The sequence below is a fragment of the Diabrotica virgifera genome, chromosome 4, assembly GCF_917563875.1.
Source record: "Diabrotica virgifera virgifera chromosome 4, PGI_DIABVI_V3a".
Taxonomy (NCBI): Eukaryota; Metazoa; Arthropoda; class Insecta; order Coleoptera; family Chrysomelidae; genus Diabrotica; species Diabrotica virgifera.
In genome coordinates this window covers 129,086,902-129,618,612 of record NC_065446.1, presented here as the reverse complement: position 1 = coordinate 129,618,612, position 531,711 = coordinate 129,086,902, and the positions used below count along the sequence as shown (strand labels likewise).

The 531,711-nt window shown below is 33.4% G+C and overlaps 2 protein-coding genes across 3 annotated transcripts; one reads left to right on the top strand and one right to left on the bottom strand.

Annotated features, from left to right (window-relative positions):
• Positions 1-112,728: 112,728 nt before the first annotated feature.
• LOC114329331 (sodium-dependent dopamine transporter) lies at positions 112,729-446,509 on the bottom strand. Of its 2 annotated transcripts, none has more exons than XM_028278387.2 (11): positions 446,377-446,509; positions 357,466-357,708; positions 268,725-268,859; positions 220,704-220,858; positions 201,072-201,178; positions 187,865-188,138; positions 183,524-183,627; positions 151,861-152,098; positions 147,538-147,766; positions 141,041-141,309; positions 112,729-127,161 (listed from the first exon to the last, which is right to left on the bottom strand). In XM_028278387.2, exons 2-11 carry the CDS (start codon positions 357,644-357,646, stop codon positions 127,027-127,029), a joined length of 1,827 nt encoding a protein of 608 aa, XP_028134188.1. In that variant the 5' UTR covers positions 357,647-357,708; positions 446,377-446,509; the 3' UTR covers positions 112,729-127,026. The 2 variants fall into 2 exon arrangements, with proteins under 2 accessions (XP_028134188.1, XP_028134189.1); XM_028278388.2 differs by lacking the exon at positions 446,377-446,509 and adding an exon at positions 418,545-418,604.
• Positions 352,740-353,655, top strand: LOC126883925 (mblk-1-related factor 1-like). The gene is made up of 2 exons (XM_050649697.1): positions 352,740-353,299; positions 353,551-353,655. The coding sequence occupies exons 1-2, from the start codon at positions 353,094-353,096 to the stop codon at positions 353,558-353,560; spliced, it is 216 nt and encodes a 71-aa protein (XP_050505654.1). The 5' UTR covers positions 352,740-353,093; the 3' UTR covers positions 353,561-353,655.
• Positions 446,510-531,711: the final 85,202 nt, after the last annotated feature.

Here is a 531,711-nt window from a genome sequence, read left to right as displayed (position 1 = left end):
ACCCTTATAAATGTGCACTGTCCCACAAATGAACAGGAAGAAGACACTAAGGTAGCCTTTTATCAAGATCTAGAACGAATCTATGACTCAATACCAAGAAACGACATTAAAATGGTGATAGGCGACACAAACGCCAAGATCGGAAAAGAAGAAGAGTACCTACATAGGGGTAATAGGGAAACATAGTTTGCATAGAGACACAAATGAGAATGGTCAGTTTCTAATAGATTTCGCAGCTGGAAAGAATATGATTATCAGTTCGACATGCTTCCCACATCGGGACATACATAAGGGCACTTGGATATCACCTGACGGAAACACAATAAATCAAATAGACCATATATTGACTGAAAAAAGAATGGCGACAAGTATATTAGATGTAAAAAGCAGACGTGGCGCAAGCTGTGACTCAGACCATCTACTAGTGCAGACACGGTTTAGATGCAAAATCAGTCGAAAGGTAAAGGAAAAATATCCAAAACAAGAAAAACTAACCTTAGATAACCTAAAAGTCCCTGAGGTACAAGAAAGATTTGAGAGAACAGTGGATGAAAAATTACTAGAAGAAAACAGAGCAGACTCCACAAGAGAAAATCAATGGAACACCATAAGCAGTATCATACTAAACACAGCGAAAGAAGTCCTAGGAACAAAGACACAACGGAGAGAAGAAACATGGTTCGATGAAGAATGCAAACAAGCTATACAGGAAAGAAATAAAGCACATAAGAATTACATACTCAGACGTACTAGAGAGAGAAAAACAGAATTTGAGAACAAAAGACGAAGAGCAGATAAACTGTGCAGGCAGAAAAGGAGAAAGTACGAAAACCAACGGATACTAAATATAGAGAGGGAGTTTAAGGAAACGAAACACGTAGTTCATACCATGATACTATAAATAACATTAGAATACCATAAATAACTTTATTTATAGTATCATGGTTCATACCAACTTCTCAAACATTTAAGACAGGGATACAAACCGAAGACTAGCCTCTGCAAAAATAAGAAGGGTGAAATCATTAGCGATTTGGACGAAATTAAGATAACCTGGATGACATATTTTAAGGAAGTATTAAACAAAGGGGCACAACCACCATTACAACAACAGAGGCAGCAGCAGGCATGGCAGGAGGTACAACAACAAGAACTGGGGGAAGATGGAAAAGAAAATGAATTAACTAGACCCCAAAAGCTAGAGGAGGTCCAAACGGCAATCCACATACAAAAAAGCCATAAAGCACCGGGAATAGATAAAATACCGGCAGAACTACTCAAGTAAGGAGGAAGGAATTTGACACAACAGATGTACCAGCTAATACGAGATATGGATAGAAGAAGAAATCCCCCAACAATGGAAGAAAAGTATAATCTGCCCTATTCATAAAAAAGGAGACAAACTGTTGTGTCAGAATTATAGAGGCATCTTTTTACTTTGTTCGGGATACAAAATATTCACAAACATCCTTAATCGAAGACTTCAACCTCTCACGGAAAAAATCATCGGGGAATATCAAGCAGGGTTTAGGCAAAATAGATCTACCATTGACCAACTATTTACAGTTAAACAAATACTAGCCAAAGCATGGGAATATGACATGGACGTTTACAATCTCTTTGTAGATTTTAAACAAGCCTATGATTTAATAGATAGAACAATTCTACCTAATATATTGGAAGAATTTAGCATACCATCAAAATTAGTACGACTAGTGCAAATGACAATGACAGAAACAGAAGCACAGGTATGTATTCAAGGACAGATCACTGATGCGTTTACAATAACGCAAGGACTGAAACAAGGCGACGGACTGGCTCCAACGCTTTTTAATCTTGTTCTTGAATATGTAATTAGACGGTTGACGGTGAGAGGAAATAACATACTTACAAACAAATCTACCCAATTAGCAGCATACGCAGATGATATAAACATAATGAGCAGAACAATGAATGCAGCGGAAGAAACCTACGTTGAGTTGAAACAGAGTGCAGAAGCAGTAGGGCTAGCAATAAATACAAATAAAACAAAACTACTCATACAAACCAGATGAAATAGACCGGCGCAACAACACTTTATTGACGATATACAACATGTGAATAGATTCACGTACTTAGGAATGGATCTGGTTGCAAGCAATGAAGAAGAACCGGAAATAAATAGAAGGCATGTGCTGGCAAATAAAGCCTATTTCGCGATGGGCCACATATTCAAATCGCGAGACGTACACCGGAAAACAAAACTCCGGGTATATAAAACAATAATCAGGCCCATAGTAAGTTATGGCTGCGAAACATGGGTGGTGACACAGAAATCTGCCAATGCATTAGATGTGTTTGAAAGAAAAATATACCGTAGGATACTGGGCCCAATAAGTGAAAATAACAACTTGCAAATTAGGTATAGTAGAGAAATATACGAGCAATATAGCGAACCAACTCTAGCACAATACACTAAACTGTAGAGATTACGGTGGGCAGGGCACGTGGTCCGCATGCATGAGAATTGAATCCCCAGAAAATTGCTAAATGCAAGAATGCAGGGAAAAAAGACCTGTTGGAAGACCTAAAAACAGATGGGAAGACGAAGTCGATGAGGATGCCAGGAACTTTCTGGGAACGCGTTCATGGAAAAGAACAGCGGTAAATCGAAATGATTGGAAAAGCTTGTTGAAGGAGGCCAAGGCTCGATTTGGGCTGTAGTGCCATTGGATGGATGGATGGATGGATGGATGGATGGATGGAGGTGTCACCAGGAAAATGTACAAATAAGTTTTTCAATTTAAAAATCTTTTAGTAATATTTTTCATATTTTCAATATTATTAATGTTGCTATTAGGATTGAAAAACTTCATCTTTCAATTGCCAGATGACGCTAGTCACCTACCCTATTTGTTTCAGTTGCAATGTGTGGAAAAAGCTCTCGGTGCTGGTCAGTTAGGATATGGAGAACAAGCCTACGCTCTCTCCGATGAGATTCCAATAAGAATCGAAAATCCCAATTCAGAGAGCTGGATTGCTGTATTCTAATTGAAAAGTAAGATTGTTTTGCCTTCGCATTGCAACTGAATAAAAATGGTATACATTTTTACTTTATAGTCGTATTATATATAGAGTAAATAGGTGCATTTTCTGTTGGAACTTTACCAAGCTGCAGACGGGGATGTGAATTGCATAGTGTAGAATTCCTTCCCTTTGTCTTCACTGCAGCATCCATTTGGCTTGCATATTGTAGAAGGCTTGGAGGTGTCACCAGGGAAGTGGTCCAATAAGTCTTTTAGTAACATTTTTAATGTTTTTCAATATTATTAATGTTTCTATTAGGATTGAAAAACTTCATCTTTCAATTGCCAGATGACGCTAGTCACCTACCCTATTTGTTTCAGTTGCAATGTGTGGGAAAAGCTCTCGGTGCTGGTCAGTTAGGATATGGAGCACCAGCCTAAGCTCTCTCCGATGAGATTCCTATAAGAATCGAAAATCTCGATTCAGAGAGCTGGATTGCACTCCGTATTCTAATTGAAAAGTAAGATTGTTTTGCCTTCGCATTGTAACTGAATAAAAATGGTATACATTTTTATTTTGTAAATGATTACTTTATACAAAAGTAACGATTTGTAACGAATCCTCGAAAGTAACTATAATCAACATCACTACTATTCCTTTGCCTTTGCCCCTACAGTGTAGACAACCACAAATTTATAAAATTTTCAATTTTTATTATTTTCAATTAAAGCCAGTTTATTTATAATCCGCAAACGAGGAGCAATTAGGTGATATGGTTATTTAGCAATTTTACGGCTTTTTATACCCAGAAAATGAAAATTTATTCGAAATCTCAACTTTTTATTTGGTTATATCTCGAAAACGGAAAATCCGCAAATGAAATTTCGAATGGAGGGATTTTCTTACGTCAGAAACAGTCATTTTAGATATACATTACAATACAGATAATTCTTTTGCAAATACAGTTTAGGACCACCAAAATGGAAAATGTTTTTCTTCGGAAAATTTAAGTTTTATGATTTTTTGTTTAAACCAGGTCTATATTGGTAATCCTCAAACCAGGAGAAATTAAATGATATAGTTATTGTTATTTTTACAGCTTTTAATCAATATCCCGATAATGGAAATATATACTTTGGCGCTGTACCGAGCCATTTCATTTTGATATAACTTGAAAATGGAATATCTGCAAATGAAATTTCGAAAGGAGGGATTATCTTTAAGTCAGGAGGAGTTATTTTGACTATGGTACATACTACTTTTAGCCTTACAGTTTAGGTTTACCAAAAGTGAAAATTATTCTGGCATTCCTTTGCGCCTACAGTATAGGCAACCAACATTAATATCGTTTTTCCTTTATAACATTTTCAATTTTCACAATTTTCAATTAAAACCAGTTTATTCATAATCCGCAAACGAGGTGCAATTAGGTGATATGGTTATTTAGTGACTTACGGCATTTTATACCCTGAAAATCGACATTTATTTTTAGCGCTGCGCCGAAATCTCCACTTTTGATTTGCTTATATCTCGAAAACGGAAAATCCGCAAATGAAATTTTGAATGGTGCAATTATCCGCAAACGAGGTGCAATTTTTTCAGCTATGGTAGAAGTCAAAATAATGACTTTGAAAAAACCGTTTCGCTAACTTTATGACGCTCATTATTTAAGTCTATGGTTATTCCATGACATCTCGAATATTCTGGTACTTCACTACTTCTTCTTTTTAGTTAAGGGACTTTTTCTATATGGGATCAATCTTGCAGAACTGGCATAACATTATTTCCCAAATATTTCGAATATACCTTTCGAGAACGCTACCGCAGTGTGTACAGCAGTTCTTCTAAACAGTTCTTATATTTTTTAATATGTTGTAGCCTTATTCTTTATTAATAGCGCTGAAATAATATTGTTATAGACAGGAATTTCGTCGTTATATACCGGGTGTACCAATTAGACTGTGTTTTTTCTCAAAGTTCGCAACACCCTGTGGAGTATTCTAGCATTTATAAACTACTGAAATTAAAAACCCACTATAGCCTCAGGCTTTATTAACATTTTGTTTTTTAATTCATTCGTTTTTATTGAAAAATAAAAATGTTAGGTATTTTAACAACTAGCCTAGATTTTCGTCAGTAAATCCTTATTTTATGCTTAGTTTAATAAACAAGCCTAAAGTAGGCTATGATGAATTAACAATTTGATAAAATGTCAAATTGTTAACAGTCAAAAAGTGTCTGGTTTTTTGTAAAAATTAGTAGATTTATTAGTCAAGTTCGTAATTTTTTGTTGTTGTTTGGTGGAAATGGAACGCGCTACAAGGAATTTAACACGCGATGAGTGTGTTCAAGCAGTGACCTTACATAGGGAAGGACTTCCTGGCTACCATGCTATCTGCTCCTTATATTGGTAACAATTTTTTGATAATGCACGATACTGCAAGACCTCACGTCCCACATAACAATTTCATGTTCTTAGTATATTCATAGAACATACTTTTCAGAAAAAGTATATGCTGAGAATATGCGTAATTACCATTGGGAATGTGCAGAGCAGATGCTGAGTATATACTACATTACAGTACTTAAACGTTCTATGTATATACTTAGAATGTACTACCGCACTTCTTTTCAGTATATACCAAGAATATCCGTTTTAGAACATTCTAAGGAGGTGCTGTAAACCTTCTATTTATATACTTAGAATGTACTACGGCACATCTTTTTAGTATATAGGAAGAATGTACTTTTTAGTATATGGGAAGAATATTCCAAGGAAGTGCTATATATTGCTCAGAAGTATGTTTTCAGCATCACCGAATCTCCATCCTAGGTTCTACTTTCTACTAAATTTACATATTACATATGGGAATGCAGTTTGTACATTCTACAATATTACTTAAAAAGTAAATATGAAATATATAAATTTTAGTTAGTTATATAAATATTATATAGGTAAGTAGGTATATATATATTTAGTTTATTTGCATATAAAAATAAAAATGCTGAATATATAAATACCTATAATACCCAAATATATATTATGTAAAATATGTATGTAAATAACTAAAATTTATATTTTGTTTATATGTACCTATATACATACTTACTATTTAAGTAATATTGAAGTACCAAAATGAATTTTTTATTTGTAAGTTGACCGCAAACAAAATAAAAAGGTTAATTATGCATGTTCCTATTCCTTGTAGAAATACTCGGTCTTCCTCATAACACAGCACAGACCAAAATACACATCCCACAGTCCCGAGTCCCGCATAGACAGTGATAGGATAGTGTTGACTGTAGATACAAATGCCGAAATGCCTAACTGTTTTTCATATTTTGCCTTTGTTCCCAACCCCTTACCCCTTATGCAGGTATGCAGCGGTCGTTTCCTCATTGTTTGTGGGTTTTGGCTCAGCTTTGTCAATTCCATGTAAAAATAAAATTCTAAGAATACTCATGATAAACTTATTAAATCAAAATCGTAAATGCATTTCAATGATGAAAGCGAAACGAGAATTTCTCCATTTTCGTTAATACAATTAATTTTTAAACATTTTTACCATACAATTAAAAACAATTTTAAATAATGAATTCGGTCGTTAAATAGTACTGCCTACATAAATTTTTAAATTTTATTAATTATTCATAACGAAGTTTATAATCTATAGGCTAACATTATTCTTCTTATCCATACACATATTCCTTTTAAGATATTTTAAAAGTACTTATAAGTATGTGTCAAGTATATACTTTTATGGAATATTCGATAAAGGTATATTCTAAGAATAAACTTTTTTGAATATTCCGAGATACTACTTACACGAATGTACTCAGTATATTCGGTACGAGAATATTCCTTAAAGTATATGCAAAGAACATGAAATTTAGAATGTTTTTTATGGTACATGCTACGCTTGTACTACGCATATACTAAAAAGAATATACTCCGACGAATGTTGGTAGTATATGCTTTGAACATGATGCGAACATCATTGTTATGTGGGGTTGCACGAACTTTATCCGAAAATTTACAACAGGTAAATCTTCGGACTTTTGAATAGGGAACTTGCACTAAAAAATTTTTTTGCATAAAATTGTTAATTTATATTTAAAAATGTTATATTCAAAATATTACGTCTTAACAATGAATTGTGTACGTACAACATCTGATCAAAGTTCCGCGCCTAAAATTTACGTTTCAAACAACTTCAAAAGCGCGAGCTGGGGTCTGACGTCACAGACCACTCGTATCGTTCGCCCGCAATTGCATTGAATACAGTTTGCCATTGTCAGTTGTGCGTGTCGAATAACTGTGTTGTTTGCTCGGTATTTATGTTATTGTATTTAGTGCAGTTTTGTGTATTTATTGTGTAATATACTTTATCCAAGTTCAGGTGTTATTTTAGCTTTTACTGTACATATATTATTACTCCTCTTAACTTGAACCCATCCCACAGTTGCATCTCCATATGATACTCTTCCAGATCTATTAAATAAGTAGGTACATAATATTATCTTGTTTTACTCTGTCACAAAAATGATTTTTTTCTGTGACAGGCAAAATATTAACATTTTATCTCTGTTGACAGGTATCAAAAAGTTCTTTTTTATGAAATTACTTTTGTCGTTTCTTGTGTTGAAGAACAAAGAAGAAACAAGTAACAATAAACAAAACTTTTAGTAATAAAAGTAAGAGTAACTAAAAAGTATTGGTGCTACTATAGTATGCGGTCTACAGTCGGGTTTCTACTATAGCTTGCGGTCTACTGAGGGATGCGGTGTAAGTATAAGCTGAGATGATAAAGATATTAACTTGTAAAATTACAATAATGATTCTGCTTATTTATGCGTATTATTAACTTTGTAAAGAAGGGTTTTGTTGGCTATGTACACGTTCTATCGGTACGTCTGCTAATCACCATAATCTTTTCTCAGAAGGCTTTGAACACAATAATGGAAGGCTCCAGTAGGTACTAATAAACATTACAATAAAATATAATAAACTTCATAAAAATTTGGATTCTTTATTATTATGCAAATTACACCGTAATCCTTTCCAGGATATACGAAATCCTTCGATTAGAGGTAGGTAGATCAAACCCATGGGGTAAACCGTATACTATAATATAATGGTACCAAACTATTGTTATAAACGGTGTAAACATGCTTATTGATAATACTTACTTATTTGCCTTGATACCTCGCATTTCTCCGATAGAATAGCTTTCACTACTTTTTATAAAATTTGCCACCATGAAGACATCAACGGTAGGTAAGTTGTCAGATTGACCTTTTGAAAACCCCTCGTCCGTCATATTATGCGTTTTAAACTCTTTACAAAGTAGCACTCAACTTTATCAATTTCAGTTTGAAACTAAGCTGATTGGGGAACTACTTACAATATATAAGATGAACATAAATAATACCTAGGAATTTTCAATTAAAGACGATTAAAATGTACTATTGTACTAATCGCTTTCTTTTGAAAAACCCTCGTGAGTAATAGTACTTATACGTTATAAACACATTAGTAATTTCTAAAGATTTATAAATTTCACTTTGAAGCTAAATAAACTGATTGTAGAACTATGCAAGAATACAAATAATAGCTGGTAATTTCCATTTAAATACGATTAAAATGTAATATACCCGTAATACCTACCCTAATCGCGTTGTTTCCGACTGCTAGCCCGATTGACCGTGGTCCGTGACGTCAGACCAATAGAAGGACGTTCAAGAGCCTCCTAAGATATTTGAATTTTATAGCATTTTCAAACGTCGTAATTAGCGTACGGGTTAAAAATATTTGTTTTTTTCTCATGCAAGCGTTTTAAGATCATGTTACCTTATGTTTTTTAACATTATTTTAATATTTAAAAATTTATGCAAGTTCCCTATTGGCCACCGCATAGTCCAGATCTTAACCCAATCGAATATTTGTGGGACATACTTGACAGAAGACTACGACAACATTTGCCATCTTCTAGAACCTTACAAGAGGTAGAAACAGTAGCTCTCGAGATTTGGAATATTGTTCAAGACCAAATAAAAAACCTCTTTTGTAATATAAAAAGACATATCTCTTTTATTATAGAGCATAAGTAAATGAATGAAAAAACAAAATGTTAAGAAAGCCTAAGGCTACAATCGAGTTCTAATTTTTATAAATGCTAGAATTCCATAAGGTGTTCCGAACTTTTAGAAAAAAACAATATGATTGGTACACCCGGTATACAATGATTACTTACCTGTCTAGCAACAATATTATTACAGGGATAATGATAAGAAAAACACTATAACATATTAAAAAAATCACTCAAAGCGGACAAGAGATTTAGGAAATTAGAGACATCAAAATGTCCCATTTTTAAGGTGGTGCGTTAATTTTGCGGCTTAGTGTATGTTTTAGCTTTTACGATTAACTATTTTAATGATTACATGTAAGGATGCATATTATTGTCTATCTGTTATCGTCTAGAGTCTAGTGGTTAGCATGTGCAGTAGTATATTTTAACAAGCGTTTGAATGGATTCACCCTAAGTTTAAAAATTACTTGTATAGGTATATTCTTCTTCTTCTGGTTCCTATCCGTTTCGCATGTTTGACCGGTTTAGTTAGACCCACGAATAGGTGTGAGGTTACAATAATTCGCAGTAAGCTGAAAATTGGCAGGAATGTTCAAAACACCATCATTAATGAAATCTAAAAATCCTCATCAATCCGAGCTGAGGAAAAAAATAATCGGGGTCAAAGATCACAAAAATGGGTTTTTAGCAGTTTTCAGCGAAACGATAAGTTTCATCATAAAATTAGTTCTAACAAAAAATGCAGAGCAGATAATTGTCTATAAAAAATGTCTTAATACTTTTTTCCTAAGAGCCACTGTTTTTGAGATATAACGATTCAAAAAGTTGATAGAGTCGTAATTGTCATAATATTTATTAGTACACCACGTATATACATCACTGAAGCTGTAATACAAGTATGTAAACATATTATTTATTATATCGGTTAGCTTAACTCGTATTAATATAAAATATTATAAATATGATAATGTTGGGTAAAAAGAAACCCAGTTCCTCTTTTTTACATGTCAGTGTAACCCTGACGAACTTCTCCTATTTAATTATTGTCTGCGTGACTAGGGTCGTAGGTGTTACTATAGTATTCTGTCTACCGTCGCTGTTCTACTATAACTTGCGGTTTACCGAGGGATGTGAATAAATTTTATAATAAATCTTACAAACTGAATAAAACGCGAAAATCATACGAATTATTAATTATTTTAATTTTACGGCTTATTCCCAATAAAAACAGTAAATTGATATGACAAAGTAATACGTAAGTTGTAAAATCCGAATATTAATTCTTCTTACTTATGCGTTCTATTCACTTTGTAAAGGTGGTTTACACGTTCTATCGGTATGTCGGCTAATCACCATCTTTTCTCGGAAGGGTTTAAACACAATAGTGAAAGTCAACATTGTAAGAGAAATGTTTATTGCTAAGTACTAATAAACATTACAATATACAATAAACATTACGCAAATTTAGTTTCTTTACTATTAGGTATGCAAATAACAGTTTAGTTTTTAAAATATTTGGAAAACAAGATTTACTTCAATATACTGAAGTATTTAAAAAAATAATTCAACTCCACAACAAGTTATTACCAACGGAATTAGCTTTCTTCTCTTAATCCATGGAGCGCCTAAAAAACTACGTGCTTTGATAAGTTTCGATATGTATGTTTCGTTAAAAATACTAGAAATATAAAACAAGTGCAGTTATCTTGTCTTCCTCCAACATGTTTTTCGGGTATATTACTAAGTTCAAGTGAGGTTTGGTTATCAGCTAGACTCCAAAGACTGGGGCTGGAAGTTAGTCGACAATTCGTTAGAATCAGTTCAAACTTTACTCCCACTTGCGCCGGAAAAACTTCTAAACACAATTTTTGGCAACTGTAAAAAGGGATGTAGCGCTAAATGTGGTTGCAAAAAAGTTGGACTATTCTGTTCGGTAACATGTACTAATTGTTAAGACTGTTGTGCTACAATGTTGAATCACCAACCATTGAGGATTCATTTGATGCTAACGTGGAGACATGCGATTTGTCATTATTGGGGCAATTTACTTGCACCCAGGACGAAGAAGAAGAACAAGCAGAAGTATTATCAACCAGTTTGATAAATTTCCCTTTTTTAATTTATACCGCTTTTATCATTTTTTACCCTTCAATAGCTTCAAATTAAACAGAATCATAACAGATCCGTAGAATAAGCCTATAGACAAGGCGGAAACGGCGGGTTCGTTGGGAAAAATATTCCCATGAGATATTTTTGCATAATCACATTCGTGAGACATCCCAGAATAAGGTTCAAGAGGTCGCCCACGAGAAAAGTGGGCCAATTTTTTTTTTAACAATTTTTTTTAATCAAATTGCAAAAATCAATATTTTGGCCCGGACTAATTTTTTTTTAGATTTTTTGGACCATTCTGGACAAAAAAGGTCTCTTATAATTTTTCTCTAAAGTTGATCTTTTTCGAGTTGTAAGCAAGTTAAAATTTGAAAAACGCGAAAATGGCCATTTTTAAAGCTTAATAACTCGGTCAAAAATTATTATTTTGAAAGTCAGAAAGTGACTAAATCAAAGTTTAAAGTCGCCGTTACATGATCCTGAAGAAATCTGTGTCATTAATTTACTACTTAGCTGTTATTTTTAATTAATAACAATGAGTGGTTGTATCGTATTGACGCTGCTGTAAATGTGAGTGCGAGTAAGATGCACAATTGGACTGCTGGAATAGCTTCTCTCTCGCACTCAGCATTTACAGCCCCGCACACGTTCATGGCGCTTATTATTATTACTTAAAAATAACAGCTTAGTAATAAAATAATGACAAAAATTTCTTCAGGATCTTGTAGGGGGGGCTTCAAACTTTGATTTAGTCATATATTGACTTTCATAATAATAACTTTTAACCGAGTTATTAAGCCTTGAAAATCGCCATTTTTCGTTTTTTTTTCAATTTTAAACTGCTTATAAGTCGAAAACGATCAACTTTAGAGAAAAATTATAAGAGACCTTTTTTGTCCAGAATGGTCCAAAAAATTAAAGAAAAAATTGTTCGGGCCAAAAATATTTATTCTTGCAATTTGATTAAAAAAAAATTGTTAAAAAAAATTGGCCCACTTTTCACTTGGGCGACTTCTTGAACCTTATTCTGGGATGTCTCACGAATGTGATTATGCAAAAAAATCTCATGGGAATATTTTTCCCTTCGAACCCGCCGTTTTCGCCTTGTCTACTACCGGGGAACCACGTTAAAAAACGCTCTACGTACACTACCTCAAAGGTAGCGTGGAAAGTGTGCATGTTATGACGATTTTCTCTTTCAACTTTTTGAATCGTTATATCTCAAAGTCGGTGGCTCTTAGAAAAAAAAAAGGATTGAAACATCTTTTATAGATAATTATCTAATCTACAATTTTTGTCTAGACTAATTTTATGATAAAATTTCGTTTCGCTGAAAATTGCGAAAAATCTTGTTTGTGACCTTTGACCCCGAGTAATTTTTTTTCTCTGGTCGGATCGATGAGGATTTTTTAGATTATATTTTTGATTGTATTTTGAACAATCTTGCCAATTTTCAGCTAGCCGCGAATTTTTGTAACCTCAGATGTGTAACTTGAGCAGACTATGTTGGAAATCTTATTGGCAATCATAACCTTGCTCGCTGCGGCTCGAAACAGTTCTGTTGATTTTCTTAAAAACCATGTTCTCAAATTCCACAGCCATGATATTCTATTTCTACCGGGTCATCGCTTACCTTTAACTTTACTTTGCAATATGGACTACAGCCGAGAGTAACGGTGCTGATTTCTCATAACGTGTCGCAGACACTGCAATTTTATGCGTTTGATGGTAAACACAATCTCCGGTTCCTTCTTCATTCTTCCTAGAACTTCCTTTTTCGTGATTCTTGCTGTCCATGACATTCTTAGCATTCTTCTATAAAACCACATCTCAAATGCTTCAAGTTTTATAATAGTGGTGTGTGTAAGCGTCCATACCTCCGCTCCGTAGAGAGCGGAGACAGAGAAAACATAACATCTCAAATGTCTCATTTTTGTATCTAGAGATATGTTGTGGGTTTTGAAGATGGCGCTTGGTATATGCTCCTAGCGAAATATGATTTGCTAACAGTTGCAGCTTGATATCTTTAGTATCTAAGGTTGTGCAGTAGCACCATCAGCGGCAAAGGGGGGAATTACACTTACCAAATAGTTCATAAAGGTTCTTTTCCAATGATCCCATTTCTTTGCTGTTGATTTCACAGATGGATCACTTTCTTCTTCATTATGCAGATTTAATTGAAATAGGAAAGCAAAATAAATAATAAGGTTTTAATGAACATAAAATTGAACATAATCCAATAAGAACAATAAGAGAGTAACTTAACAGTGACACTGACAAACCTGGCAGAATAAAGTTGTCTATAATAGCTACAATATTCAACCAATGTAATATTAAATCAAGGAGCTTAATATTTTAATAATATTTTTATGATAAATATATATATATATATATATATATATATATATATATATATATATATATATATATATATATATATATATATATATATATATATATATATATATATATATATATGATACAAAAAAGGAGATAGAAAAAATTGTTCAAACTACAGGGGGCTTAGTATCATAAACTCACTCTCAAGACTCTATGGAAAAATAAAAAATAAAATTGAAAAAGAGATGACAGATGTAGAAGAACAAAATGGCTTTCGTGCAGGCAGATCCTGTATGGACAGCATATTTTCTATAAAGCAAGTTATTGAGAAAAGATTAGCCCACAACCTTTCCACCCATATAGTTTTTATTGATCTGACAAAGGCATACGATAGTGTACCACTTTCAATGCTCTGGATAGCAATGGAAAAACAAGGAATAAGCAAAAAAAATATACAAGCAGTACAACAGCTTTACAAAAATATGACGGTAAACATTAAAACTGGAAACAAATTAACGAGAGAAATTCCTATTAGTAAGGGCCTAAAGCAAGGCTGCTGCATAGCACCTACACTTTTTAAAATATATTTAAATGAGGCACTCTCACTGTGGAGAAGAAAGTGCTGCAATATGGGCATCCCAATCGATGACGATAGATTGTACACAATACACTTCGCTGACGACCAAGCCATTCTAGCTGAAGACGAGAGTGATATAGACTATATGCTCAGAAAACTGGAAGAGGAGTACACTAAGTGGGGCCTTACAATTAATATACAAAAAACCGAGTACTTAGTTGTAGGAGAAACACCAGAACGTCTACAAATTGAAATGGGAACTATAAATCCAACAGAAGTCTTCAAATACTTAGGAGTCCAAATATCTTCAAAAGCAGGGAGTAACGACGAAATACATTCCAGGATTGGCCAAGCAAGATCAGCCACCAGACAGCTACACGGACTATTGTGGAGTAATAAAATAACAAAAGAAAATAAAAGAAGAATGTATAAAACAATAATAGAAAGTATTGGGTTGTACGGCGCTGAACTCTGGGAAATCAACCAAAGAAACAAGTCAAAAATCAAGGCGATGGAAATGAACTATTGGAGACGATGTTGCCGACTCACTAGACTTGATAGGGTGAGAAACGAAGATATTAGGAGACAAATGGAAATCGATCTAGATATAATAGACACAATCGAAGCCAAAAGACTTAAATGGTATGGACACCTTCAGAGAATGCCTGAAAATAGATGGCCGAAAAAAATAGAAAAATGGACTCCACCCACAAGAAGAAAACGAGGTAGACCAAGACGATCCTGGAGAGAAGATGTCGAAGATGCAATGACCGCCAGAGACTTAAAAACTGAAGATTGCTTCGACAGAAATCGCTGGAAATTAGGATGCGAGAAGCGGCGACAGCTGTAGAAGACTCGCTTATTATATATATATATATATATATATATATATATATATATATATATATATATATATATATATATATATATATATATATACAGTCGGAAAAATGAAAGAATACCCATGAACGAACATATAAAACACGCTGTATTTTCCTGTCACCGTGTCACAAAGAAAATTGTCCAGTGCAAGTACATGTAACAATAATTATTACATGTATTTGCGCTGGCCAATTTTTTGTCTGACACGGTGACAGGAAAATACAGCGTGTTTTATATGTTCGGTCATGGGTATTCTTTCATTTTTCCTACTGTATATATATATATATATATATATATATACATATATTTTAAGACAAATTAAATTGAATAACCACTATCGTGTACGTCATCATAATAGATATAAACGTTAACAAAATACTTCTGTTGATGTCTACGAATCCAAGTAAGGAAAACCTGGGTTGAAAATGTTCTCCTTGTTCTGCAATATCTAACAATTCTAGTCGTATATCGGACGCAAGGCCAAACTGTTCCTCCATGTCATATGCTGATTTGATTAGACCTTTTCCTTTTTCAGCGGTAAAGTCACAAGACATTGTCATGCAGACTCCAAAAAACTATATAAAAAAAGAAATAGGCATTGTTGAGAAATGTAGAAAGGTTGGCGAAGTAGAAAATGGACCAATCTTTTAAAAATATTGAAAAAATTATCATTATCTTGTAATAATGCAAAAAATATTTCTCAGAACATGTGTCCATATATATTTTGTTGTCATGGTGGAAGAATCAATACAAACACTCCTAGTTCCGGACAGGCCTTGAATGGGGACGGGGCGCGAAATATCTCCCGGTTTCAACTTGATAAGATGTACACAATTGCTACGTGGAATGTGAGCTTTTTTGCGGTAAAAAAACTCCAAAATCTAATTAAAGAAGTGAACAGAATTAACATCAATTTTCTCGCCATAATAAGCTTAGCTTATTCAGAAAACTAAACTGAAAATTTACAGAGCAGCAATTAGACCAGTAATCACATATGGTGCGGAAGTAATGTCTGACACTGAAAGATGAAAAAAGATTGAGGATCCTAGAGAGAAAAATCATTTGGAAAATAGCAGGCTTACTGAACTTAGGTAATGAATTTAGAAAACTTATGAAACACGAAGTCCGAGAACTTTTGAAAGAAGAAGACATCATCAGGTTTCTCAAGTCATAGAGACTCAGATGGATGGGATATATAGACAGGAGAAATCCAGAATCGGTTGTCAAGGAAATCACCAAATGGCGACCAGTATCAGGCAGACCACGAGGAAGATCGAAAACGAGATGGGATAACCAGATAATTGAGGACTTTAAGAAGATGGGTGTTAGAATGGATAACCATAAGCCAAAATAGAAACGAATGGATAAATATTGTAGAAGATGTGAAGTCACACAATCAATTCTAAAACATTAATGCGGACTGATTTCCTGCGAGAAATGAATCGGAAGAGCCGAAAGAAGGCCAATCACTCTTCTAGGAAATGCCACGATGATGATTCTTACCATAGAGAATTGCGATAGGAAGTCACAGGCATAATCAGTACTAGTGGAAAAACCCTTTACTACTCATGCGGTGATAGCACAGATCTTAACCAGAGACATACGGTTGGAGTTCTGATAGGCGAAAATTTGCGCATCTCCGTGAAAACTTTGTTTCGGTCTCCAAAAAAGTCATAGGTACTCATTCAGCTGCTTCTATAGAAGCAGCTGTTCTCTTCTATACAATGGAAGCATATACGTTAAAGGCCAGATCCATTAACACACTTGAATTTTTTTAAATGCGGTGCCTGCGCCGAATGCTTAGACTATCATGGAAGGACAGAGTCAGAAATGAGGAAGTATTAAGAAGAGGTGGCCTGGAGGATAGTGACTATTTTTAATATGTAAAAGGTAAAAAAAAGTAGGAGAAAAAAATATGTTATATTCGCCAATGAACAGGATCCACAGTAAGGCCCGGTGCAAACTGAACCCAAGCGAGACACAACCTACGCCCGTGGGACGGGTGACTCGTGCATTTATTTTTCTAGCGCACCGCATATTGAACACAACCCAACCCAACCCAACTGTTGGCTATCGACTTGGCGAATAGAGACGGGCAAAATCAGTGCGGACATGTAACGGTTACTTTTGGTACCGGTTCTCAGTGGTACTGAGTACAAATACTGATTACAAAATACTGATGTATCTGATCCTTGTACTGAATTGAGTAGGCAACTTAAAATCGGTATTTCCGTACTTGTAACTAGTAACGTTTTAAAAATATCTTACACGTCCCTAGTAGTAGTAGCGGTATGACTTTCGAAAACATCGAATTTGATCATAAGCGGGTGCATAAAAAGATATCTTACACTGAGTATTTTATTTCTGCACATAATACCTACATATTTCTCTCCCCTACTGCTCGGTCATAACTCATATTCCTCAATTTACTGCTCGGATCACAATCATTTATAATTACTGCAGGATCGCAATCATTTACAATTACTGCAGGTGGATTGGCGAATAGGCAAATGCTGATTACGCAAAACAAATTCAAAGCGGACTGTAGAGATATAACAAAAATTCTTACCTTATGTAACTGGTAGGTCTAGAAGTCTTCAGTTATTAGTAAGGTGAAGGAAGGAGGAAGAAAGGGTTAATTTATTTTATACTATAACTGAAACCGGCGTTTTTTATGGTGACACTTGTTAATTGCCTACGACCGACTCTCTTGTTACTATACGAAACGACGGCTAATAAAATGACTATATTCTTACTATCTGAAACTACAACTACTTACTATTAACAAAAGGTAATTAACGAGAAATTAAAAAATTTAGTACAGGATCTGGACAAATAAATAGACCATGTACTTCGAATAAACTAAATATAATGAGGCCAAAACATCCTGCCCCCCCCCCGAGTGTATTTTTAAAATAAACGAAAAATAACAAAAAAATAAATGAAAACTAATAAAATTTTAATATGTTAAGTCTGCAGATGAACCCATCACCCTAAACTAAAATTTTAACTATCAAATAAAAAAAATCCTCTCCAGTTTATTAACTGGGTAGAGGACACAGTTTAACGACTGGGCGCATATAACTACCGTGCTTGGTTCGCACTTTTACGATTCGAATAATCCCATCTTTTCCAGAATACAAAGTTTCTATGACTGCCAGAGGCCACTGTAAGGGTGGGATAGTTTAATTTTTTATTATAACTACCATTCCCTCTTTGGTAGGATTCGAGTTAGTGTTCCATTTTAAACGAGATTGCATAGAAGACAAATATTCTGAATGCCATCTTTTCCAATAATGTTGAACAATGCAATTTAGTAATTTATATCTTTTCAAAACACTTATATTTTTATCAAGATCAATATCCATCGAGAGTAATGACACTAAAGGTTCTGTACATAAAAAATGCGATGGAGTCAGCGCGACTGGATTTTCAGGGTCGTTACTTTGAACACAAAGAGGACGCGAATTCAAAAGACACTCGATTTGTGTCAGAACAGTTAAAAATTCTTCGTAAGTAAGGATCTGATTCCCCACAACTCTACTTAAATGAAGTTTTACACTTTTTATATTGCTTTCCCAAATACCATGAGGTGACTGCCATAAGGTACGTTAATTTTCCAAGAAATTTTGGTATTATCAAGTTCCTGTTGGAATGCATCTATATAAGTTGTTGAAGCAGTTAATTGATATATTTCATTGAGGACCCTTTTTTTCACCCTCAAAATGTGTGCCATTATCTGAATATAAAACCTTACAATTTCCACGGCGAGATAAAAATCTTTTGAAAGCGGCTAAGAATCAATCTGTAGAGAGCGAGGAAGCTAATTCAAGATGTATGGCTTTCGTACTTAGACAAACAAACAAACATACGTAAGCCTTCTGAGTTTTTACGCCACGATATTTCCCTATAGTAATGGAAAACGCACCAGTATAATCTACACCAGTGTGTAAAAAGGCTTTTGCCTGATTGACTCTTACGGCGGGTAAGTCAGCCATCATAGGATAGGTAGGTTTAGGATTAAGATAAAAATAACGATTACATCTCCAAATTCTATTTCTGATGGCCTCACGACTAGATAGTATCCAATAATTTGTTCTCAGAAGATTTTGTAACAAATAGGCTCCAGCATGTAAATGCAATTTATGGATATAATCTATTAACAAAATGGTTAAAGGATTGGCTTTGGGCAACAAAATCGGATGTTTTTGTTCAAAACTACATTGGGAGTTAGACAAACGTCCACCTACTCTAATTATTCCATTTTCAATAAGTGGATTCAAACGACGTATGGAAAATTTTACAAGGAGATTTTGAGAAAGGGCTTTATATTCTTCAGAAAAATATTTTTGCTGAACAGCTCGAATTAATTCAATTTCTGCAATTTTTAAATCAAATATAGATATCCGTTTATTTAAAGGTAATTTTCTAAGAAATCTCAGTATGTATACTGTGGAATTTAAAAGTTTCGACCAACTGGAAAAATATTCAATAAGAGTATACAGTGGAGAAATTACACGAGTGACATTACCAAAGAAGGTTTGTGATCTATATTCAGAATCACAATCATAATTTCCTGTCCGTTGACAGACTGAATAGGCCAATATTCTGGCTCCAACAGTAACCAATTTGGACCAGTAAACCATGTAGGATGGTTGACTAACGAAGAAGGAAACAAACCTCGAGAGGCGCAATCAACAACATTTTCCTTTCCAGGAACAAAAAATTAATACTATAAAGGAACCATCTTATGAATTGTACCAACTCTATTTTGAACAAATAATGTGAGATTTTTGTCTAAGGACGTTATCCAATTTATTACAATCATGGAATCACTTAACGCAAAAATTTTATCAATATTATGTCTAGGAGAATAAGTTTCAATAGCATGTGAAAGAAGCTTTGAGAGAAGAAGCGCTCCACAAAGCTCTAATCGAGGAAGAGTTATTTTAGAGATTGGAGATACTTTAGATTGAGAGTACAGTAAAGTAACTCTAACTTGACCTGTACAATTAACAACCCTGGAATAAACAATGGCTGCATATCCAGCAGAACTTGCGTCTGTAAATCCTATAAAAGATAACGACGAATTAGGTGTAACTTCCATATAGCGTGGGAATCTACCCTTAGAGTCCTAAGTTTTTTTATCCAAAGTTTAAGCAAGAGTGTTATAGGAGATAGGAATCCCAAGGGATCAAACATACGAGCAACAAGTGAGAGCATGTTTCTTTTTGTACAATGGGTTCATGAGGATATTTCTAACCCAAAACTAAAATTGTCACATTTTTCTTCCCATTGCAATCCTAGTACTTTGGAGACTGACTTGTCAAATTGTTTGGTTTTGACCAATTGGAGGGGTTCGGGTATTGTCGATAGTAGATCGTTCGAGTTCGACATCCATTTGGTTAATTTAAAACCACCTTTTTGACACAAACTCACCAACTGAGTGTGTACAACTATAGCATCAGAATCATTTGAAAAACTGCTAATAAAATCGTCTACATACATATCTCTTAAAATTGGGATGATAGCATCAGGAAAATTTTTAGATTCGTCATTACATAATTGTTTTATTACCCTGAGACTAAGATATGGTGAGGATTTCACTCCAAAAGTTAAAGTATTTAATTGGAAAATACAAATAGGATCATTGGTATCAAATTTCCACAAAACTCTTTGAAACTAACAATGAAATTCAACAACTTTAACCTGTCTATACATTTGTTTCAAATCAGCGACAATTGCGATTGGAAAAAGACGAAAATTCAACAATATTGTGGTAGGATTATTTTGCAATTTTGGACCTTGATAAAGTATTTCATTTAATGACGGTCCTTTACTAGTTTTCATGGAGGCATCGAAGACTATTCTACAAGGAGTGGAATGGCAATCTGGTTTAAAAACACAATGATGGGGAATATAATACGACAACGAATCCATGGTTTGAATGGGAACTAAACTCACGTGCTTTTGGTCTAAATAGTCTTTAAAGATATCTCAGTAAAGCTTTCTAAGTTCTGGGTTTGGTGCGAGGCGATTTTTTAAGGACAACAATCTATTTTTAGCAAGAACAAAAGAATCACCCAGTACATTAGGATCATTTTGGAACGGCAACGAAACTGTGTATCTACCACCTGCATCTCTAGATACATTTTCTAAAAATAAATTTTCACAAATTTCATCTTCTGATGAACTATTAGTAACAGTGGGCAAATCGTCTAATTCATACATTCTTTCGACCAAGAAATCTAAATTCAACAAAGGGTTACAGACGAAAGACAAATATGAAACTAGTTTCAATAGCTGATAGAGAACCTTCGCACGACACTCTATTACAACCAATGATATCTGAAAAGACAGATAAGCCTAAAATACCATCTATCTTTCTAGGAAAAAAGAATTGCGGGTCAGGTAAATTCAAGTGTTCTATACTGTTAATACAGTCTTTATCAACTGGTTGATCTGGCAACTTATTAGAGATTGTGTCTATAAGCAATAATTCTATAGGATATTGTATTTTTTTTATCAAAATGGGAAAGATAACAATGTTGGTTTTACCTACTATTGGCGTTGATGAGCCTCCTATACCAGAGACTGTCAAATTTAATTTCGAATAACTTTGGCCTAATTTTCGGGAACAATCAAAAGTAAGAAAATTAGCAGAAGAACCACTATCTAACAAAAATCTTATCATGTGAGCACTACCCCATTTATCAACAACTTTAACCATTATTGTCCCAAAGAGACTAACAGAACTTGATTCTGATTCATTTGGGATATTTTTAGAATGGCGGACATGTAAAGTAGAGGGATTATCAGGAGAACCAGAGGTAGGCTCAGTACTAGTGGAGGGAAATGGAACATTTTCATTAGGCCGAGTAGTATTTGGCTTATGCAGAAGGTAATGGTGATGAGCTTTACATTTAACACAAGAAAATTTTGACGGACAATTGGATACTCGATGCTTTGAAGAAAAACAATTTAAACATAAATTATTTTCCTTCACTAATTTAGATCTTGATTCAAATGGTAGCCCTAAAAAATGCTTACAATGTTTAATTAAATATGGGCCTTTTTTACAAACAACACAATCTATAGAGGAATACGTGTTCTGTTCTTGCAAATGAAACGATTTGTTCGGTTTTTGAAATGGAAAATTACTTTTTGAATTACGGGATCTATCATTTTTAATAAGAGATTTACTACGTTGGCGTAAAAATTTCAATAGTTCATCATAAGCGGGTAAATCATTATTATTTCTTATTAAATCAAATGAATCTATGGTCTCTTGTGGTAATTTTAACATAGCTAAAAAAGTTAAAATATGATCATCTAAATTATCGAGATTTAATCGTTTTAGTGAAGAAACATTAGTGTCAAACTTTTACAAAAATATTTCCAAATATGCTTCTTTTCATGAGCATTTTTCAGTGTGTCACAAATGATAGAAAAAAAGGTAAGTCCGTGATAATATATGTGTATTTGCTGGTTCGGTTTAGAATTTAATAATGTATTTGGATTACTTCCAGACATTATTTTTAATTAAAGTACAATTAAACTTACATCTTATACTCTATCTGGCATGTGACATTCCTCCGTCAACCCATAGGACATGACAGGAGTACATAGAACACAGAACTATAACTAGACTGACTAGTTACCCTGACATCCCCTTTCCTTAGTAAAGCTAAAACAGAATTTACAATTACAGATCCAACCTCTGAGGACATTTAATTTTCCTTCCATAGGAATTAACCAAATGACGTGTACCAGTTTCATAAACTAAACTGTTATCTTCAGAGCTTGTATCGGTTTCATGATTTATACTATGATCTATTTCAATTTCTACATTATTACTGTTTTCTCCGAAATCTAAATTTATAATTTTACCGTCACGTAAATTACTACTCTTATCTTTTTCAGAAATGACACTATCACTTCGCGTTTCTTCATCACTTTCCTCCACTTTCTCACTATTTATATTTTCAAGTTCTTGACCTACTTCTTCACTTATATTCTCTAAACTTATATAAACTTTCTTATGACTACTTTCCCCTTCCTCTTTTAAATTTCTTAAATCTTTGTATGGTGATGATGGAAGATGGTTTTCTCTTTTGTCTTTTTTTTTTTGTGGTTTAATAAATTTCCTGTTACGATAGAGTAATGAACCATTTTTCATTCTCACCTTACAGGTTCTATCCCTAACTCTTTCTATTATTTTAGGGGGTAACCAATTGCCTTTTGGCTTTAACTGTACAAAAGCACTTTGACCTATGTTTAATGGTTTTAAACTTTTTACCCCTTTTTTATCATTATAGTATTTTTTATATGAATTTTGTCTATCCTTAATGAATTTATTATAAGTACTTAAAATTATTAACAGTTTTAGATTTTAATTGTTTGTCTGTACATGGCAAAGTTGACCTAAGTCTTCTAGACATTAGAAGTTCTGCTGGAGAATACATTCCACCAACTGGCATGTTTCTGTACAAGAGCAATGCCAAATATATGTTTTTAGCAGTTTGAACATTTTTCTCTGCCATACCATTGGGCTGTGCATTAGTTGGTGAAGTTATAATGTGATTAAATTCCCATTTAATTGCAAAGTTTCTAAACTCGTCTGAATTAAATTGTGGACCCCCGTCAGAGACAACTGTTAAAGGGATTCCATGACGTGAAAATATTGACTTTAGTATTTCTATAATACGAAACTTGTTGTATTATTTCCAAGTTTCTCAATTTCAATATACTTTGAAAAATAATCGACAATTAAAAATATTTTTGCCCATTGAGTTCAAAAAGATCACATCCAACTTTGTTCCACGGTATTTCTGGGATTGAATGTGTCTCTAGAGGTTCTAAGCGCTGTGACCTTGAGTATTTATAACAAATTTGACACTCTAGTATAAATTGTTTTATATCATTTGACATCATTGGCCTAAATAATGTATTCTGAGCTAACTTAATACACTTACTAAAACTCGTATGATTATAGTGAATTCTATCTAACATTTCTCTGCGTAGTGCTTTAGACACTACTATGACATTTCCTTTAAAAATAATATCCTCTACTACTGTCAACTCATTTCTGTATTTATAATAAATTTGAACTTTTTCCTCTACCTTATTATTATTTTTAGGCCACCCCTCTATGATATATTTTTTTAAAGCTTGTAATTCTGAATCATTTTTAGTTTTATCCTTAAACTCTTGCAATTTGCTTTCGGTTACATTGATTTCTGACATTATTAAACATACTTGTGCATTTATCTCACTGTCAAAATTATCAATTACTTTTTTTTTACTACAATATGCTCTAGACAAAGCATCTGCTAGCAAAAGATCCTTACCTGGTTTATATCTCACTAAAATATCATACTTTTGTATTTGTAAAAGCATTCTTTGTAACCTAGCTGGACATTTGTATAATGGTTTTTTGAATATTGATATTAATGGTAAATTATCTGTTTCTACTATGACTTTTTTTGCAAAGACAAATTCATGAAATCTTTCTAACCCAAACTGTATAGCAAGTAATTCTTTTTCAATTTGAGCATACCTCGTTTGAGCATCTGACATTGCTCTCGATGCATATGCACAAGGAAGATTATTTTGTAGAAGCACAGCACCTAACCCGTTTTGCGATGCGTCACTGAAACTACTGTCTCTAATTCAATATCATAAAATTGTAATACAGGTTTATTAATTAGAACTTGTCTTAACTTTTCAAAAGAAATTTCATGTTCATTTTCCCAAATGAATTCATTATTTTTTTTAAGTAATTGGCGTAGTGGATATGTTATGTCTGAGAAATTACCAATAAATTTACTTACATAAGTCAGCATACCTAACAGTCTCTGAACATCTTTTTTATTTTCTGGTCTACGAAGTTGAGTAATTGCTTGTATTTTGGATTTATCTGGACTTATACCGTTGCCTGAATTATATGACCCATATAAAAAATTTGAGTTTTACCTAACTTACATTTTGACAAATTAAATTTAACATTGTTTCTCTTAGCAATTTTGAAAACTTCTTTGAGCCTGACATCATGCTCTTATTTGTCTTTTTCCCCAAACAATTATATCATCAATGTATGTGTCGGCACCATCCATTTTGAAAATTTCCTTGAATTTACTATGAAACACTTCTGGAGCCGATACTAAGCCATAGGGCATTCTAAGAAATTTATATCTCCCGAAAGGAGTACCAAATGTGCAAAGATTACTACTTTCTGCTGTTAATGGAATTTGATAAAACCCTTGTGTTGCGTCTAATGTACTGAACATAGTTGCATTGCGTAATTTACTCGTTATTTGATCTAAAGTTGGAATTTGACAATGGTCTCTTTTAACAACCTTATTAAGTTCAAAAGGATCTAAACAAATTCTCAATTTATTATCTGGCTTTCTTACAAGTACCAAAGGATTCACCCATTCTGAAGGACCTACAACTTTTTCAATAATTTTTTGCTTTTCAAGATTGTTTAGACTTTCTTCTAAATTTTTAAGTAAAGGTAAAGCTACTTTTCTTGTTGGGTGTATAACTGGTTTTGCATTATTATTAATTTTTATATCATACGTTTTATTAATGCATCCTATGCCTGAAAAAATATCTTTAAAATTGTTCAATTAAAATATTATATTCTTCATTCTTCAAAATCAGTACCTATACTATTTACTTTAGATATTAAATTTAATTGAATACTAGAATTTAAGCCTAAAATTGCTTCAGTTTTAGAATTTACAATATAAAAGTCTAAATCATGTTCAACTTTATTTCTTTCACAGTGTAATGTGCATTTACCTACCACAATAAGATTATTTCCAGTGTAAGATTGTAGTTTTGTATTTGTTTTCATGATTACTCTGTTAGAAAATCCTAAAGTTTCAAAAATACTCATTGGTAATACATTTGCCATTGCACCTGAATCTATTTTGAAAGTAATTATATGTTTATTTATATTTAAATCTGCAAACCATGCTGTATTTGTGAAATTATTTTCCCCTGCATTAACTTCTAGTACATTGCCTATGAACAAATCATTACAACTACTTGTTACCTTTGGACTTTTAGTTACAGTATTTATTTCATTAACCTTTTTGTTTTGAAATTTTTTCTTTCTACATACTGTTGCAAAATGATTTGGTAATTTACAAAAATTACATACCTTACCAAAGACTGGACAATTATTTATCCGATGCGACCTTTGACCACATTTATTACAATTTTGTATATTCTGACTCACCTCCTGATGCTTCACCTTCTCACCACCTTGGTAACGATTACCTGATTTGTTGACTACTTCCACTTCTATTACATTACTCGAGGCTCCTACTCTCATCATTTCACTTCTGGCTCTGGATGACTCTATTACCTGGCAAAGTTCGATTGCTTTCTCCAATGTAAGACCATCTTCTTGTAATAGTCTTTCTCGTATTTCATTGTTCTGAATGCCACATATAATCATTGTTACAATAACTATCTTGAAGCTTTTCCAATTTGCATTTACCTGCCCCTTTCTTTAACTCGGTTATGAAATTATTGGTTGGTTGTCCTGGGTCTTGTTTGTAAGTAAAGAATTTATACCTTTCATATGCAATATTTTCTTTTCCTTGGAAGTGTATTTCAAACTTTTCCAATAAACATTTTAACTTATTTTTTTCGTCCTCTGCAAACGCAAATGTGGTGGATATTTTAAAGCCTTTCTCGCCTATATAATGAAGCAGCTGGGCACACTGTGTCTCTTCGCTTTTCTTATTTATTTCCGAAGCAATTAAGAAATTTTCAAATCTCGCTCTTCACGTTTTCTGCTAAATTGCCGGTAGTACACAACTGTGTAATGCCTCTATTATCACCCATTTTCTTCTGTAATTTGTAATTTATTATAAAACCATTTGTTTCTACAAGACGTGTCTTGGAATTTTTAGGTTATAGACGATGCATCTTTTGAAATTTTTTAATTGTATTTCTATCTCATCTATATCATTCAGTATAAGAATTTAATTGTACCGACTACTGAATGCGCCATGTGTATTTGCTGGTTCGGTTTAGGATTTAATAATGTATTTGGATTACTTCCAGACATTTATTTTTAATTAAAGTACAATTAAACTTACATCTTATACTCTATCTGGCATAAGTGACATTCCTCCGTCAACCCATAGGACATGACAGGAGTACATAGAACACAGAACTATAACTAGACTGACTAGTTACCCTGACAATATACATTTTAGTGACATGACATTTTAGTTAAATCTGACAGTTGTCAAATTTTATTTGCAATTTGGAAATCAAATGTGTTCATTGCATTTATAAAATGGTATTTTCTTTGATTTGTATAGTCTTTTAAATTGTTCAGATTATATTCGTAGATATATTATATAATTCGCAAATTATTTTATTTTCGATTATGGCGCCATCTATTGACAACTAGAATAAATGTTATAAATGTCACCGACGAAATGTAATCACCGACGTGCGTTTTTTTCTGTCATATACAATTTAATGCGTTGAAAGAAATCGAAAAAGTATGACGCACTGAAAGATTCTCATGAGAAAAAGCATAGGATGCATTATTAGATTGCAAGCCGCAAAAATTAACAATTCGATCCCTACAGAGATTAAACAAATAATTGTTATCGTTACATCTTTCAACAAGCATGTTCCAAATAATAATAATAAAATATCATAATTATTAGGAATGGGTTCTATTGAGCTACAGCTTTTCAAGGTTTTCCCGGAAATACAACTCGACAAATACGGCAGCTTATCTGATTTGGGATATTCTACTTTGTTATGAACAAATTGTTTGAAATTTTCATATAAAACAGACCAGAGAGATGTATCTTCACCATCAAACTTAACTATGTAATTCAAATTTAGGCATTTTAATATTAGAATTCTTTGTATTATTGGGATTATTACTCGAAATAACAGGTTTATTTATTAATAATCAGCCGTGTGATGGATGACCGAAGTTATCTTAAACGTAAATTTATCCTGTAGTTAAGTTATAATCCTTGAATTGGTGTGATGTATCATATTTAACTTAACTACTTGCGTTATTTCTTGACAGTTCTTGAGTTATCTGGTATATCAACTGTCACTTTATAACGTGACGTTAAACCTCAATTTATGAGATAACTCTTTTTTTTTCTCTGATTCTGGCTTTGGTTTAGAACTAGAACCTTTAGCCACGTAATTGTATAACTTATCACTAAGTCAGGGGAGATGTGTAGTGTGTGTGTTGAGTAAGTGTCTTGTTACTTTGCAAAGTCGACGTCATTGTCTTTGCAAAGAGACGCTAATTGTTTCCGAACGTCTGCGGTCCCTATGAGATAACTCTGTAGTTGTTTTTTCATGGAATAGGTTTTGGTTGTCAAATAGCGAATACTTGACAGTTTTTACTTTTTGCTAAAAAAACCTCAATAAGACCTAATTTAATTTGAAAACAGTTGTTACTTTTTGTTAATTTTTTATTTATCGCTGATAAGAAGTCGAGGTCCGATGGGATGAACAGCCTCGGCTTCTTTTCGCAGTGAATATCTCTTGTGATTTTTGTTGTGTTTGACGTTTAATTTTTTTGGAAGAAAATTTGAAATAGACAAATCTGTGACTATCGTTCGAGGTGAACGGACGATTTTTGAAATTCATCCAAAGGGTAAGGGCCAAAACTATTTATATTTTCCTGTTAATTTCTAATTTGCATCGCCTGGTATAGATTTTAAATTCGTCAATTCGCCGCATAAGATGGAGGAAGAAGTTCCTCCCGATCCTCCTCCACCACCTGACCCTCCTAATAAAATCAACCAATATGAATGTCAATCTCAACCTCCAAGTATTCAGAAAAGTCTTCCAGTAAAAAAACAAATACTATATTCGGAGACCGACATAGGTCCTTATGAAGTATTTGTCCAAGGTCAGAATAGCAATATTGGAGATTACCACGTGTTAAGCATAGCTAAATCTATTTCTGTTTTAAAAATTAAAGACATCACGAAAATCAGTAGAAAAGGTAAAAACAGCATAGGTGTATTATTTGCTACTAGAAAAGCAGCCAACGATTTCGTTGTGAGGAAAGATTGGGAAGCCCTAGGGTATGAGGTGTTCATTCCATTTCATCAGGTTTCTTGTAGGGGTATAGTAAGGGGAGTTAATAAAAGATTCACAGAGGAAGAAATAAAGGAGACATCAGAAACCAACTTGGCTTTATGTAAGATATTAAGTGTTAAGCGAATGAACCGAAGACTACAAGTGGATTCAAAGGTTGAATCTGTCTCCCCGGGAACTATTAGCATAACTTTTTCAGGAAAAACTATCCCTAAAGAAATTTCCATATATCAACTACCAATGAGGGTCACACCATTCATCAGCCCTGTTCTTCAATGTGGGAATTGCTTACTTTATGGCCATTCTATGAACCAATGTAGAGGAAAAAAGAAATGTGCTAGATGCTGTAATGTTATAATGTAACACGTGGTAGGGTTCCTAGGTTAACTTTGGAGGAGAGGTTATAATGAAACAACTTGTATCTATCGTGTCTAGATTCAGAATGGTTTTATTTCCGCTTCACTGTACTTGTCACTGTCACGTCACTCTTACAATATTACCAACTTGAGTGCGTTCCGAATACTACCTATTTACATACATCACATCCCCCTCTTTTTATAATGACAAAATAAACATAACTTTCTTTAACAAATCTTTAAATAAACACTTATAAATTTCCACAATTGTTTCATTCATCCTTTACCCCCTTTTATTTTATAATAAAATTACTTATAAATCTAGTCTATCAGGTTTTTTAACAATTCGACCTGAAGAGGTTAGTTTCAGATTCGTTATCTGAATGTTCATCGTCAGAAGTTGCAGGAATGCGAACTAAAAATTGTCTATTTCTTGCAATTTCTGACCCAGAATCTCTTAATTTAATCGAGTAGGTTTTATCTCTTAATTTATGTGTGATAAGACCTTCTCTCAATTTGTTTTTATCTTTAATATAAACTTTTTCATTATTTTTAAGCGGTTTTAAATTTATTGTCCCTCTATCATAATGAACTTTTTGACTGTTTTGTCTTTTCTGAAAATCGCTGATTACTATTTTAGCATTACATAACTTTGGTTTTAGAATTTTGTCAGTGGTGGGAATCTGAGTTCTAAGTACTCGTGACATTAAAAGTTGAGATGGTGATGGTAAATTTGAATCAATTGGTGTATTTCTAAGTTGTAGCAATGTTAAATATGTATCTTTACCATCTCTAAGAGATTTTCTTAGCGCTTTTTTGTAGGTTTGAATATATCTTTCACTTAGACCATTAGATCTATGATTTTCTGGGCTTGACTTTATGCTTTTAAATTCCCATTCTTGACCAAATTTAACAAATTCATTGGCTGTGTATTGTGGTCCACCATCAGAGTAAAATATTTTTGGTATTCCATGACGAGCAAATATCGATTTTAAATGTGTAATTATAGTTGAACTGGTTGTATCGTTCAACAGACAAATTTCTGGATATTTACTGTAATAATCTACCACCATTAAATAACTTTTTTGACCTATGTAAAATATATCAGAGCCAACTTCCTCCCAGGTGAGTTCTGGGATATTGTGTGGAGTCAAAGGTTCTCTCTTTGCATTTTCAAATTGTGGGCAAATTGGGCAACCTTTAACTTCATTCTCAATGTCAACTGCCATGGAAGGCCAATATAATGATTGTCTAGCTAACATTTTACATTTATTTATTCCTTGATGGCCATAGTGAATTCTTTTTAACATTTCTTTTCTCATTACATGAGGAATTATAATTTGACTATTCCTCATCAACAAACTATCAAAGAAGGTTATTTCATCTTTAATCTTAAAAAATGCTTTTAAATCTTTATGTACATTATTTAATTCTTTTGGCCAACCTTTTTTTATGAAAGTCTTTAGATCAATTAAAGTTTTGTCTTTGCTAGTCTCTTCTTTGATTTTTTGCAGTTGATTGTTTGAAACATTAATGTTTAATCTTACTAAACAAATTTGTGATTCTAGTTCAATATCTAAATCATTCTTTATTACAGGCAATTCCGAACAACATCTCGATAGCGTATCAGCTATATATAATTCTTTACCTTTTTTATACATCAGATTATAATCATACCTCTGCAATTTAAATAACATTCTTTGAAGTCGTGGTGGCGCATTAATTAAGGGTTTCTTCACTATGGATATCAATGGTTTGTGATCAGTTTCTATATCAAACTTGGAAGCATATATATAATTATGAAATTTCTCACATGCCACCAGAACTCCAAGAAGTTCTTTTTCAATTTGTGCATAATTTTGTTGTGTTAAAGTTAAAGCCTTTGATATGTAAGCTACTGGTTGACCTTTTTGTAAGAGTACAGCTCCTATTGAGTCTTTTGAACAGTCAACCGATATTAAACACTTTTCATTTATATCAAAATGTCTTAATACTGGGCTTTTTGAAATTATTTCCTTAATTTTACTAAAACATTCATCATGTTTATGTGACCAATGCCATTCTACATTTTCTTTAATTAATTCCCTAAGAGGTGCGGTTAAGTCTGACAAATTTTTTATGTGTTTAGACAAATACGTTATCATTCCTAATAATCTCTGTATGTCTTTTTTATTTTCTGGCTTTTTCATATCTTGAATGGCTTTAATTTTATCACTATCAACACTTTGACCATCTTTATTGTAATTAAATCCTAAAAATTTTACATTTTTTACACCAAAACTACATTTTTCATAATTAAATTTGACATTATTTATCCTAGCTCTTTCTAAAACTTGATATAAACATTTATCATGTTAATGTTTTGATGAGCCATAAACAATTAAATCATCAATATATGTTTCTACACCCTCCATATTAAATATTTTACTGAATCTTTTGTGAAACACCTCACTTGCTGAACTAATGCCATAAGGCAGTCTTAAAAATTTATATCTATCACAGCAAGTGTTAAAAGTACATAATTTACTACTTTCATCATCAAGCTTTATGCTCCAAAATGCTTTTGAGGCATCAAGCTTGCTGAAATAAACGTTACCTTTTAAATTTGCAGCTATTTCATCAATCGTAGGGAGTTGAAAGTGCTCTCTTTTGATAGCTTTATTCAAGTCTCTAGGATCTATACAACCTCTTATGGAATTACTTTTTGGTTTTCTTACCAAGACTATCGAGTTGACCCAATCTGTAGGTTCATCAACCTTCTCAATTATTCCATTTTTCTCCATTTCAGCTAATTCAAGTTTTAGTTTCTCCTTTAATTGTAGTGGAATCTTTCTTGGAGGATGTATAACTGGTTGTGCAGTTTCATTTAGCATGATTTTGTATGGCTCATCCAAGCAGCCTATACCTGAAAAAACTTCTTTAAATATTTTTTTCACATCAGAGTAATCATTTTTAAATGTAACTTCTCTAGAATTCAAATTATTTTCACTTTTTTCTATAGTATTGATTCTTTTTAATATATTTAAAGCTTTACATGTAGGAAGACCTAATACCGTTGGTGAATTAATTTCTACCACATAAAACATTATGTTGTACATGTTATCTTTATACTTGCATTCTAAACTACATTTTCCAATGACCCTAAGTGTTTCATCCGAAAATGTCGTTAACCTGCAGTTTGTTTTCTGTAGTTCAACATTAACTTCTAGAGAATTTAACTTATTTATTGATATTACGTTTGCCATTGCCCCTGTATCTAATCTACAGCTTACTTTACGCTTGTTAACTTCAAAATTTATCATGAAATCATCATCAAAACTGCTATTTTTAGTATTTACCAAGCCTATAAACAAATCATCTGATTCTGAATCATCTACATCTACATACTTAATTTGTTTTTGAAAACATTTTTTTGCATAATGCCCTATTTTATTACATAAATTACACTTAGCTTTATATGCTTTGCATGGTTGGCCTCTGTGCTCCATTCCGCACCTACTGCACCCTGAACTGCTTCCAGATTTACCATTGAACTGGCCGTCTTGGGACTTCGAATGAGTTGGATTCACTCTTGTCTTCCCACTGTTCTCTATTTTCATATTTCTTATTGAAGTTTCTTTTCTTTATGTAGTGCACCTCCTCTGACTTCATTTTTTCAGACTGGATTTTCGAACTTTCTATACTTTTACACAGATTAATTGCTTTTTCCAAGCTCATCTCATCTTCTTCTAATAGTCTCTGTCTCATCGTTTCATCTGCTACCCCACAAGTTATGCAAGTCTTAATCAGACTGTCCTCCAAATTCTCTAGCTCACAATTTTTTGCCTTGTTTATAATATCTGTTATAAATTTGTCTACTGACTCACCTTCTTCTTGTTTTCTGGTGAACAGGCAATACCTTGCATTTGACACGTTGCTTTTTGGCTTGAAATGTGCTTCAAATTTTTTTATTAACAGTTCTAACTTGTCTTTTTCTTCTGTTGAGAACTTAAACGTGTTATATATTTTGAACCCTTCGTCCCCTATTAACTGTAATAGCTGTGCACACTGGGTTATTTCAGGTTTCTTTGTTAATTCTGTAGCTTGTAAGTAGTTTTTGAATCTTTGTATGAAGAATTTCCAATTTTCATACACGTTACCTGACATTTGCATCGAGTTTATAGCTGCCTTGAATTCCATTGCACTTATATCTTTTTTTTTAACGTATTCGATTTAGTTCGGCACCATGTAATGTTATAATGTAACACGTGGTAGGGTTCCTAGGTTAACTTTGGAGGAGAGGTTATAATGAAACAACTTGTATCTATCGTGTCTAGATTCAGAATGGTTTTATTTCCGCTTCACTGTACTTGTCACTGTCACGTCACTCTTACAATATTACCAACTTGAGTGCGTTCTTCTCATGAGGATTCTTCATCTAATACGTGTACAAAATATTGCATTTTCTGCAAATCTTCTGACCATGAATCAAGTAGTCGTAATTGTAGAGAGAGAGTCAGACAAAAAGATATTAAGGATCTAATGTCCTTTTCTAATCTATCTTTCTATGAGGCAAGTCAGCAGGTTCCTAGGATCCCTAATATTTCATCTTTCAACATAAACGATTTCCCCTCTTACATTACGATCAGAATAATTCTAATGGCATCTTACCACAGGAGAGGAGGTCTGCAGCCTCACTTCAATATTCAAAACCTTTTAGTCAAGTCACTCAATCTCCACAAAAAAGAAGAAGACCTTCATTACAAGAAAATAGAGGTTATGATAAAATCTCCCACCAAAGACTACTTATTAATCCATCAGGTAGAAGAATAAATGAGCCCTCAACTTCAAAATTCAATCCTGCTCACTCTGATTCTCAAATCACTAACTCACAATCTTTATCCCAATTTCATTTGGGATTCAGTCAGGCCATGTCTATGCTGAACCAGTCTCACAGGGAGCTCGTCATGACCTTCATTGGGGACTTAATAAACTCAAAATCATACTCCATTCCTTACAATATGGTAGATCTAAAGACCAGCACAAATAAAAATGTATCACCTTTCAATACAAATGTAAACCAGGGTCGGAGGGGAATAGAGGATCTCGAGGCTGAGGATTCGAGATCTTCCGACTCCTTGGTCTAGCAAGCATACTCTATATAATGAATCCTAACACTCCGATAACTATTATTCAGTGGAATATACGTTCATATAACACTAATTCTGACAATCTAAAAATCCTTATAAAAAACCTTAACCCAGATATAATCCTTATTAGCGAATCTTGGCTCTCAAACCAACATGCTGTAAGTTGTAGAGGGTATCAAATAATCAGAAAAGATCGAGAGGATGGCTATGGCGGATTAATTACTCTTATCAAAAACAATATTGATTATAGGGAAATTCAAATTGCCAATCCAGGCTTCAATCATGATGTCCAATTCCAACTCACATTTCTCCCTAACTTTAATCTGAATATTCTTAATACATACTGTCCACAAGATAACTCTATCTCCAAATCCAACTGGTCTTCCCTTGTGAAATCACTTAATAAGCCATTTTTAATCATGGGTGATCTAAATTGTAATCATAAGGCATGGGGTAGTTCTCGAGACAGTCGAAATGGTAGGATTATTTTTGATTCTTTGGAGGAACTTGAACTAGTATTTCTCAATGATGGGTCCCCAACTAGATTGGTGGCCCCAGGAGGCAGTAAGTCGGTAGTAGATCTAACAATGGCATCAGTCGATGTGGCAGCCAGGGTGGGCAAGTGGTCCACTATTTTAGATACTGGAACTAGTGACCACTTTCCCATAATATCTCAGATAGGTGTATGTCCTCAATCTCCCCCGCATGCATGTAAAAGAAGAAATCTAAAGAAAGCTGATTGGTCTACTTATCACAACAATTTAAACAGCATTTTCTCAGCTTCTCCCAGGGAAGATTACAAATTTTTTACTAACTCCATATCATCGGTAGCTGATGAAACAATACCTTGGCTTCACCCTCCTAATAATTCCAAATACCACATTCCATGGTGGGATGACTCATGTGTTGAAGTCGTCTCTGCGAGAGTGTCTGCCTTAAAAAAATTTAAAAATATCCCCTCAATAGAAAACTATATCGAGGCTAAAAAGAATATAGCCAAATCAAGAAAATTCCTAAAATCAAAACTTAAAACTAGTTTCAGGCTATTTTGCAGTAAATTAAATAGAAACACTCCTCTAAAAGTTGTGTGGGAGAAAATTAATAAGGTATCGGCTTCGAAACCTTCAATATATACTCAATTGCCCTCTACTCCTATATCCCACGAAATTCTATGTTGCTTAACCCCCCTTTCCGCTGTCAATAAAGTATTGGGTTAGATCTCCTCAAGCCCTAGAACCGCCATTTGCTCTCGACGAGTATCAGAACTCCCTCTCAATTAAATCTGACTCGGCTCCTGGTTTGGATCAGATTTCCTACTCCATGTTAAAAAATCTTCCCGTTGTTGGATCTTTGTTATTAATTCAACTTATCAATGAAAGTCTTAGAACGAGTATAGTTCATGTTCAGTGGAAACAATCAGTAATTTTACCTCCTTTCGTTACTCGCGCCAACTTTTTGTGATCGGATACTCGCGCACGGTGCAGGAGACCGGGTCCAAAAATATGGGTCAGCAGTGTTTTAAAATTATTTTTTTTGCAAAATTGTGTACGATTAAATTATTTAATGAATATATGATCATATAATTTTGTAGATATGCGTTTGTGTTCACATTATATTACTTTAATCAAAAATTTAATAATTTTCATTGTTATCCATTTATATGTATATACAAAAACTTTGGAAGTGAAAAAAAAATTGAATATGGTTAAATTTGTTTACTAAGAACTTTAGATCTTAATTCAATACACAAAAAAATTAAAAATAAAGAGTAATTGTAGTAACAAAAAAAGTTATAAAAATTAATTAACGTTTTTAAAACATGAAATACACAATGGTGTCACATTCATTGGAACAATGGTGTTCCAAACACAGATATTTTGAGCATATTTGGCAGTAAAACTTTGTTTTTCTATTTTTCTTCCAATCACAAACAGCACAGCGATCTGAAGTTCCTGGTGTTACGACTGGTACTTGTTCTGTTGGTAAACCACATATCTCCCTAAACCTCATTCTGATGGTTCTGGGTAAGTTATATATTTATATTTATATATATAAATATAAATAAACTAATCTATAAACATTGAAAATAAGGAAAAGATCTTAAATTACCTTACTAATTAAAAATATCGATGTGTGATCCAAACACAAAAATTGGTGCACAAATACTCGCACACGGTGTACGGGACCGTGTTGCGTAATAACAAAAGGACAGTACTATTTTTTACACTGCGAACTGACTTTACCCACAGTTGATTGACCACTGAAGAAGTATACGAAGTAGCCATTCAAAATCCCCACTACAAGCAGAGTTACAGGAATTTATTTACAGGCCCGGTCTCCCACACCGTGTGCGAGTAACGGAGGGATAATCAAAAAAGATAAAGATTGTAATAATCCGTTAAATTTTAGACCAATAGCTCTTTCTTCATGTGTAGGTAAAATGCTCGAAACTCTTATAAAGAATAGAATAGAGTGGACTGTGGAACATAATAAGATTTTTAATCCATTACAACTAGGATTTAGGAGGGGTACAGGTTGTACGGAATGCCTTACATACCTCACCTCAACAATTCAAATAGGCTTCGCTCAAAACCAATACACTATTGGCATCTTTCTAGATATCTCTTCTGCTTATGATAATGTCAATATATCACTCCTGTATTTCAAATTATTAAAGTATAACATTCCAACCCAACTGGCCAATTTGATTTTCTGCCTTCTAAATGACAGAGAGCTATTTGTCAAAGACAAACTGGGACAAACCCATGGCCCAAGAAAATCAAGTCTGGGACTACCCCAAGGTTCCCGATTAAGCCCTATCCTCTTTAACTAATATTGTCTTTTCCTGTATAATGTAATTCCCTCTTCATGCAAACTAATTCAGTATGCAGACGATTTAGTTCTTCTGATTAGAGGGAGTGATATTAATGAATTAATGAACCAATTCAAAGGAACCAAAATCATTGGAAAAACAGAAATATTCCATTTCTAGTGCTTTTAAAAAACAAATTTAAAAGTACTTATCCCAACTTATATTTAAGTGACTTATACCCATGCCATAACTCTTAACTAGAGCATCAATTATTACCAACAATTCCAATCATAAATATCCAATCTAATCGTTCAGATGAACTTGCCTCAGTTCAACTCCAAAAAATAATTCTAAATAAACCTAGTCACACCAAATTATTCACGGATGGCTCGGTTGATGAAGGATCAGCAGGCTTTGGTGTCTTTAGCCCAGAGATCAACTATTCTTATACCAGTAAACTACCTAAGTATACCCAAATATGTACTGCTGAGATTGTCGCAATTAATCATGCCCTCCAAATTATTTCGAAAAATGGGATTAAACAAGCAATCATCTGCTCGGACTCTAAAAGTGCCATACAGAAAATAGGCAGATCAACCTATTCTATGGAAACAGAACATACATCGTTCATGACCAAGAGAGGCATCATTTTTTTTTTAATGGCATGGACCTTATGTCATTCAGCCAGTCACAACATGAGTATTAGTGTCATGTGTAGTGTGTATGTTGAGTAAGTGTCTTGTTACTTTGCAAAGTCGACGTCATTGTCTTTGAAAAGAGACGCTAATTGTATCCGAACGTCTGCGGTCCCTCCAGAGGCATCATTGAAGCGAAAGAAAATAACGTTGATATTAGTCTGGCATGGATTCCAAGACACTCGAATATTAAAGGGAACATGGTGGCTGATAAACTAGCTAATATAGGTAGAACCTTAAATGTAGCTGCTGGTATCACTCTTCACTATTCCAACTTTCTACCAGACATGAGGGAAAAGTTAAATTAAATTTATATAATAAATTCCATCTGGAATCGGTAAAAGCAAGAATGGCAGGGGAAAAATCGAAATAATTCATTTTACTCTAAAATTGTAGGTCAGATAGATAAACTCCCCTGGTACCACAATTTTGCATACCAAGACAGAAGACATATAACCACCATTATTAGAATGAGGACAGGTCATTGTGCTACTCCAGTTCACCGATTCAGGATAGGAGTAAAAGACAACCCATATTGTGATTGTGGCCAAGTTGGGTCCTTAAATCATCTTATTTTTGAGTGCCCTATAAATATGTCACCCAATTTTGACTTATATAAAGAATGTCCAACCTTAATCCAACTTATGTCCAACCTTAATCCACGTAGGATTAGCCTGATTCTTAAATTCCTTAACTTAGCCAAACTTAACTTATAAATTAATCCATTCCCAACTTTGAATTAAACAAATTAAGAAGATAAAGATATAAAAAGATATTAGACCTCCAAACGATAAAAGTTTTAACCCTTATGTTATAATATTGCCTTTCCTGTAGGGACTGTCTGGCCCTATAAGATGTTCCTACTACTATATATTTAAAAAAATTGAGGCTTTAGCATATATATTTGGAAATATTCGATTACCCAGAGCAAGACAAGAGTATTTCCCTGGTGTAAGCTGGGCGAATTATCCCGAGGGATATAACCCAATAAAGGAAGAAGAAGAAGAAGAACTCTGTAGTTATGTCAGGACATGTAAGGTTAGTTCATCTTTTGACTTGTTTTTAAATAGAAATCAAGTGAAAATTCAACGAAGAACGATGATTCATGTTGTCCTAGGATTTTGTGCGGCATGTTATTAATTTAATATCAAATATAAAGCAGTACAAAGTTAAAAATATCAAAAAAATAGACTTCAAATAACAATTAAAAGCCCGTAGGTAATAATACGATTAAAATAATAATTAACAATAAAAGGTAAAGCTAACAATTTAAGAATATCAAGGTAATACAATTTTAAAAATCATACAAAAATCAACTAGAGATATAATTGTTGAATATAAGTTGAAATTTATAAACATATGCAGTGTTGCCAGAGAAATTTTTGTAAATGCAGTGGAATGACTGAAATAGTGACACAGAATGTACTAAACCAACACATTTTGTACAAAAACTTAAAAAACCTCGTTTAATGGTATTTGAAGCAATTTTCTTATATCATAAAATTGGAGGTTTTTACTTTAAGATACTTTAGTATCAAAAGTTTGGTTGTTAATTGTATCAAATTGGTACAATGGTACCAACTCTGGCAACGCTGCTTTTATGGGTATCGTTCCATCCTGTCAAGCCTGTGGCATGTTCCGCTCAATCTCTCGCGCTCACTCCAACTTGTACATTTCTACATAAGGTTCTCTTTGTTACTTCAAATTTTTTTAGTCAAATGTTATTTCTCATTTTTAACGTTGAAGAAATAACTAGGGAGTTTTTGTTGCTACGTAACGTACGCATCTCCGTATACGTAAAGCAACTAACGTGTCGTAGAGGATGAATGTTAAAATAGGTAGTTTTTGTAACTGCCTTAACGTAACGTAAAGCAAATCGTAAAGTCATTTTTAAATTCCGTTGACATTCAAAAAAAAACAATGTTCACACAATATACAATTAATATACAAATGTAAAAAGATAAATGAATGATGAAATTGTATGGTTTTAATTGCTTCTATTTAAATATAAAAATATTATTTTTCCTTAGGTTAAATTTTTTTTATTTTTGTTTATACCTACTTTTTAGTTGTAAATTATTGTATACCTACATCAGAATTCCAGTAGGTATAATGTAAATAGTTTGGTAATATTTATTTGAAAATTTTACTGAAACTAGGTCATTTGTTTATATAGTTATTAATTGTGGTGATCACTGTATTTCTTAAATTAATACAAGATTTGTTTGTTTTGCTTTATTAATAGACATCTTAAAAACAATAAAATTTTAAATCTATTATGAAGTTCCAATTTCCAATTACAAACACAGAATAATTTTACTCAAATAGACTAAACCAATAACCAATATAACCTTAAAATGTTTATAAACGGGTAGTACGCTGATGAAATGTTCATTTGGTAGGTAATCGGGCAAGATCCTCGTGTGCATTCGGTGACTTTCGGCTCGATAGGGATGCGTATGAACCTAACGTACCAGCCCGTAACCTTAGGTAATGCGTATCTCGATACGGTAGTTCAACCATTAATGCGCAAGCGTATATGTCAAAAAGATGCGTTACGTTTACGTATTTGTGTGCACAAAAACTCCCTACTATCTCATAACGGTGACAGATACATCACATCGAATTTACGTAAATAGTTATGGTCACGTTATCCCTGAGAGTTATCTTAACTTTAACTCAAACGTTAAAGATAACTTCGGTCATGCATCACACGGCTGAATGTTGAATATAAGGTGAAATTTATAACCATATGCAGTGTTGCCAGACAAATTTTTGTAAATGCACTGGAATGACTGAAATAGTGACACAAAATATACTAAACCAACACATTTTGTACAAAAACTTAAAAAAACGTCGTTTATTGTTATTTGAAGCAAATTTCTTATATCACAAACTTGGAGGTTTTTACTTTAAGATACTTTAGTAAAAAAGTTTGGTTATTAATTGTATCAAATTGGTACAATTGTACCAAGCCTGTCAACGCTGCTTGTATGGGTATCTTCCCATCCTATGAAGTCTGTGGCATGTTTCGATCAATCTCTCGCGCTCACTCCAACTTGTACTATTTCTACATAAGGTTATCTTTATTGCTTCAAACTTTGTTAGTCAAATGTTATTTCCCTTTTTTAATGATTAACTATTTAGATGGGAAATTTTTTATAAAATTTTTTAATGTTGAAGAAATAACTATCTCATAACAGTAACAGATACAGCACACCGAATTTACGTAAACAGTTATGGGCACGTTATCCCTGAGAGTTATCTTAACTTTAACTCAAACGTTAAAGATAACTTCGGTCATCCATCACACGGCTGAATGAAGCTAAATATTCAATATTGGATTACAGATCATAAAATTCATCTAAATGCGTATGGTAAGCAACGCCAGCATCTGGACCATCTCTTGTTTTAAGATAACGATATCTTGAACAATTTCCTCATATTCTGATAGAGTTTTTTCAAAGGTACTATATCTAACTGCAAAGTTACGCATTTTTGAGGCATTTTCTGGATCTTTTTTTAAGGCCGACCCGGCGTCGTAACATAATTGAGCCCTAAGAAAGATATTTTCTCGTTTAGAGCATAATCGCTCCAATTTTAGTTCGTTTTGACTTTTAGGCATGTTTAATAATAAATATTGAAATTCTTTCAAAAAATGATCAATGATGATGAAATAAAATGGAACAAAAACCAAAATATGTCAAGAATAGTAGTTAGGTATATATTTTTCAACAATTACTAAAATTTTATTAAACTAAATTCAAAAAAACTATTTTTAGGTTTGCAAAATATCCAAATCAAATATAGATAATTAAAAAAATCGATTTTACTAAGCGATGGGTTCACAGACGGAAGCAAAAACAAAATTCAATGTTCTAGCTATAGTCGTCAGAAGAACAAGTTATTTTTATACCTACGCGACAAAAAAGGGTACCTACACGACGATTTAATTAGATTTTAACAAGACACAAATATACTATAACGATTGCAATCATAATGTTAAATAAATTAATCCAATGCGAAAAATACGACAGATCTTGAACCGGCAAGACAACAACGAAATTTGATTCAAGACAAGCCGGCTCGAAGGACCAAACTTATGGATTGGCGAATAGGCAAATTCTGATTACGCAAAACAAATTCAAAGCGGACTGTAGGGATATTATAACAAAAATTCTTACCTTATGTAACTGGTAGGTCTAGAAGTCTTCAGTTATTAGTAAGGTGAAGGAAGGAGGGAGAAAGGGTTAATATATTTTATACTATAACTGAAACCGGCGTTTTTTATGGCGACACTTGTTAATTGCCTACGACCGACTCTCTTGTTACTATATGAAACGACGACTTAACAAATTGACTATATTCTTACTATATGAAATTATAACTACTTACTATTAACGAAAGGTAATTAACGAGAAACCAAAAAGTTAGTGCAGGATCGGACAAATCAATAGGCCATGTACTTCGAATAAAATAAATATAATGAGGCCAAAATAGCAGGTCATAATTCATAATTCCTCCGCTACTGATCGGTCATAAAAAATAACACTATCTGCATATTTCGTTTTTAATTTTAAGGCATAAACAAAAATGTAGTATGTAATAAACAAAAATGTAATATGCCGACAAGTTGAATTTGAGGGTAATACGATTTTTTTATCGATCATGGTTTTAAATAACATGAATCATTTTTCAGCTTATTTTTCTAATAATGTGTTTTTGTAAAGGCATAACTTTTATTATTAATTTCGTATCGCCGCATATTTAGTCTACCAAAAGTGATCAGAATTTAATGACAAAGACAACGCAGTTTTCACTCGGGGTGTTGACTATGCTAATATTTTTATTTATCATAATAAATTGTACTTAGGTACCATCCGTATTTATTTTAGATACGTCCATCTCGCAAACAAAAACAAGTAAAAATAAACATCTGGTTTAGCCCCGGCGCAAATTGATCCTAAGCGAGACACAACCTGCACCGGCGAACTGCGTAGATAGTTTTGCGCATCCTACGATCAGTGCATGCGTTTGTAGGTCTCGCTTGGGAATGTTTGTCATCGGCGTACAGTTTTCTTGGGCCGTGGGACGCGTGACTCACCGCCAGATGTTTATTTTTACTTGTTTTTGTTTGCGAGATGGACGTATCTAAAATGAATACGGATGGTACCTAAGTACAATTCATTATGATAAATAAAAATATTAGCATAGTCAACACCCTGAGTGAAAACTGCGTTGTCTTTGTCATTCAATTCTGATAACTTTTTTGGTAGACTAAATAAGCGGCGATACGAAATTAATAATCAAAGTTATGCCTTTACAAAAACACATTATTAGAAAAATAGGGTGAAAAATGATTCATGTTACTTAAAACCGTGATCGATAAAAATATCGTATTACCCTCAAATTCAACTTGTCGGCATGTTACATTTTTGGTTATTACATATTACATTTTTGTTTATGCTTAAAAATTAAAAACGAAATATGCAGATAGTGTTATTTTTTATGACCGATTAGTAGCGGAGGAATTATGAATTATTATGACCTGCAGTAATTGTAAATGATTGCGATCCTGCAGCAATTGTAAATGATTGTGATCCGAGCAGTAAATTGAGGAATATGAGTTATGACCGAGCAGTAGGGGAGAGATTATTTTAAATATGTAGGTATTATTTGCAGAAATAAAATACTCAGTGTAAGATATCCTTTTATGCACCCGGTTATGATCAAATTCGATGTTTTCGAAAGTCATACCGCTATAACTACTAGGGACGTGTAAGATATTTTTAAAACGTTACTAGTAACGGAAATACATATTTTAAGTTGCCTACTCAATTCAGTACAAGGATCAGATACATCAGTATTTTGTAATCAGTATTTGTACTTAGTACCACTGAGAACCGGTATCAAAAGTAACCGTTACACGTCCGCACTGATTTTGCCCATCTCAATTCGCCACGTCGATAGCCAATGGTTGGGTTGGGTTGTGTTCAATATGCGGTGCGCTAGAAAAATAAATGCACGGGTCGTCCGACCCGCCGCCGGCGCAGGTTGTGTCTCGCTTAGGTTAAATTTGCGCCGGGCCTTTTATGAAGTGATTCGCAATGCTTCTAAAAATGGAATTATTGAATCATGACTATTTAACATCTCACCTGAGAAGACATATACAAGAAGAAGAAGAATGCAAAAAAAGTTAGTGGTGTAATGATAACTATTATCGTAAAGTCTACTTTAAATTAAAAATTGTACACAATACTTACAAATAGACCGCATAGTTCAATAAAATCAGGCCCGAACGTGTCATCGCCATTAATATACCAATTCAATATATCTATACTGGTAACTAGTGTGTAACTCAAAATTGCGAGTATGGTCCATCCAAAGAGATTGCTAACTTCATGAACCAGTTGTGACAACTGGACATACAACCGTAAAATATCGTTTAGCATAACGACGGTAGCATTGTCGTGATGTTTGTTCATAAATTTCGTTTCGGCTGCGTCTTTAGTCAATTTCAGTAGAGAATATTCAAGATCCGAATATGAGATCCTGAGAATGCGGTTAATAAGGAGAAACAACACGATGTTGTACAGTGAAACGAATTCCCAGATGTAGATATAAGCATTTAGCCAAACGGGGGCATCAGGGTTGAGAAAGAGATGAGATAGAGTATTACCTACTGTAGATAATTGTAAAATTATTGATAAGAGTATAAATCTCGTATATTTACGTTGACGAGCTAATCTAATTCGGCTTCGAGTTGTTTCGAAAGATTTCATAAAGGAAAGCCACTGTTTCGGTCTGAAACATGAGTTGGTAGTTGTAGTAAATGGTATTAAAAAATACATGAAGAAACTTAGAATTTCAGTAGCACGCAGCGATGGTTTTTCGTAGGTAAGTTCAACCAGCGAATATTTGTACACCAAAATAAAAGCTGAAATTGAGTAAATCACGACTAAAGTTGTTTTAACGTAGTTCCATTTTTGAAGAATCAAAGCTTTTGTCTTAAAACTATAAAATGGTACGGTGCCGAATAATGAAGATATGCGATATGCGATGCGAATAAGTTTCATTTCAATATCTTCTTGACTATTCCCTGCACTTTTTTTCGTTTTATAATTATTGATATTTTCTATTACCATTGTAGAATCGTGGAGCTTCTGTTTGCTTATATCTGAAAAAAATATTATTTAAATAACACAAACGTAAAATGTATACAGGGTGATTCACTAGGAATGTCCAATATCTGAGTTGCAGATTCTAGACCTCGAAATATTGATTTACCCCAAATCACTTAAGTAAAATGTGGCTCGTTACTGATTTACAGGGTGTTTTGTTTAAAAATATAATAATTACTTTTACCCAGCAGTTTAAAACTTTTTGACTTATCCTTGTCCTACTTAGCAAAAAGTGTACGTACTCAGGTACTGTACATTACATTACATCATATATACATTACAATACATTAATCAAAATAGCTGCGCCGTTTCATTTTCAACTTCAAATGTCTCGAAAACTAATGAATTTGTCGTTAAGAATGAAGAGCATATAATTTATATAGAAATTATTGGAGAGTCCAAATATTGCACTAAAATATCAATTCCGCCAGAGATGTAGAATTTTGGAAGGGCCAACCATTCACTGACCCCTGTCGTACGTTTCTGGTAATAGCCAGAAACGTTTGTTTGTCATAATTTAGTAGGGTATACCGTACCCAGGGTTCTTAGGACATTTACTACGATTGCCTACACCGACTAACCAAGGAACATTAAGCCCGCGATTAGATCACGAGAGTACAGTAATTTGAATCGTAATATGATTAATCGGTATTTTTATGTCTTTGATCTATGGAAAATAGACAGTTAGAATGATAGTTATGATATAAAGATGTTTAGTGGATTATAATACCTTATTATGGAAAATTGTTGATATTTGGATGGTTTGGTACTTAAAATTGATTAGGACCGATTGTTCACGTTTATACAACAAGATTTACGGAAATCTAGGACTTCAATCTCCATTCTACACCGAAAATTTGTCGCTTATACTGAATTTCCATCAATACTGGATTAACTATTGAATATGATATACCGTACTTAGAGGTCAGCTAGGATTATGTGAATTAGAATTACCTACTTGTATAATTTATTGTAAGAATTTAAATAATAGGTAATAAATTTGGCCACACTAAAGCCTGTATCTGGCCATTCTAAAATTTCTTCAACAATATTATTACGTTTCGGGCCTACATAATGGAATTTTAACGCTTTAACTTACCTTATAAATATATATTCTTATTTAAGCTCCTACAAAAGGTACGATGTACAACTATAATAATAAATAACTTTTCATGGATGATTCAAAATAAGTTTTTACGGAAACAACACCAAAATTTCAAATACAAAAATATAAAGTAAACTAGGATATATAAGATAACTAATAGCACAAATAATACACATACACACACAATAATACACATTCAATGATCGAAGATCATTTATAAAAAGCCCCTATTTAAAAATATGGGCTTGTGTACTCTTGTGACGTAAGTCAAACATTTAAGTCTCCCCCACCACAGTCGGACTAGACAACCGTAGTAAATGTCTAATAACCGTGTACCGTACCTACACTTTCTGACAAGTATGATAAAGATATGTCAAATAGTTTTAAAATACTGGGTAAAAATATTTATTCAATTTTTAAATAAATCACCCTGTAACTCAGTAACGAGCCACATTTTATTAAAGTAATTTGGGTACACTTCATAATATTTTAAGGTCTATTAGAATCTATAACTCATAAATTGGACATTCTTAATCAATCACCCTATATACAGAGTGTCCCGAAAAGATTAGTAATAAGTTATACCACAGATTCTAAAGTCAAAAATAGGTTGATTGAATGTAACTTACCTTAGTACAAATATGCACATAAAAAATGAAAATCAATTTTTTCCAATATTTCGAAAACTATTCGAGATTTTTTATTGAAAATAGACATGTGGCATTGTTATGGCAGGGACGTCTTAAAAAATTATAGTGAAATTTGTGCACCCCATAAAAATATTATGGGGGTTTTGTTCCCTTCAACCCCCCTAAACTTTTGTGTATGTTCCTATTAAATTATTATTATAGTACTATTAGTTAAACACAGTGCAGTGTTTTTTCACTGAAAAATTACACCTTTTCGGACGGTTTTTTGAGAATACCTTAAAAACTATGTAGTGTAGGAAACAGAGGTTGAACCTTGCAAAATGGACACAAGTCCGGTTTTATTTTTTTTTCTGGTAGATCAAGGGGAGCTTATTATAATACCTACTTTTTCTGAAAAAATTTCGCCCCGGAACCCCCTTTTTCACCCCTTTAAAGGGGGTAATTTGTGGTTTTTGCGGAACGTAGCCATTCCTGTACCTTTTACAAAAAATTTTTTTTATAGAAATATGAAGATGACTATATTTTCTATGATTTATTACCCGACAGCATATGTCTATCATACACTGTTTAGCGGGGGTGGCGCCCCAAATTTGACAAGTTTTTAAAAAAGATGTTTTTAAAAAAAATATATTTTTCCCTAACTGTAACGGAAATTAAGAAAAAGTCCTGCGACAATTTTTCACAAATAAGTGACTGATTTTTTGGTATAGGTTTCACTTAAGGGTAATTGCCCTATTTTTAATTACAGGGTGTTACATTTTAAAAAACCCCTTTTTATACCATCTGAACCGTTTATGCTAGAGTAAAAAGACTTTCAGAGATTACCCACGTACTGGTGCTATTTACAAATTTGTATAATTTACCCCCATTTTTTCCTCGGAACCACCCAAAAAAAAGAGAATAATTAATAAATAAAGTGATTTTCTTAAAATCCTTCACACACAATGCCCTTTATTAATATGCTTCATATATCATTTTGTGCACGTTATTATTACCCATGCATGGACACCAAAAGCGATTTCCTAGTGCAACCCCTGTAGCCAAAAAAAAAAAAAATAAATAAAATGGGGGTTGAATTTTTTTTTTGTTTTTTGCTTTTTGATCCATATGGGCAAATGCTTCATCAATTCTGCTTTTCAAAAATATATATGGTTATTGCAACATTCCTGCGGAAACCACCCCTATCCTTGAAAATATACTGCAGAAACTACCTCTATCCCTTGGCGAGCATGTTTTTACGATTTTCTCATTACCTATGCATTATTTTTAAACAAAACTTATACAAGGTTAAAGACCACTATTAACTCTAAAAATTAGGTCCTATTCATTTTTTTCGTGTAAGCAACCGTTACGGCACAGTGGCGCCGTAAACTTCGTGATATGTTTTGGCGGGCTCCAGTTTTTGTTTTTTATTTCGTCACTATTTTGTTTTATTGATAAAGTACTTATGTAAAATAAAACAACACAGTGTAAGCTACAAATTATGACCTATACACATTTTACATTCTTTGCTCCCCAAAGCCACAGTGGTGGCCCAAAATCAATTTTTGCATATTTTCGCCACCTACACGCATTTTATTTCATTAATACTACCTTAATAGCACAATATTCACCCTTAAGTGGTCGATAAGCAGTGGCGGATCCAGGGAGGAGTGATGGAGGCGATCACCCCCCCTCTCATAACCAAAGTGATATTATATTTAAAGATTATAAAAATATTCATTTATTTTTATAGAAATTTAGCCAAGTGGCACCCCCCTTAATGATGCTGGATCCGCCACTGTCGCTAAAACATAAAAAGTACGCCATCATTATAAAAATAATAATATAAGTATTTCTATAAAAATAAATGAATATTTTTATAATCTTTAAATATAATATCACTTTTGGTTTGAGGGGGGGTGATCGCCCCCATCACCCCTCCCTGGATACGCCACTGCTTAGCGACCACTTAAGGGTAAATATTGTGCTATTAAGGTAGCATTAATGAAATAAAATGCGTGTAGGTGGCGAAAATATGCAAAAATTGATTTTGGGCCACCACTGTGGCTTTGGGGGGCAAAGAATGTAAAATGTGTATAGGTCATAATTTGTAGCTTATACTGTGTTGTTTTATTTTACATAAGTACTTTATCAATAAAACAAACAAGTGACGAAATAAAAAACAAAAACTGGAGCCCGCCAAAGCATATCACGAAGTTTACGGCGCCACTGTGCCGTAACGGTTGCTTACACGAAAAAATGAATAGGACCTAATTTTTAGAGTTAATAGTGGTCTTTAACCTTGTATAAGTTTTGTTTAAAACTAATGCATAGGTAATGAGAAAATCGTAAAAACATGCTCACCAAGAGATAGGGGTAGTTTCTGCAGTATATTTTCAAGGATAGGGGTGGTTTCCGCAGGAATGTTGCAATAACCATATATATATATATATATATGGTTATTATATATATATATATATATATATATATATATATATATATATATATATATATATATATATTTTAAAAAGCACTATTGATGAAGCATATGCCCGTATGGATCAAAAAGCAAAAAACAAAAAAAAAGTTTCAACCCCCATTTTATTTATTTATTTTTGGCTACAGGGGTTGCACTAGGAAATCGCTTTTGGTGTCCATGCATGAATAATAATAACGTGCACAAAATGATATATGAAGCATATTAATAAAGGGCATTGTGTGTGAAGGATTTCAAGAAAATCATTTTATTTATTAATTCTTCTTTTTTTGGGGTGGTTCCGAGGAAAAAATGGGGGTAAATTATACAAATTTGTAAATAGCACCAGTACGTGGGTAATCGCTGAAAGTCTTTTTACTCTAGCGTAAACGGTTCAGATGGTATAAAAAGGGGTTTTTTAAAATGTAACACCCTGTAATTAAAAATAGGCTAATTACCCTTAAGTGAAACCTATACCAAAAAAATCAGTCACTTATTTGTGAATACTTGTCGCAGGATTTCTTCCTAATTTCCGTTACAGTTAGGGAAAAATATATATTTTTTAAAAACATCTTTTTTAAAAACTTGTCAACTTTGGGGCGCCAGCCCCGCTAAACGGTGGATGATAGACATATGCTGTCGGGAAATAAATCATAGAAAATATTTCTATATAAATTCTCTTCATATTTCTATAAAAAAATTTTTTGTAAAAGGTACAGGAAGGGCTGCGTTCCGCAAAAACCACAAATTACCCCCTTTAAAGGGGTGAAAAAGGGGGTTCCGGGGCGAAATTTTTTCAGAAAAAGTTAGTCTTATAATAAGCACCCCTTGATCTACCAGAAAAAAAATAAAACCGGACTTGTGTTCATTTTGCAAGGTTCAACCTCTGTTTCCTACACTAATGCATCTAACTAAAAAAACTATATAAAACATTTTTTAGCTTATAAAAAAACAAAGAGATTCGTTCCTTCGTAAATGTTCTATTTATAATACAAAAGGAGATATGGCCGGTTAAAACAGTTTGTTTTTTGGTGCATGCTCAAATCGGTGTATTCAACTTGAAATAATAGAGGAACGGTAGATTTTAGTTGTATAATTCTACTAATACTTTTTGTAGTGCTTGAAAAGGCCTTTAAAACGAGCACCGCTAAATGTCGATTATATTCAAACTAATCAAGATATGATACAGAAAAAATTGATGACTAATATATTTTAAGGAAAAATCAGAAGTGTATTTAACCCCTCATCCACAAGAATTTAAATGCATCGTTTATCTTCTACAATACCTTTACAACAGTTACCTTTAAACAATTAAGGTCAAATTATAGAGCGCATTTTTAAATTTTCTTAAAAATCTTCCTTTTTCTCCATGTAATTCGGAAACGATAAAAGATACGAAAAAAGATACCACACAAAATTGTAGGGTTTCTTTAGGTAAAATTTTTTTTGGTATCTCATTACTGTATCTCTTATCGTTTTCAAGTTACATGGAGAAACATTAATGCGCTCAATGATTTGATCTATTTTTTGTTTCAAAAACCATAAATTTTCAACTCATCCAACATTTTGAACATAGAAATAACACTATGATAAAAGGTATTATAGAAGAAAATCGATGCATTTAAATTATGGTGGATGAGAGGTTAAATATATTTCTAATTTTTTCTTAGAATGCATAGTAATCAATTTTTTTGCAGCATATCTCGCTTAGTTTGGATGTAATCGACATTCAATATTCCTCATTTTAAAAGTCTTTCCAAGCACTACAAAAGGTACTGGTAGCATTATACATCTAAAATCGACCGTTTCTCTGTTATTTCGAGTTGAATACACCGATTTTAGTATGCATCAAAAAACCAACTCGTTCCCCTACCATATCTCTTTTTGTATTTTAACTAGAAGATTTATGAATGAACGAATCTCTTTGTTTTTTAATAAGCTACAAAAATGTTTTATATAGTGTTTTTAATTAGGTGCATAGTTTTTAAGGTATTCGCAAAAAACCGTTCGACAATGTGTTATGTTTCAACGAAAATGGCCAATTTTCAACCATGAATAACTCAAAAAGTATTGAGTTTCCAAAAAAAATATATAATAGGTTTTGCTTAAAACTAGCCACTTCGGTAGTTATTTGAACCAAAAAATTTATACACCCGAGAAGGGGTGGGAACCGCCCCCATGATAAAAGTGCCATAGTATATAGGATAGACCATGAATTAGGAGATAAGTAGAGTCTACTCCCAAAATTTCATTTAAATCCATGCAGTAGGATAGAATTTGGAGGTAATATCCTGTTCTTACCCTCGCGCTTTGACTGACTTAATAGAAATAGAATGAAATGCAAATAAATATCATGTAAACTACTAATCTCTCAGAAAAATGAACTAATTTGAAATGAAAGTATGACTAATATTCTATTGATTTATGCAATAATATATAGTGTGTTCCCCGAAATATGGCATCAAACATTTTCTCAAAAACTCTTGAAAATTTTACAAATTTTTTTTTATAAAATTTGCAGGAAATAATGATGCGTAGAACCATAATAAATTCAAGTATACAAGGTGTTTCTAAAATATTAAAATAACGAGCAACTTTGTTATTTTTTAGAATGCCAGTATCTAGTACGATAACGATAATAGATCGGTACGATAAAGTTCTCGGGCGGACCTTCCGTCCAGCGTTTTTTTAAGATGTTCCTGTCATAAGAAAGTCACATGTCCAATTTCAATAAAAAAATCTCTAAGAGTTTTCGATATATAAAAAAAAAATTGATTTTAATTATGTAACTTCAAAGGGATGTACCTTTTTTGTGTGCACTATTGTATATAGGTAAGTGAGGTTTAATCAACCTATTTTTGACCCCAGAATCTGTGCTATAATTTATGACCAATCTTCTCAAGACATCCTGTATAAACGTAATTATAAACGTACATAGTAGGGATTACTTACCTATAGGTATTAATCAAAGGACATGATTTCAAGGATAATCAAAAAAACTGAAGATGTTATCAAAAAAATTGAATGTGAAAGCAAAGGATCTTCAGAAAACAAAAACCGTCCATGCAAATCCACGATTTAATGTGGTAAATCTTATTCCAACTTAGTAAAAAAGAGAAAAATAATTTGTAATTTGAAACACTTTATTCATTTCAAAAATTATTTACATTGCACAAGTTGACCTATCATAACATTTGACGTTGAAAAACTGGCACCTATTCAGACTATTGCCATAATAATACAAGACTGAAGAATAGGATCTTCCTTGTCAAAAAAGTAAAGTCCCTACTTTTTTAATAATAGTTACAAAAAGAGGGTATTTGGCCTGATTTATTACAAATATCAAAAGTAATTCCAATTTCTAAAAAAGTAAATCCAAATAAGATAATATATACTTATGGCCCTCAAAGAGAAAAAATATCCAGATATTGGAGAAGACGCCTCAATGCTAAATTGATGACTCTCACTGTATGGTAGTGAAAACATAATCAGACCTATAAAAGCTAACTGGATAAGATAGATAGGTCCTGTGGTAAGGACAACAGAGTATTTAAAACAGTATTTTTTGGGAGACCAAATGATAGAACATCAGTAAGCAGTCCCATGAAATGTTTGAGGAATGATAAAACAGATTCGTCTAGGATCGGGTACTACGATGGGAAATATAAGCATAATACTCATATAGTAGAGGTTAGAGGGTCAGATTTGTGAGAGCAGAGAAGAAAGAAGAAGAAAAAGACTAAAGAAGAAGAAAAAGAAGAAGAAGAAGAAGAAAAAGAAGAAAGAGAAGAAAGAAGAAAAATACAATCAGGAACTCACTAAAATGTACGCCATAATAACTATAAAAACTTAAATATCAGAGCAAAAGAGATTCTTAAGAGATTATGTCATCGTAGAGGCAGGTACTCACCAGAATTCGCAAATAAAGTTTGATCAAACTATTCCCCTAGAATATCGAGGCAAAAGAGAGCATAAACCAAACAAGCTGGCAGGTCATTATAACTATACTGCGAACTCTTATTAGGAATCAATTAGAAAATTATTGTAACAAAGTTGTAATTTCCTGAATAAAATTAAATAAAGTTTTTTTATGTAAAAATGCAAACAACATTTTTAAACACAATCTTAACAGACTATAGTTATCTAAATATGACTTTAATCTTTTATCATGAAATGAGAGGTTGAAGAAAATCTTACTTGAAAAATAAATTGTAAAGCAATTTTTTCTCCCTACAGTAGCTTTGACTGATGAAATGGGTTAAATTATCTGTAAATGTGTTTTAAAGCAGCGGAAAATATTGAATATGTGGAATTTAGTACAAACAAAACTCATTTAGGTATTCTCTAATACATTCTTAATTGAAAATCAATGAGAAAATCATCGTACTTACTTATTTTAAAAGAAAACTTTTGTCTGTACCTAATACAAGTATAATCATTGTTTTATCTACACAATAATTGCTTCATTAAATATTAAGATATGTAAATTGTAGAGTGAGCTTTTAGAGTTTTTATGGCTTCATAGGAATAATCAGAAAAAGCATTCCAAAGTTTATTATCTTGAGACGTTTATATCCAAAATCCTTATCTCAAAACCAGAAGACCATATAAAATATATTAAAAACAGCTTTATTCACAAAACTTCTAGCGGAAAACGATTACTAAGAAGGTAAATGTAAAAAAAAAAGAAAAAGAACCTGCCCACAAAAAAACTAGACGCGATCAGTCAAAAAACAGAAGCCAATAGTTATAATTCTAAAAACCAATACGAAGTATTAGCCAACACGCCGAAGAACTTACTTCTACAAATAAAGCAAATAAAAATAATACGAAAATTCCACCATTTATCCCTTATAGCTTTACAAAAAAGTACAAGTACTTCTTACTCTTATCAAAAAACACACTCCAAAATTTACCTACTAAATTCTACAAGATGACAAAATGAAGGTACTTATATTATATCTATCAACCGTCTAGGAGTACAGAAACTTAAAAAAAGTTTTCGAAACAAATAAAATTGTCTACCATACATTTGTTCTCTCAGAAGAAAAACACTTCAGAAACGTATTAAGAAATATACACCACCACTCTACCCCAGTCTCAGAAATAATCAATGCACTTAAGGAACAAGGTCATAAAGCTATTAAAATTATGAATATCTACAACAGGGAAAACAAGCAACCTAAAAATTTGTTTTTCATCGATTTACAACGACAAGAGAACAATAAAGAAATCTACAACATAACAAGACTACTAAATGCGATTGTTCGTTTTGAAACACCCAACAAGAAAACAACCATAGTTTAGTGCAAAAGATACCAAAACTGTGGGCACACTAGGAACCGTAAATGTGCGTTACATTATCGTTGCGTGAGTATGCCGACAATCATGATTATTATACATGCTTAAAGAAAGAAGAAGACGGAAACCAGATACGTGCACTTTCTGCGGTGGTGAGCACTCGGCTAATTACAAAAAATGTCAGGTTGTTTTATTTACATTGAAATACTAAACAAGTATCCCAGAAAGATGGAATTGCATACCTACAAAATAATAAATTATGAACACAAGCAACAAAGCAAGCACCTAGACAACAAGCTGTTCAATATACTCAAAGAACGAAATAGAAACTTGGCAGGAAATTGTTGCATGAAATGTTACTTATTGCTTACTAAAATAATAGTACAATTATTAAATAGAATTATATACGTAAAATTATAGTATAATTTTTCGCGCCACGGAAATTACTCCTCTTTCGCTTAAAATTCCGAAATAGTCCACGAACTTCGAAATTAATCACTGACATTTATTTCATTCTCTGACTATTAGTAACTATGAGGTAATAATACCTACGCCCAAATCAACGGAAATCAACAAAATGTACAAAGTCTATCAAACAATAACAACGAGTCTAACAACAGCTACCTTCTCAACATAATCTCTAATCTTAAAAAAAACTGTAGAAGAACAACAAAAAACAATATCACTGCTAATCCAAAAAATCCGACAAATAAGAAAATAACTTATTTCTAGAAAATGCTGACATAAATGTTAAGAATAGCACAATGGAACGCAAATATATGGAATAATCAAACATGAAATTGAATTCTTCTTAAATATTTACACACACTTATTTAATGGTGCTCAGTTAAGTTGAAAATAACAAACTTCAGATGCTGAGAGAAATCCAAGAGGCAGAGCAACAGTGATAATCAGGCAGACCCTGAAACATTACGAATTACAGTGGAACCTCGATAATGCGATAAGTCGGATTAATCGGGACCGCGACCGATCCGGGTTATCGAAAATCCGGGTCAGCCGGAGAATATAGTAAAAATTATCAAAATAAAGTATACTTATATTACAGATAAACTCCATTATAATTGCAGAAACCAGAAGTACATATGCGCAGTACAAATTACATACAGTTGTATACAGTATTGTTCATTTCTTGGTAAAAAACTCAGTCAAACTGAAAAAATGATTGTTTTGTTTGATTAAAATCAGTCCGGGTTAACCGGACCTCCAGGTTATCGGAGGCAGAAGGGTTGTGGCCTTCAATAGGTCGATGTTTACAGAGAGGATCGGTGAACTCCAAGGGGAGGTCAACGACTTTTCTAGTATTAGAAGTGCCATAATACGTGCGCATAGGGCGAGCACAAGCAGTAACCAGGTATCGTATACGGTACCGTATTGGTGGAACGAGGATGTTCAAAACTACCGCGTGCAATGTTTCAGACTGAGGCGCATCGCACAGAGGGACAGAACCCTGCAGTCCAGGGACGCGTACAAAAACGCCAAAAAAAACCTCAATAGAACCATCAGGAGGTCCAAATGTACGTGCTGGACCAACCTGTGCGATGCGCTTGAGGATGACATATGGGGTGAGGCTTACAGGATTGTCTCCAAAACCCTTAGAGTCGAAACCCCATATAGACTTACAGAGGTAAGGAAGAGTGACATTGCTAAGATCCTTTTCCCCAGGAGGCCTGACGTGCTGTTTGTGCCTGCCATATGTGAGCGCCCGGAAGCTGTCACCCCCATGGAACTTGCTAGGGCTGTGGAATCGATAAAGACAGGGAGGTCGCCGGGACCGGATTGTGTGCCACCGGAGGCCATAAAGATCGTGACGACGGCCCAACCTGAGTTGGTGAGATCGGCATTGTCCTAGCTTCTCACGTCCCAGATCTTCCCTGATGACCTGAAACGGGCAAGCCTTACCCTAATACCGAAACCCGGAAAAAATCCGGAAGAAGCCAGCTCCTACCGACCGATTTGCCTTCTTGATTGCTTAGGAAAACTCTACGAAAACATAGTGAAAAACCGCCTACAAGCGGAGCTAGACGCCGTGAATGCTATCTCCGACAGGCAGTATGGCTTCAGGAAGGCAAAATCGGCGGTAGATGCTGTCAGGCATATCGTCGAGGGAGTCAAGGGCACGAGGAGGAGATGGGCCGCGCTGATCATGTTTGATGTCAAAAACGCATTTAATTCGGCAAATTGGGTGCACATCATAAATAGGATGGAAGCCCTCAATTTGTCAGATTATTTGGTCAACATAGTCAAGAGCTATCTGTCTAACAGGTCCCTAATAATTAATAAAAACAATAATACCAAGCTCACTGCCGGTGTTCCCCAGGGGTCAGTCCTCGGACCGACCCTCTGGAATATACTATATAACGGCGTACTGAATCTGTGGCACGGGCGCTATTGTGAAGCTGTGGCTTACGCGGACGATCTTGCCATCCTCGTCACCCACGACGTCACTGGGAGTTAGTTGAGACTGAAGGATGTTTCAGCAGGGTGAACGCTTGGATGATCGAGAATGATCTTGAACTTGCAAGCTCAAAGACAGAGGTGGTGATTCTAAAGAGACCTAGAAACGGGCCAGACCTGCTGTTCCATTTTGGAAACAACGAGGTCAAACCTTCCTTCTGCGCCAAATACCTGGGTATAGACCTCGAACGAGGACTTGGGTTCTCCAAACACCTAATGAGAGTGGTAAAGAAAGCCGAGGCACAAACCGCAGCCCTCCGAAGAATAACACCAAATATCGAAAGGCCAGGTAGTGCCAAAAGGAGACTGTACCTCAACACTATACAGTCCACCCTTCTCTACGGAGCCCCGGTCTGGGTCGAGGCTCTACGGCACAAGAAGTACAGAGAATTGTTAAATAAGGCGCAGAGGAAACCTCTGTTGAACGTAGTCAGTGCCTACAAGACTACGTCTACCACGGCCCTACAAGTGATAGCGGGCGCCCCTCCTATCTAACTGCTAGCCAGGGAAAGAAAATCTCTATACGAGCAACAAAACGGCCACCTACCGGAAGTAAGAGCGGCTGCCAGAGAGCGGCTACTTATGGACTGGCAGGCAGAATGGGAGGCGGAAATAAGTAAAGCCCAATGGACCAAGCAGCTTATACCGAATGTGGGGACGTGGTAGGCTTGCAAGTTTAAGCGGGTTAATTTTTATTTCACCCAATTTTTAACCGGGCACGGGTCCTTCCGGGCGTTCACTTGCAGAATCGGTAAGGCAAACGATGACCTGTGTCGGACCTGCCACGTGAGGGAAGACGCAGAATACTGCGTTTTCCGGTGTAGCGTCTTCGCTTGCGAGCAGGCCAGGCTCAGGAACAGATTCGGCGATATAGGGCCCAATAACATAATTAACGTCGCGGTCGAGAATAAGTCCAACTTTGAATTTATTATAGAAGTAGTCACGGGCATTGTAAAGCGCAGAGCGGTCCTAGAACGAGCGGAACAAGATGGGTGAGATAGGCTAACAGATAGGCTAACGTAGTTGACAAAAAATAAATAAAAAAATAAAAATAATTTAAAAAAATAGAAAAAAGAGGAAAAACTCCCTCAACAGATATAAACATTCACAGGCACATTACCCTAAATTTAAGTAATACCCACCTTCAGTAGTAAACTCCCCCTATCCGTGTGTCATTTTCAGGCAGGCGAGAATAGCATAGCTAATACTATACTACTATTCAGCTCACTATCCACAGACCCGCCCCTGTACGTCTGCTGATCTTAGGTAGGCGAGCCTGTCCTTTCATTTTATGAGTTTACCCTCAAAGACCTCCCCCTATCCGCCTCTCCGTTTTTAGGAAGGCGAGAATAGTATAGAAGGGCCTATGTCAATCTTCTCCTTTAGCCCTACTTACATAGACTGCGCGGGATATCCCCATGTATCGTTCACTAATGAACACGTCCAGGGATATTCCGGGTCGGAAGAGGGGGTGGTTTTAGTTGGTAAGCGGCTGGTTGTGGCGGCACGCGGGACGCATGGACTTACTCTGGTCTGTGGGCCCTGGCGTGTTCTCCTCTCCTGTCCGAGTCCAACAGTACTAGGGACACCTTTTCTAGTCTGCTAAGAGCATTCCACCTCAATCCAAAAAAAAAGGTTATCGGAGGCCGACTTATCGAGGTTCCACTGTACCTAAATTTTAAGAAGATTTTATCCAAGCAGGCTGTATCCTGATAGACGATTGGGTAGGGCCACTAGCAAGTTCGTCCGTTTGTTGTCATCCGGGATACATACCAAATAAGGTAGGTTTTGTAAACCTGTTCAAAACACTGGGAAACCGATTCTTGGCTGGAGGTGTTTATAACGCAAAACATACTAGTTGGTGCTCCAGACTCATCTCCAGGAAGGGGAGGGTTCTATATTCAGTTGTCGTCTACTCGATTTTTCATTGTGAAAGATATATCAGACGAGCAGTTAAATATAGTAACCAGTGATGATTTAAATTCTGACCACACTCCAATTATTGCATCCATATCAACTATATGCCTGCAATGCCTGCTATTATAGACCTATTGCATTACTACCGGTACTCTCCAAACTTATTGAGAGACTCATAAAAAGTCCGGCTTATGTCCTTTCCCGTTGATAAAAACAGTTTATCACAAAATCAGTTCGGATTTTTAAATAATAAATGTACCACCAATGCCATGTTATCTGTACTCAAGCATTAAACAATATCGAGGTTTATCAAGCATTAAACAATAATCTGCACACTGCCACTGTTTTTTGCGAATATGGCAAAGATTTTGATTATGTAAATCACGACATTTTGATAAAAAACTAGATTTCTATAGAATTCGTGGGTATTTCTTTGAACTGGTTTTAATATTACTTGGATAATAGGACACAACTGGTTAGAGCAAATGATACAAACTCTCGTCTCAAAAATGTTGTATGTGGGGTACCACACGGTTCAGTATTGGGTCCTCTACTTTTCCTTATCTTTATTAATAACATCACTAGTTTAGAAATCGATGGAAAAGTATTTCAATTTGCTGATGAAAGCAGTATCACTTGGAGCAACTCAAATATCGCAACTCTTCATGCTACTATAACTTCTGATCTACTCACAATAAAATCCTGGTTCGATTCTAATTTACTTTTTTTTAACGTAGATGAAACAGTAGCATTATCATATAAAGGAGCTCTTCAACCCTTACTTCTTCATAACAGCCAGATCAGTATCGTTGACTTTGTAAAGTTTCTTGGTATTTTTTTTAGATAGCAACCTTAAGTGGTCCCTTCATATCGATGTACCCGTGTTGAGCTGCCCCCCCCCACTTGCAAAAATTAAAAAACAAATAGCCCTGATTTATGAGCTATTTATGAGCTTTCATATTCCGCAAACTAAAAATTTTGAGCTCGTTCCACTGAGCAGGAATTTAATACTTTAGTGAGGGGGGGGGGGGCTGAGTCAGGCCCCCCACTATTTAAAAATAGGAATATTGAATCGGTTTTTGCGGCAGAATTACGAGCTATTTATGAGCTCTTGAAATTATATAGTTTCAATTTTTGAGCTCATCCCCTTCACCCCCAAACAACCCTTTAATTGATTTAACTTAAGAGAAAAATGCTGAGAAAACTTAAAATATATCGTATTGCGGATATAATTCTTATAGCTTATATACTCTAAGAACAAACTATTAAATCACGTGCATTTCGATTATTGAGCTACAACCCCTTCGCAAGAAAACCACCCTATCTTCCCGGCTTCAGAGAAAGTTGTACTTAAATGCATTAAATTAATTATTTGGCGACTACATATCATTTAATAATTTATAAGCTTTCAAATTACGCGCATTTAGATCAGTAAATTGCAATTTATTTTGTATAGTGCAGTCACTGAAGGTAAAAATCAACGATTACCTTCAATTTCGGTAAACCTTCATCGATTTTCACGAAAATTGGTCAGTGGTTAGAGGATACCTCAAGAAACAAAGGTGACATGGTACCACCTTGCGCCTTTACCCTGAGGGTGGATACCGCCCCTTCTCGGGGGTGAAAATTATTTTATAAAAAATAACTGCACAAATCTATAAAAGAACAAATTATAAGCAAAATTTATTATATAAAGTTATTAAAATAAGTCAATACTTTTTAAGTTATTAAAGATCAAACATTTTAATTATTCGTGAAAAAAAATGCATGTTTTGAAGCGGTTTTTCGTAAGTCACTGAAAAACTGTAAGTTTTTACAAAAAGTTAATAGTAGTTTAATTCGTATAGCTTATATTCTAAGATTAAACTCTTAAATCACTCAATCAAGAGAGAGTTGTACTTAAAATAATTTAAATTAATTCTTTGGCGACTAGATATCGTTTATTAATTTATGAGCTCGCAAAATATACGCATCTCAATTATTGAATTGCCAGTTTCTTTCTATAGTGCAGTGACTGAAGGTAAAAATCAACTATGACCTTCAATTTCTGTAAATCTCCATTTATTTTCACGAAAATTAGTGAGCGGATTTTGATGCTATCAACTTTTTCTGGAGCTCATTTTTTATAGGTATTTCTAAGTACTTTGACAAGTATTTAGTACCTAAGTGTTATAAAATGCATCTCTTTCCCGTTATTTAAGCTTGAATCCTTAGATTTGAACGTCGCAGAAAAAAATATACTATAATTACCAATAACCTACTTTTGATTAACATTAAAGGGTTTTTCAAGTAAGCAATTTATTACATTTTTTATTAGCTTTAATTTTAGTGATGAAAACTTTTTTGTAAAAACTTACAGTTTTTGAGTTATTTATGAAAAATCGCTTTAAACCATGCATTTTCTTTCACAAAAATTAAAATATTTGATCTTTAATAACTCAAAAAGTATTGATTTATTAATAACATTATATAACAAATTTTGCTTACAATTTGTCCCTCTCTCGATTTGTGGGGTTATTTTTAATAAAGTAATTTTCACCCCCAAGAAGGGGTGACATATACCCCAGGCTAAAACCGCAAGTTGTTATTGTCAATTCGTGAAAATGAATGGAGATTTACCGAAATCGAAGGTCATAGTTGATGTTTACCTTCAGTGACTGCACTATAGAAAGAAAATGGCAATTCAATAATTGAAATGCGTATATTTGGCGAGCTCATAAATTACTAAACGATATGTAGTCGCCAAATAATTAATTTAAATTATTTTAAGTACAACTCTCTCTTAAGCCGGGAATATGGGATGATTTTCTTGCGAAGGGGTTGTAGCTCTATAATCGAAAGGCGCGTGATTTAAGATTTTATTCTTAGAATATAAGCTATACGAATTAAACTACTATTAACTTTTTTATAAAAACTTACAGTTTTTCAGTGATTTACGAAAAACCGCTTCAAAACATGCATTTTTTTTCACGAATAATTAAAACCTTTGATCTTTAATAACATAAAAAGTATTGACTTATTTTAATAACTTTATATAATAAATTTTGCTTTTAATTTGTTCTTTTATTGATTTGTGCAGTTATTTTTTATAAAATAATTTTCACCTCCGAGAAGGGGCAGTATCCACCCTCAGGATAAAGGCGCAAGGTGGTACCATGTCACCTTTGTTTCTTGACGTATCCTCTAACCACTGACCAATTTTCGTGAAAATCGATGAAGGTAATCGTTGATTTTTACCTTCAGTGACTGCACTATACAAAATAAATTAATTGCAATTTACTGATATAAATGCGTGTAATTTGAAAGCTTATAAATTATTAAATGATATGTAGTCGCCAAATAATTAATTTAATGCATTTTAAGTACAACTTTCTCTTAAGCCGGGAAGATAGGGTGGTTTTCTTGCGAAGGGGTTGTAGCTCAATAATCGAAATGCACGTGATTTAATAGTTTATTCCTAGAGTATATAAGCTATAGGAATTATATCCGCAATACGATATATTTTAAATTTTCTCAGCATTTTTCTCTTAAGTTAAATCAATTAAAGGGTTGTTTGGGGGTGAAGGGGATGACCTCAAAAATCGAAACTATATAATTTCAAGAGCTCATAAATAGCTCGTAATTCTGCCGCAAAAACCGATTCAATATTCCTATTTTTAAGTAGTGGGGGGGGGGGGGACTGACTCGGCCCCCCCACTAAAGTATTAAATTCTTGCTCAGTGGAACGAGCTCAAAATTTTTAGTTTGCGGAATATGAAAGCTCATAAATAGCTCATAAATCAGGGCTATTTGTTTTTTGATTTTTGCAAGTGGGGGGGGGGGCAGCTCAACACGGGTTATCGATGTGTTAAGCAAGAAACTATCCTCAGCTTGCTTTGCAATAAGATCTGTTTCGAAGGAAATGAATTTAACTTCTTCCAAAATAACATATTTTTCTTTGTTCGAGTCCCATCTTCGATATGGTCTTCCTTTTTGGGGTTCTGGTACAGCTGCCCAATCCGATGTTATTTTTAAAGAACAAAAAAGAGCAATAAGATATCTGTTTGGCCTCAGAAGAACAACACATTGCAGAAGCAACTTCAAGGATCACAGGATTCTAACACTACCTTCTTTATATATTTTAAAAACCATTTGCTTAATTCGTAAACATCAACATGTCTTTCCAGCAAGACCTAGACATGACTATTCCACTAGAAATTCTACCTTTGACATCTATTTACCGATCTCGTCCAGTGAGTTAGTAAAGAAATCTATGTCATATTCGGTAAAAAAACTATACAACCATCTCCCTCTTCAACTTTAATCTGCAACATCTTTCCCCAAGTTCCGTAAAATGACAAAAGCCTATTTATCTGAAAGATCATATTATTCAATAGCAGAGTTTCTTAACCAATAACTAAGAAATTACAGTATTCTTACTATAAGTAGAATTTTAATCAATATTTGAGTGTCATATGCAGCAGATTAACTTATTAAATTTCTTAAGGTAGATTATGCAATTTGCATTTTTTTTAATTTTGCAATATATTGTTACTGTTTTTTGTTCCAATTCTTTATATTTTATTTATATTGACGATTGTAAGCTTTGCCTATAAAATTGGTAAATTCTTCATGACAATATATAGCATATTTCTTTTCTATTCTATTCTATACTTAAAGACAACTGGCTGGTAATGTTTTAAACTAGATACCAATATAAATCTATAAATACCACTGAAAACAATAAATGACATAATTAGCAATCAAATATTCTAGTAAGCAATACTAAGCAATTTTACTATTCAACAAGCAGCATGGAAGGCTACGCCCCACGAGACTAAAAACAAAAGGCACCGAAGACAATGCTCACAAGTTATTAGAACTGAAATACTATAAAAGCGGAGGCTTAGAAAAAGATGGCAAATAACGAGACACCCAGATGACAAAACCAACTACAATAGAAAATGTAGACAACTAGAAGAATTAATAAAAAATCTTAAAAATGAATATTTTCAAAGTTATGTACACAATTTAACATCAACTGTGGATTTCGAATATTCTTTATTAAAGGCTACAAAAATTTTAAAAAATCCTAAACAACAAATCCCGCATATCAGGCATGATGACAAATGGTTACGAACAAACCAGGAAAAGACAAAAGCATTTGTAAACCATTCAGATGAGAATGATATCGATGAAAGAATACATGATTTTTTAGGCAGTATAATCAAACAAGAATAAAAAACCGCTAAACGCCGTAAAAATGAGTGGCGCATAAAATATTCCAGCTACAAAAGATCTGATATGAATGTTACGTGGCGCGAAAATGGATTTTCATTTGATGCAAAACAAAATTTTAGTTTTCTTTTAAAATATTTTTCCATAATATTTGCTAAATTTGAAGTAAACGCGCCACAAAAGAGTAACTTTGATACAGTTTGAATTTTGAAACTCTTTTGTGGCGCGTTTACTTCAAATTTAGCAAATATTATGGAAAAATATTTTAAAATAAAACTAAAATTTTGTTTTGCATCAAATGAAAATCCATTTTCGCGCCACGTAACATTCCTATCAGATCTTTTGTAGCTGGAATATTTTATGCGCCACTCATTTTTACGGCGTTTAGCGGTTTTTTATTCTTGTATCAGGAGTTTTTCAAAGTTATTTATAAATTAAATGTATGAATTTGAATGCAATGTTCCTCTATTACACGTCAAGCTTTATAAATTGTCATCTTTGTTGCATTATCTCCCAAATGATCTAGTGTCCATCGAATGTACACTAGATTTTTTTCTATTCGAAATAGATTGAAAAAAAAATATTGAGATGGTCGGTAAATGAAGTCGGATTGCCCGTTGCCAGATCAAATTTAGCGTCGTAACCACTACAACTACATAAACCATTTGGGGAATAATCGTTAATTGGAGTATACTTTTGTATCTTAATAACTTCTAAACGGCTTAACCGATTTTGATCACTAAACATGAGTTTGAAACGTATTAACCAGTAGTATCTGATGGATCCAAGGTCAAGTATGATAACTGAAGAGATTACAGGAATTATTGAGCTTTCGAAACCGTTTTTTCCACAGGAAATAGATTTTATCATATTTATGAAGAGATTATATAGATTTTATCATCAAAATTCGAATTTTCCCGGATATAAGGTATACATCGTTAGATTCGTCTTGAGTCCTTCTACAAACGCTAAGTTATTGGCGTAATTCGTACGTTGAAATGTTGAGTAATTGTCGAAAAACCAAAATTTTCAAAGTTTAGTTTTTCAGTTTTTGGCTATACTGAACCGTGTATATGTCTGATCCTGACGGCTTAGACATCATTTGAAAGCTTAAGTCAACGGTACATTTCATGTCAAATCACTCAGGCAAAAAATTTTGGATCTCCGACTTGTCTGAAAATTGGTATATAGCTTCTGCGGGACGTAAAAATAAGATATTTAAGGTCAAAAAATATTCTTCTTCTTTTTTCTCAAAATGTTATGCGATTTTACAGTGATTTGGTGTTTATTTAAACAAATTTGCATTTTCTGTCGTAAAGTATCAATGAAAAACATAATATTTTAATAGAAAGGACTCAAAAATGTCATTATATGGCATTATAATAAGTTATTTTGAATCAAAACAAGTGTTTGATCAAATTTTATAGTGTAAAAAACGTTAAAATACCGTTTTTTACATTTTCCTCCATTCCCAAAATACATTATCATCGATTTGGCTGAAAATTTTCCCACAGATAGCCAAAAGATAGGACTTTAAGTGTTTAGAAGGATTTGAATTATATTACAATACCAAAAAAGTTACATGCAGTAATATCAGACTCAAAAGTATATATTAGTCCAGTCGGGATAGCATTTGACCTTGAATGCCGAGCTGCCCAAAATTTTATTTTTCTGATCTTTAGGGGAGTCAATAGTAGCCTAAATTTAAAATCACGAATGAATTCCTCCGTTACGTTAGCCGCCATCTTGATTTTAAAGGAGAACCTGTTTTGCTCAATATCTCCGCCACTTTTAACTTTTTGACAAAAATGGTAGGAACTGAAATTGTTCCAAATAAATCGTATTTACAATTATTACAATTTCTTTTTAACGATTTTTGTCGTGAGGTCGATATTTTCGAGTTAATTGTACTTACAGTAGACGCCTATATTTTTGACTATAATATTGCATGTAACTTTTTTGGTATAGTCGGTTCGCTAAACTCAGACGCAACGGGCTAGATATTTTAGTCGATATTTTTTTTGTTTTTTGCCAATTTTGCAAAAATTGTCAAAATTACTAAATATTTAGTGATTATTAACTATTTAAAAATGATTTTTTGCCAATTTTGCTAAAATTGGCAAAATTACCGACTAAAATATCTAGAAAGTTGCGTCTGAGTTTAGCGAACAGACTATATTGTAATATAATTCAAATCCTTCTCACCACTTAAAGTCCTGTGTTTTGTCTATCTTTGGGCATATTTTCAGCCAAATCGATTATGATGTATTTTGGGAATGGAGAAAAATGTAAAAAACGGTGTTTTAACGTATTCTACACTATAAAATTTGATCAAACGCTTGTTTTGAATCAAAGTAACTTGTTATAATGCCATATAATGACATTTTTGAGTCCCTTCTATTAAAATATTATGTTTTACATCGATACTTTACGATAGAAAATGCAAATTTGTATAAATAAACACCAAATCACTGTAAAATCGCATAAAATAACATTTTGAGAAAAAAGAAGAACATTTTTTGACCTTAAATATCTTACTTTTACCTAACAATAAAACACTGAAAACGTTTGTTTTCTAACTTCCACAAAATTTATTATATTTCTACGTCCCGCAGAAGCTATATACCAATTTTCAGACAAATCGGAGGTCCAAATTTTTTTTTGCTCCAAAATTGAGTGATTTGAAATGGAATGACCCCAACACTATTGATTTGATGTATTTGCGGTTCTCCTGCCTCTTCGTGATCCGAATATACCCCCAAAAAATATGCCGTTTTGTACCTACCAAGTCCTATAGCTGGCTTATGGGTGGTCAAAAGTAACAAAATACACCGGTTCTAAATCGGCCCTGACCCCCTCTTTAAACACAGAGAAAAATATCAAATCGGTTTAACTTTCAAACACACATCCATACATATCCACAAACATTTTCCCTTTTTTAAATAAAAATTGAGCCACATTTCTAAGCTCTATAACTTTTGAATGGTATAACCGATTTTCAAAATTAGACATGCGTTGGAAAGGTAATGATCAGTTCTATTAGAAGCCGCAAAGGTTGGACAAATTTTTAAACTTTTTGGGAGTTTTGGTGACGAGAACGAAAAAGAGGCCCTAAATAGGAAGGGCCGTAAAATCTACACCCTTGGACCAAAATCGATGGTTGACATATAAATGGGTGAGTCTTTTTTGAACTTTAAGATGGGAGTTGGCCCAATTTTCAATTCAGTCAGATTTAGAAAATCGAAAATTTTGTGTATACAATAGTGTCGCGTGTAGGGTGGTGTGGGTGTGCGCCACTGGCGAGAACTGCCGTTCTCTGGTAATGTTCAAAATTAGACATGCGTTGGAAAGGTAATGATCAGTACTGTTAGAAGCCGCAAAAGTCGGACTTAAATTTTCGAAGTTTTTGGGAGTTTTGGGGACCAGAACGAAAAACAGACCCTAAATAGGAAGGGCCGTAAAATCGACACCCTTGGACCAAAATGGATGGTTGACATATGAATGGGTGAGTCTTTTTCTGAATTTGAAGATGGGAGTTGGCAAAATTTTCAATTCAGTCAGATTTAGAAAATTGAAAATTTCGTATATATAATAGTGTCGCGTGTAGGGGGTGTATTTCTGCGCCACTGGCGAGAACTGCCGGTATCTGGTAATCTTTCCGATATAAAACTAACAGCTTCGATAACTAATAAATCGAAAACTATTAATTTTACCAAAAAAATGTATAATGAACATTTTTTGCTTATAATTAATATTTTTACCAGCATTTGCGGTCAAAATATAAAAAAAATTTCCACCCTCGAGATGAGGTGGCAACCACCCCATGGTAAAAGCGTCTTTCGGCATCATATAGATTTTGATCCTTGGACTATCCACTACTTATTGTCAAATTTTTAAGCAAATCTATCCATTCTGTAAAAATTGCGAAGTGAAAAATTTCAGTTCCTGGACTAATTATACTTTTGGAGCTCTATAACTTCTGAACGGCTTACCTGATGTTGATCACTAAACATGAATTTGAAACGTATTGATAAGTAGTATCTGATGCATCCAAGATCGAGTATGATAACGGAACGTATTACAGGAATTATTGAGCTTGAAAAACCGTTTTTCCCATAAGAAATAGATTTGATCATACTTATGAAGCCTATTGGGACCGTGCAAGTTGCGCACAGCGACACCTATTTCTACGCTCTGCACTTTTATTCGCACTTTTAATTGTATTGACCAATTACGTTAGTCCTGGTTGCTGGATAATTGTCAAGGCCATAGCCCAAAAAAATAATAATAAGAACAAGTAAGATTCAGGTTGTGATGAAAACGTAAACAATTGTATGTAATAAATAAAATTAGTTATTAAAATGCAGTACTGCAAGCGAAATACAATTAATTAAATTTACCTTTATATAATAATTGCATATCATATCAATATTGTGGAGCAACATATAATTTTTCTCCTTCAATGACAGTAGATATGAAATGTACGTCAATTTGACAATTTCAATTGACAATATGAATTATTTAAGAAAGTTGCAATATTTCTCCGCTATTCGCGCACGATCGTTTCACGTATCCCTTCCAAGTACTTGCACACCGCGAATAACTTAAAAATTCGAATTTTCCCAGATATAAGGTATACACCGTTAGACGCGTACTGAGTCCTTCTACAAACGCTCAGTTATTGGCGAAATTCTTAGGTTGACATTTTGAGTAATTGTCGAAAAACCAAAATTTTCAAAGTTTAATTTTTCAGTTTCTTGGCTATGGTGAGCAGTGCGTATATCTCAGCTTGATCGCTTAGGCGCCATTTGAAAGCTTAACTCAACCCTATTGATTTGGTGCATTTGCGGTTTTCCTGTCTTTCCTTGAACCTAAGATATAGACGCCCAAAAAATATGCTATTTTGTATTTACCTAGTCCTCTAGCTAACTTACGGGTAGTCAGAAGTCAAAAATTAGACCGATTCTGAATCGGCCCTCACACCCTCTTGAAACACAGAAAAAAATTCAGATCGGTTTAACTTTTCCACACACATACATACAAACATACATATCCACAAATATTTTCTATTTTTCAAATAAAAATTGAGTCACATTTCTGAGCTCGATAAGTTTTGAATGGTATAACCGATTTTCAAAATTAAACATGCGTTGGAAAAGTAATGATCTGTGCTATCAGAAGCCGCAAAGGTCGGGCTTAAATTTTTGAAATTTTTGGGAGTTTTGGGGACGAGAACGAAAAACAGGCTTTAAATGGGAAGGGCCGTAAAATCCACACCCTTGGACCAAAATGGAGAAGTAACATATGGATGGACGAGTCTTTTCCTAAACTTTAAGATGAGATTTGGCCCAATTTTCAATTCAGTCAGGTTTAGAAAATCGAAAATTTCGTGTATATATAGTGTCGCTTGTAGGGGTGTAGTGCGCCACTGGTGAGAACTGCCGTTCTCTGTGGATGTCTCTGCTTCCCAAATTAACAACACTTAAAGAAGTAGAACAAATTATTAAATACGAAATTCGAACAAAAAAGCACCTGAGATAATCAAACAACTACCAAAAAAGGGCCTACAATGGTAATGCAACTTATAAATGGATTATTTATAAAGCTGGGATATTTTCCAGCACAATGGAAGTTAGCAGACATTATACTAATACAAAAACCAGATAAACTTGCTAAAGAGATATAATTATACAAACCAATAAGCTTATTACCTCTTACGTCTAAAATAGCAGAGAAAATTATTGTAAAGTAAGGGAAAAACCCTTACTGTATAATATAATTTGTATCCAAAATATGTATATAAGGCATAATTAGGTCGATACAGAAGATGTTGTTTCTATAATCACAAACCAAGTGAAGTATGATTGATGGAGTTTATTTAGGTAACCTCGCTAGTAAGTAACGATACTCACGTACCGTTTACTTTCAAAGTCCAAAATAAAGATTGATATAAAAGCCCGAAGAGGGGTAAAATAGAGGCATTAATATTTCATTATTAAGAGTACCATTATAGTTAGTATTTGTGCGAGATGGGTGTCTGAATAACTACCCCGCGAAACAACATCTTTCTAACCGTACGATTATGGATGTTGTAAACCTTTATAAATAGAAGTATAGTTTAGAGTCAGTGTTTCCCTAGTCCCGATAGTTGGCTCCCTTTCGGTCCCTTAAGGACCCAACACGACATTATAAAACAACGATTATTAATAAAGGTAGGTAAACATGCACTAATCCCATCGCATCTGTTGACCATTGAATAAGAGTATACAGAGTCGTTGCCGCGATACAAACTACATTCCAGGAAAAAGCTACTGCAATGCTGTATTCCTGGATAAAAGTCAAGCTTTCGACAGAGTTTGGCACCTGGCACCCCGGCTTGCTTTATACATTAAAGGAAAAGCTATCTCATCAACTCTACATCCTGCTCAAATCTTATCCTGAAGAAAGTCACTTCCAAATAAGATATGATGATTTTACAACAAACATTCATCCTATAAAAGCTGATGTGCCCCAAGGAAGTAGGTCCTATACTTGGTCCCATAGTTTATACTTTGTTCACTGCTGTCTGACTTTCCAACCGATGACCATCTTCTAACATATGCATTTGAAGATAATACTGTAATTATGACGAAACAAAAAAATCCCGAAATTGCAAACCGCATATTATGGTACAATAGCCCCAGAGGTAAAAGTAATATCATTGTAATTAATTTCAGTTATTTTCGATCAATAAAAAGTGAAGTATATTTGTAAAAGTTAATAAAGGTTCTTTTTAAAAAGTACCTTAGTGAGTGTACACTTTTAAGTGGCACAGTGTAGTAGGAAAAGTGGGAGAGTTTTAAACTCACTCACAGTGACAAAAAACAACTTCCATACATCGAAATTCAAAATCCTCCCTTAAACTTCTTCTTGATACAAGCGCAACCAAATCATTTCTTAACCCCGAAATTGCATCAAAATTTTATAAAAAATTTATCAAGCATAAACCCTTTGTAGTCAGTTCAATATTTCAAAACCATTCACAAGAATATTGTGCCGAAATTCCCATCTTCCCTGAATTTAATTCTTAATATTAATTTAAAATTCTACCTTTTTAAATATCATAAAACATTTGACGGTCTTATCGGCCTCGATAACTTAAAGCTTCTACAAGCACATCTTAATTTCCCAGCATCCACACTAACTACGGCACATTCAGTTCTCCCTATCTTTTATCATGAAACCAACAAGACACAGTTTTATACAATTCAATTAGAACCAGAAAAATCACACAAATACGACTTCCAGTGAAACAAACAAAAGGCACCATACTTAAACCGAAACAAGAAATACAGGGGGCGATTTTAAGAGAAACTCTCTGCGAAGCCTGCAATCAACTAGCCTGTACCGAAATGATTAACAACACCGATGAACCTATTCAAGTAGCACTCACCGATCCTGTTAAAAGCAATCCAATAGATCTTCATGAATATCACCTGTACACTTCGGACATCATTCCTATGGAAACAGATCATCTAAATCTACATATTGATCCACTCATCAGAACAGATTATCTAAATCCAGAAGAAGAGATGCATATCAGACGTTTATGCAGAAAATTTGCAGACATATTCCATAATCCTGATGAAATTTTAACATTTACAAATCAAATAAAATACCATATAAGAACAACTGACGAAGTCTCAGTTTTCACAAAATCAAATCGATATCTACATGTTCATAGAGAAGAAGTTAACAAACAGATAACATCAATGCTGGACCAAGGCATCACTAGACCAAGTTAGTCGCCCTGGTCATCGCCAATCTAGGTCCTACCGAAAAAACCAGACGCATCAGGAAAAATCAAATGGAGAATCGTAGTCGATTATAGGAAGGTAAATGAGAAGATTATAGATAATAGATACCCAATCCCGAATATCACGGACATCCTTGATAAACTAGGACGCTGTCAATATTTTTGCACCCTCGATCTAGCCAGTGGATTTCACCAGATAGAAATGGCGGAGGAAGATATACAGATAACAGCATTAACGTAGAAAATGGCGACTACGAATATCAAAGAATGCTTTTTGGATTAAAGAATGCGCCAGGTACATTCCAAAGAATAATGAACAACGTGCAAAGGATTCGTAGGAGACATCTGCCTAGTTTACATGGATGACATTATCGTATACTCAACCTCACTCCAGGAACACATGGTCAACCTTAAGAAAATCTTCGAAAGACTATGAGAAACCAAGTTCAAGAAACAGATAGATAAATGCGAATTTCTGAAAAAGGAAGTCGAATTTTTGGGCCATGTCGTAACTCCTGAAGGAATAAATCCAAATCCAAGCAAAATTGAAGCCATCATAGACTATCCCATAGCAAGGACAGCCAAAGAGATTAGAGGATTTCTTGGACTACTTGTCTATAACAGGTCATCTTGATGTCATCAAGAATTTCGCAAAAATAACAAAGCCGCTCACCTCATGTTCGAAGAAAGATGCCAAGATAGAACACACTGAACAATTCCTCAAAACTGTACCAAACTCTGCAAGAACCTGCTAACCAACGAACCACTTCTACAATACACGGATTTTACGAAGCTTTTCAATCTCACCACAGATGCAAGCAACTTTGCTATAGGTGCTATTCTGTCACAGGATCCTGTAGGACAAGACAAACCCATCGCATATGCATCACGAACACTGAACGAGACCGAGCTTAAATATTCTACAATCGAAAAGGAAATGTTGCAATCGTATAGGCTACTAAATATTTTCGACCTTATTTATTTGGAAGAACTTTTAAAATTCTCTTCGATCATCGACCACTTCAATGGCTATTCTCTTTAAAATATTCGAACACAAAACTTGTTAGATGGAGGCTAAAACTTGAAGAATTCGACTACGAAGTCATATACAAAAAAGGAAAGTCCAATACGAACGCTGATGTATTATTCCGTATTGAAATCCACACTAAAGAAATAAACACCGTTGATGAGCACATAGAAGAAATAATCAGTCTATTATCCAAAAAAGAAGATGACAACATATCCATTATCAACCACCCAAGTTCACTGTGTGATCCAGATGAAGTAATTCATATGGATGACTTAGACGAAATTATTACAGAAAAACAAACATCCGGCCTAATTGCAGAAGAAATAAAAGTAATAGATGAAATCCTACAGGAACAAAATCCAAAAATTGAAAGTCAGCCAACAAGTTCTCTATCAACAGGACAACAACACAGACGGTACCCAGCATTCTACAGAAGACAACCCAATACTCGGAATTCCAATCAGCGAAAGACCATTGAACTGTTACAACCACCAAATAATATTAAAATTTGTAAACTACAATCCTGCAAAACCTGTAACAGAACAGTGCATCATAACAAAGAAAATATTGCACGTCCAACTCGACAAAAGCGACCTAAAAAATGATATTTTTAACTTCTTCAAGAATTACGTTGATACAAAAAAGAAATACGCCATGCTATTCGAAACTGATGAACTCTACCAGACTGTCTGCAACATACTTCGTGAAACATTCAAGAATTCTGCATTTGATCTTGCCAAATGCAACAACCTCTTAGAAGATATATAAACAGTAAAGAGACAGAAAACCGTCGTACAAAACTATCACCAAGGAAAAACAAACCATAGAGGAATTAACGAAACAAATTCAAATCAGAAAATACTGGCCAACGTTGAAAAAGGATATAGAAGAATATATTTATATTAATCATTGAGATAGGTACTTGTCAAACAAACAAATATGACAGAATTCCAGAAAAAACGAAGTTTATGTAAACCCCAACACCAACGAAACCACTATAAACTGTTCACATAGACATATTCCAAGCAGCAGGACAAAAATTCCTTACCATCATCGACGTATTTTCAAGGTACGGACAAGCATACCCAATAGAAGGATCAAACGCGATCAACATTTTAAACGCATTCCTGTTATTCATCACACATCATGAACTTCCACATATGATAATTTCGGACAGTGGAACTAAATCTAGAAATGGTCAAGAATTCGTGGACACTCACAAGATTCTAATCCACTACACAACACCTGATAACCCGCAATCAAATGGAATGGTCGAGCGCTTTCACTCCATAATCATAACGCATCTTCGAATATTAAAAGAAAAAAAGAAAAGACTTAACATAAAAGACCAGATGCTATACCATTATGGCATACAACAACTCTATCCACTCAGCTACCAAACAGAAGTCCATCATCGTCCTCAATGGTCACATAGATGCTCAAAATCCATTCGACATTGACATCAATAGAACACTCATAAATAATTACACACAGGAGCACAGATTGAAAACAAAAGAGATGTATAAAGAAATAAATAAGAAATTGCAAGATAGCAAACAGAAAAATATTGAAAAATTGAACGAAAAACGACACTCACCTGTAACATATAAACCAAGCACGAAAATCTATACTCGAAAAACAGTAAAACGAAACAAATTTCTCCCCAGATTTTCATCCAAAATAGTCAAAAACAACAATCCCGTTACTATTGATACCCAAGATACCACGGTGCACAAGAAGAACATTAAACATAAACTATCAATAAAAACTAACCTCAAAAATACTGTACAGATGTATCTCAGTAACAGCCCAAGAAGTGAAAATCCAGGACGTTCGAGACAATCCAGGGATCCTCCCTGTTAAGATCGGAGAAGCCAGAATCCAAACTAGCACCCATGATTTCATCCACTATTTCCAATTAGAACCAATAGCACAAGAAATCGAAACATTAGAATCTCAATATCAAACTACAACCACAGCTATAGAAAATGGACTCAGTCAACCGAACTTCGACAAAATATTGCAATATCTCCTCAAAACAGCCGAAGAGAAACTCTACTCAGTCTATCCAGCAACCAAATATAAAAGATGTCTTATCAATGACTTAGGAAGTAAAAAGACTAAGTTTTCACTCTAATGGAATATAAAACAACATAATGCTATTCTACACCCCACCAGAATGAAAACAATGGGAACCTTCTCTGGTTACACCTCCGAGGCTTCTACAATTTGCAAGCCACACGGATGCTGAGACTAAGGAAGATGAGGGAATTCTACAATTTACAATTCACGTCCCATCTGCTCAGCGCGGTAAAGTTCCAACGAGAATGGTTCCCTTCATACTCCACACAGAGTAAATGTAAATAAAAAATGAATAACCATTTTCAATTTCGTTGCAAAACGAAAACACAGCCGAACCTTATTCTAGTCCAATCAGAGAGTGCCGCAAGCACCCCTACCGGTTTCGAAACTTATTAGTCTCTCATCAGGAGGCACATATGCTGCTCTCCCCGATCCAACCAAAACAAACCCCAGCGTGCAGTCCCGGATTGCAACGAACGAAATGGCATAGATACCCTAGCGGCAACTGCTAGCAAAAAGACTAAGTTTTCACTCTAATGGCATATAAAACAACATAATGCTATTCTACACCCCACCAGAATGAAAACAATGGGAACCTTCTCTGGTTACACCTCCGAGGCTTCTACAATTTGCAAGCCATACGGATGCTGAGACTAAGGAAGATGAGGGAATTCTACAATTTACAATTCACGTCCCATCTGCTCAGCGCGGTAAAGTTCCAACGAGAATGGTTCCCTTCATACTCCACACAGAGTAAATGTAAATAAAAAATGAATAACCATTTTCAATTTCGTTGCAAAACGAAAACACAGCCGAACCATATTCTAGTCCAATCAGAGAGTGCCGCAAGCACCTCTACCAGTTTGGAAACTTATTAGTCTCTCATCAGGAGGCACATATGCTGCTCTCCCCGATCCAACCAAAACAAACCCCAGCGTGCAGTCTCGGATTGCAACGAACGAAATGGCATAGATGCCCTAGCGGCAACTGCTAGCAAAAAGAGTAAGTTTTCACTCTAATGGCATATAAAACAACATAATGCTATTCTACACCCCACCAGAATGAAAACAATGGGAACCTTCTCTGGTTACACCTCCGAGGCTTCTACAATTTGCAAGCCATACGGATGCTGAGACTAAGGAAGATGAGGGAATTCTACAATTTACAATTCACGTTCCATCTGCTCAGCGCGGTAAAGTTCCAACGAAAATGGTTCCCTTCATACTCCACACAGAGTAAATGTAAATAAAAAATGAATAACCATTTTCAATTTCGTTGCAAAACGAAAACACAGCCGAACCATATTCTAGTACAATCAGAGAGTGCCGCAAGCACCCCTACCGGTTTCGAAACTTATTAGTCTCTCATCAGGAGGCACATATGCTGCTCTCCCTGATCCAACCAAAACAAACCCCAGCGTGCAGTCCCGGATTGCAACGAACGAAATGGCATAGATGCCCTAGCGGCAACTGCTAGCAAAAAGACTAAGTTTTCACTCTAATGGCATATAAAACAACATAATGCTATTCTACACCCCACCAGAATGAAAACAATGGGAACCTTCTCTGGTTACACCTCCGAGGCTTCTACAATTTGCAAGCCATACGGATGCTGAGACTAAGGAAGATGAGGGAATTCTACAATTTACAATTCACGTCCCATCTGCTCAGCGCGGTAAAGTTCCAACGAGAATGGTTCCCTTCATACTCCACACAGAGTAAATGTAAATAAAAAATGAATAACCATTTTCAATTTCGTTGCAAAACGAAAACACAGCCGAACCATATTCTACTCCAATCAGAGAGTGCTGCAAGCACCCCTACCAGTTTCGAAACTTATTAGTCTCTCATCAGGAGGCACATATGCTGCTCTCCCCGATCCAACCAAAACAAACCCCAGCGTGCAGTCCCGGATTGCAACGAACGAAATGGCATAGATGCCCTAGCGGCAACTGCTAGCAAAAAGACTAAGTTTGCGGCACTCTCTGATTGGACTAGAATATGGTTCGGCTGTGTTTTCGTTTTGCAACGAAATTGAAAATGGTTATTCATTTTTTATTTACATTTACTCTGTGTGGAGTATGAAGGGAACCATTCTCGTTGGAACTTTACCGCGCTGAGCAGATGGGACGTGAATTGTAAATTGTAGAATTCCCTCATCTTCCTTAGTCTCAGCATCCGTATGGCTTGCAAATTGTAGAAGCCTCGGAGGTGTAACCAGAGAAGGTTCCCATTGTTTTCATTCTGGTGGGGTGTATAATAGCATTATGTTGTTTTATATGCCATTAGAGTGAAAACTTAGTCTTTTTGCTAGCAGTTGCCGCTAGGGCATCTATGCCATTTCGTTCTTTGCAATCCGGGACTGCACGCTGGGGTTTGTTTTGGTTGGATCGGGGAGAGCAGCATATGTACCTGCTGATGAGAGACTAATAAGTTTCGAAACCGGTAGGGGTGCTTGCGGCACTCTCTGATTGGACTAGAATATGGTTCGGCTGTGTTTTCGTTTTGCAACGAAATTGAAAAAAACTTAGGAAGTACTTATTATAAAATCCATCTCAGGAAACTTAAATCAAGAAGATGCAGTAAGATATGATTCTGCAATTCAGACACTTGAACTCAATCAACAGAATATTATTAACAACAGCAACAACCAGTTAAGCCTTAATAAGATAATAATGAACAACTATAATGAGACAGTGACGCTTCTAACCCACAATCAAGAGATAATAGCAGCAGAAACCAACAGAATCCCAACAGATTTAAACCAACATTACATGCAAGTTCGAAACGTTCTAGAGCAAATGAATTTAGCCTTACAAGCTATCATACAAATATTAGATGACTTACAGACAGCAATTTCGTTTGAAAAGGTCAAAACTCTTCACATAATAGACTTATAAAACCAGACGAAATCAGATGAACTATCCAGAAGATGCTAGAACATCATCCAGCTTCTCAACCATACCTTCAAGAAGAAGATCTGATGAGATACTACGAGATAGTAAAAGTAGATGGTTACTATTCCAACCACTCTCTAGTCTTTATCTTACATTTTCCCATTCTTCATTCCAAAGTATTGACATATTTTCATTTATATCCACTTCCAACCATAAATAATACAATAATTATTCCACCTGGGCTATATTTAGTTTCTAATTTGGAACTTTTACAATACATGGACCTACCATATAGAAACAGTGAACCAAAGAAATTCATCTGCCCAGAGAAGCCCCACAAGAATATACAGAAACCGATCACTGCATAAATCAAATCCTAAAATCGTCCTACGACGCCGCTCAATGTCAAAACGTGCCGATCACAATTAGTACAACAATTCCAAAAAGTATCTGAAGCCCATTATATTGCTGTTTTTCCAAAAGCTACTAAAATTTACACCCATTGTTCTACTTCCAAAATTGAAGTACCCGAAGGAACTTTTCTGATAGAACTATCCCCAGGATACGAGTTCAGAATCAACAACGAAGTTTACATCAACTCCAAAGCAACAATAAAAGAAGAACCGTTAACCCTACCAAAGATCAAAATTAAATTCCAAGGAGATGGTCCAACAGTGAAGCATCTAAAATTAGACAGAATCCAATTAGGTGAACTACATAAACTCTCAACCGAAGAAGAAAGACTCCAACCCGGGTCCCTAACAACAATGGACCATTGTCATCTGTGGACACCACCAATAAATATCCTGGCAATTGCCCTTCCTGGTTTACAAAATCATTTTCCTGGTTTACAAATTACGAGAATTTTATGGAAAAAGAAGAGGATACAGCCGATTCAGAACCAATGCCTTCAGTTCTGTTTATCCCTCACAAAACTTCCCAAGGGGATGGAGAAATTATGGTGCAATAACCCCAGAGGTCAGCGAGCCCAATCAGCAGTTTTACCTTGTATATTCAGCATTTAGATTTTATATAAAAGTAATATCATTGTAATTAATTTCAGTTATTTTCGATAAATAAAAAGTGAAGTATATTTTGTAAAAGTTTAATTTGTAAATTCCTTGTAAAAACTACCTTAGTTAGTTTAAACCTTTAAGTCCTACTTTACAAATAAGACTAACGAAACACATAAATGGGCTAGTAGATGGAGAATAAAAATAAACGAGGAAAAATCAGCCAATTTAACTTTCACAAAATGCCAAAATGATACACCATCAATACATTATGACAACAACCTAATAAAAAAACCTAGTGCCAAGTACATGGGATTACATAGAGACAGAAGGCTAACTTGGAATATACATATTATGGAATAAACGTAAACAACTAGGAATTATATTTAAAAAACACTACTGGCTGCTTGGAAGTAACTCACCATTATCATTAAAAAATAATCTCCTGATCTTCAGTTCCGTATAAAGCCTATTTCGATATATGGCGTACAACTCTGGGGTACAGTATCTGACAGCAACATAGGGATCCTAAAACGATTCCAGTCAAAGGCATTAAGAACTATAGCGACTGACTGCCCCTTGATTGTTCTCAAATCAGATCATTTACAGTGATTTAAAAATCCCTGCAGTAAAACAAGTGATCGCGCAGTGTAGTAATAAATATCTAAAATCTTGAAGTGCACTCCAACAATCTCGCAATCGGTCTCCTTGATAACAGTTTACAAAATAACAGACTAAAAATTTTTAGTCCGTTGGATTATCCTATAGACAATAGACAACAAGTAAAAGTGTAGAATAAGTTTAGATTAAATACCTAGTGAATCACTATAGTAAGTACTATAAGGAATCACCATGTATTTCAAAGAAATATTTATTTCTCTTGAAAAAACTTGTTATTGTTGCGAAGAATAAACGTTTTTATTAAAAATAAACGTTGCAATTGAGTTGCAATTTGAACGATAATAAATAAACTAACTTTTGCGTCCCAAACCGAAAATATGCCACATGTGGGGTTATAGAACTTACAACGGGGAAATATTATTGGTCTTCTGGAGAAGTAATAGTCTCAGAGGGACATAGCTGTAGTGCTAGGCGTAACACAAGGCGTTCTGTCCAAAACCTATGCTAGGTAACAGGAATTAGAAAAGCACAAAAATAAAGCAAGGGAAAGTCGTCAAAAAGTAATATCGGCTCGCCACGATCGTTTAGTTGTCCAATCAGCTGGAAGACACCCAACCATTTCTCACCTGCAGCTCCAAAGGCAGCTTTTGGAAGCTACAGGTGCAACTGTTTCAGTTGAAGCGATAAGAAGTAGAGTTCGTGCCAACAAGTGTACAGCAGGAGACAGTTATGGGTTCCCGAGTTATCCAGGCAACACAAGATTGATCGCCTAAAATGGCGTCTTCACCAACAAAACTGGAACATTGGCAATTGACAAATTGTACTATTTTCAGAAAAAGTCAGGATTTGTGTAAAATCAGATGACCCACGAAATCGTGTACTTAGTGGTCGAAGAAGACAAGCAAGAACGAAAACTGTCAGATCTTTTCACACATATACAAGGGGAAGTGTAATGTTCTGGAGGGGAATTGTAATCCGTAAAAAAAACTCCTTTAATTTTCATCCAATCAACTTTAATTGCTCACAGGTATGTTGATAACCTGTAGTTAGGCTGTGGAGGGAACAGGATAAAATTTAATTTTCATGAATGATAATGTACCTCCCCATACCATTAGAGTGACTAGAAACATCATTGAAGCAGAAGGTATCCCTTGTTTGTAGTGGCCTGCTTGCTCACCCGAGCTCACCCTGTAGAGTATTTGTAGGATATGCTTAAAAGAACAATTAGAGCTCGCCGGGATAAACAACAAAATACCGCACGGCTAGTACAAGCTGATCTTGAAGAATGGAGCATTCTACTAAAAAAATTTTGATAATTTGATTAGGAGCGTGCCCACGCAAACTGAAGCTTGCATAAGGACTAGAGGTGATAACACCGACTACAAAAAAAAATAAAAACAATTTAAACATTATTCGTTTTACATTGAAATTTTTTATGCTATTTACTTAAAAACAACTAGTTTCAATGTGTTTGTTAAACACTTGTTTTATTTAATTGTTATGTATTTGTTATTAAATTGCTTTAAAATAAATTTCGCTTGACTTTGTGTGTTTGTTATTTTAATTTCGCACGTAACAATAAGAAATATCAGATGATATAAGTTTGGTTGTGTGTATACAGTGAATAGGTTTGAGTTGGAATAAATTTAATATCTCGAGAATGGGCGAATTTGGAGAGAAATTCTGGGGCAGGCTGATTTTTGTTTTTGAATTATGACTTTTTGACATATCTATCATACTAGTGACGTCATCTATCTGGGCGTGATGAAGTAATCGATGATTATGTTAAATGGGAGTAGGGGTTGTGCGATAGCTCACTTTAATGGTTATTTAATTCTCTATTCAGTAATATAAACATTAACATAATTATTTATACAGGGTGTACAACATTTTTTTTATTAAATTAATTTACACAAAAAGAAGAATGTAAGCAATTTATTTAATTCAAATACATTTTACTGCTGTCAGAAAAAAAACAGGTAATAATGTTAATTTCACAAATAAACATTGCTTTCCGCTTAAATTCAATGTTCAAATTGCTAAGAGACAGGTGGGTGGCAATTTTAACATAGAATTTAAGCTAAAACAATGCTTATTTGTCAAATAAACCTTTCTTTCTGTTTTCTGACAGCACTCAAATGTATTTTGAAATAAATGAATTACATACATTCTTCTTTTTGTCTCAATTAATTTAATTAAAAAAAGTTTTTGGACACCTTGTATAAATAATTAGTATATTAAAGTTTATATTACTGAATAGAGAATTAAATAACGTTTTAAATGTGATGTCACACTACCCCTACTTACCGATGTTTTAACTAGTATGATATATATGCCAAAACGTCATAATTTAAAAATAAAAATCGACCTGTCTCAGGATTTCTCTCCAAATTCGCCCATTCTCGAAATAATGAATTTATTCCAACTCAAACGTCCTCACTGTATACAGTGCTAGTCAAAAGTCCGTACCCCCCCTCGTATCTTTTGAACGGTTATACTTATAATAGTGAAATTTGGAGAAAGCAAATAAACGGATGTAAGCGTCCTAACTTGTCATGACAGGTGACGTAATAGTGACAGATGACGTTGCAGCGCCACCATGACAGATAATTTTAAATGTGACCTTAAGCAAGTGATTCCTCGTTTGAAAGGTATTGAAAATACCTATTTAGTCATACTAATTTTGTTGGAGTTTAAGCTAATTTTGATGAATAAATGAAATAATATAAAATTTGAATTTCGCATTTAATTAATAAAAATTTAAACCTACGCCTATGATTACTTGTCAAAAGGGTTGACGTTGACGTAAAAACTATTAGATAACTGAAAAACGTGAACTTTTTTGACAAAGAGAACATAGGCGCACATTTGAATTTTTATTAATTAAACGCGAAACTGCAATTTTATATTTATTTCATTTATTCACCAAAATCAAAATCAATTTATATCCAAAAAAATTAGTATGACTGAATAGGTATTTTGAATATCTTTCAAACGAGGTATTACTTGCCATAAGATCCCATTTAAAATTATCTGTCACAGTTGCGCTGTAAAGTCATCTGTCACTATTACGTCACCTGTCATGACTAGTTAAGAAGCCTACGTCCGTTTATTTCCTCCCTCCAAATTTCACTATTATAAGTATAACGGTTCAAAAGATACGAGGGGGGTACGGACTTTTGACTAGCACTGTATAAGTCGTACCAATGTATACCTACTTAGAGAAATAATCAAGCAATATAGTTATAGCCACTTGGCGATCACTCTTATAATGTTAAAAATTCTCTTCAACAAAAATGTGGAGTGTTTATGGTCTGAAATAAATATAAATAAAAAAATCACAAAAAAAAACTATTAAAACAGAAATAGTTAAGATACGTTCATATTTAATAGGTGAGTGCATATATAGATTCTCACTTGGGGAAAAATCAAACAAGATAGAACTTTTTGTAATTTCATTAAGAAATGTTTAATAAACAACATATCAAAAAGTTCTACTCGAGAAGTGGGTGCTTCATTTTTTATTAAACAAATGAACTACGAAGTTTGATGTTTTTTAAGACTCCGAAAATATAAATATTAGAAGAAAACTGACTTGACCATTAAAAAACTCAGAAAATTTTACAAAAAAAACCTTATATAAAGAATTTTCTACAATTAAATCTGTATCTTCTATAATTTTTTATTTATAACGCTAAAGTCACCCTTCTCACAAACATTGGCGCATTGTAAACTAGCGTACGGCGAAGTGCACGGTTGAGTTATTTTAATGTAGTTCTTTAACTAATGGATCAAATCAAATTTTACAAATTGAACCTAAAGAAGAATAATTAAGCTATCTTATGGTTATAATAAAAAGAAATAAAATATATGGGCATAAGTACGGTGGGGGCGGAAAGTGAGCCTTACGTGAATTTTGTTTAAAAATGATTTAAAAATTTTTCTTATAGAACCCTCAGTTTTGCACAACTTACCTTTCAAGCATCGTACTAAATTACTAAATGATGTTTCATTCAAAAAAAATCTCAAAAATTTAATTCAAATGATATGACGTCTTAAAAAATGTAATTTTTGAAATCTTCTTAGTTTTATAGAATTACCACCATTTAAAGACGGTATTACTTAAGTTTAAACAGATCTATTACAGTTTTATAAGTACTGTTTTTAAGCTTAGGATGTAATCTTTCAAATGCACTAAATTATTTTACTTTAAAAATGAAATAAACTATTTCTTTTTGAGAAGATTAAGAAAGATAACAAAAATGTTATACAAAAACCGAAAATTACCAGCTAAAAAAATGTTTATATAAAGTGATCAAAATTTTTTTCTGTAAAACTTACCTAAAATACATTTAACAATAAACTTCAACAATAATAAATGTTCAGCAAATTTTTTTTTAGCTCTTATACAGTATGTCTGCGTAACTTGGAACCTATTGATAACTTTTTTATTATCAGTTTTACGAAAAAAGTTATTCTTTATAAAATACTCTGCATCGTATATAATCTAAGATGCAATCATCAAATATCAAATTTAATGAATTTTGTACGAGGTATGTAAAAAATATGAATTTCACTCAAGAGTAAAATATCGTTAAATTTCACAATATCGAAAATTGGTATTAAGAAAAGTTTGGAATTAAAAAATTTGTTTTAGTGTTCAATTACATCCTTCTAATTAAAATATTGTGAATAATAAAGGCACTTAACTCTTAAGATAAATTCATATTTTTTACATACCTCGTATAAAATTAAAGAAGTTTAATATCTGATGGTTGTATCTTACATCTTACACCAGGGAGAGCATTTTATGAAGAATAACTTTTTTTCGTAAAAGTGATAATAAAATAGTTATCATAATTGTAATAAAATGATGATAAGTATCCGTAATTTGAGAAAAAATTGAAAAAAAATTTTCGATTAGAATAATGTAATTGTATATTTAAACATAGTTTTTAATTTCAAACAACTTTTCATAATAGCATTTTTTGATATTCTGAAATATAAAGGTCCTTTAATCTTTAACGAAATTCATATTTTTGACATAATTCGTATAAAATTGATAAAATTTGATATCTAATGGTTGAGTTTTAGATTTTTGACTATCCAGAGCATTTTATGAAGAATAACTTTTTTTCGTAAAATTGATAATAAAAAAGTTTTCCATGTGGTTCCTAGCTACGCAGATATACTGTATAAGAGCTTCTGTATAAGAATTTTCAAATTGCAATGTAGTCCATGTGGTGAGACCGCTCCCGTCTGGAAAAATTTCTGATTCGGTTTCTTTGCGGATTCCTATTAAAAATGTCCCCTTTAAACAAATCTGAAGGGTGCCGGGCGGAATTTTTGGGCAGAAATTGTTTAAACAATTTTTTTAAACAGATACAAAAGATCATCTTTTTTTGCTCCAGAACGTATATTTTTAAGTTTTGTGGGTCAGTCTAAACAAGAAAGGTATCTTGTAAATTTTCTCGAAAATTGATAGTTTTCGAGTTATAGGTGATTTAAAATCTGAATAATGTGAAAATACGTATTTTCGAGGCCTAAAAACTCATATTTAAATTAGTATTTTTGAGGTTGCCAAATACTTAAATTGAAGTTTAAACATTCAGCTTCAAGATTCTGAAGAGTGATTGTGTCTAACCTTAATTTAAACCGCTGTTTTTTAATTGTTAAATATGCATGTCCATCCGACTTTTTTGCCGGTGCGGCGCGCTCTATTTCAAAAATCTCCAATTTTCCTCCGAAAAATATTTTTTCTAGATTCTTTGGGACATTCTAAATAAAATAAGTTTCTTGACATTTTTCTCATAAGTTAATAGTTTTAAAGTTATAAGCAATTTAAAATCCAAAAATGCGTTTATTTGGCATTTTTCGGATTTTACATCACTTATAACTTTAAAACTATTAACTTTTGAGAAAAATCTCAAGAAACTTATTTTATTTAGAATATCCCAAAGAATATAGAAAAAATATTTTTCTGTGGAAAATAGGAGATTTTTTAAATAGGGCTCGCCGCACCGGCAAAAAATCGGATAAACACGCATAATTGACAATTAAAAAACACCGGTATAAATTAAGGTTAGACGCGATCACTCTTAAGAATCTTGAAGCTGAATGTTTAATCTTCAATTTAAGAATCTGGCAACCTCAAAGATACTAATTTAAATATGAGTTTTTAAGCCTCGAAAATGCGTATTTTCGCATTTTTCAGATTTTAAATCGCCTATAACTCAAAAACTATCAATTTTTAAGAAAAATTACAAGATACCTTTCTTGTTTAAAATGACCCAAAAACCCTATAAATACAGGGTGATTGATTAGTAGGGTAAAGCTCAATAGCTCCGCTATAGTAATAGATAGCAATAAAAGTTAATAACAAAAATTTTAGCCACCTTTGAGCTTCACATTAATAAATTAGTTAGAAATTTACAGGGTGTTCGATAACACAGTGGCAGACCTAACTTATGTTTTTTTAAATGGAACACCCTATATTTTATTTTATATTCGAAATCCCGTTAACTTCTCCATCACAAAAATATAAAGGTTTGTAATGTTATACAGGGTATTTACAAAGTTATAACCAATTTTGTATGAAAATCGTAACAAGTTCAACTCCCTGTATAAATAAAAATAAGCACAACAGCAATGGTCTATTAATGCCATATTTTTTTATTTATTGTCAAAATTTTTAAGAATTATTGATACTGCTAATTTTCTTTATATCAAATACAGGGTGAGTCAAAACGCAAGTACATTATTTTCTCAGTAATGTTAAATGGAACACCCCCTGTATTTTATATCATTATTGAAAAGTAATATTAACGTACTTTAATTTTTATATAACATTCCCTATGCCCAAATTTATTAGTTTTCGAGATATCTTCATTTTTCAGAGCAAATTATTTTAGATGTTTAAATTTATCTAAATTTTAAGTAAGCCATGACTGAATTGACCATTGAAGATTACCGATTATCAATCCGGTAATCAATGTAACACTGTAGCAAATAAAGAAATAAAAATAATTTATTAGTAATACATTTTACAAACAAAAACACAACCACTACATGCAACATTGTTGAAACAATTAAAAACTATCTTTTTATGTAAATGCAACAAATAAACAAAGAAAATTAGTAATAAATTTTACAAAAAAACACACAAACACAAAATACAATATTTTGTGAAGACAATTAAACACTACTTTTGTATGTAAATGTAACAATGTAACAAATAAAGAACGAAACATAATTTATTAGTAATACATTTTGCAAAAAAACATGTTTGAAAAAATTAGAAGCTACTTTTAATAAAATATTTTTAATATTTAATTACATAAGGTGTTCAAAATTATCTCCTAACACATTTATGTACGCCTAAAAACGATCATTGAATGAGCTACTTACTCTACGGAGCATTTGTAAATTAACACATCGAAATACACTTTGCATTCTATTTTTCATCTCATCCCTTGTTGTTGGAGGTATTTTATAAACTTCATTATTAACGTAACCCCAAAAAAATCAGTCCAGTTTATTAAATTCTGGTGATTTGGGTGGCCACGCTACTGGTCCATTGAAAAATGAAAATATTTCGAAAACTAATAAATTTAGACATAGGGAATATTATCTAAAAATTAAAGTACGGTAATGGTACTTTTCAATAGTGATATAAAATATAGGGTGTTCCATTTAAAATTACTGAGAAAATAATGTACTTGCGGTTTGACTCACCCTGTGTTTGATATAAAGAAAATTAGCAATATCGACCATTCTTGAAAATTTTGACAATACGTTAAAAATATGGCATTAATAAACCATTGTTATTTTGCTTATTTTTATTTATACAGGGAGTTGAACTTGTTACGATTTTCATATAAAATTGGTTATAACTCTGTAAATACCCTGTATAACATAACAAACCTTTATATTTTTGTGATGGAGAAGTTAACAGGATTTCGAATTTAAAATAAAATATAGGGTGTTCTATTTAAAAAAAACACAAGTTTGGTCTGCCACTGTGTTATCGAACATCCTGTAACATTCTAACTAATTTTTTAATGTGAAGCTCAAAGGTAGCTAAAATTTTTGTTATTAACTTTTATTGCTATCTATTACTATAGCGGAGCTATTGAGCTTTACCCTACTAATCAATCACCCTGTATATGTTCCAGAGCAAAAAACGTGATCTTTTGTATTTGTTTAAAAAATTGTTTAAACAATTTCTGCCCAAAAATTCCGCCTGGCACCCTTCAAATTTTAGTCCTGTCGCCAGGGGGGGTACAACGGCCTCCTGTATTCAGATGGACTTACCCAAGTTTTTTTTATGTATTTTGACCTGTAGAACACGAATTTTTTGGGTAACAGTTGATCCGGATGTCGATAAGATTGTTATAAACCAAGAAGTTGAGGAATCACATAACAGCGATTTCTCGCAAAACAAAACATTTTTTTGTATTTTTTGAGCCATTCTAACCAAAAAATGTTCCTACAAATTTTTTCGTAGGATGCACAGTTTTCGAGATAAACGCGGTTGAACTTTCAAAAAATCGAAAAATTGGAATTTTTGAACCCGAAGAAGTTTTGATTAAAAAATAAAATAGCAATTCTGCTTACCGCATTTGAAAGTTCAAGTCAAATTATATCGGTTTTAATTATTTGTATTGCTAAAAATGTATTATGTTATTGTTAAAACAAAGCTATAAACACCTAGTGCTTGAGTGATGTTTCAATGATTTCTCATTTAAAATCGAACGAGTACGTAGAGGAGGTAAAAGTGCAAGCGGGGCTATTTCTAAGTAGCATGCATTAAAACGCATGTATTAGGCACGGGAAACACTATGTGTTTACAGCTTTTTTGAACAATCAAAAAATAAATTTTTAGCAATGCAAATATTCAAAACAGATATAATTTTACTTAAACTTTTAAAGGCGGTAAGCAGAATTGCTATTTTATTTTTTATTCAAACGTTATTCGGGTTCAAAAATTGCAATTTTTCGATTTTTTGAAAGTTCAACCGCGTTTATCTCGAAAACTATGCATCCTACGAAAAAACTTGTAGGAATATTTTTTGGTTAGAATGACCCAAAAAATACAAAAAAATGTTTTGTTTTGCGAGAAATCGCTGTTATGTAATTCCTCAACTTCTTTGTTTATAACAATCTTATCGACATCCGGATCAACTGTTACCCAAAAAATTTGTGTTCTACGGGTCAAAATACATAAAAAAAACTTGGGTAAGTCCATCTGAATTAAGAAGGCCGTTGTACCCCCCCTGGCGACAGGACTATTTGTTTAAAGGGGACATTTTTGAATAGGAATCCACAAAGAAACCCAATCAAAAAATTTTTTCAGACGGGAGCGGTCTCACCACATGGACTAATGCCATATTCGGATTCAGTATAATCAAAAACAAAATAGAAACATATTTGATCAAAGTAAAATAATGAATTTAACGGTATTTTTAAAATTATTAATACAAAACAATTGTTATTGTTTAAACAATTAATAAACAATTAGCGGCCAAATCCGCGAGTAGAACTTTTTACCTTAACATGTATGTAAACTAACAAAAAAAGAAAAAAACAAAAATGAATAACCATTTTCAATTTCGTCGCAAAACGAAAATACAGCCGAACCATATTCCAGTCCGATCAGAGAGCGCAGCAAGCACCTCTACCGGTTTCGAAACTTATTAGTCTCTCATCAGGAGGCACATATGCTGCTCTCTCTGATCCAACCAAAACAAAACCCCGGCGTGCAGTCCCGGATCGGAACGAACGAAATGGCATAGATGCCCTAGCGGCAACTGCTAACAAAAAGATTAAGTTTTCACTCTAATGGCATGCAAAACAACACAATGCTATTCTACATCCCACCAGAATGAAAACAATGGGAACCTTCTCTGGTTACACCTCCGAGGCTTCTACAATTTGCAAGCCATACGGATGCTGAGACTAAGGAAGATGAGGGAATTTTACAATTTGCAATTCACGTCCCATCTAGAGTGAAAACTTAATCTTTTTTTTTAACAAAAAAAGTTTTAGAAAAATATAAGCTTGTTTGAATTTTTCCGAAACAATGCATGTTTTCGTTCTAATTGCACTCAAATGTGACATAAGGCCCTTAAGGAACAAAGGTGACATAGTGCCAATTTGCGATTTTTGCATTTTAGGCGTGAAATCCACCCCTGTTTTAAAATTATTTTTTATATTTCTGAAAGTGCAATCACCGAAGATTTTCACCTCCGACTTCGTTGAACCTTCGTCGATTCCTATGAAAATTGCGGAGTAGTTAAAGGATACCTCACGAAATAAAAGTGATATGGTGTCAACTTGCGTTATTTACATTTTAGGGGTGAAATCCACCCTTTTTAAAGGAAAAAATGCAGATTTAAACATTCTGGTGGAAGTAATCTACCTTAATCGAATAAAATAAATGTTTTTTTAACAGATCTATACATAATTTATCGGAATAAATCACAATTCAGTATTTGTTGGCAACTATTTTTGCGTCATCATTACTCACTTCCATAATATTGCCACAAATGCCACATGATATAAACAGTGTAATCAAAGATGATGTGATCTCAAGAGTTTCAAGTTTAGGCACTCAAGTGTAAAATATTATAACAGCTGATGCTTGGGTTGCCGATCACTTATACTTTTATGTAAATAATTATAATCTAAATACCTATTTCACAAAGCATAACCAAACAACTGTACCGTTTTATTTTTTTTCTCGATATCGATATTTTCAATAATATCGAGGCAAGAGTATTGACAATACAAGAGCATTGTATTGATTTCAGATAATGAGTATCGTATCGACATTAATATTGCTAGGGTATGTATTGTATCGGTATTGTATTGGTTTTCGATACGATATCAATACAATATCGATATTTTTATCGAATATCGTGAAGCTCTAGTTCCACCTTTAACAACCGTGTGTATATATTTCTTTAATGGTTTATATAGGTACATGATACATACACACAGTTGATAGGTACCTGCTCCATTCCCTTTTTATCTGACGGTTTTTTATCCAGATCAACTTTTTATCTAGTTTAGATATTCATATTTACCATGGTTAGGATTTAGGTTTGACATATATATGTCATGATAGAAAGGATTTACTGATTGGACCCTTTGCTCCTCAAGTATTGGGGTATTTTGAGGTTATTAAGTATACAACTAAGTTTTCCAAATCCTTCCCATACCAGTCTTGCTCTTCTAGTGATTTGCGCACTTTGTTTCTCTTTGTTAAGTTTCAGAATTTGACCTAGGTATAGTCGGTTCGCTAAACTCAGACACAACTGGCTAGTGATTTTAGTCAGTATTTTTTTTGTTTTTGGCCAATTTTACCAAAATTGGCAAAATTACTAACTATTTAGTAATTAATTGATGGATTCGACCGTTACTTGATGGAAATTCATTTTATCTAACAATAAAACACTCAAAACGTTTGTTTTCTATACTTCCACAAAATTTATTACAACTATGTGACTACAGCTGTTTCGGCGGAGTGCCTTTCTCAAGTGATTTAGTTTACTATGTGTTTGCCTTTTTAAAGTCTTTAACTGAAGAGATTGAGGAGTGGGGAGCTGTTTGTCTCGAGTTGGTCATTCAGAATAATTATATCTTTATTTTTCAGTTTATTAATTTCCATATATTCTAATAAACGATAATAAAAGATAACGGCGATCCACAATTATTGGGATCAAAGCTAGCCGTGAAAAAAATTACGTATGTCTTGTTTTAATCTGAATTTATATCATTGGTTTATCAATTAATTTTGATTAACATTATAAAACATAAAAAGTCAGTCAAAGCCTAACACAGAACTTTAATCAGAAATAAAAAGAATTAACAAAATTATAAGTAACAATAATAAATAAAATCAAACAAACTACATAACCTAACTTTTCTTGTTAAGTTGACGTACACTGCAAAGTTGACGTAAACTGGAAAGTATATCTTAAGAATAGACATGTACTGTATAGCTATCTCTGTCGTTCAAAGCCACCTATGGTGACAATAATTTTGGATCACACGTTAGCTTAAGGCTTTTATTTTGAATATGTAGAATTTGAAACTGTTCATCAAAAGAATTATTATGATCTAGAAGGTGAAGTGCGTATGTAGAAGTGTCTGTTTTTCTATTGTTGTTCTATTGTATGTGTTCTGCTATCCGTTTGTCAAAGGTTCTGCCAGTTTGACTGATGTAAGTTTTCGGACAGTCACCACAAGTTAGTTTGTAAACACCACTCTGTAGTTGTTTTCTCGTTCGGCTCTTATTGTTCTTAATATATTTGCTTAAGTTGTTGTTAGTTCTGAAAGCTGGTGTTATTCCTTTCTTTTTTATATAGCAGTAAACAATGGCTATAACGAACAATTTTTAAACCAAAAACTCCATAAGAAAGCACTGGAATTAGTTTATCCACCACCACATAAATAACCCAGTACCTTCTGCTCTATCACATATACGGGCAAGATAACAACAAAAATAGCCAGATACATAAAAAAGAAAGGAATAATACCAGCTTTCAGAACTAACAACAACTTAAGTAAATATATTAAGAACAATAAGAGCGGAATAAGAAAACAACTACAGAGTGGTGTTTACAAACTAACTTGTGGTGACTGTCCGAAAACTTACATCGGTCAAACTGGCAGAACGGATAGCAGAACACAAAAGGGCTTTCAACAATAGAAAAACAGACACTTCTACATACGCACTTCACCTTCTAGATCATAATCATTCTTTTAATGAACAGATAGATATAATTCTGAATGATCAACTCGAGACAAATAGCTCTCCACTCCTCAACCTCTTCAGTTAAAGACTTTAAAAAGGCAAACACATAGTAAACTAAATCACTTGAGAAAGGCACTCTACCGAAACAGCTGTAGTCACATAGTTGTAATAAATTTTGTGGAAGTATAGAAAACAAACGTTTTCAGTGTTTTATTGTTATTTAGTAATTATTAACTATTTAGTAGATAATTTTTTTTTTTGCCAATTTGTTAAAATTGGCAAAATTACTTACTAAAATCACTAGCCACTTGTGTCTGAGTTTAGCGAACCGACTATAGATACATCATATACCTACTTATTCTATCTCACTGCCATTTACAATAATTATTGTACGTCTGGGGGCATCCGTATATGTCATTGTTTTTGTTTTTGTCATATTAATTTTTATGTCGACGTATTGGGAATGTTCGCGAGGTCCTCCACCATAATCTGCATTTCCTTCACCATAATTTGCAGTCCCTCTATCGAATCTGAGATGGTTTAACTTGTTGTACACTTGCCATATTATTATGTTGACCAATTTATAGTTTTGAAAACATCTTCTAGGGCGATATTACATCTCCTTGTCTAACTCCTCTCTAGGGGGATGGGATTTGTATTTTCGTCTAGTTATATCATAATTGCGTTTTCATATACAGTGAGCACGTAAAGGTTGGAATAAATTAATTTTTTCGTGAATGGTCAATTTTGGAAATAAATCCCGAGGCATTAACATAATTATTTATACAAGATGTCCAATTTTTTTTTGAATTAAATTAATTGAGAGAAAAGAAGAATGTATATAATTTATTTAATTCAAAATACATGTTACTGTATTTTGAATTATAAAGAAATATTGTTTTTCGTTCAAGTTCTTAAAAGTTTTTAAGTTTTTAAGCTTAAGTGTCCAACATCCGTAACGGATAGGCACCATAAGAAGAAGAAGAAGCTTAAGTTTAATGTTAAAGCTGCCATTCGCCTGGCTCCTGGTAGTTTAAACTTTTAATTTAAGCAAAAGCAATGTTTATTTTTTAAATAAACACTTTTTTCTGTTTTATGACAGCAGTAACATGTATTTTGAAATAAATAACATACATTCTTCTTTTTGTGTCAATTAATTTCATTAAGACATTTTTTTGGATTCCCTGTATAAATAATTGTATTAATGTATTACGATAATATAATTTTATCGTCTAGAGTACGCCAATGAATTAAGCAAAACGTGTTTTTACACCGTCTCGGACGGTATAAAAGACGGAACGAAAAGCCTAGTTGGATTATTATTCTCGGAGCGTTGATCGGGGAATAATAAGCAACAACAAGATATGAGAGGTGAGTTAAATATATTTCCACCAATTTCCGAAGCTCTACAACCCCCGTCATCTTGGTGCTTTGAACGATTTCCACGGTTTCATTTTACCCATTCTATACGAGAGGTGATCGTAATTCCTTACATGTCTTTCCCCCTGGCGAGTTAAGCGAGATGCCCCCTCCTTATAAGTCCATTTCATATTAATAAATAAATGTAATTCCTAATCCACGCGATCGTAGGTATTATTCATTCATGTATCAAATATCGTCATATCGACTCGAACCGAAAGTCCGACACGTAGACTGTAAATATATTTTATTAACGAATTTAACGAGTAATTAAGGCTAATTATCTTTTCTTTTGTACGTTTTTATTTTAAATAAAAATGTTTTAAAAAGCGAACTTTGTCTCCGACTGTATTTTGTTACCCGGAAACATCACATCGAACCAGAACATCACAAATGTTTACATTACTGAACAGAGAATTGAATAACCTTTCAAATGGGCTATCACACGACCCCTATTTTCATTAAAAAAATCGGTTACGTCAACACGCCCGGATGGATGCCGTCACAAGTATGATTTATATGCCAAAAAAAAAAAAAAAATAAAAATCGACCTGTTTCGGGATTTATTTCCAAAATCGCCCATTAACGAAAAGTGAATTCATTCCAACTGATTATATCTCTAATCTATTCTACAATTAGTAACAGCTTCTGTGGCCCATGTCTTGATATTATCGAATGCCTTTTTATATGCTATGAAAGCAAGAAATACGTGTAATAGCGCGGCAGATTCGTGCAAATATTATAATAGTCTAACAGCTGGGAGAGGATATTGTGCGTGATAAGTAATATGGAAAAACTATACGGGAATATGTTGAATTAGTTGTGTACATGACTTTCCCCAACGGGCGGGAACCAGAGTTGGGGACGAGGGTAGTTATAAGGGGTCAAAGTCGCGGTTTTATTATTTTTTTTTGTGACGCTCATGACCAAAATTTGGAAATAAGTAGGCCATGACGTAACTAGGTCATGACGTAACTGAGTGAGCGAAAAAGGATTTAATATCAACGAAGAAATACTTAGTCATTTGAGATTCGCTGACGATATTGTTCTTTTTGCTGACAGCATCGATGATGCAGTATCGCAACTGGAGAAACTATACCTAGCCTCCTTACAAGTTGGATTAAAAATCAACCATACAAAAACACAAATCATGACGAATCTTGTGTTAAGCGAAAAGATTTCAGTAAATGGCATGCCTGTTGAAGAAACCACCTCTTATAAGTACTTAGGACATGAGATACGCATAGAAAGAGATAATCAAACGTGCAAACTAAGCCGCCGCATAGGACTCACTTTGGTGACATTCGACAAGCTGAGCTTCCTTAAGTCAGAACTGCCTATGTGTCTCAAAAGAAAAGTGTCTTTGATCAGTGTGTGTTGCCAGTACTTACCTATGGTGCAGAAACTTTAACAATAACAATAATCAAGAAAGTAAGAAATAAAATTTCTGTTACCAAAGAGCCATGGAACGCTAAATGTTAGGCATTTCTCGTCGGGATCGAATTACGAACAGGGAGATAAGACGGAGAACAGGAGTGACGGCTGCCATAGAAAGAATTATGACCCTAAAGTGGAACTGGGCTGGAAACATAGCTAGAATGTCGGACAACAGATGAACACAGCGAATAATACACTGGAGACCAAGACAAGAAGCATATCGAAGTAGAGGTCGTCCGCCAACCAGATGGTCTAATGACATAAAACGGATCGTCAAAAACTGGATGCAAACAGCACAAAACAGAAATGCATGGAAAAGACTGAAGGAGACCTATATCCAGCAATGAATAGATCCGGGTTGAATGATGATGATGATGATGACGTAACTAAGTAAAATCTCCAGGGGCGGAACGCTGTGGGGCCGACAAAGGGGTGGGGGCAGGGGTGAATATAAAAATTAAAAGGGGTTTTTGAGACGTTCCTGATCGAGATAGTGCACCAAAATTTGGGAATAAGTAGATCATGACATATCTAAGTAAAATCCCCAGAGCCGGAAACCAGAGTGGTGGACGAGGATAGTTATAAGGGGCAAAAGTCGCGGTTTTATTATTTTTTTTGTGACGCTCATGATGGAAATAGTGCACTAAAATTTGGGAATAAGTAGGTCATGACGTAACTAAGTAAAATCTCCAGGGGCGGAACGCTGCTTGTCCGACAAAGGGATGGGGGCAGGGGTGAATATAAAAATTATAAAGGGTTTTTTGAGACGTTTCTCTTCGAGATAGTGCACCAAAATTTGGGAATAAGTAGATCATGACATAACTAAGTAAAATCCCCAGAGCCGGAAACCAGAGTGGGGGACGAGGGTAGTTATAAGGGTCAAAATTCGCGGTTTTTATTATATTTTTGTGACGCTTATGATGAAGATAGTACACCAAAATTTGAGCGGAACGCTGTTTGGGATACAAAGGGGTCGTAGGCAGGGGTGAGTATAAAAATATAAGGGGCTTTTTAAGACGTTCCTAATCGAGATAGTGCACCAAAATTTGTGTCCTTTAGTGCATAACTAAGTAAAATCCTTAGAGCCGGAAACCAGAGTGGAAGACGAGGGTAGTTATAAGGGGCAAAAGTCGCGGTTTTTATTATTTTTCTTGTGACGCTCATGATGGAGATAGTGCACCAAAATTTATGAAAAAGTAGGTCATGGCGTAACTAAGTAAAATCTCCATGGGCGGAACGCTGTTTAAGGTACAAAAAGGTGGTAGACAGGGGTGAGTATAAAAATATAAGGGGTTTTTTTGCCGTTTGTGATCGAGATAGTGCACCAAAATTTGCACCATTCAGAAACCAGAGTTGGGGATGAGTTTAGTTTTAAGGGGTCAAAGTCGCAGTTTTTATTAATTTTTCTTGTGACGCAGCACATCATTTGTTCCCCACGCAGTTCCGCCCCTGGAGATTTTACTTACTCACGTCATGACCTACTTATTCCCAAATTTTTGTGCACTATCTCCATCATCAGAGTTACAAAAAAAATAATAAAAACCGCGGCTTTTACTCCCTATACAGTATGCAGTTGGAAAAATGAAAGAATACCCATGAACGATCACATCAATCACTTATTTTGCATTTGCTGTCTTTTTCTATAAATAACAAACGTTTGTTATATAAAAAGACAGTAAATACAAAATGAGTGATTGATGTGATCGTTCATGGGTATTCTTTCATTTTTCCGATTGTAACTATCCTCGTCCCCCACTGTGGTTTCTGGCTCTGGGGATTTTACTTAGTTATGTCATGATCTACTTATTCCCAAATTTTGGTGCACTATCTCGATCAGAAACGTCTCAAAAAACCCTTTATATTTTTATACTCACCCCTGCCTACCACCCCTTTGTACACCAAACAGCGTTCCGCCCATAGAGATTTTATTGAGTTACGTCATGACCTAATTATTCCAAAATTTTGTTGTATTATCTCCATCAATTCTTTCAGGATTACGGCAGATGCAGAATTGAAGGATATTCTTTTTCAACCACAGATATGGCCAAAGGGAATAGAGGTGAGTGAATATTTTTTTCGCAGAAAATATTCCGTCAATAAACCTCCTAACCAAGGTAGATACTTTAACAGGAAAAGACAACAGTGAAAGTGTTATTTTAAAAAACTCTGTACCATTTTATAATAAACAAAATTCGTTAGCAAACTCTGACCAAGTTAGTCTAGTTAGTATTTTTCATGTAAACACCCAAAGTTTAATAAACAAAATAGATCAGCTTAATCTTTTTTTGAAAAATAAAAGATACAATATATTATGTTTCACTGAACATTGGCTCAGAGAAAACGAATTAACAACATTAAAGTTTGATGGGTACTTTTTGTCAACTTTTTTCTGTCGGAAGGTAAGAGAACATGGAGGTGTTGCAATTTTTAGCGATAATAAATTTTCTACACGACCAGTTTGTTTGAATCATATATCATGTGAATATGAGGGTGAATTTTGTGCATTAGAAATTACAGATATTAAAACTATTCTAGTAACAGTGCATAGAACCGGAAATGGGAATTTTAAAATATTTCTAGACCTTTTTGAAAAGTTATTGGTGTTTTGCTCTGCTAATTTTTTGGAAATAATAATAATTGGGGATTTCAACATTGATTTTAAAAAATCTTCTAATGAACTCAGAATTTTCCGTGATCTAATTTCTACTTTTGGCTTAACAATAAATATTAATGAATATACTAGAATAACAACTAGATCAGCAACTTGTTTAAATAACATCTTAACAAACATAAACAGTGGGATAGTTGGTTGTGGAATTGTGGACCCATGTATCTCTGATCATCTTGCTCAATTTATTAACTTAAAAATAAAATCTGAAAAAAATCATAGTGCAATTACATACACAAGACGTATAACGAGTAATGGCATACTGAAGTTGAAACATTCGTTAAATAACGTTGATTGGTCTTTAGCTATTTCTCTCAAAACAGCAACAGAATTAGCTCAATTTATTACTGAAATGTATCAAAAGTTAACTGAAATCAATTTTCCATTAAAAAAATTGCGAAGTCAGAATAAAGCTCCAATTTCTTGGTTTGATGATGAATTAAAACTTATACGAGAAAATCTTTCCACAGTCAAGGTAATTGCTGACGTTACGAAAAATTATAGTGAATATAATAAGTTTAAGAAGCATTATAGATCAACAATATCATTAAAGAAAAAACTAGCTTATGGGTATTTCTTTTCAAATTCTGAAAATATATCTCGTGACAGTTGGAAAGTTATAAACTATCACAGAAATAAAGGTCAAAATAAAAAAGTTAGTCCTAGTACGATCTCATCAAACGATTTCAATAATTACTTTACTTCAGTAGCTAAAAATATTAGAGGGTCTTTCAGTTCTACAAATGAAAATGTAGCTATAGATATTTTGAAAGATGTACACTCTCCTTGCCACTCTTTATTTTTACTACCTGTTACTGATATTGAAATCAGAAATGTTTTGCGTGGCTTGAAAAATTCACATTGTACAGATTTTTATTTTTTAAACAAAAAAATAATTGTCGAAACTATTGATATTGTTATTGACAAATTAGTTTTACTTTATAATAATTGCCTTACTGAGGGGATTTTCCCTGATGTACTAAAAGTAACAAAAGTGTTGCCACTATTCAAAAAAGGGTCTTTAGATGAAATTGGAAATTACCGTCCCATCTCTATCATTCCCATTTTCGGTAAAATTTTTGAAAGCATTCTTAATACTCGTTTGATAGAATATCTAGATAAACACAAAATACTTCACTGTAACCAATATGGCTTTAGAAAAAAGTGCAGCACTACACAAGCTATACAGAAAATTGTGAGAGATATAGTCGACGGCATGGAGGAAGGTCATTTCGTGTCTTTGACATTGTGTGATTTATCCAAAGCTTTTGACTGTGTTTCGCATAAATTAATGTTGGAAAAAATGCATAAATATGGTATAAGGGGAACCACTCTCAATCTATTTAGATCTGATTTAACAAATAGAAAACAGGCAGTTTTTCTTAATAATAGCTATTCTGATTTGAACGCGGTCGAATACGGGGTTCCTCAAGGTTCAATACTAGGACCCACTTTGTTTCTTATTTATCTGAACGATCTATTTCACTACACTTTTCCCATAAAATGTGTGTGCTTTGCAGATGATACCACTCTCATAAATACTGACATTAATCATCATAATTTGAAAATTAAAATAGATAGTGATACTCAGAAAGCAAAAAACTGGTTTTTGCATAATGGTCTGAAGCTAAATGAAGACAAAAATCAGAATTTGATGTTTAGTTCTGACCGGAAGTATGTCTTAGGAAATAGTGTTAAACTCTTAGGAATTTTCCTAGATGATAATTTGGACTCGAGTGCTCATACAGGCTACTTAAGTTCTAAACTTGCTACAACTATATTTTTGATACGCAACTTAGTTTTTATGATCCCTAAAAGTACCCTTAAAATGATCTACTTTGCACTGTTCCATAGCCATTTAAAGTACGGAATAACTGTTTGGGGTGGCTCTTGTCACGCAGACAGAATTTTTAAGTTACAAAAGAAAATAGTGAGGATACTTGCTGGAGCAGAGTATAGGGAACACTGTAAACCTTTATTTCAGAAGTTAGGTATTATGTCACTACCTTCACTCTATATATATGAGACGCTGATTGAAATTCATTGCAACAAAAGTAAGTTTAACATAAACTCCAACTTCCATGATCACCATACAAGATCGAGTAATGCTATTAGAGCACAACGTTTTAGGTTGACGAAAAGTATAAAAAACTCAACTGATGTTAGTTTGTACAATTTTTTGCCAGATGAAGTAAAAAGTCTTCATTTACAGTCGTTTAAAAATAAAATAAAATCACACTTTTTAAAACATTGTTTTTACACAAAGACAGAGTACTTAGGTACCGCTTATAACACATTATAATAAGTACACTAGTTTGGTCAGGGTTTTTTTGCCGATTATGACGATATTTCATGTTTTTAAGTTTATTTCATGTCTTTACGTTTTTACATAGTGTGTTAAGTTTTTTGTTAGTACCTGTTTGTATATCTGTTCATTATAATTTATAATATTTATCTTTTAAATTTTGTCAAAATTTTATAATGTAGGTACGTACTCTTTTGACTTGTCAAAAACAAAAGAAATTTTGTATATTTGATGAAATAAATTCTATTCTATTCTATTCTATTCTATTCATGAGCGTCACAAAAAAATAATAAAAACCGCGACTTTTACCCCTTATAACTATCCTCGTCCCCCACTCTGGTTTCCGGCTCTGAGGATTTTACTTAGTTATGTCATGATCTACTTATTCCCAAATTTTGGTGCACTATCTCGATCAGGAACGTCTCAAAAAACCCGTTATAATTTTTATATTCACCCCTGCCCCCACCCCTTTGTCGGACACGCAGCGTTTCGCCCCTGCAGATTTTACCAAGTTAGGTCATGACCTACTTATTCCCAAATTTTGGAGCACTATCTCGATCATGAGCGGCACAAAAATAATAAAAACCGCGACTTTCACCGCTTATAAGTACCCTCGTCCCCCACTCTGGTTTCCGCCCGGTGGGCAAAGTCATGTACACAACTAATTCAACATATCCCCGTATAGTTTCTCCATATTACTTATCACGCACAAAATCCGCTTCTATCTCTCCGACTATAAGAATTGAGCATCTAATGATAGAAGCATATAATTTGGTCCCCTTATATTACACATATAAAGGTTCAAATTTAGATATGAGGCCATCTCAGATTTGGCCTTATACAAAAATGGCGGGCATTCAAAGTGGTGACTATACATGACTAACAGCACGATAAATTTTAAAGGAAAAGTCCGATTTCAACCAAATTTGGTATATAGGTTCTTTGTTTGATGTAGAAGATCGAGGTATTGAACCGGAAGAATCGGTTTACCAGAAGTTGTGTTTTTCCTGGTTTTTTATGTAAAAATATGTTGTTCTTTTTTCAATTCTTTCACTGTGTAAATATTAGTTTTTCAAACAGATTGAAAAGAGCCATTGAAAAGAGCGTAAAAATATTTTTTAGGAAATAGTATGAACTTTTTAGTTATACTAATTACCATTTAATAAATGCATAACGTATCTTCACATGTATCTATGTGCGGCAGATTCTTGCAAATATTATAATAACTATTGTGCATTTAACGGTAGAAGCATATTATTTGGATAACATATACTACACATACAAAGGTTCAAACTTAGTTATGAGGCCATCTAAGATTTTGCCTTTTACAAAAATGGCGGGCAATTAAAATGGCGACTATACACATGTGCCTAATAGCACGATAAATTTTGAACGAAAAGTCCGATTTCAGCAAAATTTGGTATATAGGTTCTTTTTTTATTTATAAGACCGAGGTCGTAAACCGGAAGAATCGGTTTACCAGAAGTTGTGTTTTTGTCTCCTTTTTAATTTTGTTGATTACCATTTAATAAATGCATAAAGTATCTTTATATAATATATTCTGATGAGCAAATTTTTTATGTAAAACTATACATTTTAAAGTAGGTAAGTCTAAGTTGGGTAAATGTGCATTTGAAATTATAAATTATTATGGGTCGATGGGAGTGCCCATAATAATTACTAGGAGGGGGAGCGGTGGGGAAACTTACCCAGACGCTAAATGTTCAAAGTAGGAGTTGCATATTTTAGTGCCAATGTTCAAGACGCAGGTTTCTACGACAGCGTTATTAAAAGAAGTAATTTAATCATAATACATCTATTCATTATACTCTAGCTATTACAACAAAGTGGACTGAGAGATACAATCTATAAAGATAAAATTCAAAGCAATAATGTTATTTGAAACAAATATCTCCAAAAGCACAAAGTGCGGTACACTATAAAGCAGCCTTATTGCAAAGACACTGTCGTGTGCACCCTTTTTTGCAGTTACACCGAATTAGTTCTCTGCATACTTGGGAAGACTCTGGAAATTTCGTCCATGTTTCCCATCCACCTTTAAACTTTTTTTCCAACCCCAATCCACTGGTGACGGGAGCACTGGGGTTGCGACCATCATTTGGGTGTAACTAGCCTTGTAAATCGCTCTCTTTATGTGCTGAATGAGAGCATCTTGTGTCGGAGGAAGATTGTCGATTACTTTACATTTCTTGCTAAACAGGTGTTTTCGCGTATCATTCACTGATTTATGACTGCTAGTACGGTCATATACCAATACTACAAACCTCTTCAATGATTTCAGTAGATCTTGTAAAGTTATTATATTATTATACAGGTGATAAAACAATAAAACATTGATATATAAAAGTCTTCTAATACCGCCATTTCGAATGTCCACCATTACCGGTATAGGAAAAATCCAAGATGACCTCATATCCAAAATCAAAGCTCTACATTTGTAGAATATGTGGTTAAAATTATATGCTTCTATCATTAAATCCATTATTACTCATTATTACAACTTATTATGCAAGGCAAAATCCGAGGAAAGCGAAATGTGGGAAGACGAAGAACATCCTGGCTTAAGAACTTAAGGGAATGGTTTGAATGCAGTAGTGAAGAGCTATTTAAAGCGGCAGTCAACAGGGTCCGCATTGTCATGATGATTTCCAACCTTCGATAGAAGATCGAACTTAAAGAAAAATATCATTAAATGCACAATAATTCTTATAATATTCGCACGAATCTGCCACATATAGGTTATGTGACGATACGTTATGCATTTATTAAATGGTAATTAACATAACTTAAAAGTTTAAAATATTTAATAAAAATATTTTTACGCTCCTTTCAATGGCGGTATTGCCTTTTTGAAAAATTAATATATACAGGGTGAAAGAATTGAAAAAAACAACACATTTTTACATAAAGAACCAAGAAAAACACAACTTCTGGTAAACCGATTCTTTCGGTTCGAGACCTCTATATTATACATAAAAAACCTATACACCAAATTTGGTTGAAATCGAACTTTTCGTTCAAAAGTTATCGTGCTATTTGTCACATATCTATAGTCGCCATTTTGAATGCCCGCTATTTTTGTAAAAGGCAAAATCTGAGATGGCCTCATATCTAAATTTAAACCTTTATATGTGTAGTATATGTGGTGCAAATTATATGCTTCTATCATTAAATGCACAATTGTTTCACATATATTGTTTACCTAGGAATAAAAGTGCTGGAAAATTAGTAACGGCTAGCGCGGGTGCGGGTGGGAATTTGAACTGTGAGTAGAGTTCTCCACGAAACTTCACCCGTGACGCATTGACTAATAACTCTAGCACGAAAAATAACTAGGAATTAAGAACAATGAGTTCAGATAGCGAATTAGATGATGAAATGAAAAGGAGAAGGGAAGAGGAGGAACATCCCAGCAAAAAATCAAAAATAACAGCTAGAACATCACAAAAAACAGATGAAGATAACATAAGTGGAATGGAACAAATGATGAAAATGATGAGGGAATTAGCAATGGATATAAAAGACATAAAAAAAGAACAATATAGATCTGGAGACGAAATCACACAACTAAAGAATGAAATTAAAGAACTGAAAGATCAACAAAGCGGCTACAAAGATGAAATAAAAAAGCTGCGAGAAACAAACGAAAAAGCTATAAAACAAATAGGCCAATTAGAAAAAGAAATTAGTATAGCAAATGAAAAAATAGAGAAATTGGAAAGAGAAAGAAAGAGAAGAAATGTAATAATACAAGGAATAAAAATTGATACAAATGATCAGAAAGTTTTACGAGGGGCTATGGAGAATTTTATGGAAAAAGAGCTACAAGTTTCAGTAGATGTAAATGGAGCAAGGAAAATAGGAGAAAATACTGTCATAGTGGAACTCAACAGCGTGAAAAACAAAATAGAAGTAATGAAAAATAAAAGTAAATTAAAAACCAAAAAGGACGAAAGAATCTATATTAATGATGATATGTCAAAAGAAGAAAGAATTATTCAGAAAGAAATTAGAAGCAAGGCTATGGTAGAGAGGCATAATGGAAAAAATGTAAAAATAGGATACCAGAAGCTAATCATTAATGGTGAAATATGGACATGGAATAACAACCAACAACAACTCATAAAAGAGAAAAATATACAACCAAAAAACTAGCAATACAACGAAAGCAGACTGAAATAACGGAGATGACATGGCAAAGTACAGGTACACGAAATAGACAAAATGTACAGATTATTAATGAAAAGCAGCCCATAAAAGAACATATATTAGTAGGAACATGGAATGTAAGAGGAACATACGAAGAAGGAAAACTGAAACACCTAGTAGATGAATGTAAAAAATATAAATTCGAAATAGTAGCACTACAAGAAACGAAACAACTAGGCCAAAACTCAATGGAAATAAATGACTATTTATTTTTCAATAGCGGAGGCGAAAATAGAATGTTAGGCACAGGATTTGTAGTAAACAAAAAGCTGAAAGATTTAATCGTTGACTTTAAACCAATTTCAGAGAGAATATGCATACTAAGAATAAGAGGAAAATACCAAAAAATAACATTTATAAACATACATGCACCGACTGAAGAGAAAAACATAGAGATAAAGGAAGACTTCTACAGTCAAATAGATACAGTATTCGAAAATATTCCCAAATACGATATAAAAATAGTACTAGGTGATGCTAATGCCAAAATAGGAAAAGAAGAAATATACACACCCACCATAGGAAAATATAGTCTGCATGAAACAACGAATGAAAATGGTCACCTCTTAATAGATTTTGCAAAAGAAAAAAACATGATCGTTATGAGCACGTACTTTCAACACAAAAGAATATATCAAGGAACATGGAGATCACCAGATGGAAAAACCATAAATCAAATAGATCATGTGCTCATCGAAAAAGACATGGAAAAATGTATAAAGAACATAAGAACATATAGAGGACCGGATGCAGACACAGATCACTTTATAGTCGGAATACAACTTAAACAGGTTATACCAGTTCTTAGAAATCAACAGAAAAAAAGGTACAAAGTAACTAAACCTATTAGACTACTGTCAGAAGAAGAACAAAGTAAATATGAAAGACTAGTCACTAGAGAACTGGAAAATATTGCAGAAAATGAAAACATCGAACAAAAATGGACGCAAATAAAAGTATGTATGACCAAAGCAGCGCAAGTCAGTAATAGAAATATAAAAGATGGATTCAAAGAATGGTTTGATGAAGAATGTAAAATAGAACTGGATGAAAGAAATAAGTTAAGACTCAAAATGATGCAAGTGAAAACACCAGAGATGGAGATACAATACAACGAACAAAGAAAACGAACTAAAAGAATCATAAGAGTAAAGAAAAGAAAGTACAACGAAGATAAATTGAAATGCATAGAAGAAAACTATAAAAATGGAGAAGTCAGGAACTTATATCAAGGAGTAAAAAATGAGAAAAAGGGGTTCCAAAGAAAACCTGTACACTACAAAAGCAAAAATGGAAGGAATTTAGTAAGCGACGAAGAAATACTGAGCAGATGGAGAGAATACTTCGAAGAGCTTCTAAATGAAATTCCCACAACAGAATATGCAGAAGAAGAAGAAGAAGGACCGAATGAAAATATTGATCAAGAAGAAATGCAGGAAAGACCGCCTAATGAAAAAGAAATAAAAGAAATAATAGAAAAACTAAAGAAAAACAAGAGCCCAGGTAAGGATGAAATAACAGCTGAAATGTTTAAATATGGAGGACCAGTACTAATTAAGCATTTGGAAAAGCTGATAAAAGAAATTTGGGAACAAGAACACATACCAAAAGAATGGACTGAAGCCACACTGTGTCCAATTCACAAAAAAGGCGACAAAAGTTTATGCCATAATTACAGGGGAGTAGCCCTACTAAACGTTGCATATAAAATACTTGCAGTACATATAAAAGACAAGATAACACAAAAGATAGATAATGACATAGGAGAATATCAATGTGGATTCAGAAGAGGACGCAGCACGGTGGATCAAATTTTCCTGCTGCGTGAGATACAAGCGGAAAGCTACGAATACGGAAAATCTACAATGGCCCTATTCATTGACTTTAAACAAGCTTTTGACAGAGTTAAGCGAAAAGAAATATACAAAGCACTATGTGAAATTGGAATTAGTAAAAAATTAATAAAGATGGTAAAAGTTACACTCAGAGAAACAGAGAACAGGGTTAAAATAAATGGAAAGGAAACAGATAAGTTTAGGGTCGGTGAAGGGGTACGACAAGGAGACCCACTGTCATCACTGTTGTTTAGTATCCTTCTTGAAATAGTCATCAGAGAAGCCGAAATTAACAGGACAGGACTTGTATACCAACGAAAACACCAATGCTTGGCATTCGCTGATGACATAGTAATGATAGCCAGAAGCAAACAAGAATTACAAGAAATACTAAAAAGACTAGAGGCGATAGGAAGAAAGAAAGGGATATACATAAACGAAGAAAAGACTAAATATATGGAATGGACAAAACGAGAATACACACAAGGACAATACCTGACAATAAACACAGAGGCAAAAATATATAAATTCGAGGAAGTAGAGAGATTCCAATATCTAGGAGCGACATTCACTAGGAGACCAAATATAAAAGAAGAAATCCAAGCGAGAATTATGGCTGGTAATCGTTGTATCTTTGCTCTAAACAACTTATTGAGAAATAAGAACATATCTAGAGGGGCTAAGATAAGAATATACAAGACAGTGATAAGACCTATAGTCTTGTATGCCAGTGAAACATGGACGATGAACAAATCCGAGCAAGTCATGCTTAAAGTATGGGAAAGAAAAGTCCTAAGAAAAATATTTGGCGGAAAGATATGGAATGGAATGTGGATAAGAAGACCAAATGTGGAATTGGAGAGGATGTATGGTGAACCAAACATAGTAGGGATCGTAAAATCACAAAGACTGAGATGGTTGGGACATATCCAAAGGATGCCAAACACGAGACTTCCCAAAAAAATACTAACGGGAGGAATAGGAGGAAAGAAGAAGAAAGGTAGACCGAAAACCAGATGGAAGAAAGATGTTGAAAAAGACATAGAAGAACTGAAAATCACAAATTGGAAAAATAAAGCAGCAAATAGGAGAGATTGGAAAGGAATAGTAAACCAAGCCATGGGCCTTCTAGGCCTGGAGAGCTAAACTATATATATATATTACACATATAAAGGTTCAAATTTAGATATGAGGCCATCTCAGATTTGGCCTTATACAAAAATGGCGGGCATTCAAAGTGGTGACTATACATGACTAACAGCACGATAAATTTTAAAGGAAAAGTCCGATTTCAACCAAATTTGGTATATAGGTTCTTTGTTTGATGTAGAAGATCGAGGTATTGAACCGGAAGAATCGGTTTACCAGAAGTTGTGTTTTTCCTGGTTTTTTATGTAAAAATATGTTGTTCTTTTTTCAATTCTTTCACTGTGTAAATATTAGTTTTTCAAACAGATTGAAAAGAGCCATTGAAAAGAGCGTAAAAATATTTTTTAGGAAATAGTATGAACTTTTTAGTTATACTAATTACCATTTAATAAATGCATAACGTATCTTCACATGTATCTATGTGCGGCAGATTCTTGCAAATATTATAATAACTATTGTGCATTTAACGGTAGAAGCATATTATTTGGATAACATATACTACACATACAAAGGTTCAAACTTAGTTATGAGGCCATCTAAGATTTTGCCTTTTACAAAAATGGCGGGCAATTAAAATGGCGACTATACACATGTGCCTAATAGCACGATAAATTTTGAACGAAAAGTCCGATTTCAGCAAAATTTGGTATATAGGTTCTTTTTTTATTTATAAGACCGAGGTCGTAAACCGGAAGAATCGGTTTACCAGAAGTTGTGTTTTTGTCTCCTTTTTAATTTTGTTGATTACCATTTAATAAATGCATAAAGTATCTTTATATAATATATTCTGATGAGCAAATTTTTTATGTAAAACTATACATTTTAAAGTAGGTAAGTCTAAGTTGGGTAAATGTGCATTTGAAATTATAAATTATTATGGGTCGATGGGAGTGCCCATAATAATTACTAGGAGGGGGAGCGGTGGGGAAACTTACCCAGACGCTAAATGTTCAAAGTAGGAGTTGCATATTTTAGTGCCAATGTTCAAGACGCAGGTTTCTACGACAGCGTTATTAAAAGAAGTAATTTAATCATAATACATCTATTCATTATACTCTAGCTATTACAACAAAGTGGACTGAGAGATACAATCTATAAAGATAAAATTCAAAGCAATAATGTTATTTGAAACAAATATCTCCAAAAGCACAAAGTGCGGTACACTATAAAGCAGCCTTATTGCAAAGACACTGTCGTGTGCACCCTTTTTTGCAGTTACACCGAATTAGTTCTCTGCATACTTGGGAAGACTCTGGAAATTTCGTCCATGTTTCCCATCCACCTTTAAACTTTTTTTCCAACCCCAATCCACTGGTGACGGGAGCACTGGGGTTGCGACCATCATTTGGGTGTAACTAGCCTTGTAAATCGCTCTCTTTATGTGCTGAATGAGAGCATCTTGTGTCGGAGGAAGATTGTCGATTACTTTACATTTCTTGCTAAACAGGTGTTTTCGCGTATCATTCACTGATTTATGACTGCTAGTACGGTCATATACCAATACTACAAACCTCTTCAATGATTTCAGTAGATCTTGTAAAGTTATTATATTATTATACAGGTGATAAAACAATAAAACATTGATATATAAAAGTCTTCTAATACCGCCATTTCGAATGTCCACCATTACCGGTATAGGAAAAATCCAAGATGACCTCATATCCAAAATCAAAGCTCTACATTTGTAGAATATGTGGTTAAAATTATATGCTTCTATCATTAAATCCATTATTACTCATTATTACAACTTATTATGCAAGGCAAAATCCGAGGAAAGCGAAATGTGGGAAGACGAAGAACATCCTGGCTTAAGAACTTAAGGGAATGGTTTGAATGCAGTAGTGAAGAGCTATTTAAAGCGGCAGTCAACAGGGTCCGCATTGCCATGATGATTTCCAACCTTCGATAGAAGATCGAACTTAAAGAAAAATATCATTAAATGCACAATAATTCTTATAATATTCGCACGAATCTGCCACATATAGGTTATGTGACGATACGTTATGCATTTATTAAATGGTAATTAACATAACTTAAAAGTTTAAAATATTTAATAAAAATATTTTTACGCTCCTTTCAATGGCGGTATTGCCTTTTTGAAAAATTAATATATACAGGGTGAAAGAATTGAAAAAAACAACACATTTTTACATAAAGAACCAAGAAAAACACAACTTCTGGTAAACCGATTCTTTCGGTTCGAGACCTCTATATTATACATAAAAAACCTATACACCAAATTTGGTTGAAATCGAACTTTTCGTTCAAAAGTTATCGTGCTATTTGTCACATATCTATAGTCGCCATTTTGAATGCCCGCTATTTTTGTAAAAGGCAAAATCTGAGATGGCCTCATATCTAAATTTAAACCTTTATATGTGTAGTATATGTGGTGCAAATTATATGCTTCTATCATTAAATGCACAATTGTTTCACATATCGGCTGCATTATAGTTGGCGTTTATTTGCCTTTTCTAGCAATTAGCCATGTTCTCATGGTCAGCACATGGTCTGATGTACTACCTATATCCTTTGCGGAAGCCAGCCTGCTTAACCAGCTGGTAGTTGTCCATTTTTTAAGTTAATAGATTGTTAGTAATTTTTAAAAACAGTTTGTATACTTGACTGTGTGTGGGAGAGACTGATAAATTTCATGTGAAAGTAGGATTGCACCAAGGCTCTGTGCTTAGTCCGTATTTATTCTCATTAGTTTTGGACCAGATAACAGCGAAACTACAGGGTAAAATTCCATGGTGCTTAATGTATGCTGATGATGTCGTGTTAGTAGGAAATAGTGAAAGAGACTTAGAACAAAAACTGGAACAGTGGAGGCAAGCTCTGGAGGAAAAAGGATTAAAACTTAGTAGGACAAGAACAGAGTATTTAGAATGTTCATTTAAAGATGGAGTTACTACAAATAAAATGGTATCTTTGGATGGTGAACTGATTGTAAAAAGCAATAGCTTTAAGTACGTGGGATAGGTATTACAGAGTAATGGAGAAATAGATGGAGATGCATGCAGTAGAATTAGGGCTGGATGGATGAAGTGAAAAGAAGCGAGGGGTGTGCTGTGTGAGAAAAATTCCAATGAAGTTGAAGGAAAAATTTTATAAAATAGCCATAAGACCGGCTATGATGTACGGAACTGAATGTTGGGCAGTGAAGAAGAAAGAGGAACAACGAATGCATGTGGCGGAAATGAGAATGCTTAGATGGATGAGTGGAGTGACAAAAAAGGATAAAATTAGAAATGAGTATATTAGGGGAAGTCTAGGTGTGGCACCAATTGATGCCAAAATGAGAGAGCATAGGTTAAGATAGTTTGGTCATGTTCAACGTCGAGACGTTAATCACCCCATACGAAGAATAGCTGAAGTGCAGATTCCTGGAAGGAGTAGGAGAGGAAGACCAAAGAAGACCTGAGGGAAGACGATAAGGCAGGACATGCTGGTAAAGGGGATTGACATTGATATGACCCAAGTTAGAATTGTGTGGAGAAATGCAATTAGGGAAGCCGACCCCGCATAGGGATAAGGCAAAGAGAATGATGATGATGATGTATGCTTGACTGAGCAACGATAGAGGTCTAGAATTCTATAGGTCACATTTTCCCCCATTTTTATGTTACTTTCCTTCCAGTCTTTATTTATTCCTGTTATGAAATATTCCTAATTTCTTCACCCTTGGAAAATAGTTATAGTGGGATAGCAGTAATAAAAAATTATCCATATTCAATTCTAAAGGAAAATTATAGGATATATATATATATATATATATATATATATATATATATATATATATATATATATATATATATATATATATATATATACAGTATGTCCCTATAAGTTGTATCCATATGGAAAACTTTTTTATTATTAATTTTACGAAAAAAAGTTATTCTTTATAAAAAGCTCTGCATGGTCAAAAACCTAAGATTTAACCATCAAATATCAAATTTTTTGAATATTATACGAGGTATGTCAAAAAGTTTAAATTTGACTCAAGAGTAAAGTAGCTTTATTTTTCGTAATATTGGAAATTGATATTATGAAAAGTTGTTTGGAATTAAAAACTATATTCTAATATGCAATTACATCCTTCTAATTGAAAAAAAAATTTTTTTGAGAAATTATGGATAACATCATTATTTTTTCAGTTATTTCAATTCTGATAACTCTTTTATTATTAATTTTACGAAAAAAAGTGATTCTTAATAAAAATTTCTTAATGGTCTAAAACTTAAAATACAACCATCTTATATCAAATTTTATCAATTTTATACGAGGTATGTCAAAAAAGATAAATTTAGATCAAAAGTAAAGTACCTTTATAGTTCAGAATATTTCAATGAGAAGGATGTAATTACATACTGAAACATAGTTTTTAATTCTAAATAACTTTTCATAATACCAATTTTCGATATTGTGAAAAATAAACGTATTTTACTCTTGAGCGAAATTCATATATTTTGACATACCTCGTATAAAATTGATAAAATTTGACAAAAGATGGTTGTATTTTAGATTTTAGACCATGCAGAAGTTTTTATTAAGAATCACTTTTTTTCGTAAAATTAATAATAAAAGAGTTATCTGAATTAAAATAACTGAAAATAATGTTAGTTTTCCATAATTTGTCAAAAAAAAATTTTTCAATTAGAGGGATGTAATTGCATACTAGAATACAGTTTTTAATTCCAAACAACTTTTCATAATAGAAATTTTTAATATTGTGAAAAATAAAGCTACTTTACTCTTGAGTGAAATTCAAACTTTTTGACATACCTCGTATAATATTCAAAAAATTTGATATTTGATGGTTAAATCTTAGGTTTTGGACCATGCAGAGCTTTTTATAAAGAATAACTTTTTTTCGTAAAATTAATAATAAAAAAGTTTTCCATATGGATACAACTTACAGGGACATACTGTATATATATATATATATATATATATATATATATATATATATATATATATATATATGTATAGGAATAACAGGAAAAATACTACAATTACGTAGGAAGGCTTTTGGCTTTCTTATAACTAACTAAAAAATAAAATGTTTTCAGTAACAAAAATAAATATATTACAAAACGCTCAAAAGCTGTTCGCAATGGCTGTTACCAACAACTTTTTAAAATTAAGATATAGGTACATCAATTTAAAATATATCATTTAACATTCACAAAATAAACATTAAAATTTAAAACTCCCTAATATTCCACTTATGTAAGTAGTTCTAAAAATATCATACATTTAGCAATTATTTATTATTTGTATAATAGTTTTATACATATTTAATTAAAGAATTTTATTGGTCTCTCTTTAAAAAACATGTTAAAACAAATATACTCCCAAAGAGAACAAACTACAAATTATTGAAAGAAGATTTTCAGATAATTTTTAATAGTTTTTATGATATGCAAGGAAACTTATCGTATAACCCCTTTGCTTAATAGAACTTTTAAAATGTTATATGTATTAACAACGATGTTTAAAATACACAAAAATTTGTGTAATATTTAAACAACACATGTTAAAATAAGGATATATTTACTTACACGTAAAATTCATCATCATCTCTTCATGAGTCTTTGTCGCGTTTGCATTACAAAGAAAGATCTGTTTTCTCCTATCATTCGCATTTCAACTTATTGATCGATATTGTTGTCATTAGTGATTGTTGATCCTAGATATTTAAATTATTTAACCACTTACAAGTTATGATCGTTTACATTAATATTTTGCCTTATTCGCCGTCGTTTTTGTTTTGGGACGACCATGTATTTTGTTTTGTCTTCATTTATTTTTAGACCAATTAATAATACAGCTTCTTCAAAGCTTGAGAAAATATCCTTAACTTCCAATGTCGAATGTGTTACTGCATCTACGTCATCGGCAAAGGCGAGTACGGTTTTTTTGTACATTTATTTTTAGATAAATTTACATAAATACATGTAAAATTACATTATCTGTATTAAATACGTATAAAACTATTTTGTTCGTCATTATGAACAGATACTTATTTATGGGACTATTTTACTTTTTTTGAAAACAGTCAAATGGCTGTTTGACCGTTTTCTTTAGATACCGTAATTATATTGTTAAAGCCAGAGTCATGCCCACATTGAGTACAAAATTTTACAAAATAAATAAAAAGATACTATCTTTTAATGCTAAAATAGTACTGTACATATTTATCTTAATCTAAATTGTCTTCTGAGTACCTAATATTGCTAACTAATACATTTGTCTAACATGTATCTACATTTCGCTGTTTTCTTCGATTTCAGTATCTATGGTTAGATGAACCAAATGAGGTATTTGGTTAGTAACAAATTTGTTTGAGGTAGAAGTGAGTCTATTATTTCTAAATCCTTTTAAAGTCACACAATTTTGTAAAAGAAAAAATTATTAATAAAGTGGAAGAAGATCAAGGTTAAATTTAATTCAGAAAAACTTGAAACAATAAGAAATACGGAGTCACAGATACATATGGTTCTAGTAAGTTGTCATTCCATCGTTTTTGTGGTCTTTCCACTGATCGTCTTCCTATTGGAGAACCGCCTCTCGCCGTCTTTTCTATTTCGTACCAAGTCATGTTTTTGCATGTTCGTCGTATATCTGTACTTGTAGCTATGCCTCATAGTGTCTTACAATCGATTTTTAAGGGTTTTCGTCTCTGCTGTTTCTTGTATTCTTTTTGTTCTCTCTGTGTCAAGTCGTGTTTATGCCGCGTATGTCATTATTGCTCTGATGTTTTATAAATTCTGCCTTTCATTCCATTCCCGTCATTTTTATCTCTCAATATTGTTTTATTCAAGCATCCTGCGGTTCTTTTTGCCACATTCAATTAATCGTCCTCTTCTGTTTCGAGTGTAGCTACGTAATAATACGCTGATAAACCGAACCCGCATTGACACTTGGAATCGTGCGATTCTCTCAAATCGCGCAGATTCTCCCACTCAGTCCCACCTCTCCGAAACAACACCGGTAGAGGGATATTTAAGGAGGCCACAAGCATAGATCCGTCAGTCCTGAAACGAGAGTTCTGGGCTTCACAACCAGCCAAGCGAGGTGAGCTAGGCAGGCCGACCTGAGTAGCGAGGTTCACCGTATTGACGTGATTCGCAAGCTTAGGCAAGCCAACTCGAGCCGCAAGGTGTACCGTAGTGAAGTAATTTGCGGCTCATAAATAAACGGAGGCAAGCGTAGTGAGCGAGCCCCCGATAAATGTATATATTTGAATTACATTGTTAATTTTGTTCTTCTTTTCCAGACGTCTATCCGGAAAAGGACTTCGCTGCGACGAATGAGAATGAGATATATTATTTTTATTTATTTTGTAAACGATTAGACTGAATATATTTATTTTGGTTTAACGTGTGTTTTACTGAATCTGTCGTCTTAGAAGAACTACCCATCACAAAATTGGCGCCCGAGCAAAAAAAAACTAGAATATACGCAGGTAAATGTCGTTACTCGACGCCCGGACAATACCAAAAATGCCGACAGATAAAGATACAGACTCAGTAACAGGTGCCACGACAGGTACGTCATGGATAAACCGTCTTTCCAAAGAGGAATTACAGCGCGACGCCGAAAGATGCGGATTAGATTCCAAAGGAACCGTCGACGAGTTAAGGTTAAGACACAGAACCTTTTACAAAGATCGCGGGGAAGCGACAGGAACAATCCCAAAAATCAATACTTCCAAGGAAGCCGAACCAGACACACTGACCCAGGAAATTTCAATAATCAGATTTGCTAAATCAAGTACGAAGGTGAAACACACACTTCGACAAGAAACATTCGGATGCGGTAGACTTCATAGAGAGAATAGACGAGTTAAGCCTAGCCTACGAGGTCGATAAGCAAGATCTGCTAAAAGCATTACCAGAATTGTTAAAAAACCATGCATTGTTATGGTACCGAAACAACAACAGAAATTGGGATTCATGGACGGACTTCAGCAAATATTTTAAGAAAGTTTTCGATCCCAGAGAGTATTCGCTACAACTAGAGGAGCAAATCAGAAACAGAAAGCAAAGGAAAAACGAACCAGTGGATAGATATATCACGGATATTCAAACATTAATCAGACGAGAAGGATCTTTTTCAAGAAACCAAGAACTCGAAAGGATATATAAAAATATGCTGCCAGAATATAAGCTTCATGCTCGCCGCCGGGATTTCAAAAATTTATCGGAATTACAAGATTTAGCCCAAGAATACGAAACTTTAGAAGACGAAAGGATCCGAGAAAATCAAAATTTTTGCGGAAATTGGAGACGTACAAACCCTGCACAATACGATACCAAAAGAACATGCTTTAGATGCAAGATGCCAGGTCACTTCCGTAAGAATTGTAAAAACTCATGGAAAAAGTTTTGTTCGCGATGCGGCAAAGAAGGGGTCTACAGCAGTGACTGCTGTTCCAGACCTCAGGGAAACGAATAACAGACTGGAGAAACAAGGATTGGTCCCAGTCTGAGGAGCAAGATTCGACTCCATTCGTTCTCGCCGTTACACAACAAGCAAGCAACGACATGCGACTGTTCGCATCACTTAAAATCGGACAAAGATCCTACAAAGCATTAATTGACACAGGGACCATTAAAAATTACGCCGGAGATAGAATAGCGCAGATATTCAAACACTCTCTACATAGCTATAACGGAAGACTATACTAGCAAACGGATCTTCAAAGGAGCTTAACCAGAAGTTGACAATTGACTGCGAAATCGATAATTTACAAACAAGACAAACATTTATAGTAATGCCAGGGTTAACGGAAGATGCAATACTAGGAGTGGAATTCCTCAGGGAACATTCGATCGAACTTAAGTTCGATAGGGATACGTCCAAACAGTACGAACAACATCAAGAAGAAACATGTAACACTTTAAAAGACTCCACTTTCTACCCATCTACCAATCACAGCTAGACAGTGTGATGTCTAGATGATGTTTAAACTCGATCACTTGTTCTACTATCTGATTCTCCAACTCGAATTTAAATCTTAGTGGATTTGCTGTTATATCCATGCATTTTGTCTTTTTTGGAGGAAATTAACAAATCATTTTAATTTGTTTTTCTACCATTTGGGATCCTTTTAATCCATAATCAGTTTGAACAATAAAGGGTTCAGAAAATCACCCTACCTTATCCCATATTCGGTAAGTTAGTTATTCTTCTACTTTTACGTCTATTGTGTGGTTCTGATAAATATTTTTGATGGTTCGGATTATTCCGAGACGTATCTTACTTACTCCTTACTTACTCCGTGGCTTTACAACCCTTCGTGGGGTTTAGCCGACTCGACAACATGCCTCCACTGTTTTCTGTCTTGAGCAACCTCCATCCAATTCTCCACGCCCATCGCGCTTAGGTCTCCTGCTATATTATCTCGCCACCGGAGTCGAGGGCGTCCGCGTGGTCTCCTTCCAGTTGGGACTTCCTCCCACACCAGTCTTACTGTTCTTTGGTCAGAATGTCTTCTGAGGTGTCCCGCCCATTGGAGTCTTCTGGACTTTATTTCTTTTATGATGTTGGAGTCTGGGTAAAGTTCTTCGAGCTCTTTGTTAGTTCTTATCCTGTATTGTCCTGATGCTTCATCCAGCACAGGACCAAAGATCTTCCTTAGGATTCTTCTTTCCCAAACACGTAGTCTCTCTTAGTCTGCCTTTGTTATCGTCCACGTTTCGCTTCCATACATCATAACGGGTCGTATGATTGTTTTATATACTTGTATCTTCGTACGTCTTGTTAATTGTTTTGATTTTATAAGGTTTTGGAGTGCAAAAAGACATCTGTTGCCGGTCTGTATCCTGTTGTTTATTTCTTGTGATCCGTTATTGTCTTCAGTTATTGTTGTTCCAAGATACTTGAATTCTCTAACGCGCTCAAAGTTAAAGTCATCGATGGTGATATTCTGACCAATTCTGTCTGTGCTTTAGTTATTGCGGCTCATATACATATATTTCGTCTTGTTTTCGTTGATTTGGAGCCCCATCTTCTCTGCTTCCTTCTCGAACCTCACGAAAGTCTCCTTCATCCTTAATCGTGTGTTACCTATTAGATCGATATCGTCTGCAAATGCCAGTAGTAAGTTTGGTACTTCTCGATGAAATACTGTATTGGGTTTTTCTATTTTTGCATTTCTGATTATGTGCTCCAGAGCTAAATTGAAGAGTTGTGGTGAAAGTGCATCTCCCTGTTTTAGTCCATTGTCTATTTCAAATGTCTCACGAGTATTGTCGTCCAACTCTCACCTTACATCGTAACTGTTCCATACACATCCGTATCAACCTGACTAGTTTTTTTGAAAAGCCAAGTTCTTGCATCGCTGTCCACAGTCTATCCCTTCATACTCTATCAAATGCTTGTTTAAAATCTACGAACATCTGATGAAGCTCACGATCAAATTCCCAGCATTTTTCCATTATCTGTTTTATTGTGAATATCTGGTCAATAGTAGAGCGGCCCGGTCTAAATCCTCATTGATAATCTTCAACGATTTCTTCTGTCAGCCACAACACAAAGACTACTGGAAACGGCAGAGATGAGAGTACTGAGAAGAATTACAGGAAATACACTGAGAGATCGAAAGAGGAACGAAGATATTAGAAGACAATGTAACGTACAGTGTATAAACGAATGGACACTAAATAGAAAAAAAGAATGGAACAACCATATAACCAGAATGGGGGAGACACGTGTGGTCAAAATAGCACGAGATAAATCACCAATCGGCAGAAGAAGTATCGGCCGACCGCGCAAAAGATGGAGCGACAACCTTCCATAGAGGTATCAATCCGCCAATGAACAAGCAGAATTGCTTATAAAGAGGAAGAAGAAGAAGAAGAAGAAGAAGAAGATTTCTTCTGTGTATTTTTTGGTTCTTTTTAGCAGGATGTTTGCAGGGATTTTATAGGTGGTGTTTAGGAGTGTTGTTTCCCGTTAGTTAATACATTGCTTTTTGTTTTCTTTTATGTGTATTGGTACAACAACTCCTTCTTTCCATTCATCTGACATTGTTTCTTCTCGCCAAATGTCTTGAATTAGCTTGTAGGTATATAGAACTGTACAACGCTTCTCCTCCATGTTTTAAGCACTCTGCGGGTATACCATCGCTACCTGGTGTCTTTAGTGGAGACGTATCTCTCTTTAGTAAAATAAGTGGATTCAGTTTTTGGAGTAGTTTTATTAGTTGTTTACTCAGATCATGTACTTTAATAGTTCTTTCGGTATTCTATCATCTTATGGCGATTTTCTACATTTTAATTTCCTTAATGCTTCCTTTATCCTGTCTGTCTATGTGACCTGAACGTGTCTCGTTTTTATGAGTTCATTTGTCTCTTTTCCTTGTCCTCGGATCATTCTCCATATTTCTATTTGTGTACCGTAGAAGTCGTATTCCATCTGCTATCTGCTTTGAGAAGCTCTCCCAATGTTCCCTTTTTATTTGTCTGTATTCGTTTTATTTCCGATTCGTCTATACATAGTGGTCGTTTACTTGTGTTTGTTGTGTCCTGTATCGTAAAAAAGCTTTCTCATTTTCTTTACATTTTGTCTTCACTTCCTTTCTAAACCAGCTTTCTCTTCCCTGCTTTCTTGCTGGTAAATATTAATGTTTTCTAATATTTTTTGCTCAGCAATTTTCTCTGATATTCTGATTCTGTCTATGTAATTCCGTGTTTAGTCCTTCGTATCTGATTTTGGTTGTAATGGTGCCTCTTTCTTGGGTGTGATGTATTTATTTCATGATGATTCTTATTTTACATAATACTAGGATATGGTCTTCAATGTAGTATTCAAAGTCCTAAACATAGTATTTCCTTGAACTGATAGATCATGACCCAGGCTAAGACTCGCAAAACAAAAATTTGTAGAGTAAAATATAATAATCATAATAATATATTTAATTTGACTAAAATACAAAATTGTGGACCTATAAAGAATATCTAAATTCACTTCTTTTTTTTTTTAATATATTACAAAAAGTAATCCGCAAGACAAACTACTTGGCCCTACCAATAGTTTCACCTTGGGAGGCTAAATGATCAATAAAAAATGGAATTTAAAAAATAGATCAATTGAAAAGTAGCAGCCCCAATAATAAAAACATATCGGCTATCATCTAATATTTTTTAAATATTAGACGTTGGCTGTATAGCTTTTATGTTTTTTTTTTCTCCAATATATGGTGGATAAATCTAAAATATTTCATATTGGAATCAGTTAGTTTGATCATTTTTTCAGTTTGATCAGTTATAAACAATAGGTATTTTCACTAGAATCCAGATAAGATTATTTGGAATTTAAATGTTGAGGTACCATTAAAATAAAATGATAACTTTGGATGGTGATTTTTTTTCCTTCCTTTGTGATGACTGCGAAAACTATCGTGAAAAGTAATATTTTTGATTATCTATACATATTATTGATACATGCAGTAGCAAGAGTTGCAGAGTATAGCGGAATGGACCAAGTGGAAGGAAGTAAGTGGTTTATTGTTTGACAGAAAAATTCCAGTGCATCCCAAAGGAAAATACCATACAACTATGATGAACCGACCTGAATGTTGGAGAGCTAAAAAGAAAGAGAAACAAAGAATGTATGTGGCGGAAATGATTAAGTGGATGAGTAGAATGACAAAAAAAAAATGAAAAATGAGTACATTTATGTGAATATATCCATTGGTGTCAAAATGAAACAGCATAATTTAAGATGATTCGGACATATTCATCGTCGAGGCGCAAATCAACCTATATGAAGAATTGCTAAGTTACAAATGCCTGGAAGATGAAAAGGAAGACCAAAGAAGACCGGCGAGACATATTCTTAAGCAGAACATGTTTGAGAAGAAGATTGCTATTGTTAGTTATGACCTAACTTATGTAGAGATGTAATTAGGGGGTAAGACAAAGAGAATGTGATGATCATTTCATAATACTCTATCTACATAAAGCTCTTGGTACCTTTTGCAAAGTTTCTTTGTATGTCCAAAGTTTATTCTACTTTGTTGACCAAGGTATTTGTTGCCTAAGGTAATACATTATAGATAAAATATGGTGAAAGAGAGTATATGAAAATACATGCAGATTAGGAATAATAAAGAATTAATTGACGAAGAGTTTATAAAATGACAGATAATAATAGCGTTGATATAACAGTGTTCTCTGTTAAATAAATATAAGAGCCGAGTAAATGGAAAACATAAAACCCATAGAAGAAATAGACGGCAGGTTAACAACCAGGCACTTAAGTGATATGAGTATGAGATTTAGAAAATTTAAAATAATTTAAAAAAATTAACTTTGAGACTATTGTTCATTGATTCCTTAATATGCATTTATATGATGTATTTTTGCTACTCCACTAAAGGCTGCTAACAATTGTTTAAGAATACCTACTCTTTAAGCAATATACCTGAAGGTATTTCAGTTTATTTTAGTTGCGTTTTTCAGGTATATTACCTAAGAGTCTAAATCAATAAGTCTATCAATTTAGACAGCTCATTTCTTAATTTTTACAAATGTTTACTATAAATATAAATAGTACCAATAATTCATTTTAATGGTTACTGTCTGATAATAGTCGTATTTGTTACTTCGTTGATATTTATATTCTTATTCCACCAAATAATTAGAAGTGAACTAAAAATTTTGATATTATGTTGATATGTTCATATATATCTATTAGATTTTTTAAAAAGTAATTATTTTTGTTAATGGTGAATATTCATACAGTGAAATTTTTTGCACCATCACCGTAATGGAGAATCGTTTATCACAATTTCCTATAGAAAGTAGTAAAATACTGAAAAAAAAAACGGGGCGAGGGCCTTCACAAAGTATTCTTTGGACTTGAAGACATAGGTATCAGTGACAAGGTGGAACAAGAATTCCATTGGGACTGTAGCCATCAAAAATGGAATGATGTATCTAGCTGTTAAAAAAGAATCAAAATCCTATATGATTAAATTAATAGACGGCAGCTTTCACAGTCAATTTCCTAACCACGCATTGATAGATTTCTTTAATATGTTATTTATCAATGATTTTATTAAAGGCAATTTTCGTCGTGCTCGTGTATTCAATTAATTTGTAATTATTATCTCCCTTTCATTGGTACACTCTGCTCCACTTTTTTGTTTCCTTATCTTCTTGTTGATATGTACCTTTTGCACATCAATTAATTTTTTGTCTATGTATCGTAGGCGTAGAGTACAACATCTTCGGGATGTTGGGAACTTGTGTTTCATGTTCAACATTTAACATTCCCCCCAGCATTTTAATATTTTCGAACATATTTTGGATTGAATAATAAAAATATTTTAAGAACAAGCAGGGCCCCCGCTACCATATGTGCAAAGTGTGCAATGCACACGGGCGCCATCCTTTAGGGGCGCCAAAACCAAGGGTCAAAAATTGCGAAAATATTTACAAAAGAAAATAAAAACGCAAAAATTAATTTTAAAATAAAAGTTGAGTAATTAAAAAGTTCAGTTTTACTTTGTTTGGATGACATTATTACTTTCTATAGACATAAAATAAAAAAATACCTCTATAAAAATAAAATACACCCATTCCGTAGATAAAACTGTAGATAAGAAATACCTAACTATGCCCTGATTTCGTGAAAAAATTCTAAACATGTAAGTAGTAGTGTGTGGGCGGTAATTCTATCTCATCGATAAGCCATCGATTGTGGGACGCTCAAATGATGAATCGACAAGATTTGAAAATCGCATACACATCAAATAACTAATTAGACAGGGCTGTATCGTCGCCCCCGTTAGCGAAATTATTCTGATTCTATTTTTTTGGAAAAACTGACTCAAAATGAGGCCCTTATAACAAATCCACAGGGTGCCAGGCGGTGCCGTGGCCGAAAAATTGTTAAAACCAATTCACAAAAATAATTTTTTTATTTAGAACAAATTTTTTTAGATCACTTGGGCCATTATGAATAAAAAAAGTTTTCTTTTCATTTTTCGTTAAAATTAATTGTTGTCGAGTTATACGCGATTTAAAATTTAAAAATGCGAAAATGACCATTTTTAAGGCTTATTAACTTGATTAAAAATTACTATTATAAAAGTCAAAAAGTGACGAAATCAAAGTTTAAAACCCCTTCTTCAAGATCCCTAAGAAATTTTTGTCATTATTTTATTACAAAGCTGTTGTTTTTAATTATTAACAATTAGCGCTATAGTCCAGGCTCTATCGTTGCCCACGTTAGCGAAATTATTTCGATTAGATTTTATTGCAAAAACTTACTCAAAAAGAGGTCTTTATAACAAATCCGTAGGGTTCCAGGCGGTACCTTGGTCGAAAAATTCTTTAATTTTTTTAAACAAATTCACAAAAATAATTTTTTCACTTCGAACAATTTTTTTTAGATAACTTGGGTCATTATAGGCAAAAAAGGTCTCTTATGATTTTTCTTGAAAATTGATTGTTGTCAAGTTATATGGCCATTTTCGCATTTTTTAAATTTTAAATCGCGTATAACTCGACAACAATCAATGAAAAATGACAAGGGACCATTTTTACTCAGAATGACCCAAGTTATCTAAAAAAATTTGTTCCAAATGAAAAAATTTTTTTGTGAATTTGTTTAAAAAAATTGTTTAAACAATTTTTCGACCGCGGCACGCGTAAGTAGTAATAAGTAAGTATTATTCTAAGTTTGTGCAAAAAAATCGAATCGGAATAATTTCGCTAACGGGGGCGACGATACAGTCCCGTCTAAAGGTACGTTCTTACTGGCGCGGAAGTATATATTTGTTCTCGTGTTGCTGAGGCGCGTCGAATAATATATCACTTGTACTATTCCGACGACTTTAAAACAGTACTTCCGGTTGAATTGCTAAAACCCGTAGTCCTAGGTGAAATTTCTCACTTTTATTACCATCATCGTTGGGTTATAAGCTTTCATTCGACATCTCATTTGCCATTATACCTAGTGCCATAACGAAGGAGTTATTTTCACAGACGATGAACAGACGGACAGATAGTCAGAAAACCGGAAGTTTACTCTCGTGTTGCTAAGGCGCGTCGAATAATATATCACTTATACTATTCCGGCGACTTTAAAACATTATACTTACGGTCGCTTTTCTAAAACCGGAAGTCCTAGGTCAAGTTTCTCACCTTTAGTACCATCCTTGAATCATAAGCTTTCGTTCGATATCGCATCTGTCATTCTACCTAGTATAATGACGGAGGAGTTATTTTCACGGACGACCAACAGACGGGCAGACAGTCATGAAACCAGAAGTAGGTATACATTTGTTCTCATCTTGCTATGGCGTGTCGAATAATATATCGCTTGTACTATTGACTTTAAAATAGTACTTCTGGTTACATTTCTAAAAGCGGAAGTCCTAGGTCAAATTTTCTCACCTATAGTAGCCTTGGATCATAAGCTTTCATTCGACACCTCATTTGTCATTCTACCTGGTTTGCGGACGGACGGACAGACGGACAATATTAATATTATTATTAAAAGAAAACAATTATTGTTAAAATAATGCGAGCAAAGGAAATAGAGGACGAAGAAAGAAATGTCAAGTGCTCCAAGATTAGAAAAACATGCAATATTTAAAAGAAGACAAGAAGAAGGATACTTTGAAATTGTGATAAACAACCATTTATTAGGAAATTATGAAATGAGACGTATTATACCTATAAAAACAAGTTTCACTTCACAAAAATCTCTCAAATACAAAACTCCGAAACACGCGACGATCTTTCAGCGATTAACGAGCCAGCCGTTGCAGTAAAAAAAACGTACCTTAAATGCTTAAATGGACAAAATTTGAAAATCGTGTTACTCTGGGTTCGCCATCTACAAAAAGGTGGGATGTTGTGAGAAAAAATGTTCTCGGGTTAAGTTTAAACCCTCTATGTGTGACAAGATGGTCCAGCAGAATTGATTCAATAAAGCCCCTTAAACTTTATTTAATTAATATTTGCTATGGTGTTGCAATGGTGTTATTTGTTCCTATTTTGCTTAATTTCAAGCACCTACCTACCTACCTTCAAAAAAATAAATAAAAAAACATTATCAAAATGCCTTAAGGGGCGCCAAAATCCTTTTTTTCACACAGGTGCCAGTAGTTCTTACGGGGGTCCTGAGAACCAGTATTACAGATGTTATAGAACGTGTCACCAAGCTCAAATGGAACTGGCAGGACACGTTGTCAGGATGATAGAGATAAGATGGACACGGAAGCTAGTTCAATGGAAACCAAGAGAAGATAAACGCAGTAGAGGAAGGCCGCATACACGATGGACAGATGATATCAGGCGGATAATTAAATACTAGCAACAATCACCACAAAACCGTGAAGTGTGGAAACAATTGGTGGAGACATATGTCCAGCAGTGGACGTAAATTGGTTGGATGATGATGAATAAAAATATTTTACGCAGAAATAAAAATATTAATACGGAAGGAACAGATAACTTTCTAATCATCAGACTATACCAAATATATTGATCACTGTTGGTTGCATGTACGGGGGCTTTTGTCATATATATTTCTATCATTAACATATTTATATATAATTACAAACATCTACATATAACGTCTAAACTCTAACCTACATTCTCAGTTACAAAATTTACTAAAATCTAATCCAAAACTAGAATGCGATAGTACCACATTCAATATTATATATTATTATATTTAACGTAAAAGACTTTACTTACCGCAACTAGAAGCTTATAAGAACGTACCTGGACTACAGTTAAATAAAATGATTTATAAAGAAATGTTTAATAAAAAACAAAAGCCTTACATTCATTCAAACTTTTTTCAAATGTCCTTAAACCTTATTTCTATATCTAATCTGTTCCGTAAACAAATTTTCTGGAACTCCTTAGTCCTTTATCCCACGCAAGGATAATGTTACGTTATGAGGTTTGATTGACTGTGATTGACCACTCAACTCTATTTTGAGCTTTGTTAAATTTTTTGTAAAAAAAGACGTCTGAATTTTTAATTCGATCACACCGCCGTTAAGGAGATCTGCCTCTTGATCTTCTGCCTTCATATTTCCATATCTTCTTTTATTCTAGAGATATGACCAAAGTACCTCAGAACATTTCTGTTTATTTTTGTAAGGAATAGTAATAATATTTAGCTTTAGAATCACTCAGTTATTTATATGGTCTGCTGTCCACGGAATTTGCAATATCCTTCTCTCTATCCACATCTTAAAGACGTTCATTCTCTTTGCGCTAGTTTTCCTGATAGTCCACGTTTCAGAGGCATATGTTGCAATAGGGAATATCAGTGCACATGCGAGGTGAAGTTTCGTACCTTTACTCATATCGATGTCTTTTAGAATGTCATTTGCATATCTTAGGATATTTATTTTGTACCCTCTCACTCTCCATCCCAGTTATCGAAAACTGTTCGCATAGTCTGCTCACTATATATGTATATTAAATGACAGTCATCCTTGCCGAAATAATAAAACTTCAGAGTAGGTATTATTTATTCGTACTGTAATCATGATGTTCCCGTTCCTCTACACTTGTTTTGGAAGCCAAATCAAATGGTACTGGATGCCCATTTCTCTGAATATTTCCCATATTGTATGCCAATTTACGCAGTAGATTGCTTTAGAATAGTCTACGAAGCATAGGTAAGTTTCCACATTAAATTCGCGTGTTTTCTAGACAAACTAACAAACATGTAGATTTGTTCATAATTTTTTCTAGAACAACCCCAGATTCTTTTTTGACATTTGGGGTAGCAGAAATACTATTACTCTTCCATTCATAAAATTAAGCAGAACTTTGCTTACATGTAACGTTAGAGCTATTATTCTGTGATTACTACAATCTGTTGACGTTCTTTTTTTATAGATTGGAATAAACAAGGATTTGCACCAATTAGATGGTCATTTTCCAGTATGGTCATCTCCTCACATGTTGTATGAATAACGTTGATTCCGTCTTTCTCCATGCCTCTTATGATATTGTGATTTCTGTAATAACATGACACTGAGATATATTGATTAATGGAAAGCGTAGTAGGTACACTAAAATAATAAAAAAATGCTTATAATGTGCTAGAGGAATTGTTGAAAATAATCGTTCCTAATGCTATTAGTTTAAGTAAGTGCAGACCTTTACGGTAAATGTCACTATTTAGTACTAAAATATGTTGTTTTATATTTGATTTCTATCTTAAGTTATAAATTATATCTAAAACTAGAAACCAAACCAATCCCAGACTTCGTTCAAACTAATAATTGTACACCCTAGCCTTTTATGCTGTCCAAAGAAAAATAACTCTAAACGTAGTATTCCTTAAATTTAGTAATTCTTTTATCTCACACCTCAACCGGCGCCTGGTTTGGAACTTCTGGCGTCGACAAACGAACCTGCTGACTCTCTGATTGTACCACTCCGTTGACTTGGGAGGCCCTTTGGGTATCACGCCATGGTGTTGTTAGTGTTTTCAGCCTCTGTAACAAATGTTTTGCTGTTGTAATGATACGTTGTGAGAACGTAATGCCATTAGATATTTAGACCACTTCGCACATTACAACATAAATAAACTAGTACCATATGGATATTGTGTAGAAATGGGAACAAGAAACTTCAGATTATTATTTCCACTGTAGTTACTGTGCTGAGTTAATCAAAGGGTGTTTCGTGTTTATTCTGTGTATTGTGTTTTAGGATCTAAAAGAGCGACAAAATATTATTGGTGTCAATTTTTGAGATAATTATAAAAATTTAATAATACTGATAATACATTCATTGAGAGTGAATTTTTATAAAATAGTAGTTTCTTTCAAGTTACGTATCAGTATAACCAATCTGAAAAAAATATGGGTGATTTTGTTAATTCAATTTATATAATCAACTGTGAATTTATCCAAGCTCTCTGGCCGGGACATGATAGATATTTACTGATAATTTATTAGTAAATATTTACGGAAGTTTAATTTCACGCAAGAAAATGGTAAATAAGACTTAAAAATCAAATGTAAACCATTTTTATTCAGTTGCAATGCGAAGACAAAACTGTCTTATTTTTCACTTAGAACAGAGAGCGCAAACCAGCACTCTAAATCGACGATTTTCGACAAAAAATCAATTTTGTTCACAATCACAAAAACATTTTAACCTTTAACTACCCGCGCATCAAAGAAGTACACGCGTGGCGTACTTTGTACGCCACAAGAAAATACACTTAAAACAGGGTTTTTATACAGGGTGTCCAGAAACTCTACCGACAAACGAATACAGGAGATTCTTCAGATAATTTTAAGATAATGTAACCCAATTCACTTAGTCCGAAAATGCTTCCTAAGGGAGCTAGAGCTCTTTGAAGATGGCGTCTTGTAATTAGTTTTTCTTAAATATCTGCAGAACGCTTCTATTTAGAAAAACAAAAATTGGTGCGCGTATTTATCTTCAAGATATAAATCTAATCCATCCATTGCAAATTTCTAGTACCGATCATAGGCGTCCGTTTTGGGTAGGGCAACGGTTATTTTATCGCATAACTTTTTTATCTTTAACTTTTATGCATTTCTGATACTGGATTATTAAATTGGGAAGTACTTTAGTACTAAAAGGTACTCTTGTTTTAAGTCGGTAGGACACGCCGTTTTCTAGAAAAATCGATTTGAAAACTTTTCGCTTTTTGAATAAAAAAATAAAAAAAAACCGTTTAGAAAGACGAAAACTGGTACATTTATTTATATTCCAGAGATAAATCGATTTCATTAATTGCGAATTTCTAGTACTGGTCATAGGCGTCCGTTCTGAGTAGGTCAACAGTTATTTTATAGCATAACATTTTTGTCTTGAATTTTTGAGCATTTTTGACACTAGATTATTAAATTATGAGGTATTCGAGTACTAAAAGTTACTCTTACTTTATGTTGGTAAAATACTTCGTTTTTTTTTAAGTTCTTTCAAACGGTGTGTCGTACCTTTTAGTACTAGGATACCTCACAATTTAATAATCCGGTGTCAAAAATGCATAAAAGTTAAGGACAAAAAAGTTACGCGATAAAATACCCGTTGCTCTACCCAAAACGCACGCCTATGACCGGTACTAAAAATTTGCAATGGATGGAATCGATTCATCTCTGAAAAGTAAATAAGCATACCAATTTTCGTTTTTCTAAATAGAAGCGTTCTGGAGGTATTTAAGAAAAACTAATTTCATGACGCCATCTTCAAAGAGCTCTAGCTCCCTTAAGAAGCATTTTCGGACTAGATGAATTGGGTTAAATTGTCTTAAAATTAACTGAGGAATCGCCTGTCTTCGTTTGTCGGTAGAGTCTCTGGACACCCTGTATATATTTTTTTGAAAAATAGATTTAGTTGTTTGTTATAAACCTTATTCGGCATCAGCGAATGCTTGGAGTTCCTTCTCAGTAAGTAAATTGGGATTTCTAACTAAAATCTGATCCCTTGAAAAATAAAATTGACAAAAAAATTTTTTTGAAATGTGGTTTTTTGCATGAGAAAAAGTATTATTTTTAAGGAAAAATATATTTTGTGGCATAATGACTAAAAAAACAATTGAAATATGTCCTTAAATTACTACAATCGTGGCATATTTTGTACATCACCGGAAACAACAAATAAAATACTGGTAATTACGAAAACGCCGATTATACGACCCTAAACACAATTGTAAAGCACATTCCAGTGATAGGTTACATATGTAGATAAACAAGGTCAAAAATTAAATTTTTAAATATATTTGCAGTAGAATTCTTATATCTGGCGAACAAAATACGCCAGCGCGTGTAGTTAAAGGTTAATGAAAAATTCTATATAAAAGATATATTTATTTAAAAAAGGTCTAAACGGGCCACATCTATCATAACGTTTTCGACCTAAGTAGATCATCGTCATTGCTGTTATGAGCAAATCACACGCTCATTATCCAAAAATTCATGGGTAAAAACCCTTTAAATGTTAATAAAATGTGTTACAATGGCATTATTATTTAAAAATCCAAGTGATGGATAAATATATGTAAGGATATGGCCTTTGGCATCCTATGACCCCCCAAAAGGCACGTGGGTTGCATAATTGATAATATGTCTTCACATTAAGGACGGTGAGTAGCAACTGGTTGAGTTTTAATTTTAATTTTGGACCCGTAACAGGGTCCAAAATTAAAGAAAAAAATTGTTGAAACATAAAAATATATTAGCTGACAAGAAATTTCAACCACAAACATACAAATTCAACCCATTAAACTCGCTAGTTAGGAAAATTAAATGAGCTTCATGCATATAAGTTATTATATTTTATGTACTTAGTTTGAGTTTATGTTTTTTATCTATTTTGGTTGGGGTTTCATTGAAATTTCTCTCCTAAGGCAAATATCCCCTACCAAGGCGAATATCTAGATCCGCCACTGATCCTAAGAATGATGAATAAAATACCAGCTTCTGCAGAATATCATGCAGACAAAGAATTTAGAGAGCCGTAGCGCTGAAAGGCAACGAATGTCATAGCTGCGCAATCTCAGAAAATTGGTTAATTACTCATCTAACCAGCTTTTTATAGTCTAAGATCCGAATATAGGTCGACATGCACCCATCTGCTTCCCGGATGAAACATTTTTTTTATTAAATTTCATACACAAACAAATATGACTTGTATGGGTTGCCGATCAAAATCGTGTCTTAGCTATTCTTAAGGGGGGCGTAGGGGTTGAAATCAATATTTCAAGCACATTATTTTTGAAGGTATGGTAGAATAATTTTATTTTTAAATTAAATAAGTAGTGAACAACGGTCAACAGCTATTCTCATTCTCTTTTGTAAATTACTCCGTGATTCAAAAACATATTTCGATGTGCATCACTTTACGACTTGACAGACAAAAAAGAAATTGAAAATAAAATTTGGCAATACTTTAAACGCGTTTTCCTCAAATCTGCTTTTTTTTAAAGGCTGTAGACATTGTAACTCAAAAACTACTTGACCGATCACCTGGAATTTTGTATATATTTTCTTTAGATACTCTTTGAGGAATGAGGTAAAGCTGTCGCGTTATTTTATGTTTTATGCTTATCTTTTGTTTAACAATAATAAAAATACAGTGGAACCCCGTTAACTCGGATTAATTGGGACCGCGGCCGATCCGGGTTATCGAAAATCCGGGTTAGCCGGAGAAAATGGTAAAAATTAATAAAATATGGTATGCTTACAGATAAACTCCGTTATAATTGTCACACAGACACTGGTAAACCACGTTCGCATTCCACACAAAACCACACATACAAAGCGTCGTCAAAAGTCTCATTCTTAGCTTTATTAGCTTTGCTCCGATTGTCCAAACTGTCTTTTGTTATCATTTTGAAAAAAAAAATTCTTCGATTTTAGTTTTATTTTTCTTCCAATCCGATACTGTAGATGTACCGACACCATAATATAATGCTGCAAGATTCACCTTTATCAATTCTACTTAATGCTTCTAGTTTCTTTTCCATTGTCACTACAACATTTTTACGTTTTGTTGCCCTTATAGACAAAAGACACGCAAACACAAAATCTGAATAAATTTACGAACGATTACAAAACACGACTTTACTACACACAATACCGTCTCTGATGTTATGTTATTTAATAACAGTGATGACTAAGACCATTGTTAAAAAAATAATTTTAATAGTCTTTTCTACACAATGCAAGCAATTTCAAATAACTAAAGGATAATACAGGTGCCTGTTGTTTTCGACAATGAATGTGGTGTGCCATGAGTCATTTTTACTATGGTATATGTAGTTCAATCCGGTTCCATTATCTCTCAAATATTATATTACATAGAGTTGGTACAAAACCTCGTGAACCTTGAAAATGCGTATGTATAACCGAAATAAAATGAAGCCAAAAACATACGACTATTTTATTTGCTGCGAATTGCGCGACAGGGTCCCATCTGCACCCTGATATTTTCAGTAATGTCGGATTCATCAATCGTTTCGTTCGTATATTGACGTCACCAAATGAATGAATTAGGTTCACGAGATTTTGTAACAGCAATACATTTTTATTGTTGAAATGTTTGTCTGATAAAAATCGGTCCGGGTTAGCCGGAGTTCCGGGTTATCGGGGGCCGACTTATCGGGGTTCCACTGTATTTATTTTCACTCTTTTTTGTAAAAAAATTTCGTTGTTTTGACTTCTAAGTGATATCGAAAAGTCAAAAGTGGATAAAACTAAAAAAACTCAACAGCGTTACCTCAAAAATCTCATAAGCTAATAAAATCTTTTTGAATTTTTAATTTATCATGATCCAATGATGAGTTCTGATGTCCGCTGCAAAATTCCTTGTTTTTTGAGGTGCCCTTAAAAATTTGCCACTGTTGGATTATTTTTCAATACTTTTCCTTGAATGTTTTCTTGAATAATCTATGAATTGTACTAAATATGCTTATTTAATTTAAAAATAAAATTATTCTACCGTACGTTAATTAAAAAAAAATGGGCTTGAAATATTGATTTTATCCCCTACAGCCCACCCTTAAAGATAGCTATGACACGATTTTGATAGGCAACCAATGCAAGTAGTATGGTGAAATCTATGTATGAAATTTAATAAAAAAAATGTTTCATCCGGAAAGCAGTTAGGTGCAGGTCAACTATATTCGGATCCCGTACTATTAGGACAGCAGTAAACATAGTTCAAATAATCATGACAGTGATTCTCCCATATCACTCAATCATGATCACCAACCTCCAAAAGAAGACGTCACCTTATTAAGAAATACTTCCAGAAAAACTATACTACAATCACAATAAAGATGCACTAGAAATAAACAAACCAAGACACGTTAAATGTTACCAAGAAGCACTCCAAAATCATGATGTACTAGGTATATACATTGTAAATCCCAAATCGTGATTTACAAAGTTTATACATTCAACCTGCGTTCTTTTGTTTATTTCTAGTGAACTTTTATTGTGATTTTAGTATAGTACTTATTGATTTAATAGTTTTCTTGCTGTAAGATTTATTTTGTTATTTTAAACTTTCGGAAAGCGTTCTTAAACAAACAGAAAAAGTATTATTTTACACGGACATTTGTAATTTGTGTAGTATAAAACAATATCTGTTTTGAAGATTTGTTTAAAAAATTATTTTTAGTAAAAAAAAAATTATTATTGGTAAAAATTTTTTTTATCACTACATGCGTTTTATTGCAGAAACCTATAATAATATAAAATGTAGTCTAATTTGTCGGAATAATAAATATATTTATTTATGAACCTTTTACACACGAGAAATGCAACTTATTATACATTTTTACGTACTATTTTTGTAATTTTGGATTTAAAATAGGCAGGAAAACTTCCAAAACCAATCACTTACGGCGGTTTAATCACCATTCGCACTTTTTGTTTTCAATCGAACCTCTACATTTTATACGTATTTTCCCTAATATTATCCTGAATAATCCTGAAAGAGTAGTCAATTTAGTTTCCTTTGATATGGAAATAAACAAAGATCGGGGGCAGTAAGATGGGTAAACGTTTTTGGGGATTAGGAATTGGGGAGCAAGGTCGGCATTTGATAATAGGGATAGTGATTTCTAGTGGAGACTTAGAAGGTAAAATATAGGACGTTTCGATTAAATTAGTGTCCTAAATAGTTTTTTTCTTTTTTGGGCTGAGAATAACTGAATTAATTGATGGATACATAATTCGGTGCAAACAATTTTTTTTATTAAGGAAAAGTTACCGCATCCACCAACAGGTTATTAGCGGCATTACTAGATAAAAAAAGGTTAACAATGATTTTTAACAAATAACAAATAGCTAGAAAAAATATTGATTTAGATTAGATAGTAAGTCTTTTACTGGACAGTTTTCTCCTGATAAAGCTGGTAGGGTGTTTGGTAGATTGTTTATTGAACGTTCACTTTGATATTTTGGACCCTCAAATGACCAATCACTTTTTGTAAAAAAAAACGTTTTGAGATCATTACATACACACTCGCGCACTAATTTAGATTCCGCACTTGATTGCTGCTTTACGAGTACTTCTGTCTGCCCCTTCATAGCCGATAATTCCTATATGTGATGGGATCCATATAAATTTCGGAGTCGTGTTGTTTTCTTGTGCAATTTGTTGTCCAGTTTTTATTAGTTTCTCTAAAGGACTTTAAAGGATACAGATGCTGTATTGCAAGGAGAGAGTTGGGAGAGTCGGTGAGAAACAGAAATATTTAAGAGGTTTGCATGTTTTAGGGCACGATACAGAGCAAATAGTTCGTTGAAAGTAAAAAGGAGAATATAACAATAGATAAAAACCAGCTGCTAATCTATGATGACTGTGATGCATCACTTTCTAATCCGGAGCTCACCTCTCCAAGATGAGCAAGTATTTTTTTATTCAAGTTGATCAGCCTTGTTTTTATTGATCTTTCTTTTAAGTAGGGACGGATTTTCTTTAACATGTCACTGAGACCTCTCAAATCAGAAGTGAAGTCATTGATTTTGATTATGGGGTTCGATAAGCCAGCTCTAGGAGGAGGAATAATTGATCACAGTTCAGCGAAAATGGTGGTTCGTGATTATTGATGAAGGTTTTGGCTGGATGTAACATGCTAAAAATGGATACATTCAAATGCGTTGTTTCTTCAAGTTTAGATGTCTTTGGTTTCTTTCGAGTTGCTGTAGGTTTTGGTACTACAAATGTATCAGTTTCTGGAGAAGCGACTTCACTTATAGAGCGTTTTGAATGAGTTTCTTTGTTTTCGGTCACTTCTGTATTTACATTTGGAAATTTTGACTCAGTATGTTGTGAATTGGTGTTTTGGTGTGATGATGCGGTTGGAGCTTGATTAGATTCAGACGTTTCAGGTTGGTTAGTCGTACTTGTAAGGGTTTGGGTAGGAATTGATGCTGTTACTGTTTCTACAGCCGAATCGCGTACAGTTGTAGTATTTAAAGTTATAGAACTTAGTGGAGTTTGTTGTGTCGCAGATATATTTTTAGGTTCGGTGCAGGCTGCTGCCACGTGTCCTGGTTTTTTGCATTTGAAGCAGACGTTTCCATCTTGAGAAATGAATATTGTGTAGTTTGTGTTTTCGAATGCTATTGTTATGGCGCTTGGGATGGTTAAATTGTGAGGGTAAACATATATTTGCCGTCGAAAGCTTAGGATCGGGCTATATTCGGGAAGATTTGCGCCGATTTTTAGAAATGTTATGGGAGATACAAGATGCAGACCGATTTTTTGCAGTTCTTTTTCAAGAACATGGTGTGGAATGGGCGGACATACTTGTGACATAACAATTCTTTCGGCAGGTGTTATAAGTCGTCTAGCCTTTAAAAGTTCTCCTCGGATAGTGATTTGGCCATGGTTATCTAAAAACTCATCTAGGATATTCTTGTTCGCAAGGTACATACAAACTCGGTTGTTGGAAAGGCGGGAGGCGAAAATGATATTTTTAGGTTGAATAATGTTACCAAGAGGGATTAGGTAGTCATGAAGTGGAGTATTTTCGATTTCACTAAACACTAGTGCTAGCTGTCTAGACGGCAATTTAAATTGATTTGTCACTGCTGAGTAGCTTTTCGGTGAAATTTGGTTTTGTTGAGATTGTTGATCCATGCTTGCTTCGGTGGATATCATTTTAGAAGAACAGGTATCACCCGCAAGAATGAGTGCGGCCCTGTCCCCCTATTGGGAAAACCGACTCCAGTTTTGTCAGTATAAATCGCAATAAAATTGAAAATGTGTTTAAAATGTTACTTGTATATACAATTATTGTATATTATAATATAATGAAATATTTATTATTTCACAAATTTACGTGAAAAGTAGATAATATGCCGTATATCACTTACTGCTTTTTTGTTATGTACCACTTTCACAAAAACTTAACTTATATATAAATAAACTTTTATTTATATTTACTTGTTGAAACGATAAATTTTCTGCTAATTGCTTTTGATAACTGCCTAGCTCGTCTTCGATACGATGTTAACGGTACGAAAGTTCAATATATTCTCCCGGTGCAAACAAATTGTTTTAACTAAATTTTATTAAGTAGTTCAGAATCTTTTATTCTTTTTTTCGTAAGAGGTCGCTTTATTATTATTTTTGTTTATAATTTTAAACAAAAAATGTCTGTTGTAATTTTTCACTAAAGTTGATTTTTTTTTCAAGTTATAAACAATAAAAAACTGAAAAAAGAGCAAAAGATGACGATTCAAGGCTCAAAAACACAAGTAAAAAGTATCATTCTTGTAATCATCAAGTACCTAAATTCAAGCTCAAACCTTCTTGTATCAGCTCCTGATAAGAATTTTAGCCACGTTTTATTCTAAAATATATTTTTTTTAATTGTTAATGAGGAAGTTGTTTATAACTCAAAAACGATCAACTTTAGAGAAAAATTACAAAAAACCATTGTTAGAATAATGCAAAAAATCTGAAATAATCTAAAATCTGGTCCGGGTCGATTTTTTTTTAAATTTATAAAAAAGTAATTTTTAATTATTAATTATAGTTAGAATAAAATTAGATCGGGCTCCCCTTGTTTTTTGTAATTTTTAACATGCTAAATTACATAACCAATAATTTCTATCCGATAAACAGCTAGGTTAAGTTCGACTTTATGTCGTATCTTAGACTAAAAGGTATATCTCTTTTGTGATTTGTGCACTAAGAGACGGTATAGGTGAAATTTGTTAATCATTTTAGGCACTATAAGAGTATTTAACTTAAATAGTGGTATTATAATATCACCCTGTACAAAATATGTTTAAAACTCATTCAAAGTCATTAATCCATGTAGTATCTGTTCTTGTATCAATAACCGCAAGTAACATTGAATCGTCATGTTTTGTTATTTAAATGTGTATATAAACATTAACTCGGTGGAGAAAGATTATTGTACTCAGTATTTAATTGTTGTAGTAGGTCGTTACTGTGATATGTAAACATATTGTTATGGTTAGTCGTTGATGGAGGTGATTGTAAATATAATGTATTTGAACCAAACAATAGAGTTTTAATTAATTGGGACCAGAAGGCATAACATCACACTATTTAATACATGGCTGATCCTGCAGATTAGAGGAGGTCTTCTGTAAGGAACAAAGATGGCGGCACCAGCTTGGAAGTATAGACGGCGAAAACAGACCAGGACAGGAAGAATGCAGAGAACCCAGTGAACAAAGACAAAGTGGAAATAAAATGTAAGTAAGAATGTCTATCTTTATTAAAAATGCTTCCCTCGTTTTTATAGTATTATTGAACATTAAATATTTATCTTTTCTGATTTTTGAATAATTTATGAAGTATCGATTTTTTTTAAGAATATCTATGAATTTTGAAACATGAAGTGATTTTTTGAATTGAATATTTTTATCAAAGTTTATTATACATTTACGTACTGTATATGCTATTATTGAATTTTTATTGAATTTATTTGAAAAATCTCTATCCGATTTCGATTTTTAGTACGGTTATTTTTGAATATTTTATGGAATATCGAATTTTTTCCAAAAATTTCTATCGAATTTTGAGATATAAACTTATTTTGAATATTTTTATCTAACTTTGCATATGCTATTTTTGAATTTTTATTGAATTTTTGTCGAATATGTATACTATTATTGAATTTTTATTAGCCATTTTGTTTTTATTATTGATATTTATTGATTCTATAGATACATTTTCATCGATTTTGTGTTAAATTTTGTATGAGATGAACCTGAATTAATATTTTTTTGAGTGATAAATGATATTTTTTTAATGAATAATGATTAGTGATGACATACGTTAATATAAGAGCTTAAGACAAACATTGCTATAAGCAAGAGATTTATTTTTAACGAACCGACCTGATGCGTCGAGATAAGGAATTTGGAGAAGAATTATATAGATAAGAAGAAGAACTAACAATAGTATAAGCTAAATATTATGAGACAACTTGAAACAATAAGAAGCCCACTGCTCTTGTCAAATTGGGAAGGTACTAAGTGATTTATAGAAGCTTGAAAGCTTATTAGAGACCCACTCTGTGTTTTGAGAGTACCTATTTTATTCATGATTATTCGTGAATAAACAACGGCCTCAAAGCAAGGGATTGAGATTGTGAAATTTATAAAAGAATTTGATCTAGCCAACGATGTTATACCCGCTTCTGTTAAGGTAGATTGTAGAGGTTTCGTGGCTAGTATTGAGTATTATGATTGTTATATGGAATACGTAGAAGAATTGGAACTTTTCTCTCGAGTAAAGCCACTTTGATTAGTCGAACGTAGGCATTGAGGGATAAGTAAAGGAAGTGATTATTATGATGTTATATTATGAAATGATATATTGATGATTAAATGACAAATGATTGTTATATGAAGATGAATTATGTACACTGTATAAGTGTTATTATGTGGAGAAAAATGAAGAAATATAGTTATAGTACCAGACAAGAAGAAGAGAGAGAGAAAAAAAAAATAATTTTATTAAAATATGTGGGAAAAATGGAAGAAGGAACATAAAATTTGTCAGAAATGTCAAAATAAAGCAGAATTAAGAATAATATCAAATAAGTAGCTAATCCTTGAATTATGTTTAAGAATTGAAGTTGTAAATTTTTGTTTTCTCCAAAGTAACGTAAACTATAAATAACTTATTTTTAAATGTAGATAATGGATTCAGGTTAAATTTTCGCGGAAAATGGAAGTGTTTGAATTAAGGATAGACAATATCTTACAATAGTGTTAGTAGATAGTAAGCAAAGGGACACAAAAAGTGAAGTTCTTAGAGAGATTAAATCTTTATTATAGGTACAAGAGAGTTATTAGAAGTTTTTTAGAGACACATATTAAAAGTTTTAGAGAGATTACATTTCTATTATAGGTACAATATTTTAAAGTTAGTAAGGCGTATATAAATAAATCAAAATAAGACTGAAATAATAAGATGAAATAGTAAAGTAACGTTAAATTCTTTTTTTTATATACTATTTAATAGAGTTTTAGGTAATATTAGCTTAGCTTAGGAAGTATTAAAGTCGAGATTTTGTTACAAGTAGATTAGTTACGGCTTATAGGCACTAAAAGACTATTTAAAAGTAAGGATCAATTTCATTCACTGTGGACACTGTTTTGATGAAGTGAATTAGTGAACGAAAAAAAAAAAGGACGAAAAGACACGACGTGAAAGTACGTGAACTAGTAATAGGTTATAAAATACCAGTTTTAGTATAGGGAAAATATGAACTTTTGTGTAAAATAGGAAAAAGAATATACATGTTTAGGGAAAAATTGATTGATCTGAAATGTACCATGTTACAGTTAGTTAGGATAGTTAGGAAATTTAATTTTTGAAAATAGTATTAGGTAATCATAAACACTCTGTGAAAGGGAAAGAGGGATATACACTCAGATATTCTTCTTCTCTTCTTAGGACTTTCTTTTTTTAAAAAAACGGCGATGATAGACAATCAATCTTATTTTAAAAATATGTAATTTTAACAAAACGGGGAGGTGTGGTATTATAATATCACCCTGTACAAAATATGTTTAAAACTCATTCAAAGTCATTAATCCATGTAGTATCTGTTCTTGTATCAATAACCGCAAGTAACATTGAATCGTCATGTTTTGTTATTATTTAAATGTGTATATAAACATTAACTCGGTGGAGAAAGATTATTGTACTCAGTATTTAATTGTTGTAGTAGGTCGTTACTGTGATATGTAAACATATTGTTATGGTTAGTCGTTGATGGAGGTGATTGTAAATATAATGTATTTGAACCAAACAATAGAGTTTTAATTAATTGGGACCAGAAGGCATAACATCACACTATTTAATACAGAACCTAAAAAAAAAACGAATGAACACTGGAACAATGTACCATAACTTTTTAGTGGCACATGCGTCGGAAATTAATTAAAAGTTAACCTACCTCACTACCAGAATTCAGTTTTTTTTCATTTCATTAAGTTGTATATGATTAAAAAATAAGACTCAGCGTATATAAAACCCATCACCCTTTCCCCCTTCCCCTCCATCAAAAACTTCATTTTTCGTCTTTATTTTTTTAGGTGGGATGCAATAAATTTTAAAACTTCAAAAAAAAATTCACACGCGTAGTTGAAACATGTGTATTTTTTTTAGACCTGTAGGCTGACCGTACATATCCAAAAAAATGTTTTTTTTTGGAAAAAATCATGTTCCTGTTTTTGGAGACGGCGGCACGACTTTTTTTTATTTTGTGTATTTTATCAAACATTATATTTTTAATTTTTTTCAGAATTTTCCGTATCTAACTTTCGCCACATTCAAAATCTGAAAAAGTGTTTTTTAGGGGGTTTTGGGGATTTTCCGTATTTTATAGACTTTAAAATAGATCAAATCAATGTTTTTTATAGGTAATATGTAAAATGAAATAACTGCGTCTTTAAGGACATTCGAAAATGGGAGAAACACGCTTAAAACCCCCAAAAACCCCCTAAAAAACAGTGTTTCGGATTTTTGAAGATGGCGAACCTTATGGAAAAATCTGAAAAAAATTATAAATATAGTGTTTATTTAATAAAACACACAAGATACAAAAACATTAGACCTGCATCCATCTTTAAAAAACAATAAAAAATTAAAATATTTTTTTGAGGTTATGTAGATACACTAAACCTATGGGTCTCTAAAAAATAGATATGTTTTGTAAAAGACGCTAATATGTGTGAATTTTTTGAAATTTTAAAATTGAGTGCATCCTACCTAAATAAATACGAAAAACGTTGTTATTGATAGAAGGGGAAGGGAGTGGTGGGTTAAAATTACGCTGGGTCTTATTTTTTAATAACATAGAACTTAAAAAAAAACAAAAAATTTTAAATTCTGTGAGTGAGGGAGGATACCTTTTAATTTATTTATCCCGTCCATAAGGGGAAAGTGTGATACGCCACTGTCGATGCATGTGCCACTAAAAAGTGAGGGCATAGTTCTCATATTATGTTTTCTTTTAGGTTCTACTATTTAAGTTATAGACTCTTATCGTGCCTAAAATGATTAGCAAATTTCACCTACATATACCGGCTCTTATTTTATACGTATTCAGTAACTTATTCATTATTTATTTGTTCTACTGTAATTCTGACGTTTTCTTCTTGTTTTGTCACTGTTGTAGTTTTATCACAGTTCATAATATATTCACGACCTACATTATTATAGACAGTAGACTTTAAATAACTCCCCGAAAATTCAAAATTGTATATATCATATGTTTTACATGTAGGGATTTTATTTCATCCTTTATTTTTTATTTTTGGTGACGTATATACGATTAACAATTACAAAGAAATTCAGTTAGATACTAATATAGCTAGTTACCTTTAAGCAAGATCCAGGCGTAACAATAAACTTGTACAGGCCAATCGCAGGAATCATGAATACTGAAGATCCAGCAATTACCCAACCCAGGATGTTGGCCCAGCCAGGATACACGTAGTTCTCGTAGGAGAGGGGTTCGTATCCTAGCAACCCGTAAACAATAATAAACAACAGAAACACCGGCGCTGCAAATTTCCAGCAGAATCTCCAATAATACCCGGGAGAAAATCCGATCATGTCTTGGATATCATCACAGAATCGTTGAGTTCCTGCAAAAAAAAATTATGTAAAGTTTTTTGGTGTATTTGACTCTATATGCAATACAACAACTGTCTAGTTGCAAGTTCCTGAAAAAGTAGGAGAAAAAGACCAAAAAAGACTTGGTGGTAGACATTTAGGCAGAAAATGTCAAATGTCAAATGAATCTGTCAAGCGTATCTATAATACTATGAACTGTCTAGATGCAGGATAGAATCTTATGGAGAAACGTAATGACACTTGAGTCTATGATTCTTTACCCGTGCGTCATCATAGGGCTTTTCACTCACAGTCATTTGTTTGGAGCTTCTGTCATGTGTCACATAATGTTAATACAGCTACGTCATACGTTATTGATATAATCAATGATACAAACCAAAGACGTATGACGTAGATATATTAATATTATGTGACACATGACAGAAGCTCGAAACAAATGACAATCGATGAAAAGCCCTATTTAAAGCATAAGAGATAAGTTGTAAATATATTCCACGCAACAGCAAGTGACAGAAAGTGGCTATTACTCCGATCACAGATAATATTATAAAATTTGACGTTATAAAATAAATAGAATTTAAATTTTTGGTGCAGAATTATAGCTACATTTAAAGTAACTTAATAAATTCTTTTAATATCATTGGTGATATTAAATATTTTTGTTGTAATATAAATATTTGAAAATAAAATATTTTCTTTTTGTTATTTATTTTACTTTTACGGAAATTTAGACAAAACCGTCCCTTAACAACTGTGAATGAGGTTTACTTTGTATGTAAATTAATAACAAAATAAAATACTTACCATAAAATTTCAAATTCCGGTACAAAATTAGTTGTGAAAACAACTGTTGGTTTAATATAAATAATTTCTAAATGCAAAAACAGGACAAAAAGACAGCAAAAAATCCAACAAACTGACAGTGATAGGCAAGGACCGGATTAAATGCAATCTGCATTTTTTGCATATTTTTGCATTTTTTTTGATAAATTAGAAAATGTTGCATTTTTTCAAACAATTTGCGTTTTTTTTTGATAAATTCAGAAAAGTTGCATTAATTCGATATTTTAAATCTCAAAGGTTCACTTTCACTTCCAATTAAAAAACTATCAGTCGTAAATTCAATAACTGTGTATAATCCATTTCTTAAAAAAATGTTTAAATCAGGTAATATTCTTATTCTATTATCTATTTTTGGGACTAAGCCGACTAATACCTAATAGACCAGGGCGCATCTGTAAAAATATTAGTACATTTGGACGTTGAGAGGTGACTCAAATTTTTTTGCAGAAATTGCATTAAAATAAATCAAATAATAATATTTGAGTTATCCTTTCTCTCAAAAAGGTCCGAAACATTGTTTAAATAATCAAAATGTCAAAAAATTAAGGAAAAATTCGATTTTTTTCTTGGTTTTTTGATTATAACTTTAAAAGTATACATTTCCGAGAAAAGTTGTACTGACACAGAAGTTGCGTAATTAAATTTCCTACAATATAGAATTGGTTAAAAATTTAAAAAATAGTCACCCTTGTTGCAAAATAGCAATAATTGTGAAAAAAACATACAAAAACAAGTATTCGCATTTTACGTTTTTCAACCATTTATCTACACTTAGGACCTTCATATTTCACCCAGAAAGACTTTATAATACAGTAAAATAATACTGTAAATTTCATTAAGATCGGTTCAATAGATTTTGCAAAATAAATTTTGCAATCCAGCTTTCGTAAAAAAAATTCATGTTTTCAAAATGCTACAGGACTGAAAATAAAACAGATAGCAAGTTGAAAATGCTTTTTGCTTATAGAAGTGTACTGTACCTTTCATTTGCAATTTTGCAAAATTAAAATCGATTAACACCACGGCGTCAGGAATTTTTTTAAATAAACATTAATTATTGGTGCTACGCCCAGGACATCGGATAGTTTGCTCTGATTGGGCATTCCAATGACCTTTGATAATGATTGATACATTTTAATTTTTATTACATTTCGATATAAATAAATAAATTTGTTTATTGCAAAATAAAAACACATACTCTATCCTTTGAAATAACACTTTTATTAGCAAAACGTTCTTTTTTCATATATTTTAACTTAAACAATAAAAGTTTATTATTTTTAAACATAAGCAATTGTTTAAACAATATTTCACAAACAATAATAAAATTAGTTTGATTTTTGTGGAATTAAAATATTAAAATACAACAAAATATAGAGTAAGAAAATAATATATTAGATAAAGATTGGAAGAAATTTTGGTGGAAATCAACTTGTGTGAATCTAACACCGCTGTCCTGCGCGTAGCACCAAAAATTATTGTTTATTACAAAAATTTTCTGACGCCGTAGTAATTAATCAATTTTATTTTTGAAAATTGCAAATGAAAGGTACAGTACACTTCTATAAGCAAAAAAAATTTCAACTTGCTATCTGCTTTATTTTCAGTCCTGTAACATTTTGAAAAAATGAATGTTTTTTGCGAAAGCTGGATTGCAAAATTTATTTTGCAAAATCTATTAAACCGACCTTAATGAAATTTACAGTATTGTTTAACTGTATCATAAAGTTTTTCTGGGTGAAATATAAAGGTCCCAAGTGTAGCATAAATGGTTGAAAAACGTAAAATGCGAATACTTGTTTTTGTATGTTTTTTTCGCAATTATTGCTATTTTGCAACTAGGGTGACTATTTTTTAAATTTTTAACCAATTTTATATTGTAGGAAATTTAATTACGCAACTTTTATGTCAGTACAACTTTTCTCGAAAATGAATACTTTTAAAGTTATAATCAAAAAACAAAGAAAAAAATCGAATTTTTCATTCAATTTTTGACATTTTGATTATTTAAACAATGTTCCGGACCTTTTTGAGAGGGAGGATAACTCAAATATTATTATTTGATTTATTTTCAAGCAATTTCTGCAAAAAAATTTGAGTCACCTCTCAACGTCCATCTCAAAACAGATGCGCCCTGGACTATAATATAACTTGGTCGGTAAGATAAGAATTAGTTGACATAGGTTGTAAAAACCTGTTTGCTCTTTGTAGGGTGGATAAGCAGGTACAGAAATTTAGATTTTAATATTTGTTTATAAAAGCTGAAGTTCATTTCGTGTTTTGATTCGCAGTGCGTTGTTGCGTATTATTTTTGACATATAGTTTAAATTGAGTAACGAATAATTTTTTCGCCAAAATGCCGAAAGTGACAAGTATTAAACATTTGTGGATAAAGGCGCATCCAGAGCTTTCATGGGACGGAGGTAATTTATTTTGCTCAGCGTGCACAAAAATTGTACGTACCTACCTATTACCTACCATTATACTAATTTAATTTATAATGCCTAATAGTCCAAAAGATTATTAATGTTGCATTTTAATATTGCATTTTTCATAAAGGCTCTTACATATTTTTCACAAATCAATTGCATTAAAATCCGCATTTTTTTACATTTTTTTGGTGCATTTTTTCCGGTCCTTGGTGATAGGTAAGCAAATCAGAAACGTCACAAATTGTACATACTTAAAGTCTGAGAACGTTCCCAAGCGTCTTCTTTGTACCTATCTCTTTTCGATGTGCTGACTCTAGAGCGTTTATAAAAATAACATGTGTCTTTACTTAATGACAGGCGGTACTTATCTGGTTTGTCTTTAGTTTCATGCGCAGAAGACAATGATGCTAGAAAAAAAATGGGTTTTTTATGTCGCCAGGTATTAATGACGCACGGGTAAAGAACCCTAGACTCAACTTATAGGAAGGAAAACTCTTTAAGGTACGATTCCGAACAAGACCGCAAACCGCAAACTGCAAATCGCAGACCGCAGACCGCAGCGACAGACCTACTGGTTCATATGGTTTCTTATGAGGTTGATGTTGAGTAGAGCGGCATAAGATATGACCCAAGACAGAATTGTGTGGAGAAATGCAATTAGGGAAGCCGACCCCGCATAGGGATAAGGCAAAGAGAATGATGATGATGATGTTGAGTAGAGCGGCACTGTCGCCACCGCACGCAGAACGTCGCCACCGCAGACCGCAGGACTGCACCAGAACCAATAGTGTCGCCGACCGCAGATCGACGACACGTATTTTTGCTGTTTCCAAATTGACTTAAATTGAAAAGAATTGAATTTCTTTTGAAAATGAGTATTTTAAATGAATAAGAAGGGCAATTAATTAATTGTTTAGCAAAATATTAAGTTATTTACGAGGCAAGCTTCCTTCAAATTGTTTACTTTTAAATAGGGACCTAGTTGATTTTCTTTCTTTATAATGCAAAAGTAAAAGATAGTCGTCATCTTCTTCTTCCATCCAAAGATATAACATTAATTCATCGTTGTTCATTGCGTCTGACATCCTACTTATACGACTTTTAATATTATACTATTATAAATTCCCATCGTGCAATGCTGTTGTCGATATTATGTAGATGAAGTGCAGTTCTGCTCGGAATTGGTCTGACCGCAGACGACACTGTCGCTGCAGTCTGCGGTTTGCGGTCTGCAGTCTGCAGCCTCTTTCGGAATCGTACCTTTAATGGCAAAGATAATAATGATTCCTGGCACCTCCGCCAAACTTTAGAAACCGTATAGTTACTGAACACTTCAGCGCAAAAATAGGGAAAGCAGTTAAAAAATGTTATAAGCAACTGTTCGAAGTATATGATTCCCTTTTTTCAAAAAAAAAAAAAAATAAAATTTAGGTGATTATCCATGAGTTTAATGCGAAGATGAGATGTGGACAGGCGGTTGAGTTCTCTGCAAATAATCATTAAGAATGGCAAAGGAGAGTTGTCCTATGTGTTATGGTCATTATATTTCTCGTATCCTTATCAGTGTTACAAGTCATTGATTTAATTTCGGCTCGAAGGACCAAAATAATAGAGTAAAATTGAAGGTTTTGTTCATTAAAAAAGCAGAAATAGATGTACATTTTTATTTGATCCTGGTAACGACAAACAAAATTTCAAAAACTAATAGATAAACTTAGCAGCTAATATTAAGCTATAGCGCATTAATCAGAGTGACACTAGAAGAGCATATGAATTTTTTTGTAATAAAGTTTTTTAGCTCTAAGGAAAGAATCTTTTTTTTTTAATATGTGCTTCTTATAAGCTGTAAGATAACACAAAAGAAAAAGAAAAATTCATACACCCAGAATTAACAAAAAATAAAAACATGATTCAATAGGAGGTAAAAGATATTACGAAAAGAAAAAAAAATCAAAATGCTGCATTAGAAATTGCAAATTAATTGTGAAACAGTGAAGTGGAATAAAATACAAGAAGACGAATAAGATGTATAACGGGAAAAGAAAGCATTTTGGAGTCCATTTGATTGCAAGATGGTCGAGATTCCTGTAGACAAAAAATATTTTATCCAAGGTGATTTGAATGGACATATTGGTAGAGAAAGAGCGGGAATAGAAAGAGTTCGTGGATATTTTGGGATGGGAATAAGAAGCCATGAAGGAAATAGTGTGATTGATTTTGCAGTCACATCTGATTTTGCTGTGATTAATGCGTTCTTAATGAAGATTAAAGACGTGTATGTTGTCTATAGTAGCGAGAGAAAGGAAAATAGGGTCTATTTTGTGTTGTGTAAAAACACAGCTCAAAGAAGTTACCGACTGTAAACTGATAAAGAGTGAGTGTGTAGTTGTTCAACACCAACCGGTGATGGTGGACATGGAAAAGTTTAGGCGAAAAGGAAAGCAAGTAGGATATCAGAAAGTAAAGTGGTGAAAGTGGAATGATAAAAATTTGGTACAAGTCTTTAAGACTTTCAAGAATAGAGCGCCATAAGAGTTTAAGAAACAAGATACGGTAAATGCCAGGAGCCAGAAAGCCAATATCAAAATTATGGTACGAGGGGAAGAGGAAGTGATAGAAAAAAACACATTGAAAAGAGTTTCTTAGGAACAAAGAGACTTAGTGGTGAAACAATAAAGTGCAGCAGAAGTTTAGGAAGAAGCAAAGCGCGCTATAGCTACCCCTAAAAAAGATTGCATGTAAAGCTGTATGAAGAGTTGGAAACACCCGAGAGAATAAAAGGTCTTTTCTAAAGAGATTAAGTGCGGCAGATCAAGAGTGCGGAGGAGAGAGTGTTAAAACCCAATGCTGAAATAAAGCAAAGTTGGTATGAATCCTATGATGGCAAAGATGGTATGAATTACATTGGTCCCCCATCATTACTATTAAACACAAACATAAAACTTTTTTTATAATCTAACTTACCATATATCCATGAAACTGCTATAGCTTCAAAAAATACGGCAAACAACATAGAATAGCCAGCGGCGTACCTATCCAATAGAAGAAAAAAATAGAATCCTCCTTGGGAACACGATGCTAAGCCCACTAGGAAGTAAAGGGTGAATAAACACGCTACAAAAATTTCCCTGTTTCGTCCAATTTTCGGGAACTCGTCACTTAGTGCTGTTATTATGGCTTCTGAACCGCCAAACTGTAATAAAAATCTTGTTAAAAAGATATTAACTCAGAACAATTTAAATATTTTTACTAAAATGGTGAAAAAAGGTTATCTAAACTATCTTTGAACTTTGATTTTTTATAGACATGTAATGTCAGATTTACATCGTTTTTTAAATTCCGGAATTCCATTTGAGTACTGGAATGCCACTGGAATAATGTGAACCTTGATCAATCCAGTACAGTTGACTGGAATGACGGTCTATTTTTCACTACAGTTCGCCCATTCCAGTGCCATGGGAATAATATGAACGGCCAATCCAGTGCTTGATTATTGCATTAAAGCATTGTTACGATCTTACTAGGCGAGCGGCAGGCATCACTAAAATGGCCAGAAACTGACCACGGTGAGGTGAATGGCTAACTTTAGTCATATTTTATGTTATTGATGGCGCTGAAAACGAAATTGAGGTTTATTTTGAATTTTATGAGGGGGAACATTGTAGAAATCGCGATTTAACCTTAAAATAAAATAAATAAAATCACTTTTTTTGCGTATACCACACTACAACTCAATTCCATTTTAATTTTTTTTTTTCTGAAATTTTACAGTATACATTTCTCACCTTTTTCAAAACAATGGTACCTGCTACAGTTATCGGTCTTATTGTAATAAAGGTTATGAATTTTTTAAAATAAAAGGTGCAGATTTGTGAATTGCAAACTTTAATCGCAAAAGTTGAGTGACGAAATTTAAAATTTAGCTTATTAATCACGTTTATGTTAAAATATTGAGTACAAAAAAGTTTTGTGGAAAGTTCTAGATCCAAATTTATTATAGAAAAAAAAATTGTGCATCTTTAATATCGACATTATAAATCCCCAAAATACCGCTTATTTCTCGAGATACTGACCATGGGTGGTAAATGGCTAATTTGGGTCTTACTTTATGTTTTTGATAGTACTGAAAACGAAAATGGAATTTATTTTGAATTTTAGGTGAGGGAAAATTGTCAAAATTGCCATTTTACCCTAAAAATAAAAAAAAAATAAAATCACGTTTTTTGCGTTTAACGCGCTACAACTCTATTCGATTTTAATATTTTTTTTTCCAAAGTTTGTACAGTATATATTGCTTACCTTTCAAAAGACAATAGTACCTACCTGTTTAAATCTTTTATTCTTATTCTATTAAAAGTTACGAATTTTTTAGAGTAAAAGAGGCAGATTCATGAATTGCAAAGTTTAATCACAAAAGTGGAGTAATGAAATTTGAAATTTGACTTTTTAATCACGTTTATGTTAAAATTTAGAGTACAACGAAGTTTTCTGGTAAGTTTGAAATCAGAATGTTTTATAGAAAAAAAAATGGTGCAACTTTTAATATCGACGTTATACATTAATGCTTATTTTTCGAGATACTGACCATATTGGGTAATGGCTAATTTTGGTCTTACTTTATATTTTGGATGGTGCTGAAAACGACAATGAGGTTTATTTTAAATTTTTTGTGTGAGAACATTGTCAAAATCTCAACTTCAACCTAAAAGGGAAAAAAAGAAATTAAATCACGTTTTTTTTGCGTTTAACTCACTACAACTCTGTTCTATTTTAATATTTTTTTCTGAAATTTTTATAGCATATATTTTTTCACCTTTGTGAAAAATATGAGACTTGTCGTAGGCTTTCAGTCTTATTCTCTTAAAAGTTATGAATTTTTTAAAACAAAAGGTGCAGATTCGTGAATTTCAAAGTTAAATCGCAAAAGTTAGATAAAAAAAATTTAAATTTATCATTTTGATCACATTTATGTTAAAATATAGAGTCCAAAGAAGTGGTGTCTGGAGTTTTCGATATAAATGTGTTATAGAAAAAAAAAAATGGTGCAGCTTTTAATTAAAAAAAAAAAACATGATTTTATTTTTTTTTATTTTTAGGGTAAAATTGCGATTTTAACCGTGTTATCTCACCTAAAATTTAAAATAAACTTTATTTTCGTTTTCAGCACCATCGATAACATAAATAAGACCAAAATTAGCCATTAACCACCCATGGTCAGTATCTTATAATATAGTCATATATTAAAAGTTGCACCATTTTTTTCTATAAAACATTTTGAAGAAAACTTTCCAGAAAACTATTTTGTACTCTATATTTTAACAAGAATGTGATAAAGCTAAATTTCAAAATTTGTTAAGACTAAAAATATAGATTGATAAATAAGACTAAAACTTGAAACAGGTATGTGTCTTTAGAAAGGTGAGCAATATATATCTACTGTACAAACTTTAGAAAAAATATTAAAATGGAAAAAAATATATAGCGAGTTACATTCAAAAACGTGATTTCATTTTATTATTATTAGGGTAAAATTGGGATATTGACAATATTCCCCCAACTAAAAATTCTAAATATACTTCATTTTAGTTTTCAGCATTATCAAAAACATTAAGTAAAACCAAAATTAGTCATTCACCACCCATGGTCAGTATCTCGAAAAATAAGCGTTATTTGGGGATTTATAACGTCGATATTGAAAGTTGCACCATTTTTTCTATAAAATATTTTGATCTAAAACTTTCCAGAAAACTTCTTTGTAGGGGAGACCGGGGCAGAACGGGATACTTAAGAAAGAAAAAAACCTAGAAAGAAAACTAAACTGTTTATTAAAAAATAACAAAGTCAGACAGGATCACTTGCTATTAAGCTTCATAAGAATGACTTTATTTATAATCCAAATTGCTTAGTTATTTGGTTATAAAGAACTTAACTTATTAGTGCGAAATTCGCGTTTTGCCCCGGTTACGGGGCAAAATGGGAACGTATTTTAGTCAAGCTGGCAGAGTTCACAAATATGAGCACCTTCGTCTTCATCCTCAACATATGCGCAGAAATTATGAGCCCATCCATGGCAGACACTACACACTACCCATCCTTCAGTTGACTGCAAATATAAGTATCCACAGTAGATGCAACCACAATCTTCATCATCTTCTAATGAGTCAGTGTCCATCTCGTTTTCTTCTTTAGTTTTCTTTGATTTTTTTATTAGTTTCAGTTTTAGTCAGATTCCTCTTACAAAGTTTTAATGCTGTAAAATAGTGGCACTTTAGGAGAGAGGGGCAAGATGGATAATATCTCGTCTTGCTCCGACCGCTTTGCCCCAACAGACATCATTTTAAATTAAATTAGTAATTTCTAACGTAAAAGCTATAAAACGGTTCGCAGCACGCAATATTCAGTAACATATCTATCATATGTGAATGAAAAACGTGATAAAACTTGCTTACTCATCTTATAGCACTTCTATAAATATCACCAAACGTTTTAACAAAACAAAAAAAAAACGGATTTTATGTCTGTAAAGAATGATTAAAAGTTTCTTTCTAATGACTGAAGTGAGTCAACCCACGTTCGTTTGAATGGCGCTATTGCCGATATTATGACGACTGTAAGTTATGCACACCGATGCATTTCCCGTTCTGCCCCGAGCCTCGTTTTGCCCCGGTCTCCCCTACCTACTCTATGTTTTAAGATAGATGTCATTAAAAAGCTAAATTTCAAATTTTGTCCCTCAACTTTTGCGATAAAACATTGCAGTTCAGGAATCTGCCCCTTTCACTTAAACAAATTCATAACTTTTATTATAATAAGACTGAAAGCTTGAAACATGTACCATAGTCTTCAGAAGGGCAAGAAAATATACTGTAAAAATTTCAGAATAAAATATTAAAATGGAACACAGTTGTAGCTAGGTAGTAAATGCAAAAAACGTGATTTTATTTATTTTTTTATTTTTAGGGTAAAATTGCGATTTTGACAATGTTCCCCCACATGAAATTCAAAATAAACCTCACGTTCGTTTTCAGCATCATCAAAAACATGACTAAAATTAGCCATTCACCTCACTGTGGTTAGTATCTCGATAAATAAGCGTTTTTTTGGGGTGTGCCGCTCGTCTATACAGCATTTGAATGACCAGAATAATTTAGACAATATGATCCAGTCCAGCACTCTAGTGGATAATTCGCTGGATTACTTACTTGGGATAATGTGAACTGGGCATAAAGGTATTGTTTTTTATATGTATAGTAATAACATGACTTTTTTAGCTTTATAGATACTCACCGAACTGTCTAAACCTAGTGTGAGCAACATCATAAAAAATATCAACGCCCAAAATATACTGCCGGGCATCGTAGCTATTGCCGCTGGATATACGATAAAAACTAATCCTGGACCTTCTGTGGCTACTTCTTGAATTGGTCTGCCAGCAGCATGCGCCATGTATCCGAGCACAGAGAATATAACAAAGCCAGCGATGAAGCTAGTGGCTGAGTTTATAACACTCGTTAATAATGCGTCTCTGAAATTAAAATATTTATTAACTTACGTGTTGCATTAGAAAATATTAGAAATATTCCTTAAGTTCGTTTTACAGCTTGCAATTATACCTGAAAGATGCAAGAAAGTAGCCAAAAGGCATGCGCAGTATGGCGTCAGCTGACTATTTCCTGCAACTTCTTGCAATTGCATGACAATCGGTTTGGTGACATTTTCTGTGCAAGATTTCATGCAAGTCTATTAGGAGAATTTATAGGAAGTTTGATTCTTTCACAATGTCAAATGTCATAATCATTATTATGGTAACTAAAAGGCTGGCTGCAGCAATAATAATACTTAATGTTGCTGATACTGCCTTTTTCTTTTATATTTAGTTATTTAAATAGTCTTGGCCTTTACTAAAATTTACTAAATAGTATTAAATAAACAGCAATAAGTAATTAAAAAAAAACAAGTTTTTAAGTTAGGTTAAGGGTCCAAAAATTTCAACATTCATTGCAAGCCGAGTTGCAAGCTGTAAAATCGCACATAAAGACCTTGAAATAGACATGCATGAAAGTTAGTCATGCAAAAAATTGCAGCAAATTTTCTTGTGGGCTGTAAAATGGGCTTTATATATCTAAGTTCTCTATAAACATAACCAAACTTTTTTTACCTCCAAAACTTATGCTCATTTTCAAAGTTGATGTTCTCGTGAACGGATTTCGCTATATTTATATTTTTTAATATCTTAGATTTTTCTTTGATATTTACACTGTTGGACAAATGGTTAATCAAACACTGTTCTTTTTTGAGCTTATATAGGGTGGAAGAAAAGAAATGTTTTTCTTATGTCTAGTTTCGGTCACCCTGTCGGGAGGAACTGGTGGAAAGGTGGGTATATATCGAAGTTATGTTGTAGCCTCATGTTTTGTAACCATTTTTTTTAATTTACCTGGTATCATTAAAAAAAGAAAATAGACACTGTTACTTTTAAACATGTGTTTTAACTCAAACAATACTAAATTAACAATAAAAAATAACAACAGATTACAAAACTTTAAAAACGGAAAGAAACATAACGTAAACTAATTTCGCGAGTTCTCATAAGTGATTAATATGATTCATGTCGGGACTGTTAGGAGGCCAATTCAACATATTTATCTCACTTAGTAACGATACGGTTACGTGAGGAGGCGTTGCCTTATCCTGCATAAATGTGAAATTATTTTCTATATAAGGTGCGAAAGGAACAAAGTTTTCAAAGTCAGAAAATCTCTGTAATGTACCTTTAGTCCTGTCGCCAGTGGGGGTACAACGGCCTCCTTAATTCAGATGGACTTACCCAAGTTTTTTTATGTATTTTGACCCGTAGAACACGAATTTTTTGGGTAACAGTCGATCCGGATGTCGATAAGATTGTTATAAACAAAGAACTTGAGGAATCACATAACAGCGATTTTTCGCAAAACAAAACACTGTTTTGTATTTTTTGAGTCATTCTAAACAAAAAATGTTTTAACAAGTTTTTTCGTAGGATGCATAGTTTTCGACATAAACGCGGTTGAACTTTCAAAAAATCGAAAAATTGCAATTTTTGGACCTGAATAACTTTTGATTAAAAAATAAAATAGCAATTCTGCTTACCGCATTTGAAAATTCAAGTCAAATTCTATCGGTTTTGATTACTTACATTGCTAAAAATTAATTTTTTTATTGTTAAACAAAGCTATAAACACATAGTGATTGAATGATGTTTTCAATGCATTTCCCATTTGACACCGAACGAGTAGGCACGCATACAGACAATTTCTACGTAGATTCGTACATTAAAACGTATGCATTGGGCACGGGAAACACTATGTGTTTATGGCTTTGTCTAACAAATAAAAACTTAATTTTTAGCAATGCCAATAATCAAAACCGATAGAATGTGACTTGAACTTTCAAAAGAAGCAAGCAGAATTGCTATTTTATTTTTTAATCAAAAGTTATTCGGGTTCAAAAATTGCACTTTTTCGATTTTTTGAAAGTTCAAAAATTACAAAAAAATGTTTTGTTTTGCGAAAAATCGCTGTTATGTAATTCCTTAAGTTCTTTGTTTATAACTAGAGACTGGAAAATATGCACTAAAAAATGTCTAAAATATGCATGCAATATGCATTTTAAAACAAGCTGAATATGCACAATTAACATGCAAATATGCATTTATATATGCACTTATTTTTATATGAATAATTTTATGGTTTACGTTAAATACATAAATAAATAAAAAATAATAAAAATAAATAAATAGGTTTGAATTTAAACCAAATTGTATTATTATTTCTTAATATATTTTTTTAACTTCAGGTTTTGTGACAAATAAAACGGCAAAATATTTTATTTTGACCACAAGATAAATAAATAAGAGTACAATAAAATAAATGTACATATTTTTATTGTTACAATATTGATTCATATTTTCTAAACTAATATTATAAAAAGAGTACAATAAAACAAATTTACATATTTTTATTGTTACAATAAATAATCATATATTGATTCATATTTTCTAAACTAATATTATGTCTTCTATCTGTTAATATTTGTTTATAGGCAGAAAAAGATCTCTCAACGTCACAAGATGTAATTGGGGCATATTTAAACTTTGCTATTAGAGACGGATCCATATTAATATTTTCATCGAAGTTTCCAAAATTGATTATATTATTTATTGAACGCAATAAAGTGAAACCCTCATTTTTGTTTAAAACGTCATCAAGTTTATCTTTAATTTTTACTCCAATTTCCCCATTCAGATTTGTTATTTTCTGTTTAACCGAATCAACAATAGACATACTATTGTGAAGACATAAATTTTGAGCCTCTAATTTTGTAATTGAACTTTCAATGATATCGAAATTCGATTTTATATACAACAATTGATTTTTAATAGACTTTTCTTTAAAAATATTTTGACAGTTATCAATAGCGGTACAAGTCGGATCAAAACTTGAAATAACGCTTTTGATGTCGTCGTAGTGTTCAGATAAAAATATAGCACTTTTAAGCCAAGTTCCCCATCTGGTTAATACTGGTTCTGGTGGTAAAGGAATATCGGGAAGCATCTCCCTATATACCTGTACACGTAGTGGTGCTTTCAGAAATACTTTTTTTACATTATTTATTAAGGTGTTTACATTGGGAAATTCAATTCTAACTTTCTCTGCAACTCTGTTTAGGCCGTGCGCCAAACATGTACAGTGAATTAAATTAGGGAAAAAGATTTTAAGATTGGATGCAGCTTTCATCATATATGAGGCGGCATCACTAAGCATTAATAATATTTTTTCAAATGGTACTTGATCAGGTAAAAAAAAATTTGTTAGGGATTCGTTAACAAATCTAGCTATTGTAGCATAGTTTGTTTTTTCCAAACATTTTACACTAATTAAGTATGAGTTTTTAAAATCGCCAGAGTCGTTAAGAACTCCAACAATTAGATTCGCAATTTGTCGACCCTTTGTATCCGTTGTTTCGTCGACGGAAATCCAAAGATAATCGGCTTTTAACTGATTTTTAATACTCGTCATCACATCTTTGTAACATGCACTGACATATTTTTTCCGAAGAGTTGAAGAACTTGGTATTTGAGCTGGTTTATCTTTAATCTTGCAATAAGTTTTTAAAAAGTTTTGACACGATTTATGTTCTAACTTGTGCAGAGGGATATTGCAGTTCAAAAAAAAATGGCATAAATCCTTTGCAAAGGTTTCTTGCCCAACTGACGTATTCTGAATCTGCAAACTGTTCTGTAGAATCTGCTGGCGAGGTTTATTATCATTTTTTGATAGCTTAGTTTGGTGAAGTGAAGTTTTTATGTGTTGAACTACTTGGAATTTCTTTTGACATGGAATCTGGAATATAATGATAATGATGTTTTAGATGTTTTCGTAAATAGATACCTACATTAAAATGATCAAACTTTTTAAACCTCCCCCAATTTTTTTTTATTTCTCAAAGTGAAATTGAAATCGTCAAACAATAAAGTACAGTCAGTGTACCGTAGTATACAGGGTGGGCCACTCTCAACACCTCGCTCTGTATAAGCCAAACCGTTGCGAACTTTAAAAAACAGTTTTTGAAGAAATGGGACGGTTTGTCATTTTAGAATAGACAGACACATAGATGTGCAAAGAAGTTTGATAAGTTTAAAAATCTATTGAAGTGGAGAACTTACCTTTTTATCACAAATGGTGCAAAACATACTTTCACTGTCGATAACTTTTAGATGATTGTTACTTCCAATCCAACTTCTGAGAAGACTTGATTTTTCCCTTGCTACTTTAGGCATTTTCACAATAATAATAAAATGATTTTTTTACACAGTATAGTCAATAACTTGCAATCACAAAAGTTGAATAATCGGCGATTGATTTAAGACTAACCATTCATAAAATAAAATAATCTATCCTACCCTTAAAACAGTGTTGCCAACTCGACCAATATAGTATTTGCCAAACCTCACAAGAATGATGGAATGATCAGTTCAACAGTAGGTATTCCATTATCAACTAATAAAAAATCCCTATAGCAAGCATAACCCAGTACAGATAAATTATTTGTTTTAAAAAATGCTGAAACATGATCCTGTAGTTAATAGTAATCTCATGGTCCACAGACATAAGTACTAATATAAACATTATTGAAGGCGAAGGGATTTGCTGATGTAGGTGTGTATGTGTGAATGGTTAAACATTTTTTGTTAGGAATCAGATTTGACTCACTGATATTAGTTTCAAGTTCCTGTGAGAGAGTTCCTAAGTTGTTTTAGTAATTGTAAGGCCAACATAAAAATTTGTTCTGAATTAGAAGATTTTCGATTTTTACTAAATAATTTTTATATTATTTAATATGCTAGAAAATATGCTATATGCTAAACAAGAAATAAATAAGCTAAACAACACAAAAATATGCCAAATCTAGCATAAAATAAGCTAAATTGGCAACGCTGCCTTAAAATTTCGTTTTGGTTGGTTTTCCCAGAATAATTCATAGTTGGCCGACACCAGCAGAAAGTACAGGTAATATTTGTAATGTTATTCAAAATATAATCGGTATTTACTTAGGTAATTTGTAAATTCTGAGAAGTCTATAAATCTTAAATATCCGGATAATGATACCTGCAGCTATAAATAACGCCCATTATGTTTATGGGTACAACAACAAAGGAGCTTAACAGCAAAATATTTACTTTCACATTTTATTTTAATGGATGTTGATGTTACTAATATATACCTTATTTTTAAATGGGGTAGAGTAAATTCCCATCAAAATATGCATTTATATGCTCTTAAATCTCCAAATATGCAAGGCATATGCATTTATGAAAAACATGAGAAATATGCAGCATATATATGCATATGCATTTTGCATATAATCCAGTCTTTATTTATAACAAACTTATCGACATCCGGATCAACTGTTACCCAAAATATTCGTATTCTACGGGTCAAAATACATAAAAAAACTTGGGTAAGTCCATCTGAATTAAGGAGGCCGTTGTACCCCCCCTGGCGACAGGACTACTTTCACTAAGTATTTAAAAAGCCTCTACATAAAGAAATTAAACTCGTTCCAGTTGTCAAAGAAATTTCACCTAAAACATCACAGAGCCTCCATTAAACAATCTCGCCACTCTTATATTGCGCTGTGAATATCTCTCACCTGGTCGACAAATAACTCTTATAAGTGTCGATCAAAACTGTTTGAGTTATGCATCTTTCTGGCTTTAGAGTTTTGTTAACTGTTGTCATTTTTTATTGTTAATTTAGTATTGTTTTTGACAAAAAACATGTTAAAGAATAAAACCATCTATTTTACATATTTGTTATTAAGATACCAGTGATATTCAAAGAACAAAATGTTTAGAAAACATAAGACTATTTCGGTGTATACCCACCCTTGTATCTTGCACTCACTACAGAGTGTCTCAAATTTTATTTATTTATACATAGTAATATACAGAGTGAGTTTTATGTATGGAAACCCTTAATTATCTCGGAAACGGCTTGGACGTTTTTATAGATTTTGGTGGGTGAGGGTCTTCCAATGTGGCCGATATTATAGTCGTAATTATATTATTGTCAAATCTTCCGTTTTTCTTGAAATCTAATGAACTTTCTTATTTTAAATGGAACATCCTATATATCTTTTGCGTTTTGAAGTCCCTTAGAAATATTGATTATTTTTCATATAATATTCCCTATACCTAAATGTCTTAATTTAAGAGTTATTGTTGCATTTATTTTTAAAAAAATTTAAAAAAATCATTTTTTTCTCGATCCGGGCAGACATTATTGTAGATTCTCTGGATCATTGGGAACAAAAAAGGTCTATTGTAATTTTTCTCTAAAGTTAATCGTTTTCGAGTTATAAACAATTTAAAACTGAAAATATGAAAACTGACGATTTTATAGGTTCAAAAACGCAAGTAAAATATATAATGTTTGAAAAATTAAGAAGCGTCTATGGTCAAGTTCAAACCCTCTTCTATCAGTTCCCTATAATTATTTTTGGAATTTTTTATTCTAAAACATTGTTTTTTAATTATAAATGAAGCGCTTATGAGAGGAAGGGCGATCGGGCTGCACTTACAACTAAAAAAGAATGTTTTAAAATGAAATAAGACCAAATTACTTATCGGAAATTGATAAAATTAGGTTTAAACTTAAATTTAGATACTTCATGATTTTAAAAATAATATTTTTTACTTGTGTTTTTGAGTATTGAAAATATTCGACATTTTTCGATTTTTTTTCAGTTTTAAATTGTTTATAACTCGGAAACGATTAACTTTAGAGAAAAATTCCAAAAAAAAAAACCTTTTTGTTATCAATGATCCAAAGAATGTCATATTATGTATAAGTTTTTAGTTTGTGAAAACTGTCATTATAGATAGCAGTGCGTGAAGGGTTTAAAGTGTGCGTGAAGTAACAATGTATTTTAATGGGATTTAATTTTTCGCACACTTTCAATGAGTTTTTTGGCACACTTTCATATAATCAAATATCCTTAAGTTTCGCGTTATCATGGTGATGACAATATGAGCAATGACTTACAAAAAAATTTTTGACAGTTTTGTGGTTTGAAAGTAGTTAGGATTTTTAAATGTCAAAGTTCTAAAAATTGTAGAATAGAAATGAATTCCAGTGACGAAGAGTTACAGTTTTTTTATTTGTTTATCGTAGATAAAATATTGTATGAAACTGTGCTTGAAGTACTTTTTGCGAACTTACGCGATGTATAGCACTCGCTCCGTTGTCGCTCGTGCTCTAAAAATCGCGTGCGTTCGCAAAAAGCATACTTCACGAACTGTTTCATAAATAACTATTTTATAATAAGTATGTTCATAAATTTTTTAAAAAATGAGTCTAGCAATAACTCCGAAATTACGGCATTTAGGAATAGAAAATATTACATAAAAAATAATCAGTATTTCCTAGGGACTTCAAAACAAAAAATATACAGGGTGTTCCATTTGAAATAAGAAAGTTCATTAGATTTCCAGAGAAAAGGAAGATCTGACAAAAATGTAATTACGACTATAATATCGACCGCATTAGAAGACCCTTACCCACCAAAATGTATTAGAATCATCTATATCGTTTCCCAGATCATTGAGGGTTTCCATACATAAAACTCACTCTGTTATTTTCTTACATCCGGTATAAGTTTCAAAACGAAGTTTGAGTAAACCTTTGCACAACAATGTAAATAACAAAGAAAAAATATAAAATAATAAAAACATATTAGTGAAATCCGTTAATTCGTTCACAAGAAAACCAACTTTAGCCCAATAAATGACCGGTTTGGAGTGTAATTTTCAGGGGCAACTCCGAATTGCATGAAAATTTGGATTTAGGTTCTACTTACCCTCCACTTCAAAGTTGAATTTGTCCCATTGGTTGCTTTTACTTGGGGGGTGACAGTCACCCCTTCTCAGGGGTGAAAAACGCGTGTTTAAAATAAGCCCGGAAATGGATAAATTGACCGATTATAAGCAACTTTAGTTCTATAAAGTTTTTTACGCAAGTCAATACTTTTCGCGTTATTCGCAATTGAAAATGTTGATTTTTCGACAAAAAAACTACGTTTTCAGACAGTTTTTCGCAAATAACTTGAAAATAAATATTTTATCGAAAAAAATATTCTAAGCAAAAGTGTAGCTTATGTGGTGTTCCTTTCTGCATAACTATTATTGTTATTATTGTCATTATGTCATTCACTCATGTCAATGTCATGTCATTGTCATATCATTATATCACAGTTTGTCAATCATAATGTATGTACAATTTTAGTTTATTAAAACCTTTAATTCTCAAGGTTTTCATTATTACAATTTAATAAACTAAAATTTATTCAACAATGGATAAACTACTCAAGCCTGATCGACTAGACATCGATTCCTATTCAACAAATGCAACACAACTCTGGACACACTGGAAGAGAACCTTTCAAAACTTTCTAGAAGCAGCTAATGTTTCTGAAGACAAAGATAAACTGAATTTATTGGTGAATTATGTAAATCCTGTAGTATATGAAGCTATAGGTGAATGTACCACCTACACTGATGCAACTGTTACCTTAGAAAAACTATACATAAAACAAAAGAGTGAAATATTTGCCCGGCACACATTATCTACACAAAAGCAACAAGTGGGTGAGTCCATTGATCAATATTTACTAATCTTAAAACACTTAAGTAAGGATTGCAATTTTCAAGCAGTGTCTGCTGATAGAAATAAAGACGATTACATCAGGGACTCTTTTATTCGAGGTTTAAGTGCTTCAAATATTAGGCAAAGACTACTTGAAAGCGCCACTTTAACATTAGATCAAGCATATAATTCAGCAAGAGCTTTAGAAATGGCCCAACAACAATCAGATTCATATATTATGTCAAATTCTATTGTAAATTCTATTACTACTGATAACACCCTTCAGAATACTGCACACGAAACTGATCAAAACAACTCGACTAGCGCAGCTACCTTCTCAAAATGCTGGTTTTGTGGAAAAAGTCGCCATACTAGAGATAGATGTCCTGCTAAAAATCACCAATGCTCTTGTGGTAAATTCGGACATTTTGAGCAAGTCTGTAAAAGTAAGAATCAAAAACAAAAATCACATGTTCATAACAAAACATCTGCTGCTTTAGTTGGAATGCTATCTGCTGCTTCTCCGTCCTGTTTATCAAAAGCTATAATAAAAATTCATGTAAATAATTCTGAGGTTGAAGCTCTAGTAGATACTGGTAGTACAGACAGTTACATTTCAAATAGTATTGCCATTCAAAATCAACTACAAATATTCCCTACAAATTTAAATGTACAAATGGCTTCCTCATCTTTAAACTCTCCAGTTTGCGGCTTTTGCATTGTTAACCTAAAAATATCTGAACATACCTATAAAAATTTTAAACTTTATGTTCTAGAAAACCTATGCTCAGATGTCATAATTGGCCATGATATCCTTAATAAGCATTCTGGAGTGCAGTTTAATTTTGATGGTAAGAAACCTCCAATTTCAATCTGTAATCTAACAACAGCAATTGTAAAACCATACCCACTGTTTGCCCATTTAACAGGAAACTGCAAACCTATCGCCATAAAATCAAGACGCTATTCCTTTGAAGATTCCAAATTCATAGACACTGAAATTCAAAAATTATTGAAAGAAAATATTATTGAAGCAAGCAATTCTCCATGGAGAGCACAAGTACTAGTTACTAGTAATACAAATCATAAAAAACGTATGGTTGTCGATTATTCTTTAACTATTAATAAATTTACTGAACTAGATGCCTACCCTTTACCAAATCTCGAAATTTTAGTAAATAAAATTTCTCAATATGAATACTTTAGTTCAATCGATTTACGAAGTGCTTATCATTAAATTCCCATACTAGAACATGAGAAAATCTATACTGGATTTGAAGCATGTGGCAACCTCTATCAGTTTACAAGAATTCCATTTGGTGTCACCAATGGAGTAGCATGTTTTCAAAGAACGATTAACAACATAATAGAGAATGAAAGATTAACAGATACATTTGCATTCCTAGATGATGTCACTATTTGTGGAACAACAAAAGAACAACATGACAGGAATCTACAAAACTTTATGGAAATCGCAAGGAAATATAAATTAATTTTAAACGATGAAAAATCAAAATTCTGCATGACTCAAATTAATATACTTGGATATACTATTGAAAAGAAAACTATAAAACCAGATGCTGAAAAACTGCAACCCCTTATCAATTTACCAGTACCAACAAATATCACTTCATTAAGAAGAATTCAAGGAATGTTCGCCCACTATTCAAAATTCATACATAAATTTTCGGAAAAGATACATTTTATTGTCAATATCAAAGAATTTCCCTTAAATCAAACTCAAATATATGCCTTTGAAAAGCTGAAAAAGGACATTGTAGAAGCAGTAGTCACTTCTGTTGATGAAAATGAAATATTTACAGTTGAAACAGATGCCTCCGAATTTGCCATTGGAGCTCAACTTACACAACAAGGAAAACCAGTAGCATTTTATTCAAGAACACTTTCAAAAACAGAACATAATCATTCAAGTGTTGAAAAAGAAGCTTATGCAATTGTGGAATCCATAAGAAAATGGAGACACTATCTTATGGGCCGACACTTTAAAATTATTACAGACCAAAGGTCAGTTGCTTTTATGTTTGACTTAAAATCAACATCTAAAATTAAAAATGAGAAAATAATGCGTTGGCGTATAGAACTGTCCTGCTATAAATTTGAAATTATTTACAGACCTGGGAATCAAAACATTGTTGCGGATACTCTTTCAAGAATATCTGCTGCTATTCACCCCACTATGTCAGATAAAAATTTATTCAATTTACATAACACAATGTGTCATCCTGGAATAACCAGATTCTATCACTGGATACGATGTAAAAATCTACCTTATTCTTTAGAAGATGTCAAACGAACTATCTCTTCTTGTCCAATCTGTGCTGAAATTAAACCAACATTTTACAAAAACAAAAGCACTTTGATTAAGGCTACAGCACCTTTTGACAGACTGAATATAGACTTTAAAGGACCTTTACCATCTAACAATCAAAATAAATATCTGCTGAATATTGTAGATGAATATTCAAGGTTTCCATTTGCATTCCCATGCTCAAATTTATCATCTTCAACAGTCATCAGTTGTTTAACTGAGTTGTTTACTACTTTCGGAACTCCTGCATATATTCACAGCGATAGAGGATCTTCATTCTTGTCTGCTGAGGTAAAATCATTCCAAACAAGTCATGGTGTTGCTTCCAGTCATACAACTCCATACAACCCTCAAGGAAATGGACAATGTGAAAGATTTAATGGTATCATTTGGAAAACAGTTCAACTAGCAATTAAATCTAGAAATCTTCACATAAACCAATGGCAAGATGTACTACCTGATTATTTACATTCAATTAGATCTTTACTGTGTACCTCTACTAACTGTACTCCACACGAACGTATGCTTAATCATCCCAGAAGATCAACAAACGGTACATCTATTCCAACTTGGCTTAGTACTCCTGGAACTGTTTTCCTCAAGAAACATGTTAGAAATTCGAAATATGAACCTCTGGTGGAAGAAGTCCAACTCCTAGAAGCAAATTCAGACTATGCACATGTCAGATTACCAAATGGAAATGAAACCACAGTATCGGTCCGACACTTAGCTCCGAGAGGAAATACTTCCCTTTTGGCAGTAGATGAGGCAACTATTGAAGATAATGAAAAACATGTAGAAAACCAGTCCCCCATGATAAATCAAAACATGGAACCATTGAACAGTGTAGAAGAAATTAATACCATAGATAGTCAACTTCAACAACCTTTTTCTGCTCCTGGTGACGGTCCAACTACTTCAACTTCAGTTCCCCCAGAACTGATATTGCAAAAGCGAATAAGAATGCCTCCTACCCATTTACAAGATTATGTCAGAAACTAACAGCGTGGATGAATGTGGTGTTCCTTTCTGCATAACTATTATTGTTATTATTGTCATTATGTCATTCACTCATGTCAATGTCATGTCATTGTCATATCATTATATCACAGTTTGTCAATCATAATGTATGTTGTAACGAAACGATCCCTTCTACGCCGTCTATGTAGGGAACGCGTCGGTAAGACGCGTACCATAGGATAAGACTTTCCGGGAACCAACGGTTTTTAGGTAGCACAATGCATCGATGGAAACGGATGTATTTACCTGAGAAAGATACAAAAGACCTTTCTCAGTTTGCTGTTTTTATTTTAGTTAGTTAGCATTGAGATCTTGTAACGTATAGACGAAAATACACCTTTTGTTCGATTATCGTGATTTTCTTATAATCAACCCTACAACCTGAGATCATTACCCTAAGTAATCTTCACATTGTCGCCCAACTCGTGGCTTGGGGATTTCGCGATAAATCGTATATTTCGGTAGTTTGAATGAAAAAGCGTGCTTCAGCCATATTTGGACACTCTTTCGCGTGAAAAGTGAGTTTCGATAACTTAATCGGACTATTTTCACTGTTATAACCTCGCTAACTCCAGTTAAAATAATATTAAGTGCTTCGCTGGTTAAATAAATAATCAAGTGGACTTTTGTTTGTTAATAAATAACAAAGTGATTCGTTTTAGTTATTCAGACACTTCTGTGTATTTTTATTATGTATTAAACGATTGATTGCTTTCGGCTACGTGTAAAAACCTTGTGTTTTGTGAAACTCGGAAGTGAATTAGTGCTAGAGCTGTTCCAAGAATTGTACAGGTGGTATGCAGAAAGCTGTTGGAGGTATCCCTTATCCAAGCGTGGACACAGGAGAGCTATTTACTGGCAAGTACATTCCAATTTTGCATGACCAATCATTTTTACAATTTGCGTTCCACGCAAAACATTGAACATTCGAGTACCATAAAAATTATTTCTAAGTCGGACTCTATTTCAAATAGATCGGTGGCAACAAACATTAACGACATGGCTCAAAACGTAGTATTGACAAACGAACAATTTAAAGAGCTGTTATCGAAATTAGCGGTACAGAGTGCTCCCGTTTCGCCGGCGTCGGTTCAAAGTGGCAACCTATCGAAATGCCATTCGCGTTTTGATGGACACAAAGACACCGACGTTAATGCTTTCATCAGCGCTGTCGAAATTTATAAAGATTGCGCATTAGTGTCGGACGAGAATGCTTTTCGGGGAATCGGTATGCTTTTCGATAATTTCGCGGCAAAATGGTATCAAGGCGTCAAAGACACTATTAAGACATGGGAGGAACTTCTTAGTCTGCTTAGAGTTACGTTCGGTCCTAAAAAACCTGCTTATCGCGTGTACCGCGAGTTATTTGCCGAGGAGCAAAACGAAAAAACAACAGTAGATGTCTTTGTTTGTCGTTGTAGGGCGGTTCTGGCACAACTAGACCCAGGCAGCCTTACAGAAGAGATCCAGTTGGATATGGTGTACGGACTATTAAACAAGGGGATTCGAGAGAAGATTTCGAGGGATTCCGTTTCCACTTTTACCGCGCTGCTTACGGCGGCACGAAAGGTCGAAGATGTGTTTGAGAAACCTTGTTCTGACGATAACAAAACTCCAAACAATCGACAAACTTACGAAAAACGTCCGCGATGTGGATTTTGTCGCGTTCCGGGTCATTCTAAGGACGAGTGTCGAAAGTTACGTGATAAACAATCTAAAGACACACCGACAATTCCGAAAGAAACCGCGAGTTCTTCGCGTACGATTAGTGCTACCGTCGGAGCATCCACTTCGAACTCGTCGCGAAATAGTGTAAACAACCCGTTATCATGTTACGGATGCGGGAAACCGGGTTTTATCAGATCCAACTGCCCAGTTTGTAGTCATACAGTAACATCTTCGCTAGATTTCTCTTCCTTAGACACGTTTATTTCACCTCAACCCAGACCTGTTCTACGTATTAATATATTAGGTCATGAGGGCCAAGGGTTAATAGATACAGGTGCTAAACAAAGTATAGCTGGTACAACGTTGTACAACCTTTTAGAAAACAAAGGACAAAGTTTTAAGCCCGAGCAAATTTCTGTAAAATTCGCTGATGGTGTTGGGAGAACAGAACTAGTGTTGACAACTTTAGTCGATGTACACATAAGAGGTAAAACGGTGCCTACAAAGTTTATAATTTTTCCTGATGCACCTAATAAAACTCTGCTAGGTATCGATTTTTTGATAAATGCACAAATCGCTCTAGATTTTCACAATAAAGAATGGTATTTTGCAAATGACAGCACACGACAGCAGTTGCTTTTTGAAGATACAGGTACAGAATGTATTGAAATTCATTTTTGTGAAAACTTGAGACCAGATGAAGGAACGATGCTAGCGGATTATGAACGCAATCGACTGGATGAATTTTTAGAAGGTAGGAAGGATACTTTCAGAATGGGGGGAGAGCCTACAGCCTACGCTGAGCATCGCATTAACACAGGAAATAATGCACCCATCGCACTGCCACCATATCGGATGTCACCTGCAAAGAGAGAGGTATTGAAAACCGAGCTAGATAAACTCCTGGAGGAGGGCATCATCGAAGAATGCGAAAGTGCGTGGGCCGCGCCGGTAGTATTAGTACCGAAAAAGGATGGCGGTACGAGACTTTGCGTTGACTATCAACGTTTAAACGCCGTAACTACTAGTGACTCGTATCCGTTACCGCGTATGGACGATTTACTACACGCCGCGAAACGAACATTTTACATGTCTACGATAGACTTACGATCGGGGTATCATCAAGTCAACGTCGCGGAAGCGGACCGTGATAAGACTGCGTTTGTGTCACCGTTCGGGACTTTCCGATACTTACGGATGCCTTTTGGTCTCAAGGGAGCCCCAATGACTTTTCAAAGACTCATGGACCGTTTTCGTCGTGGTCTTAGTAACGTAGTGGTTTTAGGTTATTTAGACGATATCATCGTACTATCCAGCTCTTTTGATGAACATTTAAACGATCTAAAGTTAGTGTTCGATAGACTAGACCAATTTAACCTTCGGGCAAATCGGAAAAAGTGCGTGTTTGCTCGCGAAAAAGTAAAATACTTGGGACATTTGATCACTCAGCAAGGAATTTCGGTCGATCCGGATAAAACCGCTGCTATATCGGAACGGTTACCGCCGAGAAACGTTAAGGAAGTGCAATCTTTCCTTCAGACGGCTAGTTGGTTCCGCCGGTTTATAAATAATTTTGCGGACATATCCAGACCCTTGAGTGACTTAACCAGGAAAAATAAGCCATGGAAGTGGACGGAACTGGAACAGAACTCATTCGAAACACTTAAGAAGTTACTGATTACCGCTCCAATTTTACGGCAAGCAGATGAAAACCAACCGTATATCATTCGTACTGATGCCAGTGGTTACGCGTTAGGAGCAGTGTTGCTACAAGGAGATATCGATGACGAGCATCCCGTGGAATACGCTAGCAGACTTCTTACCGCTGCCGAGCGCAACTATTCTACTTCGGAAAGAGAAGCTTTAGCTGTTGTATGGGCCTTAGAAAAGTTCAGAGGTTATATTGAAGGTACGAAGATAACGCTGCAGACTGATCACCAACCCTTAAGGTGGCTGCTAAGCCTGAAAGCTCCCACAGGAAGATTGGCAAGATGGTCACTATTGGTCCAAGGTTATAACTTAACCATCGATTATCTGCCAGGTAAACGTAACATGGTAGCCGATACACTTTCCAGACCGCCATGTGAACACAATGATGTACTGTCTTGCGAGATATGTGAAGTGCAAATTGACTTGCCTCATCGATCGGCATATGAGACCAGGGTGGAACAATTGAAAGACCCAGATGTCGCCAAAATAATTCAATCATTCGAAGACCCAAATTCGAATGAATATGTAAAATGGACAGATCGTGGATACTTGCTTACACAAGGAGTACTCTACCGTTATTCATCGGAAGAAGACGAAGAAGAGGCTCAGTTAGTAGTACCCACACACGAGCGTGAAGCCATTATGAGAGAATATCATGATGCACCGACGGCTGGTCATTATGGTATCGAACGTACGTTGAGAAGAATTGCTCAAAAATTCTTTTTTCCAGGCATGCGTCGTTTTATTGCTGAATACATTGATAAATGCCAAGATTGTCAAAGATATAAGGCCTCTAATCAGAAACCAGGTGGACTATTACAAACCCCTGTGTATGCGCAACGCTTCGAGACACTTGCCATCGACTTATTTGGACCGTTACCTGAAGGATCGAAAGGTGAACGTTGGATTCTCATAGTTGAAGACTCCTGTACTAAGTGGGTGGAGTTATTTGCCTTAACTCAAGCAACTGCACAAGAATGCGCTATGAAGCTTATTGACGAGGTATTCTTACGATTTGGCCTACCGAGAAGGATTATCAGTGATAATGGTGTGCAATTCGTGTCTGACGTGATGCAACAAGTTTGCTATGTGTTGCAAATCAAAGAGACCTTTACTCCACTCTATCACCCTTCTGCTAATATGGTAGAGCGCAAGAATAGAGATTTGAAGCCGAGACTTGCTATGCTTGTAGGAACGGAGCATAACATTTGGCCTGAGAAGTTGCCAATGGTTAGATTTGCCATGAACTCAGTATGGAGCGAGTCTACAGGACAAACCGCTGCTTACTTAACTTTTGGACGTGAGCTGCGAACTCTAGACCAAGTTAATCGAGATATTCGCCAAGTTGTAGAAACTGAGAATTTTATACCTCAAATATCTCCATACTTAAAACGCATGACTGAAACATGGCATGAATCGAAGATTAAGCATGACAACGCCCAAGATAGGCAAAAGAAATATGCTGATCGACGCCTGAAGGAACCCAGTCCATTCAAAGAGGGAGATTTAGTGTGGGCCAATACAACTGCTCCTAGTAATAGGTCGAAAGGACAGACGGCTAAATTCTACCCGAAGAGAGATGGACCCTATAGGATCAAGCGAGTGGTATCGCCTGTAAGTTATGAGCTTTGTGGAGTGGACACCCCTACTGCCCTCGGTGTGTTCCACGTATCGGCGCTTACACCTGCGAAGCTCAATGACTCTGAAGTTCCAACCCCTGTAGTGCCAAAACGAAGACGAGGACGTCCCAGGAAGAAAACTACATCTTCTGCTGGCCTCTCCTCTAACGATATCGATGCCAGGGGGGGAGACTGTAACGAAACGATCCCTTCTACGCCGTCTATGTAGGGAACGCGTCGGTAAGACGCGTACCATAGGATAAGACTTTCCGGGAACCAACGGTTTTTAGGTAGCACAATGCATCGATGGAAACGGATGTATTTACCTGAGAAAGATACAAAAGACCTTTCTCAGTTTGCTGTTTTTATTTTAGTTAGTTAGCATTGAGATCTTGTAACGTATAGACGAAAATACACCTTTTGTTCGATTATCGTGATTTTCTTATAATCAACCCTACAACCTGAGATCATTACCCTAAGTAATCTTCACAATGTACAATTTTAGTTTATTAAAACCTTTAATTCTCAAGGTTTTCATTATTACAGCTTATAAAAAAACAAAAGAAATGGTGTATCAGTAAAGTATATAAATTGAGAAAAAGCAAAGTTGTAGCTAGTGAAAAATACGTTCTTATTCGTCTAATTCCAAATCGAATAAGTCAACGCGAAATCACCGAAAAATTAAGCACTTTTCGGGAAAAGCTTGTTAACACTTTTAAAGTACCTAAAAAAAATATTTATATTTATTTTTTACAAAAATTTCTAGCACCAAAGATAAACGAGTTGCACTGAAAAAAAAAGTTGGCCCCTTTTTTTGGTAAAAAAAATTGTGAAAACCTCCCTCTACCGTAAATAAAATTAATCGTTACCGCTTTACCATTTATTTTAACTGTATGTATATTGTTTATATGACCTGTAAGTTTGATTGGCTTGAAGTGCTTATTTTTGAAAAAATTTGGTTTTATAGTAAAACAAAATTTTCTAAAAATTTTTGAAAAATTTCCTTTTTTCAAAATAACTTAAAAAGTATTAGTTATAAGAAAAATCTTAAAGAGTAAAAAATATAGGTTTTCGTATTATAAATACGCTAGTTTCATTGTGTTTTTCCGCAAGACAAAAATTGGTTAAGATCTGGCTGTTCATAATTTGCATACACTCGTGACTAGTGACCCGTTCAAGCTTTTTTAACTATAACCCTTTAAAAAATAAGCACTATAAACCGGTTAGACTGACAGATCATTTAAAAAATAGATAAGTAAGTAAATTGTTTGTAAAGCGGTAGCGATTAATTTCATTTGAGGAGCTAAACACGGGGAGATTTGCATGATTTTTTTACAAAAAAAAAAGAGGGACAACTTTATTTTGAGCGTAACTCGCTTATTTTTAATGCTAGAAACTTTTATGAACAATTCTAATAAAGCCACTTATAAACACTTTAAAAAAGTTTAAATAGGTTTTTTCCGAAAAGTGCTTAATTTTGGTGCCTAATTCGATTTGGAATTAGACGCACAAGAAAGTATTTTTCATGAGCTAAAAATTTGTTTTTACTCAATTGATAGACTTTACTGATACACATTTTTTTTCAGTTTTTTATAAGCTACACTTTTGCTAAGGATATTTTTTTTCGATCAAGTATTTACTTTTTGAGTTACTTGCGAAAAACCGTCCGAAAACGTAGTTTTTTTGTCGAAAAATAAACATTTTCAATCGAAAATAACTCTAAAAGTATTGACTTACATAAAAAACTCTATAGAGCAAAAGTTGCTTAAAATCAGTTAATTTATCCATTTCCGGTCTTATCTTGAATATATGTTTTTTCACCCTCGAGAAGGGGTGACTGTCACCCCCCAAGTAAAAGCAACCAACGGCACAATTTCAACTTTAAAGTGGAGGGTAAGTAGAACCTATATCCAAATTTTCATGCAATTCGGAGTTGCCCCTGAAAATTACATGGTATCGCCGTATTTCCCGTTCATTTACTGGGCTACTTAGAAAATGAGCATCGTTTTTGGTAGTGCAAAACTTTTGCGGTTAACTTTATAATAATATTGTGAACGTTGAATAATATTAACGCCAAGTATTCGCAATGGAACAGCAATTTATAGCAATCTTGTCTGCTACAAACAAAGCACATGGTAAAATTTGAACATAATCACTAATCAGTCATTAAAACATTTCTTGGTGATGAGTCAGTTAAAGAAAACATACTAAACAATGTGGTGGATTTGCTCCTTTAAACTACATATAAAAGAAAGAAAATATAGAATTATATAAGGATAATTATAGAAAATAAGTTATAAGTTATAATACAATTTGGAGAAATATGACTAATTATAATACACAAGACTTACCTGAATAATTTTTAGTATGTAGGATCAGTAATATAGACTAATGGGAAATCAGATGGAGTTATATGCAGTAGAATTACGCCGGCCGAATTAAAGAGCATATAAGATTTAGGCTATGTCTAACGTCGAGATACTAATCACATCACACAATACAAAAAATTGTCTAGTCGCAATTTCCTGAAAGAAATAGGAGAAACAGACCAAATAAGACTTGGTGGTAGACACTTAGGAAGTACATGTCTGAAAAGGGGATCTAGAATGCTAGAAATACATGATATAATAACTAAGAAAACAAACATACAAACAAGCATATTATACTTGGGAAATGTACCGATAGAAAGCGTTGATAAATACAAATACCTAGGAACTTGGATTTCAGAGAAAAATGATCAAACAAAAGAAATAAGAACGAGGATAGAAATAGCAAGAAATGCGTTCGTAAAAATTAAAACAATTCTCGGCAATACAGACTTTAGCTTATTATTGAGAGTAAGAGCTTTGAGCTAAATACAAATACCTAGGAACTTAGATTTCAGAGAAAAATGATCAAACAAAAGAAATAAGAACGAGGATAGAAATAGCAAGAAATGCGTTTGTAAAAATGAAAACAATTCTCTGCAATACAGACTTTAGCTTAGAACTGAGAGTAAGAGCTTTGAGATGCTACGTGTTCTCGATACTGCAATATGGTCTTGAAAGCTGGACATTGAAGCAAGAACACATAAATAAGCTAAAGTCATTTGAAATGTGGTGTTACAGAAGGATGCTTAGAATAGCATGGTCACAGAAGAAAACGAACACGGAAGTATTGCGAGAAATGGGCAAAGTATGCGATATAATAAACACAATAAAAATAAGAAAGTAACAATATCTGGAACATATAATCAGGGGACAGCGATATGAAATGCTAAGACTGATAATACAGGGAAATATAAGAGGCGGAAGGAGTATAGGAAGAAAAAGAGTGTCATGGTTAAAGAACTTAAGGGACTGGTTTAATGCAGTTCTATAGAACTCTTCAGAGCAGCGGTAGACAGAGTAAATATAGTGATGATGATATCCAATCTCCGACTAGAAGATGGCACTTAAAGAAAAATAATGCTACGATGCAGAATACAAACTTATAGAGAAATGTAATTAAGAAGGCGGACTCCTTAATATAAAGTAGTCTGGGCTGATTATCGGAGAATAGGCCATTTTTGGGAAAAGTTATTTACCAGCAAATTTATTGCTGGAATCGAATTTTATGATTGTATATATTAATTATATAGGTATGCAAAGTCCGCAGAGAGTGTGCTACTAAAAATGGCGCACGAAAATCGTGTTTTTTTCAATTTTTGCTCTATAACTCCAAAGATTTTAACTTAACACCAAAAATACTCAAATAGAAATTCACCGCAATTAAATTCTACATAGAGACATGTTTTTTCCGATTTACTTCGATGAAAACTTTCCCCGAAAAAAGCGGGTTTTCCAACAAAATCTTTAATTTTCAACTAAACTTTTAGATAAGTAATTGTTAATCAATAATTAAATAACTTGGTAATGTAAAAGCCCTTTTCGTATAGATTATAATTCCAGAAGCCGATGGAAATTAAACGAACAGTTTAGCAATAATTGAATTGCTAATTAGAAATTTACGGTCGCTATAATAACGACAATAATTATGATGCATAAGAATAACTATGATTTTTTCATAAAAAGACACCATACCTATCTAATGTACTTTACAGAATTGAAATTGGACTATTTAAGCGGCCTCAGGAATATTTTAAAATTATAAATATTTTTTTGGCTTATAAACAAATAGAATATCTTGGGAAATATTAAACTAAATTAAATTATAAAGACGGTATTGGAAAAACAGCGCCAGGACGCTTCTTTTAAAGAAAAAACATTTAATTATGATGAGTAGTTCCTGAGATACAACCGGTCAAAGTTGACCGGAATTTACGGCAAAGATATAAACAATAGGATCATAATTTTTAAACCATCACCTTTTTATTTTTGTCCTCTTTCTCCACACCAATTTTCATATCCTTAAATTACTCATAACGTATATTATTATAATAAAAACTATCGATAATACGTGTGAAAATTGCCAAAAATAGCAAAATTCCAATCAAAAATTAGGTTGGAGGAAATGTAACCCTCAAAGTTCAAAATCGGTATACGTTAAAAAAAATCATTTTCTCGGCTTCTCATGGAGCAATTTCCCTATTATTAAATGTCAAAACTAACCCATTATTAAATGTCAAACTTGCTTTTTTTTTGTTATAATAAATTAATTTATTTATTACAACACAAAATTATAATTTGTTTAAATAAAAATTGTTTAACTAATTATACAGCTTTCAAATGAGAATATTTATGTTTCTAACTTTAAAAAGTACACTTGTAGTAAGTTTATCTAAAAAAAAGCCTACAACTAAAAAAAAAATATGTAGTTTTCTGTTCTTATAAATAAATTAATCTATTATAAAAAAACAAAAGCAAGTTTGACATTTAATAATGCGTTAGTTCGATGGCTCTACTCGAGTTATTAGGGAACAAAAAAAGGAATGAAGGAAATTGCTCCATGGGAAGCCGAGAAAATGCATTTTTTTAACGTATACCGATTTCGAACTTTGATGGTTACAACTTCTCCAACCTAATTTTTGATTGGAATTTTGCTATTTTTGGCAATTTTCACATGTATTATCGATAGTTTTTATTATAATAATATATATTATGAGTATTTTAAAGATACGAAAATTGGTGTAGAGAAAGAGGACAAAAATAAAAAGGTGATGGTTTGAAAATTATGATCCTATTGTTTATATCTTTGCCGTAAATTCCGGTTAACTTTGACCGGTTGTACCTCAGGAACTACTCATCATAATTAAATGTTTTTTCTTTTAAAAGAAGCGCCCTGCCGCTGTTTTTCCATTACCGTTTTTATGATTTAATTTATTTAGTTTAATATTTCCTAAGATATTCTATTTGTTTATAAGCCAAAAAATTCTTTATAATTTTAAAATACTCCTGAGGCCGCTTAAATAGTCCAATTTCAATTCTGTAAAGTACGTTAAATAGGTATAGTGTCTTTTTATGAAAAAATCATAGTTACTCTTATGCATGATCATTATTGTCGTTATTATAGCGACCGTAAATTTTTAATGAACAATTCAATTGTTGCTAATCTGTTTATTCAATTTCAATGGGCTTCTGGAATTATACTTTATACGAAAGGGGCTTTTACAGTACCAAGTTATTTAAATATTGATTAACAATTACTTATCTAAAATTTTAGTTGAAAATTAAAGATTTTGTTGGAAAAGCCCGCTTTTTCCGGGGAAAGTTTTTGTCGAACTGAATCGGGAAAAACACGTCTCTGTTCAGAATTTAATTGCGGTCAATTTTTATTTGGGTATTTTTGGTGTAAAGTTAAAATCTTTGGAGTTATAGAGCAAAAATTGAAAAAAACACGATTTTCGGGTGCCATTTTGTTTATAAAAAAAGTAGAACACTATCTGCGGACTTTGCATACCTATATTATTAATACATACAATAATAAGATTCGATTCCAGCAATAAAATTGCTGGTAAATAACTTTTCCTTGTATTTTGCTAATTAGCCCAGAGTAAAAACAAAGAGAATAATGATACATACTTTAATTTAGCCTGGCACCTCCGCCACACTTTAGAAAAATTTCTAGTTACGGAACACTTCGGTGGAAAAATTGGGCAAGAATTCTTACGATTTGAAGAAGTCACCTAGGAAACTTTATCAGGAGTATTAGCATCCTAGAGTTTAACTACAGTCCGTCTAATTTACTTATCGTTGCACGTCATTATTTACGTTAGAGGTCTAAGTTGACATTGTTGCCCAATTACAAAAAATTCTTGAATTCATTTTAAATCAAATACATCACACAATTTTTGCGGAAGTGGATTATACAGCAAAAGAAATTAATATTCAGTGTAAATAAATAAAAACTTTAGAAATAGAAAACAAGAATTAAGTTATAATCTTACGTTAAAGTACATAATAAAAACACTAAATATAATGAAACAAATACTTATAGTAAAGAATATAAACAAATATAAAGTGTCATCACCGTAACTGTCAAATAACTGTTACCAACTTATGCCAAAATATCACCTTCGTTCGATTAAAGTTACAGCGTATTCCGAACAAATGTGCTTCATAAAAACGCTTTATAATCCATTTATACAAATTAAATGAAACATATTATTGTGTAATTCTTTAAGTTAACATGAATAGAAATCTTTAAATATTATTTCTAGGCGTATATAATAAAATATGCCTAATGGCTGTAACGCCAGTGTACTCGGCAAAGTGATTCTAAAAAAGAACACACCTACCGCCTAAATATTTCGTGTTGGTATCATGTGACGTCATTAGATGGAGTATATATTATTATGATTCGCCTTAGCACAGGTGTAGGTGTTAGCATAAGTCTATGAAATTCTGTAAGTCAGACTAGTAATGGATCTGACAGTTATACAGAGTGAGTCTGTAATTTGAAATAAATTCAATAGTTCAAAAACTAATTATTGTTTTTTTGAAGAATGCTCAGACTTGTCGATTTGTATTTCAAATCTAAATTTTTTACATACAATAATAATGTATACAGGGTGTCTCAATTTAGAGATTTAATGTTTATTTTTTATTATCTTGTAAATAGTAGGGAATAAAAATTGGATCTTTTGCAGTTATGTATAAATTTACACACCCTATCAAAATAGCTATCAAAATGACAGTGTTGCCATTTAAGAAAATCAACGATGACGTCATATCTTTAAATTGCGACACCCTGTATCCATTATTATTGTATGTAAAAAATTTCAGTTTAAAATACTAATCAAGAGGTCTGAGAATTTTTCAAAAAAGCATTTAGTATTTGAACTATTGAATTTATTCCTAATTACAGACATAACTTTGTTATGTTTTATTATCTTGTAAATGGTAAGGATAAAAAATTTGATATTTTGCAGCTGTGTATAACTTTACACACCCTATCAAAATAGCTGTCAAAATGACAGTATTGCCATTTAAGAAAATCAACGATGACGTCATATCTCTAAATTGGGACACCCTGTATACATTATTATTGAGTGAAAAAAATTTCCATATAAAATACTAATCGACGGGTCTGAGCATTTTTCAAAAAAAACAATTAGTATTTGAGCTATTGAATTTATTCCAAATTACAGACTCACTGCATATTTTTGTCAATTAGAAGTTTTGTCAATATTTTTGTCACCTTTTTGAGATTTAATTTTGTACTTTAGTTTATTAAGAATTGAATAAACTTGTTAAATCACCGTAATCGTGCACTTAATCCCTGAACCCATCTAGAATTACGATTGGTGACAGAAGTAAAGTGGGAAAAAAAAATTCAACATTTGCAACATAAGATCCAAAAACTATAACTTATCTGCTGTTTGATGGGGCTGGTGACTTCCGGAACAATTATCTTTGGCTGTAGAACAGTTCCAAATACTGATATGTAAGTACATACCTATTGCAAAAACTTTATGTGTATTTTGATCATTTATACCCTCTTGTCTAGACTCCCTCAACCCTTAAGCACTTAAGGATTGATGGTAGTATATATTAAAATTTATATACCAAGCAATTTTCATCAGACTCCCAATAAAAAAAAGTCACAATATACACTTTTTGGAACACTAAGTTCAATACTCCACAGTTGGTTTGCTTTATTGTATGTTTTTAGTCGCAACCTAGACATAGTTGTTTTTATATTTTTATATGTATGTACATTTTGTCTTTTTGTTAATTTTAGCTAGTAGTTTGTATATGTGTAGACTATTTGTACTGGGCCTGATGATGAAGCATAAAATGTAAGCTTCGAAATCGGTTGCCCCTTGATTGTAACAACTAATAAATAACATACAAACTATAAGATTGCGAGTATAGACTCATTTCCTTAACCAGTGGTTTATCCTAGGTGTCATTATGAGGAATCCGAAAGCGGCATCAAAGTAAATGGTACCTGGATCAATAATATACGATATGCAGATGACTCGGTCTTAATAGTAGACAATATAGAAGACCTCCAAAACCTTCTTAATAAAATTGGAGAACATAGCGAGAACATGGGGCTTAGCATCAACATAAAAAAAGACGAAGTTCCTTATGATTAGCCGTCAATTATGTCAACATCAAAATGCAAGCTAGCATATAACAATCAAGATGTAGAGGGCGTAAAAAAATTTAAGTACCTGGGAACCTGGATATGTGAAGACTGGATGTCGGATATGTAAATTAAATGTCGGATAGAACTGTTATTTGACTGGACACCAGAGTGCCAGCTTGCCTTCACCACACTCAAGCATACATTGACTACGTCTCCAATCCTGGCATATCCGAAAGAACAGGGTCTTTTCGTGCTTGATACAGATGCTTCTCAAAATGGCATCGAGGCTGTGCTTTCCCAAGTGCAAGAGGGTGAGGAACGCGTCATAAGATACTTCAGTAAAACTCTGGGAAAACCAGAAAGAAAAACAACTGTGTCACCAGAAAGGAGTTATTGGCAGTCCTCAAGGCAGTAGAACACTACCTTTCGTTCCTATATGGCAGAAAATTCTTGATCATGCAAAGGGAGGAACTGTCGATTCTGCGAGCGCCAAGAAGAACGAGAGGGCCAAATTCTACAGTTGAGAACCATAGAGGATAGAAGTGACGAAGAAGCTCTAGAAAACCTTCAGGCTGAACAGAAGGAAGATACAGATCTAAAAATAATCCGGGATTGGCTGAACAACGGAGCTAGACCACAGTGGCAGGAGATTGCAAAATATGGGCAAGCAGTGAAGGGCTATTATCTTCAGTGGGACTCCTTGTGTCTGCGAGATGGCATGTAATGGGAGAGTCCAGATGGAACAAGAACAGTGCCCCAAGTTGTTCTCTTAAGGTCAGGTGTTAAGGACGTAGTTGCAGAACTCCACGATAGTCGCTCCGGGAGGCATTTTGGAATTAATAGGACTCTGGCTAGAGTCCGTGAGTGGTTTTATTGGGTTAATTGCCGGCAAGATGTGGAAGAATGGTGCAAACGATGTGACCTGTGTGCATCCAAGAAGGAACCCAAAACAAGACTTAGGGGAAAACTCTAACAATATATTACTGGAACTCCATGGGAACGAGTTGCTGTAGATATTCTGGGACCATTTACAGTAACAACATCAGGAAACATACATTTGATGTTTGCTATGGATTATTTTTCCAAATGGCCTGAAATAGTTGCGCTACCCAACCAAGAAGCAGTCACAGTTGGTGAAGCCCTGCTTGAGAATGCCGTTTCCCGACATGGTGTTCCACTTCTGCTTCATTCTGACCAGGTGCGCAGCTTCAAATCGGCAGTTTGAAAGACCATGATGGCTTTGTTAGGAATTAAGAAGACCAGAACGATACCGCTCCATCCTTAATCTGACGATATGGTAGAAATACATAACCGGACCATCAACAACTACCTGTCCCTGTTTGTAGACGAAAATCAGAGAGACTGGGACAAACTGGTGCCTCTGTTTCTGCTAGCATACCGAAGTTCTCAACATGATGCAATTGGTTACACTCCAGCAGTGCTATTAACTGGTCTAGAGATGAGGCTTCCCATCGATCTCTTACATGTTAATCTACCAGACGCAGACGCGGGTCAAGAGACACTTTCCGAGTATGTCAGCGGCCTAAATGATCGACTGGTTAAGGTCCACGATTTCGCCAGAAACAATCTACAACTCACCAGTGACCGGATAAAGGTAAGTTTCGATCAGAAATCCACACCTGTTAGTTTCAAGGAGGGTGATGCAGTTTGGCTCTACCAACCAACGAGAAGGAAAGGTCTAAGTACCAAGTTGCAGCGGCCCTGGGAGGGACCGTACCTGGTTATGAAGAAGATAAACGACCTTGTGTTTAGGGTGCAACTGACGCCACGAGGTAAGCCGAAGGTCGTCCATCTAGAGAGACTGTGTCCTTGTGAAGGGCATAATCCACTGACCTGGACCATTTAGGTACTGTTCGGGGCGAACAGCCTGAAAGAATGGGGCGATGTTATGAATCACCTTAGCATAGGTGTAGGTGTTAGCGTAAGTCTATGAAATTCGGTATGTCAGACTAGTAATGGATCTGACAGTTATACAGTATGTCCCTGTAAGTTGTATCCATATGGAAAACTTTTTTATTATTAATTTTACGAAAAAAAGTTATTCTTCATAAAAGCTCTGCGTGGTCCAAAACCTAAGATTTAACCATCAAATATCAAATTTTTTAAATATTATACGAGGTATGTCAAAAAGTTTGAATTTCACTCAAGAGTAAAGTAGCTTTATTTTTCACAATATTGAAAATTGCTATTATGAAAAGTTGTTTTGAATTAAAAACTATATTCTAGTATGCAATTACATCCTTCTAATTGAAATTTTTTTTTGAAAAATCATGAATAACATTATTTTCAGTTATGTCAATTCAGATAACTCTTTTATTATTAATTTTACGAAAAAAGTGATTCTTAATAAAAAGTTCTACATGGTCTAAAACCTAAAATGCAACCCTCTTATGTCAAATTTTATCAATTTTATACGAGGTATGTCAAAAAATATGAATTTCGCTCAAGAATTTTATTTATTTCAAGGACGTTATAAAGGTACTTTACTTTTGATCTAAATTTATCTTTTTTGGCATACCTCGTATAAAATTGATAAAATTTGATATAAGATGGTTGTATTTTAGGTTTTAGACCATCCAGAACTTTTTATTAAGAACCACTTTTTTTCGTAAAATTAATAATAAAAGAGTTATCAGAATTTAAATAACTGAAAATAATGTTAGTTTTCCATAATTTGTCAAAAAAAAATTTTTCAATTAGAGGGATGTAATTGCATACTAGAATACAGTTTTTAATTCCAAACAACTTTTCATAATAGCAATTTTCAATATTGTGAAAAATAAAGCTACTTTACTCTTGAGTGAAATTCAAACTTTTTGACATACCTCGTATAAAATTCATAAAATTTCATATCTGATGGTTGAATCTTGTGTTTTGGACCATGCAGAACTTTTTATAAAGAATAACTTTTTTTCGTAAAATTAATAATAAAAAAGTTTTCCATATGGATACAACTTACAGGGACATACTGTATATTTGTGTCAATTAGAAGTTTTGTCATTATTTTTTTCAGGTTTTTGAGATTTATTTTGCACTTTAGTTTATTAAGAATTTAATAAACTTGTTAAAACTCCGTAATAGTTCACTTAATCCCTGAACCCATTTAGAATTACAACAATATTAAGATATTCACAAAAGATCTCTAAGTGCGATGATACTGCATGGCTTAACGACCTCGCATAATCTAATTTAATACTTTTCATGTTAAAAACTACTTACAAATGAAATGAGGCCCGTAGTTTTAAATAAGAGGGTGATATTACTTTTAAGGCAATAAAACCGTAGTAGTGCGGCAGATTCGTGCAAATATTATAAGAATTGTGCATTTAATGATAGAAGCATATAATTTGGACCACACATACTACACATATAAAGGTTCAAAATGGGATAGAGGTCATCTAAGATTTGACTTTTTAAAAAAATGGCGGGCATTCAAAATGGCGATGATACATATGTGACTAAAAGCACGATAACTTTTGAACGAAAAGTCCAACTTCAACCAAAGGACATCGCACACATCTTATGGAAAATATAATGTCACTCAAATTCAATAAAATTTATACGAATAGATTCGTTTTAAATTAACGGTCAAATCTTATCAGTGCGCCAACTCTTAATTATGATTAATTACGGCGCAAATTGCAATTAAAGTTTATCGAAATCACATTTTTGGAGTCAGTAAAACTGTCAGTTACAATCACTATTGCTCTGGGTGCTATTCAAAAGAGCTTAAACCCCGTTGGGCCTAAGCGGATTAGTGAAACTAATCCGCTGATTTATGGAGTACCGACAATTTGGGTATTATAAAATATTTTTTCTCTCTCTAACTTATGTACGTATCCATTTGATTTCAGATTTATTTATATCAATTTCTGCTCTTATTATTGAAAATATGGAGTTGGCGCAATGATAAGATTTGACTGTTAATTTAAAACGAATCTATTCGTATAAATTTTATTGAATTTGAGTGACATTATATTTTCCATAAGATGTGTGCGATGTCCTTTGGTATATGGGTTCTATTTTTGGTGTATAACATTCAGCTCTTAAACCGGAAGAATCGGTTGACCAGAAGGTGTGTTTTTCCTGATTTTTTATGTAAAAATATGTTGTTTTTTTTTTCAATTCTTTCACCCTGTATATATTAATTCTTCAAAAAGCTAATACCGCCATTGAAAATAGCGTAAAAATATTTTTTAGGAAATATTTTGAGCTTTTTAGTTATGTTAATTACCATTTAATAAATGCATAACTTATCTTCACATGTAGCTATGTACGGCAGATTCGTGCAAATATTATAAGAATTATTGTGCATTTAATCGTAGAAGCATATAATTTGGACCACATATGCTACACATACAAACGTTCAAATTTAGATATGAGGCCACCTCAGATTTTGCCTTTTACAAAAATGGCGGGCGTTCAAAATGGTGACTAATAGCACGATAACTTTTGAACAAAAAGTCTTATTTCAACTAAATTTGGTATATAGGTTTCTTTTTTGACGTAAAAGATCAAGAGGTCTTGAACCGGAAGAATCGGTTCACCAGAAGTTGTGTTTTTCTGATTTTTTATGTAAAAATATGTTGTTTCTTTTTTTAATTCTTTCACTCTGTATATACTAATTTTTCAAAAAGGTAATACTGGCGTTGAAAAGAGCGTAAAAATATTTTTTAGGAAATATTTTAAACTCTTTAGTTATGTTAATTACCAATTAATAAATGCATAGCGTATCTTCACAATGTACCTATGAACCTATGTGCGGCAGATTCGTGCAAATAATATAAGAATTATTGTGCATTTAATGTTAGAAGCATATAATTTGGACAACACACACTACAGACACAAAGATTCAAATTTAGGTATGAGGCAATCTCAGATTTTGTCTTTTACAAAAATGGCGTGAGTACAAATGAATCTGCTGCACATAGGTGCATGTGAAGATACGTTATGCATTTATTAAATGGTAATTAACATAACTAAAAAGTTCAAAACATTTTTTAAAAAATATTTTTATTTCTTTTCAATGGCGGTATTTATTTTGAAAAATTAATATATACAGGGTGTTAGAATTGAAACAAAAACAACATATTTTTACATAAAAAAACAGTAGAAACACAACTTCTGGCAAGCTGATTCTTCCGGTTCAGGACCTCGATCCTACTCATCAAAAAAAGAACCTTGATTGCCAAACCAAAAAAGAACTTAGTCGCCATTTTGAATGCCCGACATTTTTGTAAATGGCAAAATCTGAAATGGCCTTATATCTAAATTTAAACCTTTATATGTGTAGTATATGTGGTCCGAATTATATGCTTTTATCATTAAATGAACAATAATTTTTATAATATTTGCACGAGTCTGTCGCACATGGGTACATGTGAAGATACGTTATGCATTTATTAAATGGTAATTAACATTACTAAAAAGTTCAAAATATTTCCTAAAAACACTTTTACGCTCTTTTCAATGGCGGTATTAACTTTTTGAAGAATTAATATATACATGGTGAAAGGATTAAAAAGAACAACATATTTTTACATAAAAACCAGGAAAAAACAACTTTTGGTAAACCGATTCTTCCGGTTAAAAATATTGATCTTATACATCAAAAAAAGAAGCTATATACCAAATTTGGTTAAAATCGGACTTTCCGTTCAAAAGTTATCGTGCTATTAGTCACATATGTAGAGTCGCCATTTTGAATGCCCACCATTTTTGTAAAAGGCAAAATATGAGATGGCTTCGTATCTAAATTTAAACTTTTATATGTGTAGTATATGTGGTCCAAATTATATGCTTCTATCATTAAATGCACAATTGTTTCACCTATCCGCTGCACTATATAAAATACAGAGAATTGATAAACAAAAAGGGGTACTTACTTGTAAACATTATTGTGGTATTTATTATAAGAAGCGTACGCTAGCAAAACTCCAAAACCAGGACCCAATGAAAAAAATACTTGAGTGGCTGCGTCCACCCATACCTGAAAAGAAGCAATAGACTACAGCAACACAATATTAATACAGGCTGGAACTAACTTATTGAATAAAATTATTTCTAATAAAGGCAGTTTTTGATTTTATTCGATTCAGAGTTGGACCACCATCTCCATGTAGCTATTTCAGCATCCCATGCATCTTCAGTGAAACTATGCAGTCACAACTCTGAAGCGAATATCAACACAACCCTGTCTATTTAAGGGAAACCATCACGATACAATGATTCCACCTTTTGAGACGCAATCTAGCGAAATCTCTCGCAATACGAGGAAAACAACGAAAAGCCCTAGATACAAAGTTTACTACTTTTTAAACAATTAAAACAATTGAAATAAAAATATAATAAACAATATTTTAAATCCAAGACTTTTCGTTAGTAAACTGCTTTCTGGCAGCATAGTTTATCTCTAGCTTTTACAATATATAAGCAGAAGAAATAGGAGAAACCAAATAGAGGACACATTGGCCACGCATTTACCTTCTCGCCGTCTAGGAAAAGGACCGAAAGACAGTTTCTAAATACTCAAATCTGAGTAAAGATGAAAAATATTAAAGGCAGTTTTTGTTTTTATTCGATTGACAGTTGGACCACCATCTGTATATAGCTATTTCAGCATCCCATACATCTTCAGTGAAGCTATGCAGTCACAACTCTGAAGCGAATATCAACAACCCTGCCTACTTAAGGGAAACCATCGCGATACAATGATTCCACCTTTTGAGACGCAATCTAGCGACATCTCTTGCAATACGAGGAAAACAACGAAACGCCCTAGATACAAAGTTTGCTACTTTTTAAACAATTAGAATAATTGAAATTAAAAATATAATAAACAATATTTTAAATCTAACACTTTTCGCTAATAAACTGCTTTCTGGCTGCATACTGCATCTCTGACTTTTACAATATATTGCAGAAGAGACGACGAAAATAGGAGAAAGCAAATAGAGGACACATTGGCCACGCATTTACCTTCTCTCTGTCTAGAAAAAGGACCGAAAGACAGTTTCTAAATACTCAAATCTGAGTAAAAATGGAAAAGATAAAGGCAGTTTTTGTTTATATTCGATTCAGAGTTGGACCACCATCTCCATATAGCTATTTCAGCATCCCATACATCTTCAGTGAAGCTATGCAGTCACAACTCTGAAGCGAATATCAACAACCCTGCCTATTTAAGGCAAACCATCGCGATACAATGATTCCACGTTTTGAGACGCAATCTAGCAACATCTCTCGCAATACGAGGAAAACAACGAAAAGCCCTAGATACAAAGTTTACTACTTTATAAACAATTAGAATAATTGAAATAACACTATAATAAACAATATTTTAAATCCAAGACTTTTCGTTAATAAACTGCTTTCTGGCTGCATACTGTATCTCTGGCTTTGACAATATATAAGCAGAAGAGACGACGAAAATAGGAGAAAGCAAATAGAGGACACATTGGCCACGCATTTACCTTCTCTCCGTCTAGGAAAAGGACCGAAAGACAGTTTCTAAATACTCAAATCTGAGTAAAGATGAAAAATATTAAAGGCAGTTTTTGTTTTTATTCGATTCAGAGTTGGACCACCATCTCCATATTGCTATTTCAGCATCCCATACATCTTCAGTGAAGCTATGCAGTCACAACTCTGAAGCGAATATCAACAACCCTGCCTACTTAAGGGAAACCATCGGGATACAATGATTCCAGGTTTTGAGACGCAATCTAGCAACATCCCTCGCAATACGAGGAAAACAACGAAAAGCCCTAGATACAAAGTTTACTAATTTTTAAACAATTAGAATAATTGAAATTAAAAATATAATAAACAGTATTTTAAATCTAACACTTTTCGCTAATAAACTGCTTTCTGGCTGCATCCTGTATCTCAGGTTTTTCAGGAAAGCAAATAGAGGACACTTTGGCCACGCATTTACCTTCTCTCCGTATAGGAAAAGAACCGAAAGACAATTTCTAAATATTCTTGTTCTCATGATCATTTTTCAGTGCGTCACAGTTTTTCGATTTCTCTCTAATGAATTAAGTTAGATGAGACGGAAAAAGCGGTGGCTCCGTGATTAAATACAAAAATAATGCAGCATTACAATAGTTATATACATAAGATGTCTATTCCTAACCTACGTTTGATTCGTTGATATTTAGAATGCGCGTTTTTTCTAGCCAATCAAATACACGTATTACGAACATTTGACGAAAACTTCGTCCATTTTGGCCATTTTTTAGAAGTGTCAAAGAGTCAAGTGACGGTTATTTGTCAAGTCAGTATTTTGTGTACCTGTCATTTTGAAATTTCGAATTCGACTTCCCTTGTGTTTCGTAACGTTTTTGTGCATTACTTTGTGTTTTGGTGTAGAATTTAGTTCGTTAAAAGTTAGTTTTGTATTTTGGTTTAGAATTTAGTTCGTTAGAATAAATATATTCTAATACTCCAGGTCATTATGCAAGAAAAAGATCCATAGTAAGGAGACGTAACTCATGGCTGAAGAACCTTAGGAACTGGTTTGGATGTAATAACAATGAATTATTTAGAGCCGCGGTTTCAGAAATAAAGATCGCTCTGATGATTGCCAACTTTTGAAGCGGAGACAGCACCTAGAGAAGAAGATAAAAACCCAGTTTATGGATAGTGTTGTGTCATTTTTTAATGTTTCCATATTTATAAATTTAATGAACAATATTGTTTACTTTTTAATTTTATTCTCCTTTATAAAAAAATACCTACATGTTAACATATTGTGTAAAAATCAAATCTACTAAATTACTAATTAATTTAATTCCACAAGCTTTTCACCTATGGCTAAGTACGATTCTGGCATCTGTCAGATTCGTCAATAATTACATGAAATAAGTCTCGACACACCCAATACAGTATATGACGTCATAATTAATGACGCACTGAAAAATGATCATGGGAACAAGAATACTCAAATCTGAGTAAAGATGAAAAATAATAAAGGCAGTTTTTGATTTTATTCGATTCAGAGTTGGACCACCATCTCCATATAACTATTTCAGCATCCCATGCTGAAAAATTATTTCTGTCCTTGTTTTCAAAAATTATGAAAACCGCCGAGACCCGTCGATTTTTGTGTACAGCATGTTGCAAATGAAAGGAATAAATTCGTTATTTCGTAATCACACGTTTTCTAAACTAAGTATAAATATATTGGGTTTTGTATTTAAAGTCTTGACAAATTTTTTAAATAATTTCAAAATTTCATCTTGTATTCTTCATAATGGACACTATATAATATATTTTTTTGAGATGATGTTGTAAAGTAACTTCTAAGAGCATAAAATTATACAGGGTGATCCATAAAAACGAAACATTATGGATTATGCTGTACTTGCGTGAGTCACCCTGTATATTTAAATTTACGTTTGTAAAGCGCCCATTTGAATTTAAAAGTTGACATGTTCCAGTGTTTTTATATAATTCTAAAATAAGGACACAAACAATTTTTTTCCAAAGTGGTTTCCATACTTTAGATTTTCAAAATTTCTCCCTATATTATTCATAACACACTCTATATGGTATAGTTAGTTGAAATCAGGTTGTTAAGCAGCTTTTAAAAATATAAAAATATACAGGATGCTCTATTAAAAATAAAGCTTATTTACTCTGCTAGACTTGCATGAATTACCTTGTACAGTTAAATTTATGTTTAGAAAGTGCACATTTTTATTTAAGGGGATGGGTACGAACTTTCGGCTTCAATGCTATTTAAATGGGATTCATTTTTTTTTCGAATCCTGAGAAAACTAATAAGTATTTTTGAAAAATTTAAACGCAGAATGAAGGTTTACGTTATTACCGAGGGCTGAAAGTTCCTAAAAACTTCTATAATGCTTATTTTAATAAGTTACAGGGGTGAAAAACTAAGAGAAAATTTAGTGTGTTTTTTAATTTCAAATATCTTATTCAAAAGAAATACCGAGAGCTTTCGGCCCTCGATAATAAAGTAATATTTCATTCTGCGTTTAAATTTTTCAAAAATACTTATTAGTTTTCTCAGGATTCGAAAAAAATGATTACATTTAAAATACATTGAAAATTTTGACGGGCGTCAAAATGTTCCTTTCCTCTTAAAAATCGACGGATCTCAGTGTTTTTTGTAATTTTTTGAAACAAGGACAGAAATAATTTTATTCCGTAAGTGCCTTCCACACTATATAATAATATGTATTGTGTTCAAAGATACTTACTTCTGCAGATCCAATAGCACTAAAATTGGGATTCAAATAGTACTGAATCCCTTCCGCGGACCCAGGCAGAGTGATCCCCCGAACTAAAAGTATCAACAGAACGGCGTAAGGAAATAAAGCCGTAAACCACACCACTTTCCCCGACGTGGAAATTCCTTTCCACAGCGAAAAGTAACAAATGACGTAAACAGCTAAAAGGCACAGCGCAATGTCCCATTTGATGGCACCCAAATCGTGGAGTCCTTCGCTTTGGTGAAGCTCCAGAATAGCTCGACTGAAAATAAAAAATGCTGTGTAATACATATACTGTTGTTTTATTGACTTCTAAAAGGCATTTGATCGTGTTAAGCATTCAATATTGATTGAAGTTCTAAGAGATCTTGGCTTAGATGGTAGAGGCGTTCGCATAATTGCAAATTTGTATTGGAGACAAACAACATTAGTGCTAGTAGACGCTTTGGAATCACAGGTTCTTAATATTAAAAGAGGATTACGGCAGGTATACCCCTATATATTCATTTATATAAAGTTATTTCACTCTAACTTCTCCCATGCATAAAATTATTCACGAATTACTTTTTATACTAGGTCTCATTTTTACTCACAGAGCCAGTATCGCAAAAAGCCGCTTGTCCATAGAAACCACAATAAGCTAAACAAGGATAAACAATATGGCATGGCGGTGATACCTTATTTACTATGAATTTTGACGTTTATGATTTTAAATTATAGTGCCATTAGCTCATTTGTTGGTTATTATTTGAATTTATTGTTTATTTGGTTTTGTAAATCAATAAAGTTTATTTGGGTTTATATTTATAAAAATAAATATAATAATTCAGTTAAATAAAGGAATATTTGCAGTTCTGACTTTGGGTCCCCAGACAAGGACGAGTATTAATAGATAATTCGAGTATTATTAGATAAAAAATTGCAATTGTGTCATAGGGGCGGCCCGTCAGGGTAGGCAAGGTAGGCGCTGCCTAACCTCTTCAAATGTACAATAATAAATTATTTATTAATATAAATTACTTATTTCAAAATGGAAATTTATAAATTTTGGTACAATACCTAAGTATCTAAAAATCTAAAATAAATTAAAGCTACTTTTTAATTTATCTCCGAAGTTGTAATATTTATTGTACGCTCCCCGTAGCGTAGCGCTACTACGGCGGCTCTACCCTAGGGTAGGCGCTTTTATAAGTAGCCGAACAGAATTCGCTTTGGTCTCACTCTTTACTCTAAGCACAGGGCTGTAATTATTGTGGCTTGCCTGGCCGTGGTGGCGATAATTTCCAATATTTTCGGGCTATAGGTATAGTTGGTTCGCTAAACTTAGACGCAACTGGCTAGATATTTTAGTCGATAGTTTTTTTGTTTTTTGCCAATTTTTGCAAAATTTTATTACTAACTATTTAGTGATTATTAACTATTTAGTAATTATTTTTTGCCAATTTTACTAAAATTGGCAAAATTACCGACTAAAATATCTAGAAAGTTGCGTCTGAGTTTAGCGAACAGACTATAGGCTAGATTTTTCTGCGCCTTTGACATTGGTTGTGCCGAGCTGCATCTCGGGACTGCCAATTGCATGTTTTAGGATCCTGACTACCAATTCTTAAAAATACGAAAAGTTCGAATTTTGTCATGAAATTTGGTAGGTGGGGTTAGAATAATATTTGTAACATTTTGAATAATATTTGTAACATTTTTTCCAAATAACTTTTTGCGATATCTCTAACGCGAAACAAAATATTGAAAATTCGTCCTGTTTGTGAATTCGCAGTAGGTCGCGTTTAAAATTTAAATTTCAGTTGACTATCTTAAAAAATGTAAACCATCAAAATGAATGACTGCAAAATTTCAAATCTGTATTTATTTTGATAGCCGAAATATAAGGGTGTCTTCATCTTAAATGTGACACACTGTATACAGGGTGTTTAGTAAAGAATGGGCCATAGCTTAACCCTAGATTCCTGAGGTTAAAATATGTCGGTTTAAGCTAACTTACCTTAGTACGAAAGTTGATAATAACCGAAATACAGGGTGTAAAGTTAAACTTTTATTTTATTTATTCTTGAATATTTTCTAACACACGGGATAATTACACAAAATTTGGTAAGCGGGGATTTTTTGGGACGAGAAATCTAAATTCGCCACCAAAAATGATATATTATACACATTTACAGCCGCGTTAATACGATCTAACCGCCCATTGTTAGTAATAAAAAAAAAACAGCTTAATGATAAATTTATAACACAGATTTCTTCAGAATCATGTAGCGGAGGCTTTAAATTTTGATTAAGTCAATATCTAACTTTCATAATAATTTTTAACCGAGTTATTAAGTCTTAAAAAGAGTCATTTCTTTAGAGGAAAATTATAAGAGACCTTTTTTTATCCAGAATGGTCCAAAAAATCCACAAAAAATTGTCCGAGCCAAAAATATTGATTTTTGAAATTTTATTAAAAAAAATTGAACCACTTTTCACGTGGGCGACTTCTTGAACCATATTCTGGGATGTCTCACGAATGTGATTATGTAAAAAAATCTCATGGGAATATTTTTCCCAACGGACCCGCCGTTTTCACCTTGTCTATAAATAAATCTGTGAAATATCAACACTAATACAAAATGAATAGAAAGAAAAACTTATTAGGCCAGTAAATGACCGATTTGGAGTGTAATTTTCCTCGTCACGACGAGTTTGCTTGAACGTTTGGATGTAGGTTCCTCTTACCCTCCACTTCACTTGTAGACTTGTGCCGTTGGTTGCTTTTACTAGGTGGGTGAAAGTCACCCCTTTTTAAGTGTGAAAAGATGTACGTAAAATAAATCTGGATTTGTGTACTGTTATACAGGAGGTCGGTCAAGAGTTCTCTTTCGTTACACTGCTCCCCTAAGATCTGAGCTTCCCGATCAGCAACTCTAGATGAAGGCCCAGGATGGCGGAATGTACACGACTCTCCAGCTCTGCATACACCCTTCAAGAAAAAATAACAGTCTACTGTCTTTGAAGGGTACGACGTCTTCGGGTTCATGCAAGACACAGTAATTCTCTGAAGACCCCTTCAAGCATCAGTGCCGGATTAACCATTAGGCGGATTAGGCGGCCGTCTAGGGCCCGGCACTTGACGGGGCCCGCATCCCACACAAATGCATTAATTAATATTTAATTATTTAAGCAGTTATTAAAAAAAATAAAATGGTAAAAAAAACAAATACTTAGGGCTAACTGAGACAAAAAAAAAGAAAATGGTTAATTTATGATTTCCAATCAAACTCAGTTTTTTGCTTTGTCTTCTGTCAAATATTAGAAAAATACAATCGACTTCAAGACAAATGAAGCATGTATCTTCCAAGGCATTTTTATATTCCATGTTCTAATCATTCCCTCAATTTGGTAATCAATTTTGTAAGCAAATTTTGATAAAAACTGATAATTATTTTGGTATGGTACGTTTATTTTTCAATTTCTACCCACCGATGGGCCTTATAGTCCATTCATTCACGATAAAATATTGCAAAACCTCCGGATTTTAAAAAACCTTTGGATTTGAAACAAGGGCTTTGATTGACATGAAATTTGGTATAAGCATAGCTAACATGTCAAATAAAAAAGTGATGTTGTGCCAATGTGTGTTTTTGCTCTACGTTTGAGTCCACCCCTTCTCGAGGGTGAAAAAATATACCGTCAAAATACGCCCGGAAGTGGATAAACTGACTAATTCTAAAGCAACTTTTGTTCAATAGAGTTTTTTCATCAAGTCAATACATTTGGAGTTACTTGCAAGTGAATATCTTCATTTTTCAACAAAAAATAACACGTTTTTAGACGGTTTTTCGCAAATAACTCAAAAAGTAAGTATTTTATCGAAAAAATATTCTTAGCAAAAATATAGCTTTTACAAGATTGAAAAAATGGTGTACGTGTACAGTCTGTAGACCCAGTAGAAGCAGAGTTGTAGTTAATGAAAAGTTGCTTATTATTCGTCAACTTCCAAATCGAATATTTCAACGTGAAATAATCAAAAAATGAAAAATGAAGCACTTTTCATTGAAAACTCATCATAACTTGTTTAAATGTTTTAGCATTCTTGTTTTTTAAAAAAATCTCTGTCATAAAAAGTAAGCAAGATACGCTCAGAATAAAGTTGATCCCATTTTTTGGGTAAAAAAAAAACTGGTGAAAATAACCCCCTAATTAGCATCCCAAATGAAATTAATCCTTACCGCTTCACAAGCTACTTTACTTATGTATTGTTTATATGCTTTGTAAGTTTTATCGGTATAAACTGCTTATTTATAAAAGGGCTGTAGTAGAAAGGGCTTGAACAAGGCACTAATCACGAGTTTATACAATTTTTTTTTTATTTGGCTTATTGCCTCGACAACTAATGGCCATTGGCATGGTACAGTGGATTTTTCCAATCAGGTACCTAGTGTAGTGGGTAGTGTGTGTGTTGAGTAAATGACTTGTTATTTAACAAAGTCGTCATTGTTTTTGCCAAGAGACGCTAATTGTATCCGAACGTCTGCGGTCCATTCGGTGAGTACCAATCCCACAAGAATAGAAACTATTTTCATTTATTAATTTTTAATAAATGAAAAATTCTCTACCCAGGGTATGCAAATTTTGAACAGTCATATCTTAACCAATTTTTATCTTCCAAAAAAGCAAAAATCTGAAATATTCAGAAAATCAAAACCTATATTTTTTAATTTTTAAGATTTTTGGTACTACTAATAATTTTTAAGTTATTTTGAAAAAAAAATGACTTTTGTTTTCAAAATTCCAAAAAATTTGTTTTACTTTAAATCCCAATGTTTTGAAATATAAGCACTATAAACCGGTGAAACTTACAGATAATATAAATAATATACTTATAAGTTGTTTCAAGATTTTCATAAATTTTCAAGATTTTTGTGCCAAAAAAAGAAATCAACATTATTTTAAGCTTTACAAAATTAAGCAATAATTTTGATACTTGAAACTTGTTAAAAAAACAAAAATAAAACTTTTTTAACACTTTAAAAAAGTTGTGATGATTTTTCACCGAAAAGTGCTTCATTTTTGGTAATTTACGTCGAAATATTTGATTTGGAATTTGTCGAATAAGAATCTACTTTTCATTAGTCGTCTGGGCTGATTATCGGAGAATAGGCCATTTTTGGGAAAAGTTATTTACCAGCAATTTTATTGATGAAATCGAATTATAAGATCCTATATATTAATAATATAGGTATGCAAAGTCCTCAGATAGTGTGCTACTTTTTTTATAAACAAAATGGCGCCCGAAAATCGTGTTTTTTCAATTATTGCTCTATAACTCCGAAGATTTTAACTTTACAACAAAAACACTCAAATAAAAATTCACCGTGATTAAATTCTGCATAGAAACGTGTTTTTCCCGATCTGCTCCGACGAAAATGTTCCTCAGAAAATGCGGGTTTTCCCAACAAAATCTTTAATTTTCAAATAAAGTTTTAGATAAGTAATTATCTACCAATAATTAAATAATTTGGAGACTTAAAAGCCTTCTTCGTTTAGATTATAGTTCCAGAAGCTGGTGAAAATTAAACGAAGATCTTAGCAACAATTCAATTGTTAATTCATAATTTACGGTCGCAGTAATAACCAAAATAATTATGATACACTGATCAAACTTTGAAATCTTATAAAGATGAGATGCATATTTAACATTTTGTCGACAAAATATTATTTTTTTATTTTTTTGCATAATCATTAAATGTTTAAAAAAAATAGTTATAAACAAATTAACGTTTCTCAGAAAGTTTTTATTATATTATAATTTTAAAAAATAGCTAAAATGCGCTTTTCAAATATCTTGAAAATGAATGCTTTAAAACTTTCTTGCAACCATTTGCAAAAAAGTTATGAAACAGCACAGTAAACATACGATTACTACGGTGTTTATAATTTTTTTTAATTCTTTCAAAGCGTAGAAGTGAGTTTAAAGTACAAGCTAATTATTTGCAAAAAAATATCGATTATAAGGTTAACGGTTATATTTTAATTAAATATTATAAATATATTTTTTGTAATTTACACGCGCGAAAGTCGACTAATACAGTACTGTAGCTAAAATTTTCACTCGGAGCGACGACCGGCCGCGCGACGTACACTTTTAATAAATAATGCGTGCCGCGTGTCAGTCGCTTCGAGTGAACATTTTAGCTCCGACTCCGTATCAGGCCTACTTTTGCGCTAAAAATTACAAAAAAAAGTATTTTTAATCTTTGATTAAAATATAACCATTGCACTAATTCTTGACATTCTTTGTGACTAATTAGATTGTACCATAGACTCACTTTTAAGCTTTGAAACAATTAAAATAAATTATAGACAACGGATATATCGTATATTTACTTTGATGTTTCATAACTTTTTTGCAAATGGTTGGAAAAATTTTTTAAAGCATTCATTTTCAAGACCTATGAAATACGCATTTTAAGTATTTTTTAAAATTAGAATATAATAAACAATTTCTGAGAAATGTTAATTTGTTTATAACAATTTTTAAAGATTATGCAAAAAAATGAAAAATTTATATTTTGTCGACAAAATATTAAATATGCATCACACCTTTATAATCTTTCTAAGTTTGATCAATGTCTCATGATTATTTTGGTTGTTATTGCGACTGTAAATTGTTAATTAACAATTGAATTGTTGCTAAAATATTCATTTCATTTTCACCGGCTTCTGACTTTATAATCTATACCAAGAAAGCTTTTATTTCACCAAGCTATATAATTATTGATAAATAATTACTGGCCCAAAAAATTTATTTGAAAATTCGAGATTTTGTTGGGAAAACCCATATTTTTCAAGGAAAATTTTCGTCGGAGCAAATCGGGAAAACATGCCTCTATGTAGAATTAAATTGGGGTGAATTTTTATTTGAGTGTTTTTGGTGTAAAGTTAAAATCTTTGGAGTTATAGAGCAATAATTGAAAAAAATACGATTTGTCGGCGCCATTTTGTTTATAAAAAAAGTAGCACACTATCTGCCGACTTTGCATACCTATAGGATCTTATAATTCGATTCCAGCAATAAAATTGCTGGTAAATAACCTTTCTTTGTACTTTACTAATTAGACCAGCGTATTATAAACATTTTTTTTTCAAAATTTAAAAATTATGCAAAAAAAAAGAAAAATTTATATTTTGTCAATAAAATATTAAATAAGCATCTCATCTTTATAATCTTTATAAGTTTTATCAATGTATCATGATTATTTTGGTTATTATTGCGATCGTAAATTGTTAATTAACAATTGAATTGTTGCTAAAATATTCGTTTAATTTTCACCGGCTTCTAGAATTACAATCTATACCAAGAAAGCTTTGATGTCACTAAGTTATTTAATTATTGATTAATAATTACTTACCTAAAACTTTATTTGAAAATTAGAGTTTTTGTTAGGAAAACCCGCATTTTCCGAGGAAAATTTTCGTCGGAGCAAATCGTGAAAAACATATTTCTATGCATAATTTAATAGCGGTGAATTTTTATTTGGTTATTTTTGTTGTAAAGTTAAAATCTTCGGAGTTATAGAGCAATAATTGAAAAAAATACGATTTGTCGGCGCCATATTGTTTATAAAAAAGTAGCACACTATCTGCGGACTTTGCATACCTATATTATTAATATATAGGATCTTATAATTCGACTCCAGCAATAAAATTGCTGGTAAATATCTTTCCCATGAATTTTGCTAATTAGCCCAGAGTACAGCTCCAGTTCTGCTTATACTGGGTCTACATACTTCATACATACACCATTTTTTTTTAATTTACTATCCGCTATATTTTTAAGAAAGAATATATAATGAATATTTTTTCGATAAAATACTTAATTTTGGAGTTATTTGCGAAAAACCGTGTAAAAAGGTGTTTTTTTTTTTGTTGAAAAATGAACATATTCACTCGCAATAACTCAAAAAGTATTGATTTAGTGAAAAAACTCGATAGAACAAAAGTTACTTAGAAGTAATCAGATTACATCCATTATTTTGAATGTATGTTTTTTCACCCCCGAAGGGGTGGCACTCATACACAGGGTAAAATCACATATCGACACAATATCCCTTTTTTTCTTTGCCATATTAGCTATGGAATATTAATGAGAAGTTGTTGCAAAATGTAAAAAAAAGAAAAATGATATTTTTTACATTGCCGTAATTTATTTTTGGAGTAACTACTTCCCAAAACAACATAAATATCTATAAATTTGTTTTAAGTAAATGGTCGATATAAAGGGGTCTACTTCTTACGGCCGCCTAGGGCCCCATGATGCCTTAAAACGTCACTGTCAAGCATGCTTCTCACAATTTTTTAATCCAGATTTTCTACTGTATGGCCTATTTTTGGTAAAGCCAAATTTTTGATGTCATAATTACACACGATTTTCTTCAAATTAGTTAGAGCACGCTATATGTTCTCGTAGCTTGGCGTGTCCGTATAATACTTCCTGGTCACCATATACACTAAAGATCGAGGACCATCTTCCAATCGCAGTACTCTTCCAATTTTAGGCCGCTGATTTCTTAACTCGTCCAGGCGGCCAAACTTTCTATTGAATACGGACGAGATTCCTTTAGTCATCTCAAGGTCTTGGGCAACACAGTGGGCAAGACACAAGTCTTCTGGAACACGAAACAGATCTTGCTGAACTTCTGTTGTCACGCCGAATCTAGCACTCTTTCTCTCTGCGTAATTTGACATAAATTCCTTAAAACTTAGCTGTGCGGCATCTTTCATTTCCTGATGGAGGACTCGGGCTTCTTCTGTTTCATTGGAGCCAGCATATGGTGCAAGACGATTTATGTGAATAACTTTTGGTTTACCCTTTGGCAACTTCTTAATTCTGTATATTCTTCTTCTTTATGTGCCGTCTTCTACCGAAGGTTGGCGACCATCAAACGATAGGTTTCTCTGTTTTGTGCCGCATGTATTATGTTCCCAGCTTCTGGTATTTGAAACCATTATCTCAAGTTTCTCAGCCAGGATTTTTTCTTTCTACCCAAACCTCTTCTACCTTCAATCTTGCCTTCCACTGATGGTTGTACTTTGGTATCGGTTATCATGCTCTCTAATTGTTTGATCTTCTCTTCTAGCATTTCTTTATTGTTGTTTACACTTTTCTGTATCTTATCGAATGTTCTAGAAACTTCTTTAAATTTCTCGTCGTTCTGTCTACAAACGTCTTTCATTACTTGAGAAACATTCTAAATTTCTCGTCGCTATTTTTAGAAGTTTCATCGATCTTTTGAGAAACACTTTCGAATTTCGATAAGATTGCTTCTTCCTCTGACTGGAAGTGAAAGGTCTTTGGGTCATCTTCATTCTTCTTGAGGACCTCCTCGAGTCGTGCTTTCAGGACTTTCTGGGACCCACTGGTGTCTAACTCGTACTCTTCTAATTGTTCACGGAGCTGTTTTACAGAAAGTTCTTCTAGCAACATCCTTGGTCGGCACACACGTACTTTTCAAAATGTCTTTTAAAAGTCTTTCCGAATACCGAACAATTAACGCACTCCGATTTTTCCCCGACGAATAAAGTTCAAAAGCCTTTTAAAGTCTTTCTCTAATTCACTTATTTATATCGCACTAAGTTAACCGCGTTAGGCTTACCGAACACCGAACACCGGACACCACTGTAACAATACGAGCAATTTCGTATTTATATACGACTTTATTAATTATTTAGTTATACAAGTTTTCTTTTACAAACTCTAGCTGAAAACTAAATCTATTTACAAAATATATTCGTATTTATAGCCCAGCCGTTATTCTAGAACAATCCACGCCCATCTCCAGCTATCAGCTCGGCCAGCCTACCTGAGGTACGTTCTCGAACACCGTTCTTTACCCCTCTGCCGCCGCCTCGAACATTCGATTACGTCATTCTTACAAGTCTCGATTTGTGTACTGTTATACGGGGGGTCGGTCAAGAGTTCTCTTTCGTTACAATAGGTATTTTAGGTACTTACAGCTTACACGATTTTGGATGTAGGGGACTGGTTCAGTTTCCTCTTCTTGTGGGGATGCAATTATACACTGCACTAACTACTTTGCTCTTGTAATACGTAATCGAGAGGGAATGAGAACTAAACTTTTTTGAGTATGAACGGTGAAAAAATGCTAAGAGCGAGAGAGCGTCGTGGCGGTACTTTTCTACAACTTTGGAAAGGGCGGAAGTGGAGGTGATTTTTCAGAAATAAGTGGAATTGCGATTTTTTTGAGGAACCGGAAGTTATTTGATTGGAAGTGTGGCCTTTGACAACATAAAATATTTAGACATTTATAATTCTATAGTTGGTTTTCCAATACACTGAATATTTTGAATTTTTTTGTTTTTCTGTAAGACAAAAATTGGTTAAAGATATGGCTGTTTAAATTTGCATACATTCCTGATTAGTGACTGACTTGTTAAGGCCCTTTTAACTACAACCCTTTCAAAAAAAAGCACTTTGGACTGACAACACTTACAGATCGTAATATAAACAATACATATGAAAGTAAAGGAAATTGTAAAACAGTAGGTAATGATCAATAATTCATCATTTTATTTGGAATGCTAATTAGGGGTAGATTTTTACGATTTTTTTTTACCAAAAAAAGGGACCAACTTTATTTTGAGCGTAATTTGCTTAATTCTAAGGCTACAAATTTTTACATAAAACAAACAAATATAAAAAAAAAATTTAAGAAACGCTTTTCTTTAGTTACGAGTGACTAAAATTAAAAATATTATAAATAAATCAACTAAAAAGCAAAAAATAAAAAAAATAAAAAATCTAACACATCAGTCAAAGAAAAGCGTGGCGCATGTTCATTGAATAAACGGTTTTCACCCCACGCTTTTATTTAACGAATGTGTTAGATTATTTTCAATTTTTTTTATTTTTTGCTTTTTAGTTGATTTTTTTATAAGTTTAGTTTATATTTAGTTGATTTTTTGATTATAATTTTAGTCACTCGTAACTAAAGAAAAGCGTTTCTTAAAAATTTTTTGTTTCATATTTTTTTATTTTTCACTTTTTAGTCTTGCACTTTTCAAACATTAAAATATATCGTCATTTTTATTAAAATATGTATAAAACATATGATGTACTAACATGAATAGTAGTCGGAATCGGCAAAAAATTTGAAACTTTATTGTTTATTAATGAAGCATAACGTAAACAATTAATGTAAAAAGTGAAATAATGTATTGTTTATATAATTAGCTATACAATCCGTAAAAGTTTTAAGTTTTTACATTGTAAAAAACAAGAGAATTTAAGCGTTTTCCATTAAAATCGTTTTTTTATTTAAACAATTAATAAATATGAAAAAAATTTTTTATTGACTATTCGTGTATTGTTCCCGAGAATGCATATTTCTGAAAATTTTTATTCATTTGCATAGAAGAAAAGGCAGTCAAATTAACGTCTAAAGATTTGAAGCAAACTATTGAACTAAATAAAAGCGTTTAAAAATAAAGCTTTTTTAAACACTGTAAAAATGTTTTAATGAGTTTTTCCCGAAAAAGACATAATTTTTTGGTTATTTCACGTTGCAATTATCGATTTGTAATTTGACGAATAAGAACCTACTATTCATGAGCTATAATGCTGCTTTTACTAGGTGTACAGACTTCATACATACATCATTTTTTTCGTATGTTGATCGGCTACATTTTTGTGTAGCCTATCAGTATTTTTCTCGATAAAATACCTCTTTTTTGAGTTATTTTTTCACCCTCGAGAAGGGGTGGCTTTTACCCCATAAGTAGAAGCAACCAACGGTAGAATTCCATTAGTGAAGTAGAGGGTAAGGCGAACCTAAATCCAAATTCTCATGCAATTAGTTGGTGACTGGGAAAATTACCCGGTATCTCTGCATTTCACCCTCATTTACTGACCTATACAGGGTGTTTGGTAAAGAATGGCCACACCTTAGATTCTTGAGATTAAAATAGGTCGATTTAAGCTAACCTATCTTAGTATGAAAGTTGATAATAACCGAAATACAGGGTGTCAAATTTGAACTTTTATTTTATTTATTCTTGAATATTTCCTGAGAGGCATGGGATAACAACACGAAATTTGGTAAATGGGGGTTTTTTGGGATGAGAAATCTAAGGTCCCCACCAAAAATGATGTATTACCCAGAGAGCGCCACATACGTCTTTCAGCGTTCATTTAATACGTTAAAATTTTATATCCCGCACTCTACTTTTTAAATCAAAACTTTCATGCGCTTAAAATTTTTATTTAAAAAAGGTATACAACATTCATATCGCTAAACTCAACTGTTTTCGAGATAATCGCGTTTTAAATCTGCGATAAAACATGATTTTTTGTATAATATCATTGTAGTTACACCCGAAAAATAAACTTAAAATCATAATAAATAATTACTGTGCCATTCTCATATTTTTGTCATTGCATCGCAAATTTCAGTTGAAGAAATTTGCGATACATTTTTGTAAATTTTTATGGTTTTAAGTTATTTTTTGGGCCTATCTACGTAACTACCATGATATTATTCAAAAAATGATGTTGCCTGGCAGATTTAAAATGCATTTATTTCGAAAACGGTTGAGTTTAGCGAGATAAATGTAGTATACCTTTTTTAAGTAAAGATATTAAGAGAATAAAAGTTTTGATTCAAAAAGTGTGTAGAGTGGGTACTAAAAAAACTAAACTTATTAAATGAGCGCTGAAAGGTGTATGTGGCGCGCTCTGGGTAATACATCATTCTTGTGGCGAATTTAGATTTCTTGCCCCGCTTACCGAATTTCGTGTTATTACCCCATGCCTGTTAGGAAATATTCAAGAATAAATAAAATAAAAGTTTAACTTTGACACCCTGTATTTCGGTTATTATCAACTTTCGTACTAAGATAAGTTAGCTTAAATCGACCTATTTTAACCTCAGGAATCTAAGGTTAAGTTATGGCCCATTATTTACCAAATACATACCCTGTATGTAATAAAGATAAATAGATCCGTAAGTTCTTATACTCTTAACTTAAAATAATTTAAACTTCACCGAAAAATACTTTGAATATTGACCGGAACGCTGTTTAAGAACTACTCGTGTAATTGAACGTTTAATGTTGTATGGAATGGATCTTTTTCCTCCGTTTTATGCTTACAAAAACCTAAGTGGTAGTTTAATGCTCTTACTTGAAATATTCCGAAGCAGCTGATGCAAAGCGGGAATCCGATGGACCTGTGATTTCTGCAAGCTCGGACCGATTAAAGTCGGAATAGTTTCTAGTTGGAAACTCAAACTGAAAAAAAAATATGTATTATTATATATATTATAATATACAAGGTGTCTGAAAAGTAGCGGAACGGTCGAATATTTCGCGAAATGAACATCGGAGCGAAAAACTGAAAAATACGTTTTCAAAAATCTATCGAACGACATCAAACACGACCCCCCACTCTACTCCTTGGAGGAGGGGGGTAACTTTAAAATCTTAAAGATAAATCCCCCGTTTTTATTGCAGATATGGATTACTTACGTAAAAGTAAGCAACTTATATTCAAGACATTTTTTCAAATTGTGGATAGATGTCACCATAATCGGAAAAAACGATTGATCATGATCCTTGTCCTCTATCTTTTCTCCTTCGTAAGGATGTAGTGGTGTCATGTAAGTCGTTTGACTATTTCTGTCCAGTTCTCTCTCTCCTGCGCGTGCTGTTTTGCTTCGGAGAATGAGTAACCAGTTATCGTGATACCATAGGTAAATTATAGAAACGGTGTATATCTCGAGATATACACTTCCAAATGAAAAAACCAAAGAACACAGACATATACAGTGATTATCACACGCTAATAACCGGCAGAAAAACACATTAAGTTATGAGATAAAAGAAATGAAACTAGTGGAAGTGGGAGATTTAGCGATAAAAATCTATAAATGTACATTCTACTTATTGTTTCCCACCTTTAGACGTATCGGACGAGTCTGGCAACTGCCACTATAACAGTGACAATTTTAGTTGACTTATTCCTTTGATACGTCTAAAGGTGGGAAACAACAAATATAATGTAAGTTTATAGGTTTTTATCGCTAAATCTCCCACTACCACTAGTTTCATTTCTTTTTATCTCACAACTTAATATGTTTTCCATCTTTTGCGTTATTTTGGCGGTTATTAGCGCGCTCATCACTGTATAATATTTTTCAAAAACCTATCAAATAACACAAAACATCACCCTACACACCACCCCTTGGAGGTGGGGTGGGGACTAATTTTCAAATCTTAAATAGGAACCCCCATTTTTATTGCTGATTTGGATTCCTCATGAAAAAATAAGTAACATTTATTCGAAACATTTTTTAGAATTGTTGATAGATGGCGCTACGATTGGAAAAGTACAATTTAATATCTATCTATCAACAGTTCTAGAAAATGCTTCAAATAAATGTTAAGCTTGTCGCGTATGTATGCGCTGCGAAGCACGCCGAAGCGCGGAGGTGTTTGCTACGAATTTTTTTTATGTAGTTAAATATAACCGCGCTTATCTATGCGAAGCAACGCGCGGCACGAAGAGAATTAAGGGGCGCCACTAGAGTTAGGCGGATCAAAATAACACTTACCTATTTTTTTCAGCTTCTACCAGACGTTAGGATATCATAAAACAACACTTTACAAGCATTTATCTAATACACGCTGGTCCAGCAGAATTGATGTTTTAAAGCCATTATACAAAAATTTGTCAGAAATTTATTATGCTTTATGTGATATAACGCATTAGGATAAAGATCGTGATTGAAATTATCAAGCGAGATGCTTAGGATATAAAATAGCAACATTTACATTCATATGCTCAGTTGTGCAGTCTACATGCTTATGCCTATGGTATAAAGTTCTGATGAAAGTTAACTTCGTTAGCAAAATTTTTCAATCAAAAACAAAGAATATGCAGCTGCCTTAAATGCTTTACAAGAGATAAAACAATTGTTGCTAGAGTTCCGGACAAAAATATCAAATTTAATGATGTAATTACTACAGCAAATGAAACTGCAGAGAAACTGGACGTGGAGTCCAGTTATCAACCAGTCACACAGTTAAGGCTTCGGGGAAAAGCGGACAGTTCAATTACTAACATAAAGACGAACCGATTTTGGATCCTAAAATGTCATACAAAGTTAATTTCTTTCATTGTGTTCTCGAGCAAGCATTAATGTCAGTAAACGAAAGATTTTCATATTGGAAAATCATGTTAATTCTTTAAAATGTTTATGAAGGTAATTTTAACGACAATACAGAAAACTCACAATTAAAACTTTTGTGTAGAAATTTGGAAAAAAAACAGATTTAATGATCATATATACAGGGTGTAACAAAAATACAGGTCATAAATTTAATCACATATTCTGGGACCAAAAATAGTTCGATTGAACCTAACTTACCTTAGTACAAATGTGCACATAAAAAAAGTTACAGCCCTTTGAAGTTACAAAATAAAAATCGATTTTTTCCAATATATCGAAAACTATTTGAGATATTTTATTGAAAATAGACATGTGGCATTCGTATGGTAGTAGTATCTTAAGAAAAAATTATAGTTAATTTTAGACACCCCATAAAAGTTTTATGGGGGTTTTGTTCCTTTAAACCCCCCCAAACTTTTGTGTACGTTCCAATTTAATTATTATTGTAGTACCATTAGTTAAACACAATATTTTAGAAACGTTTTTGCCTCTTAGTCCTTCTTCGAAAAGTCGAGTTTTTATCGAGATATTTTGACTATTTGCCAAATCCACCACATATTTGTAATATTATGGTTAAGTACGATTATGGAGACTTAGTGATAATATGAAAATTTATTTATGATTTACATTTTTAGGTATATTTTGAACTATATTAAAAAAGAAGCCACATCTCCATAAAAGGTGCCTTATCGTAAAAATACAAAGAGGCAAAAAAGTTTTAAAAACATTTTGTTTAACTAATGGTATCGCAGTAATAGTTTAATTGGAGCGTACATAAACATTTGGGGGGTTTAAAGGAACAAAACCCCCATAAAATTTTTATGTAAACATATTAAAAAAGAAGCCGCAACTCGATAAAAACTGCCTTATCGAAAAAATACTAAGAGCCAAAAAAGTTTTAAAAATATTGGGTTTAACTAATGGTACCACAATAATAATTTAATTGGAACGTACAGAAAAGTTTGGGGGGGTTTAAGGGAACAAAACCCCCATAATTTTTTTATGGGGAGCACAAATTTCACTATAATTTTTCTTTAAGATGCTCCTGCCATAAGAGTGCCACATATCCATTTTCAATAAAAAATCTCTAATAGTTTTCGATATATTCGAAAAAATCGATTTTCATTTTGTAACTTCAAAGGGCTATAACTTCTTTTGTGTGCATATTTGTACTAAGGTAAGTTAGGTTCATTCGAACTATTTTTGGTCCCAGAATAAGTGATTTAATTTATGACCTGTATTTTTGTTACACCCTGTATATTATGGAGGGAGACGATTTGTTTAAAGAATTATATTAATTATACAGCTTCAGCCTTTGTTAAAAGAATTAAATAATGATGTTTGTAAAATTTTAAAATATACAGGGTGTAACAAAAATAAAGGTCATACATTTAATCTCATTCTGGGACCAAAAATAGTTTGATTTAACCTAACTTAACTTAGTACAAATGTGCATATAAAAAAAGTTACAACCCTTTGAAGTTACAAAATGAAAATCGATTTTTTTCAATATATCGAAAACTATTAGATATTTTTTATTAAAAATGAACATGTGGTATTCTCATGGCAGTACAATCTTAAAAAAAAATTATAGTGAAATTTGGACACCCCATAAGAATTTTATGGGGGTTTGTTCCTTTAAACCCCCCCAAACTTTAGTGTAAGTTCCAATTAAATTATTATTGTAGTACCATTAGTTAAACACAATGTTTTTAAAACTTTTTTGGCTCTTTTTCGTACTTTTTCGAAAAGACAGTTTTTATCAAGATATTTTGAATATTTGTCAAATCCACCACATATTTGTATATGGTTAAGTACGATTATGGAGACTCGGTAATAATATGAAAATTTATGTATGATTTACATTTTTAGGTATATTTTGAACCATATTAAAAAAGAAGCCACATCTCTATAAAAGGTGCCTTCTCGAAAAAATACAAAGAGGCAAAAAAGTTTTAAAAACACTGTGTTTAACTAATGGCATCGCAGTAATATTTTAATTGAAACGTACACAAACATTTGGGGGGTTTAAAAGAACAAAACCCCCATAAAATTTTTATGTAAACATATTAAGAAATAAGCCTCATCTCGATAAAAACTACTTTATCGAAAAAATACTAAGTGGCAAAAAAGTTTTAAGAATATTGAATTCAACTAATGGTACCACAATAATAATTTAATTGAAATGTACACAAAAGTTTGGGGGGGTTTAAGGGAACAAAACCCCCATAAAATTTTTATGGGGTGCACAAATTTCACTATAATTTTTCTTTAAGATATTCCTGCCATAAGAATGCCACACGTCCATTTTCAATAAAAAATCTCTAATAGTTTTCGATATATTCGAAAAAATCGATTTTCATTTTGTAACTTTAATTGACTGTAACTTTTTTTATGTGCATATTTGTACTAAGGTAAGTTAGGTTCATTCGAACTATTTTTGGTCCCAGAATATGTGATTTAATTTATGACCTGTATTTTTGTTACACCCTGTATATTTTTAAAGGAAATAACTGTTCCTTCTTCTTGATGTGCCTATCCGTGACGAATGTTGGCGATTATCGTGGCAATCTTTATCTTAGCTAATCCGCGATATGCAGAGCGGAACAGCTGCACAGATGTTGTGTTGAACCAGGTTCTGAGGTATTTTAACCAGGATCTTTTTTTTCTTGCTGGACCTCGCTTTCCCCATATTTTTTTGCTTGCACGATGGTTTGTAGTGGGGCATATCTGGATTCATTTCGCATAATGTGTACAAAGTATTCTAACTTCGAGATTTGATGGTGTTCAGTACCTTTCGGTTCTTCTTCATTTTTCTGAGGGCCTTCTCATTTGTGACCCGGTCAGTCCACGGGATTTTAAGAATTCTACGGTATAGCCACATCTCAAAGCTTTCAATTTTCTGCATATATCTTCGTTCAAGGTCCACGATTCAACACCATAAAAAAGGACGGAGAAGACGTAGCATCGCAGCATTCTTACTTTTATAAGTACCAAGAGAGAGGTTGTGACCCTTGAAGAAAGGCCCCATGCGGTTGAAGGTGGATTTAGCTTTATTTACCAATGCGCGCTCTTATTGCTTGGTTGTTAGTCCACTCTTCATTTACATATTATGGTGTTGAGGTAGTTGTGTGCGTCACTCTTTCTACGGGGTTTTGGTTGATTTAGAGTTGCCATTCTGTTATTTTTTCCTTGCTAATGATCATAACCTTTTTCTTCATTACTTTTATATTGAGTCCATATTATCGACTGTAATATGTGATTTTGTTCATAAGGACTTGTATGTCTTCTAGGTTGTCCGCAAATATTATGGTGTCATCTGCATCAAAGCTTCGATAAATGTTCTTTCAGAGGAGAAGTTGAAAATTACAGTGTACAAAATACAGCCTTGCCTCAGTCCACGCATGATGTTCACGTATTCGGTGTGTTCACGAAATGCGTATTTTTGGGCGCCATTAAATGTTTTGCACACAGGCGCTAACACGTGGTGGCGCGGCATTGCGTAGAATCCTAGGCGAAGCAATTCTCTTCGGCGCGCTTCGCGTTGCACTTTCTCTGAATTTCGTTTGTTGACTACTTTCGACGTGTCCCTTATACGACGAAAAAACCTTCACTAATATCGCTAATGTTCATGTTCAGTAGTTCTATTGGGATTTGTATTTAGACCTGTAGCTACGATCTGTAGTGAAGAGAGTATGGATGACGAAACATTTATTTTGATTGTCCAAAATTATATAGAAGTTTATGATATTTCCGATCAGAAGTACCACAAACAGATGAGGCGTGATAATATTTGGGAAGAAATAGGTGAAAAATCTTAACAGAAAGGTTTGAAAATTAAAGTTTTAAAATGTGTTTGATTTGAAAAATTACTCATTTAGTTATTTGCATAATTATCCTCATGAAGGTGGTGAAATTCGCCGTTAATTTCCCTTTTTAAATTTATGTTATGAATCCAAGGTTATCTTTTACGATTTGCATATTATGTTCTTATTATTCAGCTACTGCACATGCAATAACAAAGTCTTCTTCTGAACTGCTACTAGAAGTCATTACTTCAAAAACTATCGTACAACACGTGTCTGCACACCTACTTCAACGACAAAGTACAACTGCCTTCGATTCCAAACCGAAAAACGTGCTGTACCTCCCCGTACGTAAGCGAAAAACTGTGCACACATTAGCGCACATTTCAAAACTTCGCCGCGCCGTGTTTCGCTTCGCCGTGCTTCCCAGCGCATAAATGAGCGACAAGCTTTACTTATTTTTTCATGAAGACTGCATGCAAAACTGCATTAAAAATGGGGGTTCTTATTAAGGATTTTAGAGTTACCCCCGCACCACCTCCCGCACCTGGTGTGGAGTGGGGGATCGTGTTTGATGTCACTCGATAGGATTTTGAAAAATAATAAACACATGTTTTTTGATTTTTCATTTGGAAGTGTATTTCTCGAGATATTAGACCGTTTCGAGAATTTATCTATACTATGGTTTTTTTTTTATTATAGCGGAATCTATCCGCAATTCGAAAAAATGTCTTAAATAAAAGTTGCTTACTTTTATGTAAGGAATCGAAATCTGCAATAAAAACTGGGGGTCTCCATTTAAGAGTTTAAAGTTAACCCCCACCCCTCCTCCAGGGGGTAGAGTAGGGGATCCTGTTTGGTGTCATTCGATAGATTTTTGAAAATTATTGAACTCGACTTTTTCAGTTTTTCGATCGAATGTTCATTTCGCGAAATATTCGACCGTTCCGCTACTTTTGGGACACCCTATATACACTCACGGACAAAAATATTGCATATTTTGAAATTACAGTGTGAAATAACATTTTTGTGCTGCCCCCAGCGTCATAAGAATAGGATTTGTCTTCCGAATGTGATGTTTTGAAGTATCATATAAATGGTGCAATCGGATTTAAATTTGATATCGGCTATATGGTGGCCAATATGATTTTTAGATTGAATCTGATCAAGGTAATAGGCTATTGATTATGTTCAAAATAAGAGAGCTAAAACGAACTACAACGTTAACCAGTGCTACCATTTAAATGAGTGCGTTTTGGAGAAAGGGGTGAATTAGTCCCTAGGCACAGGGTGAATTAGGGTGAGTTCTATGCACTTTTAGTACAAACATGTCTACAGGAAAATTGTTCCAGGTTATATCGCTCTTTTTAAGCAAGTTACGCTTTTTCAAGGTTTCATGCTTTTAATGATTTTTGATATTTTTAATGCTTATTTTTTAAATTTCTCACTATGACTTTTTTCTTGTACATTTAAAAGTACAAGATGTCTTGTACAAAAAAGCTTATTTTCTTTACTTCAAAATGGTGTATTGTAAAAAATTCTAGGACTATTTTTAAACAAAATATCCGTAAGATATCCAAGGGTATCCGTAATTTGAGGAAAATTTAAATTTTTTTTAATTCTTTCAATTAGAAAGATATAATTATATAATTACATATTATAACATAATGTTTAATTTAAAATAACTTTTCTTAACAAGTGAAATTTAATAAAAAAATATCCTCTTGGTAAAAGGTATCTTCTTCTTCTTTGAGTGCCTCTCCTATCGGAGATTGGATATCATTAGGGCGATTCTAATTTTATTTACTGCTGTTTTGAACAATTCGTTAGTGGTACAGCCAAACCACTCTCTCAAATTTCTCATCCAGGACATTCTTCTACGGCCTGGATTTCTTCGTCCTTGGATTTTTCCTTGCATTATATTTTGTAGGAATGTGTACTTTTGTCCTCTCATCAGGTGGCCTAAGTATTCAAGTTTTCTCTTTTTTATACTCCGTAGAACTTCTGGCTCGTTATTTATTCTGCGTATTACTTCTTCATTTGTAATTTTATCCACCCAACTTATTCGTAGTATACGGCGGTAGCACCACATCTCAAAGCTTTCAAGATTTTTAATATTCCTCTGTTTAAGAGTCCATGACTCCATACCGTAGAGCAAAGTACTGAATACATAGCATTTTAACATTCTAGTTCGTAGATGAATACTAATATCACGATTACAAAATAATTTTTTCATTTTTATAAAAGTAGACCTGGCAATTTCAATACGTCTTTTTATCTCGTGATTTTGGTCACCTGTTTCATTGATAAGGGTTCCCAAGTATTTGTATTCGTTTACTTTTTCAAGTTGGGTACCGTTTATTGTGATACTAGTGTCATTTATTGGATTCTTACTGAAGGTCATATATTTGGTTTTTTTGACGTTCATCCTTATGCCGTAGTTATTACATATCTCATTCATAGTTTCAACTAAATGTTGTAGATCTTCCGCTGTTCTTGCCATTATCACAGTATCGTCAGCATATCGAATGTTATTGATAACTTCTCCATTGACTATTATCCCTTCGTTTGCATATGAGAGAGCTTCTTGGCATATTTGTTCGCTGTAGATATTAAATAAGAGCGGTGACAATATACAACCCTGTCGTACTCCTCTACGTATTTCTATTTCGTCCGATGTTTGTTCTTCTATTTTTATATTAGCTCGCTGATTCCAGTACAGATTTAATATTATTTGTATGTCTCTGGTGTCAATGTTCTTACTCTCCAGGATTTCTTTGAGTTTACTGTGGCGTACTTTGTCAAAGGCCTTTTCAAAGTCTACAAAGCAGGCGTGTACCTCTTGGTTAACATCTAGGCATCTCTGTGTTAGAACGTTCAAGGCAAAGAGAGCATCCCTTGTACCTAATCCTTTTCTGAATCCCATCTGTGTATCGTTAATATCGATGTCTAGTTTTTGATAGATTCGGTTGTGAATGACTCTAAGAAATATTTTAAGCAGGTGACTCATCAAGGAGATTGTTCGATGATCTGAACATTGCATTGCCTTAGTTTTCTTCGGTATGGTGACAAACGTAGACAGCAACCATTCTTGCGGTATTATACCAGTACTGTATATTGTATTGAATATATGCAATATTATGGTTACGGATTTATCATTCAAAAGCTTCAGCAGTTCTGTAGGGATTTCATCAGGTCCGTTTGCTTTTCCATTTTTAGCGTTTCTTATTGCGTATTCTACTTCTTCTTTCAATATGTCTGGCCCAGTTGCATTGATTATCTGAGTTAAGTTGTTTCTATCGTCTTCAAATAATTCATTCAGGTATTCTGTCCATCTTTTTATTTTATTCTCTAGATCTACAATAAGATTTCCATCTTTGTCTTTAAGTTTACCTATTTCGCATTTCTTTATGCTTTCTGTTATCTCTATATATGTATATATCTCTATATATTATCCTGTAAAAGGTATATTAGTACCTAATTATATTAGGTACTAATATACCTTTATATTAGGTACTAATATACCTTTTACTAAGAGGAAATTTTTTTATTAAATTTCACTTGTAATTATGGTATACAGCGAACTACAGGAAGTTCTTCCTTGTGGATTTTTCTTAACAACACTTTTCGATATTGTGAAATATAAATGTACTTTACTTTTGAGCGAAATTCATATTTTTTCCTCCACCACAATTTTACTCCTTTTTGTATTACAGTCGACTTGGACATGCATGATTGAACAGTTTTTATTGTAGAATATTATATCAGCCTTCACAAAGGATTGCTTAAAGCAAAAATTATAATTATCTCAATTCAAACTTTAGCCGAAGAAGTAAGTCTCCAGGTAAATATAGTTAAACAGTTAAAAATGGCTTAAGAATGGAGTAACACCTATTTGGAAGGAAATGACCAAATGCAGTAGAACTATAAAAACGTGGTGGACTCAATGGGAAACTCTGTATCTATCCAATGGTCTATTATATCAGAAGTGGGAAAGTGCCTATTGAGTACATACAGTTCAATAAGTGATATTGCCAAAATCACACATTAAAAGTGTATTGCACAGCAGCCTTTTTGGACGACATTTTGGAGTCAAAAGAACACAGGCCAGACTTCGAGACACATTTTACTGGATCAGTTGTCGCCAAGATGTAGAAGATTGGATATGCGATTTATGTAACGGTAGAAAAGGCCCTAGAACTAGAAGTCGTGGTAAAATTGCACACTATCTTTCCTGAGAAACTTTTGAACGAATTGTATGTAGTGTATTTTCTCGGTCCACTTCCGCTAACAGAGAGAGGAAACAAGTACTTATTGGTCGCAATATTATTTTTAAAAATGACCCGGAATTGCACCCCTTCCTTATCAAAAAGCAAATATACTAACAGAAGGATTAATAACACATATCGTATCAGGACACGGACTTCCTTCCATTAGAGTTGCATTCTGATCAAGGACAAAATTTTGAATCAGGATTATGGTAAGAATTAATGAAAATCTTGGGTATTACAAAAACTCGAACTACGCCTCTCCATCCACAATCTGACGACATGGTCACAAGACATAATGGAACCGTTTGTCAATACTTGTCAATCTTTGCCTATGATAATAAAAATATTGGCATATATGAAAAAGAATGGGAACTTATAGAAGTTCCAAACACGAAGCAACTGGTTATCCATGGATTTTAGTAGTCTCCGTAGAAACACCGGAAGAGAAATGAAGCTCCTTAAGATCTTATTTTCGAAAGACAAAAACAAACATTTATTCCTGACGTGCATTGAAAATTTAAGAGAAAAAATGGAAAAGTCTACGAATTTGCTAGTAAAAGTTTGAAGCTTCAAAGTGTTAAAGGCAAGTCCAGGATCGATATGCATATTACTCTTACTACTGGAACAACTTTCAAAAGAGGTGAGCTAGTATGTTTATACAATCCCACACGTAAGAAAACAAAACTTCAACGAAATTTGGATGGACCGTACACCGTCCTACAGAAAATAAACGATATGATCAACCATATTCAGTTTTCAGCTAGAAGTAAACCCAAGGTAGCTCATAATATTATGCTGTTTTTTTATTTTTACGGATTTTTAATTCTTTTTTTTTTCCTTTACCGATAATCTGATTGCGGTAAGAATTTTATCTTACTTCAATAATGTTATTCTATTCTGTAGTGTAAAATATTTAGTCTTTGATAATACCTTCCTTTATACCTATATTTTTTCCTTATGTTTTGATTTTAGCTTCAAAGTGGAGCCATATAATAAAAAAAAATAACCCAATCTCACATTGCTGATGCTGTTTCGCAAAAAATATTATGTTAGCTAAAACATCCATTAGTTCTTGTATTTTATTTTACACCGGTTAAATAAACTGAATTTTTTCTTGTGCTATTAGCTATTGAATACGTAGTTTAAATATTCCAACTACAAGTATATATACAAGAGATGTAGGGTGTATAACTTGTTGTATCACAAAATCAAAACCAACCATAGAAACAGAGTTTTCAATTGTAAAGCAAATTTAACATTTTTTTTATAATGATTTGGATGTGTGTAATTTCGGATTTTTAACTATTTTTAACTATTTCAATTTATGTATCCTAATGTGACTTGATTTTTACCATTTGAATTTTTTGTTTGAGTTCAGAATTTGTCACACACATAATCACACGTTTTTCTTCAACACTCTTCAATTTTATTGTGTATTTCGATGAAATGGATATTTTGCCCAGTTATAAATGAAAATCCCAACGGCTGGCACAGAAAAAGCCCTATTTTAGCTTAAGGCTATGCTAGAGGGCGCTATTTGTTTGATCTACACAGGCCACGTAATTGATTCTAATTTAATGTTTATTAAAATTTCTAAAAAAAAATAATTCTTTTTATAGAATTACACAACAGATATTATATGGGTTTTTATGTTTATACTATTGTTCTTAATCATAATAAATGCAATAAAACAACATAAAAGGCAATAAAAAAGATCTACAATTTGGTATTCTTTGTTAATTTAATCGTTTTGTTAACCCTCTTAAGGCAATGCTTAGATTTTTACATGAACAACGGTGCAGGGTGCATTGGCATCCCATCCGTATACCCCCAATTTTTTTTATATGTGAACGTCGGGGAAATTGATTTGAAAAATAGTTAGGGCTTGTTTATTATATTATTAAACATAATTTTACAAACAAAGTACTCATTTCTTCTTTAAAAAAATTATTATCGTTGCAAGATAAATACATGAAATTTTTTACAGCTGCAACTGAAAATGGAACTTAAAAGTGCGTTTAAGATAGAATACAGGAAATGTATAATAGAAACGAAGAGCTTTGAAGACAAACTGAAAATACTGCAAGAAAAAGGTAAACTCAAATACACAAGACACTATAGAGAAATATACATAGATGCAGCGCTGACGTTCAAGGAAGCAAAGATACAAAAAGAAATCAGAGACCTAGCAAAACAAGAGAGAAGCAAAGGAGCAAAAGTAAAAGTCAGATATCAGAAATTAGAAATAAATGACAAGGTGCTAAAATGGAATACAAGAGAAAATAAACTCATAGAAATTGAAAATGTTCCAAAAAACTAGACAAAATAGAATGGATGGATGAAAAGAAAACAGACAATGCAAACGAAGAGGAAAATGAGTCACGGTATATTCAAAATAATAAGAAAAATACAAAAAATGAAAGAGAATTAAGAAAATGACAAAAAAAATTGGAACATGGAACGTCAGGACACTGCTAGAAGAAGAAAAATGGAAGAACTAGCGACACAGTTAAAACAATACAAGATAGATATTGCAGAAATTCAGGAAACCAGGTGGGGGGGGGGGGGGTGGAAAAATCGAAAAAGACAATTATACAGTATGGTATGCTGGAGAAGAAAAACAGGGATATGGAGGAACGGCTTTTATGGTGTTAGGGGAAATGAGACATAAAGTTATGGAATTTAAACCCATAAGTGAAAGAATATCATACATAAGGGTAAACAGCAAACCGAACCAGTTGTCCATAATAAATGTCTATGCACCCACAGAAAACAGTGATGACTTGATAAAACAACAGTTATATGAAACACTAGAAGAAAATGCCGAAAAAATTCCAAGAGAAGATATACTAATTATTATAGGCGATTACAACGCCCGAATAGGCAAAGAAAAATGCGTTAGGGAGGATGCAGGGGAAAACTCATTACATAGCACAACAAACAATAATGGAGAAAGACTATGGAATTTAGCAGCGGCATTAAACATGGACATAAGTAGCACGAGATACAAACACGTAAACATGCACAAAATAACATTTATGAGACCAGGAAGTCTGGAGGGGAATCAAATAGACCATGTACTTATTAAAAAGTCACACAAACAGTCGATACATGACGTTAGATCTCACAGAGGGGCCAACATCGATTCGGACCATATGCTAGTGATTGCAAAATGTAAAATAAAAACAACAAATAATGAAAGACGAAAAGCACAGGGAATATAGGACGTAGATAAATTGAAAGAGAAAGGATTAAAAAAAAGATTTGTGCAAAAACTGCAGAGATGCAGTTCAAGGAGGAACAAGAAATGGAGGAACAGTGGAAAAAAAAATCAAACAAGAAATAAACAAAGCAGCAGAGAAAGTGGTTGGAAAAATGCAAGAATCAAGAAGAAACAATTGGTTTGACGAAGAGTGCAAATTAGCAGTGGACGAAAAGAATAAAACAAGATTGAAATGGCTAAGCGCAGGCAAAGAAGAGGAACGAGAAAAATACCAAGATCAAAGGAAAAAGACAAATAAATTGTTTAAATCAAAGAAAAATAAAACAGTTGACGAAATTATGGACGAGATCGAAACAGAAAATAAAAGACACAATTCAAAACCACTTTACCAATACTTAAAGCTAGGTAGTCGAAAACTGACAGCTAATGCAGCCAAAGCAGCAAAAACATGGCAGAAGTATTTCGAAGAAATGTATCAAGAAACGGATATAGAAGAAGAAAGAGAAACAATAATAAACCCGGAACAAGGTGAAGAAGAAAAATTGACCTATACAGAAGTAAAAGATAAAATATGCAAATTGAAAAACGGGAAAACAGCGGGAGACGACGGAATTTGTGCAGAACTTATAAAATACAGAGGTGAGGCACTATACAGAAAGATTTATGAACTAATACAGAATATATGTAGTAAGGAAACAATGCCCGAAGAATGGAAGAAAGGAATTATTGTGACAATCCCAAAACAAGGAGACCACAGGATATGTAAAAACTACCGAGCAATTAATTTACTCAATGTAACATATAAAGTAATGACTGGTGTAATTAGAGACAGACTAACAATATACACAGAACAAACCATAGGAGACTACCAGTACGGTTTCAGAAAAGGAAGATCTACGATAGATGCTATCCATACACTAAAACAAGCGATAGAGAAAACATACGAGTACAACGGAGAAGCACATATACTTTTCCTAGACTTTAAACAGGCCTTTCACAAACTAAGTAGAAGAAGAATGACCCAAGACTTACAAGAGAACAAAATACCAAATAAAATTATAAGAATGATAGAAATGACGATGCGAGATTCTCAAGCAACAATAGACACCGGAAGAGGGAGAACAGAAATAATAAAAATAAAAAATGGAGTAAGACAAGGAGATGCGCTCTCAGCGGTACTATTTATTCTATCATTAGACAAGATAATAAAAAAGTGGTCAAACGCAGGAACTATAAATAAAAATGCAGTAAAAATAATTGGATATGCGGACCATATAACCATAATAGCAACAGATAAAAGGACATTAAAGAAAACCTTCCAAGAAATAGAAAACGAATCAAAACTGAGAGGACTGGAAATAAATGAAAATAAAACAAAATACATGAATATAAGCAAGAAAAAGAAGACACAACTGACATAAATGACAATAGACGCACACAGCTTCGAAGAGGTTGAAACATTCAAATATTTGGGAGTATTAGTCAACAGAAGAAATGAAAGTGTAGATATACAAAGAAGAATTCAAGCGGGAAACAAAGCATTCTACAGAAATAAAAAAAATCAGAGATAAGAAGATAAGCCGAAACACAAAAATGAAGATCTTCAAAACGACCATAAGACCAATAGTGCTATATGCTTTGGAGACATTCACATTAACAGCAAGAGAAGAAGAGCAGCTGAAAGTTTTTGAGAGAAAAATTATGAGAAAAATTCTGGGGCCAAAGAGGGAAAATGAAGAAAATGCAAGACAATGGATGAACCACGAAATACAAGAATGGATGGGTCAAGAGAACATAGTTAGAGCAATAAAAGCACAGAGAATTATATGGTATGGACATATAATGAGAAGAGAGAAGAACAATCCATTAAGAGTTATAACCGAATGGATACCACCAGGTACAAGAACTAGAGGCAGACCTAAACTCAGATGGAGACAACAAGTGGAAGAAGACTTAAGAAGTATGGAAATTAGAAATATATAAAGGAAAATCAAAGAGAGAGAAGAATGGAGAAAGGTAGTGGAAACAGCGAAGTCACACCAGCAACTGTAAAACCTAAGTCAGAATGGGATGTTCGCCCACAAAAAGGATCTTCAAATGAAAACAGCTTCAGCTTCCTCGGGAGCGTATAGCTTGTATATAAACATAATTTTACAAAGTACTCATTTCTTCTTTAAAAAAATTATTATCGTTGTAAGACAAACACATGAAATTTTTCACAGAATGAGCAACACAAAATTTTCCAAACAATACAGTTATGCCGGGACTTTCGGTCTATTTTCACTGACACCGAGCTTATTCCCCTGCTCTGTTAGCTCCAGGTGGAACACCAGAAACGTCCAATTCAGGATATGAAATTTTCATTATTTGCACCCAACAGTAATTTTTCCAAAAAAGCACGCAAACGCAAAGTTTTAAATGCTGCAATGGGTGGAATAAGTTTAGAATTGAATTTAATGCGAATAAAAAAATGGACAAAAATCAAAAAAAAATTATTAAAAAAGATAGGAGAGAAAAACGAGGTCTGGGGTGCACCTGCACCCCGCATCGCCTTACGAGGGTTAAACGATTCATTTAAATTTAAATTTAAATTAGAGGTAAGTATTTTTTTGGTGGGGATTTGATGGGGGACCGTGAATAAATGGTATCACCTGACGTTACGTTTTTGTTCAGTAATTGTTTGACATTTTTCATCATGGAATAACTTAACCCGGCACAGCTCTAAAAATTATTCAGTTATCTTTCGAAAATAAGCGTTCTAAGAGCAATATTTTTGTGCGCTTAGAGCAACTTATGGTCCACATAAAGGGCTTACCGACGCACAATTCGCTATACCATCAGTAAGTTTGAAACCCAGCCTTCATTATTGGATAACACGCTACCAAATAGATCACATTTAGCAAGTACTGAAGAAATAGCGACGGTAGCCGATAGTGTACGCGAAAATAATGAAGAATTAATTCGTCGCCGTTATCAATATCTTGGCTTGTCGTATGCAACAACTTGGCGTATTTTAAAGATTGTGGTTTAAAAGCATACAAAATTCAATTAGTGCAAGATCTGAAGCCGACCAATCTTCCGGGTCATCAGCGTTTCAGTCGATCGGCTCTTGATCAGCTTACAGAAGATAAGTGATTTCGAAAACAATTTGTTTTCCATGGCCTATTTTTGGCTGAATGGGTACGTGAATAAACAAAATGCAAATTTAGGGGGATGAGCTACGTGAAGAGGTTCATGAGTTGTAAATATATCCAGAAAAAACAACTGTTTGGTATGGTTTATGGACGGGGGAATCGTCGGTCCATATTTCTTTAAAACAGACGCTGGCCAGAATGTTACTGGGAATAGATAGAGACTATTATAGCGCCATGATAACGGACTATTTGATGCCTAAAATTGAACCTCGTGGTCTCGACTACATTTAGTTCCAACAAGATGGCGCCACTTGCCATACAGCCCGTGAAAGCCTGGCTTTACTGAGGCAACGATTCGGTGAACAATTTTTTCACGCCTCGGACCACTGAATTGGCCACCTAGATCCTGTGGCATGACCCCTCTAGACTTTTTCCTTTGGGCTACCTAAAGTCTAAGTTCTACATAAATAAACCGAATACGATTGAGGCATTGGAGGCCAGTATTACTCGAGTCAATGGTTAAATATCAATCGCTCGAACGCGTCACCGAGAATTAAAACTTCAGAATGGACCATCTGAAACACAGCTATGATCAACATTTAAAAGAAATTATATTTAAGAAGTAATTGTAAAGAATGATTATTTTGTACAACAATAAACATTTTCAAATAAAATTAATTATTTTCATTGTTTTTTCTTTTTGAAAAAAGTACCTCTAGACAGAGCCGGCCCGTGGGTAATATTTCACCCGTGCAAATTACTATTGTGCCCCCCCCCCCCGGTGTGGGGCAACTGGTTTTGAAAAGTTCAACTTTATAGGAAAAGCATAGTAGTAAAAGTCATTTATAGTAAAAGGAAAGTAGTATACAACATGTTTTATTTAAACTTAAGTTAACACGTATGGCAATGAGCCATGATATATATTGTGTTTTTAATGTTATACCTAGGCTAAGTTGAACAAAGTTAACTTTCCGAGATTTTCTCTGGGAAAACTCATTTACAATTGCATTAACATCAATATTCTCGAACACTGCAAACTCAATTGACATCAAAGCTAGTCCCACCAATCTGTCTTGCGACATTGAAGACCTCAGATAATTTTTTATTATTTTCAACTTGGAGAAACTTCTTTCTCCACTCGCGACAGACACTGGGAGAGTAAGAAGGATTCGCAGTGCTACACACAGATTAAGAAAGTTCTCCACAAATTTGTTGTCTGCTAAGTAGCTCAGCATGTCAACTGGACCTTTGATTTTGCCTTTGTCTTCTTTTTCGACATTCTGAATCATGCTGTTGACAAGTTTTAATTCAGAATATAGTTGAAGACCATCAATGTCACTGTGCTGGCCATCAGTGAGAGCAATGTGTAGGTCCTTGCAGCATTTTAATAAGGTTTTGTCATCGCTTGTGGTGTTTGAATGTAGAAACCCAAACAGTTGGTGGTAGTTTTGAAGCTGCTCAAATCTGTATCCTAAAGGAGAGATACACTGATCCAAGACCGCGTAGAAGAATTTAGTTTTGAACACGAACTCAGGATCAAGAACTGTTTCATCACTTGATTCATAAGAAAACACTTTCTTCTTTTTTCTCGGCCGCAGTTCACTTTCTTTAGGGAATGCTGGGTCAACTTCAATCATTTCGGCCACTTCCCTGCAATAGACTAATATTCTGTTGAATCCTGCATCACTCCTTGTTTCTTTAAAAAATTGCTTCGTTGAAGAAATCAAAGCAAGAGAGTTTGCTATGTTCATGTCAACCTCTTGAAGTTTCTTGCTTATGATGTTTATCTTAAACAAAATCATATGCCACGTTACTAAGCAGCAGGTGAATCGGAAGTCTTTCAACTTTTTGGCCAAACTTGTAGCTGTATTTCTTGCATATGCGTCTAGCCTTTTTTGGACTTGACTACATTCAAGAAGCGCGTCATAGACTTTCTCAAGCTGATATCTCAGTGGCATAACCGTATTAATTCGACTTTCCCACCTGGTCTCACTCAAAGGTTTCAGGGTCAAGTTTGTTACGTGTTGTTTCAGAACATCCCAACGATGTGGTGATCCTGAAAAGAAATTGTAGACCTCCTGGATGATTCCGAACATGGAAACTGCTTCAGTGCTGCTCAATGCAGCATCATTGACAACCAAGTTGAGAGAATGTGCTCGACAAGGCACAAAAAAAGGCACGAGGGTTCATATCCAACACATTTCGCTGCACACCTGAATATTTTCCTCTCATATTGGACCCATTATCATAGCCTTGTCCCCTTAAGTTTCTTAGCGGAATCACAGTATAAAGAGGGACAGTAGAACCACTCTCCGAAAAATTGAAAGTAAAATCTGTAGTCGCGCATGGCGACCGCGCAATGTTGTTAGTCACTTTTGCCCCACTCTCGCATTGCTAGTCGCATAGAAACGTACGGATTTTAACAGGGAAAACCCGCATTCACCACTGGTGAATTACCAATTGCGTACTGCCGGTATTACTTCTTGAGATCAAAGCGCCGACCGAGGAGTGGTTTTACTGTGGAACCTCTATATACTGTGCCTTTGTTATGTCTTTTAATTGTTGGTCTGAATTGTCAACAACAACTGGCAATGTACTTGCACTAGCACAATCAATGACATTTGTTGTACTCGTAAACTGGAACTTGGTTTATTAACAAAAAAAATTTTTTTCAACAAAACAGTCCGCTTCTTATTTTCTATAACTTGCTCTTTTGCCTTGCACAAGGCTAAAATGAAAACTCACGTACTTAGCGGCAGTTCTGTCTAGCGGCTGACCCACTACTTTGTCCGTTGTGCCGTGTAATTTGGGTTGCCTATATGAACTACGGCTATGAATCGGCGAAATGGGCATATAAATAATACCAGCAGTATTCCACCACACATACAATTATGTCTTTTTGTCTATAATAAAATTAAAACTTACTAAGGCTTTCTGAAATATTACTAATTCATCATAAATGAATGAATAATTGACTTAAAAAATTGACATAATTTAAATATTGTATCGCTTTTTAATTTTTTTTGGAAGGGGGAAATTCGCCCCACACCCTTGGCGCCCTCTGCGGGCGCACGGCTCGCACGGCCCTCGGGCCGTGTCTGCCTCTAGATGATTCACCCGTTATAAAAAATAAATAAAAAAATGTTCTTACTGGTCTGCAGTTCGGGGTGTTCCAAGGATTATCACACGTTGTCCATGGTAGAAGATTTGTGAAGGAGGCGAAGAAGAATCGCAAAGCCCACGCTATTATAACATTGTAGTAAAAATCAACGTAAAATGCTATTAAGACGACAGCATAACCTATACCTGAAACAGAAAAAATAAATATTGATATATCAAAAGCGAAAAAATATTCTAATCGCTGGTTTGCATATTATAAGGCACAGCAGAATAATAATTCATGGTTACTTTATCTCTGTTGACTGGCTTGATTATGTCCAAAATAAGAGGACTAAAAGGACTACATCGTTAAAGTGGTTCTATTGTTTCATAATATGGTCAATGGACCTCTAAATATGAAAAAACCGTGGAGTGCTACCATTAAAAGGTGTGCATTTTTGAGAAAGGGGTGAATTAGTCCCTAGACACGGGGTGCAATAGGGTGAGTTCTATGCACTTTTTGTACACACATATGTATATACAGAAAAATTGTTCCAAATTAAATTTACTATCGAAATGTCACCTTCTAAAGTTTAAAATATCTTTTACCAAAATATATTAAAAACACGCAGCAACAAAAAACCCGAAAGAAAGCGATTTTGTTTTTCCCTCATAACTTTTTTTCACAGGTCTCAGAAAAGGTTCACAGAAAAGAAACTTATATCATTCTTCTTTTAGATGGCGTTTGGTTGAAGTGTTTAGAATTTATAGTTTTCAAAATTTGATTTTTCAAAGTTCGCCAGTCACAACATTTTTGGGCCATTTTCCATATTATTTCGCAATATTGTTCTGTAACTTTTTTCTACGCAGTTTTAGGTAAATTACATGGTACATTTAATAGAAAGATAAGTCAATTACCTTTAAAATGAACCATTGTAGAATGTTGTACGATTATTAAGAGCATAGGCGCAAAAATTTTGGACCAATGCGAGAAAAATAACAAATATTTTTGAAAAATTTAAACGCAGAATGAAAGATTAAATTATTACCGAGGGCCGAACGTCCCTGAAAATTGTCATGAAATTTGGCATAGACATGGGTAACATGTCAAAGAAGAAAAGTGATATTGCGCCGATGTGTGCTTTTCCATGGGGGTGAGTTTCACTCCTTCTCGGGGGATATTTACGAGTAAATATGTTCATTTTTCAACAAAAAAAAACAACATATTTTTACACTAGGGCAGTCAATGAGACTATTTAGCTCCGAATTCCATCCTACTTCATCGATTTATTTGATATTTTCACAGTAAGTAAGGAATAGCTCAAGAAATAAAGTCTACCATATATACTATAACGCTTTTATCTTGGCGGCAGTTCCCACCCTTCAAGAGGGTGGAAAACTTTTTGGTCCAAATAACCACGTAAGTAATTAGGGAAACTAATTCTAAGCAAAAAATGTTCTATAATTTTTTTTAAACCTCAATACTTTTTCAGTTATTCGTGGTTGAAAATTGGCCATTTTCATTGAAAAATGACACATTTTTGGACGGTTTGTTGAGAATGCTTTAAAACTATGCATCTAACTAAAAAAACTATGTAAAACAATTTTTGTAGCTTATAAAAAAAGAGATTTGTTCCTTCATGAATCTTCTAGTTATAATACAAAAAGAGGTGAAGTAGGTGAAAAGAGTTTGTTTCTCTTGGGCATACTCAATTCTGTGTATTCAACCTGAAATTAATAGATAAATGGTCAATTTTAGCTGTATACTGCTATCAATACCTTTTGTAGTGCTTAAAAAGACCTTTAAAATGAGCGATATTAAATGTCGATTACTTCAAATTAAGCGAGATATGCGGCATAAATTAAGCAAAAAATGTAATTGACGACTAATGTATTTTAAGAAAAAATGAGAAGTATATTTAACCCCTCCTCCACCAGAATTTAAATGAATCGTTTTCCTTCTACAATACCTTTTGTTATAGTGTTATTTCTATGTTCAAAAAGTTAGACGGGTGTAAAATGAATAGCTTTTGAAAAAAATAAGATCAAATTATAGAGCGCATTTTAAAATTTTACTGTATCTCTTATCATTTTCAAATTACATAGAGACAAAAGAAGATTATTAAGAAAATTCAAAAATGCTCTCTCTAATTTGATCTTATTTTTTTCAAAAACCATTCATTTTAAACCCGTCCAACTTTTTAAACATAGAAATAATACTATAATAAAAGATACTGTATAAGGAAAACGACGCATTTAAATTCTGGTTTATGAGGGGTTAAATCTGTGGTACTAAGGCAAAACCCGATATGTCAAAAATTATCGATTTTTCATTTTTAATGCCAATATGTACATTGAGCGATGAAGAATATGATGACAAAACCCAACATGGCTAAACGCATCCATGTAACCAGTAGATGATAAAATTAGTTTCCGATATGTTCACTATTACAACAACACCGCAAACTTTTAAACTCATCTGCTGCAAAATCACGTTTTTTGACATATCGGGTTTTGCCTTAGCACCACAGAAATATACTTCTCATTTTTTCTTAAAATATATTAGTCATCAATTTTTTTGCAGCATATCTCGCTGAGTTTGAAAATAATCGCCATTTAATATTGCTCATTTAAAAGGTATTTTAAAGCACTATAAAAGGAATTGGTAACATTATACACCTAAAATCTACCATTTCTCTGTTATTTCAAGTTTAATACACCGATTTGAGCATGCACCGAAAAAGACAAACTCTTTTGACCTACCATATCTTTGTTTGTATTATAACTAGAAGATTTATGAAGAAACGAATCTCTTTGTTTTGTAATCTACAAAAATGTTTTATATAGTTTTGTTAGTTACAAAGATCCATAGTTTTTAAGGTATTCGCAAAAGACTGTCCGAAAAGGTGTTTGTTTCAATGAAAAAGGCCAATTTTCAACCACGAATAACTCAAAAGGAAGTTTTCAAAAAAAATATGCAACACTGTTTGCTTAGAATTATGTTCTCTAACCACTTCCGTCGTTATTTTAACAAAAAAAATTCCCCCCCCCCCCCGAGAAGGGGTGGGAACCGATCCCAAGATAAAAGTGCACATTGGCATAGGGTGGTAGACTTTGAATTAGGAGATAAGTAGAGGCTAAAAATTTCATTAAAATCGATGCAGTATAGAATTTGGAGATAATATCCTGTTCTTGCTCTCATTGACTGGCGTAGACGGTTTTTTTACAAATAACTAACTCAAAATATATTTGTATTTTACATTACATGAAGTAGTTTATCGAAAAAAACATTCTTAGAAAAATATAGCCCATAAAAAATTGAAAAAAAAATGTATATGTATGAAAACTCTAGACCAAGTAAAAGAAGAGTTGTAACTAACGAAAAATACGTTCATACTCGAAAAATTGCAAATCGAATATTTCAACGTGAAATAACCAAAAAATGAAGCACTTTTTAGGAAAACTCATAAAACTTTTTTTTAGGTTTAAAAAACTTTATGTTTATTTTTTTAAAAAGTTTTTATCATTAAAAGTAAGTTACCCTCAAAATAAAGTTGGCCCTTTTTTTGGTAAAAAAATCGTGAAAATCACCCCCAATTAGTATCCCGAATGAAATTAATCGTTACCACTTCACAAGTTGCTTTATTCGTGTATATATTATTTATATGATCTGTAAGTTTCACCGGTTCAAAGTGCTTATTTTTGAAGGGGCTGTAGTTGAAAGGGCTTGAACTAGTCACTAATCACGAGTGACGAAAAAAACCTACATTTTTTACTCTTTGTGATTTTTAGTATCATTAATAAATCATTTTGAAAGATATTTTGAAAAAATGAAATTTTTCAAAATTAAAAATTAAAAAATTTTTACTATAAAACCAATTTTTTCAAAAATAGGCCCTTTGAACCGATGAAACTTACAGATCATATAAATAGTACATAAGTAAGGTAACTTGTGAAGCGGTAATGATTAATTTGATTTAAGGTGCTAACTAGGAAGTGATTTTCTTGACCAAAAAAGGGACTAACTTTATTTTGAGCCTATTTTTATTTATCCTTTTCCGGACTTATTTTGAACGTACATTTTTTCACCCCGAGAAGGAGTGAAACTTTCCCCCATAGCAAAAGCACACATCGGCATAATATCACTTTTCTACTTTGACATGTTACCTATGTGTACGCCAAATTGCATGTCAATCCAAGCGGTTCTTTAAAACTTGTTTATTCATGATCTTTAAAATTTCATGTCAATCCAAGCGGAGCAACAGCCGTGAGTCAATGTACCTACTACAAGCATTAGTAAAGAATTTGTTAGACGTTGTTTAAAAAAAAAGTCGGTTCTACTTTTTCATTACGAAATCAGCTGGTATCCCTTATAATAGAGAGTTATTGCCACCGGCAAATAAAGGATCCTTTATTACAGGATACTTTAATAAAGGACAAATACAGGAGGGGTCTAAAAGAGTGGTATTGCAAACGCAGTTAAAGAATCTTTTATTTTGACAAATGACATGAAATATTTTTGTAAATATAAAAATAACCTATAAAATTCCATTTGTCGATATAAATTAAAATAAGATAATTGAAGAGTAAAACGTTAAATTTAATTATTTTGTCATTTAAAGATGTTTAGAGAACAACATAATATATCCCATAATACTCATCTTTCAATAATATGGAAGTGCAATAAATTGGAAATACTATTTTAGGAGTTTTTAAATACTTTTGCATTATGGGTATATGTAATGGGGAATTTCTGGAGAATATATTATTAGGGAATAGTGGATATCCATTCCTCAACTACAACTACCGAATGACACCATTCCAGAATTTTTAGACAGAAGTTGTGTTTTTATAATCCATCACAAATCCCTTCAAGAATTGTTATTGAAAGAACATTTGGTATTGTGAAGAGATTTCCCATTTTACCATATGTAATGAGATGCAAGTTACCTTTTATTCAAAGAATAATATCAGCTTGTTCAGTTTTACATATTGCAGTAGTACATAATAGAGAAAACGTTGAAATACTGGCAAATGAGTGTGCTGTTGATATTGATATAGAAGCTGTGGCAGTACATTTTCAACCAGAAGCTAATCTAATGCGACTAAATTGTGTGTGTGTTTGTTTAAAATTATTGTTCGACATTTAAAGCTAGCGCTTAAACTAATTTTATTTTTATTGGACTGCAGTTTGTTAATAAGTTTATAAATAAATATTATATTGGTGACTGATTTTAAGTATTTTATGATCATTAGCAGGTTTTAAATAATAAATTTATAAATATGTACATACATGCTATTGGCGTTTGATCTTTTATCCATTATGGCCCTCTCTTTCTTTCTTTTCACCTCTGGATAACTAGTTATCAGGAAGTTTATCTGACAGATTAGATACTAATAGATATCTGACAGAGAAAAACTTCCCGTTAACTAGTTATCCGGAGCTGAAAAGACAGATACTAAGGATACTGTTATATAAACTTCCCAATAATTAGTTATCTGAAAATGAAAAGACCTATCTGTCAGATAAACTTCCCGATATACAAAAAGATAATAGAAGAATTAAGCTTTATGCTGGTTTTTATTAATTTTTTTGGCAATGTTTAAATAAACAAATACTGATGGCATGAAATGGATCACGAACAAGGAGGAATGAAGAAGGAATTGGAGATTGTGTTTACCATTAAACGCATAAAACTGCAGTATCTGGGACACATATGATAAATCAGCACCGTTACTCCCTGCTGCAGTACATATTGCAAGGTACAGTCAAAGGTAAGCGAAGACCTGGTAGAGGGAGAATATATCAATGGAACTGTTTCGAATCGCAGCTAGCAAGGTTACGATTGCTATATGATTTCCAACATTCGAAACGGATAAGAACCAAAAGAAGAAGATGGCATGAAAATGAAAGTGTATTAATACTTTTGATTAAAAACTTTATAGATTCTAATCTATAAAAGATTAAATTTTCAAAAATAAATACTTGAACCTTTGTTTTATTTTGTTAACCTGTTGTTATATATCTGTTGAATAGAACTCTATTTTGAATCTAGAATTTTAACAAATCCTAACTTTCATTACAATTTATTGATCTTATATCTTCAATCTCTTATATCTTCAATAAATATTTATTTCTATAGAAAAATGTAAAATATATTGAGTTTAATAAATGAGTTACTGATATTTTAAGTCTGATCATTGTAATTAGTAACAATTTAAAATTATTTACGTAATATTCCTTTTTACAACTTCTTGTAATAACTCAAGCTTCAATAAAATGTTCTTTTCTATATTCGTTTGGGTCAAAACATCAATAATCTATATCTCAGAATAGAGTTGTTTTTAATAAATAAAACCCAACATACAACTTTAATGATGAAAGTTTAATCAAATATCAATCCCACAATACATAAATTATCAATCCAAAGAAGCGACAAGATAAATTCAAAATACAAGTGAAGTTACACCTTTCTTCACATTTTTGACACGTTATGTCAAAATAAAGGAACTTTTATTAAAATAAAGGTGTCCTCTAATTTTCCTTAAATACAGGCGGCCTGTATTTTATTAAAAGACAAAAATAAAAGACGCAATACTGCGCATGCTTATATGTCAAAATAAAGGATCTTTTATTACAGGTCGACTTAAAAGACGTTGGCAATATTTCTCTAATGACTCACGCATTATCCTTAAATAAATGCTCCAATTTGTAGCGATCTGTCTGCAAAAATCTCCGTTAATCTACCGCCGAGTTCTTAGTCAATTATCCACTTTTGCTAATCTGCGGAAACGGAGAACGGATACAGCTGGTAAAATGCATTGTGAGTGCTCTTTACACCACAAAAGACACTTCTGCCACAATTCTACCGTCGCTGTCGCGCTAAAACTTCGGGATTTTGGATTTTCGACATCATTAACGCAGTGGAGATGACGAGCAATCGAGTTGCGAGTGAAAACACGACGCGATAAGTGGGTCAAGCTTTGGTTCAGATTCTGAAGCTATTTTCTTGGGACATTTTTTTGGAAGTAACAAGCAACTTTTTTTTATTATCTCCAATGAGTACAGCAATCTGCCCATTGGGTATTAAGCATTTGTTTTGGTAAGAATACAGACAAGTAGAGAGTTACTAGAGTGAGTAACCTCTTTACAATCCTAAAATTAAAGTTTTATTAGTCTGAATTCACTTGATTACGTTTAATTGGTCAAGTCGGAAGGCAATTGCCGCAATTAGTGTACGCACTTCAAAGACGTCATGCATATTATTTAATTATCTGACAAACGCATTAGGATGCACTAGCACTCGTTCACGTTCATAGTAGTTTACATAAAAACGTTTAAAAAGTTGTGTGGCTTCTTTCACAGATTCTAGGGGATGTCGTGTTGAATCACCTCGTTGGATACATAGTATGTCGCATTTACTATGGCACGCAGCACCTTATTTTGGAATCTCTGTAAGATGTTTGTATTGGAGACGCTAGCAGTGCCCCCTAGCTGAATCCCATAAGCCCATATGGGCTTGAGGATGAACTTGTAGAGTAAAATTTTCTTATCCAAAAACAGTTTTGAATTGCGTCCAATGAGTCAATACATATTTCTTAATTTAAGTCCAAGCTGTTCTCGTTTGTTGAAAATATGTTTTTCCAAGTTAGACGGCGCGCGGTCCAAGTGCGTGCCGGGATATTTGGCGTCCTCGGATTGAGGAGTTAGATAATTTTATCAATATATACAGGGGCAAGTTTCTCTACGTAGCGTGAATGTTACATGTAATGATTTAGTTCCATTAGATCTGATGTGTCATACTTTCATCCATTGCTGAATTCTATTTAGGTTCGATTGAAGGTCTCTTGATGCTGTTAATAGATCTGCGTGGGATGGCAGAATAGCAGTGTCATCTTCATAAGTTGCAACTGTAGTTGTACTAGATAATAGAATGTCCGCTGTGTCTAAAAGATATAGAATTGGGCCGAGAACGCTGCCTTGCGGGATGCCTGAGTGAATGGGATATGCTTCACAAGAAAGTGTCTATTTTGTATGCAGGATTTTAAGAGTTGGAAATGAGGATAGGGTAGAAGCTTCCTTAGTTTTATTTATAGTCCTATGTGCCATACCTTGTTAATGGCCTGAGATATGTCAAGGAAAGCAGCAGAGCCGTATCTTTTGGCGTTAAATTCCTTGTTTATTTAGTTGACTAGCCTATGTACTTGTTCTATGGTTCCGTGTTTGTCACGGAAACCGAATTGATGTTCTGAAAAACGCTCTTTACACTACAAAAGACACTTCTGCCACAATTCCACCGTCACTGTCGCGCTAAAACTTCTATTTTGTCGCTTCTATTCATGATTTTGGATTTCGACACCATTAACGCAGTGGAGATGACGAGCAATCGTGTTGCGAGTGAAAACACGACGCGGTAGGTGTGTCAAGTTTTGGTTCAGATTTTGAAGCTATTTTCTTGGGAAATTTTTTTGGAAGTTACCAACAAGTTTTTTTATTAACTCCATTGAGTACAGAAATCTGTCCATTGGGCATTAAGCATTTGTTTTGGTAAAAAATACAGACAAGTAGAGTTACTCCAGTTAGTAACCTCTTTATATATATAGACCGGTCACTCTAGTAGGGTATAGGTCGCTCAGGTTCATGATCTCTTTTAATCCATTTCATGCGACGGATTGGTCCGCATAAGTCCTCTTCATTATCCGTTATAGATTTTCGTGTTTTTTGCTTTCTCTGTGATCTGTTTCCATTCTTTCCTATTCTGTATTTTTTTTCTCCAGCCTGTAATTTCCATATTGGATATATCCTCTCACAGTTGATCTTCCCATCTTATTTTCGGTCTTCCTCTAGGTCTGTTTATTACTGGCGTCCAATTTGTTATCTGCCTAATTAGTTCATCCGCTCCTCTTCTTTGGATGTGGCCAAACCATTTTAGTCTTTGTGCTTTAATGAATCTGACTGTCTTCTCCTTCCATTAGATTTCTTATTTCGTGATTCATCAGAATTCGTATTTCTCCTTGATCTGTTTTGATTGGGCCATGCATTTTTCTCATAATTTTTCTTTCTATTATTTTCAGTTTTTCTTCATCTTTTTTTGTAAGGCACATTGCTTCTACTCCATAGGTGATGACTGGTCTAATTGCCGCTTTATATCTTTGTCTTTGTTTTCTTGCTCAGGGTTTTATCTTTAAGTAGCTTGTGGTATTTCCAGAATGCCCTATTCCCTGCCTTAAGTCTTTCATTGATCTCTATGCTTCTTCTGTTTTGACCATCTACTGTCACTCCTAAATATTTAAAGCAGTCAACCCTTTGGAATACATTATCACTTATTCTTATTTCTTTTATTCTATTTACTTGGTCTTGATTTCTCGTACTTATTAAGTATTTTGTTTTTTTCTGATTAATTATTAACTCCCTGATTTTTGCCTCTCTTGTCAATGTTAGCAATGCATCTTCTAGACTTCTCTTGTCACGGGCTATCAATCCTAGATCATCTGCATACCCTATTATTTGTGTAGAGCTTTGTATTATTGTCTTTTTTGTTAGCCCTGTGTTTCTAATTACTCCCTCCAAGGCTATATTAAAGAGCGTTGTCGATAGGCTGTCACCTTGTCTTACCCCATGTTCTATGTTGATATTCTTTGTTTCACCATCCACTGTTTTAACCTTTGCTGTTGAGTCCTTCATTGTTATTCTGGTCAGTCTTATTAATTTTGCAGGTATATTCATATTTTTCATTTCTTTTAATAGCTGTTTTCTGTAGATGCTGTCGAAGGCCTATTGGAAATCGATAAACAATATGTGCAATTCTATGCCATGCTTGTAACTTTTTCGATTGTTTGCGTTAAAACGTGGATTGCATCAATTGTTGATCTCCCTTTTCTAAATCCCTGTTGATACGGTCCTAGGATTTTTTCTGTGTATCTGGTTAGCCGATTTCTTATAATTGTTGTCATGATCTTATATGTTGTACTTAATAGCGTAATTGCTCTATAATTGCTGCAAAGCGTTGGGTCTCCTTTTTTAAAAACTGGTATAATGAGTCCGTTCTTCCATTCTTCAGGCATGTATTCCTTTTCCCATATATTGACAATTAATTTATATATACAGTTTAGAAGGTCGTCTCCTCCATTTGCAATCAATTCATTGTTAATCTCATTTGGCCCTGCAGTTTTGTCAGATTTTAGTTGTTTTACTACTTCTATAAATTCTTGGTAGGTAGGTGCATCTTCTTCTTCATCTCGGTTATCTGTTATACCTTCTTCTTCTGCGTCGATTGCTTGGCTTCTTGTATTTATATCTTTAAAGTGATTTTCCCAACCTTTTTTGGTTATTTTGCTGGTCACTTTGTTACCGTTATATTGTTGTTTTATATATTCAAACAATTTTTTGTTGTCTCTATTATTTGTTTCAATCTCTTGCATTTGATCTGTGATCCATGTCTCTTTCTTCCTTTTATAGAGTTTGGCCGCTTCTCTCTTTTCTTTTTGATATTGTTCTCTTTCCTCTTGTCCGCTATTTTCAAGCCATTTGTTTCGTGCCAGCGTTTTAAGTTGACTTTGGTACCGACATTCTTCGTCAAACCATTCTTTGGTTTTTTTTATTTTCTTGAGGTCCTATGGTTTGCTCCGCAGCCTCTATGATACTCATTTTTATATTTGTCCATTCCTCTTCTACATTCGTGCCATCGTACCTCTTCAGTTTTTGTACTAGTTCCTCTGAATACTCTTGTTTTGTTTGTTGCACTTTTAGTTTGGTTAAGTTCCACTTCCTTCTTTTTCCTACTTTGTTATTAGATTTGATAATTTTCATCTTTATTTAGGCTATTAAGAGTATGTGGTCAGTGTCAGCGTTTGCTCCTCTAAAGAATCTCACATCTTGTATTATCTTTGTCCATTTTTTCGAAATCAATACATGATCTATTTGGTTGCCATCTGATCTCCCTGATAACATCCAGGTTATCTTGTGTTCCCTTTTATGTATAAATTTCGTACTGACTATATAGGTATTTGTTGCTGCTGCCAGATTGCAAACTTTTGCCCCGTTATCGTTTGTGACATTGTGGATCGTTTCTTTACCTGCTACATTTTGGTTGTAGCTCTCTTTTCCCAATTGCGCGTTAAAATCTCCCAGTATTATTACGATATCGATCCTAGGAATATTTTCGCAGGTTTCTTCTAAAAGTTCATAGAATTCCATTTTATCTTGTTGGTCTGCTTCCTCGGTAGGTGTGCAGCAGTTAACTAAAGATATATTGGCTTGTTTATTTTCGATTCTGATGTAGGAGATTCTTCCATTAATAGCTTTGAAATGTATAACTTTTTCTCTCACTCTTTTGCTCACCATAAAAGCCTTTCCATTTTTCCCTTGTTTGTCTTCACCTGAGTAATGCATAGTAAAGTTTTTCTTCTTAACTGTTCCTTCATTTTTTCCATCGTATCTCCTGTAGTGCTAGTAATTCTAGTTCGTATTTTTTCATTTCTAAAGATATTTCCTGCATTTTCCCTACTTTTAGCATTGTCTGGATATTCCATGATCCAATTTTAATGGGTTTAGCTCTTTTATTCATATTAATTCTGTTCCTCTTTTTCTTGTACATTGTTTTTTATTATCATTATCCATTTCCGTAGCCGGGTCTGTTTCCACTATCCTTCGGTTTGATTCTTTCAGTTTTTTGGATTTTCTCTGATGTTTCCATTACACTTCAGCTTTAAGTCTTTTATTATGTTACTCCATTCCCAAAGTTAATCGTCTATCCATAATTTTTTGAAGCCCATCTTCACTTTCTTCCCTGTTTCCTTTTTGACCTCTGCTATTTTCTTTATTTGCTTGTGTATTCTTCGTTCTTCATAGGTTCTTTGTTCGTCGATAAATATTTTTGTACCTTTGAGGATTTTCTTTTGTTCCATTATTTTCTTTTTATCTTGTATATTTTCCAATTTTGCTATTGTGAACGGCTGTGAATTTCTTGGTCTAGTTATCTCCGTTTGTTCCATTTTAGCTTCAACGTTGAGTTTTATTTTTAGCAAATTTTCTAGATCTTCTTTTACATTTTCTTCTCCTATTTTAATTCCGCTCAATTTTCTTTTTCTCCTCTCGTTCCGTTCTATCCTCTAGGTCGCTTAGTCTCTTTGGCACTGCTTCCTTAAATTTTAGTTTACTTAGCGTTTCCATTTCTTCTCGTAATTCTTTAATTTCAGCTTTCATTTGCTTATTTTCTGCTCTTAGCTCATTCATTTCTTTGAGGTATACACTTCATTTTTTTAATTTCCCTGAGGTATTCACGGAATCCTTTTCTCATTTCTTTCATTTCTTCCTGCACCTCGTCCATTTTCCTGTTCTATGTATTTACCGTTCGAAAATATCGCAAATTTATGGCGCCAGGGGTGGTTTCCCAGTCAACCCGCCGGAGAAATTCACCCCTACCTTAAAAATGCCGATTATTGTTGTTTTGGCCCTCGTTGGTCTTGTTGTTTGGGAAAAAATTTTCTCCTCTCGTATCTTAAAACTTGTTAAAAATTTTGTGCAGTTCGTCCACTACCAAGTTCGAAAATTAATATAGGAATGTTATCTGTCAGTTGCCAATATGAAATAATATAATATTCAAGATAAAGGTTAGATCCTATCATAACTTCCGTGTTTTCTTTTTCTTACAGCTTGAAGCCTATTTCACTGTATCTTCTGCACCTTTTTTACACTTTTGATTTGCCTCGAAAAGCTTAATTTGCCGATTTTACTCGCAACGATTTTTCCACGTGTTTACACGATAAAAGATCAACTGCACCCTCTTTACAATTCTAAAATTTAAGTTTTATTAGTATGAATACACTTGATTACGTTTAATTGGTCAAGTCAGACGGCAAATGCTGCCGTATGAAATAGAAGGAAGCCTCCCCCGATCCTAATTTTTTAGAAACTAATTATTTCTAATTCTAATTCTCCTCGGTGTATGACACAATGTGTACTTCGGCATTCAGGATATTTTTTTTATTTATGCTGTTAGCCCTGTCAACTTACTTGACATATGAGTTCCCCTGTAGTGGTTTGCAGAACAAAAACTCTTCTATAGCTTCTTCATACAAACCAAATGGTACAAATACGAGTAGCTGTGCTATGTTTGTTATATCAGTGCTTTCGTCTACTTGAAGTGCAAAATATGTGCATTCTTGAAGTTTTAAACAAAGGTTTTCTTCAATATTGGAAGACAAATCAGTAATTCGCTTTTCACTGTGTTGTTTGACAATGGTATTTTTTAAGTTTCTTTGACTGCCTTTTGTCCTTACACGGATTGGGCCATTTCCACAGCGGCTGCGAGTAAAAGGGTCTCACCTATTGTGCGAGGCTTTGCATCCTTTGCAATTCTATACCGAGCAAATTAGCTCTAAAATCTCTAGCTCTCTCTTCAATCCTGACCCCCGGAGGGAGTGTAGTGGTCGACGTGATGTCGTGTATTGTCCGTCTCCAAAGATCTCTGTCTCTGGTCATTTCTTTTAATTCATGCATAGGTCTTTTGCATATTCCTGTAATCTGATCGATCCATCTTGTTGGGGATCTTCCTCGTGATCTTCGACCTTCCACCTTTCCTTGTATAATGAGTCTTTCCATGTTTTCTGTGTTGGCTCTCATAACATGTCCAAAGTATTTTAATTGTTGGAGATGGACTTTACTGGAGAGCCGTTGGCTAACTTTTAGCTCTCTTAAAATCGAATTATTTGTTCTATGGTCGGTCCAAGGAATTCGTAGCATTCGTCTCCAACAGAATATTTCAGTGACGTCTATCTTTCTTCTTTCCGAATTTCTCAGGGTCCAAGATTCACATCCGTAAGTCAGTATTGGGAATATTAAGCAGTTGATCAACCTCATCTTTAACGCTCTTGAAATTTGACAGTCCTTCCATATTGTGGTCATTTTTGCTGTGGCGACTTTTCAAGATCAATCAGCTCTGCTTGACTATTTGCAAGAAGGGCTGTGTCATCTCCGAAACGTAGGTTGTTTATTTTATGACAATTTATTGAGATGCCTTTTTCCCATCCTTCAAGTGCTCTTCTCATAATATGCTCTCCATATATATTTAATAATTGTGGCGATAGTATACATCCCTGTCTGACACCCCGTTCTGGATGAAATTCGTTTGAAAGTGTGTCAAGCACTTTAACTGATCCAGTAGTGTGTTCGTATAGTTCAGTTATAAGCGAAATAAGGTGTTGGGGTACGCTTACTTCTTTTAGTATTTGCCATAAGTGTCTCCACTTGACCCTGTCGAACGCCTTACGATAATCTATAAAGCATATGTACAGTGGATTATTGAATTCCCTAGATTTTTAGATTATCTGTCTTGTATTTAACAGGTGTTCTCTAGTACCCCTACCTTTGGTAAATCCAGTTTGCTCTTGTGGAATTTCTCTTTGAAGGAATGTTTTTAGTCTCTCGTTGATTATATGTAGCATTATTTTACTGGCATGTGATATAAGAGAAATAGTTCTATAATTGTCACATTTATGGAAGCTGCCTTTTTTATGAATTGTGGTTATTGTAGATTTTGTCCAGTCTTCAGGCCATTGTTTTGAATGCCGTATTTGGTTACAGAGTAGATGAAGTAGTTTTACGCCAGTTTCTTCTGTGGCTTTGAGCATTTCTGCTGTTATCATATCTGGACCTGGTGCTTTATTATATTTGAGCTTACTGATCGCGAGTCTTACTTCATTTTCAAGTATATCAGGTTCTTTTTCCACCTCGTCAGAGATTTGGTTAACAGGTTTTTGGCGTTGAGCATCTTTATATAAGTCCCTGCAATACGATCTCCATGTCTCTGCTATATCTTCTCTGTTTGTTCTCAGAGTTCCAGTGTTGTCTTCAATGGCCCAAGTTCTGGCTTTAAAGTCTCTTGTTAAGTAGCGTATTTTTCTAAATAGATCTCTCGGCTGATTATTCTGATCATGTCTCTCAATTTCTTTGCATATACCCTGGTAGTACTGGTTTTTGTCTGTCTTGCATCTTCGTTTTATTTCTCTATTGAGGTTTCTTAAACTAGCTTTTTCCCTTTCACTATGCACGCCACTTTGACAAAGATTTCTTCTATTTTCAATGATTTGAAAGGTTTCATCTGTTATCCAGTGTTCCGTTTCACAGGATTATTTATCTTTGGATGATCAATTGGTGTTGTTACACACTGTTTAAAAGTCTCCCATATTTCTTGTGATGTTCCGTTACGAATAGAGGGCATTATTTTCTGTACTTCCTGGAGAAGGCCCTCCTTCTTTCTGAGTTCTATCTTATTTGTCTCTTTTCGTTTGTTGGGCGCTTTAAGTTTAAGCTTTACTTTAGCTACGAGTAGAGTATGATCGGATCCGCATATCGCCCCTGGATATGATCTGACTGTTTGAATTGACGATCTCCAGCGAATATTGGTAAGGATGTAATCTATTTGATTTCTAGACCTATCTCCAGGACTTTTCCAAGTATAAAGTCGACGTACATGGTGTTTAAGTCGAGTATTCATGATAGAATAATTGTTTGTGATAGCAAACTCGATTAAACGGTCACCTCTTTCGTTTCTCTGGCCTATACCGAACTTCCCCAGTACATTCTTTATGTCGTCATTCTGTGTAGTGTTGCCAACTTTTGCATTGAAGTCGCCACATATTAAAGTAAGCTCTTTATTTGGTATGTTGGCGATTGTCATTTCCAGTTTTTCGTAGAACTCCTCGATCTTTATGTCATCTGATGTGCTGGTTGGCGCATAAACTTGTATGATATTAAGTTTATGTGGTTTGCCTTCCAGCTTAAGGAGAACTATCCTATCGCTCACAGCTTTAAATTCGACGACAGACTTTTGTAATCTTGGTGAGATCAGAATGGCAACACCTGTATAGTTCTGGGTCTCAGCGCCAGAGAAGTAAATATAATTGCCATTATGTGTTCTGAAATGGCCCTTTCCTAACCAATGAGTTTCAGCTAGTCCAGAGAATCTCTAGCTACACCGCCTTTATTAACTTAGTATCATATTTACAACGCTAGTCATGCATTTATTTTATATCTTAAAAAAAATAGATTCCCTTTAAAAAAATTCGATCAGCTTATATACAGGGTGGTTCATCTTATTCGCCTCGGTCTCTGTACGGAAAACCACTTGATATTTTAAAAAAATTTCTTCACAGAAATATACAGGGCCTTTAATACTACAACCTAAAAATAATATGAATTATACAGGGTGTTCCAAAAAAGAGTGGTATATCAAAGTTATATTTTTTCTTATGGAATGCCCTATATCTGATGACATTATTGAATTGACCTTAAAAAATAAGCTATACTTTCATAAGGGTTCCCTATACCTAAATACAGGGTGTTTTGATTTATTTCGATTTTTATAAAAATGTAAGGTTTTAGAAAAAAATAAATATCTACGAATCTAAGAAGCAGTAACAAATTCTTTCTTGGATCTTAATAATAGACCATTTAGCATACTTAAACAGATGCTTATTGCAACAAAATTTCTTACAGGGTGGTCAAAATATGAGATTGTTCTATTAACAAATTCAAGCTGTAATAACTTACTTATTTTAAATAGAACACCCTATATCTTACTAGTCTATTGCGTAGAAAATTTACTTAGCTTTCAATTTGTACTAGGGTTTCCTATACCTATCTTTTTACAGGGCGGTCAAAATATTAGATTGTTCTATTAACAAATTCAAGCTGTAATAACTTACTTATTTTAAATGGAACACCCTGTATCTTACTAGTCTATCGAGTAGAAAATTTACTTAGCTTTCAATTCTTATTAGGGTTTCCTATACCTATCTCCCTTCATTTTTTAAATATTTGAAGATTTCCTAATTTGTAAGCTTTAAAAATTAGAATTACATAAGTACCTATGTCGTGTTTATGTACCACACATCACCAACACCGGCAATATACTTAGACAAGATACTGTCATTAATGAAATTTTTAGTGTTATCATGTAGTCACACAGGGTGTTGTATTATTTTAGTTGATTTTGGCCTGCATGTGAAATTGAATAATACGTTTATTTTAAACTGCATACCCTATATTAGATGCCGTATTCTTGAAGATATTTAAATTATATTTAATTCCGTATAAGTATTTTCCATATCTTAACCCAACGGTTATTAAGTGAATTTAAGAACGCCACTTTTTGTTTGAATCTTTAAATCGCAATTACAAACAATTAAATGCAATGGCTACTTTAACGAAAACGAGCCTATTGTACAAAAATATGTAAAAATGGGTATTTACAGAATAACATGGGAATTTATATCTACAGAATAACATGTGTATTGAGAATGTTAACATGGAATTGAAGAGATTTTAAATATGTTCCATTATAAAGAATAGAATATGGAGTATGCCATTTAAAATAAGAACACTCTGTGTGATTAAATGATAAAAATGTGAATTTTATTAATGAAACTATCTTGACTAAGATATTTAAGTATATTGCCGGTGTTGGTGATGTGTTGTACATAACCACGACATAGGTACTTAATTCTAATTTTTAAAGCTTACAAATTAGGAAATCTTTAAATATTTAAAAAATGAAGGGAGATAGGTATAGGAAACCTTAATAAGAATTGAAAGCTAAGTAAATTTTCTACTCGATAGACTAGTAAGATACAGGGTGTTCCATTTAAAATAAGTATGATATTACAGCTTGAATTTGTTAATAGAACAATCTAATATTTTGACCACCCTGTAAAAAGATAGGTATAGGAAACCCTAGTACACATTGAAAGCTAAGTAAATTTTCTACGCGATAGACTAGTAAGATACAGGGTGTTCCATTTAAAATAAGTAAGTTATTACAGCTTGAATTTGTTAATAGAACAATCTCATATTTTGACCACCCTGTAAGAAATTTTGTTGCAATAAGCATTTGTTTAAGTATGCTAAATAGTCTATTATTAAGATCCAAGAAAGAATTTGTTACTACTTCTTAGATTCGTAGATATTTATTTTTTTCTAAAACCTTACATTTTTATAAAAATCGAAATAAATCAAAACACCCTGTATTTAGGTATAGGGAACCCTTATGAAAGTATAGCTTATTTTTTAAGGTCAATTCAATAATGTCATCAGATATAGGGCATTCCATAAGAAAAAATATAACTTTGATATACCACTCTTTTTTGGAACACCCTGTATAATTCACATTATTTTTAGGTTGTAGTATTAAAGGCCCTGTATATTTCTGTGAAGAAATTTTTTTAAAATATCAAGTGGTTTTCCGTACAGAGACCGAGGCGAATAAGATGAACCACCCTGTATTACCAGCCACATCAGGGTGCTTTGTGTGTTTCGAAACAAGCAACACATTGAGGAATAGGATTGTCACTATTTTCTGTGCCAGACTTCACTATAAAACCACACTGTAAGTAGCTTTTGTGGTATTTCCGATTGTCCTGCGTTTAGGTTTTTTAACATAATCTTTTGAAGTCCCAGGGTTCAACAGAAATTGCTCCATAGCTTAATATGGAAGCACAACAAGTGAATTGGTACTTTCGCAGACAGAGGCTTAGCGTAATCGCTTGTTTCACCTTCGTGACGCGTACCACCTGAAATCTTCCCGCTTACCACCTACCACCGGTTGAGAACCCCTGGTCTACACCATCCACAGATAATTATCGAAAGGAAAGGGTCCAGAAATAACCAAAGAAGAGTAGTGAAAGCTCAGAAAATGGAAAAGCCACCGAACCACACCATATCAATTTCGAAGTATTTAAATTAATTACAGACAACAAAAGTAAACATCTAGACTTGATAAGAGTATTATTCAATAAGATATTATGACACAGGCAAAATACCATCAGGCATCATGGCTAAAATCTATCTATATTCGTAACACTATCAAAAAAAATCCAATTCCTCACAATGCGATTATTATCGAAAATTAAGTTTCATATTTTATGTCCTTAAAACTTTTATCAGAATCATCTATACACGAATTTACAAGAAGTGTGAGTTCCAGATGAGTGACACTCAATTCGGATTTCGAAACGGATTGGGAACACGAGAAGCTCTTTTTGGTGCCGAATTACCAAAATAATGGAAACTATCTATCATGTCAACAATCCACAAAAAGGAAGCAAGGATCAATGTGAAAATTACAGAGGAATTTCGGTAAACAGCACAATAAGTAGGATGTATGGGAAACTTATTAAGAACAAAATAGAAAATGACTATAAAGATTACGAAGCAGAGGAGCAAGCTGGTTTTAGAGCTGGGCGGTCCACAGTAGACCACCTGTATACTCTATTACGCAAGTTATTGAGAGAAAAACAGCCATCAATAAAGAAGTTCACCTGATATACGCAGACTTACAAAAAGCATACGACAGTGTGCCCCTCAGCAAACTATGGTCAACCCTACATCAAACCAACATTAAGCATGGTCTTATCAAAGCAGTCCAAAGTCTGTATAATGAAACGACTGCAAAAATTAAAACTGGATCAAGGATGTCTGAGGGATTTAAGGTCACGAAAGGATTGAAGCAGTGCTATTGTATTTCGCCTACCCTCTTTAAAATTTATCTGGAACAAGCACTCAAGCTGTGGAAAAGAAAATGTAATGGCATGGGAATCCTTCTCAATGACGACACAATACTATACACTTTATGTTTCGCTGATGACCAAATTCTGATTGCTCAAGATCATGACGACTTAAGTTACATGACGCGGAAGCTAATAGAAGAATATAACAAATGGGGTCTCGAAGTCAACATTAAGAAAACTGAAGCCATGTGTATTGGAGGAACAAAGCAGTCCATTACATTAGACGATGGGGTAAAAATTAAACACTGCGATGAAAACAAGTACCTGGGCATGAAGATAACTCAAGATGGAAGACTCGATGCTGCTATAAAAGACAGAAACATACAGGGTAGAAAAGCCATATCCATAATGAACGGCATTCTGTGGGACCAGACAATATCTAAAGCGAACAAACAGCTCATATACAATAGCATACTTAAGTATAATCACATATGACAGTGAAGTTTGGCCACTGAAACAAAGAGCGCAGAAAATGTTACTAGTAACAGAAATGGACTTCTGGAGAATAGCAGCAGGCAAATCAAGAAGAGATCGGATACCGAACGAGAAAATACGAGAAATGATGGGAGTAACACATACAATAATTGATGAAATAAAAACAAAACAACTGGTATGGTACGGCCATGTACAGAGAATGCCAGATGACAGGATCCCTAAACAGATTTTGGCATGGACACCACAAGTGAGAAGAAAAAGAGGAAGACCGAGAAGACGCTGAAGGGAGGGAATTGAAAAATAACTAAAGGAAAGAGAAATCCCTCCAGGTCTATGGTTAAACAGAGAAAAATGGCGGTTAGAAGTCGGAGAACGCTGTAAACCGATAGTAGTAGTAGTGGTAACAAAACGATACAGAGACATGAATGTAGAATAGTAAGCAACGCACAAGAACTACTTCAAAATATAATAAATGCGGTAATCCGCCATAGTGATATATGCGGTTTACATCTAAATGTCTCCAAAATTATAAGTCTAATATTCTCAAAGACACCAATAAACGTACATTTGTATGCCTGTTTACGCACATTTATAATTGTGTAGGTACATTTCTATTGATATCTGAAAATACGGACCACTACGCCAATACGGCTAATATTAATACATACAGGGTGTCCCGGAAAATAGTGCGTTCCTTAAAGGTGTGGGTAGAATGCACCATTTAAAAGAAAACTTTCTTATAAATTTTTTTTCTAAAAGTCATCTGTTGCCCCAACAAATTAAAATAATGTATTTTACTAAAATTTACATTTGGCAACACGGCAGTTTTATTTATTTTGACACAGCTTAGATAAAAATATACCTCGTCCAATTTACTTACCGTTGCACGTCATCCGCGCCATAGCCTGTGACACGATACCAACACGAAATATCTAGGCGGTAGGTGTGTTCCCCTTTAGAATCATTTTGATTCTAAAAAAGAACACACCCACCGCCTAAATATTTCGTGGTGGTATCGTGTCACAGCCTATGGCGCGGATGACGTGCAACGGTAAGTAAATTGGACGAGGTATATACAAATTGTAAACACAAACAGTCATATTTATCATAATAACCTGTAACCCCAGAATAGGTACATCCTATTGTTGTGATATTGTCATGATTTCGATAGCATCATGATATTATGTTAATTACCAGGGCCGGACTGGCACATAAAAAAGGCGCCAACCCAAATCCTAAAAAAGGCGCCAGACCCCCCACCCTTCTTTACATCAAACTTTTTTCAAATCCTAACGCATGTATTTTCAAGTAACTCTATAAATATTACTTGTGATTTTTTAAGTTTATTTTAATTAAAATCCATAAAGTAATTTACTATTTTTATTGGAAACAGTAAATTATATTAAGATGCCATAAAAATATAGCTTCAGTTTCCCAGTATCCCTTTTACTCCGTTACATTTTTTGATGATCTCTGGAGATTTAAACCAAATTTTTGAAAAGTTTGAGTAATTTTTCAACTGCTTCTACAGAGGAATCTACTGGTTCAAAAACAATTAACAAAAATCATGATTGGTGTTCAATATAACTCACTTTTTGAATTTTTTCAAATTTTTAGAGCGCTCTAACACTCAATATAATAGAAGAGTAAACCTAGATAAAATATCCGCAACCACACGGTGTCAGGCGATCCGTGCCTGAGTGGTGAATGACCTAGATCAGACAGCCGCAAACGGAGCCCTCGGAGAACTGACGAAACCCTTTGAAATTTGAAATTCAAGCCTTAACGTGAGTAAGGGCGCACTACATCGCCGGACAGTATAATTCGCCCATACTCATGGGAACTGGGAACTATATGGATAAGTATTTAATCTCGCAGGAAAAAATAAAACAAAACGAAGGGACAATGGAGCGAGTCACCTGTGGTAATGCAAGCTGGAACAAGCTATGAACGAGATGATATTATCGTGTTCATCAGTAGTGAAGGGAACAAAGGGAAAGTACTCAGCGAAGAAAAAAAAAAGAGGAAGGAGACTTCGGAAAAAGGGGATCTGTTGGAAGAAACCCGGTCAGGGGTAGGGACCTGAACAAGACGGAACTTCCAGCGGAGGCAACCTTGCAAAGGAGCTCCTCACTTGGGGAGAAAAGATCTAGAGAGAAGGAGTAGAGTTCCGAAATAACGGCTATGGTAAGAGCAATGAATAAACTTACCAGAGTTACAAATAATTTAGTGAAACTATTGTCCGACCATAAGAACACGATAGTCGAAATCAAGAATGAGGTAAAAAACCTTAAAAGAGTCACCAAAGACATCTTCTTCTTTTTGTATAGACATGACTGTCTTTTTTTTGTCAATGTGCTTCTAGTAAGTTGTCGTTCCATCGTTTTCGTGGTCTTTCCACTGATCGTCTTCCTATTGAAGAACCGTCTCGCGCTCTCCTTAAACTATCGAAGACCACTGTCCACCGAAGACATGGAGGGAATTTCAGAGAAGTCGCCCTCGGCAGCATTGAGAACCGAAATATAATAGTGGAGAAAAGCGGTGAGGAAGAAACGACTAAGAGGCGGCAAGCGTGTCCACACAAATGGACTTCGAAGAGTTCTTTCCCGAATAACTTAGTGAAAGAAAGATACAAATGATGGCAACGGTCCTGAACTCAAGGGAAAGAGGCTTTGAAAAAATGAACATTATAAATTCGAATAGGAAGAAGATCACTTTATTTTACGGTCGTCAAACCGGGAAGAGGAAATAAACCTCCAGGCGACTTAGTAATGGTCTTGGAACCTGGACTTCTAGGTGAAGGGGAAAGGTCCAACGACCTGACCAGGAAAAACCGAAACTGGCAGTAAGTGCAGTAGGTACATGCAGACCAAGAGACCTCCCACTTAATTCTATGATCACAATTACAAGGTAGAGTCAGGAAAAAGAGAACGGGGGAAATCGTCAGACTATTTTCATGATCTCTGTACAGAAAGGGGTGACGGAAATGGAAGGGGACAAGAGACTACTCTCTCAAGGGGGCAATTATCTCTAAATTATTGAGGAAAAACATAGAGACACTGGAGACCAGAGAGACGCCCTAACAGTATAGGGGGGGGGGCTACAGAGGTAGGAACGTCAGGAAGCTCCTCAAAGTCACCTTTATGGGTATGGACCTCCACCTCGCTCTGGAGGAGTATGAACGTGGTGACGCAGAAGGTGATCGTGAAGGGAGGTGGAAAATCCTACGCCGAGTTGCTAAAGCTAAACAAAGGCAGTGCAGGCACGAGGAAGAGTCAAATTGGTGTCAAAAGCGCTAAGAAGATTAGGTACAGGGACCTAAAGCTCGAAGTGGCATGGAAAGAACAGGCCGAACACCCGAAGAAGATAAGCGTGGTCCGCACGGAGGCAAACATAGTAGAGAACGTCCGGGGCTATCAGGACCAGGTGGATATATTTAATATATACAGTGATGCCAAAAAGAAAGAAATCCTGAGACAGGTTCGCAGGTATACCGACAGCAGAAAATCTAACACATCAAAATCGTGTCTATAAGGGAAAATAGAGAAGGCAACACAAACGTCACAGTGGAAAAAGAACATATTGGCTATAACTCGTGCAAGATACGAAAGAGAGACTGCATGTCCATCGATGCTTCAGATGCCTACAGTTCGGTCATGGTAAAACCAACTGCAAGGGAGAAAACAGAGTGACTCATGCTACAGATGTGGCCAGGGAGGTCATCAGGCACGAGAGTCTAGTAGTGAGGCGACTTTTTGATTCACTTCTGTGCCCAGGGTATAAATGGGATGTAAATGATTAATGGTGTTAATGATGTTACAATATCGGCAAGCTCTTATTTTTAAAGGATGGATATCGAATTTCTTAAACATTTATACCAAACAATAAAATGGCCACTTTTTGCGCATTCTGAAAAATTTGCGTTTCTACTACGCCCACGGGCTTCATTATGTAGGATTCTAGGGCCCAACAATCCTACATGTATAATGTAGTTATGGAGCGCAGAAGAATGCACTCATATATTTTACGCCAATTGTGAGATGCAACACTCTTATATTATAATAGAAACAGCGGATATTGATACCTACGAAAGGCGCCTGAATCGTAAAATTGGCCTTCGAGGGCGCTGCGCGTCGTATCTAAGCCATTTGATTATCTAATATCTGATACAAGTTGACAATTTGTATTTTGTTTCATTATTTAGGATTCAGGGGTGCAACAATCTAATACCTGATAAAAGTTGACAAGTTGTATTTTGTTGCACCCAATGGCTTCATTATTTAGGATTCAGGGGCGCAACAATCCTATATGTATAATGTAGTTATGGAGAGCAGAAAACTACACCTGTCTATTATAGGCCAATTGTGGGATGTAACACTATTTGTATCAAGTATCAGATAATTAAATGGCTTAGATGCAACGCGCAGCTCACTCGAAGACTATTTTTATAATAGAAACAGCGGAAATTGATATTTCCACTGTTTCCGCAATTGATTGAAAAGATACCTACAAAAGGCGCCAGAATCTAAAAATGGTCTTCGAGGGCACCGCGCGTCGTATCTAAGCTATTTATTATAATAGAGACAGTGGATATTGATACCTACAAAAGACAAAGGAATCTAAAAATGGTCTTCAAGGGCGCCGCGAGTCGTATTTAAGTTATTTATTATAACAGAAACAGCGGAAACTGATACCCACGAAAGACGCCCGAATCGTAAAAATTATCTTCGATGCGCGTCGTGTCTAAGCTATTTATTATAATAGAGACAGCGGATACTGATACCTACAAAAGGCAAAGGGATCTAAAAATGGTCTTCAAGGGCGCCGCGAGTCGTATCTAAGCTATTTATTCTAACAGAAACAGCGAAAATTATTGATACCTACGAAAGGCGCCCGAATCGTAAAAATTGTCTTCGAGGGCGCCGCTCGTCGAATCTAAGCTACCTATGTATTATAATAGAAACACCGGATATTGATACCTACGAAAGGCGCCCGAATCGTAAAAATGGTCTTCGAGGGCGCCGCGCGTCGTATCTGTGCTATTTGATTATCTGATACCTGGTAAAAGTTATACTTTGTTGTACCAACTGGCTTCATTATATTATAGGTTTCTGTAGCAGTTTCTGTTTCTTCATTAAGTAAAAACAGTTTTTAGGGAAATGCTTGCCACCTAGTCTTTGTGTAAAGGTTAAAAAAAATTTTTCAGCGTTTAATTTTTTTAATGGATATATAGTACTAACGAAAGCAAAAGGCGCACCGGCCCGCTGGCCGGTGGGCCGGCGGCCCAGTCCGGGCCTGTTAATTACGTTTAGTGCAAGATTTACAGCAAGGCTATTTACCTCCAAGTAAAATAAGATCTTCAGAGAACCCGAATTTCTGTGTAAAGTGTTATGTGCAGATAAAGTTTATTTTTACGAATGGTGTGTTTAACTTTCGTGGTTGACAAAAGTATGAATTTGTGGGCTGGGAATATTTTTTATAATCATCTAATTGAACCATTCGAACTTCCCAGAAGATTGAATGGAGAAATGCAGGTACTCAAATGTTTGCAACATGTTCTATCGATGCTTCTTGAAGACGTAGCTTTATTGTAATAAAAATTTTTTATGTATGTTAAAACACTATACAAACCTTATTTATTAGATATTTAATAAACACAAATATTATGCTGTTTTTCTATTACTGTTATCAGTATTTTATCAATGTATATTATGCCTATGATCGATGGTTCATGATAGTTGAGTTACAGTAAAATTATTTTAGCACAGAAGGAACGCAGCGCTGCCGGCTGTATTTGCTTTTCTGTGGACATTAATCAAATGCATTAAAATTAATAAATTATTTTTTTGAAAACGGTTGACTTAACAAAAAAAATTTATTAGACTTTTTTGCTCTAAATGGTGCACTTAGCCCATACCTTGAAGGAACGCACTATTTTCCGGGACACCCTGTATATGGTTTATTTTTTACTACCTCCGCTCCCGTCTCAACCAAGACGAGACTGAGGGTCGAAGTTCACCAAAGGCAGATTCCAGATTCCCATTCGAGTAAAAACATTCAGAGAAGCAACACACATCTTAACCTTTCATTTTCTGTTACATTTTCTAGTTATACTCAATAAACGTTTAAATTAAAAAATACTAACAAGTTCGAAGTGATTTATCTACTACCCCCAGTCAACCTACTTCAATTTCGTACAAACAAACAATGCCAAGGAACAAATAATAGAGCAGATAACTTACTATGACTTTCTTATATGAGAATTGCATTTCCTTTCATATTGCAACACATTTTTCTACTATTCTTGATTTGAAGAGATCTTTTTACATTTCTATCCATTTATCGATTATTTCTCTTATATCCAAAATATGTTTTCATTGATAAGAAATTCACTTTTTAGCTTTTAGTGCAGTCTTATTTATTACCAGTTCAATACCCATATATAACATCACCTTCCTAACATCGTAAAGTATTCAAAAACATTTTTACAGCATCGTGCGCCGATGTTAAGTGCTTCACGGAACGGTCATTCGAGTGTGCCAGATTATATGACTTCCATTTTTATAATAATTCTCGAGCCTCGCCGGTCGACAAAAGTTTAAGAGTTCTTGAATTGCTTTCCGCACTTTTCTCATTTTCTCCCCATGAAATTTGCAAATACGACCACTTTATTTAGCAGTAATTCATAGATTTTTGACGCTGAGCCGAAAAGTGTTTCTCTTGAAGGATTGAAGCTTCTTAAAATGTATCCGAATTTAATGATATTAAGCTCTGTCAATGTATAAAAGTTAAAGGTAATTAAGTGTATTACTACAGCCTCAATATTAGGGATGGTTGAATCAATATATGATTCACTTTTTTCTCTATGGGAATTTACTTTAGTATCTTTCAAGGCAATTATCGTTCTTTTTATCGTCAGAACAACCTGGAATGACTTTTTTGTATATTCTATTTCTATACGTTCTTACAAAAATGAATAATTTAACGTCAGAACAAGCAGCCCAACTCATAGCTTTAATTGTAGATAGACAATCGCAGTAATATGATGCTGATGTTATGAAAATCCACCAATCCAGCCTTTCAAGAGCTTTAAGAATATATTATAGAGAAACAGGAAGTTACACTAGAATATCAGTACCAGGACGTCCCAGGTACACGAACCCCGCATACGACCGTTTTTTACGTCTGAAGACTTTGCCTACACGTCATGTTATAACTAGGTAACTGCGAAGTGATCTTTGCACAATCCGTAATGTTCGAGTAAGTATCAATTCGGTTAGAAAAGGGAATTTGGAGTCACAGCCACAATGAATGCTGGTGTTCCACTGATAACGAGGGTACACCGTATGGCACGTTTAAGGTTCGCACGAGAACATGTCGATTGGTATGTTAACGGCTGGGCTAATATTCTTTTTGCTGATGAGTTAAGATTTGCACTTTGTGGATCCGACAGACGTGCTAGTGAGCGATTTGCTCAGTGTAACATAGAGCAGCCAGAAATTTTCGATGTGGCTCGATTAGGATATGGGTAGGCATCTGCTTTGCAGGTCACACAGAATTGATAGTGTTTCATAGGGTGTCACTGACACCCTATAATAATATATAAGCACTACGAGCCTAGTAGGCCCATGGCTTGATGTACTATTCTTGTCCACTCCCTTTTGTCAGTCGTTTTTCTTTTCCAGTTCCTTACGTTAATTCTTCTCATATCTTCTCTAACTCCATTACTCCATCGTGACCTCGGTCTTCCTCTTCGCCTTTTCCCTGCCAATGCACTAGATAGTACCATTCTGGGAATTCTAGATGGAATCATCCTCTGCATATGGCCCAACCATCTAAGTCTTTGCGCCTTAATTACTGCTAGTATGTTAGGATCTTGATAGAGCTGTTAGTTCCTTATTTGTTCTTCTTACCCATTGTCCATATAAGTTTTTCCCACCGAAGATTTTGCGCAGTATTTTCCTCTCCCAAACTAATAACAACTCTTGGTGTTTTTTTGTTGTGACCCATGTTTCAGAAGCATACGTTACTATCGGCCTTATTACGGTCTTGTAAGTTCTTAGTTTTGCTCTTCGTGATATATTTTTACTTCTCAACAACCCATTAAGAGCAAATATAGCGCGGTTGCCCGACATAATTCTCTTTTGTATTTCTTCTTCACAGTTAGGATCTCTTATGAAGACTGTTCCTAAGTACTCAAATCTCTCAACTTCTTCGAATTTATACTGTGTTCCCTTCGCTGTTGTCATTGTTATGTATTGCTCCCGAACGAATTGCTTATTTGTCCATTCCATATACTTTGTTTTTGCTTCATTTATATACAATCCTTTGGTTGCTGCCCTCTCCTCGAGTTTCATGAGTGTTTCTATAAGTTCTATTTTGCTCCTAGCCAAGATTACCAAATCGTCTTCGAATGCCAAGCACTGATGTTTTTTGTGGTAGATCAGACCTGTTCTAATAATGTTTGCGTCCTGTATAACCTTTTCTAGTAATATGCTAAACATTATAGACGATAATGGATCACCCTGCCGCACTCCTTGTTTGACCTCAAAATATTTCTGTTATAGTATTGTTTATCTTGACTTTATTCATTGTTCTTTGGAGAGTTAATTTTATAATTCTAATAAGCTTTGGAATAATAAGCTAATAAGAATGGCAACGTGGCATTAGATAGAAAACAAAGTGTTTTAATTTTCGCCTGCATTTTACCCGATTTTCGCGTGGTGCAGCGAACATTGAATGCTGAGTGAGTGAAAAAGGTAAGGTATAAACTGTGCCCTACCTAATGCAAGAATAATATAAGTAAAAACGGTAAAAAATAGTATAAAATACTAAACGGACAAATAAAAGTGAGGTTAACAGCTAACAGATAAGCTTATAAACACTGGCGAACGCTGGTCAAATTTCAAGCGGTGTTGCCGGATTTAAAAAAAATAGAAACACCTGCCGAAAAACAAAAGCAATTTTGGTGCGTGGATAATTGGGCATACCTCCTCGTGGTTGAAACGGGTGTGCCCAGTTAACGCTACGTACAAAATGGCTGAGAACGAGTATAGTGTGGACGAAAAGACAAGAAAAAGAGGAGATGAATCGGAAGATGAGGCAGACGATAGCAGAAGTAAAAAAGTACATCGGTCGCCTGGGAATGATAGGCAACTAGAAAAAATATTGGAGAGCCTAAATATTATCACAATGGAAATAAGAGAACTAAGAGAAGAGCAAAAAGAGTACAGAGCGGAAATGAAGGAACTCAGACAAGAAAATGAAAAGCTGAAACAGGAAAACAGAGAAACCCAACAAAAAGTGGAAGAATTGGAAAATAAAATAGACAGAATGGAAAAGGACAAAAGACGAAATAATATAATACTGCAGGGAGTAGATATGGATACCTACGATCAAAACATAACAAAAGATAACGTCCAAGATTTTTTATGCAATGCACTAAAAGTTGAGACAAAAATAAAAAGCGCAAGAAAAATTGGAAGTAAATCCTGCTTGATTGAGCTCGAAAATGCAACGGACAAAGAAGAAATTATGAAAAATAAAGGCAAATTGAGAGACATAAAGGGAAAAGAAATATATATTAATGACGACATGGACAAAAATGAACGGATGATACAGGGTAAAATCAGAACGAAGGCAAAAGAGGCTAAATTGGAAGGAAAAAACGTCAAGGTAGGATTTCAAAAAATAAAAATAAATGAGGAGGTATGGACATGGAATAAACATCAGCAACAACTCTTAAAAATAGAAAACCAAAACAGAAACCAAAAAAACTAAACGACGTAAATGAAACGGTAGCAACAACGGCAATGGACAAGGAGACGATTAGGATTAAAAACAAGAAAATGAAAACTAATTTGGGAACATGGAACGTAAGAGGCACTTATGAAACGGGAAAACTTAAAGAATTAATTAGAGAAACAAAAAGATATGAAATAGATATATTAGCTTTACAAGAAACAAAACAATTAGACACAGAAATAGTAGAAATAGATGATATAGTATTTTTTAAAAGTGGGGGGAATAACAGATTGCTAGGAACAGGCTTTATCATACAGAAAAGATGGAAAACCAGAGTGATGAATTTCAAGCCGATATCAGATAGAATGTGCACAATCAGGTTAAAAGGGAATCAACGAAACATAAGCATAATAAATGTACATGCACCAATAGAAGACGCCACCGAAGAAGACAAAGATGCATACTATGAGCAACTAGAGAGAGAATATGACAGATTACCAGCATTTGATATCAAAATAGTAATGGGAGACTGCAATGCTAAAGTGGGAAAAGAGGATATATATGAAAATATAACAGGAAAATACAGTAAACACGATGTATCAAATGATAATGGTCAACGAATTATAGGTTTTGCCACAGAAAGACAAATGGTAATAAAAAGCACATACCAACGCAGAAAAGATATACATAAAGGAACGTGGATTTCCCCTGACAAAAGGACAATAAATCAAATAGACCACATATTAATAGAGAAGAAGCACGCCCATAATATAATAAATATAAAAAGTATGAGAGGAGCGGAATGTGACTCAGATCACTTTTTGGTAAGAGCAGCCTATAGAATAAATGCTAATATAAAGAAAGACAATCAAAGGGACAAAGAAATCAAAAAACAATTCAACACAGCAATACTAAAAGATAATATGACACAGAAGAAGTACGAACAACAAATAACCAGCAGACTAAACGAAGAACCAGAAACACTAGACCCGGAAGAAAAGTGGGAAAGCATAAAAGAAGCAGTTTTAAACACCAGTAAAGAAATATTAATTAAAGGTAATAGAAAACAAAAAGCAAAAGAATGGTATGATGAGGAATGTCAAAAAATAGCAGAAGAAATTAGAAAAATAAGAATAAAAAACTTAAGAAATAATAGTGACATTAGCACACAAGAATATAGAGAATTGAAGAGAATTATGAAGAGAACATGCAGAAATAAAAAAAATACAACGAAGAAAAACTCAAAGTGATAGAGGAAAAATTCCAAAAAAAGGAAATAAGATCCTTTTACCAGGAAACAAGAAAAATGGAAAGGGGATATCAGAAACATAACCCATATATGAAAAATGAGGAAGGAATATTAATAAATGAACCCGGGGAAATAATGAGAAATTGGCAAACTTATTTTACACAACTTTTAAACAAAAACGAAGAAGAAAGGGGAACAATCCAGGAAATTGAAGATGACCATATAGTAATAGAAACACCTACGAGGGAAGAAATAGAAAATGAAATAAGAGGGCTAAAAAACAATAAAAGCCCAGGAATAACGGAAATATCGGCGGAAATGATAAAGGCAGGAGGAAAAAGACTACACAAGGAGATACATAGCCTGATAAAAAGTATATGGGAAACAGAAAGAATGCCAGGAGAATGGACCAGGGCAAGGATATGCCCCATACATAAAAAAGGTGATAAAAGGAGATATGAAAATTATAGAGGTATCGCGTTGCTAGAAGTCGTGTACAAAATATTGACAAACATCTTAAGAAAAAAGCTGAATCAATACACGGAAAAGATATTGGGCGAATATCAGGCAGGATTCAGAAGTAATAGGTCGACGACAGACCAAATATTTGCGTTAAAAGAAATCCAAACTACGTGCTACGAACATAAAATAGCAGTATACGTCCTGTTCGTCGACTTTAAACAGGCCTATGATACGGTAAAGCGGCAACAGATGTACGCACTAATGAAAGAAATGGGCATACCAAGTAAAATCGTCAGGATGGTAAAGATGACTATGGATAACTCCACAAACGAAATAGCATGGAAGGGACATAAATCAAATAATTTTGAAACAAAGGAAGGATTAAGACAAGGAGACCCACTATCAACGACTCTTTTTAATGTAATACTGGAAGGAATAATCAGGAAAAGTAAAATAAGCACACAGGAAACGATTTTTAAAAATGGCCACCAATGTATTGCATTCGCAGATGATCTAACATTATTATCGACAAGTAAGAAAGAGCTAACAAAATTAATGAGCAATATAATAAAACAAGCCAAACCTTTTGGTCTTCTCATAAATAAGGAAAAGACAAAATACATGATAATGGGAGAAACAGATAAAGAAAATGAAGACAATTTCACATTGGAGATAGAAGGAGAAAATGTATGCGCATTTAAAAGAGTTTCAGAATTTACATACCTGGGTGTAAAAGTAGATGAAAAGGGACATGGGGAAGGGGAAATAAAAGCAAGAATAGCAAAAGCAAACAAAAAGTATGGAGCATTGCGTCCATTAATGAAATCCAAAGATGTGTCAAGAAAAACAAAAATAAGAATCTACAAAACAGTTATCAGACCTACAGCTACATATGCATGTGAAACATGGGTGCTTAAAAAATCAGAAATAGACCTTTTAGAAAGATGGGAGAGGAAAATACAACGAGCAATATATGGAGGCGTGAAAATAGACGGTCAATGGAGAAGAAGAAATAATAAGGAACTTGAAGAACTATATAATAAACCAAAAATAACGACGGCAATCAAAGCACAGAGAATCCGATACTTAGGACACATAGAAAGAATGGGAAAGGCGAGAATGCCAAAAATGGTTCTATTACGTAAGCCAATACAAAAAAGAAGAATAGGAAGACCAAGAAGGAGATGGAAGGACAGCGTATATGAAGACTTAAAACAAAGTAATATTGTAAACTGGAAAGAAAAAGCTTTGGACAGAAAACAATGGAAGGAAGTGGTGAAGAAATGTATGGAAAGACTATAATGTTAAGTGTAGTATTAAGTGTTTTATACAAACAAATGTAATATTGTATATATTATAGTAGTATAGGATATAGCATTATATATAAATATGTAATAGTAATTGTAAGGAAAAATTAAATCTTTCAGCCCTAGGCCTTCACGGCCTGTTGAGCTTAATAAATAAAAATAATAAACTTTGGAGAAACGTCCATGTCCTGCAATGCTGTGAATAATTCGCTTCTTTTCACTCGATCGAAAGCCTGTTTAAAGTCAATGAAAAGAACCATGGTTGTTTTTATTATATTCGTAACTTTCAGCCTGTATATCTCGTAGTGTGAAGATCTGATCCACAGTACTTCTGCCTTTTCTGAACCCACATTAATATTCTCCTATGCTTTTATCAACCTTCGTTGTTAATCTGTTTTTAATATGCATAGCCAATATTTTATACGTTATGTTTAGCAGCGCTATGCCTCGATAATTCTGACAATCAGCCATATGTCCTTTTTTGTGAATAGGACACATTATTGCTTCTGTCCATTCCTCAGGTAGTATTTCTTGTTCCCTTCTTCTTCTTATGGTGCCTATCCGTTACTGATGTTGGACACTCACTAACATGGCTATTCTGACTTTGTTGACTGCTGCCCTGAAAAGTCCGGTAGTGGTTAAGTTAAACCATTTTCGCAGGTTATGCAGCCAGGATATCCTTCTTCGTCCTGGACCTCTTTTCCCATGCACTTTACCTTGAAGTATGGTCCGAAGTAGATCATATCGTTGTTCATTATTGCGCATTATATGGCCCAGGTATGCCAATTTGCGACGTTTTATGGTTACGACTAGTTCGCGCTCTTTACCCATTCTATGTAGAACTTCTTCGTTGGTAACTCTGTCTATCCAGGAAATCCTCAACATGCGTCTATAGCACCACATCTCAAATGCTTCGAGTCTCTTCAGTGATGCTTCAGTTAAGGTCCATGACTCCACGCCATATAAAAGAACGGATTCTTGTTCTCTTATAATATTAATTAGTTTATGGATTTTATCTACTAACTGATTTCCTCCAAATTTAATCATTTCCGCCGTTATGCCGTCGCTTCCTGGGCTTTTGTTCATTTTTAATTTATCGATGATATTATGAATTTCGCTTATAGTCGGAGCCTGGTCTTCACTCTGTTGATTTTGTATTTCATTTACTAGATCCTCTGTTTCCTCGTTATTATCGCCTGTCTCTTCAGGTCCATTTAGAAGCTCATCAAAATACTGCTTCCAGCGTTCTAACATCTCTGGTTCACCCATAATCATTTCTCCATTTTTGTCTTTATATTGTACAGTTTTCGGTTGGTGCCCTCGTTTCTCATTTTCTATCCCTTGGTACAGGTTCCTAATTTGATTATTTTTGTAGCTTTCCTCTATATTTTTCAGTTTGGCTTCATAATGTTTCCTTTTGTTTTCTCGTAGTATTTTTTTGGTTCTATTTCTTTGTTTAGTGTAATTTTCCTGCGCTTCTCTTATTCCTTGAGTTATCATTTTTAATCGTAGCTTGGCTCGTTCTTCCAATGATTGTTAACATTCTTCATCAAACCATTCTTTTTGTTTTTTCTTTGTGTTGTCATTGGTGCTGGAAATATTTGCTGCTTCGTTAATTACATCTTTTAATTCCCCACATGCATTCTACATTCCTTTCATCCACTATGCTCTCTAATTTGTTGTTAATAATTTGTTCATACAACGTTTGCTCACATTCTGTCTGTAATTTGATTGGTTTGTTTTTTTTTTCGTGTTTTAATCTCTTTTTGTTTCGAAGAGTTGGTACTAATTGTTTCATCCATATTCCGACCAAATAGTGGTCTGAGTCCATATCGGGTCCTCTATATGTTCTCACCGTTGTTATGCAGTGTTCTTTGTTTTTCTCAATTAAAACATGGTCGATCTGATTCACTGTACGGTTGTCTGGAGATTTCCATGTTCCCTTATAAATGTCCTTTCGTTGGTCGTACGTACTTTTTATTATAAGTCCCTTTTCTTTGGCAAAATCTACCAGGAAATCCATTTTCGTTAGTCTCTGGATGTAAACTGTGCTTGCCTATAGTGGGCATTAATATTTCTTTTCTGCCTATTTTGGCATTAGCGTCTCCTAGAATGATCTTTATATCATAGCTGGGTATAGCCTCATATAACTACTTCGTCTAATTTGCTATAAAATTGCTCTTTCAGATCTATTCCTTTTTCCTCCGAGGGTGCATGTATATTAACAAATGTTATTTTTTGGTATTTACCTTTTAATCTGAGAGTGCACAACCTGTCCGAAATTGCTTTAAAGTCTGAAACAAATTCTTTCAATTTTTTACTTATTACAAAACGTGTACCCAGCAATCTGTTACTGCCTCCGCTATTGAAAAATATATAGTCGTCTATTTCCTGGCTACCCTGCTCCAATTGTTTTGTCTCTTGTTGAGCTACTAGATCAAACTTACATTTCCTAACTTCGTTTATTAAATGCTCCAGCTTTCCTTCCTGATAGGATCCTCTTATATTCCAAGTTGCTGCTTTTACCATTTCTTCTGTTATTTTATTAATTTGTTTTTTGCTTTCCTTTTTTCGTGTCCGTGTTCCCTGCGGTGTCGTCTTTGTCGATTCATCTTCTTCTGCATCTGAGTCTAGTTTTTTGAGATGTCTTCTTTTATTTTTTCCAATTGCCCGCTCTTTCTTTGTTCCAATTCCATAGTTCATTGTTTACTATTAATCTCTGGTACCCTATTTTTGTATTTTTTCCATTGTTTCGCTGCTCTCTAGCCATTATTCTAATTTTGGCTTGTATTTCCCTTTCGTGTTTTGTTAGATCATCATTTACATATATTTTGTCCCTTAGCTGGTTAAGCTTCATTTTATTTTGCATTACTTTTGACTTTTCGTATTTATTATCCAACTCTACTAGACATGTTGTATCTCCCAGCTTTCTTGCATCGTTTACCCTTTAACTCCCATTTCCTTGTCTATGAAACTTTCTACTTTATTCTTTAGTATATTGGGATTGTCCGTGTCAATTGTAAGTCCTTGAATCACAATGTTTCTTTTTCGTTTTTTTCCTTCTAATTTTTGTAACCCTATATTCGTATTACTTAATTGGTTTTGCAGCTGATTTATCTCTTTAATCGCTTTTTCATTAGCTAGTTTTAGTTCTCCCATTTCTCGACTATACTCCTTCTGTTCTTCTTTGAGCTCTTTTAGTTCTTCAGTTAGCATATTCATGGTTTCCGCCTGCTTTTTCTGTTGATTTTTTATTTACTTTGTATCCTCAGCCAGTCCTTTTAGCAAATCCATCATTTGGGCTAGCATTTCTGAGTTTGAATCATCCCGTTTTTTTTGGTGATCTATAGGATTTTTTGGAATTTTTGAATACATCATCTTAAGTTCCTGCTTTTCTTTTTCCTCCCTCTGAATACGTATCATCTGAGTCTGTCATATTTATAAGATTCCACTTTTCTTGATGTTGTCCTAGTTTTGCGAGAATATTCTTTGCACCGCGATAGTGGTTGATATCCAGGTCCACCATTCAGAAATATCCACCCCTCTCAGTGCAATCAGCTTCTCTCTAAACTTTATTAAGTTACGCTTTCCAACGATTATTCGCTTTAATTGAGGTTTGGCAACACCGCTTTATATTCGAACCGGACTTCAGCTGTAGAACTAGCTGTTTTATTTATCTTATCACTTATCAATATAACCTTACTTGTTTCTCTTATTGTCAGTATTGTTTTTAAGACACCCTATACCCTGACTAAATATTGTAGGTATATAAGAGAGGTTTTTGAAGAAAATGTCGTGCCTTTTGTTCCAATTATTAGCGATAATTTCGTTGTTATGCGAGACAACGCTCGCCAACATGTTGCTAGGATAACAAAGCAATATCTTCAAGAGGATAGTATTTAAGTTCTCGATTGGCCAGCAGTCAGCTCAGAGCAAAACCCAATTGAGAATATTTGGGACTACCTAGAAAGACTCGTTGTCGTTGGTATAGATAACCTAGATGAACTGAGAAATGCTTTAACGGAAGAATAGGAAAATTTGGATTTGGAGTACATATTCCCTGATAAGAACCCTTCCACGGAGAATGAGGGACGTCATTAGAGCCAGAGATGCTAATACCAGATACTAAAATGTTCTTCTGAAGCTATTTTCTTGTGGCATTTTTATAATCAAGTATATTCAAATTGGAAATAAGCCACAATTTTACCTAAAAATGATTTTATTAACGTTTCGACGACCAAGTCGGGTGTCGTTGTCAAAATACAAAATAATACTAAATAAACAAAAATGTTGTTGCTTAGTAAAAAATTCTTCTAATAATTTATTTAATCTGACTCATTTATATCGGCAATTCAGACACGTATTATACATTTTAAAGTAGACGACTTTAAAATGATATTGCCAATATTGATGAGTTGCGTTCCTGGGACGACTTTACTAAAAGATATAGGCCTTGGGCCCGCATATACAATTATTATTTATGACCACACCGTTGAAACTTTTTGTACTTGTTATTTGGATGGAGTCGGACAAATTTTGAGCTTGGCGCATTATGGTAGTGGGGCGTTTGTCTGTCAAGCGGTGACGAAGTTGTCAATTTTATGCAAGAAAAAAATTTATTACCACATTGGTCATTCTATTTTAATCAATGGATTTTATCATATAAACAACGAAAACAATTTTGTCGGACAAAAATATTGGGGCATATGACGCGTCGGACACGCTAAATATGTCAAATTTATGAAAATAATAAATTTATTACCACATCGATAATTTTAACGGTATCTATCATAAAACCTTTTTACAATAATGTGGTAACCTTGTCGGACAATTTTCACGGGGCATATGCGCAGTCGGACGCGCCGAAGATGTCAATTTCCTGAAATTTTTTTATTTACAACCATTTTTCCGACAGCATTAGTAGGTTATAAGTAATTATATTCTTAATCAAAAAATCAAAGCGTCGGACAAAAATATTGGGGCAACTCGACAGTCGGACAAAAAATTTAATTTTTATTAGTAAAGTATACTTTCAAATTATGCTGGGTTCGTGCATCCCTTATCTTTACAACCATTTTTCCGACAAAAGTAGTAGGTTACAAGTAATTATATTCTTAAACAAAAAATGTAATTGTCTGACAAAAATGTTGGGGCAAACGAACAGAAAACTTAATTCCTTTAGGCTATCGACGAGGAGGTATTATCAAAAAAAAAATTTAAAACAGTGTTTCTCGGTTACTTTTGAATCGATTTAGCTGAAAATTGGTACACACACTAAGTAAAGCATTTAAAAGGATATGACGCAGATCGGAACCCAAAATTTTCTTAAAAAATTTTCCGACAAGAGGGAAAATTTTAGAAAAATTGTGATCTGATAATTTGTGTACATACTCCTTGAACAACGACAAACATCGTTCTGTATTTTTTTTCTCGAATTAAAAAAAAATTTTCAGCACATGTATCAGGTTATAAGTAGTTATATTTCAAATCAAAAAATCTAAGTGCCCGACATAAATAGTGGGGCACATCCAAAGTCGGACAAAAAATTTAATTTTTATTAATAAACTATACTTTTAAACTATTCTGGGTTCGTGCATCCCTTATCTTTACAACCATTTTTCCGACAAAAGTAGTAGGATACAAGTAATTATACTCTTAAACAAAAAACGTAATTGTCTGACAAAAATGTTGGGGCAAACGAACAGGAAACTTAATTCTTTTAGGCTATGGACGAGGAGGAATTATCCAAAAATATTTTAAAACAGATTTTTTCGGTTATTTTTGAATCGATTTAGCTGAAAATTGGTACACACACTAAGTAAAACATTTAAAAGGGTATGACGTAGCGCTGTACCCAAAATTTTCCCAAAAAAATTTCGGACAAGAGGGAAAATCTTAGAAAAATTGTGATCTGATATTTGCGTACATACTCCTTGAACAACGACAAACATCGTTCTGTAGTTTTTTTTTCTCGAAATAAAAAAAATTTCCGACACAAGTATCAGGTTATAAGTAGTTATATTCCAAATCAAAAATCTAAGTGTCCGACAAAAATATTGGGGCAACTCGACAGTCGGACAAAAAATTTATTTTTATTAGTAAAGTATACTTTCAAATTATGCTGGCTTCGTGCATCCCTTATCTTTACAACCATTTTTCCGACAAAAGTAGTAGGTTACAAGTAATTATATTCTTAAACAAAAAATATAATTGACTGACAAAAATGTTGGGGCAAACGAACAGAAAACTTAATTCCTTTAGGCTATCGACGAGGAGGTATTATCAAAAAAAAAAATTAAAACAGTGTTTCTCGGTTACTTTTGAATCGATTTAGCTGAAAATTGGTACACACACTAAGTAAAGCATTTAAAAGGGTATGACGCAGATCGGAACCCAAAATTTTCTTAAAAAATTTTCCGACAAGAGGGAAAATTTTAGAAAAATTTGGATCTGATAATTTGTGTACATACTCCTTGAACAACGACAAACATCGTTCTGTATTTTTTTTCTCGAATTAAAAAAAAATTTTCAGCACATGTATCAGGTTATAAGTAGTTATATTTCAAATCAAAAAATCTAAGTGCCCGACATAAATAGTGGGGCACATCCAAAGTCGGACAAAAAATTTAATTTTTATTAATAAACTATACTTTTAAACTATTCTGGGTTCGTGCATCCCTTATCTTTACAACCATTTTTCCGACAAAAGTAGTAGGATACAAGTAATTATACTCTTAAACAAAAAATGTGATTGTCTGACAAAAATGTTGGGGCAAACGAACAGGAAACTTAATTCTTTTAGGCTATGGACGAGGAGGTATTATCCAAAAATATTTTAAAACAGATTTTTTCGGTTATTTTTGAATCGATTTAGCTGAAAATTGGTACACACACTAAGTAAAACATTTAAAAGGGTATGACGTAGCGCTGTACCCAAAATTTTCCCAAAAAAATTTCGGACAAGAGGGAAAATTTTAGAAAAATTGTGATCTGATATTTGCGTACATACTCCTTGAACAACGACAAACATCGTTCTGTAGTTTTTTTTCTCGAAATAAAAAAAATTTCCGACACAAGTATCAGGTTATAAGTAGTTATATTCCAAATCAAAAAATCTAAGTGTCCGACAAAAATATTGGGGCAAATCCAAAGTCAGACAAAAAATTTAATTTTTATTGATAAACTATACTTTTAAAATATGCTGGGTTCGTGTATCCCTTATCTTAACAACCATTTTTCCGACAAAGCTAGTAAGTTACAAGTAATTATATTCTTAAACAAAAAATGTAATTTTTTGACAAAAATCTTGGGGCAAACGAACAGAAAACTTAATTCATTTAGGCTATCGACGAGAAAGTAATATTAAAAAATTTTAAAAGAGTTTTCTCGGTTATTTTTGAATCGATTTAGCTCAAAATTGGCACACACTAAGTAAAACATTTAAAAGGGTATGACGTAGAGCTGTACCCAAAATTTTCTTAAAAAATTTTCCGACAAGAGGGAAAATTTTTGAAAAATTGTGATCTGATATTTGCTTACATACTCCTTGAACAACGACAAACATCGTTCTGTAGTTTTTTTTCCCAATTAAAAAAAATTTCTGACACAAGTATCAGGTTATTATATTCTATATCAAAAAATCTAAGTGTCCGACAAAAATATTGGGTCAAATCCAAAGTCGGACAAAAAATTTAATTTTTATTAATAAACTGTCTTTTAAACCTTACTGGGTTCGTGCAACCCTTACCTTTAAAACCATTTTTCCGACAACATTAGTAGGTCATAAGTAATTATATTCTTAATCAAAAAATTAAAGTGTCGGACAAAAATATTGGGGCAACTCGACAGTCGGACAAAAAATTTATTTTTATTAGTAAAGTATACTTTCAAATTATGCTGGCTTCGTGCATCCCTTATCTTTAGAACCATTTTTCCGACAAAAGTAGTAGGTTACAAGTAATTATATTCTTAAACAAAAAATATAATTGTCTGACAAAAATGTTGGGGCAAACGAACAGAAAACTTAATTCTTTTAGGCTATCGACGAGGAGGTATTATCAAAAAAAATTTTTAAAACAGAGTTTCTCGGTTACTTTTGAATCGATTTAGCTGAAAATTGGTACACACACTAAGTAAAGCATTTAAAAGGGTATGACGTAGATCGGAACCAAAAATTTTCTTAAAAAATTTTCCGACAAGAGGGAAAATTTTAGAAAAATTGTGATCTGATAATTTGTGTACATACTCCTTGAACAACGACAAACATCGTTCTGTATTTTTTTCTCGAATTAAAAAAAAAAATTTTCAGCACATGTATCAGGTTATAAGTAGTTATATTCCAAATCAAAAAATCTAAGTGCCTGACATAAATAGTGGGGCACATCCAAAGTCGGACAAAAAATTTAATTTTTATTAATAAACTATACTAACTATTCTGGGTTCGTGCATCCCTTATCTTTACAACCATTTTCCGACAAAAGTAGAAGGATACAAGTAATTATACTCTTAAACAAAAAATGTAATTGTCTGACAAAAATGTTGGGGCAAACGAACAGGAAACTTAATTCTTTTAGGCTATGGACGAGGAGGTATTATCCAAAAATATTTTAAAACAGATTTTTTCGGTTATTTTTGAATCGATTTAGCTGAAAATTGGTACACACACTAAGTAAAACATTTAAAAGGGTATGACGTAGCGCTGTACCCAAAATTTTCCCAAAAAAATTTCGGACAAGAGGGAAAATTTTAGAAAAATTGTGATCTGATATTTGCGTACATACTCCTTGAACAACGACAAACATCGTTCTGTAGTTTTTTTTCTCGAAATAAAAAAAATTTCCGACACAAGTATCAGGTTATAAGTAGTTATATTCCAAATCAAAAATCTAAGTGTCCGACAAAAATATTGGGGCAACTCGACAGTCGGACAAAAAATTTATTTTTATTAGTAAAGTATACTCTCAAATTATGCTGGGTTCGTGCATCCCTTATCTTTACAACCATTTTTCCGACAAAAGTAGTAGGTTACAAGTAATTATATTCTTAAACAAAAAATGTAATTGTCTGACAAAAATGTTGGGGCAAACGAACAGAAAACTTAATTCTTTTAGGCTATCGACGAGGAGGTATTATCAAAAAAAAAATTTTAAAACAGTGTTTCTCGGTTACTTTTGAATCGATTTAGCTGAAAATTGGTACACACACTTAGTAAAGCATTTAAAAGGGTATGACGTAGATCGGAACCCAAAATTTTCTTAAAAAATTTTCCGACAAGAGGGAAAATTTTAGAAAAATTGTGATCTGATAATTTGTGTACATACTCCTTGAACAACGACAAACATCGTTCTGTAGTTTTTTTTCTCGAAATAAAAAAGAATTTCCGACACAAGTATCAGGTTATAAGTAGTTATATTCCATATCAAAAAATCTAAGTGTCCGACAAAAATATTGGGTCAAATCCAAAGTAGGACAAAAAATTTAATTTTTATTAATAAACTGTCTTTTGAACCTTACTGGGTTCGTGCAACCCTTACCTTTAAGACCATTTTTCCGACAACATTAGTAGGTTATAAGTAATTATATTCTTAATCAAAAAATCGAAGTGTCGGACAAAAATATTGGGGCAACTCGACAGTCGGACAAAAAATTTATTTTTATTAGTAAAGTATACTTTCAAATTATGCTGGGTTCGTGCATCCCTTATCTTTACAACCATTTTTCCGACAAAAGTAGTAGGTTACAAGTAATTATATTCTTAAACAAAAAATATAATTGTCTGACAAAAATGTTGTGGCAAAATAACAGAAATCTTAATTCTTTTAGGCTATCGACGAAGAGGTATTATCAAAAAAAAATTTAAAACAGTGTTTCTCGGTTACTTTTGAATCGATTTAGCTAAAAATTGGTACACACGCTAAGTACTACACTTAAAAGGGCATGACAAAGAATTGTACACAAAATTTTCCAAAAAGATTTTTCGACAAGAGGGAAAATTTCGGAAATTTTTTTTAAAATTTTAGAATGTTCTCTACAAGGCGGAACCCGACATCCGACGCCCTGAAGGGCACTAAGGATTATGAGAAAGAAGAAGAAGAAGGAATGTTCTCTACGTTACGTCCTTATAAATATTATAAGGTGTATTTCTACAAATTTTCAGTTTGATCTATGTAGAACTAACCGAGAAAAATTGTTTATAGTTCGCTTTGGTCTCCTTGATGCTTATTATTTTTTTATATCCCAGAGAACGGCTGTTCCCGTACATGTGACACTATATTATACAAGAAATTTTCGATTTTCTAAATGTGACTGAATTGAAAAAATTGGGCCAAATCTAATCTTAAAATATAGGAAAAGAGATATATGTCAACCATCCATTTTGGTCCAAGGGTGTGGATTTTACGTCCCATTTAGAGTCTGTTTTTCGTTCTCGTCCCCAAAACTCCCAAAAATTTAGAAAATTTAAGTCCGACTTTACAGCTTCCTTTAGTACTGAACATTACCTTTCCAAAGCATGTTTATACCTTTCCAAAGCATGTTTAATTTTGAAAATTCTTCTCTTCTTCTTCTTCTTCCTTTTATATAGACATTACTCTGTCTGTTTTTCAATGTGCCTCCAGTAAGTTGTCATTCCACCTTTTTCGTGGTCTTCCCACTGATCGTCTTCCTATTGGGGAACCTTCTGTGACCGTCCTTACTACTCTATTTGTTGTCATTCGGCTTATGTGGTCGTTCCATTCTACTCTTCTGCTTTTCACCCCATAGGCGTAACCAGGGGGTGGTTTTGGGGGTTATAACCCCCCTTTTGGATGTACTTTGAGCTCTATACGCTTAACACAATTATTATTCCATACCCCCAGAGACCTTCAAGTAGACGTAACTCCCCCTTAGGATCATCCTGGTTACACCTCTGTTTCACCCAGTTATTAATGTTGTCCACCTTGCATCTCCTTCATATATCTGCACTTCTAGCTCTATCCCACAGCGTCTTACCATCGATTTTTCGCAATGTTTTCATCTCTGCTGTTTCTATAGCATTCTTTTGTCCTTTCTGTATCAGGTTGTGTTTCTGCCGCGTATGTCATTATTGGTCTGATGACTCTTTTGTAAATTCTGCCTTTCACTTCTTTTCTGATGTTTTTATTTCTCTATATTGTTTCATTCAGGCAACCTGCGGCTCTGTTTGCTTTATTCACCTGATCTTCCACTTTTGTTTCGAGCTTTCCGTAGCTGCATAGTGTGATGCCTAGATATTTAAACTCCATGACTTGTTCTATTATTTGACCCTCCAGCTCTAATTTACACCTTATTAGATCTGCTGATATAACCATGCATTTAGTCTTTTTTAGGTAAATTTACATGTTAAATTTTCTAGCGGTTATATTAAATTCGTGCAGCAAACGTTGTAAATCATCTTCACTTTGAGAGATTAGTATTGCGTCGTCTGCACAGCAGATTATTTTAAGTGGTTTTTCTCCCATTTGGTATTCTTTTTTTGTTCTTACTTTTTTTATTATTTCGTCCATGATCAGGTTGAACAACAGAGGACTCAGGGAATCTCCCTGTCTTATCCCATTGTAATTTTGAAAATTGTATATACCATTCAAAAGTTACCGATCTCAGAAATTTTATTCAATTTCTATTTAAAAAGGGAAAAATGTTTTTTTCTCAAAGTTCGCATCACCCCGTGGAATATTCTAGCATCTATAAAATACTAAAATTAAAACCTAACTATAGCCTCATTCCTTCTCAACATTCAGTTTTTTCATTCATTCGTTTATGTTGGATAATAAAAAAGTTAAGGACTTTAATAACTAGCCATGTTTTTCATAGACAAAGTGTGTTTTTAAATGGCAAACTTTAAGGAGTAATTGTGCATGACAAAATAAAGTCAGTTTGCTTTACGAGAAAAACGTATGTCCACAAATGCATCGTTTCCGAGATAGGGGGTGTTGAAGTTTTTCTGACAAACTGACGATTTATTTATTGCTTTAAAACCAGTTGAGATATGCAAATGAAATTTGGTGGGTTTTAAGAGGTAGTTATTGCACATTTTTAACTACAGTTAAGAATTTAATATTCACCATTGGCGCGCATACGGGTAATATGAGCCGAAAAATACGTAATTTAATATGAAGCCAAAAATGTATAAAAATTAATTTTTTTTAAATTGTACCAAAACGCCCCATTATTTTTGTCCGACAAGTGATCCAATATGCATTACACATGTAAAAAAACAGTACAAAATAAAAATAACATCTGTGGTAATAAATAAAAAAATTTCAGGAGATTGACATTTTCGGCGGGTCCGACTGCGCATATGCCCCGTGAAAATTGTCCGACAAGGTTACCACATTATTGTAAAAAGGTTTTATGGTAGATACCGTTAAAATTATCCATGTGGTAATAAATTTATTATTTTCATAAATTTTAAGTTATTTTTCGGGTGTAACTTCAATGATATTATGCTAAAAATGATGGTGTATCGCATATTTAAAATGCGTTTATCTCGAAAACGGTTGAGTTTAGGAAGATGAAAGAAGTATACCTTTATTAAGTAAAACTAATAGGAAAATAAAAATTTTAATGTCAAAATTATACAGAGTGAGGGATAAAAAAAATTGAACGTAATAAATGAGTGCTGAAAGGCATATGTGGCGCCCTCTGGGCAATGCATAATTTTTGGTAAGGAATTTAGATTTCTAGACCCAAGAAACCCCCAAATATAAAATTTCATGTTGTTATCTCATACCTATCAGGAAATATTAAATAATAAATAAAAAAAAAGTTTAACTTTGACACCCTGTATCTCGGCTATTATAAACTTTGTACTAAGGTAAGTTAGCTTAAATCGGCCTATTTTAACCTCAGGAACCTGAGGTTAAGCTATGGCCCATTCTTTACCAAACACCCTGTATGCATAAAAATTACTTCTTCTTTTAATTGTACCAAAACGCCCCATTATTTTTGTCCGACAAGTGATCCAATATGCATTACACATGTAAAAGAACACTACAAAATAAAAATGACATCTGTGGTAATAAATAAAAAATTTTCAGGAAATTGACATCTTCGGTGCGTCCGACTGCGCATATGCCCCGTGAAAATTGTCCGACAAGGTTACCACATTATTGTAAAAAGGTTTTATGATAGATACCGTTAAAATTACCGATGTGGTAATAAATTTATTATTTTCATAAATTTGACATATTTAGCGTGTCCGACGCGTCATATGCCCCAATATTTTTGTCCGACAAAATTGTTTTCGTTGTTTATATGATAAAATCCATTGATTAAAATAGAATGACCAATGTGGTAATAAATTTTTTTCTTGCATAAAATTGACAACTTCGTCACCGCTTGACAGACAAACGCCCCACTACCATAATGCGCCAAGCTCAAAATTTGTCCGACTCCACCCAAATAACAAGTACAAAAAGTTTCAACGGTGTGGTCATAAATAATAATTGTATATGCGGGCCCAAGGCCTAATAGTTCATTCGATTACATGAAATCAATCCCAACTCAAGAATATCCGCCACAAAAAATCATAGCATGTGATCTGTCTTTAAAAAGACAACCAAATGCAACGGTGGCACTGAAATTCTCGCGTTAGAGATTCCATAGTAAATCACGAGGGAAAACCAGGAAAAACCTCATGATACTATCCCGACATCGTAAGTATTTGGGTTTACATTTAGTTTACTCTCAATACTAATACCAAATTCTGACTTGATATTTTAAATTTTAAATATTACTAAAATACTAAATATGTACTAACTCGATATGTTACTGATTTACTAATTGTGGTATTTTCTTTCTATTGACTTCCTCCTTTAATATGGGTAACCACATCCTACTGCATTCTACCGAGGAATTTGCGACACAATTGGTTTCATTTAGCATAATTAGAGCCGCTTCTTTGATTTTTCTCTTTTTACTATCTGCTTCTTTTAGGACTATACTTGAATCTCTCCACTGAACTCTATGTTCATTATCCCATGCGTGTTGACATATTTGAGATCTATCAAATTCTCTATTTTTTATATAAGACTGATGTTCATTTACTCTAACGTCTAATGGTCTTGACGTTTCACCTATATAAAATTGTTCGCATTCACAAGGTATTTTATAAATACAATTCTTTGTTCTTTCTTGTTCACTGTTAGGTTTAGTTTTAGATAGAATGGATCTCAATGTGTTTGTTGTTTTGAATGTTGTTGATATGTTGAATTTATTTCCTATTGTTTTAAGTTTCTCGGATAGTCCTTTTACATATGGTATTGATATTTTCCTCGTATTATTTCTTGTGAATGTTGTAGGATCCCGTTCTAAGTTGTTCTGTTCCATTCGATCCAATCTTGACAATTCCTTATTTATAAACGATATGGAATAATCATTTTTTAATAAAACAGATGTTAACAATTGTTTTTCTTCTAAAAATGAATTTTCGTTAGAACAAGTAATTTTGGCTCTATCATATAAGGATTTAATGATTCCCTTTTTAACGTTGATGTTATGATTTGATTTGTAATTGAAACGTTAATAAAATCATTTTTAGGTAAAATTGTGGCTTATTTCCCATTTGAATATACTTGATTACTAAAATGTTCAATTTGTCCTTAAGTTGCTTATTTCATAGATTTGTACATTTTTCATGGTTGTTAAATAATTGGTATTTTCATTTTTTGTTATATTCATTTTTTTGACTTGTTAGTCTTTGATTTTTCATTTTACTGGATTAAACCACTGTTAAATATTCCTACGTTTCATTTCCTGGCATTTCCAAAAAAAATTTGGGAGGTACTAATCTAAACTTCTAGACTTAATACATTTATGCCATACTTGTTGCAACGAGTATAAAAACGGACAGTCACGGAGTAAGCTGTCGATCGGACAGCTCAGTTTGACTAGCGGCTGACCGCACTTCACTTTGCCGTGATAAATGCGAGTTCAAGCCCCAGCCAGGTCAACAGAAAACAAGAAAGGCTAACACGTCAGTATAAAATTCTAATATGAATCTGACGCTTAGACTGGAATATGCGGGCGTCTGATCGGCCTATGAGGGAGCAGTACCGCAAGAGATAAGGGCTTGAGGCTCGGTGACACTCCCCCATAGACCCCTACCGGAAGGTAGACGACTTAGAAGAGCGTTGATGCCTAAATACCGGTGTATATATGTATATAAAAAATATATTTTTGGGAAGACCGTGAAATAACTTAGGTATTTATAGTGCTTGCCTACTAGTTAGAAAAATCAAGTGGATCTACAAACAATTTAATTTGTTTAATGTTAAAAAAACTTCTCTCTTACCTTTAAACAACGGACATAACCTTCCCCAACAAGTAATAGCTCCTTTTCGATTAAATTGTCCTAAAGCTAATTCCATATAAAATAACGGTATCCCCCCAATTACCAACATAATACAGTAAGGAACCAGGAATGCCCCTGAAAGAAAGAATAAGTATTTTGGTATTTTCTCAACATTCTAGCTACAAATATACAAATATGTGTTACATTAAATGTTTACGTTTGAGTCAAGTGCCATAATAAAATTTTGAAATTTTTTTTCTCTAATTTTACGAGAAACTATTTTAATAAAATACAAGTTAACCCTTTAGTTCTCTTCTCTCTCTCTCTCTCTCTCTCTCACTCTCTCTCACTCTCTCTCTCTCTCTCACTCTCTCTCTCGCTCTCTCTCTCGCTCTCTCTCTCTCTCTCTCTTCTCTCTCTCTCTCTCTCTCTCTCTCTCTATCTCTCTCTCATATTCAACGTTTCCCGAAATTGCAAATCCGTCAAGATTATTATTACATACCTACTTCTTTTTGCAAGATGTCGAAAAAACTTAGAAAAGTTAAGATGCGTGCCAATCTCATTTTGGTATTCTCATATCTCATTCGACAATTAGCGATCTTTCCACAGTTTTAATAATCAAGCCATACAATTTCTGGCCATTCGTCATACAATACAACATTTCTTCGTCGGATACAGCTGTTAGAGTTGTATAGTCTGCATAATATGTAGGGCTTAGGATCTGTCTAACTGCGATAGAGATGCCTAGGGCAATAGATTTCTAAAGTGCATAGCACCAGGTTCCTATACTTTCACGCAGAAAACTGCACACAACTTTGAAGCCGCTAGAAAGCTGTAAGTACCAATATCGTTGCATTTCGTTTGATGTTATTAATGGTGTAGTCAGCTTCCACAGAATAATCGATTGACTCATACGCACACAAAATATCGAAGGGGCTTGAAGCCTACATTAATGGCATAATTATATATAGTCCGTCCGCTATAACTTTTCCCATGCGATACGATTCATTTTCAATCAAATTAAGTCAAAACAGAAAGTGAAACGTACGCCGATGTGTGTAGTATATAGTATACAGTATACAAAATGTGCTTTCTGTTGTTTTCCGGGTTTGACTCCGCGTTGAATAATTTTGGTATAAATACAAAATGTATATACACATCGACGTTCGTTTCAATTTATGTTTTGACTTAATTTGATTGAAAATGAATTGTACCGCATGGGAAAAGTTATAGCGGACGGACTATATATTCAACATTTTGTTTACTATTCAGTGACCTAGGTAAATATTTGTATATTTAACCTTGGCCAGCATGACGTACAATAATTGTGAAATTTGCTTAGCTGAATTTTCCGAAAACGAAAAATATAAATTGCGTTGCCATGGAGATTGTAAATGGTATTTTTGTATGAAATGCTCTGGTCTTAACAAAAAAAAAAACAACGACAAAAAGTCTATTGACCCAAAAAAATTCCCATTTAATATTTTTTTGTACATTATGTGGCTTGCCTAGCCTCAGATATTTAAATGAAAAAATAAACAATTTATCAAAAAATCAAATACCACAAGAGAACTTTGACGCCTTAATTCAAGTTACTAAAAAACTAACTGATAATTTGCCTGTTTTAATCGAAACATGTTATGATTTGTTAACGAAAAATGACGGCAAATTAGACTACCTTACAAAAGAAATTGACGAGATCCATAAATTAAATAACCTGCTAAATCCTAAATATCTTTTAAAATCGATAAAGCAGATGGAATGAGATATCTTCAATATGTCGTCAGTTTTTTCGGCTGTTCCAATGACACAATTAAGATTCAAGTACAAGACTCAAATTCATCAGAGATAAAGTTGGGATTAGAAAGGCTCTCTTTAAACATAAGTGAAATATCTAATCAAATGAGTAAACTTACAAACAAACTACCTGCTATACCAACGAAGAAAGAGGTATCGAAGAGAAACATAGTGTATGCCACTTCAAGTACCCAAACTAAAGACACTCAACATTTCGAAGCTAGTCCAGTCGAAAAATCAAAAATGGCAGAAGTTAAATGTCACTTTGTCGTTATTAGCAACTTAACCCCAATTTACACAAGTAGTTCATTACATTAAAGAGAAGCTAGGGATCAAGGAATATATAAGATGTTATGCCCTCCTTAAAGATGCCAACACAGCAACTGGCTCCTCATTCAAAAAAGGTATAAAATCTAAAACACCTATTGACTTATTATTTAATAAAGAAATTTGGCCACCTGGTGTACACAATAAATGGTCTACAGAATTCCCATACTCTGAACCAACGACTTCATCTGAAGAAAATATGAATCCGAAGTACATCAGAAGCCCGGTTAGCTTGGAACATTCAATTACCATTTAAAGCAACGACAAAAATGAAGTTGAAAACACAAATATACTTAAAGACAAACAAACCATCACAATTTGCAAATCTAAAAATCCTTTCCGTTCCCATATTAATTTCATTAAGAAAGATGCTTCGGAACCATCCATAAATTTGGATCCTTTAATACCACCAAGAGTTAGATTAACCATATTGTTAATATGTTAATATTAATATGTTAGATTAACCATATTGGAATATTTTTTGGAATGTTGTTCACATAAGCTGTATGTTCTTATTTTGTTTAATTTTATGTAGTAATATTTGAAAACCAATTGGCAGCAATGAGGAATTACATAAATATGATTATATAAAAAAATGGGTCGTTGTTGTTGATAAAATATCAAAGTAGTAGTTGAAAAAATAAAAGCAGTTTTTATTCAAAGTCAAATCCTAGTTCTTTCTTAAATTAAAGCATATAAACGTTAATATGTTATGTGGCCCCAGATCATACTTACCTACTGCGTATATTGTGTAGTTTAAATTTGTTAATAGCTTAACGGTGTCTAGTCGGACAAACTTTGATGTATGGAAACACTGGAACAAGGGAAGTTTTAATTGTGGAACATGATTTTAATTGTGGAACTTGTCATCTTCATAAGTTTATGATTGGGAAAACTAGCAAGTTATTTTTAAGTTTACTTAACAGCAAACTTTATAAATATAATATATATATAAAAAAATGTTTGTCCGACAAATATGTTGGGCATTTTAATAAGTCCGACACGTAGAACATGTCAAATAAAAGGAATTATGTTGGTGATAAAATAGCAGTCTGATTTTTGCAAGAGAATTTAATAAAAGGGTAACAAATCAATGGGAAGTTCTATCCGCCATTATACATGGGACGTTTTCGGAATCTGACGTTCGAAACATGTAACCTGTTCCACAGTTAAAACTTCCCCTGTTCCAGTGTTCCCGTACATCAAAGTTTGTCCGACCAACAAAACCGTTAAGCTAGTAACATATTTTTAGCCTGCTATTAATGAACTTTTTTTGCTACGCGGGATCCAGGCTTATAATGTAATCTTTCATTCTGCGTTTAAATTCTTCAAAAATGTTTATTAGTTTTCTCAGGATTCGAAAAGAACGAACCCCTCGTATTATTTTCTCGGAAAATTGTTGCATAAAAAAAATTTAGCTTATGCTTCTTTTTACCGTGTTTTTCTTTATTCCTAATCTTTAATATACTTCAGCCAAGAGTATTCTCTTTAATCTGTTTCCAATGGGGTTTTTACTAATGACCACATTTTTATAATCTTCACTATATTGTGTTAAGTGTCTGGATCAGGTCTGTGTGTTTTTCTCGATCAACTGCTTTTTATTCTGATTGATAAAGCAAGAACATTGATACAAGCTTCAGATTTATGTTAAAAACAACAACTTTTATGATGAAATATCATTAAAAATTACGAGGCAGCAACAAAAAGCAAATGCCAGATAAAACACTTTTTCCTAAAACTTTATCGAATACTCAGCAATGACAGTTAAAAGGGTAAAACGAATGCCCTTTTTAAAATCCAAAATCAGGTTACTGAATTAACGTCAATTTTTTAACTTATTATACTGGAAAAAGATTTAACTTCAAGCTCTAAATTTGAAAGTTCATTTGAACTTTTTTATAAAGTAATTAAAAACTCATATGTACGTAGAGGCTTCTTTCTATAACGAATAATGATCAAAAAGAAATTTTGTATTACATTTTTTTGACGAAGTACGTAGTTGTTAAAATAATTACAAAAATGTCCATAAGAATTAAAGAAAAGTTGCTAATACATTAACATGGACGTTATATTTTATACGAAGCGAATTATAAGTATTTTTTTATATTTCAAATACATTGATTATATTAAGTTACTCAACGTATGAATTTATGAGACTACGACAGACCCTTAAACTACGACTTTTCAGAATTGACGATTCTACGTAATACTGTAATTCAGGAATAATCTTAATCGGCAGAAGGACCAAACAAATGATCTCCCATAGGAAAGTGTCTTCGCGCCGATTTTATACAACATACACACCGACAGTCAATCCATAATTCAACAAACAAAACCATTTATTTAAGCTGATAATACAGCTGTGGCAGCTTAGAAAAGAACCTTCAATGAAGTCGAAGAAAATCAAATATTCTAGAAGAATTAGAACTGTAGTCTATGACGCAAATCAACTGAAATCTAATCCCACAAAAGCACTGGTGTGAGGATTCGACCTTAGTAACAAAGATGTTCAAAGGGCGCTGGAGGTGAAATGACTTGACTAGATGACAGTATAAAGAGGGACAGTAGAACCACTCTCTGAAAAATTGGAAGTAAAATCTGTAGTCGCGCATGGCGACCGCGCAATGTTCTTAGTCGCTTTTGCCCCACTCTCGCATTGCTAGTCGCATAGAAACGTACAGGTTTTAATAGGGAAAACATGGGGATAACCCGCATCTACCAACTGGTGAATTATCAATTGCGTACTGCCGGCATTACTTCTTGAGATCAAAGTGCCGACAGAGAAGTGGTTTTACTGCTGGAACACAAGGCGGCGCCAAAATACCTTGACATGTGTCTAGATTGAACTCTCTCTTATTAATATCACTGTCAAGATGTCACGAAAAAAGTCAGCGCAATAAAATATTATCCACAACTAACTAATACAAAACGGGGGATTACAACCACACACTCTCTCCGCACCTCTTAGCATTATGCTTTGCCGTCACGGAATTTGGAGCACCAGTGTAGAAAAACTCTGTTTTCTCTAAAAACGTCAACAAACCAACATTTATCTAAGAGCTCTACTCCATTGTGGAATCGCTCCACCATCGATCAGAAGACAGGTTACGTCAGAGATGGAACGAAAGGAGCAGAACACGGATCAAAGACACCCCTTGTATCACCACCAAAATCAGCCAAGCGGACTAAGTTCTCGGAAAAGCTTTCTAAAAAAAATCGCTTGATACGCGCCAAATAAACCTATGGTAAGCGTCAGCTACCACAACACATTTTGCTTATTTAGTGGCTTCTGGACACAAATTGCCTTACCCGACATGGAGAGCGCTAAAAAAACTAAGAATTGGTATCTGACTTTGTACTAATAACATGAGGATGGGGACATTAGGAGGCTCATATTTTCGACTGTGGCGTGGTGCAGATTAGCTACCCCCTACTAATACGTACAAACATAAGAAAGACCTGCACAGATGAAGATCTAACTTTAGCAAATATGTAACAGGGCCAATTAATAAAGGATTTAATTTGTTATTGTTCCTTAAAAAAAAAGTTGGAGGTTTAAGACAGGCTTGGCACCCCATAGTGGGGCCATCCAAAAATCCCACAACGCAACTTCTTCTTCTATCTTCTAGAACGTAGAAGATGCTCCCTGGTTATCAGTATGCTCACCGGCCACTGTAGATTCCGGCGCACCTTCATCTGCTTGGATTAGCGGATGGTCCACGGCGCCTTCTATGTGACAAGGATGAATACACCTCACATATCCTCTGGAAGTGCATAGCATTGTCCTATCAGATGTGGCAGATCCCGGGACCAGCCTTTATGCAGCGAGCCTGTGAGGGAGTTGCCTTTGAAGAGACTTGAGGCTTTCTGTAAGGCCATAATCTCCGAAGACCAGGTTCTTATGGACCTCTAGTATAGGTATCTCTAAAAAATATTTAATTTAAGGGGAAGGGCGTAAAATGTAGCCTGTCAAAATTTTCAATGTGTTTTAAATGCATTCGCTTTTGTCGAATCCTGAGAAAACTAATAAATATTTTTTAAAACTTTAAACGCAGAATGTAAGATTACGTTATTACTGAGGGGTGAAAGTCAGCGAAAACGTCTATAATGTTTATTTTAATAAGTTGCAGGGGTGAAAATAAAAAAACTTTAATTTGATTTCTAATTGCAAATATTTCATTCAAAAGAAACTTTTTGTTTATTCTTAGGAACTTTGGGCCATCGGTAATAATATAATCTTTCATTCTGCTTTTAAAACATATGAGAGAAAATAACGAAGTATTACCAAAAAGTCAGTTTGGTTTTAGAAAAGGTAAATCCGCACAAGATAGCCTCTGCCGCTTTTTAATAGATATTTATAGTTCCTTTACTTATAAGAAAGCAGTTAGTGCTTTGTTATTAGATATAAAAGGGGCTTACGACAACGTTAATCTTACTATACGCGAAAATTTTGGAAATAGGAATACCTGAGATTGTAACACGGAACATCATTAACTTATACATTAATCAAGCAGTTCATGTTAGATTAAATACTAGAGATAAATCTAACTCCCGCTACACATATTTGGGACTACCACATGGTAGCATCTTATGCCCTATATTATATATATATATATATATATATATATATATATATATATATATATATAAACTATATACTGCTGACTTAGAGACTAAACTTCCTCAACACATAAAAATCCTACAGTACGCTGATGATTTTGCGATATGTAGAAAATAAGTCAATAGATAGATGTATTGATTACCTTAAATTAGCATTGAATATTATAAAAAAATGGGCGACCAATAATAACTTAACAATCTCAGAGAGTAAATCATCCATTATTAACTTTATCAGAAAACGATATTTTCCTCAAATTGATAATAATTTGATAATAATAGTATTCCTTGTAAAACTTTAATAAAATTTCTTGGCGTATTTTTAGACTCCAAATTAAATTGGAAAGAACACACAAATTACATATTACGAAGAACGGAAAATGCAATGAATATCATGAACACTGTAAGTGTCAGTAACTGGGAAGCTGGACCAACCATATCAATATTACTATACAGAAATTTGATAAGATCGATCCTAGATTATGGATCTATTTTTTATGGCTCAGCATAAAAAAATCGAGAGGGTCAAAAATAAAGGAATTAGGTTATGCACTAGTTATCTTCGTAGCACACTTATATTGGTCATGGAATGTGAGCTTAATGAACCTCCAATTTCATTAGGCAGGGAATACATAAGTGAGAAATTTATATTTAAAGTGGCCGTTAACGATAAACTGCTATGAAATAAAATTGTTCATCTAACCACCTCATACCTAACTCATTATTACTGGGAAAAAAAGAAACTGCTTTTAGGTGTGGAAAGCTCTCTCATCGTTTCCAATTCCATTGGTGACATACACCAAATAGAACAAAGCTCGTCTCGAAAATTAAATTATAAAGATTATTTATCTCCAGTTAACTGCCATTTAAGTAATATTCGTGCGACATACTTCCTTACTAAAATAGACCACCTTCAGTGTGAACAAAACAACTGGGGGTGTTATCAGAAATTATATACCGATGGTTCAAAAATGGGAGGAAAAGTTGGATATGCTATATAGGTCTGGATCCCGCGTATGAAAAAAAAGTTGATTAATAGCAAGCTGAAAATTTGTTAATAGCTTAAGGGTGTCTAGTCGGATAAACTTTGATATATGGGAACACTGGAACAGGGGCAGTTTTAATTGTGGAACAGGTTAAGGATTTGGAACGGTCAGACCACGAAAACGGCACATTTATTTTGTCCGACAGAATAGACTTAAACTCTCCGAACAAAGATTAAACTCTCATGCAAAAATTAGACTGCTATTTATCACCTGTCATAATTCCTGTCATTTGACATATTCTACATGTTCCACTCATTAAAACGCCCATTTGGTGATAAAGAGCAGTCTGATTTTTGCATGAGAGTTCAATCTCTGTTCGGAGGTCGGACAAAATAAATGTGTCGTTTTCGTGGTCTGACCGTTCCAAATTTTTAACCTGTTCCACAATTAAAACTGCCCCTGTTCCAGTGTTCCCATATATAAAAGTTTATCCGACTAGACACCCTTAAGCTATTGACAAATTTTCAGCTTGCTATTAATCAACTTTTTTTTCATACGCGGGATCCAGACCTAATATATTACCCACAAAAAAGTATAAAAATAAACAACAGATTACCTGATAAAATGACAATTTTCACAGCTGATCTCATTGCAATCAAAGAAGCATAATATAAAATATGTATTAACCTTCGGATGACGAAGGGTGGTAAATTTGGACACCAGCGTATGTTTTTATTTAATAAATTCAAAAGTATTTTCAATTTTTAACTCATTATTTTTTATTTGACTTTAATATTATTCTAGATATTCTCATATTTTCAAATCAAAAAATTCCCTATAGTGCGGCAGATTCTTGCAAATATTTATAAGAATTGCACATTTAATGATACAAGCATATAAATTGGCCCACATATACTGCACATATAAAGGTTCAAATTTAGATATGAGGCCATCTCAGATTTTGCCTTTTACAAAAATGGCGGACATTCAAAATGGGCGACTATACATATGTGACTAATAGCACGATATCTTTTGAATGAAAAGTCCGATTTCAACCAAATTTGGTACATAGGTTCTTTTTGTGATTTACAAGGTCTATGTCGTGAACTGGAAGAATCGGTTTACCAGAAGTTGTGTTTTTCCTGGTTTTTCATGTAAAACTATTTTATATTATGTAAATAATTTATTTTCAATTTTTTTACCCTGTATATATTAATTTTTCATAATGGTAATACCACCATTGAAAAGAGCGTAAGAATATGTTTTAGAAAATATTTTGAACTTTACTTTTTAGTTATGTTAATTACCATTTAATAAATGCATAACGTATCTTCACATGTACCTTTGTGTGGCAGATTCGTGCAAATATTATAAGAATTATTGTGAATTTAACGGTAGAAGCATATAATTTGGACCACATATACTACACATATAAAAGTTCAAATTCAGATATGAGGCCATCTCAGATTTTGCCTCTTACAAAAATGTTGAGTATTAAAAATGGCGGCTATACATATGTGAGTAATAGCACGATAGCTTTTGAACGAAAAGTGCGATTTCAGCCAAATTTGTCATCAAGGTTGTTTTTTGGATGAATAAGATCGAGGTTTTGAACCGGAAGAATCGGTTCACCAGAAGTTGTGTTTTTACTGTTTTTTTTTTATGTAAAAATCTGTTGTTTTTTTCAATTCTTTCACCCTGTATATATTAATTTTTCAAAAAGTTAATACCGCCATTGAAAAGAGTGTAAACATAATTTTTACGAGAGATTTTGAACTTTTTAGTTATGTTAGTTACAATTTAATAAATGCATAACGTATCTTCAGATGTACCTGTGTGCGTCAGATTCATTTTGAATGCCCGCCATTTTTGTAAAAGATAAAATCTGAGATGGCCTCATATCTAAATTTGAATCTTTGTATGTGTAGTGTGTGTGGTTCAAATTATATGATATAACCATTAAATGCACAATAATTCTTATATTATTTGTACGAATCTGCCGCACATAGGTTTAGAGGTACATGTGAAGATACATTATGCATTTATTAATTGGTAATTAACGTAACTAAAGAGTTCAAAATATTGCCTAAAAATATTTTACGCTCTTTTCAACGCCGGTATTAACTTTTTGAAAAATTAATATATACAGGGTGAAAGAGTTATTAGAAAAACAACATGTTTTTACATAAAAATCAGGAAAAACACAACTTCTGGTAAATAGATTCTTCCGGTTCAAGACTTTGGTCTTACACATCAAAAGAAGAACCTATATACCAAATTTGGTTCAAATCGGACTTTTCGTTCAAAAGTTATCGTGCTATTAGTCACATATGTATAGTCGCCATTTTGAATGCCCGCCATTTTTGTAAAAAGTAAAATCTGAGATGGCCTTTTATCTAAATTTGAACCTTGATGTGTGTAGTATATGTGGTCCGAATTATATGCTTCTACGATTAAATTCACAATAATTCTTATAATATTTGTACGAATCTGTCACACATAGGTACATGTGAAGATACATTATGCATTTATTAAATGGTAATTAACATAACTAAAATTTTCAAAATATTTTCTACAAAATAATTTTATGCTCTATTCATTTGCGGTATTACCTTTTTGAAAAATTAATATATACAGAGGGAAAAAATTGAAAAAAAACATATTTTTTACATAAACAACCAGTAAAAACACAACTTCTGGTAAACCAATTCTTCTGGTTCACCACATCCATCTTGTAAATCAAAAAAAGAACCTATATACCAAATTTGGTTGAAATCTGAAGTCTCGTTCAAAAGTTATCGTGCTATTAGTCACATATGTATAGTCGCATTTTGAATCCCCGCCATTTTTGTAAAAGGTAAAATCTGAGATGGCCTCATATCTAAATTTGAACCTTTATATGTGTAGTATATGTGGTCTAAATTATATGCTTGTATCATTAAATGTGCAATTGTATCACATATCGGCCGCACTACTATATTTTACGAATAAAAAATATATTCTGAAGTTGATGTTTAGTAAAATACCGTCTATTATGTGGAATTCCAAGTAGTTTTACACTGCGCGTTATCAAAATCTATTTTTAGACTGTGATGCCTGTTATGTACGAATCATGACATTCCTGTCTGCTACAGTTAGTCATTATTATTATTTTCTGGCGTGTATTATTAAAGTTTCTTAGTATTTTGTGTACATATAAGATATGGCTTGCAAATATCTTACTGAGGCTGAGTTACAGGAAATTGTTACTGCTAGCGATTTTTATGATGATATAGAAGATGAAATAGTATCAGAAAACGAGGATGTATTGTTAGATGAAGAATTAAATGCTGAAAACATTAATTCCAGGTAATCTTTGACCTGGGGTCATTTTTACCCCCGTTGGTCATCAGAGTAACAAAAAAAGGTTGGTCATCGGAAAGTTAATAAAAAAGAACTCAATTATGATATATTTACAGACTGCCAAAGGATTGTAAAGAAACTGAAATATAATAAATAAATTTAATTTTGCAAGAAATTATACCATCAGTGACATCATAGCAACGAACAGTAAAGGTTTGAAATCGGGCAAAAATATAATATTGTGCTGGATAAAAGCACACATTGGTATAAAAAACAACGAAATAGTAGATGATCTGGCTAAAAAAGTAATAATGAAGGAATCCTTTCTGCAAGCCTATCAACTTCCTATGGGAGACTTAATTTCTATTAGCAGGTCTATCAAACGGATGAAATGGCAGTAACAATACAACAATTCAGACAAAGGAAAGTATTACAAAAAAATCCAGCCTACACTTCCCATCAAGACATGGTTTAATCAAGTTTCCAACAGAGACTTTACCAAAACTATTTGTCGAATAAGAAGCAATCATTGTCTGACTCCAGTCTACAAAAGAGAAATAGGACTTGTAGATAATGATGAATGTTAATGTGGAGAGAGCTAATGTACAACATACGCTGTTAGAATGTCCTTTACATTTTATTGAAATATCAAATTTCGATACCAATCTAGTTCAAGTTAATGTAGAATTTCCTTTTAATCTTATATACCTTTTACAGTCAAACAATCTAGATGTTTATAAAATTTTATACAACCATGTTAATTGTTTAAAATTAAAGCTCTGATAAAAATAAAAAAAATATTAAAATAAAATAAAAAGTTACTAAGAAGCTCCAAACCTCTGTGTTGAATCGGGTTTAGGTCTTAGCGTAGTAAAAAAATATACAAAAAATACATCAAAAACAAAAAGACTAAATAAACAAAAAAATATAATAAAAAAATATAATAAAAAAATAGTTGTTAAAAAATATAATTTTATATTTATAAGTATTTTTATTAATAAAATATGTATATATAACATATATATAAATAACACAACAACGTTAAACATTTAAAGGGTTTTTTCCATAACATTTTGGTGGCTCAGGCATGCTACACTCGCGATCATAAAAAGCGGGTCACTCGATGAGTTATTCAAGTTAGATGTCTCGAATTTTCTAAACCTGTTGTCCGATTTGAGTGATTTTTTTAGTATGTTATATCCTTAGTCTTTAACAATATCGCCATAATAATATTGTTGCTAGACAGGTAAATTGTCATTGGATACCGGGTGTAAAAATCATACTGTGTATATTCCTCAAAGTTCGAAACACCCCGTGGAATGTTTTAGCATAGATAAAATATTGAAATTAAAACTCGATTGTAGCCTTAGACTTTCTTAACATTTTCTTTTTTGATTTATTTGTTTATGTTGGATAATAAAAAAGTTAGCCACCTTAACAACTAACCATGTTCTTCATCAATACAGGATGTTTCTAAATAAGTGCGACAAACTTTAAGTGGTAATTCTCTATGAAAAAATAATGACAGTTTGCTTTATAAACATATGTCCGCAAATGCTTCGTTTCCGACATACGGGATATTGAAATTTTTCTTACAAACTGACGATTTATTTATTGCTCTAAAACCAATAGAGATATGCAAATTAAATTTGGTAGGTTCTAAGAGGCAGTTATTGTGGATTTTTTGACATACAATTAATAATTCTACATTCACCATTGGCGTGCATACGGTTATAAACATTTTAGATACATCCCGTATGCACGCCAATGGTGAATATAAAATTCTTAATTGTATGTCAAAAAATGCGCTATAACTACCTCTTTCTATCTACCAAATTTCATTTGCATATCTCAACCGGTTTTAGAGCAATAAATAAATCGTCAGTTTGTAAGAAAAAATTCAACATCCCATATCTCGAAACCGAAGAATTTGCGGTCATACGTTTATAAAGCAAACGGTCATTATTTTTTCATGCAGAATTGCCCCTTAAAGTTTGTTGCACTTATTTAGAAACACCCTGTATTGATGAAGAACATGGTTATTTGTTAAGGTGGCTAACTTTTTTATTATCCAACATAAACAAATAAATCAAAAAAGAAAATATTAAGAAAGCCTAAAGCTACAATCGAGTTTTAATTTCAATATTTTATCTATGCTAAAACATTCCACGGGGTGTTTCGAACTTTGAGGAATAAACACAGTATGATTGTTACACCCGGTATACAATGACAATTTACCTGTCTAGCAACAATATTATTATGGCGATATTGTTAAAGAATAAGGCTATAACGTACTAAAAAAAGCACTCAAATCGGACAACAGGTTTAGAAAATTTGAGAAATCTAACTTGAATAACTCATCGAGTGACCTGCTTTTTATGATCGCGAGTGTATTTTTGGATTTTAGTAACACTGATGATGGATTTTTTTAATCCGAAATCATTCTGTGATTTGGTGTAATCCTTATTTAGGGAATTTTAGTTTACCTTTTACAAAGGATCTCGTATTTTTAGTTTAAAAACATTTTTAAATATTTTTGTACAATTTATTTTTTCATTGTTTGGCCAAAAATGGGTAAAAAAATAGGATAATTTTACTTTATAATTGCATTACCTTTATACTCAGCCTCTTAAAATATGTATGATGCAAAATACAAATAATGTGTGGTATTATTATCTCTAGAATTACGTATTTGTACCTATGTATATATATCGTAGTTCAATAAACCTCACATACATGGAATTTCTCTCATTTCAAGCATTTCAAATCTACAGATATGTACACTATATATGCCATATATTGGCAATTATTACTGAAAAGTTTCGGTGTAGGCTAATATACATATCCGCTATATTATAGAGAAAAATGGCGGATGGTATTAATATAACACAAGATAAAATAACATAGCATCAATATTGTGAAGTTCCCCGTGGTTCGCTGTATGAAAATAAAAAGGATAAAAACTTCTTCTTTATAGTAGATATATTTAAATATAAGTAACGAAACGAAACAAAATATGAAAGATCGTAGAGTACTGAAAATTCAAGGAAATCTTGACCTAAAAGAAATAAACTCCACACATAAATAAAAAAAATATCTGCAGCTATCAGGCGGGATAAAATACAAGAACCAAAAAATTATAAAACTTATAGAAGCTAAACAAAAGCACGCAAGCATTAAGAGAAGAATAAAAAATGACAAAAACGAAATCTTCCAACTTAAAGACAAAAATGGAAATATATAATATCAGATAGTACAAGCGTATTAAATATAGTGGAAAGTTTCTATGAAACATTATATCAAAGTCAAGTTATTGCAGAGCTCATCGAACAGCTAATACAAAAGGTACAGAATGTAGGAGGATATACCAGATATATCACGCAAGGAAATTCAACATGTTCTCAAAAATATGACAAATAATAGAGCTCCATTAAGAATTTGAATGTTTCATAAAAAAGTAGATAAATTAGATCTTGAAAATTATTAAGTCCATTAGCTTACTAAACCACATATACAAGCTCTTTACTCGAATAATGGCAAATATATTGGAAATAAAACTCAATGTGTATCAGTCAAAAGAACAAGCAGGATATTGACCTGGCCACGGAACAAACGGCTATCCGCAGTGCCTTAAAACTGTAGTTGAAAAGTCTATCGAACACTTGTTCTAATTTTTGTTGATATACACAAAGCATTTGATACAGTGGAAACACTCGCTATTTTAAAAACACTATTAAAATGCAGATTAGATTAACGAGTATTATTCAAATCTATACGAAAATGCGACAACTGTAAACCTTCATTACATGACTGCGAAGATAAAAATTGGCCGAAGTGTGCGACAGGGAGATACTTTGTCGCCAAAGCTATTTATAACATTGTTCCCATAACTGACAAATATAATATACAGTTGAGTCCGGGAATCTTTACCCGTGCCTCATCATTTAAAGCATACGAAATAAGTCGAAGATAAGTCGGAAATTGAAATTTACTAAACGCAACAGCAAGTGACAATAAGTAACTTGCTGTTGACTTTAGTAAATTTCATTTTCCGACTTATCATCGACTTATTTCGTATGCTTTAAATGAGGACGCACGGGTAAAGATTCGCGGACTCAACCGTATTTTATGTATTAACACGAGATAACGAAACATGTGAATAGGCCAAACTAGTTTGTCTTTTGAACAAGCTAGGATAGGATAAACTAGTTTGGTCTAGGCCCGGAACCAAAATTCTGCCACCCAAAATTTTTGATTACGTTTGACAATTTATTACTTTATTATTTTTGCTCCGATTTTCAAGATTCTTACACTAGGGTGTAGGTACATGTATTGATATCATTTGGTATTATTCAGGTAACAAAAAAATTACTTGTATGGCATTATACAGGGGTGAATGAAAACGTTGTATTTTCTCTCAACTTTAAAAAATTCTGTGTAAAAATGGAATAGCTGATTTGGTTTCATAGTCCTGTCATATTATCCCTGAGGCATCACTAAAATTTTGTTTTTTGAATTATCCGAATATCTCAGTTGTACCATTTTTTGTAAATAAAAACACTGATTGGCTCATAAAATAGAGGTTGGATCGATAAGATTAGAATGGTCCGCATGCACCCCAGATCTCAATCCTATTGAGCATTTATGGGATGAATTAAAAAAAGCTATTTGCCGTCATTCTAGGCCTCCAGAAAATTTGGTACCGTTATGGCCCTGGTAGAGGCTATTTTCCAGGCAAGGATAACACATCTTTATTCGATGCTAAACAGATTGCGAGCAGTCGTTGCTGCAAGAGGTGGGCGTACCCGCTATTGAATTGTTTTGTTTTGTTGTTAATTTTGTTTTGTTTTGTTAATTTTAGTGCGTTTGATATTTTTAAATAAATAAACCTTCAAAGCAGTGTTTTTATTACACCTCTGACAAGAAAAGAGATATTTGAATAATAAAAAAAACAAAACCTTAGTAATACCTTCAGCATAATATAAAAGAAGTATGAAACAAAATCAGCCCTCCAATTTTTCCACAGAATTTTTTAAATTTAGGAGAAAAAACAACGCTTCCATTCACCCTCGTATAATAGTATGATAGAATTGATTCAAAAAATGACATAACCCAGACATCCAAAGTGAAAGTTATCCTCCAACACCAAATTGTTCTATATGGTCCATATAATGTTCAGAAAAAAGTCACACCATTTTGAGCGTCGTGTTTGGGGGGAAGCGGGGAGAGAAATCGGTAAATTCGTAGTTTTTTATGTTTTTCATCAATATTTCTAAAACTATGAGGTTTATCATGAACAACCTTCTATACGAAAATGTTCTACATTAAATTTGAAATAAAAAAGGCCCTATACATAATTCTTCTAAAATGAACGGTTCCAAAGTTACGGAGGTAGTATAGTATAATTGGTCCAAAAAAGGCCTAACCCAGACATCCAAAATAAAAGTTTTCCTCCAACACCAAATTGTTCTATATGGTCCACATATTGTTCAGTAAAAAGTTACACCATTTTGAGCGTCCGGTTTGGGGGGGGGGAGATGGGGGAGAATTCGGTAAATTAGTAGTTTCTTCACGTTTTTCGTCAATATTTCTAAAACTATGTTTAAGCGCAAACAATGTTCTATACAAAAACGTTGTACATAAAATTTAAAACAAAAATGGTCCTATCCATAATTGTTATAAAATCAACGGTTCCAGAGTTACGGAGGGTGAAATGTGGAGGTTTTCGATACTTTTTATATTTTTTGGGCAATTGATGATGATTTTGGGTGGTGAGGTTGACGTATCTTCAAGAGTTTATCACTAACATACCATCGGCTACTGAAATAGTAAATACTGTTATATAAAATTTCTTTCAATCAGTAAAAATATTAAAAATTGACCAAAAAATATAAAAAGTATCAAAAACCTCCACTTTTCACTCTCCGTAACTCTGGAATTGTTGATTTTATAACAAATATGTATAGGACCTTTTTGTTTTAAATTTCATGTATAACATTTTTGTATAGAACATTGTTTACGCTAAAGTATCGGTTTAGAAATATTGACGAAAAACTTAAAAAAACTAATAATTTACCGATTTCTCCCCCATCTCCCCCCTAAACCGTACGCTCAAAATGGTGTAACTTATTACTGAACAATATCTGGACCAAATAGAACAATTTGGTGTTGAAGGAAATCTTTTACTTTTAGTGTCTGGGTTAGGCCTTTTTTGGACCAATTGTATTATAATACCTCCGTAACTTTGGAACCGTTCATTTTAGAAGGATTATGCATAGGACCTTTTTTGTTTTAAATTTAATGTAGAACATTTTTGTATAAAAGGTTGTTCGTGATAAACCGCATAGTTTTAGAAATATTGACGAAAAACTTAAAAAACTACGAATTTACCGATTTCTCCCCCCTCTCCCCCCCCCAAACCCGACGCTCAAAACGGTGTCTTTTTCTGAACATTATGTGGACCATAAAGAACAATTTGGTGTTGGAGGATAACTTTCACTTTGGATGTCTGGGTTTGGATCTAGTTATACCATACTATAATGTCATGTAAGCAAAAAATTTTTGTATCCGGAATAATAACAAACGATACCAATACATTCACCTACAAACTGATGCAAGAATCTTTAAAATCGGAGTACAAATAATAAAATTATAGATTGTCAAACTTAATCAAAAATTTTGGGTGTCAGAATTTTGTGCCGGTGAGTGTAGTTTAGCCTAGGCCAAACTACTTTATCCTGATATTAATACCGACACTGCAGGATAAACTAGTACGGTCTAGTGTAAACATTATAGTAGGACCTACAAAGTCAAAATAAATAGAAAAACTAAATAAAATTCTGTGTAATTGGAAAATGATTATTTTTGACGATAATGATCTGTCGTTGAAACTAATGAATAATTGGTAATACAAACAATCATATTATAAAAAATAATCAGTGTCTTTTATTTATAAAAGCAATACATATACCTCAGTTATAGAAATTATTATTTTTTTACGGCCATTTAGAATTGCGGAGTATTGCCCGGATTACACGAGGCTAGTTTTCAAGCTAGGATAGCAAACAAGCGCCTTTAAAGTAGCCAGCTAGTATTAATAGCTTCATGTATACAGAACTAGTTTCGCGTGTAGTCTAGTAAGCTAGTAAGAAAAACAGTAAGCCAGTGTCTTAAGCTAGGATAGTTTAATAGCATGCAGTTCTATTTTGTTAAGCTACTTGCGTCCCCCTCTACTGGTTTTACTATCCTGGCTTGCGTACCACCCTAGTCTGGCCGGCAAAGCTAGTGTTTTCGAATGGCAAGTGCTTAGTGTCGACCTGTTTTATTTTTTCAAAGAGATAACTACGTGCTTCTAAAACTAATGTGCCAAAATTAAGTGCCGAGATTAATAATAACTTTATATTTTCTTTCAATGCCTTGAAGATTTCTTCACATACCTCTGGTATGAATATAGATATGGAACACCTTGAAACCCAATAAAAGTGACTCAGTCTTCTGTAACTAATGCCGGATGAAAGAAAATCCATAGTTATCTCCAACTTTACTCTTGCTGGTAAAGCATCTATCATAATAGTATGCTGTCGTTGAATTTTTGGCATCACAAGACTGGATCTAGGACAATTGCCCGAAAACAGTTTCCTGAAAGACAAATCTACGAAAGAAATTCCCCGAATGGACAATTCCCCGAATGTACAATTCCCCGAATGGCAATTCCCCGAATGGACAATTACCCGAATAGACAATTGGCAGATAAACAATTGCCCGAAAAGAGAATTGACCGAAAAATATATTTAAATAGTTATTGTTTTATATGTATTTCCTATATACTAATCCGGCAACTTACGTGCTATTTAAATAGTTATTACTGCTTAGATTGTGTTAGACCTATCTATTAATTAATCTATTATTATAATATCTATTTTTTTATTCCATGTTCCTTCACACTTGTACCGCTGGCTTGTTTAGAACTTTGAATAAACATCCAAAGTATGATAAGTGCTATAAGACAAGAATATCCCGACTCAAGACATCGTGGGTGCTTTTCCATTTCACTTAATGTCTCTTTAGAAGAATTCAGTCAGACACTTTAAAAAGAAATATGAAACTGATTCAGATTTTGCTTTAAAGCTCCAATTATTGGCGGCCTTAGCATCCGTTCGTACTGCAGACGTAGTGGAGGCATTAGAAACGATTTGCGAGCAAGATGTGTTGACAGCAGAAGCCCAGTCAGTAATTGATTATTTTGAAGATATCTACCTGGATCGGGCGTCCACAAAGAGGTAGACAATGTCGTTTGACCTCATTTTCACATGATCTGTGAAATTGTTATGATGGGTCCAAGAAAGTTTACCAAAAACAAACAATTCCATTGAAGGATAACATCGAGGGTTTGAGCAACAGATTTCCGCAGATCATCCAAACATTCGGAGATTTATTAAAGGCATTGAGCTGGAGCAGAGCTTACATGAACTTCAAATTGAACAGTATATAGGAGGCTTGGAAGGCCTACACGTAAAAAATACAGAGATTATGCAGAGCGGATTGCAAGTCTGGTAAACAATTACAACCCTGCGGACACTTACGAATTCATGCGGAGAATAGCACATAATTTATCGTATTAGTGTATAGGAAATACATATAAAGATCATGTGCATGAATAAATAATTTTAAAAAATCAATAAAAATTAAAACAAACTCTAAAGAAAATTAAAAAAGTAAACAATTTAAAAAAATTAACAAAAAATAAAATAAACTGTAAAAAAATCAAAAAAATAAAAAATTTCAAAAAACGACAAATTGGATGTTTATTCCAAGTTCTAAACACGTCAGCTGTGCGCTGCCAGTCCTAAGCCTGAGTACAGTGTGAAGGAAACATGGAATAAACAATATATATTATAATAATAAATCAATTAACGAGATAGCTAGGTCGAACACAATCTAAGCAGTAATAACTTATATAAAGCAATAACTATTTAAATATATTTTTTGATCAATTCTCTTTTCGGGCAATTGTTTATCTGCCAATTGTCTATTCGGGCAATTGTCCATTCGGGGAATTGTCCATTCGGGGAATTGCTTTCGGGGAATTGTCTTTCGGGAAACTGTTTTCGGGCAATTGTCCGGGACCCCACAAGACTCAACAGAATATCAAACACATCTGACATCATTCGTAAAATACTGATATACTCTTTTAAGACTTCATTGCTAAGTTCTTATAAAACCAGTGCGGATGATCCACGTTCATTCCTTTTTAAAATCCATGGTCTTGTCTAAACGCGTTTTTCCAATAAAGCTTCTGTTAATTCATCCAATGCAATTCCACACAGTTTCCAAAGTAACTGTTTCAATCTAACATTGTTTTTTAAAAAATATTTACCATTTTTAGAGGATTTGTTGCTCTATTGATCTCGTAATAGTAATAGCTATGTACTGCCATTACATGTAAACCGTTCTAGCATGCGACAAGCCAGAAAAGTAACTCAGGTTAGGATACCGGGATATCCTCCTTGCTATCTATTATATCTTCAGATTGAATAAGTGGGACATTTCGATAAATATATTTTGACAACTAATAAAATATGAATTGACATAACTATATATAACATTACTTAACAACTGCTATAAATAGAGGAGGATACTATAATCTCCCACGCTTTTTTGAACTTAAAAAAATAGAAAAGAATAATGCCTGGTTGCACCAACAGATCTTAAGCTCCAGCTTAGCTAAGCTCTACTTATATATAGGGCCTCCTTGAGTATCACTTACGTTGCACCATAATTTGAAATTCTTACCTTATTATCAATTATATCTATTATTATATTATGGTATTCCTATTGTAATATATTATAATTATATTATATTAATTCTTATGATATTCTCGACTTAAGCTTAAGATCTGTTGGTGCAACCGGGTATTAAAAACCTACATCTAAAATCTTGACTTGAAAAGTCGAATCCGTTCAGATCTTCTTAACTGTGGAAGATCATTACGTTCTTCAACAGCAGGTTCATTAATGGGTACCGCAGCAGGTTCATTAATGGGTACCAGTTCATTATCAGGATGATCAGGTTCTATCATTGGATCTATATTTTCGTTTATTGGATTTGGATGTAAATGGACTGGAGGTTGGATAGATGGCAGAAGATGCAAGGGGGGTTCTTGATACTGTGGCTGATAATGAATTACTTCTGGTTCGTTTACAAAGGTTACATTCTTTTTAGGTACCATGGTTTTACGAGTTTGGTCAATGTGCCGTTTTAAACAATAGCCATCATCAAGTTGGACTTTGTAATGTAACAATCCATACTTTTTAACAATTGTGCCAAATTTCCAAAGTTCCGGGTTACCTTGGTAATACCGTACTTCTACTCTCTCCCCCATATTTAACTGTCTTGCACCATTTGGTTGATTTTCTAATCTGCTAAGTTTTTGTGGACGTAGTGCGTCGAGTTTGATTCTTAAACATTTGTTCAGGTACATTTCAGCTGGTGATTTTCCACAGGAAAGTGGTGTCGCTCTATATTTTAAAAGAATTTCTTGTACTTTCTTACTCATGAGTAAACGATCCGTAGACATAGCTTTTAGTCTCATTTTTAGGGTTTGAACGTTTCGTTCAGCTAAGCCGTTTGTAGCAGGATGGCCAAAAGCAATAAACTTTTGAAAAATACCATGAGTTTTTGAAAAAATTTTAAATTATCACTTACAAAAATTGTAGCGTTGTCTGACACCATAACTTGAGGATATCCGTGAGTAGAACATATCTAACAGAAGATCGATGGTTTTTTCTGATGTTGGCGCATCCCTAAGAACTTTGATTTCAGCCCATCGTGATTTAGCGTCAACCACAACAAAAAAATAAAAAAAACCTTGGAATGGACCCGCATAATCAATATGGATGCTGTCTCAATTTTCGGTTGGAGTAGCCCAGTGGTGTAGTGGAGCTTTTGAAGGTGATTTTCGAATTTCAGCGCAATGTTGATATGACTTGACCATAATTTCAATGTCTTTGTCTATGTTTTTCCAATAGCAATATTTTCTTGTAAGTTGTTTCATCTTTGTAATGCCTATGTGACTTCTATGGAGTTCTGATAGGACCAGTCGTTGGAGTTGAGTTGGAATAACAATTCTCTGACCTTTAAAAAGGATCTCGTCTTCTAAAGTGTAATCATGTTCATTTTGATTTTGTGATTTTAAATCAGATTTAATTCTTGATAAAATGGGATCTTTGTCTGTGGCATCTTTGATATTTCTATAGGTTAGATCGTATGTTAAAATTTCTTTGATTGATAAAAGCTCTAGAAAAACAGTCAACGTTAACGTGATCAGAAGATTTTCTGTATTCGACTTCGTAGTCAAATCCTTATAAAAATGATGCATTTTTATGAATTTTGATGAAAAATTCTCGTTAGAGGGCTGTTATCAGTGATGAGTTTAAACTTACGCCCAAAAAGATATATGAAGAAGTGATTTACTGAAAACATCATTGCAAGTGCTTCTCTGTCTAACTGACTATAATTTTGTTCACATTTGGTAAGAGATCTTGAAGCAAATGCGATAGGCCTTTCGATTCTAATATGCGATATGCCTTTCGAAGCTAATACTATGGGCAAACTTGGATCATATGGAATTAAAACTTGATCACTCGCAATTTCCTCTTTTAATTTGTTGAAAGCTGTTTCACATGAATTATTCCAAATAACTTTTGCTCTTTTCTGTAAAAGTTTCCGTAGAGGGTACGTTTTAGTTGAAGCATTAGGAATGAATCGGGTATAATACATTACCATACCAAGAAACCTTTGAACTCCATCCACATCTGTGGGTCGTGGCATGTCGAGAATAGCCTGAATCTTTTTTGGAGACTTTAAAATTTCGTTGTGCTTGATAAGATGACCAAGATATTCTGTACTGGTTTCGAAAAAAGCACATTTTTTACGATTAAGCTGTAAATTGAACATTTTTAGTCGTTGAAGGCATGCGTCAAGATTTTGTCAACATTCTTGTTTACTGGATCCATGAATTATGTCATCAAAGTATGAGTGAGTTTTTGATAGACCGGATAGAATTGGATCAATAATTCGATTGGACTCTGAAGGGGCAGTTTTAATTCCAAAAGACAGTCGATGCATTCGATATGTTCCTCGATGTGTTGATATAGTTTGGATAACACTGCTCCCTTCGTCTACTGCTAGATGAAGATATGCTTTGAACAGATTCAATCGACAAAAACATCGTGAATCTTTTAAGCTGTTCAATGTATCTTCGATTTTTCTGATTGGATAGCTTGCGGACACAATTCTCTCATTAACACCAATTTTGTCATCTACACAAAGTCTCACACCTCCATCAGCTTTTGGAATAACAATCAGTGGTGAACCTCAATCACTATGGTTGACTTTCGATATAATTCCTTGAGCTTCTAAGTTGTCAAGTTCTTTCTCAACTTTCTCCCTAAGTGCATACGGTACATCTCGTTCTTTAAAATAGACTGGCTTGGAATTTTTACGCAGTTGCAAATTTACTTTAAAATTTGATACAAGTCCAGTTGATTCTTTAAATATGTCTGAATATTTTTAAACAAATTATTCTTCATTAGCCGGTATATTTTTGATTTGTCTGATTCCTGTTGAGCTATCGATGTCTTGAAGGTTAATGTTTAAATGTCTTATCCATACACGCCCTAATAAGGAGTCTAATTCATCAGGAACTACGTAAAATTCTTCTGTTGAAATTTTATTTTGATATTGTATTGATGTTTTTGCTTTCCCCAGGGGATAAAATACGTTTTTTGTATATGATCTAAAGGCAATATCGGATTTTTGAAGTGGTAAATCAAGTTAAATTTTGATTCTGAGATGAGTGTAAATCCTGCTCCAGAATCAACTTCAAATGTTGCCGGTTTGTTTTTAATAAGAACTGTCACATAAAACTTTTGAGCATCCGTGTAAGATTGATTTTCATAAATATCTACAATTTTGAGTTGTGACTGCATAGCTTCACTAAGGAGGCATGAAGATGCTGAAATAGCTATATGGAGATGGTGGTCTAACTCTGAATCGAATATAAACAAAAACTGCCTTTATCTCATCTACAATTTTATTGATGCCAAAAGTATCCTCTAGTTCTGTTTCGCTGGTTGATGGTTGATATTCATTAATTAGATGATGGGTCGAGTTAGTTTTATCTTTGTTTGCTAAAAGCGTTGAAATACAGACTGAAATGACGTGACCATATTTTTTACAACCTTGGCACTGAAGTCGTTTAGGATTGATTTTACAGTTTTTAACAAAATGTTGCTGACCACATCGTAAACATCGATTGTCTATCCCCAATTCTTGAAAATTGATTCTTGATCTAGACTTGGAACGCTTCCTAATATAAAACGCTGAATTTGGTCTCTGTCTAGATTGATTGATTTGGTTGATATTTAAAGAATTGTTACTTGATGAAAGTTCTTTACTGTCGATAATTGAAGATTCTAAGATTAAAGCCTTTTCTTTTAATTTTTTAAATGATTTTTCATTGGATTCCAGCAGACGTTCTCTAATTAAGTTATCTTTGATGCCTCGAATAAACTGAGCTCGTAAAAAATGTTCAGAAATGTTTGCCTGACATTCGCACGTAAAGATAAATTCACACTCGATAGTAGCTTGCTTTAGAGCAGTAGTATATTCGGAAATTGACTGATTTTCTTGTTGATATAAGGAAAGAAATTTATGCTGCAACACAAGAGTATTTTTCTTTGGATTCATGCGATTATCAAGTTTCTTTACAATGGCGTTGTAATCAAAATCTCTAATTTTGTGAGGTGCAACTAAGGATGAAAGCATTGAAAAAGTTGCAGAGCCAATAGAATTCAATAGTAAGTCTAAAGCAAATTTCTTGTCATCGAAAACATGTTTGATTTTAAGGTAGTTTTCGAAACGTTCTATGTACATTGTGAATTTTTCTTTTTGTTCATTAAAATTTTCGAATAAAGGTATAAAATGATTAATAGTCAAATTTGAAGTACTTGCCAAACTTTTCTGCAGTTGATCTAAAATTTCCTGGTTTACCATCATAAATTGTTTGAATTGATCTGGATCCATGTTTAATATGTATTTTAAAAGTCTGGTTATTCAATGATTTACCCCGTCGCCAATTTATTATATCTTCAGATTGAATAAGTAGGACATTTCGATAAATATATCTTGACTATGAACTGACATAACTATATATAACATTACATAACAACTGCTATAAATAGAGGAGGATACTATACTATTCTAGCTTGAAAAACTAGCCTCGTGTAATTCGGGTTTAACACTACCTTCCTGCACTTACATCTATTTGTGGAACAGTTTTGTTGCATTTATCAAAACCTTGTCCTTATTTAAGTGAATCCCTCGTAGCTGCAACCCTTAATGATAGATTAGAACCTTATTTTATTTACATCTGCTACCTCTAAAAAAGTTTGATGGTAAATGTCGAATTCTGATCTAAAAAAATTAAAAACATATTAGAGACCTAGATGACCCAAAAAGATAAATTAAGTAAAAAAAATAAACCCAGAATATAGTTTCTGAAGTAGGTACACCAAGTTTGGTGCGAACTTTGTGGTGTAGGTACCTACTTCAGAAACTATACTGTGGGTTTTATTTTTCATGCTTAATAATTTATCTAGCTTTTTGGGGTAGTAATGTCTCCAAAAGGTTTACAATTTTTTGTCAGATCAGAAATCGACATCTGCTAATATCAATTTTATTTTTAAGAGGAAGTAGATGTAAACCAAGGCTCTGAAATATCGTTAAGAATTGTAGCTACGAGAGTTCGATCAGAACAAGGTTTTGTCAACTGCAGCTGAAAGAAAAACTGTTCCACAAACAAATTCAAGTGCAAGAAGGTAATAATACTCTGCAATTCTAAGTGTCCGAAGCACTTAATGGGAAAATAAATAATATTTTTTATAATTCCAAATCCACGAGGAAAAATTTCCTGTAGTTGGCTGTATACCATTACAAAAACATAAAATCCTTTCCAACGCAAAATATTAAAAAAGGAGATTTGTAACCATTATAGCAAGCTCAACTTTATCAATTGTAAACAAATATACCTTTTATAAAGGATTTTAAGATTTTCTATAATCTGATTGTTTGTAGGTATTACCACTATTGCCCATTATGGGCTTTTGATTATGTTCAAAATAAGAGATCTAAAAGGAACTATGTACAACGTTAACGGGGTTTTATTATTTCATAAAGTCAATGGACCTCTAAATATACAAATCCGTGGAGTGCTACCATATAAAGGGGTGCGTTTTTAAGAAACAAGTGAATTAGTCCCTAGGCACAGGGTGAATTAGGGTGAGATCTATGCACTTTTGGTACTAACACATCTACAGAACAATTGTTCCAGATTAAATTTACTATCAAAATGTCACCTTATTAAAGTCAAACATATTGGTTTTAAAAAATATGTTAAAAAAAGCAAAAAGAAAACTCGAAAGGAAGCAATTTTGTTTTTTTTTCCATAACTTTTTTCCACAGGGATACAGATATAGCCATTGCTTCACAGAAGAAAACTTCCATCCTTCTTGTTTAAACTGACGTTTGGTAGAAGTCTCTAGGATTTATGGTTTCCTAAATATGATTTTTCGAAGTTCGCCGCTCACAGCATTTTTGGGTCATTTTCCCCATTATTTCGCAAACATTGTTCTGTAACTTTTTTTCTACGCATTTCTAAGTATATTCAATGATACGTTTAATAGAAATAGAAATCATCCACCTTTAAAACGGTCTACTGCACAAGGCTGTACGTCTATTTTTAAGAAAGTTATGGTTTTTCAAAGTTTTATCCTTTTAATTCATTTTGATATTTTTTACGATTATTTTTTAAATTGCTCATTATAACTTTTTTCTTGTACATTTAGGTATATATGTTATAGTCAAAGCCCGAATTTCAGGCACTCCTAGGTTTGACTAGACAATCCTCAGGTCTGACTGACGGTCTTAGTCAGAGCCAGAAATAAATTACAGTTTCGGCCTTTGACTAGTCAAACCTAGGAGAGACTACGTTGGCCAGGCAAAGGTCGAAATTTAATTTTATGAAATCGGGGTTTGACTAGTCAAACCCCGATCAGCTATAAAAAGTCATAATTTGTTAGATTAGGTTTAATAGACAGTCATTTTTTAATTGTAATGTTTATTATTCTTATATTGTCGTAATTAAAATAAAAGAATTAGTGTTTATTCTCGCATGTTGAGGAATTGTGGCATTTAGAGTTGCACAATACGTTAAACCTGTTACACTTACATGGTTTTGAAGAGCAATTATTGCAGTGGTATTTTATAAATCCTTGTCCTCCAAATTTAGAATCTTTTGTAAATACTAATTTCTCTTAGAGACAGCTTAACGTCTGGAACATCTTCGAAATTAGGAAAATTCTCTTTGCATTTTCTTATTTGATTTTTTAAAAAAAGTGTATTTATTGTTCCATTTTTCGTACCAACTGTATATAAACCGTCGATTATTGTTTTATCTTGCATGATACGATACCTGATACCCAAAATATTTTGAGCATCTCCTTGGCACGCATTCGAGCATGCGTTGTAGACAGACAGAAAAGATTAAAATAAATAAAGGAAATGCGATTGAAGGTCTTCATGCCCAGGCTAATGCTATGAAACAATTAAGTGAAAAAAATGTACTCCAATTTCGATCGGAAAAACTGTAACAATATCTATCCCCAGCTTTGATAGAGCCAAAGAGGATGCTCGAAATATTTTGAGTAGCACACAAGATAAAACAATTGACGGTTTATATAGAGTTGGTACGAAATACGGAACAATAAATAGACTTTTTTCAAGAAAGCAAATAAGAGAATGCAAATAGAAATTTCCTAATTTCGAAGATGTTCCAGACGTTAAGGTGGTCTCTGTCTCTAAGAGAAATTAGTACAAAAGATTCTAAATTTGGAGGACAATGATTTATAAAATGCTACTGCAATAAGAAATGCTCTTGCAAATTACGTATGTGTAAAAGGTCTAACGTATTGTGCAACTCTAAATGCCATAATGCCTCAACATGTGAGAATAAACACTATTTTTTTTATTTTAATTACGACAATATAAAAATAATAAACATTAAAATCAAAAAATGACGTTTTACTAAACCTAATCTAACAGATTACGACATTGTAATAGCTGATCGGGGTTTGACTAGGCAAACCCCGATTTCATAAAATTAAATTTCGACCTTTGCCTGACCAACTTAGTCTCTCCTAGGTTTGACTAGTCAAAGGCCGAAACTGTAATTTTATTTCGGGCTTTGACTAAGACCGACAGTCAGACCTGAGGATTGCCTAGTCAAACCTAGGAGTGCCTGAAATTCGGGCTTTGACTATAACATATACATTATACAATAAAAAATAAAGCTTACTTTCATTACTTTAAAATGGTGTATTGCAAAAAATTCGAGGACTAAAAATTCGAGGACTAATTTTAAAGGAGATATCCGTAGGATATCCGTAATTTGAGAACAATTTTGAAATTTTGAATCCTTTTCAATTAAAAGAATATAATTGCACATTTTAACATAATTTTTAATTCCAGATAACTTTTCTTTATAACACTTTTCGATGTTGTGAAATATAAAGGTACTTTACTCTTGAGAGAAATTCATGTTTTTTAACATACCTCGTATACTATTGATAAAATTTTATATCTGATGATTGTATCTTAGATTTTAGACTATGCAGAGCATTTTATATAGAATAATTTTTTTCATTAAGTTCATTAAAAAAAAATCCATATGGTTCTCACTTATGAGTAGGTATCCCTCATATTGCATATTAGGCTATTGATTATATTCAAAATAAGATAGCTAAAAGGAACTACAACGTTAACGGGGTTTTATTATTTCATATGGTCAATGGACATCTATATATGAAAAACCGCGGAGTGCTACCATTTAAAGGGGTGCGTTTTTGAGAAATGGGTGAATTAGTCCCTGGGCACAGGTTACATTAGGGGAGTTCTATGCACTTTTGGTACAAACATATCTACATAAAAATTGTTCCTGGTTAAATTTCCTATCTAAATATCACTTTTTAAAGTCAATGATACTTTTTTTTACAAAAATATATTCAAAAGAAAAGCACAAAGAAACCCAAAAGAAAGAAATTTTGTTTTCTGTCCCATAACTTTTGTCCACGAGGATATAGGTATAGACATTGCTTTACAGAAAAAAAGCCTATATATTTCTTCTTTAAAATGTTGTTTAGTAGAGGTAATTAGGATTTATAGTTTTCGAAATATGATTTTTCAAAATTCGCCACTCACAGCAATTTTGGGCAATTTTCCTTGTTATTTCGCAAATATTGTTCTGTAACTTTTTTCTACGTAGCTTTAGGTATAAGCAATGGTACACGTAATAGGAATAGAAATCAATTACCTTTAAAATGGTCTGCTGTATAACGTTGTACGACATTTTTTAAAGAGATTATGGTTTTTTAAGATTTTATACTTTTAACGATTTTTTATAATATAATATAAAAATAAAATAATATTATTATATACTATATATTATATTATATATTATAGTATATACAATATAATATTATATCATATATTATATATTATATAATACCTAATATAAAAAAATATTATTTTTTACATTTTTTACGATTATTTTTGAAATTTCTCATTATACCTTTTTTTTTCTTGTACATGAATACATATATATTGTTCAATAAAGAGGGCTTACTTTCTGTTCTTTAAAATGGTGTATCATCTATATTTAAATATGTAATGGAAACCGAGTGATTCTTCGATATTTTTTACCTGTAATATTTAAAATTATTTCTTTTACAAAAATTACATAAACATTAGTCTTAGAAAACATAACTTTAGTTAAAATTATTTAGGCGTTGTCATTTAAAAAAATTTTAAAATCAAAGTCCATCTCTTCGTTAGCATTAGCTTCAATATCTTCCTCTGACACCTCAGTTATCTTAGAGTTCCCACAATTAGTACCATTGCACATGCACCCTTTGCAGAATATTGAACAACTAATTCCTATCTTCCTACAACCGCAGTTTTTTGTACATCCTTTGGTACATTTACATGCTATTTTTTCAAGCAAAGCTTGTGGTGCAGGAGCTTTGACAATAAATATTTGAATTATTCCATATTTTGAAATTTGCCCGGCAGAGTCAATTGGATCCAAAGTATTACCTATAAAAAATAAGATTCAATCATAACACACAATCACATAAAAAAGTTATAATGAGGAATTTAAAAAATAATCGTAAAAAATATAAAAACTCGTTAAAAGTATAAAGTCTTGAAAAAGATAACCTCTTTAAAAGAAGTCGTACAACTTTATACAGTAGAACATTTTAAAGGTAATTAATTTCTATTCCTCTTACATGTACCATTGCATATGCCTAAAGTTACGTAGAAAAAGTTACAGAACAATATTTGCGAAATAACAAGGAAAATTACCCAAAATTGCTGTGAGTGGCGAACTTTGAAAAATCATATTTCGAAAACTGTAAATCCTAATGACCTCTACCAAACATCATTTTAAAGACAAAATATGTAAGTTTTTTTTCTGTGAAGCAATGTCTATACCTATATCCCCGTGGACAAAAGTTATGGGACAAAAAACAAAATTTCTTTCTTTTGGGTTTCTTTGTGCTTTTTCTTTTTAATATATTTTTGTAAAAAAAAGTATCAGTGACTTTAAAAAGTGATATTTAGATAGGAAATTAAACCAGGAACAATTTTTATATAGACATGTTTGTATCAAAAGTGCATAGAACTCACCCTAATGTAACCTATGCCCAGGGACTAATTCACCCATTTCTCAAAAACGCACCCCTTTAAATGGTAGCACTCCGCGGTTTTTTCATATATAGAGATTCATTCACCATATGAAATAATAAAACCCCGTTAACGTTGTAGTTCCTTTCTATAGTACATAATCAATAGCCTATATGTATATGTCACACTTTGAAAAAGCAGATCTTGTTTAAAAATTATCCTAGATATTTTTTACAATATACCATTTTAAAGTAAAGAAAATAAGCTTTGTTTTTTATTACACAATGTATATACCTAAATGTACAAAGAAAAAAGTTATGACAAATTTAAAAATAATCGTAAAATATATCAATAATCATTAAAAGTATAAAACTTTGAACAACCATATCTTGATTAAAAATTAGTTAAACAGCCTTTTGTAACCATTTTAAAGGTAATTGAATTTTTTTTCTATTCAGTGTACTATTGCATATACCTAAAGCTGCGTAGAAAAAAGTTACAGAACAATGTTTGCTAAATAACAAGAAAAATGGCCCAAAATCGCTGTGAGTGGCGAAATTTGAAAAATCATATTTCAGAAAATATAAATTCTAGAGACTTCTACTAAACGTTATTTTAAAGAGGAAGGATGGAAGTTTTTTTCTGTAAAGCAATGCCTATACCTATATCTCCGTGGAAAAAAGTTATCGGGCAAAAACAAAATTGCCTTCTTTCGTGTTTTTTTTTGCTTTTTTAAATATATTTTTGTAAAAAAAATATTTTTGACTTTAAAAAGGTGATATTTCAATAGTAAATTTAACCTGGAATAATTTTTCTGTAGACGTGTTTGTACCAAAAGTGCACAGAACTCATCCTAATTCACCCTGTGCCTAGGGACTAATACACCCCTTTCTCAAAAACACACCCCTTTAAATGGTAGCACTCCGCGGTTTTTTTGTATTTAGAGGTCTCTTGACCATATGAAACAATAAAACCCCGTTAACGTTGTAGTTCCTTTCTACAGTACATAATCAATAGCCTATTAATTTTAACGACGAATCATCATCGTTTTAATAAAAATGGTTATTTTCTAATTACGAAGTATTCAGTTTATCTACATTCACCGACACGCCGCACGGCACGAAAAACAGGCACCCAAAAAATAGGTCATTTTTGATGTCTCGTATCTCCTAAACCTGCTGTCCGATTTGTAATTGTTTTAATATATTATAGCCTTATTCTTTAACAATATTGCTGTAAGAATATTGTTGCTAGACAGGTAAATTTTCATAGTATAACGGGTGTACCAATCAAACTGTTTTTTTTTTTCAATTTTCACAACACCCTGTGGAATATTCTAGCCAAGCCTTTATAAAATATTGAAATTAAAACCCAAATATAGCCCCAGTTTTTCTTAACATTATGTTTTTTTATTCATTCGCTTATAAATAATATTATTCATTCGATAATAAAAAAAGTTAGGGACTTTAACAACTAGACATGTTCTTTATTAATACAGGGTGTTTCTAAATAAGTGCGACAAACTTTAAGGGGTAATTCTGCATGAAAAAATAATGACCGTTTGCTTAAGGGGATGGGTACGTATTTTCGGCTGCAATGGTATTTAAATAGGAATTCATTTTTTTTTCAAATCCTGAGAAAACTAATAAGTATTTTTGAAAAATTTATATGCAGAATGAAAGATTACGTTCCTATCGATTGCCGAGAGTCCCTGAAAACTTCTATAATGTTTATTTTAATAAGTTACAGGGGTGAAAAATTAAGAGAAAATGTAGTGTGATTTCAATTTCAATTTCAAATATCTCATTCAAAAGAAACTTTTTATATATTCTAAGGGACTTTCAGCCCTCGATAATAATTTAGTCTTTCATTCTGCTTTTAAATTTTTTAAAAATATTTATTAGTTTTTTCAGGATTCGAAAAAAATGGACACCATGTCCGTGGTTATATTTTCCAAATCGTACATTCGCTATCTTTGTCATACAATGCACTGAGTCAAATAGAATATGATGACAAGACAGTGACAGTTTGAAATATTTGACATGGCATCGGGAATATTTTGATTGATTAAATTGATCACTATTAATTGATTAAATTCATTAAATTGATACTGTATTTGATAAATAATTGATTTAAGACGTGAATTTAATAAAAAGTTAATTGTTTGTTATTTATGGACGATCCAAGCAGATAATTGACCACGATATATTCTGTGAGTCAAGTATTTTGTTGTTAAAGATGGATGTTAAAATTGTAAGCGTTCCACAATAACAATATATTATTAAAAAATCACTTTAACACTTTTCCTCTTTTCTCGATTGAGTATTAGTTTTTGTTGTACATATAAATCATTACAATCACTATACATAATTAGTGAAAACATTATCACATTTATTAACTGAATTATTAATTTGCAATTATACAAATAACAGTTATCCAAGAACATTCAAAAGCCATCTCTTTAATGTTAATGATGACATTGTCAAGTAGAATGACATTTTAATTAGTAATATTTACATATCCATACCAGTGTGAATTTTACTACACGTAATTTGCCGTGTAAAGACAGAAAAAGTAGGGATAGCCGTAAAATATTGGCGAATTATGTACCGATGGCCTTAATAAACCTGTCATTTACCTATGTAATTTATTGCTCTAAAACCGGTTGAGATATGCAAATGAAATTTGGCAGGTTTTAAGAGGTAGTTATTCCGCATTTTTTGACATACAATTAAGAATTTATATTCACCATTGGCGTGCATATTACCCGGTCATATTACCCGCATGCACACCAATGATAAATATAAAATTTTTAATTGTATGTCAAAAAATGCGCAATAACTACCTCTTAAAACCTACGTAATTTTATTAGCATATCTCAACCGGTTTTAGAGCAATAAATAAATCGTTAGTTTGTAAGAAAAAATTCAACATCCCGTATCTCGGAAACGAAACATTTGCGGACATAGATTTATTAAGCAAACGGTCATTATTATTTATGAAGAATTATCCCTTAAAGTTTGTCGCACTTATTTAGAAACACCCTGTATTGATAAAGAACATGGCAAGTTGTTAAAGTCCCTAACTTTTTTATTATCCAACATAAGCGAATAAATAGAAACACAGAATGTTAAGAAAACATGGGGCTATAGTTAGGTTTTAATTTCAATATTTTTTAAAGGCTAGAATATTCCACAGGGTGTTGTGAAAATTGAGAAAAAAAACCCAGTTTGATTGGTACACCTGGTATACAATGAAAATTTCCTGTTTAGCAACAATATTATTACAGCGATATTGTTAAAGAATAAGGCTGTAGCATATTAAAAAAATTACTTAAATCGGACAACAGGTTTAGGAGATGCGAGACATCAAATATGGCCCATTTTTTGGGGTGCCGGTTTTTCGTGCCGGTCAGTGTATTTATTTGGGCTTTGTAGGTATACCTACTATAATGTTTATACTAGGCTGAACTAGTTTATCCCGCAATGTCCCTATTAATATCGGGATAAACTAGTTTGGCCTAGGCTGAACTAGTTTATCCTATCGTGTTCAGGACAAACTTGTTTGTCCTAGGCCAAACTGAAACTAGTTTGTCCTGAAATCGGGTTTGGCAGGTAACATTATATTCCATATCCCGTTTATGTATGTTAGAGTGTGGAGTATTTTTAAAAGTTTTTGTGTATTATCATTAATATCAAATTTTGCACGAAACAAATTTGCTTAAGTGCTTATGAACAAAATCAAATTCCAGTGATAAGTTGATCTACGCGTATGTGCATATTTTCGGTCTTTTTGGTGCATATTCGCCCTCATCTAAAATAATAGGTATCATATGTATTAAATATAAGAGGCAGTAGAAGCAACATAAATACGAAAGCGACAACTACCGTGGCGCTCTGACTTAATAGCTTCGAAAATTGAATTACGTACGATCATTGAGATAGAAAGAAGCCGCCGCGCGATTGGCACTTACTCCTTCATTACAAGATCACGGCGGGCGGCAGAGAGAGCTTGTACGTGCCATGCTAATTACGGACAGAGAGGCAGCATATTTTACTGTTGGGGGAGTCGGCGAATAGCCTCTTACCACTTTCGACCCCCTTTCCTCTTCGTGCTGATGGCCACTCGACCACTCACTTCCGAATCACACATCACAAGCGGGTGCACATATTATATGCTCCACATTAAGATATTCCCGTTAATTAGTTAACTTGGATATTTTCCACAAAAGACAAACTTACTAAGTGTTGCATCGCACATTATACAAGAATATATATCAATACCTCCGTTCCATAGAGAAGTAAGTCAAATTTTAGAGTTTTGAGAAAATCGCAATCAGATTTCACAAGTGTGTTAAAAATCACGTTTAAATGATCTAAACCTTGTTTCTTTATCCTATTCTTCTTAAGTTGTGCTCACAACGAGGCTCCGACCCTCGCTCCCTGGTATCCCTCGTATTGCTCGTACCATATTATCGATCGCCAGATGCATTATTTTAAATGCGAGCGTTTAGCAAAATGAAGAGTAGGATACTAAGCTCTAGGCTAGGATACGATGCGATGGTCTCCGTAGTGAACAAACCCTTAGGGTGCCTTATCCTTAAGGATGGTGGCCATTACATTTGCCCATTTATTTTCAGCCACCCTAAATAGTTCTATGGAGGTCATATTCGTCCATTGTCGTATGTTTTTTAAGCCAAGAGTTGTGTCTTCTTCCTGGTCCCCTTTTTCTATTGATTTTGCCTTCGATTATAAGTTGTAGCGGTTCATACTTTTGATTTCTTACGATGTGACCAAAATATTGTGTTTTCCGTTATTTTATTATAAGCATAAGCTCTCTTTCCTTATTCGTCCTCCGCAAGACTTCCACATTTGTCTTATGGCTCATGTAGGATATTCTGAGCATTTTACGATAACGCCAGAGTTCGATTACTTGGATTCTTTTTTGTGTTGCTTTTGCCGTTGTCCAGGCTTCAACACCATAGAGCAAGGTGGTGAAAACATAGCACTTAAGTATTCTAGTTCTCAATGAGATACCCACCTGGCGGTTGCATAGAACTTTTTGCATTTTGTGAGTGGTCCCAAGTTTCATCAAAATTACTTACAAGGTTCCTTGTTACTCTTTCCAGATCTGTTTCGTCGACATTGACCTTCACCCTTCTGTTTTGGTGCTTTCTGATGACCATCGCATTTGTCTTCTTTGTATTCAATTGCATTCCAAATTCTCTACAGGCTGTCGTTACTCGGTCCATTAAGCGTTGCAGTGCTTCAGCATTATCTGCTAGAATGACCGTGTTAGCAGCGTATCACAGGCCAGTTATACATTGCCCGTTTATAATTATACCACCCGAGGTGCCTTACAAAGCTTTCTTAAATATCTTCTCAGAGTAAACGTTGAACAGAAAAGGTGAAAGGACACATGCCTCTCTTACTACCTTCTCGATATTAATTTTTCCAGATGTTTAGCTTTTTATTCCGATTTTAACCTTTTGTTCTTGGCAGAGGTTTGAAATGATCCTTAAGTCTTTATCGTCAATCTTACATGACCTTAAAATATCAATTAGTTTATCATGTTTCACAAGGTCAAAAGCCTGCTGAAAGTCTATAAAACACAAGTATACATCAGAATCGATATCCCTACATCTTTCAACTAGCACACGTATTGAAAAAAGTGCTTCTCTTGTTCCGAAGCCATCTTTAAAACAAAATTAAGTTTGACCAGTGTGTTCGTCTAGTTTATTGTATACTAGTATACTCTATTCTATTGTTTATTATTCGTAGGAAAAGCTTCAACAAATATGATTCAAATTAGGCTAATAATCCTATGCTCTTAACATTTTTTGAAGTTTCTCTTCTTTGGTAGTGATATAAACACCGACGTCAGCCAATCGTTTGGTATTATGCCTGTTTCGTATATTTTGTTAAATATATCTTCCATCACTTTGATGTGTTCGTCCAATAATATCTTTATTATTTCAATTGGGATATTACCTTCACTAACAGATTTTCTGTTCTTTATTTTCTTTGTTGCTTTGATAATTTCTTCTTCGTTACCCTACCATTGTGATATTATACATAATAGATTTCTCTTCCTTCACGTGCCTTGTCCGTTCCGAACGTTGGCAATTAACATGGCTATTCTAACTTTTTTACGGCAGATCTGAAAATTTGGCAGATGAGAATCCGACCCATTGTCACGAGTTTTGAAGCCACGAGTGTCTCCTCCCCCTGGACCCCTGCTGTCTATTTTCCCTTGGATAATTACAGTAGGTGACCAAATTATTGTGGTCAGTTATGAATTTTTAAATTTTTCATCTTTAATTGAAAGTTTCATATTAAAATTATATGCTGCTACACAAATAAGGTATGACAATATGTTTTTTCTACGGCCGTGCTAAAAGAGCCACTTTCACGCACTCATTTCGTTTCCGAAAGTTGAATTTCCCGCACGGCGTGCGTAAAAGTAAATTTTCCCACACGGCGTGCGGGAAAGTAAAATACCTTGTAATATGGCATTATAATATAATATATTAAAATACATGCAATAAACTAATATTTAGCTATTATTTACTAATTTATTTCAAACATATCTTATTGTGTTCATGTTTTAATGAAATTAGCGCAATTAGTTCATTCATAGGAGATTATGACCAATAGAAAGCTACAGAAATAAAAATTAAACTGATAATTTTTGATAATATCCCGTCGTCAAGTATATTATGTCAGATGCCCTTCGTTGCTACGAAAAAATACATTCAGTGACATTAATGACAATTAATGTTCTAAAAATTATAAAAACTGATGACTTTCAACCGTCAAATATTTATAACAACTGTGTGTTTAATTGTACTAATTTGTACTTACATAAATAAATTACAATAAAATTTTGGTTTTGAACAGTTTTATTCATGAAATAATCGCAACAAATTGCACTCGATCTCTAAAATTATTATCGAATTTTTGCCCTCGTGACACTTTGACATAATTACACTCCCCTTCGGGTCGTGAAATTACAACTGTCAAAGTGTCACTAGGGAAAAATTCGATAATTTTAGAGCTCTTGTGCAATTACTACTGATAATTCGATGAAATACAATTATTTTGACATAATATTTAAAAGTCAGATCAGTAGACAATTACAATGGTTTTGAATCGTCATGAAAACCAATATCGTCGTCGTGGTAACCCATTATATTGACAACCTATATTGGTTTTGACAACCTTGTCAAAGAATTAATTTGCGTATTTTCACTCCTAAATAAAAATTGATATAACTCTATTTTTTGTGGCTTTTTTCCAAACGTACGGCCCTAGAAAAAATATTGTTCCTAACTCATGCGGAAAGTGTCGTCCCCGCACGCGACTGCTTGCCTGAACTCCGCTATCGCGTCGTTCGGGTCAACGACAGTCTCGTGCGGGAAAGTATCACTTTGCGCACTAGTTAGGAAAATAACTTATCACTAGTAACAATATTAAACAGGCAGCAGCAAAAGTTCTAGGAAAACGCAAAGTCATACTAAAAAAAAGAAACAACAACAATACACCATGGTTCAGAAAAGAAATAAAAGAGGAATGTAAAGAGAAACGAGAGGCCTACACGAAGTATAAAACATCAAATGCTCCAGAATCCAGAGACACCTATAGAAGAATAAGAAAATAAACAAAGTAGTTGGTAAGAAGAACAAAAAATGAATACTGGGAATAGTTTACAAAAAGAATGGAAACCAGGAAACCGACTTCTACGGTACACAGAAACAAATATGGGGATTCACAAAAACCAACTCAAAGAAATGGCGGAATTGAAGGAATACAATAACATACCAGCAAACGAATGGGAAAGATACTTGACGGAACTGTTTAAAGGAAAGGAAAATAATAAACGCAATAACGTACCTGAATTAAGACACGAATTCAGCTTTCAAGAAGTAGAGATAGCCATAAATTCACTCAAAAATAGAAAGTCACAAGGACCAGACAGAATACTAGAGATGGCAAAACTTATAGAAAAACTAATATTGCACCGCAAGATACCAGACACATGGAGAAACAGCATAATGATACCCATGTTCAAAAATGGAGACAAAGAAGAGTTCTTGAGTTTTAATTATTGGATTTAAGTTGAGGAAATGTCATTTTTTTGCCTTCAGTTAAGGAACAAATTTTATTTGAAACATTTTTTGTTACCTCTTTTAGTTTACAAGCTAGAGCCTTATAAAGAAGTTATAAATAATAAATTGTTTATAACAATCTTTTAGCCACTCAGATCGAAATTCACCCTCGAAATTCGTAATCAGCAGCCAAGAATGCATAAGAAATACTTGGGTTTACCCATCAGAATTGATAAGGAATAAAACATAAATAAAGGGAAATGGGCTTAGCAAAAACCAGAAAATATTTTCTCTATATGGAGTAGCATTCCAGAGCTGAGGATATAAATGTTTCCAAGAAGGGGCTTTATGTCCACTTGTTCCATAACTCAACATTTAATTGAACATTATTTTATTTATAAATATGATTTTGTTATATTTTTGTCAGATGCACCTTTTATACAAGAAAACTCAATAACACCAACTAAGGTAAAAGGATTTCCAATAATAATGAAAAATGGACGAGTCTGACCTATGGGTCACCCCATTGAACTTTTAAAGTATGGCCGGACCCACTACTGCAACTACTCGCTTTTGTGTTTAATTACTTTTTGAAGAGTGACCCAAATGCAAAACACCTTTCATAGGTATCAAACACCCATACAAAGGTGACACAAGAAAGTGCTGCAATTGCTGCAAAATCAAGGCTTGAAAGTATCCAAAATGACCAAATCAGAAATATAATGGGATCAAGTCGACCATAATAGACGAAATTCAAAGGAGACAACTGATCTGGTATGGTCATGTGGTCATGTAGAAAGAATGAACGACGACAGGCCCCAAAACAAATTTTAAAATGGACACCAAGGGAAAGAAGAAAGAGAGGAAGCCGAAACAAGACCATGTTGGAAAGGAATATTCACCCTGGCGGATGGAACGATCGACGAAGCTGGAAACTAGGAACCGAAAAGCGAAGAACACTATAAATAACCGGGATAATAATAATAGTTTATTATACTTAAAATATTTTCTGATCTCATTTTGATAATATTATTAACATCTTTTTAATATTTCTTAACAATTCAACCTTATTAATAGAAAAAATATTAAGAGATAATATATATCGTATTCCATAATGATTCCAGCTGGTAAATCTTACCTAAATCCAAAGAAGTAAAACCCTTGAAAAATATGACCACTCTTCCGTAACTCGAAAAAATGACTTGAACGCGGTATAATTCACGAGATTGAATTAATGGAAAGCCGGGAAAGCTTTGAGAAAAGCACAAGAGCTTCCACAATGTCCGGTTGTCATCTGCCTTGAAAACATACGCTGCCCTCAAGCTCATTTTCTAATTTCCTTGTGCACATCGGTCCACTAATATTCGATATGTATTACTATTAAATATTTATAATATTTATAAAATAAATATATTAAAATAATGGATTACTACACAAAAATAGGTAACGTGTGACTTTTTAGGATTCAGTAGGTATATCTGTTAATTTAGAAAGCAAGAGATTTTCTAAACAAATCCATAAGATTTAAAGTTCTCTTTGATTTTTTCAGTAGTACGAGTAGTTCTGTTGAAATATTGTTTTCATCCAATTTTGAAAAATGTGAAAACATGAAATTATCCACGTCCGTCTGTCCGTAAACACAAGTCCCTCAGTGTACCAGGTAGAATGAAAAATGAGGTGTCGAATGAAAGGTTATAACCGAAAGGTGGTACTAAAGTTGTGAAATGTGACCTAGGACTTTCGGTTTTAGAAACTCAACATACATCAGTACTATGTTAAAGTCGCCGGAATAGTACAAGCGACATATTAGTCGACGCGCCCTAGCAAGACGAGAACAAATATATACTTCCGGTTTCATGACTGTCTGTTCATGAAGAGTTCAAATATCGACTTCCGATTCTACTTCCGATCACTTTGGGTGAAAACCTAGGACTTACGAAGTGCAGTTACTTGTTCGAGTTATTAATTGGTGCATATGTTTCAAAAGAGTCGCCGCAGTTTTTAAAAAGTTTGGGAGGGAGATTATCAGAACCGAGAGCTCTGTTATTTTTCAGTTTTAAAATGGTTTCTGCAATTTCTTTTTCGGTAGGAAGTTTTATTTTGTGTTGTTTCATACGCCATATTATGTTTATTTTAAACCATAAATAAACACTAACCAATTTCGTTGAATATATTTTTAACATTAAGAGTGATCGCCCAGTGATTATATTTCTAGGTATACGTTCGTACCACATATATGTATTTACTTCACTACTCAATCTCAACTTATTTAAACTTTTACTTGTTATCTATTGTCTACATAGCCCGATCAAAGAATAATCTGACCAAAAAAAAAATAAAGGAAGGATGAAAATGTTTTAATATGTAGTTGAAATTCTCTATTATTTTATAAAAAAAAAGCTTACAATACCTCATCCCCTCCATTTTACAAAAATTGGGAAATGTCCCTTCTCGGGGGTGAAAAAATATACATTCAAAATAAGTCCGCAATTGGATAAAATGTCAATACTTTTTGAGTTATTTTCAAGTGAATATATTATATTCATTTTTAACAAAAAAACATGTATTTGGACGGTTTTTCTCAAATAACTCAAAAAGTAAGTATTTTATCGAAAAAAATATTTTTTTAGCAAAAATATAGCTTATGGTATATGTACGAAGTATGTAGACCCAGTAGAAGCAGAGTTGTAGCTAATGAAATGTAGGTTCTTATTCGTCAAATTCCAAATCGAATATTTCAACGTAAAATATCCAAAAAATGGACACTTTTCGGGGAAAACTCATTACAACTACTTTTTTAAAGTGTTTTTAAAAAAAGGTTTATTTTTGTTTTTTTATAAAAACTTCTTACTTAAAAGTAAGTAAGTTACGTTCAAACTATTGTTGGTCCCTTTTATTTTTTGGTAAAAAAATCGCGAAAATCACCCCCTAATTAGCATCCCAAATAAAATTAATCGTTACCGCTTCACAACTTACTTTGCTTATGTATTTTTATATGCTTATTTTTGAAAAGGCTGTAGTTAAAATGACTTGAACGAGTCACTAATCACGATTGTATGGAAATTTTGAACCGCCATAGCGTAACCAATTTTTGTCTAACAGGAAAACAGAAAATCCAAAATATTCAGGAAAGCAAAACGTACATTTTATTACTCTTTGAGATTTTTGGTATTACCTACCAATAATTTTAAGTTATTTTGAAAAAAATGAATTTTTATCAAAATAAAAAAAATTTAATTTAAAACCAATTTTTTTCAAAAATAAGCACTTTCAGCCAATGAAACTTATAGATAATATATAAACAATACATAAGTAAAGTAACTTGTGAATCGGTAACGATTAATTTTATTTGGGATGCTAATGGGGGGGAGTGATTTTCGCGATTCTTTTTACTTTTTATCAAAAAATAAAAGGGACCAAAAATATTTTCGGTGCAACTCACCTACTTTTAACGTTAGAAACGTGGCGCGTTTTACTTTAAATTTAGCAAATGTTATGGAAACATTTTTCAAAACAAAACTAGAATTTTATTTTCCATCCAACATCTAAATGAAAATCCATTTTTGCACTACGTAATATTCACATCAGTTCTTTTGTAACTGGAATATTGGATAATGGAATACTTTAACAAAATGATGTAACCCAATTGATAAATAAATTATTATTATTATAACAATATATATTTTCCTGTATTTTCTTTTAACGTAAAACCCTCTTAATTTAATGGAGTATCTTTTTCAATTAGAGAGTATATTTCGCACCATTTACAAAGTTAAGTTTGTTTTTTCAAGGCATTTGCTCATTCTAATCCCTAAAGTAACTTCTTTTCAATTGTACTTAAAACAACGATTAGGATTTTCTTGAATGAATCGCTAAAGCTTTAGAAAAGTGGCCAGTTCAGTAAAAATAACAAAGTTCTCGTTTTCTGAATAAGACTTTTCTTATAATATAGGTACCTACTCTTTTGACGATTATAAATAAGTTTAAAAATGACGCATTTTGAATACAGTTGAAAAAAACACATAACACAAGAATGAAAAAAATCTTTTGGTATATTGAAATCTAATAAAAAATTTGTTTTCAGTGAATGCAGGCTTTTACAACCGATGCTTTATAATTACACAACTTTTTCTTTTTATCCTTTCTCTTCTTTCCAGTAATTAGGCATTTGATCCTGTTGCGACATCGTACTTCGGTCCATATTAAGGTCTCGGTGAATTCGTAACTATTTTAATCCCCCATCCTAATTACAGGCCAACTCGTAACTCTGGCGCGCAGGTAATTCTTCGATAACGTACTAACTACTAACCTTCATTTTTAAGTAATGTTGATAATTTAATACCGGTATTCCAGGTATGTACTTATAAAAATTACTCTCTTTGAAGGTGGTGTAAAAAGTATTCATCATTTATGTATTGTCTCTTGGAAGAGTTACTAGAGAAAATCCAAATAAATTTTGTGAAAATGACTGAAATTCTTGTAACAGATAACAGATTTCGTAATGAGTGCACGTGGGTGTAAGTTATTTGTGGTAAATAAATTTAAATTTCAATTAAAGAAAGTGCTAAAAATTGGAAAACATTTATGGCACTGTTCTGCATCTGGTTGCAATGCAACCTGTTATAACGACGGAATCATACGGCCTGCTATCATACGGCCCCTATTCTCATTTAAAAAAATCATCGATTGCGTCATCACGCCCAGATGGATGACGTCACTAGTATGATATGTATACCAAAAATTTAGAATTTAAAAATAAAAATCGACCTATTTTAGTTTAGAAAGTATCACTTTTCCGCACGCGTGTTACTTTTCCGCACGCGGTTTTTACTTTTCCGCACGCGTGTTAATTTAGATATGTTAATATGGCCTTAAAGTAATTATAATACATGCAATAAACTAATATTTATGTATTATTTACTAATTTATTTCAAATATATCTTATTGTGTTCCTGTTTTAATGAAATTAACGCGACAATTCGATGAAATAAAATTATTTTGACATAATATTCGAAAGTCAAATCGGTAGACAATAACAGTCACAATAACAGTTTTGAATCATCGTCATGGAAACCAAGATCGTCGTCATGCTAACTAATTATATTGAAAGTTTGGTTTTGACAACCTTGTCAAAAAATTAATTTGTGTATGTATTTTCATATTAATTAAATTAATTGATTAAGATTTGGTAATTTTTTAAAGACTGTTAGAAAAAATATTGTTCCTAACTCTTGCAGAAAGTCTCTTTTCCGCACTCGACTGCTTGTCGAACTCCCGCTTTGCGTCGTTCGGCAAACTGCAGTCGCCTGCGGAAAAGAATGACTTTCTGCACTTGTTAGGAAAATAACTATTATAACTTTAAAAACATTGCTGAGGCCGCTTAGATAATCCGATTTTAATTATGTAAAGTGTATTAGATAGGTAGGGAGCCTCTTTATATGTGAAAAAATTAGCAAACTTCTAAATGGTCTACTTTATGTTCAGAAAGTGTTTAAAAATTTGAACTTTTTTAGAAAAATTTAGATTGCAAAATTATTATGCAAAATCTATCAGGTCGATTTAAATGAAATTTGGTGGAAGATTTAAGTATATTATAAGGATTTTCTATGCGAATTACGAAGGTTCTAAGTTAATCCAAAGTTGTTGAAAAACACTGAATAAAAAGAGGCTTATTTTGCCCCCTTATTTTGTATTTATTGCTATTTTGCAGAAAGGGTATTATTTTAAGACATTTTTAACTAGTCGTATATCATAAAAAATTCAATTATCTTTATTTTAATTCCCTACGACCTTGCTCCAAAATGAATCATTTTAAAGTTATAAGCAAAGAAAGTAGAAAAAAATTAATGTTTTTCAAAATTGTCAAATATTTTAATTTTTTATTACTGTTCCGGGCATATTTGAGAAGGAGCATAAGTCAATTATTATTATCGAAGTTGTCACCTAACTTTATCTGCAAAAATCCGAATGCCACCTCGCACATCCACAAATAGACGTTTTTTTACAGATCCGCCCTGGTCTATACATGTAATATTGTTTAAATCAAAAGAGATTCCAATTTTTGTTATTTTTTTATAGGTACATATAATACACAACGTGTTTTTAAGCAAACCAAGAACCATTCGCTTACATAATAATATGCTATATGCCCCGTGTTGGCTTAATCCGTTACTGTTCAAATTTATTTCTTACCTTTTAACTTAACAACTACCTGTGATATTAGAATTAATCAATAGTTTCGAATTCACCTGTATAAAGTTGCGAGTTGGTCAGGTAGTAGAAAAGTTACGAATTGGCCGGTATACATTTTGATTTAAAATAGTTTGTCATTTAAAGTTACGAGTTGGCGCGTGTCCCCATATTAGTATCGTTTTTTGGAATAACGCCAAATGGTTTTTGTTTCGTCTACAGGTCGTCTACAGACTTGGTCGAAGGCTTTTTAAATATCTATAAATACAATATGCGTTTCTAGGTTGGCTATTTTTCGTTTTTCGATCATTTGTTTTATAACAAAGGCCTTGTCGTTAGTAAAACTTTCTTTTCCAAAATCTTATAGCTCTAAGGCTTCTGTAATGTTAATGTAAATCTATTATTTACAAATATTTAGCATATTTATATGTATATTGTATTCAATAATCCGATATACAGTTTCGTCTGTAATTACGACAGTTATCCTCAGTGTATATGTTTTATTTGTTAATGGATAAATAATAGAATGAACGTCAATCAAGATATATTATATGTGTGTTTTATTGACTATAATACAGCATTCTATAAAGTAGGACACGTAGGCCAGGGTAATAAGACGAAAATATACCCTGTTCGTGACACTTCAGCAGCCAGGGTACTAAAGCGTTTTTTCGACAGGTAATACCTATAGGAACAAATTGTTTCTATTTCCTGCGTAGGATCTGGCGGCCATTTTTATTTATAAACAATTAACTCTCAAAAATGGCATTTTCCCCTTTTTTTTTCAAATCAACGGAAAACGGTGAAACTTATGATTTTTTTAGTACAAATATCTTCGAGATTATGGAAAAAGCTTTAAAATGACGTCTTACAAAGTTTGATATACTCATTTATTGTTAATATAATTGCGAAAAAAGGTCGGAATTGCAAAAAAAAATATTTTCGCAATAACTGTTGTAAAAATTAGTGTACAGCTTTGAAATTTTTGTAAAATGAGGGTCCTTTGATGCTTAATATGTGATAAAAATTTCAAAGCGTTTCATTTAATTGTTTAAATTTTATTCAAATTATTTATCCCAGAGAGCATTTTTTTGCAATAACATAAGTCAGAAAAAAATGACGTTAGAACCATTCCACAGGTGTCAAATGAAAGAACTACATTTTCAACATGGTTTAAAAAAGTGAATAAAAAATGTATTTATTAGTAATAAATAATTATGCAAAAGTATCGTCAATTTTTCTTTATAAACTTTTTTAATACCTTTTTCTAAAAAAATTAACTTTTTTACCCTGTTTTAAGTGCACAACTACCAAGTAATGTTATTTATATCATAATTGATAAAAAATTGTAATAAATATATATAATTTCTTATATAACAAAATAAAAAGTTTATAAGGAAAGATTTACGATACTTTTGAATAATTATTTATGACTAATAAATGCATTTTTTATTCACTTTTTTTAAACCAAGTTAAAAATATAGCTCATGCTCTTTCATTTGACACCTGTGGAATGGTTCTAACCTCATTTTTTTCTGACTTATGTTATTCCAAAAAAAAATGCTCTTTGGGATAAACAATTTGAATAAAAATTTAAACAATTGAATGAATTGCTTTGAAATTTTTATCACATTAAGCACCAAAGAACCCTTATTTGACAAAAATTTCAAAGCTGTACTGTATAATAATTTTTTTTGCAATTATATTAACAATAATTGAGTAAGTATATCAAACTTTGTAATACGTCATTTTAAAGCTTTTTTCATAAACCCGAAGATATTTGTACTAAAAAAACATAATTTTCCCTGCTTTCCATTGATTTGAAAAAAAATGAAAAATGCCATTTTTTGACACTTAATTGTTTATAAATAAAAATGGCCGCCAGAACCTACGCAGGAAATAGTTACAATCTGCTCTTATATGTATTACCTGTCGAAAAAATGCTTCAATACCCTGGCTGTTCAAGTGTCATGGAAAAAACCTTATTACCCTGGACTAACGATCAATTAATGAATGGCCTGAAACAAACAAGATAGACTACATGAGAGATGACCTCAGAATCATATCGAATCTATACTACAAACAGCGAACAAAAGTACGTGTTAACGAACAGCTGTCAGGGAAAATTGAAGTTAGATGTGGGGTGAGACAGGGATGGATATTATCGCCAAGTCTTATTAATGTCTACTCATTAAAATGTGCCCATTAACAACAGTAGATATGCGGATGACACAGTCATCTTGGGCGAAAATATTGAAGACCTTCAGAGACTGGTGAACAGAATAGCGGTGTATGGCAAAGAATACGATCTAACAATTAAAATCAAGAAGACAAAATTTATGAAAATATCTAAAACTCAAAGAAACAACGAAAATCTCCTCATAAACGCAATAGACCTGGATCCCGCGTTCCAAAAAAAGTTGATTAATAGCAAACTGAAAATTTGTTAATAGCTTAACGGTGTCTAGTCGGACAAACTTTGATGTATGGGAATCCTGGAACAGGGGAAGTTTTAACTGTGGAACAGGTTAAAAATTTGGAACGTCAGACTACGAAAACGTTTCATGTATTTTGTCGGACAGAACTTCCAATTGATTTGTTACCAATTAATTAAACTCGCATGAAAAAATCAGACTGGTGTTTATCACCAACTGGGCATTTTGATGAGTGGAATACGAAGAATATGTCAAATGGCAGGAATTATTTTGGTGATAAATAGCAGTCTGATTTTTTGTATCAGAGTTTAATGAAACGGTAACAAATCAATTGAAAGTTCTGTCCGACAAAATACATGGGGCGTTTTCATAATCTGACGTTCCAATTTTTTAAACTGTTCCACCATTAAAACTTCCCCTGTTTCAGTGTTCCGGCACATCAATGTTTGTCCGACTAGACATCGTTAAGATATTAACAAATTTTCAGCTTGCTATTAATCAACTTTTTTTTGGTACGCAGGATCCAGGCCTAGAACCAATGTCGAACGAGTGGACAAATATGCATATATACCTCGTCCAATTTACTTACCGTTGTACGTCATCCGCGCCATAGCCTGTGACACGATACCAACACAAAATATTTAGGCGGTGGGTGTGTTCTTTTTTAGAATCAAAATGATTCTAAAGGGGAACACACCTACCGCCTAGATATTTCGTGTTGGTATCGTGTCACAGGCCATGGCGCGGATGACGTGCAACGGTAAGTAAATTGGACGAGGTATATCTTAGAAGAATGATCAACTCCACAAATGATTACTTCCAGGAAATTAAAATTAGAAGAGAAAAGGCTACAGCATATTTTAATAAAATGAGAAGAGTGCTTTGCACTATAGATTTGAAGCTAGAGCTTCGGTTACGATACGGTTCTTCTATCGGGAACGCTAGTAGAACTACAATATCTCATTCAAAATCTCAATATATACTTTATATATGTATAGTTACGGCTTGAAAATTAATTTAAAAAAAAAACTAAATTTATGGTAATCGCGAAATCAAAGAGTATCAGAACTAATCTTGTGCGTGTGTCTTGATTGAGCGTGTGTCCTGTTATAAATATCTAGGTGCTTGGATCACAGACGATACTGATAATACAAAAGAGATTAAATGCAGAATATAAATTGCTAGATCAGTCTTTAATATGTAGAATGCGCAAACTCTTTTGCAATCGTGATATCAACATAAAATTACGAATACGAATGCTTCAGTGATATGTCTTTTCCACCCTGTTATATGGAGTTGAGCCTTGGACGTTAAAACAGTTGACCGTAAAAAACATCAGAGCATTCAAAATGTGGTGCTATAGGCGCATTTTTAAGATAGCATTGATGGACCGCGTCACTAACACGCAAGTACTCCAAACTTTAGAGACAAAAGATGCGAAATTATAAATGAGATAAAAACTAAAAAGATGGAATACTTGGGGCACATCGTTGGTGAGAAGTACTAACTTTTAAGAAGGCAGGGTGAATGGTTAGGGTGTAGTTCGATTGAACTTTTTAGGCGCGCTGCTAACAAATTCGCAGTGGCCATGATGATTTCCAATCTTCGCTAGGAGTGGCACGTGAAGAAGAAGAAGTTTTACAGAATTTATAAATGTATACCTACAATATAAAAAGAGGTGGCAAATATGATTCTGTCTTTGTCATTTTAGTTAAATCTTTGACGTATACAATTTTAAAAATCTTACTAACCTCCCTCACACTCCTCGAAGCCCTACGAACACCTACATACAGTGACATTCATCAAAGCTCAATATAACTCGACTAATATCGTCAAAGCTTAACTAATTTCCTGGATAAAATAATTAGGAACAAGAAAATAAGTCTCCTAGTCTATAATAATTCCGTCGTTGGAGCATAATTCGATTACGGGGATAAAGTGATTCCGAGGGGATTGAAATGTAATGTCCCGATATCGGAAAATGTATTCAATTTTCATATTTCTTTTGCCTTTTGTCTAAGAGGATAATATTAAGAACAAGACCGAACGGTAGGTAAAAAATGGATAAAGTTTTAGATTTTCAAATTACTTGAAGTGGCGTTTTTAGATTTTATTTGATGATTTAAGTTAAACGACGAAAAGTCCACATTTAACTCTTTAACGCGTAGTGTAGCTTATATGTTACAACGATATTGTTTTTACTTCTAGTAAAGATATAATTCAAATGTGTAAGAAACTATATTTTTAAGGTTACTTAATCTGTGTGGAGTCGGCTTTGCGTGCATTCGTTGTTCCTCTCTCTTTTTAACTGGCCAAAATTCAATTCTGTACATCATACTGGTCTTATGACTGATACATTTTTTATTTTTATCTTCAGCTTTATTGTAATTTTTCTGTGATACACAACACATCACTCGCTCTCTTGTACTTCATCCATCCAACCCTAATTCTTTTGCATGCATATTCATATGTGATCTCTCCATTACTCTGTAATACCGATTCTACACATCGTACCTCCGCTCAAAGAGTGTCATAAGTCAAAAGAGCAAAGTTTCGAGAAAACGACTTTTAAAATTTGTCCTACAACATTTTCGGGTTTAATTCAAAATCATTAAAATTAAAATAATAACTATTTTAGTCAGTTACAATGGTTTTTGAAGCTCTATAAAATAGCGTATTAAGTATATTAAAAATATTTTTAAAAACAATTTTTTTTGAGTTGTGACACTATATAGATAAAATAACGAAAAATTTACGAAATATTATTTATCAAAAGTGACACTTGCATTACAGAATATAATATCATTATTATCTGGTAAAGAGACTTATACTTTTTAATTATGTAACTTTAAATACAAGTAACAACATTAAACACAAAACACTGCAAAAATAAAGGTAAATAAGTGGTAAATGTGTCACTTTTATTGAGTACATACACAGATTGTTTTGAATAAAGTAATCACATATACTGTCTTAACTCGACAAACGAAGCGACGCTTTATACACGTCCTTGATGGACAAATGCTTTGCACAAGACGATATGTGACACTGTTTGTGTTCGGTGCGTCGTTTATTTTGGATAATCGTATAATGACACTAGCTTCATCTAACGATAAATACTTGACCCATAGACGTGACACTTTGTGAGATACGAATTTATAGTTTTATTAAACTGTTGGTGCAATAAAACCGATTTTAAATTTTTTTGAGTTATGACACTCTTTAAGAGAAGGTGCGATATTTAAAACTTCTACTTTTCACAATAATTTTTCGCCATCATTTTATTTTTAGTAATTCAATTTTTAAATGAAAATTACAAATGCTCTCTTGTTGTCCTCCTAAATGTTTAACCGTTTTTCTGAAGAGAATCTCTTCACTGTTCCAGATTTTGTTTACCCTCGCTTTCATTATTTGTTTTTAACACTACATCATCAGCATACATTAAGCACCGGGAAATAGTCCAGAGAAATAAGACTTTTCGCGTGACACAGCCCCCTCCAGGCCAAAACCAAATTTTTTTGAGTAGTATGAACATCTATATTAATAACCTATATGTTTCCTGCAGCCGATTTTGATTTATATACATAGCTATAAACAAACGAAGATCAAAAAAACGGTAAATTTTCGCTTTTTTCATCTATTACTAAAAAGTGAAGCATTCTAAACAAATTTTAGAATAAGAAACTCATAAATCATATAAAAACTTCAATATGACGTTCGCTTAATGTCTGTCCTTATCTGTTGCTTAGAAAATTGCAAAATAAGTCATAGATTTTTTGAGATTTTATAAATGTTCATAACTTATGTAAAAATTGAGTTAGAACCTTCTTATTACACGGAATACTGAGACTTCTTGTGCTTAAATTATATTTTAACTTTTAAAGCAATTGGTTAGTGGAGTCACTGAAGGTTTTCACCTCCGATTTCGTTGAACCTCCATTGATTTTCATGAAAATTGGTGAGTGGTTAGAGGATACCTCAAGCAACAAAGGTGACATGACGCAAACTTGCGCTTTTACCTTGGGGGTCGAATCCACCCCTTCTCGTGGGTGAAAATTATTTTATCAAAAATAATACCATAAATCGATATAAGGACAAATCTAAGGAAAATTTGTTATATGAAGTTATTAATATAAATAAATGCTTTTTGAGTTATTGAAGATCAAAGATTTTATTTTTTCGTAAAAAATGCATGCTTTAAAGCTGTTTTTTACGTATAACTCCAAAACTATAAGCTTTTTCAAAAAAGTTATTATTACCAAAATTAAACATAATAAAAAACTGAATAGACTCCTCACTTAAAGAACTAAACTAATGTTAACTCAAAGTGAGTTATGGGTAATTGATTGTAAATTTTTTCGACGAGTACTCAAATCTAAGTATTCAAGCTTAAATACCGGGAAAACGATGCATTTTATAAAATATATCTGTCAAGCACTTCTCAAAACACTTCGGATTACCTATCAATTGAGCTTCAGAAGAAGTTAATAGCATTAAAATTAAGCAAGTTATGATGAAAATACGAGAACCTTTCCGGATTTTTTTATTAAAAAGTGAAAAATAAAACATACGCCATTTCCACACAAATTAAAATTTATAGTAATCCTTACAAAAATTTCTTTATATTAGCATAAGTAATGATATCTACAATTTTGACCGGTTTAGAATGAAAATTTTTGAAAAAAGGTATGATTTAAAAAAATCAGAATTTTTAAAACTATCGTAATTTTCATTTTCTTTTGATAATAACTCCAAAAATACTCAACATAAGTAAAAAATGATATATAACCAAATTTTAGTTTTTTCTATATCAAATATTTCCCTTTTTTTATTATTTCTGTAGCGTAAAAAATAACCGAGATAGAAACGTTTAAAGCTTAAATTTTGCTACGAAAACCATGTAACCGGGGCAATTATCCTTTTATTTTTAAAAAAGTAAGGGGTATAAAAGATTAAATTTAACGTCGTTTAATTGCCCTTGGAATTAACTTTTAAAAATGTTTGTTAGGTTAACCTGGTATCCTAAAAATTAACGGAGTTATTAAAAAAACAATAACATTTTTTGGAAAAAAATTTAAAAGATAAATTTTGAAAACATTTTGGAGCATAAATTTTAATGCTATCAACTTGTTCGAGGACTTATTTTATAGATATTTCTAAGTACTTTGACAAATGTTTAATAAGTTTATGCTATAAAATGTATCATTTTCCCGTTACTTAGGCTTGAATACTTTGATTTTGTGTACTCACCGAAAAAAATATACATTCAATTACCTATAACTCACTTTCAGTTAACATTAAAAGATTTTTTTAGTAAGAAGTTTATTTCATTTTTTATTAGCTTCAATAATAGTAATAATAACTTTTTTGTAAAAACTTATAATTTTTGAGTTATTTATGAAATATCGGTTAAAAACATTCATTTTTCTCACGAAAAATTGAAATATTTGATCTTTAATAACTCAAAAAGTTTTGATTTACTTTAATAACTTTACATAACAAATTTTACTTAGAATTTGTCCCTCTATCAAATTATGGGGTAATTTTTAATAAAATAATTTTCACCCACGAGAAGGGGTGGCATCCACCCCCAGGGTAAAAGCGCAAGTTGGCACCATGTCACCTTTGTTTCTTGATATATCCTCTAACCACTCACCAATTTTCATGCAAATCGATGGAGGTTCAACGAAATCGGAGGTAATAGCTCATATCCACCTTCAGTGACTGCACTAAGTCAAATAGTTTAATAGTTATTTTTGTATCAAGTCAGTAAAGTAACTCTTTATCGAACGAGTCTGATATTATGAGCAGAGCGAACCTAGCGAGCGACGCGAATAACATACGAGTTCGATAAAGAGTTTTTACTGACGTGGTGCATACATAATTTTATCGCCAGCAATTTGATATTGGTTATACTTACTTACAATTTACAATTTAGGATTTTTTTTTTAAATTTAGACGTAATAAAAATTTCATGACAGTGATGACAGGTGACTTCCGCATGATAGCCGCTTTTGATTTTTAATCGATAGTTATCAATATTGAATAATTCTAAATCGGTAAAATTTTAATTTATTTTATATGAATATAATAATTACAAAATACTACAGAATTTCACTTTTCGACATCAATTTAATTAACAATGTCGTAAATTTTGTACAATATTTTTAATAATTAAAGTAAATAAATTGTAAGTTAACTCAAATAAATAATCGATTACTGCCTTCGACCACTTACATTCAATTCCGATTAATCGCGGCAGGTAAAATAAAATTCTTATTTCAGTACAATAAAGTGTTACTTTACTGCCGCAAATGAGGGCAAATGAGTACAATAATGAATGAACTTAGTGACGGTTTTCGATAAAAGTTATTTAATTTGTTTATCCCAAATTCATTTTTTTGCAACACTAAAAGTCAGAAAATTATGAGGTTACAGTAATACTTCGAACTGTTTATGAAAGAACAACATTTATACTATTAACTTAATTAAAAAAAACAAGACAAATAGTTATTTATGAAACAGTTCGTGAAGTATGCTTTTTGCGAACGCACGCGATGTTTAGAGCACGAGCGACAACGGAGCGAGTGCTATACATCGCGCAAGTTCGCAAAAAGTACTTCACGCACAGTTTCATACAATATATTATCTACGATAAACAAATAAAAAAACTGTAACTCTTCGTCACTGGAATTCATTTCTATTCCACAATTTTTAGAATTTGACATTTAAAAATCCTAACTACTTTCAAACCATAAAACTGTCAAAAATTGTGTTGTAAGTCATTGCTTATATTGTCATCACCATGACAACGCGAAAGTTAAAGATATTTAATATATGAAAGTGTGCTAAAAAACCCATTGAAAATGTGCGAAAAAGTAAATCCCATTTAAAATACATTGTTACTTCACGCACACTTTAAACCCTTCACGCACTGATATCTATAATGACAGTTTTCACAAACTAAAAACTTATACATAATATGACATAGAGTAGATAAAAGTAATTTTTTCTACAACCGTGTTAAAAATGCAATTTTTAGCACTCCATAAGAGCGTTAAAAATGCTACTTTAAAGCACTAGTGCTTTAAAAATTTTAAGGCACTGCAGTTAAAAGTGAATTGTCAAATTGTGAAACGTCAAAATATTTATATTTCATTTATTAACATTAATATTAATAGTACAACTTGCGCAATTTGAAACAGGTGGTTTAAAAGGTTTTTTAAAATTTAATTTAAACTGTATTATTGCATTTTTAACACGTTTGTAGAAAAAACTATTAAAATTTGTTAGAATATACAACAATAAAAGTAAGATGTTATTCTATAGTTGTTATGATTTACGTATTGACACTATATGCAGTTTTGATGTAATGTCAAGAAAAATATAAAAATGGAATGTCAGTCAAGTTCAAGTAAATAGGGGAGTGCAATTACAACAAAAATATGCATTGTTTCGGAAAAATTTAAACAAGCTTATATTTTTCCAAAACTTTTTTTGTTAGTTTATATACAGGTTAAAGTAAAAAGTTCTACTTGCAGATGTGGCCGCTAATTGTTTATTAATTGTTTAAGCAATAACAATTGTTTTGTAGAAATAATTTTAAAAATATCGTTGAACTCATCATTTTACTTTGAACAAATATGTTTCTATTTTGTTTTTGATTATGCTGAATCCGAATATGGCATTACAATTTAAAAATTCTTATACAGAAGCTCTTATACAGTATGTCTGCGTAGCTAGGAACCACATGCAACACTTTTTTATTATCAATTTTACGAATAAAAGTTATTCTTCATAAAATGCTCTGGATAGTCAAAAATTTAAAACTCAACCGATATCAAATTTTATCAATTTTATACGAGTTATGTCAAAAATATAAATTTCGTTAAAGAGTAAAGTACCTTCATATTCCAGAATATCAAAAAATGATATTATGAAAAGTTGTTTGAAATTAAAAACTATGTTTTAAGATACAATTACATCATTCTAATCGAAAAAAAAAAAATTCTACGGCCGTGCTAAAGGAGCCACTTTCACGCACGCATTTCGTTTTCGAAAGTTGTACTTTCCCGCACGGCGTGCGTGAAAGTAAATTTTCCCGCACAGCGTGCGGGAAAGTAAAATACCTTGTAATGTGGCATTATAATATATTATAATACATGCAATAAACTAATATTTAGATATTATTTACTAATTTATTTTAAATTTATCTTATTGTGTTCATGTTTTAATGAAATTAGCTCGATTATTTCATTCATAGGAGATTCTGACCAATAGAAAGCTACAGAAATCTAAGTTAAACTGATTATTTCATTCATAGGAGATTCTGACCAATAGAAAGCTACAGAAATCTGAATTAAATCGATAATTTTTGATAATCTCCGTCGTTAAGTATATTACGTCAGATGCCCTTCGTTGCTACGAAAAAATACATTCGGTGACATTAATGACAATTAATATTTTAAAAATTATAAAAGTGATGACTTTCAATCGTCAAATATTTATAAAAACTGTGTGTTTAATGGTACTTACATAAATAAATTACAATAAAATTTTGGTTTTGAACAGTTTTATTCATGAAATAATCGCAACAAATTGCACTCGACCTCTGAAATTAATATAGAATTTTTGCTCTCGTAACACTTTGACATAATTTCACTCGCCTTCGGCTCGTGAAATTAAAACTGTCAAAGTGTCACTCGGGAAAATTCAATAATTTCAGAGCTCTTGTGCAATTACTACTGATAACTTTTTTGATAATAGTCCGTCGTCAAGCATATTACGTCAGATGCCCTTCGTTGCTACGAAAAAATACATTCAGTGACATTAATGACAAATGTTTTAAAAATTATAAAAGTGATGACTTTCAACCGTCAAATACATATTTATAACAACTGTGTGTTTAATTGTACTAATTTGTACTTACATAAATAAATTACAATAAAATTTTGGTTTTGAACACTTTTATTCATGAAATAATCGCAACAAATTGCACTCGAACTCTAAAATTAATATAGAACTTTTGCCCTCGTGACACTTTGACATAATAAATTAAAAATTCAATAATTTTAGAGCTCTTGTGCAATTACTACTGATAATTCGATGAAATAAAATTATTTTGACATAATATTTAAAAGTCAGATCAGTAGACAATTACAATGGTTTTGAATCGTCGTCATGGAAACCAATATCGTCGTCTTGGTAACCCATTATAACCTATTGAAAGTTTGATTTTGACAACCTTGTCAAAGAATTAATTTGTGTATTTTCACTTCTGAGTAAAAATTGATATTCCTCAATTTTTTGTGGCTTTTTTCCAAACGTACGGCCCTAGAGAAAATATTGTTCCTAACTCATGCGGAAAGTGTCTTCCCCGCACTCGACTGCTTGCCCGAACTCCGCTATCGCGTCGTTCGGGTCAACGGCAGTCTCGTGCGTGAAAGTATCACTTTCCGCACTAGTTAGGAAAATAACTATTTCAATTTTTTCTCAAATTGCAAATACCCATCATCATTTTATTACAATTATGATAACTAGTTTATTATCAATTTTACGAAAAAAAGTTACATATTCATCATTAAATGCTCTACCTGGTCTAAAATCTAAAATACAACTAATAGTCGAGGAAATGAAGCATTTTGGCTCGCAATTTTTTCGTCCAGTATGGATTTACTTGAAATTTTCACAGAAGGTAGGAAATAGTCCAAGGATCATTTTCTATATAATCCTGCTGTACGCTAAAACCTTGGGGGTAGTTGCCACCCCATCTCGGGGGTGGGAATTTTTTATTACATTTTAACCATGTAAATCGATGTAAAACGTGATTTTAAGAAAAAAATGCTTTTTACATTTTCTTCGTAAAACTAATATTTTTCGAGTTATTCGTGGTTGAAAGTAACAGTTTTTCGACGGAAAAATCCACTTTTTTAGAGGGTTTTTTGAGAATAACTCGAAAAATCTGCATTTAATAAAAAAACTGTAGATATCAAAATTGTATCTTTTAGTAACACAAACGAAACTGTTTTTCTAAAATATTTTTAAGACCAATACAAACCGAGCTACGGCATGTTAAAAGTTAGTTTTTTTAAGGGATATTACGGAATTTAATTTACACAGTCTTATTACTCTTTAAAAATCCTACAAAACTGTTATCGAAAAAACTTTTTATCGTCAAAAATGAAGGAGCTATGTTTATAAAACTATTTTTTTTTCGAAAAATTCGAATAGTCCCCTTGTAGAGCTTTTTCAATGTACCTATATAATACCACAGAGCCGGTTCGTATACTGGAGGACTAAAAAACTATTTGTATGTGTATTTTTATATATTTGTAAATTCGTATTTTTGTGTAAATAAATGTTTTTGTAATTCTTTAATTCTACTTTTTTTCTGTACAGATCTATTAAATTGTCTACTTATAAAAATTGAAATGTTATTAAGGGTGGTCTTTAAGGGTTGAAATATTATGATATTACATCCTAAAGCATAGAACAGTCATTATGTAACCAATCAAACCCAAATCTTACCCATATTAAAGTTTACAATGTTTTATATAATTTTTGACAATTAGGGGTAGTTTATACCCCTAAAAATAATCAAAGCCCTTGAGCATGATATAGAATATGAAGTACAGGGTAAGATGATCCAAACCCCAAATTTTTATGTAAATTGATGCAAGCCGAAATTATTCTTTTAGGATAAGTAAACTTTTCATATATAGCTCTAACAAGGGTGGTTTTAAGGGTTGAAATATTGTGATATTATATCTTAAAGCCAAAACAATCATTATGTAACTAATAGGAAGCAAATGATGACAATATTAAAGTTTAAAATGTTATTTTATAATTTTTTACAATTAGGGGTGGTTTTCACCCTTAAAAAACCAAAAGCGTACAACGGCCCAATATAGAAAATGAACTAGAAGGTGAAATGAGCCTGATCCCAAATTTTTGTACAAATCGATGCTGGACGAAAAAATTGCGAGGTTTTGCCATTTTTCCAGCTTCATTTCCTCGACTATAACAGATATCAAACTTTTGCAATTTTATACGAGGTATATAAAAAATATGAATTTTACTTAAGAGCCTTTATTATTCACAATATTTTGATTAGAAGGATGTAATTAAACACTGAAACATTTTTTTAACTTGTAATTTTCGGTTTTTGTATTAAATTTTTGTTATCTTTCTTAATTTTCTCAAAAAGAAATAGTTTATTTCATTTCTAAAATAAAATAGTTTAGTGCATTTTAAAGATTACATCCTAAGCTTTAAAAAAGTACCTATAAAACTGTCATAAATCTGTTCAAATTTGAGTAATACCGTCTTAAAGTGGTGGTAATTCTGTAAAGCTACGAATATTTCAAAAATTACATTTTTTGAGACGTTGTATCATTTGAATTAAATTCTTGAGGTTTTTGTTGAGAGAAACATCATTTAGTAAGATGTCTGAAAGGTAAGCTGTGCAAAATTGAGAGTTTTATAAGAAAAATTGTATTAGTTACTCAATTTTAAATCATTTTTAAACCAAATTCATGCAAGTCTCATTTTCCGCCCACACCATACTAATGCCCATACATTTTATTTCTTTTTATTACAACCATAAGATAGCTAAATTATTCTTCTTTCACTATCAATTTATAAAATTTTATTTGATCCATTAGTTAAAGAATTACATTAAAATAACTCAACCGTGCACTTCGCCGTACGCTAGTTTACAGTGCGCCAATGTTTGTGAGAAGGGTGACTTTAGAGTCATAAATAAAAAATTATAGAAGCTACAGATTTAATTTTAGAAAAATCTATATAAAGGGTTTTTTTGTAAAATTTTCTAAATTTTTCAATGGTCAAGTCAGTTTTTTTCTACAATTTATATTTTCGGAGTTATTTAAAAAAACATCTAATTTCGCAGTTCATTTGTTTAATAAAAATGAAGCACCCACTTCTCGAGTAGAACTTTTTGATATGTTGTTTATTAAACATTTCTTAATGAAATTACAAAAAGTTCTATCTTGTTTGATTTTTTCCGAAGTGAAAATCTATATTCACTCCCTTAAATAGTTTTTGTAGATATTGTCCTGTAATTGAGAATGAATAAATTATAATTGTTGATATATAGGACGTTTGTAGAAAAAATATTGTATGATATATGTGTTAAAAAGTACATTTTTAAGGCACTCATGTGAATTGCAGTGCAAACTATCACATGCGTCCCTTAAAATTGTACTTTTAACACTTATGTATATCATAAATACGGTAGGAAAAATGAAAGAATACCCATGAACGAATATATAAAACACGCTGTATTTTCCTGTCACCGTGTCACACAAAAAATTGGCCAGCGCAAGTACATGTAATAATTATTGTTACATGTACTTGCACTGGACAATTTTCTTTGTGACACGGTGACAGGAAAATACAGCGTGTTTTATATGTTCGCTCATGAGTATTCTTTCATTTTTCCGACAACTATTAAACGGTGTAAAATTATTTTGCAAATAACTTTTTTACCGTTACCCGTAGAAAATAGTTATTTTCCTAACAAGTGCAGAAAGTCATTCTTTTCCGCACGCGACTGCAGTTTGCCGAACGACGCGAAGCGGGAGTTCGGCAAGCAGTCGAGTGCGGAAAAGAGACTTTCTGCAAGAGTTAGGAACAATATTTTTTCTAAGAGTCTTTAAAAAATTTCCAAATCTTAATCAATTAATTTAATTAATATGAAAATACATACACAAATTAATTCTTTGACAAGGTTGTCAAAACCAAACTTTCAATATAATTAGTTAGCATGACGACGATCTTGGTTTCCATGACGATGATTCAAAACGACTGTTATTGTCTACCGATTTGACTTTCGAATATTATGTCAAAATAATTTTATTTCATCGAATTGTCGCGTTAATTTCATTAAAACAGGAACACAATAAGATATATTTGAAATAAATTAGTAAATAATATCTAAATATTAGTTTATTGCATGTATTATATTTACTTTAAGGCCATATTAACATATCTAAATTAATACGCGTGCGGAAAAGTAAAAACCGCGTGCGGAAAACTAGCACACGTGCTGAAAAGTAACACGCGTGCGGAAAAGTGAAACTTTCTAAACTAAAATGCGTGCAAAAATGTCTACTTTCGCGCACGCATTTTAGTTTAGAAAGTTTCACTTTTCCGCACGCGTGTTAATTTAGATCTGTTAATATGGCCCTAAAGTAATTATAATACATGCAATAAACTAATATTTAGATATTATTTACTAATTTATTTCAAATATAATCTTATTGTGTTCCCGTTTTAATGAAATTAACGCGACAATTCGATGAAATAAAATTATGTTGACATAATATTCGAAAGTCAAATCGGTAGACAATAACAGTCGTTTTGAATCATCGTCATGGAAACCAAGATCGTCGTCATGCTAACTAATTATATTGAAAGTTTGGTTTTGACAACCTTGTCAAAGAATTAATTTGTGTATGTATTTTCATATTAATTAAATTATTTGATTAAGATTTGGTAATTTTTTAAAGACTCTTAGAAAAAATATTGTTCCTAACTCTTGCAGAAAGTCTCTTTTCCGCACTCGACTGCTTGCCGAACTCCCGCTTCGCGTCGTTCTGCAAACTGCAGTCGCGTGCGGAAAATAATGACTTTCTGCACTTGTTAGGAAAATAACTATTTTCATATATTTAGAAAGACTAAATTTTTATACACATTTATAAAGAAAAACAATTGTCCTAGGACAATTAGGGACGAAGTTAGCCCCCGTTTTTTTAATTCACAAGTTCTTGTAAAATAATTTTGCAATATTGAAATTATTTTTTGTCATTATTTTTTACTTAAATTAATAGTGTAAATTTTCTTCTTTCATAAACTATCCAAAGTATTATAGGTCTGGATCCGGCGTATAAAAAAAAGTTGATATATTGGAAATCTGGAACAGGGGAAATTTTAATTGTGGAACAGGTTAAAAATTTTTGGAAAGGTCATACCACGAAAACGTCACATTTGTATATTGTCCGACAGAACTTCCAATTGATTTGTTACCTTTTTATTAAACTCTAATGCAAAAATCAGATTGCTATTTATCACCAAATGGGCATTTTAGTGAGTGGAACACGTAGAACATGTCAAATGACAAGAGTTATGCCAGGTGATAACTAGCAGTCTGATTTTTGCATAAGAGTTTAATGAAAGGGTAACAAATGAATTGGAAGTTCTGTCGGACAAAATACATGTGACGTTTTCGTGGTCTGGCCGTTCCAAATTTTTAACCTGTTCCACAATTAAAACTTCCCCTGTTTCAGTGTTCCAATATATCAAAGTTTATCCGACTAGACACCCTTAAGCTATTAAAAAATTTTCAGCTTGCTATTAATCAACTTTTTTTCATACGCGGGATCCAGACCTATTACTGTAACTTCATCATTTTCTGACTTATAGTGTTGCAAAAAAAATTAATTTGGGAAAACCAAATTAAATAACTTTTAAACTATTCGACCAATTACTTTGAAATTTAGGGTATAATTTAAGCACCAGAAGTCTCAGCATTCCGTATAATAAGAAAGTTCTAAGTTAATTTTTACATATGTTATGAATATTTATAAAAACTCAAAATTTATGATTTATTTTGCAATTTTCTAAGTAACCAATAAGGATAGACATATTCAGCGAACGCTATATTGAAGTTTCTTATACGATTTATAAGTTTCTTACTCTCAAATTTGTTTAAAATGGTTAACTTTTTGGTTATAGACGAAAAAAGCGAAAATTTACCGTTTTTTGATCTTCATTTGTTTATAAGTATGTATATACTACTCAAAATGTATATACTACTGTGATAGATGTCATACTACTCAAAAAATTTCGTTTCGACCTGGAGGGGGTTGTGTCACCAACAGGATATTTTTTTCCTTATTTCTCTGAACTAAAATGTTACCCTGTAGTTTCGTTGTTATCTGATCCAACACTAAGGAGATTAAATAAGGAATAAGTACTTAGCCACACTTAGCCTTGGTGCAATCCTACATTCACATGGAATTTACGTCTCTCCCGAATCTGTTCTAGTTGTTACTCTCTCACGTGTGTCTCTCATAATCTTTATATATTCATCGGGAACTCCTTTTTTATTAAGTGCCAACAACAGAATGTGCCGAGAAACATGATGAAAATTTCCTCGGTCGTTGATCTGTCAAGCATTAAACCAAACTGATTCTGGGATATTTCGTATTATCAATGTTTAAAAAAGAATAGTTGGTCAAATAAACGAATTATAGAAGAATTATGAGGGTTTCCTGGGTAGATAGAGTTACGAACAATGAAATACTGAGAAGAATAGGTAAAGAGAAGGAAGTTGAACTTACAATTAAAGAAAGAAAGCTACAGTATCTCGGACATGTGATGCGCAGCGAGAAGTATGGCATCCTATGACTCGTAATGCAAGGAAAGGTATATTATAGAAGGAGCATCGGAAGAAGACGAATTTCATGAAGAACCTGAGAAAATGGTTTGGATGCAGCTCAAAACAACTATTTTGAGCTACTGCCTCAAAAATTAAAATAGCTGTGATTATTGCCAACCTCAGTAGCGGAGATGGCACCTAAAGAAGAAGAAGAAGTTGATCAACGCAATGAATAAATTTGATTGATTCTAACTGAGACAGTCACCAGGGGCCTGATTCTAATTCATTTCGAGGTCGAAATTTAAAAGCGACTACGCCATGACAGTCACAATTTGGAGTGATTATTATGCATTTCGATATTGGTTACAACTGGGGATATTTACGTTGTCATGTTAACACTGCTCAGAATTTGGGTTGGCCCTCTTGGTTATTGGTCATGGAAGGTTTGTTGGTGGTCTGGGCAAATTATCGAAAAAGGGCCATTTTTGGGAAAAGTTATTTTAAAGCTATTTTATTGCTGGATATTATATGCTGGATATATAAGCTACTATATTAGTAGAGGATCCGATATAAGGTCGATTTGCACCGATCTGTTTAATGGATAAAAATTATTGGGTATGTAATTTAGCATGTTAACAATTACAAAAAACAAGGGTTGCCCGATCTAATCTTGTTCTAACTATAATTAATTAATTTAAAAAATTACATTTTTTTTATGAATTTAAAAAAATTCGACCCGGGCAGACATTATTTCAGATTTTTTGGATCATTCTAAACAAAAAAAGTCTGGTAATTTTTCTCTAAAGTTGATCGTTTTCGAGTTATAAACAATTTAAAACTGGAAAAATAACGAAGGATGACAAATTTCAAGGCTCCAAAAAAAAAAAAGTAAAAAATATCATTTTTGTAATATAGACCGGGCCCTAAGCATTTGAGTATACAAAATCTGAGGACCGGCAACTATGTTCGGATTATTCATGGTCCTATACATTTTTATATTTTTTTGCCTGAATAGACCTTTCTCATCCATTCATAACCACATCTTGATTTTTTGTAGTCCTCTCTGATATTTTGGTTTAGCTTAAACCAAAATATTTACTTCGATATCCTGCACAAACAACTTATGTGGTTGACTTATGTACTGTCTCACTAGCAGTACTTTCACGTATATCTTCTTTTCTTGTTATAAAATAATCTATTATTTGCTATAATATAATGAAATATCTTTTGAAAGAATGTGTTGAAAATCGCTATATCTAATAATGTTGCAAATTCAAGAATATCATCTCCACCTTCATTATTAGTTTCAAATCTTAGTCCTCCATGTATTGTTTTATATCATATCTTGAGTTGGCCCACATGTGGGACCAAATATCACTCAGTATTTCTATGGGTGGTGCGAATAAACACATAAGTCAAAAAGAGCAACTTTTCAGGAAAACGTAAAAACTGATTAATTCCTACATTATGAAGCACCCGTTTATCAAATTTTATAACTTACCGTGATATAATGTATTACAATGAATTAATGTAGAAAATCAATTACAAATATACATTTTTTCATGAGTGTTAATTGGACCGCGTTATGTAATAACGGATTAACCGCCAAAAGTCCAAAATCGAGATAATAGTGCCATCTTGCAGCTAGGGTGCAAATCTATGTATAAAAATATGTTTTTTGTAAAAAAATTAAAAAAAAAGCTGTTTTTAAATGCCTGTATTAAGCGACATTTTTTATTTTCTTAAAAAAAATCCCACACTAGGATTTGTAATATCGAACTAAACGCCAATAATGGTACATAATCCATTGTCATAAACAAAAATCCGCATCTTTGTAAGTGTAATAACGAATCATGCGCCACGAATAGTCGGTTAATTCTTTATTACAAAACACAACATATTTACTAACGTTAAAGATATCGAATTAAAAGACATCCTTTGTAAGGTAACATCAGATTAAGCGCCAAATATGTCTCTTAATCCGGTATTCGGATCTTAACTCATGCATATGTTAAAAAATCATTAACGAATTAAGCGACATTTGATCGAATAACTTTTAAAATATAAATTATTTTTAAAAATTTTTAAACACATGTAAAAGTCTATTTACATTTGCATTAATATATTAAATATGAAACATGTCAGTACTATATTTTAGAAATAGTACCAAAAACAAATTTAAAATCTTTAAACCGATTTATCTCAAAACTACATTTTGGCGCTTAATCCGCTATTACATAACGCGGTCCAATTGACTTATTCCATTTGTCACCCACATTGAGTATAAAAAAATGACTTTTGTGTTTTTTCACAATAAATGAAATATAACAAATTAACCAAAAATAATGTAATATTCTAAAGTAATCAAGAACAAAATCATCAAATTAACAATGCATTTTACAGAAAGTCCATATTTATGTTAAAAGGCATTTATACACATCAGTTGTTACCATCTTCATCAAATTCTTCTACATCGGGATCGGTTAATGTTGACTTTGAAGAAGACGGCAATTGTCTATAAAAATCATGAAAAACAGGTGGATTGTAGTCAAGTAGTGCCAAAAGATCCCTTTTCTTTTCTTCAGAAATTGGCAATGGCATGTTTGTAATCTGTGGAACATTGCTTCCTTCATCTAGCCATTTTTAAGCTGCTAATGCGTAAAAATGATATTTGTTGATATGGTTTAAGCTGCTTTTAAAACTGATTTCGCCAAAATTTTTAGTGTACTGAAAACATCGTACAGGTTGCCATTTAAAGTCATTATTTGCTACATCCTTCTTTCTTTTTACAAGTGGGCCTTTTAACATAGCTGATAATGTTAAAAAGTCGGTCTGGGTCATTTCGACAACGGTAAACCTTGGTCTGCAAGAGCGAACCAATTGATACCAATCATAAGCATGGCTGATTAAAGTATTTGTTGTTTCCCTTTTTCTTTCTATAATAGCGTGGTCACCATCCACTTCCATATGCATATGGTTTCTGGGCATTCCCATGGGAATGCCCAGAAACCATAAATTTATGTTCTGTAACATCAAGATTTTGGAACTTTTGTAAGGCTAACGTTAACATCGCAGTCACAAATGAATTTTTGTTCTGTCCCCCGCAAGTATCTGATTATATGATTACTTTCTAATAGTAGGGGCTAAGTTTTGAATATGTTTGTAAAGACAAGACGCAATTTCGTTGGCTCCACGAGCTGCGATAGTCTCGTACCACATGTAGCAAAATGACTTACCTGTTGTATTATCATGGATTGTTAAATTATACGTCCATAGCTAACGCTTATGGAATAAAATGGAATTAGTTAAAAATGGAGTAGCAAGGCACTGTTGTAAATCCATCGTCAAGCAGCTAATAGCTTCATTGGCTTTTGCTAGTTCTTTATCTTTTTGTTTTTGTTTGTAAGTCTCATCTTCCAAAAATAAGTGATAGTACATTTGACTTATAATTTCAATTTCAAGCAAGGTCCAATTTCAATTTAAATTTATCGCATTCGTCACATATGTCCGCTTTTCTCTTTTTAATTGCCAAGTTTAAATGGTCAAATTCTAAGAGTAAATACACATAAGTCAGACTTATGTTTATATTCACAACAAATTTATGTAGGCGTAAGAACACAAAGTCGACTTATGTGATAATACACTATCATTATTATTTCAGTTTGACTGATATGGATTTTCACAGTCATTTTTCATAGAGATATAATAAGTTTTTGACTTATATCATTTTACACAACCACGGGTAAGCATGGTTAGAAGAAGGATATGACTTAAACTTTTTTTTTTATTTTTTGACTTATGTGCTTATTCCCACCACCCATAGATTTATCCTAATTGATTATAGAAAGCTTTTCCTTCATTCGCAGCCAGTCCTGTTTGAGGAGCATACACGCACATTAAATACTTCATTTTAAGTACAAATTTCACCTATGCTCTTGTGTTGGATGAGCAATACGACAAAAGACATACAGTAGGAAAAATGAAAGAATACCCATGAACGAACATGTAAAACACGCTGTATTTTCCTGTCACCGTGTCACACAAAAAATTGGCCAGCGCAAGTACATGTAATAATTATTATTACATGTACTTGCGCTGGGCAATTTTCTTTGTGACACGGTGACAGGAAAATACAGCGTGTTTTATATGTTCGTTCATGGGTATTCTTTCATTTTTTCGACTGTATACATAAGGCATAGACATATAATATCTAGACTGCGCGCTGTAATCTAAAATTATTCCCCCAGTGTGACAGAGAAAATTGTTTGTTAACAGAAGAAGCATCTATTTCTAATCGGCGGCATTTATCGACCACGTGACTGGCTAAACTGCCGATTTGATAAACCCCGCCGATTAGAAAGAGATGCATGCCTTCAATACCTGCCTTAAACACTTTTCTCTGCCGCACTGGGGAAACAGTTTTAGATTGCAGCGCGCAGTCTAGGTATTATATTATACCCCAGGCTGTGGGTGAAAAAACGTGATATAATTCAGGAATTTTTGAAACCTATCAGGTGTTGTAAAGGACGATGCCAGGAGTAACTTCTACTAAAATGTAACCAAAAATACTGTGCGCTTTTTTTATTGCGATTTTCATTTGTTAAATTTGCAATTTTTAATGATTTTTAATTTTGCAGCTTAAGATATTAATTTTAGAGAAAAACTTTTTAATACAAGGTTGTAGTAAATTAAAAAACCTACAATTTGAGGTATAGTAAGTTTAATTTCGTTAATTGGTTATTGCAAAACAGCGTGCGAAAGGTCCAAAATGGCCGTTTTTACAATTGCATTATTTATTGTACAAATAATTTTTTTTATTTTTTAAAGCCTTAAAATGAAGATCATTCAATTCCAAACATAAAAAAAATTGTAAAGCCAGATTAACAAATTTGTTGCTTAGATATTATAAATTATCCCAAGAGGTCAAATGTCGAATGCTATAACTTTTTGAAAAAAAAAATCGTAGAGAGTTGGTGAAACATCCAATCTCCTTTTAAAGAGTTATATTTTTATATTCTGATGTAAATAAATGCGTAAAACATTTTTAAACCTCTAATTTTTGGGTTTGAAAATAAGAGGGCAAATTTCGTTATAATCATTTAGAGCTGAAGCGGCCCTGTACATCCTATGAGTTTTTAACTTACAGATTATTGTTGCTGAAGATGAAAAAAAGATTTATAAAAAAATAAAAAATTTCTACGATCAACTAGAGCAGAGATAATTTTTGGGTTTGAAAATAAGGGGGCAAATTTCGTTAAAAACATTTAGAGCTTAAGCGGCCCTGTACATCCTATGAGTTTCTAACTTACAGATTATTGTTGCTGAAGACGAAACGAAGATTTATAAAAAATAAAAATTTTCTTCAACCAACTGAAGCCGAGATAATTGTTTTTTTTTTTTTCTTAAATCGTAGTGCCTTTATTTATAACAATTATAGACCAATCAAGTTAGTAAAAAATAAGCCGTTTTTCGACATAATTGAAAAGACGAGGTTTGACAGTTGAAATGTGTAGTATGAGATATTACAAAAAGGCTACCATCTTGGGATTCATCAATTTTTTAGTGGAACATTTTTTAAATAAACAATCAAAACGTCAAACTTAGTTTTTTGCTCATAACTTAAAAACTTGTTTATTTAGAAATTTGACGTCCACAGGTAACTTTTTCAGAAAAAAAGATACATCGAATGAGATACACCAAATTAAAATGGGTTAATAAACAAAAAAGTTACTGCAAAACGGACGACAAAATTACTGTTTTTGAATATTGTTAATAACAATTTTATTGTTTATTAAAATATGTTTAAATATACCTAAACTTGAGGGCATTATGGTGTTTGAATGGTGTGCAAAAAATGGTCCAGATCTGTTAAATAGTTTTTGCAAAATTTAATTTGTTTATAATTTTTTTTGAAAAACGAGCTAAGTTCTGAGGCTGGTCCAGTTAATATAGCTGAATGTATCTCAATAGTCAGGGACTCATTTCCTTCGTTAAGATATATACTAATACCCTATGAAAAAAAAAAAGTAAAAAAAATACATGTACGTACACAAAATTATTTGTTAATAAATAGCAGTTTTTAAGCTTATAAACAATTACAATAATTTTGTAGAAATTAGATCAAATTAAATGGCAATAAAAAATACTGAAAGTTGGTTAAAATACACAACTTCTAAAAAAAATTTTTAGGTCCTACGACCCTTGGGGTCTGAGATAGCCCCTTTCTTTGAAAAAATCACTGTTACGTTAATTAACAACACTAAGATCTGAAATTAACCAATCTTTTATAAGAAAAGTCAAAGTTTTTAACAAAGTTTTTTGCAAGAAAAAATATTAAAAATTGTTTAAACAGTATTGTTATAAAGAAAGAGTATTTTGCGTTGCGACTAAAGTAAAAAAAAATGATGGGCGCAGCCGAATGAGAATAAATTCGCGGACTAGCATTCGCTAGCGCTAGACCGTTACAGCCCATTTTTAACATTGACAGTATACCGGATTTGAAACTTAATATTATATTTATATATTTTGGTAGAAACTTCAATTTTATGAATATTATTATGTTGCACATTTATTTAGTAAAATTATATTTTAAATAAATAAATTTAAAAAATAACAATAAAAAGGCCACAAAGTCAAAATATGCAACAGAAAAAAAGTTACGCGACCTTATAGACGAGTGGTACGTGGTACTCCCCCCAAAAAAAACGCTCATTTCTCGAGATATCAACCATGGTGTGGTGAATGGCTAATTTTGGTCTTACTTTATACTTTTTTGGTGCTGAAAACGAAAATGAGTTTTATTTTGAATTTTAGATGGGGAAACATTGTCAAAATCGCAATTTTACCCTAAAAATAAAAAAAAAGATGAAATTACGTTTTTCTTAAAATTAAAAGTTACACCACTTTTTTTCTATAAAACATTTTGTTCTCTGTACTCTAGATTTTAACTTAAAATTAATTAAACAGCTAAATTTCAAATTCTGTTACTCAACTTTTGCGATTAAACTTTGCAATTCAAGAATCTGCACCTTTTACTTCAAACAATTTATAACTTTCTTTATGGCAAGACAGAAATATTGAAGCAGGTCCCATTGTCCTCAGAAAGGTGAGAAATATATACTATAAAAATATCAGAAAAAAATATTACAATGGAACAGAGTTGTATCAAATTAAACTCAAAAAAACGTGATTTTTTTTATTTTTAGGGTAAAGTTGCGATTTTGATAATGTTCCCCCACGTAAAATTCAAAACAACCCTAATTTTAGTTTTGAGCACCATCAAATATATAAAGTATGACCAAAATTAGTATCAGTATCTTCAGAAATAAGCGTGTGCCGCTCGTCTATAAAGTCACATAACATTTTTCCTATTGCATATTTTAAATTAAATTTTTTTGGAAAACTTCTTCATAAATTATATTTTATTTCTGTGTTAATTAAAATTATAAACTAAAAAGTTTGTCACTCAACTTTTTTAAGTAAACATGAAACTAACGAAATCTGACGACAAAATGTTTAAAAATTAACAACTTCTCTTTTAACGTGTTGAGTCATTTTGGACAAATCTCATTGTTATCTAAATGCTTCAAAGAATTTTCAAAAGAAAATATTTACAGCGACCAAAAATACAGTGAGTTAAAATTGAAAAATCATCAAAATTGATTTTTCTCATTTTTGCATAAAATTTGATTTTTGAACACGTCCCACTAATTCTAGAAAAAAATTAACTCCATATTCGGATTCAGAGACCTCGAAAACATAAGGAATGACGAAAATTTGTCATTCACCTTAAAGTGGATTTTTGTGGTCGGGATAACGTAATTTTAATAGTTGCTGCCGCATGCCGGTCGCCAACCGCGCCCACTATTCAGTCAGTCGACTACGCCCGCTATTTTTTACTTTATTCGTAACGCAAAATACTCTGTGTTTATAACACTCCTATTTAAACAATTTTTAACATTTTTTCTTACTAAAAACTTTTTTAAAAACTTTGACTTTTCTTATAAAAGATTGGTTAATTTCATCTCTTAGTGTTGTTAATTAACGTAACAGTGATTTAAAAAAAAGGGGCTATCTCAGACCCTAAGGGTTGTAGGACCTAAAAATTTTTTTTGAAAGTTCTGTATTTTAACCAACTTTCCGTATTTTTTATTGCCATTTAATTTGATCTAATTTCTACGAAATTATTGAAATTGTTTATAAGCTTAAAAACTGCTATTTATTAACAAATAATTTTGTGTACGTATATGTAATTTTTTTACTTTTTTTTTTCATAAGCTGTTAGTATACATCTTAACGAAGGAAATGAGCCCCAGATTATTGAGATATATTCAGCCATATTAACTGGACCAGCCTCAGAAATTACCTCGTTTTTCAAAAAATTTTATAAACAAATTCAATTTTACGAAAACTATTTAACAGATCTGGACCATTTTTTGCACACCATTCAAACACCATAGTGCCCTCAATTTTGGGTATATTAAAACGTATTTTAACAAACAATAAAATTGTTATTAACTATATTCAAAAACAGTGATTTTGTCATCCGTTTTGCAATAACTTTTTTGTTTATTAACCGATTTTTATTTAGCGTATCTCATTCGATGTATCTTTTTTTTCTGAGAAAGTTACCTGTGGACGTCAAATTTCTAAATAAACAAGTTTTTAAGTTATGAGTAAAAACTAAGTTTGACGTTTTGATTGTTTATTTAAAAAATGTTCCACTAAAAAATTGATGAATCCAAAGATGGTAGTCTTTTTGTAATATCTCATACTACACATTTCAACTGTCAAACCTCGTCTTTTCCGTTATGTCTAGTAAAAACCTAACTTGATTGGCCTATTATAGTATATTATTCAACGAGCATGTAATAGCCATTACATCCGAGTAGAATACTATACTTTTTCTACGACCTTTTTTTATTTTAATTAGTAAAAAATTTAGTTATCAACTACTCGAGATTTAAATTATAATAATTTAAAAAATACCTAAATGCTATTTACCCCCAGTACGTGGCTGAATAATTGGTTGCCTACTATTACTAAACTCTTATTTTTTGTAAAAATACAACTAGAAATATTCAATATAAGTTCTACTCGTTTCCGAAAAATTAAAAGCTTAAATTTGTACCTACCTACTGTCAGTGAATCTAATAAATAGGAAATTGCTGTTGTCGGTGGACGTATTTAATATATATAGTTATAATGTATATTTACATTTAACTGTAGTATATAATATAATACTATATAACTATACATAATATGGTATTGTTACGTTTTTAGGAAATATTACGCGAATTGACTTTTAATTATTATTAAATAAATAAAAGACTTACTTGAAATTGTTTATTTATAACACTTACAATTAACACTTATTTAACAACAATATCTAATTTATTTTACACTTTCTAACATTTAATTTATTTACAAATACGACTTATCTACTTTACAAATACATACATTTCAGCAACCCGATCAAACAATAAAACAATATATCGCGTCGAATATATTAACTGACTGCCTGCTGCTTAAAAATCATCCGCTTATATAGATACGGCTCTGCTTCGAGAACAGTCAGGAAGGCCTGAGGCGGGTCCACGCCTATCATCGGGGAAACTTCTGGATTAGCGGAGACAATACTCGTCGATGACGTGTCGCTGTTGTTTGTTGACTACTAGGGGCAGGGCCGGCCTCAGTTAGAAATTCGTCACATTGCCCCCTCCTTAAAAGATGGTTCCTCCTGGAACCTTGTCAGGACTGGAACTGGATGCTGGTATCGGCAACTGGACCCTCTTTTACAACTCCCAGTTGTATAAAAGTGACAGGGGACGGTCTTCTTTCCGCACCAGTAACTATGCGGATTGCAACAGACTAACACCTGGACCTCGGTGTCTTGGAAAATTTCTTCTACCATATTTCGGATAACTCTCCAGTCTAATTGGCTGCATTCTAACTTTGGTATGGCTAACTTTTGCACGTCGGACTCCAACACGTGCTCTCTCAATTGAATTAATGCATCCCATACATCTTGGTAGGTAGGTTGGTCACGGACAGTGTCTTTTGTTACCAGATAGAATAGGTAACGTGATGCATCTTGGAGTTTCAATGCTTTTCCAGGAGCTGGCAGTTGGCATTGAAGTTCTGCAACTCGACCAAACTTCCTTCGGAAGGCGGATGCCAACCCTCGTGCGTCTTTGATACTGGCCGGGATGGTATGGGCCAGCGAATAGTCATCGGGAAGTGCGAGAAGATCTCGCTTTTCTTCAGTGGTAACACCATGTCTTGCTTTACCGGTACCTCCGTAGGCACCCATGAACTCTTCAAAGGTAAGGTCAGGTATTCCTCGAATTTGGTTGACTTCCACTTCTTCATCTACGTCGTGGTCTCCCTCGTACGGCGCCAACCGGTTATGGTGGACTATCATCGGCTTTCCCCTAGGAATCTTGCTTATTCGGTAGATAACGTCATTGATTTTCTTGACAATGAGGTACGGACCTTCCCAGAACTGCTGCAACTTGGGAGAACAACCTGTTCGCTTCTTTGGATTATAAAGCCAGACTTTGTCGTTCTCCTTGAAACATCCCCTCTCGGCTTGGGTATCGTATCGTTTCTTCATTCGGTCGCTAGCGATCTGAAGATTAGAACGGACCAACTCATGTATATCGTCCATTCTTCTTCGTAATTCATTCACGTAATCCTCACCAGCAACATCTTCTCCAGGTCGACATCCAAACTCTAGATCACAGGGTAGACGCATCTCACGTCCAAATAGGACTTTTGCTGGTGTTTGGCCAGTTGATTCATTAACAGCAGATCTATAGGCCATTGCGAAGAACGGAAGGTACTGGTCCCAGTCTCGTTGATGATTGGACACCATCTTTGTCAAATACTTGCCAACTGTCCTATTCATACGCTCCACCATTCCATCCGATTGCGGGTGATAGGCCGTGGTTCTTGTCTTCTTCATGCCTAGTTTATCACAGATTCCTTGAAATAGATCGCTCTCAAAGTTCCTTCCTTGGTCACTATGGATCTCCAGAGGTAGATCTCTTCCAAATCTCTTCCAAATCGGCTGATGCAGTCTTTGATTAACACATCTGCAATAGTGGCGGCCTTCTGGTCTGGAATTGCGAAGATCTCCACCCACTTCGTGAAGTAATCCATTACCACCAACATGTATTTGCATCCATTGTCACTTTCTGGAAATGGCCCGGCAATATCCGAAGCTATTCTTTCAAACGGACTTCCAACATTGTACTGTCTCATAGGAGCCTTTCTTTTCCGGTAGGGCCCGTTACTTGTAGCACAGGTAGTACATTTCTTACACCAGTCCTTCACATCGTCGGAACTCTTCATCCAATAAAATCGTTCCCGAATTCTCTGAAGGGTCTTCTTTACACCAAAATGCCCTCCTGATGGACTGTCGTGTAACAGACGAAGTACTTCGGCTACTCTGCTCTTTGGAATCACCAACTGTGTTCTCCTCACCGAACCATCATCATTTTCTATTACTCGTTTAAGCAAGCTGTCTTCCAAGATAAATGAGTCCCACTGGGCCCAATACGTCTTAACTGCTGAGCCTAGGCTTGATATTTCTTGCCAAGATGGTCGACGATTTTCTTCTTTCCATTTTCGAATCTTCTGTAAAACTGGATCTTTTTCTTGTTCTTCCTTGATCTTGGTAGGCGTCCACTCGTCGTTGACCACTGTTGTTCTTAGTACTGCTGCTTCCTTTGACTCTGTTTTGTTGCAATGGGAACATTCTGCTGGACACGGTCTTCTAGATAGAGAATCAGCGTTTCTGTGGCTAACTCCGGCCCGATGCTCGATCTTGAAATCATATTCTTGAAGTCGTTCAATCCATCTGGCTATCTGACCCTCTGGATTCTTAAACTGCATTAACCATTTAAGGGCGGCATGGTCGGTTCGGATTAGAAACTTCCTTCCGTAGAGGTATTGATAGAAGTGTTCCACTGATTTTACTACTGCTAGAAGTTCTCTTCTCATGACGCAATAATTTCGTTCAGGTTTTGAAAGCACTTTACTAAAATATCCAAGGACTCGTTCCTGTCCTCCTTGGATCTGAGACAGCACTCCTCCAATTCCCACATTACTTGCATCCGTATCTAAGATGAACTCTCCTTCTGGTAGTGGATACCCTAATATTGGCGCTGTAATTAAATGCCTCTTCAAAGTTTCAAAGGCCGTTTGGCAGTCTCCATCCCAGCAATAATCTCTTGCTTCCTCTGTAAGTCGCGTTAATGGCTTAGCGATATCTGCAAACTTCTTAATGAACCTCCGGTAGTAAGTACATAGTCCCAGAAAACTTCTCACTTGATGTTTATCAGTTGGTTCAGGCCATTCCTTAATGGAATCGATTTTTCCTTTATCCACGGCCACTCCTTCTTTGCTGACTATATGACCTAAATAATTGACTTTTCTTTGAAATAACTGGCATTTCTTGGGATTTAACATTAACTGGGCAGCTTTAAGTCGATTAAAGACGTCTTCTAAATTCTTCAGGTGGTCTTCAAACGTCTCTCCCAAAACGATTATGTCGTCTAAATACACCAGGCACGTTTTCCAAGATAACCCTCTCAACACATTTTCCATAAGCCTCTCAAATGTCGCAGGAGCGTTACAGAGTCCAAACGGCATAACGTTGAATTCCCATAATCCAGATCCTGTCGTAAAGGCCGTCTTCTCTTTGTCCACTGGATCCATTTCTACCTGCCAATATCCAGACTTCAAGTCCAACGTAGAAAACAATTTACTTCCAGCTAATGTGTCCAACGTGTCGTCGATCCGAGGCAGAGGATAACTATCTTTCTTGGTAACATTGTTCAACAAATGGTAGTCCACACAGAACCTCGTAGTTCCATCTTTCTTCTTGACCAGGACCACCGGAGAGACCCATGGGCTCGTAGAAGTTTCTATCACCCCGTCTTTCTTCATTTCTTGAACAATCCTTTCAGCTTCCTCTCTCTTCGCCTGTGGTAATCGTCGAGCTGATTGACGAATTGGCCTAGCGGTACCAGTGTCAATTTTATGTTTGACAACTGTCGTTCTTCCTGTCTTTCCTCCTTTCGGTACGAATATGTCACGATATTGCCTAAGAAATTTTCTTAATTTCCTTTTCTCCACTTGATTCAGAGATTGGCCTGCAACTGCAACCATTTGGTCGAACTTGTCGTTGGGATTATCTGATGTTGTTGTCTGACGGATTATGGACGTCACGGGTACACAAGTTCCTACTTTTGTCTCCTTCTTGATGGTCACCGGGTAGTCATTGACATTAATCAATCTCACGGGAATTTCTTTAGCAGAAGTAACCAATTCCTTTCCAATTATGATTCCTCGGCCAACCTCCTCGTCGTGGTTCCATGGCTCCATCATAACAGGCGTTCCTTCTTCTACAGTTCCCTGTAGCCGCGCTACGATGATCGTTTCACTCCTCGCAGGCACAACTGTATCTTCTTTAATGGCTGCTAGCACAGTTCTGTCATCATGTGGATGAAGAAATACCTCCTCGTTGCCAACTTTGATTACCCTATTCTTAAAATCCAATTGAAATCCATGCAAATTCATTACGTCCATTCCTAATATAACATCTTCTTCGATGTCTGCAACTATGACAGTATGGACGAACTTTTCTGCTCCAATCCCTAATTGTATCTGGATTTCTCCATGGGTGTTGGCGTTTTCACCTGTGGCAGTCCGCAGTCGCAACCTCGTTGGTAAGAGTTTCTTACGGCTGTTTAAAACTGACGGTCGTATAATGGTCCTGGTCGCTCCGGTATCCACCAACAATGTATACTTTTTACCATTTATTTCTCCATCCACATATACACTATCTTCACGACACTTCAAAGAAGCTATTAGTATGAGAGGGTCTTTGGAAAAGTTGCGGGTCGAAGCTGCCCCCCTAAGGCCGACCCGTTCTAGTTTTCCTGCTGGTGAGTCTCTTGATTGTTATTGTACCTAGGGTACTTACATGAACCCCGTACGTGTCCCATTTCACCACAGTTCCAGCACCTTATGGTCTTCGTTTTCCTGGATGCAATGTCTTTCATCATATTAACAAGCTGGTCAAGTTTGTCCTCATCCTGTTCCTCTTTCACAGTCCTCACTTTACTGTACCCACCAGAGGCCTGGGTAGCTGATTCGTATTCAAGGGCGGCAGACAAGACATCGACCAGCGTCTTGTGACGAGCTAATCGCAGTGTTCTTTGCATTTCATGATCACGAAGGCCATCAATAAATGTTTGAACAGCCAACTTTTCCATCATGTCTTCGGGAGCTGTTGGATATGCATATCGTACCAACCTGGCAATATCGACCTCGTATTCTTGAAGAGCTTCATCTTTCTTTTGTCTTCGATTTTTAAACTGCGACTGATAGACATGCTCTAAATGTTCGTGCCCGTATCGCATATTCAGTCTCTTTTTAAGCTGCTCGAAGTCATCTGTCTCCTCTACGGCTATGGTCTGGAGGACATCCAAAGCGTCGCCTCGAAGAGCAATAGTGAGGTTTACAGCTTTTTCTTTTTCGGACCATCCGTTCGCTCTGGCCGCCGATTCGAACTGTTTCATGTAGTTGTTCCATGATGACTTTCCGTCGAAATTTGGCACCTTAACACGAGCATGACCTACACTCCCTTCAACTATAAACCGTGGCTCCAATTTGTATTTCGTTTCATCATCTTTAATGTCTGTTAAGATGGGTTCCATCCCTTTGTCTACTTTTTCCGTTTCCTCCATTTTCTTTTCTATTTCCTTGATCTTTTCTTCAAAAGTAGATTTTATGGACGATATCTTGTCGACAAAATCCGAAGTGACTTTAGAGATCTTGTCAGTCATCTTGCTTTCAAGGGATGAAATATCACCCGAAACTTTCAGAATATCACTAGAAACTCTATGTTCTAACGATGTAATGTCTGTCGAGACTTTGTTCTCTAGCGATGTAATGTCTGTCGATACTTTGTTCTCTAACGATGTAATGTCTGTCGAAACTTTCAAAACATCCGAGGAAACTTGGGAGATTTCACTAGAAACTTTGCTCTCTAACGATGTAATTGACGAAATCAAAGCAGCATGCTTGTCTTCAAACAAATAGGTTTCTGGATCTTGGCCCTCTTCTTGAAGAGCGTTCTTTAGACGTTCGACTAGATCAGCCTTTTTCCCAGTAGTGTCCATGTCTCTCTCTTCTAACTGGTTGCGGAGCTCCTTAACGATCAATTCAGTGATTTTCTTATGTTGTGAAGACATTGTCACACACTTTATTTATTACGATTTATATTTTATTTATTTTTAAAAGTTCCACACTCTATTTAAACCGAAAATTTACGTTAAATTTATGTATTTCAAGTATCCTCACTTCTGCACCATTTTGTTACGTTTTTAGGAAATATTACGCGAACTGACTTTTAATTATTATTAAATAAATAAAAGACTTACTTGAAATTGTTTATTTATAACACTTACAATTAACACTTATTTAACAACAATATCTAATTTATTTTACACTTTCTAACATTTAATTTATTTACAAATACGACTTATCTACTTTACAAATACATACATTTCAGCAACCCGATCAAACAATAAAACAATATATCGCGTCGAATATATTAACTGACTGCCTGCTGCTTAAAAATCATCCGCTTATATAGATACGGCTCTGCTTCGAGAACAGTCAGGAAGGCCTGAGGCGGGTCCACGCCTATCATCGGGGAAACTTCTGGATTAGCGGAGACAATACTCGTCGATGACGTGTCGCTGTTGTTTGTTGACTACTAGGGGCAGGGCCGGCCTCAGTTAGAAATTCGTCACAGTATAACATATTTAACACAATATAACTTGAAAAACAAACACAATATTAGTTATAAATTCCAATTAACATAAACAAAATGCGCTAATGTCACTGTCACTAAATTAAATGATAAACGTCAAAATTTTTAGTAAACAAGATATAAACGTAAAAAATATACTGACATTGTTACAGTTAAAATTCCTTTAAAAATTTTTCGAAGTTAATTATTGGTATAAATTACAATAATTATTGTATTAAATAAACAAGTTTAAGTAATTTTATTTGCAGTTTATATACGATTAATATTAAAAGTGGCATGCGACACTTGAATTTAACTTCAGCCCGTGAGTAATGACCCGTGAATAACTTCAGCCCGTGAGTAATGAATTATTACTCACGGGTACAGTAATGGGTGCTATTATCTATGAAAAAATAGCGAATAATGAGCATGTTATTAAACGGTCGTAGAAAAAGAAATTATTTTACAGTCATTGACTAAATAAAGACTATATTATCTTAAAATAAAAATTATTATAAAATATAATTACATTTAATTATTAAAAATTATTTTTAAAATCGGTGCTTTTGCAATCGGCCGAATTTTGCAAATCGCTCGATAAATTTTTACGTAACTTTTATTAAATTTTGACAGAAAACAATTTAATAATATTACATTATAATATACAGTCTATTTACCACTGTATTTGTTTTTCTTGATAAACTTTTATATGTGAAATCCAAAACGAATAGTCACTACAAGAAGAAAAATTTTATATTGTATATTATACTAAGAAGTAACATTATTATTATTATATTTATATAACAATGAAAAAATTAAAAATACATATAGTTATATATTTCATATACAGGGTATAACAAAAATACAGGTCATAAATTTAATCACATATTCTGGGACCAAAAATAATTCGATTGAACCTAACTTACAAATGTGCACATAAAAAAAGTTACAGCCTTTTTAAGTTACAAAATGAAAATCAATTTTTTCGAATGTATCGAAAACTATTGTAGATTTTTTATTGAAAATGGACATGTGGCATTCTTATCATCTTAAGAAAAAATTATAGTGAAATTTGGACACCCCATAAAAATTTTATGAGGTTTTGTTCCTTTAAACCCCCCCAAACTTTTGTGTACGTTCCAATTAAATTATTATTGTAGTAACATTAGTTAAACACACTGTTTTTAAAACTTTTTTGCCTCTTAGTACTTTTTCAAAAAGTCAGTTTTTATCGAGATATTTCGAATATTTGTCAAATCCACCACATATTTGTATATGGTTAAGTACGATTATGGAGACATGGTAATAATATGAACATTTATTTATGAGTTACATGTTTAGGGATATTTTGAACTATATTAAAAAAGAAGTCACATCTCGATAAAAGGTGCCTTTTCGAAAAAATACAAAAAGGCCAAAAAGTTTTAAAAACACTGTGATTAACTAATGGTACCGCAGTAATATTTTAATTGGAACGTACACAAACATTTGGGGGGTTTAAAAGAACAAAACCCCCATAAAATTTTTATGTAAACATATTGAAAAATAAGCTTCAACTCGATAAAAACTGCCTTATCGAAAAAATACTAAGAGGCAAAAAAGTTTTAATAATATTGAATTTAACTTATGGTACCACAATAACAATTTAATTGAGACGTATACAAAAGTTTGGGGGGGGGGATTAAGGGAACAAAATCCCCATAAAATTTTTATGGGGTGCACAAATTTCACTATAATTTTTCTTTAAGATTTTCCTGCCATAAGAATGCCACTTGTCCATTTTCAATAAAAAATCTCCAATAGTTTTCGACATATTCGAAAAAATCGATTTTCATTTTGTAACTTCAAAGGGCTGTAACTTTTTTTTGTGCATATTTGTACTAAAGTAAGTTAGGTTCCTTCGAACTATTTTTGGTCCCAGAATATGCGATTTAATTTATGACCTGTATTTTTGTTACACCCTGTATATATGTATCATTTTTGTAATATTATTTCTTCCGAAATGAAATTTCACCTATAAAAGATTATCAAGAAAAACAACTACAGTGGTAAATAGACTGTATATTATAATGGTAATATTATTAAATTGTTTTCTGACAAAATTTAATACAAGTTACTAGTGCGGCCGATATGTGAAACAATTGCACATTTAATGATACAAGCATATAATTTGGAGCACATATACTACACATATAGAGGTTCAAATTTAGATATGAGGCCATCTCAGATTTTGCCTTTTACAAAAATGGCGGGCATTCAAAATGGCGACTATAAATATGTGTTTAATAGTACCATAACTTTTGAAAGAAAGGTCCGATTTCAACCAAATTTGGTATATAGATTCTTTTTTGATTTACAAGATGGATGTGGTGAACCAGAAGAATCGGTTTACCAGAAATTGTGTTTTTACTAGTTGTTTATGTAAAAATATATATTTTTTTCAATTTTTCCCCTCTGTATATATTAATTTTTCAAAAAGTTAATACCGCAATTGAAAAAAAACGTAAGAATATTTTGTAGAAAATATTTTGAACTTTTTAGTTATGTTAATTACCATTTAATAAATGCATAACGTATCTTCACATGTACCCTATGTGTGGCCGATTCGTGGAAATATTATAAGAATTATTGTGCTGTTAATGGTAGAAGCATATAATTTGGACCACATATACTACATACATCAAGGTTCAAATTTGGATATAAGGTCATCTCAGATTTTACCTTTTACAAAATGGCGGGCATTCAAAATGGCGACTATACATATGTGACTAATAGGACAATAACTTTTGAACAAAATATCCGATTTCAACCAAATTTATTATATAGGTTCTTTTTTTGATGTGTAAGACCAGGGTCTTGAACCGGAAGAATCGATTTACCAAAAGTTGTGTTTTTCCTGATTTTTATATAAAAACATGTTTTTTACCGATTCTTTCACCCTTTATATATTAATTTTTAAAAAATTAATAACGGTGTTGAAAAGAGCGTAAAAGAATTTTCTAGGAAATACTTTGAACTCTTTAGTTATGTTAATTGCCATTCACATGTACATATGAACCTATTCGTGCAAATATTCGTGCAAATAATATAAGAACTATTGCGCATTTAATGGTAAAAGCATATAATTTTTCACCACACACACTACACATACAAAGATTCAAATTTAGATATGAGGCCATCTCAGATTTTGTCTTTTACAAAAATAGCGGGCATTCAAAATGAATCTGCCGCACATAGGTACATGTGAAGATACGTTATGCATTTATTAAATGGTAATTAACATTAACATAAAAGTTCAAAATCTTTCCTTAAAAATATTTTTACACTCTTTTCAATGACGGTATTACTTTTTTTTGAAAAATTAATATATACATGGTGAAAGAGTTGAAAAAAACAACGTATTTTTACATAAAAAACAGTAAAACCACAACTTCTAGTAAACTGACCCTTCCGGTTCCCACAACCTTAATGCCAAATTTGGCTGAAATCTGACTTTTCGTTCAAAAGTTATCGTGCTATTTGTCACATATGTATAGTAGCCATTGTGAATGCTCGCCATTTTTGTAAAAGGCAAAATCTGAGATGGCCTTATATCTAAATTTATACTTTTGTATGTGTAGTATATGTGGTCCAAATTATATGCCGCTACCATTAGGCGCACAATAATTCTTATAATATTTGCAAGAATCTGCCACACATAGGTACATGTGAAGACACGTTATGCATTTATTAAATGGTAATTAACATAACTAAAAAAAGTTCAAAATATTTCCTAAAACATATTCTTACGCCCTTTTTAATGGTGGTATTACCATTTTGAAAAATTAATATATACAGGGTGAAAAAATTGAAAATAAATTATTTACATAAAATAAAATAGTTTTACATAAAAATCCAGGAAAAACACAACTTCTGGTAAATCGATTCTTCCAGTTCACGACATCGATCTTGTAAATCACAAAAAGAACCTATGTACCAAATTTGGTTGAAATCGGACTTTTCATTGAAAAGATATCGTGCTATTAGTCACATATTATAGTCGCCCATTTTGAATGACCGTCATTTTTGTAAAAGTCAAAATCTGATATGGTCTCATATCTAAATTTGAACCTTTATATGTGCGGTATATGTGGACCAAATTATATGCTTGTATCATTAAATGTGCAATTCTTATAAATATTTGCACGAAACTGCCGCACTATACGCTCTGAACTTCGCTGGTGTCGCTCCTATCGGATTAGTAATGCAACTTTCACCGGTAATTTTTAAAATAAATATTTAATTGTTATCGCTTAATATTTACAACGCAAAAAAGTAGTTAAATTGTAATCGATTTTTTTTAGATTTTGCTAATCATTTTGACGTTTTATTAATGAAATATTAATTTCTTATTTCGGATACTTTCACAATGATCGTGTAGATGGAGCTAAGATTAATAGATTAATTTATAACTACATATTACGGAACATTAAAAAAACTTAAATTCAGTATTTAAAACGTAAGTATATTTAATGTATAAATATATACCGCAGCTTTGACCAACTAATATTTTTTGTAATTAATGTTTTTATTTTTAATTTTAATTAATCACTTTGACATTTATGACAAATTTCCAGTAAACGTTTACAGACTTGCCACTACTGGCGCTCGCGAATTTTTAAATATCCCCTCTACGTACGAGCTCACAGCGTATACGTAAAAATTTTCCGAGCGCGCGGATTTGAAGCAAGCCGGGCGATTTGCAAAATTCGGCCGCTCGCAAAAGCACCGATTTTAAAAATAATTTTTAATAATTAAATGTAATTATATTTTATAATAATTTTTATTTTGAGATAATATAAGTCTTTCTTTAGTCAACGACTGTAAAAAAATTTCTTAATTGGTATAAATAAAGGTACTACGATTTAAGAAAAAAAAAACAATTAGGGTAAAACGCCAGTTATTGGACACGAGACAGTTATTGGACATTACAGTGTTAACTTACGATTATAAGATTTCTGCAAGTGCTAACAAGAGTATATTTCACTAGGTGGCACTACTCGCTTCTATATTACGTACATTCTTATGTCCATGTTCTGCCTTTAACGGGTTCTGTGATTTTGGCGGTAAATATTTTTAGGTTATGTGAGTGAAGTGACATCTAAGCATTGTGTTAAGCATCTGCTCTGACTTTTTTTTCAAAACTACGTGTTATTTTTAAGGTAAGATTGTATTTTTATTTAAAAGCGTGTAGTTAAGACACTTATAGTCCCTAAGGTAGATCGCGTACAGTAATAGGGATTTTAATTTGGATTTAATTACGCCTGTCCAATAACTAAACTAGAAAACTTGCTGAATTCTATTATGGGACACCTGTCCAATCACTAGATAACTATACTTACCACATATTTCTACAATTTTCAACGTGTTTATGTATAATTAACTGGAGATAGCAGTAAAATTAATTTAGTAATCGATTTGACAGTTATTGGACAGCTGTCCAATAACTAAATTTGACCGTCCAATCACTAAATTGATTTTTTAGGATTGTAGTAAAATGCCTAAACTTAGAAAATACGATAAGAATAAACTTATAGAAGCTGTTAAGGATGTCCAAAATGGCACTGAATCGTATAGAACAGCTGAAAAAAAATATGGAATTCCGAAGTCCACTATAGAATTTAAATTAAAACATCCGGAACATAAAGATACACTTGGACCGTCTCCTATTTTAACTTGCGAGGAGGAGAATACTCTGGTTAGGTACGTTCATTAAATTTATCTTAATCCATAGCATTATTTGATTTTACATTCAATATTCCAGATGGATACAAGAAACCGCTTCAAAAGGTTTCCCCAAAAAGGCTAACGATTTAAAAAGCAGCGTGCAAAAATTTTTAACCGAAAATCCTCGCCCCAATAACTTTAAAGATAATCGACCTGGAGATGGATGGTTAAAAGTCAGTCGCCAAAAAAATGTATTTTAATCGGTATTTATCGTTTGATTTTTTTAGGGATTTTTGAAGCGACATCCAGAGGTTTCTAAAAGGACAAGTGAAGGTGTAACGGCAGCTAGCGCTTGTGTATCTGAACGAGACATCAAAAACTGGTTTAAAAATATTGAAACCTATGTCAAAGAAAAACATCTAGAAGAAGTTCTAACTGATCCATCAAGAATTTTTAATGGAGATGAGTCAGGATTTCAAATATGTCCATCTACTGGAAAAGTATTTGCTATGAAAGGTTCAAAAAATGTTTATAATGTTGAAAAAAGCTGTTCAAAAGAAAACGTCACTGTGATGTTTACGTTTTCAGCAGACGGTAAAATTTGCGTGCCTATGGTTATTTATCCTTATCAACGTATTCCAGAAAAAGTTGCTAAAGGCATTAATCCTAAATGGGGTGTGGGCAGAAGCGATAATGGTTGGATGACGGCAGAGACATTCTATCAGTATATTGCGAATGTTTTTTACCCCCACCTAATTGAAAATAATATTAAGCTTCCAGTTATTCTTTTTGTAGATGGGCACAAGAGTCACTTAAGTTACCAATTAAGTCTATTGTGTAATGAACTGCAAATTGAAGTAATTGCACTTTGTCCTAACGCCACAAGGATTTTACAACCATGTGACGTCTCTATTTTCCGTCCACTAAAAGAAGCTTGGCGGCAGTCAGTAAGAGAATGGGAAGAACAGCATCCAGGAGGGGTAGTCAATAAGGTTGTATTTGCTTCTATATTGGAGCAAGCTACAAAAAAAAGTTGTAAAACTGAAACAGTAGTAAATGGTTTCAAGGTTTGCGGATTGTTTCCATTTAAAGCAGATGCTATTGACTACACAAAATGTTTAGGTAAAGAAGTAGTAAAAAATTTAATCATTTCGGATCATCAAAAGAAACCCAAGATGGACTATAATACTTTCGTAAATATCTTAGGTCCTGAAAAAGTTCATAGCTTAGAGAATTTAAAAGAAAATCAAAAGAATAATCTACCTAGCGACGATAATTTGAATTTGTTGTTCAAAATCTGGAATTTTTTTGAACATGATCCAAAACATTCTGATAACCAAATGGTTCTAAAAAATAGAGACACAAACATTCATATTATTCAAAATATAGCTATCACATCTCCGGTTAAAAATACTGAAATAAAAACATCAGAAAAAAGTGGTATTGAAAATGTAAATATTTCTGAGAGTAATAGTACCAATGATATCCATATTCAACAATATAAAACTAATGTTTATGACTTACCCTCTACAAGTAAAATTATTGTTAAACACGAATTGTTGGGCAATTTTTTAACTTCTCCTACTGTACCGGAAAGAAAAAATAAACGTAACACGGAAAGACTTCCTTTTGCTATTACATCTGCACGATATCAAGAAATGTTACGAAAAAAGGAGGAGTTAAAAGAAGAGCAGGAAAAACAAAAACAAGAAAGGAAACGGAAAAGAGAAGAAAAATTAACCAAAAACCAGTGTAGCAACAAAAAGAATTCAAAAAAAGTCAAATGTTCTATTTGTTCAAATGATATTCAATCGAATAAATTAAAATGCGATGACTGTAGTCTTTATTATCACGAATGTTGTATTCCTGTTAAGCATAGACAGCATATACCTAACGATGGTGATCTATTTATATGTCACAACTGCTTCAATCTGCAGGATAGTGATTCCGATGCTAATAACAGTAACCAAGACAGTGAGGATGAAGATATTGACGAACTTTTCACTCAATACAAAGAAGCACAGAAGCAATTATAAAATTTAATTGTGTCAACAACTGTACATAATAGGTACCCCATACCGCACAGAAATTTTGGTTTTTCTTGTAATTTTCATTTATTTTTAGGTTTGTATTGTGTTAAAGCAGTTGTCCAATAACTAATTTTGAGTGTCCTGTAACTAAGTAAACTGTCCAATAACTATAATTTTTGTAACTATTTTTAATAAATATATATTGACAGAAAAGATTTAACCCTTTCTTTAAATCCTTTTAGCCATATTGTAATAAACTGTTTAGACTACGTTTTGTATAAATTTCAATTCAATCTGCAGAGAACAATGTGAATTACGAATTTTTAAAGTTGAAATTTTCTTAAGTGTCCAATAACTGTATGGTTTACCCTATCTCGGCTTCAGTGGGTTGTAGAAAATTTTTATTTTTTTATAAATCTTCGTTTTGTCTTCAGCAACAATAATCTGTAAGTTAAAAACTCATAGGATGTACAGGGCCGCTTCAGCTCTAAATGTTTATAACGAAATTTGCCCCCTTATTTTCAAACCCAAAAATTATCTCGGCTTCAGTTGGTCGTAGAAATTTTTTATTTTTTTATAAATCTTCGTTTCATGTTCAACAACAATAATCTGAAGTTAGAAACTCATAGGATGTACAGGGCCGCTTCAGCTCTAAATGTTTATAACGAAATTTGCCCCCTTATTTTCAAACCCAAAAATTAGAGATTTATAAATGTTTTACGCATTTATTTACATCAGAATATGAAAATATAACTCTTTAGAAGGAGATTAGATGTTTCACCAACTCTCTACGATTTTTTTTCAAAAATTTATAGCCTTCGACATTTGACTTCTTGGGATAAATAAATTATAATATCTAAGCAACAAATTCGTTAATCTGACTTTACATTTTTTTATGTTTGGAATTGAAAGATCTTCATTTTAAAGCTTTAAAAAATAAAAAAAATTAATTGTACAATAAATAATGCAATTGTAAAAAACGGCCATTTTGGACATTTTGCAGGCTGTTTTGCAATAACCGTTTGCAAATTGTAGGTTTTTAATTTACTACAACTTTGTATTAAAAAGTTTTTCTCTAAAATCAATATCCTAAGCTGCAAAATTAAAAATCATTAAAAATTGCAAATTTAACAAATGAAATGTTGTTCTGAAGTTATTTCCTTGTGGCATTTTTATAATTAAGTATTTTCTATGGGAAATAAGCCACAATTTTACTAAAAAATGAATTTATTAACGTTTCGAAGCCCAAATCGGGTTTCGTATTTTGACAACGAAATTTTTTATATAAGAATAGTATTTGGTATTTTGACAACGAAACCTGATTTGGGCTTCGAAAAGTTAATAAATTCATTTTTTTAGTAAAATTGTGGCTTATTTCCCATAGAAAATACTTAATAACAAATGAAAATCGCAATAAAAAAAGCGCACAATATTTTTGGTTACATTTTAGTAGAAGTTATTGCTGGCATCGTCCTTTACAACACATGATAGGTTTCAAAAATTCATGAATTATATCCTGAAATCGACCTATTTTTTACTCACAGCCTGGGGTATTATGTCTATGACAAAAGATAACCTAACCTAGGCTGTTGTATCAGATCGACTTATGGATAGGCAATACGACAAAATATAGAGGCGTACTCCTCTTTACAGACCCATTCCGTAGTTCCTAGAGAACGATTAAAAACCGAAAATATATGTTCCGATTTGAAAATCGATAAAAGAAACCTGCAATAAAAATTTAAAATAGTTGACATACCTCTAGATGTTGTTTTTTCAATTCAATTGGACATCACCAAATATTATTACCTGGCATAGACCAATCAGCTTACTTTTTGAAGTCGATCGATAGTTTTAAGTCAGACCCTCTACTGAATCTTGTCATTGTTAACCTATACAAGTCGCTGTCCCTCGAGAAACTGTCCTTGATCCTCTCGTATCTTATATTCAAGGTTCATATTTCAATGACAAATACAGCTAAGATTTTCAAATTTGCTGGTGACTTCTGGATTGTAATTGACTATTTTTTTATCATTTCTTCTCTCATGAATTTAACAATAATCATATTCACCTACATATTTCAACAGCAGATTGTAAATTTGAAAATAAATAGGAAGAAAGATCTGTGATGTCTTTTTATGACAATATTAAGAAAATATTATTTCAACTCACCTCCTCCATTTTTGTAACACAAATATGGAAACCTCCATACATTTGCTAGATCTACAGCGAATCCAATGACAGAGAGCAAAAAGTCGACTTTTTTGCTCCATGTCTCCCTGCCATCGGTTGTCGTCAAAGGGATGTCCGGTGTGCCCCGAGGAGAATTTCTGAGGGTCTGCTTACACGACATGCTCTATTTCTGTTAGGAGCCAGAGGTATTGCAGCAGATGACGACAAAGTGTGCTGTCAACACTAGAACAACAAACAAAAAATAAATGAATTTTACACGTTGATAAACAATAATGATTTTATTTATATTAATCGTACACCTAATCCATAAAAATAACTGAATATAAAAAATAACCATAACCGAAATAACCACAAAAAATAACTGAATATAAAAAAAAACAAACGAATAGCAATGCTTAAAACTAAAAAGACAATTTACATTATGTTATAAATATTATGTAACTTGCTTGTGTTGTATGATATACAGTGATGAGCGTGCTAATAACCGGCCAAATAACGCAAAAGATGAAAAACATACATTGTGAAGTAAAAAGAGATGAAACTAGTAGAGATGGAAATTATCGATATAAACGAAGTAAATTAACATTACATTACATATTTTTCCACCTGTAAACGTCTGTGACAGGAGTATTTTATAAAATTCTTCTTTCACAGTGACAGTTGACATACTCCTGCGATACGTCTAAAGTGTAAAGTGCGTCTACATCACTGTATTGATAGTGTATAGTCTGAAAAACTTCAGTACAACTGAAACTGTTACATAGAGGACGAAAACTTCCATTTTCAACTTAGCAAGATCCAAGTGAGAATAATTGATACATATTATGTTACCGGCCAAACCCGATTTCAGGACAAACTAGTTTGGCCAAATTAGTCGAAACTAGTTTGTACTAATTTCTTATAGATTCTTTGGGACATTCTAAATAAAATAGGTATCTTGTGATTTTTCTCAAAAGTTAATAGTTTTATAGTTATAAGTGATTTAAAATCAGAAAAAAGCGAAAATTCACATTTTAGGATTTTAAATCGCTTATAACTTTAAAACTATTAAGTTTTGAGAAAAATGACAAGAAACCTATTTTATTTAGAATGTCCCAAAGAACCTAACAGACATTTTTCGGAGGAAAATAGATTGTTGAAATAGAGCGATCCGCACCGGCAAAAAAATCGGATGGGCACGCATATGTAAAATTAAATAACAAAGGTGTAAATTGAAGTTAGACCCGACGACTCTTCAGAATCTTGAAAATTAAAGTTACAATACAGTTTAAGTACTTCACAACCTCAAAAATACTGTTTTAAATATGAGTTTTTAAGCCTCAAAACTGCGTATTTTCGCATTTTTTAGATTTTAAATCGCCTATAACTCGAAAACTATCAATTTTTGAGAAAAATCATAGGATACTTTTCTTGTTTAAAATTACCCAAAAAAACCTAAAAAAACATGCTCCAGAGAAAGAAAATTTGATCTTTGATATTTGTTAAAAAAAATTGTTTAAACAATTTCTACCCAAAAATGAAAATATAAAAAACTACAATTTTATTTGTACCGGGTGTCCCAATAAGAATGGCTCTCGGCCACATCGCAGGAACCGTTTATAGTACAACATTGAGAAAAAAATATTTATAACAAAAGTTGCCTCGGAAAGAGCCTAAAAATTATTTTCATAATTGTAGGTTCACCGCTAGAGGGCGTAATTGAATATCAAAAATTAAAAAATCAAAATTTTACAAAATTTGACTAACGAAAGGGCACTGGAAATCCAATCATCGTATTCTTCATAAAATTCTGCGCATATTTGATTTCACAAGTTTAAGTCTACCTTTGCAAATAATAAGAGGTGGGGGGGGGGGTGAGTGGGAACCTTGTTATGGAAAAATGGCTGTAAGTCCGGTTCTGCTAAATCGAATTTTGCAAACTTGGTTTTGTTGAAAACAGCTCTTTTTCGTCAATGTAAGAGTTATAATTTCGAAACAGCCTATTAAGTAATATGCCAGCTAGGAGGCGTTATTTAATGGTTTTCAGAAATCTAGTTTTCCTTGGAAAATATTAAACACAAGTATGAATTTTTAATCCTGTACTACAAAATTAGATCAAATTAGCAACAGAATAGCGAAAACCGCATGTCGATACCTTTTTTCTATCTCGAGATATCTTAACAAACGTGTAAATTTTAAATATAACTGTTACTGTCACCGGTAAACGAAGTTAAGGAAAGGTAGTGTGCTGTGGAAAAAACAAAGAAACATGTTTTAGATGTCAACGTGTATTAATTAAAACAACAATGGGACAAACAACACTATAAAATAAAACAAAGAAATAAAACTACTTAGTGATGACTTAAATGTTCAAATTATGGCCCATAATTTTCGATGCAAGTATTTACTCTTTAAGATTATATTGAACAGCAGTCTCAATTTCCGCTCTCTCAATGCTTTGCATGGCGTTTCCTACTCTTTGGATCATGTTTTCTCGAGTAGTGGGCCTAGCGGCAAAAACAAGGTCTTTAATCCACCCCCATAAATAAAAGTCTAAAACAGTTAAATCTGGTAATCTGGCTAGCCAAAAAATAGGCTTCCTCGTCCTATCCATCTATCAGCGAATGATTCATCTAAAAAATCTCTTACTACTCTGGAAAAATGCGCGGGACAACCATCGTGCTGAAACAACATTGACCTACGAACTGCTAGCGGTACATCTTCCAGAAGAAGAGGCAATTCATTTCTTAAAATAATTAGATAGCGTTCACCAATAATAGCATTATTGAAAAGAAAAGGTCCAATTATCTGACTATCACCAGATTTAACCGTTTGGTGTGGAGACTGTTTGGTGTTTCACTTTTATTGAGGTATGGGGACGGATTAAAGACCTTGTTTTTGTAGCTAAGCCTACTCGAGAAAAAATGACCCAGAAAATACAAAACCCCATTCAAAGCATTTCGAGAGCAGAAATTAAGACTGCTGTTCAATCTACTCTTGAAAGAGTAAATGCTTGAATCAAAAAAAAAATATGGGCAATAATTTGAACATTTAAGTCGTCACTAAGTAGTTGTTTTTATTCTTTGTTATATTTTATAGTGTTGTTTGTCTAATTGTTGTTTTAATTAATTATATACGTTGAGATCTGGAAAATGTTTTTGTGCGTTTTCCACAGCACACTACCTTCCCTTAACTATGTTTACCGGCGACAGTCACGGTTAGGTTTAAAATTTACACGTTTCTTAAGATATCTCGAGACAGAAGAAAGGTATGGACATGCGGTTTTCGCTATTATGTTGCTAATTTGATCTAATTTTGTAATACAGGAATAAAAATGCATACTTGTATTTAATATTTTCCAAAGAAAACTAGAATTCTGAAAATAATTAAATAACGCCTCCTAGCTGGCATATTACTTAATAGCCTGTTTCGAAATTATAACTCTTACATTGACGAAAAGAGCTGTTTTCAACACGACCGAGTTTTCAAAATTCGATTTAACAGATTTACAGCCATTTTACCATCACAAGGTTCCCACTCACCCCCACCTCTTATTTGCAAAGGTAGACTTAAACTTGTGAAATCAAATATGCGCAGAATTTTATGAATAATACGATGATCGGATTTCCAGTGCCCTTTCGTTAGTCAAATTTTGTTAAATTTTGATTTTTTTATTTTTGATATTCAATTACGCCCTCTAGCGGTGAACCTACAATAATGAAAATAATTTCCAGACTTTTCCCGAGGCAACTTTTGTTATAAATATTTTTTTTGTCAAAGCTGTACTATAAACGGTTCCTGAGATATGGCCGAGAGCCATTTTTATTGGGACACCCGGTACAGGTATAATTAGGAATCACGGTTTGTATGTAGTATTTCCAATCTTTTTTAAATAAAAAAAAAAATAAGTAAAATCCTTTATAAAAGGTATAGATATAATTTATTAAAATTACCTAAAAAGGGCTACATCACATATGCAGAACGTTTTCGATCTGATTACAGATCATCATCAGTGCTGAACCTAAAATAAGTAGGTATAACATAATAAGTTAAAGCAAAATTTTTAAATGTTGACTAAGGTTGAAAAATGTTTAGGTTATACTAACATGATGCTCACATGGGGGGCGTTCAAGTATTACGTAACGCAAGTTTTGAAGATTTTTGACCCACCCCCTCTAACCTATGTAACGCACCTTAATGGGGCGTTCCAGTATTACGTAACGCAATTTTTGAAGATTTTTTACCCACTCCCCCCAACCTGCGTTAGGTAGTACTTGAACGGCCCCATGCTAAGCCACCAAAATTGAAACTATTTGAGTAAAAACCCTTTAAAATTATACACTCATGGAAACATTGACTAGAATTTTTATAAGTAACATGGATGTTGTAAATATTACATGAATAGGCCCCGGACACCATTTGACCCTCACTTGAGTTGAAAACGATCAGAGGTTCAGCTTTCATTTCAACTCAAGTGAGGGTCAAATGGTGCCCGGGGCCTAATCATGTAATATTTACAACGTTCATGTTACTTATAACAATTCTAGTCAATGTTTCCATGACTGTATAATTTTAAAGGGTTTTTACCCAAATATTTTTAATTTTGGTGGCTTAGCATGTGAGCATCCTGTGAGTATAACCTAAACCCCTTTTCAACCTTAGTCAACATTTAAAAAGATTTTGCTTTAACTTATTAGGTTATACTTATTTTAGGTTCAGCACTGATGATGATCTGTAATCAGATTGAAAACGTTCTGCATATGTGAGGTAGCCCTTTTTAGGGAATTTTAATAAATTATATACCTTTTATAAAGGATTTTACTTAATTTTGTTGTGATATATGGTATACAGCCAACTACAGGAAACCCTTTTTACTTGGGGATTTTTAAAAATCCTTTAAATTGAATTGTTAAATGACTTGAAAGTTTCCTGTGGTCCGTTTGACGACTTACCATCCCGTATTTAATCCGTATTATTATTTTATTATAATTTGTCAAAATTTTTCAAACAGTTTTATGCTTATATTTAACACTAAATCAAACTGTAACCCCAGTATTCGGTGTTTCACACAGAAATGGATATTTTCAAGAGGTCTCAAACGAACAAAAGCATGTCCGGATGGTGTGGACACGTGTCATCCAACTCTAGGACTGCGATTATTGAATTCCTGATTATGAATTGACGATGAGAGATGATTTATATTTCTCGATTAAGTACTCTTTGAAATGGTGTCGGCATCATTCACCTATAAATATCACAATAAAATTTGTCCGAAGCATACTTTTTATTTCAACTTGGCTGATTGGAAATTTAAGGTTATTGTTGGCCGGCAGCGTCATCGGATTTTTAGAAAGTTAGAAATTAAAATAATTATTTTTATATCTACCAATGTACGTATATTTCTATTATCCATGCATGATTGAATTTTAATGTCAAGTTCTTCTTCTTCTTATACTTGTTGTAGATCTGTCGATCTGTTAATTCAGACGTTGAAGTATCTCTTGAGTGGTAGACTGCCAGCTATCTCTCCATCTTTTTGGTGGTCTCTCCGGTGGACGCTTTCCAGTTGATTTTCCTTCTAGCGCAATTCTTGGTAGTCTGTGCTCCTCCATTATTTTTACAGGACTGAACCATTCTCTTCGTCTTTGCCTACCCCATCTAACTACATCTTTCACGCCACATTGTTCTCTGATGATGTTGTTTCGTATTCTATCCCTTCTTGTCTTCCCTGCTATTGCTCTTAGTGTCTTCATTTTGGCTGTTCGTAGCATGCTTTTGGTTTTATTAGTGTCTTCTCTTGATTCAAATCCGTAGGCCATAACAGGTCTGATGCAAGTTTTATAAATTCTAACTTTGCTGTCCATTCTCATATATGGGTTATTCCATATCACACCTCTCAAACATCCTGACATGACTGCGGCCTTGTTTATTTGTCCTCTTAGGTCTCTGGCTGGGTCATGATAACTTGATAATTCTACACATAGATATTTGAACTGACGGACGTATGCAGCATAAATGAAATACGAATTAACAGTACATTTTTCCCTCACAAAGAACAATACAAATACACTTTTAAAAACACTAGAGGACAAAGATCTATGATAGACTGACTATATTCTGTCGAATAGAGAGTTACATCCGTCTCTAATCTTGGATGTAAGAGCACTAACATCAGCAGAAATAGGAATCGATCATAAATTGGTATTGTGCAAAATCAGAATGAAAACACATATATGTGATAACAAAACAGCAGAATACACCACCAAGATTAAAGTCGAAAGCTTACAGGACGACTCCACAAGATAGGTACCTATTCCAAAAAAGACTAACGGAAAAAAGCAGCAACAGGTATATCACAGAAAGTGATGGAGTCGAAGGAAGCTGGGCAAAAACTAAGTCTAATATCTTAGCCTTAGCCAAGGAAGTTCTTGGTGAAAGAAACATTATTAAAAATAAATTGCTTCCAAAACGAAGAACTCCATGGTTTTGTACAGAAGTGAAGGAAAAATGTAAAGAGAAGAAAAAAACTTACCTAAAATACATGTCAACTAAAACATAAGAGGCATACGATAATTAAAAGACTATAAGAAACGAAACACATTCAGTAGTAAGAAGAATAAAAAATTATCACTGGGAACGTTTTTCGAAAGAAATGGAACATGATTTTTATGGTCTCCAAAAGGAAATATGGCGCTTTATAAGAGGTCAAAGAACGGAGGTAAAGGAACTAATAGAATCAAAACACAAGAAAAGAATACATGGATTGACTATCTAAAAAAGCTCTATGCAGAGGAAGAAAAAATGATGCTAGAACCGGAAATACCAGAAATTACCACAAATGAAGATGTTAATATAAGTGTAAAGGAAGTACGAAAAACACTCGAAAAGCTGAAGAACAGAAAAGCTGCAGGCAAGGATGGAATACCAAACGAATTATTGAAATACTGTGGAGCAGCAATGACAGAACAATTAACAACATTAATTAACAAAATCATAAAACACAATAAAATACCGGAAGAATGGAGAACGAGCGAACTAATTCTACTATTCAAAAAAGGAGATAAAAGCAGCCAGAAAACTACAGAGGTATCAACTTGTTAAATACTACCCTAAAACTTAAAACTAAAATCTTACAAGACGTAATGAATCAGAGGATAAGTTTAGCAGATGAACAACAGGGTTTTCTTACTGAAAGATCGTGTACAGATACAATATTCGTCATAAAGCAAATTACTGAGAAATCACTAGAGTATAATAGACCAGCATTTCTATGTCTGATTGACTTAAAGAAAGCATTTGACAGAGTAAGACTCAAAGATGTAATCTATCTTCTGTATAATAGAGAAGTCCCTCTAGGTATCATAAAAACTATTGAGAACATCTACCAAAACAACAAAATGGAAGTCAGAATAGATGGACAACTTAGAGAACCTATAGATATAGGCAGCAGAATAAGACAGGGAGACTCATTGAGTCCTATGCTTTTCAATTTAATCATGGATGAAATCATCAAAAACGTCAACAAAGGAAGAGGATATAGAATGGCTACGCAGACGACGCAACATTGATAGCCCAAGATGAAGATAGTCTGCAAAGATTAGTCCACAGATTTAACATAAGAGCAAAAGAATGCAATATGACAATTTCATCTCAGAAAACCAAAACAATAGTAATCAGTAAAGAACCAATCAGATGCAAAATAGAAATTGATGGTATTAGTATTGAACAAGTAATGGAAGTAAAATACCTTGGAATTACATTGTCAAGTTACGGAGACCTAGACAAAGAAGTGAGAAATCAAGTACAAAAAGCAAATAGATTGGCAGGATGCCTTAATAACAATATATGGCGAAACCGACATATTAACACTGAGATGAAGTCAAGAATTTATAAAGCCAGTGTAAGACCAATAATGACATATGCATCAGAAACAAGACCCGATACAGCCACAACACAAAGACTACTGAAAACGGCAGAGATAAGAGTACTGAGAAGAATTACAGGAAATACACTGAGAGATCAAAAGAGGAGCGAAGATATTAGAAGACAATGTAACATACAGTGCGTAAACGAATGGACACTAAATAGAAAAAAAGAATGGAACAACCACATAACCAGAATGGGGGAGATACGTGTGGTCAAAATAGCACGAGATAAATCACCAATCCGCAGAAGAAGTATCGACCGACCGCGCAAAAGATGGAGTTACAACCTTCCATAGAGGTATCAATCCGCCAATGAAGAAGAAGAAAAAGAAGAAGATATTTGAACAGGTTTGGCTCTTCTATGGGTTTCCTTCTACCACAAGCTTCCATCTAATTGGATCTTTCGCAATGGTAATGCATTTTGTAATGGTAATGGTAATGCATTAATGTCAAGTTAAAACAAACAAATAGGTACTATTTTATTTATTTATTTATTACAATTTATAATATAATCCACAATATACCACATAATGTGACGGAGTTGAAGAAAGCTGAGCAAAAACTAAGTCATAACTTAGCCTCAGCCAAGGAAGTTCTTGGTGAAAAAAAAATTAATAAAAATAAATCTCTCCCAAGGCGATGAACTCCACATAGAAAAGGATATATGGATTGACTATCTAAAAAGCTCTATGCAGATGAAGAACAAATGACGCTAGAACCGGAAACACCAGAAATTATCACAAATGAAGATGTTAATATAAGTAAACAGGAAGTTCGAAAAACACTTGAAAAGCTGAAGAACAGAAAAGCTACAGGTAAGGACGGAATACCACACGAATTACTGAAATAACTTGACGTAAAGTAAAAACTCCCTGGTGTACTTAGTACAAAACTTAATCAAGAATTAAAATTCTAAAAATCTAAAAGGATTACATTCATTGTTCAGAATGTTTTCGGACTTATAAGTTAATCATCAGTAAACTTCGTGTCCTTGCAAAATAGCCACAATGCCAAACACTGGTTGGATAAAATGTTCAAACTACATTATAAATACAAGAAAATAATCTGAATTATAGTCGATGGCAATGGATTGCCTACAGGAACATGTGAATACTCTCAAGTATTTGTTATTATATTCTTGTATCTGTTATTATATTGTTACACTTCCTCTTAATAACTTTATTCAAACAAATTCAATACTTATACTTATTATACAAACTGACAAACTAATAACTGTAAACTTCAAATCCTAAAATACGACCGAACTGCAAAATGTCAAACACATGTTTTTTATAGATTTTCTGACGTTCTAGACGTCACCAGACATTTCTGGGTTATTCCATGACATCTAGAACATTCTCGTACGTGACTATTTCGTCTTTCACGTCAAGGGACTTTTTCTATGTAGGATCAATCTACGGATCTGCCGTAACACTGCTCCCTCCTTTATAGTTATTCGCCTCAAATAACTGGTCTCGCAGGGTCTGATTAAAGCCAACTCTGATTTGAGCCAGTTCCACGATATGGGGCTCATCTCTCGATATGAACTACCTTGAGTTTACTTCTAGCTGAAAACTGGATGCGGTAGATAATATCGTTTATCTTCTGCAGGCCTTCCCAGTTTCGTTGAAGTTTCGGACAAAGTCCTTTCTTACGTGTGGGATTGTATAACCATACTGGGTCACCTCTTGTGAATTTTGTCCCAGTAGCATATATATTGTGCCTGGATTTCGCTTTATCACTTTGAAGCTTCAAACTTTTACGGGCAAATTCGTAGACCTTTTCTAATTTTTCTCTTAAATTTTCGATGTACGTAAGGGAACGTTCTTCTCCACAGGGAGGCAATCTTCCGAAAATAAGATCTTGAGGAAGCTTCATTTCTTTACCTGTGGTCATCATGGATGGAGCATAACCGGTTGCTTCATGTTCAAAACTTCTGTAGGCTAACAGGAATAGAAGCTATTTCAAGAACTAAGTTTGTTTTAGTTGCCTTTAGTTTTTTCTTCAGAAGTTATTTGCGAATAAAAGATCTTGTTGCACCAGTATTAATAAAAAAGGTGCATTTTTGATTGTCAACGTAGCCCTTAAGTAATAAATTCTGTTCATTTTTGTTTAAAGTATAACTGCGAATTTGGGGGGCTTTTATTAGATACAACCGACGCCCGCCCCTTAGTGTCGACTTTTATTCGTTTCCCTGACGATTGTTTGGATATTTGTGGTCAGTTGTGGGAGATCGACTTCTTAGATACCTATCTGTATACCTACTAGTATTTCTAGTAGGGCTATGTGATTGGCTTCTGGATGTGGATCTAGGCGGCGTTCTGATTTCATTATTTGGTTCTTCTTTCCTTGACTGGGATCGGCTTCTGCAATTATTTTGTAAATGACCCATTCTTCCGCAACTAAAACTTCTGTTTTGATTTTTAGATGTTTGTTGAAGATTTTGCAGTATGCTTAACATCTGGGATAAAATAGGTGGGTCATTATCTGCAGTAGTGACTTCGTCATGTTCTCGAAATCTTATCTCTTTTAATTTTGGGCGAGATCTGGAAATGCTTTGCTTCAAACTCCTGAGCTAAGATTAATGCTCCATTTAGCGTGTTGTGGTGTTGTAATCGGAGAGCCTGTTGCATTTGATATCATGTAGTTTATCTTTAAATGCCTGTATACCAATTTGTTCCAGAACATCTCTAGGTGCCTGAGGGTACGCCATATGCAATAGTCTTTTAATATCTCCCTCAACTTCTTGCAGGCTTTTGTTATGTTTTTGATATAGAACTTTCAGTTGACTTTGGAAAACCTGTTTTAGATGTTGTTGGCCATATTTTGTCTCTAAAGCTAGTACGAGAGAGGTATAACTGGGTGCACCCTGGGGAAGAAATTGCAAAACGGTTTCTGCTTGTCTTCGAAGCGACACCACCAAGGAAACTGCCATTTCGTTTTCATTCTAGCCATTTGCTCTAGCTGCAGCTTCGAATTGAAAACGATATGTTTCCTATGCTGTTTGGCCATCGAATGTGGGTGGTTTTAAAATTTTGTTACTTCTGGTTGTGCCTAGATTAACGATGGAAGATGAACGGGTTGTTTGTTTGGATTCGACATTAGTAACTAAAACAATACGAGATAAAGAAGCTTGGGTATTAATTTTGTTTGCTAACTCGATAGGTCTGGATCCCGCGTATGAAAAAAAAAGTTGATTAATAGCAAGCTGAAAATTTGTTAATAGCTTAAGGGTGTCTAGTCGGATAAACTTTGATATATGGGAACACTGGAACAGGGGCAGTTTTAATTGTGGAACAGGTTAAAAATTTGGAACGGTCAGACCACTAAAACGGCACATTTATTTTGTCCGACAGAACAGACTTAAACTCTCCGAACAGAGATTAAACTCTCATGCAAAAATCAGACTGCTATTTATCACCTGTCATAATTCCTGTCATTTGACATATTCTACATGTTCCACTCATTAAAACGCCCATTTGGTGATAAATAGCATTCTGATTTTTGCATGAGAGTTTAATCTCTGTTCGGAGAGTTTAAGTCTGTTCTGTCGGACAAAATAAATGTGCCGTTTTCGTGGGCTGACCGTTCCAAATTTTTAACCTGTTCCACAATTAAAACTTCCCCTGTTCCAGTTTTCGCATATATCAAAGTTTGTCCGACTAGACACCCTTAAGCTATTAACAAATTTTCAGCTTGCTATTAATCAACTGTTTTTTCATACGCGGGATCCAGACCTACGACTATTTGTTTTTCTAAACTATATTTCAAATCGTTTTGTTGCTGTTCTATTTTATTTTATAAATGCTATTGTTGTTGGTCTATTTTACTGCCTAAGTAGTTTTGTTGTTGCTCTATTTTGTTGTCTAAATAGTTTTTTCTGTTGTTCTATTTTATTATTTAAAGAGTTTTGTTTTTCTTCTAATATATCTGTTCTATTAGTAATTCGACTTACCTCTAACTGAAAATTTTCGTGAATTTGAGACAAACTATTCATGATTTCTACCTCTGATTATTTTATTTAATGGCATAGACATTAGTCATTCAGCCAGTTGCAATAAACAATATACAATCCTATCCCTAATACAAAATTAAACTGAAACAATATAGTAATACAATAAATAATACAATAAAATAATAGTACAATAAAAACAATAATGAATCTCTGATAAAAGATATCTCTACTTGTCTACGCCTCTCTCCTCCTTCTGTTTCTCTTCTTGCCTACGCATCTCTTCGACTTCTTGCCTATGCTTTTCCTCTTCTTGTCTACGCTTCTCTTTCACCTCTCTACGCTGCTCCTTTTCCTCTTTCTCTTCTTGTCTACGCTTCTCTTCATCTTCTTTCATTTTTATAAACCATGCGGGGTCCTGACGTATCCATTTCCTTACTAAATTATGTAGATCTCGTATTGACCATTCAAAAATAATTAAATATTTCTTCCAGCCCACCGCTGTCGCCAATGTTACACTTCTTCTTAATAACTTTATTCAAACTTCAATACAGATTCACTTTTACAAAACTGACAAACAAATAATTGAAGACACAAGAGCATGAAGGGTATAAGTGACAAATCTTTCAAAACATGTTTTTTATGTTAAAAGTAAATTGTTCGAACCAAAAATCTTTCAAACAAGCCAAACACGTTTTAAAATTAATATTTTCTAAGTTACTAGAGTGTAAAGGATCTATGTACACATAGATGAGATGTACACATCTATGTACTGTTATATTTCTATTTGATATGAAAATTAAATTTTGATAATTATAAACAGAATTCAATTTAATATAAAATATTTTCAATTTTCTCAACCACGGGCATATAAATTTAGAACAACCTGTATACAACAAATTGTTATATGTAATTTTAAGAAGTGATTAGAAGAAGCTTACGAAACTCGGGACAATGCGCCGAGAATAAACAAAGTGAATGGCGCGTACCATTATCGTTGTTCGCGGAAGGTTCGATCATTAGCCTATGCTAAATAAGACTCAAATAGATAATAGTTCATTATCGTTGTTCGCGGAAGGTTCGATCATTAGCCTATGCTAAATAAGACTCATTTGAAGTAGATAATAGGTCATTAAATTTTGTAAATAGTAGAAAGTAATTTTAGAATGGGAATTAACTATTTTTTTTGGAAATCCATTAAGCATATTTAGAAAGATTAAAAATTGGTTTTGAGGAATACTGCGAATGAGAGTTGGTGGTGGAAGGTTGATTTGTGAATCTGGAAGGGATATTTAGAAAGTAGGGGAATGAATGGAAAAGATAGATCAGAATGTTTTGAGCTGTCGAGAAGTGAAGTCCAGTAGTAGACGGTAGTGTACGGAGAGTGAGAAAGCCGGTGTAGTTCCGTGAGTGTGGAGTATCTATCGTGGAACGAGAGGTAGGCCAGGTTGAGAGTAAAAGAACCTCCTTGAGCCAAGAGTGTCCTGGTAGCTGATTGCAGTTTCGAAAAAGGTAGAATACAGCATCACGACAGAAGCAGGAACGAGAGCTATACGAGCTAGTTTTCAAAGGAGAACATTACTGAAAGCCAGGACGAGGTTTTGATCGCAGCCAAGGATAGCAGGAAACGGGTCTTGTGTGAAGACATTCTCAGTTCACCAGAAAAAGGTCAGTCTCATTTGTTTGGACATGAATGTATGGGTTTTTCGTATTAAATACCACATTATTTATTGAAGAACATAATAAATAATATCAGAAAAGCTTCATCAAACTTAAATAGAATTGTTACTAATAAATCCTAATAGTTAAATGTTAATAAAAATTTTCAATTGGAAACCAAAAGGAAATAAGATTCCCATTTGTAAATGTTATGTTTAAGAATAATAAGATCTAGCAAATATTAAGCAGTGATTGCCATTTAAACAAAATAAACAATATTTTGATTATAATTGTAACCCATATGTGTGTATTATTTTACTCTTTTCTTTCCTATCCCGATTAGGAACCATTGAGAAATACTTAGAAGCCACGAGAGTAAGTAATTAATTTTATAATTCGCCCTGAGATTGAAAACATATTGATATGTGATCTGGTAAATTAATTAGATTATGATTAATGCATTGATTAAATTAAATGACATATAGGAATATTATCTCATATCAATAATCAAGATCACAACAACTGTCGTCCAACGTGGAGGGCATTGAAAAGTATTTCTAGTGGCAAATTTGAAGGATAGAAAGAGTAAAGCCGGTATTTGAAGATTTATATGCCTGTGGTAAAAAGTGAGATACTTACATTTGATAACATAAAATTTTAGATCTCTTTAGGTACAAATTTTACATAACTGATTTAATAATTTACTTTTACGATATTTACATTTGATATATTTATTGACAATTTATAATATTTGGGTGAGAAAAACTCGTCTTGGTAACATACTAGTAAAATTTCATATTTGGCGGCGATAGTACTTCTTGAAAACAAATGTCTGTGACAAGAAGCCAAAGCAAAGACAACAAAAAACAAAAAGAACATTCAGACCAAGAAGATATTTTAGACACGACAATCATGGCATCAGAACAGCAAGAATTATCAGGAATAGATAAACTATTACAACTGATGCAACTCCAGTCACAAAAACTGGATGAAGCAAAAAGGACAATGGATAAAAATCAGGAGGAAACAAAACAAGCAATGGATAAAATAGAAGAGAACAACAAGAAAATGGAGGAACGCATAGGAAAGTATGAAAAGGAAGTAAAAGGATTTTTGACAATGATCAAGAACGATATGGGACAACAAGAGACAGAGATTAAAGAAATCAAAAGCAAAATAAAGGAAATAACGAATTGCCAGAAAAAGGAAATAGAAAATTTGGAAAATAAGTTGGAAACTGCTTTTCAAGTAGACAGAGAAGAAGTGGAAAAAAGAATCACAGAAATAGAAAAACAAGTCACCGAAAACCGGACGCAACAAAATGTAGGAGAAAGAAGAGAAATGGTTATACATAGCACAGATGACGTGAAGATAAGGTTTGGCGGGGATGTAAGAAGATTACACCCAGTGCCGTTCATAAATAGCCTGAAAAAGAAAATACAACACATCGGAAATTTCGAAACAGCAAAAGAAACTATCAGAAACCATCTAAAATATGAAGCAAGCCTATGGTTCGATTGCAAAGAAGAAGAATTTGACAGTTGGCAACAATTTGAACAAAAATTTTTGAATTATTTCTGGGGAAAAGTCCAACAATTGGAAATTAACAAGGAATTGCAAAATGGGAAATACAATGATAGGATGGGTATATCAGAAAGGACATATGCATTACAAATTTACTATAACGCAAAACATTTACAATATAATTACTCATCGGAACAATTAGTCGAACTGATTGCAAGACATTTCGAAGAAACGCTGGAAGACCATATCACATTGCAAAACTACAAAGACATAGATAGTTTATGCCAATTCCTACAAATAAGAGAATCACGTTTAAGAGAAAGAAAATCAAGAAGGTCGCGAGAAGATTACAGGCCCCGAGAAACACAGGATTACAGAGATAGAAATCAAAATAGGAGGGACTATACAAGACGAGATTTTAATCCCAGAAGGGAAAACGAAAATAGAGACAACGGAAGAGGAAATTATGAACAAAGAAATAGGCAATGGAATGAGGACAGAAATCGAGAATACCAGAATAGAAACACCACACTCGCAAATCAAGAAAACAGAAATAATGGTAGACAAAATGAACAGGGATATCGAGAAAACCGAAACAGATCCGACAGACCAAGAGAAAATAGAAGAGAAGTAAATAATACCCAGACAGATGAATATGACGGAGAGAGACATTATGACGAAAATATAAACAACGATGAGCAACCGGCGTCTTTTCACGACGGCGCTCACTAAAAACCAAAAATCAAACAGGAATCTTTTGTAACCCCAAGGAGTTTATTAAATTGGCAAGAAACAACGAAAAGAAAAATGGAGTTAATTTAAAATTTGTGGATGGATTTATCAACGAGAAACCAATTAAAATTATGATAGACACTGGATCTGAAATAACATTGGTCAACAGAAAACTAATAGAAGAAGTTAACTTAACAAATTTAATTTACAAAATACCTAGGGTAAATTTAGTGGGCGCAAACAAACGGACATTGGCAACTATAAATGAAGGCATACGAGTAATGGTACGACTGGGTAAGAAGATGTATGCACTACAATGTGTAATAATGCCAAACATGTCACATGACATGATAGTAGGAGTTGACGAATTGGCAGAAAAACATGTAGTGATAGATTTTAGAAATAATACGATGAATCTAACAGAAGAAAAAGAAGAAGAACAGGACAAGGAACAGGAGAAACAAAATACGGACGAATCAGGTAAAGAACAAACAGTGGAAATGAATTTGGCAACGAAGCAAGGACAAAGAAGAAAAGGGAGAAAAAGTCAGAAAAAGACAAAAGAAAATGAAACCTGTGGCTCCTCAAAAGAAGAGTTGAGCCCAGAAGAAGAAAAATTGAGAGTATCAAAAGCAAAAGAAAACTGGGATTCCTCAAAAGAAGAGATGAGCTCAGGAGAAGAAGAAATAAAGCTAACAAATGAAAGCGAAAAAGATATGATCGAAACAGTGGCATTTGAAGAGGAGGCATATGAAAACGAGGATGCAGAATACACGGTAAAAGTATGTGAAAAATCTGAGGAAAAAGACAGAAGATTGATATGGGAAAAAGGGAAAGACAACATAATAGCCGACACTCTAACACAGGATGAGGACACTGAAAATAAGGAAACAATTACTCTACAGGTGGGACTAATTAGAGTAATGCAAGAAGAAGGGGTATAAGACGTAGATTAAAGTAAGGAAATATACAGGGAGTTGGTTTTGCCTCGAGAAAATTTATTTAAAAATGCAGATAAATTTTATCGAATACAAGGCGGGGATTTGTTATATTTCTATTTGATATGAAAATTAAATTTTGATAATTATAAACAGAATTATAAAATATTTTCAATTTTCTCAACCACGGGCATATAAATTTAGAACAACCTGTATACAACAAATTGTTATATGTAATTTTAAGAAGTGATTAGAAGAAGCTTACGAAACTCGGGACAATGCGCCGAGAATAAACAAAGTGAATGGCGCGTACCATTATCGTTGTTCGCGGAAGGTTCGATCATTAGCCTATGCTAAATAAGACTCAAATAGATAATAGTTCATTATCGTTGTTCGCGGAAGGTTCGATCATTAGCCTATGCTAAATAAGACTCATTTGAAGTAGATAATAGGTCATTAAATTTTCTAAATAGTAGAAAGTAATTTTAGAATGGGAATTAACTATTTTTTTTTGGAAATCCATTAAGCATATTTAGAAAGATTAAAAATTGGTTTTGAGGAATACTGCGAATGAGAGTTGGTGGTGGAAGGTTGATTTGTGAATCTGGAAGGGATATTTAGAAAGTAGGGGAATGAATGGAAAAGATAGATCAGAATGTTTTGAGCTGTCGAGAAGTGAAGTCCAGTAGTAGACGGTAGTGTACGGAGAGTGAGAAAGCCGGTGTAGTTCCGTGAGTGTGGAGTATCTATCGTGGAACGAGAGGTAGGCCAGGTTGAGAGTAAAAGAACCTCCTTGAGCCAAGAGTGTCCCGGTAGCTGATTGCAGTTTCGAAAAAGGTAGAATACAGCATCACGACAGAAGCAGGAACGAGAGCTATACGAGCTAGTTTTCAAAGGAGAACATTACTGAAAGCCAGGACGAGGTTTTGATCGCAGCCAAGGATAGCAGGAAACGGGTCTTGTGTGAAGACATTCTCAGTTCACCAGAAAAAGGTCAGTCTCATTTGTTTGGACATGAATGTATGGGTTTTTCGTATTAAATACCACATTATTTATTGAAGAACATAATAAATAATATCAGAAAAGCTTCATCAAACTTAAATAGAATTGTTACTAATAAATCCTAATAGTTAAATGTTAATAAAAATTTTCAATTGGAAACCAAAAGGAAATAAGATTCCCATTTGTAAATGTTATGTTTAAGAATAATAAGATCTAGCAAATATTAAGCAGTGATTGCCATTTAAATAAAATAAACAATATTTTGATTATAATTGTAACCCATATGTGTGTATTATTTTACTCTTTTCTTTCCTATCCCGATTAGGAACCATTGAGAAATACTTAGAAGCCACGAGAGTAAGTAATCAATTTTATAATTCGCCCTGAGATTGAAAACATATTGATATGTGATCTGGTAAATTAATTAGATTATGATTAATGCATTGATTAAATTAAATGACATATAGGAATATTATCTCATATCAATAATCAAGATCACAACAGTACACATAGATCTATGTACACAAATTTTAAAAGGTAAGTGCATAAAGGGTACACTTTTTATATTTAAAAAATATATAATAAATATTTTTTTAAGTTTTTTTTTAATAGTGTTAATAAATATATTAGTTTTAAGACTACCTATCGTATAAATTTAGTCTATTTAGATCTTATAGTAAAAAAGTTCTAGTATAAAAACTTTAACTTCATTTTTCTCAATAACTTGCAAATGTCACATAGACCATTCATGCACTTGTGTCTTCAATTGTAAACTTCAAATGCTAAAATACCAACGAACTGTCAATACTGAGTATTATAGTTGTAAAATACAACAACTGCAAAATGTCAAACATATATGTTTTTATAGATGTTCTAACGTTCTAGACGTCACCAGACATTTCTGGGTTATTCCATGACATTCTTCTTCTTCTTCTTCTTCCTATATTGGGTTATATCCCTCGAGATAATTCGCGCAGCTTACACCAGGGAAATACTCTTGTCTTGCTCTGGACAATCGAATATTTCCAAATATATATGCTAAAGCCTCAATTTTTTTAAATATTTATTAGCAAGAACATCTTATAGGGCAAGACAGTCCCTACAGGTAAGACAATATTATAATATAAGAGTTAAAACTTTTATTCTAGAACATTCTCATACGTGACTACTTCTTCTTTGACGTCGAGGAACTTTTTCTATGTAGGATCAATCTACGGAACTGCCGTAACAATATTAAGTATTATATTCTTGTATTTATAATGTAGTTTGAACATTTAACCCAACCAGTAAGGTCTAGATCCCGCGTATAAAAAAAAGTTGATTAATAGCAAGCTGAAAATTTGTTAATAGCTTTAGGGTGTCTAGTCGGATAAACTTTGATATATGGGAACACTGGAACAGGGGCAGTTTTAATTGTGGAACAGGTTAAAAATTTGGAATGGTCAGACCACGAAAACGGCACATTTATTTTGTCCGACAGAATAGACTTAAACTCTCCGACACCCTTAAGCTGTTATCAAATTTTCAGCTTGCTATTAATTATCTTTTTTTTCATACGCGGGATCCAGACCTAAGTGTTTGGAGTTGTGGCTATTTTGCAAGGACACGGAGCTCACTGATGATGGACTAATAAGTCCGAGAACGTTCTGAACAATGAATGTAATCCTTTTAGATTTTTAGAATTTTAATTATTAATTAAATTTTATACCAATTACACAAGGGAGTTTTTACTTTACGTTAAGTTATTTTTATTAATAAACTTTCCCGTTTTATTTATTTACTGAAATATTGTGGAGCACCAATGACAGAACAATAATTAACAACATTAAATTAACAAAATCATAAAATATAATAAAATACCGGAAGAATGGAGAACGAGCAAACTAATTTTACTATTCAAAAAGAGATAAAAGCAACCAGAAAGCTACAGAGGTATCAACTTGTTAAATTAAAAATAACAGCATCTTCCAAACTAACATATTTTTCTTTGTTCGTGTCGCTTCTTCGATATGGTCTTCCTTTTTGAGATTCTGGTGCAGCTGCCTAATTCGATGTTATTTTCAAATTCCAAAAAGGAGCAATAAGATATCTGTTTGGCCTCAGAATAACAACACATTCCAGAAGTTATTTCAAAGATCACGGAATTTTAACTCTTCCATCTTTGTATATTTTAGAAACTGTTTGCTTACTTCGTAAACATCCACATATCTCTCCACCAAGACCTAATTATGACTACGTCACGAGAAATTCTACTTTTGACGTCTATTTACCGACCCGCCCTTTGAGTTAGTAAAGAAATCTATATTATATTCTACAAAAAACTTTAAAACCAACTCCCTCTACAACTTAAATCTGCAACATCTTTCCCCAAATTCCGTAAAATGACAAAAGCCTACCTATCTGAAAGACCATATTATTCAGTAGAAGATTTTCTTAATCAATAACTAAGAAATTATAGTACCCTTTACACAAGTAGTATTTTTATTATTATTTTTTTTACCTATATTTGGGTGTCATATGCAGAAGCCTCAGAATAACAACACATTCCAGAAGTTATTTCAAAGATCACGGAATTTTAACTCTTCCATCTTTGTATATTTTAGAAACTGTTTGCTTACTTCGTAAACATCCACATATCTCTCCACCAAGACCTAATTATGACTACGTCACGAGAAATTCTACTTTTGACGTCTATTTACCGACCCGCCCTTTGAGTTAGTAAAGAAATCTATATTATATTCTACAAAAAACTTTAAAACCAACTCCCTCTACAACTTAAATCTGCAACATCTTTCCCCAAATTCCGTAAAATGACAAAAGCCTACCTATCTGAAAGACCATATTATTCAGTAGAAGATTTTCTTAATCAATAACTAAGAAATTATAGTACCCTTTACACAAGTAGTATTTTTATTATTATTTTTTTTACCTATATTTGGGTGTCATATGCAGAAGCTTAAGTTTTAAACTTATTAGTTACTAACGTGAAATTCACATTGGGATTGCAGTACGGTTAAGATAGGAATGGGCATTCAGTGTTGCCACAGTTCGTGTGCGACGCTCTTGAGAGAGCAATCAACAACTGGTGAAGACTGACAACCCTGTGCGTTTATTCCCCATTAGAAATGTATTGCCATATCTTAGCCGTACTTCATTCTTGGTGTGAATTTCTCAGGTAGACTATGCAATTTTCAATTTATTTAAATTTTTAAATTTTGCAATTGATTATTTCTGTTTTACTTCTTTATTACTATTATTATTATTTTTTATTATATTGACGATTTATGTAATTTTAGTAAACTAAATTGTTATTGTTTTGTTTTCTGGACTTTTTATAAGCTTTGTCGATAAAATTGTACAATTTTCAATGACAATAAAGCATATTTCTATTCTATTCTATTCTAAATACTACCCTAAACTTACAACTAAAATTCTACCAGAACTAATGAATCTGTGGATAAGTTTAGCAGATGAACAACAGGGTTTTCGTACCGGAAAATCGTGTACATATGCAATATTCGTCATAAAGCAAATTACTGAGACTTGAAAAACTATTAAAAACATCTACCAAACAACAAAATGGATGTCAGAATAGTTGGACGACTAATTAGAATCTATATGACATACGCAGTGGAAGAAGGCAGGGAGACTCATTGAGTCCTATGCTCTTCAATTTAATCATGAATGAAATAATCAAAAGCGTCAATAAAGGAAGAGGATGCAGAATGGGAAACAAATAGGTAAAACTACTCTGTTACGCAGACTTATGCAATATTGATAGCCCAAGATGAAGACAGTCTGCAAAGATTAGTCGACAGATTTAATGTAAGAGCAAAAGACTTCAGTACGACAATTTCATCTCGAAAAACTAAAACAATAGTAAACATTAACACCCCAATCAGATATAAAATAGAAATTGATGGAATCAGTATTGAACAAGTAATGGAAATAAAATACCTTAGAATTACATTGTCACGCTACGGAGGCATGCAAAAAGAAGTGAGAAATCAAGTACAAAAAGCAAATAGATTGGCAGGATGTCTCAATAAAACTATATTGCGAAACCGACATTTAACATTGAGATGAAGTCAAGAATTTTTAAATCCAGTGTAAGACCAATAACAGATGCATCAGAAACAAGACCCGATACAGCTACAACACAAAGGCTATTGGAAACGAGAGATGAAATTACAGGAAATACGCTGAGATATCGAAAAAGGAGTGAAGACATTAGAAGACAATGTAACGTACTGTGTATAAAAGAATGAACACTAGTAAAAAAAAGAATGGAATAACCACATAAGCAGAATGGGGGAGACACGTGTGATCAAATAGTAAGAGATAACTCACCAATTGATAGAAGAAGTGTCGATCGACCGCGCAAAAGATGGAGTGACAACCTTCCATAGAGGTATTTATCCGCCAATGAACAAGCAGAATTGCTTACAAAGAGGAAGAAGAAGAAGAAGAAGAATTTATAATCCACTTAAAAACCCCGCAGAATAAAAATAAACATATACAACACAACTATAAAGATTAAACCACTCAATAATGATCAATGAATAGTCAACTATAGGATACATAATAATCAATAGAGATGGCGGCTTTGGAACTAGAATGTAGATAATAGTTTTGAATTAGCAACAGCATTAGATATGGCGATTGTTATAACATTGTATATGTAAAAATATACAGGGTGTTCCATTAAAAAAAACATAAGTTTGTGTTAGGTACCCTGCCAATACGGGTGGCTCTGTATATTGGAAAATATTTTTAAATTATGGCCCTATCTGTGCTTCAACTTGTATCTTAATAACTTTTTTCCGTATCTCTTATGACAAACGAGTAATTTGACTTTGTCACACTAATGCCCCACCCTGTATAGGAGGAAAAACTAGTTATAACAGTCAAAGAGATGAAACACGAGTTACAGTACAATGACCGCTACCATCCAGTAAATTCTACCACGTGGAGTCAACACGAGTCTACCGCTTGAACATTCTGGACCTAATTGCGACGTATTGGACAGCAAGATCAGCAATTATAAAATTATAAAACACCATGTAAAAATCAATATTTTTCAGTCTGATTTTAAATTATTGAGTTGTATCTAAAATCTTTGTTTGTCGAAATAAAAGTTTTAATTGTGAAGTTTAGTTTTTTAAAAAAGTGTTTTTCCAAAGAACATTCATAATTGGCGCAGAGTCAGTACGGAAGTGGAAGAGTCTTTACAGATCCTCGTCACTTTTAAGTGTTTGTCCACTGTTCCAAGAACCAGCCCCAGGGAAACCGTTGCAGAGTTCACCCGAGGGAATTAGCAGTTAGAAATAGAAGTTAGGAGCCTTCAGGAGCAAAGGAATGCACATCGGCATCGTCTTTATCCTGTAAGCGATTTTTATTATTACTTAGAATTAAGAAGATTAATTTTTGAAAGAGATATTATTAAATCAGACTCCTCTGAGTCCTTAGATTGAATCAGAGCTAGATTAAGAAGATAAAAACAAAGATTTGAATAAATTAATAGAAAAATTAAAATAATTTAGAAATATCTCCTCTAAGTCCTTAGATTGACTTTAGAGCCAGATTTAGAAATTTATTTAAAGAAAAATTTGAATAGCTTAATAAATACTATATATTAATAAACACTAGAGATTAATAGATAAATAATAAGCAGTTTAAGATTGATATATTTGAAATTACTATACGTATTTGACTATTGACTATATATAGAAATTATTTTAAATATGGCAGTTCCACAATTTGATGTGAAAAATTTATGCATTCTTCCAAATTTCGACGGAAACCCAAATGAATTACACGAATTTATTAAAGTTTCTACAATACTTCTAAACCATTATTATGATAGACTAAATGCAGCTAATATCCAAAATAAATTTTTGCTTCATGGTATTATAAGTAAATTAACAGGTAGAGCCAAAGAAGTTATATCTGTATATGGATGCGAAACTTTTGACGAAATAAAAAATGCATTAATTCAAAATTTTGGAGACCAAAGAGACGAAAATTCGCTTACAAGAGACTTAGTAAATTTAAGACAAGGAGCAACAGAATCTATCATGCATTTTTACGAAAAAATAATGGGACTTTTAAGCTGTATCAACAATTACTTAGAATTACATACTGTAAATGCCGACATTAAAAGAAGCAAACAGGAATTTTTCCGTCAACAAGCTCTTACAACATTTTTAGCAGGCCTACGAGAACCAATGGGCTCCGTTATCAGAGCAATGAGACCAGGAAGTTTAGCTACGGCGATACAATACGTACAGGAAGAAAATAATGTTAGATATCTTCAAAGAAATCAAATAAGTCAACCTTCAACATCAGGAAGAAGCGAAAATTATCAAGAACGCCGACCTCAGAGACAGCAAATGCCTTTACCTGTCCAAAAACCATTTTTTCAACAGCAGAATTTTGCACCTCCACAATGGCAGCAACCAATCAGGCAATTCTACCCACAGAATCAGTTTCAACAACCCCATCGACAACAAAACTTCAACCAATTTAGACAAAATTCAAACCCACCAGCATTCAGGACCCAGAACCAGTCAAATGTATGGGCACCCAAACCCGGACAGCCAAAGCAGCCTAGACCAACACCTATGAGTGGAATATCAGAAACCACAACCGGAGGCCGTCAAAAATTTACACCAAATTACCGAGCACAACCAAAATTCACCGTAGAAGAACTTTACAATATACAATGCCACGGAGATGAGCAAGAAGAGAATGCCGACTACAATGATTACTATGAACCCGAATACGACAATTTTCTACAAGATACATACGAAAATCAACCAACCGAATACGAAGAAAACGTAAATTTTCGAGAGGACCCACCAGAAGCAGCCAAAACGTAATTGAACTTCATTCATTTCCCGACAAGAAGGAGCTACCTTACATCGAAATTTCTGAGCCTTCTTTACGACTTTTAATCGATACAGGATCCACAAAGTCATTTCTTAATCCAGAAATTGCTTCTTCATATTTTCCAAATTATATAAAACACGAACCCTTCATCGTCACATCAACTTTTCAAAATTATTCCCAAAAATATTGTGCTGAAATTCCTTCATTTTCAGAATTTAATTCTGACAGCAAAATGAAATTTTATCTCTTCAAGTTTCACAAAACTTTCGATGGTCTTATTGGCCTCGATAATCTAAAACTTTTCGAAGCCCAATTAAACTTTCCTAAATCACTTCTAGTTACAAAAGATTCTACAATCCCTATCAAATATTATGAAACAAACAAAACACAATTTTATTCCATCCATTTGGAACCAAATTCAATTAGCCAAGTCAAAATTCCAGTCAAAGAAGAAAAAGGAACCATCATTATTCCAACTCAAAAAGTACAAGGCGTCGTAGTACGAGAAGCCCTTACTAACGCCGAGAACCACCTCGCCTGGACCGAAATTGCCAACTTCACGTCAGAACCCATTCACCTTTCTCTTATGGAACCACTCGAAAGCCAAGAAATAGACATTCAAGATTTCCATATATATTCCATGGAAACAACCTCCGGACCAGACTACAGACAAGATATCGACGACTTAATTAAAACTGAACATCTTAACGAAGAAGAAGAGGATCAAGTTCGTCAACTATGCCGAAAATTCTCCGATATATTTCATCAACCAGACACTCCTCTCAGCTTTACTAACGAAGTTAAACACCACATCAAAACCAAGGATGAAGAGCCTGTATATACGAAATCATACCGGTATCCGTATGTGCACAAAGAAGAAGTAAAGAAACAAATCTCTTCAATGTTAGAGCAAGGGATCATTCGACCAAGCCAATCGCCATGGTCCTCGCCCATCTGGGTCGTGGCAAAGAAACCAGATTCATCCGGTAAAATAAAGTGGAGGATAGTGGTAGATTATAGAAAGGTCAACGAGAAGACAATTGACGACCGATACAGAATTCCTCACATTAGCGATATTTTGGACAAATTGGGAAGATGTCAATATTTTACGACCCTCGACTTAGCGAGCGGATTTCATCAAATCGAGATGGCTGAAGAAGACATTCCCAAAACAGCATTTAATGTGGAAAATGGACACTATGAATATTTAAGAATGCCATTTGGACTTAAGAACGCTCCGTCCACGTTCCAACGTATGATGGACAACGTATTGAAGGGACTTCAAGGAGAAATATGTCTCGTCTATATGGATGACGTAATAGTATACTCAACATCATTACAGGAACACATAGTAAATCTCACAAAAGTATTCCAACGATTAAGAGAAGCCCGACTAAAAATCCAAGTTGACAAATGCGAATTTTTAAAAAAGCAAGTTAATTTTCTGGGACACGTAGTCACACAACAAGGAATAAAACCGAATCCAGCGAAAATTGAAGCAATAGAAAAATATCCAATACCGAAAACAGCAAAAGAAATTAGAGGATTCCTTGGACTCTTGGGATATTACAGAAAGTTTATTCGAGACTTCGCAAAAATCACAAAACCTCTAACAAGATGCTTGAAAAAGGACGCAAAGATCGAACATACACCCGAATTCGTAGAATGCTTTAAAACGTGCAGGAAATTATTAATGAATGAGCCTTTATTGCAATATCCAGATTTTTCCAAACCGTTTAACCTCACAACAGATGCCAGCAATTTTGCTATCGGAGCAGTACTTTCCCAAGGACCAGTTGGCAGTGATAAACCAATTGCCTTCGCTTCCAGGACACTAAATGAAACTGAGACCAAATACTCAACAATAGAAAAGGAAATGCTAGCAATGGTGTGGGCAACTAAGTATTTCCGACCCTACCTATTTGGAAGGAAATTTAAAATACTTTCAGACCACCGTCCCTTGCAATATCTATTTTCCCTAAAGGAACCCAACTCCAAACTAGTACGTTGGAGATTAAAATTAGAAGAATTTGACTACGAGGTAATTTACAAAAAAGGAAAAGCTAATACCAATGCCGACGCACTGTCTCGAATCGAAATTCACACAAAGGAAACTAAGGACATCGATTCACAAATTAAGGAAGTCTTTGACGACTTAGTAGACATGGAAGACGATGGATGGTCAACGACTAATAATCCAGATGCAGATCGAATAATCGACGAGATTGTAGAAGAAAAAGCAACAGAATTAATCCAAAAAAACATCCCAGAAGACACTGTTGAAAACGAAGATCAAAACATCCAAGAAGACACTGTTGAAAACGAAGATCAAAACATGGATGAAGACGGAAATGAAACAATACATACAGCAGTAGAAAACCCAATTCTTGGTATACCTATTTCGGAAAAACCACTTAACTTCTACAATAACCAAATTATAGTCAAAATCGTCAACTACAATCCACGACCTCCAGCAATTATACAAACCTTTCCGAATAAAAGACGTTATCATATCCAGCTATCGAAAGATCAGCTAAAAGCTGATACCATAAAAATTTTTAAGGAACACCTCAACCCGAAAAAGAAGTATGCAATTTTATTTGAAGCAGAAGAAGAAATCTTTGCAGAAATTTGCGAAATTATCAGAAAAACTTTTAAAAACAACGCATATGACTTAGTAAAATGTAATCTTTTATTGGAAGATGTTAACCTAGAAGAACAACAAAAGGAAATTATAAAAAACTATCATGAAGGTAAAACGAACCATAGAGGAATAGCTGAAACAGAAAGCCAAATAAGAAGAAAATATTACTGGCCTAATATGAAGAAAGACATAGAAGATATCATAAACTTCTGCGATATATGTCAAGAAAATAAATATGACAGACTTCCTCCCAAACCAAAATTTATGGTTACACCAACTCCCACTAAACCACTGGAAATAGTTCACATCGATTTATTCCAGGCTGATGGACAGAAGTTTCTAACCATAATAGACGCATTTTCAAAGTATGGACAAGCCTATCCAATAAATGGAGGAAACGCAATCAATGTACTCAACGCCCTACTAATTTTTATAACCCATCATGGACTCCCAACAATGATAGTAGCCGATAATGGTACGGAATTCAAAAATGGAGTAATACAAGAATTTGTAGACTCCCATAAAATCTCAATCCACTATACGACACCAGAGAATCCGCAATCCAACGGGATGATTGAGAGATTTCATTCTACATTAATCGAACATCTTCGAATCCTAAGGAACACCAAGGCAAAGCTCCCGATAAAAGAACAAATGCTATACGCTTTAATTGGGTACAATAATTCCATACATTCCGCAACGAAGTTACGACCCATTGACATATTAAACGGCCATATCGACGCAAAAGATCCCTTTGACGTTGACATACAGAAAGTAATACTGAATAATTATATTCAGAATCATAGAGAGATAACAAAGGAATTATACAAGGAAGTAAACCAGCATATACAAGAGAATAAAAATAAAGTCATCGAAAATAGAAACAAATCGAGACAGGACCCTATTACGTATAAACCAAGCACAAAAATCTATACACGAAAAACAGTTACCAGAAATAAATTACTTCCGCGATATTCCGCAAAATATATAAAAAGAAATAACGAAGTGACTGTAAACACATCAAAAGCTACAGTTCACAAGAAAAATATAAAACATCAACCTAAGTCAAAAACTAATTCTGAACCTTCCCCACAGGATCACCCTGACGATGGGAGAAGAAGTGAAGATCAAGGACCTGAAAGACAACCCAGGAATAATTCCCCTCAACCTGGGACAAGCAAAGATTCATACTAGCACACACGATTTTATACACTTTTTCAAACTACTACCAATAAAAGAAGAATTGGACAGAATTGAAACCCAGTACGATGCAGTGACCACAGCAATTCAAAATGGACTTAGCCATCCGTATTTTAGCAGTTTACAAAATTTTGACCAAGCTCTTAGATACCAATTAAAATCAGCTCAAGAAAAATTCTCAACAATTTACCCCTATAGCAGAACAAGAAGAGGGCTAATTAATGGACTAGGAAGCATTATCAAAGCAATTTCTGGAAATTTAGATCAAGATGACGCAGAAAAATACAACAATGCTATAGAAACCTTACAGACGAATCAGGAAAATTTTATAAATCATCTTAATCGTCACATTAGCCTGAACAAGAAGATTATAAAAGAGTTTAACGAAACTATCACATTACTAACACACAACCAAGAAATAATAGCAGAAGAAGTAAATAATATCAGCACGAACCTCAATACATTTATTTTTGACTTCAATCATTATTTGCAAGCAAGGAATGTTCTCGACCAATTAAATTTGACCCTTCAAATTATACTTCAGTTACTTAATGACCTAGAAGAAGCCATTACATTTTCTCGTGTAAACACTCTCCATAACAGTGTGATCAAGAAAGACGAAATAAAATGGATAATCAATAAAATGCTAGAGCACCATCAGGCAGACCAGCTTGTGTACATCGAAGACGAAGACATCCTAAAGTACTACGACATCATCAAAGTAGATGCCTATTATTCAAACCATACTATTATATTTATCCTTCATTTTCCTGTCCTACATCCTAATTCCTTTACTTATTATCATTTATTTCCTATACCTACCGCAAATTCTACTACAATCATTCCTCCCGAGCCATATCTCCTCATAAGCGAAAAATCCTTTCAATATTTGGAAGAACCATGTGCCCGAATCGACACAAGATATCTTTGCCAAGAAGGAACAATGCTGGAAGCAACGAAAACTGACGACTGTATCAAACAAATCCTGCAGTTGAGCACCCAAGAAGCTTCTTGCCAATACACCCCCGTCCAAACTCGAGATGTCATCATACAAAGACTATCAGATGCCCACTATATAGGAATATTCCCCGAATCAACCAAAATTACAACTCGATGTTCTACGACAAAAATTTTAGGCCTAAAAGGAACTTATCTCATCAATCTTCCGCCCAGATGTGAATTCAAGACCCCAATCCAGAGTTACATAAATTCAAGAACAACCATCCCAGAGGAACCACTAATGCTTCCCAAAATTAGGACCATAGATATTCCAACAGCGATTAAATTCAAACCATTAAGAATAGATCACATCCCCTTAGACAAACTGCATGAACTCTCTAAGGAAGAGGAACATCTAGAGACCATTAACCCGAAATTATGGAACCATAGCCATAACCATTTTTGGATGACTCCTTTATATATCTTAATTACAATAATCTGCCTCTATATATGTTACAGGTATAAAACAAATAACAAAAGCCCAACTCTAGCGACGAAACTCCAGAAGAGGCCAACTCAACAGTTTTGTTCGTCCCTCACAAAACTTCTTCAGGGGATGGAGTAGTTACAGTACAATGACCGCTACCATCCAGTAAATTCTACCACGTGGAGTCAACACGAGTCTACCGCTTGAACATTCTGGACCTAATTGCGACGTATTGGACAGCAAGATCAGCAATTATAAAATTATAAAACACCATGTAAAAATCAATATTTTTCAGTCTGATTTTAAATTATTGAGTTGTATCTAAAATCTTTGTTTGTCGAAATAAAAGTTTTAATTGTGAAGTTTAGTTTTTTAAAAAAGTGTTTTTCCAAAGAACATTCATAATTCACGCAATCAATTCCACTAAGAATAATAAAACAGGACGACCAGGAGGAATTAAAGAGGTCTAATCAAATATGGAATAGAGAAATTAAGAAAAATGATATGCCGAATCATGATAAGAGCAATAAATGGAGAGGAAATTCCTCAACAATGACAGTAAACCTACATAACATCGATATAAAGGAAATACAAAAGAATGCGAAAAATACAGGGGAAAAGCGTCATCGCTACGGTGGGAAGACTGTATGACAGGATCCTCAGAAACCAAATAGAGAAAAGTATAGACGATAACTTCGGTGAAGAGCAAGCAGGATTCACCGCAGTATAGATCATATTTATGCAATACAAAAGACAATAGAGAAGAAAAGAGCTAAGAACAGAGATGTACACATGGGGTTTGTAGACCTTAGGAAGGCATACGATACCGTGCCAAGGAGAGGACTATACAAAGCAGTGACAAATATAGGGATACCAGCTATCAAATACACAGGGCCACGTTTAGGTAAATTGACGCCCTAAGCAATTCTATAGTAGCCGCCCTTCAAACATGTACCATTTTTGCGGAAAAAAATTGCAGAAATTTTTATTTAAATAAGAATACACTAAAAATGGATTTAAACTACGATGTTTATATACCTATTCTTAACAGAAAAAATTGTCATTCCAGTTCGATCACATCAGAGATTTCCTTTCGAAAAGAGACCTTTCAAAAAAAAAAAAAATGTCTTGACAAAATCGACAAATTGTTATAACACGTTCTTGCGTCATACTTGATGGTAAGTTATTTTTAATTCTTGACATTTTCGAAAACGATTTTTCAGCGGACACGTTGGCAACTGGGATGCACAAATAAATGTGCAAAGCCATGTTAAAATTAGGGAAAATATCTTTCAATTTACTTAGTGCAGTCACTGCAGGTTTTCGCCTCCGATTTCATTGAACCTCCATCGATTTTCATGAAAATTGGTGAGTAGTTAGAACAGAGGTTCCCAACCAGTATGCCGCGGCACACTGGTGTGCCCTGAAGTCCCTGTAGGTGTGCCGCGAAATTTGATTATACTCACTATCAGTATAGTGATTATTTACCTAAGTGTGCTGTTTCTGAACAAGTTTTTAAGTTAGTGTGCCTCAAGCTAAAAAACGTTGGAAACCGCTGAGTTAGAGGATACCTTAATAAAGGTAACATGATGCCAACTTGCGCTTTAACCGTGGTGGTTGAAATAACCCCTTCTCGGGGGAGAAATTTTTTTTTAATAATACCATAGATCGATAGAGAGAGAAATTCTAAGCAAAATTTGTTATATAAAGTTATTAATATAAATCAATACTTTTTGAGTTATTAAAGATCAACAATTTTATTTTTTCGTAAAAAAAAGTATATTTTAAAGCTGTTTTTCACGTATAACTCAAAAACTGTAAGCTTTTACAAACAAGTTATTAATACCAAAATTGAATATAATAAAAATGTGAATACACCCATCACTTAAAGAACTAAACTAATGTTAATTCAAAGTGAGCTATGGGTAATTGAATGTAAGTATATTTTTTTCGACGAGTACTCAAATCTAAGTATTCAAGCTTAAATAACGGGAAAACGATGCATTTTATAAAATATACCTGCTAAGCACTTGTCAAAGTACTTCGGAGTACCTATCACATAAGCTGCAGTAGAAGTTAATAGCATCACAATTAAGCAAGTTATGATGAAAATAAGAGACTCCTTTGGAACTTTTTAGGAAAAAGTGAAAAATAAATAGTACATTATATACCGCGGGACTGAAGTAGTACATTTAATCCTGAAGGTAAAGTTTATGGCCCGACCGCAGGGAGGGCCATAATTTACCTGAAGGATTAAATGTACTTCAGTCGCAAGGTATATACGATACTTTTCGTACTTCCGGTATGATTTTATTAATTATTTCAATAATTTCAATCAGTTTTTTCTCTCTTCAACTCATTTAATAAACTGTCTTTAAAATAAGTTACCATAGTAACATTGCGTTGTGACAGTTATAATTTAGAAACATTGTCATTACTAGTGTCATTGTAAAGAAACATTGTTATTGATAATTATTGGTATCATGAGTGAAGAAGGTGTATCTGATATTGATAAAAGAGCAGCCGAAGTAGGTGAAGAATTGTTACCACCGAAATCTAGAAAACTATACGAGCAGCAGTACGATGCTTTTAAAAAGTGGTGCCGCTTAAAAAATGTGAGACAACCTACTGAAAATGCGCTGTTAGTCTACTTCGATGATAAATCAAAAGCGGTTTGTGCCTCAACTCTCTGGGCACATTACTCAATGCTGAAATCGGTTATTAACATTAGAGAAGATATTGATATAAGTAAATTTCCAAAATTATTAGCTTTTTTGAAGAGAAGAAATGAGGGATTTAAGCCAAAGAAGTCAAGAATTCTCACGTCTGAGCAGGTAGATCAGTTCTTACGGGAGGCTCCGGATGATAAATATTTAATGCTTAAGGTAAACTCGTCAGTTACCTGCTGCATTAACCCAGGAAAGACTGGTCAATATGACGAACTGTCACAATATTAATTTGAATATTAACGTTAATTACCATTCTAATTAATTATATTTTTCAATAAAATATCCCTTAAATTCGTTTGTTTGTGATTTAATCGTTCCGGGAGTTTCGTCAATATTTAATCCCGGAGGGATTAAATGTGACACTTTAGTACCTGTCACAAGGGAGTGAAGTTGTCACTTTAGGCCCGGAAGTACGAAAAATTTATTATTTTCCAAAAAAATAAAAATTTATAGTAATCCTTAGAATTTCTTTATATTAGCATAAGTAATGATTTCAACAATTTTGAACGGTTTAGAATGTATATTTTTGAAAAAAAAGATGTAATTAAAAAAAATCAGAATTTATAAGATTATCGTAGTTTTCATTTTCTTTTGATAACTCCAAAGATAGTCAATATACGTAAAAAGTGATATATGTATAACCAAATTTTAGTTTTTTCTGTATCAAATATTTTACCTTTTTACTATTTCTGTAGGGTAAAAAATAACCGAGATAGATACGTTTAAAGCTTAAATTTTGCTGCGAGAACCATGTAACCAGGGCCATTTAACCTTTTATTTTTGAAAAAGTAACGGGTTCAAAAGATTAAATTCAACGTGTTTTAATAGCCATTAAAATGAACTTTCAAACAGTTTTTAGGCAAACCTGATATCGTAAAAATTAACGGAGTTATTTAAAAAAAAACAATAACTTTTTTGGAAAAATTTTTAAATGATACATTTTGAAAAATATTTGGTGCATACATTTTAATGCTATCTACTTGTTCGGGGCTCATTTGATAGATATTTCTAAGTACTTTGACAATTGTTTAAGAAGGTTATGTTTTATATAAAATGCATCATTTTCCGGTTATTTAAGCTTGAATACTTAGATTTGGGTAGTCGCCGAAAAAAATATACCTACATTCAATTACCTATAACTCACTTTTAGTTAAAATTAAAAGGTTTTTCCAGTAAGGAGTTTATTTCATTTTTTATTAGCTTCAACTTTGGTAATAATAACTTTTTTGTAAAATCTTATAGTTTTTGAGTTATTTATGAAAAATCGGTTAAAAACGTGCATTTTTCTCTGAAAAATTAAAATCTTTGGGTAATAAAATTTTAATAACTTTATGTAACAAATTTTGCTTAGAATTTGTCCCGCTATCGAATTCTGGGGATATTTTTAATAAAATAATTTTCACCCCCGAGAAGGTGGAAGGGTGGTAACCACCCCCAGGGTAAAAGGTGTTGTAAAAGCGCAAGTTGACACAATGTCACCTTTGTTCCTTGAGATATCCTCTAACCACTTACTAATTTTCATGAAAATCTATGGAGGTTCAACGAAATCGGAGGTAATAGCTCATGTCCACCTTCAGTGACTGCACTGACTCTTCTTTAAATATTAAGATATGTCAATTGGTGATTTTATTGTGGTATCCAAATGACGCTTTAAGTGAATGCATTCATGTATGAATGATGTAAGTATCTTGGTCGGCTTTATTTTGTATCAGATTTTCAGCTTCTTTAATATATTCTTCATTGCTTAATTTTGGCAAATCTGTTAATAACACGAAAACGTTGATAAATAAGTCGATAAGATTCCAGACGTCTATTCAGGTCTCTTATCAGAGTGTCGATTATAATATATAGAATATGTGGATTTTCATCTCATCACTAGATGAAAAGCTCGTCAAATTGAATTTTTCTTTTTTCTTTCTTTATTATTTCTTCATATGTTTTATTTGGGCACAATTTTTTGGCTTCCTTGCGTTAAGAGCATACAGTAACGATCAACAGGTAGCAGCAACAAACGCGGTTCAAGGTTGCGGCTGTAATTTTGAATATTTTGTCGAGAGATTTGGCACACGACATATTCGTAATATAATACAGAATGGCGGTAAAGAGCCCCATTTCAGAAATATGTTAGTATGTGGCAAATAAAATATTGCAAAAAGGAGTCGCCATTAAGAAAGACAAAAAATACACTTTCTTCAAATAAACTTTTTTATCCTATGCCCAGATTTTGTGTCACATTGGATCTACTAAAAATCGATTTTCTATAACAAGAAATCGAACGTGACTGACTCGGCAACATTTCGCGCCTATGAGTATAAAAATTATTGTTTTTGATATAAACGTCACTGTCAGTGCAGCGAATTACCGACGCATTGTTGCCTCACTGTTGAAAGTTCGCAGAACTTTAGAAAAACAAAAATATTGATGACGCGCTACTGTTTACTCTTAAAGTAATTTGAAAGAGCTTCATACTCTTTATTGACAAAACCCAGATCCATAATTTTTATATACAAATATTTTTTGTACAGTATTTTTGCCGCCCCCTCATAATGTGCCGCCCTAGGCAACTGCCTATATGGCCTAATGGATAAAGCTGCCCTGCAAATACATATACAAAGGAAATGAAGTGTATATAAAAATCGGAAACAAGATAGTTACCAACATCAAAACAACAAAATCACTACTACAAGGATGCATAACGTCACCGACTTTATTTAAAATATTTTTAGAACACGCACTAACAACTGAATTTACTAAATATTGAAAGTGAGATGGAGGAATCAGAGACTACATTTCATTCTGCAGATGTGGAAATACCACCATTAACACTCCAAGAAGTAAAGAATGCAATAGCATCTCTTAAAGATCACAAAGCACCAGGAAATGATGGTATAAATGGAGAATTGATAAAAAAAGGAGGAAACGTTTTACATCAAAAATTGTATGACATTATTCTCAGAGTATGGCAACAGCAGAAAATGCCTAGAGAATGGAATGGAAGCATTATAATACCCATACATAAGAAGGGAAATAAAGAGCAATTCCGAAACTACAGAGGCATATCGCTTATTAGTACAGCGTATAAGATTCTATCAATTATCTTACTAAAGAGACTCACTCCGTATTCGGAAGATATTCTAGGCGACTACCAATGCGGCTTTCGAAGTGGAAGGTCAACAATAGATCAAATATTTACCATCCGACAAATATTAGAAAAAAACTGGGAATTCAACCGAGATGTACACCAAATCTTCGTAGATTTCCAGCAAGCATATGACTCGATAAAAAGAAGCAGACTATGGCTAGCAATGCTAGAAATGGGAATACCAAGAAAATTAGTGCAGCTCACTCAAATGTGCGTGGCAGACTCATATGCACAGGTAAAGATAGGAAACAGAACATCGATGCCATTTAGTATAACATCAGGGCTTAGACAAGGAGAGCCTTTATCACCATTGCTATTCAATTTGGCTTTAGAATACGCAATAAGTAAAATATCGTCTGAACTAACAGGGGGATTCGCAAATCGAGGACCAAAACTATTGTTGGCCTTTGCCGATGATCTAGATGCAGTCGCTCATTCTACAAGAGACGTAAGAGAGGTGTTTTCACAGCTCGAGGAGGAAACAGGTAACCTGGGCCTTCGAATAAATGAAGAGAAGACGAAATATATTCTGGTGACCAAAAATCCAAGACCAAGAGTTAGGCAGAACGTAACTATTAATGACCACAACTTTGAAGTAGTAAAAGAGTTTAAATATCTGGGAGCAGTAATCACAGAGGACAATCACATAGAAAAAGAGGTCTCAGCAAGAATAGCTGCGGGAAATAGAGCATTATACTCCCTATCATCATTATTAAGATCTAAGCTGCTGAAAAGACAATCTAAATTAAGACTGTACATGTCAATTATTCGCCCAGTTGTTACATATGGGAGTGAAACATGGACTCTACATCAGCGAGAAATAAATAAATTGCTGATATTTGAAAGGAAAGTCCTCAGAATGATATTTCGTCCTCAAAGAGATGAATTGACAGGAGAGTCGAGAAGGCGCCGCAATGCTGAATTGGTGACTCTATATGGTACTGAAAACATCGTCAGACATATAAAAGCTAATCGGATAAGATGGGCAGGTCATGTAGTAAGATCAGAGGAAGACAGAGTGCTAAAGACAGTGTTCTTCGAGAGACCAGACGGTAGAAGATCAGTGGGCCGTCCCAGAAAAAGATGGAGGGATGATGTTGAAACCGATCTATCTAGGATTGGGGTACAACAATGGCAAATCGAAGCGCAAGATCGCAGACGATGGAGGGCCATAGTGGATGCGGCGAAGACTCACCCCGAGTTGTAAAGCCAGTCAAGAAGAAGAAGAAGAAGAAGAAGAAGAAGAAGCACTAACAACTTGGATGTCAATATGCAGAACTATGGGAACACCGATAAGGAGCGATTATCTGTGCAGATTGTGTTTCGTAGACGACCAGGTGGTGATGTCCAAAGCTTAAGATGATATTAGTAAAGCTAAAATAGGAATACAGAGAGGTGGGACTGGAAATAAATAAATATGAAAAAAACGGTATACTTAGCAACATCGAAGAAGACGTCAAAAAATTGGAAATAGAAGAACATGTAGAAATAAAAAGAACGAATAAATTAAAATATTTGCATTTTATAATGTAGAAAAACGTAACAACAGAAGAAGAGATAAAAAATAGATTTGGACAAACAAGATCTTGTATAAGCTAACTTCATAATGTAATCTGTAATCCATAAAAGAAAAAAAAATTATATACCAAACAATAATACGAAGTATTATGACACATGCAGCAGAAATTTGGATCATAAACGAAAAAAAACAAAAGAGCATGCTGGCGACCGAAATAGTGGAGAAGACGCTGTGGCCTGACCAGAAGAGACAAGATATCAAATAAAGAGATATGCAGAAGATTGAAAGTGGAAAAAGATGTCCTGCAGTTTATCGATAAAATAATACTAAAATGGAAAGTACGTATTATACAGAGTAACCCAAAAAATTGGTTATAAATTATACCACAGATTCTGGTGTCAAAAATAGGTTGACTAAACCTCATCATCATTCTCTTTGCCATATCCTTATGCGGGGTCGGCTTCCCTTATTGCATTACTCCACACAATTCTATCTTGGGTCATATCAATGTTAATCACCTTTACCAACATGTCCTGCCTTATCGTCTCCCCCAGGTCTTCTTTGGTCTTCCTCTCCTACTCCTTCCAGGAATCTGCACTACAGCTATTCTTCGTATTGGGTGATTCACGTCTCGACGTTGAACATGACCAAACCATCTTAACCTATGCTCTCTCACTTTGACATCAACTGGTGCAACACCTAGACTTCCCCTAATATACTCATTTCTAATTTTATCCTTCTTTGTCACTCCACTCATATATCTAAGCATTCTCATTTCCGCCACATGCATTCGTTGTTCCTCTTTCTTTTTCACTGCCCAACATTCAGTTCCGTACATTATAGCCGGTCTTATGGCTGTTTTATAGAATTCTCCCTTCAGCTTAACTGGAATTTTTTTGTCACACAATACACCACTCGCTTCTCTCCACTTCATCCATCCAGCTCTAATTCTACTGCATGCATCTCCATCTATTTATCTATTACTCAGTAATACCGATCCTAGGTACTCAAGACTATTGCTTGTCACAATCATTTCACCATCCAAAAATACCATTATTTTATTTGTAGCAACTCCATCTTTAAATGAACATTCCAAATACTCTGTTTTTGTCCTACTAAGTTTTAAACCTTTTTCCTCCAGAGCTTGTCTCCACTGTTCCAGTTTTTGTTCTAAGTCTCTTTAACTATTTCCTATTAACACTACATCATCAGCATACATTCGGCACCATGGAATGCTACCCTGTAGTTTCGCTGTTATGTGGTCCAAAACTAATGAGAATAAATAAGGACTAAGCAGCGAGCCTTGGTGCAATCCTACTTTCACCTGAAATTTATCAGTCTCTCCCACACCTGTCCTAACACTAGTCGTTACTCCCTCATACATGTATTTCACAATCTTTACATATTCGCCAGGGACTCCTATCTTATTGAGTGAATATATATTGAGTCAAGATCAATGAATACCATATGAGCGTTGGTCTCTTTATTCCTGTATTTTTCCATCAGTTGCCTTACAATGAAAATTGCATCTGTTGTTGATCAGCCCTGCATAAAGCCAAATTGATTATCGGATATTTCGGATTCTTCACGTATCCGTCTATCAATTACTCTCTCCCATATTTTCATGGTGTGGCTAAGTAGTTTATAGCCCTGTAGTTTGTACATTTTTGTATTTCTCCCTTGTTTTTGTAGACAAGTACTAATATACTGCTTCTCCATTCATCTGGCATTTGTCTAACTTCCATAATTCTATTAAATAGCCCTGCTAGCCAACTTATTTCTGTGTCTCCCAATGCTCCTCATATCATACTTCCCCAGGAATATCATTTGGCGCGACAGCTTTTCCTTTCTTTATTTTTTGAAGCGCTTGAACCACTTCGTCGTTTGTTATTCTGGTAACCATTGCTGTTACTGTCTCCGTTAACTCCACAGGCTGTCAAATTCTTCATTTAATAAACTGTCAAAAAACTTTCTTCATCTCTTTTTGACATCCTTTTCGTGAATTAGTATTTTATTATTTTCATCACGGATACATCTAATCTGATTAAAATCTCTTGCTTTCTTTGCTCTCTGTTTGGCTATTTTATATATCTTTGCTTCGCCTTCCCTGGTATCAAGTTGATCGTATAGGTTTGAATACGCTTCTGCTTTAGCTTTTGCTACTGCTACTTTCGCTTCCTTTTTGGCTACCATATAGTTTTGAAGATCTATGTCCGATCTGGTTTCTTGTCACTTTTTATATAATTTTCCCTTCTCTTTTATGTTTCCTTGTACTTCATTTGGCCACCACCAAGTCTCTTTATCCTCAAACTTCTTTCCTGACGTTTTCCCAAGTAATTCAATAGCCGTTTCTCTATGGTTGACTAGGTTGACTAAACCTCACTTACCTATATTCAATATCGCACACAAAAAAATAACAGCCCTTTAAAGTTACAAAATGAAAATCCATTTTTTTTTCATATGTCGAAAACTGTTAGAGATTTTTTATTGAAAATGGACATGTAGAATTCTTATGGCAGGAACATCTTAAAAAAAAGCAACAGTGAAATTTGTACACCCCACAAAAATTTTATGGGGTTTTGGTCCCTTAAACTCTCCCCCAAAATTTTGTGTACGTGTCAATTAAATTATTGTTCTGGTACCATTAGTTAAAAACAAAATTTTTAAAATTTTTTTGCCTCTTAGTATTTTTTCGATAAGCCAGTTTTTATCGAGATGTGGCTTGTTTTTTAACATGTTTACATAAAATTTTATGGGGGTTTCGTTCCTTTAAACCCGCCAAATGTTTGTGTACGTTCCAATTAAACTATTATTGCGTTACCATTAGTTAAACACAATGTTTTTAAAAATTTTTGCTTCCTAGTATATTTTCGATAAGGCACTTTTTATCAAGATGTGGCTTCTTGTTTAACATGGCTCAAAATATACCTAAAAATGTAAATTATAAATAGATTTTCAGATTATTAACAGGTCTCTATCGTACTTAACCATATACAAATATGTGGTGGATTTGACAACTATTCAAAATATCTCGACAAAATCTGGCTTCTAGAGAAAGTACTAAGAGGCAAAAATGTTTTTTAAAAACATTGTTTATCTAATAGTACTACAATAATAATTAATAGGAAAATACACAAAAGTTTAGGGGGGTTTAAGGGAACAAAACCCTCATAAAATTTTTATGGGGTGCACAAATTTCACTATAATTTTTTTAAAGATGTTCCTGTCCTAAGATTGCCACATATCCATTTTTAATAAACAATCTCTAATAGTTTTCGATATATTGGAAAAAATTTATTTTCATTTTGTAACTTCAAAGGGCTGTAACTTTTTTATGTGCACATTTGTACTAAGGTATGTTAGGTTTAATCAACCTATTTTTCGGGACACCGTGTATAATCAGTACCCTTTTACCTTACGGTGTCGGGTTGAAGTACGTATAGCAGAAAATACATGGATAAACATACAAAGTAATTTGAAAGATTTAGCCTTTAACTTCAGACTGTCGCATCGGTGTGCGCGTACTCCATACTGTCGTTTTTATAAAAATTCACTGTCCACATTTTTCCCAATCTCGCTTAAAGAAGTATAATTTCAAAAAAATAATAATAAAAACTCAGTAATCGATTCGATAATTACAAGTTTTAACTAACAAACTTTCGTTTATGCTACACATTTTTATTATAATATGAGACACATAAATTTGTGTGTGAATTCACCTAATACAAAAATTGATAATATAAAATATGAGCTTCTTTTCAACTGACATCTCACAGATTGAAAGTGCTTTTATATGCTCAACTTTTGATCTTATGTCAGAGGAATTGGCAAACTTGAAATAGGTGGAGTGCTGTCGACATGTGTTAAAGTGTTGAGTGATCCAATAAACATTGTAGAAAAAATAAAAATATGATATGAAGAGGGGAAGAAAAGTAAAATACTTAAAGGGGCACTATTTTATTTTATTTTATTTTATTTTAGTTAACCGCTATACCCATCGATACCCTTCAGTGTTGGGCTATTTACATTATAATATACACTCACTGGCACAAAATCCCGCCACCCAAAATTTTTAATTAAGTTTGACAATTTATAACTTTATTATTTGTACTCCGATATTCCAGATGCTTGCATCAGTTTATAGGTACATGTTTTGGTGTCGTCTGCTATTATTTCGGTAACAAAAAGTTTTTGCTTAGATGCTATTATACGGGGGTGAATGGAAGCATTGTGTTTTCTCCTAACTTTAAAAAATTCTGTGGAAAAATTGGAGGGCTGAGTTTGTTACTCCTTTTGCATTATCCTGGAGATATTGCTAAGATTTTTCTTTTTAAATTATCCGAATATCTCTTTTCTTGTAAGAGCTGTACAATTTTTTGTAAATAAAAACACTGATTGACTCATAAACATAAATATCTTAAATAGAGGTTGGATTGATAAGATTAGAATGGCCCGCGTACAGCCCAGATCTCAATCGTGAGCATTTATGGGATAAATTAAAAATAGCTATTCGCCGTCTCCTACGCCTCCAGAAAATTTGGTACAGTTATGGCCCTGGTTGTGGAATATCTGGCTATTCCCCAGGCAAGGATAACACATCTTTATTCAATACCAAACAGATTGCGAGAAGTCTTTGCTGCGAGATGTGGACATACCTGCTATTAAATTCTTTTGTTTTGTTGTTAATTTTGTCTGATGTTGTTAATTTTAGTACGTTTGATATTTTTAATTAAGTAAACCTTCAATTAGTCCATTAAAATGTTACATTTTGGTTGCATTTCTTAGGGGAGTCAATTTTATTCTTTTAAGGTGTAGGGGGGTTCAGTAGAAGCTTAAGTTCAAGTTTTTGGGGTCGCCACCCTTGTCCCCCGGCCGCCATATTGGAAAAAGGGGTGCAAAGGGTTTTCGCGCTTATCTTCTAAACTACTAATCCTACAGAAAATTTAATTACACATAAAATGTAGGAAATTAAATTTTCTACAATTTTTTATCTATTACTTTTTATCGTCAAGTGACCAACAAAAAAGTTATAAATAAAAATATGAGAAAATTTTGTAAGAAGTTTCCTTTTGGAGGCTATAACTTTTTTTCCGTTCATTTCACAATAAAATAACATCATAGAGGTTTTGTAGAGGATTTTTCAATGAACAATTTTCGCTATAAAGTTGTTTAATTTTATTTATTATCTAGGTTTTACAGCGCTCCAATCTTGACCAGATTCTCGAATTCTCATAGGAATAGGTACAATAAAAAAAATTTCTATCTATTAGTCGAGCGGCAGCAATCTTTATGCCGACCACGAAAATCAAATTTAAGGTGAATGACCAATTTTGGTCTATTTTTATGTTTTCGAGGTCGCTGAATCCGAATATGAAGTTTATTTTTATCTAGATTTGGTGGAAAATATTCAAAAATCAAATTTTATACAAAAATGCCGAAAATCAATTTTGATGATTTTTCAAATTTATCTCGCTGTATCTTTGGTCGCTGTAAATATTTCCTTTTGAAAATTTTACTGTTTAATCTATGAAGTATGTAGATAACAATGGGATTTTTTCTATATATTTAAACACATTAAAAAAGGAGTTGTTAGTTTTTAAACATTTTGTCATCATATTTCGTTAGTTTCATGTTTACTTAAAAAAGTTGAGTGACAAACTTTCTAGTTTATAATTTTAACCAACACAACAATAGAATATAATTCATGAAGAAGTTTTTTGGAAAATTTTAAGTCAAAATATACAATAGGAAAAAAGTTATGTTACTTCATAAACAAGCGGCACTCCCCAAAAAATGCTTATATCTCGAGATCCTGACCACGGTGTGGTGAATGGCTAATTTTGATCATACTTTATGATTTTGATAACAAAAATTAGTAGCTTCTCGGCGGGTTCTCTGAGACGCCCAATAATTGCCCAAGATCTGCAAGGAATTTCTCGAGAAAACCATGAGCTCAAACGACTATACAGACGAACAGAACAATAAAAGACCGGCTGAAAACTTCGAGATATTTCAAAACAGTAAGAAAACGCATCGAACATCCACCATTACAAGTGATGAAAAACTCGAGAAAATATTATATCTGATGCAAGAGATGAAAACAGAAATAAAAGATGAGATGAAATTAATAAGAGAAGACCAACAATCATATGCAATGGAAATGAAAAAGTTAAAAGAATAGAACGAGGAACTCAGAAAAGAAAATAAAGATATAAAAGCAGAATTAACACAAATAAAACAGAATATGGAATGGATCGATAAAGAAAAAAGGAAAAATAATATTGTCATAACCGGCCTGAATATTGATACAAGAAACCAAGCAGACCTCAAAATAGCCATGCAGAACTTTTTAAAAACCAATCTACAGCTAGAAATAAACGCCAGAACTGTAATAAAAATAGGAGAATCTCACTATCTCATCCAATTATATAATGGTGAAGACAAGCGAACAGTCATGGAAAACAAATATAAACTAAAAAACAAAAGAAATCAAAAAATCTTCCTAAACAATGACATGACGAAACAAGAGAGGAAAATACAAAAACAGCTCCGAGAATTTGCTAAAGACGGAAAAGAAAAGGGAAAAGAAGTAAAAATAGGATACAATAAAGTTACAATAAACGGGGAGGAGTGGAGATGGAATAGAGTAAACGAAAAAATTGAGAAATCTGCTCCAAAAAACTAAGGAAACAACAAACGAGGGGTAGTAAAGACGATGACGACAACGCAAAGACAACGAAATGGAATTCGGATAAAGAAAAAAAAGAAAAACATACAGAAGGAGAGGATAATCAACAAGAAAATGGACAAAAGGAAAAGGTCATTGAAAAAACAGCTAGCATGATTGATGTGGAAATGAAACAAGACACAAAAACTAGAATAAACGAAAATAACAACTTGAAAATTGGTACATGGAATTTAACATCCCTTAGAGGAAAGGAATGCGAATTAGTGCAAGAAATGCAAGAATTTAAAATGCAAATAATAGGTATTAGCGAAACAAAGAAATGTGGAAGAGGAAAAGAAAAAATATCAGAAAATTACACCATATATTACTCCGGGGTAGACAAAGAACTTAGAGCGAAAGAAGGAGTAGGCATATTAGTCACAGAGACAATAGAAAAAAGAATATCAGATTTCAAACCTATATCCTCGAGAATCATGTATATAAAAATAGAAATGGACGAGGAATGGTACATAGTGCAAATATATGCACCAACAGAAGGAACGGAAGAAGAAAAAATGGAAGATTTCTACAATGAACTACAGAATACCCTAGATGAGATACGAGAAAAATGTGAAAGAATAGTGTTAATGGGAGATTGGAATGCAAGGATAGGAAAAGATGAAAACAAAGGACTTGGGTGCATGGGAAGACATGGTGAAGAGATCCTAAACAGAAATGGAATTAAAATGATCAGATTCTGCCAGACAAACGACCTATTAATAGGAAACTCGTTTACACAGCAATTACTACAAGATAAATATACATTTGTAGCAGAAGGCAGAGATGCAAAAAGCATAATAGATTACGTAGTCTACACCCAAGAAATGAAAAAAAATATAAAACAAGTCTGGACAGAACAGAGAGCAGAGATCGGAACTGATCACAGACTGGTAATGGCAGAGATGACATGGCGAAAACCGGTACAACAAGAACAGATAGAATACAGCAGAATAGCAATAAAAAAGCTAAAAGATGAACAAAAGAAAAGGAGATACCAAGAAGAAACTGATAAGGAGTTCAAAATGGAGGAGAGAAAGAAAATAGAAATGGATATGGAGGAAAAATGGGAAAAATTTAAAGAAGTAATAATAAATCAGGCAGAAGAGATATGCGGAAATCTAACAGTCGGAAAGTTAAAGAAAAAGACGGAATGGTGGAATGCAGATATACAGGAAGGAGTGAGGAAAAAGAAAAAGGCATGGAAAAAATACAATCGCACAAGAGAGGATCAAGATAAAAAAGAATACCAAAAACACAGAAACATAGTGAAAGAACTAATAAGAAAGGGAAAAAAAGAGAGTTGGAAGAAGTTTGGTGAATCCCTAAACCAAAATTACAGAGACAACAACAGATGCTTCTGGAATAAAGTAAGGAGTCTAAGAGGAAAGAAAAGAAAAGAACTCAGAGGTGTAAAAGACAAACACAACAAACTAAAGACAAATACAACAGAAATACTAGAGGTGTGGAGAGAATATTATGAAGAGAAATATATGGGCGAGGAAAGTGAAGAAATAGAGACAGAGGGAACCATAGAACAGACAGCAGAGGACGAAAACCAAATGGAAGAAATAAGTACAGAAGAATTGGAAGAAGCGATAAGTAGAATAAAAATAGGAAAAGCGAGCGGAGCAGATAAAATTGATCCCGAAATGATAAAATGGATAGGGAAAGAAGGAAAGAAGTGGTTGCTGGAAATAATGAGAGAAGCATGGAGAACAAACAAAATGCCGAAAGAGTGGGAAGAAAACTTACTGATCCCAATTCACAAGAAAGGAGAAGAATCCAACTGTGGAAACTATAGAGATATATGCCTCTCATCAGCAGTGTTCAAGCTATATACGAGAATAATAGAAAGCAGATTAAGAACAGAGGTAGAAGAAAAACTTGAAGACGAACAAACAGCATTCAGAGCCCAAAGACAAACAGTTGACAACATAAGCATACTACGAAATATAATAGAAAAAAATAATGATCGGGGAACAAACATATATATAACCTTCATAGACCTTAAAGCAGCGTTCGACTCAGTAGACCGGAAAGTATTGTGGAATACTATGGAGGAGCTGGGAATACCGAGGAAACTATTAGAGATAATTAAAAGTACGTACAGTAGAGTGGTGGGAAAAGTACAAATGGGAGGTAGCAGATCACTAGAATTTAGGATGAACAAGGGAATAAAACAGGGAGATAGCCTAAGCCCACTCCTATTCGTCATAATTATGGATCAATTATTTAAAAATGTGAAAATAAGGACTAATCAATTAAAAACAATAATAGGCTACACACACCTAACACCAGTTATGATAGAAGGATTACTGTATGCGGACGACGTCGTTCTCATAGCAGACAACCCGAGAAAGATGCAACGACTAATTGATGTATGGACTGAGGAAATAGAGAAAATGAAATTAGAAATAAACATCAGCAAATGCAAGACGATGAAAATAGGTCAGCAGGAGCACGAGATTGGAGGTGAAACACGAGTGTTCTGTAGAGGACAAGAATTGGAGAGGGTGACGGCCTACGAGTACCTGGGAACGATAATATCAAATGACGAAAAGCTAGACCTAGAAATTGCAAATAGGACAAAGAAAGCTACGAAAATATACTATGCGATTAATAATACGATACTGGGAAAACGGAAAATCAGCCAGGAAACAAAAATACATGTATATAATACAATCACAGCACCAACTCTTCTATATGCAAGCGAGACATGGGTCACAAATAAGAGACATGAAAGTGCCATAAATGCAGCAGAAATGAAGCATCTGAGAAAAATAGCTGGAAAGACGAAGATGGACAGGGAAAGGAACGAAAACATCAGAAACGTGCTAAGCCAGGAACCAATAGAAAAAAAAATTGAAAAAAGAAAACTGAATTGGTTTGGACATATAACTAGGATGAACGAGAACAGACTAGTAAAGAAGGTGACAGATGCCAAAAGACAGGGGAAAAGAAGAAGGGGCAGACCTAGAAAGGGGTGGATGGAGCAAATCGAGGAAATCGGGACAAAGAGAGGGAAAACAGTGCAACAGATGAAGGAAATGGCAGGAGACCGGAAGGCGTGGAAGAAATGGGTAAAAGATGGATAGGTGGTACCAAAGTCCGACGCTCTTATAGGGCATAGGGACAACGAGAAGAAGAAGAAGAAGAAGAAGATAACAAAAATTAGTTTTTTGCTCTTCTTAAGAATTTTGCAATATGCGGTTGCGTCATTCTTCTTCTGAACCGGCGAATTTGTCCTCAAACAACTTCTTGGGCCGTTTCTATATATGCTTTGGGTAATAAGTTTTATAGTGGGGAGAAAGGTCAAAAACAGATTAATAATAGCATAGGAATGTTAAAGTCATAATAAATTGTATGAATAAAAAATATATATAGATAGAAAAGTAAGCCTAACTTTTGTTTTTATTATATCCCTATTATATGAGCATTCGAGAATTTGGTCAAGTTTGGAGCGCTGTAACACCTATATAAATAAATAGAATTAAACAAATTTATAGTGGAAATTGTTCGCTGAAAAACCCTCTACAAAATTGCTATAAGGTTATTTTATTTTAAAATGAACTGAAAAAAGTTATAACCTCCAAAAAATCTTGTTAAAATTTTTTTACATATTTTTGTTTATATCTTTTTTGTTGGTCACTTGACGATAAAAGTAATAGAAATAAAATTGTAGAAAATTTAATTTGCTACATTGGATGTTTAATTAGATTTTCCGTAGGGTTGGTAGTTTACGAGATATAGCGCGAAACCCCTTTGCACACTATAACAGTCCGTTAACTTTAATTATCTTTATAGTTATTTTATTTAAATTTTAATAACGGTTTGTCATTAAATTATACTTAAAAATAATAAGATCTAATTAAAATAAATCTTTGACTGACGTCATACTTAACTATTAGTTGGCACAAGTACTTCAGTTGGTATTAGACACCATTCGCTGTCATGTAAGTTTTGTTCTGTGGGGCTTCTCGTCTAACGACGGGAAATATTGGACACTTCGCTTGGTACGCTAGAACGGAAAAGTGGCGGATGACTGATTGAAAAGGACGGAAATTTTAATACAATAGTTCCAAGCTTTTATAAGTGATATTTAGTGGCAAATTGTTGGTGGTGTTTTGGAGAAGCTAGGAGACTAAGTTTTGGGAGATCCCGGAGGAATTGGAAGTCATGTCATCCGCCACTTGGGGGAAATCTTAAACTGTAACCAGTCCGTCAGCTCCCCTCACAACTGGGAGCAACCGTTCTACGCCAAGCCAGGTCATTTGGAGACCAGCCTGGAGAACCTCCCACATACCTACTTTGTATCCTGCCCTCTGCACCCCAGAAGGGCATCGGTATATTAATTGGTACAAGCTAGCACCATCCCTGTGCTAATTCGCCTACCAGGGATTTTGGAATCCGTAGCAAGGACACTCTCGGGGACCATATAGGGTTTGTTTTGGGACACTTGGTATCTGCTAGTGATTGTCACTTCCACTATTACACCACATTCATTTTTTGTATAAGACTCGGGACATTTATTTTGATGATTAAGTTTTATAGTTTATCGCACATATTTTGTTTCAATATTTAAGTTGCATATTGTTTTTATATATCTATAATAGTTGATAGTGTTCCCCAAACCAGTAAACTCTCTGGTCAAAGAGGTTTGAGCTCAGATCATCTTTTCCCCATATGAGATTCTCTTTACCTTTATATATTACCTGAAATTTACTTGTACCATTTATTTACTTAACTAACTTTATATTTTTAGTACTAACCTTGCTTGTCTCCACTTATCAATTTAAATTTATATACTTTTTCCTCTTAATTTGCTTAATTTATTAACTTATTCATCTAACTTTTATCTTTCTTTAGTCAATCATAATTATTTAACTTATTTGCTTAACTTTACTTAAATTCATTTAATCAATTTTTAATTATATCTTTGGACGCTATTCCCTTTGAATAGCTATCCATTTTACTTGTTATATTTTTTAGTGACTACGTGTCGAAGCAACTGATTTTTATATATCAAGTAGACCGTAGGTTCACCTTAATGAGGCTAGTGCCTATTTAACTCTTTGAGAGTTACGGAAATTATTCATTGTGAATAATCCTCCCTTAATTATATTCTGGTTCATTAGTTCTATAGGGTTTAACGTTGCTGTACGTATTGCAATCGTACAATTATTTGGTGAAGATTGTTATTTAACCTAGTATATGTAAGTTGGGGGTACGCTCCATATAAGAGCTACTCCGTTACTAATGTAACTATAGATTATATTTATATTACTATAGGTAATTATTTCCCATTGTCATTTTAGAGTTACATAGTTTGTATTTTTCTAACTCAGAGGTTGTCAAAAATCTAAGTAGTTATATTTAATAAATATTTATTTGTTTTTGTATATCAATTATTTTTTCCCATTTTTGAATTTAATATATTTAATATTTAACAGCAGTGTAAGATACCTGGAAGTTTGGTCCATCCCAACTTCTGGCGCCCATAATTCAGTCTATTGTATTTATCTCCTATATTCTTCTATTTTTATTATATTATTATATTTATTCGATCTATGTGATAAGCATCTCTTTTCATATTCATATTTCTTTTTCTAGTCATCATCCCTCTTTAGTTTGAGCTACTGTTCTTCGACAGGCATGAAAACGAGCCGTACCCATACTTGAGTGTCAAGTTGTTCTCTTGCGAGCCAATTCTATTTAGTTTGCCTCTGTCTTTCCATACTTCTATTATCAGTTCATCACCCTTCCTTCACTCATTTCATTCTTATCATTTTCGTTCTACAAATACTACTGCAAAGTAGTATTTTTGTTACAACACCATTTCCAAGATGGCGGCCGGGGGACAAGGGTGGCGACCCCAAAAACTTGAACTTAAGCTTCTACTGATTCTTCCCCCCCCCCCCACATTAAAGAAATAAAATTGACTCCTCTAACAAATGCAAGGTACGGCTTAAAAAATGTAACATTTTAATGGAGTAAATGCAGTGTTTTTATTTACAGCTTAAAAAAAAGAGATATTCGGATAATTCAAAAAACAAAATCTTAGGGATACTTCCAGGATAGTACCAAAGGAGTATGTCACAAAATCAGCCCTCCAATTTTTCTACAGAAATCTTTAAAACTAGGAGAAAATACAACGCTTCCATTCAGCCCCGTATAATGCCAACTAAGCAAAAAAATTTTGGTACCGGAATAATAGCAAACGACATGAAAACATGTACCTACAAACTGATGCAAGAATCTTGAAAATTTGGGGTACAAATACAGTAGACTCGCGATTATCCGAGTCTCGGTTATCCGAGCCCCTCGGTTAACGGAGGCAAAAGTCATAACAGGTGAGTTACAATTTTCAACCTTGACGTAACATCGCCGCCTCAAAATCAAAAAGAGGAATAAAGCTTATGCAAAATCAAAGATTTTTTAAACAGTAATATTGATAAGGTAAATGTTTTTATCTTTTATAGACAGTACTGTATTAATTTTGTCATTAAAACATCCACAGTTATGATTGTTTACTTGTTTTTCTATCAATATAACCAATCTCAGTGGTAACCGAGTTTTTCCGTATCCGAGGTAGTCACGGTCCCAGTTACCTCGGATAATCGCGAGTCTACTGTAATAAAGTTATAAATTGTCAAACTTAATCAAAAATTTTGGGTGGCGGAATTTTTTGCCGATGAGTGTAGTACATTATGTACATTTATATTATTATGCATGTATAATACTTGGCTCTACCCGAAAATCCCGACAGCCAAAATCCCGACAGCCACAATCCCGACGGCCAAAATCCCGACGGCCAAAATCCCGACACGCCAGAATCCCGACAGGCCAAAATCCCGACAGGCCAGCATCCCGACAGGTTTGATAAGTATCTGTTTCACATATAATTACATTTATTTCTTGTTTTTTGTTTATGGCCATATGGTTTTTATTTTTTGTTACTAATCAAATTTTTACTTATGCGAGGATTGTTGCATGTCGGGATCTTGGCCTGTCGGGATTCTGGCGTGTAGGGATTCTGGCGTGTCGGGATTCTGGCGTGTCGGGATTCTGGCGTGTCGGGATACCGGCATGTCGGTGTTTTGGCCGTCGGGATTTTGGCTGTCGGGATTTTGGGTGGCACCGATAATACTTATTTAATTTTAACACTTTATTTCATAAATCTATTCTTGCGGTGCTTCTATAAAACTTATTCTCCATTATTGTCTATTTTGTGCCAATTGTTTCATCTCATTCCATTGTAGTCCTCTCTTCGCCGCTTCTTCTCTGACTTTGTACTATGACTTTGTATACTTTTTTTTTGTTATTCTTCCGTTGTTCATTCGATAGATGTGACCTAGCAATCCTAATTGTCTTTCTGTTTTCAAATTCCATAGTATTTCTTTACCTTTAATTATTTCATTGAGCAATTCTTGAAACTTTTTTTTTGCCTTTCCATTCATATATTTTAACATACCTATAATTAATTGTCAAGAAAGAAATAAGAATAATCTAATTGAACTTTATGAAAAAATGTTTTCAAATTACCAGAAGGACAGAATAAGATTGGAGAAAATATGGAACCGTATCAAATATTAAACAATAACAAAAAATTTAAAAATAGATCACTTGGTACGGTGATCAAAAGGAGTAATGGAATGGGAACCTCCAGGAAGAAGGCGGAGTGGAAGACCAGTTACAGATCTCAGAGAAAAAGAGTGGAAGGATAGAAAGCTGCGTAGGTTTAAAATATCGAAGTCTTATCAAAGTAAAAGTCTTGAAAATGAAAAAATATCGAAGAAGAAGCAAGAAGAAGAAATATCAACTAAAGAGATCAAAGATAAGTTATTTAACCCGGGAGCAGTCGCGCCGTGAGAAAAAATCTCACATTTTGTACTTTTCCGTGATAACTTGATGAAACATTTTTCAACATTGCTTTTCACTCTTAAGTGCCTCGAGGAAGATCGTAGTAATGGGTTTTTTTTTTAATTTTTTTTTGTGGAATTTATGGCTTTGGTGAGAACTAATTAGCTTTAAAATTGTTGGAAATAGATATTTTTAACATAACAAGTAAATAAAAATATTATAAAATAGAAATTTGGTTTAAATTCGTATTTAAATTTATATTGTGAGATTTTTTCTCTACGCGTGACTACTTACGTTACAGAAGTGAGCGCGACTGCTCGCGGGAGCATACTGAATACCCAACAAGAATACAACAATAATTGACAATGATCCACCAGAACAAGAGGGTCATTTCGATTAACTAGAGTATTTTACCAATTTCCACAAAAACTCAGCCTAGGAATCCGGACCTAAAGAAACAACGACGACATCCGCAACGAATATGGAGAATGAATTAGGATACATGGAACATCCAAGGATATAAGTTTCCATTCTTACTGAAACAAAAAGAAAAGGTAAAAGTATAGAAGAAATTGATAATTTTATCCACATCTTCAGTGGCATGCAAAAACGTCAAAGAGCTGCCAAAGGAGTATTGATTATTAATAAGAGATATAAAAATAAAATAACAAATTGGGAAGAAGTAAACGAGAGAATTATAACCGACTGAAATATAAAATAACTAATTGGGAAGCAATAAACGAAGAATTGTAACTGTCAACTTAAACATCCATGGACATAGAACCACAGTAATAGATATAATATGCCCCTTCTGCAGACACAATAATAAACGAAACAGACGAGTTCCAACAACAGCTAGAAGATACGATTTCTAAAATCAAAGATGAACGGGAGATATTAATGATTGGCGACTTGAATGCAAGAACAGAAAGATGTAAAGACAACCTAATTGTTGCAAATTACGGTGAAGAAGTGACCAATGCTAATGGTGAAAGGCTCATTAGACTATGCCAATAATTTAACTTAAAAATTTTAAACGGCTTCTATCCCCACAAGTACCTACACAAGTTCACTAGGCATCAAGATACAAGACAACTACGATGGATTATAGACTATATTATAATAAAAAGCAAGAATCAGAATGAAAAATCCAAGACATAAGAGTGTACAGAGCTGTAGAATGCGGATCTGACTATTATCTACTAATATCTCAAGTCCAAATCTCCGTCAAACATGGAATAAATGAAATATCAAAATAGGATGATAAATAAATAATCTATATATATACACCATTTTTAGGCGTCAACGCCCTTCAGGTAGGGATCTATGAAGGAGTATCACCACGCCCTTATTCCTTGCTGTACCATTCCTCCATAGGCTGATCGGACACCTTAATTATTCGAACAATCCCTACATTCTATATAGAATTTTATAATATGACGTTGACCTTTTTACGATGTCCAGGCTGGGAATCGAACCTCCGTGCTGAGCGCCTCAGCCCACTAAGCCATCTAACCATGGAATAAATGAAATATCGAAAGAGGATAATACATAAATAATGAAATAGTTAAAATTTAAACTAAATAGGCTATATATTATATAATATAATATAACGAGGACTCAGTAGAAGGAGAATATCATGGCTGCGGAAGTTGAGAACATGGTTTAAGAAAACCTCAACGGAACTGTTTCCAGCAGCAGCGAGCAAGTTTATAATTGCCAATATGATTTCCAACATCAGAAACGGATAGGAACCAGAAGAAGAAGAAGACGAAGAAGAAGGCTATATGACAACAGCATCAGGTCCCTGTACCAAAACAGACTGGACCAAATACTTAATCAAATTAACTTAACAAAGTAACATTTGAGATTAAGGAACCATCCAGTGAAGCAATAGGTATGGGGGAGATAAGAAATACCAGGAAAAATAACAAGATAGGCTGGACAGATCAACTTGAACAACAGAAACCAATAAAACAACAGAATTATCGTAAATGGTTGAAATCACAAAACACATATGATAAAACCCAATACCGCGAAGAATTAACCAGATATAAAAAATGTTAACAAAGAATAAGAACGATACCTGAGAAGAGAGATGAAAGGAAGTTGAATGTTCCTTGGTGGAAGCAGATCCTCAGCAGCTTGGAGGTTCATTCGAAATTTAAGAAGTGATTACATAAATAATATAAACCTTCAAATTATTGATCTAAAGAAATTGAAAACCTACTACAAAGAAAAAGTAAATAACTACACTGGGTGCAAAATTAACCGGACACCTTCAAAATGGGTCATTCTTGATGTCTCGAATTTCCTAAACCTGTTGTCCGATTTAAGTGATTTAATATGTTATAGTCTTATTCTTTAACAATATCGCTGTAATAGCATTGTCGCTAAAGAGTTAAATTTTCATTGTATACCGGGTGTACCAATGAAACTGTGTTTTTATCTCAAATTTCCCATCACCCTGTGGAATATTCTAGCATGTACAAAATAATCAAATCAAAACTCAACCATAGTCTCATGATTTTTCAACATTGTGTTATTTGATTCATTCGCTTATGTTGGACCATAAAAAAGTTAGGTACTTTAACATTTAGCCATGTTTTCATCAATACAGGGTGTTTTTAAATAAGTATGGCAAACTTCAAGGGGTATTTCTAAATGAAAAAATAATGACAGTTTGCTTTATAAACCTATGTCCGCAAATGCTTTGTTTCTGAGATGTAGGGTGTTGAAATTTTTCTTACAAATTGACGATTTATTTATTGCTTTAAAACCGGTTGATATATGCATATGAAATTTGGTGGGTTTTAATAAGTTGTTATTGCACATTTTTTGACATACAATTAAGAATTTAATATTCACCATTGGCGCGCATGCGGGCAATATGAGCCGTTATTACCCGTATGCGCGCCAATGGTGAATATTAAATTCTTATATTCTTTCTTGTATGTCAAGAAATGTGCAATAACTACGTCGTCTTAAAACCCACCAAATTTCATTTGCATATCTCAACCGGTTTTAAAACAATAAATAAATCGTCAGTTTGTAAGAAAAATTCCAACACCCCCTATCTCGGAAACGAAGCATTTGCAGACATACTGTTTATAAAGCAAACTGCCATTATTTTTCATGCAGAATTATCCCTTAAAGTTTGCATTACTTATTTAAAAACATCCTGTATTGATGAAAATCATGGCTAATTGTTAAAGTACCTAACTTTTTTATGGTCTAATGTAAGCGAATGAATCAAAAACCAAAATGTTGAGAACACATGAGGCTATAGTTGGATGTTAATTTCAGTATTTTAGTATAAAAAACACAGTTTGATTGGTACACTCGGTATACAATGAAAATTTAACTCATTAGCAGCAATGCTATTACAGCGATATTGTTAAAGAATAAGGCTATAATATATTAAAATATCACTTAAATCGGACAACAGGTTTAGGAAATTCGAGACATCAAAAATGACCCATCTTTAAGGTGTCCGGTTAATTTTGCACCCCAGTGTATTTTTAATGAGAAATAAGCCACAATTTTACTAAAAAAATGATTTTATTAATGTTTCGACGTCCAAATCGGATGCCGTTGTCAAAATAAAAAAAATAATAATAAATTAAACAAAAATGTTGTTGCTTATTAAAAAATTCTTCTAATAATTTATTTAATCTGACTCATTTATATCGAAGTGGAAAATAATATTTTCATTTATTTAAAGAAGAAGTGGATAAGAATACATAAACACAGCACCTAAGCACAACAATTTTAATGGGCTATAGGTAGAATTAAATGATGAATTCGTTGAGAGAATGATAAAATTTAATCAGGAAAAAATAAAAAAGCTTGTGGCTCACAAGGAATCCTGCCGGAACTTATAAAAAAGGAAACTGCACAATTGATCAAAGTTTCTTACATTTTCTTACCTTAATTTTCAACAACTACACTAACGGAGAAAACATACCAGAAATTTGCAAAAAACGGGTGGATAACTCATAATAATAGTCTCCCGTTTTATACCACTGCACTAGCAGGGTAGTCTGCTATATCTAGGGCCTACGGTATACAAGGAAGGTAGCAGGGCCAGTATTACGCTTCAACCGCCCATTATTACCCCTGGTTTCACCCAAGGTACTCATTTTATTCAGGCTAAGTCGACCTGGAAAAATGTCTAGACGTTCTCGCCGGCGCGGCACTGGGAATCGAACCCCGGCCTACCTGCGTGGAAGTCAGACATACTACCGCCTGAGAGCTATCCGGGCCATCGGATGAATAACTCCAATATGTAAAAAAGGTAACAAGGAAGGATGCAAGAACTATCGCTGTATTACTGTAACCAGCACCTTCAGCACACTATATGGAAAACTTTAAAAACTCTAAAAGAAAATGAATATGCACCTTTAGAGATCGAACAACAAGCAGGATTCTGAGCAGGAAGATCCTGTATAAACCACATCTTCACGCTCAACCAACTCAAAAAAAGTAGTCAGAGACAGAGAAATACATCTACTATTAGTCAATCTAACGAAGGCATGTGATACCGTATCACTATATAAATTATGGCAAGTCCTGGAAAAATCACCTATAATTATATCTTTAGTAAATTTAGTAAAAACAACACTCAACCAAACATAAAAATCAACAATAGATTATGCCATAGCTTCATGGTGAATAAGGGACTACAACAGGGATGCATCTTATCGCCAACACTGTTTAAAATCTATATACATAAATGAGAACTTGAATAAATGGCGGAAATCATGTTCTGTCATGGGGATATAGCTAAACGACGACTTAATATTATATACACTAGATTTTACTGACGATCAGGTGGTGATTGCTCAGGATAAAAATGATATAAAATTTATGACAAACCGGCTGTTTAGATAATACTAAAAAATTGGAAGAACCCAAATATATGTGTATAGGAGGAGAGAAAAATGAGTTTCAAGTAACGAATGATATGGTTATCGAATCAAGCTCTGATTATGTGTATAGCTTGGAACGAGAATCCAATAATGTGGAAGGACAGAATTCGAAATAGAGTAAATAAAGTAATAGGAGATTTGAACTCACTACTTTGGTCAAAAACCATATCAAAAGAAAAGAAAACTTATCTATATAATAGCACCTTTCAAAGCGTGGTACTGTATGGATGTGAAACCTGGCAACTTCATAAGCGAACAGACCAGAAATTGCTCGCACTGGAAATGGACGTCTGGCCAAGATCGGCCTGCATTTCTAGAGTGTCACACATAACGAATGAACGAGTACGAGATATTATGAGTAGGAAACAAACATAATAGTAGAAATCCAAGAAAAACAACTTTGTTGGAATGACCATTTACAAAGAATGGAGTAACATCGACTCCTAAAGTTGTTAATGGAATGGCAACCCCCAAAAATAAGGAAAGGGGCAGACCAAAAACTACCTGGAAAAGTGAAATCCAAATCGTAGTTTTGAAAGAGATCTACGACAAGGAGATTGGACAGATCGACGCGGCTGTAAAATAGGAACGGGAAGGCGCAGGACGCTATAAACCGCTGTAAATTTGTGCTCACAACGAGGCGCCGCGCCGACCCTTACTCCCTGGTATCCCTCGTACTGCTCGTACCATACTATCGATCGCCAGATGCATTATTTTAAATGCGAGCGTTCACCAAAATGAAGAGTAGGATACTAAGCTCTAGGCTAGGATACGATGCGATGGTCTCCATAGTGAACGCACCCTTATATACCTAGGTATATATAATTACAAAATTTCAGTTTAATTACGAAGTTTCAATATGTACATGCGGAGTAATTCACAGAATAAATAAACAAGAATAAAATACCGCTAAACGCCGTAAAAATGAGTGGCGCATACAATATTCCAGCTACAAAAGATCTGATATGAATATTACGTGGCGCGAAAATGTATTTTCATTTTGATGCAAGACAGAATTCTAGTTTTATTTTAAAAGATTTTTTGATAATATTTGCTAAATTTGAAATAAACGCGCCACAAAAGAGTTACAAAATTCAAAATGTATCAAAGTTACTCTTTTGTGGCGCGTTATAGTTCAAATTGGGCAAATATTATGAAAACATTTTTTAAAATAAAACTAGAATTTTGTTTTGCATCAAAATGAAAATACATTTTCGCGCCACGTAATATTCATATCAGATCTTTTGTAGCTGGAATATTGTATGCGCCACTCATTTTTACGGCGTTTAGCAGTATTTTAATCTTGTATCAGGAGTTTTTCCAGTGGCGGCCCGTGAGGTAGTGCCATAGAGCCATGGCACTACCTTGCTAACTATCCATAAACATATTTTTTATGTTCAAAACTTTTTAATTCCTATTAATTTTTTTGTGTGTATTTCTTTTGATCTTCATAAATTATATAAAATATGGCAACTATGGGCGCAATACAATCCCTGCCGACAGCGGAGAGTATTCGACAGGAGAATCTCCTTCGCGCCGAAGTCAGTACTGGCACGAGCAAAGAGAGAAAGATTTTACGAGCATTATATGTAAGTGACAGAGAAAGAGCTATATTGGACTATAAGGGTCGATTTCTCATACCTGCGTTAATCTCTGGTTCAGTTGAACCAGGTTCACCCGTGATCTGTGGTTTTGTTTGAAATGCATTTCTCATTGCGCGTTCATGTCAGCGCTCGTTCTACAGCTTTCGAGAAATGCCAATAGATGGCAAAAGGTAAAAAACTGTCGCCATTTTGAACTACCATTTTTATGCTGTTTTTGAATAAAGTTAAATTTAAGTATTTATAGTCAAATAGTCATTTTAATAATTATAAATAAATATTATAAAAACAAAAATAATGTTATCGTTTATCGTTAGGCTTCATATAATAAAATAGGATATATTTATATTATGACAGCGTTTCGTGTTAATACAACGCATGCGTAGTCCATGGAATCATCTGAACTGAGTTCTGAAATCTTTGAACGGCCGAATTCCACCGTTCAAGCATCGTTCAAGTTTAAACTGCCATCGGTTGAACGTGAATTGAGAAAGACGATTTTGACTTTAAACTGACGTTTACTAGAAGTTCAGGTTAAACTGGAGTTGAACTCGATATGAGAAATTGGCCCTTAGTATACCTTAACATTAGAATCTCTGTGCCAGGCACGAGGGTATGAAGCCAGGTCTATTTATTTTGAGTTTCTTTACGTGCTGGTTTGACGCTTTTATTATGTATATTTTCTGTTAAAAAGTTTTTGTATTTATAATTAAACTTTTAGTGCATCATGATCGTGGGTATTTGATAATATTTTGATTATTTATTAAGTTTAATTTATTAATAATTGACAATAAAGATTAGTATTTTAAAAAATTTTTTGGTGGTTTTTCGCTAGAAAAAAAACTACAAATGTTATAAGGTGTTGTGGAGCTTTCGAGTTAGCTTTAAGAGGTCACGACGAAAAAGAAAATTCAGAAAATAGAGGTATATTTAAGGAGCTGGTCAATTTTAGCGCCGAATTAGACAAATACTTAATGGTTCATACTATTCAAAGTACCAGATCTAAAGGTCTACCTTCTCCGGACATTTAGTTGCTTCTAATTTATTTATGTCCGAGATGTTTTCTGCTTATAAGCATCAGTTCTCCGAATCATTTCTTAATGAACCATGGAGACAATTTTAATTTTTAAGCAAACTCGGTTTAAAACTGAATTAGAAGTAGGTACTGTATTAGCGAGACGAATTAAGTACTACCTCTGGGGCTGTTTCGCTATCAGTTTTATTGTAGAGGGAAGGTTTAAAAAGCACATTTGAAGAAACTATTAAACTTTTAAGTATTTTAGTTACCATTCCTATATCAACATCTGAAGCAGAACGCTGTTTTTCGATGTTTACATCGAAACCTAGTGCTTTAGGTATGCTATCTGCAGAAAAGCATTTTGTAAATTGTATTGATAATTTTAATTATAAAGTCATTGAAAACTTTGCAACCAAAAAATAGAAGAATGAACTTCATACATCGTAAACTTTAAAAGTGACATTACAAAAATTTGTGCATGTGTGTGAATAATGAAATAGTATTATTTTTATAAATTGGTAAATAGAGACTAAATCGTAATAACAATTTTCAAGCACTATCAGCAGTAAATGCTGGTGGTAGGTTAAGAGGTTTTTATTATTAATTAATTCACGGAACTGTTTTGATCAATGTTGGACAATTGCTTGGCACCTCAGATCAATAAACTTAAGATATAGATAAAAGTATCCGCGCATATTTTTTTTTTAGTTTTTGTTGTCAGTATACCTTTTTTTGACAATATCGTGAATCCGTCACTAAAAATTTTGGCGGCTGCCCGAGTTGTGGCACTACCTTCTTAAAGTGGTACGAGCCGCCACTGAGTTTTTCAAAGTTATTTATAAATTAAATGTATAAAGTTGAATGCAATGTTTCTCGATTACACGTTAAGCTTTATAAGTGGTCGCCTTTGTCGCCAAAATTTTCAAAGTTTAGTTTTTCAGTTTTTCGGCTATACTGAGACGTGTGTATGTCTGATCCTGACAGCTTAGACAGCATTTGAAACTCAACGCTATTGATTTGAAGCATTTACTGTTCTCCTGTCTCTTCTTGAACCGAAGATATATACCGCCAAAAAATATGCCGTTTTGTACTTACCAAGTCCTATAGCTGGCTTATGGGTAGTCAAAACTCACAAACTACACCGGTTCTGAATCGGCCCTCACCCCCTCTTCAAACACAGAAAAAAAATTCAGATCGGTTTAAATTTTCCACACACATACATACATACAATAAATACATACATACGAGTATCCACAAACATTTTCTCTTTTTTAAATAAAAATTAACTCATATTTCTGCGCTCGGAATCTTTTGAACAGTATAACCGATTTTCAAAATTAGACATGCGTTGGAAAGGTAATGATCGCTTCTATTAGTAGCCGCAAAGGTCGGTCTTAAATTTTCGAAGCTTTTGGGAGATTTGGGAACGAGAATGAAAAACAGATTGAAAATTTCTTGTATATATAGTGTCGCGTGTAGGGGGTGTAGGTGTGCGCCACTGGCGAGAACTGCCGTTCTCTGGTAATAAATGATAGAATGATACAATTACTGTTCTGTCAAATTTTAAATTTTTTTACCACCTTTTAGTTCTTGGAATATCAACTTATTCGATAATATTCTATGCTATAACAAATTGAGGGCAAATTTGACGTATCTTACTTATTTGTCCAGAAACTAAATCTCACTTAAAATACACCAAGTAACCGGCATCATTATAAGCCTAAACACAAAGACTAATTTTGTCAGACAACAAAGTTAATCCGAATATTCTTTTTAAGAATGTACCGGATGATGGTGGGCGCAAACTAGGTAAATTAATCCCAGTTGGTGATTAAAATTTACCAGTTACAAGTCTAAAAGTTCTTTAGAATAGTGTGTTTATTACGTAGTTGGCTTCTGGGTAAATCGACGAACAGATTTAAACGATTTTGTTTGTAAAATACAAAAGTGGCGAAAAAGATAATTTAAATGTACAATAATGAAGCACATTCAGTCATAAGAAGAATAAAAAGTGGTCACTGGGAACGTTTTTCGAAAGAACTGGAACATGATTTTTATGGCCTGTAAAAGAAAATATGACGCTTTATAAGAGGTCAAGGAACGGAGGTAAAAAACTAATAGAACCAAAACACATAACAAATGATACGTGGATTGACTATCTAAAAAAGCTCCATGTAGAGGACAAACAAATGACGCTAGAACTGGAAACACCAGAAATTACCACAAATGAAGATGTTAATATAAATACACAGGAAGTTCGAAAACCAATTAAAAAGCTGAAGAACAGAAAAGCTGCAGGTAAGGATGGAATACCAAACGAATTACTGAAATATTGTGAAGCAGCAATGACAGAACAATTATTAACAACATCATAAATCAAAATAAAATACCGGACAAATAGAGAATAAACAAACTGATTTTACTATTTAAAAAAGGAGAAAAAAGCAGTCGGAAAACTACAGAGGTATTAGGGTGCATCGAAAAAGGCGAAAAAAATTTTTTTTTGCGATGGAAAAGTAATACCTCGCAAAAGTTGCCCAATCAACTATTATAATTTTTTCGAAATTGGAAAATATCTTCTGCCCCCCCCCCCAAGACAATTAAAAATTTTGAAAAAATGTTAACAGATAAAAAAAATTTTTATTTCGAAACGAAAATGTAATAGCTCACAAAAGTTGCCTAACACACTATTTAGTAGTTTTGTAAAATTGCGTTGAAATAAAAAAATATTTTCTGCCCCCCACGGCAACTAATAATTAGAAAAAATACATTAATATGCAAATTTTTTTGTAAGAGAAATGTAATACCTTATATAACTTGAATAAATAAATTCGGTTTAAATTGGAAAATATTTTCTGGTTTCACAAGGCAATTAAAAACTTTACTTAACAAAAGTATACTAAAACATTCTTTTTATAACAAAATAGCCTAACTTATCCGTCTCCCTGACGTCACCCAAGTTTTTTAATACTAAAATAAATATAAAGCAAAGTACAAAATTAGGTATATAAATATTACAAAAAATATGGTAAAAGAAATCTATTCGAAGATGTCTTCCGATTTAGCATTAAAGTGAGACATAGTTTTTCTGGAATCAATTCGAGTTTTTATAAATCCATCCCTCGGATACGCTCCACAAACTGCTAGAGAAGCTTGTGTCACAAGCTTGACACATCGTTCTACACATTGTTTGTGGCAGTGATCTTTTTTAATCTCAATGTTAAAAGGGTCTAAGTTAGGATTCTTAATAAAATCTCGCAGATTGTCACTCGAAAATCTAGAGAATATAGGTGGTTCTGTAAGCTGTTATTCTTGTTAGTTAATTAACTCAAAGTAGTCGTTTGAATCAAATTTTTTATAGGAGAAAGTTTGAAGACCCTCACATTTTTTGATTTGGTCACTGGCAAACTTCTTTCTTCTAACAGCCGTATTACATCACCTTTAGCTCCAGTATTTACGACTGTTTCGTCACATGCAATAGCTGGATTTGATATTTTCTAATATACCAGAGAGCGGATACCCATATCCGAAATATTTCGACCCTGGTCCATGCACAAGTGTTATGTGTTCTTCCACGATCGATTGACCATAACACTTGGTACTGTTTTTTTACTTGAGCTAAAGTTTTGTCTTTGCGTCGGTAACTTTCTTCTTTTACCGTTGTTCTCTCTGATTATATTTGTTTTTGTTTTCCCTATCAATCGAGCTTATCACCATTTTTCTGGGACCTCTTCGATTTAATAGAAATTCGCGCTCATCCAGAGGCACTTTTTAGAATTTGCTACAAAGACAATTAATCAGAGTGTCACAATTGCGTGCTGCAAGATCGAAACGTGTAGTTTTAGTTTTGTTCTTTTTTTTTGAAAAATGGCTTTGGCACAGCCAATTAGCCAGACTTGTTTGTGATTGATTGCAGATTCATAGTCATAAATTTCTTATTTCATAACATAAGTACATACTACAATATTATTTTTAGATACATAGGTACATTGTGTTGCTTTTTTTTATTTTTTTTTAATTATTTTACTGTTTTTTTAATATATATTTTAATTTGTGCTAAACACTTTTTTTACTCTCTTTTTTATTTTTCTTCTCTTTTTTATTTTTGTTTCATTTTTTTTATTTTTTTTTATTTTTTTTTTTGTTATTATTTTACTATGTGTTTTTTATATATTTTTTTCTTTTTTTTAATTTTTTCAAACCACATTAACAAATTATGCCTAGTTAGTAGGTATATATTACATTTACAACTTGTATTTACATAATTTTTTTTTTTATTTAAGAAAGACAAAGTCGCATCCACCCGAAGGTTATTAGCGACATTTGTGTAACATTTGTAACAATATTAAATCAAAAATTGGTAAACATTAATTACAATTTGTAAACAATTAAACCTTTGGAGCAATAATTGGATTCCACGCACTAACACTTTATTTTTGAAATGAACTTTCATATCGCTAGCGACACTCCGACACTCTCTTTCTGATACATCATTAGTGATAGCGTTACGCGCACTAGTACTCTGCTTGTTCCTATATCCTTCTATGCCTATGTGAGATGGTATCCACAGGAAGATTCTTCTGAAACTTTCTTGAGCTTCCATTAGTTCGGCCTTGATTCTTTTCTCAATGGGGTGTTTGTGGTATATATTTTGCATAGCTTTGACTATGCTAAGAGAGTCGGAAAGGACTAGACAACAGGGGAGGTTTTTAATATTTACACGTTTGATGGCTTTAAACAAACCAAAGAGCTCTGCAGTATAGATGCTGGAATTTAGAGAAAGATGTTGGAGCATAGCTAGGCGATGGATAAATCCATCAATATTCTTTTGAAGTAGAAACTTAAATCTTAATGTTGACTTAATTGAGATGTGTCACTTTCCCAGTCCGATGCCTCCTCACTACCAAGGTATTTATGAATTTTTTTCCTTAAGGGCGTGATTTTGCGTTTTATAGATCTTTCCTTTAAATGGGGGTAAACTTCAATGAGCATCTCGGTTAAGGCTTCTAGGTCTGTGGTATATTCTTTAATCGTGGCTATATGATCTGTTGATCCCGTGATATTCGTTAGGAGCATGTCAAGTTGATCAAAGTTTAGAGGGAAAGGTAGAGGGTGATTTTCTATGAAGTTTTTGGCAGGGTCAAGTAAGAGAGAAAATGAGCGTTCAGAAGTGCTTGCTGAACTAATTTTAGCTTTTTTAGATTTTGCTTGGACTTTAGGCGGTGGAGAAATGTTACGTTCTTTTGAAGATGGGTCTGCTTCAGGTGAAATAATTTCATCAAAGTTACGTTTTGGTTGATTGATTATGTGACTGTCCTTATTTAATGCATCTACTTTGTTTGGTATCTCCGGGACATTAGAAATAGACATTTGTTCACACTGAGAAGGGTTTGTATCATTGGGTGCTTGCGAAGATATATTTGTTGCGCTGGATATCGATGCTTCATTGTTTTGGTTAGTGTTTAGTTGAGCTAGTGGTTCGGAGCACTGGGATGCAATGTGACCTGGCTTCTTGCATCTAAAGCAAACTAAACTGTCTTGAGAAATGAATATTCTATATATCGTGTTGTCAAAAACAAGAGTAAATGTCTCTGGTAGTGTTAGACTGTGAGAACTGATATAGATTTGTCTTCTAAAACTAAGGATGTGATTGTACTCAGGCATAGAAGCACTAATTTTGAGGAATGTCATGGGGGAGACAGGAACTATGCCGATTTTTTGTAACTCATTGATTAGCAAGTCGTGCGGTATTGAAGGACATACGCCGGAGAGCACAAGTCGTTCCGCTGGTGTAACTAACCTTCTCGCTCTGACAATTTCACCTTGTATTTCTATTTGACCATGATTATTCATAAAATCATCCACCATTTGTTTATTGGATAAATACATACATATGCGATTATTAGATAATCTAGAAGAGAAGATTATATTTTTCGGTTGAATTATATTTCCAAGCGGGAGAAGGTAGTCTTGAAGTTTGGTGTTTTCTAAGGCACTAAAGATAATTCCTTGGGACTTTAAAGGAAATTGCACTCCCGACGCTGCCAAAGAGTATGACTGTGGTGCGTTTATTTGACTTTGATGGTCTTGTATTGTAGAACTGTTGTGTGATTCCATGTTTGAACTAATTTCGAAATTTGGATAAACGTTAAGTGAAAAGTAAGTCCGACCCTGTACACCTGCAAAAACAGGTATATGGGTCTTTACTAAAAGCGGTTATTTTGCTGGTAAAACTGGATTTGTTTATTGACAACAATAACAAATAATTGCAATTTGCAGACTTTAATGCTAATTTAACTGGATATTATGTAACGAGTTTGTACACTTACAGTTTATTTCCATATATCACTGAGATTCACAATTTATAACTTATATTAAACTTTGTTAATATTAAAAATATTCGGAGCCCACATTGAATACAACATTATAGTTATCGATGCAGGACCGGTCTCCATTTACATAATTTAACTTGTTTATAAATGAGATGAAGAATTTCCATATAATTTGTAAATATTAAAGTATTAAGGTTTATTGGGAAAAAAGATTTTAAATTTTTTAATTCCTTATAAAGGTCGTTTATATTATTTATTTGTAAATGACATTCTAATATGACATGTATTAGATCTCCGATTTTGCCAAAAGTACAATTAGGAGTATCTGACAAGCCGATTCTATGCATGTAAGATGGCGTTAGAGCATGATTGGCTCTCAGCCAATTAATGGTCTTTATAAAATGTCTATTATATTCTGTGTAACACCATCTTCCTGAGAATATCCTAGGGTTACAATGAGCAAAATTTGAGCCAGTATTACATTCTCTGTAATACATTTGCCAATTATTTTTAAGTTTTTGTCTGCTAAAAGTATCGATATTTGAAGCTGGAATTAAATTTTTGTTTATTTTTTCTCCGATCATATAAGCTGATTTAGCAAAATTGTCAACTATTTCATTGCCTTTTATTCCAAAATGGCCCTTAATCCAAGCAATTGTTACATTTACTCCCAATTGTATAGTTTCAAACAGGGTTTTAAGAATATTCAATTCAATGTGGTTTATATGTTTGACTGTTTGAATGTTACTCAATCTGTCCACCACGCTTTTACTGTCAGTAAATATAACATAATAATTACTAGTTGGATTCAGTAGTACATACTGAACAGCAAACATTACTGCTATCATTTCTGCTGTGTATATTGAGCATTCAATAGGTAGGCTATATTGATAATGGTAATTTTTATTTTCGTGGAACACTGCACAGCCCGTTCCATTTGCGTCTTTTGACCCATCGGTAAATATGTACTGAAAATTTGACCATTTTTCTTTAATAAGTATATCAAACATATTTGGGGGTAAATGTGAGTTTAAATAACATGTTTTAACCTTGTTAGAAAATAATGTTTTTGTCATTTCAGTGTAGTAAGGCGAAATTTGGCTTTTATAGATAACGTCACTGTACTTTACCGTACTTAGATAACTTTCTACCAAAGGTATAGATTTTTTATTTCTCCAGTACCTATGAGTGAGGTCTAAAACTGATAGCTCATGTAGATCTTGAAGGTATTTACATTTTTTGGACAGAATTCGAGTTGTAAATTTATCACTGAGAAATTGCCGGCGTAAATGCAATGGAGGTTCCACTGCTTCATTTTCCATTATTTGGACTGGAGTGGATTTTAAATAACCTAGGCATAATCTCAAACATTTATTTTTTTGAATTTCAAGTTTATTTAGAAGTGTATTGGTCGCTGATCCAAATAAATGACAGCTATAGTCGAAAATGGGCCTGATCATGTTACGGTAAAACATCAAAGCGATATTTGGGTCGGCTCCCCAATTTGTTTTACAGAAAGCTCTTAAAATATTTATTGAGTTTTCTGATTTTTTAACAATATGATGAATGTGATCTTTCCATGACAATTTCCTGTCTAGATAGGTACCAAGATACTTAATACAGCTTTTAATAGGAAAATTAAATTTTCCAATAATAAGATTGCCTTGTGGAACTCTATGCTTTTTTGTAAAGTAACACACCTCAGTTTTTATGTCAGAAATTGATAATCCTACTTCTTCATAGCACTGATTTACGATTTCTAATGCGACTTTTAAATTATCCTCACATCTACTTAACAATTTTTCTTCTGTATATAAAACAACATCATCAGCATATTGAAGAATTTTTGTATGGTTAAGTATACTAACTTCAAGATCTATGTTGTACAAGATGTATAAAATCAGGCTTAAAATACTCCCCTGTGGCAATCCAATATTAGTTAGTCGAGGATATGAAAATTCATCATTATTAATTTTTAAATAAGTTAATCTGTTGAAATATAAAGATTTTAAAAAGAGGGCAAATGAACTAGGGATTCCAATATACAACATTTTTTTGTAAAGAATGTCTAAATTAACATTATCAAAAGCATCGGAAATGTCAAGGAACGCAGCTGCTGTAGACTTATTTCATGTAAAGTTAAGCTGAATTGACGTAACTAGAGCTGCAGTTACTAGAGCTGCAGAGTATGCAAAAGGATACTGGGATCTTGGAAGTATACCATCGTGTTCTAACCAATGTTCAAATCTATTTTTAATTATTCTTTCGAATGTTTTTAAAAGACATGAAGACAAGGAGATAGGTCGGTAAGAACTTGGATCACGGTCTGGTTTTCCAGGTTTTTTAATAGGAATTATCAAGTATTCTTTCCAACTATTTGGTACTGGTATCTTATTTGTCCAAATATTGTTGAAAATGTTTAGTAGTGAAATTTTATGTTCAATCGGTAAGTTGTACAACAGCGAATATGACACATTGTCTATACCTGGAGAAGTATTATTTCTTTGTTCAAGGGCTCGATGCAATTCCCATAGATGAAAATTTTCGTCAAAATTGTGGTTTTGTCTGGATACTGTTTGAATATGATCTTGTAGGGTGTCGTCATTTGGAACCCATGCCGGAGCAATTTTTCTGTGGAAATCTTGCAACCATGTATCTTCTGGATCAATAGGTACTCTGTTGGCTTGTTTGCGGTTTTTAAAACAATTCACTTTTCGCCAGACATCTTTAATGGTGTTCTTGAGTTTAGGCTTTCGCAAAAATCAATCCAATTCTTCTTTTTTTTTTCTGTTTGAAGATTTTCTTTGCAACAGCGTCAAGTCGTTTATACTCTATCAGATTTTGGAGCGTTGGATTCTGTTTATAATTAATGAACGCATGTTTTCTACTTTCAGCTGCTCGTTGACAATGATTATTCCACCATGGTTTCGGAATATGGCTTCTGTTTTTTTCGTTAATGGAGGAATATTTTGGAATAGCGATGTTGGCTGCCTGGTTTATATGTGTTAACAATTCTTCGTACATTGATGGAACTTCCATTGTTTCCAAAGTACTGGCATAAGTCGTCCAATTGGCTCTGCTAAGGTTCCATATTCTATGTTTTCTACTGGATGTGGCTTCTGTTGCGGAGAAACTTTGTGATGAAATAATGATTGGCACATGATCAGATCCATGAGGTTCTTGTAGAGTATTCCAATGGAAATAAGAGGCAATATCTCGGGAACAAATGGTTAAGTCTACAGCAGAAGGTTTTTTCGAAATAGCGAGAGTGGGAGACCCATCGTTTAAATATTCTAAATTACAATATTTTATAGCATCCAGAAGATCTTTACCTAATCTATCATCATCTTCACAGCCCCACGCCAAGTTGGGTGCGTTAAAATCGCCTCCTATTATAAATGGTTTTGATATATTTTCTAAAAAATTTATCCATTGTTGAATTGAAACTTTATTATTGGGTTCATTATATAGAGAAATTATATGTAAAGGTTTTCTGAAAGGTGAAATTTTAATTGAAATACATTTATATGTAAAGGAATACGTATTTGGAAAAATGATTTCTTCACACTTTATGTTAGATTTCAAAAGGATGGCACATCCACCGTATCCATCAGGGCGATCAGCTCGAAAACAATTAAATTCTTTAAAATTATAATATTTTCCCGGTTTAAACCAGGATTCGGATAATAGAGCTATACTGATGTCATTCTGATGAAGTAAATATTCTAAATTCTGTTTATTAGCAACTGCCGAGCGACAGTTCCATTGTAATATCTTTATTTTAGTTAGGCCTGCGATTTGATGTTAAATTTTGGTTAAAATGGTTACTAATTAACTGAATTACATCAGATTTTGAAATATTAAAATTATTATTTTGTTTAATTGAATTAACAATTGCAAGAACTGATTCTAAAATGACATTTATTACAGAAGAATCTAACTCTTCTGACTGTGAATCTGCAACGTTTAAGTTTTGTTGGTAGAATTGACTTTTAACTATTCCCTCAGAATGTTTTGGAGGGGAAACTACAGATATTATTTCTTTTCTGGCTATATCCGTTGGGTCTGGACTATTTGGCTTTTGCCTTTTATTTGGCCTACTGGTGTTGGTGTGGGGACTAAATATAAATTTAGCAAAGTTATTTCCTTGGGCAGAAGTAGAAGGTTGTGAATTTTGTGAAAAATTTGTATCATTGTTTGTTACATTGGTTCTAACAATACTAGCATAAGAATTCTTTGGTATATTTTTATTTGCATCGTAAAAATTAACGTTTGTTAAACCCATCGTCTCTTTTATTAACTTTTGTCGTGTAAATTCTGGACACGCGCTTAAATTCGTAGTCAAGTGATTCCCCTTACAGCTGAAACATACTTGCGTGAACTCAACTTTAGTACAATTCTTAGAATTATGAGGTTCTTGGCATCTGTTACATCTTGGCTGACTCCTACACTGATTTCCTAGGTGCCCGTACCTAAGACAGTTGAAACATAACAGAACTTTTTGCTTATACACTTCAATTTCTTTAATAACCTTATTTATGACTACATATTTAGGTAAAGTTTGCGATTTAAAGGTCACAATACAAGATTTAGTAGGGACATATTCGACAATTTTTTCCTCATTGACAATTTTTTCTAATTTACGCGTAATTCTTTTAACGTTTGTAATTTCAAATATACAATGACTATCATGCTGTTTTATTTTATTTTTTATATACTCTTCAGAGAAATCTATGTATATGTCTCTAATAACTCCTTGTCTGTGTAAAATAAATTTTGGAATATAAAGATCTAAATTATTTGATTTAAAAATTTCCAGAGATTTGTTTTTAATAAGATTATTTGCAGTTTTATAATCTTAGCATTTTACTCTAATTCTATTTTTGGCTTCTATACTGGAAATCATATAGTCTGCTTCAGGAAAGTTAGACAAAATAATTTCACCAATTTTTAAAGAATTTAATTTACAAATATGAATAACCATTTTCAATTTCGTTGCAAAACGAAAATACAGCCGAACCATATTCCACTCCAATCAGAGAGTACTGCAAGCACCTCTACCGGTTTCGAAACTTATTAGTCTCTCATCAGGAGGCACATATGCTGCTCTCCCTGATCCAACCAAAACAAACCCCAGCGTGCAGTCCCGGATTGCAACGAACGAAATGGCATAGATGCCCTAGCGGCAACTGCTAGCAAAAAGACTAAGTTTTCACTCTAATGGCATATAAAACAACATAATGCTATTCCACATCCCACCAGAATGAAAACAATGGGAACCTTCTCTGGTTACACCTCCGAGGCTTCTACAATTTGCAAGCCATACGGATGCTGAGACTAAGGAAGATGAGGGAATTCTACAATTTACAATTCACGTCCCATCTGCCCAGCGCGGTAAAGTTCCAACGAGAATGGTTCCCTTCATACTCCACACAGAGTAAATGTAAATCAAAAATGAATACTTAACCATTTTCAATTTCGTTGCAAAACGAAAATACAGCCGAACCATATTCCAGTCCAATCAGAGAGTGCTGCAAGCACCTCTACCGGTTTCGAAATTTATTAGTCTCTCATCAGGAGGCACATATGCTGCTCTCCCTGATCCAACCAAAACAAACCCCAGCGTGCAGTCCCGGATTGCAACGAACGAAATGGTATAGATGTCCTAGCGGCAACTGCTAGCAAAAAGACTAAGTTTTCACTCTAATGGCATATAAAACAACATAATGCTATTCCACATCCCACCAGAATGAAAACAATGGGAACCTTCTCTGGTTACACCGCGCTGAGCAGATGGGACGTGAATTGTAAATTGTAGAATTCCCTCATCTTCCTTAGTCTCAGCATCCGTATGGCTTGCAAATTGTAGAAGCCTCGGAGGTGTAACCAGAGAAGGTTCCCATTGTTTTCATTCTGGTGGGATGTGGAATAGCATTATGTTGTTTTATATGCCATTAGAGTGAAAACTTAGTCTTTTTGCTAGCAGTTGCCGCTAGGGCATCTATGCCATTTCGTTCGTTGCAATCCGGGACTGCACGCTGGGGTTTGTTTTGGTTGGATCACGGAGAGCAGCATATGTGCTTCCTGATGAGAGACTAATAAGTTTCGAAACCGGTAGAGGTGCTTGCAGCACTCTCTGATTGGACTGGAATATGGTTCGGCTGTATTTTCGTTTTGCAACGAAATTGAAAATGGTTATTCATTTTTGATTTACATTTACTCTGTGTGGAGTATGAAGGAAACCATTCTCGTTGGAACTTTACCGCGCTGAGCAGATGGGACGTGAATTGTAAATTGTAGAATTCCCTCATCTTCCTTAGTCTCAGCATCCGTATGGCTTGCAAATTGTAGAAGCCTCGGAGATGTAACCAGATAAGGTTCCCATTGTTTTCATTCTGGTGGGATGTGGAATAGCATTATGTTGTTTTATATGCCATTAAAGTGAAAACTTAGTCAATTTAATTTACCTTTAAAATCTGTAGAACTGTTTTCAATATAAACGTGATATGGTCCTAGGTCATTACTATTAAATAAAAATGTTTGCCTTACCTCTTTTGAGATCAGTTTTGTTTCATTACAAACATTCATATTCGGTGTATTTGAATACTGGTTGTTGTTTTTGTTTGTCAAACTTATAGGAATGGGAGTACTTACAGAATGTTCCATTTCTGTATCACTTTGACTATCAAATATATTAGATTTTATGGGTGGTGGATCAGGCGGCCTACCTCCGCTATTGACACTGATATTGTAGTTTTACGTCGTTCAGCAAACGATATTGCAGCCGTAAAAAATGTAAACTAAATTAAGACAATGGGGGTTATCTGTAGTCTCAATTATAGTTGTACCGAAGGTACGTCCGATTTCTATGATTATTACTATAAACTGTAGAAAATAACGTCTAAAACTAATATTTTTTAAAGAGCAATTTAAAAACTTGGTTTCCACTTTGACGTTTATCTGACAACTGAGTTTTGTTCTTAAAGCATTGAATTTTATTTTTGTAAAATTCACTGTTTTGTCTGTTCTTAAATGGTTTCATAAGTTTCATATATTTGTCATGATAGGCTTTTAAAGCTGAATAAGTCTTGTATGTTAAATTATTGGAATTAAAGCCTTTTTCCATATTTCCTCCAATTTAATGGCAACCTGTTCGGCAATACCAGAAAATTCTGGCTCTTTCTTGCTGACTTTTTTATCCTCTTGCAACCAAAAAACATCATCGCTTGTTTGTATTTCGGTAAAACATTTTCAGGTATATTTGGTGGTTGCCCAAAAATGGGGCGGTTCACAGTACATCTTGATTTTATTCCCCATGGTCCTGGTTTATCTATTTTAAAAATCTTTAATTTAAAAACAACAATAATAACAAAGTAAGGCAGCGCACCAAACATAAGTGAAAATTACACGCACGGATTCACGAAGCGGGATATTTCAAAGGGGTTGGGGAGACTAAAAAAACAAATAAAACTTTAAATATCGTTTGTAATTGAAAACATTTTAAGTTTTCTTTAATTGTTCTTAGATCGAGTTAGCACATATTTTATTCCAAATAATATAAATTGAAATTTCCATAAAAAGCAGATATATAATAAAATTCAAGGTCTTGGGGGGGGGGGCAGAAAATTCGCTTAGAAAAAAAATTAAAAATACTAATATGCTGAAAAATAACACTAGCAACTTTTTCACGGTATTAGATATAATATAATATAATATAATATAATATAATATAATATAATATAATATAATATAATATAATATAATATAATATAATATAATATAATATAATATAATATAATATAATATAATATAATATAATATAATATAATATAATATAATATAATATAATATAATATAATATAATATAATATAATATAATATAATATAATATAATATAATATAATATAATATAATATAATATAATATAATATAATATAATATAATATAATATAATATAATATTTCCAACTTTAATTTTTTCGATGCACCCTAATAAGCATGTTAAATACTACCCCAAACCTTACTAAACCTTACAACTAAAATTCTAGTCTCGGGGATAAGTTTAGCAGACGCAATATTCGTCGCATAAAGCAAAATACTGAGAAATCACTAGAGTGTCGTAGATCAGCATTTATATGTCTGATTTACTTAAAGAAAGCAATTGACAGAGTATGACGCAAATATGTAATCCATCTTCTGCCTAATAGAAAAGTCCCCCTAGATAGGTATCATAAAAACTTTTGAAAACATATACGAAACAACAAAATGGAAGTCAGAATAGATGGACAACTTACAGAACCTATAGACATAGGCAGTGGAATAAAGCAAGGAGACTCATTGAGTCCTATGCTCTTCAATGTAATCATGGATGAAATCATCAAAAACGTCAATAAAGGAAGATGATACAGAATGGGAAACAAATAGGTAAAAGTACTCTGTTACACAGACGACGCAATATGGATAGCCCAAGATGAAGATAGTCCGCAAAGATTATTTCACAGATTTAACATAAAAGCAAAAGAAATCAATATGACAATTTCATCTCAGACAACTAAAACAATAGAAATCGGTAAAGTTCCAATTATATGTAAAACAGAAATTGATGGTATCAATATTGAACAAGTAATGGAAATAAAATACCTTGGAATTCCATTGTCAAGCTATGGAAACCTAGACAAAGAAGTGAGAAATCAAGTACAAAAAGCAAATTGATTAGCAGTATGTCTCAATAACACTAGATGGTGAAACCGATATATTAACACTGAGATGAAGTCAATAATTTATAAGGTCAGAAACAAGACCCGATACAGCCACAACACAAAGACTATTGGAAACGGTACAGATGCTGAACAGAATTACAGGAAATACTCTGAGAGATCGAAAAGTGAGTGAACACATTAGAAGACAATATAACATACAATGTATAAACGAATGGACACTAAATAGAAAAAAACAATGGAATAACCATATATGCAGAATGGAGGAGACATGTGTGATCAAAATAGTAAGAGATAAATCACCAATCGTTAGAAGAAGTATCGGTCGACCGCAAAAAAGATAAAGTGACAACCTTCCATAAAAGTACCATTCCTGTACATCCATACCATTCTCTCAGGTGGCGCAACCACGATATTCTGAGTCTCCCTATGCTTCTTTTTTCTTGAATCTTTCCCTGTATAATGAGTTCCACATGTAATATGTCCGAGATATTCCAATTTTCTGGTTTTGATTGTATTTAAGACTTCCATTTCTTTATTCATCTTTCTCAGAACCTCTTTGTTTATGACGTGTTCTGTCCATGATATTTTTAGAATTTTTCTCTATACCCACATCTCGAATGATTCCAGTTTTTTCATTAATGTCGCATTCAAGGTCCAAGCTTCCATTCCGTAAAACAGAGTCAAGAAACCGTAGCACCTAACCAACCTTACTCTTAGCTCTAACCTTAGATCTCTTGTGCAGAGCACTTTTCTCATTTTTTTAAAATTCGCTCTAGCCTTTTCTATTCTAATTTTAATCTCCTGGAAGTAATCATTTGTGGAGTTGATCATTGTTCCAAGATATGCGTATTGGTCTACTCGTTCGACGTTGGTTCCGTTTATGAGGAAACTCTCGTTATTTCTTAGAGTTTTAGATATTCTCATAAATTTTGTCTTTTTGATGTTCATTGTTAGACCGTATTCTTGGCTATATATCGCTATTCTGTTAACCAGTCTCTGAAGATCTTCAATATTTTCGGCTAAGACGATAGTGTCATCCGCCAATAAACAAGCATAATTGCTTATAAAGAGGAAGACGAACAAGAACAAGAAGAAAGAACTCAGTTTGCTTTCTCTATTTCTGAAACTATGGTGTATGTATTGAATTGAATATGATTAGGTATTTAAAACGAAAAAAGAACAACGAATGCCTATGCCGAAATGAGAATGGATGAATGGAATGATACAAGAGGATAAAATTAACGATGTGTCCTAAAAGGAGTAGGAGAGGAAGATGAAAAAATACCTGAAGGGAGACGATTATGCAGGAGATATCGCTAAAGAGAATTGATATTAATATAACACAAGACAGAAACTTTTAACAGTCATACCCTCCTCCTCATTCCTTGAGCCCTTATCAAGGCGTAGCGACACTTTAAATATTGTTAGCTTGCGGTCTCCATTGGCTGCGATCATGTGCCAGATAAACGACACTGTGTAGGGATTTTCCATTTGGTCTTCATTTGGTCTGTTCATCGTATTGGAGATCTTCCTCTATGTCTTCGGTCTTAAACCTTTCCTTCTACTACCGATAGTTCCATAATTTCCCTTCTTCAGGCTATGTGGCCGAATACAAAAAAGGACCTGCAGTGCAGCAATGGAATTACTAGAATATCTAGACTATCTCACTGCACAGTTAGGCAAGCTAACAAAACAAATACAAGATATACCAAACACGGCTAAGACTATTAAGGACACTGTGAGCAACTTTAAAAGGAAGCATTCCTTGTAAAATTTTAACACTTGAGGGATTGGCTAAATAGACACTTGGTTCTACCTGTAGAACCCCTAACTATAGACAGTGAAACTCAAGCGGACCTTGGCAAGGAATGCCAATGTACCGCTGAGTCCAGGACTCCCCCTGCGTCAACACAGAAACCAAAAACAGCTGAAACGAGCACGCAGAAAGATGCTTGGCATGCCCTTCCCCCTCCCGGGGACATACGAGGACATCCTGAGGCACACCCGTTTCGACTGGCCCGAGAATATTTATCGGAAAACGAAAGTAGAAGTTGGAAAACCCCTAGAATCTAAATGTAACACTAAAGTGGTGGCCCTTGAACCCAAAGACCCAAACATGGTGTTTTTGGTTCAGTGATTGTACAGGGACAGATACTCCACCCTAACTGCCCTGAAAGGAGAATACGAAGTTATGGAACACGCCTATATGGTGCTGAGAGAGGGGGAAAGAAACACTACGGAAGAGAAAATTATAAAACTAAAGTGTCAAACACCGGAGCAACTTTGGAATGCCCTTGGACGTGTCAGAAAGGAGATTAAAGCGGGAGATTCGGTAGCTCTCCACCACGTCAGCTGCATGCCGGTTACGGAATTAAGGAAGATGGCTGAGGCCATTTTCCACAAGACTGAGGTAGCTCAGGTGTCGGTACACACCACGACCATACGGAAGGATAGACATACCGACGGATTTATAGTAACTAAAAAAGATGATACATATTCCCAGCTCCTGGAGGGCGTAGAGAAGGCCGTTGGCAACACGCAGGCAAAGGGGGCTATCCAAATCATGCGTAGCAGTAGGGAAGGGGGCTTACTAATAACACTAGACAAAGACCAAGAGGCAGTTATGGCCATAAAAAGCGCCATCTCAAATAAGGAAAACAGGTTCACAGGCAAACTTGTGGGCTCTGAAAGGCAAGCTGTCGTCCACCTTAGATGGATGACAGCCAATACCGAAGAGACGTATATAAAGGCCGCCATACAACAAGATCTGGGTTCATGGGATCCGACTTTTTTGATAAAGCAAATGAGGAACAATGAGGAACAATACCAAGGTAGCCACCTTGGTTCTAAGCGCGCAGGCTGCGAAGAAACTTGTACAGAGTTAAGAAAACTATAAAGAATTTGCCATCAAGATCTGTTTTAGTTATAGAGAATGAACCATATTGTATTGGGATTCACAGCATCCATTATTAAGCATCCAATTAAGATCAAGACACACTCTTTTAAATTTAAATGTCCTTGGTAAACAAACACACATTTGTTTATTATACATATTACGTGACCCAGATTACTCCACACAAGTGTACCTGTTGTCAATCCTGCGGTGTCAGCGATTCAATATTACATATTCCTAATTCATAGCCAAAGCCGACTCAGCATAAATAATTTCAACACTTTCTCTTTTATTTATATACACAGAAAATATCGGGAGGCATTCTAATTTCATTGCGTGATCAATCATCATGGATAATTGAGATACACCAGAGGGTGAACGTACATTAGCACACCAACTCTTTACAGTCGTACCGGAGTTGATAATAAATGAATATACTGTGAGTAGTGTTTACTTCATCAACCCCTATCGTAGGGGGTAACTACCCCCAACCACTCTGAGATGGTCCAGATGATGAAGAACTAATATAGTATCACAACGTATCTACAACCTAAAAATTGGCCAATAGTGACGTCTAAATGCGAAAAGCCGAATTGTATAGTCTAACGAGACTAACGAAACCAAGAATTTAAAATTTTGCTATTAATAAAATAATTAAAGATAAAAGTCATGTAGTGATACGACCGGCGCAGGATAGATGGGGTTGGAAACGAGGGGAGGAGGCCTATGTTCAGCAGTGGACTTTTGAGGCTGGATGATGAGTGATACGACTTCCCCCAATAATTCATAGATATACAGAGAGGTTCAAAATTATCGATTAAATTCATTTTTTCGAGAATACGCCACTTTGGAGAAAAATTTCGAAACAGGTCGATTTTTATTTTTAAATTATGATTTTTTGGCATATATATCATAGTAGTGACGACATCCGTATTGGCGTGATGACTTAATCGATATTTTTTTTAAATGACAATAGGGGTCGTGTGATAGCACATTGTAAAGGTTATTCAATGCTATATTCAGTAACATAATAATTAAAATTACTATTTATACAGGGTGTCCAAAACAATATTTTTTTAAATTAATATAATTTACATAAGAAGAAGAATGTATTTAATTTGTTTAATTCAAAATACATTTTACTGTTGTCAGAAAACAGAAAAATGTTTTATGTGACAAATAAATAATGCCTTCCGTTTAAATTATATGTTATGTTATGTTTAAACTGCTAAGAGGCTCGTGGGTGGCAGCTTGAATATTGAATTTAACCGAAAAGCAATGTTTATTTGTCAAATAAATATTTTTTTCTGATTTCTGACCACAGTAAAATGTATTTTGAATTAAATAAATTACATATATTCTTTTTTTGTGTCAAATAATTATTTCAAAAAATTAATTCAGAAGGAATTATTTTGGACACACTATATAAATAATTAGGTTAATGCATATATTACTGAATAGAGAATTGAATAACTTTCAAACGAGCTAGCACGCGACCCCTATTCTCATTTAAAAAATTATTACGTCATCACGCCCAGATGGATCACGTCACTAGTATGATATATATGCCAAAACATTATAACTTAAATATAAAAATTGACCTGTCTCGGAATTTTTCTCATTCCATAATTTTGAACCTCTCTATATAATTCTTGCTGGGTAAAAGGATATAAAACCATTTATGATGTGTTATTGTTAACACTGATATAGGTATCATCATTTTATTTTACATGATTGCTAACTATTTCTAAAGATATCAATTTTTCTTTAATTTATTAGAATTTTTATTATCAAAATTAGGTGTTTTGTGTGACAGTTTATTAAAAATTTCCCAAACAAATCTAAAATTGGATTACATATACCGTCATAAGCGCGCTAATAATCGGCAAAATTACGAAAAAAATGGACAACATAATGCGTTGTGAAATAAAAGGGATGAAAATAGTAGTCGGAAAGTGGGAAATTATCAGTAGTAATTGCACAAGAGCTCTGAAATTATTGAATTTTTCCCGAGTGACACTTTGACAGTTTTAATTTCACGAGCCGAAGGCGAGTGAAATTATGTCAAAGTGTCACGAGAGCAAAAATTCTATATTAATTTCAGAGGTCGAGTGCAATTTGTTGCGATTATTTCATGAATAAAACTGTTCAAAACCAAATTTTTATTGTAATTTATTTATGTAAGTACCATTAAACACACAGTTTTTATAAATATTTGACGATTGAAAGTCATCACTTTTATAATTTTTAAAACATTAATTGTCATTAATGTCACTGAATGTATTTTTTCGTAGCAACGAAGGGCATCTGACGTAATATACTTAACGACGGGAGATTATCAAAAATTATCGATTTAATTCAGATTTCTGTAGCTTTCTATTGGTCAGAATCTCCTATGAATGAAATAATCGGTATTGACCTATAAAATATTAGTTTGGAAGCAAGACTGTCCATAATTAATTCAAATCAAAGACTATGATTAATAAGTTAATAATTTTACTTTAATTTTTAAAATATTTTTATTTAAAAATTAAAGAGATACAGTCTTCCCATTCCTTCTGTCAGAAAATGTTCATCTACCACCTTGTCATATTTTGACGTTTATTTGTGTTTGTAAACTATTGTAAGTGGTCATGTTTTATAGATTTATACCGATAATTTCCCATCTCTACTAGTATCATCTCTTTTTATTACAATTTCACTTTGAAATTAAGTTTATTCGAAGTTTCTACTTCCACTTTGGAAATTATTCTCAACTTATAAAACATTATTAAATTAAACAACTTTGGTTTTTGATGTTTGGTGAAAAAAAATTCTAATAATTTAATTTTATCTGACCCATTTTTATTGACAATTCAGACATATATGTTATAAATTTTAAAGTAGATAATTTTTAAATGATATTTATAATATTCCATTCATTCGATTACATAAAATCAATTTTAACTTAAGAATATCCGTCAGAAAAATCATAATGTGTGATTTTTGTCGATTTGTCTTTAAAAATACAACCATATGCAATGATGACAGTAAAATTCTGGTGTTAACTATCCCATAGTAAATCATGAGCAAACAATCAGGAAAAACCTTATGATACTAGCCCAACATGGTGAGCAATTGTTTCTTACATTTAGTTTACTCTCAAAATTAACACCAAATTCTAATTTTATATGTATGTTATCTTAAAATATAAATCATATTATATCCTCGATATGTTACTGACTTACTAATCGTGGTATTTTCATTCTATTTATTTCTTCTTTTATTTTGGGTAACCGCATCATATTGCATTCTGCCGAGGAATTTTCGGCACAATTGGTTTCAATAAACATACTTAGAGCCGCTTCTTTGATTTTGCTGTTTTTACCATCTGTTTCATTCAGGACTAAGCTTGAAAATCTTTCAGCTGAACTCTATATATTCATTGTCCCATGCATGTTTACATAATGTTGTTCTGAAGCTATTTCCTTGTGGCATTATTATAATCAACTATTTTTAATGGGAATAAGCCACAATTTTACCAAAAAATGATTTTATTAACGTTTCGAAGCCCAAATCGTCCCAGGAACGCAACTCATAAATATTGGCGATATCATTTTAAAGTCTTCTACTTTAAAATGTATAATATGTCTGAATTGCCAATATAAATGAGTCAGATTAAATCAATTATTAGAAGAATTTTTTTACTTAGCAACAAAATTTTTGTTTATTTTAGTAGTATTTTGTATTTTGACAACGAAACCCGATTTGGGCTTCGAAACGTTAATAAAATCATTTTTTGGTAAAATTGTGGCTTATTCCCATTAAAAATAGTTGATGTTTACATAATATTTGAGATAATATATCAGATTCTTTATTATTTATAATAAGATTTATGTTCGCTTACTCTAACCTAACGTTTAATGGTCGTGATGTTTCACCTAAATGAATTTCACCTGATCAAGACCATTACTTAAACGTTAGAATAAGAGAACATCAATCTTATATTAAAAGTAGAGATTTGCATAGATCTCAAATATGTAATGCGCATGTGACAATGAACATACAGTTCAGTGGAAAGATTCAACAGTAGTCGTGAAAGAAACAGGTGGTAAAAATGGAAAAATCAAAGAAGCGTCTTTAATTATGTTACATGAAACGAATTTTGTGGCAAATTCCTCAACAGAATTTTTAAGTGAATAATTATCGGGGACACATAAATTATATTTTAAAATAACATACATATAAAATCAGAGTATGGTGTCTATTTTAAGAGTAAACTAAATGTAAGACCTAATATTTACCATGACGGGATAATATCATCAGATTTTTTTTCCTGTTTTTTCTCGTGGTTTACTATGGGATTATTGACAAGACAATTTTATTTCCATCGTTACATGTCTTAAAGACAAATATGGCGGATATTCTTTTCATAAGTTACCATTAACTTTATGTAATCGAATGAGCTATCTTCCAATAAAGTCGTCCCAGAAGCGCAACTCATAAATATTGGCAATATCATTTTAAATCCATCTAATTAAATGTGTAATATATGTCTGTATTGTCAATATGAATGGGTCAGATAAAAAATTATTAGCAGAATTTTTTACTAAGTAACAAAAACAAAATCTGTTTGATTTATGAATGCTTTGTAAGTTGATAACCATTTCCGAAGTAGAAATCGCAACGTCAAATAAATTTAATTTCAAAGTTATATTTTGACCTATTCCCAAATAAAAGGGTAAATTGCATTAAAAGGATGGGTACGTATTTTCGGGTGCAATGCTATTCAAATGGGGATTAATTTTTTTTCGAATCCTGAGAAAACTAATAAGTATTTTTGAAAAATTTAAACGCAGAATGAAAGATTACGTTATTAGCGAGGGCCGAAAGTCCCTGAAAACTTCTATAATGTTTATTTTAATAAGTTACAGGGGTGAAAATCTAAGAGAAAATTTAGTGTTATTTTTAATTTCAAATATCTCATTCAAAATAAACTGTTTATTTATTCTAAGGGACTTTCGGCCCTCGGTAATAATTTAGTCTTTCATTCTGCGTTTAGTTTTTTCAAAAATATTTATTGGTTTTTTCAGGATTCGAAAAAAATGAACACAATGTCCGTGGTAATTTTTTCCAAATCTATCTTTGTCATACAACGCACTCAGTCGAATAGAATATTGTCAGGATAATGTCAGTCAGACACTGACAATCAGTGACAATTTTAAATATTTGACATGAATCGTGAATATTTTGAGTTGTTGATTAAATAATATTGATATACGCTGTGAGCTCGTACGTAGAGGGGATATTTACAAATTCGCGACCGCCAGTAGTGGCAAGTCTGTAAACGTTTACCGGAAATTTGACATAAATGTCAAAGTGATTAATTCAAAATTAAAATTAAAAACATTAATTATAAAAAATATTAGTTGGTCAAAGCTGTGGTATATATTTTTACCTTAAATATACTTACGTTTTAAAAATTGAATTTAAGTTTTTTTAATGTTCCGTAATATGTAATTATAAATTAATCTTAGCGCCATCTACACGATAACTGTGAAAGTATCCGAAGTAAGAAATTCATATTTTATCAATAGAACGTCAAAATGATTAGCAAAATCTTAAAAAAATCGATTACAATTTAATTACTTTTTTGCGTTGTAAATATTAAGCAATAACAATATAATATTAAATTTAAAAATTACCAGTGAAAGTTGAATTAGTAGTCCGCTAGGAGCGACACCAGCGAAGCTCACAGCGTATATTAGCGTATTTGATAATAGACAAGGCGAAAACGGCGGGTTCGTTGAAAAAATACTCCCATGAGATTTTTTTGCATAATTACATTCGTGAGAGATCCCAGAATAAGGTTCAAGAAGTCGCCCACGTGAAAAGTGGGCCAATTTTTTTTTTAATTTTTTTTTAATCAAATTTCAAAAATCAATATGTTTGGCCCGTACAATTGTTTTAGATTTTTTGGACCATTCTGGATAAAAAAGGTTTCTTATAATTTTTCTCTAAAGTTGATTGTTTTCGAGTTATAAGCAATTTAAAATTTAAAAAAACGAAAAATGGCGATTTTCAAGGCTTAATAACTCGGTTAAAAGTTATTATTATGAAAGTCAGAAAATGACTAAATCAAAGTTTAGTGCCCCCCCTACAAGATCCCGAAGAAATTTTTGTCATTATTTTATTACTAAAGCTGTTATTTTTAAGTAATAATATTGAGCGCCATGCACGTGGTAGCCGTCCGTAAATGCTGAGTGCGAAAAAGATGCCACTCTGGCAGTCCAATTGTGCATCTTACTTGCACTCACATTTACGGACTGCTACCACGTGCATGGCGGTCAATTTTATTACTTAAAAATAACAGCTTAGTAATAAAATAATGACAAAAATTTCTTCGGGATCTTGTAGGGGGGGCATTAAACTTTGATTTAGTCACTTTCTGACTTTCATAATAATAACTTTTAACCGAGTGATTAAGCCTTGAAAATCACCATTTTTCGTTTTTTTTCAATTTTAAATTGCTTATAACTCGAAAACGATCAACTTAAGAGAAAAATTATAAGAGACCTTTTTTATCCATAATGGTCCAAAAAACCTAAAACAATTGTACGGGCCAAAAATATTGATTTCTGCAATTTGAGTAAAAAAATTTGTTAAAAAAATTTGGCCCACTTTTCATGTGGGCGACTTCTTCAACCATATTCTGAAATGTCTCATGAATGTAATTAAGCAAAAAAAATCTCATGGCAATATTTTTCCCAACGAACCCGCCGTTTTCGCCTTGTCTATAAATAATTGATTTAAGACGTGAACTTTATAAAAAGTTATTTATTGTGTTAGAAGAAGTTATTAAAAAGCAATTAGAATAGCTAAGGATACACGACTAAGAGAACAGTGTGCGGAAATCCAGCAATTGCAACATAAACACGATTCATTCAATATGCACAAAAAAGTTAAAGAAGCTGCAGGCTTATACAAACCTAGAAGAGTTGGGTGTTTGGCAGATAACCAAGGCAAACCACTGTTTAAGTGTGGAAGAAAAACTAGACACGTGGAAGAAATATGTGGAAGTAACTTTTGCAGATGAAAGGCAGAATACCATTGAAGACATTGAATGCCAAACAGGACCCCCGATTACCATTGAAGAAGTCACGTCAGCTATTAAAACAACTAAAGATGGTAAAGCTGTAGGGCCTGACCAGTTTTATGTAGAATTCCTAAAACTTATGGATGAACAAGGAATAAAATGGATAACAACCGTATTCAACAAAATATACGTAACTGGAAAAATACCCCAAAGCTGGTTAAAGTCGACCTTCGTAACTTTACCCAAAAAAGTAAATGCCAAAACATGTGAAGACTACAGAACAATTAGCCTAATGAGCCACTTACTCAAAACGTTTCTGAAGGTGATACATGGCAGAATATATAAAAAATGCGAACAACAGATATCATGGACGCAGTTTGGATTCCGCGATGCCTTAGGCACCCGAGAGGCTCTATTCGCTGTCCAAGTGCTTATGCAAAGATGCAGGGATGTTGACTGTGAAGTGTATATTTGTTTTATCGACTACAAAAAGGCGTTTGATAGAGTAAAACATGATAAACTCATAAACATCTTGAAAGAAGCGGGAGTAGATGATAGAGACTTGAGAATCATATATAATTTGTATTACAACCAAACTGCCAATATTAAAGTGGAAGACCAATTAACAGAGGCAGTCTCCATAGATAGAGGAGTGAGGCAAGGATGCATCCTGTCCCCGGTGCTGTTTAATATATACTCTGAATGTATCTTCGAGCAAGCGCTGGGAGAACTACAGGAAGGCGTATTAGTCAACGGAGTGCGTCTGAACAACATTAGATATGCCGACGACGCTGTAGTTTTTGCAGACAGTCTAGATGGTTTGCAAAGAATAATGTCGCGCATATCAGATATAAGTAGAGAATACGGACTTGATCTCAATACGAAAAAAACAAAGTATATGGTAGTCAGTAAGCGCGAAATATTAAATACACAGCTTTTGGTTAACCAACAACTAATTGACAGGGTCGACAGCTACGCATACCTTGGTACCAACATAAACAGCCAGTGGGACCACTCAAGTGAAATAAAACAACGCATAGGAAAAGCGAGATCAGCGTTCATAATGATGAAGTCTCTTTTCAGAAGCCACGATTTACCTCTTGCTACCAAAATCTCTATCATCAGATGCTATGTATTTTCTACGTTATTATACGGAGTAGAGGCCTGGACACTTTCCGAGGCTTCTTTGAGAAAACTCGAGGCATTTGAGATGTGGTGTTACAGGCGCATTTTGAGAATTTCGTGGGTGGATCGTGTGACTAATATTGAGGTTCTACGTAGAATAGGCAATGAATGCGAGATTATTAACATAATCAAAGAGCGCAAACTAGAATATCTTGGCCATGTTATGAGGAATGAACAGAGATATGGCTTGTTGCAACTCATTCTTCAAGGCAAGGTATTTGGAAAGAGAGGACCAGGGAGAAGAAGAATATCTTGGCTTCAAAACCTGAGAAAGTGGTTTAATACATCGACAACCGGACTATTCAGAATAGCAGCAAGCAAAGTTAGGATAGCCATGCTGGTCGCCAACATCCGGAACGGATAGGCACCTTAAGAAGAAGATTTATTGTGTATTATTTATGGAAGATAGAAGCAGAGAATACATCAAGATATATTGTGTGATCTAAGTATTTTGTTGTTAAAGATGTTCAAAATTGTAAGCGTTCCATAGTAACAATATATTATTAAAAAAATCACTTTAACACTTTTCCTCTTTTCTCCATTGAGTATTAGTTTTTGTTGCAGGTACATATAAATTAATACAATCACTGAATACATAGCTTAGTGAAAAACTTATCACATTTATTAACTGAATTAATAATTTGCAATTATACAAAAAATAACAGTTATCCAAGAATATTCAAAAGCCATCTCTTTAAGTTAGTTATGACATTGTCAAGTAGAATGACATTCTAGTAATATTTACATATTCATACCAGTGTGAATTTTACTACACGTAATTTGCCATGTAAAGACAGAAAAGGTAGGGATAGCCGTAAAATATTTGCGAATTATGTACCCATGGCCTTAAGATAGCACAACACAATAACTTCAGAACAATATTAGGATATAAAAAGATCAAGTGTAACAACATTTAGTACAAATTAAAAAACTAGGTTTAAATGTTTTATTAAGGCTATGGGTACATAATTCGCAAATATTTTACGTGTATCCCTACTTTTTCTGTCTTTACACGGCAAATTACGTGTAGTAAAATTCACACTGGTATGGATATGTAAACATTACTAGAATGTCATTCTACTTGAAAATGTCATCATTAATTTAAAGACATGGGTTCTGAATGTTCTTGGATAACTCTTATTTTTATAATTACAAATTATTAATTCAGTTAATAAATGTGATATTTTTTCACTAACTATATATTCAGTGATTGTAATAATTTATTTGTACAACAAAGACTAATACTCAATCGAGAAAAGAGGAAAAGTGTTAAAGTGATTTTTTAATAATATATTGTTATGGAACGCTTACAATTTTGAACATCTTTAACAACAAAATACTTGGATCACAAAATATATTCTCCTGATGTATTCTCTGCCTGGATCTTCCACAAATAATACACAATAAATAACTTTTTATTAAGTTCACGTCTTAAATCAATTATTTATGAAATACACTATATATCAATAATATTTAATCAATAACTCAACATATTCCCGATGTAATGTCAAATATTTAAAATTGTCACTGATTGCCAGTGTCTGACTGACAATATATGCTGACAATATTATATTCGGCTGAGTGCGTTGTAAGACAAAGATAGATTTGGAAAATATTACCACGGCATTGTGTTCATTTTTTTCAAATCCTGAAAAAACCAATAAATATTTTTGAAAAATTTAAACGCAGAATGAAAGATTAAATTATTACCGAGGGCCGAAAGTCCCTTAGAATAAATAAAAAGTTTATTTTGAATAATATATTTGAAATTAAAAATCACACTCAATTTTCTCTTAGTTTTTCACCCCTGTAACTTATTAAAATAAACATTATAGAAGTTTTCAGGGACTTTCGGCCCTCGCTAATAACGTAATCTTTCATTCTGCGTTTAAATTTTTCAAAAATACTTATTAGTTTTCTCAGGATTAGAAAAAAATGAATCCCCATTTGAATAGCATTGCAGCCGAAAATACGTTCCGATCCTCTTAAGTGCACAATCTTGATCCATTACTATTTAAACGCATTCATTTTTTTCGAATCCTGAAAAAACTAAAAAATATTTTTGAAAAATTTTAACACAGAATGAAATATTACATTATTACCGAGGGACAAAATCCTTGAAAACTTCTATAATGTTCATTTGAATAAGTTACAGGGGTGAAAAAAAATGAGAAAGTTGAGTGTGATCTTTAATTTCAAATATTTCATTCAAAAGAAACTTTTTGTTTATTCTAAGAGACTTTCGCCCTCCGTAACGTAATCTTTTATTCTTAAATTTTTTTAAAAATATTTGTTAATTTTCTCAATATTCGAAAGAAGTGAATGCGTTATATGAATGCAATGGGCCAAGATTTTGCGCCTATCGTCAAAAACTGTCAATAAAATTAGATTAAATAATTTACTCGTATTCTATACATTATTCTAATAGTAGAGGATCCGGTGTAAGGTCGATCTGCACCGACCTATTTAATGGATAAAATTATTGGATATGTAATTTAATATGTTATCAATAAATTTAAAAAAACAAGGGGGGCGATATAATTTTGTTCTGACAATAATTAATAATTACAAAATAAATTTTTTTATAAATAAAAAAAATCGATCCAGGATGATTTATTTTAAAATTTTTGGATCATTCTAAACAAAAAAGGGCTTTTATAATTTTTCTCTTGAGTTGATCGTTTTCGAGTTATAAACAATTTAAAACTGAACAAAAAAGAAAGAAAACAATTTTCAATGCTCAAAAACACAAGTAAAAATATTATTTTTGTAATAATCAAGTACTTAAATTCAAGATCATTCTCCGATAAGAATTTTTGCAATGTTTTATTCTAAAATATATTTTTTAATTGTTAATGAGGGCGGTTCTTTTTAAGAAGATGTGCGATTAAGTGTGGCATTAACAACTAAAATACAATATTTTAAAATGAAATAAGTCCAAAATGCTTATAAAGAACTGATAGAATAAGGTTTGCACTTGAATTTAGGTACTTCGTAATTTCAAAAATAATAGACTGAAAAACGACCAATTTAAAAGAAGAATTACAAAACACCTTATTTGTTTAAACTAATCCAAAAATATAAAATAAATTTTTTTTTAGAACTTATAAAAAATACGTTTTTAATTATTAATTAATTATAGTCAGAACAAAATTATATCGTGCACCCCTTGTTTTTTATAATAATTGTTAACATCATAAATTACATATCCAATAATTTCTATCCATTAAACAGATCATTGCAAATCGAACTTGTATCTTAGGCTATAAAATCAAATTTGCTCTTACCATTTCATCCAAAGTATTTCTCGCATCTCTTGCTAACGCCACAAAGTGATGATGAGAGAAAAGCTGGAATCAATCTGACCCATTCAGGAGTATTTCTTCGCTTCTTATACTGTTTAACACTGCCCCGTGTGAAATGAAACTGGCGCTCTTAGCAATTGCCAAACAAATGTTACCAACGGTAGTCGCAAGAGACGAAGAAGTTTCCACGCGGCATGCGTGCTGTGCCTCCTCCTGATGGTCGAGGACCATCCTCTTGCATCCACCTCTCCACGTTAGGATTCGTGGAAACGGGAGCTTCCCGCCTCGGATATACAGAGTATTTTAATCTTCCTAAATAACTAATTATTATATATTGTAAATAAGACAAGGATAAAAAGCGCTAAATGCCGTAAAAATGAGTGGCGCATACAATATTCCAGCTACAAAAGAGCTGATATGAATATTACGTGGTGCGAAAATGTATTTTCATTTTGATGGAAAATAAAAGTCTAGTTTTGTTTTTATTATATTACAAGAAAAGGACATGTTAACAGTATTTATTCATTCATAACTAATGACATTGATAATATTTTATTAATCTAGAAACATAAAAAAAACACTAGTAACTAAGGTAGACATTAGTAGACTCAAATTTTAACTACTAAATATATAACAGTCCTCCGCCCCAACTACAAGACTGAAGGTGCTGGTAGCAGCTGGTCTAAGTGACGTTTCCAAAGTAGGCCATCATCTGTTCGTATTTCATAATGTAAGTAACCTATGCGTCTGATTACCTTTCCAAATACCCATCGTTGGTCACTGCAGTACTTTCTAGTCTAAACTCTATCTCCCAAGGCAAATTCCCTACCAGGTGTAGGCCTGTCTGATGGAAAGGAAGTTGTGTGTTTACAAGGTTTTCTTAACATTGCATAAAGATTCGTTCTAATTTATCGTCCGAACATAAGCTCATACGGGGTAAAACCGTTAACACCTGGTGTACGACGTAAACGTGTTCGTACTTTAAGTAGTTTATCAGTTAAGCTATTGCTCTCCCCTGCTAAGCTGCGAAGGGTCCCTTTTTATAGTTTGTACAAATCGTTCTGCTTGACCGTTCGTTGCTGGGTAATATGGAGCAATATTTCTATGAGTGATACCGCAATTGTATAGAAATTTGTTCAATTCTGCTGAAACAAATTGTCGGCCGTTGTCAGATACCAGCACATATGGATTTCCGAACGTGGCAAATATTTGTCTTAGCGTTTGTATACACCACGAGCTAGTTGTTACCTTTGTAGATATAATTTCCACCCATTTTGTATATATGCATATACCACAATGAATAGTTGAGAACCACAAATTGGTCCAGCGAAGTCAATATGGACTCTTTCCCAGGGGCCTGTGGGCTCTTCCCAGTGATGTAAATGTGTCTTTGTTGATTGATTTTGTTCTAAACGGCATGCTCTACATGCTTTCACTTTTTCTTCAATATCTTTATCAATATTTTTCCAGTAGACATGACTGCGTGCTAGTTGTTTCACCTTTAATATACCAATGTGTCCCGCGTGCAGTTCATTAAGAATAAGTTTATGAAATTTATGTGGTATTACGACCTTTGTTCCTCTTAAAATACAGTCATCTTGTAAACTAAATTTATTGTCTTGTATCCATATTGTACCAATATACAAAAAAGGAGAACATATAAACTGCGAAAACTACACAGCTATATGTCTGTCATCGGTATGCTTTAAAGTGTATACGAAAATAATAGAGAAGAGACTAAGGCAAGAAGTAGAAATGAAATTGGGAGATGAACAAGCGGCCTTTAGACCAGGAAGACAAACAAATGACAACATATTTATCATCAGGAACCTAATCGAAAGATGCTTAGATACGGGGGGAAAACTGGTATTAGCATTCATAGACCTAAGAGCAGCATTTGACACGATAGAATGACAAATTATAGGGGAATGCTTGAGTAAAATAAATGTACCAAACAGATTGATAAAAATTATAGAAAGTACTTACAAAGAGGTAAAAGGAAGAGTACAAATAGCAGGGGAACGATCAGAAGAATTTAATTGGAATAGAGGTATTAGACAAGGAGATAGTCTCAGCCCTTTGCTATTCATAATCGTAATGAATGAATTAATAAGAAAAACTAGAGCAAGAACTCACCAACCACAGACAATAATAGGATACCATAGATTACAACCGGTAACAATAGAGTTCTTAATGTATGCGGACGACATGGTACTAATAGCAGATTCCGAGAACAAAATGCAGAAACTAATGGATATATGGGTAGCGGAAATAGAGGAGCTAAAAATGGAAATAAACGAGGAAAAAAGTAAGATAATGATAATCAACGGCAAAGAAGATAATGAAATAAAGATAAAATGCAAAAACTCAGAACTGGAAATAGTTACAACTTACGAATACCTGGGAAGTATCATTACTAACGACGGAAAAATAGACTGGAAAATAAAAAATAAAGCAAAGAAACCAAACAAGTTATACTATGCCTTAGCCCCAATACTGGGTAAAATAGAACTTGCAAGAGAGACAAAAATTAACATATATAACAATAGTGATACCAACTGTGCTCTACGCAAGTGAAAACTGGACAATTCTGAAAAAACATAAGAGCAGAATAAATGCAATGGAGATGAGACATTTAAGAAGAATAGTTGGAAAAACAAAATTGGATAGATTAAGCAAAGAGACTATTAGGAGAATGGCCAACCAAGAACCAATAATGAATAAATTAAAAAAGAGACAAATGAATTGGTATGGGCATTTGATGAGGATGCAACCCAACAGAATTACGAGAAGAATCCACGAAGCAAGGAACATTACAAAAAGAAAAATAGTAGAGGCGGGAAAAGTTAAAGGAAAATCACTCGAGGAATTAAAAATAATGGCGGAAAACAGAAAAGAATGGAAGAGATGGGTGAATGTAAATTAAAATAGCTATCACAAATCCGACACCCTGATAAGGTACAAGGAAGGGGAGAAAGAAAGAAAGAAAGTATCCATATTGTTTCAGAGATTGACATGTTCTTAGTGCTTTAACTATTTTCTGTATTTCGATATAATTTTCTGTCTCCTTAGCGATTATATCTGGGCTAATTTCTAATATTTAAATTTGTGGTATTTGGTATGAGCCATGTTGATCTACTTCATATGTATTTGTGTTCTCAACAGGACAAACAGTCTGCGTTAGCATTTTTTGTGCTTGTTCTGTACTGTATATCAGGGTCTAGGACGTTTCATCGCCGCCATTTCGATGCCGCCAGTTCATCGCCGGCCGATTCATCGCCAGTCAGTTAATCCCTATCTGATATATTTCCTAATTTTCGACAGTTACAATTATGCGAGATATGACGGCGATGAAATGGACTGGAGATGAACCGGCGGCATCGAAACGTCCCATTCCGGTATATCATAATCAAATCCAGATAAAAAATGAGCATAATGAAAAAGTCTCATTGTACTCAGTTCAGGGCCTCGATTTTTGACCCTTCGCTTCGTTATCGAACGTATTCGCTTCATATCTGTTTAGTATACGTAGCGCATACGTTGGATAACGAAGCGAAGGGTCAAAAATCGAGGCCCTGGTAGATTATGGTGGGGATGAAAGATTGATGTAAACGGTTTGTGGTAATGGTGTAGAGGATTTGACAATTTGTTTTAATAATTAGCCATACCCAGAAAAGTTCGCAATTCGTTTATATTAGAAGGCCGTTCCATACCTATTATAGCTTTAACTTTGTCTTTGTTCTTATGGAGCCCATCTTTATCAATTGTATGTCCTAAATAGTTTATGTTCTTTTTAAAAAATTGGCATTTTTCTTTATTCGCCCGTAGGTTATTTTCTTTTAGCTTGGTAAGAACCTCTCTTAGTCTTTGTAATAGCTGGTCTTCGGTTGATCCTTGAATTATTATATCGTCAAAAAAGCATTGTACGTCTTCTAAACCTTTAAGTAAATTATCCTTGAATCTTTGCCATAAACTGGGAGCCACTTTTACACCAAACATCAGTCTATTTACTTTGTATGTTCCCATATGAGTGATTAAAGTTAGTATTTGGGCGCTGTCTTTGTCCATCTCCATATTAAGGTAAGCTTGTTTAATATCTAATGTGCAAAATAATTTACCCCAATTCATTTCAGCAAAAATATCTTCTATGATAGGTATTGGGTATGCTTCGTCTTTAATAACTCTATTTAAAGTAATTAAAATCGGCACATAGTCTTTTACTCCCATTAGGTTTAACAATTGGTACCATTGGTGTACCCCAATTACTATGGTCGATTTTTGTTATAATACCTTCAGAACTTAACCGAACTATTTTTGCTTCTACTTTCGATTTTAGAGCGTATGAAATTCTTCTAGACTTCATGAAAATTGGTTGTGTATTTTCCGGTAAGTTCAAACGAGCTTTGAAAATTGGTATTTTTCCTAGGTCTGACCTAAATACTGATGTTTCAAATTTTTCAAGAAGTTGGTTTAATTTGGGTATTTCAACAGTTTGTATTATTCGCACATCTCCCAATTCAATATTTATTTCTTTCATACAGTTACGTCCGCATAAAGGATCGACATCTTTAGCTATAATGTACAATTTGCTGAATAATGTTTGGTTCTTATAGTTACATTTAACATAAGCAACTCCAGTAGGTTTGATTACTTCTCCTGTGTAAGTTCTTAATATTAAGTCTGTTCTAAAAATTTTCTTTGGAATGTTCAATTGTTTGTACAATTTTAGTGATATAAGAGGTAGTGTTGCCCCTGTATCAAATTCCATAGTAACTGGCTTATTTTCAATACTGATTGTAATTGTATATTTTTCACATCGTTCATCCTTAACAAGGTTTATTTCGCCGATAGATTCTTCACTTGTATTACTTGTACAATCATTGTTTCTTTTTAAACAAACTTTTGCTAAGTGTCCCTCTTTTTGACATTTGTTGCAAGTTTTTTTAATGGCCCACATTCGTTGGACCTATGATCTGTTTGTCCACATATAAAACATTTTCCCCTTAAGTCTTTTAATGTTATATTTTCATGATTTTTCTTGTAAGTACCTAATCTTTGAGGGTTTTTACAGATGTCGACAATTTGTTCACCGTTTCAATTTCATTACATAATATGTCTGCAGATATTATATTGTTTCATATTTTTCCCATTTCAATTGATGTAGCTATCTGAACTAATTTTGAGAATGTGTGTGATTCTCTGTCTTGCAAAATTCTTATTCGAATTTCGCTGTCATGCAATCCCCTGATGAACTGTAACGATAAAAATCCGTCTATTGTGGACTTACAACAATTCTGTCATTTGAATTTACAGTTGGAAGCAAGTTTCTTGAGTTCTGCAGCGTATGTTGAAACAGTTTCATTTTGTCGTTGTAAGTGTGTAACAAATTTGTTGTTGAGCCCACACACTAGGTTTAGGATCTATTAAGTCATCAAGCAGTTTAATTAATTCTTCAAAGCTTTTATTTAATGTATCCTCCGGAGAACAAAGATTATGTAGAGTATCATGAAGTTGTGGAGAGATCGTAGATAATAGAAAGTAAATTTTACTTTTCTCATCTGTGATGATATTTAATAGGAAAAATACCGTCAATCTCCTTGTAAAGTTATTAATTGTTTCTCTTTCTTGTAATTGTTGAAAATTAACTTTTGGTAATTGTATCTTATGGTCTATGTTTTGAATTTTTTTTTCTCTGATTCTGGCTTTGGTTTAGAACTAGAACCTTTAGCCACGTAATTGTATAACTTATCACTAAGTCAGGGGAGTAATGTGTAGTGTGTGTGTTGAGTAAGTGTCTTGTTACTTTGCAAAGTCGACGTCATTGTCTTTGCAAAGAGACGCTAATTGTTTCCGAACGTCTGCGGTCCCTCCGGTGAGTACGGATCCCACAAGGACAGAAACTATTTTTCATTTATTAATTTATAATAAACGAAAAATTTCTGCCCCTGGTAGGATTCGAACTCCCGACCTTTCGTTTCAAAGGTAGGCGCTCTTACCACTGCGCCACAGAGGGGGTTATGTTTTGAATTTCCGTACTACATATAACATCCTGGTCGGTTGATCCGTTTCTGTTTCGCAATATTAGAAGTTTGGTATTTATCGTTGTATATTTCTCTTCAAATTCAAATCTTTCTTGTGTTTCTTATTCTATATCTGCGTCTTCAGTTTCTTATTCGATATCATATTGTATATTTTGAAATTTCTTTATGGTTTCGTCTAACGTCTGTAATCTGGATTCAATTTCTTCGTTTGTGATTTCTCGTTCATGTAAACAGTTTTCAGTTTTTGTCAGAGTGCCTTGTAAAAAGGCTCGTACTTTTCTTAAAGCTTTTTAATGTCCATTCTACTAACCTTGTTGCCAATATTGTATACAAGAAAAGGACATATTAACAGTATTTATGCATTCATAACTAATGACATTGACAATATTCTATTAATCTAGAAACATAAAAAACACTAGTTACTAAAGTAGACATTAGTAGCCTTAGATCTTAACTACTAAATATACAGGGTGTCCCGAAAAGATTGGTCATAAATTATACCACAGATTCTGGGGTCAAAAATAGGTTGATTGAACCTCACTTACCTATATACAATAGTGCACACAAAAAAAGTTACAGCCCTTTGAAGTTACAAAATGAAAATCGATTTTTTTTCATATATCGAAAACTCTCAGAGATTTTTTATTGAAAATTGACATGTGGCATTTTTACGACAGCAATATCTTAAAAAAAAATTAAGTAAAATTTGTGCACCCCATACAAATTTTATGGGGGTTTTGTTCCCTTAAACCCCCCCAAACTTTTGTGTACGTTCCAATTAAATTATTATTATGGCACTATTAGTTAAACACATTATTTTTAAAACTTTTTTGCCTCTTAGTACTTTTTCGATAAGCCAGTGTTTATCGAGATATTTTGAATATTTTTCGAATCCACTACATATTTGTATATGGTTAAGTACGGTTATAGAGACCTGTTAATAATCTGAAAATTTATTTATAATTTACATTTTTAGGTATATTTTGAAAAAGAAGCTACATCTCGATAAAAGGTGACTTATGAACAAAAGACTAAGAGACAAAAGTTTTAAAAACACTCTGTTTAACTAATGGTACCACAATAATAGTTTAATTGGAACGTACACAAACATTAGGGGGGTTTAAAGGAACAAAACCCCCATAAAATTTTTACGTAAATATATTGAAAAAGAAGCCGCATCTCAATAAAAACTGGCTTATCGAAAAATACTAAGAGGCAAAAAAGTTTTAAAAACGTTGTGTTTAACTAATGGTACCACAATAATGAATTAATTGGAACGTACACAAAAGTTTGGGGGGGTATAAGGGAACAAAATCCCCATAAATTTTTTATGGGGTGGACAAATTTCACTATAATTTTGTTTTAAGATGTTCCTGATATAAGAATTATACATATCCATTTTCAATAAAAAATCTCTAATAGTTTTCGATATATTGAAAAAAATCGATTTTCATTTTGTAACTTCGAAGGGCTGTAACTTTTTTTGTGAGCACATTTGTACTAAGGTAAGTTAGGTTCAATCGAACTATTTTTGACCCCAGAATGTGTGGTATAATTTATGACCATTCTTTTCGGGACACCCTGTATAACAGTTTTGAAAGATTTTTCCATAATATTTGCTAAATATGAAATAAAACGCACCACAAAAAAGTAACTTTGATACAGTTTGCATTTTGAAGCTGTTTTGTGGCGCGTTTTACTTCAAATTTAGCAAATATTATGGAAAAATCGTTCAAAATAAAACTAGAATTTTATTTTTCATCAAAATGAAAATGCATTTTGCGCCACGTAATATTCATATCAGTTCTTTTGTAGGTGAAATATTGTGTGCGCCACTTAATTTTACGGCTTTTGGCTGTTTTTTTTTTATTCTTGTATCGGGATGTTTTCCAAAGTTTTTTTTAATGTATGAACTTGAATGTATGAATATTTTGAATTTTATAAATGTATGAACTTGAATGTTATGTTTCTCGATTACACGTTAAGCGTTATAAATGGTCGCCTTTATCGCACTATCGCCCAAATGATCTAGCTAGTGGATATGACACTAAACTTGCGATAGGACAATCCGAGTTCATATCTGAGGCATCCCAATATTTTTTCAATATATTTCTTTGCATCCATCAAATGTACACTAGATTTTTTTCTATCCGAAATAGATTGAAAAAGAAATATATATTTGAATGGATGGCAAGTGAACTCAGATTTTCTGATCCAATTTAGAACCGTAACAACTACCACTACATAGACCATTTCGGCGACAATGGTTAAATATACTTTTGGAGTATACTTTAGTTTGGAGTATACTTTTGGAGCTAGACAACTTTAAAACGGCTTAATCGATTTTGATCAGTAAACATGAGTTTGAAAGGTATTGACAAATAGTATCTGATGCATCTAAGGTCAAATATGATAACTGACGGTATTATAGGATTTAGTGAGCTTGAAAAACAGTTTTTTTATAGAAAATATTTTTGATCATATTTATGAGGCCTATAACTTAAAAATTCGAATTTTTCCAGATACTACGTATATACAATATGTAGTAAATTATAACACTTTTCAAAATTTACAGGGTTTATACCCAAAACATTTTGGTTGCTCAGGCATGCACACTATTGGTTTTTTAAACACTGATGATTAAAAAAACGTTCTGTTATTTGATGTAACCTCTTATTTAGGTACTTATTTAAGTATACCCTTTACAAAGGATCTAGTATTTTTTCATTTATTTAACGTATTTGCCGCAAAAAAGACAACTGACTATTTGTCAAAAGTTCACATTGTCCCATAGTATGCTACAATGTGAATCCAATCATACAATATATAAATATTAAATATGTACCAAAAAAGTTACTAGCATCTTTAATAGCCAATCTCCCCAACTTTGACTTTCCGGATAGCATTGTTCAAGACAACAAGAAACCAGGATTGCTGGTCAGTTTTCCTCACATAACATCGTACCCCATATCTAACTGTAAAAGAAGATTATAATTAAAAAAAGTGTCAAGAGAATATAATGGGGCAATGTGAACTACGTGACTAACTAGTCCACAAGGTATCAAAAAGCAAATCTTAATTATTGAAAGTAGGTACATTTCATAAACCTAGGCCAAACTAATTCATCCTGATATAAATAGGCACACTCCAGGATAAACTATTTAGTACGGCCTAGTATAAACATTATAGTATACGTAAAAAATCAAAATAAATAGATACCTAAACCACATAAAAACAAGTCATCTTTACTCGACTCCGACTTGATTACACCCTTCACACACATCTTTGCCGAATCGCTAGAGACAATGCCCCATACTACAATCAGTGTCAAACCAACATAACAATAAAACATTTAACCGAATGTCAAATATTCCAGGAAACGAGAAGTAAACTAAACATTCCCAACGAAATATCTGAGCTTCTTAGAGACAATACAAACATATAAACAATAACATAAAGTTTTTAACGGCTATAGGCATTTAAATTAAAATGTATAATTGTATCACAATACATTTAATTCAAGTACCTTTTTTGTTAATATATGCAGGTAGTTAAGAGTGTAGGCGCAAATATTTTACGGAGCTATCCCTACTTTTTCTTTCTTTACACGGAAAATTACGTGTATTAAAATTATAACTGTAAATAAATAAAGAAATAAGTATAAATAATTATTATCGAAATTAATTCAAACATGGAATCACACAACAGTTCTACAATTCAAGACCAACAAAGTCAAATAAACGCACCACAAGCATACTCTTTGGCAGCGTCAAAAATTTAATTTCCTTTAAAGCAGCAAGGAATTATCTTTAGTGCCTTAGAAAACACCAAACTTCAAGACTACCTTCTCCCACTTGGAAATATAATTCAACCGAAAAATATAATCTTCTCTTCTAGATTATCTAATAATCGCATATGTATGTATTTATCCAATAAACAAATAGTGGATGATTTTATGAATAATCATGGTAAAATAGAAATACAAGGTGAAATTGTCAGAGCAAGAATGTTAGTTACACCAGCGGAACGACTTGTGCTCTCCAGCGTATGTCCTTCAATACCACATGGCTTGCTATTCAATAAGTTACAAAAAATCGGCATAGTTCCTGTCTCCCCCATGAAATTCCTCAAAATGAGTGTTCTATGCCTGAGTACAATCACATCCTTAGTTTTCGAAAACAAATCTATATCAGTCCTCACAGTCTAACACTACCAGAGTCATTTACTCTTATTTTTGACAACACGCTGTATAGAATATTCATTTCTCAAGACAGTCTAGTTTGCTTTAGCTGCAAGAAGTCAGGTCACATTGCTTCACAGTGCTCCGAACCACTAGCTCAACTAACCCCCAACCAAAACAATGAAGCATCGGTATCCAGTGCAACAAATATATCTTTGCAGGAACCCAATGATACAAACCCTTCTTAGTGTGAACAAATGTCTATTTATAATGTCCCGGAGATACCGAACAAAGTAGATGAATCAAATAAGGACAGTCACATAATTAATCAACCAAAACGTAACTTTGATGAAATTATTTCACCTGAAGCAGATCCATCGTCAAAAAAACGTATCATTTTTCCACCGCCTAAAGTCCAAGCAAAATCTAAAAAAGCTAAAATTAGTTCAGCAAGCACTTCTGAATGCTCATTTTCTCTCTTACTTGACCCTGCCAAAAACTTCATAGAAAATCACCCTCTACCTTTCCCTCAAAACTTTGATCAACTTAACATGCTCCTAACGAATAACACGGGATCAACAGATCCTATAGCCACGATTCAAGACTATACCACAGACCTACCAGCCTTGACCGATATGCTCACTGAAGTTTACCCCCATTTAAAGGAAAGATCTATAAAACGCAAATTCACGTCGTTAAGGAAAAACATTTATAAACACCTTGGTAGTGAGGCATCGGACTGGGAAAGTGACACATCTCAATTAAGTCAACATTAAGATTCAAGTTTCTACTTCAAAAGATATTGATGGATTTTTCCATCGTTTTGCTATGCTCCAATATCTTTCTCTAAATTCCAGCATCTATACTGCAGAGCTCTTTGGTTTGTTTAAAGCCATCAAACATGTATATATTAAAAACCTTCCTTGTTGTTTAGTCTTTTCCGACTCTCTTAGCACAGTCAAAGCTATGCAAAATATATACCATAAACACTCCATTAAGAAAAGAATCAAGGCCGAACTAATGGAACCTCAAGAAAGTTTCAGAAGAATCTACTTCCTGTGGATACCATCCCACATAGGCATAGAAGGAAATATGAACAAGCAGATACTAGTGCGCGTAACGCTATCACTAATGATGCATCAGAAAGAGAGTGTCGGAGTGTCGCTAGCGATCTAAAAGTTCATTTCAAAAATAAAGTGTTAGTGCGTGGAATCCAATTATTGATCCAAAGGTTTAATTGTCTACCAATTGTAAGTCATTTTTACCAATTTTTGATTTAATATTACTACAAAAGTTACAGAAATGTCGCTAATAACCTTCGGGTGGGTGCGACTTTATCTTTTTTAAATAAAAAAAATTATAACTGGTATGGAAACTGGAGATATAAACATCAGTTGCGTTCACCGGTCCCTGTCGGCGACTAGTCGTTAACAATTCCTAACCTCACCTAATATAAATAATACCGTTAATAGATAAAATATACAAGGTATATTTACCTAGTATTATTTAATAATTAGTTATTAATATTAATTAAGAGTTTAAAAGTACCTAAATATACCTTGAAATAAAAATGTATACCATTTTTATTCAGTTGCAATGCGAAGGCAAAACTGTCTTATTTTTCACTTAGAACAGAGAGCGCGAACCAGCACTCTAAATCGATGATTTTCGACTCTATTTGGAGTTATCATCAGAGAGGCGTAGGTTTGCTGCTCTCTGTCCCAAGTGACGAATCTCCGAGAGCTTATCCCGTATTGCAACTGAATCTGGTAACTGAAAGTCAAAGTTTTAAAGTTTTCAACCTAATAAAAATATTAAAAATATTGAAAAATATTAAAAATATTCCTAAAAGATATTTAATTGAAAACTTATTGGACCATCATTTTCCTGGTAACACCCCCATGGCTTTTGAAAATTGCAAGCCAGATGAATGCTGAAGCGAAGAAAACAAGAGGGAATTCAAAAAACTTACAATTCACGACCTCGTCTGTTCAGCTGGTAAATTCCAACGGAAAATGGACCTAGTTACTCACAGGAGTAAAACCAATATACCTTGAAATAAAAATGTATACCATTTTTATTCAGTTGCAATGCGAAGGCAAAACTGTCTTATTTTTCACTTAGAACAGAGAGCGCGAACCAGCACTCTAAATCGACGATTTTCGACTCTATTTGGAGTCATCACCAGAGAGTCGTAGGTTTGCTGCTCTCTGCCCCAAGTGACGAAGGTGTCGTTAGGTACCTACTCCATAAACGTCAGTTGCAATGCGGGGATAAGCTCTCGGAGATTCGTCACTTGGGGCAGAGAACAGCAAACCTACGCCTTTGATGATGACTCCAAATAGAGTCGAAAATCGTCGATTAGAGTGCTGGTTTGCGCTCTCTGTTTTAAGTGAAAAATAAGTCAGTTTTGCCTTCGCATTGCAACTGAATAAAAATGGTATACATTTTTATTTCATTATATATTGGTTTTACTCCTTTGAGTAACTAGGTCCATTTTCCGTTGGAATTTATTAGCTGAACAAACGGCGTCGTGAACTGTAAGTTTTTTTAATTCCCTCTTGTCTTCTTCGCTTCAGCAAGCATCTGGCTTGCAATTTTTACAAGCCATGGAGGTGTTACCAGGAAAATGGTCCAATAAGTTTTCAATTAAATATCTTTTAGGAATATTTTTAATATCTTTTAGGAATATTTTTAATATTTTTCAATATTTGTAATATTTCTATTAGGTTGAAAACTTTAAAACATTGACTTTCAGTTACCAGATGTCGTTAGACACCTACTCCATAAACGTCAGTTGCAATGCGGGGATAAGCTCTTGGAGATTCGTCACTTGGGACAGAGAGCAGCAAATCTACGCCTCTCTGATGATGACTCCAAATAGAGTCGAAAATCGTCGATTTAGAGTGCTGGTTTGCGCTCTCTGTTCCAAGTGAAAAATAAGACAGTTTTGCCTTCGCATTGCAACTGAATAAAAATGGTATACATTTTTATTTCATTTCATATTCGTTTTACTCCGTTGAGTAACTAGGTCCATTTTCCGTTGGAATTTACCAGCTGAACAAACGGGGTCGTGAATTGTAAGTTTATTGAATTCCCTCTTGTCTTCTTCAGCATCCATCTGGCTTGCAATTTCTAGAAGCCATGGAGGTGTTACCAGGAAAATGATCCAATAACTTTTCAATTAAATATCTTTTAGGAATATTTTTAATATTTCTATTAGGTTAGAAACTTTTAAACTTTGACGTAAATATACCTTGTATATTTAAGGCGCTTAGAGCAACTGTGGCCTAACCCCAAAAACGAAGTTTTGAGATATGTAAACGCAATCTTGGTATTCGTATTTTCATTGTGCTTATTCGGATGGCGCTACAAATTAGGTAGTAAATATCGAGGTAGGTTGTGTAGACCCTTGTTAATCCGAAGATTAATGTTGCTGCTTATATTGACATATTAATGTAAAGATGTTCAATTTGTGGGTTAGGCCACTGTTGCTCTGAGGGTCTCATTTATATATTAACTGTATTATTTATATTAGGTAAGGTTAGGGATTGTCAACGACTAGTCGCCGACAGGTACCCGCGAACGCAACTATTAGTAGTTGACAGTGACATTTGACATTTTGTGGAATGCATAAAACGTAGTAGATGCTGTTGCTTCAGAAAATTGGTATCTACTTTGTAGCATTTTCTTTTACATAAAAGTATGTGCATTTGTTGAGAAGAACATACTATACAACAAAAGTACCCACTACTGACCTGAAGTATCTACATACTACTAAGCGTAGCGCCGGTCGTACTCGCATCACACTAATCGTGATGGAACTAGTTTTCCATGTGCTTGTGATTTGTGAATTCACATTTTACGTACCTGATTATTAAAATTGTACATGAGTAAAAATGAGTTAGTCCAGGAACCGAAGCTTTTCACCTCGCAATTTTTACAGAATGGATCGATTTGTTTGAAAATTTGAGAATAAGTAGTCGAGAGTCCAAGGATCAAAATCTATAAGATCTTTTACCATGGTGGTGTTTGCCATCCCATCTCGGGGGTGGAAATTTTTTATTATATTTTGACCGCAAAAGTTGATAAAAACATTAATTCTAAGAGCAGCTTTACATCAAGGCTATGCAAGTCTCATGCTATGCAAGTCCGTCTTGCATGGCATATCTCCTATAGTAGGGGAGCAAAGTATGCTAAATATGCAGTCACTCGAGCGCTTTGGGGACCTATTGGGTTGTGAAGACATGAAGAGTAGGTCCTAAAACCAAAAAAAGTTAAGTAAAGTTTTCCATTTTAGTGGGCGCTTGCCATTTTTTAATTTAAGTTTCCATTTTCAACAATCGTTTTTTCCGATTATAGCGCCATCTGTCCATAATTCGAAAAAATGTCTCGAATAAAAGTTGCTTATTTTTACGTAAAGAATCTAAATCTGGAATAAAAATTTGGGGCTCCTATTTAAGATTTTAAAGTAACCCCCGACCCCACCTCTGTGGGGAATCATGTTTGGTACCATTCGATAGATTTTTCAAAAATATTGGTTAAGTGTATTTTGCAGTTTTTCGATCTAATGTTTATTTTGCGAAATATCGCGGGATTTGTATTTAAAATTTTAAATTTACCCCACCCCTCTCCCTGGGGGGTCATGTTTGGTATCATTCGATAGATTTTTGAAAAATATTGAACACAGATTTTTTAGTTTTCCGATCTAATGTTCATTTCGCGAATTATTCGCTTTTTTTGTGAAAGTTTTTAACTCGCCCATTTCCTTACGCCCCGCTCAAAACGCCAGATTTTTTAAATATAAACTCTTTTGCATGTACTTAATTTAGGTACCTTATCTTAATCTGAAAATTTCGAGTATATTAAGGATAGATTTTTTTCGGGGCCTCCTTAACGAACTCCCCTGTGTTAAGAGCCAATATATGGTAGACGTACATCTGCAGGCACCAGGTTTCTCCCCATATGATAACCTGACGCTCTCGAGTAACTGCAAAAATCCCCGCTTGGGCTCCACTACCATTACCTAGCCTGACCTTTTTAAATCAGTGCTATTTCTGTGCAATTTTTGATATCACTTTCATTTTGCCAACAAATGAAATATGCCAAAACATTACTTTAGAAATTTCAGTCCAACATGCCGGGTTGCACCAACAGATCTTAGGCTTAAGCTGAGAATATCATAAGAATTAATGTAATATAATTACAATAAAATATAATTAGTCCAGAGAAATAAGATTTTTCTTGAGACACATCCCCCTCCAGGCCGAAACCAAATTTTTTAAGTAGTATGGACATCTATATTAATAACCTTTATGTTTCCTGCAGCCTATTTTGATGATATACATAGTTATAAACAAATGAAGATCAAAAAATGGTAAATTTTCGCTTTTTTCGTCTATAACTAAAAAGTTAAACATTTTAAACAAACTTGAGAGCAAGAAACTCATAAATCGTCTAAAAAATTTCAATATGGCGTTCGCTGAATATGTATACCCTTATTGGTTGCAGGGCTGCTTTATCCATTAGGCAATATAGGCAGTTGCCTAGGGCGGCAAATTATGAGAGGGCAGCAAAAATACTGTACAAAAAATATTTGTATATAAAAATTGAAATCGAAAAACATTTAAGTACATCCAGGGCCGGCAATAGCGGGCCTGCAAGGGATGCATTGCAGCAGTAATATAATTTATTGGTCAAAGCACAGCCGCCAAAGGGAGTCTTATCATACCAGCCGACGAGTAAAGACGTTAAATTCTAATTAATATTCGCTTACAGTTTTTGCAAAAGTTAAAAACGCGTTTTGCGAATGTGTTATTCTAACGATAAACATTGGTAAGGTGACTTTATTTAAATACATATTATAGACGACTTCAAAAATAGGCCAGTATTTACTGGCCCCAAATAATTGATATTTTGGCATACAAAATATCAATTTTTACATCATGGCATCCTCATCTACGTCAACTAAACCTACTTCTACACCAGACCAACAATCTCTAGAACCTAAAAGCTACTCTTCCGTAACCAGACAACCAACCGCTAATGTTTTTCCATCAAGAAACCAAGCAATTGTGTTCGACGCAATTGACAACACCAAAATTGAAGATTACCTCCACAGTTTAAGCCAAATTATTCGACCAATAAATATTATTTTCTGTTCAAAGCTATCCAACAACAGAATGTGCATTTACTTAGCAAATGAAAAATTAGTGGACGACTTTATTACCAACCACGGAAAAATCAAAGTTAATCAACAACTCTTACAAGCACGACGACTAATCACACCCAGCCAACGACTAGTACTCTCAGGCGTATGTCCATCTATTCCACACTCAATCTTAGAATCCGAATTGCAAGCACTTGGTGTCAACCTTTTGTCACCCTTATCATTTCTCCGTATAGGGATTTCCAGTCCTGAGTTCCAGCATATATTAAGCTTTAGGCGACAAACCTATATATCCCCTTTAACCAACCATACCTTACCCGATTCTTTTATTATAACCCACGAGGAGACATCATATAGAATATGGATATCTTTAGACAACCAGACTTGTCATATATGCAAAAACACCAAGCATTCAGCAAAAGACTGTCCAACAAAGGCATCTGTATCAGGTGACACCACTTCAATTCCTCAAAATACAGAATAAGGTGAGAACTCTATTGAAAATAATTACAATCAGGCGACTAAAGAACTAACGAGTGGCATCCCACAAAATAAAACCGAACTTAACGATCAAGTTGTACAAAATGAAACACTAAGCACAGAACTCCAAACTAACCAAATAGAAACAGATCCAATATCACAAAAACGCACAGTTTCTGAGCGTTCTCCAACTCCTTCATCAGAACACGCTTTTGAAGTACCAAAAAACAAAGAGAAAAAGACTAAATTAAACCAAGGCAATAAACCAAAAAAGACGTTAGGGGAAATGCTGAAACCTACAGAAGAATTATTTAGAGACCAAAATTCCAGTTATCCCTTAAACTATGATCAACTAATAGATTTCTTCGAAAATTGTACAGGCTCTTCCGACCCAATAAGCATTACAAAAATGTATACCAATGAAATTTCTGAAGTTACAGACCTACTGACAAAAATTTATCCTAAACTAATTGACCGAAAAATTAAAAGTACATGCACCCGAATAAGAAATAAAATTTTACGACAGATTGATCCGGACTTCCATACCGAACCAGAAAGCGACACCTCTACGGACACATATTAAAATATCAATATCATTCACTAGTTTAATTCAATGGAATCTGAATGGGTATTACACCCATTTAGAAATGTTGCAAATACTAATCTCAAAATACAGACCAATGATTATATGTTTACAAGAAACTAATTTTAAAAACAACACTGCACATAAACTAAAAAACTTTAATTGTTTCTTTAAAAATCGACAACATGCTAAAATCGCCAGTGGAGGAGTAGCCACATACATAAAGGACGACATTAATAGCACAGCAATACCACTAGAAACAAACATTGAGGCAATTGCAGTCAGAATCAAAGACGTAACTAGTTTTTCCGTATGTAACATATACATCCCCCCCAATCAAGAACTTAACCATAACGAAATATCGGATCTTTTAGAACAAATACCTACTCCACGATTAATTGTCGGGGACTTCAACGCACATAATCCTTTATGGGGTTCAAAAAAATTAACACATCTTGGTAGAAAAATAGAAGTACTTCTGGAAAAACTCAACCTAAATTTACTTAATGATGGACAAGATACCCGTTTCGACATAAGAACGGGCGAGGGTTCTGCTATCGACCTATCTATATGTGAACCATCAATAACGCATACACTTTCATGGGATGTATTACCAGAGCCATACGACAGCGACCATTATCCTATTTTAATCCATAACGAAGATGCATCTACAGCTATACCAGAAGCAAAATGGAACTTAAAAAATGCGGATTGGACGAAATTTCAAAATCATATCGAACGCAACTTGCATGCCATAAATGAAAATAGTAATGTGAACGAAGAAGTAGATTTCATTACAAAACTAATAATAGATTCAGCAGATAAAAATATTGGAAAAATTAACTTCTATAGTAAATTCCATCCAGTTCCTTGGTGGAATCATGAATGTCGACAAGTGATACAACAATCCAAAACAGCGTTTAATAAATTCAAACGACAGAAAAATGAACAAAACTCTTTAGAATTTAAACGATTAAGAGCTATAGCCAGATTTACTATCAAAAAAGCTAAGCGCGAATCTTGGAAAACATACGTTTCAACAATTGACAGTTCTACTCCAATGACAACTGTATGGAAAAAAGTAAAAATCACATATTTTATCTGGTGCAAAATCACACAAGTCAATAAATCTGTTAGAGCAAAATAATATAATATATAAATCCCAAAAGGAAATATCAAATATACTGGCATTAGTTTATGAAAAAAATTCAAGCGACGCAAACTATTCACCAAATTTCTTAAGGAACAAAAGAAATGAGGAAAGATATACTATAGATTATGAAGATCAAAATAATAGTGAAATAAACTTTCCAATATCAATTGATGAATTAGAAGCGGTAATAAAAAACTGTAAGAACTCGTGCCCTGGACCAGATAATATACCCACTATTTTTCTAAAAAACCTCACCTACCCATCTAAAGAACACTTACTGAGCATTTTCAACTTAATCTTCTCGAAAAGTTTATTTCCAAAATCGTGGAGAAATTCAATAATAATTCCTATTCCTAAGCAAAGTAAATCAAAATCAGATCCCGAAACATATAGGCCAATATCTCTTACTTGTAGTATGGGCAAAATGCTAGAGAAAATAATAAATAACAGACTAATGTGGTATCTGGAATCAAAAAAATTAATTATACCAGAACAGAGTGGCTTCAGAAAACATCGTTCTACTGTAGACAATCTTATTGACGTAGAATCGGAAATACATGAGGCTTTTGCAATTAAACAACATTGTATCGGAATATTTTTCGACATTCGTAAAGCCTACGATACAGTGTGGAAAGTATCAATATTAAAAACTCTTAGCGAATGGAAAATTAGAGGTAATATACTCAAATATATATCAAACTTATTAGAAAATAGACAGTTTCAAGTCAGAGTAGATGGCGTATATTCCGCAACAAGAAATCAAGAAAATGGTATACCACAGGGCTCGAACCTTAGCACAACTCTGTTTCTTATAGCTATGAACTCTATTACCGCAAAAATTAAACATCCTGTAAAAGCTAGGCTATATGCAGATGATTTGGTTATACTTTGTAGAGGAAAGAACCCAACAACCATCTATAACCATGTCCAAAAAGCCATAAATCATATTGAAGAATGGTCATCCACAAGTGGACTTCAGTTTAATACCCTTAAAACCAAAGCAGTGTGTTTTACGAAAAGTCACCAAATACAACTGAAGAACTTATACTTAAATGGAGCACAGGTTAAATATGTAGACGAAGTTAGATTTCTCGGTATGATATTTGATCAAAAACTAACTTGGAAAATACATTTAGAATATTTAAAAAAGACATGTCAGCCTGGAATAAATTTGTTACGATCACTTGCAAACAAAAAATGGGGCGCCGACTCGTCTACATTACTACATATCTACAAGGCCCTAGTACGTTCCAAACTTGACTACGGCTCAATCGTTTACAACTCCTCAAAAAAGACGTACATAAAAACAATAGATATGATTCAAAATACAGGTCTTCGAATTTCCTTAGGAGCACACCACACAAGTCCAATACAAACTCTATACTGGGAGACTGGAGAGATCCCACTCACGTTTAGAAGACAATATCTAAGTCTTTCTTATGCCTCTGCAGTATCCTCTAATCAAGATAACCCAGTTATACACAACGTATTTGCTGACCGCTTTAAAAGTTGTTTCCAAAACAGGGAACTGATCACCCTTTTTATTACCGCATACAAACTTACTTATCAAAAATAGGTATTCACTTTCCAGACACCTACGATATTTCCGCAATCCAAACCCCTCCTCCTTGGACAATTCGCCTTCCCTATACTGATACCAGCTTACTGCGACTAAACAAATCAGAAACGCCTGCAAGTCAAATCAATCAAGAATTTCTTAAAATATTAAGCAAATATGGTAGCTGCTTCAAAGTTTACACCGATGCCTCCAAAAACGAAGACGGAACTGGCGCAGCAATCTACTCGTCAGATTACACAGCAGCTTATAAGTTACCTTCATATACAACAACGTTCTCCGCTGAACTGTTTGCTATTCTAAAAGCATTCTCTCAGCTCAGTATTGGCATTAAAACAACTCTATTCTGATCATCCACTACTACTTTTCATTAAAAAGGAACTGAAATATGCAGAAAATATGAATATTAAAGTTAATTTTATTTGGGTACCATCTCATACTGGAATCGAAGGTAACGAGGTTGTGGACAAAATAGCAAAGAATGCACCTAATAACCCAAACGCAGAAGAGAACATGAAAACCCTACACACCGACCTGAAAGCATATTTCAAAGTAAATACTTTTAAAATATGGCAGGATACATGGAGGGACTCATCAACCAAGCTATACGAAGTTGACATTAACCACAATCAAATTCCACAATTCAAAAACAGAAGAGAGCAAGTAATCTTCACTCGTCTCCGGATTGGCCATACTCGATTAACCCATGACTACATACTCCAACGTGCCGATCAACCTGTGTGTGATTTGTGTAGAAGTGTCCTTACCGTAAAGCATTGTTTATTGCAGTGTCCGAAGTATAAAGTGCAACGAAAAAAGTGCAACATACCACCAACATTAAATAGTGCACTCGGAAAAGACAGTGATACAAAAAGCATCTTCACATTCCTCAAAGACTGCAACCTCTTACCAAAAATATAGTATTTTACTTTACTTTGTATAGATTTAGAGCTTTTTATAATTTCCTATTGTTATGTTTAAAATCTATTTTTAAGTTATCATTTTGTAACACAATCCATACACGCTAATAACCCTGCGTGGTTGATGCGTAATGTAAGGAAAAAAAAACAGCCGCCAAAGATATTATATTTCAAAACACCAAATATCTTCACACATATACTCACGCTTTGTTTATTTTATTCAAATATTTGTAAATTTTGTATCAGCAATTCCCAGCAAAAATGTTCGATTTGCAGTTAAATAAACAAGGTTCTGAAACTACTTTCTTGCGGCGGCCCGTCTTAAGTATTAATCCCGTATAAGCAATATTTCAAATAAACAGTGGATATAAGATTAACAGTTCAAGTTCAAAGCTCTTTCAATTTAGTATTAGTAATAGGTATTCTATGTGAATAGAAATACATAAACAGTTTGTCAATTTACTGTGCGGTAAAAAGAACATGATCAGTGTTGCATTTCATTCAATTACATAATAAAAAATTATATTTGGTAAGTACTCAGTACTATTATTACTGCAGGAGCGTAATTTCGAGAAATTATTATTTTTATTTAGTTAAATAAAAATGGAATCCAAAAAAGTTATCTAGGGCGCAAAATAGAAAAAGAAACGTCGAAAAAGAAGAAATGGCAAAAATCAATCTGGTTATCTAAGCCAATTTCTGAAAAAAGTTGATGTTGTTTTACCCAATGATAATGATGAGTCCAACAAAATTGTAACCGAAACCTAATTTACCGGGAACATCCACATCCACACAATTTGTTGATGGCCAAGCCACAAAATCAGGTAGCTTAACCACACAAAGTAACACAGAGGACGTCCCATTATTCAAGACATCCAAGGTAATGTTCAGTACAAAGCCTCATCACTCGTTATGTACTGCGATGGGGAGGGTTGGTGGTATAGCTTGGGGGTCAGATAGGTACCACTCCATTACGGAGTGCGACCGGTTTGATCTTCTTAAGCTCTGGTTTCCTCGAAAGCGGTGCCGACAAACTGCGACCATAACACTGCGATGAATGACGTCATAAAAACTGTACCATGCAAAATAATAGCGGTGGTTTCCAAGGATGCGTTGGAAGCCACCGCTTGCTGAGTTTGCACATTTCATTGCCGCAGTGAAGAACCTTAAATTTTTCACCGTAATCTGACGTAATTCGTCGCAGTGCTACGGTCGCAGTTTGTCGGTGCCGCTTTCGAGGAAACCAGCGCTTTACGGACTGCGACCTGTGCTAGTTTTGCAGGCGGGCATCTGATACCCTAGCGCCGGTACCTTTTACTATAGTGTTATTTCTATGTTCAACAAGTTGGACGGGTTTAAAATGTATGGTTTTTGAAAAAAAAAGATCAAATTATAGAGAACATTTTTAATTTTTTTTTAAATCTTCCTTTTTCTCCATGTAACTCGAAAATACTCGAGATACAGTAATTAAAGAAAAATAAAATTGTTATCTAAAAGAAAACCTATATTTTTGTAAGGTATTTTTTTACGTATCTCTTATCACTTTCGAATTACATGGAGAAAAAGGAAGATTTTTAAGGAAATTTAAAAATGTGCTCTATAATTTGATCTTATTCTTTTCAAAAACCATTCATTTTAACTCCAAACCATTTCAACTTTTTTAATATAGAAATATTACTATAGTGAAGGTATTGTAGAAGGAAAACGATGTATTTCAATTCTGATGGATGAGGGGTTAAATATACTTTTTTTTTCTATATTTATATATACTGTTTTATATTTTATAAATTTTATACTCACTTTTTCTTAAAATACATTAGTCATAAATTTTTTTGCACCATATCTCGCTTAGTCTGAATGTAACCGACATTTAACAGTTCTCGTTTTAAAGGTCTTTTCAATCGCTACAAAAGGTATTCCTAGCATTATACCCCTAAAATCGACCATTTCTCTGTTATTTTAAGTTGAATACACCGATTTGAGCATGCACAAAAAAAAACTTTTTTCACCGACCAAATTTTTTTTTACTAAAACTAGAAGATTTATGAAAAATTGAATCCCTCTGATTTTTCATAAACTACAAAAATGTTTTATATAGTTATTCCCAAAAACAGTCTCCGAAAAGTTTCATTTTTCAATGAAAATGGCAAATTTTTAACCACGAATAACTCAAATAGTATTGAGTTTTCAAAAAAGTTTATAAAACAGTTTTTGCTTAGAATTAGGTTCTCTGGTCACTTCTGGCCGGTGTTAGTTTGATAAAAAAAATGTCCACCCACGAGAACGGGTGGGAACCACCCCTAAGTTAAAAGCGCCATAAGATATAGGGTAGACTTTGTTTCTTGAGCTATTCCCTACTTACAGTAAAAATATCAAGTAAATTTATGCAGTAGGATGGAATTCGGAGCCAAATACCCTCACTGACTGCACTAATAGATACCTACATCATTCATAATACATGAATGCATTCACTTAAAGGGTCATTTGGATACCACAATAAAATCACCAATCACGAATAATTGACATATCTACATATTTAAAAAAGAGTGAATTGAAAGATATTTTCCCTAATTTTGATATTACTTTGCGCATTTATTTGTGCCTCCTAGTTGCCAACCAAAGTGTCCGCTGAAAGGTCATTTTCGAAAATGTCAAGAATTGAAAATAGTCATGAAAATAATTTCCGATCAAGTATAACGCAAGAACTTCTTAACAATTTGTCGATTTTGTCCATAGAAAGTGACGTAACAAAGGCGATAAATTATGACGACATTATAGATGATTTTTCCAAAGAAAAATCAAGAAAGAAATCTGATGTGATCGAACTGGAATGACAATTTTTATGTATTCTTATTTAAATAAAAAAATCTGCTTGCATTTTTTTTTCGCAAAGATGGTACATGCTTGAAGGGCGGCTACTAGAGAATTGCCTAGGGCGTCAATTGACCTAAACGCGGCCCTGATTGGTTGCTTAGAAAATAACAAAATAAATCATAAATTTTGAGTTTTTATAAATATTCATAACTTATGTAACAATTAACTCAGAACCTTCTTATTACACGAATTGCTGAGACTTCTGGTGCTTAAATTATATTTTAAATTTCAAGGCAATTGGTCAAATAGTTTAAAAGTTATTTAATTTGTTTATCCCAAATTCATTTTTTTGAAACACTATAAGTCAGAAAATTATGAGGTTACAGTAAGACTTCTGACAGTTTATGGAAGAAGAACATTTATACTATTGACTTAATTAAAAAGAAATGACAAAAGTAATTTTAAACAGTGTAAAATTATTTTGCAAAAACACGTCGATTTTTTGCTTGCTTATAAACAATTAGAATAACTTTTTTGAACCGTTCCCCGTAGAAAAATTATTTTTTCATATTTGGAAAGACTGAATTTTTATACAAATTTAGAATGAAAAACAATTGTCCTAGGACAATTGGGGACGAAGTTAGCACCCCCTTTTTTTAATTCACATGTTTTTGCAAAATAATTTTGCAGTATTTAGAATTATTTTTTGTCATTTTTATTTAATTAAATTAATAAGATAAATCTTCTTCTTTCATAAACTATCCAAAGTATTAGTGTAACTTCATAATTTTCTGACTTATAACGTTGCAAAAAAAATTAATTTGGGATAAACAAATTAAATACCTTTTTAACTATTTGACCAATTGCTTTGAAATTTAGGGTATGCTTTAAGCACCAGAAGTCTCAGGATTCCGTGTAATAAGAACGTTCTAAGTTAATTTTTACATAAGTTATGAATATTTATAAAAACTAAAAATTTATAATTTATTTTACAATTTTCTAAGCAACCAATAGGGATAGACATATTCAGTAAACGCCATATTGAAGTTTTTTATACGATTTATGAGTTTCTTACTCTCAAATTTGTTTAAAATACTTAACTTTTTGGTTATAGACGAAAAAAGCGAAAATTTACCGTTTTTTATCTTCATTTGTTTATAACTATGTATATCATCAAAATCGGCTACAGGAAACATATAGGTTATTAATATAGATGTCCATAGTACTCAAAAAATTTGGTTTCGGTCTGAAGGGATTTGTGTCACCAACAGGATATTTTTTTCCTTATTTCTCTGAGCTAAATAGGAATATCATAATATAATAATAGATATACTTGATAACATGGTAAGAATTCAAAATTATGGTGCAACGTAAGTGATACTTCCGGTGGTCCTATCTATAAGCAGAGCTTAGCTAAGCTGGAGCTTAAGATCTGTTGGTGCAACCAGGCATAAATGTATTCAAGAATATATCACAAATTATTATTGCTTCCAATAAATGACATTTAATTTTACACAATAAAATTAAGTTTTATTCTAAACTTCAAATTTTGTTATATTGGCAACATGAAATTTGACAACTTGCATCAAAATAGCCACGTTTTTAGACGGTTTTTCGCAAATAACTAATATACTTCCAATAAATGACATTTAATTTTACACAATAAGGTTAAGTTTTATTCTAAACTGTAAATTTTGTTATATTGGCAACATGAAATTTGACAACTTGCATCAAAATAACCACGTTTTTAGACGGTTTTTCGCAAAAAACTCAAAACGTAAGCATTTTGTCGAAAAAAATATTCTTAGCAAAACTATAGCATATAAAAAAGTGACGGTGTATATATTAGGTCTCTATACCTAGCAAAAGCAGAGTTATAGCTAATGAAAAATAGGTTCAAATTCGAAAAATTCCAAAAAGAATAATTCAATGGGAAATATTCAAATAATGAAGCATTCTTGGAGAAAACACATTACAACTTTTTTAAAGTGTTTAAAAAAAGCTTCATTTCTGTTTTCATACAAAAAATTTTCAGCATCAAATGTAAGCAATTTACTCTCAAAATAAAGTTGGTCCCTTTTGTTTTGGCAAAAAAAAATCAGGAAGACCACCCCCCAATTAGTACCCCAAGGAAATTAATCGTTACCGCTTCACAAGATACTTTACTTATATTGTGTTTATATGATCTGTAAGTTTCATCGATTCAAAGTGCTTATTTTTAAAAAAATTTGTAAAATTTTTAAAAATTTTAATTATGAAAAAAATGCTTTTTTTTCAAAATAACTTAAAAATTGTTACAGATACCAAAAATCTTAAAGAATAAAAAAAGTCGGCTTTACTTTTCTGAATATCTTGTATTTTTTTGTTTTTCTGTAAGACAACAATTGGTTAAGATTCAGTGTTTCTAAATTTGCATACACTCGTGATAAGTGACTTGTTCAAGCCCTTTTAACTACAGCTCTTTCAAAAATAAGGACTTTAAACCAATGAAACTTACAGATCATATGATCAATACATACGCGAGTAAAAAACGTGTGAAGTGGTAACATTTAAGTTCATATGAAATGCTAATTAGGGGGTGATTTTCCAGATTTCTTACCAAAAAAAAAGGGACCAACTTTATTTTGAGCGTAACTTGTTTACTTTTGATGCTAAAAAATTTAAAAAAAAAACAAAAATAGGCATTTTTTAAACATATTTAAAAAAAGGGAAATTGGGTTTTCCCCGTAAAAGTGCTTCTCTTTTTGGTTATGGTACGTTAAAATATTCGACTTGGAATTTGACGAATATAAACCTATTTTTCATAAGCTATAACTCTCCTTCTACTAGGTATAGAGACCTAATATATACACCATATTTTTCACTTTTTTAGGTGCTATATTGTTATTAGAATTTTTTTTTTCGACCAAATACTTACTTTTTGAGTTATTTGCGAAGCACCGTCTGAAAACGTGGTTATTTTGTAGAAAAATTAACATATTCACTCGCAAATAACTCGAAAAGTATTAACTTGGTGAAAAAACTTTACTGGTATTAGAACAAAAGTTGCTTAGAATTGGTCATTTTATCCATTTCCGGGATTATTTCGAACATATATTTTTCACCCACAAAATGGGGTGAAACTGACCCCTAGGGCAAAAGTACACATCGGCACAATATCACTTTTTTTTGACCTGTTAGCTATGGATATGCCAAATTTCATGTCAATCCAAGCGGTTCTTTAAAATTTAGAGGTTTTGCAATATTTTACCTTTAAAGAACGTACTATGATCTGTCTTGCATGGCTCTTGTCTAGCATGAAAATAGCATAATGTAAAACTGTCTTAAGCAAAAAATGTTCTATACACTTTTTTGATAAAATTAATAGCTTTCGATTTATTCACTATCGAAAGTGTTAGCTTTATATCGAAAAAATCAATGTTTTTCGATATACTCATTTACGATTCACTCAATTTTTTCCGTATAATTTTTTTTCCAAACCAAGTTCTTGGGAATTAAATAACCTACAATTTCATATTTAAACATTTTTTGAAGCGAAAACTTCTTAAGGGACGTTGTGCAGTTTTTGGATAGGGGAAAAAGCATTGAATTCGCGACCGTCATCACGACCGTTATCGCGACCGTCATCGCGACCGTCATCGCGACCGTCATTGCGACCGTCATCGCTTATGCTATAATATTATGTGTATGTATTGATGTGATCTTAATTATTGATATGAGATAATGTTTTTATATGTCATTTAATTTAATCAATGCATTAATAATAATCTAATTAATTTACCAGATCACATATCAATATGTTTTCAATCTCAGGGCTTTTTATAAAATTAATTATTTACTTACGTGGCTTCTAAGTATTTCTCAATGGTTCCTAATCGGGATAGGAAAGAAAAGAGTAAAATAATAACACATATGGGTTACAATTGTAATCAAAATATTGTTTATTTTATTTAAATGGCAATCACTGCTTAATATTTGCTATATCTTATTATTCTTAAACATAACATTTACACATGGGAATCTTATTTCCTTTTGGTTTCCAATTGAAAGTTTTTATTAACATTTAACTATTATGATTTATTAGCAACAATTCTATTTAAGTTTGATGAAGCTTTTCTGATATTATTGATTATGTTTCTTCAATTTTAAATGTGGTATTTAATACGAAAAACCCATACATTCATGTCCAAACAAATGAGACTGACCTTTTTCTGGTGAACTGAGAATGTCTTCACACAAGACCCGTTTCCTGCTATCCTTGGCTGCAATCAAAACCTCGTCCTGGCTTCCAGTAATGTTCTCCTTTGAAACTAGCTCGTATAGCTCTCGTTTCCTGCTTCTGTCGTGATGCTGTGTTCTACCTTTTTCGAAACTGCAATCAGCTACCGTGAACTCTTGGCTCAAGGAGGTTCTTTTACTCTCAACCTGGCCTACCTCTCGTTCCACGATAGATACTCCACACTCACGGAACTACACCGGCTTTCTCACTCTCCGTACACTACCGTCTACCACTGGACTTCACTTCTCGACAGCTCAAAACATTCTGATCTCTATTTGTCATTCATTCCCCTACTTTCTAAATATCCCTTCCAGATTCACAAATCAAACTTCCACCACCAACTCTCATTCGCAGTATTCCTCAAAACCAATTTTTAATCTTTCTAAATATGCTTAATGGATTTCAAAAGAAAAATAGTTAATTCCCATTCTAAAATTACTTTCTACTAATTACAAAATTTAATGATCTATTATCTACTTCAACTGAGTCTTATTTAGCATAAGCTAATGATCGAACCTTCCGCGAACTACGATAATGACCTATTATCGATTTCACTTGAGTTTTATTTAGCATAGGCTAATGATCGAACCTTCCGCGAACAACGATAATGGTACGCCATTCACTTTGTTTATTCTAAGCGCATTTTCCCGAGTTTCGTTTAATCACTTCTTAAAATTAAATATAACAATTTGTTGTATACAGGTTGTTCTAAATTTATATGCCCGTGGTTGAGAAAATTGAAAATATTTTATATTAAATTGAATTTTTTTTATAATTATTAAAATTTAATTTTCATATCAAATAGAAATATAACAGTATATATAAATTGTGTAGAGGTATTTAAATTTAAAATAAATGTAAAACCTATTTTGGGATGGGGAAAAAGGATTGATTTCGCGGCCATCATCGCGACCGTCATCGCTTCAGCAAAATAAATTTTGTACACATATAGTAGGTATATTATGTGTATGTATTGTTATGCTCTGTATTTCTCTCTTTTATGAGATTGATGAGCAGATTCTTAATTTAATTAATTACTCAATTATTTTAATTACTCTTTATGTAAAAACAAAACCAAATTTAAATTAAATTTTCAGTAGTAATTGCACAAGAGCTCTGAAATTATTGAATTTTTCCCGAGTGACACTTTGACAGTTTTAATTTCACGAGCCGAAGGCGAGTGAAATTATGTCAAAGTGTCACGAGAGCAAAAATTCTATATTAATTTCAGAGGTCGAGTGCAATTTGTTGCGATTAGTTCATGAATAAAACTGTTCAAAACCAAAATTTTATTGTAATTTATTTATGTAAGCACCATTAAACACACAGTTTTTATAAATATTTGACGATTGAAAGTCATCACTTTTATAATTTTTAAAACATTAATTGTCATTAATGTCACTGAATGTATTTTTCGTAGCAACGAAGGGCATCTAACGTAATATACTTAACGACGGGAGATTATCAAAAATTATCGATTTAATTCAGATTTCTGTAGCTTTCTATTGGTCAGAATCTCCTATGAATGAAATAATCTAATAAATTTTATTCTCAGGGCTATTTTATTTTTGATGCTTTACCTTTGTAGTCGGAGAGATAGAAGCGGATTTTGTGCGTGATAAGTAATATGGAAAAACTATACGGGGATATGTTGAATTAGTTGTGTACATGACTTTCACCAACGGCCGAAAACCAGAGTGGGGGCCGAGGGTAGTTATAAGGGGTCAAAGTTGCGGTTTTTATTATTTTTTTTGTGATGCTCATGATCGAGATAGTGCACCAAAATTTGGGAATAAGTAGGTCATGACGTAACTAAGTAAAATCTCTAGGGGCGGAACGCTTCGTGGCCGAAAAAGGGGTGGGGGTAGGGGTAAATATAAAAAATATAAGGGGTTTTTTGCGACGTTCGTGATTGAGAGAGTGCACCAAAATTTGGGAATAAGTAGACCATGACATTACTAAGTAAAATCCCCAGAACCGGAAACCAGAGTGGGGGACGAGGGTAGTTATAAGGGTCAAAGTCGCCGTTTTTATTATTTTTTTTTTGTGACGCTCATGATCGAGATAGTGCACCAAAATTTGGGAATAAGTAGGTCATGACGTAACTAAGTAAAATCTCCATGGGTGGCACGCTGCGTGGCCGACAAAGGGGTGGGACAGGGGTGAATACAAAAAATATAAGGGGTTTTTTGCGACGTTCGTGATAAAGAGAATGCACCAAAATTTGGGAATAAGTAGACCATGACTTAGCTAAGTAAAATCCCCAGAGCCGGAAACCAGAGTTAGGGATGAGGGTAGATTTAAGGGGTGAAGGTCGCAGTGTGTATTATTTTTTTTTGTGACCCGGCCCAACATTTGTCCCCCACGCAGCGTTCCGCCCTTGGAGATTTTACTTAGTAATGTAATGATCTCCTTATTCCCAAATTTTGGTGCACTATCTCGATCACAAACGGCAAAAAAACCCCCATATATTTTTATACTCACCCCTGCCTACCACCCCTTTGTACCACAAGCAGCGTTCCGCCCCTGGAGATTTTACTTAGTTACCTCATGATCTACTTACTCCCAAATTTTGGTGCACTATCTCCATCATGAGCGCCACAAAAAAAATAATAAAAACCGCGACTTTTACCCCTTATAACTACCCTCGTCCGCCACTCTAGTTTCCGCCTCTGGGGATATTACTTAATTATGTCATGATCTACTTATTCCCAAATTTTGGTGCACTCTCTCAATCACGAACGTCGCAAAAAACCCCTTATATTTTTTATATTCACCCCTACCCCCACCCCTTTTTCGGCCACGCAGCGTTCCGCCCCTAGAGATTTTACTTAGTTACGTCTTCATGACCTACTTATTCCCAAATTTTGGTTCACTATCTCGATCATGAGCATCACAAAAAAAAAATAATAAAAACCGCAACTTTGACCCCTTATAACTACCTTCCTCCCCACTCTGGTTTCCGGCTCTGGGGATTTTACTTATTTATGTCATGGTCTACTTATATCCAAATTTTGGTACACTATCTCAATCAGGAACGTCGCAAAAGACCCCTTATATTTTTTATATTCACCCCTACCCCCACCCCTTTGTCGGCCACGCAGCGTTGCCCCCCTAGAGATTTTACTTAGGTACGTCATGACCTACTTATTCCCAAATTTTGGTGCACTATCTCGGTCATGAGCGTCATAAAAAAAATAATAAAAACCGCGACTTTGACCCCTTATAACTACCCTCGGCCCCCACTCTGGTTTCCGGCCGTTAGTAAAAGTCATGTACACAACTAATTCAACATATCCCCTTATAGTTTTTCCATATTACTTATCACGCACAAAATCCGCTCCCAGCTCTTAGACTATTGATTTGTGGCTTCTGGTATCTCTAGTTGCTTACTCCATCCAGGATAAAACAGAAAAATTAAACACACTCAATGTCATATAAATGTTAAAAAAATATATTATTTATTTATTTAATATACCATAATCATAAGATTTTAAAATATGCTAAAAATTTAGATTTGTTGCAACTATTTCTCATCTAATAAATTAAGCGTTAATTCTGATATCTACTCTGTTTTAACAAAAAACAATTATTTAAATAATTCGTTATTTATTCTTACAAAATTTAAGAAATTTTACTTTTCTTCTTTTGAATTTATTACTTATTTCTTCTTTAAAATTTGGAATGACTAATTATGTTATAGAACTGTTCAATGCAAAAATTAAGCAACTATGGTGTGGATATAAACAAACTCTCTCCGTTTCACAAATGACTTGACTAACCATTTTTATTTCTTCTCTACTTCTTTTCCCTGATTGCGTAGTGCTCGATTCTCCCACACGTACTCTTAGGATGTTGCGAAAAGTCCCTCTCGTCCACACTGCTTCACAAACAAACAAACAGGACTCGCTCGAATTCTCGACTCAGTTTTCTTTCTGCTCGATATCTTGTGCAAATAGATACCAATCGGCTACTCGTTCTAGACAAAAACAGGAATCTTCCTCGGTCCCAGGAAAATTAACTTTTCAACTCAGTCAACGATTTCTTTTCAACTTGATTTTGCTCGCAAAGGCCAACTTCACCACTTTACACTGACTTCTCACTTTTCAAAAACTGGACTGCTGTCTTCAGATATTAATTTCACAGTGCCTATTTTTTCTCTCGTCAAAATCAGACTCAACACTCTCATCCCTTCCATCCATCATTTTCCACCAATCACCAAACATCCTTTCTACCCAATACACCCATATTATCATTTCTTAAGAAACAATTTAATTTGTATACAACTTTCCAATTTGTTAAATTCTGAGAGACATCAAATTACTCTCGTTGCTAAACAAAAAGCCTTACATTCTAAAATCAATAAATTTGTTTACCGCTTAACCTTCTTCGAATTTTTTTATAAATGTCTTATTGTCCATTGCAAAGCGAAATAAAACTGTATTGTCTACTCTGACTGCACCATTGTTTTAGTCCGTTCAAAAACCCATTAAGAAAAGCCACCTTCTTAACGATTTCACTATTCCGCGAAAACACTGATTACTCACGAAATTATCCTATTACAATTTTTGGTCATATACAGGGCGATGAAAATCTATAATTTTCGTGGTCTTCTGGTATAAATTTATCTTCTAAAATTTTCCCATAACATTTTACAACAGTATATATAAATTGTATAGAAGTATTTAAATTTAAAATAAATGTAAAAACTATTTTTGGTTGGGGAAAACGGATTTATTTCGCGACCGTTATCGCGACCGTTAACTCTTCGGCGAAATAAATTTTGTACGTATATTTATTATGTGTATGTATATATAAATTGTATAGGAATATTTAAATATAAAATAAATGTAAAATCTATTTTGGAATGGGGAAAAAGGATTTATTTTCGCGACCGTCATCGCGACCGTCATAGCTTCGACGAAATAAATTTTGTGCGTATATTATTATAATGTACGTGTAATAATAGTAATATTATTGAAGTGAAATTTTCTTTAGGGACGTTGTGCACTTTTTAGATGGGGAAGAGTATTGAATTAGCGACCGTCATCGCGACCGTCATTGCTTCGACGAAATAAATTTTTGAAGTGAATACTTTTATAAGGATATTGTGTACTTTTTAGATGGAGAAAAGTATTGAATTAGCGACCATCATCGCGACAGTCATCGCTTCGGCGAAATAAATTTTTGAATTGAAAAGTTCTTCAGGGAAGTTGTGCACTTTTTAGATGGGGAAAAAGTATTAAATTAGCGACCGTCATTGCTTCGACGAAATAAATTTTTGAAATGAAAACTTCTTTAGGGACCTTGTGCACTTTTTAGATGAGGAAAAAGTGTTGAATTAGCGACCGTCATAGCTTCGGCGAAATAAATTTTTGAAGTAAAAACTTCTGTAGAAACGTTGTGCCCTTTTTAAATGGCGAAAAAGTATTGAATTAGCGACTATCATCCCCACCGTCATTGCTTCGACGAAATAAATTTTTGAAGTGAAAACTTCTTTAGGGACGTTGTGCACTTTTTAGATGGGGAAAAAGTATTGAATTAGCGACCGTCATCGCGACCGTCATTGCTTCGACGAAATAATGATAAAAAAATAGGGACTGACATACACTGAAGTGACATTATAAGTCACTTAATTTTTGAGCTAGAGACTTTTTTTCTTCTGGAGATAGATATTTTTAAATGCTTTAAATTAGTTTGAATAAGTCCTCGAAAAATGCATAGTTTTCCCGTCTTTTGACTTTGAAATTACAATATTTAGCATTTGACAAAGAAGACTATTTTTATTATTGGTCTTAAAGAAAATTAAGGGGATCGGTACATAGTTTCGGCTCCAATGCTATTTAAATGGCATTCATTTTTTTTTTTCGAATTCTGAGAAAACTAATAAGTATTTTTTAAAATTTAAACGCAAAATGAAAGATTACGTTCTTACCGAGGACCGAAAGTCCCTGAAAACTTCTATAATGTTTATTTTAATAAGTTACAGGGGTGAAAAACTAAGAGAAAATGTAGTGTGATTTTAAATTTCAAATACCTCATTCAAAAGAAACTTTTTATTTATTCTAAGGGACTTTCGGCCCTCGATAATAATTTAGTCTTTCATTCTGCGTTTAAATTTTTTAAAATTATTTATTAGTTTTTTCAGGATTCGAAAAAAATGGACACCATGTCCGTGGTGATATTTTCCAAATCGAACATTCGCTATCTTTGTCATACAACGCACTAAGTCAAATACAATATGGTGACAAGACAGGGACAATTTTAAATATTGGACATGGCATCGGGAATATTTTGAGTTGTTGGATTTTAGAGAGAATTTTACTACCTACACGTAATTTGCCGTGTAAAGACAGAAAAATTAGGGATAGCCGTAAAATATTTGCGCCTTTACTCTTAAAAAGACGGTTTTGTTTATTTAGAACAACTGAAGCAATTACTACTAAACTAGCAAATACTTCAAAAGCATAATACATTCATCTATGTATCTGGCAAATAGTGGCATATGCTGCGGATGAAAGTAAATGCTTTGTAAGTGTAGTAAAAACGTCAAAAATGTAGTAAGTACTTAAAGCATTAGCAGATACTACGTTTTATGCATTCCACCCAATGTCATAAGCATTATAGAGATTTTCTTTCAGTTTTTGAATGTTCTTGGATAACCGGTACTTGTGCAGTCGCTTAAATTATAGGATTATTTTTACACTATGTATTCAGTGATTACAATAATTTATACTATATAATAAAAACTAATACTTAATCGAGAAAAGAGGAAAAGTGATAAAGTGATTTTTTTAATAATATATTTTTACTATGGAACGCTTATATAAATGTTGAACATCTTTAAAAACAAAATACTTGGGTCACAGAACATATCCTGGTGTATTATCTGCTTGGATCTTCCATAAATGATAAAAAATAAATAAATTTTTATTCATTTCATGTTGTATGACAAAGATAGCGAATATTTATAAAATATCACCACGGACATGCTGTTTATTTTTTTTTGAATCCTGGAAAAGTAATAGATATTTTTAAAAAATTTAAACGCAAATGATAGATTAGGTACATGATTACCGAGGGCCGAAAGTCCCTTAGAATAAACAAAAAGTTTCTTTTGAATGAGATATTTGAAATTAAAAATCACACTCAATTTTCTCTTTTTTTCACCGCTGTAATTTATTAAAATAAACATTATAGAAGTTCCCAGGAAGTTTCGGCTCTCGGTGATAATGTCGTTATCTTTCATTCAGCGTTTAAATTTGTCTGAAACACTTATTAGTTTTCTCAAGATTCGAAAAAAATGAATACATTTGAATAGCATTAGTGAAAAATGTAGCGCCTATTGTTATAACCTCTCTTTGAATTTAAGATGTATTTTATTGTTTGTTGTCATTTATAACGCCAGTGGTTCGGACGACATTAATTAAAAAAAATAGATAAACTGGCTAAAATACTCTGTAATTGCCAAAATAATCATTTTTATTAAAACGATAATAATTCGTCGTTAAAACTAACGGGCAATTATTGATAATATAAACAATCATATTATAAAAAATAATTAATGTTTTTTCACAACAGCAATAGTTATTATACCTACCTAAATTATAAAAAAATATTATTTATCTTTCCACGGAGTGCTTTGGTGACATTTAGAATTGAGAAACAACGTTGGCTTCTTGCAGTTGTGTCTGTTTGTGGAACAGTTTATGTTGCAGCTGCATTTAACAAAACCTTGTTTTGAACATAACATTTAACCTGACATGACATGACAAAAGACAATAGTTTCAGAACCTTATAGTAGAAACATTATTACCCCAAAAAATTAAATAAAGTATTAAGTAAGAAAAAATAAAAGCCACAAATAGTTTGTGAAGTACTCCATGTTTGATGTCAACTTTGTAAAAACCTTCGTCATTGACGGTCATTAACGTTACTGACGTCATTAACTAGGTAAAAATTTGAGATCATCTCTGCTTTGTCAACATCTGGAAACGGTATAATCAAATTATCTCCAAAGTTATCTGGAGGATGAATCTTGTCAGAAGATGTTTTCATTTTTCTGCCTGGTACACACGATTATCTGCTGCAGTTTTTCTAGTTTTTTGAATGCCATTTTAACATACAGAAACTGTTTCTTCATCACTGTCAACTCTTATCTTAACATTGCAATTATTCTCCTTCAATTAACCTTCCTTAAATCATCTTCATCCTGAATTCCTTTGTTTTATTTTATTTTTGATTTCTTGCGGCAAAAAGTCGTATTCTATAATACTCTTGATTATACTACAAATAATTTCATCAATTGTTTCATCGCTGATTGGTAGGTGTATTTTTCATCAATTGGATATATCGCAAGCTTTCTTTCCATTTCGTTGAATGGCTATCTTTCATCAGAGGAGTTATCATATTCTCAATATATTGAGTGGCACGTTCAACGGAGCCTTGGCTTTGCTTGTGCCTGGGATTCCCGTGCACAATTTTAAGTTTCTGTCCAGAGACTGGCAAATCCACTTTTACAATTATTGACAAACTCTCTACTTACAGTTGTCGGATTGAAGATTGTACGGCGCTCGTATAGTTAGAAATATATCATTCCTAGAGGAGTAACCCTCAATAAAACAATCCACACTATCACGGTGGAAGGCATAGTGCCAAAGATATGAGAGATGCGAGGGTTGGAGCATCATAAACGATCCCTTCGAGATATCTGGCGATCTCCCGAAGTAACCAAGCCTAAGGGTAAAAACATGTCGAAGATACATGGATGAGCGCGGTGTAGGTCGCGATCGCGGTCGAGGTTTACATCGATGACGGGCAGAACATACCGAAGATACTTTACGTATCCTGTTTTGGCATCGACATCGCTGTAAACCGCGATGCAAGGTCGCGAGGGTGTACGGGTGACACATCCTTGGTATGTGCGATCTCATAAGAAAATGAAGGTTTGTTTTGATATCGATGTAAAGGGCGCCCTTAGCGTGGTAAAGGGCGCACTACCGTGCCAGACGTATAGTACGTCCCAAGCGGTCTAACTGTGTATACTTTTACATGCATCTGATCTGGGTCGGAACTGACGTCACATACTGTTTACTATTTCTGACGTGAAGTTGGCGTTGGCAGGTGTTTATGTGGTTAATAAACAATAAATATTTTATTTTGTGACATATTTTAATGTAAAACACATTGTAAATCAGGTAACATTATGTATTAAGCAAGTATTAATTCAATAATGTAATGCATTCCTATTGGTAAATCAAAAAATTATTCCGGAAACCAAGAGTCGGCCATTGTTATGTCAAGTTATCGGCTACTTTTTATCGGCTACTTTGGACGCCAGAATTTTGCTCATAGGTTCTATCCTATGGTACGTCCCAACTCGTGGGAATTCATATGATTACCAACATGAAAAATCCTAAACAGACGGGGGGTGAGTGAAGACGACCATCGGCAAGATACTGACAATGCAACGGATACGGAAAATAAAAATAGGAAGAAACAGTCGCTTGACGACTAAAACAAGGAATGGGAAGAAGAAATGAACAGTTTTGAGAGGGAGCTGATAAACACGCATAACAGAAACCATAAGATGAACAGGCCGACTGCCCCAAAACAGTCGACACCAGTAGGAGATGAAATGCTGGAAAACAGTGAAAATGATGACGATGAGATTGGGGAGAAAAGATCCCAAGAGGAAGAGGAAAAATAGAAAAATGATGGCAAAACATTAAGGAGAGAGTGTTAGCCTCTTTCCTGCTTGATGATGAAACCATGAATAATGAAAAAAGGAAAGGGGACAGTCTAGAGAGAATAAATGATCTGAAGAGGGAGAGACTCGAAGAGAGTAGTAAGTTTCGAAACGAAATTAAACAACAACAAATAAACAGGAAACTCGAAGAGTTAAATATAAAACTAATAGAGATTTTCAGTAACCTAAGCGAAGAAAAGGGGGAAAAGGTGGATATGAACACTGAATTAAAAAAACTGTTAGGGGTCATAAAATCCACCAACAACAAAAAAAACGACAGTACAACCGAAAAACACAACAAGAAGTAAAATGCGACCACTGCAAGCAAAAGTGGGCCAAATTAAATTCCTTGAGATCTTTAGGAGGAAAGAAAATAAAAATCAATTTGGTACACGTTCGTCGCCGGAATAGAAAAAGGAAGGGGTGGCGATATATACGACCTAGCAGTAAAGGCCATAACCAAAATTAAGAAAGGGATGGACGAATCACAAGAGGTGGTACGGGTCGTAGCCGAAAACGACCTTAACAAGGAGATCATAAGGAAAGCCCTCGAATATGCAGGGCGAAGAGAAAATATCTCATGGGAGATGATAGTAAAAGGAAAAAATTCGGGGCAGAGAAAAATTCAGAACAAGAAGATCTATATGGCAGGTGAACGTAGGCAGGGCACGCCGAGCACATGACCTTGTCCACGTAAAAGCCTGCAAGCTAAAAATAGACTTGCTCATCTTCCCGGAACCAAACAAAAAAATAGCATGAGACGGTGGTTGGGTCCAGGATAATGGGAAAAACGTGGCGGTGCTCTTTAGAAATAAGGATTTGGGGGGTGAGTAGTATTGTCAGGGGAGGAAATCATATCCTCATCAAACTGAGGGATTTTAGCCTACTGGCATGCTAGGTGTCCCCAAATATCCCTATGACAAGATACAAAGCAATTGTTGATGCAATAATGAGCGCCGCCACTAACGAAAAAGAAGTCCTGATCGCCGATGACCTTAGCGCGAAATCGAGGTTGTTGAGTTCCCCCATAAACGACAGAAAAGGGAAAATATGGAATGAATGGATAGCCCAGGCTGGCCTCCAAGTATTAAATAATAACAAACCAACATTCGTAAGGGGGTCAGCCGAACACACATTGATGTTACGCTCGCGAGCGAAGGGCTATCCAGGAGAGTGCATTGCTGGGATGTCCTTGACGATCAGCTATTCACCTACCACCGGTATATATACAATACGAAATAAAGGTTAAAGGGGAATAATGCGGCCGATAGTATACACAGAAATTTATTTCAACAAAACCACGTACCTATCGGAGGTCAGAAAGATAAATGAAGAAGAGATTTCTGGCCTTGGCCAACTGAGAAGATCACTAGAAAGTGCAGCAAAGTTGGCCACCGTGAAGAAAAAAAAAACAATAAAAATCCCCCTATTGGTGGACGGATGAGATATAAGGTCTACGAGAGAGATGCTTCAGAGCTCGAAGGAATTATACGAGAAGCCAGGGCAGCCTCGAGCTCAAGGAAATATATAATGATTTAAAGAAAACGTTAAACAAAAAAGATAATACAAGAGAAAAAAAGAAAAGTGGCACACCCTGATAAAAGCATTGGACGAGGATATATGGGGCTATGCGTATTAAATCACCATGAAGACGCTGAAAATAATCGCCCCACATAGACTCGACGAAGACCAGCGGATGGAATCAATTAAACTCCTTTGTCCTACCAAGAATCATCACAATTTCATCAAGATATTTCCAACGATGGTACAGGAGTTTACGGAAGAGGAAGTAAGAACCGCTGGTCAGGTGAAGAGGACAGGGAAAGCTCCCGGCGCTGACGGGCTGCCACCAGAGGCAATAAAAATAATAGCAACGGGGAAACCAGGTTTGATCAGAAGAATATACAACGACCTACTGCAGAAGCAAGAGTTTCCCAGGGACTTCAAGGAGGCGAACTTAGTACTACTCCTAAAGCCTGGGAAACCCCCGATTCAGCAGCCTCGTATCGGCCAATATGCCTTCTAGACTGCATTGGTAAGTTCTTCTTCTTCTTCACGTGCTATATCAAAATTATCCGACGTTGACGATCACCATTGCGAAGGCTTCCCGATCTTCTGCAATATGGAATAATAATTGTCCTGCATTTGATATCTGAGTCCATGCACGAATATTTTTTAACCAAGAAACTTGTTTTCTTCCTACACTTCTACGGCCCTCTATTTTGCCTTTAAGGATCAGTTGTAATATTTTATATCGACTTCCCCTCATTATATGTCCCAGATAAGACATTTTTCGATGTTTAACAGTCTTTAGCAGTTCTCTATCTTTGTTGACCCTCCTTAGTGACTCCTTCATTAGTTTTTCTTGCTGTCCAGGGTATCTTCAGCATCTGTCTATGAATCCACATTTCCAATGCTTCAATTCTGTTCATGATCGATACTTTTAGCGTCCACACTTCTGCACTATACAAAAGTACAGACCAAACATAGCACTTAACCATTCTTTGTCTTACTTCTAAACTGAGATGATTATTGCAAAGAAATGACTTCATTCTCATAAAAGTAGTTTTAGTCATTGATATTCTAAGCTTTATTTCTATGTCTTGATCTAGTTGGTCCATTATCACGGTAAGTTGGAAGATGAGAGAGTGTTATCAAATCAACAATATGGATTTCGAAAAGGTAAATCGACAGTCAACTCCGCGACCTGGATAAGGAATGTGGCTAAGGCAAGTAAAAACAGATGGGTTATCCTTGTTCTGTTGGACATAAAAAATTCTTTTAATTCAGCAAACTGGGGCCTCAGTAGACCGAATAGCCCAACATAATAAAGCACTATTTATCGTAATTAACCGTATGCATATCGAAGAAAAAGAAGAAAGAGATGACCGTGAGAGTACCCCAGGGGTCAGTCCTGGGACCCTTACTTTGATATATATTATACAACGGGGTACTAGAAGTAAACAAGCAGAGAGGGGTGAGAGCGATTGCATACGCGGACGATCTAGCCTTACTGGTCGAAGACGACCTGAATGGGGGAATAATACAAAAAGTAAACGAAGCAATACAGAAGTCCGCGGCTTGGATGGAGAGAAATGATCCAAAGTTAGCAGTAAAGAAGACAGAAACCATTATCTTGAGGGGACCAAGAACGAGAGATGAAATAATATTCGAATACAAAGGCTCCGTAATAAGACCCCAAAGAACGGTTAAGTACCTAGGAATTATATTCGACGACAAGCTTACATTCGGACAGCACGTACAAGAAGCATGTCGGAAGGCAGAAGAAAGGACCTCTACACTAAATAAATGTATGCCAAATGCCAGAAGAGAATGGTAATGGCACAATCCATCTTATCCATAGTTTTATATGGGGCCCCAGTGTGACACGAGGTCCTTCGAATGAAAAAGTATAAATACGTGCTTCTTAGGACACAGAGGAAACCTCTGATCAGGGTGTGCAGCGCTTACTTAGAACCGTATCAACAATTACCAGGGTGCCGGTGCACATCCTGGCCAGAAAAAGAGTCCAAATGTACCAAAGGGGCAACAGGGCAATAGGTTCAGGTCCACAAGAAAGGAAAAGAAGTCTAGAGATGGGGAAGAGGGAATGGGCAGAAATGGCAACTATAATTGTACCAAGATATCTATATTTTTTAACTGTTTCTATTGACACCCTCTTATGTTTAAAATGTCGCGTTGTTGTGTTTTGGTCATAAGTTTTGTTTTATTAGCGTTAAGAGTTAGTCCGCTTTCCTCACTAGCATTTACTACATTATCTAAGAGTGCCTGTATATCTTGTATCGGTGCCGCCCAAAATCCCGACAGCCAAAATCCCGACAGCCAAAATATCGACAGCCAAAACACCAACACCCCAGAATCCCGACACGCCAGAATCCCGACAAGCCAAAATCCCGACATGCAACAATCCTCGCATAAGTAAAAATTCCGACTTTTGTTTAATACTTTTAATACAAAATAAAACATGACGAACTGATGAAAATAATAAATTCAATTGGTCTAGACAGCAGAGATCGCCTTATAATAAACAATATCTATTAAGAACAAACTGCAGCTGTTAGAGTAGGGGATCAGTTAACAGACCACATAAAGATAAAAAGAGGTGTGCGACAGGGATGTATATTGTCCCCATTATTGTTCAATACATATTCAGAGCACATTATGAACCTAGCGCTAACGGACATAGACGAGGGAATACTTATAAACGGAGAACGATTGAACAACATAAGATACGCTGATGATACTGTCATTTTTGCAGACAGTCTTGAAGGTCTGCAGACACTTGTCACCAGGTTGGCAGAAGTAAGTAGCAGGTTTGGGCTTGATTTTAACATCAAAAAAACCAAATACATGGTTATAAGCAAAAATAGGATACCACCTGGTCAATTACTAGTTAACCAACAACCTATAACACAAATCACCAACTTTTGTTATTTGGGTGCAAACTTAAATGAACAGTGGGACCAATCGACGGAAATTAAGATAAGGATCGAGAAGGCAAGATCAGCTTTCGTCAAAATAAAAAAAATCTTTAACAGCCACGATATAAAATTGGAAATAAAAGTTCGTTTACTAAAATGTTACGTATTCTCCGTTCTTTTATATGGCGTGGAGTCATGGACCTTAACTGAAGCATCACTGAAGAGACTCGAAGCATTTGAGATGTGGTGCTATAGACGCATGTTGAGGATTTCCTGGATAGACAGAGTTACCAACGAAGAAGTTCTACATAGAATGGGTAAAGAGCGCGAACTAGTCGTAACCATAAAACGTCGCAAACTGGAATACCTGGGCCATATAATGCGCAATTAACAACGATATGATCTACTTCGGACCATACTTCAAGGTAAAGTGCATGGGAAAAGAGGTCCAGGACGAAGAAGAATATCCTGGCTGCATAACCTGCGAAAATGGTTTAACTTAACCACTACCGGACTTTTCAGGGCAGCAGTCAACAAAGTCAGAATAGCCGTAACGGATAGGCACCATAAGAAGAAGAATACAAAATACTTTTGTTTAGTAACAAAAAATAAAAAATAGATGGTCATAAACAAAAAAACAAGAAATAAATGTAATTATATGTTAAAAAGAAACTTATCAAACCTGTCGGGATTCTGGACTGTCGGGATTTTGGCCTGTCGGGATTCTGGCGTGTCGGGATTTTGGCCATCGGAATTGTGGCTGTCGGGATTTTGGCTGTCGGGATTTTGGCTGTCGGGATTTTGGCTGTCGGGGTTTTTGGGGTAGACCCGTCTTGTATATTCTCTGCAATTAGTATAGTATCATCCGCATTTCTGATATTGTTGATGGGTCTCCCGTTGATACTAGCATCATACTGGTCTATACTGGCATCAACTAGCAATTATAAGAATTGAACAAAAACTACTGGAAAACTATACATCTATATAAAAAGAGGTGCGGGATAAGGCTCTATACTCTCCCCTCTACTCTATAATTTGTATTCAGAGTAAATAAGTATATAAGGAAACTCCAATGGAGGCAACAGAAGTGAATTGCATAAGTAGTGTTACAGGAATTGACTGATTTTATTATTATTTATATTTTTTAGACACTTATATTTATTTAAATAAAAACAATTAATTGTATACTCTTTTATTTACAAGCACTATCATTATTAATAAACTCTTAATATCTATAGATATATGAAAAAAGGTCAATACCCACAATCCTTACTCAATACTCACAAGATTGTGAGTATTGACATTTTCTCATATATCTATACATCATGGACTTGCAATCTTTTCATTACTTAATACAGTCAAAATCGTTTACAACGACACCGGCTATAACATACAATCTGATATAACAAACAAAATAGTAGGTCCCGTAAAATGACATATAAAAAAAGCATTTACATTGCAACGAACAAATCGGTTAAAGCAAACATATTTCTTGGAACACTAGTAGTTGAAATATTGGTTACAGCTAAGGTGATCAATTATTTTTTGTTCAAAAAGAGTACACTTTGCAAGTACAGTGGACTCTCTCTATAACGAACAGGGATATTACGAGGTTTCGCTTATAACGAGGTACATTAGGTGTCCCATGAAACTGGCTGTATAAAGGATAAAAACTTTATTTTCTTTTAAAAACATATTTTTCTTTGGGGTGCATTTTTTTGCTAAATGAGTATGTTCCTATAATAATGTAGCCACATCCCAACAACTTTTATTTTGCATATTAAATTTGACTGTTAAGACGGCAGATAATGTTTTTACAGAAAGTTGCGACTTCTCACAGCTCCAATAATCATTCCCTAGTGAAAATACCCTTTCAACAGCAGCATTAATTAGGGTCTGGACAACATAAGCAAATTTCTATTAAAACTTTTAAATTTTCATGTGGGATATGTTCTACTCTAAAATGCCGAAAGATTTCTGCCCATCTTTTTTCAAGTTCTATTTTCTTATTGTTCCATTTCTTCAATTTTTCTTCATTTAAATATAAATTTACTCTTCGAATTTCTTCAAAGAGAAAATGGTCATTAATAACAATATCTTTTATTTCCTTCATTACAAATTCGACTGCTGAAGAAAATTCTTTCCATTCAATTTTACTGTTTAGAAGGGTCCATTTGAAACAATTTAATGCTCTAAAGTTCACTATCCATTCTATCGGTTCACAAGGAGTATAACATTATACAAATGAGTACTTTCAGAGTACAGGATTTGAAAGGAGTACGGTTTGCGAAAAAAGAGTACAAAACTCAGTAAATGAGTACAGTTGGTCACCTTATTACAGCATACATATCTGTATTGTACCCTCGGAGATCCGTGGAAAAAATTTACACCCAAAATAACAAAATTCAGTTTGGCAACACTGTGCGAATGTTGATAGTAACATATCCTTTTTAAGATAAGCACAACTATAATTTAGTCCAAACAAATTAATATATTTTTTTGCCAACAAAAATGAGATTTTACAACCAAATAATGTTTCAAATATGATGTGCAAAATAATTTTTAATTGGGTTCTGCTAATGGGCTTGCTTTTTTTGTCATTAAAGTAAAAAAAACTAAATTTTACTCATTAAATCAATGTTGTCCGGCTATCGTCTTAATTATTTTAAATGTACTAATATCCGTTGAGTAATTCTGAATGATGAATAGGTCGTTAAAACATTTTATCTGTAGCGGCTTCTAGAATATCTTAAAAATATCGAATTTCATTGATAAAATGCGCATATTCCACCGATCTTCGCTTCGACAATACCTCGGAGAGATACAACATCCATTTTTTTCAATTATGACCTTTTTACACACTATATAATAAACAATTATAACAAATGCATGATTTAAATGACAATAGATACAATGTCCATATCCCAATAAATAACTTTAGCAATAACACTTTCTGTTGAAAAAAGTTTATGTTACGAAAATGGGCATTGTATTGTATCTCTCCGGGGTACCTACCGATATTACCACAAAATGAAGAGGAAGGTTTTATTAATTTATGGTTATGATAGTACATCCGGCAGGATTCACTTGTAGTCCTTTAGACACTAGACTTTCTAATGGAGAAATCTGACGACTAGGTCGAAGCGCGTCTTGATACGAGCTTCAGGTATTTAAAAATTTAGACGTCGGCAAAGAGAGATAATAATATATATAATAGTGAGAACGACAGAGAGCACAGTACAACTCCACAGGACTGTAAAATTAGTAATATTTACTTTGTGATAAGATGGGTCAGACACATGGTTGGACATCCTACCTTCAAGAATATTTATTACACCGCGCCAGTGGGGCCGTTAAAAATATTAGTAGTTGGTTAATTCACACAATGATAAAAATTAAAACCCAACGTAATTAGACCACACAATTACGACGACGACGACACTGATGTATTCCCTGGTTTACCCAGCTGAAAGGGTCTTTATAATGTATACCTGTACCACCAACCCATGTCACTCAACGCTCACCATAAATAACCATAAATAACCATATGTATTTGTTCAAGGATCGTAAATCACAAAATTTTGAGAGGAATTTATCTATTTCAAATTGCGTTTACTGTATTTCACGTAGGGTTGAATCCCGTCTTCAGTTTTTATCTTTTTCTGTTACATTTTTTTATTTCACTCAGAATGTCGCTTCACTCGCTTCGACCTAGTCGTGAGATTTCTCCATTAGGTGTCCATTATCACAAGATTTTGTTTACATTATTACACCATTTGACCCAAGGTGTAATTTACATTATTTGGTCTTTTTAAAAATAAATACATAGTGTATGTATGCCCATATTTTTATAATACAATGATTTTGAGAACCCGTTGCCCGTTATATTATGAGTATTGTTTATTGACTACCTTTACTCATTCCAATATCTTCATATTATTATATGTAAGTATGTACATATTTAGATTTAAGTACGTAAGTACAATAAACACATAATATGTTAAATGTTATGTGTAATATGTTATAACATATTATAAGTATAGATTAAGTTACACATGAGAAACAGTGAGAGATATGGACTGCTGCAACTGGTCTTGCAGGGAAAAGTAGAGGGAAAGCGAGGACCAGGAAGGCGAAGGATTTCCTGGCTGAAAAATCTACGAACGTGGTTCAACACAACCACTACAAATATTTTCAGAGCAGCAGTGTGCAAAGTGCAGATTGCCATGATGGTCGCCAACATCCGAAACGGATAGGCACTACAAGAAGAAGAAGTTACACATTTTTGCATCATAAAGTTACAACGAACTGACTGTTGCTACCAGTGTAATATCGTTTTATAGCAACCTGTTCGTTATAACAGATAGAACCGCTTACAGAGAACACTGGCTACAACGTACAAAAACCACCAGTCCCCTGAAGTTCGGTATAAACGGTTTTGACTGTATCTAATTTTTGGAAAAATCCTATTATGGTCGATTGGATAGTTCAGCGGGACCAGCGGTTGGCCGCAAATCACTTCGCCGTAATGAATGTGTTCAATCCCCAGCCCGGTGAACGCAAAACAAAAAGGCTAACGCGTCAGTTTAAAATTCATAAGAATCTGAAGCTTAGACTGGAATATGCGGGCGTCTGATCCGCCTATTGGAACCACGAGATACCTACGCAGAATTATTTTTATAATTCTGTTTAAATATGCAGCTTGGTTTCTTTTCGATTCAGAGGTGTTCTTGAAGCCCCACTGAAGGGGTCTAGAGACCGAAACGGACGTATGGGGATGTTGGATCAACTCTGAACCGAAATGAAACATAAGCTGTTTTTAATTTGCATTCTACTCATATTTTGAGTACACGGAATCAACTTTCGTTGGAATTTTTCTTAAACAAATAGACGGAATACTGCATATTGTAGTTCCTTCCGTCTCCTTTATTCGTCGTCTCCTTATCTAATAAATTGTAAAAGGCAGAGATTAAGGGTGTTACCAGAAAGTGTTTACACGAGAAGTTTCAGATTTATTGTGTAGATTTTTGACTTCTCATTTCTTTTTAATAGGTATCGTTCGATACGTAGAAATATTTTCACAATCCTGCTTAAATAAGCAGCTTGATTTAGTTCAGTGGCGTACTGAGCATGGTTCCGCGGAACCAGCTCTCTAAGGCGCTTTTTGCTTCTTTTGTTTCTAATTTGATGGGGACATTTGGAACTAGACAAGTACACATTAGGAAATGCAACTGCTTAATAAATTTTAATTTTTGTGTACGTACTTATCAATAGAAACAAAAAATATTTATTCATCAAAAAATTTGAAATATTCATCAAAAAATTTGAAAACAAAATTATTTAGAAACACAGTGTTTGTAGGTACCTATCGTTTTACTTGCTTAAACCGAAGCCCTTCTTTAACACTTGTAGAATAACCGCCGCCGGTTCCTGCCTAAACACGTGCTAACACAAACATATTCATTGGTTCAGAAATTCATTGGTTCTTATTTTTGAACAGGTTGTAGTTAAATGGGCTTAAACGAGTCACTAATCCGAGTGTATGCAAATTTTGAACAGCCATATCTTAACCAATTTTTTTCTTCAGGAAAACAAAAACTCCAAAATAGTTACAATAGCAAAACCTTTATTGTTTTATAACTTGAGATTTTTGGAATCACCAACAATTAAGTTATTTAAAAAAATTCTTTCAAAATTAAAAAAAATTTTACTTTAAAATTACGATTTTTTTTACCAAACCAAGGGACCAAATTTATTTTGAGCGTACCTTACCTTGCTTACTTTTGATGCTAGAAACTTTTTTTAAAAAACAAAAATTAAGTTTTTTTTAAATACTTTATAAAAGGTGTTATGAGTTTTTCCCGAAAAATGCTCCATTTTTTGGTTATTTCACGTTGAAATATTCGATTTTAAATTTGACGACTAAGAGCCTACATTTCATTACCTAGGAATCTGCTCATACTGGGTCTATATACTTCGTATATATATACCATTTTTTCACTTTTTTATAAGCTATATAATTTTTACCAAGAATATTTTTTCAATAAAATACTTTTTGAGTTATTTGCGAAAAAACCGTATAAAAACGTAGTTTTTTTGTTGAAAAATGAACGTATTTACTCGCAAATAACTCGGAAAAGTATTGACTATGGGGATGTTGGATCTTGTACGTTCATTTCGATCTATAGACCTCTTCAGTGGGGCCACATGAACACCGTTTTAAACAAGCATGTATTCACGAAAAATTAAAATATTTGATCTTTAATAATTCAAAAAATATTTATTTATTTTAATAACTTTATGTAACACGTTTTGCTCCGAATTTTTTCCTCTGTCGATTTCTGGGATTATTTTTTATCAAATATTTTTCAACCCGAGAAGGGGTGAAAATCCACCGTCAGGGTAAAAGCACAAGTTTGCACCATATTGCTTTTGTTTCATGAGGTATCCTCTACGAGTGACTGTGACTGTATGGTCCAAGAGCTGTGAGACATTTTTGAGTAGGTATTTTAGGCAAGCTGAAAATTTTTCAGGTGACTCTTCCATAATAGCCTAATACAAAAATGCCGGTCCGGCTGGAGGGTAGCGGTTATTTTCCCCAAAAATCCCCCCCAAAGTTAAAAAAGGGTAAAAATTGTTATTACAAAAAATATCATTGACGTGACTTTAAAGTAAATTTAAATATTCAAATATTAGGAAAATAAACAAGCCAGGCGATTTGAGGGCGATTTTAGCTCTGCAAGATACTTGCATGGGCGTCCCAGGATTATTTTCAGGGGATGCATATTAACTTCAGAAGATTTTATCTGAATCTGTACATACTATTAACAAGTATAAAATATACAACTATACATGCATAGCTATGTATATTCCTTCTGGACAGGGAGGTACAATTGTTATTTTGACAGGGTATTTTTTAATATTAAAAATAAATATTCTAAAAAAGGCAGCTTTTTGGTGAAATTTTCCAACTGCCATGTGATCAAACAAATTACGGGTTCATATAAATGAAAAGCGCTATAGGTAAGCAGCAGTGTGAGAAAGAGCGTATACCGATAGCTGTTTGCGTCCTCTGTTCTAGCGAAGTGAGTCCGTTCGCTCGAGAAAAATCACGTGACCTGGTGATACCCATGTTGTTGTGCCTCGAAACGTTAGAGTAATTGTTATATATTATAGTTTTTTAAGTAACTTTTCCTTAATTAAAGGAAAATAATACGTACTATACAATAGATTTTGCAAATATGATAGGAAATGACAAATTTATTATTATAAATATATAGGTAGAAAATTATAAAACTATAAACTAAATAAATTCTGTGTCCGAATCTTGTACTTCTTCTTCAAACTCCTCATCTGAGCTTAAATATTCATTCTTTTCTTCTTCGTCAGACTCCCCTCGAGACTCAGATTCTTCTTCTACATGAACTGTAGATAGTTGTAATATGCATTTAGAATTTATTAAAAATTAATTACTGATTAATTAATTGATTTGCTACGTATTCTCTGTCATTTTGTACGGAGTCGAAGCCTGCACAACCACGGGCGCATCTGAAGAAAGACTTGCCATTGTTGAGATGTGGTGTTATCGAATAATGTAAAAAAATAATGTATACAACACGTAACAAACGCGGAAACATTAAGAAAGATGAAAATTAGACAAGAAATACTCAACACTATGAAGGAAAAAAATGAGCTACTTTGGTCATATACTAAGAAATAAAAAACCTGATGTGATTGGTTATATAAGGAAAAGTATTAAGTATTGGTTTTAAAAGAAAGAATACGTAGCAACTCAATTAATTAATCACTAATAATCTTTTAATTAACTCTAAATACATATTATAACTATTTACAGATTAGGTAGAAGACGAATCTGAGTCTTGAGGGGAGTCTAACAAAGAAGAAGAGAATGAATATTTAAGCTCAGATGAGGAGTTTGAAGAAGAAGTACAAGACACAGAATTAATTTAGTCTATAGTTTAATACTTTTCTACCTATATATTTATAATAATACATTTGTTTTTTTTTCTATCATATTTGCAAAATCTACAGTGATGAGCGCGCTAATAACCGGCAAAACAGCTCAAAAGATGGAAAACATAATACATCTCGAAACAAAAAGAGATGAAACTCTTTTTGTTGCGCAATGTGTTATGTTTTCAACCTTTTGAGCTATTTTGCCGGTTATTAGCTTGCTCATCACTGTATTGTATAGTACGTATTATTTTCCTTTAATTAAGAAAAAGTTACAACAACATGGTTATCGCTAGGTCACGTGATTTTTCTCGAGCGAACGGACTCGCTCAGTTAGAACAGAGGACGCAAACAGCTATCGGTATACGCTCTTTCTCACACTGGTGCTTACCTATAGCGCTTTTCATTTATATGCACCCGTAATTTGTTTGATCACATGGCAGTTGGAAAATTTCACCAAAAAAAACCTGTCTTTTTTAGAATATTTATTTTTAATATTAAAAAATACCCTGTCAAAATAACAATTGCACCTCCCTGCCCGGAAGGAGTGTACATAGCTATGCATGTATAGTTGTATATTTTATACTCGTTAATAGTATGTACAGATTCAGATGAAATCTTGTGAAGTTCAGATGCATCCCCTGAAAATAATCCTGGGACGCCCATGCAAGTATCTTGCAGAGTTAAAATCGCCCTCAAATCGCCTGGTCTGTTTATTTTCTTTATATTTGAATATTTAAATTTACTTTAAAGTCACGTCAATGGTATTTTTTGTAATATCAATTTTTGCCCTTTTTTTAACTTTGGGGGGGATTTTTGGGGAAAATAACCGCTACCCTCCAGCCAGACCGGCATTTTTGTATTAGGCTATCATAGAAAAGTCACCTGAAAAAGTTTTAGGTTGCCTAAAATACCTACTCAAAAATGTCTCACAGCTCTTATACTAACTACTACTCACATTCCAAATTAAGTACGTCATGAAAGCTTTGACATTTCGAAAACACAATTTGAAAAAATCTAATATGCAAGTTAATCTTTATTCAAACAACGTCCACAATTTCTCTTGGCTAACTTGTCCGTAATTTTGGAAAAATGAAAGGAATTAGATTTTACCTATTAATGGACGAAAAAAGGTTTGGTAGTAGGCAGCGACAAATATATTTATTCACAAAGATTTTGGGAAAAGCGTAGGACGTTTATTCATTTATATTTTGGTTTTTTACTCTGCCTCTTTGTGTATGTTTGAGTGCTTTATACAGTGAATTCTGAAAGAAGTAATGTAATGAAGTAAATTGATTCATAAAAGAACAAAATTATAAATAATTGACATTCACAAAGAAAATAATTTAATATATTAGCTTCTTATAATAGTTATATAAATATTTATAGAAACGGCTTTATTATAGATGAATATTTACAGAGAAAAAGGTATATATACTAAATTTACAATCAAGATGCAATAGAAATAAACAAATTAAGACACTTTAAATGCTACTAGAAGCACTCCCGAATCATAATTTACAATTTATATACGGGTGATTCGCCAAAATAGACGGCAATTTCGAGGTAGAGAAATTTAATTTAAAACATGGTTTAGAATTAGTTCATTTTTAAATATTTTTTATAAAATGAGCTATTCAACTTACCCATGATACCAGCAGAGATCATTTTGAATATTTTCCGAAAAACGGAAATGTTGTGACTTCGGAGTTGACTAAGTGCCCATGGCCCACAATGTTGACGTAATTCTTTGTTAATTGAAATTTATGATGGTAACAATTAAATAAAAATTGGTATTTAATAAAACTATACAAAACACTTCCATTTTGATATAAAGTACTACAGAAAAACATGAAAAATAGGTAAAATATCAATTGGGTCGGAGTTGATTTAGACCGGCCTTCGTGTTGACAAAACTTTGCAATATGTAGCAGTGTCTTCTCCGTTAAACTTCAAAAATCTAATCTGCTTTTAAACACAGTCTTGGCATTTCCTTTCTATACATACTTCTGCTTTTTCTCCTCAACATAATGATTTGTTATCCGATTCCACAGATGAACTCCATGTTTTCACATAATGTACCTACCTACATAGACAGATGTCTCTTTTATCAACATTAGAGAAGACTGCCCAAAATGGTATATTCTTACAGAAATAAGCATAGCTGCATAAAATATTACTTTCTTTCATAAAATCTTTGTTTAACGATTTTGGGGGTTTTCGCCTTCATTTTTCCATCGTACTCCAGCCATTTTCTATAAAAAGAAGATAATATCACCAAACCGACCGAAACATCTTGAGAGCTTACCATTTTCCTATATCAGACTAAATTTAAATTGTATTTTTTTAGTTTAAGAATGACCACTCACACACTTTCAACAACTCCGAGGCACGTTCGTCAATTCCGAGGCACGACTGGGCTTCGGAGTTGATTGCTTCGGTGTTGATGATTTCATACATTTTTAATTCTACTTTCTACAAATATTAAAAATAATTCTGCTTTACTCATCGGGTGCCAAAAAAACTTTATAGCGCATAATTAGAAGAAAAACATATTAAAAAATTAGCAAAATTAAGTTTTTACGAAGGCTTCGGTGTTGACTGTATAAAAACATACGCTTAGCTTAAGACACCTTGAAAAAATTTTTCTATCGCTTAACGATATCATGTTCGTCCACTTTCTTCCACAATCTGGGTTAGAATGAAGCATTCATCTCTTGTCAAGCTGTCTGGCATACTGTATAGTGCAGTTTGCCCTAAATTTTCATATATTTTCATGAGGCCTCGGTGTTGATGCACAAAGTTGGTTACAGTTTTTAGTAGTATCTTTTTTTGGTTTAATTTTAAAAATGCAAGTTATTTTTGACAGTTTTAAATTACATTGGGTTTTTAATTAATTATTGATAAAATAATCTGCACTTTTGTAACTTTTCAGTGTGTAATACTATAAAACAGATCAAAAAACAAGGTGAGTTACAGCCTCGGAGTTGATATTTTGACATTAAAATTGCATAAAATACTTGTAAAAATACTTTTTTTTAATTAATGTTAAGTGACGTACATTCATCTATTACAGCGTTTCCCAACTGGTGGGTCGCGACCCACTAGTGGGTCGCAAGCAATTTCAGGTGGGTCGCGGCGTAGCGCTTACAGTAGCTGAGTAGCGTGTAATGACCGTGCACAATCTGGCAATGACGCCAGTCAGTGGGCGAGGGATGGGTCGCGAATATAAAAAACATCAGAAGGTGGGTCGCCAGACATAAAAGGTTGGGAACCACTGATCTATTATATAGCTGAACTTTGGCAACATAATTTAAAACACAGTATGTAAAGGACTGAAGAACAAAGTGAGTTACATAATATGCCGCTTATTTTGGCGAACTACCCATACATACATTATAAATCCAAAATCATGATTTCTAAAGTTTGTACATTGTAAATTATGATTCGGGAGTGCTCCTAGTAGCATTTAACGTGTCTTGGTTTGTTTATTTCTACTGCATCTTTATTGTAAACTTAGTATAGAACAATCTACATCAGGGGTGGGCAAAATCCGGCCCGCGGGCCGGATGCGGCCTTACTACTTACTTTATCCGGCTCATTTAAAAATCCCGCAAGCAATTTTTGTAATCTCTTTTATGCGACTTTGTTGAAATCAACACTGTGCGTAGTGTTCACATAAATAATAGAGAGTATTATGCTCGAAACACACACTAAGAATTTTGAACATACGATGGTTAAAATCTACATAGTGGCTCGAGCAATCATATGGAATCTTTCTCCCTTCACCGAACGTTTCAAGCGGTGAAGGGAGAAATATTTCATATGCTTGCTCGAGCCACTATGTAGATTTCAACCATCGCACGGTCAAAATTCTTAGTGTGTGAAACAAGCGTTATAATTTCGAACAGCCGTAACGATATCTTCTGCTTTTCGTAAAAGCGTTTGTGTGTTTTTAACCCGGTCCAGTCGCGAGTGTTCTTCAGACAGGATATTTTTGTCGTCTACCAGGACCCCTTTTCCCTTCGATTTTACCCTTCATAACCAGCTGCAACAACTCGTACTTATCATTTCTAATGATGTGCCTCGTATATGCCCCAATATGTGCAACACCATTTCGTTCGTAATATGATCTGTCCATGGTATGTATTTTCAAAATTCTCCTAAAAAGCCACATCTCAAAAACTTTCTCATTAAAAGACTAAGTTTTCAATCTAATAGCACATAAAACAACACCAAGAAATGTTACTCTACATCCCACCAGACCGAAAACAATGGGATCCTTCTCTGGTAACACCTCCGAGGCTTCTACAATTTGCAAGCCATAACGGATGCTGAGGCTAAGTATGGTGGCTCCCGCCTTCTGAGCCACCCTGGATACTTAGGGGTGGTTACCCCGACTATGAGGGTTGATGTAGTAAATATAGTTCGTTGTTAAGACATTTATTTACACGTTAAATATATCACAGAAAGTAACTGGTGGTATATTATTTACTTGAAATCGATGTTACCCCGTCGAATCTCAACTGCTAATTCATTTATCTGTTCTCGTAAAAATATAATTAAAGTCGGTTATTGTTTATTTACTGTTTTGGTAAGCCGAGGTGACCGTGATTCAAAGTGCTGACTGTTAATAAACACCCACTGAATATTATTGCAACTCGACCTTGTATCAAATACTAGCATGCATCGATGCAAAAACTAGGTTAATCGTATTTATTAAAACAACCATTACCACGGGCATTTAATTATTAAAAGGTTTATTTTTAATATGATGTTTACTGAGATGCTGTGTATCCCAATTCATCTTCCCCTTCCCCCGAAAATTTTCTGACTACGGAAAAGGAAGAAAATTTTTCTAATAGTACCACTAATTACTTGCTGCGTTTTACGAAGTACAATATATACATTTTTCCTATAAATACTAATTAGATACAAAAAAATAAAAGTGAAAATGTTCGTTATCTAGACTGTTCCCGTTTCACTTGTCACTCACGGTGTTCTCGGATTGTAAGCATATAATCTATTCTTATGTATTTCCTTGATTTTATTGTTTTCCGATCTCATCTTACAATTAACATTATTTACCTCTGTTATTGTGAAAGGGCCTACATAAAGACTATGACTATCAAACTTACCATTCTCTTCCCTTTTTACCAGGACTAGGTCTCCTATTTTAAAGTGTTGTGATGTTGTTTTGAGCTTATTCTTTTCTTGTCGCTCTTTTTTGTCTTCGTTGCTTTTATTACTTCTAGTGAATTGACCTATCGTATCTATGTACTCTGTGTCCTCTGGTTTCGAAGAAGTGTCCGATATCACGTCTTCTTTGACATGTGTTCTATTCGGTTTGTTAATTTGACATTCATGGCATTGTTTAACGTATTTTCTTACGTCTTTTTCTAAATTTTTCCATCTGAACTTTGCTTTTAGCTTTTTTCTTTGTCATCTTCTATTGTTTCTGGTACTTCACATATGTATATTTCAACATTCTTTAATATTTCGTTTCCTTGTTTAATAAATTCCTCAATTGTGCACACTTTAAAAATAATATCGTTTACGTATATTTTTACTTTACGTACTGCATTCTCTACCGCCAGCTTATCAAGCTGTGCCAACATTTGGTTTAAATCGAAATGATTGAATCCTGTGGCTATGCTCTTGCTGCACTTTATTTTGTTTTTGACCCTAATGCTCAGCCTTGGTGAGATTAGTTCTGCTCCAAAAGACAAAATTGGTAGTCTATGCGCCTCTAAATTATTTAGTACCTTTCTTACTGTCTGTTTGGGGGCTTCTGGCTGTAGTGCGAGTTCACTTTCTGCCTTCGTTTGCCTTGCTTCCTTCTTATTTCCTCTTGCTTGAGCTCGTGTTATAGCTAATATATGGGTATTGTCTATGTATAGGTTCTTTAGTTGATGTAATATTCTTGAAAGACTATCTGCATAGTTATTTTTCCCTGTTATGTATTCTATTTCGAAATCGTATTCCTCTAAATCTAATCTGATTCTTGTAAGTTTCGAAGTTGGTTCTTTCATTGCGAATAAATGTGTTAGTGGTTTATGATCCGTTTTTACTAAAAATGTTGGTGCTCCATATAAATAACATTTGAAATGATTAATTCCCCAATGAATCGCTAGTAATTCCTTAACGATTATAGGTTTATTACATTCTCCTTTATTAAAACTTCTTGATGCGTATGCTATAGGTAGGTCTATTCCGTTATAATCTTGACTTAAAATTGCTGAACAACTCTCGTTGGATGCGTCTGTTGTTAGGATGAATTGTTTATTGAAATCTGGATATTTTAGGATCGGTGGCTTCATCAGAGATGATTTAAGCTTATTGAATGCTTTTTCACATTCTTCTGACCAAAAAAATTCTACTCCTTTTCTTGATAATCTGTTGAGTGGTCTGCATATTTCAGCAAAATTTTGAATAAAACGTCTATAATAGTTACAAAATGCTACGAATCTTTTTGTTTCTTCCGCTGTCTTAGGTGTCGGATATTGTTCAATCGTTGCATATTTCGCTTTGTCCGGTGATACTCCTTCCTGAGAAAGATCATGTCCTAAATATGTTAGTTCTCTTCTAAAAAATTGACATTTTCCTGGGTTAAGTTTCAAATTGAATTTTCGACATGTCTCAAATGTCTTTTTCAGGTTGTCTAGGTGATGTTTTTCAGATATTCCTATCACTACTATATCGTCCATGTAAAGAAATGCTTTGTCTGGTGTTAATCCCGAAAATGCTATTGACATCATCCTTGAAAAGCTATTTGGGCTTACATTTAATCCAAAAGGTAATCTGGTAAATTGAAATGCTCCATTTTCTGTGCTAAACGATGTGTATTTTCTCGATGATTTTTCTAATGGTATCTGGTGAAAACCTGACATTGTCTATAACTGAAAACCATTTTGCTCTTCCTAGTTGATCTAGTATCGAGTCTATCCTTGGTAAAGGAAATTTGTCTGTGACTATTTTCTTGTTCAGTTGTCTAAAATCTATGCATAATCTCCATGCTTTATTTCCATCTATCGCCTTTTTCGGTACCAGTACTACTGGGCTGTTGTATTCTGATGTAGACGGTTCTATTATTCCTTGGTCTCTCAGTTTTTGCACTTGCCGGTTTAATTCCTCTGTTTGTGCATGAGGTGTCCTATAGTTTTTAATGTATACCGGAGTTTGGTCTTTAACTCTCAGTTTCTGCTCGTAGAAGTTGTTACATGTTAGCATGTCATGCCTTAGGGCGAATATATCTGAATAATCTTCACATAAAGATACTAACTTATCGCGTATGTATTCTGGAATGTCTAACTTCAATGATTCCCGTAATTCCTTTTTCCTATCCTTGTTGTCGTTGATCAGTCTATATATGTTGAATAATTTAATGTCTAATGTTTTGATTTCGTTTGTCTCTACTTTTACTGTTTCGTAGGTTGTGTTCAAAATTTTGATGTACGGATTATTACTTGAAATAATTACTCTCGCTATGAATATTCCTGGTTGTATTTCTTGTTGTTCCACTATCCTGTCATTCTTCAGCGTTTGAAAAATTTTTACGATTCTGTAAATTTCACATCTAGGCGGTATTATTATCGTGTCATTATCTATATTATCCAAAATGTTTGTACTAATGTAACAATCGTTGTCCTCTTTAATGTGCATTTTAAGGTTAGCATAGTCTAGTATGCATTGAAAATTTGAAATAAAGTCTCTCCCAATGATTCCGTCGGTTGGAATAGGAAAGCTAGGTTCCACTAATTGAAAGATATGCTCAAATCGAGATCCTTTTACTTCTAGTGTTGTTTCAACTTCTCCCATTGTTTGTAATTCTCCTTTAGTTACTCCTTTTATTTTCGCTTTTGTGTTTGGTTTCACATGTTCCTTCATAAAATCTTGTGAACATTTCAGTATTGAAATATCAGCTCCTGTGTCTACGATAAAGGTATTTGTGTTTTCTAGGATTCCTGTTTTCATTTGTACAAAATTCGTTAGGTTTAAGTCGAAGTTGTAAATATTATATTCCACTTCTGACTGTGTACTTTCCTTGTTTCGTTCATTCAAAACCCCAACTGCTGGTTTTCTGGTTCCTCTGTTACTGCTGAGAATAATGTTATACAATAACTAAAAATTTATTATCACAAGACTGACTTATGTTTTACAGGTTGTTTAATTTATGTTTTTATTATGCTGAAATTATGTTATGTTCTACAGGTTGTTAAATTTATATTTTTAAAATGAGGAACTTACGTGTTATTGATAAATTGTAGTACCTACCTACAGTTTCTTTTTTGGAAAAGAGGTGCATTTGTTCGATTGGTATTTATTTATTATTTTGTTTGTTAGGTCTTACCGATTCCGTAATTATTTTCATTCATTTATTTGTTTTACGTATTAGAAGAGTCAATACATGTTTGGGTTACTTTAAGGCTCGTTTTATTTCTTTTCTGTTAATAAAATAAAACATTCTTAAGCGTGAGATACACACGCAAACTTTAAGTACGCGGGTTTAAAGATCGCGGACTTACTCGGCTCGCCGTCGGTGATACACGGCAGACTTACTCGTAACTCATTTCGATGTCGTCGAGAGAAGATGCTTTGTGCTATTTAGGAATTTTATCGTTCTATATACTTCGTATCGTATCCTATCGTATTATATATTTTTAATACTAATAAAAAAAGACGAAATCGAAAAGTGTGGGTAACAAACAAAATATCATAGATAAGATGGTAATATTTTCATCAGGAGGATAAAACAGCCTATAAATAATTAGGTTTACTCAAAAACAAATAAACAAAAAAGCTTAAAATAGTGTTTTACGGTTTTCTCAAAACTTATAAAATGTAACCTGTCCTTTCAACAATAAACGATTGAAATATTTCTAGGCAATTTGCTTAATTAGTGAAAATATAAGTGTAAGTATAAACACAGTAACATGATGGCTCGAGGCTCGCGGCTCGTGGCAGTGATACACGTACGGGTTTCGAGTAAGATTTCAAACTTGTTGGATCGACGGCGTACTTACTCGGCAGACTTAAAGTACGCGTACTTGCTGTGATACACGCGCGAAAAATGTCGTCGAGCCATAAGTTCGCTTGTTTACTCGCGTGTGTATCACACGCTTTAGCCGAGGGGTAGTCCGTTGGAACGGACTGGCGCCCATTATTACATCAAATTTAGGTCTATAAGGCTGATTCTCACTAGCATGCAAGGCAAGTGCTCGGCTTGGGCAAGGCATCGGCTCGGCAAGATACGTTTTACATAAAATCTTATGCACTTCACGGGATGTAATTCACACTATGCGTGACAGGCACCGGCAAGCGACGGGCTTTGGATGCGACGTTATTTTCGAAACAATCTTTGCCGAGCATGTGCCTTGCCGTTGCCGGTCCGGTTCCTTGCACGTCTAATGAGAATCGGGCTTAAAGAACTCCGACCCACTCCGCTGCCAGACAGGGTTCAACTTAGCCGGACATACCCATATGTCCCCCCTTCTACTTGCTAGCAGCTTGAAGGGTAGGGGGTGACAACACTATATTTTACTATTGTAATAAAATGATATTCTATGGTAATTTTTTACTTCTTAAGCATTCCCGATATCTAAGTGCTTTAATTTGTGAGATATTCGTGACTATTTAAGCCAAACATCAATTGCAACAAAAATTACGTGAAATTTTATTAGGTGGCCATGAAAATATTCAATCCAAAATAATGTTTTGAAAAAAAATACATATTAATCTAGACTGATCCTTTACTTATCAATATTGGTTTAGATATCAAAATACCTTCGTAGTTAAGCTTGCTGGTACGTAAAATATAAATAAAAACATACAATATTCTACCTCGTTGGCAATGACACTAAATTTGCTTAAAAATTTGGCATTATACTATTTTAATAGTTCCAGTTGCTTTGTTACAATTATTATTAACATAAATTTTTCTAATTAATAAGAAACTAATTAATGTGGATTTTGTACTAGTATAGTATAACAAAAATGTGCTACTAGCAATAAGAATTTAGTATCAGTAATTATCTGATAGACGACAACCAAGAAGATAAACTACTTTTGGAAGTTTACTAAAACGATTTCAACAGACTATGAGAAGGGTCGTACTAGTATGCAGATCTTCAGTGACACTAAGGATTACATTTAATTCATTTTATTTATTTACAATAGTTTTTGTTCGATCAGATTTATCGTAATCACCATAAACAATCCGTTGAAACTGTTCTAGTAAACCTCTCTTCTTGGTTATCGTCGATCAAGGAATTGCTGATGGTAAATTATTATTGCTAGTAGCATATTCTTGTTGTACTCTCCTAGCACAAAAATTATATTCATCAGTTTCTCATTAGAAAAATTCATATTAGTAATGGTAACAAACAAAGCAACTGGAACTATAAAAATAGTATAATGTCAACTGCTTAAGCAAGTTTAGTGTCATATCCAACCAGGTAATACTGTATATTTTTATTAATATATGTCACCAATATTGATTAATAACACTTCGAATAAACGATAAACTTCGAATAAACACCACAAAGCCCAACACAAATGTACATTCAATAATACCCGTGGACAAAGATATATGATTCATTATGTTGTAACTAACAGAGGTATACATTCATCAAAAATAATCGACGTAAAATGTCTCAACTCAGCAGATGTAGGTAGTGACCACAGCCTAGTATTATCTAAAATTAGAATCACCATGAAATACTTCACACCTAAGAGAGTGGCACCAACACAAACAAAAATCAAAGTCGAAGGGCTAGATACGGAATCCACGGAATACTTATATATAGGGGATGGGAAAAAACTACCGGTTTTAACTTAAAACCGGTTTTTTTACTTCGCAATAACCGGTTTTACCGGTTGTTTTTTTGGTCCCGGTTATAACAGGTTTTTTCTTTTTAAAGTAAAAACCGGTTATTAGGTTTTTACGGTGATTAGGATTAGGTTAGGTATTATTTTGGATCCCAATCATAATTATTATTCTCAAGTAATTATTGCAAACAAAACCATAATTCAAATTTTATTTTATAAATACAGAAGCAAACTGAAAGTGCAAACTCACATCAGCCAGAAACAATTAATATAATATTTCGTTGAAAAGGTATTAGTAATCATATTATTTACATACTAAGTGATCTGGTTGAAGTAGACGCAGACGCAAACATCATCTATTTTTCACACTTGACTCTTGACATTGAAAGTGGGTGAATGAGTTTTTCTGATTACCAAAAATAATGTTCTGACCATGAATATCGAATTTTCGATAACGAATACGAATCTCCAAGGATTTCCCTACGTTTTTAAAACGATACGCCCATACAGGAAGTATTAAATGAGTTAAATTGTACCTATTATACAAATATACAAACGTGTTAAAAGAAATACATTATTCATTTTTTTATGGTAGTAAAAATAAAAGGATAAATTGCATTATCCAATTTATTTTTACGTAAAATATTTATGTTGATATTATTATTTTTTAAATCCCATTTGAAAGAGTCTGGGAAATTTTTTATAAGTTGAAATAATTGGGTTAGATTATACAGTGAGCACGTAAAGGTTGGAATAAATTCATTTTCTCGAGAATGGACGATTTTGGAAAAAAATCACAAAACAGGTCAATTTTTATTTTTAAATTAAGACTTATTGGCATATATATCATACTAGTGACGTCAACCATCTGGGCGTGATGACGTCATCGATGATTTTTTTAAATTAAAATAGGGGTCGTGTGATATCTCATTTGAAAGGTAATTCAATTCTCTATCCAGTAATATAAACATTTACATAATTATTTATACAGGGTGCCCAAAAAAAGTTTTTTGAATTAAATTTATTGACATAAAAAGAAGAATGTGTGTAATTTATTTAATTCAAAATACATTTTACTGCTATCAGAAAACAGAAAAAAAATGTTTATTTGGCAAATAAATATTGTGTTTTGCTTAAATTCAATATTAAAGCCGCCACTCACCAGCCTCGTGACAGTTTGAACATTTAATTTAAGCGAAAAGCAATGATTATTTTTCAAATAAACATTTTTTTCAGTTTTCTGAGAGCAGTAAAATGTATTTTGAATTAAATAAATTACATACATTCTTCTTTTTATGTCAATAAATTTAATAAAAAAAATTTTTTTGGACACCATGTATAAATAATTATGTTAATATAATAATAAATTAATTAAAAGCTACTGAGGACGCCTGAAATGGTAGAAGGCCTTTTCCTAGACGAATGAAGGCGGAATGTGATCGTTTCCCTTTCGTTTTCTATAGGGCTTTTCATCGATTGTCATTTGTTTCGAGCTTCTGTCATGTGTCACATAATATTAATATATCTACGTCATACGTCTTTGGTTTGTATCATTAGTTATATCAATAACGTATGACGTAGATATATTAATATTATGTGACACATGACAGAAGCTCGAAACAAATGACTGTGAATGAAAAGCCCTATATTCGTCGTCTGCTGTCTTATTAAGTGAAAAAGTCACAGATTAAGGATGTACCAGTAAGAACTTTCAACGCGAAAAGTCTCAGGTTTAAATCACTATTTACCATTTTAATTTCATTAAATTGGTGGATTCTGCATCTGAGACTCTTCAATTTGTTAATTATGTTAATGTTTATATTACTGAATAGAGAATTGAACCTTTCAAATAAGCTATCACACGACCCCTATTCTCATTTAAAAAAATCATTGATGACGTCATTACGCCCAGATGGGTGACGTCACTAGTATGATATATATGCCAAAAAGTCCTAATTTAAAAATAAAAATTGACCTGTTTTGCGATTTTTTTCCAAACCCATCCATTCTCGAGGAAATGAATTTATTCCAATCTTTACGTGCTCACTGTATATTGCAATATGTATACAGAGTGGGCCAAATAAAAGGAGCCACCCCGATATTTGGCAGTATTTATTAGATTTTAAGAAAATAAAAAAACAGGTCAATTTTTGATCTAAGGGGGAGACATTTTTACGATACAGACATCTGTCATTTGTCAACTCCCTCCCTTTCACTTCCCCCACCCCTTATTTTTAAATAGGGAATAGGGGTCGTGTGCTAGCTCATTTGAAAGGTTATTTAATTCTCTATTCAGTAATATCAACATCGACTTAAAAATGTATACAGGGTGTCCAAGAAAAATTATTTTGAATTAAATTAATTGACACAAAAAGAAGAATGTATGTAATTTATTTAACTCAGAACACATTCTACTGCTGACAGAAAACAGAAAAAAATGTTTTTTGATAAATAGACACTGCATTTTGCTTAATATTAATGTTCAAGCTTCTACTCATCTGCCTCTTGGTAGGTTGAATATTGAATTTAAGCAACAAACAGTGTTTATTTATCAAATAAACATTTTTTTCTGTTTTTGATCAGCAGTAGAATGTATTCTGAGTTAAATAAATTACATGCATTCATCTTTTTGAGTCAATTAATTTAATTTGAAATAATTTTTTTTGGACACCCTGTATACATTTTTATGTCAATGTTGATATTACTAAATAGAGAATTGAATACCCTTTCAAATGAGCTAGCACACGATCCCTATTCCCTATTTAAAAATAAGGGGTGGGAGAAGTGGAAGGGAGGGAGTTGACAAATGACAGATGTTTGTACCGTAAAAATGTGTCCCCCTTAGATCAAAAATTGACCTGTTTTTTTATTTTCTTAAAATCTAATAAATACTGCCAAATATCGGGGTGGCTCCTTTTATTTGGCCCACTCTGTATATTAATCTTACGCTATATTATATTTAATAATAATCAATAAATATATAACAATAATAAAATAATAAATAAATATAATAATTAATAGAATAAAATGGTTTTATTAAAAATTGTGTTTTATTTATATTAATATTGATGTTCTTTCGATAGTACTAATTTTGATCATATTGATATCGAGTATCGAGTCGAGTGGAGTATCGCAAACTAATGTGCATTGTAAATGTAACATTGTAACCTATTGGATTAAATAACCGAAAACTGGTTTTTGGAAAAACCGGTTTGTTATGGCCGGTTATAACCGCCAGGTTAAACCGTAAGCAAAAAAACCGGTATAACGGAAAACCGGTGTTTTGTCAAAAACCGCCATCCCTACATACAGAAAAATAATACCAGAGAAGATTGCTGATAATGGAATATTAGAAAACTATAACATCGAGGAAAGCTGGGAAAAACTCAAAAGTAACATAATTAACGCAGCAACAGAATCACTTGGAGAGAGGAAAGTAATGAATACCAATATATCACAAAAGAAAACCTTATGGTTTCGAGAGGAAGTGAATATAAAATGTGAAGAAAAGAAGAAAGCCTTTTTACAATACAGATCACAACAAACACAACAGGCATACAACCACTATAAACGACTTAAAAACGAAACAAACACTATAGTCGGACAAATAAAATGGGAACACTTGGAGAGCTTCTCAAAACAGATGGAACACGACTTCTACGGAACACAAAAGGAAATATGGAGAATGATCACAGGACAAAAAGAAGAGATGAACAAACTAATAAAAACGAAACACATTCAGAAGGAAACTTGGGCAGACTATTTTCGATCTCTGTTTGCTAAAGATAACGATAACGAACCACCAACACCTGAAGTGACAAGATTAGAATAAAACAAACCGGCATACTTATGTTTCGTGGACCTTAAGAAGGCATTTGACAGAGTAAAATTAAAGTAAGTTATCCATTTATTGTACGCACGAGAGGTACCTCTAGGAATAATTAAAATGATCGAAAATATCTACCAGAACAACACAATAAAAGTAAAAGTAGATGAAGAATTAACTGGCCCAATTGAAGCTGGTAATGGGATAAGACAGGGAGATTCCCTGAGTCCTCTATTGTTCAACCTGATCATGGACAAAATAGTAAAAAAGTAGGAACAAAAAAGGATACCAAATGGGAGAAAAACAACTTCAAATAATCTGCTAGGCAGACGACGCAATTCTAATATCTCAAAGTGAAGATGATTTACAACGTATGCTGCACGAATTTAATGTAACCGTTAGAAAATTTAACATGTTAATTTCTCCAAAAAAGACTAAATGTATGGTTACAACAGCAGATCTAATAAGGTGAAAATTAGAGCTGGAGGGTCAAATAATAGAACAAGCCATGGAGTTTAAATATCTAGGCATCACACTATCTAGCTACGAAAAGCTTAAAACAGAAGTGGAAGATCAGGTGAATAAAGCAAACAGAGCCGCAGGTTGTCTGAATGAAACAAAATGGAAAAATAAAAACATCGGTGAATAAAAAAGAAGTGAGAGACAGAATTTAAAAAACAGTCATCAGACCAATAATGACATACTCGGCAGAAACACGACCTGATACAGAAAGGACAAAAAGAATGCTAGAAATAGCAGAGATAAAAACACTGCGAAAAATCGATGGTAAAACACTGTGGGATAGAGCTAGAAGTTTATTTTTATTTAGTGTATGGCTTAATTACATCACAGAATATATTTAGATTTATGCATTATACAATGCATCACAAACAGATGTCCAGTTTTTTTATATACCCGATTGACTCTTCGGTTGCCATTACAAAGTTTATAGGGTCGCCTGTGTATGCTCTGCGTGGGCAGTCCTGAACAATGTGTCTGATCGTCTGTCTTGCAGCCCCGCAGTCACAAGAAGGCGAGGGAAGTTTACCCCATCTGTAGAGGGAGTCGGCGCATCTCCCACAGTTTGTTCGAATTCGATTAAGGACTGCTCAAATCTCACGGGACGTTCAAATTCGCCAGGTTTTTTTATGATGTTCGGTAGACTATGGTACTGCGGATCTGTCTTACTTTTCCAATCTTCTTTCCATCGGGTATTTAAGTCAAAGTTAGCACATGAAGGACGCTTTCGAGGACAAAAAGAAACATTTCGATCTAAGACGAAAAGACTGGCAGCCACATCCAGGCGATCGGGTCATAAAAAAGGAACACCATCTATCATCGGCTAGTGCAGCTTTTACCAGCAAACTAGCGCCACAGTACTCAGGACCGTACATTGTGACATCTGTTATATCACCAGTAATAGTGAAACTGAAATTGGCCGATGGCAGCAGCCGCAAGCATATGACGGCGCATGTAAAAGATTTAAAACCGTGGGAAGGGGAAGACATCTCGACAGAAAGGTGGACGCCACACACAAAAAAAGTATGTTTTACTTCCAATTTTTCGGAGAGTGGTTCTACTGTCGTACTGTCCCTCTTTATACTGTGCCGTAGTGAAGTGACTCGCATGCTCCTAATTAAACGGTAGCCGTGGAGTGAGCGTGCTTCCGATCAGAATCGTATGGCTCCCGTATGATTTTTAATATTTTGATTGCGTGACTGTTTTTTGTGCCTTACACGGTAGTGAGGCGTAAGAATATTTCATTTTGATAATATTAATTTTATTTTTCTTTTGCAGGCATTTATCTAGGGGGGCCTTCTCTGCAACGGGGCAATATAGAATCATATTTTATTTTGTTTATTTATTTTTGAACTGTATATAAATCTCCTAAATATATTTACTTTGTTTTTAACCAGCGTTTTACTGAGTCTGTCGTCCTGAAAGAGCTACCGTCAGAGTATCATGAGTAAGCAAATAAGTCAAATTAGTTCTCCTCCTAGGTTGCAACGGCTAAAACTGAAGCTACTGAAATATGATATACAAATTCAGTATGTAGGTACCTGGTAAATATTTACATATTGCTGATTATTTGTCTAGAAATGTAAGTGGTGAAAGTGCGGAGAATGATGCTGATATAAATGAAATTTCATTAGAAAAGCATTTAAGAATGAGTGATACTCTTGCACTCGATCTCTAAAATTATTATCGAATTTTTGCCCTCGTGCCACTTTAGACATAATTTCACTCCCCTTCGGGTCGTGAAATTAAAACTGTGAAAGTGTCACTCGGGAAAAATTCGATAATTTTAGAGCTCTTGTGCAATTACTACTAATAATTTTTTATTTTTCAATGATAGAATTGTTGTAAATACCTAAAGTTTTGCGAAAAGAGATGCTTCAAATTGTACATGAAGGTCATTTTGGTATAAATCGTACAAGAGACCGAGCAAAAGATGTCTTATTTTGGCCAGGGATGAGTGTGGATATTGCGAATGAGATACAGAGTTGCAAAATTTGTGGAAAGTATAGATATGCAAATAGTAAAGATCTATTATTGTCTCATGATGTCCCAGAATTGCCATTTCAAAAATTGGGTGCTGATATTATGGAACATGATGGCAAAGCTTATTTGGTTGTTGCTGATTATTTAACAAGGTGGCTAGAAATAATCCCTATAAGAGGTAAACAATCGTCTGATGTTATAAATGCACTCAAGCAAATATTTGCAATACATGGTATACCAGATGTATTTATAGCTGATAATATGCCTTTCGGATCGTACAAATGCAAAAAGTTTGCAGATAAATTTGAGTTTAAATTTCAATCTAGTAGCCCCCATTATCCTCGATCGAATGGTTTAGCTGAGAGGTTTGTACAGATATCTAAAAATATTATTAGAAAATCAGACGATATGTGGGCTGCTCTAATGAACTATCATAATACTCCTATTACTGGTCTCAAGAGGTCACCAGCTGAACTTTTATTTGGCAGAAAACTAAAAACTAAATTGAAATTTGTTGAAAAACAAAATGATAATATCAAAGAAGTTAGGAACAGAATAGAAGAAAGAATAGTATAAGGAATATTATGATAGGCAGACAAGAACTAGGCCCGAATATAAGCAAGATGAAAATGTGGTATACAAGGACAATAATCAATGGAGTCCGGCTGTTATAGTCAATAACCATGAGTCTCCAAGGTCTTATTTAATTGATACTGGTAAACATATCTTGCGTAGAAATAGCTATCACTTGCGTAAATCAAAAATTGATCATGATATTAAGCAAACTCAGAATTTAAGTGATGACAATGATGATACACCTAGCTCAGAGTTCTAACAGTTCAGAGTGTGATACTGACATGAGCTTGAGACCATCACGTACTATTATACAGCCTGCTAAATATTCTGATTATATTTTATATTCGTATAGTTTACTCTGATTGTATTTTATATTAGCATAGTTTTGTTTGATTAAAGTTTATTGTTGCAAGTATACGTAAAAGTATATATGCAAAAAATGGGGAAAGGGGGAGATGTAGTAATAGGCCATGATAAAGAAGAATAGGCGTGACTTGACACAAGCACGAGGTTAGATATAGGTTAGAAGGTTAGAAGATATATAACATGTAATGTAGATTGTAAATCTTCCTTTTATTAAATGTAATATTTAATAAATACCTGAGTATTATTACAATTAATGTTTGGCTTAAATAATCACGAATAACTCACAAATTAAAGCTCTAAGGTATAGGGAATGCTTAAGAAATTAATATGTATTTTTTTTTCGATAAATTATTTTTAAATGAATATTTTTATGGCCACCTCATAAAATTTTGCATATTTTTGTTGCAATTAATGTTTTTCTTAAATAATCACGAATCACTCACAAATTAAAGCACTTAGGTATATGGAATGCTTAAGAAATAAAGAAGTACCATAAAATATCATTTTATTACAATACTAAAATACAAGGTGTTCCTTTTAAGAAAACTCAGAAAATACTCATTCACAGTTTCGACCAACCCTGTATATTAAAATTAAACATTTCGCTATATTAATGGTCCCATCTGGATCCCAACTTTTACCTAAATATTTTTTTTTGTATCTCTTACGACAAACGAGTAATTGGACTTTGTTACACTAATGCCCCACCGTGTATAGCTATTTCTCCCTATATTTCTGCCTTACACACTTATACTAACCAAAATGTCTCAGTTAATCATACAATTCTGATGTAGGATTGGCCAGAATACAATTCGTTCTTTTTGTACAATCTTCAGGAATTCTGTTTTAATGGTTCCTAATCTGAGAAGATTCGAGCGAATCAATTGTAGTATGAGATGATTCCAAAGAAAATTATAAGTTAGAACAAAATTTCCCGGTTTCAGAGCCACTGAAGATCACGGTTACGTAAAATTACACCACTATTAAAATTAGAAAATTAGAATAGAAAAGGCTAGAGCGAATTTTAACAAAATGAGAAAAGTGCTCTGCACAAGAGATCTAAAGTTAGAGCTAAGAATAAAGTTGGCTAGATGCTACGTTTTCTCGACTCTGTTTTACGGAATGGAAGTATGGACCTTGAATGCGGCATCAATGAAAAAACTGGAATCATTCGAGATGTGGGTATATAGAAGAATTTTAAAAATATCATGGACAGAACACGTCAGAAACAAAGAGGTTCTGAGAAAGATGAATAAAGAAATGGAAGATGAATAAGGAAATGGAGAGAGATACAACTTGCTCCAACTCATTATGCAGGGAAAGATTCAAGGAAAAAGAAGCATAGGGAGACGCAGAATATCGTGGCTGCGCAACCTGAGAGAATGGTACGGATGTACATCAAACGAACTTTTCAGAGCAGCCGTCTCTAAAGTCCGAATAGCTATGATGATTGCCGACCTCCGTCGCGGAGATGGCACTTGAAGAAGAAGATTAAAATTACTCTCCTCTCTAGAAAATAAAAAATAAAGGAGGCTGGAAAGAAAAGATAGTTTATTGGTTACACTTTTTATTTAACGTATTCAAACACAATTAACAACTGAATAGATATGCCGGTTACACACAACCTTTTTGCTTCGAAGTTGGGGCTGTAATGATATAATGTGTGACTCGCAAGACACGTTCGCGCACTCTAAGCGACGGCTACATAAAAAACAGGTTTGGAATGAATTGGAATTGGTATGCTTACATTTGAGTGTAGACATAAAAAAGAGTATTTATTGTACAAGCAAAATAAATGTAAAACGGAACAGAGGCCAAGGCTCAATTCGCTCAAGCGGATTCCCGCTGAGCTACAGCCGTCCACTTAGTTTCGCTAAGACGCGTAAAAAATATATCGCTTGTACTATTTCAGTGACTTTAAAATAGTAGTTCCAGTTGCAACTCTGGAACCAAAAGTCCTAAGTCAAACTTTTTACCCTTGCTTCTAATGCCATCGTTTAGTTATAAGCTCTCATTTTAGGAATGGGTGAAAACAATATATTTTGTTTAAAAAATGGTTACAAATAGCTTATTTGTTTATCGGTTTAGGTTTCAGTATAAAAATTATTCATATTATTCTACCTCCGGTTCGCTCATACATTTCTGGGATGCATTTCCCCGTACAATATCCAGTAAATCTGTAAAAGTCGTTACGTATATGTAAAGTCATCGGAGCGAAGATTACATTGTTTGCCACTTCTCTTTGCTATTAATCAAAAAAACCACATGACCCAAATATTTTTCTCTGACTCGGACGTTTCAACGTGTTGCGCCCGCATGTGCTGCACGCCCCGTGTTGTAGATCAAAACTTCCCAAATTACTAAAGTAAAAGGTTTTAAAAAATTCTTTAATTGCTGTGTTTCGGTTTTCTACAATCTCATCAAAAATGAAACACCTAACCTGTGCAGTAACTTGTGTTTTATTCTTAAAAAGATGTTTAAAAAATTAAAATGTCACAAAAACTATTTGAAATAAACTTTTTTGACTTGTTTGGGATGTTGAAGACAACAATTATTACAACAATTATTGTATACTTAATTTAATATTTGAATTAAGATATTCCCGTAAAAACTTCTGGCATGTTTGAGTTATATGTTATGTTTGAGTTAAATGATTGTCATTATTAACATAGAGATGGCTATTTCGTTCAGTTTTTCTTGGATAACCGTTACTTGTACAACCGCTTAAATTATTCCTGCCTTCCGCTACGCGTCGGACAGTAAACTTCATTCTCGGGAGGAAAAGTAGCACTTTCTTCCCTTGTTATACAAATAGCTATTCCCTACAAGCGGTTTGCTGCCTTTCATTATTGTATGCAAACCCTTCTGAGAAAAGATTATGATGTTCTTTATTATTAGCAGCACAGGTACAACGGCCTCCTTTATTCAGATGGACTTACCCAAGTTTTTTTTCATGTATTTTAACCCATAGAATACGAATTTTTTGGGTAACAGTTGATCCGGATGTCGATAAGAGTGTTATAAACAAAGAACTTGAGGAAGTACATAACAGCGATTTCTCGCCAAACAAAACATTTTTTTGTATTTTTGTTCATTCTAAGCAAAAAATATTCTGACAAGTTTTTTCGTAGGATGCATAGTTTTCGAGATAAACGCGGTTGAACTTTCAAAAAATCGAAAAATTGCAATTTTTGAACCCGAATAACTTTCGATTAAAAAATAAAATAGCAATTCTGCTCACCGTATTTGAAAGTTCAAGTCAAATTATATCGGTTCTGATTATTTGCATTGCTAAAAATTTATTTTTTTATTGTTAAACAAAGCTATAAACACCTAGTGCGTGAGTGATGTTTTCAATGATTTCTCATTTAAAATCGAACGAGTAGGTAGAGTAGGTACAAGTGCAAGAGAGGCAATATCTACGTAGCATGCATTAAAACGCATGTATTAGCCACAGGAAACACTATGTGTTTATAGCTTTGTTTAACAATAAAAAAATAAATTTTTAGCTATGCAAATAATCAAAACCGATATAATTTGACTTAAACTTTCAAATACGATAAGCAGAATTGCTATTTTATTTTTAAATCAAAAGTTATTCGGGTTCAAAAATTGCATTTTTTTGATTTTTTGAAGTTTCAACAGCGGTTATCTCGAAAACTATCCATCCTACATCCTACAAAAAAACTTGTAGGAACATTTTTTGCTTAGAATGACCCAAAAAATACAAAAAAATGTTTTTTTTTGCGAGAAATCGCTATTATGTAATTCCTCAAGTTCTTTGTTTATAACAATCTTATCGACATCGGGATCAACTGTTACCCAAAAAATTCGTGTTCTACGGGCCAAAATACATAAAAAAAATTGGGTAAGTCCATCTGAATAAAGGAGGCCGTTGTAACCCCCCTGGCGACAGGACTAAGGTAGACCAAAAGCTATAGCAGAAAAGCGGAAAAAATATTATGCAAAGTTGTTGCCTATCACCAACTCTGTTTAACTTGTACCTACTTATATTATCGCAGTAAAACCTTAAAGACAAAACTTTTTGACGATATCTAAATATTATTAAAGACAACCTAGAAATGGCCCTAATTAAACAAACAATATAACTGTTTTATTCTTCTTCATGTCCTTGTCCGTTATGAACATTGGCAATTAACATGGCTATTCTGACTTTGTTTACGGCAGATTTGAATAGTTCGGCAGATGACAATCCGAACCATTTCCGCAAGTTTTGGAGCCACGAGTGTCTCTTTCCTGGACCCCGTCAGCTGTCTATTTTCCCACAGTCCTGTCGCCTGGGGGGTACAACGGCCTCCTTAATTCAGATGGACTTACCCAAGTTTTTTTTATATATTTTGACCCGCAGAATACGAATTTTTTGGGTAACAGTTGATCCGGATGTCGATAAGATTGTTATAGACAAAGAACTTGAGGAATTACATAACAGCGATTTCTCGCAAAACAAAATATCTTTTTGTATTTTTTGGGTCATTTTAAGCAAAAAATATTCCTACAAGTTTTTTCGTAGAATGCATAGTTTTCGAGATAACCGCGGTTGAACTTTCAAAAAATCGAAAAATTGTAAATTTTGAACCCTAATAACTTTTGATTAAAAAATAAAGTAGCAATTCTGCTTACCGCATTTGAAAGTTTAAGTCAAATTTTATCGGTTTTGATTATTTGCATTGCTAAAAATTTATTATTTTATTGTTAAACAAAGCTATAAACACCTAGTATGTGAGTGATGTTTTCTATGATTTCTCATTTAAAATCGAACGAGTAGGTAGAGTAGCTACAAGTGCAAGCGAGGCAATTTCTACGTAGCATGCATGTAAACGCATGTATTAGGCACGGGAAACACTATGTGTTTATAGATTAGTTTAACAATAAAAAAATTAATTTTTAGCAATGCAAATAATCAAAACCGATATAATTTGACTTAAACTTTCAAATGCGGTAAGCAGAATTGCTACTTTATTTTTTAATCAAAAGTTGTTCGGGTTCATAAATTGCAATTTTTCGATTTTTTGAAAGTTCAACCGCGGTTATCTCGAAAACTATGCATTCTACGAAAAAACTTGTAGGAATATTTTTTGCTTAAAATGACCCAAAAAATACAAAAAGATGTTTTGTTTTGCGACAAATCGCTGTTATGTAATTCCTCAAGTTCTTTGTCTATAACAATCTTATCGACATCCGGATCAACTGTTACCCAAAAAATTTGTATTCTACGGGTTAAAATATATAAAAAAAACTTGGGTAAGTCCATCTGAATTAAGGAGGCCGTTGTACCCCCCCTGGCGACAGGACTACCAAGGATGATTAGCTGTACCTAGCACTATATATTAATTGTACCTCATAACGTGACCCAAGTATTTCTTTCTTTCTTTTCTTTATAGTAATGTTATTCCTACCTCTCAATCCTTACCTATCCGACGTAGTACCTCCTTGTTGGTCACGTGCTCGGTCCAGGATATTACCAGAGAACGGCAGTTCTCGCCAGTGGCGCACGCCTACACCCCCTACACGCGACACTATATACATATACACACGAAATTTTCGATTTTCTAAATCTGACTGAATTGAAAATTGGACCAACTCCCATCTTAAAGTTCACGAAAAGACTCACCCATTCATATGTCAACCATATTTTTGGTCCAAGGGTGTGGATTTTACGGCCCTTAATATTTAGGGTCTGTTATTCGTTCTCGTCCCCAAAACTCCCAAAAACTTCGAAAATTGAACTCCGACCTTTGCGGCTTCTAATAGAAGCGATCATTACCTTTCCAACGCATGTCTAATTTTGAAAATCGGTTATACCGTTCAAAAGTTACCGAGCTCAGAGATATGAGTCAATTTTTATTTACAAGTAAAATTTAATAAAAAATTTTGGTCTTGGTAAAAGGTATATTATTTTAAAAAGCCCTATAGGGCTACAAACATCGAACAGAACGTTTTCGCTCTAAAAAGAGCATCATCAGTGTTGCAAGAACATGGTGAGCCAACCAAAAAATACGAAGGTCAAAGCCTTTCAAAAATGGACTAAAAGTCACATCAAAATGCTAACATAGCAAATTCCAAAGGATGGATATAATCCCTAAGGATATGGCCCTAGGATAACATATGACTCCCACACGTTGTAAGTGGGTCAAAGGTAACAAATTAGGTCATTATGTTACAAGAGCTGACAGGTTGCCTGTCAGCTCTTGTAACATAATGACCTAATTTGTTACCTTTGACCCACTTACAACGTGTGGGAGTCATATGTTATCCTAGGGCCATATCCTTAGGGATTATATCCATCCTTTGGAATTTGCTATGTTAGCATTTTGATGTGACTTTTAGTCCATTTTTGAAAGGCTTTGACCTTCGTATTTTTTGGTTGGCTCACCATGTTCTTGCAACACTGATGATGCTCTTTTTAGAGCGAAAACGTTCTGTTCGATGTTTGTAGCCCTATAGGGCTTTTTAAAATAATATACCTTTTACCAAGACCAAAATTTTTTATTAAATTTTACTTGTAATTAATGGTATACAGCCAGCTACAGGAAATTCTTCCTAGTGAATTTTTATTTAAAAAAAGGGAAAATGTTTGTTGATATGTATGTACAGTCCGTCTAATTTACTTACCGTTGCACGTCATTATCTACGTTAGAGATCTAAGTTGACATTGTTGAAAAATTACAAATAATTCTTGAATTCATTTTAAATCAAATACATCACATAAATTTTGCCGAAGTGGATTATACAGCAAAACAAATGAATATTCAATGTAAATATATAAAAACTTTAGAAATAGTAAACAAGAATTAAGTTATAATCAATCTTACGTTAAAGTACATAATAAAAACAGTAAATATAATGAAACAAATACTTATAGTAAAGAATATGAACAAATATGAAGTATCATCACCGCAACCGTCAAATAAATGTTACCAATTTATGCCAAAATATCACCTTCGTTCGATTACAGTTACAATGTATTCTGAACAAATGTGCTTAATAAAAACGCTTTATAATCCATTTATATAAATTAAATGAAACATATTATTGTATATTTCTTTAAGTTAACATTAATAGAAATCTATAAATATTGTTTCTACGCGTATATAATAAAATATGTCTAGTGGCAGTAATGTCAGTGTACTCGGCAAAGTGATTATAAAAAAGAACACACCTACCGCCTAAATATTTCGTGTTGGTATCATGTGACGTCACGGGCTATGACGCGGATGACGTGCAACGGTAAGTAAATTAGATGAAGTACCTATTATGTAAGTATGTATGTATGTATGTATGTGTGTGGAAAAGTTAAAACGATCTGAATTTTTTTTCTGTGTTTGAAGAGAAGGTGAGGGCCTATTCAGAACCGGTGTAGTTTGTGAGTTTTGACTACCCATAAGCCAGCTATAGGACTTGGTAGGTACAAAACGGCATATTTTTTGGCGGTATATATCTTCGGTTCAAGAAGAGACAGGAGAACAGTAAATACACAAGTTTTAAAATTCAAACTGTATCAAAGTTAATCTTTTGTGGCGTGTTTTACTTTAAATTGGGCAAATATTATGAAAAAAATCTTTTAAAATAAAACTAGAATTTTGTTTTGCATCAAAATGAAAATACATTTTCGCGCCACGTAATATTCATATCAGATCTTTTGTAGCTGGAATATTGTATGCGCCACTCATTTTTACGGCGTTTAGCGGTTTTTTATTCTTGTACGTAATATACGTCGTAATATAAGCCCACATTTCGAAGGACTCTTCCTTTTTCATTAATGTTGCGGTTATCGACCACCGCCTCTATTCCGTATTCGCGGTGTGCAAGTACTTGGAAGGGATACGCGAAACGATCGTGCGCGAATAGCGGAGAAAAATTGCAACTTTCTTAAATAATTCATATTGTCAATTGAAATTGTCAAATTGACGTACATTTCATACCTATTTTCATTTAAGAAGAAAAATTATATATTGCTCCACAATAGTGATATGATATGCAATTATTATTTAAAGGTAAATTTAATTAATTATATTGTGCTTGCAGTACTGCATTTTAATAACTAAATTTATTTACTACATACAATTATTTACGTTTTAATAACATAACCTAAATCTTATTTTTTCTTCTTATTATTTTTTTTGGACTATGGCCTTGACAATTATCCAGTAACCAGGACCATATGATTGGCCAATATAATTAAAAGTGCGAATAAAAGTGCAGAGCGTAGAAACCAGGTGTCGCTTTTCTGAACTTGCACGGTCCCAATAACAAAATCTAGAATACTTACATAACATTTGAGAAGTCGCATTTTGAGGGGTCGGGTGAGGCTGTTAGAGGTGAAAATGTGCTTCAAACTAGTGAACGACGTTCTTGCCTTTTCTATTTTTATAGATACGTACCTATTTCCTTCGCCTGATCTCAAATTAAATTAACTGTTGTTCCTATGTAGGAGTACGAATCCACGCGTCCAATTCTTTGATTGTCTAATATCAGTTGTCTTTGTTGGGTTTTGCAACATCCATTTGTTTTTTGTGATGTTTCGTTTAAGCTGTTGGAATCTAATATTCAACTATAATTATTATTTTTAACAGGGCCGTGTCGTGCTATGATGCGGCGAGGCAGTCGCATCAGGCGGCATTACTAGGGGGGCGGAATAATCAGTAAAGAAAAAAATTGCCAGATTGTGTAAAAATGTTGTCAGAAACTATAGAAAAGATGAAAAGTTGCAGACAATATGGCTAATGACCAAATGAAAATTTAATGAAATTGCAGAATATCTTGATATAAGTTCCGAATTTCCAGCTGGAAATGAAATTCGAGCCAGGAGAAAAAAGCTTTTATTTGATTACGAAAAATTTGTGGACGAGCTCTTAACAGATGAAGCTAAATTTAAAATAAATTTGTTGATCTATATTTTAGAGACATGCCGTTAAGTGGGTAGGCGCAAAATGTGCTTGCAATGCTTTTTAAATGCATTACTTTTTTTCGAATCCTGAGAAAACTAATTATTATTTTTGAAAAATTTAAACGAAGAATAAAAGATTGCATTATTACCGAGGGCTGAAGGTTCCTAAAAACCTCTATAATGTGTATTTCAATAAGTTAAAGGGGTAGTAAAAAAGAGAAAATTTAGTGAAATTTTAATTTCAAATATCTTATTTAAAAGAAACCATTTATTTATTCTAAGGGACTTTCCACCCTCGGTATTAATGTAATCTTTCAATCTGCGTTTAAATTTTTCAAAATATTTATTATTTTTTTCAGGATTCGAAAAAAAATTAATGCATTCAAAAAACATTGTAAGCAAACTTTAATCCTATGCGCTTAATTGTTTGATTGATCGATTTTCGCTTCTGGAAACTCATAATAAAAATTTTAAATTTGTATATGATACTTTTAAATTGAGAGAAATAGATGATAAAAATCTACAAAATATTGTGTGAATCTTCATTCAATACTTTCAATAGAAACAGAAGATGAATCTGATATAAAGGCAAATGATCTTCTAGACTAGAAGTATTGCGTGATATATCCCAAATGATACCATACTCCATGACACCTTTACAGATTTTGAACTATTTGCGCCAAAATGACCGAATTTTTTTATATTATACCCAAATGTAGTTGTATCACTAAAGAATTTTATTAACACTCCTTGTCTCGGTAAGTATCCTGGGGAAAGTTTTTCGAAATTAAAAATTATTAAAAACTATTTACGAAGCTCCATAAGACAAACCAAACTAAAAAATTTAGCACTTATTTTAATAGAGTTCTCACTAGCTACTACACCTATCTATCTCTACTAGAATACACCAATCTGATTGACGAGTTTGCCAAAATTAAAGTCAGAAGTGTAAAATTATAATTTTTGCTAATGTTACTTAACTTAATGTTAATATACAGGGAGAGTCTGTAATTTGGAATAAATTCAATATCTCAAATACTAATTGTTTTTTTTTTTGAAAAATGCTCAGACCCGTCGATTCGTATTTCAAATTGTCCTTTTTGACATACAATAATAATGTATACAGGGTGTCCCAATTTAGAGATATGACGTCATCGTTGATTTTCTTAAATGGCAACACTGTCATTTTGATAGCTATTTTGATAGGGTGTGTAAAGTAATACACAACTGCAAAATATCAAATTTTTATTCTCTACCATTTACAAGATAATAGAAAATAACAAAGTTATGTCTGTAATTTGGAATAAATTCAATAATTAAAATACTAATTGTTTTTTTGAAAAATGCTCAGACCCGTCGATTAGTATTTTAAATTGTCATTTTTGACATACAATGATAATGTATACAGGCTGTCCCAATTTAGAGATATGACGTCATCGTTGATTTTCTTAAATGGCAACACTGTCATTTTGATAGCTATTTTGATAGGGTGTGTAAAGTAATACACAACTGCAAAATTTCAAATTTTTATTCCCTACCATTAACAAGATAATAAAAAATAGCAAAAATTTTGAAAAACAAGTAATCAAATAATAATTGAATTTAATTATTTCAATTAAGTAAATGCCATAACGTTGTCCATTGACAATTTGACAATATTTGAGGGAAACATTATGAGTATTTGTTTAATTGAAATATTTATTAAATTAAATTATTATTTGATTATTTGTTTTTCATAACTTTGTTATTTTTTATTATTTTGTAAATGGTATGGAAAAAAATTTGGCAGTTGTGTGTATCTTTACACACCCTATCAAAATAGCTATCAAAATGACAGTATTGCCCATTTAAGAAAATCAACAATGACGTCATATCTCTAAATTGGGACACCCTGTATACATTATAATTGTATGTCAAAAATGACAATTTGAGATACTAATCGACGGGTCTGAACATTTTTCAAAAAAAAATTAGTATTTTAATTATTGAATTTATTCCAAATTACAGACATAACTTTATTATTTTCTATTATCTTGTAAATGGTAGAGAATAAATAGCTATCAAAATGACAGTGTTGCCATTTAAGAAAATCAACGATGACGTCATATCTCTAAATTGGGGCACCTCGTATACATTATTATTGTATGTCAAAAAGGACAATATGAAATACTAATCGACGAGTCTGACCATTTTTCAAACAAACAATTAGTATTTGAGATATTGAATTTATTCCAAATTACAGACTCTCTCTGTACATTTATATTATTATATTTCATTTTATTTATTATATTTTATATTTTATTTTATTTATTATATTTATATTTTATTTATTATATTTCATTTAATTTAAAGTACTTATGTTTTGTTTTCAAAATAAAATGTTTTGTTAATTTTGTGCAGTTTCATTTAATAAAAATAAAAGTTAAGTTTCAGTTTCAATAATATATTTAAGGGGCGGCATTTCGAAGACTTGCATCATATTGAAAGGATATACCGCAAGGCTCTGATTTTTGATAGCGTTGCTTAAATAAATATACGCAGTCTTCAAGGGCCGCCGACTTCTCAGAATCATAAAATTTAATTCGATACACAGAACGCTTGCGTAAAATTGTGGGCGTCATGTTACATATGAATGTGAGAACTGAGAACTGTGTTATATTTTTGTTTGGTATTCAGTCAGTTCCCATATTTTGTAGATTAAACATCACTTAATTTCTTTGTAGGTATTATTGTAATAATTCGGTTTGGTTAAGATAAAAATAGTTTATATCTCTTATTTGTACCTCCTATTACCTTATATTTCTAATATGAGTCCCCAGGAGACTCTAAGACGCGAAGATGATGATGAGATGATGAATGTATTAGGTAGGTACAATATTCCTCAGTCCAGTGGTGGATCTAGACAAATATGTTGGAGGGTAACTTCCTATGAAACACCAACCAAAAGACAAAAAAGATAAACCCAAACTGCTTAAAAGACATAAATAAGTTAAACGGATTAAGGTCCCTTAATTTTCTTAACTAGCGGGTTTATTGGGTTGAATTTATCCATATATATGGTTTAAGTTTAATTCAGGTACCTAATATAATATTTTTTCTATGGATGCTATACAATGTGCAACTTCTCTCACTACTTACATACATTCAAATCGAAAAATTTCTCACGCAGTGAGAAAAGTCGGTAATATTTTTTTCTCACGGGTTCTCCGCCGGTTTCCATCCATATGATAGCCGTTTCCATGGCAACATGCATAATACAAACACAATATTTTTTTTTGTCAAACAAAATTTGTAGAAGCAAAACTTACCAGGAATTACCTTTTAAAACTGTTCAAAAATAACTGGTGGGTAATTAGATTTTTAAATAAATAACGTAAATAAATTTTAAGAATATTAAATACCTACATGTACCTATATGTATTTTATTTGAATTCATGCATATAATATACCTAAAAGCACCTAAATTATTTAATTTTGAAGTTTGAACTCTTGACAAAACCGCATCCATAGAAAAAGTACAGTGTACAACACATGAGAAAATAACATATTTCTCCCTCGCTTGATTTGCGGGCACTCGCCTCGTGTCTCGGCTCGTGCCAACAAACTTTCGGCGCTCGTGAGAAATATGTCTTTTTCTCACTTGTACAATATACCTTAGTACATTCTTTCACGGTTTTTGCTCTAAATTTTAAAGAACCGCTTGGATTGACATGAAATATGGCATACGCATAGCTTACATGTCAAAGAAAAAAAGTGATATTGTGCCGATGCGTGCTTTTGCCCTGGGGGTGACTTTCACCCCCTCTTGGGAGTGAAAAAATATATGTCCAAAATAAGTCCGGAAATGAGTAAACTGACTAATTTTAAGTAACTTTTGTTTTATAGAGCTTTTCCGCCAAGTCAACACTTTTCCAGTTATTTGCTAGTGAATATGTTCATTTTTCAACAAAATAACCACATTTTTAGACGGTTCTTCGCAAATAACTCAAAAAGTAAGTATTTTGTTGAAAAAAACGTTCTTAGCAAAAATATAACCTGTAAAAAAGTACAAAAAAATGGTGTACGCGTTAGGTCTCTGGACCTTGGAGAACCAGAGTTATAGCCAATTCCCCAAATTTCAAGTAGAATATTTGGACGTGAAATATCCAAAAAATTAAGCACTTTTTGTAAAAAACCCATTATAACTTTTTTAAAGTGTTTAAAAAAACTTTATTTTTTTTTATAAAAAGTTTCTAGGATTAAATTTAAGCAAGTTACCCTCAAAATAAAGTGGGTCCCTTTTGTTTTGGCAAAAAAAAATCGGGAAGGCCACCCCCTAATTAGAAACTTAAATGAAATTAATCATTACCGCTATACCGCTCCACAAATTATTTTACTTTTTGTTGTGTTTATATGATCTGTAAGTTTCATCGAGTCAAAGTGCTTATTTTTAAAAAAATTTGGTTTTAAAGTAAAATTTTTAAAAATTTTAATTTTGAAAAATATGCTTTTTTTCAAAATACTTAACTTAAATTGTTAGAGATACCAAAAATCTCGAAAAAAAAAGTCAGCATTGCTTTTCTGAATATCATGTATTTTTGTTTTTCTGTTAGACAAAAATTGATTAAGATTTGCTGTTTCTAAATTTGCATACACTCGTGATCAGTGACTCGTTCAACCCCTTTTAACTACAGCCCTTTCAAAAATAATGACTTTGAACCGATGAAGCTTACAGATCATATAAACAATACATACACAAGTCAAGAAACTTGTGAAGTCGTAACAATTAAGTTCATTTGAGATACTAATTAGGGGGTGATTTTCCCGATTTTTTTACCAAAAAAAAGGGACTAACTTTATTTTGAGCGCAACTTGTTTACTTTTGATGCTAGAATTTTTTTTATTATAAGACAAAAATGAAGCTTTTTTAAACACCTTAAATAAGTTGTAATAAGTTTTCCCCGAAATGTGCTTCATTTTTGGTTATTTCACGTTAAAGTATTCCATTTGGAATTTGACGAATATGAACCTATTTTTCATTAGCTATAACTCTGCTTCTACTAGGTATAGAGACGTGATATATACACCATTTTTTTTTAATTTTTTTAATTTTTTTTAAATACTTACTATTTGAGTTATTTGCGAAAAACCGTCTAAAAGCGTGGTTATTTTGTTGAAAAAACGAACATATTTACTGGCAAATAACTCGAAAAGTATTGACTTAGTGAAAAAACTCTATAGAACAAAAGTTACTTAAAATGAGTCAGTTTATCCATTTCCGGACTTACTTTGGACGAATAGTTTTTCACCCCCAAGAGGGAGTGAAAACCACCCCCAGGGCAAAAACACATATCGGCACAATATCACTTTTTTTCTTTGACTTGTTAGCTACGTGTATGCCAAATTTCATGCCAATCCAAGCGGTTCTTTAAAATTTAGAGGTTTTGCAATATTTTGCCGTTAAAGAACGGACTACCTACTATTAGGCATGTTATTTTCACCCAATTTTGAAAAAATGTGAAAACGTTGAAGTATCCACGTCCGTCCGGTAGTCATAGGTACCAGGTAGAGGCACAAATGAGGTGTCGAATGAAAACTCATAACCCAAGGATGGTACTAAAAGTGAGAAATTTGATTCCGGTTTTAGAAATACAACCGGAAGTAGGTACGGTTTAGAGTCGGCGGAAGAATACAAGCTATAAAATGTGCCTATTATTCGACGCGCCTTAACAAGACGAGAACAAATACATATATACCTCCGGTTTCATTACTGTTTGTCCGTCTGTCCGCGAATATAGCTCCTCTATAGATGTAATGACAAATGCGAGGTGTCGAATGAAAGCTTTAACCCAACTTCCGGTTTTAGAGTTGCAACCGGAAGTACCTACTGTTTTAAAGTCACCGAAATAGTATAGTATAAGCGATATATTATTCGACGTTTCTTAGCAAGACGAGAACAAATGTATACTTTTGTTTTTTATATCATTTCCGGTTAAAAAATTGTAACCGGAAGTGCCATATTATAGTCGCAGAAATGGTAGAAGTGATATAACAATCAAAGCGTATTGAAAAATTGAATTTAGTTCCTTTTTAAGTCATTTCCTTTTAAACAATTATGTCCGAAAGTTTAGTAAGAGTTCAAATATCGAGTTCCGGTTCTACTTTCGATCAGTTTGGGTGAAAACCTCGGACTTACGAAGTCCAATTACTTGTTTTAACATTTTGTCTTTAATTTTGGACCCATTTTAATGAAAATATCAGCAAATGTTTATATATACGAAATCTGTTTTTAAGGATTAAATAGGCAAGTCTTTCTGTTATCCTCTTGTTGATCCTGAGACTGTAGAACTTGTTGTTTTTAATAAGTATTTGCGCAATGTAAATATTTTGTCTGAAATAATGAAAGCAATAAAAATAAAAAAACATTTGCATTGATATCAAAATAATTACGAATTTCCCGATGATTATCAGGTAATTAAAAATCGACCAATCATATCATTCCAAGTAACATAATTTATTCCACAACCTAGAGAAGTCAATACATCATATCCCCACTACATTTTCTCCGCCTTGTTGCCACTGACATAAGAATTTCAGTTAAAGTTTTTAAGATATCTAACATTGCATCTAATATTATTTTCGCATATCCGGCATATCTAATAGATTTTTAATCTAATATTTAATAGATCTAATATTACTTTCGTATAGTATTTAATATTACTTTTCGTTCCCTCTTATTTAGCATAGGTATTTAACATACATTAAATATGTGTTACTAACCTAGAATACCTATAGTATCTGCTTCTAAGATTATTATACAGGGTGTCCAGAAACTCTACCGACAAACGAAGACAGGAGATTTTTAGATAATTTTAAGATAATTTAACCCAATTCACTTAGTCCGAAAATGCTTCCTAAGGGAGCTAGAGCTCTTTGAAGATGGCGTCATGTTATTAGTTTTTCTTAAATAACTCCAGAACGCTTCTATTTAGAAAAACAAAAATTGGCATGCATATTTACTTTCCCGAAATGAATCGATTCCATCCATTGTGAATTTCTAGTACCGGTCATAGGCGTCCGTTTTGGGTAGGGCAACGGTTATTTTATCGCATAACTTTTTTGTCTTTAACTTTTGAGCACTTCTGACACTGGATTATTAAATTGTGAGGTATTCTAGTACTAAAAGGTACTCTTGCTTTAAGTCGGTAGGACACACCGTTTTCTAAAAAAATCGATTTGAATGTTTTTCGTTTTGGGAATTTGAAAAAAATTGAAAAATATTTTCAAAAAAAACGATGTATTTTACTAAATTAAAGCAAGAGTAACTTTTAGTACTCGATTACCTCATAATTTAATAATCTAGTGTCAAAAACGCTTAAAAATTAAGGACAAAAAAGTTACGCTATAAAATAATTGTTGACCTACCCATAACGGACGCCTATGACCGGTACTAGAAATTCGCAATTAATGAAATCGATTTATCTCTGGAATATAAATAAATGTACCAGTTTTCGTCTTTCTAAATAGGTTTTTTTTGAAATTTTTCTTTGACATTTAAAGAACGAAAAATTTTCAAATCCATTTTTCTAGAAAACGGTGCGTCTTACCGGCTTAAAACAAGAGTAGCTTTTAGTACTAGAATACCTCACAATTTAATAATCCAGTGTCAGAAATGCTTAGAAGTTAAATACAAAAAAGTTATGCGATAAAATAACCGTTGCCCTACCCAAAACGGACGCCTATGACCGGTACTAGAAATTTACAATGGATGGAATCGATTTATTTCTGGAAAGTAAATAAGCGTACCTATTTTCGTTTTTCTAAATAAAAGCGTTCTGGAGTTATTTAAGAAAAACTAATTACATGACGCCATCTTCAAGGAGCTCTAGCTCCCTTAGGAAGCATTTTCGGACTAGGTGAATTGGGTTAAATTATCTTAAAATTATCTAAACAATCTCCTGTCTTCGTTTGTCG

Coding starts and splice junctions, on each gene's coding strand:
- LOC126883925 (XM_050649697.1), top strand. CDS start 353,094: ATGCCTAAACTTAGAAAATACGATAAGAATAAACTTATAGAAGCTGTT.
- LOC114329331 (XM_028278387.2), bottom strand. CDS start 357,646: ATGTCGTGTAAGCAGACCCTCAGAAATTCTCCTCGGGGCACACCGGAC. Junction 188,139..201,071: donor GCTGCTTCGGAATATTTCAA/GTAAGAGCATTA, acceptor TTTTATTTTCAG/TCGAGCTATTCTGGAGCTTC. Junction 183,628..187,864: donor GTGCTATTGGATCTGCAGAA/GTAAGTATCTTT, acceptor GCTTCTTTTCAG/GTATGGGTGGACGCAGCCAC.